The sequence below is a fragment of the Geotrypetes seraphini genome, chromosome 2 (assembly GCF_902459505.1).
Source record: "Geotrypetes seraphini chromosome 2, aGeoSer1.1, whole genome shotgun sequence".
NCBI classification, from domain to species: domain Eukaryota; kingdom Metazoa; phylum Chordata; class Amphibia; order Gymnophiona; family Dermophiidae; genus Geotrypetes; species Geotrypetes seraphini.
The window spans coordinates 494,579,261-494,999,897 of record NC_047085.1 but is presented as its reverse complement, the minus strand read 5'-3'; the positions used below and the strand labels follow the sequence as shown (position 1 = coordinate 494,999,897).

Genomic DNA, 420,637 nt, shown 5'->3' with positions numbered 1-420,637 from the left:
TTCCAGTGACATAGCCGGTTTGATCTCTTCCAGAATTGGTTTCTTAGCTCTTCTTGTGGTCCATAGCACACATAAAATCCTTCTCCAGCACCAAAGCTCGGTGTCAGGTCAAAACCGCGGAAGACAAAGGCGGGCGCGGACAACTGAGCGCAGCGTGGAGGCGCACGCCGAAGAAAATAACTGTTTTTAGGGGCTCCGACGGAGGGTGTGGGGGGGAACCCCCCACTTTACTTTATATAGATTGCGCCGAGTTGTGGAGGGTTGTAACCCCCCCATTTTACTGAAAACTTCACTTTTTCCCTAAAAACAGGGAAAAAGTTAAGTTTACAGTATAATGAGGGGGGTTACAACCCCCAAACCACCCACAACGCCGCCGCGATCTGTATTAAGTAAAGTGGAGGGGCTCCCCAACAAAACTCCCCGTCGGAGCCCCTAAAAACTGTCATTTTCTTTGGCGCACACCTCCGTCTTGCACTGTTGTCGGCACGCGCCTTTGTCCTACTCCTCTGCCCTCCAACCCAGCCTGCTGATTAAGGTTTCCCTTAACTATATCCATGACATCCTGTTTAGATTGTAAGTGCCTTTGAGCAGGGACTGTTTTCTTACTCTTTGTGCGTGCATCTGGTAGGCTATAGAAATCATTAATAGTAGTAATTTTTGTAGTGTCTAGCTTTTGCATCCAGTAGTTGACCACTGAGAAAATGAGTGCATGGACAAGTCTGATCTTTATTTTCTTGCCTTTGAATACTTTGGCCAGAGCCTTAATTGAAGAGTGACCAAGGGCTATTCTGCAGGGTATTTCTTCACTGTTAGTTGCTTCTTTGTTTATAAAAGAGCTCAGGAGATGGAAATCCTTTACAACTTCTATTCTGTTGCCTGAAATACCAGCACCTCATATTCATGCAGAAAGCAGAGGTTAGAGGCCACTGATTCCATTGTGTTAAATGCAGATCTTCTGCAAAAGATTACCTGCATCATGCATTATTCATTGATTATGAAAATTACTACCATACATAGAAAAGAAAAAATATCAACTTTTCAGCACAAAACCCCAAACAACAACCAACCCAGACATCCAAATGGGAGCAAGGTTAATTTAACTCAGCATCCTGTTTATAATAGTGGCCAGTCTGTCACAAACACATAGCAGTTTCCCCACATAAACTTCTAGCCATTAAGACAATGTCTGCCTTTTCTGAATATCAAACGCAAATTATCAGAAGAGATACAAAAATGTAGATAAACGCTTTTAAACTTTGGCTTACATAACCCATAGAAGTGTCCACCAGGGACTTTATGTTATAAAAAGAAGTTAGTCTACTTGGATGTTCCAAATCATGAGATGAATAAAAAAGGACTGATGCACCAGTTGTCATTCTATTTCTGGCAATAGGGTGCCTCTGGATGAGGCAGAATTAGTTTATCTTGACTTATGAGAAAAAGAGGACAGGTTGAGGTCTCAGTCAATGTAACAAAATTCTTCTACATGTACTGTAATGGCTCTTCTTACAGAATCTTGAAAAACATTGTGCCACTTTATCTCAAACGGTGGTGGTGGTGGTGGTGGGGTGTTTCTGAGGCTTGGCTGTATGTTGTATTCCCAATATGGTTTATCTTTTCTCCCAGAATTTGATAGTTTCAGATTTTGGTCATTTGACCCTAACAGGTTACATTACTGCATTTTTCCCAGGCTCTATCTTTCTGACTTGTAGGGTCTTTAGAGATCTCATGATGTACATAGCACATCATTATATCTGGTTCTTCACCTGCATATAAACAATTTCAATTAAAAACATGGGCACATGTCCAGAAATACGGCTTGTTTCCTCTTTGATGCCCTGTGGTTTAAATTCAGTTCTCATTGTTAAAAAAGCAAGGGAGAACCGTGATGAATGCTGCATTTAGATCCATCCCCTCAGATTTCATGCCAGCAGGGTAAAGCTTTCAGCTGTCTTCTGCAGATCTGAACAAGCAATCAGTTTGTTCAAAGAGAGAACTATAGCTTGTGTGTTTTTGAGAGTATTATTTTACAAGCCTTTGAGTTCAACCTTACAGAGAAGAGTGGTAAACTGAGCTCCTTCCTCATGTGCAAACAATAAATAAAGAATTGTGGGACCTTAATGTTTCAGCTATACCAAGGAAGTGAAGTCCAAGGTAAAATGTTGCTGCTTTAAAGGGATGCTAATTTTCTCAATTTATTTTATTTCTCGAATTATTTTTTTAACTCATTTAGAAAATTGTCTAGATTTAAAGGGATTTACAACTGCAATAACATCAAAACTGATTACTGCCTCTTAGATCTCTAGATCCAACAACCAGATCAGTGCGTTGTTCAACATCTGGCGCTCCCTAACTACAAAAAAAGACCCACCTTCGCTTCCACCATCTCTATCTGCCGATGCCCTTGCAAAGTTCTTTAATGAAAAGGTTACCACTCTAAGATGCTCCTTCCCTCCCACAGTCTCCTACAATTCCCTGACCTCTATTGATCTCAACCCTACCTTACCTGTATCCACCCCTATTCCTGCCGACAGATCCTGGACCACCTTCGAGCTTGTCTCTGAACCGCAAGTCTCCAAACTCTGCCTCAAACTAAAAACTTGCAAGTGCATTTTGGATCCTTTCCCCTCCTATCTATTCGAGAATATCCCTACACAGGCCATCGCTTCCCTCACCGACCTTATAAACTCTGCCCTAACATCGGGCCTTTTCTCCCCTGACATGGGACACATTTCATTGTCCCCTCTACTGAAAAAGGCCGACCTTGATCCCACCATTCCATCTAACTACCGTCCCATAGCAAATATCCCTCTCCTAACCAAGCTATTAGAATCCATCATATCCACCCAACTCTCATCCTACCTAGAACGTTTCTCTATCCTCCTACCCCACCAATTCGGCTTCAGACCCAACTTCAGCACCGAATCCCTCCTGGCCTCACTAATCTCTAAGGTACAACAACTCCATTCTCACAACAAATTTGCTGTTCTTCTTCAATTCGACCTCTCCGCAGCCTTCGACGTCGTTCACCACGACATCCTAATCTTCCAACTCTCCGAAATAGGCATTAGCTCCACAGTCCTTGATTGGTTCTCGAAATTCCTACGCTTCCGCTCCTACACCGTTAACACAAACGGTTCCTCATCCCCCGCCTGGAAGCCGAAATGTGGAGTCCCGCAAGGCTCACCCCTCTCCCCTATCCTTTTCAACATCTACATGTCCTCTCTGAAACTCCTTCATCTATCCCCCCTAGAAACTCTCTACTCCTATGCGGACGACATCCTCATCCTCCTCGAAACTGACGCGAACCTCTCGAACCTCGCCGAGAACATCTCCACATGTATTACGAACCTCCAATCCTGGGCCCAATCTGTACAAATGAAACTGAATGAGTCCAAAACCAAACTACTCTGGCTCGGCCCAATTTCAGATCATTTACCCACCTCCATCCCTCTACCTTCCGGCCCCACTCTTCAGCTTGAGTTTTCAAGCAAAGTCCTAGGCATCATCTTAGACTCCTCTCTCTCCTTCAACGATCACCTCAACTCCCTGGTAAAAAAATGCTTCTTCAGCCTCCATATGTTGAGGAAAGTAAGATCTTGCTTTCATCATTCTCATTTCGCCATCCTCGTTCAATCCACCATCCTCTCTAGACTAGACTACTGCAACTCCATCTATATAAGCCTAACTAAGAAAAACCTCCTTAGACTTCAGCTAATTCAGAACGCCGCGGCCAAGCTTATTTTCGCAAAAGGCAAGTTCGATCACGTTTCCCCACTCCTCTCCAAGCTCCACTGGCTCCCAGTATACTCCAGAGTCCTCTATAAATGTGCCTGCTTAGCCTTCAAGATTCTACATGGCGTCCTTCCTCCCGTTATCCCACTCTTCTGGAATTCCTCAAACCCGCTCTCTTCTAGACCCTCCCAAAAACTGAAACTATCTTTCCCATCTATAAAAGGTATATCCCGCGCAGGAAAACTCGGAACATCCCTCCCCTTTAGAACTACGGAACTCTGGAACAACCTCTCATCCCCGCTCAGAAATTCTAGCTCCTTCCAATCCTTCCGTAAACGCTTGAAAACTTGGCTCTTCTCAAAAATCTAATCACCTCCCGTTCTCTAGTTCCCTGCCCCTCTCTATCTTCTCAGTCCCTCTCCTATACCCTTTCTTTGTAGTTCCTTTCCTCTCAACCTCTGTAAACCGTGCCGAGCTCTGCGCACGCGGAGATGGTGCGGTATACAAACCTAAGGTTTAGTTTAGTTTAGTTTAGTTAGTATACTTCCATATCTATATTTACAATATATCTATATTTATATAGGGTTAAATAAAAAGTAATGCCTCCACCTCCCTAATTTTAAATCTCTTCCTTCACCTCAGTTGGCAAAAAGTGTCTGTGTGAGAATGCCATTTTGCTATACATAATGAAATGGAAATATGCAGTGAAGAATTTAAGTGGACCCCCCCCCCCATGGGAGTGGGTTTCTGACAGCTTATAAAGAGGTGTTTGTGAACAGTGGGTTTGAAACCAGCAGTTATCTGTTTGTGCTAAAACTGAAAAGGGGTTTCTGTCTGCCACTTATCTGACTGCAGAAGGATTGTATCCAATTTATTAAAATTATAGAGCTGAGTGTTGCAGAGGAGGTGGGTAATAGAGAATGACACGGTGACAAAATTCAGCACCGTTCCCGTCCCCGCAGATAACCGCGGGAAATAATCCCAAGTCATTTTCTAGTGTCTATTTGAACCTCAGTCCTTCTACATCAGCATTCTTCAAAGCAAAGCTTGCGGGTCAGTGGTTGTGGCCATTCATACTCTGATTCTTTCCTCTCTCCTTAAAGAATGACATGAAGATGGTTTCCCGCGGTTATCTGCGGGGACAGGAACGGTGATGCATTTTGTCACCGTGTCATTCTCTAGTGGGTAACTCCATATGTAAATCGTGCTCTGAGGAATGAACACTAACACTTGGGTGAAATGTTATGCATTTGAAGAGGTTATATAAATAAATAAAAAATGAATGCGAATAAAGCTTGTGGGCTCGAATAAATGTGGGTATGTGAGCTGAGCAGAGCTGAATCAGAACCACAGAAGTGGATATCTACTTCCCACAAGTTCAGAAAGGAGAAGAAATAGTGGGGATAACAGAGCAGAGCCAGCCTGCTGAAAGAGAGTGTAGAATCTATGAATTTGCACTGCATAAACTCGTACCTATTGTGGCCGGGCCCGTCCCTGAGTAGGTGGGAAAGCCTGGCTCGGACCACAAGCAAGAATTTTGAAACGCCTTTTATGTGGTTGTATGAAGGAAAACCCGGATACCGGATTTCTTAGAAAACAGTATCAAGTTTATTAGTGTCCCCCAAATAAGAATAGAAATATTCACCATTGGTTTCTTAGACTCTGTTATAGCTCAGTCCAGGTGAGTCATATGGGCTTTACTGAAGAACTGAATAGCCCATCTGGATCAAAAGGAATATAATTCAAACTCAAAACTTTACATCAATCCAGTGCCCTCCCGGTCTCATATCCCTCTGGGATTTATCAGTCTCTCAAAACTACAGCAGCTTATTGCTTTATAGCTGAGCACGGCTTATGCCAGCCTTTCCACATCTCAGCTCTTTTGTATTCACAGAAGCTTTTCTCATCCTAATTAGGCAGGGCTGCCTCAGCTCTACCTGCAGTCATGCTTTGGCTTCAGTGTGAAAAAAAACATCGGAAAAACTTTCTCTATGAAATCAGCTGAGGACCCTCACACACCGTACCCTCCCAGGTCTATGTCCTCCTCACTTATACTATTACCAGGGTCACTATACATTTCCCATTCACCCTCATGGGAACTCTGGCTTAGCATTTCCACATTCCTCCCCGGCTGTACATCCCATCCCCCTTCCTGCATGTCTGCCAAATCCCCTGCAGCATTTCCATGGGGGTAATCTTCCAGCCTTTCTCTCTGGGGTTAAGCTGCCAGTCACTGTACCTCCCGGGTGTTGTACTGCCTCTCCTTATGAGCTGGCCTCCTGCAATACGTCCCTGCTGGGGCTTAGGCAACCTGGGAGAGCTGGCATCTCCGTGAGTTGTTTGGCTTCTGTAATCAGAGCCAGCTTTGTCTTCCCCTTTCCACTCTAACTGACTTTGCCTTTGAGGCTTCCCAGCCTGCAAACTCCGTGGGCTGACTCCACCCCTTTCCAAATTGGTGTCAAGTTTCTCCCTGCCTTGGGGAAAGGAGTGATACGGGAAATTAGTGGTTTTCAGAGCCCTCCCTATCTGGCTCTTGAGCTGTGCTGGGACCTGCCTTTTCTTGCATTCTCTGGAGCTGTTCTGGCTCCAGGTCGGGTTTTACAGAACCCTGTGCTGCATGTTGGGGAGTTTTAGCAGTAGTTTTCACTGTGACAGGAGCTTCCCTGTCACACTATGCATTGTACCCATTTGGGAGATGGCTCCTTAGATGGGAAACTATCACTGACACAGCTTTTTTTTGGAGCTGATATTCTATGTACCAGCAGAGCTATACCACTAGAAACACTCTTGAAGAAATGGATTGGCAGTCCCAGTGGCGTACCTAGCATATGTGACACCTGGGGCCCATCATTTTTTGACACCCCCCCATCTATATGAAAAATATGATTTTTAGTAACAATCCACATATCGCACAACAAGAGTGTACCTAGGAAAAGGCTGCATCTTAAACACTGCAGTGAGCACTAGAACACCAACACATACATTGTAAAACTAAACAAGCCAGATCCTGCACAGTCGATGCTATCAGAAAGCCCTGTCCCTTTCATACACACAGACAGATACACCCTCGCCCAATATGGAATAATCACAAACTAAAAATAGAAATATGTAGAGAAAAGTTAAACTGAACTGCCAAGAAACCAGACTCTGCATACAATGCAACACCACAACACCACAAAAACAGTAATACATGTCCTCTAATACTGTGCAAAATATAAAGATAGTAGATGTAAATTTGAAAAAACTGATACATAACAATCACCACTTTACAAATTAACAAATAAAAATATGAGAAATAAGAAAATACCATTTTATTGGACTAATTCCCGTAAGCTCGGTCCCCATCCCTGCAAACCACCTGATTCCATTCACACAAGCCTTGAATTGTTTTATATTGAACTTATTATATTTAAAGTGCTAGTCTTTAAGCCCGTTACATTAACGGGTGCTAGAATAGATGTCTGTCTGTCTTTCTTTCTGTCTCCCTACCTCCTGCTGTATTTCTCTTTCCCTGTCCCCCTTTCTCTGTCTTTCTGTCCCTCTTCCTGCCCCTGTCTTTCTTCCTTTCTTTCTGTCTCCCTCCCTCCCGCTGTCTGTCTATCTTTATTTCTGTCTCTCTCCCTGCTCCATATGTAACATCCCCTCCCCCTTGATTTCCCTGTGCAGCATTTCCCTCCCTCGACCTCACTTCCCTGTTCAGCAACAGCAGCAGTATTTCCCTCTCCGTCCACTTCTCTGAGCAGCAGCAGCGGTATTTACCTTCCCCTTCAGGTCCCTGTGCAGCAGCATTTCTCCCAACCCCCCCCCCCCTTTGCTTCCCGAAGTCTGGCCTACCATCGCACTCACTGTGGTCAAGGAGATTGAGAGGGCACAGCAGGAAAAACGGCAGTACCGGTAGAAGTTTATTTTTAAGTTTAAAGTTGCCGCCGTGGCTTCTCTCACAATTGCTGCCTGCATCGGAAGCCATCTCCGACGCAGGTGCGGCTCGGGAGAGGAGCCACCGCAGCACCTTTAATCTTAAAAATAAACTTCTACCGGTAGTGCCGTTTTTCCTGGATTTAGGTTTGTGCGAGGTGGAGAGCAGGGAGACCAGCAGTTTCCAATTTGTCTTGTGTCCACCAGGTATAAGATTGCAAATAAGGCCCATCTCCCATTTTACTTGTCCCCGAGCGCCAATTCTGTGCATGTGTCCATCGCAGCACTCCCAATGACCTCCTCGCAGTCCAATGCGGTCAGCCATAGTGATTTTTCTCTGGTGGTAGGTGAATGAGGGCGGGAGGGGGGAGTCGCGGCGTGTTTGCTGCCTCTGTCAATCGGCCACTACCACAGCTAAGCGCGCATGCGCACTCCTACCTGCGGGGACCTACAGCGCATGGAAAATGGAACATGCTGGTAAGAGTGCACATGTGTGCTTAGGGTTTTATTATATTAGATAAAAAGAAACAATATTCTGTACAATTGTCAATTTATAAATCAGCGTCTTCTCCCCACTCTCTCTTCCCCATTTCCCTTCCACGTTCTCAGCCCACTCTCTCTCCACTTTCCTTCAGCGCACGCACATAAAAACAAGCAAGCAATTTTATATCATTATCATTCTATTCATTCATAGAAATTAAAGTCTACATAATGCCAGTCACATAACAAAACATGATTTTACAAAAATAATTCCCTGCACAGTCAAGCCTGCAAGGATTACTAGGTGTCTTTCAGCAGCTCCCCTCCCTCCCTCCCCCTTACCTTCATGGCCAAGTCAAAATGATCTACCAACAATAAAATTTTAAAAATACAAAACACACTGTACGCAGAGAAAATGTTAATTATCATTTATATTCCGCGGGTTTTCAAAAAGGTCAAGGCAGATGACTTTATGCAATGTCACCTCAGTAACAACTATACAAAAATAGACAAATATACCCCCTCCCTTTTTATTAAACCGCGATAGCGTTTTTTAGTGCAGGGAGCTGCACTGAATGCCCCACGCTGCTCTCGACGCTCATAAGCTCCCTGCGCTAAAAACCGCTATTGCAGTTTAGTAAAAGGGGGGCCATAGTGCAAAATATAGACAGCATATATAAATTCTCAAAATGGACACATTTTGATCACTAAATTGATCACTAAATTACATTACATTACATTAGAGATTTCTATTCCGCCATTACCTTGCAGTTCAAGGTGGATTACAAAAGAGTTATAAAAGGTGGGTTACAATATTGGATCATTGGTAAATTCAAGAGAAGTTGAGAAGACGGGTTACAAAAAGAGATATAAATGGTGGGATACAGTAGATCATTGGTGAATTCAAGAGAAATTGAGAAGAACTGGTAGTATCTGTGGGGCGGGGTGAAGGCAGGAGGATGGAAGGTAACTGATATGTTAAGAGTGATTCAGTGATTTCTTGAAGAGTATTGTTTTTATTTCTATTCTGAAGATCTTGTATTCGGGGGTGGTTATCAGTAGGTTGGAGATTTGGTTATCCAGTTTTGCTGCTTGTGTTAAAAAATAAAATCATTTTTCCTACCTTTGTTTGGTAATTTCATCAGTCTCTGGATGCACTTTATTCTTCTGACTGCGCATCCAATATTTCTTCCCTTCTTTCAGCCTCCTGTATGCTTACTCTCCTCCAGACCTCATTCCCTCCCCCAACTTTTTGTTTCATCCTGCCCCTTTTTTTCTTTCTCTCTCCATGCCCTTTCTTTCTGTATGTCTGTCTTTCTCTCTCCATGCCCCATTTCTTTCTTTCTTTCACCCTGCCCCCTTCTTTCTTTCTCTCTCCATGTCCCCTTTCTTTCTCTATGTCTGTCTCTGTCTCTCCGTGCCCCATTTCTTTCTTTCACCCTGCCCCCTTCTTTCTTTCTTTCTCTCTCTCTCCATGTCCCCTTTCTTTCTGTCTGTCTTTCTTTCTCCATGCCCCATTTCTATTTCTTTCACCCTGCCCCCTTCTTTCTCTCTGTCTTTCTCTCTCTCTCCGTGCCCCATTTCTTTCTTTCACCCTACCCCCTTCTTTCTTTCTCTCTCCCTATGCCCCCTTTCTTTCTCTGTTTGTCTTTCTCTCTGTGTGCCCCATTTCTTTATTTATTTCACCCTACACCTTCTTTCTCTCTCTCTCTATTCCCCCTTTCTTTCTCTATGTTTGTCTTTCTCTCTCTCCGTGCCCCATTTCTTTCTTTATTTTACCCTACCCCCTTTTTTCTCTCCATGCCCCCTTTCTTTCTTTCTCTCTCTTTCCGTGCCCCATTTCTTTCTTTCACCCTGCCTCCTTCTTTCTTTCTCTCTCCCCATGCCCCCTTTCTTTCTCTGTTTGTCTTTCTCTCTCCGTGCCCCATTTCTTTCTTTCACCCTGCTCCCTTCTTTCTTTCTCTCTCCATGCCCCATTTCTTTCTCTCTGTCTGTCTTTCTCTCTCTCCCCATGCCCCATTTTTTTTTCTTTCTTTCTTTCTGGCTCCCTGTCCTCCCCCATTTATTTCTTCCTGCCTTCCCCTATGCCACCGCCATTGGGAAACATGCTACTGCCACTGCCACCGGGGAAAGGCTGCCACTGGTCATCGGGAACAGGGCCAAATTTGCCCTGCTTCTCTTCCCCGCGGGGCTGACTAAGTCTCGCTGCCCGACGTCAATTCTAACGTCGGAGAGGACGTTCCGGGCCAGCCAGGCAGCAATTGGCTGGCCCAGAATGTCCTCTCCGACGTCAGAATTGATGTCGGGCGGTGAGAGTTGGTCGGCCCGCGGGGAAGAGAAGCAGGGTGAACTCGGCGCCGGCCTGTTCCCGATGGCCAGTGGCAGCCTATTCCCCGGGGGGTGGCCAGCTATGCTCCCCCTTGGGGCATGCACCTGGGGCAGACCACCCCCTCTGCTCCCCCCCTTGGTATGCCACTGGGCAATCCTGAAGAGCAGAGAGCTCAGGGCTAGTGCTGCCCGATTCAGGAAAAAAATTTTGATTCGATTCAGCCTATTGAATTGGTTTTTTCATTCGATTTGATTTTCCTGCCCAATTGGGTGTTTTTTTCAAACATCCTGGTGGGTTTATTTTATAGCCTCTTCACTCCCTTTGCCTTCTCCTAACCACACTGGCGCTGTGGTGTAAACAAAATAAACAAACAAAAAAGACTTTTCCTCTCTGTTAAATCCTAGCTCACGTTTGCGGTGTAACACCAGCTCTGGCAGGATACACGTTTCAAATCTAACATATTGTAACCACAAAATGGAAAATAAAATTAGTTTTTCTACCTTTTGTTGTCTGGTCATTATTCAAATCTTGTTGGTCCCAGGCTCTGGTTGTTTTTTGATAACTTGCTTGCCAGGGTCTCCTTCTTTCTCCGTGCTAACCATCCATCTGCCATCTCTGTCCTCCCCTTCCATTTCCCTTCCCTCTCCCGGAGGTCTGGCATCTTTCTTTTTTTTTCGCCTCCATCTACAGATCCAACTTTTCTTAACTATCCTTTCATCCAGCATCCCTCCCTCCTTCCCCACCACCCCAGGGTCCACCATCTCTCCCTTTCTTTTCCCAACTACCCTCCTATCCAGTATCTCTATCCCCCCCCTCCACACCATACCTTGTGTCCAACTTCTCTCCCTTTCTGTTTCTTCCCTCCCTAAATCCCATTGTCTCCTCTATTTTTAGACCCATTATTTCTTCCCCCCCAAAGTCCGGCATATGCACGTCTCTTTGAACCCTCTTCCCTCCCTCTCTCCCTCCGTGTACCTCTACACCAGGGCCCCCCTCCCCTGAAAGTCTGTTCCTCCTTGAAGTCCTGCACCTCCCCCTGAAGACCTGCACCCCACCCCTGAAGGCCTGCCTGTCCTCCCTGAAGGCCTGTGCCACCATCCCTGGCCTGTCCCCCCTTTGAAAGCCTGTCCCCCCCCCTTAAAGGTCTGCACCCCACCTTAAAGCCCTGTTCCCCCCTGAAGGACTGCACATCCCCCCCAGGAAGGCCTCCCTGCACCGTTTACCTTATAGTTTCAGCCTGCAGTGAAGATCGCGGTTACAGAGTCTTTGCAAAGTGCTTTGAGCTGTTTCCTCTGCTGCAGTCCCGCCCCTCCTCTGACATTAGAGGCAGGATCGCTTCTGGAACTTTTAAGCCATATCAGGAAATATATGAATTTTGGCCCCAAAGAACTGGTCATTTAAATGGCGAAAATACAAACACAGAATATATTCATGGTTACTTTCCAAAGCTAATGTAACTAAAAGGGTTCTCCTTTCAATTACCACCTCTAGTGAACTATCTATGAAGGTTGTCAAATCCAAATCTCCCCCTTATCTCTAAGACCTCATTATGGGTAGAAGCCTTTCCAGAATTTTTTAACTGTAGATAATTAATTTTTCTGGGTAGTGACTCCTAACATAGAACCTTGCATCAGGTAGCTATAGTTTGGGTTTTTCTTTTCCAAATGCATCACTTTTGCACTTGCTCGCATTAAACATCATCTTGCCATTTTTATGCCGTTTCACAAGGTCATCTTGCAATTTTCACAATCCTCTTGTGATTTAAAAACTTTGTGTTATCAGCAAATTTATTTATCTCATTAGTTATTCCCATCTCTAAATCATTGATAAATATATTAAAAGTAGCGGTCCCAGTACAAACCCCTGTGGAACCCCTCTGTAAGTAAATTGAGAAGAAAGTTCACCATTGTTCAGAATTTGTGCCGTTGGGCAACTGTAAAGCGTATGGACCCCAGCCAATAATTTCCCCGTATGCCAAATTGGAGCAGCATCTAAAAGATATATGGTCCCACATGTTGAGAATATGCTGCCTGCTTGTCCTAGGATAAAATAGTCTTAGAGATATTTGGAGCATCGAGATAAGACAGAATATTTCTGTGTCTCGTTGGCTACGAATTTGGACTTGGAGGTTGAAATGTACAGCATCAGCATCTATGAGACAAACATGGTTATTTTTATTACATAGGATTTTTTGGACCCCAGTTCGATTACAAAAAATAGATAATTCTAAATCTAACAGATGCTGGCACTGTCATATTAATATAGGGACTTTGGATCATCTGTTATATTTTTGTCCATTGATACTTAGCTTCTGGAAGTCAATTTGGTGACAAATAAATCTCATTCTTGAGTCATCTATTCCCTTAACCTATGAAGCTGTAATTTGTGGTACGTTACTACATGTTAAGCCTACTTTAGATAAGTATAAAAGTTGCCTTTTCCTGATCATGACAGGATTAGTTGTTCAACTGATCACACATAAGTGGAAGAACCATGACAGGATTAATTACACTTTTTGGTGGGTAAATGTGTGCACCACATATAAGTATGAAAGAAAGATGGCGGAACGTTTGGGGATTAGTAAGTCCTTTAAGGATATATGGAGTCCATTGACTACTTTTGTTGCATTACAATAAGGGTCATGTTTCTTCCCTTTTCATTAGATTTCTTTACACATCCAGGGAGGGTGGGTGGAGGGAGGGAAATGTACTTTGAGGAGTTAAATTATTTAATTATAATATTGAAATCACATCATATGTTTTTATTGTATTAATAATTAAGATGAGGATGGGAGTAAATGACTGTTTAATGTAATAATTGTATAGTTATTAGTGCGTTCTATGCAGTATTTTATGATTTACCAATTGTATTGCACTATCAAAGTTTGAAAATCAATAAAGATTTAAACAAAAAAAAGCTTCCTTTGTTGATATCTTGATAGGTAGATGTATGCTCCAAATCTTTTCAAGTACCTAACAATGCAAGGGTGGTAAACCTTGGTCCTCAAAGGCCACAGCTGAGTCAGGTTTTATTTCTCCAATGAATATGCATTAGATCTATTTGTATGCAAATTAAACATGGCACATGTGTGGTTTTTATCCTCAAACATATTTTTAATAAAAAGGATGCTCTCTACAAAAGATGGTAGAGACAAATAAAAATAGGAATAGAATTCTAAAATGTGTGGGATAAAAGCAGTTAAACACAAATCTTTTGAGTAAACCTACTGAAAAGATTTGTTCAGGTAACTTAAAAAGGTACTCAAGGAAATCTTACATTTTTAGTCATTTAGGTTTTCAGGATGCTTACAATGAATATGCATGAATAAATTTGCATACACGGAGAATTCCTCATATTCATTGTGAATACCCTGAAAACCTGACTGGTATGTCCCAAGGACAGGGTTGAGGGAAATCCTGAAACCTGGCTGGGCCCACTCCTCTAATAATGTCTATAGGAGTGAAGTTAAAAAAAAAAAAAAAATTATATTCCACATATCCTACAATTCTATGCTGATTACATATTATTCAGGTACTCAAGCATTTTTCCCTAACTGTCCCGGTGGGCTCCCACTCTATTTAACTTACCTGGGGCAATGGGGGATTAAGTGACTTGCCCGGGGTCACAAGGAGCAGTGCGGGATATGAACCCACCATCTCAGGGTGCCGAGGCTGTAGCTCTAACCATTGCATCACACACTTTAATCATACCTAATGTGACCATTTATTTTTTTCATCAAAACAGGACATCTATTAATATTCAGTCCCGCCCCCCAATCCCGCCCTAGCCCCACCCTAGCCCCGCCCCCAATTTCTTCCATTCATTTTCTTGTATACACAATATCTTATTAATTTATAATGGTAAACATAAAATATTTTTTTAAAAACCACAATGCACACTATACGCAGAGAAAATATTAATTATCATTTATGAGTTTCAGGGTTTTTTCTAAGATGTCAAGGCAGATTACTTTAAAATACGCAATGTCACCTCAGTAACTATAGAAAAATAGACAAATATAGTGCAAAATATAGACAGCAGATATAAATTCTCAAAACAGACACATTTTGATCACTAAATTGATAATAAAATCATTTTTCCTACCTTTGTTGGCTGGTGATTTCATGAGTCTCTGGTTGCACTTCCTTCTGACTGTGCATCCAATCTTTCTTTCTTTTGCATTCAACATTTCTTTCAGAATCCAGCCCCATCCCCTTTGGGTCCAGGTCTCTCTCTCTTTTCCCTCTGTTACCCTCCCCAGATTCAGTGTCAGTTCTCCTTTCTACCTTTGTTCCAGGTCTTCCTCTCTCTCCCCCTCTGTTTGAACCTCCCATAGTCATGCATCTGCCTCCTGTCTTTCCACTTTCGTCAAAGCCTTTTTCTCTGTAGTCCTTCTAATGTGCTTACAACCCCCCCCCTTTCTCTGCCTCTTTCTCGCCTTCTTTCCTCCCAGCAGATTTTAGCATATCTCTCTCCTCCTTTTTTCCCCTCGGATCTAGTATCTATCTCCTTCCTCTTTTCCTCCTCCCAGGTCTGATATCTGTCTCCTCTCCTTTTCCCCTGCTCTGGCATCTCTCTCTCCGCTCCCTTCTTCCTGTTCTTCCCTGGTCTTCCTTCTCAATTTATTTTCTGCCTCTGTCTAAATTCTTTTTTACTATTCAGTCCTCAATTTCCCTCTTTCACTGTGTCTACCTATAGCTTGCCAGCTCTATCCTCTTCCCTCAATCCTGCATGTGCCCTTTTTTCTTTCTCCTCCCCACTTCCTTCCAGTGTTTGCTCCCCCTGTCCCTCACACTTCCATTCAGCGGCTGTCCCTCCTCTCCCCCACACTTCCATTCAGTGTCTGTTTCCCTCTCTCTATCCCTTCCATCTACTGTTTACCCTCTATCTCGCCCCTTCCATTCACTGCCCTCTGTGCTCTTTCCATCCAGTGTCCGCCCTCTCTCTTTCATATGGCATCTTCCCTTTTTCTATGCTCCTTCTATAAACTATCTATCCCGTGCCCCTTCTCTCCTTTGTACATGATTGATTTCAGCTCTGTCACCTCTCTGTTTTTCTCTCTCTGTCTCCACCCCCTCCCTTATGCTCTGGCATCTCTCTCTTCTCCTTTCTTTCCTTCCTTCACCCATGGTCTGGCATCATCTCTTCCCTGATTCCCAGCATCTCTCTCCTTTCCTTTTCTTCCATCTCTCCCTCCCCCTCCATGCTCTGACATCTCCTCCTTCCTTTTCCCTTGGGCTGGCATACCTTCCTCCTTCCCTCCAAGCCCTGGCATTTCCTTTCATTCCCTCCCTCATCTTCCTTCAACACTCTCCCCAATTCTCTCTCTCTCTGCTCCCTTTCCTCCTTGTCACCCAAGAACTTCATCGGGCAGCAGCTGCATTCACAATTCACTGCTGTTGCCGGCTTCAGGCCTTCCTTTCTGTCGAGTCCTGTCTTCATGAAAACAGGAAGTAGGCAGGACCCGGCAGAGAGCAAGGCCTGAAGCCGGCAACAGCAGCGAATTGTAAACGCTGCTGCTACCCGAAGAAGGTAATGGTAATGGAGCACCGAGGCAGACCGCTTCTCCCCCCCTCCCAGCCGAACCCCCGCTGACCCTCCTATCTCTCCCTCCCGACCCTCCCAGCGAGTTGACAACCTCCCTCCAGTAGCGTTGGCAGCCGCAGCAAGCTAAACAGGCAGGGACAGGGGATGTGAAAAAGGGACTGTCCCGTTCAAAACGGGATGTATGGTCACCTTAATCATACCTCTCTTCCTTCCTCATTAAAACTGTTTAACTTCCGTATAGACCAGGGTTCTCACCTAGGTTTTGGGACACACCTAGATTTTCAGGGTACTGTATTCACAATGAACAAGAGAAATTCCCAGTGCATGCAAATTTATATATGCATATTCATCGTGGGTATCCTGAAAACCTGAATGGCTAGGACTAGTAGTTAACCTTTCTACAGGGCAGGAAATTAAAAATATAAAATTTCAGTGGGGATCTCTTGAAGTTACCTGCACAAATCTTTTCAACAGATTTACTCAAAAGATTGTGTTTAACCACATTTATCTCACATATTAGAATTCTATTCCTATTTTGGGGTTTGTCTCCATTATTTTCAGTAGAGTATTTCAGAGATGTATGAAAAACATGTTTGAGGATAAAAACTACAAATGTGAAATGTTCAAATTCTTTCATGCAGCTCAGAACAGTTCCATAACCAACCTTCTTCATTTTCATTATATCGCCCTTTGATCTTTCAAGAGCAACAAAATAATCGTATTCTGCTACTCAACACTTCTCCCTTTATATTCGCGGAGTTAGAGGCAGAGCTGGCCTATGGAAAAATTGTGAATAACTTTTAGGGCTGACTTTGACCCACCCCCCGCCTCCCGCCCCTCTCCATACCTTACGTGGTGGTCTAGCTGTGAAGTGTGGCAGGAGCATTATTCCAACACTACTGCCCAGTGCAAAGCTGTCAACAAAAATGGCTGATGTGAGTTCCAGTGGTTTCATGAGACGCAGGGACTCAATACAGCCATTTTTGTTGATGGCTCTGTAACAGGGCAGGAGCGTAGGAAGATCGCTCCTGCCCCGCTTTACTGCTAGACCACCAGGTAAGGTGTGGAGAGGTCTAGGAGACAGGAGAAGGGGGCGAGGGTGGGTCAGAGTTGGCCACTTAAAAGGATTAAAGGAACTCAGAATTTTTAGGGCTCTGTGCCTTTACAACTTACATTCGCAGGTCGTGGCATGGGTCAGGAACGTAGGAAGATTGCTCCTGCCCCGCTTCACTGCTATGCCACCAGGTAGGCCATGGAGAGATCCGGGAGGCAGAGGTAAGTCAGGGTTTAGAAACTTGCGAATAACCAAATTCGCCAGTCCTAAACCCCTGAATTTGGAGAGAGAAATGTACAGTCTAATCTAGTCAGCTCCAGCATTGACCAACATCAGAACTTGGAAATTACCATTACTATTGCTGTCTCTATACATTGTAATTTTATTTTACTATGACTATTTTGCCTTTTTTAAAATTTTCACCTTCCTGTTAAATTTAATACTTTGGCTACACGTGTTAAAACTGTGATGCCAATAAAGTTAGTCGAATCTGACCACTACTAAAAACTCGCACCTGAAAAATACTATCACTCTGGCAAATTGTATGCTGTATTATGTATGTTGGACCGTTCTGGGCTCTTTGGGAGGACGGGGGGGCCGAAAACGCACTAAATCCATTAAAAAAAAAAATCCTTCTTGCCACGCCGTCCCATTGACTACTTCAAAGAGCATCTCCTCCACCGAGCTGCTCTCCCTTTTCTAGTCTCCACCCAGCCGAGAAGAATCCAATCCCCCCTCCCCAGAATCCTCTTCTAACGCCATATCCGCACGACCTTTTAACCAGCCACCACCGGCCTTCCGTCTCCCACTTCCCCAACTTTTCCCCTCGCCCTCTCCTGAGTCTGGTTCGACCGCGCGTGCGCATCACTTTTGGCCACGGCTGCTTTCCCGCCCCTTAGTTTTTTTTTTGTTTTGTGAGGGATTTTCTTTGAGAAATTAAAGTGGTTTTCTCCCCCCCCCCCCCCCACATCCACCCCCCAGCAGTTGGGAACAGAAAGGAAAATGAAACAAAGACAAGCGGGCATCGGGCCGGCGGACGGTAGCGGCTGCGGCAATGGCCTAGGGCTGGCGTGCTTCAGCGCGCGGCAACGGCTGCTCCAGCAGCAACGGCGGAGGCGACGGCGGAGGGGGCGGCGTCGCGGCGGCGGCGGCAGCAGCAGCAGCGGCGGCGGCGGCGGTGCACGCGCCGCCGAGGAGAGCGCGAGCCCGGCTAGAGAGGAGGAAGAAGAGGAGGAGGTGGACGAGGAGGAAGACGACTACGACGAAGGAGGAGGAGGAGGAGGCGGCGGTGGCGGCGGCGAGGAACTGGGAGGCGGTGGCTGCGAGGGGGAGGAGGAGGCGGCGGCTTCCGCTGAGCTAGAGCGGCGCCGCCGGGAGGAGGAGGACGAGGAGGAGGAGGGGAACGAGGAGGAGGAGGAAGACGGCTGCTCGGCCATGGCAGCGGCGGCTTCTGCCGCCTTGGCGCGGAAGAAGGACGGCGGGCCGGCGCTGAAGTTCTGGGAGAGCCCGGAGACGGTGTCGCAGCTAGACTCTGTGCGGGTGTGGATCGGGAAACATTATAAGAAGGTGAGAAATAGGAGGAGGGGGGGATGTGCCTCACTTTTTTCACCCACACTAAGTCAAACGTGCCCGCCCGGGGCCCTAAGTGTTCCGGAAAGCACGTGGGGACAACAAAGAGAGCCCCCCCCCCCTTTTAGCCTTACTTCCCGTTGCACTGAGGGGGGGGGGGGTTACTGGAGAATCTGATCCGTGTGACTTTAAGTTTTCAATATGGGTTGCCGCTAAGACCGGTTCGGTTGTTTTAGCGTATGGACTTTGTTCTAAAATAGTACGAGTTGGGGGTAAAGGAACCCATCATCGATAATCTTCTCCCCCCCCCCCTTAGTCTGTCAAAGAATTGACTTTTGCCTGAACTTCTGTACACTATTTCTGGTATGGTAAATGTTTTGGGCAATCTATGCTTAGAGAGAGATTTCCCCCCTATTTTTGCTTTTCGGACCTCGGTGTCATGTAGTGCATAGGTGTCGGCTTTGTGGGTGCTTGAGCACCCCCCCAATATTGAACAAAGTCCTTGACTGTGTCCGGGGAGAGGGGATTTCTAGCACTGCCAATAATTTTGAAAAGTTAGTTTCTGCGATAAGAGTGGAGAGAGGATCTGTTAAGTTTATCACAATCTGAGGCAATATTGAATGGCTTATACGGGAGTTGCAGTTGGGCAAAGTGGTTTTATGAGCCTAAAACACCCCTGTTCCTAAAGTATCTAGACAACTGATCCTCTCTTCGCTCTCCCCTCTATAGCGATTAACTTGTTCTATTGATCACTCTCTCCTCAAAAATGGATTTCCTGTCTTATTAACCCTCTTTCTTCCTCCCCTCTTAAAGTCAATCAATTTGTACCTTTGCTTAATCTTTGTAAACCGCATAGAACTTCGCGGTATATAAGCTGTTATTATTATTATTCATTTGTAGTCCAGGAGGGGTTTTTATGTTTAGATCAGTAATCGTGGCCGTCTAGTTAATAGGTACTCCTAGCTGACCAGACAGTTAATAATAAAACCACATGGTCATATTTACTGTAGTAACAACAACTTATTTCTATAGTGCTATGGTGTTTTTTTGTTGTCAGGAAACGTATAACGAGGCTTTTTTTCTCCTTATGTATATTTACGTATTTTATATTTGTTTATTAATTTATAGGAAAGGTTCTGAGTTGCCTAATCTGTGAAAGAGACATTATATTTTAATCAGCTTAGGAGTTTAGAAGTTTTCAGGGCCTGAACTTGAATTATAAAAGCTTTTTTTTTTGGGGGGGGGGGGATAAGGGTGTAAAGCTGTTAGAATAATTTATGCAGCAATTTTGTTACAAACTATGGTAGATTTAATGAAATCACATTTTTAGTTGTATATCTGAGTTCGATTAAACAAATTTGTAAATACTGTATGCAGGGTTATTATTGTTTTATTTGGAATCTGAGTTTTTAGTAAAGTAATTATCCCTTGGCTTTGGACAGACCATTCTGGTCCATCACATTTTTGACCATGGAAGCTAAAGCTGTCTTCCATTCAAGAACCTTAAATATTTTAGACAGTTTGTGACACCATATTGAAGATAAAATTAGTTGCTGCTGTAGAAGGTGTGTGAATGGATAGCTTCTGTTGGGGAAGAGGAGCAAGGTTATAGCTGTATAAACCAAGGTACATGGAGACAAAACATACTACAGTAATTTTTTTTCTCCCTCAGCCAAAAACTGGAAATACTGCACTTGCTTCTTTGCAGAGCCATGGGCAATGGTTTCTGCAATTTGCATGTGGCTGACCTGCAAGCTTTCCCTTTGACGTTGGAGGGAAGGCTTCTGGGTCAGCTGTGGGTGGCATGTTGGTAACTAGGGTATAGACTTAAGGGGGTGGGTCAGTAGAGTGGGCAGACTTGATGGGCTGTAGCTCTTTTCTGCCGTCATCTTTCTATGTTTCTATGACTTTGTGGAGGGGCAAGTGTGGCTGTAGTGGGCAGGAATAAGGAAGCGCTGCCAAGGTAACACACTCATGTGAGCTGCTCTAGGTGCCTCCATCCCCGCAGAATCCCCACAAACCCAGGAACCCCTGTGGGATTTCAGTTGGCCCCGCTCCCATGCAGCTCTGTAAGTTGTATGTGCTTCCCCCTAATTCCTTGACATTGTATGTAACATCTTGGAACACCCTTAACCCATCCATATCCCTTCCATGTCTATACCCTCCTTTGGATTGTGCGTGAAAGGATTTAGGTGTGGTTCTTTGTAGAATCACACCAAGGCAGTTGCTCACACAACTCCAAATGAATATCAATACAGTAATTGTTTGTTAGAATCCAATTATTGGGCATTAATGGCTCATTAACCGAGTTGCATGCAAATTTAGACACCCATCTTTGGTTGCCCTTTAAAGAATCCAGGAGAAAGATGTCTGAATTTTGAAATTTTTACTTTTGAGTCTGTTGGAATACTTCCATGACCCTAAAGTAAAAGTGATGCTGGAAGGATATGCAAGCTCTTCCTCCTCAAAAATTCTTTAGTCCTTTCAATGAACAGCTTTGAAGACCAAGTCCTACCCCAGTCTGTCACCTTTAAGTGGAGATAGAGGATCAGCTAGATATGACCTAGGCCAGGACATATTTTGAATTCTCTCCCTTGTGGTAATTCCTCAAAACAAGATCATACAGAGTCAAGTCAAATGATCTTCTATCCGACTCATGGTCAAATCCCTGCGGAGTTCCACAAGGATCCCCTCTATCGCCCATACTTTTCAACCTCTTCATAGCATCCCTAGGTACGGCCCTAGACGCCCTAAACATTACATCCTTCAGCTACGCGGATGATATAACCATCCTCCTCCCCTTCGACATTCAAGACCTCACCTCCAACGGACGCCTGAAAACAACATTGGAAACTGTAGAAAAATGGATGACGAACCACAAGTTAAAACTGAATGCGGAGAAAACCAAATTCCTACTACTAGAGAAGGAACAAAAACCATCCCTAACAGAACTAGATGTAAACACAATCAAATATCCAATACAGAATACTCTCATACTCAGCTCCTTAGATTACTGCAACAGCCTCTACCTACCTTGCCCAAATACTATGATAAAACAACTACAGACCGTTCTGAACACAGCTATCAGACTCATCTACTCGCTCAGCAAATTCGACCACGTCACACCCGCCTATGTAGACTCTCACTGGCTTCCGATAAAAGCAAGAACTTAATTCAAACTCTACTGCTTACTTTTCAAAGTAACCCATGGTATGGCCCCCAATTACCTGAACAACCGTCTTTGCCGCTACTGACTACCCAGATCAAGAAGAACTCAGAATCTTTTCACCTTCCCCCTCATAATGGTACCCGACGTAAGAAACTTTATGACAGCCTTCTAGCAACTCAGGCAGCGAAAATTGACCCCACCATCACCAAACTGATGATCAAAACAACAGACATCAAAGTGTTTCGGAAAGAAATCAAAACATTTCTTTTAAAAAAACACGTCCTTACTTAATATTCCCCTCCCCAATCACACATGCACTCTCCCCAGCAAATAACACACTAGTCATCCCCTTGAACCTCATTTACCAAAAATATCCAAACTCCTAAATAAGCATCTCCCTTAGGTATCCATTTAACCTTCTCCTAAATAAGCATCTCCCTTAGGTATCCACTCAACTGATTCCTTCAAAGTTAGGTATCTTTCTTCAGTTGCCTATATTGTTTTCCCCACTGAACCTTGTAACTACTTGAACCCTGTCAAGCTATTCTATCGATAAATCCAGATATCTTATACTTGTATTTCTATACCACAACATGTAATTTACTTAAATCGTTGTAATGTAATTCTCTCGGTAATGTCCTGATCTCTTTTAACTGTAATCCGCTTAGAACCGCAAGGCACAGGCGGAATAGAAATCACAAATGTAATGTAATGTAATCAGCCTGGATCTTATTAAGAATGTTAACCTTCATTACTGCAGCTTATTATGAAACATAAGAATTGCCTTACTGGGTCAGCAGACCAATGGTCCATCAAACCCAGTAGCCCATTCTCACGATGGCCAATCCAGGTCCTTAGTACCTGGCCAAAAACCAAGGAGTAGCAACATTTCATACTACTGATCCAGAGCAAGCAGTGGCTTTCCCCACGTCTTTCTCAATAACAGACTTTCCTTGTCATCAGCGAAGGATATTGATGATAGCTATTTCTTTCTGTAGCAGTTGTACCGAGTTGCTAATTTCTGCACCTTCCTGGTGAGATCATTCTTTTTTCCTTTTCTGGATCTTTGGTTGGGGATTCTGGGTGAGTTTCCTTTCTGTTTTTAGCTCCTCATTTACGTTGGGGCCGGGGGTCTGTTGCTTTTGGTCCAGCATTCTTCTGGTTATTCAACTATTGGGGGATAGTCCAGGCTTTCGTGAGGATAGTAACTATAGCTTTTCTTGGTCCATCTGGTTTCTCTCAGATGTTTGCTTATTCTGCGTATGCATATTGTTTCTGGTGTATCTTTGCCTTCTTCACAGCATAGATGTGGTCTTTTATTTCTCTCTTGCTTCGGATATGGGCTTGCCAGTCCGTACAACGCTTCCTGGAGCGGCATTTGGTTATATCCTGTAGTTTCACATCTTCACCTTTCAGTTGATTGGATTCTTCTATGTTCCACCAGCTTTTGTGGAATTTCTGGAGTCTAGCTCGGCAACCTTCAGTAAGACTAGGCTGGTAGGGGTGGAGGCTGGATTCGGCCATGCCTCTCCGGTATTTATGGGTAGGTGAGGATTTCTTCCTCATTTTCTTCAGCAGTTTGCCTTTTTTCAGGGTGCTGTTGGTTTAGTAGTTTAACATTGCTCTTCTTTGGATTGTGGCCCATTGCCTGGTGGGCTTACTTGCTGGGTGCCCTAGGTTCTTGCAAGGGGAAGAGGGGATTTTATGCTGTTGTGTCTTTCCTGAAGGTCATGGCTTTAATATGGAATAGGACAATTTGAAGATATATCAGAGTCAATCATCAAGAGTTCTTTTGGATCCTTGAAGTCACGAAAGTCTGGTGCTCTGCAATCATTCTATTCATGGAGGGGTGCTACTACTGTGCCTTCCAAAGCGTAGTGCTCTCGGACACTAGTTGCTCCTACTCACATGCGTTCTGAGGGTGCGCCTCTGTCTAATTGGATGGTACATAACCTCTGTTATTTAGTACCTCCGTGGACATATGCTGCCTAGCATGAGTTGCAAGTGGAGGATTTCACAAGATCTTGGTTGTTGTTCTCTAGTTATCCGCAGTTGTAGTCTGGGTGTGAGGCTAGTACTGACGTGATAGTTCATACCAGGGGTGCCCAAAAGATCGATCGTGATCGACCGGTAAATCGCGAAGGCAACCCGCGAGTCAATCGCATTGCCTTCGCGTTCTACTTTTCTCCCAACTCAGAAGCGCCGACCAACTTCCCTCACCCAACGTCAATTCTGAGGTTGGAGAGGAAGTTCCGGGCCAGCCAATTGCTGCCTAGCTGGCCCGGAACTTCCTCTCCGACATCAGAAATGATGTCGGGGAGAGGAAATCTGGCACCATCCTGTCCGTGCCATCACCCGGGCCAGCTCCTCCTTCAGGCTGGGCTTGCGGGGGGGGGGGGGGGACTTGCAGCCCCGACTCGAGGACACACACACAGAGTTGAGCATCGGGGCAACAGGTGCGGCCTCCGATTGAAGCACCTCTTGCTTCTTCCCTCTGGCTGTCAGTGATGCTCAAATCCCCGGTGGATTGCAATGAAGACGCAGCCTCCACCCTTCTCATTGTTTTGCAACTTTCAGTGCCGTTTGCCTGGCTGCAGCGAGACCCTGCCGAAAGCCACAGTCAAACTCCCCCCCCCCCTAAAAAGAAGCGAAGAGACTGAGATGGAAATGCAGTTCATCCCGCGTTGCCTCTTCCTCCCAGTCCAGCAGCTTTACTGTTCCTTTGCCATTTCCACTCTCTTGGAGCCAGCTCCTTTTCCCTGACATCCGATCCCCGCTCCCTAAACCCAGCATCACCCCCTCAATGATCCAACAAACGCTTTGTCTTTGCTACCTCCAGCTGGTCTTGGACTTTCTGCCTACAAAGTAACAAAGCATGATCGTCCCAAGCTGGAAACGTGGCCGATATAACATGCGCCCCACCCCATTCCTTTCACTGCACCCCAGCCAAGCAGAGAAGGCAATGGGCAAGACACAGTTTTGAAGCCCCGGCCTTCCTTGTGTCCTGTGTGGCTGCACTGCCGGCCCTGACAGGAAGTTATGACAGTCCTCAAAGGCTGGCCTGGAGGAACCCTGCCTCTATGGCAAAAATAGCAAGTTCATAGGGCCACAGAACAGGGAAGGAGGTAGGTAAGTAGGGAGAGCTGCTGTTGGACTCACAATGGGAGGTGAAATGGACAGAGAGAGGGAGATACAGAGCAAAGAAGGGTGAGAGAAATGCTAGGCCCTGCATCCAACCTTAAAAAAAGAATGGAAAGGTGGCAGGGAGACAGAAAAAAAGAAAGAAAGGGGAGGGGGCAGGGAGAGAGGAAGAAAAAGTTGGTGGAGGGAATGAGGTCTGGAAGCATACAGAAGGCTGAAAGAAGGGAAGAAATACTGGATGCACAGTCAGAAGAATAAAGTGCAACCAGAGACTCATGAAATCACCAGACAACAAAGGTAGAAAAAATGATTTTATTTTCAATTTAGTGATCAAAATGTGTCCGTTTTGAGAATTTATATCTGTTGTCTCTATTTTGCACTATGACCCCCTTTTTACTAAACTGCAATAGCAGTTTTTAGCGCAGGGAGCTTATGAGCATCGAGAGCAGCACAGGGCATTCAGCGCAGCTCCCTGTGCTAAAAACTGCTATCGCGGTTTAGTAAAAAGGGAGGGGTATATTTGTCTATTTTTGTATAGTTGTTACTGAGGTGATATTGCATAAAGTCGTCTGCCTTGATCTCTTTGAAAACCCGTGGAATATAAATGATAATTAACATTTTCTCTGCATACAGTGTGCTTTGTGGGTTTTTTTTAAATTTTATTGTTGGTAGATCATTTTGACTTGGTCATTTTAAAAGTAGCTTGCAAGCCCAAAAAGTGTGGGCACCCCTGGTCCATACGTTCGGAGTGGTGTGGTGTGGAGTGGTGTGTATTTCCCTCCCTACGTTAGGACTGTTTTGCTCCATCCCACTAGTCTCTGGATTCAGCTGCTGTTGATGACAAGGAAGGAAAAATTATGTCCTTACCTGATAATTTTCTTTCCTTTAGCCACAGCAGATGAATCCAGAGCCCCACCCTATTGTACTTTTTGGTCACGTTTGGGTATGTTTGGTCGGCTCGGGTGGTGTTTTTTTTTAATGCATTGGTTTTCGTGTATCAAATGTGTGGGAAAGGTGTTTAAGTCTTAATTTGGAGGCTCTGAGAAGAACTATACTGATTGGCCAGGAGGCTGTGCATCCAACAAGGCTGAAAACAACTCGGTTCTCTTTATCTCCATCTGCTGGTTGATGGACGTAATCCCACTAGTCTCTGGATGCATCTGCTCTGACTAAAGCAGGGGTGTCCAAGCATGACCCGAGGGCCGCATGCGGCCCCGTGAAATATTTTGTGCAGCCACGGTCGAGGGCGATGCAGTGTTTTCCTCTGCTGCTCCCGGGTGTTTACTGTCTTGCCGGCTCCCTCCTCTGTCTTGCTGCAGCGTTTGTGCAGCCCCAGAAACATTTTTTTCGGCCAATGCGGCCCAGGGAAGATAAAAAAAAGCTTGGACACCCCTGGACTAAAGGAAAGAAAATTATCAGGTAAGGACATAATTTTTCCATGGACTTTTCCTCTGGAAATTGTCTAAACCTTTCTTAAAACCAGCTACGCTATTTTCCCTTACCACAACCTCTGGCAATGCGTTCCAGAGCTTAACTACACTCTGAGTGAAAAAATATTTCCTCCTATTTTAAAAGTATTTCCCTCTAACTTCATTGAGCCTCAGTATATGTGGATCCTCAGAATGATCAGACTGCAAACCTTAGAGTCTTGATTTGAGTATGGGAACAACTGAGACTCTTTGTGCTTTTGTCATGCAGGTTTGACCAAGGTATTTCTCTAGGCTACAACACAGGAAATCTGAGCAGCTTTACATTGCATGCTTGAATTTTATGTAGGGCTTCAGATCCTTAATTTTTTTTATATAATTAGGTCTTTCCTTAGCAACAGCAGCAGATGAATCCAGAGACCAATGGGGATAGCACACATTTACCAGCAGGCGGAGATAGAGAAATTGATTAACAGGTGGTACTATTGGCTGGCACTCCTCCTGTATCTCCAGTATGCTTTATCTCCCATCAGGTGATGGTCGCTATTTGAATAGCTCCTGGATTCTGGCTGTGACTGGAACTTTATTTTCTCCTCTTGAGGTTTCTCTTCAGTGAGCTGGCGATGCTATTTCTCCTGTTGAGATTTTCTCTTCAGTGAGACAGGGGTGTCCGGCTGAACGGTGCCGGCTTTAAGGATTACACCTGGGCACCCCCAAGTCTCTGCCTCACCCTCCCTCCATTGCTAGAGGGTCTGACTGGGTCTCCATTTTTTTTCTTCTTTCCCTTCTCTGTTTAAAAAAAAAAAAAAAAGGGATACCACAGTTGCTACATTCTGCCCTGTTAGTGCTGCACAACCAGCTCTTACTGGCTTCAACCGGCCCTAACAACAAGCTTGTGAGTATGTATATGTTTTTTATTGTTGTTTGAACTTCAGGTTCTGTTTGGGAGTCTTAGTACTGTGGGTTCAGTCAACGTATGTTTAAGGAATGGATATTTTATTGAGGCCAAGTTTTATGACTAGAAATCTGTTGAGGGAGCTGGGACTTTCCCGCCCTTTGCATGCATGCGCTTGGTTTCTTTGTTGGTTACAGCGAGGCAGTAGCGGTGCAATTTCATGCTCACACTTGTTCTCCTTGTTGGATTTCAGTGCAGCAGTAGTAGTCCTGTTTATTCTGAGGCTCTCTTTCGTCGGTGTTTGTCACGGCCATGTGCAGCTGATTGTGCAGGTGCCGGTTTATAGCAGCGCGCATGAGATGGGATATGTTTTTTACAGCACTGTGGGAAGCACTGCACCGTTCTTCTGGTTATTCCCTGAGTTTGATTTTCTTTCTATGCAGGCTGCGGCAGGGTAAATTTTGCGGGGCTTGAATCCAACTATGTTTCTAGGAGCGTTGATGCAGCGGCCACGTGTCAGCGAGAATCAGGCGTGCGCTTGGGTCTCCGGCGATGGCGGGAGAGCTGCAGCGTTCCGGTAGTTTATTTACAGCTGACTTTGGTCAGGGTATGCCGCGGCTTCTCTCCTTTCCAGTTCAGACAAGTTATACATATTTCACCAGCTTTGGGACAAGCTTGGGCAGATTTATATGTCTGTCTGTGTGTTCCTGCTGTATTCTCTTGAAGGAAGCTTCTAGTTTAATCGGACTCTGGGGTTAGCACTCAAGGGGATTACCAGAGAGACTCTGACCTGTGCTAGGTCACCCAGTCTCGGTTTGTCTCTGGACTGGTTCGACATATGGCAAATCACGGCACAGTGAGATCAGCAGTAAGATAGTGCCCTGTATTTCACATGGGTATCTCATTGTCTCTCTTGGGGTCCCTGCAGATTGAGCCTTTGTCTGTTGGTAACTGTCCTTCTTATTTGGGTCTCTGTGCTGCGCTGCATGTGTCTAGTAGTGGCATTGGATATATATGCCTAAAGGTAGTACTAACAGTTTCCAAGTTCGGGCTTTCTCTATGGGTATAATGATACTTCACATCTTCCTGCGGCCAGAACTCTCTTTCTCTATTTCTGAGAGGGCCTGGACTTCAGATTTCCATGCTTATCATGCTGGTTTCTCCTGTCGCCATCTTCTCATGGCACATGCTAGATGGACCCCTCCCCCCCCCCCCGACCAGACAGGAAGGGCTGTGCAGCTCCTTCTAACCAGGAGCTCCTTCTAACCTATTCTAGCAAACCCGCGGAGGAGCGCGCTATGTGGCTGATAGCCTCATCCCTGAATCTCTCATTAGCGATGTGAGCTTTGTCTGACACCTGTTAGGATGCTGTTGTTTTCCACGGGGCGGTAGATGCAGCATCTTGATTGCGTCTAGTATGTATTCACTTTAAAGGACATACGTATTTCGCTCATGTTGCATGGAGTTAGTACTGTTTTCATGGTTCCAGTATACTCCTCTTTACATTGTGAAATTTGATTTTTCCTAGGAGAATTTCTTTCTTCTTATAGATCCTACAGTTCTCATCTCATTCTGAGGGGATCTTGACTTCTTCCAATGACTCTTCAGGCATTCTCATGAGGGAGAAGACGCTATAATGTCAGGTCAGGGGGCTGTGAACATTTTTCAGGATGCTTGCAACTTTGCATCCTCTTCAGGTTTCCGGTTCGTTCTTGGAGTCTCTATATTTTGTGTTTCCCTTTTAAGTGTTACTGGTCCTTAGGGCAGTTCTTGTAGTTCTTCAGGAACTAAGGGACGTTGTTCCACTTACTGCATGGTGCCCAAGATGGGGGCATTGGGCAGGCTGGATCCCATTCTGCTGAATTAGTTTCTCAGGGTTACACATTTTCTGCAGAAAAACTGGGAGCATATTTACATTTTCACTATAGACTCCGAATCGGCACTAGATTTGCTTGCCTCTCTTGGAGCAGCGCTTTCGGTTTTGGCACATGCCATTTCGCCTACCCAAGGCTTCACGAACATTTTAGAAAATGTGGGCATTGGTACCTTTTTGGCGCTACCAGGTGATTCACCTAATTTCTTCTTGACTGACTGCTTGATTCGGACGTCTTCCAGTTGGGCCATTTGACTGACACGAAAAGGGTGGTTTCTTTTCCTCAGTTCTTTGGATGTGAATCTTTGAATTTGCACAGCGCTCTTTTCTCCTGTACTATTTATAGGTATATCGGGGAGATGTTTTTATTCATATAGGAGAGAAATGTGTTTCTTCCCAGAGACTAGAGCGATGGGTCATAGTCTCAGGTTTGCATTCTTCTTCGGTCATCATGACCAAGAGTATGGGATTCTGTACAGGTTCTAGGATCCATGTTGCTGACTCCACTGGGAACTTTGGCTTGCTTTCCCATTATAATGCTACAGCAGTCGCTTTTGTTCAGGTGGTTCCCGGTATCTAAGGGCTCCAATTATTTGGTAGGCTCCTCAAGCATCGCTCTGTATGATTTGGTGGTTCAGCTTGATTTCTTTTTTCAAAGGCATGCCTCGGTCTTTGCTGGACTAGCTCATGGCCACCAAACATCCCGGGCTGTCGGGTTGGGGGGCTCGGTGCCTTCCATCCTCAGCTCCAGGAGTCTGGTCTTAAGAGGTGACTCAGTACTTGTTCATTCTTCTACTCTGGAGCATGGTCAGGCTACCGTTTCTGAAGCTTCAGATCATTCTTTCGGAATGACGCTGAAGGTCTTTTCAGTCAGTATTATGATTGGGGTATTTCTCTACAGCCTGGGCAGTAGGTGATGTACTCAGTTGGCGGGTAAAGTTGGGGTTCTACTTCAGTGGGTGGACCCTCATCTTCCTCTTCTGTTGGCAGATCATTTTATGGGTCAGGAAAAGAGTTTGGATAGACTTTCTCTCCGCAAAATCCGAGCATGGCCCATTTATTGTATGTTACAGTGTACAGCGCTGTGTACGCTCTAGAAAGTGTAAATGTTAGTAATAGTGAAATCTTCTACATCCTGGGTATTGAGAATTTTGGCTCAGGCGTTCCAGCTCTTTTTATGGAAGTGAGATCTCCTGGAACTAGACCTCATGGCCTCGTCTCAAAATTCTAAGCTTCCTAGCTTCTTCGGCAGGCACAGGGAGTGGGAGTCAGAGGGAGTAGCAGCGTGGTTTCTTTCTCACCTCTGGTTTCTCCTTTTTCAGTGTTTTCCCCTGGCTGATGATGGCTTGGATTTGCCATCTCAAGCTCACTTTCAGGGCACAGTATTTGTAGAATCTCTGGATTGGCTGCGCCATCCTTGCTATGCGGATCTGATGAGTCTTCCGGACTGTTGAGTTTCCTGGTATCTCTGGATTTGCTCACCTAGGGTCCAGTCAACATGAATATTCGTACTACTTTGATATTGCGACCTAGCTTTTGAAAAGTCATGGCTGACGTGTAAGGGTTATGCGAAGCAGGTTGTTTCTTCTCTTATCCAGGCGATACAGACGTCTTCACCTGTGGCTTCTGCTTCCTTTTGGAGGTTTTTCCTTTCTTGGGTACTTCCCAACATTTGCACCCTTCCAGAGTTCTTTTTTGGCACAAGTGTATTGCCAAGGGCTTAGCGTTCAATTCCTTTCAGCTTCAAGTGCCATTCTTAGTTTGTTACAAGGGCTAGGTATATTGCTCTTCGCTTACTTCTCAGCTTCATGTAGTTCAGTTCCTAAACGGAGTAAGGTATATTCGCACACCTCTTAGAAAGCCCTGTCCGGAGTACAGTCTTAAGGTACTTCTTCGCAGTTTAACGAAGGCTTCATTTCATCCTTGTCTTTTGAGACTCTAAAGGGCTGTGTCGTTGAACATGGGGTTTCTTGTGGCCATGGCTTCAGCTCGGAGGTTTTCTGAGTTGTAGGCCTTGTTCGGCGGGGATTCCTATTTCTCATTTACAAAATCTGGGGTGTCAGTTCGGACGGTACCACAATTTCTTTCTAAGGAGGTGTCATCCTTTCTTTTATGACACTCTCACTTTTCCTTCCTTCTTCCTGGGAGGAGAAATGGGGAGACGTGTTTTTATTCACTGCATTTTTTTGAAAGTGCGTAACGTTCTCTGCGAGCTAGGTTTCTAATGACTTTTAGTTGTTTAGATCACCTTTTTGTATTCTTCACGGGACGCCTCAAACATATGGCAGCATCCAAAGCCTCTTTCGCTCGATGGGTCCAGGAGGACATTCTTTACGCTTGCTTGATGGCAGGGAAGCGGTTGGCGAAAGAACTTCATGACCATTCCGCCAGAGCGATGGCTACTTCTTGGACTCGGTCCAGAGGTTTTTTCATTGGAGGAGTTTTGTCTCGCGGCTACTTGGTGCTTCGGTTGTTGCAGAGGCGGCGTTTGTTTCCCACCCAGATTGAGGATTGCTTTGGTACATCCCATTGGTCTCTGGATTCAACTGCTGCTGTTGCTAAGGAAGGAAGGAAAAATTATGTTCTTACCTGTTAATTTTCTTTCCTTTAGACGCAGCAGATGAATCCAGAGCCCCACCCTTTCTGGATATTGTCTGTTGGGTTTTTCTTTTCCAACTTTCAAAGTTTGTTATTATTGATGGTTGTATTCTGTATTATTGCCTTTTGAGATTTGTTATGGGAAAGAAGTTTTTTACATGCTATGCCTATTGCTGGTTATGGATGCTTGGGCAAGCAGCTATACTGGAGATATAGGAGGAGTGCCAGCCAATAGGACCACTTGTTAATCAGTTTCTCTATCTTCGCCTGCTGGTAGATGTGTGCTATCCCCATTGGTCTTTGGATTCATCTGCTGCGTCTAAAGGAAAGAAAATTAACAGGTAAGAACATAATTTTTCCTTCTCAGGGTCACAAAATAGGGGGTTATTCATATGTTCATATCATGAAAAAAAAAAAAAGATGTTTTCACTTTATAGATAGATTCCATTAAATGACTTGAAGCATAATCCACCCTGGTATTCAGCACTATTTAGCTTGCCAAGAATGGCTCCAGGCTGGCTAAATAGTACTTGGCTATGTGGGAATTATTCTCACTCCTCATACTTCGGATCTTTACAGTAGCAGCGTTCCCCCTTTATTGGAGTACACTAGAGGTTATCTTAAACGGTGGTCCATGTTATTAGTTTCCTTGCAGGGCAGGGTCCACTTATTTGCTATGATTCTTTTTCCTAAATGATTGTATGTGATACAATTGCTACCCCTTTATTTGCTACAACGTGATCTTGATTGGCTGTATTCAATGCTTTCTCAATTTTGTTGGAACAATAGGAAGCTGCAGATTGTGTTTTGCTTTCTGAAGGGGAGTGGGAAAAGGGTTGGCATGGGGGACCCAGATCTACGACTTTACAACCGAGCATACCTTCTATGACATCTAGGGGAATGGTTCTCCGAGCATCGGGATCATACTCCAAAGGAGATTGAGCGTTCCTTGTTTGTGCCTTGGCACATTTCTTCTTTGTTGCATGTCGACTTTCCTTCCTTCTGATCTTCAGCATAGTATCTTATTACACCCATTGCGGAGGGTATGGAAGGACTTGATGTCTACATGGTGGGGTAACCCCTTCTGTTCAGTTGTTGCCACTTAAAGGTATTCTGCAATTTTCACCGGGTATGGATAATGCTAGCTTTGATCATTTCGCTGAGGCTGGGGTGTCTCAGCTTTCTCATGTGTTGCAGGCGGACCGATCCATACAGACTTGGGAGGTTTTGTGCCAACGTTGTAATTTGTGGGAGGGTGGCTTCTTGGCTTATAGACAGGTCTGTCAATATGTAGGCTCTTAAGAGGTTGGGGGCTTGAACTTTCCTTTGTAGTGCCAAATTCAGGATTTGATAGAGAAGTATGAGGAGGAGGGATTTACTGTTTCACATTTGCATTCTGACCTTCAAGTACTGTATCCTGGGGAGCGATGGGAGGGGCTGTGGGAATGGTGGGGCACAGATCTGAGGTCCCCTTGAGCCTTAGGGGATGTTGTACGATTGATATGTCAGATCCCAGAGCTTTCGGTCAGTGCAGATATGCGAGAATGTCAGTATCGGCTCTTGCACAGGGCCTATTTTTCCCGAGATCGTGTGTTTAAATCGGGTTATGTTGCCACTTCCACCTGTCCTAAATGTTCCCTTGAATCCAGCACCTTCTTGCATGCTTTTTGGACCTGTCTGCTGGTTTGCTCTTTTTGGGCAGCCTTGGTTTGTTATCTGACCAGATTGTTGCAATGTCCGATTCCTTTGTCGGTGGAGGGTCTGCTGCTGGATCGATATGAAGTCTTCCAGGTGGCCAATAAAGGACACCGCCTTTTGCTATGTAAATGCGCCTTAGTGGGCAAAATTAGTTATTTTGTCAGTATGGACGAGTGATGCTGCCCCCTCTTTTGGGGGTTGTTGCAACAGATTTCATGCCCTAATGCTATTGGAACTTAAATATACTAAATTCACCCTGAAGCGTAAGACCTTTTTTCTTCAAACTTGGGAGGTTTACATTTTTCCTTTCTTCTTGAAGGGAGGGGATATGTTCTCAAGCATCTCTGGTCCGACACCAAAATAAGAGGGGGGGATCTGGGTTTCAGGAGCGGATAGGTCACAGGAGATGGGCCTCCAGTGTTCCTTTCAGAGTTCAGATTATGTAAGAGCCAGATCCTGAATCCAGGGATGTTTAGATATTGGTTTATTTGGTTAAGAGATGGTAGGGGCTTTTGTGGGTATTTCATTTAGATTGTTTTGGGTTTGCTTTTGTGTTCTATAAGATAGACGGGCTGTACATACCATGAAGCATTGTTTGTACAGATTTGGTTCCTTTTTATGCATGGTTATATATGTTTTGCCTATCAATTAAAACAGATTTGACAGTAATTAGGTACAAGACCTTATAACCCATACAACCAAACTTGATTATAATTCTCACCTCAACAGGTAACCAAAATAATTTAAGAAAATAGGGTGTAAGGTGGTCTGTCTTTTTAAGATTGAAACTCAATTGAATAGCAATATTCTGAATAATGTGTAGTCTGCGGAGATTTTTTTGATTACCTGCTAGATGAATTATATTGCAGTAGTCCAAAATACTAAACACTAAAGATTGCACCAGTAGTCTAAAGGAAGATGTATCAAAATATGATCTAATTGTCCTCAGTTTCCACAACATAAAGAAACTTTTGTGGAGCAAACCATCAATCTGGGTTTTCATTAACAAATTATAGTCCAGATGTACCCCTAATATTTTAATAGTAGTATCAACTGGATAAGTTACTCCATTTATATTTAAATTTGTTGCAATATTCTTCAAGCATGGAGTAGCAAAGAAAATTTTTGTTTTATCTGAATTAAATTTGTTTAAATTCATTCATCCATTACTCAACAGTTAGGATGACAGTTGAAATAAGCTGCGTGGCTTGAGACAGCAAAGTAAGAATAGGAATCACAATAGTTATATAAGAACATAAGAACATAAGCAATGCCTCTGCCGGGTCAGACCCGAGGTCCATCGCGCCCAGCAGTCCGCTCACGCGGCGGCCCAACAGGTCCAGGACCTGTGCAGTAATCCTCTATCTATACCCCTCTATCCCCTTTTCCAACAGGAAATTGTCCAATCCTTTCTTAAACCCCAGTACCGTACTCTGCCCTATTACGTCCTCTGGAAGCGCATTCCAGGTATCCACCACCCGCTGAGTAAAGAAAAACTTCCTAGCATTTGTTTTGAATCTATCCCCTTCCAATTTTTCCGAATGCCCTCTTGTTCTTTTATGTTTTGAAAATTTGAAGAATCTATCTCTCTCTACTTTCTCTATGCCCTTCATGATCTTGTAGGTTTCTATCATGTCTCCTCTGAGTCTCCGCTTTTCCAGGGAGGTAGGGACAAGGGACAGGGCGGGTAGGTAGGCAGGCAGCAGGAAAGATCCGGTCTCTCCCTCCTCCCTCCCTATTTTTAATTTGGCAGGGTGGGCAGGCAGGCAGGCCCCGGCCTCTCCCGCCTCACCTGTATAACTATAAAGTCTGATACCCAGAGTACCAAGAAGAGCTAGATAAACATTAAAAAGTAAAGGGGAAAGAGGAGAGCTCTGAGAGACACCATGTGGGTTATTCCATTTATCAGAAAGTGTATTATCCCAGGACAAGCAGGCATGATATTCTCACATGTGGGTGACGTCAGCTACGGAGCCCCGATGCGGAAGCATTTTCAAGCAAACTTGATTGAAGATTTAAGTTTGCTCTGCTGCTCCACGCATGCGTGCCTTCCTGCTCCACTAGGGGGTGCATCCCCTCGTGGTCTCCAGTTCAAAATTTTCCGCAAGCCTAGAAGCCGTGTTTTTCAGGCTCTGCCCCAACTGCCTTCTAGCACCGCGATTTTTTCTTGTTTTTTCACGATTAAGCCGCTGTGCGCGAATTCTTTACCTTTTTATTTGATTCCTGCTTCGTTTTCGACGACCCGGAGACTTCCGGGTCCCCGTGGCCGCGTGGCTAATCGAGCCGCGGCTACTTTCGATTTAATGTCCCGGCCTTTGACCGGCTTTAAAAAGTGCACCCGGTGCGAGCGGCTTCTTTCTCTCACAGATCCGCATCGCCGGTGCATCCTCTGTCTGGGGGCGGCTCATCCAACCGACTCCTGCCCCCAGTGCGCTAATTTCCAGAACCGGGCCCTCCGCCGAAGAAAAGCCCGCATGGCGGACCTCTTCACCCCGGACCAACCCCCCACCTTGGCCTCGAGGTCGGCCCCGGCCTCGGCCCCGGCCTTGACCTCGGCCCCGGATACCTCAGCATCGCCTAGAGACTCGACCCCGAAGTCCTCGGGACAACAGAAAGCCTCGGCCCCGGGTAAGTCCCCTCTTCCTTCTTCAGGTTCTGTAACAGCGAAGAAGCCAGCCTCGGGGACAACGTCGACGCATGGCGGAAGCCCCATGCTTACAGCCCCGCCTAAGCCCTCCAAGCCTTCGGGCCGTGCCTCCACCACACGGGAATACTCTAATACGAGGTCGCCCCCGGTGGAGTGCACCGAGGCAGTGGACATGCCTTCGATGCTGTCCGTGCCCGTCTTCCAGGACCTACTCCGAGCGATGATCACGTCGGAGCTGTCCGCTGCAATGGCCCAGTTTCAATCGGCCTCGACCTCGAATGTGCCAGACCAGCCTGAGCCTCGCACCGAACAACCTCGAGGAAAGGTGCGCAATCCTCGCCGCATCCCATCCTCCTCGGACTCCTCGCCGAGGCGCCCGAGACGTTCCCCCTCCGCAGACCGCCGAGGGGCAAAACGTCGGGCTAAAACGACAGAAACCTCGAACCGCCGTACCTCCAAGAAGGCCCGAGGTTCACCAACCCTACGAGGCCGTTCCCCCACACCTCGTACGGGACCACTAAGGGTGGCTGAGTTATCACTCTCCAACCCGCGCATCCTCCGAACTCCCCCTCGGACGTATTCTCCGAGGGAGTCCGGATCGAGGTCACCAATCCGACATCGATCGGTACCCCTAACTCCGGCATCGTCTCCGAGGGGCTCCTCGAGACGCCGAAGATCGACAACCCCGGAACACTCCCACAGTGCTTCCCCAGCCTCGGAGCATGGATCAGAGCATGAACCTCGATACTCGAGGGAAGCCTCCCCATCCTTCTCCACCCGACGAAGGTCTCGTTCCTCGACCCCGCACGGGGCGACGGGAACATCTCGCCCATCCTTCACTCGCTTTGTCCAAGACATGGGCCACGCATTGGACTTAGACCTCCTGTCCGACTCCAGATACTCTAAGGAGTACCTGGCGGAGCTGGATATGCCATCACTGCCCAGAGAGTCCCTTCGCTTACCACCTAACCCGGTACTCCAACAGGCCTTCTTCAGGAACCTGGAGACCCCCTACATGGTCACGGCCGTACCCTCCAAAATGGAGGCCAAGTACCGCACAGTACCTTACCCGGGATTTGAGCAACCACAGCTCTCCCACCAATCGCTGCTAGTAGAATCCTCCTTGAAAAAGGCTCACCCGTCCCGGGTCTCAGCAGCGGTCCCCCCAGGCCGAGAAGGCCGAACCCTGGACAAGTTCGGCAGGAGACTATACCAAAACGCAATGATGGCCTCTAGGGTGCAAAGCTACACTTTCACCTTCACATCCTACCTCAAACACCTCATTGGGCTATTGAGAACCTTTGAGACTGACCTACCGGCCTCCCGGCAAGGAACGTTCGGCCAGCTTGTAGAGTCCTTCTCCAACCTGCGCCTTCATCTATTCCACGCGGCCTATGATGGCTTCGAACTCTCCTCCAGAGAAGCAGCCTTCGCTATCGCCATGCGCCGACTAGCTTGGCTGCGCCTGGTCGACATGGATCCCAACTTACAGGACCGTTTGGCAAACCTCCCCTGCGTGGGAAAGGAATTGTTCGATGACACTATCGAGGCGGCTACAAAACGCCTCTCCGAACATGAACGCTCGTTTGCCTCCCTTGTCCGGCAAAAGCCCAAACCGCCAGCGTCCAGGCCGTATAGGGCCCCTCCGCGCCGCTACCCACAAAAGTCCACCCCTGTCTTCTCACGGCCCCCACCCAGGCGTCCGCAAGCCCACCACAGGGCCATGACCAAGTCCCAACCACCTGCGACCAACAAACCATCCCCGTCCTTTTGACGGGACACGCGGAAGGGGCCGGGCCCCCTCCGCCATAGTCCCAAACCTCCTTCCCATCGGGGGTCGACTCAAAGCCTTTTACCCCCGCTGGGAACAAGTCACGTCGGACGCATCGGTCCTTGGCGTGATCTCATCAGGATACTCTCTCAACTTTCGGGCCATTCCCCCGGACAACCCCCCAAGGAATTGCCCTCCCAACCGGACTCAGCTATCCCTACTCCTCTCCGAAGCTCGAGACCTGCTTCACCTGAGAGCAGTGGAGAAGGTTCCCCCCGACCAACGGGGGAAGGGCTTCTACTCCCGTTACTTCCTGGTACCGAAAAAAACGGGAGACCTACGCCCAATACTAGACTTGAGACGCCTCAACAAATTCCTGGTACGGGAAAAATTTCGGATGCTCTCACTACCGACACTTTACCCCCTGATCGACGAGGGCGACTGGCTCTGCTCCCTCGATCTCAAGGAGGCGTACACACATGTCCCAGTGCACCCCGCCCACCGCATGTTCTTGCGTTTCCAGGTAGGGGACTGGCACCTACAATACCGAGTCCTCCCCTTCGGACTAGCATCATCACCTCGGGTCTTCACCAAGTGCCTCGTAGTGGTAGCAGCAACCTTACGTTCCCAGGGCCTCCAGGTATTCCCCTACCTGGACGACTGGCTAATCAAAGCCCCGTCCAGGGAAGGGGTTATCTCAGCGACCCAACAGACTATTACCTACCTACAAAGTCTGGGGTTCAAAATAAACTTCCCAAAATCTCAACTGCGCCCCTCGCTGTCCCTACAGTTCATCGGGGCCACGCTGGACACGGTTCGCCTCCGTTCCTTCCTCCCCCCTCCACGCCTGGAGGCGTTAGTAAGTCTGAGCCGAAGGATCTCCCTACTGACCTCAGTATCAGCTCGACAGATGATGACCCTCCTGGGCCACATGGCCTCCACCGTCCATGTCACACCCTTCGCCCTCCTCCATCTGAGAATCCCTCAATGGACCCTAGCGTCTCAATGGCGTCAAGACCGGGACCCGATCGAACGCCACGTGACAGTGACTCCTTCATTGCAACGATCGCTCCGCTGGTGGGCCGACTCTTCAAATCTTTCCAAAGGTTTGCTCTTCCTCACCCCACCCCACAGCAAGGTACTCACCACGGACTCGTCGGAGTACGCTTGGGGAGCCCATCTGGACGGCTTACGCACCCAAGGAATGTGGTCAGCACAAGACCGTCGCTGCCACATCAACGTGCTAGAACTTCGGGCCATCTATCTCGCAGCTGTAGCCTTCCAACATCTGCTCCACGACCGAGTGGTTCTCATCCGAACCGACAACCAGGTAGCGATGTACTACGTAAACAAACAAGGGGGGACAGGATCTTGGTCCCTTTGTCGGGAAGCCCTGCGCCTCTGGAAATGGGCAATCTCCAACAACACCTTCCTCCGAGCGGTGTACATACAAGGAAAACAAAACTGCCTGGCGGACAGACACAGCCGCCTCCTCCAGCCACACGAGTGGTCACTACACTCTCAGACCCTACGAGGGGTGTTCGAACGGTGGGGGACACCTCAAATAGACCTGTTCGCGTCCCCTCACAACCACAAGCTGCCTCTCTTCTGCTCCCGGATATACTCCCCGGACCGGCTCGAGGCCGACGCCTTCTTCCTCGACTGGGAGGGAAGGTTCCTGTACGCGTTCCCGCCGTTTCCTCTGATACTGCGGACGCTTGTCCACCTGAAAACAGTACAAGCCACCCTGATCCTGATTGCCCCTCACTGGCCACGCCAGCCGTGGTTTTCCCTTCTACTTCAACTCAGTGCCAGAGATCCACTGCCTCTGCCTCTGTTTCCCTCTCTACTGTCACAGGGTCAGGGTTCACTGTTACATCCCAATCTTCAATCTCTTCATCTGAATGCTTGGTTTCTCTCCCCCTGACTGCTCTCCCCGTGTCTCAATCAGTCAAGGAGATATTGGAGGCCTCTAGAAAAACCTCGACGAGAACCTGCTACTCCCAAAAGTGGACCAGATTCTCAACCTGGTGCTCCTCCCACAGCCAGGACCCGGTGTCGGTCCCCGTCCCCCTGGTCCTTGACTATCTACTTCAACTATCTCATTCCGGCCTAAAGACCAACTCCATTCAAGTACACCTCTGTGCGATTGCGGCCTTTCATCAGCCCCTGGAAGGGAAAGCCCTCTCGCTCCATCCCTTAGTCACTCGCTTCATGAAGGGTCTGCTGAACGTCCACCCCCCTCTCAAACCTCCCCCGGTGGTTTGGGACCTTAACGTGGTTCTGGCTCAACTAATGAAACCTCCATTTGAGCCACTAGACAAATGCCATCCAAAATTCCTCACTTGGAAGGTAATTTTCCTACTCGCACTCACGTCCGCCCGGCGGGTTAGTGAGCTACAAGCCCTGGTAGCGGACCCACCCTTCACGGTATTCCACCACGACAAGGTGGTACTCCGCACCCATCCAAAGTTCTTACCTAAAGTAGTGTCTGATTTCCATCTCAATCAGTCCATTGTCTTACCTGTGTTTTTCCCCAAGCCCCACTCTCACCCCGGAGAAGTGGCGCTCCACACTCTTGACTGCAAGAGAGCGTTGGCCTTTTACCTCCAACGCACTCAGTCACACCGGAAAGTCCCACAACTGTTTTTGTCCTTCGACAGTTTCCAAACGCACCTTGTCCAACTGGTTGGCCGATTGCATCTCCTTTTGCTACGCTCAGGCTGGTCTCGCTCTGCATGGTCGAGTAACAGGACACAAAGTCCGAGCGATGGCAGCCTCCGTAGCGTTCCTCAGGTCCACACCTATTGAGGAAATCTGCAAGGCTGCCACGTGGTCTTCGGTTCATACCTTCACCTCCCACTACTGTCTGGACTCCCTGTCCAGAAGCGATGGCCGGTTCGGCCAATCGGTATTGCGAAATCTATTTGCTTAAATTGCCAACTTCCCTCCATCCCTCTTCAGTAAGCTTGGAGGTCACCCACATGTGAGAATATCATGCCTGCTTGTCCTGGGATAAAGCACAGTTACTTACCGTAACAGGTGTTATCCAGGGACAGCAGGCATATATTCTCACAACCCGCCCACCTCCCCGAGGTTGGCTTCTTGGCTAGTTAAGTGAACTGGAGACCATGAGGGGATGCACCCCCTAGTGGAGCAGGAAGGCACGTATGCGTGGAGCAGCAGAGCAAACTTAAATCTTCAATCAAGTTTGCTTGAAAATGCTTCCGCATCGGGGCTCCGTAGATGACGTCACCCACATGTGAGAATATATGCCTGCTGTCCCTGGATAACACCTGTTACGGTAAGTAACTGTGCTTTATCCAAACATACTTGATATGTACACAATTGTAAATAATTTTGAAACCATTGGTACACTTTACCAGAGATACATAATGACTTATAAGCTAATGACTGACTTGTACTTGTAACTCTGTATTTGTAACTATGACCTAACTGTATTACCATATTTTTCGCTCCATTAGACGTACTTTCTCCCCCCCAAAAGTGGGTGGAAATAAGGATGCGTCTAATAGAGTGAATACCCAAAGCGTTCCCCCTTCCCCCGTTAACTTATTTTAATGCTGCCACCCTCCCTTGCTTTCTTGCCGTCTTCCTCCTCCTACCCCCCCCTGTGTACCTCTTTTTAAAAAAACTTTTGGCGCCTCACTCACTGAGGGCGGCGCACAAGGGTTGCTGGCTGCCTGGTCCCTGCTGCTTCCGCCGAGAACGGCAGATGCGGATGCCTCTTCAGTTCTCTCGCGACATAACAGCGCACCAGGAAGTGGCGGCGACCAGGCAGGCAGCAACCTTTGTGCGCTGCTCTTAGCGAGTTAGACGCCAGAAGTTTTAAAAAAAAGGTATGCGGGGGGGTGGGGTAGGTGGGGAAAAAGAAGGCCGGGGCCTGCTTGCTGCCTGTCTGCCGCCTGCCTAGAGGGTGAGGCGGGAGAGGCCGGGGCCTGCCTGCCTGCCCACCCTGCCAAATTAAAAATAGGGAGGGAGGAGGGAGAGACCGGATCTTTCCTGCTGCCTGCCTACCTACCCGCCCTGTCCCTTGTCCCTACCTGCCTGCCAGCCACTAGGCCTGCCTGCCCTGTCCCAGCCTACCACTAGACCACCAAAGGGGGGACAGGGTACAGAGCCTGGCAGAGAGGGGGGACAGGGTGCAGAGCTTGGCAAGAAGTATGGGGTTGGGTGCAGAGGCTGGTAGGGAGAGTTAGGTTCAGAATGTTTTTTTTCTTGTTTTCCTCCTCTAAATCTAGGGTGCATCTTATGGTCAGGTTCATCTATGGAGCGAAAAATACGGTATATACTTGGTTATCCTTGATTAGAGAATGGCATGGTGACGGTTTCCCACAGCTAGCAACCCTATTGAATGTCCCTGTCCATGTCAAACTGTTCATTATAACTTCTTGGGTAACTGACCCAACCTCTTGTAATGTAATCCAACCTTGAGTTGACTAGGTAAAGGCGAAATAAAAAAACATAATTAACATAACATCTTATCCTAGTTTTTTCTTGTCTTTATTATAGCATGTTCAAACAGATGCCCCTACCAACAAAGCCTTGGCTGGCTTGATTGTTCAGCTGCTTCAGTTCCAAGAAGATGCTTTTGGGCAAGATGTGACCAACCCAGCTTTTACCAAACTTCCTGTACGTAAGGGTTTTAATTTACTCTTCTATCCTTTTCATTGCTGTGTTGAAAAGAAAGTCTTATTTGCCCTGCCTCTTATCCTAATTCTTATAAAGAGAAGAGAGTGTGTGAGGACTTAGGATTTGTTTGTACCTGAGGCAAGGAAGGATTTTCCAGGATCACAAGGAGCAGCTGTTCTAGTCTGTTACATACTTCTTGTGGTGCTGAGTGCATTTCTTTCTAAGCCACCTTTGACCTTCTATTGAAGGTATAGAATTTTTATAAGTACCGTATTTTTTGCTACATAAGATGCACTTCCCCTAGCGTCTTTTATCCGGGTGCTCTGCCCACCGGCTGTCTCCAAGGAAACTTAACCTTTTTTCGTCTTTTAAATCCTGGTTCTCCAGCGGTGTATCTGCAGGATTGAGCTTTCTGTACTCCTGCCCTGCACTGAGCCCCTCCCACGCTGGATGGCTGCCTCAGATCTCGCGAGAACTAATGGCAGCCATTCAGGAAGCGGTGTGGGTCCAGGCTGGAGCGCGAAAAGCTCGCTCCTGCCTTGTGTGATACTGGGCACGAAATCTGAGGCATCCAGCATGGCGAGATTCTGCACGGGAAAAGGGAATTCCATCTCTCCCTCCCATCCCCTGTGTAGCACTTGCCGATTGACACCCCCTCCCCCACCCCACCCCACCCCAATGAGACCTCAATGTTTGGGCCTTCTAAAGCAACACCAGCGGTGAACAGCCTACCCGCTAGGGCTTCCCTCTGCCACATCATCAGTGATGTCATCAGTGACACAGCAAAAAGAAGGTCCTGACGGACAGGCCAGGAGCAACCTGTTCATCGCTGCTGCTGTTGCTTTAGGAGACCTGGGGGAGACTCAGGACTCACTGAATCGGTGAGTCTGATTTTTTTTTTAAAGGAAACAAATCGATGAATCAGGCAGCACTAGATCCAGCATGGGAGAGCACTTGGAGTACCTAAAGATTCTTGTAATTAAGTCTCTGGACGCTTGGGGGCCATATCTAGTTTCCTGGTAGAGGTGTTGGAGACAGAGATTGTGTCTGAATTCAAGAAAGCATGGGATATGCACATGGAATCTCTTAGGGTGAGAAGTTGATGGATGCTGCGGATGGGCAGACTGGATGGGCCTTTTGACCTTTATCTGCTGTCATATTTCAATGTTTCTATGAAATGCCAGACCACGAGGTGAAAGTGAAAGCAAAGAAAGCTGTTTTTTAACAGCTGGTGCGTAAATACATGAACACAGCGAAATGGGGAATATTGGTCTCAATTGATGCAACCGCAGATATGTGAAATTATGCATTGGGAATGCATGAATAACGAGAACAGACTGTATTTTATCTGGTTTTCAGTCTTGTTAGAAAATATTAAGTACCTCAAATAAGTATTTATTTTATTTACTATAAAAAATTTAGGCTCACCCTTGAACCTTGGCACACATTAACACCCCCCTCCCTTCTACAAAACAGCACTTGCATTTTTTAGCGCTGGCTGCGGCGGTTATGAGTGTTAAAGCTATTACTGACGTGACCATTAAAAAAATGCTAGCACGGTTTTGTTAAAAAAAAAAAAGGGGGGGAGGGGTAAGGGATGTATAAAGTCATTGGTTTGAATGTTATGTTTAATCTACTGGATTATAAAATTCTAGCGTCTCTGTTAACAATAAAATGGGTGTTTTTTTTCTGATTGATGGTTTTTCCTTGTTCTAGGCAACATGCTTCATGGATTTTAAAGCTGCTGGTACATTATGCCACATTCTTGGTGCTGCCTACAAGTACAAAAATGAACAGGGATGGTAAGTCCTGGAAACTTCTCCTGTTTTCCTTAGAGCAGTTGAATGGCAAATCCAAAGCTTGTCTGATTTTTACCTTATTGCCTTTATGATTTAACGATTCACCATGCAACCATTCCTGTGCTAAAATATAAGGAGGTCTTGCTTTGACTGCTGACCTACAAGTACTTGTGTATCCATCAGGTGCAGCAAGTAGAGTTAAGGTATCTCAGTTTCTCTCTTAGGAGAGTGGGTTTAAGCGGTGTTCCAGTGTAATTGGGTCATCTCCGGGACTGATCCCCATAAAGAGGGCCTCTAGTGCTTGGGGCCAGATCACAACGCTCCTTCTTGTGTCCACTGCTTTCACATGCAGAAGAGGAGCCAGAGAGATCCAATACGAAAAATGTGGCACCAAGTCCAGTCCATTAATGTCTACATTAGAAGCATCAGCCCTGATAGCTGAGATGGTTCATTCAGACACTGGGAGTGCAATGGCATTGAGGAGGTTGCCCTCCTGCCTTGATGTCATGCACTGTGTTTAGTGCCCCAGGGCTGATCTGCATTGAACCCTCATGTCACCTCAACGCCAGGTCCAGTGTTCTCGTCGGTATTGGGCTCCGATGCTCAGTGCTCAACAAAATGACACCATCTCAACACTAGCACTGGCCCTACTCATATCGATTGCTGTCCCTGACTGGTTCCAAGCCATGCTCCAGGAGAAGCTGGCAGCCTTGTTGCGGCAGCTAAGTGCTTTGACATCAGGGGTAGAGAATGACACTGGGAAAAAATTTGTCCCCGTCTCCAACCCTGTCCCCACAAACCTACTGATCACATCCACTCAAGCCTTGAATAGTTATGATTTTATATTGAACTTATTTTTTTAAGTATAAAAAAACAATATGGAAAGAGGGACTCAAGAGTCCACCACCAATTTGCATTAATAACTTTCCAATTCAGTCCATCAATAAGATAAAAATTCTCGGGAGTCATCATGGATAATAAACTAAATTATCATGATCAAATTAATTCTGTTGTTAAAAGTTGTTTCCATAGGCTGCGTATGATTCGATCCTTAGCTAACTTTTTGGATGCTCACTCACTAAACATTTTAATTCACTCATTAATCATTTCAAAACTGGTTTACTCTAATTCACTTTATAAAGGAATCACACAAAAGAAAATAAGAAGACTACAACTAATACAAAATACTGCAATAAAAATCATCACAGGTAAAAGAAAATTTGACCATATCACATCATTACTAAATAACGTACATTAGCTTCCTATCAACCACAGAATAACTTATAAACAGGCGCTCATCACTTGCAAAGTTTTACAATTCAACTTGCCGCTATTCCTAGACCGAGTTGTTATTCTGTATTCTCCTTTCCGTTCCTTATGATCCGAGGATAAAAATCTACTAACTGTTCCATCCTTACGAATTATAAATTATCCCAAGACAAGCAGGCAGCCTATTCTCACAAATGGGTGACATCCTCAACGGAGCCCGGATGCGGACGCCTCACAAGTAGACTTGCTTGAAGAAAACAGAAGTTTCGAGTAGACCGCACCGCGCATGCGTGAGTGCCTTCCTGCCCAGTGTGGGGCGCATCTCCTCAGTTCTCAGTTTTCCGTGGAGCCGAGAAGTCCGTCTTTGACTCTCTGCGTTTAACTTCGTTACTTTGTACCTTCTCTGAACCGCGGTTTGAACTTTTTTCTTCACGAATCGCTGTTCTTATTTTATTTCTTTTATTTCTAGTTAAAAAAAAAAATAAAAATTTCGTTCTTCAATCAGTTTACCGGGGCAGGCCACTCGGCCGCAGCCCAAAGACTTCGATCTTGCGGCAGCTATTTTTCTTCCTATGTTCCGGCCTGCCATGGGCTTTAAGAAGTGTAGCCAGTGCTAACGTGCGATTTCCCTTACAGACCCAAACCGTTGGTGCCTTAAGTGCCTTTGGCCGAAACATCAACCGAAGTCGTGCAAGCGCTGTGCTACTCTTCAACCTCGAGCCATTAAACGTCGTCATCTTTTGGTGGAGAAGCTGTTCGGCATGGATTCTTCCTCCGATCCCTCGACATCGAAGGTGCCTTCGGCCTCACCTTCGACCGAACCTCCTCCTGCTTCTATTGCTTCCATCTCGAGCCTCATCAGACCTTCGTCGTTTGCAGCAGCTCTTTCTTTGATGACACCTGCTGTATCTTCCCCTGTTTCCTCAGGTCAGATAGCTCAGCAGAAAGTTCCAGCGGTGGTGCTTAAAGTGCCTAAGACTTCTAAGTCGAAGCACATTTACACTGCCTCGGTGGAACCTCCATCCATAGCAGGTGGTCCGGTTTCAGATGCGGATCCATCCTTGCTGGCTTCCTTCCAGACCATATTGGAGAAGCAGTTTATTTAGTTCCTTACTAATATGGGACCGAAACTGCTTCCTCTTATCCAGCCTGGGCATTCAGCAGACTCCCACGAGGTCGAGCCGCTTCCTTTGCCTCAGTCTGAGCTTACACACTCTGCAGGGAGCAGAGTCTCTACGAGTGTCTGGTCTGGCATCCACGCACGTGAAGCAAGGAGCAGATTCTTTACAAGTGCCTCGGCAGGAATCCTCACACTCTATACAAGGAGCAGAGTCTTTGGAAGTGCATCGAGGTTCCTCCACCAAGCCTCTGGAGCTTCGCTCTACAGCCTCCAGTCCTATCCATTCTTTGGTACAATCGACTGCTTCTGTCTCCGAGGTGAAGTCTCCTCGATCTTCGAGATCTGCTTCCAGCACAGTTCTCACCGACGATCGAGGCCTTCATCGAGGCATACTTCCAGGCATGGTTCTTCTTTTAAAGAACGACCCTCTTCAACTAAGCCTCGATCTACTCCTACTTCGACCAGACCACCAACTCCTCATTCGAGGTCTCCAATGCCGAACTTCGAGGATGCGGCGGTTTGGATTGCCTCGTCCAAGTCTCCCTATTCTTTTCAGGACTTTTTTCCTGCCGAAGCTTCATCTTTGACCCAGGCTGCCTCGATGTCCTCGAGTCCTTCTCGAGGCAAAGCATTGGCGAATCAGTTATCTTTCTCATCTTTTCTTCGTCAGATGGCTGTGGAATTGAATTTTCAATTAGATACTGGCTCCAAATACTCTAAGGAGTACCTCAAAGTCATCCATCTTCCTCAACCTCCGGCAGAATCTCTTAAGCTTCCTCTTCACAAGCTTTTAAATCAGACGTTTGGTCGATGCCTGGAGACACCTTATACCATACCAGCTGTTCCAGGAAAATTGGACTCTAGGTATAAAACTGTGCATCGCAAAGGGTTCAACAACTCGCAGTTATCTCATCAATCTCTGCTTGTTAAGTCTTCCTTGAAGAGGTCCCATCCTTCCAAGATTTATGCCACCGTTCCTCCTGGAAGGGAATGGAAAACTATGGACAAATTCGGACGTCACATCTATCAAAATGCCATGATGTCCTCTAAAGTCCTCAATTATAATTTTCATTTCATTACTTATTTTGAGTTTCTCATTTCTCTATTACCAAAGTTCTTGACTTATTTGGATACTCAAAAGCATTTTGAATTTCAAGAAGTCCTTGCTTCTTTATCTCAACTCCGATTGCATCTCCTCCAGTCATCTTATGATGCCTTCGAGTTGTCTGCCCGAGCAGCTGCTTGCTCTGTAGCTATCCGTCGCCTTGCCTGGCTTCGTACCATTGACATGGACCCTAATCTTCAGGACCGCTTAGCTAATATTCCTTGTGAAGGCAATGACCTCTCTGATGAATCTATCGAGGCAGCCACCAAGAAATTGTCTGACCATGAAAAATCCTTTGCTTCTATTGTCAAACTTAATCCAAAGCCAGCTCCTGCCAAACCTACACGCCCTGCTCCTATCTATCAATGGCGTTTCGCTCCGAGGACGGCTCCTTACACTCGCCCTCCTCTTAAAAAACAGCAGCCTCCGAAGCAACAAAAACCTCAACCTTCTGCTGCACCTAAGGCTACTCAGCCTTTTTGACTGTTTAAAACAGAGCATAACCTCCACCGTTCTGCCTCTGTCTTCTTTTCCCCCTATAGGAGGTCGTCTCCATCATTTTTATCACCAATGGATGACTATTACATCCGACCTATTGGTACTCACCATCATCAGGGACGGATACTCTCTTCATTTTACTCAGGTTCCAGCAGAGCTTCCTCCAAGAAAGTATCCTTCCAATCTATCCCAGACCGCCCTTCTTCTTCAGGAAGCTCAAGCTCTGCTTCGTCTCCATGCCATCGAATCAGTTTTCTTGGAACAGCAGAACAGAGGATTTTATTCCTGTTACTTCCTTGTTCTGAAGAAGACGGGCGATCTGCGGCCCATTCTGGATCTCAGGGCTCTCAACAAATTTCTAGTCAAAGAAAAGTTTTGAATGTTTTCCCTGGCATCTCTTTATCCCCTTCTCGATCAGAACGATTGGTTATGCTCTCTGGATCTCAAGGAGGCTTACACTCACATTCCCATTCATCCGGCCTCCCATCAATATCTCAGATTTCGGGTGGGGAATCTGCATTATCAATACAGAGTACTACCCTTCGGCCTGGCCTCGTCTCCCAGAGTGTTCACCAAGTGCTTGGTAGTGGTAGCAGCAGCTCTAAGGAACCATGGTCTTCAGATATTTCCCTACCTCGATGACTGGCACATCAAAGATTCAACATCTCAAGGGGTTATCGTAGCGACCTAAACGGACTACCTGGTTCCTACAAAGTTTGGGATTCGAAATCAACTTTCCCAAATCTCAACTTCAGCCCTCACAGAATCTACAATTCATTGGAGCTATCCTGGACACTGTCCAGCTCGGAGGAGTCCTTCCTCAGCAGCTTCTGGATGCTCTTCTTCAGCTGTGTCATAAAGTATCTTCCCTTTCTTCATTCTCAGCGAGACACATGATGGTACTACTCGGTCACATGGCCTCGACCGTTCACGCGACTCCTTTTGCCAGACTTCACCTTAGAATTCCTCAGTGCACCCTGGCATCTCAGTGGACGCAGGCTTGCGAACCACTTTGTCGACACATTACAGTCACTCCTTCGTTGAGACAGTCTCTCGGCTGGTGGATGCTCTCTTCCAATCTGTCCAGAGGTTTACTGTTTCAGACGCCCCTTCATCAGAAGGTCCTTACAACAGATTCCTCGACCTACGCTTAGGGGGCTCACCTCGACGGTCTCCGTACTCAAGACCATTGGTCCAGTACAGATCGTCAGTTTCATATCAATCTGTTGGAACTCAGAGCGATCTTCAGTGCTCTCAAAGCTTTTCAATATGTTCTTCACGACCAGGTACTCATCATTCGGACAGACAACCAAGTCACCATATACTATGTCAACAAACATGATCTCTCCCTTTTTGCCAGGAAGCTTTGAAGGTTTGGGATTGGGCAATCCTTCACAAAACCTTCCTGAAAGCTGTCTACATTCAAGGAGAGAAAAACTGTCTGGTGGACAAGTTGAGTCGTCTTCTGCAACCTCACAAATGGACACTCAATTCCTCGCTTTTTCATCACATTTTTTCTCAGTGGGGAACTCTTCAGATAGATCTTTTTGGATCTCCCCACAACCACAAATTGCCTCGGTTCTGCTCCAGGATATTTTCTCCTCATTGCTTCAAGGCAGATGCTTTTCTTCTGGAATGGACGAATCTCTTCCTGTATGCATTCCCCCCATTCCCTCTGATTCTCAAGACTCTTGTCAAGCTCAAGACCGATCATGCTACCATGATTCTGATAGCTCCTCGGTGGCCCAGGCAACCTTGGTACTCCCTTCTACTTCAACTCAGCAGCAGGGAGCCATACCTTCTACCAGTTTTTCCATCTCTGCTTACACAGAGTCAAGGATTTGTACTTCATCCCAACCTGCAGTCTCTACACTTGACAGCTTGGTACCTCTTAACATAACTCCTCTTCAGTTTTCTCAACCTGTTTGAGACATTTTAGAGGCTTCCAGAAAGCCTGCCACTAGACAATGCTACCACCAAAAATGGACTAGATTTTCTACGTGGTGCATCTCTCAACAAGGAGCCTTGAGATACCTCCTTGTCTTCCGTTTTGGATTATCTTTTGCACTTATCTACCTCTAGCCTCAAGTCTACATCCATTCAACTCCATCTCAGTGCAATTGCTGATTTGCATCAGCTTATCGAAGGGAAACCCCTCTCCACTCATCTGGTGGTTTCCAAATTTATGAAAGGAGTTTTCAATGTCAAACCTCCTCTCAAACTGCCTCCACTGGTTTGGGATCTCAATGTTGTTCTTGCTCAATTGATGAAGCCTCATTTTGAATCAATGGCTTCGGCTGATCTGAAATATCTCACTTGGAAAGTGGTGTTTCTCATTGAACATAAGAAATGCCTTCACCGAATCAGACCTTAGGTCCATCTAGTCCGGTGACCCACACACGCGGAGGCCAAGCCAGGTGCTCTCTGATGAAGACCCTGTTTTATCCGTATCCCTCAACGTGATTTGCAAGAAGGTGTGCATCCAACTTGCCCTTGAATCCCAGAATGGTGGTTTCCGTCACAACCTCCTCCGGGAGAGCATTCCAAGCGTCCACCACTCATTGTGTGAAACAGAACCTCCTGACATTTGTCCTGGGTCTGTTGCCCCTCAATTTCAGTCCATGACCTTTTGTCCGAGTCACATTTGACAACGTGAATAACAGTGTTTATCCCAGGACAAGCAGGCAGGTATTCTCACTAGTGGGTGACGTCATCCAATGGAGCCCCGATGCGGACATCTCACAAGCATACTTGTTTGTAGAAACTTTTAGAAGTTTCGAGTTGCCCACACCGCGCATGCGCTAGTGCCTTCCCGCCCGATGCACTGGGTGTGTCTCCTCAGTTCTTTCTCTTCCGAGGAGCTGAGAAGTTTGCTTTCGAAACTCTCTGCGCGAAGTTCCTTTACTTGTGCCTTCTGTGCCCGCAGTTTTGAGGTTTTTTTGGGCTCATTATCGTTGGCTCACGTTGCGTTTTATTGTTTTTTTAAAAAAAAATTTCTTTCGATCGTTCGACCGCGGCCCCGCAGCTTCGACCTTGCGGCAGAGCTTTTTCGGCCTATGTCCCGGCCTGTTACCATTTTTAAAAAGTGTGTCAAGTGCCAGCACGCGATTTCGTTGACAGACCCTCATCGACGGTGTCTTCAGTGTCTGGGGCCTCAACATCTTCCAAAATCGTGCCGGCCATGCTCCACACTTACAGCACGTGCTTTTAAGCGTCGCTGTATTTTGTGGGAGTCGCTGTTTAGCATGGAGGCGTCCCCGGTGCTGCCCTCTTCGCAGAGCGCCATGCCTTCGACTTCCGATTCAACATCTTCGGCCTCGAATCTGCTCAAGCCTGCATCGTTCGTGCTGGCTTCGACTCCGACGCCTGCTGCAGTGACTTCCGCTGTCTCCTCAGGTCAGGTAGCGCAGCCTCCCATTCCTCCAGTGGTGCTGAAGGTGCCCAAGGCCTCTAAGTCCAAGCCCCCTGGCAGCCGAGTTAGCGATGTCCGTGCGGGAGGTCCCATTGCTGATGCGGATCCCTCTTTGCCGGCTTCGTTCCACGCCATGATGGAGAAGCGATTTGTCGAGCTCTTTATCAAGATTGGGCCGACGCTTCTCTCCCAGATCCAACCTGGGCACGCGGAAGCCTGAGGAGGGAGCAGGAAAAAGGTAAACACCCGCAGCACGAAAGGGAGAAGGGCGTGAAACTTGAGAGGGAGGGAGCTCAAACTTAGGAAAAATAATGGAAGGAGGGAGGGGCATGAACTTAGGACACAGAATGAAGGGAAAGATAGAGGGGAGAATGAGCCATAAGATGGAAGAATGGAGGGAGTGAGGTTAAGAGATGCAGAGGTGAGGGAGATAATAGAAAGGGAGAATTGGGTGTCAGAGAGGAAAAGAGATGGTGCAATTGGGGAGATAAAGAAAGAGGAGAACTGTTGGGTAGAGAGGAGGGACAGAGACAGAGAGAGAATTATTGGGCATGGTGGTGGGAGAGGAGTGAGGTAGAGATGCATGGGTGCAGAGAGAAGGGGGGAGAACATGCTGGGCCGAGGAAGCCTGGATGTTGGGGTTTTTTTTTGGAGGGAGGGTATTAAAAGAAGTGCCAGATTGGGCCTGTGGAGAGAGCTTATGGGGCCAGAAACAGAGAACAGAGAGAGAGATGGTGGGCAATGGTCTGAAGGGAGAAAAGTTGGACCTGGGGTGGTGTGGAGAAAAAGGGAAAGAGATACTTTAAGGGAGAACTGTTGGCAAGAGAAAGGAAGAAATGGTGGACCTGGGGAATGGAGGCAGGCAGACAGGGGGAGAGATGGGATGGGGCAGTTGGGAAGAGAAAGGGAGAGAAGTTGGATCTAGGGATGGAAGGGAGGGAGAAATGTTACGCCTGTGGATGGAAGGCAGAGAGATGCAGAATATTTTTCCCCATTTCATTGTTCAGCATCAAGGGGGAGAGAAGAAGAAAAACAGAAAAGAGAGGGAGCAAATTGTTGGACCATGGAGATAGAGGAGGAGAGATGGAACCATGGGAAGGGCAGGAGGGAAAAGAGCTGGGAAAAGATGATGCTAGGGGATGGAAAGAAAGGGACAGGGAAATATAGCCTGACCAGTGGAGAGAGGGAGGGGGATTCTGAAAGTGGTGAGCCATGTGGATGAGATCAATAGGGAGATGACAAGTTGAGTGAAAGAGCAGTGAGTACAGTGGTAGAAATGTGGTAATAGGGAGTAGATAGAAGGGAATATGAGGCTGGGAAAGGAGTGAGATGGGAAATGGGAGAGCTGGGGACTGAGAGAAGATGGAGAATTGAGAGGTAGCAGAGCATTTAAAAAGAAGAAGGGTGAGAAAGAAGGCAAGATTTGAGTAGACTGAGGCAGAAAAGAAAAAGTTAAAGCTGAAAGGGAAAAATCAATACATTGGAGATAGGCATAAGAAGGAAATGGAACGACAGAAGAGGAGAAAAAAATGGACAGCAGCCACTGGAAAGAGAATTAGTTGAAGTTAGACAAAAAGCAGAAAGAAACTGGGACCAAAATGATGGAAAAACAAAACATCCAGACAACAAGGTAGAAAAAATTGTTTTATTTTCAATTTATTAATTAGAATATGTTAGCTTTGGGATATGTGCATCACAATTATTTTTGTATTCAGTGGTGTAGTCATATATAGCTGATTTGGGGGAAGGACTGGAGCCCAAAATTAGTGGATGAGCACCAAAGTTTTTCCCCGCCTGAGTGCAATATATAAATACTTGAGTTGGTGGGGATTCCAAAGCCCTGCCAACTAAAGACATCTTCCAGTCGGGCAACTCAAACTCTCCAACCTTTGCAGCCAATGGCAATATCCTCAAACTGCCCCTGCTTTCATGCATGCACACGAGGCATTACCAGCAGCTTTGTGGAGGTGGGAGGTGGGTTTACACTCAACGCAGCAGGATTATTCTGCTTTCTGGAGACAGGGAAACATACCCAATCAGAGGACACATTCCTGTTCGAGCCTGGTTAAAGAAACAGCAAAATAGCTCAGTAACTCTCCCGAGCGAAACTGGAGGCAACCTGAGGAGCACCCTTCAGATCGGCTTCTGATGTGCCATTCCGTGCTTATAAATCGGCAGTGATTTGTATATATTTCACAGGCAGTAGTCAAACACTGAAGTTTGGGGAGTCAGGCTGTGCCGAGTCAGCCCGGGAAATCTCCAAGCCGGTGAGAGGGTTTAAAAAAAAAAAAAAAAAGTTCAGCAGCAGCAGCAGGATTCGTGATCAAGATGACAGCCGGGCAGTCATCTAAATTAGTCGGGCAGAGCGCCCGGCTAAAAGGCCCTAGGGAGAGCACTACAATGTGAATCGAGGGATATTTTATAATAAAATAGGAGATATATTGATGCAACACGCAGAAGGGAAAATTATAGTAGGTGGCGATTTTAATCTTACCTTAAATGTGAAGCTGGATAACTCTAATATTGGTGTAAAGCTAAGCGGCACCAATTATATCTATTTATGGAGACATGGAATCTCATTGATTTATGGAGATATCAACACCTGACAGAGATTGATTATATTTTTTACTCTGATGTTCATTCTTATTCCAGAATCGATCTCTGGCTGGTGGGGAAAGATTTGATAGAGGCAGGCAGCTCCTCTAACATAGAAACTAGGATATGGTCTGATCATGCCCCAATTTGCTTTAATCTGGTGATGCAAGGTGCCCAGTTGGGTAGGAAATATTGGCTTTTAGATGATAGTATTTTATTAGACCCTATACATGTGCAACAATTGGGTAAAGACCTGGGGAATATTTGCAATTTAATGATATTGGAGATATTTCCCCAGAGACCCTTTGGAAATGTTTAAAATCGGTTATGCGTGGTAAAATCATTGGTTTGGGGACCCATGTTCGGAGGGTACGTATGTGTAAGACGGAGAATTTACAAGATCAGATTTACGCATTAGAATTGAAACATAAGGGTGGAAGCTTACTGTCAGCATAGCTATCGCTACCATTCAGCATTTTTAGTTGGCATTACTTATGTCAGCGAAGGCCTATGGGAAATGATATCAATTTGACTATGGCATGTGAATGCAGATAGACCCTGAGGACAGGGAGACTGTTTTAAGTAGCCCTGATTGATATGTTTTAAGTAGCCCTGATTGATATGTTTTAAGTAGCCCTGATTGAATCATGATTAGCTAAAAGGTGTTAATGTCTGATTAAGAGGGTGCTTAGGACAATTGAATCATGATTAGCTAAAAGGTGTTAATGTCTGATTAAGAGGGTGCTTAGGACAATGGGTCCAGGTGCACAGAATTCACATACATTAATCATTCAGCCAGACTGGATTGTTTATCAAGAAGATAGGCTGCTTGAATGGGACAAAGAAGCCAGAGACTAATCCCATCTACCATGCCTGCAAGTATCACACCCTCCTTATCAATTAAATTAACCATTGTTTCAAACAGTTTACAAATTCTAAACAGAAAGATACTGGGACTTACAATAGTTTCTATACACAGAATAAGATTCCAAGCTATAAAAGCCTCCTTTCTGCAGCACATCGGCAGCTCTAGCTCTCGCTCTCTTTCTCCGTACTTCCTTCTCTTTATCTATGGAACACGAAGCTTAGACCATCACCCCATCCCCCTTTTCTCTCTCTCTCTGCCTTTCCCTGGAACTTCACGCTTCCTTCTGGACTCTGTAAGGCAGGGAAACTGCTTTGCTCTCTACTTAATTGTAATGCTTCATTGTAATGCTTCAGAATATTGCTTTTCTGAAAGACTATTTCTATAATATATTCTTTATGCAATCACCTCTGGCTGTGCCTCTTTGATTCTACTTCCTGGTGAATCTTCAGTGAAGGAACTGAACCTGGGACCTGGCGTTTGTAAGGGCGCCTCTCAAGTAACCCCACCAACCATATATTGTGGGGGCCACTAACAAACCTTACACTTAACCTCCGGAGAAAGAAGTAAAATTACAACTTAAATTGGATCTCCAGGCGTTAGATTTGGAGATAATTAGTACTAAACTTCAATGGTTACGCCAGGAATATTTTGAAACAAACAATAGAGCGGGTAGAATATTGGACCATAAGTTAAGAAAAATACAACTTTGGAGGAGGCTTCTTGGTCAATCAATGTCTTGGAGACCAGAGCCATCTGTCTGGCGTTGCTAGCCTTTTAGTCCTTTCTGAAGGGGCAAGTCAGTCAAGGTTCTGTTGGACAATGCCATGGTGGTGGCCATTGTCAATCATCATGGGGGCTCCAGGAGCAATTTGGTGGCACAGGAGACGAGACTGCTCGTGATCTGGGCAGAGTCGCACCTTCAAGAAATATCAGCTTCACATATAGCTGGAGTGGAGAATGTTCAAGCAGACTTCCTCCGTCGTCACGTGCTGGATCCAGGAGAATGGTGTCTCAGCCCGGTGGCTTTTCAGTTGATAGTGCAGTCTTGGAGTCGGCCCCTCTTGGACCTGATGGCCACAAGTGTCAACGCCAAAACACCCCGCTTCTTCAGTCGGCGCAGAGACGATCAGGCCAAGGGCCTAGATGTTCTGATTCAGCCATGGCTAACGGAGGGGCTTTTGTATGTGTTCCCTCCGTGGGCATTAGTGGGCAGAGTTCTTCAATGCATAATTTGACTTTCGGGCCTCGTGGTTCTGGTGGTTCTGGATTGGCCTCGACAACTGTGGTGTGTGGATCTGGTGAGACATCTGGTGATGGATCCTCTTTCTCACTTGGATGACCTTCTAACTCAGGGTCCCATTCCAATGTTCGATCCGGGTCCCTTTTGTTTTACGACTTGGCTCTTGATAGGGGTCGCCTGGATAAAAAGGGATATTCAGATAAAGTGATCTCAACTCTCTTGGGGTCCCGGAGGCTTTCCACCTCTCGGGCTTATGTGAGGGCTTGGTGTCTATTTGAGGAGTGGTGTGATGCGTGTGGAGTGGTCTCTTTTCACGCTTCCCTGCCTAACATCTTAGAGTTTTTGCAGGTTGGCCTGGATAGGGGACTGTTTGGTCTTCTCTCCGTGTTCAGCTGGCGGCCTTGTCAGCCTTTTGGGCGTTATTGAAAGGTCAGCATTTGACAGCCGTTCCTGATGTGATTTGCTTCTTGAGGGCGGCCAAGTTGCTCAAGCCTCCCATCCGACCCTCTGTTCCATCTTGGGATCTGAATCTGGTTCTATCTGTTCTAGTGTGCCCACTTTTTGAATCGTTGGGCGAATGTTCTTTGAAAGACCTTACTCTTAAAGCGGTCTTCTTCAGCTGGCTGTGTTTCTGAGCTGCAGGCTTTCTCTTGTAGGGCTCCCTTCTTGGAGTTTTCTAGGGAGCGGGTTGTCTGGAGGCCTGTTCTTCCTTTCTGCCAAAGGTAGTTTCTCCTTTTCATGTCAATCAGCTTGTGGTTCTCCTGGTGTTGGGTAGCTGGAAGGGCTCTTCCGAGCAGAGACAGTTGCGCAAGTTGGATGTCAGTCGGGTCCTTTGCTCTTATGTGCAGAGGACCCAGGAGATCAGGAAATCAGATCATCTCTTTGTCCTTCTCGCGGTTCCTTGTAAGGGGGATGGCGCTTCTAAGGCTACTATTGCGCGCTGGATTAAGAAGACAATTACTACCGCTTATCTTCTAAAGAAGAAGCCTGTTCCAGAATTTCTTAAGGCTCATTCCACTAGGGGTCAGGCAGCTTCTTGGGCTGAATCTTATCTGGTGCCTCTAGTGGATATTTTCAAGGCTGCAGTTTGGTCTTTGTAAGACACTACCATGTGGATGTTCAAGCGCGTCGGGACACGGTATTCGGTGAACGTGTTCTAGTGTTGTCCCTTCTTGGGTCCCACCCTTAATGGGTACTGCTTTGGTATGTCCGATTGGTAAGGACTATACCAGTCTACCAAGCGATACAGAAGGAGAAATTAGGTTCTTGCCTGCTAATTTTCTTTTTGTTAGCTTGTAGACTAGTATAGTCTTCCACCCTGTCTGTCTTTGTGCAGTGATTGTGGGTTTTTGTTTTGCTTGCGTGCAGATTTTTTTTTTTTCTGCAGGTTTTAGAATTTTTCTAGGACTGGGGAGAAATAAGAACAGTGGCTATGGCTTAGCTGGTGAGCTATGGGGATGTTTTCTATACCTGGATTAAGTTCTACACATGTTCCAACAGTAGTTTATAAGTATTTGTTGTTTTTTCCACTCCTGTTCAGAGTGTGTTATGCTGTTTTCCGAAGAACCTCCCTCTTCTGGGCTGGGCGGTGCGTCTGAGAATCTTGGAGAGAGCGAGACCAGAAGGCCTTGAGCATGCGCAAATGCTCAAGGCCCAATGCAGCCCAGCACAGGCAAGAGGGAGGATCTCTGACGCACCACCCAGCCCAGAAGAGGGAGGATCTTTGGGCACCGGCATGTCCTATGCGTTGGTGTTGGTGCCGGTGCCCAATCGGGGTAAGGGATTTCGTTTCAGTGCTCGGGGGGATGTAGAATCGCGGGGGAGGGGGGGCGACGTGAGCGGGGGGGATGCCAGATCGCGGGAAGGGGGGTATGGAGCAGCATCGGTGGCCTCAAGGGGGGGGGGAATGGAGCAGCGCCGGTAGCCTCGGGGGGGGGGGGGGGATGGAACCGATCAAAGTGAGTTTCCCTTACTTCCTATGGGGAAATTCGCTTTGATATACGAGCAATTTGGTTTACGAGCATACTTCTGGAACTAATTATGCTCGTAAACCAAGGTTCCACTGTACAAGTTTGTGCTCAGTCTCCACTTGCTGGTAGCAGTGAGGCATATAACCCATTTGTAAGGACTATACCAATCTACAAGTTAACGGAAAGAAAATTAGCAGGTAAGAACCTAATTTCTCCTTGTTCTCTTAGGCTTATTATTTTCATCTTTAGAAAGGCCTAAAATAACATGTGAAACAATTTCATGGGTTTGTTTTTCTAAGTTAAAGATTATGTACTGAATTTATACCTCTAACTTGAAAGGCAAAGTCCATTTAATCACATACATGTGACAGAGCAATTGAATCTGCCATGAATCCTGAACTCTTGTTTGCTGTATTGGGAAGGCATTTTTAGAATTCACAGTATTCTCTTTTTCATTCAGGAGGAGATTTGACTTGCAGAACCCATCACGAATGGATCGAAATGTGGAAATGTTTATGAACATTGAAAAAGCACTAGTTCAGGTAAGTCTTCTTAGAACAGCAATAATACCCTCTCCCTTATTGTATGGGCCCTTAAAATATGGCCTGGGAGTATACAATAGGCTTAACTCTAATAAAGTGTGAAAAATCCCTTTCTTATTAATCCCTGCAATACCAGTCCAAACAATTGGACTGTGTCCTTTTCCTACCAGCAGAAGAATTCTGTATTGATGGTGATAGACAGACTTGATAAGCAGCTTTCTCTGAGGACAAGCAGGTATTATCTCATATGTGAGTGATGTCATCCATGGAACTCGGTACTTACAGATACCATCTATTAAAGGTCTAATCTTCATGAAATAAATACAATTTATCAATTTATTTCATTACAGTTTTAAGATGGATCCTCAGAAGTTTGGTATGAGCGATGAAATGTGCATGTTCGTATTATCACTTTATCAGCCAAATTCTTCATAGGTCCAGATTTTTCATTTACTATCTATAAATATTTACTTTTATTTTACTTTCATCAATGAAGATTCACTTATCTGTTTATCAAAGGCATTGTAAGGATCGCCTCTCCTGAATGACCATGTTTCAGTAGTCTTTCTTCAGGGTCAGGGTTCCTCACAATTTAAATCTACAAACAAACAGATCCATTAACAAAACAAAACTCTCTTTTCTGTATCTCTTGGTAGAATGGTATAGTCCTTACGAATGGGTTATATGCCTTACTTCTACCAGCAGGTGGAGACTGAGCACAAACTTGTATATCAGGCTAGAATCTGCCCAGTAACTTAGTTTGTCTCAGTCTCCTTAGCAGGTAAGAAGACTAATTTGGCTCCTCTCTTAGTACTGTTGGAATTTTGTTTTGGACTCCTGGATTCCCCTTTTGTGCTGGATAGAGCTTGGACATAGAAACATAGAGTATGACGGCAGAAAAGGGTCGTCAGCCCAATAAGTCTGCCCACTCGAATAACCCACCCCACTAAGCACTTCCTCGAAGCGAACCCACATGTTTATCCCATTTAGTCTTAAAATCGAGCACGTTGTTGGCCTCTACTACCTGAAGTGGAAGATCATTCCAACGATCAACCACCCTTTCGGTGAAGAAATACTTCCTAGTGTCACCATGAAATCTCCCACCCCTGATTTTTAGCGGATGCCCGCTTGTCACCATAGGTCCTGTAAGGAAAAAGATGTCTTCTTCCACCTCCATACGGCCAGTAACATATTTGAACGTCTCTATCATTTCTCCCCTCTTTCTGCGTTCCTCGATAGAGTATAGCTGCAACTTACCGGGCAAACCGGAGATAGCGATAAAGAAATGGATGCCGAGATGAAGCGAGAATGCAAAAGCGGTTACACAGTTGTTATGGGAGACTTCAACTATCCTGGGATAGACTGGAGTCTTGGAAGCTCAAGATGCGCTAGGGAGACAGAATTCCTGGAGGCTATACAAGATTGCTTCATGGAGCAGCTTGTTAGAGAACCGACGAGAGGAAATGCCACTCTGGATTTAATCCTAAATGGACTAAGGGGACCTGCAAAGGAAGTGGAAGTAGTGGGACCGTTGGGAAACAGTGATCATAATATGATCAAGTTCAAGGTTGAAGTAGGCATACCGAACGGAAAGAGAACCATAGCGACATCTTTCTACTTTAGGAAAGGAAACTATGAAGCAATGAGGGAAATGGTAAGGAAGAAACTTAGGAACACTTCCAAAAAATGGCAAACAGTAGAACATGCCTGGTCTTTTTTCAAAGACACAGTGAGCGAGGCACAAAATCTGCACATCCCCAGATTCAGAAAGGGGTGCAAAAAGGGTCGAACAAAAGACCCAGTATGGATGACTAAAATAGTGAAGGAAGCGATAGGCAATAAGAAAAATTCATTCAGGAAATGGAAAAAGGACAAAACTGAAGGGAACCAGAAGGAGCACAGGAAGTATCAAAAAGAATGTCACCGTGTGGTTCGAAAAGCCAAAAGAGAGTATGAAGCGAGGTTAGCCAGGGAGGCACGAAATTTCAAACCGTTCTTCAGATATGTTAAAGGGAAACAGCCAGCTAGGGAGGAGGTGGGACCGCTGGACGAAGGAGACAGGAAGGGAGCGGTGAAGGAGGAGAAAGAAGTCGCAGAAAGACTCAACATGTTCTTCTCGTCTGTATTTACAAACGAAGACACAACCAACATACCGGAACCTGAACAAATCTTCAATGGAAATCAAGCAGAAAAATTAACATCCATGGAAGTGAGCCTTGATGATGTACACAGGCAGATAGAAAAAATTAAAACTGACAAATCCCCGGGTCCGGACGGAATCCATCCCAGGGTTCTGAAGGAATTAAAGGAGGAGATAGCGGAACTACTGCAGCAAATTTGCAACCTATCCTTGAAAACAGGCATGATCCCGGAGGATTGGAAGATAGCCAATGTCACGCCCATCTTTAAAAAGGGATCAAGAGGTGACCCGGGAAACTACAGACCAGTGAGTTTGACCTCTGTTCCGGGGAAACTGGCGGAAGCACTGATTAAAGAACACATCGATGAACATCTGGAAAGAAACGAACTTTTGAAAACAACCCAACATGGTTTCTGCAGGGGGAGATCGTGCCTAACGAACTTATTGCACTTCTTCGAAGGAATTAACAAACGGATGGACAGAGGAGACCCCATAGACATCATATACCTTGATTTCCAAAAAGCCTTTGACAAGGTGCCTCACGAACGTCTACTCCGGAAACTGAAGAACCATGGAGTGGACGGAGACATACATAAATGGATCAGAAACTGGTTGGCGAGTAGGAAACAGAGGGTAGGGGTGAAGGGCCACTACTCGGACTGGATGGGGGTCACGAGTGGTGTTCCGCAGGGCTTAGTGCTCGGGCCGCTGCTATTTAATATATTCATAAATGATCTAGAAACAGGCACGAAGTGTGAGATAATAAAATTTGCGGACGATACAAAACTATTTAGTGGAGCTGGGACTAAAGAGGAATGCGAAGAATTGCAAAGGGACTTGAACAAATTGGGGGAATGGGCAGCGAGATGGCAGATGAAGTTCAACGTTGAGAAATGTAAAGTATTGCATGTTGGAAACAAAAACCCGAGGTACAACTATACGATGGGAGGGATATTATTGAATGAGAGCAACCAAGAAAGGGACTTGGGGGTAATGGTGGACATGACAATGAAGCCGACGGCACAGTGCGCAACAGCCGCTAAGAAAGCAAATAGAATGCTAGGCATAATCAAGAAGGGTATTACAACAAGGACAAAAGAAGTTATCCTGCCATGGACAGATTCTTCAAACTTTCGAAAAATAAAAGAACAAGAGGACACTTGGAAAAGTTGAAAGGGGACAGATTTAAAACGAATGCTAGGAAGTTCTTCTTTACCCAATGAGTGGTGGACACCTGGAATGCGCTTCCAGAGGGCGTAATAGGGCAGAGTACAGTACAGGGGTTTAAGAAAGGATTGGACAATTTCCTGCTGGAAAAGGGGATAGAGGGGTATAAACAGAGGATTACTGCACAGGTCCTGGACCTGTTGGGCCGCCGCGTGAGCGGACTGCTGGGCATGATGGACCACAGGTCTGACCCAGCAGAGGCATTGCTTATGTTCTTATGTTATGTAGATGTTCTTCATATGGGAGATCCTTGAATCCTGAGACCATCCTAGTGGCCAATCTCTGAACCGACTCTATTCTCAGCACGTCCTTTTGATAATGTGGCCTCCAAAATTGAACACAGTATTTGGGTCCTGTTTGGGGATACGTCCGACCTCGGGGGGTGATAAACTTGGCGGGTCTCGTGCTAGGTCCTTCCTCCACCTCCCCACATTTTTGTAGAGGTGCCTCAACCAGCGGCCTGGCCCCCCGGTAGGCCAGCTTTGAGAGCCGTGGAATCTCTTCTGTAAGAGAAAAAAAAAAAAGGACAAAATCCTGAGGTGTGCCGGTCTAAAGGGCTCATTTCCCTTTAAAACTGCCTCTTTACTATATTTTCTCATCTAACTGGCACCTTTTTTTTCAGCTAGGGCACTTTTCAGCACAATGAGCACTTTTAAAGGAAAAAAAAATGCTCATTGTTCTCCAGACGTGAGGTACTCGTGGCCCGCCTGAGCAAGCGTTGTGCAGGCTGGAGCAGCGGGGTAGCCTCGTCAGCAGCGTATGCTGGTGGCCAGGGCATGTACCTCGCACAGCTTACTGCCGGAGTGGCTGGGGATTCCCTTTTCGTGTCGGTCAGTTCCTCGGCCTCAGCGTCAGGAAAGTTCCAGGCTTTTCAGACACGCCAGACCGCAGGAGCTCCAATTTTGGCGGTTTCAGGTCCAATTTCGGCAGGAACCTCCTCCTTCATTTCTTTACCTCAGATGACCTTCCCCCTGTTCTGGAAATACAGGAGCAAGGTATAGCAGGGTCCCCTGCTGAGGCACAGAGTCCCTTGGGGCCACCGGGGTTTTTTCCCCCTGAATTTATGTTAGCACTTTGTAAAGCTTATGTGCTGGTGACTGGAGATTCTGTATCCACTATGGGGGTCTCGGGGTTGCCCTTGACGTCTTCCCCAGTGCTGCCCCACACAGCGGTGGTTTTGCCCCCCTCTACTCCTCTCTCATCCAAACGCCCGAGGGTCTCTTGGGATAAGGATTTTTGCCCAGAGGAGCAAGATGTTATTGATGAGTACCTGGACCCTTGGGGGGATTTCCAGGATCCTCTTGGGGGGGTTAGATACTGCCAGTGAGGAGTTCGAGCACCCCCTCAGCTAGTGAAGATGCGTCTGTGGTGTGCATTTTTTCAGTGGGAAGAGCTTCATGAGTTAATTCTTCAGGTCTCCTCGGTTTTGCACTTTGAGGACATCGTGTCGCAGCCCCCGCGTACGGTGGATCCCTTGCTTAAGGTGATCTGCTCTGCTTCCTGCTCTTTTCCTATGCATCAGGATATTCGGGATATTATGCTCGCACAGTGGCAAGTGCCGGAAGCTCCCTTTCGTTTTGTGTGCTCCATGGCCTTCCTGTATCCCATTCCTGAAGGGGTTATAGACACACTGAAGTCGCCTGTAGTGGACGCAGTGATCTTGGCTATTTCTAACAGGCATACCATGCCTGTTGAGGGCGATGCGGCCATGAAGGACCTGGAGGAGTGTAAGTTGGAGTCCCTCCTTAAACAGAGTTTTGATGTGACAGCTCTGGTAGTCCAAGCGATGATGTGTGGCGGGCTGGTGGCTCGGGCGTGTTTTTGCTGGGTCAAGCATGTCCTTGATTGTAAAACTAAGGATTGGGAATTACTCAAGTGCAAGGTGACAAAGATGGAATTGGGTGCTTCTTATCTTTTAGATGCCATGTATGAGCTCTTGCAAGCTTCTGCCAAGTCGTTGGCATTTGCAGTGGCAGCTTGCCGTAACTTGTGGCTTCGTGCTTGGTCAGCAGATGCAGCGTCCAAAGCTAAGTTGACAAAGTTTCCTTTTAAAGGATCTTTCTTGTTTGGTGAGGACCTGGACAGGTTAGTTCAGACTCTCACTGATTCTAAAGTGCCTCACTTGCCTGAGGATAGGCCTAGGCTGCTGGCTCGAGGTGGCTCTGCTTGTGGGCGTGATTTCCGCCATTTCTGCCTTGGTTGCGGGGCTGCCTCTTTTCAGTCCCCTGGGCTCTCTAGAGGCAGGTTCTTCCAGCGCATGCAGTCCTTTTGTGGGGCCCGCCAGGGTACGGGTAGTGCCCCTGCCGGGTCCCCTGCCGCCTATCCTGCCCAATGACTCTTTGCCGGCACCTTTCTTGGTTCCGGTGGGTGCCCGGCTGAGGGATATTTATCCAAAGTGGGCAGACATCATGTCTGATCAGTGTGTTCTGGAGGTGATTCCGGACGGTTATGCTCTGGAGTTTGCCCCTTCCTTGCCAGATCGTTTTCTCGCTTCTTCCTTGCAGGTGCCGTGGAAGCAGCTGGAATTTCTCCAGACCATTCGAAGATTGTTTGGTCTCCATGCAGTGGTTCCAGTTGCCCCGCAGGAGTGGGACACAGGTTGGTACTTGATTTATATTGTGGTGCCAAAGAAAGAAGGGATTTTCGGCCCATCCTGGATTTGAAGGGGGTCAACAGGGCTCTTCATGTGACTTCCTTCCGCAGTGAAACTCTGCGGTCTGTGATTCTGGCGGTTCAGCTGGGGTAGTTTCTGACCTCTCTAGATCTGACCGAGGCCTACTTGCACATTCCTATTCGTGCCTTCCATCATCACTTCCTGCGGTTTGCGATCTTGGGGCAACATTATCAGTTCTGTGCACTTCCCTCTGGTCTGGTCACAGCTCCGTGGACGTTCACCAAGGTAATGGTGGGCAGCGTTGCGTAAGGAGAGCATTCTAGTTCATCCCTACCTGGACTACTGGTTGATTCGAGCGAAGTCGTTACAGGAGAGCACTCGGGTCACGACTTGGGTGGTGGAGTTTCTGCAGTCGCTGGGATGGGTAGTCAACCTTGCCAAGAGCCGGCTGTCTCGCTCTCAGCACCTGGAGTATCTAGGTGTGGTGTTCGACACCTCCTTGGGAAAGGTCTTCCTTCCTGAGGCCCGGGTAAACAAATTGCAATCTCAGATTCGCCTGCTTATGGCGTCCCAGTGTCCTCGGGTGCAGGATTTTCTCCAAGTCTTGGGGTCGATGGCAGCTTCCCTCGATGTAGTGAGGTGGTCGCAGGCCCACATGCGTCCTCTTCAGTATGCTCTTCTTCGGAGGTGGTCGCCTCGGAGGTGGTCGCCTCAGAGGTAGTTTGGATCACCTTGTTCCTTTTCCGGTCTTAGCTCAGGGCAGTCTTCGTTGGTGGCTCCAGACCCCCCCCCCCATCTTGTACAAGGGGCGAGTCTGGATCAGCCGCAGTGGATGGTGCTGCTCATAGATGCCAGTCTTCTCGATTAGGGAGCTCAGTGTCTAGGTCACTCAACTCAAGGCACCTGGGCAACGGAGGAGGCTTTTTGGTCGATCAATGTCTTGGAGACCAGAGCCATCTGTCTGGTGTTGCTAGCCTTCCAGTCCTTTCTGATGGGCAAGTCATCAGGTTTCTGACAGACAATGTCATGGCAGTGGCCTATATCAATCTTTAGGGGTACCAGGAGCACTTTGGTGGCACAGGAGGCGACTCTGCTCATGGTCTGGGCAGAGTCGCACCTTCAAGAAATATCAGCTTACCACATAGCCGGAGTGGAGAATGTTCAAGCGGAATTTGAGAAGTACTATTTCTCCTTTACTTTATTTGCACTCTTAACAATTGATAAACCTCAAGCACTGGCTCTATTCGCTTTACAAGACATATCAGAGCTCTCAGACAGCGCTCAGGGGGAGTACTGCTGACATATGACTTGCCCGCAGGCCAGTCTTTGTTTCCAACTTCCTCTACATTCTCATAGTCATGGAGTTTCTCTCCTATGTTTTATTTCCTGCTTTTTCCTCAACATTCTATTGACAGGAACTACATTTTCATTGCAGTTTTCCCTTTCGATTCCCATCGACGTAATAGGGCAGAGTATGGTACTGGGGTTCAAGAAAGGATTGGACAATTTCCTGCTGGAAAAGGGGATAGAAGGGTATAGATAGAAGATTACTGTGCAGGTCCTGAACCTGTTGGGCCGCCGCGTGAGCGGGCTGCTGGGCGCGATGGACCTCAGGTCTGACCCAGCAAAGGCATTGCTTATGTTCTTATCCGTATCGACCTGGGACAAGAACAGCTTCAACTAGTTTTTGGGTCTGGTCACTCTTCTTGTACATGCTCCTTTCCAATATCCAATCTATTGTATATTTTTTTTTGGCGTCTCCCTCTCCTAAGATCTAATTTGCCTGCCGCTCTGAGGTCTGCTTCTATTTCACAGCCTCCATACATTTTTGTTTTGTTGAGTTCTTACCTTTCACTCTTGCTGAGGACAGTTGTATAATGCTTATTAGTCCTCTATCTATTTTTCTTCCCTTACTCTCCACCTACTGGTATCAGACAATATATCTGATTTTGTGATGCACTAAACATTTCTGTTTTCCTTGGAGGCCAACACTTTAGCTAAGCTAGGGAGTCCCATCTGTGAGAATATACTACCTGTTTAACCAAGGATAAAGCACAGTTACTTACTGTAACATGTGTTATCTGGGGACAGCAGGCAAATATTCTCACAGCCTGCCCACCTCCTATCTAGTTGGTTTTTTTACTTGGGCATAGAACTAATAACCTCGTGAGCCGGCATCGGGCGGGAAGGCACTCACACATGTGCAGTGCAGACAGTCAAAGCTTAAAGAGACAGTACACTTTAGCACTGTCCGTACCGGACTCCATGGATGAATTCACCCATCTGTGAGAATATCTGCCTGCTGTCCCTGGATAACACCTGTTATGGTAAGTAACTGTGCTTCTCTGACCATTGTTTTGGTTTCTGACCATCTTTGCAGAACAACTGTCTGACCAGACCAACTGTCTACCTCGTTCCAGATATTGACCTCAAGTTGGCCAATAAACTGAAGGACATTATTAAACGTAATCAGGTAAATGAATATTAGTTTTGTTTAGGTTTAAGTTGTATGTTATCTTTAGAGTGTTTATGTAAAAATTGTTAGGGAACTTGGTTTAATTCACTGACTTGTTCTGCTTATATTTCATTTTGGAAGTTTATTTCATCATTTTTTAAATGTTCAAACATTTTTATTGATGATAATCAAAATACAAGCAGAAAAAATGAAACAAACAATACACAAGTGGTTCATATATTGAAGAACATCAATGCAAGACTATGAAAGCAATCGTCATCAGTTCTACAATACCAACTGCAACTCAAGCTGCTATCCCCCCCTAATAACAATTAGATAACTGGAGGCTATACCAATTACACCAGATTCTTATGGGCCCTGGAGAATACTTATCCCCTCCCCCAAAGAACTCCCCCCCCCTAACACTAACCACAAAGTTGGTGATGAACACATCACTTGGAGCACAGGTGTCAGACTTAGGCCCACCTGGCCGTTTTATGCAGCCCGTGGTGCGAGGCGGTGCTTTCATTGCCACCCCTGGTGTTTTCTTGCCAGCTCCCCAGGGCTGTGGAGTCGTAGTCAAGGAATCGGAGGAAATTTCGGGTACCTGGAGTCGGAGTCGGAACATTTATCTACCGACTCCATTTTTGAACTTGGCATACCAATCACGAGTGATTCTTTCAGCTATAGCACCCACTATATACACAGCACAAATGTTGCGAGCAGCTTCTGCGGCCTTAGAACCTTGATTAAAAGCAAAAAGAAGGTGGTGTCGAAAATGCTCATTTCTCTCAACTTGACATTCCATTTTAACGATCTGAAAATTAACCAGTGCTGTGGAGTCGGAGGAAATTTCGGGTACCTGGAGTCGGAGTCTGAAGCACAAAAAACTGAGGAGTCTGAGTCGGAACATTTATCTACCGACTCCACAGCCCTGCAGTTCCCTCCTCCTCACTGCTGCAGTGTACACAAAGCCATGGGCGGCAGCTCCTATCATGTCCTGTGTCTGAACCAGAAGCCTTCTCTTTGAAGTTGCAACGTCAGAGCGAATGCTTCCAGATGAGGTGCAGGATGTGCATAGGAGCCACTGCCTGTGGCTTTGTGCACACTGCAGCAGTGAGGAGGAGGGAGCCGGCCAGAAGATAATACCGGGAGCGGCATTGAAAATGCTGCAGTGCACTGCGAGCCGCATAAAACAGCCAGGTGGGAGCTGGCCAGAAGGTAAGACACCTGCCAGAGGGGGCACCTAGTTGAGGTACAGCATGGAGGGACGGAAACAACAAAGGTAGAGGGAATGATTTTATTTTGAATTTAGGGATTGAATTGTGTCTATTTTGAGAATTTACATCTGCTGTCTTTATTTTGCACTGTTCAGGAAGAACAGGGTGGGGTCTGGAGCAGAGTTTGGGTGGGGTCTGGCCTGCGACTTAGCCTGTGTTTTGGATTTTGGCTCCTCAGTGTAACTGAGTTTGACACCCCTGACTTAAAGCATAAAAAAAGAGAAACAATAGAAGCAAACTCAGTCATAGAACACCAAAAGCAAACATCAAGTAAAACCATCTAAAGGCTACTTGCACATCATATCACTCAAATCATCCTCCTTCCCCCCTCCCCCCCAACAACCCTTTATACCCTCTTCAAGCAGCAAATGTAGTGGAAAGAAAGAAAAAGGTCAGCAATTAGATGAAAAATGGCTAAATATTTTTGGAGTGTAAAGCCAAATCTCCAAGCTTATTGAGAAAATAGCTACGTGAACGAGGTAACAACCAATTAATGTAAGGACCCCAAATAGAATAAAAGCGTTAAGAGCATTTAAAAATGAGATTCAAAGCCCTAAATTCAAAAAGCAGCAGCTCATGCAAGGGATTTCTCCAGTGCCAGAAAGAAGGGGCCACTTTGTGCATCCAAAATTGAAGAATACATTTCTTACCCAATAGTCATGCCTTCAAGAACAAGAGCCTTGAGCCTCTCCCCTTGACCTGCAAGGCTGCAACCTGACCTAGAAGTACCCCACCAAGACGAAAGGTAATGGGCTGGCAAAATATCACCCAAATAACCCAGAACCTCCTTCCAAAAACTATTTATACTGGGATAGTGCCACAAAGCATGTATAAAAGTATTAGAAGCCCCTGTACACCAGCTGCAAATGACCAAAGAAGTCTTGCCCATCAGATAAAGCTGGTGTTGTGAAATATATGCTTGATAAGAGTATATGAAATTGACATTCTTGAAGTTCTGAGGAGGCCACCCAAGTGGGAACCAAATGGATTAAACATTGAAATTCTACTGTGGTCAAGTTGACTCCCAAGTTCATGGACCATCTGTCCAGCACCTCTGTGAAAACCCGCGGGGGCTGATTCTGATCCAATTTTTTTATAAAGCAATGATATAGACAAATGGTCCACTTCCTCAAGAGAAAAGAAATCCTCCCAAGTGCTGTGGGAAAGACCTGACATAATGGTCAAGTTGTCGGTAGGCAAAAGTCATTGTCCAAGAGGCCTCCTCCATGCCAAAAGAGCTCAGCGAACGTAGGGTGCCTACCGCAGTTAGTACATTTTGAAGAAGTATTATACCCTGTGAGCCCCATTTAAGAAAAACACCCAATTCCATTCCTAGACTAAAGGCACCATTGCCCTGTATCAGCAAAAGGCAGCTATATAGATGATTAAATCCACCCCATTTGGCAAGATCTTTCCAACCCTTCCTGGCTCTTTGATAAATTCTAGATGAGCGAATATGGCCAGGAAGTGCTCCAGCCCTGGCCTGAAGAACATAAAACAAATGAAAAGGAGCATAATAGGCTCATTCCAACTCCAAGGAAGAAAGGTGTGTTGTGCTATTATACCAATCACCGATATGACGAAGGAGGCAAGCCATATTATAGAATTGTATATCTAGAATCCCTAAACCACCCTGTATCCAATTCTCTATCAACTTGGGAAAGCACAATCTAGCTTTTTTCCCCGCCCAGCTAAAGTGGGCCACCATCTGATGCAATGATTTAATATCCCTTGATGTCAAGCGTAATGGGAGAGTTTGTAAACAGTAGAGCCATTTAGGGAAAATGACCATAGCATACAAACTTATGTGACCCATAAGAGACAAAGGAAGCATGGACCATTGCTGAAAACAGGTACCAGTAATCTTCACTAAAAGGGGTATATTAATATATTAAGAGCATACAGTTGAGAAGGGGTCAGCACCCAAATAAATGCCCAAATACTTGAAGGAACCTTGCGCTTTGTGAAGCGGACAATTAAACTGGCGACCAGGGACACCAACCGAGCAAGGTCTCCAAGTACTCAGATTTCACCAGATTTAAATGAAAGCCCGAATGGTCCCCAAATTCAGCAAAGGTTTTCAGTAAAGACGATAGAGAGTGCTCCAGGTTGGTGATGTGAAGTAGTATATCGTCAGCAAAGGCTGAGAATTTAAACATTTCCAAACCTATACTTATGCCCTCTATCTCTGGATGCGCCTGGATATCTTTGAGCAAGGAGTCCAAGACCAATACAAAGAGAAGAGGAGACAGAGGGCACCCCTGCCTCGTTCTCCTGCGCACCTCAAAAAGATCAGAAAGACCCCATTCACCAAGAGCTGCGTCATTGGAGTAGTAGAGCCCTAATCCCACCAAAAAACAACCCCCCAAATCCATAAGCCCGTAGCACTGCAAAAAGAAAGTCCCAACAGACTCTTGTCAAAGGCCTTGTTTGCATCAAAATTAACCAATAAAGAGGGCAGAGATGCAGCCCTTACTTTCTCTAAAGAGAGAAGTGTACGTCTCTAATTCTTTGATACTGAGTGACCATGAACAAACCCAAACTGGAGTGCCAACAGGTGGTAACACTTTAGCCATTCTATTTGCCAAGATCTTCCCAAATAATTTAGCCTCAAAGGATATCAAGAAGATGGGTCTGTAGGAGTCCAAAGAGTGAGGGTCCTTTCTTGGCTTCAAAAGTACTATATGATCCTTCCCTGGCTTCAAAAGTACTATAATTAAAGCTTCTCTCAAAGAAGGCGGCAAATCCACCGCCTCTATATGAGAATTAAAGACCGCTGCTAAACAGCTGGAGACCTGCGGCTGGAGAATTTTATAAAATTCAGCTACTAGACCATCTCTACCCGGTGCCTTCCCCAGGGAACCGAGCCCAATATTATAGGAGACCTCTGTTTCCTGTATGGGCGAATTCAGAGCTTACTGTTGTGCAACCTTTAAGGAAGGATGGTTGACGTTGTCAGTATACAAGGAATTATCCAGTTCCGTGCTCTCTGGTTCACTGGTTAAGTCCTGAAAAAATGTCTGAAATGCCTTTGTGATGACAGCATCTGTATGCACCAGCATCCCTTGACTATTACGGACTCGTAACACCCTCTGGAGCTTTGCTCCTGGGCTATCATTTTAGCCAACAAAGTAATTTCAATATCCCACCACCTCCCAGACCTGATCCAAAATAGAATGTAGTTTGGTGCTGGAGCAAATAGCCCGCAGAAGTGCCTCTTTATGGACAAAGTGTATGATGCACAGGATAACTGCCCTGGGTTGAGATCCTGTAGGGCACACCGGACCCACTCTGTGACTTGCGAGCCAGGATTCGAGGGAGCTCACCCTCACGAGACGACTCAGGTATTCCTATAAAGTGCAAGTTTTTCCATCTTGACTCGTTTTTGCAGGATCACCAGCGGTTCTCTCCCCGCAGGGGCTTGGTCCTCCAGGGCACTAAGTCTCTGTTGCAGTTCATAAATTTCAAATCCCACACTATCCAAACGTTCATGGGCTTCTTCCAAGCAGTCATATAATTTTTGTAATTTTTTTATCGAGAGCAGCTTCCACCGCCACTTACCTCAGCTGTGATTTCTGCTGTCCACGAGGCACAGACCAATGAAGGCAGCATGGCTGGCTGCTCCGCCATCTTAACATCAGGCCCCTTGATCTTCTCCTGATTTTTTGTTTGATTTTTTTTTTTTTTTTGTCGCCATCTGTACCCTCAGATAAGGATAAAGTAGATTTTTAAGGTCTCCAGATTTTTTAAAAAAAAAAAGCCAGAGGTGAGAAAACCATCACAAAGCAAGGTCCTATTGACGAATTAAAGCCGATTTGCTGGGAAGGGCACGGAGCTCCGCAATTCATTGACCGCTCTCATGCATGACATCACGTGACTCCCTTATTTCATCATTTATACAGCACTTAAATTAGTGCTTCAGTGGTGTTAAGTGTATTAGCAGCTGCAAGTCCCGCCTATGTTGAAACAGGAAGTTGAAACAAAATAGGCGGAGGGGAAGGACCTGACGTTAGGAGCCTGTCTTGATCTCCACCGCTGATGAATCGCCAAAGAGGGATGCATGGAAGGGGGTGTGGCTGGCTGCAGGTGGAAGGGAGAGGGCCAGATGGGAAGGCTCATGGAAGAGGTAGGAGCTCTGGAGCATGATGCCGACTCCAGCTGGGATGATTTTTTTTTTCAGGCTGCTGCAGTCACCAATGTCCCCTGAAATGACAAAAACCAGACTAAAGTGGCAAATTGAAAAAGCCACCCGGCTATTGTTACGTTCTCATCCCTGTTCCCCCTCCCCCCCACAGCCAGCATCTCTTACCCCTTTCCCCCCCCTAGCCCCCCACATCCAGCATCTGTCCCCCCCCAGCTCCCCACAGCCAGCATCTCTCACCCCCTTCCCCCTCTTAGTCAGCATTTCTCACCCTCTCATCCCTGTCCCCCCTCTCAGCCAGCATTTCTTACCCCTCTCCCCTCCCCAGGCGGCATCTCTCACCCTCTCACCATTGTCACCAATCCAGCATTTCTGTGTATCACTACCTCAGTAACACCTATTCCAGTTAATAGCAACCTGCCTCCGGTCCTGCAGGCTTCTCTCTACTGTGGTCCTGCCAAAGAAAGAGGAAATGACATCATCAAGTGCGGGACCGTGGTAGAGGGAATCCTGCAGAGTCTATGCAAGCTGCCTGAAGATGTTACTGGCAGCAATTCTGGCCAAAATTCTGCACAGACCTCGGGTAATTGAATCCCTGGGGAATTCTACTCATATTCGGCATTGCACATTAGCACAGAATTCCACTAGGAGTATAGTATGCAGGTGCTGAAGAGATACATGTGCAGATAGACAAGAGAGAAAGGTGGAGAAATATGTGGATGGGTTCAGTTTCTGAGAAAGGGGAGTGAAGATGCCATAGGAAGGTATATAGAGTGGTGGAGGTTGAAAGAGCTCTAGGTATGTGTGTTCAGAGGGGAGAGGGGGCTTGAGAGAGAGCTATAGGCTTCAAGAGAGAGAGCTCTAAATATGTGTTTCAGAAGGGAGGGTGGGTGCTTGCATGAGAGAAAGCTATAGGGGTGTGCTGGGACATTATTGGGAGATATAGAGAGAGAAAGTTGAAGAGTGTCCACCCTGGAAATGCAGCCTGCATGGAGCCTTGTTGATCAGGAGAAGATTTGGAGTAGAGAATGACACGGGGAAAAAATCTGTCCCCGTCACTGCACCGTCCCCGGCCCACCATCCTCTGCACCGCCCCGTCACCGCCGTTCCCTTCACCGCCCCGTCACCGCCATCCCTTTCACCGCCCCGTCACCGCCACTGCCATCCCATTCACCGCCCCGTCACCGTCCCCGTCTAGCACCCATCTTCTTCCCTCCGCTCCCCCATAGTCTGGCATCTGTCTTCTTCCCTTCCAGCGTCTTCTCCCCACTCTGCCTTCCACATTTCCTTTCAGGGTCTGTTCCTCTCTACCCTCTTTCAATGTCTGTTCTATTCCTTTCCACCACCACCCTTCCCTCCCTCCTTTACCATCTGTTCCTTTCTACCACCCTTCTTTCATATCTTCTATCAGTCCCCCCACCATCACTAGCAGTCTCTCTTCTCCCTTACCATGAGCAAATAGAACTTCTGAAAATTGTATTGCTGAGGCATTATTTCTGGTACGCCTTTTTTTCCAGATGGATAATGACATCAATTTTATAATTCTTACTGTCTGCTCTGATTTCATTCACAATTTGGTTTGTGTTTTGTACCTGAGGATTCCATGAGGCATTTAACCTTTTCCTGTCTCTTCTGTGATTTCAAGTTGATTCCTTCAATAATGGAGTCTCAAGGCAGTAGCAGTTTTCTATTTTGGGCTCTTTTGACATTGTTTAAGGGATTTCTTGTACATTTGGTGCTGGTCTTCTTTGATGAGGTCACTTCAGAATCTTTTTCCAAGGAAGAGAAACTTTTTCCCTTTCACCCCTCCTTCCTTGTGTGAGCCGGAACACGCGGTCCCCGCAAGCAAGTAATTTTATATCATTTTCATTCTATTCATTCATAGAAATTAAAGTCTAGATAATGCCAGTCACATAACAAAACATGATTTTACAAAAATAATTCCCTGCACAGTCAAGCCTGCAAGGATTACTAGATGTCTTTCAGCAGCTCCCCTCCCTCCCTCCCCCTTACCTTTGTGGCCAAGTCAAAATGATCTACCAACAATAAAAATTTAAAAACACAAAGCATGCTGTACGCAGAGAAAATGTTAATTATCATTTATATTCTGCGGGTTTTCAAAGAGGTCAAGGCAGATGACTTTATGCAATGTCACCTCAGTAACAACTATACAAAAATAGACAAATATTCCCCCTCCCTTTTTACTAAACTGCGATAGCGGTTTTTAGCGCAGGGAGCTGCGCTGAATGCCCCACGCTGCTCTCGACGCTCATAGGCTCCCTGCGCTAAAAAACGCTATTGCGTTTTAGTAAAAGGGGGCCATAGTGCAAAATATAGACAGCAGATATAAATTCTCAAAACGGACACATTTTGATCACTAAGTTGAAAATAACATCATTTTTCCTACCTTTTTGTCTGGTGATTTCATGAGTCTCTGGTCCTTCTTTCTTCTCCTGCCTCCCCCTCTTTCTTTCTCTCTCCCCCTGGCTCCCCTCTTTATTTCTGCCTTTCTTTCTCTCTCCCCCTGGCCCCCCTCTTTATTTCTGCCTTTCTTTCTCTCTCCCCCTGGCCTCCCTCTTTATTTCTCTCTCCCTCTGGCCCTCCTCTTTCTTTCTGCCTTTCTTTCTCTCCCCCTTGACCCCCTCTTTATTTCTGCCTTTCTTTCTCTCTCCCTCTGGCCCCCCTCTTTATTTCTGCCTTTCTTTCTCTCTTCCCCTGGCCCTCCTCTTTCTTTCTCTCCTTCTTGACTCCCTCTTTATTTCTGCCTTTCTTTCTCTCTCCCCCTGACCCCTCTTTATTTCTGCCTTTCTTTCTCTCTCCCCCTGACCCCTCTTTATTTCTGCCTTTCTTTCTCTCTCCCCCTGACCCCTCTTTATTTCTGCCTTTCTTTCTCTCCCCCCCTAGCCCCCACAAAGCCATCGTGCCAATTTCTTCACTTCCACGATTCTTTCCCTACCCTCACCCCCAAGCCAGCAGCCGATTTCTCCCAGCTCCTTCCCCGATGTCCTGAACTTCATCGGGCAGCAGCAGCATTCACAATTCACTGCTGTTGCCCGCTTCAAGCCTTCCTCTCTGTTGGTCCTGTCTTCATGAAAACAGGAAGTAGGCAGGACCCGGCAGAGAACAAGGCCTGAAGCCGGCAACAGCAGCGAATTGTAAACGCTGCTGCTGCCCGAAGAAGGTAATGGAGCACGAGGCAGACCGCTTCTCCCCCCTCCCAGCCGAACCCCCGCTGACCCTCCTATCTCCCCCCCTCCGTGAACCTTTCCGACCCTCCCAGCGAGAGCAGCAAACTTCCTTCGCGGCTTTCTCCTCCCTCTGCCGCGTCACTGATGACGTCATCAGTGATGCGGCAGAGGGAGGAGAAAGCCGATGCTACTGGAGGGAGGTTTGCTGCTTTCGCTGGGAGGGTCGGAAAGGTTCACTTGGGGGGAGAGATAGGACGGTCAGCAGGGGTTCGGCTGAGAGGGGGAAGAAGCGGTCTGCCTCGGTGCTCCAAGGCCTGGCGCCATTACCTTTTTCGCCCCTCCCGCCCCTCCCTTGGTACACTACTGCTCTCCAGCTCTCCTTAGTTTGCCGGTTTTCTTTTTCGGCGACCACGCACGCGCGGCTTCTCAAAGTTCAATCTTCTGCTCTGCTGCAACTTCCTGTTTCCAGTTGGGTCAGAGCAGAAGATTGAATACTGAGCAGCCGCGCGTGCGCAGCTCTTTTGAAAGTGTTCCGGTCGCCGAAAAATAAAGCCGGCAAACTAAGGTGAGGTGGAGAGAGGAAGCTGGTTAAACGATCGAGCCGGCGTGCGGGTGGGCGAGTGGGGGCTGCGGGGACTGCACGATCCTTTATGCCTCACTGCGGTGACAAGACCATTCACCGTTCCACGGGGCGGTGATGGCCTTGTCCCCGTCCCCGCAGAGGCTGCTAATTTTCATTCCCCGTTTTTGGCGGGTTACCCGCGGCTAAACGCAGTAGCCGCGGGTAAACTGCCACCGTGTCATTCTCTAATTTGGAGTTCTAGTAGTGACAAAAGTGGCCTCTAAGAAGAATTGTTACTGTGGAGGAGTTTCTCTATGAGCTCTGTTGGTAGGATCAATCTAAAATTTTAGAGTCTGGTTCGTTTCTTTTGGGAGAGAAGAGAAAAATTGAGAGAGGCTACTGTGGGGGAGGGGGAGAGTTGAGAGTATAACACAGAAACACAGTAAATGATGATAGATAAAGACCTGCATGGCATCCAATTTGTCCAACAAAGTAGCCAGAGCCGTACCCACTCTGTGTTGGCCCTAGTCACTCCTATGCTTAAATGCTGGTTGTCAAGTCTCCACTATGTCAACCATATAGGCAATTAAACATGATGGGGATGATATGTGGTTATAACCAAGAGTACAAGTATAGCTGATAATAATCAACTTGCCAGTCAGAATGTCTTCCCTCCCTCCCAATCTACATGACATCCTCCCTCGCAGCACGTGGGGACAGGGATTTTATATTAAGGCTGTTGGGGTGGCTGGGAAGGTGATAGCTTTAGGCTGTGACTGCTAGAAGAAGGTGGGCATGCAGTAGTGGGGGTTTAAACTTCAGTTGCTGAATAGGTGGGCAATGGAGAAAGGCTAAGGCTGTGACTTTTGAAGGTAGGTGGCTGGGTACTCCCCCCCCCCCCTTACCCACCATTAGCAACTGCAGTTTTAGCCTTTCCCCCTTTGTGTTAGCATCTGTAACCTAAAATCTCTTTCTGTTGCCAGTTACAATGTAGGTGGGTTGGCAGTGGAGTGAGTCTTTTAATCTCGCCATTCCTACTACTGTTATAGCTTGCTGTACATCACCTTGAGCACATTATGAATGTGTGATTTTTAATTATACATAACTAAATAAAAATTCTAGTTGTTCCAAATGTGTCTTCTAGATTTTTGTAGATCCTAAGAAAGTTTTATCAGGACTAGTCTTAAACCTGGTATGTTAGCTGTTTTGTTCCTCTGCAAAAAATTTTAGACCTGCTTCCAGAATAGCAAATTCAATAGTTTAAAGTCCCTCTTACGGTTTTTCATGCATTTTCTCCCCATCTCTCCCCAATCTTTATACTCATTTAGGGAACTGTCACTGATGAGAAGTCAAAAGCCTCACACCATGTTTACCCCATTCCTACTTCAGTGGATGATGGTAAGTTTGAATAGAAACATGATCTTTTGTCTTTTTTACTGCTGGGTGGTATTATGAACGAGCAGAACAAGTATTTATCCCAGGACAAGCAGGCAGCATATTCTTTACGCATGGGTGACGTCACCGACGGAGCCCTCGGTACGGACCTTTTTAACTAGAAAGTTCTAGTTGGCCGCACCGCGCGTGCGCGAGTGCCTTCCCGCCCGACGGAGGAGTGCGTGGTCCCCAGTTTCTTCGTTTCCGCGGAGCGAAGAAGACGCGTGTGTTTTTTCAACGGCCGTTGAACTCACTTTTTGCCTTCCCGCTCGCGTATTTTTTCTTATTTTCTTTATTTTTACCTTCGGGTTTCTCTCTCTTAATTTACAAAAAAAAAAAAAAAAGACTTTGATTTTTTCTACCCTTTTTTTGTTTTTGCCCCGGCGGGGCCTGTTGCCATTATCCAGGCCTCGGGGTTCGATTTTGCGGAGGCTGTTTTCCCCTTCATGCCCCCGCAGGCCGGTTTTAAGAAGTGCCAGCGGTGTGCCCGCCCGATCTCCCTCACTGACCCACACAATTGGTGTTTGCAGTGTTTGGGTCCGGAGCATCGGGCGGACTCCTGCACCCGCTGTGCTACTCTTAAAAAACGGACACTTAAAAACCGGCAAATCCAACAAAATCTTTTTTATCCCAGGACAAGCAGGCATGATATTCTCACATGTGGGTGACGTCATCTACGGAGCCCCAGCGCGGACAGCTTTTCAAGCAAACTTGATTGAAGTTTCAAGTTTGCACACTGCACCACGCATGTGCATGCCTTCTCGCCCACTAGAGGGCGCATCCCACCTCGTGGTCCTCAGTTCAATTTTTTCCGCGGAGCAAGAAAGCCCTGTGGATCTGAGCTCCAGTGTTTTGCCTTCTAGCTGCCGCGTTCAGTTTGTTTTTCGATCGAATTAGTTCGCGGTGCGTTTTTCCTTTCGGTTCTTTTCTTTAAAAAAAAAAAAAAAAAATTTATTTTGTTTTTTGTTGGGCTCCGGGGGCTCCCGGAAGCCGTGGCCGCGGGACGTCGGTCGTTCCCGGCCTTCTTCTTTTTCTTCGTTGATGTCCCGTCCTGTTACGGGATTCAAAAAATGCAGCCGGTGTGAGAGGTTACTTTCCATCACTGACCCTCACCGGTGGTGCATTGTCTGTCTTGGGCCCGAACATCCGACAGTGTCGTGTGATCGCTGTGCAACTTTCCAGAACAGGGCCCTCCGCCGCCGTAAGGCCAGAATGGCTGAATTGTTCGCCGTCGACGCGCCGCCTAAGGCCTCGACGTCGGCCTCGGCTTCGGCCCCGGCCTTGACCTCGGCCTCGGCCTCGGCGTCCTCGGGGGCCTCGGCTTCGCCTCGGCCCTCGTCTTCGAAGACGTCGTCAGCGAAGCCAGCTTCGGGTAAGTCCTCTGTTCCATCCCCTTCAGCAAAGAAGCCATCCTCAACTCAGTCTAAGGCGGGAGGGTCGACCCCGGCCCCGCATCGGACCTCGACTCCGCACACCCCGAGGGAATACTCGAGACCGAGGTCGCCCTCCAGGGAGTGTGCCCCGGACTCGGAACTCCCCACCTTCGTGGGGATTCCGGCCTTCCAGGATCTCCTTCGAGCCCTGATCTCATCGGAGCTGTCGGGAGCCCTGGAAGTGTTGCAGCGTGCTGCGGTTCCGGCGGCCTCGACCTCGGCCGGGGCGCCTTCGGTCTCGGAGGCCCCGGCCTCGGCCCCCTCGACCTCGGGAGCCCCGGCCTCGGCGACCTCGGTCTCGGGTACTGTGGCCCCGTTTACCTCGGTCTCGGCCCCTCCCCTGACCTCGACCTCGGGGGAGCCTCCTGAGCGGAGTGTGAGGCCCAAAGAAAAGTTGCGCAGAGTGCGCCGTCTTTCCTCCTCTTCCTCCGGGTCTTCCCGGGACGCCTCGCCCTCGACGCGACCTCGGACGAGGCGCCGATCGAGGAAGTCCAAGCGGGCCCGAGGCTCGCCTCGGCGCGATCGTTCCTCGTCGCTCGGGGGCGAGGCGCTGCAGGTGTCGGAGTTGCGCCTCGACAACCCGAGGCTCCTCCGCTCACCTCGTGGGAAGTCTTCCCGTGCCGCCTCGCCGAGGAAATGGGAGAGTGTTCCACGAACCCCGGGGTCCTCGCCCAAGGGTTCTGCGAGGAGGATAAATTCCCCTTCCCCCTCGAGGGCCTTGGAGAGGGGATCCTGGGATTCGGGATCGGTTAGGGATCCTCATTATTCTCATGAGGCCTCCCCCCTCTCCTCGGTGGGGCGGTCGAGAACCCCGTCTCCCCAGGCTAGGCCGTCCTCTTTTTCATCCTTTGTCCAGGACATGGCCCGAGCCCTGGGGATTGACCTGATGGTGGGTTCTCAGTACTCCAAAGAATTTTTGGAGGAACAGGACCTTCCCACTCCTCCTAGAGAGGTACCTAGACTCCCTCTCAACAGTGTCCTTCTGCAGACCTGGCTGAAGAACTTGTCAAACCCTCTTACAGTCACGTCGGTGCCTTCAAAAATGGAATCTAAGTATAGGACGATTCCCCCTAAAGGGTTCGATAAGGCGCAGCTCTCCCACCAGTCTCTTCTGGTGGAGTCTGCTCTTAAAAAATCACAGCCCTCACGGGTTTCTGCGGCGGTTCCACCCGGCAGGGAGGGGCGGACCCTGGACAAGTTTGGCCGTCGCCTCTATTCAAATTCCCTGATGGCCACCAGGGTTCTAAATTACGCCTTCACCTTTTCCTCCTATTTGCGTGGTATGGTGAAGGACCTTCCTCAATATCGAAACTCGTTACCGGACTCCCAAAGAGCAGGATTCGATACGTTTATATCCAACCTGTCTCAATTGCGGTTGTACCTATTCCATGCAGTGTACGACGCCTTTGAGCTGGTTTCGAGGGTGTCGGCCTTCGCGGTGGCCATGCGCCGCTTGGCCTGGCTTCGCACCCTCGATATGGACCCAAACCTGCAGGAACGCCTTGCAGACTTGCCTTGTGTGGGGTCCGAGTTATTTGACGAGTCATTAGACGCGGCGACCAAGCGGTTGTCGGAGCAGGAGCGCTCCTTAGCATCCCTGGTCCGCCCCAAACCTAGGCCCCCGCCGCAGAAACCCTTCCGGCCTCCGCCGCGCCGATACCCGCAGAAGTCGACCCCGGCTTTCTCGAGACCGCCTCCGAGACGTCCGTCTCAGCGAGGCAGAGGGGGTCAAACCCAAGCCCCGGCGCAGGGCCCTTCTAAGCCCGCGCCTTCCTTTTGACGGGCTGAGCGGACGGGGCGGGTTCCCCTCCGCGCTTTCACAGGAACCCCTTCCTATCGGGGGGCGTCTTCGGTCCTTCCGGGAGGCATGGACCGTGATTACCTCAGACGCTTGGGTGCTCCGGATCGTCTCCGAGGGCTACTCGCTCAACTTTGTGTCCTCGCCGCCGGACAGTCCCCCAAGTTTAGTCTCTTGCAACCGTTCGCAGCTACCGACCCTTCTGACCGAAGCCAAAGCCCTCTTGAAGCTTCGAGCGGTCGAGCCGGTCCCCAAGGACCAGTGGGGTACGGGGTTTTACTCCCGTTACTTTTTGGTCCCAAAAAAGACCGGGGACCTGCGCCCCATACTGGACCTCAGGAAGCTCAACAAATTCCTGGTCCGGGAGAAGTTTCGAATGCTATCTCTCCCGGTTTTGTACCCTCTCTTGGAGGAAGGGGACTGGATGTGCTCCCTCGACTTGAAGGAAGCATATACCCATGTTCCGGTGCACCCCGCCTGCCGAAGATTTTTACGATTCAAGGTGGGGGACCTCCACCTCCAGTACAGGGTACTGCCCTTCGGCCTGGCCGCGTCCCCACGAGTATTCACAAAGTGCATGGTGGTGGTTGCGGCGACCCTGAGGTCTCGTGGGCTTCATGTGTTCCCTTACCTGGACGATTGGCTCATCAAAGCCCCGACCAGGGAGGGGGTTATCTCAGCGACCCGACAGTCTATTGCCTTCCTGCAAACTCTCGGGTTCGAGATAAACTTTCCAAAGTCTCAGTTGAGGCCGGCTCAGTCTCTTCAATTCATAGGTGCGGTGCTGGACACGGTGCGCCTGCGCTCCTACCTTCCGACCCAGCGGTTGGAAGCCTTGGTACGGATGAGCCGCCAGGTCTCTCAACTATCGAGGGTGTCGGCCAAGCGCATGATGATGCTGCTCGGCCATATGGCCTCGACGGTACACGTCACGCCGTTTGCGAGGCTACATCTGAGGATCCCTCAGTGGACCCTTGCGTCCCAGTGGCGTCAGGAGTGCGATCCGGTGTCTCGCCTCATTTCGGTGACTCCGCTTTTGCGGAAATCGCTGCGTTGGTGGACAGACTCTTCAAATCTGTCCATGGGGCTACTGTTTCACACTCCCCCTTTTCGCAAGGTCCTGACCACGGACTCCTCGGAGTACGCGTGGGGAGCCCACCTCGACGGTCTTCGCACGCAGGGCCTGTGGTCGGCAGAAGACCGTCGGTGTCATATCAACGTGCTGGAGCTTCGGGCCATCTTCCTAGCACTTCGAGCCTTCGTTCACATATTGCAGGACCAGGTGGTCCTCGTCCGCACGGACAATCAGGTGGCAATGTACTATGTGAACAAGCAGGGGGGAACGGGGTCTTGGCCCCTCTGCTCCGAGGCTCTTCGCCTTTGGGAGTGGGCGGTCTCCCGGAACATCTTCCTCCGGGCGGTCTACATCCAAGGAGAACTGAATTGTCTGGCGGACAAACTCAGTCGACTTCTGCAACCGCACGAGTGGACTCTACACTCAGCAGTTCTGCGCGAGGTTTTCGCTCGCTGGGGAACGCCACAGGTGGATCTGTTTGCCTCTCCGGAGACACACAAACTACCACTGTATTGTTCTCGGATGTACTCGCTGGATCGTCTGGAGGCGGATGCCTTCCTTCTCGATTGGGAAGGGAGGTTCCTGTATGCATTCCCTCCTTTCCCTCTGATCATGCGAACGTTAGTACATCTAAAATCGTCCACGGCCACGATGATTCTCATAGCACCTCGGTGGCCGCGTCAGCACTGGTTCTCCCTGCTGCTTCAGCTCAGTGCCAGGGAGCCGCTTCCACTGCCTGTCTTTCCTTCTCTGCTGTCTCAGAGTCAAGGATCCATGTTGCATCCCAATCTGCAGTCATTGCACCTGACAGCTTGGTTTCTTGTTCCCTGACTCCTCCGGATCTGTCTCAATCGGTGAGGGAGGTGCTGGAAGCCTCCCGCAAGATCTCGACGAGGCTTTGCTATTCGCAGAAATGGACCAGGTTTTCCACCTGGTGCTCGTCTTTTCACCTGAATCCGGTATCGGTCCCGGTATCCTCGGTTCTGGACTATTTATTCCATTTGTCGCGCTCTGGCTTGAAAACCACTTCGGTGCGTGTTCATCTTAGTGCGATTTCTGCCTTCCACCAACAGCTGGATGGACGCCCTCTGTCACTCCATCCCTTGGTGACACGCTTCATGAAAGGGTTACTCAGGGTTTGTCCCCCTCTTAAACCTCCTCCTGTCGTGTGGAATTTGAATGTGGTTTTAGCTCAACTGATGAAACCCCCTTTTGAGCCACTCAACAAGTCCCTCTTGAAATTTCTGACTTGGAAGGCGGTGTTTCTGATTGCCCTCACCTCCGCTAGGCGGATTGGGGAGTTGCAAGCCTTGGTTGCGGATCCCCCTTTCACCGTCTTCCATCATGACAAGGTGGTTCTCCGCACCCATCCTAAGTTTGTCCCTAAGGTTGTTTCTGATTTCCACCTCAATCAGTCCATTGTCCTTCCTGTGTTCTTTCCCAAGCCCCACTCCCATCCTGGCGAGGCGGCGCTTCACACGCTTGACTGTAAGAGGGCGTTGGCGTATTACCTTCAACGCACCAGGTCTCATCGGAAGGTCCCTCAATTGTTTTTGTCCTTCGATCCCAATCGATTAGGGCATCCAGTTTCCAAGCGCACTCTGTCTAACTGGTTGGCTGCGTGCATTTCCTTTTGCTATGCTCAGGCTGGCCTCCCTCCCCCAGGTCGAGTCACGGGGCACAAGGTCCGAGCGATGGCAGCTTCGATAGCCTTCCTCCGATCCACTCCGATGGAGGACATATGTAAGGCTGCCACTTGGTCTTCGGTTCATACATTCACCTCTCATTACTGTCTGGACACTTTATCCAGGAGTGACGGCCGGTTTGGCCAGTCAGTTTTGCAAAATCTGTTTTCCTAAATTGCCATCCTCCCACCTGCCCTTTTTCGGTTGGCTTGGAGGTCACCCACATGTGAGAATATCATGCCTGCTTGTCCTGGGATAAAGCACAGTTACTTACCGTAACAGGTGTTATCCAGGGACAGCAGGCATATATTCTCACAACCCGCCCGCCTCCCCGGGGATGGCTTCTTGGCTAGTTATGGAACTGAGGACCACGAGGTGGGATGCGCCCTCTAGTGGGCGAGAAGGCATGCACATGCGTGGTGCAGTGTGCAAACTTGAAACTTCAATCAAGTTTGCTTGAAAAGCTGTCCGCGCTGGGGCTCCGTAGATGACGTCACCCACATGTGAGAATATATGCCTGCTGTCCCTGGATAACACCTGTTACGGTAAGTAACTGTGCTATTCGGCACCGGGTCGACGATGGACTCCTCGGCATCGACAGCGGTACCATCTAAATCGGCACAGTCTACTTCGACGCCGCCCGACCCCGCATCGGCGCCGCTGGCGCAAGGTAAGCCGGCTAAGAAGCCTCCCCCTTCCCTCGAGCGCCCACCAGCCACAGTGGCGACACCGACCCTACCGGCCTCGCGCCGACCCCGAAAGCGCTCCGCCCCGATTTCGGTGAGTGCCTCGTCATCGGCCTCCTCATCGCCGGGGCGTGGAGCGGCACCTAAGGAACCGAAGCAAAAGAAAGCGGTTCCGGTGCCTCCCCTGGATGACCGAATTGCGGCCATCCTCCAGGTTCAACTGCAAGACCAGCTGAAACATCAGCTCGAGCACCTGTTGCCTACTATCTTGGCACCGCTCCTTTCGGTACCAGACCGACCCGAGCCCCGTACCGAGCCACCGGTATCCACCCCATCGGTACCTATTAATACCTCCATGCCGATTCTTTCGGCCCAGCAACTTCAGGCCCATCCTGTGGTTCACTCCCATGCCACTGCGGATCCTCCTCGGGACCGGGCGGGGCACCATTCTTCCCGGGACCGGGACCGACACCGGTCCTCTTCTCCCGGTACCGTTTCGGTACGCTCTGGGAAATCTTTGTCCAAGACTCACCATACCGAACCTTCCACCCCGGTGTCGCGGCACGCACACCCAGAGGTCCGGGACCCAGACTTGTGGGAAGAGTCCCCTCCCGGTACCGAGGAGGACCTCTCCTCCTCCGATGAGGATCCCTCGGCTCCTGACACCACCTCCAAACCCGAGCAATCCTCCTTCTCAAAGTTTCTCAGGGAGATGTCTGCAGCCTTATCTCTCCCTCTGGAGTCAGACTCCAAGAAATCCCAAGCCTTTCTAGAGGCTCTGGATTTTGAGCAACCTCCCAAGGAGTTTCTTAAATTACCCGTGCACGACATCCTACGGGAAACCTTCTATAAAAATTGGGAAAACCCCCTTACAGTGCCTGGGGCCCCCCGCAAGTTAGATAACCTCTATAGGGTTATCCCAATCCCAGGATTCGATAAGTCACAACTCCCCCATGAGTCTCTCCTGGTTGAATCCACCTTAAAGAAGACTCAGGGCTCCAGTGTCTATGCCTCCACCCCTCCTGGCAGAGAGGGTAAAACCATGGACAAGTTTGGCAAGAGGCTCTATCAGAATGCCATGCTGGCCAACAGGGCGAACAACTATTCCTTCCATTTTTCATTCTACATGAAACACTTGGTTCAGCAGCTGTCCGCCCTCCAAAAGTATCTACCAGAGAGGAAGATTCCACTTTTTCAACAACAAATCTCTGGTCTCCTTCAATTGAGAAAGTTTATGGTCCGCTCGATATATGATTCCTTCGAGCTTACCTCCCGTGCCTCTGCCATGGCTGTAGCCATGCACCGCCTGGCCTGGCTGAGAGTCTCAGACTTGGACATTAACCACCAGGATCGTCTGGCCAACGCCCCCTGTCTTGGGGATGAACTGTTTGGTGAGTCCCTGGATTCCACCACCCAGAAACTCTCTGCGCATGAAACCAGGTGGGACACCCTGATTAAACCAAAAAAGAAGGCTCCGCCTGCACGACCTTACAGGCCTCAATCCTCATACCAGCGCAGATTCTCAGCCAGGCCACTCAATCCGCCTTCCCAACATCCTCGGCGGCCACGGCAGCAACATCACCAGACACAGGCTCGTTCTCAATCCACTCAACCCAACAAGCCTCTTCCTCCTGCTAAACCGTCTCAGCCCTTTTGACTCTTCTCTCCAGGGCATAGCCAGTCTTCCACCTTCGCTACCTCTTCCACAACCAATCGGGGGTCGCCTCCTCATATTCTTCAGCCGTTGGGAGGTCATCACATCGGACCAGTGGGTCCTCAACATCATCCACCACGGCTACTCTCTCAACTTCCAGACTCTTCCACCGGACAACCCTCCCGTAGAGTCTGCTTCTCACTCATCTCAAATCCCCCTCCTCCTGAGGGAGGTTCAATCCCTCCTTCTTCTCAATGCCATCGAAGAAGTACCTCCAGACCAAAGGGGTCAGGGATTTTACTCCCGCTACTTCCTGGTACCCAAAAAGAGGGGAGACCTCCGTCCCATTCTCGATCTCAGGGACCTCAACAAGCATCTCGTCAAGGAGAAGTTCAGAATGCTCTCCCTTGCCACGCTCTACCCTCTTCTTTCTCAACACGACTGGCTATGTTCCCTGGACCTCAAGGAGGCCTACACTCACATCTCCATCAATCCGAATTCTCGCCGCTACCTGCGTTTCCAGGTGCACCACCGTCACTATCAGTACAAGGTGCTTCCCTTTGGCCTCGCTTCATCTCCCAGGGTATTCACCAAGTGCCTTATAGTGGTAGCGGCCTTCCTCAGGTCTCACAACCTCCAGGTATTCCCCTACTTGGACGACTGGTTGGTGAAAGCACCTACGTCTCAACTTGTGCTACAGGCTACTCATCACACCATCTCTCTCCTCCACCTCCTGGGGTTCGAGATCAACTACCCCAAGTCGCATCTGCTTCCCACCCAGCGACTTCAATTCATCGGAGCAGTTCTAGACACCACACTAATGAGGGCTTTCCTTCCCTCCGATCGTCAGCAGACCCTGCTCCACCTCTGTCGTCAGGTCCTCATGCATCCCACCATTCCTGCCCGACAAATGATGGTCCTCCTGGGCCACATGGCATCGACAGTACATGTCCTTCCTCTGGCTCGTCTCCATCTCCGAACACCTCAATGGACTCTCGCCAACCAATGGTCACAGACTACGGATCTTCTTTCTCATCCCATCTCTGTGACATCATCTCTTCAGCAATCTCTCCAATGGTGGTTGAATTCCTCAAATCTTTCCAGGGGTCTGCTCTTTCATCTGCCCCCTCACTCCATGATCATCACCACAGCTGCCTCCCCCTATGCGTGGGGAGCCCACCTAGGAGATCTACGCACCCAGGGTCTTTGGACCCCACAGGAGCGTCAACATCACATCAATTTCCTGGAACTCAGAGCCATGTTCTACGCCCTCAAGGCTTTCCAGCATCTTCTCTGCCCTCAGGTTCTTCTCCTGTGCACAGACAATCAAGTCGCCATGTACTACATAAACAAACAAGGCGGCACCGGATCTCGCCTCCTTTGTTTGGAGGCTCTACGCATCTGGACCTGGGCCACGGCCCGCAATCTCTTCCTCAAGGCTGTCTATATCCAGGGCGAACAGAACTACCTGGCCGACAATCTCAGCCACATCCTTCAACCTCACGAGTGGACACTGGATCCTCCAACACTCCTCTCCATCTTTGCTCGCTGGGGCACTCCGCAGGTGGACCTCTTTGCAGCACCTCACAATCATCAGCTGCCCCAATTCTGTTCCAGACTCTTCTCTCCTCATCGTCTGGCCCCGGATGCATTCCTGCTCGATTGGACGGATCGGTTCCTGTATGCCTTCCCTCCACTTCCTCTGATGTTGCGGACCTTGTTCAAACTCCGCAAAGACAGGGCCACCATGATTCTCATCGCCCCTCGGTGGCCTCGACAACACTGGTTCTCCCTCCTGCTTCAACTCAGCTCCAGGGAGCCCATTCCTCTTCCTGTGTTTCCTACTCTACTTACACAGCAGCATCAATCTCTACTACATCCCAATCTGTCTTCGCTCCACCTGACAGCTTGGTTTCTCTCGGGCTGACCTCTCCAGAGAATCTTTCTCAGCCTGTCCGTCTCATTTTGGACGCCTCCAGGAAACCGGCCACCCTCCAATGTTACCATCAGAAGTGGACCAGGTTCTCCTCGTGGTGTCTACGGCATCATCATGATCCCACCTCTTTAGCGGTGGAATCTGTACTGGACTTTTTGCTCTCACTGTCCAATGCTGGCCTCAAATCTACCTCCATCAGAGTCCACCTCAGTGCCATCACTGCGTTTCACGAGCCTATCCTCGGAAAACCTCTCACGGCTCATCCACTGGTTTCCCGGTTCATGAGAGGTCTCTTCAATGTCAAACCACCTCTCCAGCCTCCTCCTGTCGCCGGGGACCTGAATGTGGTTTTATCAGCACTCATGAAACCTCCGTTTGAGCCTCTTGCCACAACTTCGCTCAAATTTCTTACCTGGAAGGTGCTTTTCCTAATTGCCATCACCTCTGCCAGGAGGGTTAGCGAACTGCATGCACTGGTCGCCGATCCACCATTCACTGTTTTTCACCATGACAAGGTGGTCCTGCGTACCCATCCAAAATTCCTTCCGAAGGTGGTCTCAGCTTTTCACCTCAACCAGTCCATTGTGTTGCCCGTCTTTTTCCCTAAACCCCATTCTCATCCTGGGGAACAGGCACTGCACACGCTGGATTGTAAGCGTGCCCTGGCCTACTACCTTGACCGTACCAGGGCTCACCGCTCATCTCCTCAGCTCTTTTTGTCTTTCGACCCTAACCGTCTAGGTCGTCCTGTCTCCAAACGGACGCTTTCCAATTGGCTGGCTGCCTGTATTGCGTTCTGTTATGCTCAGGCCGGTCTCTCACTGGAAGGTGCTGTCACGGCCCACAGAGTCCGAGCTATGGCTGCGTCTGTGGCTTTCCTCCGTTCCACGCCCATCGAGGAAATCTGCAAGGCGGCCACTTGGTCCTCAGTTCACACGTTCACTACTCACTACTGTCTGGATGCCTTCTCCAGACGGGATGGGCACTTCGGCCAATCTGTGTTACAAAATTTATTTTCCTGATGGCCAACCATCCCTCCTCCCTCTTTGTTAGCTTGGAGGTCACCCATGCGTAAAGAATATGCTGCCTGCTTGTCCTGGGATAAAGCACAGTTACTTACCGTAACAGGTGTTATCCAGGGACAGCAGGCAGATATTCTTACGCCCCACCCACCTCCCCGGGTTGGCTTCTTAGCTGGCTTATCCTAACTGGGGACCACGCACTCCTCCGTCGGGCGGGAAGGCACTCGCGCACGCGCGGTGCGGCCAACTAGAACTTTCTAGTTAAAAAGGTCCGTACCGAGGGCTCCGTCGGTGACGTCACCCATGCGTAAAGAATATCTGCCTGCTGTCCCTGGATAACACCTGTTACGGTAAGTAACTGTGCTATCTGGTTTGTTTTTTATTTGATTTGACATGTTACATTCATGCTTGTGCTATTCAATCTAGAATATGAGCAAGGTGATAGTGAATTCTGTACTCTGTAAAATCCTGTTCTAATTTTCACTTTTAGAGTCTGCAGCAGATGAATCCAGTGATTGGTGGGTTATGCCCATCTACCAGCAAGTAGAGATAGCACTGAATTGAGCTCTGCCTCTTAGGATGGAATGCTCCTTGGTTAGTTAGTATTCTTTGCCTCCAGCAAGCAGATGGATTTCTTTTCATAAGTTCCTGGTTTTGAGGTTGTCGGCTCCTGTCCTAGATCTCCTAGTTAATTGGAGCTTTGGGGCTTTATGGTGTTCTGGCTAAGTGATGCTACCTTTAGTGGATATACCTGGTCCTTCCAGGTCCCCTCCTCACCCTCCTCCCTTTTCAGTTGTTCCTCAATGTTCCTTTCCAACATTAACCCCCCCCCCCCCCCCCAAACAAAAGAACCCTGGTATATTTTGAGGAGGAAGAAATGGGCCATTTCAGCTGTTGCTGACCTTGAATATTTTTAAGAGGGTGATTTGTTCCAGCCAATACCTGTTTTCTGCAAGAATATGCTTTTATCAGCACCAGGTGAGGGTATCTTTGTTTAAATTCTTAATTGGCTTTGGGTGGTTTTTGTGTGTGTGTGTGTATTTTCACTTAGGTTCCAATGGTAATGAAGGTACTGAAATGCTGCTGTTGCTGTGGTAAGCAAAGTGTAGTTTGGGAGCAATGTCAGACTAGCTATTCAGACTCTCCTTTGATGGACGTGCCTTTTTTGGCTGTGGATGCATCAGTTTCCTGCATGGGGAAGTCCAGGCTGCATTCTCCATAGTCTCCCGCAACCATGTTTCAACATTGTAATTCTCAAGCTTTAATACAATAACAAGATGAAGGCACCCCTGTAATTGAGAAATAGTAACAATTTAGTCTCTGTGGGTACTTCACGAGGTCCGGACTCCACTCCCCTCTTACAAACAACCTAGGGTGTAATCAGGAGACAGCCCCGCCTGGTAATGGTATTCGGTAGGCTTGTTGCCCGATGCATGTATCGAACACGTAGGTGTAAATTCCTTGCGCTTGGTTTTTAGAGCAATGGAATAGTCCTGAAAACAAAGGATTTTTTGAGTTCTCGTAGGTGAATGGTTCTGAAGATCTTACAGCTCTAGGAATGTCCTGCTTATGCGCCTGCTTATGCTCCGAGTTGAGCAGCTTGAATATTACCATGCGTGGTCTCAAACTGGTGCTTCCAGCAGACCCAGCATGTGGACACGTTCTATGCGTAGCGATCCATGGGCCAACTGGAGAAAAAGGAATGGAGCTCACCATCTTTAATCACCTCAGGAAGACCGACCAGCTGCAAATTTTCCCGGCAAGAATGGTTTTCCAGGTCATCGATCTTTTCTTTGAGCGTTGTAACTTGCATTTGAAGAAGTTGGTGTTCGGTTTCCTACTGTTGCACATGGTCTTCCAGGGTGGCGAGATGTTGGTAGGTGGAAATGCACCATGTAAGTCCTCCAAGGTTGTGTCTAATTTGTCCACTATGGGTTGTAGTTTTGTTGTCAGCTAGACCTCCAAGATTACTTTCACTTCATTAACCACTTCGGCCACCCCGGCCGAGCTGACCGTTAATGGTATGGAAGGCTCTCCATCCGCTATCTTGGAGTCCCCAGTGCAGGCCCTATCTCTTCTGACGTGGTAATTTTGAGGTCATGAGGCGCTCGATTCACCACTTGATTCATCTTCAGAGTTTGGGCAGATCACCCATCAAGTTGGTGAAGGTAAAAAGTTAGATAGTGGGTGAAATAACTGTAATAACAGAGAGGAGTTGCGTGAGATCTCTCCACCAATGTCTGATCATTGGCTTGACATCACGTGACCTCCAGGATGTACTATTTAAAAAGATCCTGACTGATGGAAAGATCCCAGCCAAGATACAGAACAAAGAGGATTTCTCTCTTGGCCATGGTGAGAGGCTTCCATGCAGAAAGATTAAGAAGAGACACCTTTGAGAATAGTTAAGTACTTTCAAATATATTTTTATTGGTCAAAAGTGACAGGATAAACTAACATTATACAGAACCAAAAAAAAAAAAAGGGAGAAAACATCAAACATCTCCCTACCTATCCCATATCATCCTTCCCCAGTTGATACCTCAACAAGTCTAATAAGGTCCAATAAAGTTAACAAATTTTAAAGGTAACTTAGAGCAGCGAATGATAATGAATCCCAAAAAGGTGCCCATAAAGTTACAGCTCTACTTTTGAGAGGAGTCCATGTCTTCTACAACTGAATGTTCCAATCGAAGAGTAGCTATCTTGATGCCCCTACACTGCTGTACTGTTGCTGGTGTTACCTCAATTCAGTGTTGTAAAATTATTTATCCCAGGACAAGCAGGCAGCATGTTCTCATGTATGGGTGACGTCACCGACAAAGCCCCGGTATGGACCACTTTAAAAGTGCATCGCCACGTTAAGATTTTAGAAAGTTTGCGATAGCCCGAACCGCGCATGCATGAGTGCTTTCCCACCCGACGTAGGGTGCGCGATCCCTCAGTTCTCTAGTTTCCGTGAAGCTAGTAAGATGTGCTTCAGCTTTTGTTGAAGTTTATTTTTCTTCACTTGCCTTTCCGCTCTCGCGGATTGTGAATTTTTTGTCATAATTTTTTATTTTTATATCATTCTTTCTTTTAAAAAAACAAACAAAAAAACTGGCCCACTTGGGCCTTATGGACTCTTTTCGCCATAGAGTTCGTTTTGTCAACGGCTGTCTTCCTGTCCATGTCCTGCCCGTCAACGGGTTTCAAAAAGTGCGGTCACTGTGCTCAGGCCATTTCGTTAACCGACCGTCACCGCTGGTGCTTGCAGTGTCTGGGACCCGAGCACTGTGCCGACTTTTGCTCCCTTTGTTCATCCCTTCAGAAAAGCATCCTAAAAAAAATGGTTACTTCAGCACAGACTCCTATTCGGCGCTGCAATGGATACAGAGCCCAGTTCATCTCCGACACTGTCTGCGACACCAAGACCGCACTGACCAAGATGACACCAAGGGTGGATCCACCAATGTTAACTCCGGTGTAGCAACTCACAGTGGGTAAGCCGGCTAGGAAGCCTTCTCCTACCCCCTCGGGGCCTCAGGTCAAAGCAGCAGTGAGCCAAGTCCTGCCGACCTCGAGGAAACCCAAAAAACGTTCTGCTCCGATTTTGGTGAGTGCCTCGACTTCGGCCTCCTCATCGCTGGAGCATAGAACTGCACCGAAGGTACCGGCTAAGAAGCCAGCGGTACCAGTGCATACTTTGAAGCAACAGATTCAGGAGTTGCTTAGAGATGTTTTTCCCATGTTGACATCGACTCCACTGGAGCCAGTCTGGTCTGAGCCTTCGACACTGGTTGAGCCGGCTGTGGAATCTCCATCGGTGCAGCCACTGCTTGACCAGAAACCGACAGCAGTCTTTTTCAACTCAGACATCCTCTGACTCGACACCGGTGAGGTTGGGAAAAGTTTTGCAGAAGTTGAAACATCTTCAACCTTTGGTGCCACTTCCTTGGCGTCGAACGACCCGAGATTCAGACCTCTTGAATGATTCAAATCCAGAGCCTGTTCTATCCGACTATGACAGCTCTTCAGAAAAGGATTCTCTTCACCAACCTTCTCAAGAGCTTCCTATTTAACTGAGAAATCTTCATTTTCAAAATTTTTGCATATGGTTCAAGCTGCATATGAGGCATTTGAAATCTCATCTAGAGTTACTGCATTCTCGGTGTCAATGCGTCATCTGGCCTGGCTTTGCACCGTAGATATGGACCCGAATCTACAAGATCGCCTAGCTAACTGTAAGGTTAGAGGGGTTAGGTTGAAGTGCCCTTACAAATGCCAGATCCTGGGTTCAATTCCTTCACAGAGGTTTCATTAGGAAGTAGAATCAAATGACCAGCACAGCCAAAAGTGATTGCATAAAGAATATAATATAGAAATGCAGAAAAGCAAGATTCATAAAGATTACAATTAAGGAATAAGTTTTACAAATACAGAGACTGATTCTGTGTTCTTGTGAATGAGAGAGAACAGACAAAGAAAGAATCCAAGAGAGACAGGAAAGAGAAGCGTGAATTTCCCAGTAGAGCAAGAAGGGGGGGTTGATGTTGAGAGGGGGCTTTTTATAACAACTAGAATCTATTGAACTTCAATAGAATCTATTGAAGTTAAGTATCCCCATCCTTAGTAAACTGTCTGAAACAATGGTTAGTTTCACTAATCAGGAAGGTGAGTTAGGTGTGCTAGACTGGAGAAGAATAGACTGGAGTCAGATGTACTTTCCAGTATGCCTCTGACAATAGTTTCTGATTAATCTTAGTTATCTGTGCACCTGGACCCATTGTACCTCCTAAGCTGTCCATCCTAAGCATCAGACATTCACACATCTTCTTAACACCTCTTAGCTATCTTTAGCACCTTTTAAGGTTGTTGCAATGACATTCCCTAAGGTCAGACATGAAAGATATGATCTCCCATAAGCCTTTGCTGACATTGGTTAGGCTAACTGAAAATGCTGATTGCTAGCAATGCTAGGTTGACACTAATATCCCATGCCAGGGCAATGAGTTGTTTGATGACTCCATTGAGGCAGCTACCAAGCGTTTATCTGAGCATGAGAAGACATTTGCTTCCATCATCAGGCCAAAGCCAAAACCTTCCACTGCTAAGGGTTATAGGCCTTCTCCATCCTTTCAGAGGCATTTTCCTCAGAAGGCAGCCTTATTCGACAAATATGTCAACTAAACTCTTCAACTACACCTCTCTCTTTTTCTTTTACCTAATATGTCCCCCCCTGAAAAAATTCTAAACAATCAGTATTCTGTAATTCACTACTTTATCAAAAAGGACCTCTCTGAATTTCTAAACAAACTGTATATTATAATTGCTGCATTTCTAAGATTCTGTATACTGTAATTGCTGCATTTTTAAGATTCTGTATACTGTAATTTCTCTATCTGCATACTGTAAATCGTTGATTGTCCAGCTCTCTTCAGTTGTAAACCGCCTAGAAGTCACAAGATTATGGCGGTATAGAAGAATAAAGTTATTATTATTATTATTCAAGGCCGCCTCCTAAGAAGCAGCAGCAGCAGCAACAACGGCAGCAAAAACCTCAGGACTCCTGCTGCACCCAGAGCCTCTCAGCCTTTTTAACCATCTAACACAGAGCATAACCTTAATCGTTCTACCTCTGTCCTCTCCTCTTCCCATTGGGGGTCGTCTCCATCTTTTTTTTCCAACGATGGGAGCTCATTACATCCGACCTCTGGATCCTCACAATCATCAGGGAAGGTTGCTCTTTTCACTTCATCCACGTTCCACCAGATCTTCCCCCAAGAGATCCGTCCCAGACCACCCTTCTTCTTCAGGAAGCTCAAGCTCTGCTTCGTCTCCGTGCCATCAAGGAGGTTCCTCTGGAACAGCAGAGCAGGGGTTTTTACTCCCATTACTTCCTTTTCCCGAAGAAGACGGGGGATCTCAGAGCTCTCAACAAATTTCTTGTCAAAGAAAAATTTCAGATGCTGCCTCTAGCCTCCTTGTATCCCCTTCTGGAGCAGAACGATTGGTTATGCTCTCTGGATCTCAAAGAGACTTACTACACTCATATTCCCATTCATCCAGCCTCTCGCAAGTTCCTCAGATTTCGGGTGGGAAATCATCATTTTCAGTACAGAGTGCTACCCTTCGGCCTGGCATCATCTCCCAGAGTGTTCACCAAGTGCCTTGTAGTAGTAGCAGCAGCTCTGTGCAACCATGGTCTTCAGGTAGTCCCGTACCTGGACGATTGGCTCATCAAAGATTTAACATCTGAGGGGGTTATTGCAGGGACCCAACGGACTACTTGGTTTCTCCAAAGTTTGGGGTTCGAAATCAACTTTCCAAAATCCCAGCTCCAGCCCTTTCATACTCTACAGTTCATTGGCGCTGTACTGGGAAACTGTTACAATGCTTAAATGCAATTGGTGTCAGAGGAGAGGTGTTAGACTGGTTTTGAGGTTTCCTGATGTCCCGTACCTATCAAGTACGTTTTAATTACGATCTCTCTAATACCTGGAGCAATCCATAGTATTCATGGAATTCAGTCACCATTTTAGAATAGGCTCTCACTGTGCGACTTTGGGGTGCTTACTTATATAATAACCTTCTTTTTGGTTGAAATTAATTATTGTAGCTTATTTGAATAAAAATATAATCTGTTTCTTTTGTATTTCTGTTCTTCCAGATGAGTGGTTGAGGCCTGTGATGAAGAGAGACAAACAAGTCTTGGTGCATTGGGGTTTTTACCCAGACAGGTAATAAAGCATAATTAGATCTGAAGCTATATGTTTTTTTCCTTGAAATTTACACTATTTATCTCTATCTCTCTCTTATCATTTTTTTTATTTTTAAGCTCTTTGCTCAATTATTCCAGGATTGAGCACAATTGTCAATTATGTTTTTGTATTTTCTTATGTGCTGGATAAACAGTCTAAGGAGGTTGGAATAGTAGCGGCTTATACAGAGGATTTTTTTAAAAAATGTAATGTTGCATATCTAATCTAAATCTTGGATTTATATACCATGTCATGTCCCCAAAAGAAGCTAGACTGTGTTCACATAAAAATCAATAATCAGAGTGAAAATAGTTAGATTAGAGAGAAAATAACTTATTAATGAAGATCCTCATCCGACATCCTAGAGAGAAGATAACTAATTTTCCTTAAAACAGTTTTCTAAGAACTGTTAAATAAGTGTTTTCATAGATTTACGGAAAATCAGGAAGGAGAAAACAGTTCTTAGACAAGAGGGAATCCCTTTCCAAATCATTGTAAAAGTATATGAAAAAGATTGAGTAATATTACCAATAAATTTTTGAAGATGGAAAGGACAGTTTAAATTTTTGAGAGTTTCTGGTTATTCAAAGATAGAGGAATCAAACACGTAAATAGTCCATGTATAATTTTAAAAACCATAGGAAGCGCATTTAAACTGTACTCTAAGATAGACTGGGAGCCAGTGAAGATTTCTCAAAAGAAGAGACATTGATCAAATTTTCTCTTACCAAATAATTACTTTGCTGCCGTATTTTGGATTAGTAACCGTTTTATATTCCCCTTACTCAGGGCTATATAGATTGAATTACGGTAATGTAATTGTGTTAGGATAATAACTTGCACCAGTACCATGAAATGTTGCTGATGAAACAGATGTCTAACTTTCCTTAACATTCTTAAGCTGAAAATTTTTTTGAAAGGTGATTAACCTGACATTGAAATGATAAAGAAGAGTCCAATATTATTCCCAGAACTCTATATGAAAATTCAATTTTCAAAAGATTCTCCAGAATTCAAAGATACAGGGAGAGGTAACTGTTCAATTTTGGGGCCAAACCCTAATAATTTTGTCTTGGCTGCATTAAGGGCTCCTTTTACTAAGCCGCGTTAGGGCATTAACGCGCAGAATAGCGTGCACTAGACGCTAATGCCAGCATTGAGCTGGCATTAGTTCTAACCGCGTAGTGCAGGTTTAGCATACGCTAAAATGCTGCGTGCGCTAAAAACGCTAACGCAACTTAGTAAAAGGAGCCCTAAGTTTCATTTGAACAGAGGTAGCACACATTTGAAGTCTGGAAATACAAGAGTTTATATTTAATTCAAAGTTGCTCAGTTTTGGATATACTTCTAATAGAATAAGAATATCATCCACATATGTAAAAATTGTTTCAGAAGTGGCTAAATTGAGGTTCTTTTAATGTAGTCATGTAAATGTTAAAAAGTAAAGGAGACAACGGGGAGCCCTGTGAAATTCCACAGGCGATTTCATGGGGCAGATATTTTACCATCAATATATATCTCATAGGTGCGTAGTGTTAGAAAACTTGTAAACCATTTCGGTATTTTCTGATCCAGGCTTATTTCGGAAAGTAAGCAGATCAGTATATCATGATGTACTACATTAAAAGCTGCTGAAAGATCAAACTGCATCAAGATAGTATATCTATTGTGAAACAGTAGGCTATGAATCTTAGAGATCAATGACAATAACAACATTTCTGTGCTGAAATTAGGTCGAAAACCATGTTGTAATGGAAGAAAAATAGAGAATTTATCCAAATACCATATATACTCGAATATAAGTCAATTCAAATATAAGTTGAGACCCCCCATTTCCCCCCAAAAGGAGTACAAATAGTTGACCCGAACATTAGTCAGGCGGCTTAATATTCAAGTGCCCTCCCCTGTCAGGCTCTGCACCCAGCCCCCTTCCCTCCATCACCTGTCAGGTTCTGCACCCAGCCCCCTCCTTGCCTGGCTCTGCACCCAGCCCCCTTCCTTCTTCCCTCCCTCCCTCCCCCCCCATCAGGCTCTGCGCCCAGCCCCCCTCCCTCCTAGGCTCTTCACCTCCCTACCCTGTGCGTCGTAACCTCCTCTGCTGATCCCTGAAGGTGCAGTGAGCAGGAGCGAGCTTTCAGCGCTTCTGCCGGTCGGTTGATGGCTGCTGCGAGTTCTGATTTTCTTCAGCCGCTGATCGGCACCAAGCAGAAGCATGTCTTGGCACAGGATCTGTCTACCAGGATATTCTCAGAATTATCTTCCTCAAAGAATAAATCATATTTTACAGTAACAGATGTAGCCCTTATTGTCAGGATTTTGTCATTAAAAAATTTTGCTAGTTCATCTGCAGTTTGGTCTATTAGTCTTGTTGATTTTTTTCACTCACATCAGTGAGTGATCTCCACAGGTTAAACAGAGCTTTACTTTGATCTTTTGAACCACTATTTTATTCCCAGAATAAATTTTCCGGGGATTTCCTAAGTTCCTGGTTGTATTCAGTAATTTTATTTCTCCATTCAATCTTGTCGGCCTCTAAGTTACTTTTTTCCCATTTACGCTCATGCTTTCTACAGCCTTGTTTGAGATCGCAATGATAAGCAGAATACCATGGTGTTTTACAAACATAGGAAATTGTTTTTACTGTAAGTGGTGTCAGTGAATCAAATCTTTTTTCTAATTCATCCCTCCAAATATTCATGGTATCATCAAGGTTGCAGCCATTAAGTTGAGACCAATAGCTACAAAAAACTTGAATTGTACATGACATAGATAATTCAAATGTAGCCCTGTGGTCATTTGAAGAATGGAAGACTGTGAATACTTCTTTAAGTTATAAATGAATGATGAAGTCTATATATTGAAGCATGCTGTAAGAAGAGTATAAGGGAAGAAAGAATGGAAAAATATGAGTTGTGATGAGTGGTGTTGCACTATTTGGAGTACTCATAGTTGAGACCTTTTTCCTCACAGTTATTTCTTTCCTAAATGTAATGTCCTGAATTTTTTTTTATATAAAAATAGGTAGCTTAAAGATGCCTAAATAATGATTTGATCAAGGTAATATCTGCCATCCTATACTATCAATTGAAGACCTATGATGGTTTAAGTCAGTATAACTAATAAGATCTAGAATATGACCTTTTTCATGTATAATTACATTACATTACATTAGTGATTTTTATTCCATTACCTTGCGGTTCAAGGCAGATTACAGAAGAGGATTTCTGGACATGTCCAGAAGTGTAACAGAGTAGAGTGAGTTGCTTCAGAGGATTGAAATATTTCATACGGTGTTAGTTAGTCTTCATAGATTTCTTGAATAGCAGGGTTTTTATTTCTTTTCAGAGAGTTTTGTAGTCTGGGGTCGCGATTAGTAGATTGGAGAGTTGGTGGTCTAGTTTTGCTGCCTGTGTGGCTAGAAAGCCATTGTACAGTTTTTTCTGTTTGATGTCTCTGATTGGAGGGTATGTGAATGGTGTCTGGGTTCTCCCTGCGCTAATAACTGCTATCGTGGTTTAGTAAAAAGGGAGGGGGTGCATGGCATGGCATGGGAAACCTTCTCTCCAACGTCAGAGCTGACGTTGGAGGGAAGGCTTGTGGGTCAGCCACGTGCAGCGTTTGAATCACTGCTTATGCATCCCCCCAACAAGCTGCTGAAGGCAGATGGAACGAGTGCAGCTCCAACAAGTAAGGGGACACAATCTTTTAGGGACAAAGGGTGGAGGAGTGTGTTGGTGCATTGGAGGGGCACGATTCTGGGACAACAGCTGAAATGTAGGGAGTGGGAGGGGGGCACAAACTCGACTCAGAAAGAAAGGAGATGGCATGAACATGGGACACAGAAGGGAGGGAGGAAGGGAGCACTAATTTGAGACAGGAGGGAAGGAATGGAAAGGAAGAATTGGGCATGAGTGTGTGAAAGAGGGAAAGAGATAGTGGCACATGGGGAAAGGAAGAAAGAGAAAAATTGGCATAGAGAAGAGAGAGGTAGAGATGGATGAGGAAGAGGATGAGCAGGAGAAATATTGGATATGGTGGTGGAGAGGAAACAGGTGAACATATTGAAGGGGATGCAAGGGGGAGGAATGTTGGACATGGTGATTGAAGGAGAGATATGGCATTGTGCTGGAGAGGGGTGAGAGAAGGAGAAATGGGATGGGGCTGGTGGGCAGTGGTGAAAAATGCACATGATCCGGGGGATGAGAGAGGGAGAAATGTTGGATGTGACAGTAGAGGGGTGGGAGAGATGCCTTAATCTCTCAAGACAGATGGGCAGTGAGAGAGAGAGATGAAGACATGTTGCCAATAGGGGTGAAGGAGAGAGGAAGAAAAGTTGGACTAATGGAGAGACAGAGAGAGATGTTGGTTGGGGAAGGGAATGAGATCCAGAGGAGAAGCAGCATGCATGAGGCAAAAAGAAAAAAAATATTGGATGCACAGTCAGAAGGAAGTGCATGCGCATGCGCACTCCCTCCTGCGTGCTCCTGTTTTCTGTGAGCTGTACGGTACCGCAGGTAGGAGTGCGCATGCGCGCGAATCTCTCTCTTCCCCCCGAGGCAAATGTCGGCCGCGGTGGCTCTTTCTCTCTTCCCCAGAGGCAGATGTCGGCCGCGGTGGCTGTTGGCAGCTGCAGGCCGTGTCGGCTGCCAGCGACTGCAGGCCGCGGTGGGCGAGCATGGAGCCGGACCGAAGTTTCTGCTTTAGCTTAAAAGACACTGCAGCGGCTCCTCTCACGAGCTGCTCCTGTGTCGGAGAAGGCGGCGATCGTGAGAGGAGCCGCCGGAAAGTTACACTGGTGGGGTTCGGGCTGTTCGTTCCGTGCAGGCTCCTCTGGCATCCTCTCTCTCCCTTGCCTGATAGTAGAGAATGACACGGTGGCGGTTACCCGCGGCTAGCCGCGTTTAGCCGTGGGTAACCCGCCGGAACGGGGAATGAAAAATAACAGTCGCTGCGGGGACGGGGACAAGGCCATTCACCGCCCGTGGAGCGGTGAATGGTCTTGTCTCCGCAGTGAGGCATTTAGGATCGCGCGGTCCCCGCAGCCACCGCCCACCCATAGCATTTAGCCAGCTCCCTCCCTCTACCTCACCTTAAATTCTGAGTTTGCCGGCTTCCATTTTCCTGAGCCGCACACGTTTAAAAAGACGCGCACGCACGGCTGCGCGAGTCCATCAAGCTTCTCCTCTGACGCAACCAGAAACAGGAAGTTGCAGGAGAGGAGAAGCTTGATGGACTTGCGCAGCCGCGCGTACGCGTCTTTTTAAACGCGTGTGGCTTGGGGAAAAAGGAAGCCGGCAAACTCAGAATGTAAGGTGAGGTGGAGGGAGGGAGCTGGCTAAACGCTGCGATCGGGTAAGTGGGGGCTGCTAGATCGTGAGATCGCGTTTGTTCCCGGCTCATACTAGGAAGGAGGGAGTGAAAGGAAAAAAAATTCTGGGCCAAGGGGATGAAGAGGGAAAGAAAGAAACCCACAGCGGGAAAGAAAGAAACCCACAGCAGGAAAGAAAGGGGAAGACAGGCAGGTGAGCCAGATGCTGGAAGCAGGGGGGGGAGAAAGAGGGAAAGAAGCTAGATGGGATTGAAAAGAAGAGACACACTGGTATGGAAGAGGAAGATAGGGGAAATCTGGACAGAGGAAGGTAACAGAAAGAGGGGAAATTATGTGCATGAGGCATAGGGACAGAGACATAAAGGGGCATGCCATGGGGATGGTATATGGACACGGGGGGGGGCAATGGCAGATACATAGGAGAGATATTAGAAATGGGGAAAATAGGAACACAGAAGCAAGATAGTTTGTGGCAATGGGACAGGGACAGGGCTCGCAGGCTCCAGCGGCTTGCACAAATTACATTGTAACGTGCCACGAAAATAAGAGGGAGGGAGGTAGATAGATAGGCACGCGAAAGGAGCTGAAGGGTGGTAGAAAGGAACAGATTGTAAAGGAGGGAGGGAAGGGTGGTGGTGGATAGGAATAGAACAGACATTGAAAGAGGGTAGAGAAGAACAGACCCTGAAGGGAAATGTGGAAGACAGAGTGGGGAGAAGATGCTGGAAGGGAAGAAGACAGATGCCAGACTATGGGAGAGCGGAGGGAAGAAGATGGGTGCTAGACCAATTGGGGGAGGGTAAAGGGAGAGGCACAGTAACAGCAAATGGAAGACGCAGCGAGAAGACACACAGTGGATTGAAGGAATTGAATGAGAAGATGTGGAAAGCAGAAACCAGACAACAAAGGTAGGAAAAAAATTATATTTATTTATTTATTTTTTGCTTTAGGATAAAGTAGTATATTAGTTGTGTTGATAAAAATTTATAAACAAAGCCCTTCCAGCTGAACATCTCTGATTTAAGTTTTTTATTGATTTTTCCATTTAACAACAAGTGTCATAAATTTTCATACAATTTTCTTAACAATACACTTGATATTTCTATAATGTATTTTATACATAACATTTCTTATTTTTCTTATGATTTTATATATCATATATTTGTAATTATTTTTTTTTAATAGTTATACAACATATATATTGTAATGATTTATCAATTATTTTTAAATTTATTGAACTTTTTTTTTCCCTTCCCTTTATTACATTGTTTTCATGTAAGAATACCATCTATTAATTATATTTTATTTATAATTTATAATAAAGAGAATAAATCCCCTCCCATATCCCCTCCCTCCCTTCCTTCTTTAACTATTTTCTTATTATGGGAAAATGAAATTTAATTATTGCAATATTTTGTTAATGGTCTCCAAATCTTTTTGAATTTATCCATATATCCTTTTTGTGTTGCAAATGTATGTTCCATTTTATATATATGGCAAACTGAGTTCCACCAAAAATTATAGTTCAATCTGTCACAATTTTTCCAATTATGTGTAATTTGCTGTACTGCTATTCCAGTCATTATAAATAAAAGTTTGTTGTTATTTGATGAAATTTGACTTCGAGCTCTCATTGCAGTACCAAATAGAATTGTATCATATGTCAAGGTTACAGGATTTTCTAACATCCTATTTATTTGGGGCCAGATTGATTTCCAAAATGTTAGTATGAATGGACAATAGAATAAAAGATGATCTAATGTCCCTGCTTCAAGATGACAATGCCAGCATCTATTAGACTTAGAGCTATCAATTCTATGTAAACGTGTAGGGGTCCATAAAGCTCTATGTAAAATAAAAAACCAAGTTTGTCTCATAGATGCTGACAGTGTACATCTTATCCTCCAAGACCAAAGTCGTGGCCATTGAGATGCATTAATTTGATGCTTAATCTCAATGCTCCAAATATCTCTAAGACCATTTTTTTTCTTTTTATGTACGAATCCAGATATCAATTTATACCACCTTGCGGCTTGGTGATCCATGGAATCTATCTGAAAACATAAGAATTCTATACTATGATAATTGTTAAGATTTTTCCATTCAGGGAACCCTACCTGAATGGCCTGCTTCAATTGCATCCATCTGAAATATTGTGATTTATTCAAACCGAATTTATTTTGCAATTGTGAAAATTCAAGCAGTTTACCTTTATTTATTACATCTTCTAAAATCCGAATTCCAGCAATCATCCAATGTTTCCAGATAATTTTAAAACCGCCAACTTTGATCTTTGGATTGAGCCATATTGTTTGAGTCGTCGATTTAGTTATTGGAATAGGAGTTAGATTACTTATATATCTTATAGTTTTCCAAGTATCAACCAATATTTTGTGATCTTTATATAACCTTGGCATTTGAATACTGATAACATGACTTAAACGTAAAGGAAACATTAATCTCCATTCTAACCAGAACCAATCTGGTATGTTTTCAATGGGCTCTGGGAGGATCCAATACATACCCTGACGCATAATATAGGCTTGATGGTACCTATAAAAATTTGGAAAATTTACCCCTCCCTCTGCAATTGGTCTTTGTAAAGATACTAGAGCAATTCTGGGGGGTTTTCCAAGCCAAATAAATTTTGTTAACATCTTATTCAGTTTTTTATAAAATGACCCCTGAAAAAAAATTGGTATCATACCCATTTGGTAACAAACTATTGGTAGTATCATCATTTTTACAGTTTGCACTCTCCCCCACCAGGATATGCATAGAGGATTCCATTGCTCACACATTTCTGACACTTTTTGTAATATATTTTTTTCATTAATTTTCATTGTCTCATCCACAGTTTTTGTAATCCAAATTCCTAAGTATTTTAATCCTTTTTCTTTCCAAATAAAAGAAAATGAATCAAATAGACTTTTTGTACAATGTACATTGAGTGGAAGTACTTCTGATTTATTCCAATTTATTTTATATCCTGAAAATTTTCCAAATTTTTCAATCAATTCAAGCAAATTTGGAATGGTTGTTTCCGGATTTCTCAAATAAAGTAAAATATCATCAGCATATGCTGATAATTTATATTCTCTATCTGAATGTGGGATACCCTGTATTTCCTTTGTTCTATAGCTAATAACAAGGGTTCTAAAGCGATGTCAAAAAGCAGTGGAGATAGTGGGCATCCTTGTCTAACTCCCCTTTGTAAAATAAATTTTTCTGAAATATTATTATTGATGTATAATCTAGCAACAGGGGAGTTATACAATGCTTTTATTATTTGTATAAAACCGGATCCTATACCAAACCATTCCATTGCCTGAAACATGAAGGACCATTCCACTCTATCAAAAGCTTTTTCAGCGTCTAATGAAATAGAGAATGTTGGGTCATTAATGGATTTTGACAAATATAACATGTGATGTGCCAATCTAGTATTATGAGATGAATGTCTTTGAGCAACAAAACCTGTCTGATGCATTTCAATAATGAAAGGGAGAGCTTTAGCCAATCTTAATGCTAATGCCTTGGTCAGAATTTTTCCATCTACATTTATTAAAGAAATAGGTCTATAATTTGAAACCAAAGTGGGATCTTTATTTGGCTTAGGTAAAACTATAGTTATTGATTCAGCCATAGTACCTGTAATATAACCTTTATTTAGTTGTGTCTGATATAATTTTAATAAATAGGGCATTGTAATGTTTTGAAATGATTTATAAAACTCTACTGTATAATCATCTCCACCTGGAGCAGATCCAACCCTAAGGGACTTCAATGCTGTATCTAATTCTTTTAAGGATATTGGCTCTTCTAAACTTCGTTTTATATGTTCAGGAATTTTTGGTCCTTCTATTAACTTTAGAAATTCTAAACCATCTTTTTCTTTTTCTGAATAAGGCTCGGAAGAATACAATTTTTTATAGAATTTCAAAAATTGTTTTATTATGTGATCATTGTGAGATAACATTTCTCTATTCTCATTTTGAATTGCAATTATTTTTGTTTTCTTTTTTTTTGCTTTGAGATAATTTGCTAGCATTCTTTCTGCTTTATTTGAATTTCCATAATACAGAGCTTGTTGCACAAATAAATCTTTTCTAATAATTTTTGAAGAAATTTCATTATATTTACCTTTAGCTTTTAACAATTCTTGTTGTGTCAAATAATCCCATTTTTCAATTAATTTTGATTCTAGAGACTTTATTAGTTTTTCTAATTCTGTATATTGTTTTTTTTCTTTTTTTATTTGCATTGCTGAATAAGAAATAATTTGTCCTCTAATGTATGCTTTAAAAGCATCCCATAAAGTCTCTATAGAAATTTCTTCTATATCATTAATTTGAAAATATTCTTCCATTTTTTCCATAAGATTTGTACAAAAGTCAGTATCTGCAAGCAATGTATTATTTAATTTCCATATAGGTTTATTTCTATTTTGATCTATTATTTTAATTTCAATCCACACTCCACCATGATCTGATAATATAATTGGATCAATGACAGCCTGTGTGACTTGATGTACTAATTGATTAGAAACAAAAATATAATCTATTCTAGAAAAAGAGTTATGTACTTGTGAACAAAATGAAAATTCCCGACCATCAAAATGAAGTATAAGCCAAATATCTTTTAAATCACAAGATTGTATCAAATTATCAAGGCCTAACGATTTTATAAATCTTCTCGGACTTTTATCCATCAATGGATCCATAACAGCATTGAAATCCCCTGCTACTACTAAATTTGAAGTAGCCAGTGGAAGAATCAATTGTTGCAGAGTTTTAAAAAATTCATTTTGATTCGAATTAGGGGCATATATATTAAAGAGCGTCATAGTGGTATTTCCCATGTCCATTTCCACATATATCCACCTTCCAAGAGGATCAACTGCCTTAAACTTAAATGAAGCAGAACACTTTTTATTTATTAATATAGCAACACCAGCTTTTTTCCCTATTGCTGGAGAAAAATAACATTGTTTGACCCAATCACCTTTTAGCTTTATAGATTCATTATTTAGACCTTCAAGAAAAGATATTCATATATGAGAGATTAGAATTTTGAAAGTAAAACAAAGATATAAAATATAAACTAATTCAGTAAATGATATGTTATGATATGTTATTAATATGGAGTAATAATTATAAAATTATAATATTTTAGCTTGTAATGGAGTAATGTCAAACCTGATCTATTTTGCGTTTTCAAGTGATTGTATACATACGGGGTGGGAAGGGAGGGAATGGGAGGGTATTAAATTTTAAGGGTACGGGCAAAATAAGAAATTCTTTAAACTATCTTATATATGGGAAAATGAAGTTTATTAAAAACATAAAAAATGGGATTGTTATATTACAAATTACAATAATATACAATGGATCTTAAGATAATCTCTTTAAATGTTAATGGTCTCAATCACCCGATTAAAAGAAAAAAGACATTATTATTTTTGAAAAGACAAAACGCTGATATATGCTGCATACAAGAGACCCAGCTGAACATCTCTTTCTCTAGTTCAGCAGCAGGAACTTTGATTTATAAGAAAGGAATAAGCTAAATATTACAGTACTAAGGCTTATATGGATGCTGCGGGGACGGTGACGGGGCGGTGAATGGGATGGCAGTGGCGGTGACGGGGCGGTGAAAGGGATGGCGGTGACGGTGACGGGGCAGTGAAGGGAATGACGGTGACGGAGCGGTGCAGAGGATGGTGGGCCGGTGACGGGGACAGATTTTTTCCCCGTGTCATTCTCTACCTGATAGCCTCACCTGCCCCGCCTTCCTCTTCCTGCCAGTCTCAGCCGGGCTCACTCCTACCCTCTTCCCTCCCCCCTGGCAGCCCTGAACCTGCTCTCCCTTCCCCGCCATTCTCCTCCTCCAGCGGCTAATCCACCGTCGCCTCCGTCACCGCTCGGCAAGATGGCTGGATCGCTGGTGGAGAGCGACGGGCCGGTGAGTGGCGCGGCATTGTGCCCTCGGCAGAGGACCTGATGGGTTCGTGGCTGCAGCGAGGGTTGCCCGGGTCCCTCTGAACCACATTTTTAAAGTCTTCCCTTGGCATATACCCCAGCTGCGATCAGCCTCCCAGTGCAGAGCCGATCCGGAGCCTAGCCACGTTGCCTGCTCATTCTCCTGAGTGGCGAAATCGTGTAACAGGTTCAAATGAATTAACATCATCACGGCCTGTCTTTTTTTTTTTTTTCTTCTTCTTCTTCTCCTTCTATAGAAAATAGATGGCGATCTTTTGAACAATTTTTTAGGATCTCCGGTCCAAGCAGAAGTTTTTTTCCCACGCCTGGTAAATACTTGCCATTTTCTGGCCTACAGCAATGAAGTTGTGATTTTTTTTTTTTGGTTCCTGGAATGTCAGATTCCATCTAATGACAAATACTTCCTGTTCTTTTTTTTTCTTTGCATTGAGTCAAATGTTTGGAAAACTGGCCCAAACCATTTAAAAACCACATTCCTCTTGGGATCTGGAGGAGAAATTAATGCTTTATATTTAAATGTCTTACAAAAAAAAAAAACAACAACAACCCAACACAGGTAATGCTCTGACCAGGGAGAGATAGACTTCAGGGAGTGTGGAGGGGGCAGGAGAGAGAGATGGTCTTGGGGAAGGACAGAGGGGGACAGGAAAGGGAAAGATGGCAAAAGCGGTAGGACCACTGCTGCTTTGGGGCACTGAGGGAGGAAAGGTTAGTATGTCAGGACTGCTGCTGCCTCCTCAGGTAAGTAAAGACCCTGTCGGGTGATAAATGCAAGGGTACAAAGGAAATGGTGAAAGGTGAGGTGATGGGACTGGGATCAGTGGGAGGCAGGGTCCGGGCATGATAGAGGCGGGGCATGGGTGGGGTCAGAGTCAGGGTATAGGTGGGGCTACTCTAGCACCCATTACTGTAACGAATGTAACGGGCTAAAACACTAGTTTGGGAATAAATCGGGTTCGATGTTGGCCAGATATCTTAGGAAACGGAGATACAGGAAATAAAGGGGTGGGGAGGTGTTGTCTATCGCACTGATTCGGAGATTCTGGCTAGCTTTTTGAAGTATTATGGCGAGCTTTATCAGGATGGCTCTATATACCAGGGAATGTTATTGAGGCTTTTTTGGGACAGATGATATTACCGCAGCTGTCAGCGCAGGAGCAGGTGAGACTGAATGAACCAATCTCTCCCTCCGAAATATTGGTGGTGGTTCGAGCCCTGAAGCATGGAAAAGCACCAGGGTTAGACAGTTATACCGGCCAGTTTTTAAAAAGTTCCAGGACATTTTGAATGACTTATTAGCGCTTGTAGCAAATGGGGTCTGAGAGGGGGGAGTATTCCCGGGAACTTTGGCTGATGCTGGGATTATGATACTCCCCAAGCCGGGTAAAGACTCGACGAGTTGTGGAGCATATAGACCCATATTAAATGTGGAAGTTAAAATCATAGTGAAAGTTCTGGCATTAAGGCTGGCTAGGGTGCTGCCGAAACTTACTCATATTGACCAATCAGGGTTTATCCCTAGGAGACAGGTAAGTGATAATGTGAGACGCTCATTTAATTTGTTGTGGGAGGCCCGGAGACAACAGGGGAGGACTACAGTGTTGGCAATTGATGCTGAGAAGGCATTTTACAGGGTCAATTGGCATTTTCTCTGGGCAGTTATGTGCAAAATGGGTTTGGGGGATACCTAGTACATCAAATTGCATTGTTTGCAGATGATATTTTGCTGTACACTAGGGACCCAGAGATTACACTACCAATCCTCTTGGATATCTTTCATACCTATGGGGATCTAGCGGGGTTTAAGGTCAACATGGATAAGTCGGAATTGATGGGAGTGCACCTGGAGAAAGAGGAAGAGCGAAGGATTAGAGAAAACTTCCCATTTTGTATAGCAGGGACGCATCTTAGGTACCTAAGGATTAATATACCCATTTATATAAGTATAATTATGGGCCACTTCTTGCACTGGTGCAAAAGGATCTCCAATAGTGGAGTGGACTTTGGTTATCTTGGTGGGGTCGGATAGCAGTATTGAAGATGAATATTCTCCTTCGGTTATTGTTCTTATTTCAAACACTCCCCATTCCAGTTCCCAGGGGCCTATTGTAGAGGTCATTTTCTAGGTTCATATGGGAATGTAAATCTCCCCATTTGGCAAAACAGATTATGTGGACCCCTCGAGGACAGGGTGGCAGGGCTGTCCTGAACTTACTCTGGTATTATCAGGCAGCACAACTGAGGTTTATCTTGGATTGGTCTGTAGCAGGTACTAACCAGGGGTGCAACTGGAGCAACGATGTGTAGGGCCACAGCCACTGAGGGAGTGGCTCTGGGCCTCTTATTCTACAAGGGATAGATTTAGAGAGGTACAGAAGCCCTGTTAGACATCTAATCATACTGTGGGACACACTGCAGCGTAAGTGGGGCAGGGACAGTAAGACATCTACATTAGCAGCTATAAGGGGAGAACCCATCTTTGCGGTGGGGCAAACTTCAGGAGTGTTTTGCTAGATGGGAATTAGGGTGTTTAGGTGCCAAGATATTTTCTTTTGCTACACTGCAGGAGAGATGCTCTCTGCCAACTGGGGAATATGTGGAGAATTTATGGTTATTGTTGGGTAGAAGATTTAGGTCTCACTTCACTGAGGGCCAATGGGAAACAATTTGTGCAGAAGTGCAGAAGGCTTCTGTGTGCATCCTGGTTCAAGAAAATGCATATGGTATTACACGCCTTAACATTTGCATGCTATATCTAATCTAATCTAATCCTTAGGTTTGTATACCGCATCATCTCCTCGTTCGTAGAGCTCGACGCGGTTTACAGTAGGAGAAATAGGAAGGAACTACAACAGAGGGTTAGAGGTAGAAGTGTGAAGAAAATTTAGAGGACTTGGGATGCCAAGAAATAAGAGTTTTCTTGATTCCTAAGTTGGAGGGAGACTTACATTTTTTGAGAAAAGCCAGGTTTTCAGATGTTTGCGGAAAACTTGGAGAGAGCTAAAGTTCCAAAGAGGGGAGGTAAGGTTGTTCCAGAGCTCAGTGATTTTGAAGTGGAGGGAGGTCCCTAGCTTTCCTGTGTGGGAAATGCCTTTTAGCGAGGGGAAGGATAGTTTTAATTTGTGTGAGGATCTGGTGGTATTAGGGTTTGAGGAATTCCAAGAAAGAGGGATAAAGGGAGGGAGGATACCATATAGGATTTTGAAAGTTAAACAGGCGCATTTATAGTGGATCCTGGCGATTATCGGAAGCCAGTGGAGCTTGGCCAGGAGCGGGGAGAGCGGGGAGACATGGTCAAATTTACTTTTAGCGAAGATGAGCTTGGCCGCGGCATTCTGAATCCATTGGAGTCTGTATATATCCTACTGTTTTGAATGAATGCTGAAGATGTGGCAAGGAGGGGGAAACCTTTATGCATATTTGGTGGTCATGTCCCCTAGTGTGCTCCTATTGGACTATGATAACTAGGAGTTTGTTGACTTGGCTTGGGATCCAGTGCAACAGAACCCTCAAGCTTGTTTGTTAGTACTAATGAACTTGCAACTTCTGTGGTGGCAAAAAAAGATTACTCCATCTGGGACCATATGCTGCTAAATGTTTGCTTGCCCTTTGAAAAGCCACCTGTTTACGGACTTTCAATACCACTGGCTTCATGGAAACTCAATATACTGTTATAATTAATATATATTTATTTTATTAACAATCAAGAACAAATCTTTACAGCATATGGAGCTGACAGATAGTATGCCTCAAGTGCTTAAGTATACCTGGATGTCTGTCCTGCTTTCACAATCACCAAGGCTGTCTCTTATACAATTTTTGACAGCTTGAGGCCACGTTGGCACATATCATATTGTTAGTTTTTATTGGTCACTTACAAACATCATTACATTTATTAGTTTATTAATTGGTTCATAATATCTGTGTCATACCATACGCATGTCCTGTTTACCAGAAAATCTATCTTTTCCCGCCGTTTTAATTATCATGTCAGCAATTTCAAGCCATCGGCCAGTAAAAGCCTGCCCATCACAGGATATTCTTGCAAAATAATGTATTTTTATATTTTTGGTTAAGACATGTTCTCATCCTTCTTAGACTCACTTCTCTGGCATTACAGCAGATGTGATACCAGTTGCCATGTAAAAGAATAAGTTTCGTTTCACTCGCTTATTTTTAGGATAAATTTCGCTTAACTTGCTGATTTCAGCAAGCATAGATTGTGCAAAGGCTTGACAGTTTTAGTCAGAGCATTCTCAGCCATCTTAGGCTTTTAGTTGTGTTTATTGGCCTAATATGTTAGGGGATTTTCAGGGGAGGCTCTTCACCTGTCACCTGTACAGGACTCTCACTCTCTCTCCCTCTCCTCCCTTCTCACTTTACTGGCGAATGGGAGTGGTACCGTCAGAGGTGGAGTGGAGAGCTCAAGTAAGACGTTTGCTCCATATGGAATGTGTGACAGCTAAACGGCAGGGTCATTATGATGCACATCAGAAAGATTGGCCATTGCTTTTCAGGAAACTTAATGATTGACTGTCAGCTGGGATTTATGGGAGGGCTTGGGGTTTGCGGGTATAGTTTTAGGAATGATTCTTGCTGGGATGGATATATGCTTATTTGGATGGCTTTAGAGGGGGAGGGGGGAATGGGGAGGGGCCTTTGAGATGTATTATATTATTGCATGATGTGGTTTCCAGTGCGCAATTCTGGTAGAAGTGGCCCATGGTCTGTGTTGTCTATGGGATTTTTCTTTTCGCCCTCCTTGTGGTTTTTTGGAGGGATAGATGGTAATGATTTATATGGGGGAGAGACAGGGAAAATGTTTGCTTCTTTTGATGTGGGTCACTCTTTGTAATGATGGTAATTTCATACTGAAAAGTTTATGTTCATATCAATAAACAGTAGCTTAAAACCTCAAACTGCCATCGCAAAGGCGCGCTAACAACTTCGCTTAGCAATGTTAAATAGCTTCAATAATTAGGGTGACAACAACCCATAAAACCTACTTAAATCAATTTAAAGCAATAAAACTTTCCTGTTACTTGGTTGACAGTATAAAGGCTTCTCAAGTCACACCTTAAGACAGCACGCCAAACGGCATATGTCAAGAACTGCTTAGAACCTGGTTCACTGTAGGGATGTGGATTCATTGGAAATAATATGGGAAATGTCAGCAACATTTCCTATGTTTCTTGTCATTTTCTGTTGAAAAAACAGCATGCTCTTATTTTGGCTGATGTCCTTCACTTTCCCTCTATAGCTATGACACATGGGTCCCAACCAGTGATGTGGATGCTGAAGTTGAAGCCACACCAGTCCCAGAAAAACCATGGAGGGTGAGTGGTGATGACATTTTATAATGGTAGTGATTTTTCTATGAAGCATTCTGTAGTAATTTGACTTCAGTTTTCTTGATAGTGGAGGGGATATTTGTAAGGGGGAGGAGAGGGGAGACGGGGGTTTTATTGATTCTTGTTCTATATTAGTTGTGATTTATAAAATGACAATTGTACAGAATATTGTTTCTTTTTATACTTTAATAAAATAAGTTTAGTATAAAATCATAATTATATTGTTCAAGGCTTGTGCGGATGGGATCAGATGGTTTGTGAGGGCGGGAATGGGATTGAGCTCATGGGGGCGGTGATGGGACAGGGACTGAGCTGGTGGGGATGGGGCGGAGACAAATTCTTTCCCCGCGTCATTCTCTAGTGTTGAGGAGGTGGGGGAAATGGATAAAGCTTTGAAGAAGGTCTAGAAGAGCCAACATATAATATAACCTTTAACGGTGGCTACATTCTCATACTATCTATGGAAATCTCGTCATTACAGGTAAGCAAAATTTTAGGAGATGTTTTAACAATTTTTTAAAATATAAACGATGGACAAAAATTATAGATTAGGAAAGAAAAATGAATAGAGAGACTCTACCCCTATACTTATAACATAAGAACAGCCTTACTGGGTCAGACCAATGGTCCATCAAGCCCAGTAGCCCGTTCTCATGGTGGCCAATCCAGGTCACTAGTACCTGGCCAAAACTCAAGGTGTAGCAATATTCCATTCTACCAATACAGGGCAAGCAGTGGCTTTCCCCATGTCTTTCTCAATAACAGACTATGGACTTTTCCTCCAGGAACTTGTCCAAACCTTTCTTAAAACCAGCTACGCTATCCGCTCTTACCACATCCTCTGGCTTAACTATTCTCTGAGTGAAAAAAAATTTCCTCCTATTGGTGTTAAAAGTATTTCCGTGTAACTTCATTGAGTGTCCCCTAGTCTTTGTAATTTTTGACGGAGCGAAAAATCGATCCACTTGTACCTGTTCTACTCCACTCAGGATTTTGTAGACTTCAATCGTATCTCCCCTCAGTCTTCTCTTTTCCAAGCTGAAGATCCCTAACTGTTTGTCTTTCCTCATACGAGAGGCGTTCCATCCCCTTTACCATCTTGGTCGCAATTCTTTTAACCTTTTCTAGCACCACTATATCTTTCTTGAGATAAGGAGACCAGAATTGAACGCAATACTCCAAATGAAGTCGCACCATGGAACGATACAGGGGCATTATGACATTCTTAGTCTTGTTAACCACCCCTTTTTAATAATTCCCAGCATCTTGTTTGCTTTTTCGGCCGCCTCCACACATTGGGCGGAAGGTTTCATTGTATTGTCTACAGCAGGGATCTCAAAGTCCCTCCTTGAGAGCCGCAATCTAGTCGGGTTTTCAGGATTTCCCCAATGAATATGCATGAGATCTATGTGCATTTACTGCTTTCAATGCATGTTCATTGGGGAAATCCTGAAAATCCGACTGGATTGCGGCCCTCAAGGAGGTCTACAATGACACCCAGATACTTTTCTTGGGCACTAACCCCAAGGTGGACCCTAGCATCTGGTAACTATGATTTAGGTTATTCTTCCCAATGCGCCTCATTTTTCATTTGTCCACATTAAATTTCATCTGCCAATTTCCTAATCTGCCTGCAATTTTTCACAATCTGCATGTGTTTTAACAACTTTAAACAGTTTAGTGTCATCTTCAAATTTAATCACCTCACTCGTTCCAATTTCTAGATCATTTATAAATAAGTTAATAGCACTTGTCCAAGTACAGATCCCTGCAGCACTTCAATAGTTACCCTCCTCCATTAAGAAAAATGGTCATTTAACCCTACCCTCTGTTTTCTATCTGATAACCAATTCCTAATTCACAACTGAACTTTGCCTCCTATCCCATGACTCTTTAATTTTCTCAGGAGTCTCTCATGAGGAACTTTGTCATGAGCTTTCTGAAAATCTAGATACACTATATCAACTGGTTCACCTTTAACCACATGTTTGTTCACACCTTCAAAGAAGGTCCCAGGACAGATCCCAACATGATCCAGTACTCCAGTCTCTGATTCTTTCTCCTTATCTCCCCAGCTGTCACTGTATCTTCCCTCCCCTCACCATTCCCCATCGAAAGCCTTCAGCTTGCTGCTTCCAGGCCTATTGCATATTCTCCCCTTTTACTCTGCCTCCAACCCCCCCTTCCATAGCACCTCGCATCACTTACCATACCTTACACCCCAGTGCGTTTTCTTTGACCATTAAATTATCACCCATTAGTTTTGCTTGGCCCTAGGAATGCACAATTCGAATTTACAAGGCACAAAGTTTTTTGTTTTCTTTGCTACACCATCATTGTGGAATCCCTTATCCCCATCAAACAAGAACTTTAATTTAAAAAAGAGGAAAGGCCCTTCCAGGGCTGGCTTGAAGCTGCCTGTTTACCAGTGCTTCCTCTACTTGCTGACTGCTGCTAGGTTGTCAGGTGAGGGAGGGAGGGATATTGCGGTATATAAGCTGTTATTATTATTATTATTATATTGTCAGGACCAGCTCTGCTGCTTCGGGAACAGAGGTAGGGAAGGAGGAGGTTGTCAGGACCAACTCTGCTGCTTCAGGAATGGAGGGAGGGAGATTGGTGATGTACGTGCTGGGAGGTGAGAGGCTAATATACACGGATGGGGAGAGGGACCTTGGGGTGATAGTGTCTGAAGATCTGAAGGTGAAGAAACAGGTAGTGGCTGTTGCCAGAAGGATGCTAGGCTGTATAGAGAGAGGCATGACCAGTAGAAGAAAGAAGGTGTTGATGCCCCTGTATAGGTCAATGGTGAGGCCCCACTTGGAGTATTGTGTTCAATTTTGGAGACCGTATCTGGCGAAGGACATAAAAAGACTTGAAATGGTCCAGAGGAAGGTGACGAAAATGGTGGGAGGTTTGTGCCAGAAGACGTATGAGGAGAGGTGGGGTAGGACAGTAGAGTGGGCAGACTTGATGGGCTATAGCCCTTTTCTGCCGTCATCTTTCTATGTTTCTAGGCTGAAAGCCCTGAATGTATACCCTAGAGGAAAGAAGGGATAGGAGAGATATGATTCAGACGTTCAAATACTTCAAAGGTACTAACGTAGATCAAAATCTATTCCAGAGAAAGGAAAATGTTAAAACCAGAGGGCATTATTTGAGGTTGAGGGGTGGTAGACTCAAGAGTAATGTTAGGAAATTCTTCTTTATCCCAGGACAAGCAGGCAGCATATTCTCAACATGTGAGTGACGTCACCTACGGAGCCCCCTAGCGGACGTTTTCGCAAGCAGACTTGCTTGAAGACCTTCAAGCTTGTGAGTGGACCGCGCATGCGTGAGTGCCCCTCTCGCCCGACCTAGGACATGCGTCTCCTCAGTGTGTCCTCTGTTCTAAAGTTTCCACGGAGCCAGAAGCCCTGCTCCCTTGCTTCACGCGAAATCGTTGTGCCTCTTTGCAGTGCAGGTTGCTTTTTTTGTTTTCAGGTTAGTCACTGTGCTTGTGTCTTTTGTTTTTTTTGGGTTTGATTTTTCTTCGTGTTTTTGCGCCAGGTAACCGGTCTTATTTTGGCCGCGGCTGTGCTTTTTCTTATGTCCCGGCCTCGTTCCGGGTTTAAAAACTGCACCCAGTGCAACTGGGTGATCTCCATCACTGACCCATATCGTTGGTGTGTGGAGTGCCTTGGTGCGGACCACCGTGCTGAGTCCTGCAGAAATGAAAATCTCTATTAATAAGGAGAACGTCAGCACACTGCAGAGGCAGGTGAAACGGATTGAGTGATTGGAGATTGAATTAGAAGACTCTAATAATCGGGCATGCCGGAGTAATTTTAGAATCTTGGGGCTGCTGGAAGCGCATGAGGGCTGCGACATGTTGAAGTTTTTGGAAACCATGCTGCCAAAATTTAGGCCTTGAATTCACGCACGCATTTGAAAGTGAGAGAGCACATAGAGTGCCTACACAAACTATGCATACTGACAAATATCCACTTGCAGTGGTAGTAAAATTGCTAAGGTACAACCAGGTACTCGAAATCATGCAGAAGGCCCGCCTCAACAATCCGGTTAAACTTGAGGGGTGTACGCTGTTATTTGCGCTGGACTTAAGTAAACAAGCAGCAAAAGCCTGCAAACAACTCCTCGAGTACCGGCCGAAGCTGAAATCCCTAGGAGTGAAGTTTGGGATGTTATACCCAGTGAAAATACGAGCCACCTACAATAACTACACCAAGGATTTTACTAAACCCATGGAGCTCGCTGACTACCTGGATCGAAAATACCTGATAATATTAATTTAGCTGCTCTTCTCACATAACATCTTTGACTGAGTATTAATCTGCCTCCATGGCATTTCGTCTCACCTTACATTTGCAGCTCCGGGCCTGTGAGCTTACAACTTGTTATATAGTATATGGTGACAATACTGTTTTATTTTTATTTCATGCTGTGATGTTTTGGTTAAGCACCACCTGTGGGCTATATGACCCGTGTTCCACTTCTCTTAATGTATACCGTATTTTCTCGCATATAACGCGCACGTTATACGTGGTTTTTACGTACCGCGCACACCCTTGCGCGTTATACGCGTGAGCGCGTTGTACAAAAATTTTTTTACATAGTTCCCCCCCCCACGTCTGATTCACACTCCCCCCCCCCGAAGGACCGCTCGCACGCACCCACACCCCCACCCCGAAGGACCGCTCGCACGCACTCCCACCCGCACCCCCACCCTGAAGGACCGCTCACACCCCCACAGCCTCCCGACCCCCCCCCCCCCATCATGTAGAAGCTCCTACCGGTGTCCTGCTGCTTCCTCTTGGCGGTCCCGACACGATCGGGGCAAGAGGGAGCTCAAGCCCTCTTGCCCCAGCCAACCGCGGCACCCCCGACACGATTGGGGCAAGAGGGAGCTCAAGCCCTCTTGCCCCCCTGACTCCCCGACACGATCGGGGCAAAAGGGAGCCCAAGCCCTCTTTCCCCGCCGACTCCCCAACTCCCCGACAATATCGGGCCAGGAGGGAGCCCAAGTCCTCCTGGCCCTGGCGACCCCCCCCCCCCGCTAGTTGTTCGGGCCAGGAGGGATCCCAAACCCTCCTGGCCACGGTGACCCCCCCTACCCCCACCCCGCACTACATTACGGGCAGGAGGGATCCCAGGCCCTCCTGCCCTCGACGCAAACCCCCCTCCCCCCAACGACCGCCCCCCCCAAGAACCTCCGACCGCCCCCCCAGCCGACCCGCGACCCCCCTGTCCGACCCCCACGACACCCCCACCCCCCTTCCCCGTACCTTTGTATAGTTGGCCGGACAGACGGGAGCCAAACCCGCCTGTCCGGCAGGCAGCCAACGACGGAATGAGGGCGGATTGGCCCATCCGTCCCAAAGCTCCACCTACTGGTGGGGCCTAAGGCGCCTGGGCCAATCAGAATAGGCCTGGGAGCCTTAGGTCCCACCTGGGGGCGGGGCCTGAGGCACATGGGCTCAACCAGACCATGTGCCTAAGGCCCCGCCCCCAGGAGTGACCTAAGGCTCCCGGGCCTATTCTGATTGGCCCAGGCGCCTTAGGCCCCACCAGTAGGCGGAGCTTTGGGACGGATAGGCCAATCCGGCCTCATTCCGTCGTTGGCTGCCTGCCGGACAGGCGGGTTTGGCTCCCGTCTGTCCGGCCAACTATACAAAGGTACGGGGAAGGGGGGTGGGGGTGTCGTGGGGGTCGGCCAGGGGGGTCGCGGGTCGGCTGGGGGGGCGGTCGGAGGTTCTTGGGGGGGGCGGTCGTTGGGGGGAGGGGGGTTTGCGTCGAGGGCAGGAGGGCCTGGGATCCCTCCTGCCCGTAATGTAGTGCGGGGTGGGGGTAGGGGGTCGCCGTGGCCAGGAGGGTTTGGGCTCCCTCATGGCCCGAACAACTAGCGGGGGGGGGGGGGGGGGTCGCAAGAGCCAGGAGGACTTGGGCTCCCTCCTGGCCCGATATTGTCGGGGAGTTGGGGAGTCGGCGGGGCAAGAGGGCTTGGGCTCCCTTTTGCCCCGATCGTGTCGGGGAGTCGGGGGGGCAAGAGGGCTTGAGCTCCCTCTTGCCCCGATCGTGTCAGGGGTGCCGTGGTTGGCTGGGGCAAGAGGGCTTGGGCTCCCTTTTGCCCCGATCGTGTCGGGGAGTCGGGGGGGCAAGAGGGCTTGAGCTCCCTCTTGCCCTGATCGTGTCGGGGAGTCGGGACCGCTAAGAGGAAGCAGCAGGACACCGGTAGGAGCTTCTACATGATGGGGGGTCAGGAGGCTGTGGGGGTGCGAGCGGTCCTTCAGGGTGGGAGTGCGTGCGAGCGGTCCTTCGGGGTGGGGGTGCTGGTGCGTGCGAGCGGTCCTTCGGGGTGGGGGTGCGAGCGGTCCTGGGGGGGGGTGAATCGGACGTCGGGGGGGCATCAGGCTTTCAGGGTGGGGACAGGACTTCAAGGGGGAGAGGAGAGTCGGGCGGGCGAAAGGAGAGTCGGGGTGGCCAGAGGAGAGTCGGGGCGGGCGAAAGGAGAGTCAGGCGGCGACGGGAGAGTCGGGCAGCATGCGCGGTATACGGGTGTGCGCGGTATATAAAAATTTCTGTACATAAATTTGTGTTTTTTGCGCGCTATACCCGTGTGCGCGTTTTACACGGTTGCGCGTTATCTATGTGAAAATACGGTAATTAGTTTTTGTATAGGTTTTTTCACTGTTATTGGATGACAGCCTCAGATTTATTTTATACTATTTTATCTCATTTATTGATGTACCAGCTTACATATGTGCTGATTCATTTTGCATAATGCGGTATGTCCTTAATTTGTTTAACCTTAAACGTTAAAGGTATCAATAACATCATCAAAAGAAAAAGAATATTGAACTGTATTGGAGTACAATGCAGATGTCATTCTAATGCAGGAAACACACCTTGATGAATGTGAATCTAAGAAAGTTTCCTTAGCTTGGGAATTTCCAGTAATTTTTTCTTCCTCTGTAGATAGGAAAAATGGTGTGTTGATGTTAATTAGGAATAGACCTGATATTACTATTCTGACACAGCTCACTGACAAACAAGGTCGATGGATACTAGTAGTACTTGACATAGCGGGCTATAAAATCATGATCATGAATATCTATGGTCCAAATGTTGATGATGTCAATTTCTATAATGATGTTGCTGACCAACTGTGCAATTACGCAGATCTGCCATGTATACTTGGGGACGATTTCAACCTTGTTATTGGATCCTCTTAAGGATAGGAAGTCCACTTGTACACATAAAAAAACTAAGGCCTGGCATAAGCTACAGGATATCATCACCCAATTTAAACTGACAGACCCGTGGAGAATTATGTATGAAAATGATTTGGATTACACTTTCTACTCAGCACCACATAATTCCTACTCCCAAATAGACTATTTTTTGGTTAGCTTACCACTGGTGCAACATATCCAGTCTACTGATATTAAAGGAATTAATGTGTCAGACCATGCCCCTGTTCTGTTAACATTTTCTAACATAGGTAACCTTTGCCTTGCAGACTGGTTATTTAACAATAGTCAGTTACATGATGAAGACTTCATACATTTGTTTCCAAAGCCATTAGAGATTATTTGAACTGAACAGTCCTATGGACACTACTTAGATTGTATGGTGGGATGCATTTAAGGCCTACATTAGGAGCATAATTATATCTTATGCTGTCCACAAGAAAAAAACAGGCTAAAGCCGAGCTTCTGAGTCTTGAAGTAGAGATTAAGGCCCTTGAAACCCAGCACAGCAGTTATACTTCTAATATGCACATCTTACAACAACTACAAGCCCTAACAAGACCCCTAATCAACCCCCCCCCCGCTTACATTACTACTCATCCCCCCGCCCTCCCCCCCCCCCCGCTCTTCTCCTTCCCCTAATTGCTTCCCTCTTCCCTATCTTCCCACCGCCCGTCATCCCCTGTCAAGTTTGGTTAACACTTGTTTATATCCGATAAACTACTTATATCTGATAAATTGTCTATATCTGATAAACTGTTGTAAATCTGCGTCAACATTTGTTTTTATCTGATAAATTGTGTATATCTGAAAAATTGTTTATATCTGATAAATTGTTGTAAATCCGCGTGTCAACGCAGATGTAAATCCGCGTGTCAACGCAGATACTACTGTAATTGATGTAAACCGCCTAGAACTCTCCGGGTATGGCGGTATATAAGAATAAAATTATTATTATTATTAATAAAATAAAAATATAATTTTAAGCTCAGCAATACGGCAGCCCAGCAGATCTTTACTCATTCTGCTTACCACTATATGGAGACCAACAAATACGAGCATGGTTTAGCTAGTTATCTAAAAGGCAGGAGAGATAAAACTGACATCTCTGCCATTAAAACTGATGATAGTCTTATGCTAACCGATCATATGGATTTATTGGAGCAATTTCGGATTTACTACAATCACTTATATACCACAGAAGTTGGAGTCACGTCTGACATGAACTTGTTCTTAGAGGATTTGCCACATGCTACTCTGTCGAATGTCGACAATCAACTTTTAATTAAAGATCTGACTGCTGATGAATTGCAGCCATTATTGTACTACCTAAGCCTAATAAAGATCCAATGAAGATATCAAATTATAGACCTCTGTCGCTCATCAACGCTGATGTGAAAATATTTGCAAAAGTCCTAGCAAATAGGTTACAAATGATATTTCTGGGTATCATCATGCTGGAACAAAACGGATTTATGAAAGGATGACTAGCTTGTATCAATACCAGGACGTTCACAAATGTAATTGATTATGCCAACCATTCAGATGTTCCTTTAATGGCCATGGCCTTGGAAGCAGAGAAGGCCATTGATCGCATTGAGTGGCCTTTTCTATTTCAAGTAATGAAATTATTTGGATTCCATCAAGACTTTATCTTTATGGTTCAAGTACTTTATTCATCGCCTAGTAAGCGGATACACATTAATGGCCTTTTCTCCATATCGTTTCAACCCACCAGAGGCACAAGACAGGAGTGCCCGTTAATCACCATTATTGTTTAATATCGCTCTGGAACCCCTGCTTGTTGCACTCCAAACTCACCGACAAATTGTTGGAGTCAAGTGTGGTGGAACTGAGCTGCTTATGCTGACGATGTATTACTGTACATTATTGCAGACTCCATAAAACCAATTTTGACACTGATATCACAATACTCAAACATCTCTGGTTACATACTTAATCTTACCAAGACAGAAGTCATGGCGCTGAACTGTCCTGAAAAATATGGAACTATCACTGATCTTGGCCTTCAATGGACAGGGGCTAAGTTAAAATATCTGGTTTCTACTTTGGAACAACTGTTGGCCAAACTGTCAAATATAATAGAATATGTCTTGGACTCGATTAATAAGCTTACCTCCAGATGGTCTCCAATGAGATTGTCGTGATGGAGTTGGCTAAGCACCATTAAAATGATGGTGGCACCAGTGGTGAATCACATACTTAGTATGCTACCTGTGTACTTACTGCCATCGGCATACAAAAAAATTGACTCGCTACTAAGTTCCTATAGAACAACTCCACTCCACGTATTAGTCTGAAAAAATTAAAAGGGGACTTCTCTAATGGTGGTTCCCCAGCTTTTACGACTATCGTACAGCATTCATCATGAGACATGGATCGTACTGGATCGTTGAGCAAACAGATACAGAGTCATCTCCATGGCTACTTTTTGAGCAGTCCTCTATGGGCAATTGTGATCTACACTCGGCTTCCTTCGTGAGCATCATGGCTTCCACTAAATGTAGAAAGCCAACCCACTCTACTAAACTGGCAATTCAGGAATTAGACAAATTAATGGATGTGCGATGGAATGAGACTACTTACTTTTGTGTATGGAACAACCCAAGATTCTGATCCAAGGTAAACAAATAAATTAGCCCATGTGGCAGGCTGCAGGTATATGGTCATTACGACAACTGTATGACAATAACACATGGATCCTGTTTAAGCAACTACAAGAGACATATAGCCTACCGGACTCGCAACAGTATAGGTGGATGCAATTATGCCCCTCAACTAAGGCTCTCCTAAAGCTTTTCGCATTCCACACTTCATAACCAAATTGAACTTAGATGCAAAAGCAAAGCAGCTTCTTGGTACAACTTCATCATTAAGGAAAAGTTTTTTGAATCCACTGCAATCAACGACATTTGGATAAAAGGTACTGGAAAACACATTGAGACACATGAATGGGGAAAATTTGGATCGAGTCAACACATTCCTTACACTCAGCTACAGTATCTCAATCAGCATATTTTTTTTGTTGAATAGAGCGTTTTGGACGCCTTACAAACTGTCTAAATTACCAGAGGCCAGTTCCAACTGTTGCTAGTCCTGTAAAACCGATGTGAGTACCCTGGACCACATGATCTTTAAGTTTGGTACACAATTAGATCCATTACAGGAATTGAGGAAAACGTTTCATTAGCCATTATTGTATATGGGCAGCATGGTTTGGCACTGGAACTTAAAGACCTGGGTAAACTACTTAGGTGTTTACTACTTATTGCACTTAAAACTATGGGCTCTTTTTATCAAGACGCGCTATGGGGGTTAGCGCCTCGGACATTTCATCATGCGCTAACCCCCGCGGCAGCCTAAAATCCTAATGTCTCGTCAATGGAGGCATTAGGTACTAGCGTGGCAGGCGGTTTAACGTGCAGTATTCCTTGTGTTAAACCACTACCACGCCTTTATAAAAGGACCCCTATACTGACTAATTGGAAAAACAGTTATAACCTTTCCTACAACTTGTGGTGGCATAATGTATTCACGATTGCTAAATTTGAACATATATATGCTGAAAAATATGGTCATGATGTATATGATAGACCAAGTTTTGTAAATCAAAGTTATTTCTGTTTGAGGTTTATTTTACCTTTCATGCTGGTATGTTCAATACTCACCTTTTACATACTGCTGCTAAATTTGAATATTAGAGGCCGTCATCTGTTGTGTTTTGTTTGTATGTTTTGACTGACTTGTATGATCTGTTCACTCATTATTGGTCAGGACTCTGTATGTTATAAAATGTATTTTATTCAAATTTTCATCAATAAAAATATTTAACTTAAAATAAATAAAAGGGAGATCATAGATGAAGTTAATGCAAACTGGGGGAAGCATTTAAAGTGATACAAACATAACTGCAGCCTATTGCTGAGACTTTCCTAAAGTAGCTTAGCCAGCCAATAGGCTACAGGGAAAAACCCAAACAACCCTATCATAATCACACAGGCCACTTTCCCACTTGGTCTTCCAGATACTAAGGGGAACATTTTCTAATGTTTGTGATAAAATCCGACGGGCCGCTATTGTAACAATTTAATAAAGGCGAGTCATTCTTTAAAAACCGAGCATGCAAATGAGGTTTGCAGAGGGTCACTAAATTTGGATGTGCCGATCGCTGGTACTAGTGATCGGCACTTGCGCAGAATACACCCACAAATAATTTTTTAAAAAGACTGAAAATCGAAGATCTGCAGGAGGGATGCCCACCCCTCCTGCCGCCACTATAAAACAACCTCCCGACACACACACCTTTGGTGGGGGAGGGATGCCCACTCTGTCCTGCCGCTGCCGTAAAGCAACTCAACCCCCTGCAGCACTCCCTTCTGCTGCTGCCATTGTGCCCCCAGCGACTCCTCTTTCCTCCGATGAACCCCTTCCCCCTACCTTGTTCACAAAGGCCGGCCAGAGGGATGCCTGCTTCCTCCAGCCGATATCAAAAATTTCTCTGGGCAACATTTCAATATTTCACCCTGAATTCAACATTTGAGAGAGACTCTCAACTTGCAGATCTGAACATCTTAACATAAAGATAAACATTGCCAGATAATGAATAGATACCATTTTCTATTGAAATATACACCATCTAATGTTGAGAGGGGGAAGTTTTATATAGTATTATTCTATTGGGAAAATAATAGAGGGAATGATGGGAGGGGAGAGAGGGAGGTAATTTTATGTATTATGTTAAGATAAATTAGAAAGATTGTCAAGTGATATATTTAATATTATTATATTGATGTTTGTACACTTGATGCAACATTGAAAATAAATAAAGATTTATAAAAAAATAAAACCAAAATATTTTATCATTTTTATTTAAAAGGCATTACATTCCTGGATTGTCTTAAAATTTCTTTTAGCATTCTCATCATAAAATCATTGATGCAATATTCTGGTTTTCTGAAGTGGTGTCTGATAGAGGTGATACCTTTGTTGCATTGCAATGTTTAGTATGACATTTTTGTAGATTGATCCTACAAAATAAGTCCAGCATAACCTCAATTTCTTTAGCAACTCTCCAGACCAGCATAGGTTAATCTTATAAGTGGGTTATATCTCTTCGTGACCAGCAGGTGGAGACAGAGACAAAACTTTGGAATAGTACATATCATGTGACTCCTCCCTAATTACCTCAGTCTTCTCAGTCTCCAGCAGGTGTGGTAAGCTGTACCCATCTCCCTTGGTAGGGCTGTTGGAATTTGTTTAGGAATTTTTGTCCCCTTTTTGGTGCTGGATTAAGCTTGGGTGGACCCTGTTTGGGGGTCCGTCCAACCTTGGGGGTATCAAACCCGGCGGATCTCGAGCATATCAAAGCAGCTCCTGATTGGTGAGGCCCGACTTTAGTACAGGAAGAGCCAGTCGGAGCATACTGTGAGTGATTTCCTTCATTCGCCAGCGCTCCAGCTGCACTCCTGCCTCCCCAGACGAAAAACTGTGTTCACGGTTTTTCGATATTCGCAGGGGTTCGTGGAACGGAACCCCTGCGAATATCGGGGAAATACTGTATAGTTCTTAGTTCTGCTTGGCTATTCGACAGACTGAGGTAATTAGGGAGGAGTCGCATGATATGTACTATTCAAAACTTTTGTCAGTCTCTACCTGCTGGTCATGATGAGATTTAACCTGCTTGTAAGATTAACCTATGCCGGTCTGGAGAGGCTTAAAGAAAGTAAATTACCATATTTTTCGCTCCATAAAACAAATGTGACCATAAGACACACCCAAGAATTAGAGAAGGAAAACAAGAAAAAAAAACATTCTATACCAAATTCTCCCTGCAAGGCTCTGCACCCAATTCCACACTCCTTGCCAGGCTCTGCACCCTGTCCCTCCTCTGGTGGTCTAGTGCTAGGCCAGGACAGGGCAGGCAGGCCTAGTGGCAGGCAGGCAGGCCTAGTGACAGGCAGGCAGGCCTAGTGGCAGAGCAGGCAAGAAGGGCCCCACCCCCCGATAGGGCCCCCCCAAGGCAAGGAGGCAGGCAGGGCCCCCCCACCGGAGACAGGCAGGATCCCATATACCTTAACTCCGGCGTTCCAGCACTGTAGGGCAAGAGCTTTCAGCCTCCTGCCCTTCCATCCGGCTTTCTCCCCAGGCAGCAATAGAGTCGGGGCGGCAAGAAGGCAGGCATGAGTTTTTAGCTTCCTGCCTTGCCGCTCCGTGAATGGCAGTCCAGCGCTGTAGGGCAGGAGCTTTCAGCCTCCTGCCCTTCTCTTCCTGAGCAGCAGTGGCAGAGCGGCAAGCAGGCAGGTGTGAGTTTCTCGCTTCCTGCCTTGTCCTGCGCCGCTCTGTGAATGGCTCTCCCAGTTCTCGCGAGGATGGAAGGGCAGGAGTCTGAAAGCTCCTGCCCTACAGCGCTGGTCTGCCCGTACCGCCAGAGAAATAAAGATATGGGGGGGGGGGGGGGGGCGCGGTTTAGTATTCGCTGCATAAGACACACCCTTATTTCCACCCACTTTTTTTGGGGGAAAAAGTGTGTCTTATAGAGTGAAAAATACGGTAGCTGGTAAGAACTTAATTTCTCCATTCACGGGGGTTAAGGGCAGAGCCGGTCTGCAAATATTGAAAAGTCGCAGTTAATTTTTAGTGCTGGCTCTGACCCACCCTCAACTCCCTCCTGTATCCTGGACCTTCCCCAGACCTTACCTGGTGGTCTAACAGCAACGCAGGGCAGGATCGATCGTCCTACGCTCCTGCTCATGCAGAACTGTCATCAAAATGGCTGCCATGAGTTCCCGTTGTAGTCTCTTTAGCATTTGGCTTATTTCTCCAATGTGATAATTTGTGGTTTGTGATAGTAAACTTGTTTATCCCAGGACAAGCAGGCAGGTATTCTCACTAGTGGGTGATGTCATCCGACAGAGCCCCGATACGGACGTCTCATAAGCATATCTTGCTTGAAGAAACTCAGAAGTTTCGAGATGCCCGCACCGCGCATGCGCCAGTGCCTTCCCGCTCGATGGACCGGGCGTGTCTTCTCAGTTCTTTTCTTTCCGCGGAGCTGAGAAGTTTTACTTCAATTCTGCGCTGACTGAATTCCCGTTTTATTGCCTTCTAATTCCGCGATTTTGGATTTCTTTTCCTCTTTTCGTGTGTTTTCTTTCTTTTATTTTTAAAAAAAAAATTTTTTTTTTCTTCCGGCGAGTCGGCTGGGTCTGCCACGTGGCTCAGGCCCAGCTCCTTCGATCTAGCGGCGGAGCTTTTTCGGCCTATGTCCCGGCCAATCACCGGTTTTAAAAAGTGTAGCAAGTGCCAGCGCGCGATTTCGCTGATGGACCCGCATCGACGCTGCCTGCAGTGTCTTGGTCCAGAACATTTCCCGAAATCATGCCGGCCTTGTTCTACTCTAACAGCGCGAGCGTTTAAGCGGCACTGCCTGTTGTGGGAGTCGATGTTCAAGATGGAAGCTGCTAAGGAACCTTCGGCTTCGACTTCATCAGCCGCTTCGCCTGTCCATGCAAAACCAGCGACTGCTCCTGCGACTCCGGGCCTTTTGAAGCCGGCTTCGTTTACCCCGACTTCGGCCACGAGTTCGACGTCGGTGCCTGTCCCCGTCTCCTCGGCTCAGGTAACGCCTTCCACTATTCCACCTGTGGTCATTAAAGTGCCGAAAGCTGCCAAGCAGAAGCACTCGACCACGAAGGAGCGCGAAGACCGTGCTGGAGGACCCCCTTTCGGTGCGGATCCCTCCATATCGGCTTCGCTGCGGTCCCTGCTGGAAGCTCAGTTTGTTGAGCTCATGCAGACTATGGGGCCCAGATTAATCGCCTCCATCCAGGGTGACCTCCCGGTCCCGGTCCCAGGGGGCGGACCGCCCCTTCCCTCTCCTCCTCATCGATCGATCTCGTTGCTTGACGAGGAGGAACGGCGGAGGGCGGCTGGTCTCTCGAGGCGGGCTTCCTTTAGCGATATGCCTCCTTTAGAGCCCATTACGCCTCCGCGCCATCACGGTGCAGTTCCCCCGACTGATGATCGAAGCCCTGGGCATAGTAAATCACAGGAAGAGTTCTTCCGCACTCCATACCAGGCCTGGACTGCAACACGGGAGGCGGCCTCCATTCCGCCCCTTTGCTCTACCGCTTCCAGTCCCATACATTCACTGGAAGCTTCGGGGGACCATGCGAAGTATAGATGTTCTCGCTCTCCCTCCCGGCACCGGGAGGGGCATCGATCCAGACACTCCTCTCGGCACTCCTCGCGCCACTTGGAGGTTTCGCCACAGAAGAAGCTGCCACATCTGGGGTACTCCTCATCGGATTTATCTCCCCAGGAGGGGCCGGAGTACGAGGAGCCATCTACTTCTTATTCTCCTTGTCGCTCCCAAGTCTCCCTGGATCCTGAGGCTTCTACTTCCTCCAGCCCGTCTCGGAGGCCGGTACTGGCGGACCAGTTGTCTTTTTCTTCCTTCCTCCGGCAAATGGCGGATGACTTGGATGTGACTTTGGACACTGGGTCTCGGTATTCTAAGGAGTATCTCGACACCATGCACTTGCCTAATCCTCCTGCGGAGTCTCTTCGACTTCCTCTGCATAAATTACTGGATCAAACATTCATGCGATGTTTCGAGACGCCGTACTCCATCCCTGCGGTCCCGAGCAAATTGGATGCAAGATACCGCATTGTTCATCATAAGGGGTTTGAGGGCGCTCAACTCTCTCACCAATCCCTGCTGGTCGAGTCCTCTCTCAAGCGTTCTCATCCCTCCCAGGTCTATGCCTCTGTACCACCGGGACGAGAGGGGAGAACGATGGATAAGTTCGGTAGGAGAATCTACCAGAATTCTATGATGGCGTCTCGAGTGCTCAATTATAATTTCTTTTTTTCTTCATATTTGGAGTTCTTCTTGGAGTTCTTCTCCGCAAGTTTACTCCTTACATTGATGCTCAGGCTCGATTCGAGTTCGAGGAAGTGGTAGCCTCCCTTTCCCAGCTACGTCTTCAGCTGATGCAGTCCTCGTACGATGCCTTCGAGCTCTCGGCACGTGCTGCCGCCTGTTCCGTGGCCATGCGTCGCTTAGCATGGCTTCGGACAATTGACATGGATCCGAACCTCCAAGACAGACTTGCCAATGTGCCTTGTGCGGGCGCTGATTTATTCGACGAGTCTATCGAAACTGTTACCAAGAAACTTTCGGATCATGAAAAGTCTTTTAAATCTATCCTTCGGCCTAAGCCCAAGCCTCAGCAGTCTCGACCTTCTAGACCGCCTTTGATTTATTAGCGGCGCTACACCCCTCGTCAGACTCCTGCTGCGAGACAACCGGCGAAGAGACAGCCTCCCCAGAAGGCTCAGCAGAAACCTCAGCCGCCGGCTGCACCGAAGGCTATTCAGCCTTTTTGACTCTCTTCCAGGGAGCATAACCGACCTCGTTCTGCATCCCCCTATTTTTCCCATCGGGGGTCGCCTCCATCATTTTTACCATCGATGGGAGGCTATTACCACCGACCTGTGGGTCCTTTCCATCGTAAGAGAAGGATACTCTCTTCATTTCCATCGGGCCCCCCCCCGGACCACCCTCCAAGAGAGTATCCTTCCAACTTAACGCAGACCGCCCTTCTCCTTCAGGAGGCTCAGGCTTTGCTTCGGCTTCGGGCCGTCGAGCCGGTTCCGGTGGACCAGCACAACCGGGGTTTTTACTCCCGGTACTTCCTCGTCCCGAAGAAGACGGGTGACCTACGACCCATCCTGGACCTTCGAGTCCTCAACAAGTTTTTAGTAAAGGAGAGGTTTCGCATGTTGACCCTTGCTTCTCTCTACCCCCTCCTCGAGCGGAACGACTGGTTATGCTCTCTGGATCTCAAGGAGGCCTACACTCACATTCCCATTCATCCAGCCTCCCGCCAATTCCTCAGATTTCGGGTGGGACATCTACACCTGCAGTATCGAGTGCTTCCTTTCGGCCTGTCCTCGTCTCCCAGAGTCTTCACGAAGTGTCTGGTGGTGGTGGCTGCTGCACTCCGGAACAGGGGTCTTCAGGTATTTCCCTACCTCGACGACTGGCTCATCAAGGTCCCCTCTGTTCCAGAGGTCATTTCGGCGACCTTGACCACGATCTGCTTCCTGCAGAGCTTGGGCTTCGAGATCAACTTCCCCAAATCCCATCTGCAGCCTACCCAGTCCCTTCCCTTCATCGGGGCGGTACTGGACACCATTCAGCTTCGAGCATTCCTTCCTCCTCAGCGCATGGATGCTCTTCTTCATCTCTGCCAGTCTGTATCTTCTCGCCAGTCCATCTCAGCGAGACACATGATGGTCCTCCTGGACCACATGGCCTCTACAGTTCATGTGACACCCTTTGCCAGGCTCCATCTCAGAATTCCTCAATGGACCCTAGCTTCTCAATGGACTCAAGTGTCAGACCCGTTGACTCGACACATCATAGTCACTCCTGCTCTTCGGCAGTCTCTACTTTGGTGGATGACCTCTTCGAATCTATCCAGAGGTTTGCTGTTTCACACTCCTCCTCATCAGAAGGTTCTCACAACCGATTCCTCGGCCTATGCCTGGGGGGCTCATCTGGATGGGCTTCGCACTCAGGGATTCTGGACCAGTGCGGACCGCCTCCATCAGATCAATCTTCTGGAGCTCAGAGCAATCTTCTACGCTCTTCAAGCTTTTCAACATCTGCTTCACGACATGGTGATCCTCATCCGCATGGACAACCAGGTCGCCATGTACTATGTCAACAAGCAGGGGGGCACGGGCTCGGCCTCCCTCTGCCAGGAAGCTCTCAGAGTCTGGGATTGGGCAGTTCGCCACAATGCCTTCCTCAAAGCTGTCTACATTCAGGGGAAGGACAATGTCTTGGCAGACAACTTGAGTCGTCTACTCCAGCCTCACGAATGGACTCTCCATTCCAACCCCCTTCATCAGATCTTTGCACAATGGGGGACGCCACAGATAGACCTCTTTGCGGCTCCCCACAACTTCAAACTGCCTCAGTTTTGCTCCAGGATATACACTCCTCATCGCCTCGAGGCAGATGCCTTTCTGCTGGATTGGAGGAATCGATTTCTGTATGCGTTTCCTCCATTTCCTCTCATTCAAAAGACTCTGGTCAAATTGAAATCGGACCAAGCCACCATGATTCTCATAGCTCCTCGGTGGCCCAGACAACCTTGGTTCTCCCTTCTGCTTCGACTCATCAGCAGGACACCAGTCCTTCTTCCAGTGTTTCCTTCTCTGCTTACTCAACATCAAGGATCACTGCTTCATCCCAACCTGCAGTCTCTCCACCTGACAGCTTGGTTCCTCTCAACGTAACTCCTCACCAGTTTTCTCAAGCGGTGAGGGATGTCTTAGAGGCTTCCAGGAAGCCTGCTACTCGACAATGCTACTCCCAAAAGTGGACTAGATTCTCTTCCTGGTGTATTTCCAATGCCAAGGAGCCTCAGCGAGCTTCCCTATCCTCTGTGTTGGACTATCTTCTACACCTGTCTCAGTCTGGTCTCAAGTCTACATCTATAAGAGTCCACCTGAGTGCTATTGCGGCTTTCCATCAGCCTCTACAGGGGAAACCTCTTTCTGCTCATCCTGTGGTTTCCAGATTTATGAAAGGACTTTTCCATGTCAATCCTCCTATCAAACCTCCTCCCGTGGTTTGGGATCTCAATGTCGTCCTTTCTCAACTCATGAAGCCTCCGTTTGAACCTCTCAACAGGGCTCCACTTAAGTATCTCACCTGGAAAGTGGTTTTTCTGGTGGCCCTCACGTCTGCTCGCAGTCAATGAGCTTCAGGCCTTGGTGACGGATCCACCTTTCACAGTATTCCATCATGACAAGGTGGTCCTCCGCACTCATCCGAAATTCCTGCCTAAAGTGGTCTCTGAATTTCATCTCAACCAGTCCATTGTACTTCCAGTATTTTTTCCAAAGCCTCATTCTCATCATGGAGAAACGGCTCTTCACACTCTGGATTGTAAACATGCTTTGGCTTTCTACCTGGATCGCATCAAGCTACACAGAACTGCTCCTCAACTTTTCGTCTCCTTTGATCCGAACAAGTTGGGACGACCTGTATCGAAGCGTACCATCTCCAACTGGATGCCGGCTTGTATCTCTTCCTGCTATGCCCAGGCTGGATTATCCCTTCCTTGTAGGGTCACAGCCCATAAGGTCAGAGCAATGGCAGCCTCTGTAGCCTTCCTCAGATCGACACCAATTGAGGAGATTTGTAAGGCTGCCACTTGGTCCTCGGTTCATACCTTCACCTCTCATTATTGTCTGGATACTTTCTTCAGACGGGATGGACAGTTTGGCCAAACAGTGTTACAAAATTTATTCTCTTAAGTTGCCAACACTCCCACCATCCCATTGAGGTTAGCTTGGAGGTCACCCACTAGTGAGAATACCTGCCTGCTTGTCCTGGGATAAAGCAATGTTACTTACCGTAACAGTTGTTATCCAGGGACAGCAGGCAGCTATTCTCACATCCCACCCACCTCCCCTGGGTTGGCTTCTCAGGATAGCTACCTGAACTGAGGAGACACGCCTGGTCCATCGGGCGGGAAGGCACTGGCGCATGCGCGGTGCAGGCATCTCGAAACTTCTGAGTTTCTTCAAGCAAGACATGCTTGTGAGACATCCGTATCGGGGCTCTGTCGGATGACATCACCCACTAGTGAGAATAGCTGCCTGCTGTCCCTGGATAACAACTGTTACGGTAAGTAACATTGCTTTTTTTCTTTGGGGGAGAGCATAGATGCAGGTGAATTCTGTTTTTATTCTACATTTGAGTTTCTGTAGGATTACCATGCTGCAGGGTGTTAAACACTGAGCGGACTGCTGGGCATGATGGACCACTGGTCTGATCCAGCAGCGGCAATTCTTATGAGTGCATTTTTACAATTGTAAAGTGCCACTAAAAAACAAAAATCAAACAAATGATAGTAGGCTCCTTTTCATCTGTCTCCAGTGAGGATTCATGATGATTTTTATTCACAGGTTCATGCAAAATGGATTCTAGACACTGATGGTTTCAATGAATGGATGAATGAAGAAGATTATGAGGTGGATGAGAACAAGAAGCCAGTGGCTTTCCGCCAGCGGATCTCCCTCAAGAACGATGAGGTATCACCACTTCAAAGTGTTTGTTCATCCTTTCACACATCCTCTAAGTCTGCCATTCTAGATTCCAGAGACCATACTCATTTTGCAAAGTGCATACATAATGATTACTTTCCAGCAGACAATTAATAATATGTGTCGTACTTGACATAAAAGACTAGATAGCCACCAGCAAACTATTGGACTGAATAAATTGTTTAAAATGTTATTTAAAATGCTAGACTTTGCATTTGTAGAGTGTAGATTAGAAATTTATTTATATGATTTAATACAACTAGTCTCACAAGGGTTTGATACTCTGACATTTTTCAGCAGAGTCAGACCTAGTCATGAAACTTGATCTCACTGTAGCATTTGACGTAGTTGACCATGATATCCTACTACAAACAAAGGAAGCAATAGGAATCACAGGTAGAGTTTACACATCGTTTCAAGGATTCTTTCAATCCAGGAGATATAGAGTTAAAACAAAGAAAAATCGAATTCCTGGACCAACCCCTGTGGAGTTCCCCAAGGCTCTCCATTATCTCCAACACTCTTCAATCTCTACATAGCCACACTCGGTACTTGCTTGGCAAACTAGGCATAACATCACCATCCTCTGTCCTTTTGACCAACATACCTCCATCACAACATACTACGCATAACACTAGAAACAGTGACAAAATGGATGAAGAAACACAAACTAAAGTTGAACCAAGACAAAACTAAATTCCTACTTTTTGAAAAAAACAAAACCCTAACCATAACAAACCTTGAAATACACTCCATCACATACCCCTTGCAACCCAATCCAAAACTGATGGGAACAGTGATAGACAAAGGCTGAACCATGCAACTCCAAATCAACAAAACAGTCCAGCAAGCCTTCACAGTCATGCTCAACTTAAGACAAATCCGAAAATACTTTGACCAAAAAACAATTCAGACTCCTGGTCCAATCCCTTGTTCTAGGACTCCTAGACTACTGTAACATCCTATACCTGTCATGCCCTGCCAACATGATAGAACAATTACAAACAATGCAAAATACAGCCTTCATACTGATACACTCTTTGAAAAAATGCGACCACATTACTACTGCCTTCTAAGACTCACACTGACTCCCTGTATAAGTACACATACTCTACAAGTTATACTGCACGTTATTCAAAACCCGGAATAGCGATTGACCAACCTATCTAAATAATCGCCTAACCACACATTCAGACCAAAGAGAACACAGGCACCTTCACTCACCCCCAATCGAAGGCATACAACATAAGAAAATGTATGACGGCCTACTAGCTACCCAAGCAGCGAAACTAGACCACCACATCTCCAACCTGCTGATCACAACGTCCAACTAAAAACCTTCAGGAAAGAATTTGAAACCAAGTTATTAAGGAAATTTGTCAAGTCAAACTAACCTTCTCAATATATCTCTGGACCCTAATGCTTCTTCTAATTATCTATCTTGTAATTTCACTGGGTATGCCCAGACAAATTCTTTTGTAATCTGCCTAGAACTGAAAGGTGTTGGTGGAATAGAAGACACTAATATTATGTAATGTAATGTAACCTAGGGATGTCTACTGATCTTATGGCGATCAAACAGGTAGAAAAGGCAATGGCAAAAGCCCGGTGAACTGCCGCTGCATATACCTTGGGTGTGGCCTCGTTTGGACTAATGTACAGTTTTGGAGAGAGTAGTAATTTTCTATGGTGATGCTCTACCAGTAATGTAATGTAACCTAGGGATGTCTACTGATCTTATGGCGATCAAACAGGTAGAAAAGGCAATGGCAAAAGCCCGGTGAACTGCCGCTGCATATACCTTGGGTGTGGCCTCATTTGGACTAATGTACAGTTTTGGAGAGAGTAGTAATTTTCTATGGTGTTGCTCTACCAAATCCACCCCACTTTCCACCCCAGTGCTTACTATTGGCACTACAGAGAAAAAAATGTCTGCTTCAACTATTACTGTTACTACTTAATTCTGTAGCGCTACCTGGTAAAGGTTTGTACATAAAATATATTGTCAAGCATGAGAGTCTCTGCTTGACAATATACTTATTATGAAAATGTTTAAACAAGGATTTTAAAAAGTAGTTTTAAAAAGGTGGTCTTTTAGCCTGGATTTGAATAGGGCCAGAAGCAAAGCATGACATACTGACTCTGTCTATTCCAAGCAAATGAAATAACAGGATGGAAGGAACAGAGTTTGAAGTAGAGAATGAGACAGTGACTGATTGCTGTGGGTACGGGAACAAGGCCATTCACCGCCACATAGAGCGGTGAATGGCCTTGTCCCCGCAGTGAAAGATATGTGAGTTGCCTCCCTTCCCAAACCATCCCAGTCAGCAGACACCCCCCGGGGAGTCCAGCAGACACCTTCCTTCCCTTCTTATCGCAGGTCCAAGATCCCTCGCACCCTCCCTCCCTGGCTCCTAAATGCCAACGACAAAAAAATCTCCACAACACAACAAACCTGTGACTCTCCTGGGTCGGTCCTTTTATGTCTCCCAGCCTCTCAGTGCAGTGCTGCTCTGGGAACCTTCTTGCCATCAAGTCTTTTCTTCCAATGTAACTTCCGGCAAAACCTGTTGGACCTGTGATACAGAGATGGGGGGAGGGGGCTGCTACTGCACCCTTGAAGAAGGGAGGGGTTTGCTTGGGCTGCTGGACCAGCTGGAACAGAAGGGAATGGAGACAGTTACTGGATCTAGTCTGGGGATTGGGGGGAGATGGGAAACAGATGCTGGGCCAATGTTGTAGGTGGGGTGGAGCTAAAGGGAAGGGAGAGGTGCCAAACTCTGAAGGGAGGGGATAGAGGTGTTGGACCCATGGGAAGAGGGCTAGAGGGAAGGGAGAGAGGTGCAGGACCTGCAGGGAGGAAGAGAGAAAGAAAGAGAAAACGTGCCTCCTGATCAGCTGGTTAGACTATTGTGGGATGCCGCGTATAGAATTGACCGCTTAATCTCTTCGCTAAATTCTTGTCTTCCCTGAGAGCCCCTTTTATCCCTCAGGCATCTAGCAGTCCAACCAATTCTTTTCCTGGCTTCTTCTTTTAATATACCTAAAAAAAATTTTAGTGTGTATTTTTGTTTCCAGCGCAATCTTCTTTTCAAGGTCTCTATGTGCCTTCCTTATTAGCGCCTTGCATTTGTCTTGACCAAAATGCTAGAGGCTATCATGTCTACTCAGCTCTCATCTTATTTAGAGAGATTCTCCATTCTCTTACCTTGCCAATATGGTTTCAGACCCAATTTACATAAGAACATAAGAATTGCCGCTGCCGGGTCAGACCAGTTGTCCATTGTGCCCAGCAGTCCACTCACGCAGCAGCCCCTAGGTCAAAGACCAGTGCCCTTACTGAGACCAGACCTACCTGCGTACGTTCCGGTTCAGCAGGAACTTGTCTAACTTTGTCTTGAATCCCTGCAGGGTGTTTTTCCCTATAACAGCCTCCGGAAGAGTGTTCCAGTTTTCCACCACTCTCTGGGTGAAGAAGAACTTCCTTACGTTTGTACGGAATCTATCCCCTTTTAACTTTAGAGAGTGCCCTCTCGTTCTCCCTACCTTGGAGAGGGTGAACAACCTGTCTTTATCTACTAAGTCTATTCCCTTCAGTATCTTGAATGTTTTGATCATGTCCCCTCTGTCTTCTCTTTTCAAGGGAGAAGAGGCCTAGTTTCTCTATTCTCTCACTGTACGGCAACTCCTCCAGCCCCTTAACCATTTTAGTCGCTCTTCTCTAGACCCTTCCAGCGTCTTCTCCCCACTCTCTGTTCCCCATTTCCCTTCCAGCCCCTTAACCATTTTAGTCGCTCTTCTCTAGACCCTTCCAGCGTCTTCTCCCCACTCTCTGTTCCCCATTTCCCTTCCAGCCCCTTAACCATTTTAATCACTCTTGTCTAGACCCTTCCAGCGTCTTCTCCCCACTCTCTGTTCTCCATTTTCCTTCCAGCGTCTTCTCCCCACACTGTTCCCCCCATTTCCCTTGCAGCGTCTTCTCCTCACTCTCTGTTCTCCATTTTCCTTCCAGCGTCTTCTCCCCACACTGTTCCCCCCATTTCCCTTCCAGTGGCTTCTCCCCACTCTCTGTTTCCCATTTCCCTTCCAGCGGCTTCTCCTCACTCTTTGTTCCCCATTTCCTTTCAGCATCTTCTCCCTACTTTCTATTCCCCATTTCCTTTCCATCGTCTTCTCCCCACTCTGTGTTCCCCATTTCCCTTCCAGCGTCTTCTCCACACTCTGTTCCCCATTTCCCTTCCAGCGTCTTCTCCACACTCTGTGTTCCCCATTTCCCTTTCAGCGTCTGTTCCTTTCACCCCCCCCTCATCCACCCCCTTCAGCTCCCCTCGAGCAGTCCGTGCATCTCCCTCCCTTCCCCTTACCTTCGTGGCGCGTTTTAATTTAATTTGTTCAAGCAGCCCGAACCTGAAGTTGCGTGCGTCTGCAAAAGCTTCTCCTCTGATGGAACAGGAAGTTGCGTCAGGGGAGAAGCTTCCGCAGATACACGAGACGTCAGGCTTGGGCTTCTTGAACAAATTAAATTAAAATGCGCCACGAAGGTAAGGGTAAAGGAGTTAGGGAGATAGATGTGGCGGTGATCAGAAGGAAGGGAAGGGGGCTGCATGCGAACGGTGACTGCGCGCATTCCCTCTCTTACTGTGGAGACAAGGCCATTCACCACTCCACGGGGTGGTAGATGGCCTTGTTCACGTATCCGCAGTGAGCACTTTCTTTTTCCCAACCGTTTCTGCAGGTTACCTGCGGCTACCAGTGGCTAGCTGCGGGTAACAGCCATTGTGTCATTCTCTAACGCTGAGGAGATAAGGGGGCCTGCATTAACCATGCTAAAAATTTTTTAAAGCGCTTTGACATTTAACGTGTTAATTGTATTATCAATGTACGCTAAAATTATTTTTAAAATTCCATTTATGTATTGTTTGTAGGGTATACGATATGGTGTAACTTATTAACAAGGGGCCTCCAAGCTTTATCCAAGTTTTCCAAGAATTAGTTAAAATTTGATTGATCGCCTATCCTGGATTGTTCGCGATATACAATAATAAAAAGGGGAGTACAAAAGTTAAATCAAAGACATATACAAACAAAATATGTAGACGCAACATGCAATTAAACAAAAGGGTAGAGGGATGAACTACAATAAAATCTAGGAAAGAGAACATTAATGGGAAAACCAAAAGGAACAAAGGGGAACAGCTTCATTACCTTTGTGTGCCTTTAGGCAGAAAAAAGAAAGAAGGGGAAAATTGGTGTTTGAAGGCTTCTTTAAAAAGAAAACATTTCAATGCCCCTTTAAATTTATCTAGATTTTTTTTTCTTCCCTGATGTGCATTGGCAGTGAATTCCAGATCATGGGGGCAGTTACTGAAAATGTTGTCGTACGGCGAGTAATAATAATCTTTAGTGAAGGTACAAAGAATAGGTGTTGAGTTGTAGATTTTAAAGCTCTGGGAGGATCATGTGGAATGAGTAGTTTGTCAATAAATGCAGGTTCCTTAGTTTTATGTATTTTGAAAATTATCTTGGCAATTTTATATGTTGTTTTGTGCGGGATTGGGAGCCAATGGGCTTTCTTTAACAGCAGCGCAGTGACATGATCATATTGCTTAGAATTAGTGATGACTTTAATAGCTGTATTTTTAATTAACTGAATACGTCTAATTTCTTTCTGTAGTATTCCTTTGTATAGAGAGTTGCAGTAATCTATTTTTGATATTACAAGTGAGTGAATCAATATGTTTAGAGATGGTGGTTACAGAATACTTGCTAAAGATCTGATTGTTCTAAGTTTATAGAAACAGTTTCTAACCACAGACCCAATTTGCGCGTGGTAATTTAGTTTACTGTCAATGATCACACCCAAAATTTTAACCTAATTGACTAAATTGATTGGTGTGTTGTCAATGCAAATTGGAGATGCTAGATGAATACTTTCCTTCCACAGGGGCAGTTTGTTTTAGGGATAGCATGATTTCTCTTAGCCAGTTGTTAATATTATCTAACGTCACGTCATTGTTATTAGAAGGATCAATAGGACGGGTGATCTGAATATCATCTGCATACACATAAGCAGTGAAACCTATTGATTGACACAACGTTAATAAAGGGGGTGAGGTAAATATTGAAGAATAATGGGGAAAGTATTGATCCTTGAGGAATGCCAAAGTTATTTAAGTATGTCTTGGAAACGGAGTTATTCAAGATCACAGTGGAGGTTCGGTCCATAAAGTAGGAATGGAACCTTTCAAGGACTTGATTGGTAATTCCTTTTCAGACATAGTTGATGGTTGATTGTGTCAAGGGTCAGCAGCTGGATTTGAATCCTGGCTTCTTGGTTGTCAGCCTACTGCTCTAACCATTAGGTAGCTATTAGATATCTTGGCGTGGGAAGTAGCAGATAATTAGGATGAGTGTCCAATCTAATGGTTACTTTGTTGTTAAAAAAACAAAAAAAAAAACGTGGAGGGTAAAGGAAAGCGAAATTTCGAAGCCAAATCTCTAGAATACTAGTATTACTTTAACTCTGTTTTGGAAATGTGCACATTAAGTGCCACGGAAATTTGTGTCTGTCACAAACAGATGATTTATGTTATGTATTGTATGTTTTGGCAGCCTGCCCACAGTCCTGAAAGAAGGGAAAGAAAGACAACAGCTACTGCCAAGAAAAGAAAACGCTCTCCTTCTCCATCTGCCACGGCATTAGAGTCCAAGAAAAAGACTGGGAAAAAAGGGTAAGAGCTAGGATTGAGGAAACTATTGAGGAAGTAAGGAAAATACAGGAATTTTCCTAAAAGTCCCTCAAGTTTTTAATGACTTGTTCAAGAAGTTTAAGCCATCTCTGGTAAGACTGCAAGGGAAATTTCCACAAATGTCCCATATAAGCTCTCCTTTTGCCTTCAGAACAGTGTTGATAAATTAATTGCTTTCATATTTTGCTCAAGTAGGATTTTTAGTGTAGATGGACAAAGTAATTATCATCACACTTGTCAGTTTTTCAAATACTTATAACCTCCATGTACTTGTAAAAGTTCATTATCCCAGGACAAGCAAGCAGCCTATTCTCACATATGAATGACGTCATCCACGAAGCCTAGAGGCGGACAGCCCGGTAAGCAGACTTTCTTGTAGAAACTCAGAAGTTTCAAGTCTGCCGCACAGCGCATGCGCGGGTGCCTTCCTGCCCAGCACAGGGTGAGTCTCCTTAGTTCTCAGTTTTCTGCAGAGCCAAGAAGTCTGTACTTTGACGCCCTGCGCTGAACTTCGTTTGCTTCGTGCCTTCTCTTCACCGCGGTTTGTGTTATTTTCTTTTGCAAATTGCTGTGTTTTTTCTTTTCTGTTTAAAAAAAAAAAAAGGTTTATTTTTTCGTTGGCTGACTGGCGGGACAGGTCGCGCACCCGCAGCATGTGGGCTTCGACTTCGCAGCGGCCATCTTCCCTCCTATGTCCTGGCCAGTCACGGGCTTCAAGAAGTGTAGCCAGTGCCAGCATGCGAAATCCCTCACGGACCCACACTGCTTGTGTCTTTGTTGTCTCGGGCCTAACCATAGTCCAAATTCGTGCTCGCGCTGTGCTACTCTTCAACCTTGAGCCCTGAAACGTCATCGGGTTCAAGTGGAAAAGCTGTTCAAGATGGACTCTTCAGCAATGACCTTGACTTCCGACTCGATCAAGCAGTCAACGGGGGGTCCTCTTGTTTCCACAACTCTGACCTCGAGTCTCTCAGACCTTCCTCGTTCGCATCATCTTTGGCCTCGATTACACCTGCTTTTATCTTCCCCTGAGCTCCCCTTAGGTCAGATACCTAAACAGAAGGTTCCTGCGATGGTCCTCAAGCTATCCAAGCATCAATCCTCCAAGTTAAAGCATATGTCTACCGCCACCTTGGAACCTCTAGCCTCAGCAAGTGGTCCAGTTTCAGACTTGGATCCATAGTTGCAGGCTTCGCTCCAGACCATATTAGAGCAGCAATTTGTTCAGTTACTGAGCAAATACGGTCCTGCCTCGACTCTGCCTCATGCAGTCCAGCCAGGGTAATCAGCAGTCTCCCGCGAGGTCGAGTCCCTGCCTGTGCTGCGAGCTGAGTCTACACACTCTATGCAAGGAGTCAAGTCTTTGCAAGTATCTGGTCTGGAATCTACACACTCTATGCAAGGAGTCGAGTCTTTGCGAGTGTCTCGATTGGAATCTTCACACTCTATGCAAGGAGCCGAGTCTTTGGGAGTGCTTCGAGATTCCTCGATCCAAACCACTGAGTCTATAGGGTTTCGATCTACAGCTTCTAGCCCTATTCATTCACCAGCAGTACTGCCCGTTTCCAGACATAAGGCAAAGTCTCCTCGATCTTATCCGAGACCTCCTTCCAGGCACTCTCGTCATTGATTGAGGCATCCATCAAGGTGCAGGTCTTCTTCCAGGGAACAGCCTTCTTCGTCCAGGCCTCACTCCAGACCTTCCAGCTCTTTGAGGCCTCCAACTCCTCGATCGAGGACACCAATTATAGACCCCGAGGATTCAGCTGCTTCCAATGCATCCTCCGAGTCTGTCTATTCCTTGGGTTACCAATACTCCAGAGAGGCTTTGCCTTCGTTTTCCACTCGAGGTGCCTCGAGGTCATCGAGTCTTTCTTAAGGCCATGCTCTGGCGGATCAATTGTCCTTTTCCTCCTTCCTTTACCAGATGACTGACAACCTGGATCTTAAATTGGACGCTGGTTCGAAATACTCTATTTGGAAGAAATGCATCTGCCTCAACCTCTTGCAGAGTCACTTTATCTTCCTCTTAACAGGCTTCTGTCTTAAATTTTTAAACGAAATCTGGAGACTCCTTATGCTATACCTGCTGTTCCAGGCAAATTGGAATCGAGATATAGAACTCTACATTGCTAGGGTTTTGAAAATTCACAACTATCTCACCAATCCCTCCTTGTGGAATCCTCATCCTTCCAGGGTCTATGCCACAGTACCTCCTGGAAGAGAGGGTAAGTCCATGGACAAATTTGGCCGTCACCTCTATCACAATACCATGATGGCTTCCAGAGTCCTCAATTATAATTTTATCTTCATCACTTATTTTAAGTTCCTGATTGATCACCTTCCAGATTTTACACAAAACCTGGATCAACATAGCCATTTAGAGTTTGAACAATTTACTGTGACCTTGGCGCAACTCAGGTTACATATTCTCCAGTTAACTTATGATGCCTTCGAACTTTCTTCCTGAGTCACTGCTTTCGCAGTGGCGATGCACCGCCTGGCCTGGCTTCGCACCATTGATATGGAACCCAATCTTCAGGATCGTCTGGCTAATATTCCTTGTGAGGGCAATGACCTCCTTGATGAATCCATAGAGGCTACCACCAAGAAGTTGTCTGAGCATGAAAAATCTTTTGCTTCATTTGTCAGACCAAAGCCCAAGACAGCTCCTGCAACACCTTCTCAACCTCTTCCATCCTTCCAGAGGCGTTATCCTCCAAGGGCGGCTCCTTACACTCGAGCACCCCCCAAGAAACAACAACAGCAGCAGAAGCAATAGAAACCTCAGCCGTCTGCTGTATCTAAGGCTGCACAGCCTTTTTGACTGTCTCAAACAGAGCATAACCTCCATCATTCTGCCTCTGTCCTCCCTTCCCCCCATAGGAGGTCGTCTCCATCATTTTTACCATCGATGGGAGACCATTACATCCAACCTCTGGGCGCTGTCAATAATCAGGGAAGGATACTCTTCATTTCACTCATGTTTCACCAGAGCTTCGTCCAAGAGAGTAGCCTTCCAATTCATCCCAGACCGCCCTTCTTCTTCAGGAAGCTCAAGCTCTGCTTCATCTCTGTGCCATCGAAGAAGTTCCTCTGGAACAGCAGAGCAGGGGGTTTTACTCTCGTTACTTCCCAGTTCCGAAAAAGACGTATGATCTGCGACCCATTCTGGATCTCAGGGCTCTCAACAAATTTTTAGTCAAAGAAAAATTTTGCATGCTATCCCTGGCATTCCTCTATCCCCTTCTAGATCAGAACGATTGGTTATGTTCTCTAAATTTCAAGGAGGCTTACACTCACATTCCCATTTATCCGGCCTCCCGTCAATTCCTCAGATTTTGGGTGGGGAATCTGCATTACAGAGTGCTACCCTTCGGCCTTGCTTCATCTCCCAAAGTGTTCACCAAGTGCCTAGTGGTGGTGGTAGCAGCAGCTCTAAGGAACCATGGTCTTCAGGTGTTTCCTTACCTAGATGACTGGCTCATCAAAGATTCAACATCTCGGGGTTATTTAGCGACCCAACGGACTACGTGGTTCCTACAAAGCTTGGGATTCGAAATCAACTTTCCCAAATCCCAACTTCAACCCTCTCAGAATCTACAGTTCATCGGGGCTGTTTTGGACACTATCCAACTCAGAGTATTCCTTCCTCAACAACGTCTGGATGCTCTTCTTCAACTCTGTCACAAAGTGTCTTCTCGCTCTTCACTCTCAGCGAGAAACATGATGGTACTACTAGATCACATGGCCTCCACAGTTCAAGTGACTCCTTTTGCCAGACTTCACCTGGGAGTTCCTCAGTGGACCCTGGTATCTCAGTGGATGCAGGCTTGCGAACCACTCTCTCGACACATTACAGTCACTCCTTCATTGAGACAGTATCTTGGTGGATGCTCGCTTCCAATCTCCCCAGAGGTTTACTGTTTCAGACGCCACTTCATCAGAAGGTTCTCACGACAGATTCTTCGACATATGCTTCGGGGGCTCACCTCGACAGTCTCCGTACTCGAGGCCAGTGGTCCAGCACAGATCGTCAGTGTCACATCAATCTTTTGGAACTCAGAGCGATCTTAAATGCTGTCAAAGCTTTTCAACATCTTCTTCACGACCACGTAGTCCTCATTCGGACGGACAACCAAGTCGCCATGTACTATGTCAACCCACAGGGAGGGACGGGATCTCCCTCCCTTTGTCAAGAAGCTCTGAAGATTTAGGAGTGGGCAATCCTCCACAACACTTTCCTCAAAGCTGTCTACATTCAAGGGGAGAAAAACTGTTTGGCAGATAAATTGAGTCATCTTCTGCAACCTCACGAATGGACACTCAATTCCTCGCTTCTTCATCACATTTTTTCACAGTGGGGAACTCCTCAGATAGATCTCTTTGCAGCTCCCCACAACCACAAACTTCCCAGTTCTGCTCCAGGATATATTCTCATCACCTCGAGGCAAATGCTTTCCTACTGGAATGGATGAATCTTTTTCTGTATGCATTCCCTCCATTTTCTCTTATTCTCAAGACTCTTGTCAAGTTGCAGAATGATCATGCCACCATGATTCTGATAGCTCCTCGGTGGCTGAGACAACCTTGGTACTCCCTTCTACTTTAACTCAGCAGCAGGGAGCCATAGCTTCTACCAGTTTTTCCGTCTCTGCTTACACAGAGTCAAGGATCTCTACTTCATCCCAACCTGCAGTCTCTACACCTGACAGCTTGGTACCTTTCAATATAACTCCTCTTCAGTTTTCTCAACCTGTACAAGACATTTTAGAGGCTTCTAGAAAGCCTACCACTAGACCAGGGGTAGGCATTTCCGGTCCTCGAGAGCCGGAGCCAGATCAGGTTTTCAGGATATCCACAATAAATATGCATGAGATAAATTTGCATCTCTAGGAGGCAGTGCAGGCAATCCATCTCATACATATACATTGTGGATATCCTGAAAACCTGACCTGGCTCTAGCTCTCGAGGACTGGAATTGCCTACCCCTACACTAGACAATGTTACCACCAAAAATGGACTAGATTTTATACATGGTACATCTCTCATGACAAGGACCCTCAAAATTCCTCCTTATCTTCTGTTCTGGATTATCTTTTCAACTTATCTACCTCTGGCCTCAAGTCTACATCTATCTGAGTCCATCTTGGTGCAATTGTGACTTTCCATCAGCCTATTAAAGGGAAACCCCTCTCTGCTCATTCGGTGGTTTCTAAATTTATGAATGGACTTTTCAATGTCAAACCTCCTCTCAAACTGCCTCCAGTGGTTTGGGATCTCAATGTTGTTCTTGCTCAGCTAATGAAGCCTGCATTTGAACCAATGTCTACGGCTCATCTCAAATATCTTACTTGGATAGTAGTGTTTCTTATTGCCCTCAATTTTGCTCAAAGAGTCAGTGAGCTGAAAGCTTTAGTTGCTGATCCACCTTTCTCAGTCCTCTGTACTCATCCTAATTTCTTACCTAAAGTGGTTTCAGAATTTCATCTCAACCAATCGATTGTAGTTCCAGTGTTTTTTCCAAGGCCTCATTCTCACCCTGGAGAATCAACTCTTCATACTCTGGACTGTAAACGTACTTTGGCCTTCTACTTAGAATGCACCAAATCACACAGATCTGCTCCTCAACTTTTTGTTTCCTTTGATCCAAACAAGTTGGGACATCCAATTTCTAAGCATACCATCTCCAACTGGATGGCTGCTTGTATCTCTTTCTGCTATGCTCAGGCTGGACTGCATCTACAGAGTCGAGTCACAGCCCACAAAGTCAGAGCGGCTTCAGTAGCTTTCCTCAGATCCACTCCTATTGAGGAAATTTGCAAAGCTGCCACCTGGTCCTCGGTTCATACTTTCACCTCTCATTATTGTCTGGATGTTTTCTCCAGACTGGATGGCCATTTTGGCCAGAGAGTATTACAAAATTCTCCTAAGTTGCCAACACTCCCTCCATCCCAATCTGGTTAGCTTGGAGGTCACCCATATGTGAGAATAGGCTGCCTACTTGTCCTGGGATAAAGCACAGTTACCTACCATAACAGTTGTTATCCAGGGACAGCAGGCAGCTATTCTCACAATCCATCCACCTCCCCTGGTTGGCTTCTCTGCTAGCTATCTGAACTGAGGAGACTCGCCCTGTGCTCGGCGGGAATGTACTCGTGCATGTGCGGTGTGGCAGTCTCAAAACTTCTGAGTTTCTTCAAGCAAGTCTGATTGCAAGGCTGTCTGCATCCGGGCTCCATGGATGACGTCACCCATATGTGAGAATAGCTGTCCCTGGATAACAGCTGTTACGGTATGTAACTGTGCTTTTCTTAGTGTCAACTCCACTGTCTTCACAAATGGGTGCTATCCCATTGTAGCAAAATTAATTTCTAGTGCAATAGATGTATCATTCTGGATGGACAGGTAATCTCCCCATGCTTGCAAGCCATGCAGAAGGAATCCATTCCAGCTTTTCAACACTACCTCCTTCAACAGAGAGCTCCTCAGCCTGCCTCACTTCTTTAAGTGCTTGGATCTGCAGAAACTTTGTGGAGCTCAGGATCCGGTCTCATAGTACCTTTGCTTGCCTGCTGGGTCACAGGGGCTTGAGTGCAGGCTATTAGGCATCTGTAGGCTCAGCAGGCTCTTCAGGGTGCCAGCTGTGTTTCGCCTTCCCCCTATCATGTGTGCAGATTCCGCAGGAATATGAGGATCAGTCTGACTTTGGTCCGACTGGCAGCTCAAAGATTTCAGTGTTGAAGGAACAGTCATATTGAGGCAGTGATTTCTTCTCCCAGATCCAAGTACTTAAAGAGGTGAGGCAGGCTGCATGACATCTCCAGCACAGGTCATGGTGAGTAAAACTGTTACAGCCTGAGGAAAATTGGGGGGGGGGGGGGGGGGGGTTAAAGGCTGTTTTTTTTCAGGTTTCTGCCCCTTTAGTTTTTCCGTGGAGATGATGCGGTATATAAACTTAAAGTTTAGTTTAGTTTTTCCCACCTCCAAAGTCCCCTTTTCACTCTTTTTGTTAAGACATTTTGGAGCCTTTTTTTGGCACCAAAATGCTGCCACTATGGCCATCTTGGATTTCCAAATTTTAAAAATAAAGTTCCCAACCTTCAAATCACCTTGTTTTGCCTCAAAACTGGCAGGGATTGAGTCCTCATGCTCCTTTACCCTTTGTTCATACCAGGCTTGTGCTGGATGGGCACCTGAAGAGCACCCTTGCGCCACATGCTGCGCAGCATGTGAAGGGGGGGGTACAGGAGCATCTGGCTTAGCCTCCCCTTTTCTCTCGAGGGCTGAGGAATGCTGGTGGTGGGAAAGGGGGGGAGGTCCGTCGTCTGGGAGTAAATCGCTTCCAGAGTGCAGGAGCGTGAAAGCTGCAGAGCCCAAGAGATGCAAGCTGGAGTCATCTAAAGGGGACTCCACACTGCCTAATATAGCATTTTCTCCGAAATTTGTCAATCTGATATGGAGAGCTTATTTGGAAGAATGTGTTCCCCAGGAGTCTGGCAGCGTACCAGGAGACATGTGAGGGAGCTTGAACTCCCAAGGCACATTTAGCTCATTATTAGAGACTGGCCAGGATCCAGTGGGTCTTTCGGATGGAGACTTTGAGGATGAGGGGTCTATTTGTATAACTTCAATGTCGCAGAGTGAGCCCTCCTTGCTGGGAGATGCAGGATCGCAGGCAGGTATGAGTACTTTAGATACAGTGGTGGCCCTCAATCAGAGGGATGGTTCGCTGACTCTTCAAACCCTCAGCTCTGCTATGGCTTATTGCTAACTTCCTGTGAGAGTCCTGTCTGTTCCCTGCTCTTTACTGAGCAGAGTGAGAGCTCAGTTAACTTCATTTCCCTTGCATCCTAATATGAGTGTCGCCCTGCATCTGGCATTCTAGATTCTACAGAACACTCTGGAAAGAAAAGCAGTGCGAGTGTTTTTAGACAGCGCCACGGCAGGTGGCATATGTGAATCACCAAAGGGGGCATAGGAATTTCAGAGGCTGTTGAAAACCCATTTGTTTTTATTGGCATATCCTTTGACATAATGGGAGCATAGATGTGAGGTGGGGCAGCCCGTCTGTTCATTTTTGTCTTTTACATTGAATTTTATTGTTGTGTGTATACAGTTTTCTTAAGGCTGTTTTGTTGTGATCCGCCTAGTACGTAGGCGGAATATAAATAAACAGTTTACTGATTTGAAATATGGCAGTTTTGAGAATTTACATCTGCAGCCTTTATATTTTGCACAGTAGATATTTTGCTTTTATCCAAGGACAAGCAGGCAGCATATTCTCACATGTGGGTGACATCACTGCCAGAGCCCCGGTATGGACACTTTAAAAGTGCATCATCACTTTAAGACTTTCAGAAAGTTTGCGATGGCCAGCACTGCACATGCGCAAGTGCCTTTCTGGCTGATGTAGGTGCATGGTCCCTCAGTTTCTTAGTTTCCGTGGAGTTAATAAGTCGTGTTTCAACGGCTGTTGTCATGTTCCCTTCCATTCTCGCAGAATTGATGACTAATTGTCATATTTTTTCTTCTTTTGTTCGTTTTTTCTTTTCTTGTTTAAAAAAAAACCAAAACAAAAAAACCTCCAAACAAACAGTTAGTTGGTTTTTTTTCGTCAACGGTTTTTTTTCCTCAGCCATCGATTTCGACTTAGGTGAAGCGGTGTTCCCATTAGTCATGCCCGCTGATGGGTTTTAAGAGGTGCGGTTGCTGCGCTTGAACTATCTCGCTGACCAACCCTCACTAGTGGTACCTGCAGTGTCTAGGTCCCAAGCACCGCATTCAATCGTGCAAGCGTTGTTCCACTCTTCAGAAATGAACAATCAGGAACTGCATCCTGCAGCAGGAGAAATTGTTTGGTGTCACCATGGAGAACGAACTGTCATTGACTCCTGCGACATCAAAGGCACCGGCATCGAAATCCTCAACACTGGTGGAGACACCGGCATCGATCCCGGGGCCGCAGTACACCATCCCCCTTGGTAAGCTGGCTAAGAAGCCTTTCCCTTCCCCTACTGGGATGCAGGTCAAGAAGGCACACATTAAAACAATGGAACTTCATAAAGCTAAGCTACCACCCCTGGTTTATCTTCTCTGGCCTTCAGCAGAGCTTATTAATTAATTCTAGTGTCTTAAGAGAATGCTGCTCTTTCCCTGTTTCCAGTGACCTCAGCACAAAACACATATTTAGATCAATATATTAGCTCATATTTGTCTTATCTGGTTTGTGTTCTGGTTCATCCAATTGTGATTTTATATAGCCACTCATAAAACCTTCTCTGCTCTTAGATTAAGTCCCTATCTTATCAATCAAACCCTAACTAGTAAATCCGAAGCAATGGGAGGAAAATATAATGGCTATTTTATTTCATGTTTGCCCCTTCCACCACATATCTGTCCATTTTTAATAGGCTGCCATCCCCAGGCTCATTTGAGCCGAAGGGCCACATCGGTCCTGGGGACACTCGGACCGCAGTCCTACTAAGTCCATCACGATGTCTCAAAAGAGGGAAGCGGCCTTAGCCTTCGACACCAGAGTGGCACCGATCCAGTAAGGTGTCTAAGAAAATGAAGCATACTTCCACATAGACACTGGATCGACATCATTCGAAGACGAAGTCTCCATCTCTTCTTCTGGAATCGGATCTATCTCTGTCATCTACCAAGCTTGAAGCTTTCTCAGTATCTAACTCTCCTGGACATTCTTCAGCCCCAGAGACATCACAGGCAAAATATTTTTCTTTTTCTAAATTCATCCGAGTGATGAGTAGAGATCTTTACATACCTTTAGAGGCGGATTCCAAACACAGCAGTTAGTATTGCAAAATTTATTTTCTTAAAAGGCCAACACTCCTACCATCCCATTTTGATTAGCTTGGAGGTTACCCACATTTGAGAATATGTTGCCTGCTTGTCCTGGGATAAAGCACAGTTACTGACCATAACAGGTGTTGTCCAGGGACAGCAGGCAGATATTCTTGCAACCCACCCACCTCCCCAGGTTGGCTTCTTAGCTGGCTTACTAAACTGAGGGACCGCACGCCTATGTCGGGTGGGAAGGCACTCGCGCATGCATAGTGCTGGCCATCGCAAACTTTCTGAAAGTCTTAACGTGGCAAAGCACTTTTAAAGTGTCCGTACTGGGGCTCTGTCGGTTACATCACCCACATGTGAGAATATCTGCCTGCTGTCCCTGGATAACACCTGTTACGGTAAGTAACTGTGCTTTCTTTCTCTAGTGTTGCATTGCATGCAGACTGGCATTTTAGAGTTTATTTTTTGACTACATTAGTACTTTATAGTTCACTTATCCTGTATTTGGTAAAGGGCTATCTATGTTCTACATGTGTGACCAAGGCCAGGTGTTGTAGTGGAGATGGTAAGTGTCATGGTCCCATGTACAACTGTCAGTACTCTGTCAAATCAAGTTTTTTGTACTGTGGTTAGCTATTTGAATTGTTTGGGTACAATAATGGACAGTGGATAATGGAAGACAAATCTAACAGCCAGCAGTTCAGCAACAATAGAGTTCACAAAGGGACACCAAGAGATAAGTGCATTTCTGATACGCGATATACTAGTGATTTATTTTGTTTGAAAAACATGAACATTCCATTTAGAGAACTGCTGTGGCGCAGTGGTTAAAGCTACAGCCTCAGCACACTGCTCCTTGTGACCCTGGGCAAGGCACTTAATCCCCCCATTTCCCCAGGTACATTAGATAAATTATGAGCCCAACAGGACAGCCAGGGAAAAATGCTAGAGTACCTGAATAAATTAATGTAAACCGTTCTGTGCTCCCTTGAGTGAACAGTATAGAAAATTGAATAAATAAATACATGATAGTGCAAATCACCTGTCCATTATTATACCATTTTGAAAGATTTTATGAATATAATTGTTAGTAATTTGGTGATTTGGGAAGTTAATTATAATACCTTAAGTGATATGGCATGAAGGATTATTGTGTAATGTGCCTGTCAATAAATTTTTAAAACTGTGCACACTATTTAATGCTTTATTTCTCCCCTTGGAAGTGATCTGAATGTCATTGTCTTTGATAGAAGGCAGTAATGCAGGCAATTCTTTTTATAAAGGCTGTGGTTTAATTTGTTTCCATTCTGTCTATCAAGTCAGACTGCTATGCATGGCAAGAAGAAAGGACAGAAGGATGATGATGAGCAGGAAGATCTTACAAAAGACATGGAAGATCCAACACCTGTTCCCAACATAGAGGAGGTCGTGCTTCCCAAAAATGGTAGGTTTCAATAAACAGTTTAATAATTTCAACATTAATTGCTTACTTTTTTTTAATAATCTCTTTATTGAGCAACAGGCGAACAACAAGCAATAAACAAGAACTGCACTCGTAGCAAATACAATCTGCTCAAAAGACAATATACAAGAAATATACAACAAGAAAAAGGCATCAAAACATGAGCAAGACAACAAAGAGGAACAAGGATCCGCACTCACTATGAGAAACGGAGCAATAGTGCAAAACACAATCCAAAAGAAAATATCCTGCACCTAGAGCTCAACATAAATTTTTCCATTATCACCCACCAAACCCCCCACTCCCTCCCCCCCCCGCACCCCAAGGTGTGTGTGTGTGTCCCGAGAAATATGATGGTGCACAAAAGACGGTGTGAAGCTCTACGTAACTATCAAAGAGAGACAGAAAAGAGGCAGAATAGGGAAAAGAAAAATAGAGAAACACAGGCGAAGACAATAGAGAATGAAAAGAAGAAGAGCAACTCCAGAAACTCCCCCAATGAGGAATTACGAATTTAATAGTAGGCTCCTCGCCCGATGTGGTAAAGAAGCCCAGTACACTTCCCAAATAGCCTTAAACCTGTCCCAACCACCCAGCATCCTACTCGATACAGCTCGATGTTCAAGCAGAGCCAGTTCAAAAAGAAAGTGTTTCCATTGGCCCACAGAAGGAGGAACTGCCACTCGCCAGTACACCAAGATCACCTTCTTAGCCAAGAGCAGGGCCTTAGACACAAGAAGTCGGTGACCATTTGGTAGATCCCCGAACTCACCCTCGACATAGAATAGTGCAATTTGGGGGGAGCAGACAAGCAAAGAGGGCAGTAAAAATACAAGAAAAGCCCACATCCAAGACCAGAAATGTTGGATAATGGGGCAAAACCAAAACTGGTGCCCTAACGTGGCATGGCCCTGCAAACACTTAAGACAATCATCCCGCTCAGCAAACCCAGCCTGAAACGCCTGCCAGGGGCATACAAAAGCTCTGTAGAAAAACTTAAATTGCTGCTTCCGATGATTCATACTACAAGAAACCGCTGTCGCATGGAGAAACCCATGAGAGAGAGCAGCAGGATCTATATCAACAGTTAAGTCCGTGCCAGCCCAGAGGTAAGTGTGTCAGTGCGAAGGTTCAAAAGAAGAGAAGTATAATAACATAACCGAGGTGCAACCGGCTCCCACATCGCCAAGCACTGGCCTAATCGTTCAGACGTACGGAGTTTAAGAGCAGAGCCAGGCAAGCCGGAGATATAATGGTGAAGCTGTAAATATTCAAACGTATCCAAAAAATCCAGATTGTAAAGTGACATAAGCTCTGAGGGAGTGAGATTACAACCATGCTCCTGAAGAGCATCCCCAACTCTTCTAAGACCCTTAGCGTGCCAAACTGAAAAGTACAAGTCTCGCTCCTGAGGCGAAATCTGGGTTCCCCACAAGGGGCAAAAAAGGGGACACATTGAAGTTCACATGTAACGCCTTACACAGCAACTTCCAGCCCCACCACATATAGGACCAAACAACATGATCTTTCAAAGGAGCAGCTAAACAGGAAGAAGGAGCATGTAAAAGATATAATCCTGATAGTGGTGCCAACAAGTCCCGTTCAAGCGAAAAGCTGAGGGAGACAGAGGTTTCAAGGCACCAGTCACGCAAGGCCTGCAATCCACAAGCTAAATTATAGATCCTAAGGTCCAAAAGACCAAATCCTCCCCGAGTTACAGGAAGCATCAGCACTTGGAGAGATAACCGGGGTCATTTACCCCCCATAAAAATACATGAAGCTCCCTATAGAGAGCAGCCATATTGCGCTGTTTGAGCTAGAAAGACAAGGTCTGAAGAAGATATAACCAACGGGGAACCAACATCATATTGTTTAGATAAATCCGCCCTGTCAGTGATAAAGGGAGGGAGCCCCAAAGTCGCAAGCTCTCAATGGATTTTTTAAGCAATGGGCCCACATTAAGGTCATACAGTTTCCCCAACTCCGAAGGGATGTAAGAGCCCAAATATTTAACCTGGATAGGTGCCTCCTTCAGAGGAAAAGTAGGCCAAACCGAGGACACCTTGAGATAGAGAGACAGTGTTTTGGATTTAGAAACATTGAGCTTTAGACCAGACACCTCACCAAAGCTATGGAACAGATTTAATAAAATAGACAACGCACCCTCCGGTCGTGTGAGAAGCACCATGATATCATCCGCAAAGGCCAAGCATCGTATTGAAGATGTACCAACTTCAACCCCCGGCAAGTTGGGATGCCGCCGAATCTGTAATATAAAGGCTCAAGAAATAAAATATATAAGAGAAGGGATAGCGGGCACCCCTGTCGCATCCCCCATCCCAACGGAAAAACCGGAGAAACCTGGCCATTAACCAATACTGCTTCCGCAAGATTGAAATATAAAGATTGAATGGCACGCAAAAAATACTCTGTAATCCCATAGCACTTCAATAAGGGAAAAAGATAGGCCCACTCGACCCGGTCAAATGCCTTCTCTGAGTCAAAGCTGATGACCAGAGAAGGTATTCGATAAAAGTCACAATGAGTCATAGCCAGTAACAGTTTACGAACATTATGTCCTGCCTGGTGGCCTTTCACAAGACCAACTTGATCCTCACCCACCAACTGCGGAATAAGAGGGGCCAAACGATCCGCCAATATTTTAGCCAAAATTTTCAAATTGACATTAAGGAAATAGGTAATTAAGATTCGACTAAACTATGATCTTTACCGGGGTTAGGCAAGACCGTAATTAAAGCCTGGTTGGAAACTGCAGGAAACTGACCCTTCTCAATAGCCTGTTGGTAAAATCGACAAAGCGGGTCAGCAATATAGCTTTGAAGGAGCTGAAAAACTCACCACTGAAGCCATCAGGCCCGAGCAACTTACACAGGGCAGGTGTTTTATAACCCTCTGAACCTCCTCACACGAGATAGGTGAATTCAAGGATGCACTATCAAGAGTCAGATAAGGTAGGCACACCCAGGGAATCAAGAAAACTAGTGATTAAGGACTCTTGATTCACTACTTCAGCTGCATAGAGATGGTGATAGTACTGGACAAAGGTTTTCCAAATGGGCCTGCTGTATAACCACCACTCCCACTGAAGTACGCAGAGAAGAGATAGTGGAAAGATCCGTCCAATTTTTGGTCAGTCTAGCCAACAACCGCCCTGACCTATTGCTGAAATGATGCAATCTATACTTGTGATAAAAGATAGTACAGCGCGCTCGTTCCTGCAAAAGGGCATTATAAGCTTCCTGGGCAGTGCGGAGATCATTTTTGTATTGTGGGTTAGGAGATCGAACAAAGAGCCCATGACATAGTTTCATCCATTTCTCCAAGTCCAAAACCTTGCGTGTCATAATCTTAAGTTTCCGAGAACTGTATGCTATAATGGTACCCCACAATACAGCTTTAGCTGTACTATAAAAGAGCTCACCCTCCATATGTGTATATTATTAAAGGTATCTTAGTCCTGCCACTGCTGTACCAGATAGGCCCCAAAATCAGGGTCACGATATAAAGTTATATGAAAGCGCCATCTGCCCCCCCCCTTCCCAATGCCCCCACCCCTACAACGATGTCCAGCCATATAGGTGTGTGATCTGAAATAGCTAAAGCCCCAATATCCACCCCAGACACAGCATGAAAAGAGGAGCTAGAACAAAAATATATAATCAATTCTCGAAGAGGTTCCATGAACCCTAGAGGTATGTGTGAAGTCCTAGTCCCCTGGATGTAGGGTGCGCCACAGGTCTATGAGATCAAAGGCCTGAAGAAACGCTTGCAGCCCATTATCTGAACAGGTGGTAGAGTGAAGAGAACCACCCAAGCAATCAAGGGCTGAATGCAAGACTGAGTTAAAAATCGCCTAGCAGAATCGTGTGTATCGGAGACATATCATGTAAAGGCAGTAGAATACCCAGGAGGTTTTTGAAAAAGAGGCGTTGAGCAGTGTTGGGTGCATAAATAGAGGCCAGCACAATTTTTCTCTGATGTAATATGCCCTGCACCATCACATACACCAGTCAGTTTCAGCAAGACATTACCTCACTGTTTTGCCAAACTTCATTCAATGCTGTTTCATGTTATTTTAGGTCCTCAGTGGGCCACCACGCACTCAAATCATTTCATTGTGCAGGGCTTTATGCACCCATTCGTCACTGGACCCATAGATTTTGTGCATTTTTCATAAATATTAATTTTAAGTATATAAATATTGGTTTTAGGTATAAAGATATGCTAAAAGTACTTAGCTTATAAATAAGATGCTAGTCGGGAGGGTAGAAACATCAATCATCCAACATGTTTCGCCCGTGTACTTCACAGGGCTTTATCAAGGCTCCCTCTCCCTAGAACAAATATAAAACACTCTTAAGTGCCCAAACTTTCACCATATTAAACACATTTAGTGCTGTAGTTTAAACTTATTCATGCTAATAATTAATTCTTACCGCTCATAACCACAGTCTCCCACCATTGTGTCAAGAACGAAATGGCGGTCACGCTCTTAGCTGATTTTATACGTACCTCAGACAACCATGTCCCACACTATCAGGGACGTCATTGACTGATGTAAGAACTCAACACTAATTCCTAAAACTTCGTTTTTCCCTATTTTTCCATTATGTATATGTAAAACGGAAGATACCAACTGTCAACCCCCGGGACTGGCTTCATATTAGTGAAGCCCATTCCAACTCACTATTAAGTCCCTTCGGGACTACCGTGTTCAGGCGGTAGATCCAGCGTTGTTCAGATACATTTAATCTACTTTCCCAATCACCTTCCAGTTCTTTTTCATTCATATAGTCAATCACTCTCCATTTTAAATGTTGAATGCTATGGCCCTTATCCAGCCAATGTTGAACTATAGGGGCTTGCACCGTCCCAGTGTTGATACGAGATTTATGCTCGTTCAGGCGTATATTGATGGCCCTCTTGGTTCGGCCCACATACACTAGATCACATGGGCAGACTATTATATACACCACCCTAGCTGTCTTACAAGTCGTGTCCGCCCTGCCCTTACCGTATATCCTGATTGGGGATCAATCCACTGGGACCCCTCCAACGTAAGGTCGCACCACTGGCATTGATGACATTTTGTATGACCAGTGAGAGTACCACTATCAGATGGGCTGCCTGACTTCCTAAGGGCCTGTCCAATGGTTTTACCCCTGCGAAACGAAAATAGGGGCAATTCCGAGAAACCCTCATGTAAGCTTAATATATGCCAATGTTGTTTAATCTGTGAGATCAGCATCCCTGACGCTTTGGAAAAAGGGAGGACACAAATCAACCCCCCTTCCTCCTGAACCCTGGGTTTATCCATGAGTAATAATTCCCTCTGAGCATACCGTGCCCGTAAATAAGCCCGCCTAATAGAACTTCTGGGGTACCCTCTCTCTAGAAACCACCCTTCCAGATCCCTGGCCACTTTTTTAAATTCCTCTAATGTGGAACAGACCCTACGCACTCTCAAATATTGGCTTATGGGCAAACTATATTTTAGATGATAGGGGTGGTAACTGTCAAAATGAAGTAAAGTATTACGAGCCACCGGTTTCCTGTACAAAGTCGTTTCAATTCTCAAATGGTCCTTACTTATGAGTATGTCAAGAAATTCAATCTGGCTTCTACTAAAATGAGGAACAAACTGCAAATTCGGATTCATTGTATTAATCCAAGCACAAAATTCTCCCAAACCCTCCTCTGGGCACAGACACTGCAAGATCTTAGTCCGTTTTATCAGGGAGTTAATTTCGGAGGTGTCCAGGACACACAACGCAGACCTCTTTTAGGGGTCATAGATGCCTACAATAGCAAGATACGTACAGAATACTCGAGAACCACTGCCAGGGTGCCCAGCTCTCACTGACAGATTGACTCAATACCAACACTCACACTGATAACAGCTATATCCACTCCAGGCCACACATCACACCCCCACCCACCCCCGATACCCCTCCCCCAAACCCCCCCTCTCCTAACTTCAATTCCACAAACCATCACAGAGGGACCCTCATGCTAATGACCCCCCACACACACACACACGCTGGTGCTGCCCGATTCAGGAAAAAAAAATTTCGATTCGATTCAGCCTAATGAATTGGTTTTTCGATTTGATTCGATTTTCCTGCCCAATTGGGTGTTTTTTTCAAACATCCTGTGGGTTTATTTTATAGCCTCTTCACCCCCTTTGCCTTCTCCTAGCCACACTGGCTCTGTGGTGTAAACAAAATAAACAAAAAACACTTTTCCTCTCTCTCTTAAATCCTAGCTCATTTTTGCAGTCTAACACCAGCTCTGGCAGGATACACATTTCAAATCTGAAACATTGTAATCACAAAATGTAAAATAAAATTAGTTTTTCTACCTTTTGTTGTCTGGTCATTGTTCAAATCTTGTTTGTCCCAGGCTCTGATTGTCTTCTGATAATTCACTTGCCAGGGTCTCCTTCTTTCTCTGTGCTAACCATCCATCTGCCATCTCTGTCCTTCCCTTCCGTTTCCCTGAGGTCTGGCATCTTTCCTTTTTTTCATCTCCATTTACAGATCCACCTTTTCTCAACTACCCTTTCATCCAGCATCTTTCCCTCCTTCCCCACCACCCCAGGGTCCACCATCTCTCCCTTTCTTTTCCAAAATACCTTCCTATCCAATATCTCTTACCTCCCCCCACACCATCCCATATGTCCAACTTCTCTCCCTTTCTGTTCCTTCCCTCCCTAAATCCCATTGTCCATCATCTCTCTCCCTCTCCTCTATTTTAGACCCATTATTTCTTCCCCCCCCAAAGTCCGGCATATGCATGTCTCTTTGAACCCCCCCTTCCCTCCCTCCGTGTACTTCTACACCAGGGCCCCCTCCCCTGAAGGTCTGTCCCTCCTCTGAAGGCCTGCACCTCCCCCCTGAAGGCCTGTACCCCCATCCCTGAAAGCCTGTCCCCCCCCCCCCTTGAAGGCCTATGCCACCATCCCTGGCCTGTCCCCTCTTTGAAGGCCTGTCCCCCCCTTAAAGGTCTGCAGCCCCCCTTAAAGGCATGTTCACCCCTTAAAGGCCTGCACCCCCCCCAAGGCCTGTCTCATCCCCTGAAGGACTGTCCCCCCTGAAGGCCTGCTTGTCCCCCCTGAAGGCCTATGCCACCATCCCTGGCCTGTCCCCCCTTTGAAGGTCTGTCCCCCCCCCTTAAAGGCCTGTTCCCCCCTTGAAGGCCTGCACCTCCCCAAGGCCTGTCCCACCCCCTGAAGGACTGCCCCCCCAAAAGACTGCAACCCCCCCCCCCCCCCGTGTTGTCTCTGGCATCCCCGCACCGTTTACTTTATTGCTTGAGCCTGCAGCCGAAGATCATGGTTACAGCGTCTTTGCAGTGCTCTGAGCTGTTTCCTCTGCTGTGGTCCTGCCCCTCCTCTAACGTCAGAGGCAGGATCGCGGTGGAGGAAACAGCTTAAAGCACAAAGACACTGTAACCGCGATCTTCGGCTGCAAGCTCAAGCAATAAGGTAAACGGTTCGAGGATGCCAGGGGGAACAGGGAGGCCTTCCCGGGGGGTGCAGTTTCGGGGGGAGGGACAGTCCTTCGGGGAGGCCAGGAGGGAAGCCGGACAGCAGCACTTCCTGACTGACCCTCCCTCCTCGCCCTCTAAAACAGGTGCGGCAGTGGCCAGCCAGCAAGAGCAGCGCTGCCGCTCCTGCTTTAGGGGGGAAGGAGAGAGGGTCCGAATCGGGAAGCAGGCAGCACTAACACACACACTGCCCTGAACACTAGACGCAAAACAGAACCCATAAGCAGATACAGGAACATAGAACAAAATGCAAACAAACAAGCCCATGGTCATAGGAACTCAGAAAGAAGTCCAAGCTGCAAAACCGAGCTGGGCCCAAGAGACACCAGCTCTCCAGGAGCACAGGAGCAAAAAACAGTGAAGCACCAAACAAGGGGCAAAAGACTCCAGCATAAGGCAACAAAGGTCCCACAAAACGGCACAAGCTCCGCTCGCAGGGATCTCCCGTCCTTCAGTCACAAGAACCATACCAGCCAGAAACGTCAAATCAGTCAAGCAGGCTGCTCCAACGCAGGGAGCCACTGCCGCAGCTGAGCCAAGGCTCCTTCACTGGTGTCAAACACAAAAGGTTGGCTATTGTAGAGAACACGCAGCTTTGCCGGGTATTGCAGTATAAAGCACAGATTTCGATCAGCAGACTGCTTGCAGACAGGCGAAAAACCCCACCGAAGGGAGGCCACCTGCGCAGAGTAATCTTGTAAGATGAGGATTTTCTGATTAACCCAGGACAAGCAGGCAGCCTATTCTCAACATATGGTTGATGTCATCCATGGAGCCCAGATGCGGACAGCCTCACAAGCAGACTTGCTTGTAGAAACATAGAAGTTTTGAGTCAGCCGCACTGCGCATGCGTGAGTGCCTTCCCGTCCAGCACAGGGCTAGTCTCCTCAGTTTTCCGCGGAGCAGAGAAGTCCGTCTTTGAATCTCTGCATTTAACTTTGTTACTTCGTGCCTTCTCTCACCGCGGTTTGTGTTTATTTTCTTCGCGATTCGCTGTGTTATTTTCTTTATCCCAGGACAAGCAGGCATGATATTCTCACATGTGGGTGACGTCATCTACGGAGCCCCGATGCGGAAGCATTTTCAAGCAAACTTGATTGAAGATTTAAGTTTGCTCTGCTGCTCCACGCATGCATGCCTTCCTGCTCCACTAGGGGGCGCATCCCCTCGTGGTCTCCAGTTCAAAATTTTCCGCTGAGCCTAGAAGTCGTGTTTTTTCAGGCTCTGCCCCAACTGCCTTCTAGCACCTCGATTTTTCTTATTTTTCTCGATTAAGTCGCTGTGTGCGAATTTTTTCTTGGCGGCTTCTTTCCATCACAGACCCGCATCGCTGGTGCATCCTCTGCCTGGGGGCCGCTCATCCAACCGACTCCTGGGCCCTTCGCCGAAGAAAAGCCCGCATGGCGGATCTCTTCGCCGCCGACCAACCCTCTACCTCGGCCTCGAGGTCGGCCCCGGCCTTGACCTCGGCCCCGAATACCTCGGCATCGCCTCGAGACTCGAACCCGAAGCCCTCGGGACAACAGAAAGCCTCGGCTCCGGGTAAGTCCCCTCTTCCCTCTTCAGGTCCCGTAACAGTGAAGAAGCCAGCCTCGGGGACACCGGCGACGCATGGCGGAAGTCCCATGCTTAAAGCCCCGGCCAAGTCCTCCAAGCCTTCGGGCCGTGCCTCCACCACACGCGAATACTCTGATACGAGGTCGCCCCCGGTGGAGCGCACCGAGGCAGTGGACATGCCCTCGATGCTGTCCGTGCCCGTTTTCCAGGACCTACTTCGAGCGATGATCTCATCGGAGCTGTCCGCTGCAATGGCCCATCTACAACCGACCTCGACCCCGCATGTGCAAGACCAGCCTGAGCATCGCGTCGAGCCACCTCGAGGAAAAGCGCGCAAGCTTCTCCGCATCCCATCCTCCTCGGACTCCTCGCCGAGACACCCAAGACGCTCTCCCTCCACAGACCGCCGAGGGGCAAAACGTGCTAAAACGACAGAAACCTCGAACCGCCGTACCTCCAAGAAGGCCCGGGGTTTCCCCACTGTACGAGGCCGTTCACCTACACCTCGTACGGGACCGCTTAGGGTAAACGGAGCTATCACTCTCCAACCCGCGCATCCTCCGAACTCCCCCTCGGACCAGGGCTCCGATCCGAGGCTTCGGGCTTTCACCGAGGGAGTCCGGGTCGAAGTCACCGATTCAACATCGATCGGTACCCCGAACCCCGGCATCGTCTCCGAGGGGCTCCTCGAGACGTCGGAGATCCACGACCCCGGAACACTTTCACAGTGCGTCCCCGGTCTCGGAGCATGGATCGGAGCAAGAGCCTCGATACTCGAGGGAAGCCTCCCCATCCTTCTCCACCCGACGGAGGTCTCGTTCACCGACCCCGCACGGGGCCTCGGGAACATCCCGCCCATCCTTCTCACGCTTTGTCCAGGACATGGGCCACGCTTTGGACTTGGACCTCCAATCCGACTCCAGATACTCTAAGGAGTACCTAGCAGAGCTGGATATGCCATCACTGCCCAGAGAGTCCCTTCGCTTACCGCCTAACCCGGTACTCCAACAGGCTTTCTTCAGGAACCTGGAGACCCCTTATATGGTCACAGCAGTACCCTTCAAAATGGAGGCCAAGTACCGTACAGTACCCTTCCCTGGATTTGAACAACCGCAGCTCTCCCACCAGTCGCTGTTAGTAGAATCCTCCTTGAAAAAGGCTCACCCCTCCAGGGTCTCAGCGGCGGTCCCCCCAGGCCGAGAAGGCCGAACCCTAGACAAGTTCGGCAGGAGACTATATCAAAATGCGATGATGGCTCTAGGGTGCAAAGCTACACCTTCACCTTCACATCCTACCTCTAACACCTCATTGGACTACTGAGAGCCTTTGAGACTGACCTACCGGCCTCCCGCCAAGGAGTGTTTAACCTGCTTTCAGAGTCCCTCTCCAACCTACGCCTCCATCTATTCCATGCGGCCTACGATGGCTTCGAACTCTCCTCCAGAGAGGCAGCCTTTGCTATTGCCATGCACCGCCTAGCCTGGCTGCGCCTGGTCGACATGGACCCCAACTTACAGGACCGGTTGGCTAACCTCCCTTGCGTGGGTAAAGAACTGTTCGATGACACTATCGAGGCGGCTACAAAACGCCTCTCCGAACACGAACGCTCGTTTGCCTCCCTCGTGCGGCAAAAGCCTAAACCGCCCACGTCCAGGCCGTTCAGGGCCCCTCTGCGCCGCTACCCACAAAAATCCACTCCTGCCTTCTCGCGGCCCCCGCCCAGGCGTCCGCAAGCACACCATCGGGCCATGCCCAAGTCCCAACCGCCTGCGACTACCAAACCATCCCCGTCCTTTTGACGGGATACGTGGAAGGGGGCGGGCCCCCTCCGCCATAGTCCCAGGCCTCCTTCCCATCGGGGGTCACCTCAAAGCCTTTTACCCACGCTGGGAACAAGTCATGTCGGACGCATGGGTCCTTGGCGTGATCTCATCAGGATACTCTCAACTTTCGAGCCATTCCTCCAGACAACCCCCCAAGGAATTGCCCTCCCAACCGGACGCAGCTACCCCTACTCCTCTCCGAAGCTCGAGATCTGCTTCGCCTGAGAGCAGTAGAGGAGGTTCCCCCCGGCCAACGAGGGAAGGGCTTCTACTCCCGTTACTTCCTGGTACCGAAAAAAATGGGAGACCTTCGCCCAATACTAGACTTGAGACGCCTCAACAAATTTCTGGTACGGGAAAAATTTTGGGTGCTTTCCCTACCGACCCTCTACCCCCTGATCGACGAGGGCGACTGGCTCTGCTCCCTCGATCTGAAGGAGGCGTTCCAGTGCACCCCGCTCACCACAAGTTCTTGCGATTTCAGGTGGGAGACCTGCACCTGCAATACTGAGTCCTCCCCTTCGGCCTAGCATCGTCACCTCGGGTCTTCACCAAGTGCCTCGTAGTGGTTGCGGCTACCTTACGCTCCCGTGGCCTTCAGGTATTCCCCTACCTGGACGACTGGCTGATCAAAGCCCCGTCCAGGGAAGGGGTTATCTCAGCGACCCAACAGACTATTACCTACCTACAGAGTCTGGGGTTCGAGATAAACTTCCCGAAATCCCAACTACGCCCCTCGCAGTCCCTACAATTCATCGGGGCAACGCTGGACACGGTTCGCCTCTGTTCCTTCCTCCCCCCTCCGCGTCGAGAGGCGTTAGTAAGTCTGAGCCGAAGGATCTCACTGCTGACCTCGGTATCAGCGCGACAGATGATGACTCTCCTGGGCCACATGGCCTCCACCGTCCATGTCACACCCTTCGCCTGCCTCCATCTGAGAATCCCTCAATGGACCCTGGCCTCTCAATGGCGTCAAGACCGGGACCCGATCGATCGCCCCGTGACAGTGACTCCTTCCTTGCAACGATCGCTCCACTGGTGGGCCGACTCTTCAAATCTTTCCAAAGGTTTGCTCTTCCTCACCCCTCCCCACAGCAAGGTACTCACCACGGACTCGTCGGAGTACTCTTGGGGAGCCCACATGGACGGCCTCCGCACTCAGGGGATGTGATCAGCAGAAGACCGCCGCTGTCACATCAACGTGCTAGAGCTCCGGGCCATCTATCTCGCAGCTGTAGCTTTTCAACACCTGCTTCACGACCGGGTGGTCCTCATCCGAACCGACAACCAGGTAGCAATGTACTACGTAAACAAACAAGGGGGGACAGGGTCTTGGCCCCTCTGTCGGGAAGCCATGCGCCTCTGGACATGGGCAATCTCCAACAACACCTTCCTTCGAGCGGTGTACAAACAAGGAGAACAAAACTGTCTGGCCGACAGACACAGCCGTCTCCTCCAGCCGCACGAATGGTCACTGCACACTCAGACCCTACGACAAGTGTTCGAAAAGTGGGGGACGCCTCAAATAGATCTGTTCGCATCCCCCCACAATCACAAACTGCCCCTCTTCTGCTCCCGGATATACTCCCCGGACCAACTCGAGGCCGACGCCTTCCTCCTCGACTGGGACGGAAGGTTTCTGTATGCGTTTCCGCCGTTTCCTCTGATCCTGCGGACGCTGGTCCACCTGAAAACGGTGAAAGCCACCCTGATCCTGATTGCTCCTCGCTGGCCACGCCAGCCTTGGTTTTCCCTTCTACTTCAAATCAGTGTCAGAGATCCACTGCCTCTGCCTCAGTTTCCCTCTCTACTATCACAGAGTCAGGGTTCGCTGTTACATCCCAATCTTCAATCTCTTCATCTGAATGCTTGGTTTCTTTCCCCCTGACTTCTCTCCCCATGTCTCAATCAGTCAAGGAGATATTGGAGGCCTCTAGAAAGACCTCGACGAGAACCTGCTATTCCCAAAAGTGGACCAGATTCTCAGCCTGGTGCTCTTCTCACAGCCAGGACCCGGTGTCGGTCCCCGTCCCTCTGGTCCTTGACTATTTACTTCAATTATCTCACTCCGGCCTAAAGACCAACTCCATTCGAGTACACCTCAGTGCGATTGCGGCCTTTCATCAGCCCCTGGAAGGTAAAGCCCTCTCGCTCCACCCCTTAGTCTCTCGCTTCATGAAGGGTCTGCTGAATGTCCACCCTCCTCTCAAACTCCCTCCGGTGGTTTGGGACCTTAACGTGGTTCTGGCTCAACTAATGAAACCTCCATTTGAGCCCCTAGACAAATGCCATCCTAAATTCCTCACTTGGAAGGTGATTTTCCTGCTTGCACTCACTTCCGCTAGGCGAGTTAGTGAGCTACAGGCCCTGGTAGCGGACCCACCCTTCACTGTATTCCACCATGACAAGGTGGTACTCCGCACACATCCAAAGTTCTTGCCTAAAGTAGTGTCTGATTTCCATCTCAATCAGTCCATCGTCTTGCCCGTGTTTTTTCCCAAGCCCCACTCTCACCCCGGAGAGGTGGCGCTTCACACTCTTGACTGTAAGAGAGCGTTGGCCTTTTACCTCCAACGCACTCAACCACACCGGAAAGTCCCACAATTGTTTTTGTCCTTCGACCCAAGCGCACCTTGTCCAACTGGTTGGCCGATTGCATCACCTTTTGCTACGCTCAGGCTGGTCTCGCGCTGCATGGTCGAGTAACGGGACACAAGGTCCGAGCGATGGCAGCCTCCATAGCGTTCCTCAGGTCCACACCTATTGAGGAAATCTGCAAGGCTGCCACGTGGTCTTCGGTTCATACTTTCACCTCCCACTACTGTCTGGACTCACTATCCAGAAGCGATGGCCAGTTCGGCCAATCGATATTGCGAAATCTATTTGCTTAAATTGCCAACTTCCCTCCATCCCTTTTCAGTTAGCTTGGAGGTCACCCACATGTGAGAATATCATGCCTGCTTGTCCTGGGATAAAGCACAGTTACTTACCGTAACAGGTGTTATCCAGGGACAGCAGGCATATATTCTCACAACCCGCCCACCTCCCCAAGGTTGGCTTCTTTGCTAGTTAAGTGAACTGGAGACCACGAGGGGATGCGCCCCCTAGTGGAGCAGGAAGGTACGCATGCGTGGAGCAGCAGAGCAAACTTAAATCTTCATTCAAGTTTGCTTGAAAATGCTTCCGCATCGGGGCTCCATAGATGACGTCACCCACATGTGAGAATATATGCCTGCTGTCCCTGGATAACACCTGTTACGGTAAGTAACTGTGCTTTCTTTACAGTTTAAAAAAAAAAGATGACTTATTTTAATTTTTTCTTCAGTGACTGACTGGCAAGCCAGGTCGCGCGACCGCAGCCTACGGGCTTCAACTTCACAGTGGCTATCTTCCCTCCTATGTCTCAGCAAGTCACGGGCTTCAAGAAGTGTAGCCACTGCCAGTGTGCGATTTCTCTCACAGATTGGGCCTGCCCATAATCTGAAGTCATGCGAGCGCTGTGCTACTCTTCAACCTCATAGAAACATAGAAGATGACGGCAGAAAAGGGCTACAGCCCATCAAGTCTGCCCACTCTGCTTACCCACCCCCTGTCTATGCCCTAATGACCCAATTTTCTTATCTTGACCCTTGTAGGGATCCCACATGGGTATCCCATTTATTCTTAAAGTCTGGCACGCTGTCTGCCTCGATCACCTGCACTGGAAGCTTGTTCCAATGATCAACCACTCTCTCTGTGAAGAAATACTTTCTGGTGTCGCCATGAAATTTTCCGCCCCTGAGTTTGAGCGGGTGCCCTCTTGTGGCCGAGGGTCCCTTGAGAAAGAAAATATCATCTTCCACTTCGACACGTCCCGTGAGGTACTTAAATGTTTCGATCATGTCTCCCCTCTCCCTACGTTCCTCGAGAGTGTAGAGCTGCAATTTGTTCAGTCTCTCTTCATACGAGAGACCCTTGAGCCCCGAGATCATCCTGGTGGCCGTCCGCTGAACCGATTCAATTCTGCGCATATCTTTACTGTAATGTGGCCTCCAGAATTGCACACAGTACTCCAGATGAGGTCTCACCATGGCCCTGTACAACGGCATTATGACTTCAGGCTTTCGGCTGACGAAACTTCTATTGATACAACCCAATATCTGCCTTGCCTTAGATGAAGCCTTCTCCACTTGATTGGCAGTTTTCATGTCTGCACTGATGATTACTCCTAAATCTCGTTCTGCTGAAGTCCTAGTTAAAGTTTCTCCGTTCAAGAAGTACATCCTGCATGGATTTCTGCTTCCGAGGTGCATGACCTTACATTTCTTAGCATTGAAGCCTAGCTGCCAGGTTGAGAACCAACTTTCCAATGTAAGCAGGTCCTGCGCCATATAATTCTGTAAACTGCATTCACTTACTATATTATATAGTTTGGTGTCATCGGCGAATAGTGTTATTTTACCTTGAATCCCTTGAGTCAGATCCCCTATGAATATGTTGAAAAGGAGTGGACCCAGGACCGAGCCCTGCGGCACTCCACTGGTCACCTCCGATGTTTTAGAGAGGGTACCATTAACCACCACCCTCTGAAGTCTGCCACTCAGCCAATCATTGACCCATGCAGTTAGTGTCTCTCCTAACCCCATCGATTCCATCTTGCTTAGCAGCCTGCGGTGTGGGACACTGTCAAAATCTTTACTGAAGTCCAGGTACAAGACGTCCAAAAACTCTCCCAAGTCCAACTTTCTTGTTACCCAGTCAAAGAAGCTGATGAGATTGGATTGGCAGGACCTACCTTTGGTGAATCCATGCTGACTGGGATCCCGAAGATTCCCTTCATTCAAGATCGTGTCCAATTTGCTTTTAATTAGTGTTTCCATGAGTTTGCACACTATTGATGTGAGACTCACCGGTCTATAATTCGAAGCCTCTGCCCTGCAACCCTTTTTATGCAGAGGAACGACATTAGCTAATTTCCAGTCCAGCCCTTAAACGTCGTCGAGTTTTAATGGAAAAAGAGTTTTAGTGGAAAGATTCTTCAGAATGAACTCCTCAGTGACACCCTCGACCTCGAGTGCTACCTCGGTCCCTCCTTCCAGCGAGGGTCTTCCTGCTTCCACTACTCCGATCTCAAGCCTCATCAGACTGTCCTCGTATGGATCGTCTTTAGCCTCGAGTACACCTGCTTTATCTTCCCCTGAGCTCCCCTCATGTCAGATACCTAAGCAGAAGGTTCCTGCGGTGGTCCCTCCACTGCCACTTTGGAGCCTTTAGCCTCGGCAAGTGGTCCGGTTTCAGACGCAGATCCACCTTTGCAGGATTCTCTCTACACCATGTTGTAGCAGCAGTTTGTTCAGTTATTGAGCAAATATGGTTCTGCCTCGACAGTGCCTCCTGTAATCCAGCCTGGGCAATCAGCAGTCTCCCACGAGGTTGAGTCCCTGCTTGTGCCTCAAGCTGAAGCTTCACACTCTATGCAAGGAGCAGAGTCTTTGTGAGTGTCTGGTCTGGCATCTACACACTTGATGCAAGGAGTAGATTCTTTGCGAATGTCTCGATTGGAACCTTCACACTCTATGCAAGGAGCAGAGTCTTTGCGAGTGTCTGGTTTGGCATCTACGTACTTAATGCAAGGAGTAGATTCTTTGCAAGTGTCTCGATTGAAAACTTCACACTCTATACAAGGAGTAGATTCTCTGTGAGTGTCTTGACAGGAATCCGCACACTCCATACAAGGAGCAGTCTTTGGGAGTGCTTTGAGATTTCTCGATCCAAACCACTGAGTTTCGTTCTACAGCTTTGAGCCCTATCCATTCACCAACAGTGTTGCCTGTTTCCATATATAGGACAAAGTTTCCTCGAGACCTGCTTCCAAGCAGCAGTCTCGTTGTCGATCGAGGCCTTCATCAAGACATCCATCGAGGTGTACATCTTCTAAAGAGCAGCCTTATTCGTATGGGCCTCATTCCAGACCTTCCAGTTTTTCGAGGCCCCCAACTCCTTGCTCCAGGTCACCACTTCCGGACCCTGAGGAATCAGCTCCTTTCATTGCCTCCTCCAAGTCTCCATATTCTTTGGATTGTCACTTATCCAGAGAGGCTTCACCTTTGTTCTCCGCTCGAGGCGCCTCGAGGTCATCGAGCCCTTCTTGAGACAAGGCCTTGACGGATCAGCGGATGATCTGGAAATTCAGCTAGATGCTGGTTCTAAATACTCTAAGGAGTATTTTGTGGTCCTGCATCTACCTCAACCTCCTGCAGAGTCACTTAAGCTTCCTCTTAACAAGCTTTTATCTCAAGCTTTCAAACGTTGTCTGGAGACTCTTTTTGCTATATCTGCTGTTCCAGGCAAATTGGTCTCGAGGTATAGATCTCTGCATTGCAAAGGGTTTGAGAATTTACAATTATCTCACCAATCCCTCCTTCTGGAGTCCTTTTTGAAAAGAACCCATCCTTTCAAGGTCTATGCTACTGTTCCTTCTGAAAAGGAGGGTAAGACAATGGTCAAGTTTGGATGTCTTCTTTATCAAGTTCCTTATTGATTTTCTTCCAGGTTTTCTGAAGAACCTGGATTTACATAGCCATTTCGAGTTCCAAGATGTCACTACTACTCTGTCACAACTCAGATTGCATCTTCTCCAGTCATCTTATGATGCCTTTGAACTGTCGGCTAGGGCCACTGTTTTTTCTGTAGCACTGCGCTGCTTGGCCTTGCTTCGCACCATTGCCATGCATCCCAATCTTCAGGACCGTCTGGCTAACATTCCTTGTCCGGGCAATAGCCTCTTTGATGAATCCATAGAGGCTGCCACTAAGAAGTTGTCAGATTATGAAAAATCTTTTGCTTCCATTGTCAGACCAAAGCCAAAGTCAGCTCCTACAAAACCTTCATGCCCTACTCCGGTTTTCCAGAGGCGTTATGCTCCAAAGCGGCTCCTTACACTCAAGCCTCTTCCAAGAAACAGAAGCAACAGAAACCTCAGCCTTCTGCTGCACCTAAGCCTTTTTGACTGTCTAAACAGAGCATAACCTCCATCGTTCTGCCTCTGTCCTTCCACAATGATCAGGGATGGAAACTCTCTTCATTTCACTCAGGTTCCACCAGAGCTTCCTCCAAGAGAGTGTCCTTCCAATCCATCCCAGACCACCCTTCTTCTTCAGGAAGCTAAAGCTCTGCTTTGTCTCTGTGCCATCGAGGAAGTTCCTCTGAAACAGCAGAGCAGGGGTTTTTACTCCCATTACTTCCTAGTTCCGAAGAAGACAGGCAATCTGAGACCCATTTTAAATATAGATCAGAACGACTGGTTATGTTCTCTGGATCTCAAGGAGGTTTCTACTCGCATCCCCTTTCATCCGACCTCCCTTCAGTATCTCAGATTTCAGGTGGGGAATCTGCATTATCAATACAGAGTGCTACCCTTTGGCCTGGATTCATCTCCCAGAGTATTCACCAAGTGCTCTAAGGAACCATAGTCTCCAGGTGTTTTCCTACCTAGACAACTGGCTCATCAAAGATTCAACATCTCAGGGGGTTATTGTAGCGACCCAACGGACTATGTGGTTCCTACAAAGCTTGGGATTCAAAATCATTTTTCCTAAATCCCAACTTCAGCCCTCTCAGAATCTACAGTTCATCGGAGCTGTTTAGGACACTATCCAACTCAAGAGCATTCCTTCCTCAACAGCGTCTGGAAGCTCTCATAGACATAGAAACATAGAAAATGATGGCAGAAAAGGGCCACGGTCCATCAAGTCTGCCCACTCTAATGACCCACCCCCCTAATTCCCTCCATGAAGAGATCCCACATGCTTATCCCATTTTTTCTTAAAATCTTGCATGCTGCTGGCATCGATTACCTGCAGTGGAAGATCATTCCAATGATCAACCACCCTTTCGGTGAAGAAATACTTCTTGGTGTCGCCATGAAGGTTCCCACCCTTGATTTTCAGCAGATGCTCTCTTGTTGCTGATGGTCCTTTAAGAAAAAAGATATCTTCTTCAACCTCGATATGGCCCGTGACATATTTGAACGTCTCAATCATGTTCCCCCTCTCTCTGCGCTCCTTCAATTTCAGCGAGACACATGATGGTACTACTAGGTTACATGGCCTCCACAGTACACATGGCTCCTTTTGCCAGACTTCCCCTCATAATTCCTCAGTGGACCCTGGCATCTCAGTGGTCGTAGGCTTGGGACCCACTCTCTCGACACATTACAGTCACCCCTTCGTTGAGACAGTCTCTCCACTGGGGGATGCTCTCTTCCAATCTCTCCAGAGGCTTGCTGTTTCAAACGCCCCCTCATCAAAAGGTCCTCACAACAGATTCCTCGCCCTACACTTGGGGTGGGGCTCATCTCGATGGTCTCCGTACTCAAGGCCACTGGACCAGTACGGATCATCAGTGTCACATCAATCTGTTGGAACTCAGAGAGATCGTCAATGCTCTCAAAGCTTTTCAACATCTTCATGACCACGTAGTCTTCATTCGGATGGAGAACCAAGTCGCCATGTACTATGTCAACCCACAGGGAGGGACGGGATCTCCCTCCCTTTGTCAAGAAGCTCTGAAGATTTAGGAGTGGGCAATCCTCCACAACACTTTCCTCAAAGCTGTCTACATTCAAGGGGAGAAAAACTGTTTGGCAGATAAATTGAGTCATCTTCTGCAACCTCATGAATGGACACTCAATTCCTCGCTTCTTCATCACATTTTTTCACAGTGGGGAACTCCTCAGATAGATCTCTTTGCAGCTCCCCACAACCACAAACTGCCCAGTTCTGCTCCAGGATATATATTCTCCTCATCGCCTCGAGGCAGATGCTTTCCTACTGGAATGGATGAATATTTTTCTGTATGTATTCCCTCCATTTCCTCTCATTCTCAAGACTCTTGTCAAGTTGCAGTTCTCATGCCACCATGATTCTGATAGCTCCTTGGTGGCTGAGACAACCTTGGTACTCCCTTCTCCTTCAACTCAGCAGAAGGGACCCATACCTTCTACCAGTTTTTCCGTCTCTGCTTTCACAGAGTCACAAATCTCTACTTCATCCCAACCTGCAGTCTCTGCACCTGACAGCTGGAGTCCTCTCAACATAACTCCTCTTCAGTTTTCTCAACCTGTAAGAGACACTTTAGAGGCTTCTAGAAAGCCTGCCACTAGGCAATGCTACCACCAAAAATGGACTAGATTTTCTACATGGTGCATCTCTCATGATAAGGAGCCTCAAGATTCCTCATTTTCTTCTGTTCTAGATTCTCTTTTGCACTGTTACATAGATCTGAGTCCATCTCAGTGCAATTGCTGCTTTCCATCAGCCTATTGAAGGGAAACCCCTTTCTGCTCATCCGGTGGTTTCCAGATTCATGAAAGGACTTTTTCATATCAACTCTCCTCTCAAACCGCCGCCAGTAGTTTGGGACCTCAATGTTGTTCTTGCTCAATTGATGCAGCCTCCATTTGAACCAATGTCTACAGCTCATCTGAAGTATCTCACTTGGAAAATGGTGTTTCTCATTGCCCTCATATCTGCTCAAAGAGTCAGTGAGCTGCAAGTTTTAGTTGCTGATCCACCTTTCACAGTTTTCCTTCATGACAAGTGGTTCTCCATACTAATCCTAAATTCTTACCTAAAGTGGTTTCAGAATTTCATCTCAATCAATCTATTGTACTTCCAGTGTTTTTTCCAAGACCACATTCTTATCCTGGAGAATCAGCTCTTCATTCTCTGCACTGTAAACGTGCTTTGGCCTTCTATTTAGAACGCACCAAACTACACAGAATGATCCACAACTTTTTGTCTCCTTCGATCCAAACAAGTTGGGACATCTAATCTCTAAGCGTACCATTTCCAACTGGACGGCTGCTTGTATCTCTTTCTGCTATGCCCAGGCTGGATTACAACTACGGAGTCGAATCACAGCCCACAAAGTCAGAGCAATGGCAGCTTCAGTGGTTTTCCTCAGATCTACACCTATTGAGGAAATTTGCAAAGCTGCTACCTGGTCCTCGGTTTATACTTTCACCTCTCACTATTGTCTGGATGTTTTCTCCAGACACGATGGCCATTATGGCCAGAGAGTATTGCAAAATTTATTATCCTTAGTTGCCAACACTCCCACCATCCCATTCTAGTTAGCTTGGAGGTCACCCATATGTTGAGAATAGGCTGCCTGCTTGTCCTGAGATAAAGCACAGTTACTTACCGTAACAGTTGTTATCCAGGGACAGCAGGCAGCTATTCTCACAACCCACCCACCTCCCCTGGTTGGCTTCTCTGCTAGCTATCTGAACTGAGGAGACGCGCCCTGTGCTGGGCGGGAAGGCACTCGCGCATGCGCGGTGCGGCTGACTTGAAACTTCTAGATTTCTATAAGCAAGTCTGCTTGCAAGGCTGTCCGCATCCGGGCTCCGTGGATGACGTCACCCATATGTTGAGAATAGCTGCCTGCTGTCCCTGGTTAACAACTCTTACAGTAAGTAACTGTGCTTTTCTGGAAAGTAAGATCCTTGTAGGTTTTCATGATCAACTGCTTAATAGCAAAGTTCAAGATGCAGAGAATCACAATTCTAGGTCTGGCTGCCCCGGCCTGCTTCCTGCCTAGCCGATGCACTCACTCGATCCTCTGGAGACCCAGGGTGGAAGTAGTAAGGAGTTCCACCGAAAGCCATTTTTCCAGGATGACAGCCAAATCGGCATCTGAAACAACTTCGGGTATACCCACTAAACGAAGGTTGTTGGGCCTGGAGCGGATCTCATAATCCTCCAGCTTGTCCTCACACAAGATGAGTTTGTGCTGTAGTCAGATAAGCTACGCATGCACCACGGTCAAGGAGTCTTCCGCCGTGCTCACACGGGTCTCCACTTCCACAGCCTGATAGGCAAACGAGGTCACTGTAGCCGACAAGATCGTAAGAGTCTCGCGTACCTGGTCCAGCTGCGATCCCAGCGCCAAGACTACAGCCTCGGTAAGCTTCGCTACCAGCGCTTCAGTAACCGCTTCAGTGACAAGGGATAAGAAAGCCAACATGTTTCACCCGTAGAGGGGGTTTCCTCAGGGCTACTATCCCTTTCAGTTGCTGATTATTCACGACGTGACCACCCGATCTAAGTTCTCAAGATCCCTTGTCAACCACCATCCCGGTTAAGCTAAGTATTGATTTAACAACTTTTCATCAATATTTATTATTTTAAGTAAATACATGAGTAAATTAAATAATTCATTCTAAGACTTTATACTAGTTTTGCACTAACACCGACCCAGTGACGATCAGGTGCATAAAGCCAGGGGATATGATCTTGTGAACCCTTGGTGGCATCTCTGAGGGCCGAGAAGAACTATTATAACTGAATTTTCTATACAAGGTATCTAGGGTGGCTTAGAACACCACCAATAGCTACATTCATGAAAATCTGAACATATTTCAGTTTTTAGGTAATTCATCATAAGCTGAAAGATCAAAATTCCATAGAATCCATTAAATGTCTAAGACAGTGTTTCTCAAACTGTGTGCCTCCTTTGATTCCAAGTGTGCCGTGGCACAGTGAGGAGGAAGAGAGGCGCTTGCCAGCTGACTTCCCTACACGGTATGGGGCCAGCGCTGCCCAATTCGCCAAAGGCCTGCATGTTTCCCCCCTTCTCTCTAGCGTCTTCTGGCTTCCTCTTGGCCTCCCAGTCTCACCTTTAAAGCTAATTACAGCAGCCTGCAGAGGATCGTCGTTAGGTAAAATGATTTTATTTTCAGTATAGTGATTGCAATGGGTCAGTTTTGAGAATTTATATCTGTTGTGTATATTGTGTGTATATGAAAAATGAATGGAAAAAATTTGCATTACAGTTAGTAAGGGGGACGGAATCTGAGGGAGAGTTTGTGTGGGTCTAGGGAGGTCTGTGGTTGGGGTACTCAGTTGATATTTATTAGACTTAGGGGGTACTTAGTTTGAAGTAGTTGAGAAACACTTATGTAGGCAATCAGCTGGTGCCAGTGCCTCTCCTCTCCGGCCCTCTTCCCTGCTGGCATCCCCTACTGGCATCTCAGGGCCCATCAGGAGGGTCTCTGCACATGCGCGGACGTCGACGTGATGTCACGCATATGCATGATGTCATCGGGGCAATGTCCGCACACTTCTGGGTGCCTCAAGCCGTGGCCACTACCTTTAGTATGCCCTGGCTCGAGAAAGTTTGAGAGACACTAGTTTAAAGTGATATGACCAAAGTCTGCTGGGACCTGAACTGATATATTTCAGATGGACTACCACCACTTGAAGCCAAATTTGAGCCAGCAACTTAAAATGTGAATAGTTCTGTATGCCTTGAACCACCCAGAACCCCTACTGCGACATGCTATTCATTCATAAGCTGAACATTGGTATACAGTATATTGTATACCTGTATAAAACATTTGAACAAAAGCAAGATCATACTTGTTTAAAATTAGAGATGTTGATAACTCAGCCAGGACTAGCTCTTACACAAGGCTTGTGCAGTGTAGACAAGGTTTGAAGCCTGCAGTGTCATTTAAATTCAACAGCAGCTTTATCAGTTGTCATGTGCCAATGATTTGTCTAACACAGTATAAAAAGTTAGAATTGCAGTTTATAGTGTTTTGGTTTATATTGCTTTAATACCTCAGCTTACACATTTATTAAATAGAGGCAAAGGTTTTTTTCCCCTCAACTGATCATAGAGATCTTGATATAGGTCTTTGAATTTCTCTTGCAGTGATCTCATATACTGTGCTGGTAACAGCTCCAGCTCTACAACACTTCTGCTCAACTCTTAAAACTCCAGTCTTGTCCTTGGAGGGCCCTCAGCTAGTCAGGTTTTTAGGATGTTCATAGTGAATATATGTGAGATTTGTATGCACTGCCTTTTTTCATACAAAGCCATTGACAATAACCCTGGAAATCCAACTATCTGAAGGTCCCCCAGGACAGTTTTGGGAATCATTGTCCTCTAGATTTCTGTTCTTTAGCTCAGAATCCATGTACTGGTGCATGATGGGAAAAACTCTATTAAATAAGAGTTTGAGGCCTCACGTTGGCTACTCCAAATGTTCATTGTGAAGGACTGTATATCATTCTAAAGATTCAGATCATACAGGTATTTTTAAAATGTTATATTTTTCTATTAGTCTTGGTGTTTGGTTTTTATGTTGTCTTTTCTTTTTTAACTTACAGTGAACCCAAAGAAAGACAGCGAGCACACACCTGTAAAAGGAGGATTTATAGCAGATCTAGGTAATAAGTATTCTGTTTTACTGTGATTTTCTTACTGAAAGTATCACAGTAAATATTCTCTGAAGATGAACAGTTCCAGTAATGTACATTATGTGCATATTTTCACTGCTTTTCAGAAAATTGAGACCTTTCTATGCCTATAATGTAGTTCCTGTGACCATACAGTGTGCCTCAATTCTATATTTTCTGTGGTGAATGTTGGATGCATTTTATTCTTTCAGAGTTGCTTTTTCTTCACAGCATATTTTGGTGGTGGTGGGAGGGAGTCGTAAGGGTTAGTACAGTGGTGCCTCACACAACGGACGCCTCGCACAGCGCACGCTGCGCACAACGAACTTTATGTCTTGATTCGTACAACGAACTTCGTTTCACACAACGAAGTCGCCCGAGCTGCATCCTTCCGCGCAGGCACTGCGCTTAACTGCCCTCTCTCCGCCTGGCTCCCTCTTGCCCCCCCGACTCCCCGACACGATCGGGGCAAAAAGGAGCTCAAGCCCTCTTGCCCCGCCGATTCCCCAACTCCCCGACAATATCGGGCCAGGAGGGAGCCCAAGTCCTCCTGGCCACGGCGACCCCCTAACCCCACCCTGCACTACATTACGGGCAGGAGGGATCCCAGGCCCTCCTGCCCTCGACGCAAACCCCCCCTCCCCCCAACGACCGCCCCCCCCAAGAACCTCCGACCGCCCCCCCAGCCGACCCGCGACCCCCCTGGCCGACCCCCACGACACCCCCAACCCCCTTCCCCGTACCTTTCTGTAGTTGGCCGTTCAGACGGGAGCCAAACCCGCCTGTCCGGCAGGCAGCCAACGACGGAAGAGGCCGGATTGGCCCATCCGTCCCAAAGCTCCGCCTACTGGTGGGGCCTAAGGCGCCTGGGCCAATCAGAATAGGCCCGGGAGCCTTAGGTCCCTCCTGGGGGCGGGGCCTGAGGCACATGGGCCCAACCCGACCATGTGCCTCAGGCCCTGCCCCCAGGAGGGACCTAAGGCTCCCGGGCCTATTCTGATTGGCCCAGGCACCTTAGGCCCCACCAGTAGGTGGAGCTTTGGGACGGATGGGCCAATCCGGCCTCATTCCGTCGTTGGCTGCCTGCCGGACAGGCGGGTTTGGCTCCCGTCTGTCCGGCCAACTACAGAAAGGTACGGGGAAGGGGGTTGGGGGTGTCGTGGGGGTCGGCCAGGGGGGTCGCGGGTCGGCTGGGGGGGCGGTCGGAGGTTCTTGGGGGGGGCGGTCGTTGGGGGGAGGGGGGGTTTGCGTCGAGGGCAGGAGGGCCTGGGATCCCTCCTGCCCGTAATGTAGTGCAGGGTGGGGTTAGGGGGTCGCCGTGGCCAGGAGGACTTGGGCTCCCTCCTGGCCCGATATTGTCGGGGAGTTGGGGAATCGGCGGGGCAAGAGGGCTTGGGCTCCCTTTTGCCCCGATCGTGTCGGGGAGTCGGGGGGGCAAGAGGGCTTGAGCTCCCTCTTGCCCCGATCGTGTCGGGGAGTCGGGGGGGCAAGAGGGCTTGAGCTCCCTCTTGCCCCGATCGTGTCGGGGGTGCCAGGGACCACACGGAGTCACCCACCGTACCACCCGATTCGGGTAAGCGCAGGTATCGGTGGGTGGCTTATTTGCGGGGGGGTGCCTTATTTTACATTTTTTTCTAAAAAGGGGGGGCTGTCTTATTTGATGGCCCTGCCTTATCATCGGGGAAACACGGTAGAAAAAAAAAAAAAAATGAACAGTTAAGTCCCAGTTTTTGCCGCTGAGACTCTGCCCTCTCTCACTGTAAAATTAGACTCTACTTAGTCTGTCTTTAAATTTAAAAAATGTGTGTTGTTTTAAAAAACAATTATGTTTTTAGATGTATCTAAATAAAAATAATAACCAAAAATTTATCTTTTTTTATGTCATCTTAGCATATTTTATGCTACAGAATGAATTATTTTTTTTAACATGTATTGTTATGGGAAAACGCGTTTCACATAACGAACTTTTCGCATAACAAACTTGCTCCTGGAACGAATTAAGTTCGTTGTGTGAGGCACCACTGTATACCTTAATATTCTTTTCCATTCTTAAAAATTTATTCCTATATTTTTTTTTAATGAGAATTGTTTGCATTGCAGCTTTTGATAAGCTCTCTATGACCACCTTTTATTCTGTTTGCCTGCTTCAAGGAAAAGTTATTTTGTTTTATTTTAGATGGCAAAGATGATAGTGACTTTAGGAAATATTTGAGCTTTCAGCAGTTTTATTAACTAGGAAAGCAGTATGAGTGCAAAAATTAAAGATCTATAAAACAAACCATCATAAGACCAAGAGGCTTCAAGTTATGTACATGAATGTACTGTCTTATCTTAAGGAGACAGACAAACAGAGACTGGATTCACTGAACCAATGTCTAAAGTAGCTTTGAACTTCAAAGTTATTTTAGACATTGGTTCAGTGAATCCAGTCTCAAAGATTGAAGCACAAGGACAATGAAGCTGGGCTGACTGCTTAAAGAAGTTGTATAAGGAAGCATAGACTTCTGTGCTGAAATCAGGGCCATCTCAAGGGATTATGATGTCTTGATAAATATCTTTGGAGCAGAGAAGTCATAATTATTCAGCTAGCATGGTCACCAACTTGTTAAATACCAGTGTTTTAACTGAATCCATATATTCAATGTCACTATCTATATGGTTAGCAGCACTAAACATATGTGTAGTTCTGTGATTGTGCTGGCACAATCTATTTTAATTTGGCTATTCAGCAGGCCTAGGTTAAACATATAACTTATCCAGATACATAAGAATAGTCTTACTGGGTCAGACCAGTGGTCCATTTAACTCAGTGGCCTCCCTCTCTAATACTGGACTTTGAGCAGTTTAAATGACCTGGTGATGTCCTTGCATATTTTTAAAAAGGCTAATTATGCATTCACTGGTGAATGCATAATTGCCTTTGTATGCTGATTCAATAGAGTATTGCAGTAGAATATCAGTTATCTGGCACCCACGGGGATTGGTGGATACTGGATAACAATTTTTCTGGTTAATTGAGAGTGTATTAGAAACCTTGTCTAACACATTCTCAATTCCTCCCCTCCCCCCCAATCCTGCCCCAAAGCACCAGCATGACAGCGGACCTGAGCAGCAAAGCTCTCCTCCCTCAAGCCCTAAAGTAGATAAGGGGTTTTGTAGTATGCTCAGAGAGGAGAGGTTGGATTTTGGTAATATTATAGAGGAGGAAGCAACAGGTTTTAGCATTTTTTTAAAATCTGAGCAGAGAAGGAGAGAGGAGTCGAAGAATACCCCAAGGTTGCAAATGGACAAGACAAGGAGGAGGAGAGTGATCCACAGAAATAGAGAATGGGGGAGGGGGGAGGTGGGTTTAGGTGGAAAGATAAAAATTTGGTTTTATCTATATTTAGTTTTAGATGGCAGTGAGAAATCCAAACGAAAATGTCAGACAGGCAGACTGAGACTTGGGCCTGAACCTAAGCACAGTACTGGGCAGAGCTTAAGATTCTTGCCCAGAAATAGCAAAGAAGAAGAAAAAAAATTTTTGAATCAGGTTGGGCAAACTGGTGCCGTCATCTATTATGTTACTATGTATTGTAGATATATCTGGTGTGGAGAGGTAGATCTGGGAGTCATCAGCATAGCAGCAATATTGACAGCCATGGGAGGAGATCATTGTACTGAGAGATGGGTATATATGGAGAAGAGGAGAGGGCCCAAGACAGAGCCTTGAGGTACACTGATAGACAATGGATAGCAGCAGAGGATCTATCGTTACATACACTGAAACTACGATGCGAGAGATAGGATCCCAGCGAGAACAGCGTATCAAGGAGTAGGTGGTGATCAACAGCATCAAAGGCAGCAGACAGATCAAGAAGAATGAGGATAGAGTAAAGGCCATTGGATCTAGGCAGGAACAGGCTGTTAAAGACTTTAGCAAGGGCAGTTTCTGTAGAATGGAGAGGACAAAAGCTCGATTGAAGCCGGTCAATAATATCTTCAGAAGAAAGGAAGTCCAGACAATGGTGGTGAACAGCACGTTTGAGTAGCTTGGATAGGAAGGGGATGAGGGAGATGTGACGATAGTTGGAGGGGAATGTGGTGTCTACTGAGGGTTTTTTGATTAGAGATGTAACTATGGCATGTTTGAAGACATCAGGAACTATTGCAGTGGAGAGTGATAGGTTGAGGATGTGACAGATGGGAGGGATGACAGTGGGAGTGATAGCTCTGAACATGCGGGTGAGAATTGGATCAGAGGAACAGGTGGTGGGTTTGGAGGAGGAGAGAAGCTGAGCAGTTTCCTCTTCTGTGACTTCAGCCCGTCAAGTTTATTTAAGAGTCTCCTGTGGGGAACCATGTCAAAGGCTTTGCTGAAATCTAAGTAAATTACATCTAGTGCACATCCTTGATCCAATTCTCTGGTCGCCCAATCAGATTTATTTGGCACGATTTACCTTTAGTAAAACCATGTTGCCTTGTATTCCATTGAATTCTAGGAAACAGTGCAGTATCCATTCCATTGTCTTGTGTAACTTTGTCAATCAATTCTGGTCCTTCTCAGACTTTCTTCCGTAAACACAGAGCAGAAGTATTTGTTTAGCAAGTTTATTTTTCCTCATCACTCTCCACATAACAGTTAATAGCTTCTTGCAGTCTTACAATTCCATTTTTTGGAGCTACTGATTTTACTTTTATTCTGGTACTTAAATATGAGCCAAGGGTACCAGTGCAGATCTTCAGGAAACAACTCAATGAATTTTTCTGAAGAGAGATCAGTGACATGTTCAAGTTGAACTCGATACCAGTGCTTACATCAACTCCCTCAGTACCAGCCCAGCCTAAGCATAGCACTCCGAGGCCACATAGTACCGATTCCAGATTTACATCGAGACACTGGTCAAATTCCTAGCGACGCTCTTCATCTTGACAATGTGCTTCATGAAGGCATCGATCCTCTTCATCGAAGCATCGACACTGTATCAAAGCATCAACATTCTCAATCACATCGACATACATCCCATGCTTCCAGATCCAAAAGATCCTCTTCTTCATTGGATCAGTACCGATGCCACTGAGGAAGCTATTCTCGACACTTTCACCAGTCTCCTCCAAAATCTTCATCCTACAGAGAGTTACCTGGGGTTCATGAACTTGATTATGACCTCTCTCGTTACCATACTTAGTATGAGCCTGCATTATCTACTCCTGAATCATATGGTATTCCTTCAGATCCATCTCCTCCTAGAAAGACTTTCATTTACTAAGTATGTTCATTTACTAAAACAGGTAGGGAAAGCTCTCCCTGTCAAATTGGAGGCTGACACTGAGCCCAGAGTGGAACTCCTGGGTGCTTTAGATTTTGATGAACCCCCTAAAGAGCTTCTTAAGTTGCCTTTAAACAATCTCCTCAAAGAAGCGCTCTTTAAAAACTGGGAGACTCCTTTTTCTGTCACTATAGCTCCAAGAAATATTGACTCCCTCTATAGCAGGGGTGTCAAACTCAGGCCTGCGAGCCAAATTTGGCTTGCAGGATAATTAAATTTGGCCCTCCAGCCCAGCTTCCTGGTCTCATCTTTAAAGCAGCCTGCAAAAGGATCGCCAGTTAGCTGTAGCGAACCTAGCAAGCTTTCGTCGATCAACGCAGCACATACCCTCTGCCACGATCCCGTACATCAGAGGAGGGGAGGGACCATGGCAGAGAGAACATGCTGCAGAGGCCAAGGCAGCCTGCTAGGTTCGCGACAGCCAACCAGCGATCGATCCTCTTGCAGGCTGCATTGAAGATGAGACCAGGAAGTGGGAAGGAATGATGAGCCAAATCTCGAAGGTGAGACTGGAAAGAAAAACGGGGAAAACATGCAGACCTTTGGGGTGAGAGGCAGGCCCTGGTGTAGAAATATACGTAGGAAGGGAAGGATGGAGGGGTCCAAACAGACGTGCATATGCCAGACTGAGGAGGGGGGGGGAGAATACATAATAGGTCTAAAAAGAGAGGAAATGGAGAGAGATGGTAGACAATGGGATGGAGGGAGGGAAGGAACAGAAAGGGAGAGAAGTTGGACACAAGGGATGGTGTGGAGGGGGGATAGAGACACTGCATAGGAGAGTAGTTGGGAAGAGAAAGGGAGAGATGGTGGACCCTGGGGTGGTGGGGAAAGAGGGAGAGATGCTGGATGAAAGGGTAGTTGAGAAAAGGAGAGATGGTGGATCTGGGGATGGGGTCCATCGCTGCAGGGATGGAGATGAAAAAAGTCAAGATGCCAGACCTCCGGGGGAGGGAAGGGAAACAGAAGGGGAGGACAGAGAAAGAAGAAAACGACAAATGGGCAGGAGACCCTGGCATCAAGTTATCAGAAGACAACCAGAGCCTGAGACCAACATGATTTGAATAATGATCAGACAACAAAAGATAGAAAAAATAATTGTATTTTCTGTTTTGTGATTACAATGTGTATCCTGCCAGAGCTGGTGTTAGACAGCAAGCGTGAACTAGGACCTAAAAGAGAGAGGAAAGTCTTATTTAGTTTGTTTATATCACAGAGCTGGCGTGGAGTTGGAGAGGTTGTAACCCTATACTTCTACTAAGACTAAGGGGTCCTTTTATTAAGGTGTGCATTTAGCGTGCGCTGAATCGGTTAGCATACCTTAATAAAAGGACCCCTAAGTATCATAATAAAAAAATTTGCCCCACGACTTAGCCTATGTTTTAGATTTCAGGCCCTTATGTGATTGAGTTTGATACCATTGCTCTACAGAATAATATCTTGTTCTGGCTTTGAGAAACTGCATCAATCGTTGCTTGTGGAATTGACCCTTAAAAGTCTTCCAGCTCCAGGGTTTATGCCATTGCACATCTAAGGTGTGAGGGCTATACCATGGATAAATTTGGTCGCCTTTTTACCAGAACTCTGTTGACAACCAAGTCCTTAATTACAACTTGAATACAGGGAGCAGAGTAATTTGTATAGGAAGAGGTATTTTCATTGGAAGTTGAAGGATTCATTGAATCGCCCAAAAGAATTGTTTCTGATTGTGAAGCATCTAACTAGTGCTGGGGAAAATGTATCACAAGCAATACCATTTACACTGGATGACTTCAATAATGACTTTGGCCTAAAGGTTGACACAATTGTAAGGGGGATACCTGAAGTGCAAACTTCAGTTATCCCAGGACAAGCAGGCAACATATTCTCTATATGTGGGTGACGTCACCAACGGAGCTCCCTAGTGGACGTTTTCACAAGCAGACTTGCTTGAAGACCTTCAAGCTTGCGATTGGCCCGCACATGCACGCGTGCCCCTCCCGCCCGGTCTAGGCTTGCGTCTCCTCAGCGTGTCCTCAGTTCTCTGTTTTCTGCGGAACCAGAAGCACTGCTCCCTTGCTTCGTACGATATCGTTGTCCCTCTTGCACCGTGGCTTGTTTGATTAGTTTCTTTTGAGTCGCTGTGCTTGCGTCTGTTTTTTTTCTTTTTATTTGTTTTTTGGTTCGTTCCTTTTTGACCGGGTTCCCGGTCTTACTCTGGCCGCCTGGCCTCATGGGGCCGCGGCCATATTTTTTCTTATGCCCCGGCCTCGTTCTGGGTTTAAAAACTGTACTAAGTGCAACTGGATTATCTCCATCACCGACCCTCATCGTTGATGTGTGGAGTGCCTGGGTGCAGAGCACCGCGCTGAGTCGTGCCCCCGTTGTGTGACTTTGCAACCGCGGGCTCTTCGTTGGAGGGTGGCCAAGATTCTCCAACTCTTTGGCCCCATGGATCCTGTGGGACAGGCCTCGAGCTCGGCCTCGAAGTCCCCAGCCTCAGCCCCTCCTGTTACTCCGGCCTCGGGAAAATCTCCTCTTTCCTCCTCAGGTGTGCTGGCAAAGAAGCCTACCTCCGAGTCTAATGCCAGTGCCGCCTTGTTGGCATCTTCGAGACCTCACTCTAAGCGTGCCCCCTCACTAGGGAATACTCTTCCTCAAGGTCGCCCCCGAAGTAGTGCACACCTGCACCTAAGACCCAACCACTTTTGGTCTCGGTGCCTATGTTTGAGGACATGCTTAAGGCTATTCTTACCACGCAGCTTTCCTCGGTGGTGAGCCAACTGGTCCCGACTTTGACGCCTCTGACCTCGGTCTCGACCCAGTCTCGATCTGACCAGCCTGAGCGTCCCCTCATTTCTCGAGGCCCTGCCCGCAAGACTCGCCGGGTTCCCTCGTGATTCTTCCTCCCCCGAGTCACCTGTAACTTTTTGGGGTTTCAGAACAGGGGGGTTGTTCCCCCCCCCTACTTTGTCGAGGTTTGCCCCTCATAAGAAGCCCCGGGCTTCTCCGCCCCTTTGGGGCAGGTCTCCACCTGCAAAACCTTCTAGACACACGCTTGTCCTCGAGTTGGACTCGGGGTTGTGTTCCCCATCGAGGCAGCTACCAGCCTCTAAGGAGCCTTCTTCAAAACCGGTGGAAGACTTCTCCTTTACCCAGTTTTCCCCGAGGCGTCGCCAGTTACTTCCTCGGACTCCGGGATCTTCCCCAGCCCACCTAGCATGGGGTCGTTCCTCGATGTCCCCCAGACACTTTAGTAGGGCCTCTTCAGTCTCCCATTCGTGGGACTCCGAGGCCCCAGCTTACTATTCGAGGGAAATTTCTCCCTCTTTCTCGGCTGTCCCCAGATCTCGCTCGGGGTCACCTCAGGAGGATGAGTCTTCTTCTCAACACTCCTCCTTTACTCGTTTCATCTCTGACATGGGTAGGGCCTTGAAACTGGACTTCCAGTCGGAATCCCGTTATACCCAGGAATATCTGGAGGAGATGGGTGTTGATCATCTGCCCCGTGAGGCGTTACGCTTGCCTTGGCACCAGGTTCTTTGGCAAACCTTTCTCCGGAACCTGGAGACCCCCTATTATGTCATGGCCATTCCCTCCTAGTTGGAGTCCCGTTACCGGACGATTCCAGTTAAGGGGTTTGAGAGTTCTCAGCTTTCTCATCAGTCCTTGGTGGTTGAGTCTTCCTTGAAGAAGTCCAACTCCTCTAAGGTTTACACTGCCGTCCCTCCGGGCCGAGAGGGCCGTTCGATGGACAAGTTTGGTCGCTGTCTTTACCAAAACTCAATGATGGTGAATCGTGTCCTCAACTATAACTTTCTCTTCATGTCCTAGATACGGTTCTGTGTGGACACCCTCCGCTCATTCCGTGAGGACGTTCCGGAGTCTTTTTGCATCGCGAGTTTCGCCTCCTTGAGGAGACCCTCTCCCAGCTCCGCCTCTATATGTTCCAGGCAGCCTACAACGCCTTCGAGTTGTCCTCGTGGGTCACCTCGCTTGGCTCCGTCTCGTTGATATGGATCCGAATCTACAAGATCGTCTTGCCAATCTCCCGTGTGTGGGTCATGAGCTCTTCGATGAATTTATCGAAGCGGCCACCAAGCGCCTATCGGACCACAAACGGTCCTTTGCCTGTCTGGTGAAACTTAAACCGAAGGCCCCTCTTGCTCGGCCATACAAAATTCCTCTTCGGAGGTATCCGCAGAAATCTACTCATGCGTTCGCCCAGCCTCCCCCAAAGCGACCTCAACAACAGCAGCAACGTCAAACTAAGGCCCAAGACTCAGCCGTCTTTTTGACAATTCCGGTCCGAGCCTGCGGGCTCCCTTTCTCATGGAGCCTTCTCCCCTCCCCAACGGGGGTCGTCTCCATCATTTCTATGCCCAGTGGGAAGGTCTTACCACTGACCGTTGGGTGCTTTCCATCATCCGGGAGGGGTACTCCCTTCACTTCAGTCACGTACCCCCCAGACCTGCCTCGAAAAAAGTTTCCTTCTGCTTGGTCTCAGCTGCCTGTCCTTTTTCAGGAAGCTCAGGCCCTCCTTCGCCTTCGGGCAGTCGAGGAGGTTCCCCCGGACCAATGGAACACCGGATTTTATTCCCGGTACTTTCTGGTACCCAAGAAGACGGGGGATCTGCGTCCAATCCTGGACCTCCGCACTCTGAACAAGTTTCTGGTCAAGGAACGGTTCAGAATGCTCACTCTTCCTACTTTGTACTCCCTCTTGGACGAAGGGGACTGGCTGTGCTCACTGGACTTGATGGAGGCGTACACACACATTCTGATACACCCGGCCTGTCACCGGTATCTGAGATTCCGGATGGGGGATCTCCATCTCCAGTATCGTGTTCTTCCCTTCAGCCTGGCGGCCTCTCCAAGGGTCTTCACGAAATGTCTAGTAGTGGTGGCTGCGGCCCTGCGTCTCTGCGGCCTGCAGGTGTTTCCCTACCTTGACGACTGGTTGATCAAAGCATCCTCTCGTCACAAAGTTCTGCGAGCGACGAATCAGACCATCTTGCTCCTTCAGAGCCTCGGCTTCGAGGTGAACTTCCCCAAGTCTCAGCTTTGTCCGTCTCAGTCTCTGGAATTCTTCGGAGCAGTCCTGGACATGGCTTGTCTCCGCTCCTTCTTGCTTCGGCCTCGACAGGAGGCTTATGCCGGAGGATAGTCCATCTGATTTCGGCCCCGGCTCAGCTCATGATGGTCCTCCTAGGTCATATGGCCTCCACAGTTCAGGTGACTCCTTTTGCCATTCTTCACCTCCGTATTCCTCAATGGACTCTAGCGTCCCAGTGGAACCAGGATCGGGACACTGTCTCTCGGCTCATTGTCATGACTCCTTTGTTGAGGCAGTCTCTCCGTTGGTGGATGCTCTCTTCCAATCTTTCCAGAGGGTTTCTGTTTCATGCTCCTCCTCCGCAGAAAGTCCTGACTATGGACTCGTCGGCCTACGCTTGGGGGGCTCATCTGGACGGTCTTCGCACTCAGGGTCTTTGGTCAAGTGCCTACCGATTTTGTCACATCAATCTGCTGGAGCTTCGAGCGATCTTCCTCGTCCTGAAGGCTTTTTTTGTCACCTGCTTCGCAACTGAATGGTGCTGGTCCGCACAGACACCAGGTCGCCATGTATTATATCAACAAACAGGGGGGACCGGGGTCCCGGTCCCTGTGCCAAGAGGTGATGCGGCTCTGGGATTGGGCCATTCGCCGCAACATATTCCTTTGAGTGGTCTACATTCAGGGCCAACACAATTGTCTGGCGGACAAGTTGAGTCGTCTTCTGCAGCCTCACGAATGGTCCATCCACTCCTTGACCCTGCGTCAGGTATTTGCTCGTTGGGGGACTCCGGACATTGATCTGTTCACGTCTCCCCACAATCACAAGTTGCCCTGCTTCTGCTCTAGGGTCTACACCCCACTCAGGCTCGAGGCGGATGCTTTCCTGCTGGATTGGACAAATTTGTTTCTGTATGCTTTCCCTCCATTCCCTCTGATTCTGAAAACTCTAGTCAGGCTCAAGTCCACATGCGCCACCATGATTCTCATAGCTCCTCGGTGGCCCCAACAACCGTGGTTCTCCCTTCTGTTGCAACTCAGTTCCAGGGAACCTCTTCTTCTGCCTGTTTTTCCTTTTCTGCTTACAAAGAGTCGGGGTTCTCTACTTCATCCCAACCTTCAGTCTCTGCACTTAACGGCTTGGTTCCTCGAGACTTAATGCCCTCGTTCCAGTTCTCACAGCCTGTGCTGGACGTTCTGGAGGTGTCTCGGAAGGAGTCTACTCGCCAATGTTACCATCAGAAGTGGACCCGTTTCTCTTCCTGGTGTGCTATTCGACAGCAGGAGCCGTTGTCTGCCTCCTTATCTGCTGTCCTTGACTATCTGTTACACTTGTCTGGCGCTGGACTCAAGTCCTCCTCGGTTCGAGTCCACCTTAGTGCCATTGCTGCTTTTCATCAGCCGATTGACGGGAAGCCTGTCTCTGTTTATCCTGTGGTTTCCCGCTTCATGAAAGGCCTTTTCCACGTTCATCCGCCCCTTAAACCTCCTCCTGTGATTTGGGATCTTAACGTGGTCCTTGCTCGCTTAATGAAACCCCCGTTCGAGCCGCTGGCGCATGCTCACTTGAAGTTTCTTACTTGGAACGTAGTGTTTCTTATTGCTCTCACTTCTGCCCGTCGGGTCAGTGAGCTTCAAGCCTTGGTTGCGGACCTACCTTTCACTGTCTTCCATCATGATAAGGTGGTTCTCCATACCCACCCTAAGTTCTTGCCTAAGGTTGTTTCTGAGTTTCACATCAACCAATCCATTGTTCTTCCTGTATTTTTTCCGAAGCCCCATTCTCACCCTGGAGAAGTGGCTCTGGATTCTCTTGATTGTAAGCGTGCACTGGCCTTCTACTTGAAGCGCACTGCTCCTCATCGTACTGCTCCCCAGCTGTTCCTCTCTTTCGATGTTAATCGCTTGGGTCGTTCTGTTTCTAAGCGACCATTTCTAACTGGTTGGCCGCTTGTATTTATTTTTGTTACGCTCAGGCTGGTCTCTCCCTCCCGGGTCGAGTCACTGGCCACAAGGTCAGAGCGATGGTGGCGTCTGTTGCTTTCCTCCACTCGACTTCTCTTGAGGAAATCTGTAAGGCTGCCACTTGGTCCTCAGTTCATACGTTCACCTCTCACTACTGTCTGGATGCTTTCTCCAGGCGTGACGGCCACTTTGGCCAGTCAATTTTGTAACATCTATTCTCCTGAATTGCCAACTCTTCCTCCATCCCTTTCTGGTTAGCTTGGAGGTCACCCACATGTAGAGAATATGCTGCCTGCTTGTCTTGGGATAAAGCACAGTTACTTACCGTAACAAGTGTTATCCAGGGACAGCAGGCAGATATTCTCGCAACCCACCCACCTCCCCGTGGTTGGCTTCTTTGCTAGCTATCTGAACTGAGGACACACTGAGGAGACACATGCCTAGACCAGGCGGGAGGGGCACGCACGTATGCGCGGGCCAATCGCAAGCTTAAAGGTCTTCAAGCAAGTCTGCTTGCGAAAACGTCCGCTAGGGGGCTCCGTTGGTGTTATCACCCACATGTAGAGAATACCTGCCTGCTGTCCCTGGATAACACCTGTTACGGTAAGTAACTGTGCTTTACAAGAAGTCAGATTGCTTTAGCAGTGTGGGATACTTTTGAGTGTGCTGATCCCCTGTTGGTGGTTAAATTACTGGACTCATGTAGGCCAACCATAGCTTTTGTTGACTTGTGCTCTCTGAAATTGTTGCAAGAATTACAGTCAGTTAGGCTTTGTACTTAACAAAGATAATGAATCTTAGCCTGTGTGAATGGGTTGTGCCAAAATTGTAGAAACTTTCTACAGTTATAAGCTACTGATGAAAGATGTACACTTCTTCCTCCGTATTCGCGGTTTCAGGACCCGCGGTTTCACTTATTCACGATTTTCCACATGCCGACTCTGCCCTACCCCCCCAAATTACATCACTCTGAAAATCGCTGCTTCCATGCTCTGCCTTATTTCTTCCTCTTGCTGAGAATTTTGTGTTTTATGTGTTTTGTTATTTTTTTTGGAAGGGAGTGTGTGTGTGTGTGGGGGGGGAGCGAGAAGGGTAGAGTGTAACAATTACCCATTGACCCCCCCCCCCCTTTATACTGTGAGATGATTGGATGGATTTCTGCGGTGTCTGTCAGTTGCAGGTCTTCGGTGCTCTGGGTCACTGTCAGTGCTCCCCATCCTTGCCAGAGGCGTGTGTTAAAGCTACATACAGCCTCAGCACCCTGGGGTTGTGGGTTCAAACCCACGCTCTTCCTTGTGACTCTGAACGAGTCACTTAATCCCCCCATTGCCCCAGGTACATTAGAAAGATTGTGAGCCCACCGGGACAGACAGGGAAAAATGCTTGAGTACCTGAATAAACTCATGTAAACCGTTCTGAGCTCTCCTGGGAGAACAGTATAGAAAATTGAATAAATAAAATAAATAAATAAATTCTTTCTCCTGTGTTTAAAATCAGAGCGGACAGTGAATGGAGCCAGCCGTGGATTAGTGCAGAGCATGGATCGGGAAGCTCCCACCGCTGGCCTGGAGGAGAGAATGGAGAGTAGAGTCGTCCCTTTCCAGTGCATTCATGTGCAGCTGCAAGGGGGAGCCCTCGACCTGTACCTTCTTGCAAACACCTCACTTTTTTTTTACCCTGAGATTATTACTGTATACTACTGCATTCGCAGTTTCAAGAGTAAAAATGCTGACTTTTACAAAAAAAATGCAAATAACTGAATAATTGAAAAGTTATTCACGGTTTTTTCATATTCGCGGCTATGTTCCGCCCGCTTCCACCGCGAATACGGAGGGAGAAGTGTAAATGTTGGGAATGGAGAGCTTAAAAATTCTAGACCTGTTGCATGAGCACCAGTTTTAGTGAAAATACTTGAAAAACTGATATATATCCAACTTGATGAACATATTCAGAGATGTAATGTTAATTATTATTTATTTTCGGGGGGGTTTTCCCATAGAGGTCATGGCAGAGGACTTTAAAATATGCAATGTCACTCAGTAACAACTTTACAAAATAGACAAATATACCCCCTCCCTTTTTACTAAACCGCGATAGCAGTTTTTAGCACAGGGAGCTGCGCTGAATGCCCCGCGCTGCTCTCAACGCTCATAGGCTCCCTGCGCTAAAATCCACTACTGCGGTTCAGTAAAAGGGGGCCGTAGTGCAAAATATTGATAGCAGATATAAATTTTCAAAATGGACACATTTTGATCACTAAATTTAAAATAAAATCATTTATCCCAGGACAAGCAGGCAGCATATTCTTAACTGATGGGTGACGGCATCGACGAAGCTCCGGTACAGACAATTTTAGAGTGATTGCACTCTAAGAACTTAGAAAGTTCTAGTTAGGCCACACCGCGCATGCGCGAGTGCCTTTCCGCCCGACCGAGGCGCGCGGTCCCCAGTTTCTTAGTTTCCGCGGAGCTAAGAAGAAGCGTTTTTTCCAACGGCTGTTGAAACTTTTTTTCTCGCCTTGCCGCTCGCATGTTTTTTGTGAAATTTTTTCACTTTATTTCTCCCTTTTCTTGTTTTCAAAAAAAAAAAAAAATCTAATTTTTCCTTAGATTTTCAGTCGGCCCCTGCGGGGCCTGTTGGCAACATCGAAGCCTCGATCTTCGATGTTGCGGTGGCCGTTTTTCCCTTCATGCCCCCTTCACCGGGCTTTAAGAAGTGTCAGCGGTGTGCGCTCCCTATATCCTTGACCGACCCGCACAATTGGTGTCTTCAGTGCTTGGGTCCGGATCATAGGGCTTCATCTTGCACCCGTTGTACTTCTCTCCAAAATTGAACCTTAAAGAATCGCCAACTTCAGCAACAACTTCTTTTTGGTGCCGCTATGGAGGGTCCACCGACATCGACCCCGATGTTGGCTGCTTCGTCGAAATCGGCGCCGGCTCTTTCGACACCGCAAGATGTGTCTCTAGCGTCGCATCCCCCAGGTAAGCCGGCTAAGAAGCCATCCCCTACAGTGCTGGGCCCGCCGGTCGACCAAGCAGTGAGCCAAGTCCTGCAGACCGTGCGCCGACCACGTAAACGCTTCGCTCCTATTGAGGTTACTGCCTCGTCATCGGCATCATCCTTCCCCGAGCGTAGAGCGGCAGCACAGGTACCAAAGAAAAGAAAAGCAGTACCGGTGCCATAGGCCCCATCTTTAGATGACCGCATTGTGGCTATTCTCCAAGTTCAATTTAAGAAGCAGTTACAGCAACTCCTCCCAGCTCTCTTGACACCGAGCCTTCCAGTGTTGGTACCGTCTGAGCCTTCAGTGCCGGTTGTCGAACAGCCTATTTTGTCAGCATCGACCCTATCGGCACCAGTACATTCTGCCTCTTCAGTGTCTATGCCTATTCTTTCGGCGGAACCGAAAGCCTTGCGTTGGGCGGTTCACTCGGTCTCCGAGCCGGTACCGCTCTCTGACCCGCACCTCCGTACTGCTTTACATACTTCCCCAGGTACAGTATCAATGCGGTCAGGCAAGTCGGTATGCGAAACCCGACATGGGGACGTATCCACTCCTGTCTCCCAGGGCCGACTTCCTTCGGTGCGCGACCCTGACCTGTGGGATGATTCTGATGAACCTCTCGGGACCGATGATGAGGTTTTCTCTGATGAGGCTGATCCCTCTATGCAGGAACCTGATAGTAAGCCAGAGCAGACTTTCTTTACAAAATTCCTCAGGGAAATGTTCGGAAACACTCTCTATCCCCCTTGGAGTCTGATTCCAAAAAGTCCAAAGCATTCCTTGATGCTTTGGACTTTGATCAACCTCCTAAAGAGTTTCTAAAGTTGCCCTTACATGATATCTTGAGGGAAACTTTTTATAAAAACCTTGAGACTCCTATGACCATTCAAGAGCCCCTCGAAAACTGGATACTCTCTACAAGGTTATCCCCATTCCAGGGTTTGACAAGCCTCAGCTCCCACATGAATCTTTGCTTGTGGAATCTACCCTGAAGAAAACTGCGGACTCTAGTGTATATGCTTCTGCCATGGAAAGACCATGGATAAATCTGGCAAGCGGTTATATCAGAACGCTATGCTGGCCAATCGTTCAGATAACTATGCAGTCCATTTTTCTTTCTACCTGAAACATCTCATTCAACAGCTTGCTGCTTTTCAGAAGTACCTCTCAGAACGTAAGCTACCTTCATTCCAACAGTGTACTTCTAGTCTTTTCCAGCTCAGAAAGTTCATGGTCCGTTCCATCTATGATACTTTTGAACTGACCTTCAGGGCTACTGCTATGGCTGTCGCCATGAGACGTTTGGTCATGTGACATGTGACATCTGTGTCTTCGACAGTCTCTGCAATGGTGGTTGAAATCTTCCAATCTCTCCAGAGGTCTTCTATTCCATCTGCCTCCTTCATCTAGTCATCACCACAGACGCATCCCCATATGCCTGGGGAGCTCACTTGAACGATCTCCAAACTCAAGGTCTTTGGACTGCCCAGGAAAAGAGACATCACATCAATTTCCTGGTCAGAGTGATGCTTTATGCCCTCAAGGCTTTTCAGCATCTCCTCTTTCCTCAAGTACTACTACTTTGCACAGACAATCAAGTTGCAATGTACTACATCAACAAACAGGGTGGGACGGGCTCTCGCCTGTTGTGTCAGGAGGCCCAAAAGATTTGGTCTTGGGCGGCAGCTCGTCATTTATTCCTGAAAGCTGTCTACATTCAGGGAAAGCAGAATTCCTTAGCAGACAATCTCAGCAGAATTCTCCAACTTTACGAATGGACTCTCGATCCAATGACTCTCCAGTCCATTTTCACTCAATGGGGCACTCCTCAAGTGGACCATTTTGCGGCTCCTCACAATCATTTTGCTCCAGACTCTACTCCCCTCATTGTCTGGCAGATGCTTCTCAGTGTTTCATCAGAAGTTTTTCAAAACTTTTGAAAAACGTCTGATGAAACACTAAGAAGCAACATTACTGTGCTCTAAAACTGGCCCTGAAGCAGCGGACGAAGCAGTGGTCCGCGAAACGCCGGCCGCATCAGCTCTGGCTCTAGTCCCGAGAGCGTTTAAAGCTCCGGTTCTGGTCCCGAGTACGAAATAGCACAGAATTGAAGAAGCTCAGAAATGGAAACAGAATAATGAAAATACTAAAGATAAGTAATTTTCTGTGAGGTTTTTCAAATTCTGAAGCGGTCTGCACTCAATTAGTTAATGTGCAAAATAAGAGATATGTTATAACAAAAAAGTTTAAAAAATAGTTTTAAAAAGTAGTTTAAATTAGCAGAAACATAATATGGATAATGAAATAAAAGAACAGGTTTTTGGCCAGTGATTGCAGTATGGAGTACGTGTTTGGAATATACCTACGCTGGTAATGATTACCACAGAAATTATAAGCATAGTACTCCTTATTTCTGAGGCCTTTTCCTAAACAAATATCAAGCTCCAAGTATAGATAAACTATAAAAGTGGAGTGCGAGTGTTTGAGTACAGACTTCTTCATAGGAGTGGAGATTTTACTTTTTTGATACATTAAATATTTATACCACCCATTACGTTTGTGCCACGTTTTGAGTATCAAGCTGCCCAGAATATATAAGGACAATAGTATTCTTTTTTCCCCTGGAACAAATTAAAATTCATTATTAAATTAACATCTATTCCAATACAATAATCCACGTGTCAATCCTTATGGTTGAACTCCAAGATTCAAATTGGCGAGTCTAAGATCCTCTGGAAACATTGGCTTCAGGCAGGTATACGTACTTTAGATGATGGAAAAAAAAAGAAAAAAGGTTTTATGATTAGAAGAGAGATATAATTAGATATATTGTGGAGAGGTAGTGAGTTTGTCTCAATAAAGGATAAAGGGGTTATTAATAAATATTGCCTGTGGGGGAGGGGGGAAGTTGGGATTACTGTCTAATGTGTGTCCTTAAGCAGTCATTATATTGGGGAGGGAGGGGTGGGAAGAAGGTGGGTATTAAAGATATTACTAGGATGATTAAGGAAAAGATTAATAAGGGATTGGGTAATTTGAAGGTAAGAATGTGTGCCATGGGGAGAAGTTTTTTAGATCTTAGTTATGGAAGAAAGGAAGAGGAAGATTATGATAAGGAGTATAAAATATATTATGTCTTTTAAGATATTTTCTATTAATGTCAATGGCCTAAATCGTGTAATCAAAAGGAAAAAGGTATTATCATTTTTAAAGAAGCAAAACGCGGATGTTTATTGTCTGCAGGAGACCCATCTTAATATAAAGGAATCACAGAAACTAACGGGTGGGTGGGTGAAAGAATGTTTTTTTGCTCCAGCAGAGGGTAAAAAAGCAGGAGTAGCAGTTCTTATAAATAAAAAGTGTATGGCCAATTTTAAGATAGTAAATTCGGACCCACATGGAAGATGGCTACATGTTGATATAAGTATGGGAAATAATGCCCTGACGTTGTTCAATATATATGCCCCTAATTCGAATCAATCAGAATTCTTTAAAAAATTGCAGAGTATGTTGTTACCACTGGCTGCTTCTAATTTAGTGGTGGCTGGAGATTTTAATGCTGTAATGGATCCATTAATGGATAAAAAACCAGGTAAAAGTATAAAATCTTTAGGTTTAGATAATTTGGTTCAATCATGTGATTTGAAGGATATATGGCGTATTCTTCATTTTAATGATCAGGAATTTTCATTTTGTTCACAGGTTCATAAATCATTTTCAAGAATAGATTATATTTTTATTTCATCACATAAGGTGCAGCAAGTGATTAAGGCTTCCATTGATTCCATTATCATTTCGGATCATGCGGGAGTATGAATAGATTTACAATTAGATCAATTAGAAAATAGAAGACCTCTTTGGAGATTTGATAATGCATTGCTTGTGGATGAAAAATTTTTGGAAAATTTTAAAACACAAATTAGTGATTTCTTTCAAATTAATTTAGTGGAAGATACATCTATTGAAAATGTATGGGACGCTTTTAAAGCGACTATGAGAGGTCATATTATATCATATTCGGCTTTTGTTAGGAAACAGATTAAAAAACAGTATATAGAGTTAGAAAAAGAAATTAAAATACTAGAAACTAAATTGGTAATCAAATGGGAACATGATGTATTACAAGCTCTTTTGAAAGCAAAAGGTAAATATAACGAATTAGCTTCAAAAATGATAAGAAGAGACTTGTTTTCCAAACAGACAATGTATTATGGAAATTCTAATAAGGCGGGAAGATTATTGGCAAATTATCTTAAAGCAAAAAAAAGAAGAACTAACATTAATGGGATAAAAGATGTTAATGGTATAATAACCAATCAAACGGATATAATTTTAAAGCAATTTCTAAAATTTTATAAGGACCTGTATTCTTCCGAGCCTTATTTGGAGAGGCAAAAAGATGGTAAAAATTTTTTAGATTTAATTATTGGACCTAAGGTTCCTGATCATATAAAACGGAGTTTAGATGAACCTATATCATTAAAAGAATTAGAAACAGCGTTGAGATCTCTTAGAGTTGGATCCGCTCCAGGTGGTGATGGTTATACAGTAGAATTTTATAAAACATTTCAAAATGTCCTTTCCCCATATTTACTAAATTTATATCAGACACAACTTATAAAAGGTGATATTAAAGGTACTATGGCTGAATCAATAGTAATTGTTTTGCCTAAGCCAAATAAAGATCCTACTTTGGTTTCAGACTACAGGCCTATATCTTTAATAAATGTGGATAATAAACTTTTGGCGAAAATTTTGGCTTTGAGATTAGCCAAAGCTCTCCCACATATTATAGACACGCATCAGACGGGTTTCGTTGCTAAAAGACATTCCTCTAATAACTCTAGATTATTGTTTCATATGTTAAATTTATCAAAAAAAATGGATGAACCGGCTTTTACAGTTTCCTTGGATGCAGAAAAAGCGTTTGATAGGGTAGAATGGAATTTTATGTATCAGGCTTTAGAATGGTTTGGTATAGGTTCTGGATTTATACAAATGGTAAAAACATTGTATAGCTTCCCGATTGCAAGATTAAATATTAATAATATGATATCTGATGGTTTTCAATTGCAGAGGGGAGTTAGACAAGGTTGTCCTTTATCTCCTTTGTTATTTGATGTTGTATTAGAACCCTTATTGTTAGCAATACAGCAAGCAAGGGGGATACAGGGTATTCCATATTCTGATATGGAATATAAAATTTCAGCTTATGCGGATGATATTTTACTTTATTTGAGGAATCCAGAGTCTACCTTATCTTGTCTATTGGAATTAATTGATATGTTTGGCAAAATTTCAGGTTATAAAATTAATTGGAGTAAGTCTGAACTTATACCTTTAAATGTTCATTGTGTAAAAGGATTATTTGACGTTTTTCCGTTCATATGGAAAGAAGAAGGATTTAAATATCTTGGCATTCAAATTAAAAATACAATTGAAGATACAGTAAAAGAAAATGAAAAATTTCTATTGAAAAGAGTTACAGAGTTATGTGAGCAATGGAATCCGTTACATCTTTCTTGGTGGGGGAGAGTTCAAACTATTAAAATGATGATCTTGCCTGTAGTTTGCTACCAAATGAGTATGATACCTATTTATTTTCAGAGGTCCTTTTATAAAAAGCTTAATAGCATTTTAACAAAATTTCTTTGGCTTGGTAAAACGCATAGAATAGCTTTGGTATCTTTGCAAAAATCAATTAAGGAGGGAGGGGTAAATTTTCCAAATTTTTATAGGTACCATCAAGCCTATATTTTACGTCAGGGTATGTATTGGATCCTCCCAGAACTGATAGATAATGCACCGGATTGGTTATATTTGGAATGGCGCCTTATGTTTCCCCTAAATTTAGTTCATCTTCCAAGTATCAACATGCCTAGAAGATACAGAGAAAATAAGATATTAATGGATACTTGGAAAACGTTGAGGTTTATTAGTAAATTAACACCTGTCCCAATAAACAAGTCAACTAATCAGTCTTTATGGATAAACTCCAAGATTAAAATTGGCGGAGCTCAAATCCTTTGGAAGGAATGGATTATTGCAGGCATTAGATCTCTGAATGATGTTATTTCGGAAGGTAAACTGCTGGAATTTTCACAATTGCAACATAGATTTGGTCTTAGTAAAAAACAAAGTTTTAAATGGTTGCAATTGAAGCAGGCCATTCAGGTTGGGTTCCCTGAATGGAAAACATTGAATAATCAATATAGTTTAGAGTTCTTATGCTTCCAAACAGACTTCCTAGGGCATCAAGCCGCATTGTGGTATAAATTAATATCAGGATATTTGAATAAAAAACCAAAAAATGGTCTAAGAGACATTTGGAGCATTGAGATTAAGCATCAAATTACTGCATCTCAATGGCCACTAATTTGGTCTTGGAGAATGAGATGTACAGTGTCAGCATCTATGGGACAAACTTGGTTCTTTTTATTACATAGAGCTTTTTGGACCCCTACACGTTTGCAAAAATTAGATAGTTCTAAGTCCAATAAATGCTGGCACTGTAATCTGGAACCTGGGACGTTGGATCATTTACTATATCATTGTCCCTACATTAAAAGTTTTTGGAATGCAATTTGGCCACAAATTAATAAATTGATGGAAAATCATGTAGCAATATCATATGATACAGTGTTATTTGGAATGATGATGAGAAAAAAAAGTCAAATTTCACCAGAAAATATCAAGCTTTTACTAGTCATGACAGGGGTTGCCATTCAGCATATAACCAATAACTGGAAGAATCATAGTAACCTTAATTATACATTTTGGTGGAATACAATTTGTCATATATTCAAAATGGAAAGAGTAATAGCAATACAAAGAGGAACATATCCTAAATTTATAAAAATATGGGGGCCATTGACAAAGTATTGTACTGAATGAATAATAGGATTTATCTTCTTCTTTTCTTCTTTTTCTTGTCTTCTTTATGGCACACATGGAGGGGGGGTAGTGAAAATAATTTTACATAACTTGTTATAATATGGTATACAATATGTATAAGGTGATTGGAAAGTACTTGAAGGGTGGGGGGTGGGAGAGGGGATTAAAAAAAATTTGTTCAGAATATTATGTAATAGATATAAAAGTGATATTGTGTATTCATTAGTTGTAACTCAATATTTAGTACACTTCATGTAAAATATGAAAATTAATAAAGAATTATAAAAAAAAAAAAAAAGATGATGTGATCTCAAATGGGGAAATGCTAAATTTATTTCAATTGCAACAATTGTTTGGCATCTCAAAGTCTCAAGCTTTTAAATGGTTACAGTTGAAACAGGCCATTCAGAAATGGTTCCCTGATTGGCGAAATTTTAAAAATCAGTATAGCTTGCCAGGCCTATGTTTCCAGACAAATTTCCAAGGGCATCAGGCTGCCAAGTGGTACAAATTAATATCTGAATATTTAAATAAAAACCCCAAAACAAGCTTAAAAGACATTTGGAGCATTGAGATAAAGCAGCAGATTTCTGCTACTCAATGGCCATGGATTTGGACTTGGAGGATGAGATCTACAGCGTCAGCATCTATGAGACAAACCTGGTTCTTTTTATTACATAGAAATTTTTGTACCCCAGTTCATTTACAAAAGTTAGACAGTTCAAAGTCTAATAGATGCTGGCACTGTCATCTTGAAATAGGGACACTGGATCATCTGTTGTTCTATTGTCCCTTGATACTCAATTTTTGGAAATCAATTAGGGGACAAATTAATTTGATACTGGAATCTTCGATTCTGTTGTCACAAAATCAGAGAGAAGGCTTCCAGTTCAGGCGCAGGACGTGCGTAGGAGCCACTGCCCGCAGCTTTGTGCACTGCAGCAGTGAGGAAGGAGTTGGCCAGAAGATAACATTGGGGGTGGCAATGAAAACGCCGCATCGATCGCACAGGAGGAAGGGAGACACGCAGGTACCCAGCTCATTGGGCCCTCCTGATCTCGGCAGGAAATTTTTGCAGACCAGCACTGGTTGAAGAACACTGCCCTAAAGTTTTGAAATTTAGCTGCTATTCAGACATATACTATGAATTTAATACTAAGTCAATTGCACAAAATGCACCATCAGATAATGATGCTTGAGTGTGCAAACCACTACTTTTGTAACGACTCTTGTGAATTCAAAACAACTTTCCTTTACTTCATCTATTGTTCAGTCTGCTGTAAAAGCAGATAAGCTTGACTAGCCTCTTTCTGTAGCAAATGTAACTCTGTCCAGATGCATAAAACTCACCATGCGTTTAATGATCATCGCAAAACTAATTTTAACAGGTTTAGCAACAAAATATTGCATCTTTTGATACACAAAACAGTACATTGCAGACTTTTCCATGGTTTGTAGCCACCTCCAATAATCATATGTAAATACATTACAATGAGCTCATCAGTATTAAAATGAGCACTCTGATGCACAAAATGAAGTGCCAGTTTTTAATGCTCCAAAACCTCCGACAGGTCTGGAGATGCTGGTAGCATATGTATCTGTATTACACATGCTTAATATTTGTCCCCATTAAAAAAAAAAGTCATGCTGTCCCCCCTGATGATGACCCCCCGAACAAAAAAAAATGGTAGGCCACCAGGACCCCCCAACTCACCCCCCTAATGAATATTGTCAGGAGGAATGCCCACTCCTTCATGCCTTGGCAGCCACCCAGACCCCGCCATACCCGTGACCCCATCAACTCTCCCCTCTCCTCCCCCCCTCCCATGAATATTGGCAGGAGGGATGCCCATTCCCTCCTGCCTTGGCAACCATCCCAGGATGCCTTAGGAAGGAAAAGTCCCATAATTTTGAACAGGCAGACCTGCTGGTAGAAGAGAGTGGGCATCCCTCCTTCTGATCTTCTGAATAAGGTACAGGGGGGTATGTAAGGAGGCATGAGGGTTTGGGTGGCTGAGGCAGGAAGGAATGCACATCCCTCCTGCTGATTTTCATGGGTGGGAGGGGGTTGGATGGGGGGGACACTGGGTGGCTGCTAAGGCAGGAGGGAGTAGGCATTTCTCCTGCAGATAATTGTGGGGGGTGGGGTCCTGTGGGCTGTTGAGGCAGGAAGGAATGGGCGTCTCTCCTGCCAATATTCATGGGGGGTCCAGAGTGTGTGTGTGGATCCGGGTTGCCTGCCCTTTTTTTTTTCCCAGGAACCGTCTGGTGTGGGGGGGGGAGAGATAGTGTGGCGGCATGACTTTTTTTTTTTTTTTAAATGGGGACAGATATTCTGCGTGTGTATCACATGCACAACATCTGTGCCCATTATGAAAAACCCGAACAGCTGAGCGACAGAAGGCTGCTTTGGGACTTCTCCTGCCAGCTCTGCACATGTGTCAAGTCGTTTTTACAGCGACTGATCATATGGGATTATGGTGGATCTCCGTGAAACTCATTTTCATGCAAAATTGTTTCAACGTTGATCACTGTTTTGAAAACGGACAATGTGCTGGCATTACAGCCCAACAGATTTTACCAGTGATGTTAGAGAATCTGGCCCTCAGTCTCCAATTGAGACACTAAACATTGTAGTATTACAAGCCAACAAAGTAAGTGTCAACAAATCAGTTTTTCTACCATTATTAGAAACAACTTAGTTGTGCCCTGGTGATATGCTGATAAAATGTTTTGCAAGTGGGGTACATATTTGTGTCAGTGGACTTAGCTTTGTTTGTCTGCTGACAACTCATGAAAGAATAATTCTGAAACCAGAAATTGTGTGCCCCTACCCCTTCTACGAGAGGATAAAATTATGCAACCAGCCACAGATAAAAATGAACAGAGGTATTTAGAACAATAGTAGCAAGGAAGCAGACTCTTCTGTCTTTTAAACTTATAGCTCAAACTGTTCCTTAGAGCACTAAACTCTCTTACCCTGCCAAAGAGAAGTACTAAAAACAGCTTGAAAAGAAATGAAAAGCTACATGTAATACCAATGCAGTATGAAAGAACTGAAAGAAAAGAAATATCCTTTCCTTTCCCAACCAAGAATGTTCGCTTATGTATTTAGCCTGATCTGATTTCCAATAGTTTATATTTTACTTCATGACATAACCAGAGAAAAAGTAAAACAAAGGAATAAACACAGCTAAATAGTGCTACAAAGTGTATATCACGCATCATCAGGATGCTTCCAGATAACTGCAAAAGGGGTTATTGCAGATAAGCAAATTAAATAACTCTGAATCTAGGGGGAATTCCCTTTTATTATTCATTGATGAGCCATACAGATTTATTTACAAAGATAAAGTGCAAAAATGAAGTGGGAACAGAAGTAAAGTTTTAAGACTGATTTAAAAGTCCCTAATACAATTAGGATAACAGAATGAGCAGAATTTAAATGGAATAACACACACCCCTTACTAGCAAAAGCCACCTTTAAGCCCAGCTGGAATAGTGATTTCAGAATTTAAATTATCTTACGATCTCAGTCTGTTCGTATCGGGTCATTTTCCTAATGTTGGCAGGTGGTTGGTGCCCTTTTGTTGTTTCAGTGGGCATTGTTGTCATTGTGATGTATTGATGTGATCTATGTGCCTTTTGCAAGGGCATCTTATATATGATTTCTTATCAGATGTGGCCTTCATTTCATTATATCATGCCCTATCAGAGTTATGGCAAAGCACAAAATGTCTTCAATGTAATTTTGCATGTTCCTGTAATTCCTGGGGCTCCAGGTAGTCTGGGTCTGCATAAACAAAATCCCTTGTCCAAAGTTATCTGCATACCTCCAAACTGAGCTAGACGTGTTGGTACTGGATAAACAGTTCTAGGGCCATGGCCAAAATCCTTCTCAGATGCAAGGCAGGCACAGAGCATAGTGTAGTCAAGTGACATCATAAGCCAGCACCTCTCCCCCCTCCCATTTTCTATTTCTGTGAATATCACACTTATCCTGCTTGTTTTGTCAGCTCATATCACTGACTTCGCTCTCATTTCTCTGTACATATCCTATAGACTGTTAAAACCAGTCATTTGTTTCTCTAACATCACCAAAATCTCTCTCTTTTTCTGAGCAGAATACCAAAACTTATCCACATTCTCACCTCATGCTTAGATTATTGCAGCTTGCTTCTTGCAGATCTCCTTTTAGACATTCTGTCTTCTTTCAATTAGTTCAAAATTCAATTACACAACATTTTCACCAGTGTCACTACTCTTGCATAGTCACTTTATTGGCTCCCTATCCTTTTCAGTATACTGACTTAAAAGTGCATTAATTCTGTAGCTCCTCAGAATCTTTTCTCTTTTCTCTCCCTACATCCATCCCCAGGAACTCCGTTCGTCTGGTAAGTTCAATCTTATCTGTAACGTCTCCTTCACTGTCAACGCCAGACTCCATGCCTTTTACCTTGCTTCATGCCTGGAATAGACCTCCAGAATCATGTTATTTTCTTTTTCCGGCCCTATTCAAATCAAGGCTAAAAGCCTACCTTTTTGAGTCTGCTTTTAACTCTTAACCCTCTGTTCACTTATTTAGTATCTGTTTGTTTTAATCATTCCCACAATAAATATCTCCTTGATCTCTTATTAGTCTTGTTTGTCGGTTTTGAATAGATTGTAAGCTCTGCCAAGTAATAATAACTTTAACTTTATTTTTTTATTTTTTTATACCGCCATAGTCAAACTGACTTCTAGGCGGTTCACATAGAAAGAAGGCTGGACAATCAGTGAATTACACAATGCAAGAAGAAGGAAGTTACATGATAATTAGGGACGCATAGGGAAGGAATACATGAGAGAAAGAAGTTACATAATACATTGGGGTTATAAGGGGAAAGAATACCTGAGAGAGGTCATCTGATTAGGCAAGGAATTTGTCAAATAGAGCGGTTTTAATTGATTTTCGGAATGTGTTGTAGGGCTGTCTGGCTTTATTTATGTGGTTTCCCAGCCAGGATTGCTGTCTATTTGCTTGGAACCATCTCTTTTATGTATTTTGTGTATAGCCCTGTATACATTTAGTAGCGCTATAGAATTGATAGGTTTAAGTAGTAGTAGTAGTAGTAGTAGTAGTAATTAGCATCTACCTGAGGCAGCCTATGAGACCCTCATTAACCTGAGGCTTGGAGGACTGTTTTCTAAAAATGATTTTTAACATTGCTTGTTTTTAGCATTGCTTGTTTGATAGCTAGGTTTACCATTGCCCATTGCTAGTTTTCCCTTCTGGCCCATCTGAATGTTCTGTGTTGCAGCATTATGGTTTGAGACATGAAGCTGGCTTTTTTGGGTAATGGTTCTGTATTTGGTAATATGTTATGTTTATCACTAACATCCTTCAGCGTCCTTTGATGTTTTAGCAATCTTATAACATATTGGTGACATGAAATCTGCTTGGGAATCCATTACAATCCATCTTTCAATCATTTTGTTCATATATTGCTGTATTCTGAATTGAAGGAGCTGTTCCTTTTCTGTTAGCTTGATTTTTAGGTGCACATATCCACTGTCATTTCACACTGGGAGCTCTTGCTTTGAGATTTTGTTCTCTTCAAAGTACTTTGTGTTTGAAATATAACTTCAGAAATTATGCAGAAGCACTGTGGAATACTTACAGTCAAGCGTACTTTCTTTCTGTGCCAAAATAGGAAAAATTATTATTCTCCCTTTTTACATAATATACAAAAGCAAATGTAAGTGATGGTACATGGGTTTTACTATATGCATTGCTCTTCTTTCAGATGAACAAGATGATGAGATGGTGACTGCAAGTGGAAAGGTAAGGGTAGCAGTTTACAAGTAATACACCCAGCCAGCTAGGGAAAATAGAAAGATCTAATTTTTGAAAACATTGCATATTTATGAATTCAATCATGTTTTTCAAATTTTCTTATAACTTGTAACAAGTTGAGGCTAATACAATTTGCTGAAATTTCATTTGATGCTGTAATGTATGTGTTTATAACTTTTTTATCACCGAATTAAGAAATAGCCATAAAACTTCTGCCATTCTTGTTAGTTTACCATATGTTCTTTAAAACAAAACATGGTTTTAGAAGAGCAGACCAAATTAGTGTGTATGGGTTGTTTGAATCTGGGTATTTCTGAGAACAGTACTGAATGGTCAGAAAAAATCAACACGAGGACTGGTAGGAAGATGCGTGTAAAATGTGCTCCGTGCTCTCTTCCCAGGTAAGAGACGTATTGGTAGTTTTCTTTGCTTCCTGAACCTCTTATACTTTGCAATTACCTGCAAGATGCCAAAGCCATTGAAGGGGCAATTGCCTAATTCTAAATCCATAATTGACTCTATTTATCCAATGTTCTTAAGCCACGTGACATTTGTCTGCTCCAATTCAAGTCACTTAGGACCTCCATCACTCTCTGCAATGTTGGGTGGTTCTTTACAATCTCATGTGAGGGTCTCCCTTTTAGCCCTCCTGCCATCAAAAACTTCTAACACAGATGCTTGGGTTTGGATGGGGTGCTTATCTAGAAGGCCTATATACTCAATGAGTATGGTCTCACCTCAGACAAATCCTCCATATCAATCTTCTCAAACTTCAAGCAATAGGCAATGCTCTAAAAACATTCCAGAATCATCATCTTCATCAAGTATTCCTTATCGTTTAGACAGCTAAGTTGCCATGTTCAGTCTGAACAAACGGGCACAGGTTCTTACCCTTTTTTCATGGAAGTGATCCAGATTTAGAATTAGGCAATTGCCCACAGCATACTTAACCAGGAAAGCAAAACATCATGGCAGATGCATTAATGGTCTCTCAGCACACCCATTTTATGTTAGATATTCTCTACATGGGGGACACCAGACATATAGCTCTTCGCTTTCTCCCACAACAACACACTTTCGCATTTCTGCTCCAGACTCTATACCCCCATCACATTGCATTGGATACCTTCCTCAATCATTGGGGGGGAGGGAGTTTTCTCTGTGTATTTCCCCTGCTACTTCTTATTAGGAAAACTACTCAGACCGCCAAGATCAAGGTACCATGATCCTCATAGCACCTTGTTTGCCATGCCAGGAAGCGTAGGATTAGATGCTGTGGCCAGCAATGCCCAAAAACCGAGCTGCTATACAAACTATGGGCAACAAGATTCTGGATCTAGAAGCTGTGATGGAAGAAGATGAGTTGGATATAGTGGTGATCACCGAGACGTGGTTCATAGAGAACCATGACCATGATGTAGTTGTACTGGGCTATAATCTGTTCAGGAAAGATAGGGTAGGAAGAAAAGGAGGGGGATTAGCGTTATATATTAAAAATCATGTTAAAGTGTTTCTGATGTTACAGTGGGTAATCATCTGGCATCCAGTGATCACCACATGGTACGGTTTAATAATAAAATGGGTATAGAGAGGGCTAATTCAAAAGTAGAGGTTCTAGATTTTAATAAAACTAATTTTGTTCGGATGGGGATTTACGTCAAGGAATTGCTTTCTGGGTGGGAACGTCTGGAAGGAGTGGAAATGCGCTGGGCAAAACTGAAAGGAGCGATTGTAAGGGCAACAAACCTTTTTGTGAGGCAAATAAGTAAAAGTAAGAGGAAAAGAAGATCACTTTAGTTCTCAAAAGTAGTAGCTGAAAAGGTAAGGAATAAGAGGTTAGCTTTCATAAACTACAAAAATTGCAGAAAGAGGAAGACGGGCAAAAATTTCTGGAAAAGTTAAGAAAGGCTGGTCGTGTAGTCAGGAAAACAAAGATGCAAATGGAAGAAAAAATAGCATACATGGTAAAACAGGGAGACGACATTTTTTTTAGATATATTAGTGATAGAAAGAAGTACAAAAGTGGCATTGTGAGACCTCAAAGGTGAAGGGGAGGAATATGTAGAAGCTGATAAAGAAAAGGCCAAATTGTTTAACAAATACAGTGGAACCTTGGTTTACGAGCATAATTCGTTCCAGAAGTATACTCGTAAGCCAAAATACTTGTATATCAAAGCGAGTTTCCCCATAGGAAATAATGGAAACTCGCTTGATACGTTCCCACCCCCACCCCCCAAGTCAGCGGCGCTGCTCCCCCCGTCTGCTCGCACCGGCACCCCTTCCCGAACAACTTGAAACTTACCCCCCGTCTGGCACCGGCACGCAGCCCACAGGACGTGCCAGTGCCGCTTGAAGAAGTTCCTGTCTCTGCTGGGCCTTGAACATGCATCTGCACATGCTCAAGGCCTTCTAGTTCTCCCTATCGCTGAGATTCTCAGAGATCTCCGAGAATCTCGGCGAGAGGGAGAATTAGAAGGCCTTGAGCATGCTCAGATGCTCAAGGCCCAGCAAGAGGCAGGAACTTCTTCAAGCGGCACCGGCACATCCTGTGGGCTGCGTGCCGGTGCCAGACGGGGGGGGGGGGGGGTAAGTTTCAAATTGTTTGGGAAGGGGTGCCGGTGCGAGCAGGGGGGGAGCAGCGCCGCTGACTTGGGGGGGGGGGGTTTCGCGCTGGGGGGCCTTTGCGAGCGGGGGGAACAATGCCAGTTCTCGGGGGGGGGGGGGCTCGCAAATCGAGTCAACACTCGGTTTGCGAGACAAGTTTTGAGAGAATGTTTTGCTCGTCTTGCAAACCGGGTTACTCGCAAACCAAGGTTTGACTGTATTTCTGTTCTGTGTTCATGGCTGAAGCGCCAGGAGCAGGAACACAGAAGACAAACGTGAATAGGGATGGAGGAGTAATAGACCCTGATCGATTTTCAGAGGGTTGTGTTCGTGAGGAGCTAGCTAAAATAAAGGTAGACAAAGCGATGGGGCCAAATGGTGTACATCCAAGGGCGCTGAAGGAACTTAGTGAATTTCTGGTAGCTCCACTTACTGACCTTTTCAATGATTCTCTAGAGTCAGGAGTGGTTCTGGAGGACTTGAGAAGGGCAGATGTGGTCCCTCTCCACAAAAGTGGAAGTAAGGAAGAAGTAGGGAATTAAAGGCCGGTAAGTCTGACTTTTCTGCTAAGTAAATTAATGGAAACGCTTTTAAAACAGAGAATGGTGAAGTTTCTGGAATCCTGTGGATTACAGGACTGGAGGCAACGTGGATTCACTAGAGGTAGGTTTTGTCAGCCAAATCTAATCAATTTCTTTGACTGGGTGACCAGAGAATTGGATAGAGGTTGTGCGCTAGATGTGGTGTATTTAGATTTTAGCTTTTGACAGTGTTCCACACAGACGTCTAATAAATAAACTGAGTGCCCTTGGGATGGGTCCCAACGTGACAGGCTGGGTCAGGTATTGATTGAGTGGAAGGCGGCAGAGGGTAGTGATCAATGGAGATAGCTCTAAGGAAAGGGATGTTACCAGTGGTGTGCCTCAAGGTTCTGTTCTTGGGCCTGTTCTTTTTAATATTTTTATAAATGATATTGCTAAAGGGTTGTCGGGTAAGATTTGCCTCTTTACAGATGATACCAAAATCTGCAATAGAGTAGACACCCTTGATGGTGTGAATAACATGAAGAAAGACCTGGTGAAGCTTGAAGAATGGTCTGAAATTTGGCAATTAAAATTTAATGCTAAGAAATGCAAGGTCATGCATTTGGGCTGCAGAAACCCAAGGGAACAGTACAGTTTAGGGGGTGAAGAACTTAAGTGCATGATAGAAGAGCGGGACTTGAGTGTGATTGTATGTGCTGATCTTAAGGTGGCTAAACAGGTTGAAAAGATGACGGTGAAAGCTAGAAGGATGCTAGGTTGCATAGGGAGAAGTATGGTCATTAGGAAAAAGGAGGTATTGATACCTCTGATGAGACCTCATTTAGAATATTGTGTACAATTCTGGAGGCCACACCTTCAAAAAGATATAAAAAGGATGGAGTCGGTCCAGAGGAAGGCTACTAAAATGGTGTTTGGTATTTTTGATAAGACGTATGGGGATAGACTTAAAGATCTCAATCTGTATACTTTGAAGGAAAGACTGGAGAGGGGAGATATGATAGAGATGTTTAAATACCTATATAATATAAATGTTCACGAGTTGAGTCTTTCATTTGAAAGGAAACTGTGCAATGAGAGGACATAGGTTAAAGTTAAGAGGTGATAGGCTCAGGAGTAATCTGAGGAAAACTTTTTTACAGAAAGGGTGTCCAATATTGGTCGCCGTACCTAAAGAAGGACATGGAGATACTTGAGAGGGTTCAGAGAAGAGCGACAAAAATGATAAAAGGTATGGAAAACCTTTCATACACAGACAGGCTAGAAAGGCTGGGGCTCTTCACCCTGGAGAAGCGGAGACTCAGAGGAGACATACAAGATCATGAAGGGCATAGAGAAGGTGGAAAGGGACAGATTCTTCAGCCTATTGGGAAATACAAGAACAAGGGGGCACTCGGAGAAATTGAAAGGGGACAGGTTTAGAACCAATGCTAGGAAGTTTTTCTTCACTCGGAAGGTGGTGGACACCTGGAATGCGCTTCCGGAGGATGTGATAGGACAGAGTACATTAAGGGGTTTCAAGGAGGGATTGGACAAGTTCCTGAAGGATATGGGGATTGAGGGGTATAAAGAGGTATAGATAGGATTATGAAAAGGTATAGATAGAAGAATAATGGGGATTGAAAGGTTTTAGACAAAGGATTACTTACAGGTCATGGACCTGATGGGCCGCCGCGGGAGCGGATTGCTGGGCGCGATGGACCCCTGGTCTGACTTCTACTTCATGAAGCAGGTGAAAGCCTGGCTCTTCAACCAGGCCTTTAATGGAAGAAGTTATTAACTTGATAATCATACACACGCAAGGACACTGGCTGCACATTCTGTAGCATGACATGTTCATCCATTCCTACCCTAGCTGAGACGATGATCAAGTACTTTTCTAACCTCACGAGCAACTTTTTTAAATTAGTCCCTTTATTTTCTAACTCCTTTTACTCTGTCATCATCTATATGTTACATCTTTGCTTACACCCTATGCTGTCTATTAAAATGTTTTAATGAATATTGTGTTGACATTGTAATGTAGCTTACTATGCCATACATTATATTATTTGCATATTTTTACTGTTGTAATTGTGTTACCTATATTTTGACTTACTCTTGCAGTACACTACCTTGAGTGAATTCCTTGAAAAAGATGGTAAATAAAATAACTTGCACACTTATCCAGACAAATCACTTTTAATATTGACTTGCTAACCTTTTAATGGTCTTTATGATTTGCTAAGCATTATAGCCTATCAGCTATGAGTTGGTAAGGTTTAAGTTATGCTGTAAAGAATCCATGGAGCAAATCTCAACAGTTGATATTTACGACTTTTTTTTTGTTACTTATCTCTTATAGGAAGAAGATGATCCTGGTAAAGGGGATCAGAGCCGATCAGTTGACTCAAGTGAAGACAATGTCACAGAACAGACAAACCACATCATCATTCCAAGTTATGCATCTTGGTTTGATTATAACTGGTATGTGAAAAAAATAAAGCATTCAAAGAATACTGTGTGAGGAGGATTTTATCCCATGTTAATTGAGTTCTCATTGAGATTTTTATTTCCTAAAGATTATCTTCTGTAAAAAAATACAGGCCTGATAGATTTCAATGCAACCTGCTGTCTTTAATTACAAGGTTGCATGGACTATAAGAAATGACTTCCTCATAGCTCCTCAGAAAATTGAAGAGAGATCTTGCATAGTTATTCTAGATAGTAGCTTCTTCTACTTTTGTGAACTTTAAGATTTCTAGCAAGGATTTTGGTCTTAAAATCCAAAGTAAAATATTCACTGTATACATTTATTCACTATTTAACTAGCATGGTGACCATGTTAATTTAAATGCTGGCATTCATTTAAAACCAGGGCTGTGGAGTTGAAGTTGGAAGCAGATTTTGGGAGGCAGTCAGTGAAAATGTGCCATCGCCACTCTGACTCCAGGGTTGTGAGGAAAAGAGACTGAAATGATACTAGTATAATTTATAGAGATGGAGAACGGAGGGAGAGGAACGGAGGGTTTAGGTGGAAAGAGGAGCAGCTCCTTCTTGGACATGTTTAGTTTCAAGGGTATCTAGGCCCATTTCCCAATTTAACTGGTACACATGTGGAAAGTGTGAGCGCTCCAAAAGAAAACCCACAGAATTCCTACTGATCTCACATATAACCTGCAGGCATAAGGGCTATTGTGGTGTACAGTTGGGTCCAGTACATTTTTTTGCTATTCCTGGAGGGTTTACAATTCAGTGTTAGTAGACTATGATGTTTTAGTAGGCTTTGATGTGATGTGTACCTGAGACATTTTATGTGAATTTCACTGCAGTGCTCCCTAGGCTGCCCCACTGTTCTGCTGGGATGTTTGTGTGGGCAAGTCTAGTAAGACTGTTGACCCCCCAGACATCCCAATGGCTTGTTTTTGTGCATTTCTCCCGTGGATGTTTTTTGTTTGAAAATGGCCCTTTAAAGAAAGATGCATTGGGCGCAAAAATGCCTTAAATAGGGCATTTTTCAAGACAAAAAGATATAGGGCTCCTTTTACGAAGTCACATTAGCGGCTTTAGCGCGTGCTAGCCGAAAAACTACCGCCTGCTCAAGAGGAGGCGGTAGCAGCTAGCGCGGCCGGCGGTTTAGCGCACGCTATTACACATGTTAAACCATTAACGCGGCTTTGTAAAAGGAGCCCATAGTGTTTCTGATTTGAAAATGGTCATGTTTGAAGTGGAGTTTTGGACATCATATCGAAAATGCACCTCTTTATGTTCTATTTCAGCATTCATATAATTGAACGCCGTGCTGTTCCAGAGTTTTTCAATGGAAAAAATAGGTCCAAGACACCAGAAATGTAAGTATCATGAATGGATTAAAATAAGAATCGCCAAAATATTATTCATGTAAAATTCAATAATTGAGATAAGTCCTTGAAAGATCAGAGAAAACAGATATGATATATAACGTGCACGAAACCTCATATAAGATGATTCAGAATGAATTTCTGAAGGGAGTTCCACAAATAAGATCTTATAAAAAAAAGGCAGAATGATGAGTTCTTAAGCTTTGTTAAATGTAATGTGGGAATGGTCATACAATGTAAATCAATAGATCTTAGTGAGCAAACAGGACGATATGACACTATAAAATTAGACATAACAACATAAATATTGCCATACTGGGACAGACCAAAAGTCCATCAAGCCCAGTATCCTGTTTCCAACAGTGGCTAACCCAATTCCCAAGTACCTAGCTAGATCTCAAGTAGTAACAGATTTTATGCTGCTTATTCTAGGAATAAGCAGTGGATTTCCCCAAGCCATCTTAATAATGACCTATGGATTTTTCTTTTAGGAAATTATCCAAACCTTTTTTAAACTTTGATAAGCTAACTGATTTCACCACATTCTCTGGCAATGAGTTCTAGAGTTTAATTACAGACCCCCCAAGACAACAGGATGACCTAGATATGGAATTAATCGGAGATATAGAGAATATTACCTTGCGTAGGGACACAGTATTGTTAGGTGACTTCAACATGCCTGATGTGGATTGGGTCACACTTTCCTCTGCTTCCGGCAGCAGCAGGAAGCTATTAAACTCTTTGAAGGGAGCAGGACTCAGGCAACTGGTGTTGGAACCAACAAGGCAATACTGGACCTGATACTTACCAATGGAGAAAGTGTCACAGAGGTCTCGGTGGGTGACACATTGGCCTCCAGTGACCACAACATGGTATGGTTCAATCTCAGGAAAGGTTTCACTAAATCTACCACACTGACCAAGGTCCTCAAATTCAAGGACACAAACTTCAAAGACATGGGAAACTTCGTTCACCAGGCGCTACGAAGCCAAGCAGAAACCGATAACGTGGAAGAAATGTGGTCGACTTTGAAAGCCACCATACAGGAAGCAACAAACCGCTATGTTAAATCAGTAAGTAAACGGAGTAGGAACAGTAAGCCACAGTGGTTCTCTGCGGAGATCTCAGACCTCATCAAGGAGAAGAAAAAAGCATTCATCTCTTATAAACAATCAGGGAAACAGGACTGCAGAGTAGACTATCTGGCCAAGTCAAAAGCCGTCAAAACAGCAGTTAGGGAGGCCAAATTCCGCATGGAGGAGTCTCTAGCGAAGAACATCCATGCGCTGGCCCTCTGTGCCCGGCAGAGCTGGAAACTTATTTTTTACTTTTACTACTTTTTTACTTTACTTTACATCACGAGCCCATGGATTTAACCCGCTTTAAACTCGCGGGTTAAAACCACAGGCTTGCACTGCAGGGAAGGGCAGGAGAGTAGGGGCAGAGAGCAGGGTGACTAGTCATGGCCACCAGATTGATTGAAGACTGTCTCGGGGGCCCGTATGTCAAAGCCATGGCTGGTCACCTGAAATTCACCGGAGGGGTTAAGGCTTTGATTAGCAGAATCGGGGAAGAGAGCAGAAGATCGGAGCAGAAAGCAGGGTTTTTGCTCAAGCGACTGGTCTTCACCAGTCGCTTGTTTTTGGATTGGCCAGCCCAGTTGGTGTGCCTTCTTTAGTTTAGTGAATCGCGTCCTTCCTACCTTGCATGCCATTTCCCTTCATTTGCATGTGCAGATCGGATCAGAGGATGATCGGCCACGAGGTTAGTGAATGGGGTCGGAGGAAAATCGGGTCGCAAAGTGGTCGGGACACGATCTGTGTCCTTAGTGAATCTAGCCCATTGTTTCTTGTTCTTCCAGCTCCTTGGGTTGCTCTGTGCCTATACTAGTTGTGTCAATAGCTTAAGAGCACAAGCATTGTCATACTGAGGTAGACTGAAGGTCAATCAAGCCCAGCTAACTGTGGCCAGTCTAGGTCCAAATACCTGGCAAAATCCCAAAGAATAAAACACATTTTATATTGCTCATCCTAGAAATAAGCAGAGGAGTATAAAAGCTTGCTAAGCCAACTGGAAGAAGTGAGTGTCTATTTCAAAGTTGATGGCCAAAATATAAACAACCTGTGTTATGCAGATGATACAATACTCGATCACTAGCAGCAAAGCAGACATGCTATATCTACTGAGGAAAGTCAAAGCCGAAAGTCATAACATGGGATTAGAACTGAACATAAACAAAGCAAAGATCATGAATACAGAAAATGATGAAGATTTTGAGTTTGAAGGTGATAGAATAGAAGTTGTAAAGGAGTTCAATCTCCTGAGCTCTTTTGTAAACAAAGAAGCAACTAGCAGGGAGGAAATACTCTGCAGAATAGCACTTGGTCGCTCTTGAATGAAGTTTCTCTACAAAGTATTCAAAGGCATGGAAGTAACACTCCAAACATAAATCTGACTTGTTCATGCATTCATTTTCTTAGTGGTCAGTTACAGATGCGAAAGCTGGACACTACAGAAACAAGACAGAAAGAAGATTGACTCATTTGAGCTTTGGTCCTGGAGAAGGATTTTAGGCATGCCATGTTCTGCCAGAAGAAGTAACAAATCAATTTTGGAAGAGATCAAACCGGCTTTGTCACTCAAAGCCCAAATGATGAAGTTATGACTGTCTTATTTTGGTCACACCATCAGGAGAGAGATCACTGGAGGAAGGACATCATGTTTGGAAAGATCGAAGGAATCAGGTGAAGAGGGCGACCTACAATCAGATGACTGGACACGTTGAAAACAACCATGGGGATGACGCTAGAGGACCTTTCCAGACTAGCACAAAACTGATTTCTTTTAAGATCCGCAATTCATCAAGTCACTAGGACTCAAGCATAAGTCAATGACACCTAACAACAACAAGCCAACTGCTATCATCACATCCTCTGGCAAAAAATTCCAGAGTTTAATTACATATTGAGTGTATAGTAGTTTTTGGGTTACTGGAGTCGGAGTTGGTGAAAATGCGCCAACTCCGACTTCTAATAAATTGTATGTCATGCAATATTATAATGCTTAAATTTCTTTTTTCACAGATAATTTGATCAATCCTTTTTCAGGATATAGTTTACTTTTTTTTAGAATATATTTTGATATCAAGTTATTTGATTACAAAATGTAGTTTATTTTATAATATATTAAAAGATGGAAAAGCTATCCTATATAATAAAAGGCTAACTCGCGCATGCGCACTCCTATTTCCGTGTTCCGTGCGCTGTAGGTCTGTGGTCGCAAAAGTGCGCATGCGTGAGTCCCCAGCCTTCTTCCCAGCACCTACCTTGGCTGTCAGCAGCGGCGCCTTATCTCCTGTGGGGACCTCATGTGTGCTGTGTCCGTCCGTGGCCGCGGCTTGAGGCGTATGTGCAAGTTAGGTGCATCGGGCGACAGGAGCAGCGCTACCGGCGGGTGACGGTAGGAGGGCTCATGGTCCTGCCGCCGCTCCTGTTCACAGGGCCTGCACTTCGCCGACTCCCCCCCTTCCCGCAACAACCACTACTGCTCCTGTTCAAAGTGGCCTGCTGAGGTTCGCGGCTGGCTGTAACGAACCTCGCAGGCCGCTCTCCACATGGTAACACGATCCCTCTGACGCGATCGCGTCAGAGGGAACAAGCTACTGAGGTGGATAGTGGCCTGCGAGGTTCGCTACAGCCGGCCGTGAACCTGAGCAGGCCGCTTTGAACAGGAGCGGCAGCGGTGGCAGGAACCATGGATGGAGGGAGGGGGAAGAGGAAAAAGAAGGGCCATGGAGCAGGCAGGAAAGGGGGCTGTTTTGGTGGGAGGGTTTTGCTGAGTGCAGACAGCAATCATGAGGAGGGGGAAACAGAAAGGGGCCATGGAGCAGGTAGGCATTGCAGAACAGGGGGAGAGGGAAAGGGGGCTGCTTTGGGGGGAGAGGTGTGCTGGGGGCAGACAGCAATCAGGTTGGGGAGGAACAGAAGGGGGACATGGAGCAGGTAGGCATTGCAGAACAGGGGGAGAGGGAAAGGGGGCTGCTTTGGCAAGCAGGGGGGACAGGGAGACAGAAAGACGGAGAGACACAGACACAAAGAATGACAGAAGACAGCGTCCAAGGAGAGAGAGACAAATAAAAAAAACCCCAGACATACAGACATCTACTCTGGGCGGCGGGAGGAAGGCAGTGCGGAGCGCTGCTGGCAGTGGCTGCTGGGAGGAGAGCTTCGAGCCGCAGAAGACTGTCCCCAAAGTCTCTGCGGAGAGTCGGCCCAACCTCTCCTTCCTCACCGACGCCGAAGAAGCTGCAGCTGGGACACAAGGACACAGACACGAAGAATGACACACAAGAGGCCAGAGAGACAGACAGAAAGGAAGACAGACAGCCAGCGTCCAAGGAGAGACAACCAGCGTCCAAGGAGAGACAGCCAGCGTCCAAGGAGAGACAGCCAGCATCCAAGGAGAGGCAGCCAGTGTCCAAGGAGAGAGAAACAAATAAACATAGACAGACAGACAGCGGCCAAGGGGAGAGAGAGAAAGAAAGAAAGACAGACACACACATCTATTCTAGCACCCGTTAATGTAACGGGCTTAAAGACTAGTTGAATATAAAGATCTATGACTACTCTGCCTCGATACATGGAATGTCAAAGGAATGATTAAATTACTTAATTGGCCATGTATTATTTTATAAACTAAGTATGCGCATTTGAACTTCACTCTGGATTGTACAGGGGTAACATATCACAAATATATTTTTATTAAAAATCAGTCTAATCATGATATTTTGAATCAGCTGAAGACGTTTCAGATTTTCTTTACTAACGCCATAATAACCTGAATTACAATAGTCTGGTTGGGCTAGAATAATTGAGTGAACAAGAATGGCAAAATGGTTTTGTAAAATAACATATTAACTTCTCTCTATATTTTCTAGAGAGGCAAAGGCTAAGGGCAGGTTGAATGAGGCGAGGCAACTCAATGCTGATTTCCAAAGAGCAGCTAGGAAAGACAAGAACAACTTCCTGAATGCTCAGTGCATGAACCTCAAAAAAGTCTATAAGAAGGGCACACAAGGGAATTATTTGCCATGGTGAAACAAGTGAAAAAGCCTTCCTCAGTATTACATTACATTAGTGATTTCTATTCCGCCATTACCTTGTGGTTCAAGGTGGATTACATAAGGAGTTATTTGGACATTTAGGAATACATAAGGAGTTATGGAGTGGAGCGGTTACTATTGGGGATTGAGATGATTTTTGCTGTGTTAGTTTGTCTTTAAGGATTTCTTGAATAGCAGGGTTTTTATTTATTTTATGAAGGATTTGTAGTCTGGGATCGTGATCAGTAAATTGGAGAATTGGTAGTCTAGTTTTACTGCCTGAGTAGCCAGGAGGCCATCATACATTTTTTTTCGTTTGACGTTTATGATTTTAGGGTGTGTGAATGGAGTGTGGGTTCTCCTATATCTGGTTGTGGTTGTTTGGATTAGTCGGTTGTTCAAGTAGGCTGGGCAGTCTCCGTTTTAAATAGTAGACAGTAGAATTTGAATAGTATTCTTGCTTGTATTGGGAGCCAGTGTGAATCGAGGTAAGCTGCTGTGATGTGGTCGCATTTCCTCAGTGAGTACATAAGTCTCAGAGCTGTGTTTTGAACGGTTTGTAGTTGTTTTATTATGGTTGCAGGGCAGGGGAGATAGAAGATGTTGCAGTAGTCTAGAAGACCCAGGACTAGGGACTGGACCAAGAGCTGGAATTGTTTTTTGTCTAAGAATTTTTGAACTTGCCTTAGGTTTCTCATGACTGAATGATTTCTGTATTTTGTTGATTTGTGGCTGCATGGTACAGCCTCTGTCTATCCGCATTCCCAGAAGTTTTAGAGTGGGTTGAATGGGGTATGTGATTGAGTTTATTACTAGGTTTGTTATGGTTGGGGGTTTTGTTATTTTTGAGGAGGATGCCAATCAACCATCAAAGACTGTGATGGAAATGAAATTAGTGACCATCAGGACAACAAGCAGAGATGGAAAGAATACAGAGAGGAATTATACATCAGCACCAGCACTGACTACCCTGAAGAGCTTGGGGGTCAAGAGGAAGCAGAACCAGCCCTATTCGAAAGTGAAGTGGATTGGGCACTGAGGCAGCTGCAAAAAGCAACAAAGCACCTGGCATTGATGGAATCCCTGCAGAGCTGCTCAAACCAGTCTTAAGAGCCACACTGACAGCACTATGCCAGAAGATCTGGAGGACCTGCACATGGCCAAAGGACTAGAAAAGATCAGTTTTTATTCCACTGCTAAAGAAAGGCAACATCAGGGACTGTACCAACTATAGAACAATCGCTCTGATCCCCCATGCCTGCAAGGTGCTTCTAAAGATCATCCAAAGGCACTTTGGCAACATCCTTGATCAAGAACTTCCTAATGCCCAAGCTGGATTCCGTAAGGGCAGAGGGATCTGTGATCACATCACAAACTTGAAGTGGATCATAGAAAAGGTGAGGGAGTACCAGAAGAAGCTCTACCTGTGCTTTACCTGTGCTCCATTGATTATACCAAGGCTTTTATTTTGGGAAGCACTGAGTGAGGTAGGAGTGCCAGCACACCTGATCAGGTTAATCAGATTGCTCTACTACGATCAAGAAGCTACAGTGCAGACCAGGTATGGAGATACAGAATGGTTCAAAATCAAAAAGGGTACAAGACAAGGATGCATCCCCTCTCCTTTTCTTTTCAACCTCTATGCAGAAGTAATTATGAGGAAGCTGGACGTAGATGATTCGAGTGCTTGGGGTGAAAATAAATGAAAGAACCATCAGCAATCTGCTGGCAGAGAGTGAGAAGAACTTCAAGAAATTGATCCTGAAGCTGAAAGTAGAAAGCAAGAAGATGGGACTTGATCTGAACATCAAGAAGACCAAAATCATGACTACTGCCAACAAGAAAGTCCACATAAAGATCAACAATGAAGAAATAGAAATGGTAGACGGCTTCATTTTCTTTTGGACCCTCATTGACCACAGTGGCAGGTCAATTAGCACTGAGGCATGCAGCCATGATGAGCATGGATCAAATATGTTAGTGCAAGAATGTGTCAGTCATCATCAAATAAAGACTGATCATTGCCATTATGTTCCCATTCGCGACATATGGCTGCGAGATATGGACATTCACAAGAGCAGATAGAAGAAAAATCTACACCTTCGAGCTGTAGCACTGGAGAAGACTTCTACGAATCCTATGGACAACTAGGATCACTAACAAAGATGTTCTTGATCATATAAACCCAGGGTTTTCTCTGGAGGGCAAGATTACCAGACAGAAACTGATCTATTTTGGACATGTGATAAGGGCGAATTCACTAGAAAAGGAGGTACTACTCGGAATGGCTAGTGGTAAAAGGAAGCAGGGGAGAAGACCCTTTGGCTGGATGCCATCAAGAATGGCACGGGAATGAATATCAAGCAATTGAAAGAAGCCATGGAAAACAGAGAAGCATGGTGAGGACTGACCTACAGAGTATCTAAGGGTTGGACACAACTGAATGGATAGTAGTAGTAGTACCTTTTCTAATTCCACTATATCTTCTTGAAATTCATTGACCAGAGTTGCACATAATATTCAAGGTGCAGTGGGGGTGCATGGAGTTATACAAAGGTATTTGCTCATATTAAATGTAATCTGCTATTTGGATTACCAGTCTCATCAATTTTCACAATCCTCTTGTGATTCAGCACCTTTAAATAACTTTGCGTCATCAGCAAATTTAATTTGCTCATTCTTTATTTCCTTCTCTATAAATGTGTTAAAAAGCAGTGGAAACAAAAAACAATGTGGAAAAATGATGTTCCTGAGATGGACTTTATTAATATTAAAACTTGGCAAACCACATAAAAACCTCTAGGATGCAGTCCGCTGAAAAGCTTTGGACCTTGGACCCAACACGGTCCATGTTTCGACAGAATGTCTTCTTCAGGGGTTCTATGAATAATATTATAATGAGTTTCATGCCATAGCATCCTGTGTGCATAAAGGCATCACTAGATAGTATGTTATAATTAAAATGAATGAGAAGCCATGCTTAATGTGGTATTGTGCAGAAATGAAAGATGTGATGACTGGTAGTAAGATACATCAATATGTAATTGGAGCCAGTGAAAATGCGGTGAGGAACTGGGGATAAGATGGTAGCATGTGAGAAAAAGATGGAAAGAAATGTGACAAAGTACATAAGAGTATAGTGTCGCTTGAAAAGAAAGTAATGACACTCAAAAAGAAAGTAATAACTCTTAAAAAGAAAGGACACTCAAAGAGAAAAAGAAAAATGGTGTGCTGTCGAAACACGGCCTGTGTTGGGTCCAGGGTCCAAAGCTTTTCAGCGGACTGCATCCTAGAGGTTTTTATGTGGTTTGCCAAGTTTTAATATTACTTTAATATTAATAAAGTCCATCTCAGGAACTTCATTTCTCAACATTGGTTTTTGATTCTTCTTGAATTTGTTTCTTCTTGGATTTGTCTGTGGAGATCTTTGGGTCAATTCTCTTGTTTTTGTCTTAAAAAGCAGTGGTCCTGGCACTGACCCCTGAAGAACACCACTATCCATCGCCACTGAAAATATTGAGCATTTAACCATGCTCTTTGTTTTCTATCCTTAATGTACTGTGAATGTCTTTTTTTTTTTTTTTTTTACCTGTTCTGACAGAAATCAAAATAACCAGTTCTTAATCCACAATAAGGCATTATCCCCTATCCTATGACTTCTGATTTGTATAGGAGTTTGAGGTACTTGTCAAATGCAATATGAAAATCTAGATACACACTATCAACTGGCTTACCTGTATCCACACATTTATTTACCCTTTCAGATAAATGTGTTAGATTGGTAAATACCATCTGCTGCCTATAGGCTGAACTAACAATAGGCTACAGTGAGTTTGAATCTTGGTTTCTGTTCTTGTCTGAGCCAGCCCCCTTACTGATAGCTTTCCTAGTCCTTCTTCATACTCCTAGTTTTGTTTTTTAAAACACTTTATTCAAATTGTAAAGGTTTATAATTCTAATTGTGTTTTTTATTGCTAGATATTTTACATCTTTCCAAATTTATAGTATCTGTTTATTTCTGGAAGGGTGCAAATATTTTATTTTTTTTACAGATACTTGGCTTACCGAAACTTCATTATTGATACTTATCGGCTAAATCCGCAGGAGTACTTAACCAGCACAGCCTGCAGGAGGAATCTAACTGGAGATGTTTGTGCTGTAATGAGGTAAGGGAAAAGAACAATAAGTCTTATATAAAGTGAAAAAAAATAAGTTGCAAGTTTGTTGCATCCACTCAGAAGTCCGTACGTATGGATCAATTTGTTCCGTTAACTGGACTTGCAGAAGTATGAATACTTACAGTTTTTATCACCTCCCACATGAAGGCAGAGCCCAGTGTCCTCCTTCAGGTTTTTTTTTTTCTGCAAGCAAACCATGCTTTGGTATTCTGTTTTGCTCTCTTTAGTTTTGTTTGCTTTTTGACCTAAGTTCATTTTTTCTGAGGCTTTGGTGCCTTGAGACCCCATATTTGGAGATATTCTGAGTTGGACTGCAGCTCTGCAGGGCAAATCTTCGGGTGGATTGGGAAGCCAGCCTGCTATGTGTCTTCAGGGCTTGGGATCCATTCCCCTGGTAGCCAGTTTGCCTTCTGTGTTTCCCAATGGCTTGAGCGCAGGCTGTGGGTGCCCTATATAAGAACCCTCAGGGTGCCGGCTGTATAGTTTGCCCACCCCTGTCACGCTGTGAGGTTCTGTATGGGTGGAGGTCTCAGTCAGGGTCGGTCCAACTGGCAGCCCAAAGATTTCTTGGTTTGGAGTTAGATTTGGAAGCATCTGAGGCGGAAACAGAAAGTCTCTTCCTTCTTTCCAGCTGCACTGAGAGTTTTATTAAAAATTTGATATTTCGGACAGTGGGGTGGAGTTTACCTAAGATAGCGGCTTGAAGTTTTCACGGGAAGTTTTCTGGGAAAAACTTTATTTTTCAACTTTACCAATGGTAAAGAGAAAATCCAAGATCCAGGTGTTCCCGGAGAAAATTTTTTTTTCTACTGGACCGATGGAACCTTCATGGAGCTTAGCTCCCGAGTACAGCAACCGGAGGGATCTTCGGCAGGAGGGGGCACGCAGGCTGAGGCGTGCGAGTACTCCTTTGAAGGCGCCACCCTATCTCCAGAAGAGGAGTCTACTAAGTTGTCAAGGGGCTAGGAAGGAATTGTTGAAGGCTAGACCGGCTTGGGGCGCTCCCTTGCTGTCTCAACAGAGTGTGGTTCCCAATCCTGTACAGGGGCAGGAGGACATAGCAACACACTCGTGGGAGGAAATGGAGCAAACCCATGTAGAGAAATGTGTTTGGGTTTCTATAGCTGCTGCAGCCCCATCCATGTGCTCCAGGGCTGGTGAACTGATGTGGTTCTGAGTAATGGGTAAAATGTACCGTCTGGACCTCCTTTCTTGTGAGGATGTGAAGAATAGACATGTGGAGTCTGCAGAAACCATGAAAGCCAAGCTGGAGGTTTTACAGACTTCATTTGCTTCCTCTGCACAAAGCTTCTCCCCAGAGTTTGTAAATCTGATATGAAGAGCCTTTCTGAAGAGACCAGGTCAGCTAGCGCAGCTGTAGGCATACAGCCGTCAACCCATGGAGCGTCCTCTCTTCTAGTGTTATCTTCGCAGTTGGGCAGACGGGGCCTTGGCTCCAATGACCTTTTGCAGCCAGATTGGTGGTCAGACTCCATGCTGTTTTTGTTTCAGGACTCATATTCAGTCCTGGATGATTCTGGCTCCCTGTTTGAGTCCGGTAGTCAAGAGGCCTCCCTGGCTCCTCTCCTAGGGGGATGACTCTCAGATCTGCCGCCTCTTCAAGTCACTCTCTATCCACCACTTTATTGCTAATGCTATTAAAGAGCTTAAGTTGGATGTTCCATCCTCCAGTTCCTAAGTATGTGGTCATGAATGGCTCTAAAGCTCAGACCTTGATTTTTCCTGAGCATCCGAATAGTACTGTACTACCTCAGGTTGCCAAGGCCATGTCCAGTCTTTATCCCATGGCGCCGGAGTTCCAGTAGCTATTTGACCAGCCAAAGGTAGATTTGACGGTGGCTCAGATCATCAAACATACGGCTCTCCCAAGTGATGTTATCCTGAAAGAAGCCCAGGACTGCAAGGTAGACCTGATTTTGAAAAAGCAGTTTGAAGTTCTTGCTCTGGGGTCAAGGCTGCTGTTGCTACTTTGTTTGCTGCTCAGGCCTGCAACACCAGAGACTGCAACAGCAGCCCTTTATGGAGGAGGATGCCTTCCCCCATCTTGTGCTGAAAGGGGTTTGATTACATAGCTGATGCCTTATAAAATCTTATCAGGGTCATGAACAAGATGTTGACATATGCTGTCTTGGCTCACAGAATGCTCTGCATCAGGCAGTGGACAGGAGACTCAGCCTCCAATGTGACATTGAGCAGACTAAACTAAACTAAACCTTAGGTTTGTATACCGCTCCATCTCCGCAAGCGCAGAGCTCGGCACGGTTTACAGAGTTAAGAGGAAAGGAACTACAATAAGGGATAAAGGAGAGGGACTAAGAGGAAAGAGAGGGACAGAATACTGGAGAATGGAAGGAGATTAGATTTTTGCAAAGAGCCAAGTTGTCAAGTGTTTGCGGAAGGATTGGAAGGAGCTTGAGTTTCTGAGTGGGGATGAGAGGTTGTTCCAGAGTTCTGTGGTTCTAAAGGGGAGAGATGTTCCAAGTTTTCCTGCGTGGGATATACCTTTTATAGAGGGGAATGATAGTTTCAATTTTTGGGAGGGTCTGGTGGAGTGTGGTTTTGAGGAATTCCAAAAGAGTGGGATAACGGGAGGAAGGACGCCATGTAGGATCTTGAAGGCTAAGCAGGCACATTTAAAGAGGACTCTGGAGTATACTGGGAGCCAGTGAAGCTTGAAGAGGAGTGGGGAGACATGATCGAACTTGCCTTTTGCGAAAATAAGCTTAGCTGCGGCGTTCTGAATTAGCTGAAGTCTATGGAGGTTTTTCTTAGTTAGGCTTATATAGATGGAATTGCAGTAATCCAGTTTAGAGAGGATAGTAGATTGAACGAGGACAGTAAAGTGGGAATGATGAAAGCAGGATCTCACCTTCCTCAATATATGAAGGCAGAAGAAGCATTTTTTTATCAAAGAGTTGAGGTGATCATTGAAGGAGTCAATGACGATGCCTAGGACTTTGCTTGAAAACTCAAGCTGAAGAGTGGGTCCAGAAGGTAATGGGATGGAGGTGGGTAAATGATCTAATGTTGGGCCGAGCCAAAGTAGTTTTGTTTTGGACTCATTCAGTTTCATTTGTACAGATTGGGCCCAGGATTGGAGATTCGTAATACAGGTGGATATGTTCTCAGCGAGGTTCGAGAGGTTCGAGTCAGTCTCGAGGAGGATGAGGATGTCATCGGCGTAGGTGTAGAGAGTTTCTAGGGGGATAGATGAAGGAGTTTCAGAGAGGACATGTAGATGTTGAAAAGGATAGGAGAGAGGGGGGAACCTTGCGGGACTCCACATATCGGTTTCCGGGGGGGGGGGGGGGGGGATGAAGTACCGTTTAGGTTAACGGTGTAGGAGCGGAAGCGTAGGAATTTCGAGAACCAATCTAGAACTGTGGAGCTTATGCCTATTTCGGAGAGTTGGAAGATAAGGATATCATGATGGACGTCGAAAGCTGCGGAGAGGTCGAATTGTAGGAGAACAGCGAATTTCTTGCGAGAATGGAGTTGTTGCACCTTGGAGATTAGTGAGGCCAGAAGGGATTCGGTGCTGAAGTTGGGTCTGAAGCCGAATTGGTGGGGTAGGAGGATAGAGAATCTTTCTAGGTAGGATAAAAGTTGAGTGGATATGATGGATTCTAATAACTTGGTTAGGAGGGGGATATTTGCTATTGGGTGGTAGTTTGATGGTATGGAGGGGTCGAGGTCGGCCTTTTTCAATAGAGGGGCCAATGAAATATGTCCCATGTCGGAGGAGAAGAGGCCCGATGTTAGGGCTGAGTTTATAAGTTCGGTGAGGGAAGCGATGGCCTGTGTAGAGGTGTTCTCGAATAGGTAGGAGGGGAAAGGGTCCAAGGTGCACTTGCAAGTTTTTAGTTTGAGGCAAAGTTTGGAGACTTGCGATTCGGAAACAAGTTCGAAGACGGTCCAGGATCTGTCGGCTGGAATGGGGGTGGAGACAGGTAAGGTAGGGTTGGGGTCAGTAGAGACCAGGGAGTTGTAGGAGACTGTGGGTGGGAAGGAGCGTCTTAGGGTGGTAACCTTTTCATTAAAGAAGATTGCAAGGGCATCGGCAGATATGAACGGTGGGAGCAAGGGTGGGTCTTTTTTTGTAGTTAAGGAGCGCCAGATATTAAACAGTGCACTGATCTGGTTGTTGGATTTAGAGATCTTGTCTCCGAAGAAGTTCTTCCTGGCTTTTTTTAGTGTTGAATTGTAAAGCTTAATATTTTCCCTCCAGGTCTGTCTATCAGAGGGGGATTTAGATTTTTTCCATTTGCGCTCCAGAGCGCGACATTTCTGTTTCAAATCTCTGTGAAGAGGTAAGTACCAGGGGGCCTTTCGGGGGTAGGAGATGGTTTTAGTGGATATTGGAGCAAGGGAGTGGTAGGTGGACTCTGAAGAGGGCGGTCCAGTTGCGCCAATGGGATTAGGAGTCTGTAGGTCTAGGGTTGAGGAATTTGAACCAGAATAGAGTGCTCGAGACTACCCTTTAGGGGACATATGCTTTTTGATAAGGGCCTTGATGACCTTATGGCCATTGTGGCTGATCATCACCCTAAGTCTCTGCCAGACTTTAAACCACGCTGACCTCCAGGTGGGAGTAGGAGCAATTTCCAGCCCTCCCATCGTTCTCAGTATTCCCTGGGGTCCTTATTCCAGAGGTCCTTAAAGTGTTCTAGACAGCAATTCAGCAGCTCCAAATGCCAGCAGTCCTCAGGGGCTCATGGAAATCCTCTCTCCAAGAAGCCCCAATGACGTCAGGTTGGCTGCCACGTGCCCGCATATTGGGGGCAGCTGTTGGCTTTTTAGGGGGAGTTGGAAAAAATTTCCTCACACCAATGGGTGTTTGATATAATCCGAGAGAGTCACAAGATCAAGTTTTATTGCCCTGCTCTAGATTTGTTACTTGACTCTTCAGCCGGATGGCTGGAAAAGGAGGCCAAAGTCAGGGCCACGTTTCAAAGACTTCAGGACATATGGGCCATAGAACCTATCCCCGAACTAGACTCTGGTTCAGGCATATACTCCAGATACTGCATTGTGCCCAAGAAAGGCCCAAAGGACTGGAGGCCCATTTTGGATCTCAAGGTGGTAAATACCTTTCTAAAGGTTCCCTATTCCACATGGAAATGGCCTGGTTGGTCATCGCAGAGATGGCTCCTGGAGAATTTCTGGTCTTCCTGGACCTCCTGGATGCTTAGCTGCATATTCCCATCTTTCAGGGCCAAAGAAAATATTTGAGGTTTCACGTACTTCAGCAACATTTCCAGTTTGCAATCCTTCCGTTTGGATTGACAGCCTCCCCACTTTCACCAAGGTTATGGTGGTGATTGGGCTCATTTTCATAAGAGGGATATCCCAAGTACATCAAAAAACAAAAAGATTTGAGGGAGCAATGTCCATGATGCAGAATTCAGACAATCAAAATGTATCATAACAATAGAATTCACATATGTATAGAAGGCTGAGGCCATAGGGTGGGTCTTAAGCAATCTGGACCAATCAGAGCCTTAGGCCCCTCCCCAAATGCACCAGGGAGGGGAAGCTTGCCATTTGCAAGAGGTGAGCCTGCTGGCTGGAGGGAGTAGGCATCACTTCAGCCGGCCTTCGTTGGAGTAACTGGGGGGGGGGGGGGTTGTCGGGGTCACAGTGGTGGTGGGAAGGAGTGGGCATCCCTCCCGCTGCTTGAGGTGTGTGTGTGGGGGGGGTTAATGGCAGCAGTGGGAAGGAGTGGGCATCCCTCCCTCTGCCAGTGGAGAGGGCTGCTTAATCGCAGTAGTGGGAGGGAGTAGGGCATCCCTCCTGCTGTTGGAGGGAGGGAGGTGTTAGGGGTTGCTTAATGGCAGCGGCAGAAGGGAATGGGCATCCCTCCTACTATTGTGGGGGGGGGGTTGTTTGATGATGGTACAATTTTATGGCAGGTCTGAGCTGTCAAGCCTTACTTTCCTGTCCATGTCTGTTCCAATCAGTTCAGGCACTGACCAGAAAGTAAGGCTATGACAGCTCAGACCTGCCAGAAAATTTTGCTCACAATTTAGGACAGCGAAGTTAGGGAATCACCTGTGATAGAATATCACCTGGAATGCTCGTTTAAATATTAATGACCTCGTTGTAATACATTTGCATGACAGAATCAGAGACTGCTAGGAAGCTTGGAAAAGACCACGGTAAGCTGTTTTGATAATCTCCTGCTAAAATACATGAACGCTAAACTGGCTGAAGCCAGTTTAGCAACCACATTAAAGTTTTGAGAATCTGGGGATCCAAAATGGCGCCATAGTGGAAAGACATGCTGAATGGGTGCACTGTAGAGGCACGCTGAAAGACTGCATGAGCAGGGCTCAGTGCTTTGAAGAGTTTGTCTGCTATATCTTATTTCCCTGTCGTTTTTTGATGGGGAAAGGAGAGAAAAAGTGTGGGAGCCTCCCCCGGTGTCACCATCCACTCTGGGAATGAGACTGTTGACTCTTGATTTCTTCCAAGTTTCAACAGAAGGGGGCCAGGGAGCAGGTAGGCATGGCTCAACAGGGGGCCAGTGGGAGAGGGGGCTGCTTTTGGGGGGGAGGGGTGTGCTGGGGGGCAGACAGCAATCATGCTTTGCTCTGGGAGGGGGGAACAGAAGGGGGCCACGGAGCAGGCAGGCATGGCAGAACAGGGGGAGAGGGAAAGGGGGCTGCTTTGGGGGAGGGGTGTGCTGGGGCAGACAGCAATCATGTATCCCATTCTGGTAAGAAGTGGAGGGGAGAGGGAAAGGGAGCTGCTTTGGGAGGAGGGGTGTGCTGGGGGGCAGACAGCAATCATGCTTTGCTCTGGGAGGAGGGAACAGAAGGGGGCCACGGAGAGACAGGCAGGCATAGCGCAACAGAGAAATGCAGGCAGGCAGGGGGCCAGGGAGACAGACAGAAAGAAAGAAAGACAGGGGACCAGGGAGAGACACAGACAGAAAGAACGACAGACAGACAGCGTCCAAGGAGAGAGAGAGAGAGAGAGTCAAAGGAAAAAAAACAGACAGACATCTACTCTAGCACCCGTTAATGTAACGGGCTTAAACACTAGTGTAATATATATTGACAATAAGCTTCCCAAGCAGAATTATAGAATAAGCTTCCTCTACGTCTTAGGCTCCAAACTTCATTTCAACAATTTAAGATATATCTGAAACCCTTTTTATTTCTTTGAGCCTATTTGCCCTTCCCGGTGGTTCTGTGGTAAAGCTGCACTATAGTGCCCCTTCTCTTGTGTTGTTCCTCATCCCCTCTATCCTATTTGACATTGTACTTCTTCCCTTGCTTCCCTCAGTCTTACTGTCATGACTTCTTAGAAATTTACCTCTTTTTTTTTTTTTTATAAATCTTTATTCATTTTTAATCTTTCAACAAGTGTACAAATTAATATCATACATATTCTTGAAAACATCACTTGTGAATCTATCAAGAAAAACAACAATTGTATATATAAACCCATAACCCACCCCCCTTTCCCATTATTATTAATAGTAAACACAATAAATAAGCACCTTCCCCCTCTCTATTATTCATGGTGTATATTTCAATCAAATTTACCTCTAATTTTAGCCTGTAAACCACTTAAACATAACTCATTGATATGTGTCCTCATCCATAAAAGCCTCAAACACATTAAAATCATAAATGTTCGAGGCTTGTGTGGTTAAGGCAGAGCTTGCAGAAATGGGACAGAGATAGAACTTGTGGCGATGGGACAAAGATATAAGAACATAACATAAGCAATGCCTCTGCTGGGTCAGACCTGAGGTCCATCATGCCCAGCAGTCCGCTCACGCGGCGGCCCAACAGGTCCAGGACCTGTGCAGTAATCCTCTATTTATACCCCTCTATCCCCTTTTCCAGCAGGAAATTGTCCAATCCTTTCTTAAACCCCTGTACTGTACTCTGCCCTATTACTCCCTCTGGAAGCGCATTCCAGGTGTCCACCACTCGTTGGGTAAAGAAGAACTTCCTAGCATTCGTTTTAAATCTGTCCCCTTTCAACTTTTCCAAGTGTCCTCTTGTTCTTTTATTTTTCGAAAGTTTGAAGAATCTGTCCTTCTCTACTCTCTCTATGCCCTTCATGATCTTATAAGTCTCTATCATATCCCCTCTAAGTCTCCTCTTCTCCAGGGAAAAGAGACCCAGTTTCTCCAATCTCTCAGCGTATGAGAGGTTTTCCATCCCTTTTATCAAGCGTGTCGCTCTCCTCTGAACCCTCTCGAGTAACGCCATATCCTTCCTAAGGTACGGAGACCAATATTGGACGCAGTATTCCAGATGCGGGCGCACCATCGCCCGATACAATGGCAGGATAACTTCTTTTGTCCTTGTTGTAATACCCTTCTTGATTATGCCTAGCATTCTATTTGCTTTCTTAGCGGCTGTTGCGCACTGTGCCGTCGGCTTCATTGTCATGTCCACCATTACCCCCAAGTCCCTTTCTTGGTTGCTCTCATTCAATAATATCCCTCCCATCGTATAGTTGTACCTCGGGTTTCTGTTTCCAACATGCAATACTTTACATTTCTCAACGTTGAACTTCATCTGCCATCTCGCCGCCCATTCCCCCAATTTATTCAAGTCCCTTTGCAATTCTTCGCATTCCTCTTTAGTCCCAGCTCCACTAAATAGTTTTGTATCGTCCGCAAATTTTATTATCTCACACTTCGTGCCTGTTTCTAGATCATTTATGAATATATTAAATAGCAGCGGCCCGAGCACTGAGCCCTGCGGAACACCACTCGTGACCCCCATCCAGTCCGAGTAGTGGCCCTTCACCCCTACCCTCTGTTTCCTACCCGCCAACCAGTTTCTGATCCATCTATGTACGTCTCCGTCCACTCCATGGTTCTTCAGTTTCCGGAGTAGACGTTCGTGAGGCACCTTGTCAAAGGCTTTTTGGAAATCAAGGTATATGATGTCTATGGGGTCTCCTCTGTCCATCCGTTTGTTAATTCCTTCGAAGAAGTGCAATAAGTTCGTTAGGCACGATCTCCCCCTGCAGAAACCATGTTGGGTTGTTTTCAAAAGTTCGTTTCTTTCCAGATGTTCATCGATGTGTTCTTTAATCAGTGCTTCCGTCAGTTTCCCCGGAACCGAGGTCAAACTCACTGGTCTGTAGTTTCCCGGGTCACCTCTTGATCCCTTTTTAAAGATGGGCGTGACATTGGCTATCTTCCAATCCTCCGGGATCATGCCCGTTTTCAAGGATAGGTTGCAAATTTGCTGCAGTAGTTCCGCTATCTCCTCCTTTAATTCCTTCAGAACCCTGGGATATCTTGGGATGCCACCCTCCTAACAGCGAATGACCAAGTGTGCAGCCTCAGAGTAATACTGGATGGCCACCTGTCCTTCTCAGCCCACATCTCACAGGTAGTCTCCACTTCTTTCTACTATCTGCGCCAACTAAGAAGGATCAAGCCTTACATCTCTAAACCTGACCTGTCCCAGCTCATCTATACCTATTTACTCTCTAGGATGGACTACTGTAACTCCATATATAATGGAATTACCACTAAAGAACTCAAATGCCTACAACGAGTCCAAAACTTGGTGATCCGCCTCCTATACAGCCTCAACTACCATAACTCCATCTCCCCAGGTCTCTACTCAGATCACTGACTACCTGTCAATAAACACTGCATATTCAAAGCCCTGGTAATAGTATACAAAAGATTCCATACCATCACTCCTGTTTACATCACATTCAAGCTACACCAGTACACCCTTACCCTCCCCCTCCACTCTGAAGCAGAAAAGCAACTATGTATCCCCCCGGAAAGATCTCTCCTAATGGAAATTGCATGTAAGCACTCATACTGTCACTTCATCCCTGGGCTTTGGAACCAATTGCCTGCACAAATAAGATCTCAGGACTCGTTGATGGCCTTCCGAAAAGCTGTGATATTCCTCTTCAACCGAACAGCTACCAACAAACAGACTCCTTTCCCTTCTTCCTATGAACACTTGTTCTACATCCTGCTTTTTCTTAATTTACTGTGGCTTCCTTTTAATGTACTGTGGTTTATCCCAGGACAAGCAGGCAGCATATTGTTGACTGATGGGTGACGGCACAGACGGAGCCCCGGTACGGACAATTTTAGAGTGATTGCACTCTAAGAACTTGGAAAGTTCTAGCAGGCCGCACCGCGCACGCGCGAGTGCCTTCCCGCCCGACAGAGGCGCGCGGTCCCCAGTTTCTTAGTTTCCGCGGAGCTAAGAAGACGCGTTTCTTTCAACGGCTGTTGAAAGACTTTTTTGGTATCGCCTTCCCGCTCGCGTAAACCCTTAAGGAAATATTGTTTCCTTCATTTTCTTTTCTTTAAAAAAAAAAAAACTTTGTTTTTTTTTTTTCAATTCTTCAGTTTCGCACCGGCGGGGCCTGTTGCCACCATCGAGGCCTCGGCCTTCGATTTGGCAGAAGCCGTTTTTACCTTCATGCCCCCTCAACCCGGGTTTAAGAAGTGCCAGCGGTGTGCACGACCAATTTCACTCACTGACCCGGACAACTGGTGTCTACAGTGTCTTGGTCCTGACCATCGAGCGCCTACCTGCACCCGCTGTGCGACTTTGAAAAAGAGAACTCTGAAAAACCGGCAGATCCAACAGAGATTATTATTTGGTGCCGAGATGTCTGATTCTGCGGCACCGGCACCGACATCGGCCCCGTCTCAGTCGGCACCCTCCTCGTCGACACCGCGCGATACCATGTCGGCGTCGCATCCCTCAGGTAAGCCGGCTAAGAAGCCTTCCCCGTTGGAGCGTCCTCCGGTCTCAGTAGCAGCGAGCCCAGTCCTGCCGACCTCGAGGCGCCCACGGAAGCGCTCCGCCCCAATAGAGGTGAGCCCCTCGACCTCGGGTTCCTCATCCTCGGGGCGTAGAGCGGCACCGCAGGTACCGCAGAAGAAAAAGGCGGTACCGGTGCCTTCGCTGGACGAGCGAATTGCTGCTGTCCTGCAGGTGCAGCTTAAGGAGCAGTTGCAACAACTCCTTCCTGCACTTTTGACACCGAACCTTCCGGTCCCGGTCCGGTCTGAGCCACCGGTACCGACAGTGGAGCAGCCCCTTTTATCGGCATCCACTTTGTCGGTACCGGTACATTCTGCTTCCTCGGTCTCCATGCCAGTCCTTGCTCCGGAACCGAGAGCTCAGCACCAGGCTGTTCAAACTTCGGCACCGATGCAGCCTTTAACGTCTCCCGGTACCGTGTCTATGAGGTCAGGTAAGTCGGCACGCAAATCCCGACACCTGGAACCCTCCACACCGGAATCTCGAGACCGCAGTTTTCAAGTTAGGGATCCTGATCTGTGGGGTGACTCGGAGGACCCTCTTCTCTCTGAAGGGGAATGTTCATCTGGTGATGAGGATCCTTCTGCTTTAGACCCTTCCTCTAAACCAGATGTAACCTCTTTCTCATCATTTTTGAAAGAGATGTGTGACTCTCTCTCTATTCCCTTGGAGGCTGAGTCAAAGAAATCCAAAGCTTTTCTTGATGCACTGGATTATGACCAGCCTCCAAGGGAATATCTCAAATTGCCTCTCCATGACATCTTGAGAGAGACTTTTTACAAGAATTTAGAGACACCTTTGACTGTCCCAGGAGCCCCCCGCAAGTTAGACTCTTTATATAAAGTCATCCCGATTCCTGGGTTTGACAAACCACAGCTCCCACATGAGTCTCTATTAGTAGAATCCACTCTAAAGAAATCCACGGGAGCTAGTGTGTACGCCTCAGTCCCTCCTGGCAGAGAAGGTAAAGCCATGGACAAATTTGGCAAGAGGTTGTACCAGAATGCAATGTTGGCCAACAGGTTAGGGAATTACGCTTTCCATTTCTCATTCTATCTCAAGCATCTCATACAAAATCTGACTGCTTTTGAGCAGTACCTCCCTGACCGTAAAACCTTTCGCCAAATCGTAAGTTCATGGTCAGGTCGATCTATGACACCTTTGAGCTGACCTCTCGGGCCACGGCTATGTCGGTGGCCATGCGCCGACTGGCATGGCTCAGAGTTTCAGAACTTGATGTCAATCACCAGGATCGACTGGCTAATGCACTTTGCCTGGGGGATGAGCTGTTTGGAGAATCCATGGACTCCACTACCCAAAAGCTCTCAGCTCATGAAATGAGGTGGGATACTCTCCTCAAGACAAAAAAGAAGACCCCACCTACCAGGCCTTTTCATCAGCAATCGGCCTACCAACGTCGATTTGTGGCTCGTCCTTTGCCACTGGCACCTCAACAACCCAGGCGTCAGAGGCAACAACAGAGGCAAAACACTAGACCAGCACAGCAGCAACAACAGGTGAAGCCTCCTCCTCCACAAAAATCTTCACAACCCTTTTGACCTGTTTCTCCAGGACATAGCCAGTATCCCTCCATCTGCCCATTTTCCGCTGCCTATAGGAGGACGCCTTACTCATTTCATAAGCCGTTGGGAAACCATCACCTCGGATCAGTGGGATCTCAACATCATCCACCACGGCTACTCTCTCAACTTTCAGACTCTCCCTGCCCAAGGTCTACCAAAAGAGTCTGCTTTGCACACTCCTCAGTCTTCCCTCCTTCTTCAGGAGGTTCAATCCCTCCTCCTTCTGAACGCCATAGAGGAAGTTCCTCTAGATCAAAAGGGGCAGGGATTCTACTCCCGTTATTTCCTAGTTCCCAAAAAAACAGGAGATCTCAGACCCATCCTAGATCTTCGCGATCTCAACAAATGCTTGGTCAAAGAGAAATTCAGAATGCTCTCTTTAGCCACACTTTAGCCTCTTCTCAATCAAGGCGACTGGCTATGTTCCCTCGATCTCAAAGAAGCATACACTCACATACCGATCAATCTGGCCTCCAGACAGTACCTACGCTTCATGATCAATCGTTGTCATTACCAGTACAAGGTACTACCCTTCGGTCTTGCCTCCTCTCCAAGAGTGTTTACCAAATGTCTGATTGTGGTGGCTGCTTTTCTGCGTTCCCACCACCTTCAGGTGTTTCCTTACCTGGATGATTGGTTGATAAAGGCAAATTCATCTCAGACAGTACTTCAGGCCACCAACCAGACCATCCTATTTCTACGGTTGCTGGGGTTCGAGATCAATCTACCCAAATCTCATCTCATCCCCACTCAGAGACTTCAATTCACTGGAGCAGTCTTGGACACAGTCCTCATGAGAGCGTTCCTGCCGTCCAACCGTCTTCAAACGCTTCAATCTCTATGTCAGCAGGTGCTTCCACAACGTTCCATCTCTGCCAAGCAAATGATGATACTCTTGGGTCACATGGCCTCCACAGTTCATGTCACACCACTTGCACGTCTTCACCTGCGCACTCCTCAATGGACCCTAGCTACCCAGTGGTCCCAAGCGATGGATCCTTGCTCACGTCACATATCTGTAACATCATCTCTTCGTCAGTCTCTACAATGGTGGTTGATATCCTCAAATCTCTCCAGAGGTCTTCTGTTCCATCTACCTCCTCATCAACTTATCATCACCACCGACGCCTCCCCTTATGCCTGGGGAGCTCATTTGAACGAGTTCCAAACTCAAGGACTTTGGACAGCTCAGGAAATGAAGCATCACATCAATTTCCTGGAACTCAGAGCAATGTTTTATGCCCTCAAGGCCTTCCAACATCTTCTCTTTCCTCAAGTCCTCCTGCTGTGCACAGACAATCAAGTTGCGATGTACTACATCAACAAGCAGGGTGGGACAGGCTCTCGCCTCTTGTGCCAAGAAGCCCAGAAGATTTGGGCTTGGGCCACAGATCACCATCTATTCCTGAAAGCTATCTACATTCAGGGAGAACAGAATTCCTTGGCGGACAAGCTCAGCAGAATTCTCCAGCCTCACGAGTGGACACTCGATCCTTTCACTCTGCAGTCCATCTTCGCTCAGTGGGGCACTCCTCAGATAGACCTCTTTGCATCTCCTCACAATCACCAGCTGCCCCTTTTCTGCTCCAGACTCTACTCTCCTCACCGTCTGGCAGCGAATGCATTTCTCCTCGATTGGTCCAATCTATTCCTGTACGCTTTCCCTCCTCTACCTCTCATGTTAAGAACCTTGTTCAAGCTCAAGAGGGAACGAGCCACCATGATTCTGATTGTTCCACGGTGGCCCAGGCAACATTGGTTCTCCCTTCTACTTCAACTCAGTTCCAGGGAACCCTTTCTTCTTCCACTGTTTCCTTCGCTGCTTACACAACATCAGGAGACCCTTCTGCATCCCAACCTTCAGTCTCTGCACCTGATAGCTTGGTTTCTCTCGAGCTGACTTCTCATGATACTCTTTTGTCTCAGCCCGTTCGTGCCATTCTGGATGCCTCCAGGAAACCGGCCACTCTGCAATGTTACCATCAGAAGTGGACACGGTTTTCTTCCTGGTGTCTTCTTCATCATCATGATCCCACTTCCCTTGCAGTGGAGACCTTGTTGGATTATCTTCTTTCTTTGTCTGACTCTGGCCTCAAGTCTACTTCCATCAGAGTCCACCTCAGTGCTATTGCTGCTTTTCATGAGCCAGTCCATGGAAAACTCCTCTCAGCTCATCCCTTGGTGTCCAGGTTCATGCGGGGTCTTTTCAATGTGAAACCACCTCTTAAAGCCCCTCCTGTTATCTGGGATCTCAATGTAGTTCTTTCCGCCTTAATGAAGCCTCCATTTGAACCTTTGGCTACCGCTTCTTTCAAGTTTCTCACTTGGAAGGTACTTTTCCTTATTGCTCTTATCTCTGCCAGGAGGGTCAGTGAGCTACATGCACTAGTTGCGGATCCACCTTTTACAGTCTTCCATCATGACAAGGTGGTTCTGCGTACACATCCAAAGTTTCTCCCTAAGGTTGTCTCTGAATTCCATCTCAACCAATCTATTGTTCTGCCTGTCTTCTTTCCGAAACCTCACTCGCATTCTGGAGAACAGGCTCTGCATACTTTGGACTGTAAGCGGGCTCTAGCTTATTATTTAGAGCGTACTAAGCCCCACAGATCATCTCCCCAACTCTTTCTGTCCTTTGATCCGAATAAATTAGGACGTCCTGTTACTAAACGTACGTTGTCAAATTGGCTTGCAGCGTGCATTTCATTTTGTTATGCTCAGTCCGGACTGACACTGGAAGGTTCTGTCACGGCCCATAGAGTTCGAGCTATGGCAGCATCTGTGGCTTTCCTCCGTTCCACGCCTATTGAGGAAATCTGCAAGGCTGCTACATGGTCCTCAGTTCATACTTTTACATCTCATTATTGTCTGGATGCATTCTCCAGACGGGATGGACACTTCGGCCAATCTGTTTTGCAAAATTTGTTTTCCTAATGGCCAACCTTCCCTCCATCCCTCTTTTTGTTAGCTTGGAGGTCACCCATCGGTCAATAATATGCTGCCTGCTTGTCCTGGGATAAAGCACAGTTACTTACCATAACAGGTGTTATCCAGGGACAGCAGGCAGATATTCTTGCGTCCCACCTACCTCCCCGGGTTGGCTTCTTAGCTGGCTTATCCTAACTGGGGACCGCGCGCCTCTGTCGGGCGGGAAGGCACTCGCGCGTGCGCGGTGCGGCCTGCTAGAACTTTCCAAGTTCTTAGAGTGCAATCACTCTAAAATTGTCCGTACCGGGGCTCCGTCGGTGCCGTCACCCATCAGTCAAGAATATCTGCCTGCTGTCCCTGGATAACACCTGTTACGGTAAGTAACTGTGCTTTTCCTTCTTTATCCATCCATGTACTTATGATGATCTCGAAAGTATTTTTGTAATATATTGTAATTTATAGTGTGTGTCCTTTTGTACCCCGTTCTTAGCTCCCGGAAGGACGGGATAGAAATCGAAGCAAATAAATAAATAAATTTGTCATTGTGGGTTGCAATGTAAAAGACTGGATAGCAGCCATCTCACTTATGTACTGCTATCTGCATCTTAGTATTGAGTTGTTTGGTTATTTAAAGTTGCTAATCTAATATAAAATTTCTTAAGATAATTTTGAGGTTCTCACCAAACTCCTAAGCTTTTTTTTTGTTTTGTTTTGGGAAAATACCCTGTGGTGACAAATTTCTGTATTTTCGTCTTAGTTGGAGTAATTGAATATATATTTCAGAGATGTTCCTGGGGTGGATGGGAAAGAAGATTAAACTAAGGCAAAATAATTTAAGACCCTCTGATCAATCTAATAACCCTCCTTTTAATGTTCTAGGATTTTAATTACTACATTTAAATTGACAAAGGAATATTCTTTCAATTTTTTTAAATTAAAATAAAATTTTATTGATAAAACACAAATTCTGTTCCCTGCTTTAAGTAACCACATTCTTACTTTGTTGAGAGACTTCAGTGCTCTCAGCACTCCCCCAGAAATAGCTAGAAATCCTGTATAATGGATAGATTTGGTAGGAGATAATGAATGATAGCTGTTCTAAGAAGTGTCTGTATTTTGTTTCTCATGTACCACTCTTGATTGTAGGTTTCTATTCCTTTCTTACAATATTGAGCTATTGTAATATTCCTTAGGGTACATGCCTTCTTGGAGCAGTGGGGCCTTGTTAATTACCAAGTGGATGCAGAGTCTCGTCCCATGGCCATGGGCCCTCCACCTACGCCTCATTTTAATGTACTTGCAGACACCCCATCAGGACTTGCGCCTCTGCACCTCCGAACTCCTCAGGTAAAATCTACATATATACCAGTCACCTTTGTACATACAGTAGATTATAGTTATTTGAAATGGCCAACCTTCTTAAGAGGTGTGCAAATATAATGTAATTAGTTGAACTGGTTAATCTAGTATTCTATCTAGTACTCTCCAGACTGGCCCAGTTCGCTGATGGGTAATAGCTCACCATGACCAGCAGATGGAGACTGAGAACAGACTGAATATATTAGAGGGAAACACAGCTACTTGTTTTACAGCCAAAAGATTTCGTCTCAGTCTCCAAGCAGGTGTGGTAAGCTGTGCCAGTCTTCCCTGGGTTAGTGTAGGCCTGTTGGAAGTTGTTTAGTGGCCTTTATGTCCCAGTCTGGTGCTGGGATGAGCTTGGGGGGACCCTTTTGAGTTGAGTCCCTTCCCCCATTTACACCACTTCCTCAAAATTTTGTAGAGGTGCCTCAGCTGTAAGCCTTGCCACCGAGGCATATGTCTTAGATTGTGTTTCAGGTCCAACGAAGTGATTTCTGTAATTCATCAAATTATTTACCATCAAGCACCATGGTACTTTACTGGAGTGGTGGTACTTTATCGGCCTAATAGAGCTCTGAAATCTGAAAATCAAAAGTTACTAGACCTGATAATTCAAGGAAGATACACTGAAATCAGAGCTATTGCCTTTTGCATGGCAGGTATTAAGCTATGGAATGCATTGGTGTTCTGACCGGTTAAGATTTTAAAAATTATTAAAAACACAATTGTTTGTTACAGAATTTTTGTGAAATGTCCAGGGTTCTCAGTGGCACAATGAGTTTATTTTAAGAGCAATTATTTTAAGATTTTGCTTTGTGATGTTTATTCCTAAACTTTTATGTTTGCATTTTGTAAACCACTTAGTTATAGTTGTTATATACATTTTTTTAAATAAATAAATATTCCATTCTGTTCTTTTGCCACTTATCTTAAAGTTGGTAAATTAACATAGCATCTTAGCCTCCAGTTTTAATCTTCCACTAAAACAGAAAGTTAATACATGATCTCTGTCATTTCATGTAGGACAGTTTCAGCATTGTAGCTTTTCTAGACCCACTGCCGCCTTAAGTTAAATTATAAAATATGTGATATTTTTTTTAAATGAGCATAATGGCCTTCCATGTCTGTTTTGGAGACATATTAAGAATAATGTTTTTGTCTTATTACTAGATTATTTTAGGTATTTTCTGTTGGGGATTCACTTTGGATATTACTGTCAGCTATCAGTAGTTATCAAATGTAATCTTTTGTGTTTAAATGTGTGTTTTTTAGCAAGTCATTTGTGGGTATATGAGAGGTCCTGGGTACAGGCCTTAGAGGAACAGCGGGAAATAAAATTAATGACAATAGCAGCCAAGAGGTGTGTGTGTGTATATAGGGGTGAAAGGCTGCAGGAGAAAGAAAGAGAAGAGGCAAGTAATGGAAAATGTGATTATGTTGAGTAGGAGAGGTGTGTGTGTGTGTGTGCAAAAGTTGAAGGAGGAGGATGGAAAGAGAAGGCAGGAGGTTTTATCTGAATGATGTGTGTGTCTGAATGGGTGGAGGTGTGTAAGATGTGAAATGGGGAAGGAGAAAAAGAGAAAAGCAGGGCTCGAAGCCTGTCTCTGATAGACGAGTTTCTGTTATTTTCCAGCATCTTTGTGTCACAATTGGCTTCTGTCTGAAACAATGGCTCTCAATTGACAATAAGTACCTGTCTTTAAGAATAGGCAGCTGGAGCCATTCTTTACCTTAAGCATTGGACCTTAGCACATCTGTTGAAACTCTGGATCCTTACAACACTATGCCAAGGTTTTTTTGTTAATCTTAAGGACTGGTATTTTTGAAGTCATTTAGTGGCATTCTAATGCCTTTTCTGAGACTGAATGGCCAGGAGCCTTTGGTTTATCTGCGCTGACAAACCCAGAATCAGATTAATATCCTAGAAGCCTTTGCTGCCCCTCTGGTTAAGTCAACAGAAAATGCTGATAGCTAATATTCAGCAATGTAAGGCTGACAATTACTTAATCCTGATTTTAATTTTTGTTCTCAGCTCCCTGCTGCTCAACAGATGTTGAGTTTTCCTGAGAAAAACAAAGAGAAGCCAACAGACCTGCAAAACTTTGGTTTGCGCACAGATATTTACTCAAAGAAAACATTAGCAAAGGTGAGGTCATTTCAGGATTTTTTATTTTCAATCTGTGTGCTGTGGCTGCTCCCCAGGTATGCAGCAGTCCTGTCTCCATACCATACATTTGAAGTTTTCTTCTATAGTGGTTGGCGGCAGTGGGCAGCAGTACAGACAACCTGCTAGTACCAACTCCTAAGTCTTCTCTCTGATGTATAGATGGGAAGCTTCAGAGTGCTCGGGTTGGCACGAGCAGGCTGTCCAAATTGCTGCTGCTACTGCCACTGTTGGGGCAAGGTGGGTGGAAGTTGAGGCACATGCCTGCCCTTTAGAGAAAAAATGTATTATACACTGTGCTTGCAGTTGGAAGGGCTAAAAAGTTCTAGCTAACTAGTATCAGACTGGCAGGCTGCTGGGGCAAAAGGCTGGAGCTCTGCCCTCAGGCCACTAGGGAAGTCTGATCATTCAAAACTGAGCAATCCAGGAGTGGGTTGAATAGGGTCCAAGAGGTAAACTACTACCATACTGCTATTTATTATTTCTATAGCGCTACCAGATGCATGTAGCGCTGAATCCTGCAACCTCGCTCCCCTTCCCCCCCCCCTCTCCAAGTGAGCTGCATTTACTCTCAGGGATTACAATGGATTGGTGTGAATACCACTTTTTTCTATGCAATGTGAGAGCTCTTGAGTTATGTTCAGGATGGTCCAGTGGGAGACCTGTGAACACTCAGAAGGGCTGACTTTGCCACTGATGGGACTACTAGGCATTCACCTAGGGTAGCAGAATTTAGGAAGTGGCAGTGTGGCTCTAGCACATTAGGAAAACAGCATGTCTGTGCCTTTTAAGCATGGCTATCTGGATAGCACTGTTGATCAGCATTCACTTTAAAATTGTTGGTTTTTTTAATACATGTTTTTTTGTGATGAGAACCACATGATGCGTTGAGTGAGAAGGCCCTGCTTCAAAATTTTACTATTTAACTGTACATGGCAGGTAAAAATTGGAGGGGCAGAGGCAGTCGGGCCCCACAATGACAAGCCGCACAAACGAAGAAAAGGAGAAGCAGTGGGCCGGTGAAAACAATCCTTTTGGGATTTACCACTCACCAGCTTGAACAACTTACAGCAGCAATAAGTAAGGTATTGTTATCTCATTTAGAGCAACTGTCCAAACGTTACACGGCAGTAGAAATTTTGCTGATCAATATTGTAAATCAGATGGCATCTCTAGAGCAGCGGACCTCTGATGTGGAGCTCCGCGTGACAGTGGAGGAGGGAAAGGTTGCAGAACTTGAGAAGCGCATGGCAGCCTGTTGGAGAAACTGGACAATTTAGAATCACTTACGTAGAGTGAACTTGAGGCTTCTGGGCTTACCTGAAATTATACCAGATCACCTCCTTCCCACGTTGTTGGAAAAATGGCTCAAAAATGAGTTTGCCTTATTGGACAGTTAGGGGCTCTTGTGCTTGGTGCAAGCCCATTGGGTCGGGCGCCAGTATGATGTTCGGCGCACTCCACATGTGTTGGTGATTAAAATTCTCAACTATCTCCATAAAATGGAGATCCTGCAAGGATATTGCAAAAAAACTTGACAGCTTGAACTATGAAAGCTCACAAAAAAATTTTACAAGATAATTTGACGGCGTTACAAGCATGCAGGAGACTAATCTTCGTGACATTCTAAGCCCTAATTGTCTGCTTACAATAGATCTGACTCTGGCAACACCGCTGGGCCATTTTCTATGTGGAAGCTACTCTATGTGCCAGTTGATGCTAGAGGGTTCTATATTCAAACATCCTGCTACTCGTATTCATACCACATGTAGATCCAATGGGGTAGTTTACTGTATACAATGCCCCTGCACTTTGTTGTACATCGGGCAGACTTCGAGGAGTTTGAAGTTGAGATTGCAAGAGTACAAATCTTGTCTCAATACTAACAGAATGGAGGAACCACTGGTAGCATTCTGTAAGCAGTACCATCATAAATTTAACATGTTGAAGTGTGTTATATTGGAACAATGTAAACCAGCAACACGAAGGGGCCATTGGTGGCGTTTCCTCCGCCGAGAACAGAGATGGATATTCCACCTGAGTACTGTTTACCCGAATGGTTGGAATAATCGGGTGGAATGATCGGCATTCTTCTGATCATCTTGGAAAGTGATGTAAGAGCATGCCCCCTGATGATGTCAATGGAGGGGAGTAACGATTGTCTATTTAAATTTATGTCTGGCCGTCTGGAAGTCCAAGCACCATTTTGAATTTGTGTAGGTTTCCTTACTCAGAAGAGCACTGGTTACAGTTTCTATCTTTACCCCTAACACAACTTCCAAATAACGAAACAGGGATTCTCTGTTGGGTTTTGGAGGGGACTGGCTGCACAGAATTGAAGGAGATACACAGCAAGTAGTAGCATCGCTGGAGCCTGTCTATGAAGCGAAGTATCCTTTTTGTTTTTGAAATATGCAGTGCTGGTACTTGGATATGCTTGTATTGGCAGCACATTTCGGATAATGATTTCAGTCAGCTAAGCTTCAACCTAGAGAATGACACGGTGACGGTTTACCCGCGGCCACCGCATTTAAGCCGCGGGTCACCGCCGAAAACGGGGAAGAAAACTAGCAGTCGCTGCGGTGACGGGGACAAGGCCATTCACCGACCGCGGAAACGGTGAACAGGTTTGTCCCCGCGGGCCAATGTACCCCCTTCTAGGAACCGCTATTTACCTGTGTTTCACCGTGCTCCTCATTTGTCAGATCAACCCTTCCTGCCAATCGCAGCAGAAGGGTACCCAACCCCTCCTGCCGGTCCTCCCAATGGCCTCCCCTAAGATCGCCGGCAGGAGGGTACCCAACCCCTCCTGCTGGACCCCCCCCCCAACGAACCCTCCCACCCCGGAACCCCCTTAGTCTTACTTTCCAAGTTGGACCGGACAGCTCCTCGCTCGTCTGGCCAGCAGGCCTGCCTCCGTCCAAATGAGGCGGGCCCGCCCCTCCCCTCCCCTGCCTAACCCACAGGATCCTAGGGCCTGATTGGCCCAAGCACCTAAGGCCCCTCCTATAGCGGGAGTGGCTTTAGGTGCCTAGACCAATCAGGCCCTAGGATCCTGTGGGTTGGGCAGGGTAGGGGCGGGCCCGCCTCATTTGGACGGAGGCAAGCCTGCTGGCCATACGTGTGAGGAGCCGTCCGGTCCAACTTGGAAAGTAAGACTAAGGGGGTTCCGGGGTGGGAGGGTTCGTTGGGGGGGGTCCAGCAGGAGGGGTTGGGTACCCTCCTGCCGGCGATCTTAGGGGAGGCCATTGGGAGGACCGGCAGGAGGGGTTGGGTACCCTTCTGCTGCGATTGTCGGGAGGGCCGTTGGGGGGGTCTACAGGAGGGGTTGGGTGCCCTCCTGCCGTGATCGCTGGGGGGAGGGGAGACTTGCAGCCGTAGCCGCGGTCACTATGCTAATCACGGCAGGGAGATCTTTGCCGCGATTAGGTACAGCGGCCGCGTCTAATTACCATATAGGCTAACATTGTAAGCATTTAAAGTACATGTCGTGTTTGTTTTTGCATTGCTAGCCCCAGGGGTGGTGGAAGATTAGTGATTGAAAAACTGTATGAAAAATAACTATTTTAAATTTAGTGATCAAAATGTGTCAGTTTTGAGAATTTATATTAATTAATTTTTTCTCTGCGTGTTTTGTTTTTGTATAGTTATTAACTAATATTTAACTAAGTTTTAAAGTTTTAAAGAATGTTTCCTTTATACGTAAATAAAGAAAAGTGAATGGGATTGCAGTGGCGGTGACGGGGCGGTGAATGGGGTGGCAGTGGCGGTGACGGGGCGGTGAAGAGGATGGTGAGACGGGGACGGGGCGGTGACGGGGATGGTGAGACGGGGACGGGGCGGTGACGGGGATGGTGAGACGGGGACGGGGCGGTGACGGGGACCAATTTTTTCACCGTGTCATTCTCTACTTCAACCCCAATTGAAATATTGATTATCCCAGGACAAGCAGGCAGATATTCTTAACGCATGGGTGACGTCACCGACGGAGCCCCGGTACGGACCTTTTTAACTAGAAAGTTCTAGTTGGCCGCACCGTGCATGCGCGAATGCCTTCCCGCCCGACGGAGGAGAGCGTGGTCCCCAGTTTCTTCGTTTCCGCGGAGCGAAGAAGACGCATGTGGTTTCAACGGCCGTTGAAAACTTCCTTTTTGCCTTCCCGCTCGCGTTATTTTCTTGTTTTTTCTCTTTTTCCCTTCGGGTTTCTTTTTCCGTTCTAAATAGTAAAAAAAAAAACAACTTTGTTTTTTCTTTATTTTTCAGGCCGGCCCCGGCGGGGCCTGTTGCCATCATACAAGCCTCCGGCTTTGATTTTGCGGAGGCCGTGTTTCCCTTCATGCCCCCTCAACCGGGCTTTAAGAAGTGCCAGCGGTGTGCACGCCCGATCTCTCTCACTGACCCACACAATTGGTGCCTACAGTGTTTGGGTCCAGAGCATCGGGCTGACACCTGCACCCGCTGTGCCACTCTTAACAAACGCACCTTAAAAAATCGGCAGATCCAGCAGAACATCCTTTTCGGTACCGAATCTGCTATGGAAACTGCCGCGACGTCGACGGTACCGCAAAAGACGGCACCGACCACTTCGACGATGCCCGACCCTTCCTCGGGGTTGCTGGCACCAGGTAAGCCGGCTAAGAAGCCTTCCACCTCCCTTGAGCGCCCACCTGCCACAGTGGCGACGCCGGTCCTCCCGGCCTCACGCCGACCCCGCAAACGCTCCGCCCCGATCTCGGTGAGTGCCTCGTCATCGGCCTCCTCATCGCCAGGGCGTGGAGCAGCACCTATGGAACCGAAAAAGAAAAAAGCGGTACCGGTGCCACCCCTGGATGACCGCATCGCGGCCATACTCCAAGACAAATTGCAGGAACAGCTGCAGCAACAACTCCAGCACCTGCTACCGACCCTATTGGCACCACTTCTTTCGGTACCAGACTGGCCCGAGCCTCGCACCATCCCACCGGTGTCCACCCCCTCGGTGCCACTCAGCACTTCCATGCCAATCCTCTCGGCTGAACCACTCCGTTCTCGTCCTGTGGTACAGACCCGCTCTGAAGCCGATCCTCCTCGGGACCAGGAAGGGCACCGGTCTCCCCGGGACCGAGAACGACACCGCTCTTCCCGGGACCGGGATCAGCACCGGTCTTCCTCTCCCGGTACCGTCTCAATGCGCTCTGGCAAGTCTCTTTCTAAGACCCGCCACACCGAGCCTTCCACCCTGACATCTCGGCGTGCGCACACTGACATCAGGGACCCGGACTTATGGGAAGAATCCCCTCCCGGTACCAAGGAGGACGCATCGTCCACAGACGAGGAACCCTCAGTGACCGATGCCGCTTCCAAGCCTGAGCAATCCTCTTTCACCAAATTCCTCAGGGAAATGTCGGCGGCTCTTTCTATCCCTTTAGAGTCCGACTCCAAAAAGTCCCAGGCCTTTCTGGATGCCTTAGACTTTGAACAACCTCCCAAAGAGTTCCTCAAGTTACCCGTCCATGACATACTGCGGGAAACTTTTTATAAAAATTGGGAAAATCCACTCACTGTCCCCGGAGCTCCTCGTAAACTTGACAGCCTATACAGGGTCATCCCAATTCCGGGTTTTGACAAACCTCAATTGCCCCATGAGTCTCTCCTCGTTGAGTCTACTTTAAAGAAAACTCAGGGCTCCAGTGTTTATGCCTCCACCCCTCCTGGCAGAGAAGGCAAAACGATGGATAAGTTTGGCAAACGCCTTTATCAAAATGCAATGCTAGCCAACAGGGCGAATAATTACACATTTCACTTCTCATTTTATATGAAACATCTTGTGCAACAACTATCCGCCCTACAAAAATATATCCCTGAACGCAAAGTTCCACTCTTTCAACAACAAATTTCCAGCCTCCTTCAACTGCGGAAATTCATGGTGCACTCTATTTATGATTCATTTGAGCTGACCTCCCAAGCGTCTGCCATAGCTGTTGCCATGCGGCGTCTGGCCTGGTTGAGGGTATCTGATCTTGACATCAACCACCAAGACCGCCTAGCTAACACACCCTGTCTTGGAGACCAGATGGGACACTCTAGTAAAACCTAAAAAGAAGGCTCCACCTGCTCGTCCTTATAGACCACAATCCTCTTACCAGCGCAGGTTCTCGGCCAGGCCTCTCAACCCGCCCCAACAGCAGCCTCGCCGACCTCGTCAACAGCATCAATCTCAGGCTCGCTCACAGTCTCACCAACCTGCCAAGCCTCTCCCTCCGTCAAAACCATCTCAGCCCTTTTGACTTTTTCCTCCAGGGCATAGCCAGTCTCCCATCATCATTGCCTCTTCCTCGGCCTATCGGAGGTCGCCTCCAAATCTTCCTCAGCCGTTGGCAGGTCATCACATCAGACCAATGGGTCCTCAACATCATTCGCCACGGCTACTCTCTCAACTTCCAGACTCTTCCACCAGACAATCCTCCCGTAGAGTCTGCTTCTCACTCCTCCCAAACCCCCCTCCTCCTGAGGGAGGTCCAATCCCTCCTTCTTCTCAATGCCATCGAAGAGGTGCCTCCGGACCAAAGGGGTCAGGGATTCTACTCCCGCTACTTCCTGGTTCCCAAGAAGACAGGAGACCTTCGTCCCATCCTCGATCTCAGGGACCTTAACAAGTGTCTGGTCAAGGAGAAGTTCAGAATGCTCTCCCTTGCCACGCTTTACCCTCTTCTCTCTCAACACGACTGGCTATGTTCCCTGGACCTCAAAGAGGCCTACACTCACATCCCAATCAATCCGACTTCACGTCGCTACCTACGGTTTCAGATACAGCACCGTCACTATCAGTACAAAGTGCTACCTTGTGGCCTCGCTACATCGCCCAGGGTGTTCACCAAGTGCCTTATTGTGGTGGCAGCCTTCCTCAGGTCTCACAACCTCCAGGTGTTCCCCTACTTGGACGATTGGTTGGTGAAAGCACCTACGTCTCCACTTGTGCTACAAGCCACTCATCACACCATCTCTTTCCTCCATCTCCTGGGGTTTGAGATCAACTACCCCAAGTCGCATCTGCTTCCCACACAGCGACTTCAGTTCATTGGAGCAGTTCTCGACACCACACTGATGAGGGCGTTTCTCCCCTCCGACCGTCAACGGACCCTGCTCCACCTCTGTCGTCAGGTGCTCCTTCATCACTCCATTCCTGCCCGACAGATGATGGTCCTCCTGGTCCACATGGCCTCGACGGTCCATGTGCTCCCTCTGGCGCGACTTCACCTCAGGATGCCTCAATGGACTCTTGCCAACCAATGGTCACAGACCACGGATCTTCTTTCTCATCCCATCTCTGTGACATCGTCTCTTCAGCAATCTCTTCAATGGTGGTTGAACTCCTCAAATCTTTCCAGGGGTCTTCTCTTTCATCTACCCCCTCACTCCATGATCATAACCACGGATGCCTCCCCCTATGCGTGGGGAGCTCACCTGGGAGATCTACGCACCCAGGGACTCTGGACCCCCTCAGGAGCGTCAACATCACATCAATTTCCTGGAACTCGGAGCCATGTTCTATGCTCTCAAGGTCTTCCAGCACCTTCTCTGCCCTCAGGTTCTTCTCCTGTGCACAGACAATCAAGTCGCCATGTACTACATAAACAAGCAAGGCGGCACCGGATCTCGCCTCCTTTGTCAGGAGGCTCTCAGCATCTGGACTTGGGCCACGGCCCGCAATCTCTTCCTCAAGGCGGTCTATATCCAGGGCAAACAGAACTCCCTGGCCGACAATCTCAGCCGCATCCTTCAACCTCACGAGTGGACTCTGGACCCTGCAACACTCCACTCCATCTTTGCTCGCTGGGGCACTCCGCAGGTGGACCTCTTTGCAGCGCCTCACAACCATCAGCTGCCCCAGTTCTGTTCCAGACTCTTCTCTCCTCATCGTCTGACCCCAGATGCATTCCTGCTCGACTGGACGGATCGGTTCCTCTATGCCTTTCCTCCACTACCTCTGATGTTGCGGACGTTATCCAAACTCCGCAGGGACAGGGCCACCATGATTCTCATCGCTCCTCGGTGGCCTCGCCAACACTGGTTCTCCCTCCTGCTTCAGCTCAGCTCCAGGGAGCCCATTCCTCTTCCTGTGTTTCCTACTCTACTTACGCAGCAACGTCAGTCTCTACTGCATCCCAATCTGTCTTCGCTCCACCTGACAGCTTGGTTTCTCTCGGGCTGACCTCTCCAGATAATCTGTCTCAGCCTGTCCGTCGCATTTTGGATGCCTCCAGGAAACCGGCCACCCTCCAATGTTACCATCAGAAGTGGACCAGGTTCTCCTCTTGGTGTCTACTGCTTCATCACGATCCCACCTCATTAGCGGTGGAAACTGTACTGGACTATTTGCTCTCTCTGTCCGACGCTGGCCTCAAGTCTACCTCAATCAGAGTCCACCTCAGTGCCATCACTGCGTTTCATGAGCCTATCCTCGGAAAACATCTCACGGCTCATCCACTGGTTTCCCGGTTCCTGAGAGGCCTCTTCAATGTCAAACCACCTCTGAAGCCTCCTCCTGTCGTCTGGGACCTGAATGTGGTTTTATCAGCCCTCATGAAACCCCCTTTTGAGCCTCTTGCCACAACTTCGCTCAAACTTCTAACATGGAAGGTGCTTTTCCTCATTGCCATCACCTCTGCCAGGAGGGTTAGTGAGATGCATGCACTGGTCGCCGATCCACCGTTCACTGTTTTTCACCATGACAAGGTGGTTCTGCGTACCCATCCTAAATTCCTTCCCAAGGTGGTCTCGGCTTTTCACCTCAACCAGTCCATTGTGTTGCCTGTCTTTTTCCCTAAACCCCATTCTCATCCTGGGGAACAGGCGTTGCACACGCTGGATTGTAAGCGTGCCCTTGCATACTATCTTGACCGTACCAGGGCTCACCGCTCGTCCTCTCAGCTCTTTCTGACCTTCGATCCTAACCGTCTAGGTCGTCCTGTCTCTAAACGGACGCTTTCCAACTGGCTTGCTGCCTGTATTGCGTTCTATTATGCTCGGGCCGGTCTCTCACTGGAAGGTGCTGTCACGGCCCACAGGGTCAGAGCTATGGCTGCTTCTGTGGCTTTCCTATGTTCCATGCCCATTGAGGAAATCTGCAAGGCTGCCATTTGGTCCTCAGTTCACATGTTCACTACTCACTACTGTCTGGATGCCTTCTCCAGACGGGATGGACACTTCGGCCAATCTGTGTTACAAAATTTATTTTCCTAATGGCCAACCATCCCCCTCCCTCTCTGTTAGCTTGGAGGTCACCCATGCGTTAAGAATATGCTGCCTGCTTGTCCTGGGATAAAGCACAGTTACTTACCGTAACAGGTGTTATCCAGGGACAGCAGGCAGATATTCTTACGTCCCACCCTCCTCCCCGGGTTGGCTTCTTAGCTGGCTTATCTTAACTGGGGACCACGCTCTCCTCCGTCGGGTGGGAAGGCACTCGAGCATGCGCGGTGCGGCCAACTAGAACTTTCTAGTTAAAAAGGTCCGTACCGGGGCTCCGTCGGTGACGTCACCCATGCGTTAAGAATATCTGCCTGCTGTCCCTGGATAACACCTGTTACGGTAAGTAACTGTGCTTTATTGGACTGTAACAGAGTAGAATTTGTGCAGTCTGGAGTTGTAGCACCAATTGGAGTTTTTTGAGGAGCCACGAAACCCTTTAACTGAGATTCCCTTTTTCTCCAATTTACATGGGTGCTCCTCTGTTTATACGATAAGGGTGTCATGAACCGTGTTAGGCTAGATTAAGTGTCTAGCAGATATCAGTTTTTTGCCTTAAGCAGTCAAACCTCGGTTTACGAGTAACGCGGTTTGCAAGTGTTTTGCAAGACAAGCAAAACACTTGAGCAAACTGTAACTCACAAATCGAGCATTGACTCGATTTGCGAGCCCCCACCCGACCCGACCCAACTGCGGGAACCAGCAGTATTGCTCCCCCCCGAGGCCACTGGCGCTGCTCCCTCCCTTCAAGATCATCTCCTCCCTATCTACTGACCGGCCCTGTCCTTACCCGTGTGCCGCCGGAGTTAGAAATGGCCTGCCGCCAGTCTGCTGCTGAGCCTTGAGCATCTGCGCATGCTCAAGGCCTTCTGGATCTCACCCTCACCGAGATTCTCATGAGACTCGATCTCATGAGAATCTCAGAGAGGGTGAGATCCAGAAGGCCTGAGCATGCGCAGATGCTCAAGGATCAGCAGCAGACCGGCGGCAGGCACTTTCTATCACCGGCGGCGCAGGGGTAAGGACAGGGCCAGGTGGGGAAGAGGAGATAGCAGCGCCAGTGGCCTTGGATGGAGCATGGGAGTCGGGGTGCGTCCAGCAGGAGTGAACCAGCACCTGAGAGTCCCGGCAGAAGGGGTAGTGGCATCCGGGGGGGGGGGGGGGGCAGCGTCCGGGAGCGACAGGGCCAACTGTGCCTAGTCGGGCTCTGTGGTGGCGGCGGTTTGCTTACAGCCAGCACCCTGGAGCCGGGGCGCACCATCACCACCCGCACAACCCGCAGTGAGAGGCAGCGAACAACAGCAGAGGAGAACTGGAGGAGCTGCGTGGATAGGTCTGTGGCAGAGGCAGCGGTGGAGGCGTCGCTAATGGTAATTACGTTTTTGGGGTTATGTAACGAATTGTTCTAGTTTACACTAACTCTTATGGGAAAAGTTGCTTTGATATACGAGTGTTTTGGTTTACGAGCATGCTTCTGGAACGAATTATGCTCGTAAACCAAGGTACCACTGTATTTGATTTCAATTACCCAACATTGACTGGTTAAATGTTACATCAGGGAGTGCTAGGGAGGTAAAATTCCTAGACATTATAAATGATTGCAACTGGTCTGGGAACCGACAAGAGCAGGAGCTATTTTAGATTTGGTCCTTAGTGGAATGCAAGGCATAGTACAGGAGTTGTGTTGGGTCTGCTGGGAAACTCTGATCATAATGTGATCAAATTTGAGCTGATACCAGGAATAATGTTGCAAAAGAAATTTACTGTAGAAGCGTTTAATTTTTGAAAGGGTGACTATGATAAAATGAGGAAAATGGTTAAAAAGAAGCTAAAAGGATCAGTTGCAAAGGTTGGGACTGTAAACCAGGCGTGGATTAAAGAGTCATGGAATAAGTGGCAAAGTTCAGTTGTGGATTAGGAATTGGTTATCGGATAGAAAACAGAAGGTAGGGTTAAATGGTCATTTTTCTCAATGGAGGAGAGTAAACAGTGGAGTGCTGCAGGGATCTGTACTGGAACCGGTGCTATTTAACTTATTCATAAATATTCTGGAAATTGGAATGACAAGTGAGGTGATTAAATTTGCACATGACACTAAACTGTAAAATGTTGTTAAAATGCATACAGATTGTGAAAAACTGCAGGCAGACCTTAGGAAATTGGAAGACTGGGTGTCCAAGTGGCAGATGAAATTTAATGTGGACAAATGCAAAGTGATGCACATTGGGAAGAATAACCCAAATCACAGTTACTGGACGCTAGGGTCCACCTGGGGGGTTAGCGCCCAAGAAAAGGATCTGGGTGTCATTGTAGACAATATGATGAAACCTTCCACCCAATGTGCAGCAGCAGCCAAAAAAGCAAATAGGATTCTAGGAATTATTAAAAAGGGGATGGTTAACAAGACTAAGAATGTTATAATGTCCCTGTACCGCTCCATGGTGCGACCTCACCTAGAGTATTAGGTTCAGTTCTGGTTGTCTTATCTCAAGAAAGATATAGCGGCACTAGATAAGGTTCAAAGAAGAGTGACCAAGATGATAAAGGAGATGGAACTCCTCGCTGAGGGGAGAAACAGCTGAGGGGAGATATGATTGAAGTCTACAAAATTCTGAGTGTAGTAGAATGGGTACAAGTGGATTGATTTTTCACTCCGTAATTACAAAAAATATTAAATTTTTGGAAATAGTCTTGCCACACAAAGAAAAAAATAAAATCTACAATTCCAAGCATCATAAAGAATTAAACAATACATAAATTCTTAACAGACTTCATTTTGGAGGGGACAATTGAAAATATCAGGAGTGATATAACTACTTTATAAAGAAAAAGGAAATGTATGTATAATTATAGTGGCTCATCTTCCTAAATTACTAGAACCTAAAAAAAGAAATCAGTTGGCATTACACATTGCAACTCCTTTTCCTTCAAGGAAAAATTGTAACTGAGAGGGCTCTTAGAAAACATAGGAATTCTGATCAAAAAAGACCATACATTTACAGGGATACCTTAACTAAAATTTAGCCCCTAATGAAATAACATATTGTTTCATCTCTAGGAATCTTTTTCTCCTAGTCTGTGTCCATTTTTGATACGTCTGGAAACATAGAAATCCTACTATTCTTGGGAAAGTTCAAAAATCTAATTCTCAAAATTCTCTATTTTCCTATATAATACCATTCTATCTTGAGTCATTTAGTTCTGAGAAGATTGAAGACCATTGTTCCAAGTGTTTAACTTTTTCCTCCTGGGTTTTAAACCCTCCACAAATTTCATTAGCTTTTGTGATTGTATATGGAGCAGGAGAAAAGTTCCTACACATACCTTGTAAAGGGAGTCCAATGCAGACCAAATTGATTCCAAGGTAATCTCAGCAGGCTTAACAAGAAGTAGAACTGATGGAATTTATCTTCTCTCTGCTGAGCTACCTGCAGCCATCTCTAGTAAAGATATCCCAGTCGTGAGTTCCTGAGGACTTGGCAAGCCCGATAGCTCTGCTGGCGGCATTGCTTCCCCATCCTGCATCACAATCAACATTCCCCAGAATCGCGGCTGCGGAGCAGGCACTAGTCTCACAAGGTTAAATGAGATCTCGCTTCCAAGGACCAAAGTCTCCTTCACATTTGGCACAGCCAGAATACCCCAAGGCGAAGATGAAACAAAACTTGTGATCACCTCCTGCCTTATTAAGGTAGGCTCTGACTGCCGGGCTGAAGCAGGCACTCTTCCTCTCCTCTTCAGCATCCAAAAAGTTTGTGCTTGATAATATAATCATGCAGGATATATATAAACAGACAGGCGCAAACTTCATGGCATCCTCACTACACCGCCATATTGTCCCAACACAGGAATACTTCTTTATTACTTTATCTTTATTAAATTTCAAATTTAACATAATCCAAAAATACATCATGTACAGAAATAAACAGTCTAGACAACAAAAACATTTAAAGGAGATTTTTCAAATAAAAATTAGACATCTTTTATTTTGCCTAGACCGTAAATTAGTCCTCTATCAACGGAGGAGGAAAACCAGAAATATACAGAATTATCAAATTAAATTAGTAATTAAAAAGGAAAATGAAGGATCCTGAAGGTTAGCCTGGTTTATCTATTTGAGTTTCATTCTTGGGTATTAACAGGTGTACTAGTCAAAATCTGCCCTTTACTTACAATAAATCTGGATAGCTGTGAAGATTTAAAAAATATATATCTCCTTGAAAGTTAACCAAACACTTACAGGGAAATCTTAAAACAAAAGATGCACCCAGTTTTAAGAGTTGGGGGTCACAGTAATAGGAATTGCTTCCTTTTTTTCTGTGTTGTTCTAGACACATTCTAATTCTAGGCTAACAGTTGTAAATTTATAATGAATTACATGCCCCTGAAGGCTAGTCTTTGGCTGTTTTCTTCACTTTTTCTATGGAAATGTATAGTGTGTTAAGTCTCCAGTTTTATGGAATTACGCTGGGAAGCTGAACCCTTCTAAGGTGCCTTACTGCCAGTTGTTAGCATCCAAGTTTCTTACCTTCCCATATCCCCATACATTCATCACCTCCTAAAAGGCCTGCACACTATCTGCCCATAATAAGCCAGCTTTTGAAGGAAGGAGACCCACAATTGGGTTTTATGGTATGTTTTTCTGCACTATAGGAAAAGTATATTGCATGACAGAGGAGGTATAAAAATTTCCAGATCTGTTTTATAATTGTCTAAAAAAGATTTTAAATACGTTCTTAATGTTTATCTCTTGTAGAGTAAAGGAGCCAGTGCTGGAAGGGAATGGTTAGAGCAGGAAACACTTCTACTTTTGGAGGTAAGCTTGCTTTGTTGTAAAAGACAGATTATCATGAGGGTAACAGAGGACTGAAATTTGTCAGTTTCTGTCCATCTTAGCTTTACCTTCCATTCTGTCCCATATAGTAATTGATTGTATGATTCTCCCCATCAATCTGAACAACTCTTGAGCTTGACAAGACCTGCTTCTTCCTCTAACCTCAGTCACTGCTTGTCCTCCTTTCCAGTATATTGGTTGATCAAAGGTTGAATCCTATTAAATTTCTTCATTTTCATGTGATACTGTATTTAAATCTGTTTATTTATCTTGGAACAGTACAACCACAAAGGTAAAGTTATAAACAAGAAAAACAAGGTTTCAAATAATAGTCCAAGAAAATTTTTTTTCATTTTGTACTAAGAATCCTCCCTTAAACCCTACACCCTCTACATATGGATTATAAGCAGATCAGATAACCATACAGTAACAATGAGTAAATAAGGTTACAAATATCAGCAGTATAATCACCCAGAAGAGCTGTACTCTTATACTCCCCCACCGATTAGAACTTTCATGCATAACCACCAGTTCTATGATCTTCCAACTCCCCCCCAAAAAAAAAAACAAAAAACAACCAACCCCTGAAACATCCTAAAGAGAGTTCAAACTAAACTGTGGACTTGAGAAGAAAGGGGCTGAATATAAGACTTGACAGTACAAATAGAAAAACAGGAAAAGAAAGTCCTACTAATCAAAATAACAAAAACACTTCCTCAATCAAGTAATGCTGTGAAGGACTGTAAACAGAAAATAAAACAAAATTCATTTATATATATATATATATATATATATATATATATATATATATATTGCAATAGATGGGATTCTGTGGCTTTTTCCTCCTTCTTGAGTGTTTTAAAGCCAATGAGTGTTCCCATGAGTGTCTTCTTTATACATTATATAAATTATATAATGTATAAAGAAGGAGGAAAAAGCCACAGAATCCCATCTATTGCAATTAATTCTTGTCTTAACAGACATTACCATTGACCACTCTCTCCTTCTCAACCGACTCAAGGCCAAGCACTTTCATGGTTTGCTTCATACTTTACTGAACGCTGTTTTAAAGTTCATGTAAAGAATGAAACCTCTACCCCCATTTCACAAACCTATGGTGTCCCACAAGGCTCTATTCTATCTCCTCTATTATTCAATATCTTTCTATCTCCTCTTTTAACCCTAGCATAGTCTATTGCAGTGTTCTTCAACCTTTTTACACCTATGGACCGACGGAAATAAAATAATTATTTCGTGGACCGGCAAACTACTGACTGAAATTTTTTTTTAAAAACCATCGCCGCCCCGTCCCCGCGAGCTCGGTCCCACAAACCATCTGATCCCATCCGCACAAGCCTCAAATAGTTATAATTTTATATTGAACATATTTTATTAAAGTATAAAAAGAAACAATATTCTATACAATTGTCATTTTATAAATACAAATAATACAGGGCAAAGATCAACAAAACCCCTGTCTCCCCTCCCCTTCACATATATCCCCTCTACTATCAAGAAAACTGAATAAGCCAAATTATTACAGAATGCTACACAAATATCAAGTAACAGAATACCACAGTCACACATAACAGGAATGGTGTTAGGGAAGTGGAACTAGGGCAACTGCCCCCTGGTCAGAGAGAGCCCTAAGCCAGCTGGAAGCTAAAGAAGCACTGCCTGGGCTTTGCACTCCCCAATTATGTCTAGCAAGATACATATTTCAGATCTGATATATTTGAATCACAAGATAGAAATAAAATTATTTTTTTCTACCTTTTGTCGTCTCTGGTTTCTGCTTTCATTGCCTTTTCACTCTCTTCCAGCTAGTGTCTGCCCTAAGAACATAAGAATTGCCACTGTTGGGTCAGACCAGAGGTCCATCATGACCAGCAGTCCGCTCACACGGCAGCCCTCTGGTCTAAGACCAGCACCCTAACGGAGACTAGCCCTAACAGCGCACGTTCTTGTTCAGCAGGAACTTGTCTAACTTTGTCTTGAATCCTTGGAGGGTGTTTTCCCCTATAACAGCCTCTGGAAGAGCGTTCCAGCTTTCTACCACAGAACTTCCTTACGTTTGTACGGAATCTATCCCCTTTCAATTTTAGAGAATGCCCTCTGCCTTGCAGAGGGTGAACAACCTGTCCTTAGCTACTAAGTCTATTCCCTTCAGTACCTTGAATGTTTCTATCATGTCCCCTCTCAATCTCCTCTGCTCAAGGGAGAAGAGGCCCAGTTTCTCTAATCTTTCGCTGTACGGCAACTCCTCCAGCCCCTTAACCATTTTAGTCGCTCTTCTCTGGACCTTTTGAGTAGTACCGTGTCCTTCTTCATGTACGGTGACCAGTGCTGGACGCAGTACTCCACGTGAGGGCGTACCATGGCCTGGTACAGCAGCATGATAACCTTCTCTGTCTCTTCAGTCCAGCATCTGCCCCTTCCATTCACTGTCTGTCTTTCCCTGCCATCTCTCCTCCTGCCCCCCCCACTCCCAATTTGGTCTGGCATCCATCATCTTCTTTCTGTTCCCCTCATGGTCTGGCATCTCTATCCTTCCCTCCCCCCTGTGGTTTTTAGCATATCTCTCTTCTCATTTCCTCCACTCAGATCTGATATCATTCTCTGCTCTCTCTTCCCTTTTCTTCTCTGGTCTTCCTTCTCTATTTTCTGCCTCCATCTAAATTAAATTCTTTCTTACTATTTAATCCCGTTTCCCTCTTTTCACTGTGTCTACGCACAGCTTGTCACCCCTTTCCCTCACCCCTCCATTATCTTACTATTTTCTTCCCCCTTTATTTATCTCCTCCTTCCATCCAGTATGTGTTCTTTCCCCACTTCCATTCAGCATCTGCTCTCCCCTCTCAACTGACATCCATCTGCCTTCTGCTCTCTCTCCCTTCTTCTCACTTCCATCATCTGTCTCCTTCTCTCTCTCTCATCTCCTCCATTCCATCATCTGCCCCTTCTCTCGCTCTCTCTCTCCCCCCCAACTTCAATCATCTGCCCCCCTTCCCCTCACCTTTGTGGGTCACTTTCTTTCCCCTGAGAGTGGCTCATATCAGAGGGGAAGCTTTGGCCGAGCAGAACCGCTTGCAAGGAACAGTGGAACTTACTTGATTGATGTCGATGCTGGGGCCCGTTGCCGTTTGAAGGAAAAAAAAAAGGTGGAAAAAAAGGGACCTGCAAAGGCGAGAGGAAGGGAAACCTCCAGGACAGCTGCTCTTTGCCCTCCTTCAGCGGCCCAAGAGTCCAGACCAACAGCGGCAGCTCTGTGTACTTCTAACTTCGGCACAGAGCTGCCCCTAATCAATAGTTTAGCGCGGTTTCATGAGGCAGCCTCGGGGCCTTTGATAGCCGGCCCGCTTCGATGATGCGATGTGGGCCGGCCTACTTTCAAAATCAGACTCTCTCACCTGCCCTCATACCTAGACAAGCTTCTCATCCCACACCGCTCAATACGTCTCCTAAGGTCAGCAGATCAGAAACTCTTGTCAATTCCTACTATAAAAGACTTCTTCTATACTAGAAAAATAAACTTTGCAGTAGTAGCTCCCACCTTGTGGAATGCTCTGCCACAGCTACTCCGATCCGAAAATCAACTTGACAAATTTAAAATAAGTTTGAAGACCTTTTTATTTAGCAACGCTTTTTCCTGCATTTAGATTTTCCTTTAAATAGATATAGTTTCTTTTTTTCTTTCTCCTCTCATCTCCATTCTTCACCTTTTTTCTTCTTTTCTATATCCAACCAACCGCTTTCATAAAGCGATCCCACCCTATTTGTTTTATCCTCTTCCCTCTTTCTCCTTTCTTCTTTAACATGTAACTTTCCCCCCATCCTTCCCATTTTCCCTCACTTTCAAGTTTGTCTAGTTAATGTCCTCAGTGTACACCTTAATTATTTCTAAACTATCTATTTATTTTTCCTTCAAATTTTTTATTGTAAACCGGCCAGATACTTGCTGATGGTCGGTATATTAAAAGCCAAGAAACTTGAAACTCATGGGGAACACTCATTGGCTTTAAAACCTCCTTTAGAAAGGCTCTTTGGCTTATAATGGCGGTTCATTTCGGTAAGCAGCGTCTAAAGAAGAAGTATTCTCCAAAGAGTTTGGAATATAGCCTAATCCTTTTCCAGCTGCCATTGACTTCTCATGATATTGGTTCATTGACCGCTGATGCAAGCTCATTGAGCCAAAACACAGACCATGTCAGGTTGTATAGTTTTGCATTAATAAAGACTTATTAGAAGAGATATATCCTTGATTAGTTCTTTTTTTTTTCTCCATTTTTTGTACTTGTGTTTTGCTTTCATGGAGAATTGGTCCCCTTTTTTGTTTACTCACCATTCCCAGACAGTTTTGCAGGATTAATCAGACACACAATTCCACTCAACTCTTGACAGTTAATTTTGAGCTTTCAACTAACTAAAGAAACAGGGCCGCACATGAGTTCAGAACTTTACACTAGTTCTAACTCAAATGTTCAGTCCTGGCACCTAATCTGGTTTTAACAATTTTTCTGCTCTTCCTTATTCATATTCTCTACTTTCATCATAGCAGGACATGTAAACTAATACCACTTTTAAGGAGTGGACTGGAAGAGGTATTTGTGTAGATGAACACAGTGAGTTATAATTCAGTATTCAGATTGTTTGGAGTTACTAACTGATCTAACTGGTAATGATTTTGTGGGGAAGTAAACTAGAGGGCAGTTCCCTGCACATAAATCATTAAAATAATTGCTAAGCTAGACATGGCCTAGTATTAAATTTATGGGCTTAACACTAGTGGCAATCAATAAAATGCTGAGCACCATCAGCTGAATATGGACCCAGTGTCTCTGGAAGTCAGGCCTCAGAAGCCTGAGGGTTTGTTTTTTAAGGCAGGATTTTCCATCTTTCATCAGGTGGCCAGGATCCAAATCCTGCTAGTTCCAATAACACATGTAACTATAAACAGATTAATTTGTTTCCCATTGCCTTTGGTATCCATTTAGACTATAAGCACTTTGCAACATTACATGTTACACCAATATATATATTTTTTTGTATAGTGTAATTTAATGGGATTATTCCAGAAACTGATATAACCAGTAATAATGTTTATTTTTTTCTATTTCAGGCACTGGAAATGTACAAAGATGACTGGAATAAGGTCTCTGAGCACGTAGGCAGCCGCACTCAGGATGAATGCATTCTCCACTTCCTAAGGCTTCCCATTGAGGATCCTTATTTGGAGAATTCTGATGCATCACTTGGTCCCCTGGCTTACCAGCCAGTCCCCTTTAGCCAGTCTGGAAATCCTGTTATGAGTACAGTTGCTTTCTTGGCTTCTGTGGTGGACCCCAGAGTAGCATCAGCTGCAGCCAAAGCTGCTCTAGGTACCTTTTTTTCCCCCTTTCTTCCTATACCAAGATTATGCAAAAATAATATTTTTGAATGCCTACTGTTTTCTTCAGCATTGTTCCTTCAGTAGAATAATTTAAATGCACAGATTTTAATATAAATGTTTCTGGCAAGCATGGAAGGATATTAGTATTTAAATTTATGGTTCCAGTATGGTAGGCATTTTCAAGAATCAAATTAAAACCTGTTTCAGAGTTTTAACTTAGAGATCATTCTACCCAGCCATTTTTATGAATGAGATACGGAGAAATGTTCAACATAGAATCATCATCAAAAAAAAGGGGGAAGGAAAAATACTCCTCACAAAGTCAATGAAATAAAGATCAAGCAGAGATGACCACAGATATCCAAGCTGGCAATACTTTAATGAGTAACACAAGTCTTATAGCAAAGTGGAAACAAACCCAACATGGGCTGTGTTTTAGCAAAAAGCCTGCCTCTGGGGTTCTCAATCTAAAATGTTAAAAAAAACATAAACATTGTAATACATGTACAACTTAAATAAAACATTAATTGATGTTTTTATGTAACAATTTAAAATATGTCATGACAGCAGAGCATAGGGCCAGTGAGGTATTACAACTTTACAAAAAATTAATAACACATGTTTAATAATAATGTCAAAAAGATAAATACAAAAAGCTCTGTGGCTAAAAAAATAAGAATCATTGTAAACATATAAACAATGAAACATAGAAGATGACGGCAGAAAAGGACCATAGCCCATCAAGTCTGCCCACTCTAACGACCCCACCCCCTTGAATTTACCCCCCTAGAGATACCACATGTCTACCCCCTTTCTATTTTTACCCCCTAGAGATCCCACATGTGTATCCCATTTCCTTTTAAAATCATGCACGCTGCTGGCCTGAATCACCTGAATTGGAAGTTCATTCCAACGATCGACCATCCTTTCGGTGAAGAAAAACTTCCTGGTGTCGCCATGAAATTTCCCACCTCTGATTTTCAGCGGATGCCCCCTTGTGGCCGAGGGATCCTTAAGAAAGAAGATATCATCCTCCACCTCAATACGGCCCGTGATATATTTAAACGTCTCTATCATGTCTCCTCTCTCTCTCTACATTCCTCGAGTGAGTATAACTGCAATTTCTTTAGCACTCTCCAGACCAGTAGAGGTTAACTTTACGAATGGGTATATATCTAATCATGACCAGCAGGTGGAGACTGAAAACAAAACTTTGGGACAGTATATCCTAGCCCCTCCTCTCTATTTCCCTCAGTCTTCTTTCAGTCTCCAGCAGGTGTTGAGTGATCTGTACCCATCTCCCTTGGTAGGGCTGTTGGAATTTGTTTAGGGGGTTTATTGTCCCTGTTTTTAGCCGGACGGAGCTTGGGCGGACTCTGTTTGGGGGTTCGTCCGACCTCGGGGGTGTTAAACCCGGCGGGTCACGAGCGGGGTCCCTCCCCCCACTTCCTCCACCTCCCCACATTTTTTTAGAGGAGCCTCAGCAGTAAGCCTTGCCCCCTAAGTCAAGCAAGGCATATTGCTTCGAGAGCCTGTGGAGTCTGTTCTGTAAAAAAAAAAAAAAAAAATCCTGAGGTAGTGCTGGTCTGAAGGGTTGTTTCCCTTTAAGAAAACTGTATTTTACTGTATTTTTTCATGTAACCAGCACTTTTTTATAGCTAGGTCGCGTATGGAGCAATTGTGCCCTTCTCCGGGGGAGTAGGACACAATTTTAGTCCAGCCGCGAGGCACTCGCGGCCGGCCTGAACTCGGCGGTTTGGGTCGGTGAGGTGGTGGAGCTCCGTCGGCAGCGGCTGCAGGCGCCCAGAGCTCCCCGCCGATGGTGCCTCGCGAGTCGGCTTGGAGCAGTAGGGAAGCCCGGCCACAACCGCCCACGGAGGGATTCCCCGAAGGATTCCCTCTCAGCTGATTTTTTGACAGCTGATGCCGGCTTGCCTGCTTTAGCGGCTGAGACTATTCAGGTTTCTCAGCCGCTTCAGGCTATGGAGGGAGCTTTTTTGGCGGGAAAACCGCCATCTTCTCTGTCTGGCCCCTCCATTTTGTCTTCCACCTCAGGTGACCTTCCCCCTGTTTTGACTATGCAGGGGCAAGGTTCTGCTGGGTCCCCTGCTGTGGCAGGGAGTCCCTTGGGACCCTCGGGGGGTTTTTCTCCTGAATTTTTCTTTTCTTTATGCAGAGCCTATTTTCAGACGGCTGGGGGTCCCGGTTGCGCCCAGGGGGTTTCGGGGGGTGGGTTTTCCTCCGCGCTCCCTGCGGCTTTGCCTCTTTCGTCTGGCGTGACGTCCCCTCCGCCGCCTCCCTTGTCCAAGCGTCCGCGGGTGTCGTGGGACGAGAATTTGTGGTCGGAGGAACGGGTCGGTCTGGAGGAGGACCTGGACCCTTCTGAGGAGTTCCAGGACTCTCTGGAGGGGACGGAAGCTGGCGGCGGGTTGTCGGATTTCCCGTTCTCCAGTGACGAGGCGTCCGTGGTGCGCCTTTTTCAGAAAGATGAGCTGCCTGACCTTATTCAGCAGGTTTCTTCGGTTTTGCGTTTTGAGGACGCGCCGCCGGAGACTCCGCGTGTGGGGGACCCCCTGTTACGGGGGATCCGTTCCGTTTCCCGCTCTTTTCCTATGCATCAGGATATTCGGGATATTATTCTGGAGCAGTGGAAAACGCCGGAGACGCCGTTTCGGCTGGCGCGCAGCATGGCTCGCCTGTATCCCATTCCGGAAGGGGATCGGGCTACGTTAGCTTCGCCAGTCGTGGATGCGGTGGTCTCGGCAATTTCCAAGCGGCATACCGTGCCTGTTGAGGGCGGTTCTGCCTTGCGGGACTCTGAGGAGCGCAAATTGGAGAGCATCCTTAAGCAAAATTTTCAGGTCTCTGCCTTTGGGGTCCAGGCGGCTATTTGTGGGGGACTGGTCGCTCGCGCCGTGTTTCGGTGGGCGGAGCGGGTCTTGGATCGAGAGTCTGACGACTGGTCTCTGGTGGATCAGGAGGTAGCGAAGATTGAGATGGCGGCCTCATTCCTCTCAGATGCTCTATATGACTTGGTGCGGATCTCGGCTAAGTCTATGGCTTTTGGCGTGGCCGCAAGGCGTGTGTTGTGGCTGCGCGCTTGGGCGGCGGATGCTGCGTCCAAAGCTAAGCTTACTAAATTTCCCTTTCGGGGGTCGTTTTTGTTTGGAGAGGACTTGGATAAGTTGATTCAGACTTTGTCGGACTCGAAAGTTCCCCGTCTGCCGGAGGACCGTGCCCGTCCGGCGTCTCGGGGGGGTGCGGCCCGGGGGCGTTTGCGGGATTTTCGCAAGTATCGCCCTGGGCGTGGGGCTGCTTCTTTCCAGTCTCCGGGATTTTCCCGGGGTCGGTTCTTCCAGCGCATGCAGCCCTTTCGGGGGGCCCGTCGGGGGGCAGGGAATCCCTCCGCCGGTTCCCCCGCTTACCGTCCTGCACAATGACGCCTTGCCGGCGCCCCCTTTGGTTCCGGTGGGGGCCCGGCTGCGCGAATTTTTCCCCAAATGGGCCGAGATCACGTCCGATCAGTGGGTCCTGGAGGTGGTGCGGGACGGTTATGCCCTGGAGTTCGCCCGCTCTCTGCCGGATTTTTTCCTCGCTTCTCCATGTCAGACTCCGGGGAAGACGCAGGCTTTTCGCCAGACCCTTCAGCGCTTGCTAGATCTCAGGGCAGTTGTTCCGGTGCCCCCTCCGGAGTGGGGCACGGGCAGGTACTCCATTTACTTTGTGGTGCCCAAGAAGGAGGGGACCTTTCGGCCCATCCTCGATTTGAAAGGGGTCAACAGGGCTCTCAAGATTCCCTCTTTCCGTATGGAAACTCTGCGGTCGGTCATTCTGGCGGTTCAGCCGGGGGAGTTTCTCACTTCTCTCGATCTGACGGAGGCCTACTTGCATGTTCCCATTCGGGCCTCTCATCAGCGTTTCCTGCGCTTTGCGATCTTGGGTCGGCACTTTCAGTTCTGTGCGCTTCCCTTTGGGCTGGCCACGGCTCCTCGGACGTTCACCAAGGTGATGGTGGTCGTCGCGGCAGCCTTGCGGTCGGAGGGCATCCTGGTACACCCCTACCTGGACGACTGGTTAATTCGGGCAAAGTCGTTGCAGGAAAGCTCCCGGTTTACTGCTCGGGTGGTGGAGTTTCTCCGGTCGCTGGGCTGGGTGGTCAACCTTTCCAAGAGTCGGTTGGTCCCGGCTCAGCGTCTGGAGTACCTAGGGGTGCTGTTCAACACCTCTTTGGGGAGGGTCTTCCTCCCAGAGGGCCGGGTGAGCAAATTGCAATCTCAGATTCGCCTGCTTTTGGCGTCCCGGTGTCCTCGGGCGCGAGATTTCCTCCAGGTCTTGGGGTCGATGGCGGCGTCCCTGGACGTGGTGAGGTGGGCGCGGGCCCACATGCGTCCTCTCCAGTATGCTCTGCTCCGGAGGTGGTCTCCCCAGAGGCACGGGATGGATGTTCCGGTCCCCCTGCGAGGCTTGGCGCGCTGCAGTCTGCGTTGGTGGCTCCAGACCCCTCACCTAGTTCAGGGGGTGGGTCTGGATCTCCCGCAGTGGACGGTGCTCCTGACGGATGCGAGTCTCCTGGGTTGGGGGGCTCAGTGTTTGGGTCACTCAGCTCAGGGCACCTGGTCCGCGGAGGAGGCCGCCTGGTCGATCAACGTGTTGGAGACCAGAGCGGTCCGTCTGGCGCTTTTGGTTTTCCACTCCCTGTTGCTGGGCAAGTCGGTCAGAGTGCTGTCGGACAATGCCACGGCGGTGGCTTAGGTCAATCGTCAGGGGGGCACCAAGAGCACTCAGGTGGCGCAGGAGGCGGCTCTGCTCATGGTTTGGGCGGAATCCCATCTGCTGGACCTCTCGGCCTCTCATATAGCCGGAGTAGAAAATGTTCAGGCAGACTTCCTCAGTCGTCACTTTCTAGATCCAGGAGAGTGGTGTCTCGGCGCCGAGGCGTTTCAGTTGATAGTGCAGGCTTGGGGGCAGCCCCTGATGGACCTGATGGCCACGGGTGGCAACGCCAAAGTGCCCCGCTTCTTCAGTCGTCGCAGGGACGGTCTGGCCGAGGGTCTGGATGCTCTGGTCCAGCAGTGGCCAACGGAGGGGCTGTTGTATGTGTTCCCTCCTTGGCCGCTGGTGGGCAGAGTGCTTCTTCGCATTGTTCACCATCCGGGTTTGGTGGTGCTGGTGGCGCCGGATTGGCCTCGCCGTCCGTGGTATGCGGATCTGGTGAGGCACCTGGTAGCGGATCCTCTTCCTCTGCCTCTCTCGGACGACCTTCTGATGCAGGGTCCCATTCCCATGTTCGACCCGTCTCCCTTCTGTCTTACGGCGTGACTCTTGAAAGGGGTCGCCTTAGCAAGAAGGGATATTCAGACAAGGTGATCTCTACACTGTTGGGGTCCTGGAGGCTTTCTACCTCTCGGGCTTATGTGCGGGTTTGACGTCTCTTTGAGGAATGGTGTCGGGCGCGGGGAGTGACCTCTTTTCGCGCTTATCTGCCTAACATTCTGGAGTTCTTGCAGGATGGCCTGGATAGAGGCCTGGCTTGGTCTTCTCTCCGGGTTCATATTGCGGCCCTGTCGGCCTTTCGAGGGTTGGTGTCAGGTCAGCGTTTATCGGCTCTTCCTGATGTGATTCGGTTTTTGCGGGCGGCCAAGTTGCTTAGGCCTCCCCTACGGCCCTCGGTTCCCTCTTGGGATCTTAATCTGGTTCTCTCTGTTTTGGTGCGTCCGCCTTTCGAGCCCTTGGACGACTGTTCTTTGAAGGACCTTACTTTGAAGGCGGTCTTTTTGGTGGCCATTACTTCTGCTAGGCGTGTTTCTGAGCTGCAGGCTTTCTCTTGTAGGGCTCCCTTCTTGGAGTTTTCTAGGGAGCGGGTCGTCTTGCGGCCTGTTCCTTCCTTTCTGCCGAAGGTTGTTTCTCCTTTTCATGTCAATCAATCGGTGGTTCTCCCGGTCTTGGGTGGTCGGGAGGGCTCTTCTGAGCAACGGCAGCTGCGCAAGTTGGATGTCGGTCAGGTCCTTCGCTCTTATGTGCAGCGGACCCAGGAATTCCGGAAGTCCGATCATCTCTTTGTCCTCCTGGCGGGTCCTCGTCGGGGAGCGGGCGCTTCTAAGGCTACTATTGCGCGCTGGATCAAGGAGACGATTGCTTCCGCTTATCTTCTGAAACAGCAGCCTGTTCCGGAGTTTCTCAAGGCTCATTCCACTCGGGGTCAGGCGGCTTCTTGGGCTGAGTCGTCGCTCGTGCCTCCAGTGGATATTTGTAAGGCTGCGGTTTGGTCCTCCTTGCATTCCTTTGTTCGTCATTATCGGGTTGATGTGCAGGCGCGTCGGGACGCGGTGTTCGGTGAGCGTGTACTGGTATCGGCCCTTCGGGGGTCCCGCCCGTGAGAGGGACTGCTTTGGTACGTCCCATTCGTAAAGTTAACCTCTACTGGTCTGGAGAGTGCTAAAGAAGGAGAAATTAGGTTCTTACCTGCTAATTTACTTTCTTTTAGCTTCTCCAGACCAGTAGAGGTCCCCACCCTGTCTGTTGTTGTTGTTGTTGTTGGGGCTGTTGCGCGGGCAGTTTTTGGTTTTTGCTGCGGGTTCTAGTATTTTTCTAGGGCCGGGGAGAATTGAAGAACAGCGGCTGTGGCTCGGCTGGCTTAGCTGGCGAGCTGTGGGGACATTCTTCCTTCGGGAATTTCTCCTCTGCATTTTCCAACAGCATTTTGGGTATGTTATTTGTTACTCCTTTTGGAGTATTGTTTTTTCTCTCTGTTGTTTTCCAGTTCTTGGTTCTGCTTGGCTATTCGGCAGACTGAGGGAAATAGAGAGGAGGGGCTAGGATATACTGTCCCAAAGTTTTGTTTTCAGTCTCCACCTGCTGGTCATGATTAGATATATACCCATTCGTAAAGTTAACCTCTACTGGTCTGGAGAAGCTAAAAGAAAGTAAATTAGCAGGTAAGAACCTAATTTCTCCTTATTCAGCCTTTCCAATTTATTCAGCCTTTCCTCATACGGGAGGTCTTTGAGTCCCGAGACCATCCTGGTGGCCATTTGTTGAACTGACTCAACTCTCAGCACATCTTTTTGGTAATGTGGCCTCCAGAATTGTACACAATACTCCAGATGAGGCCTCACCATGGATCTGTACAACGGCATTATAACTTCGGGCTTCCAGCTGATAAAACTTCTACGGATACAACCCATCATTTGTCTTGCCTTTGATGAAGCCTTCTCCACTTGATTGGCAGTCTTCATGTCTTCGCTAATGATCACCCCCAAATCACATTCCGCCTTGGTCCTAACTAAAGTCTCACCATTAAGTGTGTAAGTTTTGCATGGATTCCTGCTGCCAAGGTGCATGACCTTACATTTTCTAGCATTGAAGTTTAGCTGCCAAGTCGAGGACCAGTGTTCCAATAGAAGTAGGTCCTGCGTCATACTGTCTGGCAAAGTGTTCTCACTTACTATGTTGCATAGTTTGGCGTCATCGGCAAATAATGTGATTTTACCCTGAAGCCCCTGAGTCAGATTTCCCACAAATATGTTGAAAAGGATTGGGCCCAAGACCGAGCCCTGAGGCACTCCACTGATCACCTCTGACTTTTTTGAAGGGGCACCATTCACCACCACTCTCTGAAGTCTACCGTTTAGCCAATCACTGACCCATGTAGTTAATGTCTCTCCCAGTCCCATTGATTTCATCTTGCTTAATAGTCTGCGGTGTGGGACGCTATCAAAAGCTTTACTAAAGTCCAAGTACACGACGTCTAGGGACTCACCCACATCCAGTTTCCTTGTTATCCAGTCAAAGAAACTAATCAGATTGAATTGGCAGGACCTGCCCCTGGTTTTTTATCTTTATTTTATCTTCCATATGCTTTTCATTTATAATCTTTTTTATGATGTTCAACATGGTGTCTTTGTTTGCATTACTGTGAGATAAATGAGATGATGAAGAAAGCCTTTTTTAAATTAAAATTGTTTTGCCACCTTAAGCCATTATTAGAACCCTCTGACTTTAGAACAGTATAACAGTCAGTGGTACTAAGTCAGATTGACTATTGGGATTACAAGAGAAATAAAATCCAGAGAATTCAGATCCTTCAGAATGCAACAGCAAAGCTACTATTGTTAGGAAGCTTTGGTGATCATGTTAATCCTCTACTGGTAAAGCTTCACTGGCTACCATTGAAGGCAAAATTTCATTTTAAAATACTAGCATTTGTTTTAAGATCCTTTATACAAAAAATAAAGTTGTTATTATTATTATTTGTGGCCAGACTCCTGACGATGGTCATGAAATGATTTCCTTTTACTCAGCTTCTAGAGAGCTAAGGTCCTTAGAGAAATTAGATTAACTGTTCCTTCTACAACTATCTGTCATTAAAAAAAATAGCCAGTTGCCGGCCATTGACTAGCACAATACTGAAATTTTGGAATAAGCTACCTAGAGAGATCAGGGATTTTGAGTGTTATCAATCTTTTAGAAAGGCTGTGAAAAGCTGCTTTATTGTCTTTACATTTTACTATTAAGTAGCTTTGCTCTATTTGGAAATTGAAGATATGGTTAGTATTTTTTTGTACAGTGAACTTTTGTGATAGATTGTCTTACAGTAATCCACCTTGAGCTATTTTTGTTTAAAGCGGAATAGAAGTATTCTGATTAGATTTTTGATTGATTTATTTTATAATGTTTTAATTAATGTTTTATTTGATTTAAGCTGCACATGTTTTATAATGCTTATGTTTTTGTTTATATGACATTTTAGATTGAGAACCCCCGAGGCAGGCTTTTTGCCAAAATATGGCCCATATCTGGCTCATTTTAATTCAACACAGAATCGTGGCATTCTTCTAGAACAGTGGTCTCAAACTCAAACCCTTAGTGGGGCCACATTTTGGATTTGTAGGTACTTAGAGGGCCGCAGAAAAAATAGTTAATGTCTTATTAAAGAAATGACAACTTTGCATGAGGTAAAGCTCTTTATAGTTTATAAATCTTTCCTTTAACAGTTAAAGGAAAGATTTATAAACTATAAAGAGTTTTACCTTATGCAAAATTGTCATTAACTATTTTTTTCTGCGGCCCTCCAAGTACCCTATTTTTTCTGCAGCCCTCAATTTAAAGTTTAATATCTTTCCTTTCTCAAAACTGGCACATTTCAATCATTATATTGAAAATAAAATCATTTTCCCTACCTTTGTTGTCTGGTGACTTTATTTTTCTGTGCATTTAACTATGTTTCTAGGGTCTTCTTGTCCTTTGACTGATTTTCTCTCCGTCTTCACTTTCTGTCTTGCATCCATCTTTGGCATTAACTTTATATTAAATTTTTCTGCTTTCTTTTCAAAATCAACGTTTCCATGTCTTACCATCCCTTCTATCTCTCTCTTCTTCTGTCCCTATTTCCATGGTCTGACATCTCTTTCTTTCCTTTCTCTCCCTCCCTCCTTCCTTCCTTTCCCCTGGTCTGACATCTGTCTCCTTCCCTCCCCCAACTTTTTATTTCTTTCACCCTGCCCCCTTCTTTCTTTCTCTATCTATCCATGCCCCTATTCTTTCTATATATCTGTCTTTCTCTCTCTCTCCGTGCCCCCTTTCTTTCTTTTTTTCTTTCTCCATGCCCGCCCTTTCTTTCTGTCTTTCTCTCTCCATGCCCCTTTCTGTCTGTGTCCCGTTTCCCTTCTTTCTTTCTGTCTCCCTGTCCCCCCTTTCTTTCTTTACTTCTCCCTGCCCTCCCCCAAGCCACCACCATTGGAGAACAGGCCGCCACCGCTGCAATCGGGGAACAGGCCAGCGCCGAGGTCTTAACTCTCCCTGTTTATCTTCCCCAGCGCAGGGCCGACCAATTCATGCCACCCAACGTCAATTCTAACATCGGGGAGGAACTTCCGGGCCAGCCAGGCAGCGATTGGGGAGGGCAGTGGGAAGGGAAGCAGATTGGGGACCCCTGCTTTAGGCGAGGACAGATCACGGGCCGCAAAATAGTCCCTGTTCTAGAAGAATATAAACTGAGAAATAACATTGATTTGACCCATTCGTACTTAATATAGAAAGTAAATTTAGCAATTTAAGGTGGCTGCTGCATATTTTATGCATGCCATACCTAAATTGCCCCTGCAGCGTTGTGCTGTTGTAATAGTATTTTCTTGATGCACTAGAATAACACAAAATTTATAGGATTTCATTTTTTACTTTCCTCAGAGGAGTTTTCTCGGGTCCGGGAGGAGGTACCTTTAGAATTGGTAGAAGCTCACATTAAGAAGGTACAAGAAGCTGCCAGGATATCTGGTAAAGTCGATCCCACATATGGACTGGAGCACAGCTGCATTGCAGGAACTGGTTCAGATGATCCTGGTAATTCTGGTAGGTCCAAAGAGATTTCTTTCCTTCCCAGGGATCAGATCAATTAAATCAATTGGTCAAAAGTGTCTGTGAATATTATCTACATGAATCACAAGCGAAACATAATTTTTTAATCCTTTGTTTTGACTCTTCATTTGGATGTCTTACATTGTCCTCCAGTCATCTTTCTTTGCCAGTAATGTTTCTTAAAGATTTTCTCAGAAAGTAAGTTATCCCAGGACACGCAGGCAGCATATTATCACATTGATATCACCCTCGGAGCCCTAGCACGGACAGCTTTAAAAGTGCAACGCCACTTTAAGAACTTGAGAGAGTTTGCGAACTGCCTGCACCGCGCATGCGCGAGTGCCTTCCTGCCCGATGCCGCTTGCGGCTTCTCAGTTCTTGGTTTCCTGCGGAGCTAAGAAGTCGTGCTTTTTGAACATTGTTCAAAGTTTTGCCTTTGCCTTCCTGCTCATGTGTCTTTTTTTCTCAGATTTCCATCACTGACCCACATAGTTGATGCTTACAGTACTTTGGCCCTGAACACCATGTTGAATCCTGTGCATGGTGTTCTACCCTGCAAAACCGCACTATTAAGAGTCAAAAGCTCCAACAAGAAAAGTTATTCAGCACAGACATGGACACCAAGAAGACATCACAGCCTTCCACGTTGAAAACATCAACTTCATTGGCGTCAGGTGATATCACTCTATCGGGTAAGCCAGCTAAAAAACCACCAGCTTCCCAACAGGTCTCGCAGGTCAACTTTGCATCGAGTCCCTTGATGCCAACCAAGCGATAACCGCTCTTGCGTCTGGCCTCTCCTCCATCGAGGTGTGCATCCTCTTTAAGGTCACCCTCTCCAAGGCCAGACACAGCACTGATGGTACCGGCAGAACGCCAAAAGGTAACAGTGCTCTCATACTGTGAAAAGCTCGAAGCACTTTTTCAAGTCATTGACATTTTCAAACTCCTTACTCCGACACAGACTCCATAGATACTGGCCCAACCTGAGCATAAGGCCACCAGGTCCTGCGATACCAATACTGGATCTCCGGTGCAACATTAATGTTCCACGTCCAAACACAGCTCATCTCATCACAGATCCCGTTCTCCATCACGGTGTCGATCCAGTTCTTCAAGGAAAAGCATTCGTCCTCATTGTCTCAACAATCCAAGTTCAGTCAGTATCAGTCATCCTCACCTGCTGTGAAGCGGAAACATCGTTCTCCTTCCTGCTCTTCAAAACGTAAAAGGAAGTCACATCATACATTGTCATCTTCATCGGTTCGACACCGGGCTTGATGTCGCCATTGATCCTGACGCACACCTTCACCAAAAGATTCGACTTACAGTCTGACTCGGCGGATGATGTCCCTGAGCCCACTACAGAGGCTTACAATACTTCTTCTGAAAAGTCTCCTCAGAAATCTCCACAAAGAGCTAAATCTCCTACTGAAAAACTTTCACAAAATTTGTTCGGCAATTAATCAAAGAGCTCCCAGTCAAATTAGAAGCTGATTCTGCCTTCAGTGCTGAATATTTAGAGGGCTTGGACTATGATGAGCCTCCTAAAGAGCTTCTTCGCTTACCATTACATGGTATTCTTAGAGACTCTTCATGAGAACTGGGAGACCCCCTTCATAATTACTATGGCTCCCAGAAAATTGGACTCTTTATACAAAATCATTTCTTCTCCTGGTTTTGACAAACCACAACTCCAGCATCTGTCCCTGGTGGTAGAGTTGACTTTTTGAAAAAATCTACTTCATCCAGAGTCTATGCCTCAGTGCCACCAGGGTGTGAAGGGTGCACTATGGGCAAGTTTGGCCGTCGCTTGTACTAAAACTCCATGCTGGCTAACAGTCCTAAACTACAATTTCTATATTTCCTGTTATGTCAATAATCTGGTTAAGAAATTGTCTTGTTTTGATAGATATATTCCTTCACAACAATTGCAGGATTTTCATTGCATCTCTTGCACTCATGCCCTGGCTAGAAGTACATGGTGAGATCTGCTTATGATGCCTTTGAATTATCTTCCAGAGCCTCAGCTATGTCAGTGGTAATGAGACGTCTTGCATGGCTCAGGCTCTGACTTGGATATCAATCTTCAGAATAGATTGGCTAACATTCCATGCTTGGGTGATGAGCTATTTGGTGACTCTATTGAAAATGCTACCCAAAAGCTCACTGACCATGAGAAACATTGGGATGCTTTGGTTAAATTCAAGCCTAAGCCTTCAACTTGTAGGACTTTTAAGTTTTTCTTCCTATCAGGTGTTTTTCTTCCAAACTAGCTGCTCCTGCTAGACCACAGCAGAAGAAGCAGAAACAATAGTGTCCTCAAAAATCTCAATCAGCAGCTCCCCAAAAGCCTGCTCATTCTTTTTGATGTACGTCTCGAGAGCATAGCTGCTGTTCCTCTATCCCAGCCTTTTCCTCAACTCATCGAAGGCTGCCTTCAACTATACTATCCTCGCTGGGGACTGATTACCACAGACCTCTGGGTACTAACAGTCATTTGAGAGGGATACTCTCTTCTCTTCATCAACATTCCTTCAGATCATCCTTCAATAGTCTGTTTACAACCCTTAGCAGATGTCCCTTCTTCTTCGGGAGATAGAATCCCTTCTCAATGCCATCAAAAGGGTTCCTCCTGGACAGAGAAATCAGGATTTTATTCCCGGTATTTTCTCATCCCAAAGAAGACAGGAGGGCTTTGTCCAATCTTAGACCTCAGTGATCTCAACAAGTTTCTAGTGAAGGAAAAGTTTGGGATGTTAACTCTGGCAACTTTATATCCCCTCTTAAATCGCAACAACTGGCTATGCTCTCTGGATCTGAAAAAAGCCTATGCTCACATTCCAGTGCATCCGGCCTCCCGACGATTCCTCAGATTTCAGGTGGCTCACTACCATTATCAATACAAAGTACTACCTTTTGGCCTTGCATTCACTAAGTGCCTGGTTATAGTGGCAGCAGGTGACCCGTCAATTGAGTGCAGGAGAAAAGCGCTCCGATAAAGACATGCCGACAATTGCGCGCATGACGTATGTGTGCCACTGGTCCCGCCATTTTAAACCTGTAACGTTAGCATTGTGAGGGTGTGGGGGGGAAACCCCCCACTACATGTATGATTCCTCACGCTCCCATTGGGGGGAGGGAACCCCCCACTATACTGAAAAACTCCCAAACTCCAAAAACTTAACGGAAAACGGAAGTTTTAAGTGTACTTGGGGGGAGTTAACCCCTCCAATCCCCCCCCCCCCCCACGATAGCGCGAGGTCTTCTACATGTACTGGGGGCCTTCCCCCCTCACAGCGGGTAACATTACTGGTTTAAAGTGGTGGGACCGGTGGCGCTTATGTCCGGCGTGCTTTAGTTACGGAACCGTGGCAGCAGCACTATGGTCCCAGGGCCTCCAAGTCTTTCCCTATTTGGATGACTGGCTAATCAAAGACCGTACCTTGCAAGGAGTGACAGTAGCGACTTGCATAACAATTCTCTTCCTTCAACAGTTGGGTTTTGAAATCAATTTTCCCATATCCCAACTTCAACCATCTCAGACTTTACAATTCATAGGAGCTCTGCTCGACACCATTCGTCTCAGGGCATTTCTACCGCAGCAAAAATTCAGCTTAGCATTCAGACTTATCATCTACCATCAATCTTAGCCAGTCAAATGATGGTACACTAAAGGTAGTGGCCATGGCTCGAGGCACCCGGAAGTGATGACATCACACACATGTGACATCATCATGTTGACATCCGTGCATGTACAGAGGCCCTCCAGATGGGTCCTGAGACACCAGTAGGGGATGCCAGCAGGGAAGAGGGCCATAGAGAAGGAGAGCGCTGGCGCCGGCTGATTGCCTACAGCAGTGTTTCTCAACTACTTCAAGCTAAGTACCCCCTAAGTCAGGGGTGTCAAACTCAATCACATAAGGGGCTGAAATCTGAAAAAAAAGCTAAGTTGCGGGCCGAATTATTTTTTTGTTTTAGATACTTAGGGGTCCTTTTATTAAGGTACGCTAACCGATTTAGCACGCACTAAATGCGCACCTTAATAAAAAGACCCCTTAGTCTTAGCAGACGTATAGGGTTACAACCTCTTCAGCCCCACGCCGGCTCTGTGATATAAACAAAATAAATAAAAAAGACTTTTCCTCTCTCTTTTAGGTCCTAGACAGGCATGGGGGTCAAATTTTGGATTAGGCAGTCTGTTCTGATTTTGTGTGTATGTGTGTGCTCTTGTTGAGGCGGAGGTAAATGAGAAGGTGTTGTGCATTATTATTTAATAATATAACTGCAGAGGCCTGATAGAAAGGGAATAGGGGTGGGGATGAAGGCAGAGAAGGTTGAGAAGCATGCAGGCAGGTGGGTGATGAAATAATAAAAACTGTTCCCTGGAATGCATGAGGCCTCCTGGACATACCATTGTAATAAATGAATAGAAATGGAAGTGGGCCTCCTTGATCTCTCTCCTTCCCTTTAGGAAATCCCCAAAATACCTTTCCTCAGCCACTGGTCTGCTTGGGACCTGACTCTGCAGGTTCACACAGCATCATCTATAGGTTCACGCGGCCTGCAGAGGATCGCTGGTCAGCAGTAGCGATCCTAGCAGGCCGCTGTAGCCTCAGCTGCACGTTCCCTCTAGCATGGTCCCGACCGCGGTCCCGTACATCAGAGGAGGGGCAGGACCGCGCTAGAGGGAATGTGCAACTGAGGCTACAGCAGCCTACAAGGATCGCTACTGCCGACCAGTTAACCTCTGAAGGCTGCATGAACCTACAAATGTTGCGGCGCTTGTACCGGCAGGCTAGCTTTGGGGGGAAATTTGAAATTGGCTGGTGGGCCAAATTTCAGTACCCCGCGGGCCAGAGTTTGACATGTCTGCCCTAAGTCTAACAAATATCAACTGAGTACCCTAACCATAGACCTCCCAAGCTCTGCCCTAGGCCCACCCAAGTTCTGTCCCAGATCCCACCCCCTTTACTAATTGTAATACAATTTTTTTCCATTCATTTTTCATATGCACACAATATACAGAACAGATATAAATTCTCAAAACTGACACATTTCAATCACTATATTGAAAATAAAATCATTTTACTTACCTTTGTTGTCTGGTGACTTTATTTTTCTGTACTTTTAACTATGCTTCCAGGGCTTTCTTGTCCATTGACTGTTTTTCTCTCTGTCTTTACTTTCTGCCTTCCCTCCCTCATCTCTCTCCTTCCCTCCCGCCTCCCAGTGGTCCAAGATCTCTCTCCTTCCCAGTCTGGCATCTCTCTCTACTACTCTCTCTTCTACTACTACTACTACTATTTCTATAGTGCTATCAGACGCTCCTCCTTCCCTTCCATTCCCTGGTCTGGTATTTATCCCTTCCTTTAGTTATATCTCCTCCCCCCAGTGTAACATTTCTCTCTCCCTTCCTCCTTTCTGCCCCCTACAATCCATCTCCCTTCCCTTTCTCCTTTTTGGCCCCCCTCCAGTGCAATATTTCTCCCTCCTTTCCACCAGTCTAACATTTCTTTCTCTCTTCCTCTTGCATGCTGCTTCTCTGGTCCTCCTTCCCTCCCCCAACTAACTTCTCTCCATGAGTCCAACTTTTCAATCTCTGTCCTCTCCTCTTCTCCCAAGTGTGACATTTCTTCTTCCCTCCTTTCTGTCCTCCCCATCCATCTTGCCCTCTCCATGAGTCTAACGCTTTCTGCCTCCTGCACAATTTCTCTCTTCTCTCCTTGCCTCTTCCCTCAAGAGACATTCCTCCTTCCCATCCCCCCAATCTAACATGCTCTCTCCCCATGCACCATTTCTCCCTCTTCTCCACCTCATATCTATTTCTCCCTCTCATCACTCTCATTCCTCTGGTAAGACACACCAGGCACACACAAACTCATCAGTCTGCCGGTGCGTTCACCAAACCTTTGCCATTTTTTTCTAGAAGTCCTTTAAATTCCCGGGACCCTTTCACTGTCAAGACTAACTCAGCTGACCAGTTACAAAGAAAACGCTCTTAGGCTCGGTTAGTCTTTGGGGAAAAGAGTGCTGGAAGATTTGTTAACGTTTTGACTCAGGAGCAATAGACCAGGTTACGGCTTCGCTGTTATTTCCAGGGCAGATCCTTTCGCCATTCTACATTCTGTCACCGATCTCGGCTGGGGGAAGAGATTTTTCTTTTGTGGTGTGTTTTTTTAAAAATTTTCGGCACTACTTGCTTTTATTTAAAGTGTTAGCTTTCCACGTCCCCGCCCCTGACCTTTATAGAGCTGGGCGACGGCAGTGGCAGAGTTTTGAAACAGATGCCAAAGTTTCTGCTGACTCTGGTTGGCCTGCTCCTCGGTCTGCTCTTCCTGCTCGGCCTCGGCCAATCGATGCCGCTCCCATTTGTGAACCAATGCTCTTGGCCGCGTTCCTGGATCTCTGCCTCTCCTTCATCCTTTTTATCTTCCATTCTATCACACGCATAGGCAAAGCTTCTCCACCCCCCCACTCCCCGCAAAAAAAATAAAAGGACAGACGCTACCGATGGCCCCCTGTTCTCAAGCGTCATCTGTTATAGGTGTCAGCCTCTCTGGCCCTACAGGACGTGTCTCTTGCAGCAAGAGGCACGTCCTATAAGCAAGTCAGTTGGTTGGCGCCTCTCCTCTTCCCCAGTGTACCGTGGCACACTTGGAATCTCAGGAGGCACACTAGTGTGCCACAGCACAGTTTGTGATACACTGTATTACATAAACAAGGAGTCATGGGTTCTCTCCGTCTTTGTCTGGAGGCCCAGAAGATTGGACCTGGTCCATTGCTTGCAAATATATTCCTGAAAGCAATATACATTCAAAAGGAGCAGAATTCACTTGCAAACAGACTCAGCAGGTTTCTTCAGCCACACGAGTGGACACTCAGTTCTGCAGTTCTGTCTCTCATTTTTTCTCAGTGGGGGGACTCAAGTTTCAAGTTTTATTGTGTTTAATATACCGACCATCAACATGTACCTGGCCGGTTTACAATGCTAAAAAAAAAGATAAAAAGTAAAATAATAATTGTATATATATATATGGGGAGGAATGAACATTAAAAGACAATAGACAAGGACTTACATGAATTTGAGGATATTAAGGTGATAGAAAGGTCAATAAATACATTATTAAAATGAAAGTTGGAAGAGGGGGGAGGATATAACATCAGGGATAGTCGCTTCATAAAAGCGGTTGAGATGATTTTACTGGTTTTGGGGAAGGAAGTATTTAGAGACTATGATATGCATCTTGAAAAATAAATGTTTTTAGTTTGGTCTTGAATTTATTGAGAAGATTTTCATGACGAAGTTGAGGTGGCATGGCGTTCCATAAGGTTGGAGCAGCTACAGAGAAGTTAATTTTCCTAGTGTAGTAGAATTCTTTGATGCAAGTAAGTTTTGATCTACTGATCTTAGGGTCCGAGGAGAACAGAGAGGGATAATAAGTTTGTCAAGAAAAGATGGAAGACGTGAGAGTTAGATTTTTTTTTATTTTTATTTTTTGATTTTTTATTTATAGATTTTTACATTCTTACACTGTTTAAATTGTACATATTATATTCAATTAATACATGAAATTGTGATTACAAACGATTCATCTTATCATATAAAATATAACCCTCCCCTTTTTTCAGTTCTTATTTCCATATAATATACATATCCCTCCCCACTCTAATATAACTATTACTAATGTGCTATGAAATCTGATCATTGGAATAACGAGTCAATGGTTCCCAAATTTTCTTAAAATTATGAATATTTCCCTGTTGTAATGCTATTGTTTTTTCCATTTTGTATATATGACAGACTGAATTCCACCAAAATGTATAGTTTAATTTGGTGTAATCCTTCCAATTTTGAGTTATTTGTTGCATGGCGACCCCTGTCTATATTAATAATAGTTTATTATTGTTCACTGAAATCGGACTCTGAGTTCTCATTGCATAGAGTTTGATTTTGAAAACCAGCATTAAGATTTTATAGGTGATACGGTGCATGATGGGTAACCAATGGGTTTCTTTCAGGAGAGGAGTTACATGATCATATTTCCCTGCTTTATGTATAAGTTTGATGACTGTATTTTTTATGAGCTGCAAACGATGTAATTATTTTTTTGGGGTCCATTTTATAGAGAGTTACAGTAATCTAGATGGGAAATAACCAATGAGTGCACAAAGGTTATGATTGCATTAGTTTCAAGGATTGAGGTTAGAGAGCGGATGAGCCTTAGTTTGTAAAAACAAGTTTTTACTACAGAGCTTATCTGATTGTGGAAGGTTAAGTCTTTGTCTATGGTTACTCCAAGAAGTTTTATTTTTGGTTCGATTTTTACGGAGCAGGATTTACTGAAGATTTTTCCTGTTATTGTTTCGTTGTTCCTTATTGGAAAGAGTATACCACAGGATTTATTAATGTTGAGGGAGAGTTTGTTTATTTGGAGCCAGTCACTGATTTTGTCAAGTTTATAGTTAATTTCTTGTATTTCGTCCCCCCACAACCACAAGCTGCTCCTGTTTTGCTCCCGGCAGTACTCTCCGCACTGTCTGGAAGCCAGTTGTTTTCTACTGGATTGGACTCGCAAGTTTCTCTACACCTTTCCTCCAACTCCTCTCATCCTCAAGACGCTTGTCAAGCTCGAGTAGAAATCAGCCACCATGATTCTTATAGCCCCTCAGTAGCCTAGACAACCCTGGTTTTCCATTCTACTTCAACCCAGTATCAAGGAACCAATACCTCTTCATATTTTCCCATCTCTTCTCGTACAGAATCATCAATCTCTTTTGCATCCCAATCTTCCAGCATTATACCTGTCAGCTTGGTACCTCTCGGCTTAACATTGGCTGAGCTTTATCTTTCTCAGCCTGACAGACTAATCTTGGAAGAATCCAGAAAACCATCTATTCAACAGTTCTACCAGCAAAAATAGACACAGTTTTCCACCTGGTGTGCTCTTCGTCATCATGAGATCCACTTCTGTATCTTCAGTATTGGACTATTTTCTTCATTTATCCAGTTCAGGTCTCAAAACCACTTCAATTAGAGTTCATCTCAGTGCTATCAATGTTTTTCAGACCAGTTGATGGTAAACCTCTCACTGCTCATCCTCTTGTGTCCAGATTTATGAAAGGACTTTTCAATGACAAAACAACCTCTCAAGCCACCTCCAATGGTTTGGGAATTTAATGTGGTCCTTGTTAAACTGAAAAAGCCTCCTTTCGAACCAATGTCTATGGCTCATCTTAAGTACCTTACGTGGAAAGTGGTTTTTCTCATCTCCCTTACTTCAGCTCGATGAATCAGTGAGCTTCAAGCGCTGGTGGTGGATCCACCTTTCACAGTATTCCACAATGTCAAAGTGGTGCTTCACACCCATTCCAAATTTCTTCCAAAGGTTGTCACAGAATTCCACCTTAATCAACCTATTGTACTTCCAGTATTCTTTCCTAAGCTTCAATCTCACCCTGGAGAAACAGCTCTTCACACTCTGCAAACGATCCTAACAGGTTGGGATGTCCAGTATCCAAGAGAACGATTTCCACATGGTTGGCCTCTTGTATCTCCTTCTGTTATGCTCAAGCTGGGCTACAACTGTAGAGTTGTGTCACAGCCCACAAAGTCAGAGCTATGGCAGCTTCAGTTGCTTTCCTTCTCTTGACTCCTATTGATGAAATCTGTAAAGCTGCTACTTGGTCCTGAGTTCATACATTTACATCACACTACTGTCTGGAATCTTATTCCAGGCAGGATGGTCACTTTGGCCAAGCAGTGTTGGAAAATTTATTTTCCTAATTGGCCAACTCTCCCTCCATCCCATTCTAGAGGGATGATAAAGAAGGAGAAATTAGGTTCTTACCTGCTAATTTTCTTTCTTTAGTCCTTCTAGACTGGCACAGAACTTGCTCTGTCTTGTTTTTCCTCTGGGTTTTTTTTTCACGAAGTCGGTTTTTCTGCAGTGTCTTTTTTTTTTTTTTCTTCTTCTTCTTTTCAAGTATAGAAGGAGCAACGGCGTCTGGTTTAGCTGGTGAACTGTGGGAACACATTGAAGGTTTTTTGTTCTAATCGGTATCCAACAGCGTCTTGATGTCCAAGTCAAACAACTAATTTGTCTTCTCCATATGGGAGTAGAGTTGTGTTTATAGTTCACAGTTCTTAAGTTCCTAGTTCCTGCTTGGCTATTCATCAGACTGATTGTATATGGATGGGACTGCACAGCCCACTTGTACTACTTCCAAAAGCCAATGTGTTCTCAGTTTCCACCTGCTGGCAGAGGAGCATAAACCATCCATCTGTGCTAGTCTGGAGGGACTAAAAGAAAGAAAATTAGCAGGTAAGAGCCTAATTTCTCCACCTTTTGAAAATAAAACATTGCTCAAGAAAGTTGTTTTCTAATCTATGTGAAGTTTACAGATAAGATTATTTCTAAAATTAAGTTCAATTTGTGAATGACTCAAAAAACCTGAGGGAGAAAAATACTGTATTACCTATTGAGGGTAACTAGATACGCTATAGTATCATCTCAGTTATCATTTTAACAGTTTGTTTTTTAGATTACTTACTAGATTTATTTTCCTTTCCAGTAGCTGATGTAACAGATGAAGATAAAATGGAAACAGAGACAATGGATGTACCACCTCATGAGAAGGTAAGAAGCAATTGAAAAGGTATAACTTATGATAAATAAGCTTTAAGGTTTGTAGCCAAAACCACTCAAGCTTGAGGAAATTGAAATAATAATAATAAATTTAAAGTATATATAGAGAAAGTGGTGTGAGATGCAGTCCCACAAAGGAATATACCGGTAGTCTGAGATCATAAAACCTGAACAGTGCAATCTTGTCCAGTGAAATTTGAGTGCAAAAGATTGATCTTTGGGCCAATCTTTGGATTTAAAATGATACTGGATAAGTGTGATTAAGAAATCCTGATTAGATTGGATTACTTCCAAACTTGTTCTTGAAAAACTTTAGTCTTTCATGTTATCTGATAAATATGAATGCAAGATTATTTGCTTACATACAGATTGTCAGTTTACCCTTTACATTATTCATTGTGGCTATCCTAAAATCATTTTGGGTTTCGGAAAACAGGTTTTGGTTTTGGGTATATCTATTACAATATATCTACCTGCAGAGTATTTTTCTGTTATAACAAAACAGACAGTTGTAACCTCATCATTTGGCCTTTGAGTGATATAGCCAGTTTGATCTCTTCCAGAATCGATTTGTCAGTTCTTCTAGCAGTCCACGGCACTCATAAAATCCTTCTCCAACACCAAAGATCAAATGAGTCGCTCAAATGAGACAATCTTTTTTCTGTCTTGTTTCCGTAGTGTCCAGCTTTCACATCCTTAATTGACCACTGAAAAATTAGTGTATGAATACAATAAGTCTGATCTTTGGAGTTTTATTTCCTTGCCTTTGAATACTTTGTCAAGAGCCTTCATTGAAGAGTACCAAGTGCTATTCTGTAGTCTTCCACTTCAGGTTATTGAGGCCAGCAGCGTGCCTGATTTTAAGGCCAAATGTGATAGACACGTGGGATCTATTCACAGAGAAAGGTAGGGGAGGGTCATTGGGGTGGGCAGACTAGATGGGCCGTGGCCCTTATCTGCTGTCTATTTCTATGTTTCTATGTTCCATATTCATGATCTTCGTCTTGTTTATGTTCAATTCTTGATCCCATGTTATGACTTTTGGCTTTGGCTTTTCTCAGTAGATGTCTTCCTTGCTGCTGGTAATGAGCGTTGTATCATTTGCACAGCGCAGGTTATTTATATTTCGGCCACCAACTTTGAAACCAACACTCTCTTCCAAATTTGGTTTTATCCCAGGACAAGCAGGCAGCATATTCTTAACGTATGGGTGACGTCACCGACGGAGCCCCGGTACGGACCTTTTTAACTAGAAAGTTCTAGTTGGCCGCACCGCGCATACGCGAGTGCCTTCCCGCCCGACGGAGGAGTGCGTGGTCTCCAGTTTCTTCGTTTCCGCGGAGCGAAGAAGACGCATGTGCTTTCAACGGCCGTTGAAAACTCGATTTTTGCCTTCCCGCTCGCGATTTTTTGATCCCTTTTTGCTTCATTTTGTCTTTCAACTTTAATTTACCTTAAAACAAAAAACCCTCGTGTCTTTTTCTTTAGTTTTTTGCAGCCGGCCCCGGCGGGGCCTGTTGTAATCATACAAGCCTCCGGGTTTGATTTCGCGGAGGCCGTGTTTCCCTTCATGCCCCCCCAACCGGGCTTCAAGAAGTGCCAGCGGTGTGCACGCCCGATCTCTCTAACTGACCCACACAATTGGTGCCTTCAGTGTTTGGGTCCAGAGCATCGGGCTGACACCTGCACCCGCTGTGCTACTCTAAAGAAACGCACTCTTAAGAACCGGCAAATACAACAAAATATCCTTTTTGGCACCGGTTCTGCCATGGATCAGGCCCCGACGTCGACGGCACCACCTAAATCGGCACCGACAACATCGACACCGCCTGATCCTCCTTCGGGGTCGATAGCGCCAGGTAAGCCGGCTAAGAAGCCTTCTACTTCCCTAGAGCGCCCTCCAGTTACTGCGGCGACTCCGGTCCTTCCGGCGTCCCGCCGACCCCGTAAACGCTCCGCTCCGATCTCGGTGAGTGCCTCGTCATCGGCCTCCTCATCGCCGGAGCGTCGAGCAGCACCTATGGTACCGAAGAAAACTAAAATGGTACCGGTGCCCCCATTGGAGGACCGCATCTCGGCCATCCTCCAGGACAAACTACAGGAGCAGCTACAAAAGCAACTCCAACAGCTCCTTCCGACTCTACTGGCACCGCTCCTTACGGTACCAGACCGGCCCGAGCCTCGCACCATTCCATCGGTGTCCACCCCCTCGGTACCGATGAACACCTCCATGCCGGTCTTATCTGCACAGCCTGAACTTCAGACTTGCTCTGCAGAGGACCCCTCCCGGGACCGGGATCGGCTCCGGTCTTCCCGGGACCGGGATCGGCACCATTCCTCCCGGGACAGGGATCGACGCCGGTCTTCATCTCCCGGCACCGTATCCATGCGCTCTGGCAAGTCCCTTTCTAAAACCCGCCATACTGAGCCTGCCATTCGGGACCCAGACTTATGGGAACAATCCCCACTCGGTACCGAGGAGGATGCCTCTTCTACAGATGAGGAACCTTCCATGGCTGAAACCACCTCCAAGCCTGAGCAATCCTCCTTCACTAAATTCCTTCGGGAGATGTCCGCGGCTCTCTCGATACCACTTGAGTCCGACTCTAAGAAGTCCCAGGCCTTTTTAGATGCCTTGGACTTCGACCAACCTCCCAAGGAATTTCTAAAACTGCCCGTACATGATATCCTACGGGAAACGTTTTACAAAAATTTGGAGAATCCCCTTACTGTTCCAGGTGCCCCCAAAAAACTGGACAATTTGTACCGGGTCATCCCTATTCCGGGATTTGATAAACCCCAATTGCCCCATGAGAGCCTCCTCGTAGAGTCCACTCTCAAAAAATCTCAGGGTTCCAGTGTTTATGCCTCCACCCCTCCTGGCAGAGAGGGGAAAACAATGGACAAATTTGGAAAGCGCCTGTACCAGAATGCCATGCTGGCTAACAGAGCCAACAACTACACCTTTCATTTTTCATTTTATATGAAACACCTGGTCCAACAACTTTCTGCTCTGCAAAAATATGTACCTGAGCGTAAGGTCCCACTATTCCAACAACAGATTTCCAACCTCCTTCAGCTCAGAAAATTCATGGTGCGCTCGATTTATGATTCCTTCGAGCTCACTTCCCGAGCTTCTGCACTAGCTGTAGCCATGCGACGCCTTGCTTGGCTGAGGGTGTCTGACCTCGATGTGAACCACCAAGACCGCCTCGCCAACGCGCCCTGCCTTGGTGATGAACTTTTTGGGGAGTCTCTAGATTCCACAACACAAAAGCTTTCGGCTCATGAGACCAGATGGGACACCCTCATTAAGCCTAAAAAGAAGACTCCACCTGCGCGACCATACAGGCCTCAGTCCTCTTATCAACGTCGCTTCTCTGCTAGACCGCTTAATCCTCCTCAACAGCAATCTCGCCGGCCTCGCCAGCAACAGCACACTCAGGCTCGCTCTCAGTCTCACCAGGCAACCAAGCCTCTCCCTCAGACTAAACCTCCTCAGCCCTTTTGACTCCTTTCTCCAGGGCATAGCCAGTCTCCAACCGTCGATGCCTCTTCCTCAACCTATCGGAGGCCGCCTCACCATCTTTCTCCAACGCTGGGAGGCCATCACATCAGACCTGTGGGTTCTCAACATCATCCGTCACGGATACTCACTAAGGTTCCAGACTCTTCCAGTAGACCACCCTCCCGTAGAGTCTGCTTCTCACTCCTCCCAGACTCCACTCCTCCTCAGGGAGGTCCAATCCCTTCTCCTCCTCAATGCCATCGAAGAAGTTCCGCCAGACCAAAGAGGTCAGGGATTTTACTCCCGCTACTTCCTGGTACCCAAGAAAACAGGAGATCTTCGTCCTATCCTCGACCTTCGGAACCTCAACAAGTGTTTGGTCAAGGAGAAGTTCAGAATGCTCTCCCTTGCCACACTTTATCCTCTTCTATCTCAACACGACTGGCTATGTTCCCTGGACCTCAAGGAGGCCTACACTCACATTCCAATCCATCAGGCTTCACGTCGCTACCTCCGATTCCAGATACAGAATCACCACTATCAGTACAAGGTACTGCCCTTTGGTCTCGCATCATCACCCAGGGTGTTCACCAAATGCCTGATTGTGGTAGCGGCTTTTATCCCAGGACAAGCAGGCAGCATATTCTTTACGCATGGGTGACGTCACCGACGGAGCCCTCGGTACGGACCTTTTTAACTAGAAAGTTCTAGTTGGCCGCACCGCGCGTGCGCAAGTGCCTTCCCGCCCGACGGAGGAGTGCGTGGTCCCCAGTTTCTTCGTTTCCGCGGAGTGAAGAAGACGTGTGTTTTTTCAACTCCGTTGAAATTCTCTTTTTGCCTTCCCGCTCGCGTTCTTTTTTCGTTTATTCACCTTCGGGTGCTTTTTTCTTTCAGTTTACAAAAAAAAAAAACAAACTTTCTTTTTGCTTTATTTTTCGTTCCTGCCCCGGCGGGGCCTGTTGTCACTATCCAGGCCTCGGGGTTTGATTTTGCGGAGGCCGTGTTCCCATTCATGCCCCCGCAGCCGGGTTTTAAGAAGTGCCAGCGGTGTGCACGCCCGATCTCCCTCACTGACCCACACAATTGGTGTTTACAGTGTTTGGGACCGGAGCATCGGGCGGACTCCTGCACCCGCTGTGCCACTCTTAAAAAACGCACTTTTGAGAAGAGAGAGAGAGAGAATCAGATAAGTGGAAAAACGATGTATGTGCCTGGTGTGTGATTTTAGCGGTGTTCTCTCATGGGGGGGGAGATTCTTTACTTGTGAAACTATTGTTCCTATATCATTATGTTCCCATATTAATGATATTACTATAATAAAATATAAGATAAGAGGAAAAAGTTTTTTGAGATAGAATGAAAAATACTATATTTATTTAATTATTAATGAATTGATGGTAATAAATATAGACTTTTAAAATATCCTAAGAAATGTATATGTAACTGATTGAATTCACAGATATATAATATATGAATTATTTATATTTTAATTTTATTTAAATATTTAATGACTTAAACTGTATTTGGAAAGCTAAAGGGTCTTCTTGGAGTGTGTTATGGCTGACCTTGATATGCGTGTTACCAAGTATACACTATTTTTGCTAAATGGGGAGGGAAGGGAGGGGGATGGGAAAAGGGAGATGAAATTAATTAAAGAAAATCTTAAAATTAAGGGTTTAATAATAACTAGAAGAATAAATATTAAACATGTGTGGATATCTGATCAAAAATATATTTATAAAATTTTAATTAAAATATTACTTTTTAATTTAAATGGCTCTTAAAATTTATTCTCTTAACGTCAATGGTCTTAACCATCCAATCAAACGAAAGAAAGTACTAAATTTTCTTCATAAGCAAAAAGCTGATATTTATTTCATACAAGAGACACACTTGTCAGGTATTGAATCTAATAAACTAAAAGAGGGTTGGGTGTCCAAATGTTTTTATGCACCTGCTGTTGGAAAAAAAGCAGGAGTAGCTATTCTCATAAATAAAAAATGTATAGCAGATTTTAAGTTAATAAAATTTGATCCATTAGGAAGATGGGTACATATTAAAATGAATCTGAGGAATACAACCCTGGATTTATTCAATTTATATGCTCCTAATTCAAATCAAATGGAGTTTTTCAAAAATATTCAACAGATATTACTACCACTGGCTGCTTCTAATTTAATAGTAGCTGGAGATTTCAATGCTGTAATGGATCCTATTTTGGATAAAAAACCAAGTAAAATAATGAAATCATTAGGATTAGATAATTTGATACAAACTTGTGATTTAGTAGATATATGGCGTATCCTTCATTTTAATGATCAAGAATATTCTTTTTGTTCTCAGGTCCATAAATCCTTTTCAAGAATTGATTATATATTTGTTTCTAATAACATAGCACAAAAAGTGATGAAAGCAATTATTGATCCTATTATTATATCAGATCATGCTGGTGTGTAGATTGATCTACAAAATGATATATCTGTTTATTCTAAACCAATTTGGAGATTTAACAATGCTTTACTTGCAGACATAAAATTTATAGAAAATATTAAAGAAAAAATGCATGAATTCTTTCAATTTAATGATTTGGATAACATAAACATTGAAATTTTATGGGACGCTTATAAAGCAACAATGAGAGGAAATATCATATCATATTCTGCATATATGGAAAAACAACTTAAAAAACAATTTATACAATTGGAACAAGAAATTAAATTATTAGAACAAAAATTAATTACTAAATGGGAACACGATACATTGCAGAAATTATTAAAAACAAAAGTTAAATATAATGAGATTTCTTCTCAATTTGTAAGGAAAGATATGTTCTGTCGGCAAGTACAGTATTATGGAAATTCAAATAAAAATGGAAGATTATTAGCAAATTTTATTAAAGCAAAAAAAAGAAAATCTAAGATTATTGCAATTAAGGATAAACAGGGCAATACACACACTAGTAATGAAGATATTATAAAACAATTTCTTGATTTTTATAAGGATTTATACACTTCTGATACTTATGAAAATAAAGAACAAGATGGTATAGAATTTTTAAAGGCATTTATTGGACCAAATATTCCGGATCATATAAAAGGAAGTTTAGAAGAACATATATCTTTAAAAGAAGTAGAATCAGCATTGAAAGCTCTTAGAGTTGGATCCGCTCCAGGTGGAGATGGATATACTGTTGAATTTTACAAAACATTTCAAAATATTTTATTACCTTATCTATTAAATTTATATCAATATCAAATAAATAATGGAAATATAACAGGAACTATGGCTGATTCTGTTATAATTGTCTTACCAAAACCAAACAGGGATCCGACATTGATAACAAATTATAGGCCTATATCTTTGATGAATGTAGATGCTAAATTAATTGCTAAAGTGCTAGCTATAAGATTAGCAAAAGCTCTTCCTTTTATTATTGATATACACCAAACTGGATTTTTTGCTAAAAGACACTCTTCACATAACACTAGATTAGCATTTCATTCTCTAAATTTAGCAAAAAATTTGAATGATCCAGCTTTTCTAATATCATTAGATGCAGAAAAAGCATTTGATAGAGTAGAATGGAAGTTTATGTATCAAACTCTAGAATGGTTTGGTATAGGACCTGGTTTTATTAAAATGATTCAAACATTATATAGCTCCCCTGGAGCAAGATTAAATATAAACAATAATTTATCTGATAAATTTAACTTGCTAAGGGGAGTTAGACAGGGTTGTCCTTTATCTCCCTTACTATTTGATATCGTTCTAGAACCCTTATTAATTGCAATAAATCAAACTAAGGGAATAAAGGGAATCACATTTTCTAATTGGGAATTTAAATTATCTGCATATGCAGATGATATATTATTATATTTAAGAGAACCAGAAGACACCATTCCACATCTACTTAATTTAATAGAAAAGTTTGGAAAGTTTTCTGGATATAAAATCAATTGGGAAAAATCTGAAGTTCTTCCAATTAATATCCATTGCACCAAAGGACTATTTGATTCATATTCATTTAAATGGAAAGAGGAAGGACTAAAATATTTAGGTATTCTTATAAAAAATACAATTGATGACACAGTAAAAGAGAATGAAAAACTTTTATTAAAAAAAATAACACAAATGTGCGAGCAATGGAATCCTTTACATCTTTCTTGGTGGGGAAGAGTCCAAACAGTTAAAATGATGATTTTACCTGTGGTTTGTTATCAAATGAGTATGATTCCAATATTTTTTCAGGGGTCATTTTATAAAAAATTAAACAATATTCTAACAAAATTTGTTTGGTTTGGGAAAAGACCAAGAATCGCTTTAGCATCATTACAAAAAACAATTAAGGAAGGAGGGGTAAATTTTCCAAATTTCTATAGGTACCATCAAGCCTATATTTTAAGACAGGGAATGTATTGGATCCTCCCAGATCTCATGGAAAATGTACCCGACTGGTTATATTTAGAATGGCGCCATCATGTTTCCTTTACATCCAGAACATTTTATCAGTATAACAATGCCTAGGAGATATAAGGACAACAGAATTCTAATAGATACATGGAAAACACTAAGATTTATAAGCAATTTAACACCAGATCCTTTGACTAAATCTTTAAATCAATCTATTTGGGTAAACTCCAGGATCAAAATTGGTGGATTTAAAATAGTATGGAAACAATGGATAAAAGCAGGTATACGAACTTTAAAAGATGTAATAGTAAATGGATCACTGCTTAGTTTTTCACAATTGCAACAAAAATTTGGATTAGATAAAACACAATATTTTAAATGGATGCAATTGAAGCAGGCCATTCAGGAAGGGTTCCCTGAATGGAAGAATCTTAACACTCAATATAGTTTACCAATCCTTTGTTTTCAAGCGGATTTTCTAGGACACCAAGCCGCAAAATGGTATAAGAAAATAAAAGAATTTTTAAACAAAAAAAAGAGATCAGGACTTAGGGATATTTGGAGTATTGAGATAGGACAGATAATTTCTCCATCTCAATGGCAAAAATTTTGGTCCTGGAGAATACATACTACAAGATCAGCATCTATGAGTCAAACATGGTTGTTTTTATTACATAGAGTTTTATGGACCCCTACGAGATTACAAAAATTAGATAGTAGTAGATCTAATAGATGCTGGCATTGTAAGATAGAAGTGGGGACATTAGACCATTTACTATTCTTTTGTCCCTGCATTAATTCCTTTTGGAAATTAATTTGGCCCCAAATTAATAATTTATTAGAAAATCATGTTGGACTATCATATGATACAATATTATTTGGAACAGCAATGAGAACACAAAGTCCGATTTCTGCTGATAATAATAAACTTTTATTAATTTTAACAGGGGTAGCCATACAGCAAATTACTCAGAACTGGAAGGATTACACTAAATTGAATTACACTTTTTGGTGGAATTCAATTTGTCATATATATAAAATGGAAAAAGTACTGGCATTACAACAAGGTTATATTAACAAATTTAATAAAATATGGAGACCATTGACAATTTATTCCACTGATCAAATATAATAACACATGTATAGAACATATAGAAGGGGTAGGGAGGGAAAACTATTGTAATATTAATATGATATAAATTCTGAAAAAGGGTTTATTTAATTCACATTGTAAGAAAATTTAATGATAATTTCAAGTGTTTTTTTGTATAATTGAATGTATTACATGTATTTCACTTGATGTAAGAATTTAAAAAAAAAGAATAAAAAAAATATTTATACAAAAAAAAAAAAAAAAAAAACGCACTTTGAAGAATCGTCAAATCCAACAAAATCTACTTTTCGGCACCGGCCCGGCTATGGACTCGACTTCTTCACATGCGGCACCGTCGAAATCGGCACCGACCACTTCGACACCGCCTGAAACGACATCGGCGCCAGGTAAGCCGGCTAAGAAGCCTTCCACCCTTGAGCGCCCTCCCACCTCGGTGGCGACACCAGCCCTTTCGGCTCCACGCCGACCCAAAAAACGCTCCGCCCCGATATCGGTGAGTGCCTCGTCATCGGCCTCCTCATCGGTGGAAACTGTACTGGACTACTTGCTCTCCCTGTCCAATGCGGGCCTCAAGTCTACCTCAATCAGAGTCCACCTCAGTGCCATCACTGCGTTTCATGAGCCTATCCTCGGAAAACCTCTCACGGCTCATCCTCTGGTTTCCCGATTCATGAGGGGCCTCTTCAATGTCAAACCACCTCTAAAGCCTCCTCCGGTCGTCTGGGACCTGAATGTGGTTTTATCAGCACTCATGAAACCTCCTTTTGAGCCTCTTGCCACAACTTCGCTCAAACTTCTAACATGGAAGGTGCTTTTCCTCATTGCCATCACCTCTGCCAGGAGGGTTAGTGAGATGCATGCACTGGTCGCCAATCCACCGTTCACTGTTTTTTACCATGACAAGGTGGTTCTGCGTACCCATCCAAAATTCCTTCCCAAGGTTGTCTCGGCTTTTCACCTCAACCAGTCCATTGTGTTGCCTGTTTTTTTCCCGAAACCTCATTCACATCCTGGGGAGCAGGCATTACACAGTCTTGATTGCAAGCGTGCCCTGGCTTACTATCTTGATCGTACAAGGGCTCACCGCTTGTCCCCTCAGCTCTTCCTGACCTTCGACCCTAATCGTCTCGGTCGACCGGTCTCTAAACGGACGCTATCCAACTGGCTTGCAGCTTGCATCGCGTTCTGTTATGCTCGGGCCGGTCTGTCACTGGACGGTGCTGTCACTGCCCACAGGGTGAGAGCTATGGCTGCTTCTGTTGCTTTCCTCCGTTCTACACCCATTGAGGAAATCTGCAAAGCTGCCACCTGGTCCTCAGTTCACACATTCACTACTCACTACTGTCTGGATGCTTTCTCCAGACGGGATGGGCACTTCGGCCAATCTGTACTTCAGAATTTATTTTCCTAATGGCCAACCATCCCTCCTCCCTCTTTGTTAGCTTGGAGGTCACCCATGCGTAAAGAATATGCTGCCTGCTTGTCCTGGGATAAAGCACAGTTACTTACCGTAACAGGTGTTATCCAGGGACAGCAGGCAGATATTCTTACGTCCCACCCTCCTCCCCGGGTTGGCTTCTTAGCTGGCTTATCTTAACTGGGGACCACGCACTCCTCCGTCGGGCGGGAAGGCACTCGCGCACGCGCGGTGCGGCCAACTAGAACTTTCTAGTTAAAAAGGTCCGTACCGAGGGCTCCGTTGGTGACATCACCCATGCTTAAAGAATATCTGCCTGCTGTCCCTGGATAACACCTGTTACGGTAAGTAACTGTGCTTTCTCAGATCCCACACCCTACAAATGTTCCCCTACTTGGACGATTGGTTGGTGAAAGCAACTACATCTCCACTCGTGCTGCAAGCCACTCATCAAACCATCTCTTTCCTCCATCTCTTGGGATTCGAGATCAATTATCCCAAGTCGCATCTGCTTCCCACACAGCGCCTTCAGTTCATCGGAGCAGTTCTCGATACCAATCAGATGAGGGCGTTCCTCCCTGCCGACCGGCACTGCACCCTGCTTCACCTCTGTCGACAGGTGCTCCTCTATCCATCCATCCCTGCTCGACAGATGATGGTCCTTCTGGGCCACATGGCCTCGACAGTCCATGTGATTCCTCTGGCGCGACTCCACCTCAGGATACCTCAATGGACCCTTGCCAACCAATGGTCACAGACCACGAATCTTCTTTCTCATCCCATCTCTGTGACATCGTCTCTTCAGCAATCTCTTCAATGGTGGTTGAACTCTTCAAATCTTTCCAGGGGCCTCCTCTTTCATCCACCCCCTCATTCCATGATCATAACCACCGATGCCTCCCCCTATGAATGGGGGGCTCACATAGGAGATCTCCGCACCCAGGGACTCTGGACCCCTCAGGAGCGTCAACATCACATCAACTTCCTGGAGCTCAGAGCCATGTTTTATGCTCTCAAGGCCTTCCAGCACCTCCTCTACCCTCAGGTTCTTCTCCTGTGCACAGACAACCAAGTCGCCATGTACTACATCAACAAGCAAGGCGGCACCGGATCTCGTCTCCTTTGTCAGGAGGCCCTCCGAATCTGGACCTGGGCCACGGCCCACAATCTTTACCTCAAGGCTGTCTATATCCAGGGCGAACAGAACTCCCTGGCCGACCATCTCAGCCGCATCCTTCTACCTCACGAGTGGACACTGGACCCTCCCACACTCCACTCCATCTTTGCGCGCTGGGGCACTCCGCAGGTGGACCTCTTTGCAGCTCCTCACAACCATCAGCTGCCCCAGTTCTGTTCCAGACTCTTCTCTCCGCATCGTCTGGCCCCGGATGCTTTCCTGCTCGACTGGACGGATCGGTTCCTCTATGCCTTCCCTCCACTTCCTCTAATGTTGCGGACCTTGTTCAAACTCCGCAAGGACAGGGCCACCATGATTCTCATCGCTCCTCAGTGGCCCCGGCAACACTGGTTCACCCTCCTGCTTCAGCTGAGCTCCAGGGAGCCCATTCCTCTTCCTGTGTTTCCTACTCTGCTTACGCAGCGGCGTCAGTCTCTACTGCATCCCAATCTGTCTTCCCTCCACTTGACAGCTTGGTTTCTCTCGGGCTGACCTCTCCAGAGAACCTGTCTCAGCCTGTCCGTCGCATTTTGAATGCCTCCAGGAAACCCACCACGCTTCAATGTTACCATCAGAAGTGACCCGGTTTTCCTCTTGGTGCCTTCTGCACCACCACAATCCCACCTCGCTGGCGGTGGAGACTGTACTGGACTATTTACTCTCTCTGTCCAATGCTGGCCTCAAGTCTACCTCAATCAGAGTTCACCTCAGCGCCATCACTGCTTTTCATGAGCCTATCCTCGGAAAACCTCTCACGGCTCATCCTCTGGTTTCCCGGTTCATGAGAGGCCTCTTCAACATCAAACCACCTCTACAGCCTCCTCCTGTCGTCTGGGACCTCAATGTGGTTTTGTCAGCCCTCATGAAGCCTCCTTTTGAGCCTCTTGCTACTACTTCGCTCAAACTTCTCAAATGGAAGGTGCTTTTCCTCATTGCCATCACCTCTGCCAGGAGGGTCAGTGAGCTGCATGCACTGGTCGCCGATCCACCGTTCACTGTTTTTCACCATGACAAGGTGGTTCTGCGTACCCATCCTAAATTCCTTCCCAAGGTGGTTTCAGCTTTTCACCTCAACCAATCTATTGTATTGCCTGTCTTCTTCCCGAAACCCCATTCTCATCCTGGAGAACAGGCGTTACACACACTGGATTGTAAACGTGCCCTTGCATACTACCTTGACCGTACCAGGGCTCACCGATCCTCTCCTCAACTTTTTCTGACCTTCGATCCCAACTGTCTGGGTCGTCCTGTCTCTAAACGAACGCTGTCCAATTGGCTTGCTGCCTGTATTGCGTTCTGTTATGCTCGGGCCGGCCTGTCACTGGAAGGAGCTGTCACGGCCCACAGGGTCAGAGCTATGGCTGCTTCTGTGGCTTTCCTCCGTTCCACGCCTATTGAGGAAATCTGCAAGGCGGCCACTTGGTCTTCAGTTCACACGTTCACTACTCACTACTGTCTGGATACCTTCTCCAGACGGGATGGACACTTCGGCCAATCTGTGTTACAAAATTTATTTTCCTAATGGCCAACCATCCCCCCTCCCTCTCTGTTAGCTTGGAGGTCACCCATACGTTAAGAATATGCTGCCTGCTTGTCCTGGGATAAAGCACAGTTACTTACCGTAACAGGTGTTATCCAGGGACAGCAGGCAGATATTCTTACGACCCACCCACCTCCCCGGGTTGGCTTCTTAGCTGGCTTATCTTAACTGGAGACCACGCACTCTTCCGTCGGGCGGGAAGGCACTCGCGCATGCGCGGTGCGGCCAACTAGAACTTTCTAGTTAAAAAGGTCCGTACCGGGGCTCCGTCGGTGACGTCACCCATACGTTAAGAATATCTGCCTGCTGTCCCTGGATAACACCTGTTACGGTAAGTAACTGTGCTTTCTGAACATGGCTTCACTGTAACGTTGAACAGGTAAGGTGACAAGATGCATCCTTTCCTGACACCATATTTTATTGGAAACCAATCGGTGTTGCTATATTCTGTTCTCACTGCAGCTTCTTGATCTTTGTAGAGGCTCTTTATCAGCTGAGTTATATGTTTGGTATTCCCATTTGTACTAGAGTTCTCCATAGTTTATCGTGATCAACACACTCAAAAGCTTTGCTGTAGCCAATGAAGCAAAAGTATAGTTTTTTTTTAGTATTCATTGCTTTTCTCCAATATCCATCTAACATTGGCGATGATGTTTCTTGTTCCTTGACCTTTTCTGAAAGAGGCCTGAACTTCGGGTTATTCTTGCTCAACATATGATTGTACCCTTTGATGTACTATTTTCAGCAATATTTTGATGGCGTGTGGAATTAATGCAATCATTCTGTAGTTGTTACAGTCCTGTACAGGTATGAACAGTGATCTTCTCCAATCGGTTGGCCATGTTTTCTCCTTCCAAATCTGTTAACACAGTGAGGGCCATGATAGCAGCTTCTGAGCCTTTGATTAATTCAATTGGAATACTGTTAATACCAGGAGACTTGGTTTTTTATAAATCCTTAATTGCTGCAGTGACTTATTCTTTTAAAATATCTGGTGGTTCTTCGGCATCAGTTTCCAGTTCAATTTCCACAATGTTATCCTCATTACCCTTTTTGTACAGCATAGATTTTCCATATATTCTTTCCATCTCTTTTTAATGCTTTCTAGATCATTCAATATCAATCTGTTGGTGTCTTTATGCATCCCCAGTCAAGGCTAGAATTTCTGCTGCAATCTCTTAACTACCTGATAACGCTAAACTAGTTTTTCCATTTACATGTTCTGATTCAATTTTCTGACAAATAACCTTTAGATATCATTCTTTGTCTTGCCGAACTTGACATTGAAACACTCTATTCATTTGTGATACTTTTTCTCTATCACAGGAAAGTTTTGCTTGTCTTCTTTGTTCTGCTACTTTTCTGATTTCTTCTGAGATCCAAGGCAATATTTTGGCTTTCTTTCTCTTCTGGAGTGGTGTTTTAGCTTCATCACTAATTACGGTTTTGATGTCTTTCCATAACTCTTCAGGCTCTTTATCTTCTGTATCAAGACAGGAAAATCTGTTGTCTAATTTTATCCAATAGTCGGATGGAATATTTTCAATGTCATATTTTGGGAGGTCTCTAATGATCTTCTTGCGAAGCTTTACTTTGATTTTGCTTGTTAATCCACAATCAGCTCCTGGTTTGGTCCTTGTAGTCAAAACTGCAGATTTCCATCTCTGTCCTATACAGATGTAGTCAATTTGATTTCAATACATGCCATTTGGAGAGGTCCATGATGTACTGGCAACATTTGTGGTGTTGGAAATGCATATTCATGATTGGCAATTGGTTTATTTTGCAAAACTGTGCAAAGTTATCACCAGTTTCGTTCTTTCTCCTATGCCATGCTTTCCAACAACTGCATCTTCAGATGCACGTCCTACTTTTGCATTGAAGTCCCCCATAATGATCAGTAGATCTTGTTTCAGCATTTGATCTATTTCATTTTGAAGTTGTTAATAGAACAACTCTTCATCTTCATCTTCCATGTCTGTCTATGGAGCATATGCTTGGATCAAGGTGACATTGATTGGATTTCCCTGTAGATGGATTGACATGACTCTATCAATGATAACACCATACTTTAGTACTGTCTTTGAAAGCTTATTGTACAAGATGAATGCCACGCTATTTTTCCTGTGTGTTTCATGACCAGATTAGCAGATCCAGTGCTCATTTGATTGAAAATGGCCCTGTCCTGTCCATTTAAGTTCACTGATCCTTATCAAATCAATTTAGGTTTTTTTCCATTTGATCTTTAATAATTTCCAGTTTTCCTTGATTCATGCTTCATATGTTCCATATTCCTATGTTAAGAATATCTTTACAGAAGACACTGGCATAGTGGTTAGAGACATAATTTGAGGTTGAGGAGTGTGGTAAATTCAAGAGCAATGTTAGGAAATTCTACTTTACGGAGAGGGTGGTGGATGTCTGGAATGCGCTCCCGAGAGAGGTGGTGGAGAGGAAAACGGTGACTGAGTTCAAAGAAGCGTGGGATGAACACAGAGGATCTAGAATCACAAAATAATATTAATTATCCCAGGACAAGCAGGCAGGTATTCTCACTAGTGGGTGATGTCATCCGACAGAGCCCCGATACGGACATCTTGCAAGCATGTCTTGCTTGAAGAAACTCAGAAGTTTCGAGATGCCCGCACCGCGCATGCGCCAGTGCCTTCCCGCCCGATGCTCCAGGCGTGTCTCCTCAGTTCTTTTTCTTCCGCAGAGCTGAGAAGTCTATCTTCAATTTGCGCCCATTGAATCTCTTTTTTTGCCTTCTTTTTTGCCGCGGGTTGAGTTCTTTTGGCTCTCCTGTGCATTTATTTCTTTCTTTGATTTATTTAAAAAAAAAAAAAAAATTTTCCTTCCGATACCGGGTCGGCCGCGTGGCTGGGGCCCCGCGCCTTCGACCTTGCGGCGGAGCTTTTCCGGCCTATGTCCCGGCCGATCACCAGTTTTAAAAAGTGTAGCAAGTGCCAGCGCGCGATTTCGCTCACGGACCCTCATCGACGCTGCTTACAGTGTCTGGGACCGGATCACTTCCCGAAATCGTGCTGGCCTTGCTCCACTCTGACGGCGAGAGCGTTTAAGCGTCACTGTCTGCTGTGGGAGTCCATGTTCAAGATGGAAGCTTCATCGGATCCTGCAGCTTCGACATCGACAGGTGCTTCGACTCCTTCTGCGAAGCCCTCTGCCTCCCCAGCTGCTTCGGGCCTCCTGAAACCGGCGTCGTTCATACCGGTTTCGGCGCCGGTGCCTTCATCCGTCTCCTCGGAGCAGGTATCGACCCCGACAGTTCCTCCGGTGGTGCTCAAGGTGCCGAAGACTGGCAAGCAGAAGCACGTAGCACCCAAGGAGCTCGGAGACCGTGCGGAAGGGCCCCCTTTTGGTGCGGATCCCTCCATATCGGCTTCGTTGCGGTCCATCCTGGAGGCTCAGTTCGTGGAGCTCATGCAGACCATGGGGCCTCGGCTGATTGCCACCATCCAGGGTAACCTTCCAGCTTCGGCTTCGAGGGGCGGACCGCCCCCTCCTCCTCCTCCTCGCCGCACTACCTCGTTACTCGGCGAGGAGGAGCGGCGAGCGGTGTCCGGGTCCTCGAGGAGGTCCTCCGTTAGCGCTATACCTCCTTTGGAACCGATTTCCTCGAGGAGGGCCTCCCTTAGTGATATGCCTCCCTTGGAGCCCATCCCCTCGAGGAAAGCCTCGTTTAGTGACCTGCCTCCCTTGGAACCGATTACTCCGCCCCATGACTCAGTGTGGCGTCCACCTTCGGGGCCACCCAGTCCTGGGCATAGCAGGAAGCAGGACGAGTTCTTCCGAACCCCCTATCAAACCTGGGCGGCGTCGGGGGAGCCTCCGACTCTGCCGCCTCTGCGATCGACGGCATCGAGTCCAATCTGCTCCTTGGAGGCGTCTGAGCCAGTTTCTCACAGACGGGCTCGATCCCCTTCCAGGCATCGGGAGGGGCATCGATCCAGATATTCTTCGAAGCATTCCTCTCGACACTTGACCGTCTCGCCTCAGAAGAAATTGCCTCGGTTGGGGTATGCTGCTTCGACTGGGTCTCCTCCTCCGGGCCCGGAGTTCGAGGACCCTGAGGTTTTCTACTCATCCTGTTGCTCGCAGGCCTCTCTGGAGCCTGAAGCCTCTTCTTCTTCTAGTCCGTCTCGCAGACCGGCGACGGCAGACCAACTGTCCTTTTCATCGTTCCTCAGGCAGATGGCGGATGTCATGGACATTACTCTCGATGCTGGGTCTCGATATTCCAAAGAGTACCTCGATACCATGCACTTGCCTCGTCCTCCGGCAGAGTCCTTGCGGCTTCCCCTGCACAAGCTCCTCGACCAGACCTTCATGCGATGCTTCGAGTCTCCTTACTCTATCCCTGCGGTCCCTGGCAAATTGGATGTGCGGTACCGCACGGTGCATCATAAAGGCTTCGAGGGTCCTCAGCTTTCTCACCAGTCCCTCCTGGTCGAATCCTCGCTCAAGCGGTCTCATCCTGGCTAGGTCTATGCTTCAGTGCCTCCGGGCCGCGAGGGCAGAACCATGGATAAGTTTGGTCGACGCATCTATCAGAATTCGATGATGGCGTCTCGAGTCCTGAATTACAATTTCCACTTTGCAGCCTACTTGGAATTTTTTCTACCTGTGCTTCGGAAGTTCACACCATACATCGAATCCCAGGCTAGGTTTGAGTTTGAGGAAGTGGTTGCTTCGCTGTCCCAACTTCGGCTTCAGTTAATGCAATCTGCCTATGATGCGTTCGAGCTCTCCGCCCGAGCGGCGGCCTGCTCGGTGGCGATGCGCCGGTTGGCCTGGTTGCAGACCATTGATATGGACCCGAATCTTCAGGACCGCCTGGCGAACGTCCCGTGTGCTGGGGCGGATCTTTTTGACGAATCCATCGAGACTGTCACGAAGAAGTTGTCTGACCACGAAAAGTCCTTCCAATCTATCCTTCGGCCGAAGCCGAAGCCTCAGCAGTCTCGACCTTCTCGTCCACCGTTGATTTATCAGAGGCGTTATCAGCCGAGGCAAACTCCTCCTGCGAGGCAACCGGCGAAGCGTCAGCCTCCCCAGAAGGGTCAGCCTAAGTCTCAGTCGCCTGCTGTCCCTAAGACCACTCAGCCTTTTTGACTGTCTCGTCGAGGGCATAACCAACTTCGTTCTGCCTCCCCCTGTTTTTCCCATCGGAGGGCGCCTCCATCATTTTTATCATCGCTGGGAGGCCATAACAACCGACCTCTGGGTCCTTACTATCATCAAGGATAGATACTCTCTTCATTTCCATCAGGTCCCTCCGGACCACTCTCCAAGAGAGTATCCTTCCAACTTGACTCAGACCGCCCTTCTTCTCCAGGAAGCTCAGGCTTTGCTCCGGCTTCGTGCCGTGGAGCCGGTCCCGACGGACCAACTGAACCAGGGGTTTTACTCCCGGTACTTCCTTGTTCCGAAGAAGACGGGCGACCTGCGACCCATTTTGGACCTCAGGGCCCTCAACAAATTCCTAGTCAAGGAGAGGTTTCGCATGCTGACACTTGCTTCTCTCTACCCTCTCCTCGAGCAGAACGACTGGTTATGCTCTCTGGATCTCAAGGAGGCCTACACTCACATTCCCATTCATCTGGCCTCCCGCAAGTTCCTCAGATTTCGGGTGGGACATCTACATCTGCAGTATCGAGTGCTTCCATTCGGCCTGTCCTCGTCTCCCAGAGTCTTCACGAAGTGTCTGGTGGTGGTGGCCGCTGCACTCCGGAACAGGGGTCTTCAGGTATTTCCATACCTCGACGACTGGCTCATCAAGGCCCCGTCAGCTCCAAAGGTCATTTTGGCGACCTTGACCACGATCTGCTTCCTGCAGAGCCTAGGCTTCGAGATCAATTTTCCCAAATCTCATCTGCAGCCTACCCAGTCCCTTCCCTTCATCGGGGCGGTACTGGACACCATCCAGCTTCGAGCATTCCTTCCTCCTCAGCGCATGGATGCTCTTCTTCGTCTCTGCCAGTCTGTATCTTCTCGCCAGTCCATCTCAGCGAGACACATGATGGTCCTCCTGGGCCACATGGCCTCTACAGTTCATGTGACGCCCTTTGCCAGGCTCCATCTCAGTGGACCCTAGCTTCTCAATGGACTCAAGTGTCAGACCCGTTGACTCGACACATCATAGTCACTCCTGCTCTTCGGCAGTCTCTACTTTGGTGGATGACCTCTTCGAATCTATCCAGAGGTTTGCTGTTTCACACTCCTCCTCATCAGAAGGTTCTCACTACCGATTCCTCGACCTATGCCTGGGGGGCTCATTTGGATGGGCTTCGCACTCAGGGATTCTGGACCTGTGCGGACCGACTCCATCAAATCAATCTTCTGGAGCTCAGAGCCATTTTCAATGCTCTTCAAGCTTTTCAACATCTGCTTCACGACATGGTGGTCCTCATTCGCACCGACAATCAGGTCGCCATGTATTATGTCAACAAGCAAGGGGGCACGGGCTCGGCCTCCCTCTGCCAGGAAGCTCTCAGAGTCTGGGATTGGGCGGTTCGCCACAACACCTTCCTCAAAGCTGTCTACATTCAGGGGAAGGACAATGTCTTGGCGGACAAACTGAGTCGTCTTCTCCAACCTCACGAATGGACACTCCACTCCAAGCCCCTTCATCAGATCTTTGCTCAGTGGGGAACGCCTCAGATAGACCTCTTTGCGGCTCCCCACAATTTCAAGCTGCCTCAGTTTTGCTCCAGGATCTACGCTCCTCATCGCTTCGAGGCAGATGCTTTTTTGCTGGATTGGGGGAATCGCTTTCTGTATGCGTTTCCGCCATTCCCTCTCATTCAAAAGACTCTGATCAAGCTGAAGTCCGACCATGCCACCATGATTCTGATAGCTCCTCGGTGGCCCAGGCAACCTTGGTTCTCCCTTCTACTTCAACTCAACAGCAGGGAACCGTACCTACTTCCAGTGTTTCCTTCACTGCTTACTCAGCATCAGGGATCTCTGCTTCATCCCAACCTGCAGTCTCTCCACCTGACAGCTTGGTTCCTCTCAACGTAACTCCGCACCAGTTTTCTCAGGCGGTGAGGGATGTCTTGGAGGCTTCCAGGAAGCCTGCTACTCGTCAATGCTACTCCCAAAAATGGACTAGATTTTCTTCATGGTGTATTTCCAATTCTAAGGAGCCTCAGCGAGCCTCCCTATCCTCTGTTTTGGACTATCTTTTACATCTGTCTCAGTCTGGTCTCAAGTCGACATCTATACGAGTCCACCTGAGTGCTATTGCGGCTTTCCATCAGCCTCTACAAGGGAAACCTCTCTCTTCTCATCCTGTGGTTTCCAGATTTATGAAAGGACTTTTTCATGTCAATCCTCCTCTCAAACCGCCTCCAGTGGTTTGGGATCTAAATGTTGTCCTTTCTCAGCTTATGAAACCTCCTTTTGAGCCTCTGAGCAAGGCTCCACTAAAGTTTCTCACTTGGAAAGTGGTTTTTCTGGTGGCCTTCACATCTGCTCGCAGGGTCAGTGAGCTTCAGGCCTTGGTGGCGGACCCACCTTTCACAGTATTCCATCATGACAAGGTGGTCCTCCGCACTCACCCGAAATTCCTGCCTAAAGTGGTCTCTGAATTTCACCTCAACCAATCCATTGTGCTTCCAGTGTTTTTTCCAAAGCCTCATTCTCATCCTGGAGAATCAGCTCTTCACACTCTGGACTGTAAACATGCTTTGGCTTTCTACTTGGATCGCACCAAACCACACAGAACTGCTCCTCAACTTTTCGTCTCCTTTGATCCAAACAAGTTGGAACAACCTGTATCGAAGCGCACCATCTCCAACTGGATGGCGGCTTGTATCTCTTTCTGCTATGCCCAGGCTGGATTACCCCTTCCCTGTAAGGTCACAGCCCATAAGGTCAGAGCAATGGCAGCCTCTGTAGCCTTCCTCAGATCGACACCGATTGAGGAGATTTGTAGGGCTGCCACTTGGTCCTCGGTTCATACGTTCACCTCTCATTATTGTTTGAATACTTTCTCCAGACGGGATGGGCAGTTTGGCCAAACTGTGTTACAAAATTTGTTCTCCTAAGTTGCCAACTCTCCCTCCATCCCATTGAGGTTAGCTTGGAGGTCACCCACTAGTGAGAATACCTGCCTGCTTGTCCTGGGATAAAGCAATGTTACTTACCGTAACAGTTGTTATCCAGGGACAGCAGGCAGCTATTCTCACGTCCCACCCACCTCCCCTGGGTTGGCTTCTCTGCTAGCTACCTGAACTGAGGAGACAAGGCCGGAGCATCGGGCGGGAAGGCACTGGCGCATGCGCGGTGCGGGCATCTCGAAACTTCTGAGTTTCTTCAAGCAAGACATGCTTGCAAGATGTCCGTATCGGGGCTCTGTCGGATGACATCACCCACTAGTGAGAATAGCCGCCTGCTGTCCCTGGATAACAACTGTTACGGTAAGTAACATTGCTTTATCCCAGGACAAGCAGGCAGCATATTCTTGACTGATGGGTGACGGCACCGACGGAGCCCCGGTACGGATCATTTTAGAGTGATTGCACTCTAAGAACTTGGAAAGTTCTAGTAGGCCGCACCGCGCACGCGCGAGTGCCTTCCCGCCCGACAGAGGCGCGCGGTCCCCAGTTTCTTAGTTTCCGCGGAGCTAAGAAGACACATTTTCAACGGCTGTTGAAACCTTTTCTCTTTTCGCCTTCCCGCTCGCGTAAACCGTTTTGGAAATTGATATTTCCCCTTTTTCTTTTTCTTTTCTTCTTTAAAAAAAAAAAAAAAAAAAGAAATTTCTTTTTTTTTTTTCTTCTTTTTTTGGGTTCGCCTCGGCGGGGCCTGCTGCTACCATCGAGGCCTCGGCCTTCGATTTGGCAGAAGCCGTCTTTATGTTCATGCCCCCCCCAACCCGGATTTAAGAAGTGCCAGCGGTGCGCGAGGCCCATTTCTCTCACTGACCCGCACAACTGGTGTTTACAGTGCCTGGGTCCTGACCATCGAGCGTCCACCTGCACCTGCTGTGCCACTCTCAAAAAGAGAACCTTAAAAAACCGACAGATCCAGCAGCGGTTATTATTTGGTTCCGATATGTCGGATTCGGCGGCACCGGCTCCGACTTCGGCACCGACCCAGTCGGCACCTACCTCATCGACACCGCGCCGGCGTCGCATCCCTCAGGTAAGCCGGCTAAGAAGCCTTCCCCGCTGGAGCGTCCTCCGGTTTCAGTAGCAGCGAGCCCAGTCCTGCCGACCTCGAGGCGCCCACGGAAGCGCTCCGCTCAGATTGAGGTGAGCCCCTCGACCTTGGGTTCCTCTTCGGAGTGTAGAGCGGCACCGAAGGTACCGCAGAAGAAAAAAGCGGTACCGGTGCCTTCCCTGGACGAGCGAATTGCCGCCGTCCTGCAGGCTCAGCTCAAGGAGCAGTTACAGCAGCTCCTTCCTGCTCTTTTGCAACCGAGCCTTCCAGTCCCAGTCCGGTCTGAGCCACCGGTACCGGCAGTGGAACAGCCTCTTTTATCGGCATCCTCTCTGTCGGTACCGGTGCATTCGGCTTCATCAGTATCCATGCCGATCTTAGCGCCGGAACCCAGGTCCTTACACCAGGCTGTGCAAACTTCAGCACTGACACAGCCTATCACATCTCCCGGTACCGTTTCCCAGAGTTTTGGTAAGTCGATTCGCAAAACTCGACACCTAGAACCCTCCACACCGGAGTCCCGGGACCGCAGCTTTCAAGTAAGGGACCCTGATCTGTGGGGTGACTCAGAGGAGCCTCTTCTCTCTGAGGGTGAGTGTTCATCGGGGGACGAGGATCCTTCTCTTTTAGATCCATCCTCTAAGCCTGATGCAACCTCTTTCACCGCTTTTCTTAAAGAGATGTGTGAATCCCTCTCTATTCCCTTGGAGGCTGAATCCAAAAAATCCAAAGCATTTCTCGATGCACTGGATTTTGACCAGCCTCCAAGGGAATTTCTAAAATTGCCTCTCCATGATATACTACGAGAGACTTTCTACAAAAATCTAGAGACACCTTTGACCGTCTCAGGAGCTCCCCGCAAACTGGACTCCTTGTATAAGGTCATACCTATTCCGGGCTTTGACAAACCACAACTCCCTCATGAATCTCTTTTGGTGGAATCCACTTTAAAGAAATAAACGGGAGCTAGTGTGTACGCCTCTGTCCCTCCTGGCAGAGAAGGTAAGGCCATGGATAAGTTTGGCAAAAGGTTATATCAGAATGCGATGCTGGCTAATAGATCAGGGAATTATGCTTTCCATTTTTCATTCTACCTTAAGCATCTCATTCAGAATTTGTCCACTTTTGAAAAGTACCTCCCTGACCGAAAAAGATCTGCCTTTCGCCAAACTTCTTCATCGCTCTTACAACTTCGTAAGTTCATGGTCAGGTCGATCTATGACACCTTTGAGCTGACCTCTCGGGCCACGGCTATGTCAGTGGCCATGCGTCGACTGGCTTGGCTCAGAGTTTCAGAACTTGATGTCAATCATCAAGATCGACTGGCTAATGCACCTTGCCTGGGGGATGAGCTGTTTGGAGAATCCATGGACTCCACTACCCAAAAGCTCTCAGCTCATGAGACTAGGTGGGATACTCTCCTCAAAACAAAAAAGAAGACCCCACCCACCAGGCCCTTTCGCCAGCAATCGGCCTACCAACGTCGATTTGTGGCTCGTCCTCTGCCACCGGCCCCTCAACAACCCAGGCGTCAGAGGCAACAACAGAGGCAAAACACCAGACCAGCTCAGCAGCAACAACAAGTGAAGCCTCCTCCTCCACAGAAATCCTCACAACCCTTTTGACTTGATTCTCCAGGACATAGCCAGTATCCCACCATCTACCCATCTTCTTCCGCCCATAGGAGGACGCCTTACTCATTTCATAAGCCGTTGGGAAACCATCACCTCGGATCAGTGGGTCCTCAACATCATCCGCCACGGCTACTCTCTCAACTTTCAGACTCTTCCTGCCCAAGGTCTACCAAAAGAGTCTGCTTTGAACACTCCTCAGTCTTCCCTTCTTCTTCAAGAGGTTCAATCCCTCCTCCTTCTGGACGCCATAGAGGAGGTTCCTCTAGATCAGCAGAGACAGGGATTCTACTCTCGTTATTTTCTAGTCCCCCAAAAAACAGGAGATCTCAGACCCATTCTAGATCTTCGCGATCTCAACAAATGCTTGGTCAAAGAGAAATTCAGAATGCTTTCTCTGGCCACTCTTTACCCTCTTCTAAATCAGGGCGACTGGCTATGCTCCCTCGATCTCAAAGAGGCATATACTCACATACCGGTCAATCTGGCCTCCAGACAGTACCTCCGCTTCATGATCCATCATTGTCATTACCAATACAAGGTGCTGCCCTTCGGTCTTCCCTCCTCTCCAAGAGTATTCACCAAATGTCTGATTGTGGTGGCTGCCTTTCTACGTTCTCACCACCTTCAAGTCTTTCCTTACCTGGACGATTGGTTAATCAAGGCCACTTCATCTCAGACAGTACTTCTGGCCACCATCCAAACCATCCTGTTTCTACGACTTCTGGGGTTCGAGATCAATCTACCCAAATCTCATCTCATCCCTACTCAGAGACTTCAGTTCATTGAAGCGGTGCTGGACACAGTCCTCATGAGAGCGTTCCTGCCGTCCAACCGTCTTCAAACTCTTCAGTCTCTATGTCAGCAGGTACTTCCTCAACGTTCCACCTCTGCCAAGCAAATGATGATACTCTTGGGTCACATGGCCTCCACAGTTCATGTCACACCCTTCGCATGTCTTCACCTGTGCACTCCTCAATGGACCCTAGCTTCTCAGTGGTCCCAAGCGACGGATCCCTGCTCACGACACATATCTGTGACATCGTCTCTTCGTCAGTCTCTGCAATGGTGGTTGATATCCTCAAATCTCTCCAGAGGTCTTCTGTTCCATCTACCTCCTCATCAACTGATCATCACCACCGACGCCTCCCCTTACGCCTGGGGAGCTAATTTGAACGAGTTCCAAACTCAAGGTCTTTGGACGGCCCAGGAAATGAAACATCACATCAATTTCCTGGAACTCAGAGCGATGTTTTATGCCCTCAAGGCCTTCCAACATCTTCTCTTTCCTCAAGTCCTCCTGCTGTGCACAGACAATCAAGTTGCAATGTACTACATCAACAAGCAGGGTGGGACAGACTCTCGCCTCTTGTGCCAGGAAGCCCAGAAGATTTGGGCTTGGGCCACAGATCACCAACTCTTCCTGAAGGCGATCTACATTCAGGGAGAGCAGAATTCCTTGGCGGACAAACTCAGCAGAATTCTCCAGCCTCACGAGTGGACTCTCGATCCTTTAACTCTACAGTCTATCTTCGCTCAGTGGGGCACCCCTCAGATAGACCTCTTTGCAGCTCCTCACAATCACCAGCTGCCCCTCTTCTGCTCCAGACTCTACTCTCCTCACCGTCTGACAGCGGATGCATTTCTCCTGGATTGGTCCAATCTGTTCCTGTATGCTTTCCCTCCGCTACCTCTCATGTTACGAACATTGTTCAAGCTCAAGAGGGAATAGGCCAACATGATTCTCATCGCTCCACGATGGCCCAGACAACATTGGTTCTCCCTTCTACTTCAACTCAGTTCCAGGGAGCCTATTCTTCTTCCATTGTTTCCTTCTTTGCTTACACAGCATCAGGAGACCCTTCTGCATCCCAACCTACAGTCTCTGCACCTGACAGCTTGGTATCTCTCAGGCTGACTTCGAATGATACTTTGTTGTCTCAGCCCGTTCGTTCTATTCTGGATGCCTCCAGGAAACCTGCAACTCTGCAATGTTATCATCAGAAGTGGACAAGATTTTCTTCCTGGTGTCTTCTTCGTCATCATAATCCTACATCCCTTGCAGTGGAGACTTTGTTGGATTACCTTCTTTCTTTGTCTGACTCTGGTCTCAAGTCTACTTCCATCAGAGTCCACCTCAGTGCTATTGCTGCTTTTCATGAGCCAGTTCATGGGAAACTCCTTTCAGCTCATCCCTTGGTTTCCAGGTTCATGCGGGGTCTTTTCAATGTGAAACCACCTCTTAAAGCACCCCCTGTAGTCTGGGATCTCAATGTGGTTCTCTCCGCCTTAATGAAGCCTCCGTTTGAACCTTTGGCTACGACTCCTTTCAAGTTTCTTTTTTTTTTCAAATGAAAGCTTTTATTGAAAAATATACATAAGTATACAGCAGTGATACACAGCTTCAGCAAAGCACAAAGGAAAAATCAACAGTGCAGACAACAAATTAAACAGTAGTTATAGCCCCAACATGTCGAAAACTAACCACAAATCCAGCAAAACCACAGCAAAATCCCCCCTCCCACCCCCCCAGGGATAAAGCACAATGCACACACCGCCCTTTTGGGTAAGGATCTCCCAACCTCAGCTTCAAAAATCAGTTATCATAGGGTCTCGTCCTGTCCCAGACTCCCAATTAAACATCCAATCCAACCCCCCACTCCCCCCTCCCACCAATCCCTATAGAAGCCCGAAATCTACGCCAAATATGAGCATAGCCATGATGTTTGCCATGTCGTAAAGCCGTTAACTGATAAAGGAGCTGCCAGGTAATTAAGCGCTGTTCCACCATATGCCAAGTGGGGGAGTGCCCCTGATTCCACAAAGATGCTAGGGCCAACCGGGCAGCAGTGAAGGCTAACTTACAAAATAAAGAGTCACCCCAATCAAGATCCAATTGGTGCCAAAATAACAGGGCATGTCTCCAGTCCACCGGAACCTGCACAGTGAGAATCCGGGAAACTCGAGAGAACACCTCAATCCAGAAACCGCTCACCCTCCCACAATACCACCACATATGCATATAGGTTCCCACCTCCCCACATCCCCTCCAACAAGAAGCACTCGTCCCCCCACGCCATCGAGCCAGAACCTGAGGAGTATAATACCACCGGAATAGAACTTTATACCCATTTTCAACCACCAATGCTGCAATGCCCGCCGAAGCAACTTCTCTCCAGATGTCGCCCCAAGTATCTAAAGAGATAGCTGATTCCCAATCCCCTTCCCAAGCCAACATATAAGGCAAGGGCCGAGCCCCCCGACTATTAAGACACCGATATATAGCAGACAAAGCACCCTTCCAGAGAGTCGGGCCCAGCAACAACTCAAAGGGGGTCTTACCCGCCCGTAAGTCCCGTAGGGCCCCCGAGGCCCGCAAGTAGTGAACAGCCTGTAAGTAGGGAAACAGATCCCGAGCCAGAAGATCATAACGGCCCTGTAGTTCAGCAAAAGGCCTAATACTGCCCAATAGTGGATCCCACAATTGACCCACACACACCAAGCCATGAGACTCCCACCTAGCAAACACACCCTCTCCCCGACCAGGCTCAAAGGCCACATTATGACGCAGCGGCGTATACCAAGAATGGCGCTTACCCAGCAACAAACTTCTCCGGGTCATATTCCAGACCCGCAGGGCTGTATCTACTAAGGATAGGACTCGCTCAGGCCGAATCCTCTCAGGCACCCAGGGCCGATGCAACAGGGGCACCCCAGCGGACATGCGTTGTTCATGCTCCACCCACGGCTTCGGGTCTTGCGCTTGCCACTCCAACAGGGCTCGCAACTGGGCAGCCTGATAATATTTCACCACATTAGGGACAGCCAAACCCCCATCGCTCCTACCCAAGCACATAACCGACCTACTCACACGAGGCCTCCGACCAGCCCAAATAAAAGCAAAAATGTGCCGCTGCACCCCCTCCAATACGCGCCTATTCACCCAGAGAGGCAACACCTGGAATAAGAACAGAAGACGAGGCAAAATCATCATTTTCACTATTTCCACCCGTCCTAACCAGGAAAAAAATTGATCCTTCCAGCTTGTCAAATCCCGCTGGATACGTCGAAAAAGTGGGGGAAAATTAAGATCATAGATCCCCGTTCCCGGTGGGCCAAAATAAACCCCAAGATAGCGCATAGACTGTTGTACCCAACGAAACGGAAACCGTGCCTGAAGATAATTCACTCTATCCAGGGGTAAATTAACATTGAGTAGCTCGGATTTCCTGACATTAACACGAAACCCCGACACCCATCCGAACTCCTCCAGTTCCCGCAAGATAGCTGCCAGGGAGGTCTCAGGATCTTCCACCGTGAAGAGAAGATCATCCGCAAACAGAGACAACTTATAGCTACTGCCCGGTACCGTTATTCCCCTGACATCCCGATTCATCCGCACCCTCTGTGCCAGAGGTTCCACTGTCAATGCAAAGAGGAGCGGAGAAAGAGGACACCCCTGCCTCGTCCCCTTGCCCAAAGAAAAAGTATCAGAATAACCCCCATTCACCTTAATACATCCCACAGGACTGGTGTAGAGGATGCGAATCCATTCCTGCATACGAGGTCCCAAACCAACAGAATCCAAAATCCGAAACAAAAAAGGCCAGGAAACCCTGTCAAAAGCTTTTTCGGCGTCGACCGACAAGAATACCGCTTCCCGACCACCACCCCTAGCCCTCTCGAACAAATTACAAACCCGCCGCGTATTATCCCCCACCTGTTTCCCCACCACAAAGCCCGATTGATCAGGATGTATCAATCTAGGAATCCAGCTCATCAGTCTGTCCGCTAAAATCCGCGTAAAGATCTTCGTATCCACCCCCAACAAAGATATCGGTCGATAGGATGCACATTGCAGGGGATCCTTCCCCTCCTTAGCTAATACTGTAACTCCAGCCAAGCGCATAAAAAACGGAAGCGCACAGTCACCCTCCATAGAATTAAGAAAGCCAAGCAGGGGAGGTAACAACAAATCCTGAAACCGCTTATAATAGCGAACTGTAAAGCCGTCCATCCCAGGCGACTTGCCTAGTTTCATTGAGCGCAGAGCGCCCCGAGCCTCGATCAACGTAAGGGGACGATCCAACCGGGCCACATCCGCCAGCGCAATCCTAGGAAGCTCCGCCGAAGCTAAATAACTGTCGATATCATGCGCGGATCCGGCCCCTTCCGGAGAATAGAGGTGTGAGTAAAACTCTACAAAACGAGCTCGAATATCATCATCTTTACGCAATAACTCTCCAGAGGCCGCCCGAACAGACAAAATTTGATTGCGCGTCTGTCGTACTTTCAAACGATGGGCTACCAGTCTGCTAGCCTTATTAGAGAACTCGAAGTATCTCTGTTTCAGTAGCTGTAGATTGAAGTGCAAGCGCTCCAGATCCAACGCCTGGAGATCACGACGCGCCTGAAACAAACGGCCACGCAGCATCATATCCCAAGGTCGGCGCTTATGGAGACTCTCCAAACTCCCAATAGTATGCATCAAGGCCGCTGCCTCTGCCCTACGTGCACGCTGCCGAGCAGAGGCCAAAGCAATCAATCTGCCCCTTAGGGTAGCCTTCAAACCCTCCCAAACCGCCTCCTGTGAGGCCCCGCATTCCAAGTTCAACTCCAAATATTCCCGTAACCACCTCTCGATCTGTACTACAATTTCTGGGTCATCAAGGAGACTGTCATTAAAACGCCAAAATTTCCGGCCCGAACTACCCCCCTCCCCACGGAACCTGGTCCAAACAGGGGCATGATCCGACCACGTAATTGACTCTATTCCCGCCGACTCCACCCGACTGAGCAATCCCCTCTCCACAAATACAGCATCTATTCTTGAGTAAGTGGAGTGCAACCCCGAAAAATACGTGTAATCCCTGTCTAGAGGATGTAGCCAGCGCCACCCATCCACCACATTTAGAGCGGTCAGCGCCTCCTTCAGCATCTTACGCTCCCTCCCCCCATAATGATCCGCCCTCCCTGAATTATCCAAACGTGGGGTAACAGTAAGATTAAAATCCCCACCCAAAACCAAGGCACCCCCCTTAAACCTAAGAATTCGAGGCACCAGATCCCGAAAGAAGGCCCCCTGGCCCTCATTGGGGGCATAGACATTAACCATGGAATATAAACACCCCTCAATAAGAATTTCCAGCATAATATACCTTCCCTGAGGATCCCTGACTACCCGTTGTACTTCGCTCCGAAGCCCCTTACGTAGCAGAATCCCCACCCCACCCCTCTTAGACGTACCCACCTTAGAGGCCCAAAAAGGACTGGGGAAAGAGGGAATCTCGGACTAGATATTCATGGGTTGAAAGCAAATGGGTTTCCTGTACAAAACAGACATCCGCTTTCAAGCGGATCAATTCCCTATAGAAAGCCCTTCTCTTATTGGGAGAGTTAAGACCCCGGACATTGTAAGAGACCAACCTAAACCCACCCATATTTTAAAATCCACCAACTAGATGCAGACCCTACCCAAACATTAGCCTCCCTGTATCCCCCTTCCCCCCCCCCCCCCCCCCTCCCCCCTAGTTCCCATGTGAGAGTCCATAGATCTCTCACCAACATTCAAGGAAGATAACAATCCCCGAAGCCCTTGTCACAGAATCCCACAACCAAACATGAACTATTAAAGTAACAAACACTACAATGTCAGACTCAAACACACCAGCCCACCCGCTCCCCACAGCACAACAGCAACTCAACATCTTCTCTCCCCTCCCACTGCTCCATCAGGCCCCACCACATCACCATACCTCCCCACCCTCCATATCTTGCCCAGTCCACACGAGTCCCCCTGAAGCTCCAAACCACAACCAGAACTCAGGAGCACAGTCATCAGGGGTGGAGAGTGCCCCACCAAGAGGTATATCCCCCAGGATAGTAGAGGAAGGAATGTGCATTAAGGCAAAAGGTGTCAGTCCACCAACAAGGAAGACCACTCGAAGATGAAGCAGCAGCTTGAGGTAAAGGTCCCCCTCCACGACCTCCCCTCCCACTCCGGGAGCCACGACCCGCTCGTTGCCATCTGGAGGCAGCAGAAAGTCCCCCTCGCATGGACTCTGCACTCAGAGGGGGAGCAGGTTCTTCAGGAACTTCAATACCTGCTCGCTGCAGCAGGGTCCGAGCTTCACGAACCGTGGCAACTCTAGTATGTACTCCATTAATGGTGATGACCACTCCAAACGGAAAAGTCCAACGATAGCGCAAATTACTACGCTGCAGAGCCTTAGTCACTTCATGGAACGCCCGGCGCTTCTGGAGCGTGCCAGCCGCCAGGTCCTGATAGAACTCCAGCCGATGTCCTTCCCAGGTCACGGTACCCAACTCTGGCTCGACGGAAGATCTGTTCTTTAAGCACGAAGCTCTGAAGGCACAGCACGATGTCTTTAGGCTGGTCAGAGGTGCGTGGCCCCAGCGCTCGATGGGCACGCTCAAGACCCGGCTCCAGGGTGTCATTCTGTAACAACCAGTGGAGTAAGGCAGTAATGGTAACCCGTACATCTTTATATTCCGGTAGGTCAGGGAGACCCCGCACCCGCAGGTTATTATGCCGAGTGCGGTTCTCCAGGTCCTCCACCTTATCCAAAAGAAGCTGATGGTCCGCAGCAGTACTTTCCAAGGAGCGCCGCACTCCGGTCACATTCTCCTCGCAATTATCCATACGCATTTCCATAACTTCCACTCGTGTGCCCACTTCCACCAGGTCTGTGCATAACTCCTGCACCGCCTCTCGGACCTGCACCGCCACAGCCGAAATCTCGGCTTTAACTTCCGAGATCCAGCGTTGCATGTCACTTTTCGTGAGCGGTTCCGCGGGGGAGCATTCCGGGACCGGCTCAGTCAGCATGTCCGCTACCGCCGCTAGAGCCCCACTCATGTGCGCCGCCTCGCCGCTGCTGGTTTCTAGGCCCACTCCTCCACGTGCCGTCCGGCTCAGCGCATGCTCCAACGTGCGCTGGCCGGTTTTCTCTAGCGGCAATTTTTTGCGCGTTGCCATGGGGTCTTTGTGTCTTCTCCCTCCAGACCGCCGCCCGAAAAAGAATTTTTGCTCGTTTTACTCAGCAAATTTGATAGTTTATCGCCGGGCCCGAACGGAGCTCTCAGATCAAGCTCCCGTTCGCATCGGTGACGTCACTTCCTCCTCCTCTTTTCAAGTTTCTCACGTGGAAAGTGGTCTTCCTTATTGCTCTAACCTCTGCCAGGAGGGTCAGTGAGCTACATGCACTAGTTGCGGATCCACCTTTTACAATCTTTCATCATGACAAGGTGGTTCTGCGTACACATCCAAAGTTTCTCCCTAAGGTTGTCTCTGAATTCCATCTCAACCAATCCATTGTTCTGCCTGTCTTCTTTCCAAAACCTCACTCTCATTCTGGAGAACAGGCTCTACATACTTTGGACTATAAGAGGGCTCTAGCTTACTATTTAGAGCGTACTAAGCCCCACAGATCAGCTCCCCAACTCTTTCTGTCCTTTGAACCGAATAAATTGGGACGTCCTGTTTCTAAACGTACGTTGTCTAATTGGCTTGCAGCGTGCATTTCATTCTGTTATGCTCAGACCGGACTGACACTGGAAGGTTCTGTCACGGCCCATAGAGTTCGAGCTATGTCAGCATCTGTAGCTTTCCTCCGTTCCACGCCTATTGAGGAAATCTGCAAGGCTGCTACTTGGTCCTCAGTTCATACTTTTACATCTCACTATTGTCTGGATGCATTCTCCAGACGGGATGGACACTTCGGCCAATCTGTTTTGCAAAATTTGTTTTCCTAATGGCCAACCTTCCCTCCATCCCTCTTTTTGTTAGCTTGGAGGTCACCCATCAGTCAAGAATATGCTGCCTGCTTGTCCTGGGATAAAGCACAGTTACTTACCGTAACAGGTGTTATCCAGGGACAGCAGGCAGATATTCTTGCGTCCCACCCACCTCCTCGGGTTGGCTTCTTAGCTGGCTTATCCTAACTGGGGACCGCACGCCTCTGTCGGGCGGGAAGGCACTCGCGCGTGTGCGGTGCGGCCTACTAGAACTTTCCAAGTTCTTAGAGTGCAATCACTCTAAAATTGTCCGTACCGGGGCTCCGTCGGTGCCGTCACCCATCAGTCAAGAATATCTGCCTGATGTCCCTGGATAACACCTGTTAACGGTAAGTAACTGTGCTATATTGAACTAAGGCCAGCACTGGGCAGACTTGCATAGTCTGTGTCTGTATATGGCCGTTTGGGGGAGGATGGGCTGGAGAGGGCTTCAATGGCTGGGAGGGTTTAGATGGGATGGAGTGGGTTTTAACGGAGATTTTGGCAGTTGGAACCCAAGCACAGTACCAGGTAGAGCTTTGGATTCTTTTGAGCACCTGCTCATTGAAGGACCTTACTCTTAAGATGGTCTTCTTGGTGGCTATTATTTCTGCTAGACGTGTTTCGGAGCTGCAGGCTCTCTCTGTTGTAGTGCTCCCTTCCTGGAGTTTTCTAGGGGATGGGTCATGGTGAGGCCTGTTCCTTTCTTTCTAGCAAAGGCAGTTTTTCATGTCAATCAGTCTGTGGTCCTCCCGGTGCTGGGTAGTTGGGCGGGTTCTTCGGAGCAGAAATAGTTGCGCAAACTAAATGTTGGTCGGGTCCTTCTCGCTTACGTGCGGAGGACGTCAGGAAATCAGATCATCTTTTTGTCCTTCTAGCGAGTCCTTGTAAGGGGGATGGCGCTTCCAAGGCTACCATTGCGTGCTGGATCAAGGAGATTATTGCTTCCGCTTACCTTCTGCAGAAAAAGCCTGTTTCAGAATTTCTCAAGGCTTATTCCACTCGTGGTCAGGCAGCTTCTTGGGCTGAGTCTTCATTGGTGCCTCCAGTGGATATTTGTAAGGCTACAGTCTGGTCTTCTCTGCAGTCCTTTGTCGTACACTACTGTGTGGACATTCAGACGCATCGGGACGCGGTGTTCGGTGAGCCTGTTCTGGTGTCAGCCCTTCGGGAGTCCCATCCATAATGGGGACTGCTTTGGTACGTCCCGCTTGTAAGATTAACCTATGCCAGTCTGGAGAGTTGCTAAAGAAGGAGAAAATAGATTCTTACCTGCTAATTTATTTTCTTTTAGCCTCTCCAGACCAGCTTAGGACCCCCACCCTGTCTATTGTCGTTTTGTTCTTGCATGCAGATTTTGCTTTTTTGGCGGATTCTAGTATTTTTCTAGGGTCTGGAAGATCTAAGAACAGCAGCTGTGGCTCAGCTGGCGAGCTTTGGGGTCCTTTTACCATTTGCATTTGTTCCTTTGCATTTTCCAACAGCGTTCCTATTTTTTATTAGTTGTTACTCCTGTTCGGAGTCCTGTTTTTTTCTGTTTAAAGTTCTTAGTGCTGCTTGGCTATTTGGCAGACTGAGGTAATTAGGGAGGAGTCACCTGATATGTACTATTCCAAAGTTTTGTCTCGGTGATGATGAGATATAATCCGTTTGTAAGATTAACCTATGCCAGTCTGGAGAGGCTAAAAGAAAGTAAATTAGCAGGTAAGAACCTCATTTCTGTTTATTCAAGAAAGAATAAAACAGTTTCTTTCATTAATACTTCCATACAATTCACTCTTTCCAGGTTTTAGCAAAAACACAGTCCTTGCTGATAGGAACAAAAGAAAGGCTTTGAAATCTCCCAAAATTAGCATAAGCATTTTATTAAAGAACTTTTCTATCTTCAGGAAAAATAAACATGGTCTCATTCATTCAATTATGCTTCATTAGCAACTTAGTACAAAGGTACAAGCCCTCAGCATGACTTGCTTAACTTCCAAAGAGAAAAAGGAAAAATAAAACATGAGAAAACCAGCACATTATTCCTTACAGTGCTAAGCTTTACAATTGCACATTGGAGCAGAGTTTCCACTTGGTCATTAGCTAAGAAATCTTAACAGTTTGAACGGGACAAGCACAGCCCCAGATAGGTGGGGGATGGGTTTCCTCCCATTTACTCTGTGCAAAGAAAAAAAAAACCTACCAGTGCACAAAACTTCACGGTTTTCCTTAGACATTCAGGAGTTTCATTATTCAAGGCTTTCCGTCTTTGCATACAGTTCACTATCCTTCATTTCTTTCCTGATAACACATTCCATGGAAAAAAGAAAAATACAACTTTCCTTTGTGCCTCAGCACCTCAGCACAGCTGCTGCATTTAGTTTTAAATTCAAGAATACTCTGACCTGCTGGGCTATGACTACAGCTCCATGCTATTATTCTCTAGGCATTCTGCTTTGCTTTCCGTTCTGTTCCTCCTCTCTCCTGCTCCTTCCTCTGCTCCTCCTTTCTACCTGGCAAGCTATCGGAGATAAAGGGCCTTGCATTACCCTGCCCCCAACCCCTCTGCTAACTCAGGAAAATTCTTAAAGGAACCTTTTACCATGGGTTCTAAATACTGTCTCTTAAAGGGACAGGAATAAACCTAGGGAATTTTGGCAGTTGTAGTTTTCTGCTCTGGGGCATTTCCAGGAATAATCTCTGCTTGAAGGCAGTAACAGAGACCCAAGGGCACTGAATAAAGGATCCCCACTGTGCTGCCCAGGGTCACTGTCACAGTAGAATGAGAAACTTTCATAGCTGACATGGAAGATGCTTGTAGGTTAGAAACTTGCTTCTCTACCTTAATCGTGCATGCATCCAAAATTTTAATGTTAGAATCAACATTCTCAAGATTTTCGACCACCTCTTTTGAAAACTGTTAAGATTGAGTTATGACTAATATTAGGATGGAGAAAATGCTGGAATCAATTTGACACAAATCTTTTAAGGACACTTCCTCTTTATTTTCTTCAGAGCTTTCCAGACCCTCGGCTAATAAAGTAACTTGAGGCATTTTTATATGGGATACTTCCTGAGAGATATGAGGCTTCATTAGAAGCACTAGGATCAACTTCGGGACCCAGTTCCACAGGAAATCCAGGAGGGAGAGGAGGAGTTATTTCTGGAGAGCTAAGTGAAGCACCAGAGATTTGATCCAATTTCTTTGTCTGACTAGTATTAACCTCCAGAAATGTCAAATGTTTCTCCATTGGGCCAGAGGAGAAAGGGATTGAAACTTTAATTTTACCTTTGCGTTTCCCCATAACATAAGCTAATATTTAACACCAAATATAACAAAAGTATATCAAGGAGAAACACAAACCTCACTCCAAGGGGCTCTCAAGGGGTCTGGCCTCTGTGGCCGCGTACCACAGAGGCTGTAGCATTTTATGTCCAATGACAGGGGCCTCGTTGATGGTATAAGTGGCCCTCTTAGTGCCTGCCCAAATCGTGGCAGTAAAAACTGTGAAGACAGGGAGACCAGTAGGTAATAATCAAAATGGCCCACTGTCCTTCAGCAGATGCCTTCCACAACACGCTCTCTCCCGGACTCATTCTTATTTGCTTATTGATAGAGAAAGCAAGTTGCTGACCTATAAGAAGTGTTCTCTGTAGACATACATTCCTATCTCCCTTCAAAACGTTCACTAATTCTGAGCTATGGGGGAGTGGTTCCATTCTGGCACTGTCAGATGATGCCATTGACTTGTGTCTGATTAATCCTGCTATCTAGAAAGAACAAGTAAGCAGCATCGGTACTCATCAGTAATTAAAAATATTAGGGTGAGACTTTCGCTTTGAATAGAATGATAAAGGCAAATAAAAGTTGTATGTACTGTCTGTATACTCTTTTCAGTATTATACTTCCTTCAAAACAGTCCTGAAGAGGCAACATTTACTTGTTAGCTGTTGAAAGAGAACTTATTTGAATGTAGTGTATCGCAAACTGTGTACTGCCTGAGATTCCAGGTGTGCCATGAGACACTAGGGAGGAGGAGATGCGCTGGCTAACTGTCTACAGGACGTGCCTCTTGTGGTGAGAGGCACATCCTGTAGGCAGTCAGTCAGTCTGCACCAGCACCTCTCCTCTCTGTGCGTTCTTCCCTTCCAACACCCCCACTGAAGGGCCTTCGTGCATGCGCGGACGTCGATATAATGATGTCGTGCATGTGATGTCATTGCATTGACGTCCGCACACTTTCTGGATGCCTCAAGCCACAGCCACCACCTTTAATGTGCCTCAGTTTGACAAAGTTTGCGAGACACTGGCCTAGAAAAATGTAAAAGGGATATATTTAATTTTAATAGGCATTTTTTCCTCAATCTTGTTGTCTTTCACTTCTCAGACTGAAATCAAAGGGGAAAGTGAAACTGAAAGTGGTGAAAGAGCCTCATGTAGAACAAATGAGAAACCTACTAATAAGGAAGAAGATGGTGAGATCTCTGAAAATAAGACAGGTGACTGCTAGTCTTAACTTTGAGCAACAGGGATAACATGGTACGATGTGATTATCTCTCCCAAAATTTTCAACTGCTGGTTTCCATTCAATATTTTGCCCAAGATGTAGAAATGAAGGAGGGCACATAATATCATGAAGAGACATGTATGTCACTTTATATATTTTTATTTTTTGTTATGTCTTTTTATTTTGACTTTGTATGTGATTTTTAAATCCACCTGGAATTTAGGCAGAATATATAGTAAATGTTGTGAGCTCTAAACTAAAGAAAATTTGTTTTAATACTAAATATATAAACTCCACTTGTAGCAGATGTATGTTGTAGATCCAAATTTTTAAGTGTGAAGAAAATAGATAGATAGATATATAGAAACAAAGAAACATGACGGCAGATAAAGGCCAAAAGGCCCATCTAGTCTGCCCATCCACAGTAACTATTATCTCTTTCTCTCCGAGAGATCCCACGTGCCTATCCCAGGCCCTCTTGAATTCAAACACAGTCTCTGTCTCCACTACCTCTTCCAAGAGATTGTTCCACACATCTACCACCCTTTCTGTAAAAAAAAGTTTTCCTCAGATTATTCCTGAGCCTATCACCTCTTAACTTCATCCTATGCCCTCTCATTACAGAGTTTCCTTTCAAATGAAAGAGACTCGACTCATGCACATTTATATTATGTAGGTATTTAAACGTGTCTATCATATAATAATAATAGTAACAGCTTATATACCGCAATACCGTGAAGTTCTATGCGGTTTACAAAGATCTTTAAGTCTGTCCCCATACGCCTTATCACAAAGACCACACACCATTTTAGTAGCCTTCCTCTGGACCGATTCCATCCTTTTTATATCTTTTCGATGGTGCGGCCTCAAGAATTGTACACAATATTCTAAATGAGGTCTTATACAGAAGCATCAATGCCTCCTTTTTCCTACTGCCATACCTATTCCTATGCAATCTAGCATCCTTCTAGCTTTCGCCGTCACCTTTTCAACCTGTTTGGCCACCTTAAGATCATCACATACAATGATACCCAAGTCCCGCTCTTCTGTCGTGCACATAAGTTCTTCATCCCCTAAACTGTACCGTTCCCTCTGGTTTTTGCAGCCCAAATTCATGACCTTGCATTTCTTAGCATTAAATTTTAGCTGCCAAATTTCAGACAATTCTTCATTCACAATCCAGCGTGTCTACTCTAATGCAGATTTTGGGTATCATCCACAAAGAGACGAATCTTACCCAACAACCCTTCAGCAATATCATTTATAAAAATATTAAAAAGAATAGGCCCAAGAACAGAACCTTGAGGCACACCACTGGTAACATCCCTTTTATAATAATAATAATAATATAATAATAACTTTATTTTTGTATACCGCCATACCCCGAAGAGTTCTAGGCGGTTCACATTATTTAGACAGAGATTACACAGCGATCTCCATTGACTACCCTCTGTCACCTTCCACTCTACCAGTTCCTGACCCAGCCTGTCACTTTGGGACTCAGTTTATTTATTATACATCTGTGTGGAACACTGTCAAAGGCTTTGCTAAAATCTAAATACACCACATCTAGCACACATCCTCTATCCAATTCTCTGGTCGCCCAGTCAAAGAAATTGATCAGATTTATCTGATAAGACCTACCTCTAGTGAATCCATGTTGCCTCCAGTCCTGTAATCCGTAGATGACGTCACCCACATGTGAGAATATCATGCCTGCTTGTCCTGGGATAAACTCTGTTCCCATTCTAGGGGGGTGCGTTCCCCCCTTGTTGAGTTTCACATTTCTGAGCAACTTAAAACATATTGATTACACTTCATAGACAGGTTTGTGTTGAATGCGAAGTCAGTTCATATATTATTTATTTTGCATCCATCTTTGGCATTAACTTAATATTCAATTTTTCTGCTTTCTTTTCAAAATCTACGTTTCCATGTCTTACCTTCCCTTCTATCTCTCTCTTCTTCCATCCCTATTTCCATGGTCTGACATCTCTTTCTTTCCTTTCTCTCCCTCCCTCCCTCCTTCCTTCCTTTCCCCTGGTCTGGCATTTGTCTCCTTCCCTCCCCCAACTTTTTATTTCTTTCTTTCACCCTGCCTCCTTCTTTCTTTCTCTCTCTCCATGCCCCCTTTCTTTCTATATGTCTGTCTTTCTCTCTCTCTCTGTGCCCCCTGTCTTTCTTTTTTTCTTTCCCCTCAATCCTGCCTACAAGCTAAGTAAAAAATTTTCAAATTTGCCACAGGTGCAGTGACGTTTGCAATTTTAAAGGCAGTACCTTGTTTGGACATTTTTTGAAGTTTTTAGAGATGAATCTTTCATATATACCTTTGAAGGAAGTGATCAAAGATTTTTCATAAAAGGACTATGACTGGAAGGTAAACTCTTTCTCCAAGGGAGGTCTCATAACCTTCCCTTCAGAGTTTCGTATCTCTGAGCTTTTTTATAAATTTGTTTGATCACCCTTCATAGGTTAGTTATCTATACAGGCCAGTTCTCTTCAGTGTTTATCACAGTATTAAACCAGGGCTGTTTTAATAGTATTAATATTTTAAATAAATAAAAATAGGTGAGAGTGAGCCTCCTGTGAGGGGCATAGTGAGATGTGTTTGCAGGATTATTGGATCAAGGAAAATGGAAACTTTGCAACCTCAGGTTGGGGCAAAGCTCTCCCAGGTTCATCATAATTGACTGTTTAGCGTGCATGGGAGAAGGTTTAATGTCCAAAATATATGCTTGCTGAAAGGTCCATTGCCCCTTTGAATGTGTGCTATGCGTATTATTAACTTAGAACCCTGAATGCTAAATTTTATTGTGCTATTTTACTTCACACTCTCCTTTATTATCCAGTCATTTTGGTTTCATTTTTTTCAGCATTTAACATTTCAGAATGTAATAAAATATGCCAGTAAAATAAAAGTATATCTTTCTGAGCATTTGAATCTCCTGTAGAAAAAAATAAAAAAGCAAAACCAATAAAATTGGCATCCTTCCATCCAAGTAAAAAAAAGATAAATCAAAATGGATTTGGAGCTAAAGAACAGCTGTGACTCTTAGTAGGTATGGTAAGGATATCTTACCTGTAGCTGAATGAAGACAATGGGAAAATATTTGTGAAAATCTAAGAATGAGGGGGGGGAGGGAGTAGTGGGAAAATGAGAATTTTAAGGTTACTCTTACATTAATATACCTTAATCCTGATCCCATACAAACTTTGTTTTTTCATAATGAAAATTTTACTGTTTAGAAGATGAGGCAGAGGAGAACAAGGAAAATGTTGATTTAGCCAAGGAAAAGGAAATTAGCCTTATGAAGAAGAAAATGGAGTATGATATTTCAGAAGGGAATGTGGTAACTGCTGCTGCTGCTGCTTTAGCCTCTGCTGCAACCAAGGCAAAGGTATGATATGAGATTGTTGTCACTTACCTTACTACCTTTTAACAGTAAAGTAATGCTTTTTTCTGTTGCCTGATAGACCGGTATGGTTCTTTACAGATGGGTTTATATCTCACTATGGCCAGCAGGTGGAGACAGAGACCAAACTTGGTTGTAGTGTATTAACTGAGGCTCCCCTCTCCTAAACCAGTCTTTCTCAGTCTCCAAAGCAGTGTGGTAAGACTAACTTGGCTCCTCCTGTTAGGCCTAGGCCTGTTGGAATTTGTTCTAGGGCTCCTGGTCCCTTTTTATTGCCGGATAGAACTTGGACGGGTCCTGTTTGGGGATCCATCCGACCTTGGGGATGTCAAACCCGGCGGGTCTCGGGCGGCACCGATACCGATCAGGCCTCCGGTTTTGAGTGCCAGTTGGGTCTGTTCTGAGAGAAAGAAATAAAATAAAACCCAAATCCTGTGCCAGTCTAAAGGGCTATTTTCCTTTTCATGTGCTGTATTTTTCACTAACCTGCACTTCTTTTCTAGCTAGGATGCGTTTCAAGCACAATGAGCACTTTGCAGGGGAAAAAGTGCTCATTGTGCTCCAAACACGAGGCACTTGCAGCCGGCATATGCAAGCATTGTGCAGGGCGGAGCGGTGGGGGATCCTCGTCGACATCGGCAGCCAGACAACCCCGACACAAGTGCCCCACGAATCGGCAGCTGATCGCAGGGATGCACAGGCTTCCCCCAACGCCCACATGGGAGGTTTTTCAGCCATCGACGATCAGGGTAAAGAGGATTCCCTTACCGCCGAAGTGGCTGGGACGGTTCAGACTTCCCAGACACTACGGGTCTCCAATTTTTGTGGTTTCAGCTCCATTTTTGGCGGAAGCACCTTCATTTTTTCTTTAGCTTCAGGTGGCCTTCCCCCTGTATTGTGTTGGCAGGGAGTTCCTTGGGGCCGCCAGGGATTTTTTCCCCTAATTTCATGTTAGCCTTATGCAAGGCTTATTTGCTTGCAACCGGAGGGTCTTGGGGGAGTGCTCTTCCCTCGACGTCCTCTACTGTTCGCCCTCACACAGCACCCATTTTGTCCTTCGCTACTCCTCTCTCATCCAAGCAGCCCCGGGTCTCTTGGGATGATGATTTTTCTCAAGAGGAGCGAGAGTTTGTGGATGAGGACCTGGACCTTTGGGGTGACCACCGGTATCCTCTCAGGGGAACGGATTCCGCTAGCAGGGGGTTTTCGCTTCCATCGGTTGGCGAGGATGCATCCGTGGTACGTATTTTTTTACTGGGACGAGCTCCACAAGCTTATTCTTCAGGTCTCCTCAGTGCTGTGTTTTGAGGACACCATCTTGGAGCCCCAGCTTGTTGTAGACCCCTTGCTTTGGGGGATCCTCTCTGTTTCCCGCTCTTTCCCTATGCATCAGGATATTCGGGATATTGTGCTCACCCAATGGCAGGTGCCTGAGGCCCTCTTTCGCTTCTCGCATTCCATGGCCCGCCTGTACCCCATCCCTGAGGGGGATCAGGATACCTTGAAGTCGCCGGTAGTAGACGCAGTGTTCTTGGCACTCATAAAGCGGCATACTGTGCCTGCAGAGGGCGGCTTTGCTTTAAGGGACTCTCCTTAAGCAAAGCTTTGATGCTTATGCCCTGGCGATCCATGTGGCAATGTGTGGTGGACTGGATTCTCAGGCAGTTTTTCGGTGGGCCGAGCGGGTCCTTGACCGGGAGGAGTTAGTTGAGCAGGAAGTTGCCAAAATTGAGATGAGTACTTCTTGTCTCTCAGATACCATATTATGACCTGCTGAAAACTTCGGCCAAGTCTATGGCTTTTGGGGGTGGCTGCCCGTCGTATCTTGTGGCTGAGGGCATGGTCGGCAGATGCAGCCTCCAAGGCTAAGCTAACTAAATTTCCCTTTAAAGGATCTTTTTTATTTGGTGAGGAGTTGGACAAATTGGTTCAGACTCTCACTGACTCTAAGGTTCCTCGCTTGCCTGAAGACAGAGCTAGGCCTTTTGCGCAGGGTGGCACTGCTCGAGGGCACAGACATGATTTCCGCCGGATCCGCCCTGGTCGAGGGGGCCCTTCCTTTCTGGCCTCAGGGGCTTCCAGGGGCTGTTTCTTTCAGCACTTGCAGTCTTTTCGGGGGTGGCCCGCCAGGGTGCTGGCAATTCTGACTCTTTGCCAGTGCCTCCTCTGGTTCCAGTGGGCGCCTGGCTGCACGACTTCTTTCCAGCATGGGCAGAGATCACGTCCGATCAGTGGGTGCTGGAAGTGATTCTGGACGGTTATGCTCTAGAGTTTGCTCAAGCCTTGCCAGATCATCACTTCTGCTTCTCAGATGGTGTGGAAGAAGTGAGCCTTTCACTAGACCCTCCACAAATTGCTGGATCTCAAAATAGTGGTTCCTGTGTCTTCTCAGGAGTGTTGCACCAGCAGGTTTTCAGTTTACTTTGTAGTACCTAAGAAAGAAGGGACCTTATCCCAGGACAAGCAGGCAGTGATGCACAATTGGACGAATAACCCAAATCACAGTTACCGGATGCTAGGGTTCACCTTGGAGAGCTAGCACCCAAAAAAGGATCTGTGTGTCATCATAGACAATACGATGAAACCTTCCACCCAATGTGCGATGGTGGCCAAAAAAGCAAATAGGATGCTAGGAATTATTAAAAAAAAGGATGGTTAACAAGACTAAGAATGCTATATTGCTCCATGGTGTGACCTCACCTGGAGTATTGTACTCGATTCTAGTCTCATTATCTCAAGAAAGATGTAGCGGCACTAGAAAAGTTTCAAAGAAGAGTGGCCAAGATGATAAAGGAGATGGAACTCCTCCCTTATGAGGAAACTTATATTAATAACAATAATTCTACTCTGACTACTCTTAGGAAATTGTTGTACTCATGCTATTTATATTTTGTATTTCGCCGATTGTCCTGCTCTCTTCAGTGTAAGAAAATCCCAGAAATCGTCTGATTGTGGCAGTATAGAAGAATAAAGTTATGTTATGTTATGAAAGACTAAAAAGGTTAGGGCTCTTCAGCTTGGAAAAGAGACAGCTTGATTGAAGTCTACAAAATCCTGAGTTGAGTAGAACATGTACAATGGATTGATTTTGCACTCTGTCAGAAATTACAAAGACTAAGGGGCACTCAAAGTTACAGGGAAATACTTTTAAAACCAATAGGAGGAAATATTTTTTCATGCAGAGAATAGTTAAACTCTGGAGCGTGTTGCCAGAGGTTGTGGAAAGAGAGGATAGCGTAGCTGGTTTTAAGGTTTGGACTATTTCCTGGAGGAAAAGTCCATAGTCTGTAATTGAGAAAGCCACTGCTTGCCCTGGATTGGTAGCATGGAATGTTGCTACTCTTTGGGTTTTGGACAAGTACTAGGGACCTGGATTGGCCACCATAAGAACAGGCAACTTGGCTTGATGGACTATTGGTCTGATCTAGTAAGGCAGTTCTTTTGGGAGGTATGTGGCACTGCGTGGGTTTCCCACCTCTCTTCCTCCTCAATTGCCACTGCCGCCAGGGTTTCCATGCCCTCCAGCTGCATCGCCAAAGCCAACTCGGAAGGCTTCCCTCCAATGTCAGAGCTGATGATGGAGGGAAGCCGCGTAGATCGGCCGAGGATCCCAGTTACCTCAACAGTCATTCCTGCCTTGCTGGGACTCTGAAAGTTCTGCCACCTGTGACGTGAATGATCTGGTATCACATTTCTAGACTGCACAGAGGTTTCCTAAGGAAAACAATTTAATTGATTACTCTGGTGAGCTGAACACAGGGAGATAGTGACTTTCTTTCTTTTTTTTTTAAATTCTTTATTCATTTTATCTCTTACAAGTGCATAAATAATTGATAAACTGGTTTGTATACATCACTTGAAATTCTTATCATTTTGACATTAATACATAAGATTTAATCCCTTCCCTCCCATCCCTCTCACACTATAACGATAACTATAGTGACTTTCTTCAAGATGCATACAGAACTGGTATTGGACAGGATTAGAATACAATACAATAAATCAATTTCTAGACCACATAACCAAATAGTTCTATGCGGTTCACAAAAGATTAATAAGAATACAGAAGGATCTGAAAGTAAGGAATCTAGTTTCTCTATAAATTTATTAAAGAGATGTCTTCAGTTGCCTTCTAAACTGAAGATAAGAGTGGGTTGTCAAGTACAAATGCCTGAAATCATCATCATGCAGAGCAGCTTGAAAGGAAAGTTGTCGCTCATGAAATTTTTTAAGTTTACAGCCGTTAGCTGTTGGATAAACAAACAGAGCGTGAAGTGTTTCTGAATTGGTATTGTGGGGCCTGGCCGGTGACAACTTTATAATACAAGCAACCCAATTTAAAAATAATGCGCGCTTCAACAGGGAACCAGTGCATCTCGCGGTACAATGGAGTAACGTGATCATATTTTCTATGATTGTATATAAGTTTAATTGTGGTATTCTGAATAATACAGTCTTAAGATATTATTTTTGAATCCGTCAAGGTAAACTATATTACAGTAGTCAAGCTGGCTCAGCACCAGGGACTTCCAGCAGTTCTGCTGACTCTTAGCTCAATAATCTTAATTCCTAACCACTAGACCAGGGGTGCCCAACCTTTTGGCTTCCCTGGGCCGCATTGGCCGAAAAAACTGTTTCTGGGGCCGCATAAATGCGCAAACACTGCAGCAAGACAGAGGAGGGAGCCGGCAAGACGGTAAACACCTGGGGGCAGCAGAGGAAAACACTGCATCGCCCTCGACTGGGGCCACACAAAATACTTCACGGGGCCGCAGGTTGGACACCCCCACACTAGACTATACGTTTTCTCCATTGTGGTTACTGTATATATATAAACTTTCATCAAGACAGCTATTGAATAAAAACATTCAAATTAAAAAAAAAAAGAGAGCTAAGCAAGAAAAACTTAGATATACCCATACCTGTACAGGACAGTTTCAAAGTGATTAATTTTCATATATCTATTAAATTACTACTTATTTTTACTTCTCTTCCTTTGCATATCATAAAGTGGAAAGGAATCAGTCACAAAAATGTAAATAGATATAAACAATATATATATATATTTTTTATTTCATACGCTTGTAGACTAAAAATAGGGCTTAATTTGCCATTCTTACTAAGGCTTTGTTGAATTAATGTAAGGATGAGATTGCTAAACATCAAATATGAAAGTTGAGAATCTTTGTTTTAAAGAGTGTGGTATAATTAACACTTCCAAACTGAAAAACAGTTGGAAGACTTGGGTGTTTATCTTCACATTTAAAATTGCATGTTACTTTAGTTTCACAGAATGAGTTTTTGTTTCTGCTGGGAGTAAACTTTGCTTTTCAGTAAAAGTGTGGCAGTTTGCTTGATAATATAGGGAGGACAATATACAAAAGCCCTTTATCAGGTAAATTATTATTTTAAACTTAGCATATTTTAATCAAACATGAAGATTGAATACTTCTGTACTGTATTTCAGAGAAAGAATAATCCTTCCATGTTTAAGATATTTGTGGTGGGGAATTATCAAGCTGCAATTGGACTTTAAGCCACAGTATTTGTTCTGTAACATGACTTAAAGGACACTAACACAGCGTAACCTACACTATTATGGCAATATTTTAGTCAACATGTGTTACATAATAACAAGATGCAAAACACGCAAATTCATATAAAGCAGCTCATTACTATGTAAATTCCTTTAAGCAACTTTTAGTTGGGGTGATTTTACCACCCAGGAGCACTGGGTTACCTCTTAAAGAGGTCCTAGTACAGGGCCTACCCCACAACCCCCCCCCCCCCCCCCCAAAAAACAACAACAAAAAAACAGGTCCATGAAGATCTCCACACCTCCTCTTCAGTGACTCATACCATTACAAATTGATAGTGTTCTAGGGGATGGACTGGAACGATCGCCATTTGGGATCCAGATTGTCACTGGTGATCCCATTGTAGTAGTCTTGCAGTACTATAAGAGCATATATCTTTCCTTACAAGCCTTTGGGAGGGGGGATTGGGAGTACTATTGAGAGGGATCTTAATGGAGGCTCCTCAATGAGGACTTGTACATACAGTATTGGCTGCACCTATGTACACAAGTCCCTGGCTGCAGCTTAGCAAGGTGGCAGGGGTGGTCAGCAACCTGCATTACAGAAATCCTGCAGGTCAGTGACTCCTATGGTAAATTAAGTTGTGGTTGGGATTCAGCTATTTGACTTTTTTGGAGAAGACTAATGCTCTTTACCCAAAGCAAACTGGCTTTCATTTATACCATTGCATGAGATTGATTTCCATGTACTGTGTTTATTATACGTAAATAAATATCATGCATATTCATTATGGAAGTCTTGAAAACCCAACTGAGTTGTGGTCCTTGCAGGCAGCCAAATTGCTCAAGCCTCCCGTGCAGCCATCTGTTCCCTCTTGGGATTTGAATCTGGTCTTATCTGGGGTGGTGCGCCCCCCTTTTGAGCCTTTGGGCACCTGCTCATAGAAGGACCTTATTCTTAAGGCGGTCTTCTTGGTGACTATTACTTTTGCTAGATGTGTTTCAGAGCTGCAGGCTCTATCTTGTAGATCTCCCTTCTTGGAGTTTTCTAGGGAGCGGGTAGTGTTGAGGCCTGTTCTTTCTTTTCTGCCAAAGGTAGTTTCTCCTTTTCATGTCAGTCAGGCAGTGATCCTCCCGGTGTTGGGTAGTCGGGAGGATTCTTCTGAGCAGGAACAGTTGCGCAAGCTAGATGTTTGTTGGTTTCTTCGCTCTTATATGCAGAGGACATAGGGGTTCGGGAAATCAGATCATCTCTTTGTCCTTTTTGCGGGTCCTCATCAGGGGGATAGCACTTCTAGAGCTACCATTTTCCAAAAGCATTTGGGTATGTTAGTTGTTACTCCTGTTCGGAGTCTTGTTTATTTCTGTTTCCAGTTCTTAGTTCTGCTTGGCTATTCGGCAGACTGATAGGAATAGGGGAACGTACCTATTATGTACTATTCCACAGTTTTGTTTCAGTCTCCATCTGCTGGTCATGATGAGATATATACCCGCTTGTAAGATCCTATATCGGTCTGGAGAAGCTAAAAGAAAGTAAATTAGCAGGTAAGAACCTAATTTCTCATTTGGCTTCTGTCTTATGGGTCACTTGTGACTGTATACACCCTTTGTGGATTGTTTTTAGATTATTGTTTTTAAGTTATTTAGATGCTTATTGAACTACAAACTGGTACATCCAATCTTCTTTTCCACAATCTTTTTGTTGTTTTGCTGCTTCATTTCCTTTGTGGAACCTTTTGGTGCTATTTGGATTTTGTTGTTTTGTCTTCTGGAGGTATCACTTCACCAATTAAAAGGGCTAAGATATTGGCTGCTTTGAATAGACAGAAAGTTGATATAGCATGACTCCAAGAGATAGTGAGCACTATAAATTGTATCTTGCATGGGTGGGCCAGGTCTATTATTCTTCCCCTACTTGTAGGCATGGTGGGGTGGCAGTCCTTGTACACAAAAATTTACATATTTCAATTAAAGTGTTAATAAAATCAAAGAACGGCAGATATTTGATCCTGGACCTAACCCTTCAGAGTCATAAATATTTACTGACAGTGGTTTATGGACCTAACTTCTTTTTTTTTTTTACCAAATTTTCAAACCACCCTCATACATCTTCAAACATCTCAGAAGTGACAAAAGCATAATCTATTTGAGAAAAAGTCCCATGCACCCTAGACAGGTGGGTATAGTCATGTTCATTTGGAGGAAGAAGGCGCCAAGGGTCAACCAAATCCAATGCATATCAAAAAAGGGATAGGTCATTCCCTCTCCCAGGGGAATTGTGGTAGTCGAAGACCTACCAGTGGATAAACCAAAAGGTTAAAATCACCTTCGATCAAAAAAGGACATTGTCCCAAATAAGGAGTGCACTTTGCGTTCAGGTCAGTTAAGAAACAACATAAGAACATCTAGTGGTGGCGGATGCCTGGCGAACCCTTCATCCCTTTGACCAGGAGTACACGTTTTACTCCCACCCTCATACCATGTACTCGCGTCTGGACTACCTTCTAGTGTCAAATACTTTTTTTTCTCGGCCTTTATTCATAAACTCCTTACCCCACATGAACCTACATGAGTCCTAAGATCTTCCTCACAGTACCTTCTCCATATACCATCATTGAAAATTATTGGCACACGTCGGGCTACTTCCTTTGCAGTTATTGCTCCTATGTTGTGGAACTCCTTGCCTCTGTATATCAAGGAGGAGAAAAATTTAGCCAAATTTAAGGGAAATTTAAAGACTTATCTTTTCCAGGATGCATATGACTCCTAAACAGATCTCAAATATGGTCAGATTTCTTTGATAATTCTAACTGCCTTCCCTTCCTATTGTGGTCTCCCTTTTATGTATTCTTTTCTTTAAATTTGTAGTTCTCCCACCTTTCCTGCTTGTTTCTGTTAGTCAAATGTTTGTTCTGTGGAAATCTGTCATTATGTCTCCCTCCTTTTCATATAACTTGTAAAACGCTTAGAAATCTTGATTTGCTTTTAATCAAAATGTTAATAAACTTGAAACTTGGACAGAGTCACTATAGAGGATACGTCCCTATTGGATCATTCGGCGGTGGTTCTTACTAAAATTCAGACTTTCTGCCAGGCTTGGCGGGATCTCCCGTTGTCTTTGTTGGGGAGGGCAGCCTTGGTAAAGATGATCTTATTGCCCAAATTTTTATATCCCCTGCAGACGGTACCCTTTTGGGTGTTACAGCGAGATATCAGCAAACTCCATTCTCTTTTTACTACTTTCCTTTGGCATGGTCGAACAGCAAGCATTGCTTATGCGAAGCTGACCCCCTCTAGGAAGGAGGGGGGCCTGGTTCTCCCTGATGTTAGGGCATGTAATGTTGCAGCCCTCGTGCATTTTATACATGCTTGGTTTTCACCTCCGGGATGGATGGATGGAAGGTTGGTATGCTCCCTTTACTTTTTTAAATCTCTTACATTCTCCCCGCGGCACTGGGTGCGCTCTGCCCTCCAAACTGCAGTTTTTGCGACCCTTCTGTATGGCCTGTGGTGGTAGCGTAGTTGTGGGGCTTCTCCCTTTTTGAGGCTGCAGGGTAACCCCAGCTTTCTACCGGGTCTAGGCAATTCCCTTTTTGCTTCTTGGGCTTCCAGGGGGGCTTTGACTCTCTTTCATATGATTGATGCTGATAAGGGAGTTTTATCCCAGGACAAGCAGGCAGGTATTCTCACATATGGGTGACATCATCCGACGGAGCCCCGGATGCGGACGCCTCACAAGCAGACTTGCTTGAAGAAACTAGAAGTTTCGAGTCGCCCGCACTGCGCATGCGCGAGTGCCTTCCCGCCCAGCACAGGGCGCGTCTCCTCAGTTCTTAGTTTTCCGCGGAGCCGAGAAGTCTGTCTTTGACTCTCTGCGTTCAACTTCGTTCACTTTTTGCCTTCTCTTCAACCGTGGTTGGTGTATTTTCTTCACGAATCGCTGTTTTATTTTGTTTTATTTCTTTTAGTTGTTTTTTTGTTGTTTTTTTTTGTCTTCTTCCGTCCGTTCTCCGGGACAGGCCGCTTGGCCGCAGCCCGCAAGCTTCGACTTTGCGGCAGCTATTTTTCGGCCTATGTCCCGGCCTGCTACAGGCTTTAAGAGGTGTAGCAAGTATCAGCGCGCGATCTCCCTCACGGACCCTCAAAGATGCTGCCTCAAGTGCCTTGGGCCAAAACGTCATCCAAGGTCATGCCTGCCTTGACAAACACTTTAGCCTCATGCTTTCAAGCGTCGTTGCATTTTGGTGGACAAGCTCTTCGACATAGAGTCTCCGACTGATCCCTCGACTTCGACGGCATCTTCGGTCTCGACTTCCATCGAGGCTCCTTCTGCGTCTCCTGCTTCCACCTCGAGCCTCATCAAACCTTCATCGTTTGCAGCGGCTCTTGCTTCGACGTCATCTGCTGTATCTTCCCCTGTTTCCTCAGGTCAGATAGCTCAGCAGTTGGTTCCCCTGAGGTGATTAAAGTGTCCAAGACTACTAAGTCGAAACATACTCACACTGCCTCGAAGAAACCTCCAGCCAAGGCAGGTGGTCCGGTTTCAGACGCGGATCCATCCTTTCCAGCTTCTTTCCAGACCATATTAGAGAAGCAGTTTCTTCAGTACCTTACTATTATGGATCCTAAACTGCTTCCTATTATCCTGACTGGGCATTCAGCAGACTCCTGCGAGGTCGAGCCGCTTCCTAAGTCCCAGTCGGAGCTTTCACACTCTTTGCAGGGAGCGAGTGTCTAGTCTGCCATCCAAGCACGAAAAGCAAGGAGTAGATTCTCTGCAAGTGCATCGACGAGAATTCTCACACTCTCAGCAAGGAGCAGAGTCTTTGCGAGTGCATCGAGGTTCCTCCTCCAAACCTCTGGAGCTTCGATCTACAGCCTCTAGCCCTATTCATACATTGGCATCGGCTGCTTACGTCTCTGAGGCGAAATCTCCTCGAGATCTGGTTCTAGACACAGTTCTCACAATCATTTGATGCCTTCATCGAGGCATTCTTCCAGGCATCGTTCTTCGCAGGATAAACCATCTTCCTCGAAGCCTCGCTCTACTCCAACCTCGTCCAGACCACCAACTCCTCGTTCGAGGTCTCCGATGCCGGACCTCGAGGATATTCCGGTCTCGATTGCCTCGTCCAAGTCACCAGGTTCCTTTGATGCTTTTTTCCATGCCGAAGCTTCTTCTTCGACACAAGTTGCCTCGACATCCTTGAGTCCTTCTCGAGGCAAAGTCTTGCCAGATCAGCTATCTTTCTTGTCTTTCCAGCGACAGATGGCTGTGGACTTGGATGTACAATTGGATGCTGGCTCCAAATATTCTAAGGAATATCTAAAAGTCATGCGTCTTCCTCAGCCTCTGGCTGAGAGTCTCAAGCTTCCACTTCATAAGCTTTTGAATCAGACTTTTGCTCGATACATGGAGACTCCTTTTTCCATACCAGCAGTTCCAGGAAAATTGGACTCGAGGTATAAAACTGTGCATCGCAAAGGGTTTGACAACTCGCAGCTTTCTCATCAATCCCTGCTTGTTGAATCCTCTTTGAAGAGATCCCATCCTTCCAAAGTCTATGCCACAGTTCCTCCTGGAAGAGACAAATTCGGACGTCGCATCTACCAGAATGCTATGATGTCCTCTAAAGTCCTCAACTATAATTTTTATTTTATTACTTATTTTGAATTTCTTCTTTTTCTTCTGCCGAAGTTTTTGGCTTATATGGACAATCACATGCATTTTGAGTTTCAAGAAGTCATTGCTTCTTTCTCTCAGTTAACGTCTCCATCTCCTTCAATCATCTTATGATGCTTTTGAGTTATCTGCCTGAGCGGCTGCTTGCTTGGTGGCTATGCGTCGTCTTGCCTGGCTTCGAACCATTGACATGGACTCTAACCTTCAAGACCGCTTAGCTAACCTTCCTTGTCAAGGCAACGACCTCTTTGATGAATCCATCGAGGCAGCCACCAAGAAATTATCTGACCATGAGAAATCATTTGCTTCAATCGTTAGACCCAAACCAAAGCCAGCTCCTGCCAATCCTTCACGCCCTACTGTTATCTATCAAAGGCGTTTTGCTCTAAAGCCGGATCCTTATACTCGCCCGCCTTTGAAAAAACAGCAACCTCAGAAGCAACAGAAATCCCAACCTTCTGCTGCATCTAAGGCTTCTCAGCCTTTTTGACTGTTTACAACAGAGCATAACCTCCACCGTTCTGTCTCTGTCTCCATTTCCCCCTATAGGAGGTCGTCTCCATCATTTTTACAACCGATGGATAATAATTACATCCGACCTCTGGGTGCTTACCATCATCAGAGAAGGATACTCTCTTCATTTCACTCATGTTCCACCAGAGCTTCCTCCAAGAGAGTATCCTTCCAATCCATCCCAGACCACCCTTCTTCTTCAGGAAGCTCAAGCTCTGCTTCATCTCCATGCCATCGAACCAGTTCCCTTGGAACAGCAGAACAGAGGGTTTTACTCCCGTTACTTCCTTGTTCCGAAGAAGACGGGCGATCTGCAACTTATTCTGGATCTCAAGGCTCTCAACAAATTTCTAGTCAAAGAAAAATTTCTAATGTTGTCCCTGGCATCTCTTTATCCCCTTCTCGTGCAGAACGACTGGTTATGCTCTCTGGATCTCAAGGAGACCTACATTCATATTCCCATCCATCCGGCCTCCCGTCAATACCTCAGATTTCGAGTGGGGAATCTTCATTACCAGTACAGAGTTCTACCCTTCGGCCTGGCCTCATCTCCCAAAGTGTTCTCCAAGTGCCTGGTAGTGGTAGCAGCAGCTCTACGGAATCATGGTCTTCAGGTATTTCCTTACCTCGACGACTGGCTCATCAAAGATTTCACTGCTCAAGGGATTATTGTAGCGACCCAACGGACTACCTGGTTCCTACAAAGTTTGGGATTCGAAATCAACTTTCCCAAATCTCAACTTCAGCCCTCACAGAATCTACAATTCATTGGAGCTGTTCTGGACACTGTCCTACTCAGAACATTTCTTCCACAACAACGTCTGGAAGCTCTTCTTCAACTCTGACACACAGTGTCTTCCCGCTCTTCTATCTCAGCAAGACACATGATGGTACTTCTGGGTCACATGGCCTCCACATTAAACGTGACTCCTTTTGCCAGACTTCACCTCAGTGGACCCTGGCATCTCAATGGACATAGGTTTGCGATCCTCTTTCTCGACACATCACAGTCACTCCTTCTTTGAAGAAGTCTCTCCGTTGGTGGATGCTCTCTTCCAATCTTTCCAGAGGCTTGCTTTTTCAAATGCCCCCTCATCAGAAGGTCCTCACGACAGACTCTTCTACCTACGCTAGGAGCGCTAATCTCGATGGTCTCCGTGCTCAAAGCCTCTGGACCAGTACAGATCATCAGTGTCATATCAATCAATTGGAACTCAGAGCGATCCTCAAAGCTCTCCATGCTTTTCAACATCTCCTTCACGACACAGTAATCCTCATTCGCACAGACAACCAAGTCGCCATGTATTATGTCAACAAACAGGGAGGGACAGGGTCTGCCTCCCTTTGTCAAGAAGCTCTGGAGGTTTGGGACTGGGCAATCCGTCACAACACCTTCCTCAAAGCTGTCTACATTCAAGGGGCAAAAAATTGCTTGGCGGACAACTTGAGTCGTCTCCTACAACCTCACGAATGGACTCTCCATTCCTCGCATCTTCATCACATTTTTTCACAATGGGGAATGCCTCAGATAGACCTCTTTGCAGCTCCCCACAACTACAAACTGCCTCAGTTCTGCTCCAGGATATACTCTCCTCACCGCCTCGAGGCAGATGCTTTTCTTCTGGAATGGACGAATCTTTTCCTCTATGCATTTCCTCCATTCCCTCTCATTCTCAAGACTCTGGTCAAGTTGAAGACCGATCATGCCACCATGATTCTAATCGCTCCTCGGTGGCAGAGATAACCCTGGTACTCCCTTCTACTTCAACTCAGCAGCAGGGAGCCATACCTTCTACCAGTTTTTCCTTCTTGGCTTACACAGAGTAAGGGATCTCTACTTCATCCCAACCTGACAGCCTGGTACCTCTCAACATAACCCCTCTTCAGTTTTCTCAATCTGTAAGAGACATTTTAGAAGCTTCTAGAAAGCTTACAACTAGACAATGCTATCACCAAAAATGGACTAGATTTTCTACATGGTGTTTTTCTCATCATAAGGAGCCTCAGCATTCCTCCTCATCTTCTGTTTTGGATTATCTTTTGCACTTATCCAATTCTGGCCTCAAGTCTACATCTATACGAGTCCATCTCAGTGCAATTGCGGCTTTTCATCAATCTATTGAAAGGAAACCCCTCTCTGCTCATCCAGTGGTTGCCAGATTCATGAAAGGACTTTTCAATGTCAAACCTCCTCTCAAACCGCCTCCTGTTGTTTGGGACCTCAATGTTGTCCTTTCCCAATTCATGAAGACTCCATTTGAACCAATTGATAAGGCTCATCTGAAGTATCTCACTTAGAAAGTGGTATTTCTCATTGCCCTCACTTCTGCTCAACGAGTCAGTGAGCTATAAGCTTTAGTTACTGACCCACTATTCACTGTGTTCCATCATGATAAGGTGGTTCTTCGTACTCATCCGAAATTCCTACCTAAAGTGGTCTCAAAATTTCATCTCAACCAATCCATCGTACTTCCAGTGTTTTTTCCAAAGCCTCATTCTCACCCTGGAGAATGAGCTCTTCATACTCTGGCCTGTAAACGTGCTTTGGCCTTCTACTTGGAACGCACCAAACCACACAGATCTGCTTCTCAACTTTTTGTCTCCTTTGATCCAAATAAATTGGGACATCCTATTTCTAAGCGTATCATCTCCAACTGGATGGCTGCTTGTATCTCATTCTGTTATGCCCAGGCTGGATTACCCTTCACAATAAAGTCACAGCCCATAAAGTCAGAGCAATGGCAGCTTCAGTAGCTTTCCTCTAATCTACATCTATTGAGGAAATTTGCAAGGCTGCTAATTGGTCCTCGGTTCATACCTTCACTTCTCACTATTGTCTGGATACTTTCTCCAGAAGGGATGGACAATTTGGCCAGACAGTATTACAAAATTTATTCTCCTAAGTTGCCAACACTCCCACCATCCCATTCTGGTTAGCTTGGAGGTCACCCATATGTGAGAATACCTGCCTGCTTGTCCTAGGATAAAGCACAGTTACTTACCGTAACAGGTGTTATCCAAAGACAGCAGGCAGCTATTCTCACAACCCACCCACCTCCCCTGATTGGCTTCTCTGCTGGCTATCTGAACTGAGAAGACGTGCCCTGTGCTGGGCAGGAAGGCGACTCAAAACTTCTAGTTTCTTCAAGCAAGTCTGCTTGTGAGGCGTCCGCATCGGGGCTCCGTCGGATGACTTCACCTATATGTGAGAATAGCTGCCTGCTGTCCCTGGATAACACCTGTTACGGTAAGTAACTGTGCTTTCTCCACGTTTGCTCATTTCAAGGATACCTGGGAGATTCCCAATCATCAATTTTTTTTGCTTACTTACAACCCCGGCATTATTTTCAGAGTCTACACCAGCAGTATGGATTGGAGTGGCAATGCGGTCTCTTAGTTGAGTATTTATTCAGTGTTCCGGCCTCCCAGAGCTCCCTCTCGGTGTGGTATCGGGTGGTTCGTTCCTTTGCTTCCCTGGGCCACTTAGATTTTCTACTGGACTTGTGGAACTGAGACCTCTCTGCACATTATACCCCTGATACATTTCTGGAACTTTTTGGCATCTTGCATACTTTTGTGAAATCTGCAGCTTGGCATGAGACTCAATTTAAAGTCCTACATAGGGCCTACATTACTAAAGCGAAAGGTGCCCGTATGGGCCTATGGGGGGACAAACTGTGCACTAAATGCAAGGGGGCTACCGGGATGCTCCTGCATTCGTTCCTGGAGTGTCCCAAACTCTCCTTATGGAATTTTTCCTTTGCGCATCTTCAATTAGTAATGCAGCGGAACCTGGAGTGGTACTATAATACCTTACTTCTTGGTGATCAGACTTTGTTGGAGGACCAGGGCCTTACAGTACCACAGCGCCGATTTATTTATCTGACTTTGTTGGCATTCCGCAGAACGATCTTACAACATTGGATCCAGGATGGGGCTATTCCTTTGGAGAGCTGGTTGAGTCAGATGTTTGAGTTGGGCCATTTTGAGAGTTGTTATTATAAATGCTCGTCCAACCCTGAGGTGCGGGTCTATCTGGCATTGTGGAATGTGTTCCTGCAGCTACCTCTAGTCTCCCGAGGGGGGGGGGGGAGTATGACTGGGGAGTAAGTTTGTGGTATGTTTGTTTGCTTGTCTGGCTTGTGTAGTGTGGTGTGCCTGTTGTTCCTTGTGCTAGGGAACTATGACTTCGAAAATTATGGGGCTGACGGGGGAAGTGGGATGGCCATGTGGTTGGATCATCTTGGGAAGGGGAACTTGAGCCTTAATCAGCTTTGTTGTTTCAGCCCACATTCGGTGCCTCTGCTTTGGTTCATTTTTTTGACACCACACTGGTGGGTGTTGTTGGGCTCCTCTTCCTATCTGTTTGTTATTGCCTCTGCATTTTGGTGCAGTTTGCACTGTAGTTGACAGCTATTGTAAGTCTGTATTACTCTTTCTGTTTGTACACATTGTGTCATGCCTGTTTCCTCTGGTTGCCTCTGTAATAAAAATGATATAAAAAAAAAGTAGCGGCAAAGTTATCATTAGTTAGTGATAGCAGTCCTCAGTAGACTTATCTTTAGACGTATTCAGGCACAAGCTCCCACCCCAACCGGCGATGGCCAAAGCATTTTGCCTCGTGGCTGCCTCAGGGATAGGGAGGGTAAAGCCTGCAAAACAATTAAAGTCCAATTACTGGCTTACTCAGTGTTTTCAAGAAGACCTCATAAAACAAACGCTGGTGATCTACCTTACATTCAAATTGGCACTATGTGCTCCTAGCGCCCACACCAAAGAGGAACACACAAAACAAACGCCGCTGTCTACTATTTACCCTTCTCAATTCAGAATATTGACCACAAAAAACAAGCGCTGCTGATCCACTATTTATCCTTCTCCAATTAGAATATTGACTATTTAAACCTACTCTCTGTTTCCTGTCTTTCAACCAGTTCTTAATTCATAATAGGACATTACCTCCTATCCCATGACTTTCTAATTTCCTCAGAAGTCTTTTATGAGATACTTTGTCAAATGCCTTTTGAAAATCCAAATACACAATATCTGCCAGCTCACCTTTATCCACATGTTCTTTCAGCCCTTCAAAGAAATGCAGTAGGGTGAGGCATGATTTCCCTTGACTAAACAAGGATCATAGACATTAAACGTCATCTCCATTAAGGGCTGTAAACTTAGTCCAGCGAGATTCGCCTTCCAAATAAAAAAGCAGGGCGAACGGATGTCTCCAGAGATATTTTATATTGAGCCCCCTAAGGTGAGCAAGAAGAGGTCTTAACTCCCCTCTCCTACAGAGCATTACAGACGCAAGGTTTTAATAGATCTCGGTTTCATATGTGTCCCAAGTAATAACATCTTTCCCTCTTGCAACTTTCATAATCGCCTCCTTAGTGTGATAGTCTTGAAAACAGGCAATAATGTCCTGGGGTTTATTCCCCCTGGGTGCTACTAGTGCTCTATGAGCACATTCAGTGCCCACTGATTCAGACGGAACCGAGGTAGAATCCGCAGTTAACAACATACTCGCAATCTTCTGCACTACTTGTGTATAGTTAGTATACTAAGCAATCTCGGGAAGACCCCAGATCTGTAGATTAGATTGCCTGCTATGATTTTCAAGGTCCTCAATTTGATGAGAAATATCCATCGCTCTGGCATCAAGGTATAACAATTGGTCTTGATAGTCCTCCAAACACTCCTCTGTTTCATGTACACTGTGCCCTAGTGCTGCAATCTCTCACCTCAAGTCTGCTGCTAAAATAGCCAGCTTTGCCCACACAATTTTACGATCGCCACTGATTATCTGAAGCAATTCCTTCACTTCGTGAATCAGCTCCACCGACTGAGGAGCCGATAGTTCAGCAGGGGTGTCGCCTGCAAGCACTTCCGACTTCGCTGAAGGAGAACTCTGCGTCACCATTTGAACCACTCCCAAGCCACTGGTTTGAAACGCAAAATTTTTTAATTTAGCGCTAGCGGACTGAGCCATGCAAGCCTCCAGGTAAGACTGACTTCTTTCCACAGCTCAGTGAATCCAAATGAGGTGCTTTGTTCGACAGCTTAGAAGGAGATGAGCCTTGCTTTAGTGATGAGGTATGCAGAGCTCAGCACTCAGCCATCCATGCAGGCTGGTGACGTCACTTCCTCTCCTCCAGTTTGATGTTAAGGTAAAAAGATATTTAAGAATGCATTACTCAAGCAAAGCACATGAAAAAATATATTTCATACTAAACCTCGTTCCCAAAGTTTAAGAAAATAAGAAGAGAACCCTATTCACAATAGCTGTGGTTCAGAGCAAGTGGACATGTCTGATCTTGATATCATCAATATGCACCTAGATGGCAGAATGTCACTAAAAAAATAATAGGAACCCCTGCCTAAACGGAAGCTCCAGTGGTTCAATTGTTAAAGGCATTTCTTCCATTTTCTTCAAGTCATGGGTTCAAATCCACACACACACACCCCTGGTACCTTAACAGACATCTAATAAATAAACTGAGTGCCCTTGGGATGGGCCCCAAAATGATCGACTGAGTTAGGAACTGGTTGAGTGGAAGATGACAGAGTGTAGTGGTCAATGGAGATCGCTTTGAGGAACATGAAACACTCAAACTCTCTCCCTACAAGTCAATATAGGAACAAGCTCATTTATTCCACAGTATGTCATGTGTTATATACTACCATAAACAAAAAGGGCATATATAGTTTCCCAAAACAATACACATACAAAAGTCAGAGTGGTACAAAATATAAGTCACAAATCTGTCAAACTTAGCAACATTAAATAGTTATGAGGGATTTGAAAATCTCATGACCCACTATTACAAAATTGTCTTTAATTACCATTGGGAGGGAGGGGAAGAGGGGTTGGTGAGGGAAGGTGGGGAGTATTGAACGGTTCTGGCACTTAGTCACGGATAGGATAAGAGGATTGGGTGGGGGGAAGGGGTGGTGTGGCATCTTTGGAGCTCATAAGAGTCCAGGGCCTCGGAGTGCCTTCCGCCTCCTTAATCTCTCTCGCCCTATGTAGAGTAGGATGGGGGGGAGTTTGGTTGATGTTACTTTTCTTCTGTACCTGCTTGTTATATTATTGTATATGATGCATCATTGTTTGTACTGTGCACCTTTGGGGTGCCCTGGTGTTGTGTTTGCTGTTGTTTGCATCAATAAAAAATCATTTGAACCTAATTATCATTCCTTGTGTATTCTCATGACCACTATTTGGATGCTGATAACCAGAGGAAGATACCACAGTGACTAGAGTTAGTAGTAGATTTTAAAAATTCTGTTTTGTAAAATACACATTGAAGATTTTGTTTACACAGTACTGCTTTAATTTTCTATCTCTATATGGACTTTAGTGATATTTTTATAGTATTTTAGCAGAGTATTACAACATTTATCAGGTAATATCTTGTGTATGCAGCCATTCTGTCAATAAAATGCACTCTTTGTGTACAGCATCTAGCAGCAGTAGAAGAGAGAAAGATCAAATCCCTTGTTGCTCTCCTTGTGGAAACACAAATGAAGAAACTTGAGATCAAACTTCGTCATTTTGAAGAGCTGGAAACCATTATGGACAGAGAAAAAGAGGCTGTAAGTAGAGATACTCTGTATGAAGATAACTGCTCAAAGCTAACTGATATGGACAAATTTCACAGTTTGGTGCTGTTCTGCAGCTTAAGCATTCCCTTAACCACTGAAGAGTATTTATCAGATTACAAGATAAAAACATTACCATTTCCTTTGGATATAGATCTTATAAAATCATAGAAATAAGGGACTGAAATGGATGCCTCAACCTAGGAGATGATGTTTCAAATTGTTATATTCTGAAGACTGAGCTCTGAGGACTTTCTTAGAGATCAGACTCCACAGGTGATCCTTGAGGGGAGGAATGCTGGCCTAGTGCCTAACCCTCAATAAGCCTGGTTCTAAAAGAGTGGTTGTAGAGGCTCAGCATTAAAGATAGTTTTCACATCAACCTGTGAACTGCGGTCTGCCCACCCACCCTCCCCACAGCCCACCCAACTCTATGCTCAAATTACTCTTATACTACTCTTAAATTATTCTCCACAGCCCCCCAGCTGATCTTAACAAGGATAATCTCCACAAACCTGAAACATACAAGTCTAACATCCCTAGTACCTTAATAGGATTTTATTAAGCAGCTCAATAATAGATGCAGACAGTAGTCTAGCAGCAAGAGGGAAGCTATCCAGTCTTTTGTACCAAGTTCCACATAATGATTATCTCCCAGTTGGTGAAAAATTATACATGAGTGCTCATTGCAAAGAGCTCCTTGCTCTCAAAGAACAAGTCCATTCCTTTGAAGCTAGAATTGCAGACTTAGAGGAGCTGAGGAAGACAGAGAGGTACATAGAGGAGACCTACAGGGATGTTGTAGAGAGATCCCACCTCCAGTCTGGCATACCTTCTTCAGAAGAAGCCTGTTCTGGTATTTCTCAAGGCTCATCTTTCTTCTCCAAGGATAGGGTTACCATATTTGTGAAGACAAAAAAAGAGGACACGTGGCCACGCCCCAGCCATGCCCCATGTTCCACCCTCTTCCCTATGATATATCAGACTTTCAGTTCTGAGTTTTGTACTTCATTCAGAATTTAAAATACAATCCTTTTTTCTACTTTTCTTTATTCTTTTTTTTCTTTTTTTAAATCTTTATTCATTTTCAAATCAAAACAAATGCATAAAAATACATCATACAAGTAATTCCAATATAGCACTATATATAACACATAAAATCTAATAGTGTAATAACCCCTACCCACCCACCCTTCATCACATTTACAACTAGAATAGAATATACACGTTATATAACATATTATAACATATCTTATAAAATTATTCCCCAACTCCACCCTTCCCTTTTTTCTACTTTTATAATCATGTTAGTCTCAGTCTCTGCTTTCTACTTTCCTTTGTCTTCTCTTAACTCTCGTATCTGGGATTTTGTGTTCATTGTCATTTTTCTCTCTCCTCCTGTCTTCCTCGGTGACAGGTCAAAAGCGCGCGATGACAAAGGCGCGCCGACAACCCAGCGCAGACAACTGAGCGCAAGGTGGAAGCACACCGAAGAAAAACAGTATTTTAAAGGGCTCCGACGAGGGGTGTGGGGGGAAACCCCACCACTTTACTTAACAGAGATCGCGCTGGCATGGGGGGGGGTTTGGGGGGTTGTAACCCCCACATTATACTGAAAACTTCACTTTTTCCCTAAAAAAGAGGGAAAAAATTAAGTTTCCAGTAAATGAGGGGGTTTACATCCCCCCAAACCCCCCACAACGCCAGCGTGATCTCTGATAAGTAAAGTGGGATTGTCGGCGCACGCTTTTGTCTATGAAACGTCTTCCTCTCCTCTACTACATTCATCTTTACATTGGGTTTTTCCCTCTGTGTTCTTCAGTTTATTTTTCTCCCTCTCTTCTTTCATTCTTACTCTATAGTCTTCAGTTTCCTACAGCTTTCTATCTCTTGTCTCTCACACCACACTTCATTTCCCTTCCTCTTATTCCCCAGTCTTTCACTCTCTACCCTATCTATCCCCTTCCATCCAGCATGTCCTTCTTTCTCTCCCCCATGCCCTCATCACCTCGTACTTAGATTACTGCAACTCGCTACTCTCAGATCTTCTGCTCTGCCATCTTTCTCCCCTTCAATCTATCCAGAATTCAGCTGCATGACTCATATTCCGTGAGAGCTGCTATACTCGTGTTACCCCTCTCCTAAAGTCGCTTCATTGGCTTCCCATCCATTTCTGAATACAATTCAAACTCCTCTTATTGACTTACAAATGTATTCACTCAGCTGCCCCTCACTATCTTTCAACACTTATTTTGCCCTATGTTCCCCCCTGTGAGCTCCACTCCATCAAAAATTGCAAAGACTAGGAGACATTCGAAGTTACAGGGAAATACTTTTAAAACTACAAGGAGGAATTTTTTTTTTCAATCAGACTCTGGAATGGGTTGCCAGATGATGTAGTAAGAGCGAATAGCTTAGCTGGTTTTAAGAAAGGTTTGGACAAGTTCCTGGAGGAAAAGTCCATAGTCTGTCATTGAGAAAGATATGGGGGAAGCCACTGCTTGTCCTGTATTGGTGGCATGGAATATTGCTACACCTTGGGTTTTTGCCAGGTACTAGTGACCTGGATTGACCACCGTGAGAACGGACTACTGGGCTTGATGGACCATTGGTCTGACCCAGTAAGGCTATTCTTATGTTCTTATGTTCTCATTTCACTCGGGGTCAGGCGACCTCTTGGGCTGAGTCTTCGCTAGTGCCTCCAGTAGATATTTGTAAGGCTGCTGTTTGGTCTTCCTTGCATTCCTTTGTCAGATACTACCGTGTGGACGTTGGGACGCAACCGTGTTCTAGTGTCAGCCCTTCGGTGGTCCCACCCATGATGGGGACTACTTTGGTATGTCCCGCTTGTAAGATTAACCTATGCCGGTCTGGAGAGTTGCTAAAGAATAAGAAATTAGGTTTTTACCTGCTAATTTACTTTCTTTTAGCCTCTCCAGACCAGCATAGGACCCCACCCTGTCTGTTGTCGTGTTATTCTTGTGAGTGTTGCGCGTGCAGATTTTGGTTTTTTCTTTGGTTCTAGTATTTTTCCAGGGCCGGGGAGAATTGAAGAACGGCTAGCGAGCTATGGGGACATTTTATTGCCGGGATCTCTCCTTTGCATTTTCCAACAGCATTCTGGTATATTAGTTGTTACTCCTGTTTAGAGTCTTGTTTATTTCTGTTTCAAGTACTTAGTTCTGTTTGGTTATTCGGCAGACTGATAGGAATAGGAAAAGATACCTATTATGTATTATTTCAGAGTTTTGTTTGTCTCCACCTGCTGGTCATGATGAGATATAACCCGCTTGTAAGATTAACCTATGCCAGTCTGGAGAAGCTAAAAGAAAGTAAATTAGCAGGTAAGAGCCTAATTTCTCCTTATGCCACGTGGTACAGGATGGGGGGGCAGGAGCTTCACCCTTAGCCCCTTCACAGGCCAATGGCAGATTGTCCCTTTGGGGGGAATGAAATACCTTCTGTAGCCCTGTGTGCTGTAAGGGTGTAGATGCTTCATAGCCCAAGAAAAAGCATTTGTTCCACCCCAAGAGGCAAAGAGAGTTTCCCTCTCAGGCCTTTACCCCAGAGTTCATTAATCTCCTCTGGCAGGCTTATGCACAAGGCAGAAATCCTCCAGTCAGGTCCACAGAGTGAACCAGCACACCGGCCTTGGAGACTCAAAGCGCTTCTTCTCTGAGAGCGGAAGCTATTCTGGTCTATGATAGTCCATCAGATAGGACTCAGAGGATAAGGGGTTGGATTAGATCCCTTTACTGTGCCAAAGTGAGGCTTCCCTGATGGTAGAAGCAGCCACTCATCCAGAGGGCCAGAAGCTGGTATCTTTTTATGTCCTCTGCTTTACTGGAGATCATTACTGAGTCCCTCAGAGAACTGAAGATAGACCCTCTGCAAACCCTTTCCTCCCAGTGTTCTCTTCTGATTGAGGTCTGGTCTCAACCCATGTCTTTTCCATGGCACCCAGATACGAGGATCCTAGTCACAGGTTGCTAAAACAATGACTAAACTTTATCCCATGGAACAGGATTTCCAACAAATATTTGCTACCAAAAGTGGATTTCCTGATAGCCCAGGTGACCAAATGCATTTCTCTACCAAGCGAGGAAGGCACGGTTTTAAAGAATCTTCAGGACCACAGAGATATAATAATAATAGCTTTATTTATATTCTGTCATACTTTTTCAGTCCTCAGGAGGCAGTTTGAGGCTTTAGCCTTAGGGGTGAAGGCTGGAGCTGCGGCCTCCTTCGTGGCATGCACCTGTCATTATAGGCTATGAAATCAGAGCCTGACAGACTCTGAGCCCCTACCCTCATCTTTTGTTGGCGGGAATAGACTATGTAGTAATCAGAGTCATGGGGAAAGTCTCAGCATTTCCAATCTCTGCCCGTCTTATGTTTTGGATCAGGCAATGGGCAGCTGATTTGACCTCTAAAGTGACGCTCAGCAGGCTCCCTTTCAGGAGACAGATGCTGTTTAACAAGAGCCTAGATGATCTTATGGCCAGTGTACAAGATCGCCAACTAGGATCTTTACCAGAAAGCAGACCCTAAGCTCCTAGAGGCCAGAGCTAGGAGTCCTTTCGTGGCTCCCGGCACTCTCACCAGTATTCTACAGGAGCCTCTACCCAGAGAGTCTTTCAAGGTTCCCACTTCACAGTGCCAGCTAAAAAGCCACATTGATGCCAGTCATCAAACCACTCCTCTGAAGATTGGACATCGGCTCTTGGACTATCTGGAGGCTTGAGAATGGATAATGTCCAACCGCTGGGTCCTAGATATTAGAAAGGGTTACAAAATAGAGTTCGCAAACCCTCTCTGTGACTGGTTCATGGATTCGCTGGCAGGACAGCCAGAGAAAGCAGAGAGGGTCTGAGCAATGCTACTAGATATTCGAGCTATAGAACCAATCCCTTCAGAAGACATCGTATATTTGGACTTCAGTAAGGCTTCTGATAGTGTCCCACACCGTAGGTTATTGAACAAGATGAATATGATGGACCTAGGAGAAACACTGACTGCATGGGTAGAAGCCTGGCTTAGTGGCAGATTTCAGAGGGTGATGGTAAACGGTATTCCCTCAAAAACGTCGTTAGTGACCAGTGGAGTGCCGCAGGGCTAGGTCTTGGGCCCAATACTATTTAATATCTTTGTAAGGGACCTGCCTCAGGGACTTTGAGGCAAAATTATGATATTCGCTGATGACGCAAAACTATGCAATGTTGTGGGCAGCGCAGCAGAACCTGACAACGCTACCGTGCACGACACTATGGAGCAGGACCTACTTTTACTGGAACAATGGTCCAATACTTGGCAACTGAATTTTAATCTACCAAAAATGACAAGAGAGAAAAAAATATGCAAAAAAAGGGGCATAAAAAAATCAAAACAAGCTAAGAACCCCTCACATTCAATCACATACACAGTATGAATATAACAAGCGTTGATAAACAAAAAATATATCTGAATAAGCTTATTATGATAGTTTGTATTTAATGTACACTTAATGTATGTATCAAAATGAATAAAGATTTGGAAAAAAAAAACAAAAAACTTTTATTCATCTCAAAATGTCACAATATCACAATATAATTTAGATTTATATAAAATCAATTATCATCAATATATAAACATGTAGGACAAACCACACAACAAAGACAATGGCTTCATGATCATGAAAAGCAAAAAGGGATCCCAAAAGAAAAGTTCTCCCAGAAAAAATAATAAGGTCAAATATAAACTGAATTTTAATGCCAAAAAATGTAAGGTAATGCACCTTGGAAGCAGTAATCCATGCAGAACATACACACTGAATGGTGAAAACCTAACAAGAACTGTAGCAGAATGGGACTTGGGAGTAATCATCCGGGAAGATATGAAAGCTGCCAATCAGGTGGAGAAAGCTTCAGCAAAGGCTAGACAAATGCTAGGTTGCATCAGAAGGAGCTTTATTAGCCAAAGCCTGAAGTTATACTGCCGTTATACAGATCCATGGTGAGACTTCACCTCGAGTACTGTGTCCTGTCTTGATCGCCCGAGGCTGGGAGGAACAGTAGATTTCCGCCAACACCACTGGGGCAAGAAATTTAACGGCGTCGATCTCGCCAGCCCTGTGCGGACCGGCAGGAATTTTCTGCGGACCGGAGGTTGAAGAACAGTGCTTTAGAACACACATGTCAAACACAAGGCCCGGGGGCCGAATCCGGCCTGCCTGGCCGTTTTATGTGACCTGCGGTGACTGTACCAGCCCCAGTCTCTGTGGTGCTCCAAGCACCTGAACTCACTGCCCCATTCCCAGCAGTGCTCCAAGCTTCTCACCACACTGCCTTAGTATCCATTTGCAGGACGAAGGATCCAGTCCCAGTGTAAAAGCTAGGTTGGATCAGGGCGCTGCACATAAGTGCCTGACCACGCCACAGATGTCTGAGGGTGAGGAAGGATCTATACTTCTACTAAGACTAAGTATCTTAATAAAAAATTTGGCCCGTGACTTAGCCTGTTTTAGATTTTGGCCCCTTATGTGATTGAGTTTGACACCCCTGCTTTAGAGAATGGTGGCCAGGAACCATGAGCCTTCTTGGGATTTCATTTTTATAGTATTTTGGACTCTGTTCCTATTTGGGAAGATGTTTTCCATATTTCCTGTTCCAACTTCTTGACCTGAGCATCTTCCAGAAATATCCTTTAGACATTACCTCAGGGAAAATTCTAGAAACCTTGGCTCCTCCTTGTGGCCTCCAGAATGTTTGGTCTCCAAGTTGTCTAAAAAGACTAGCATGCCCCAGATAGGGCTTCAAATCTGAAACATGTGATGACAACAAGTCTCAGTTGCTTCACTTCAGTGAGTCATTGATAAAACACTTAAAGGAGCAGAAGTAGGCCAGAGGCTTGTCTCTGAACTAGCAGGCACAGTCTCTGAACTAGCAGGTGAAAGGTATTCAGCTTCTGTGTAAAAATCTTGGTGCAGGCCTAACTCCTACATATTGACCCCTTGTATTCCCATAGAAAGCTCTGCTCCTTTTTTCTTGTTTTCTTTTTCAGTTTTTCTAAGCTTGCCTTTCTTTCTGATATTGCAGCTTGAACAACAAAGGCAACAGCTGCTGACAGAGCGTCAGAACTTTCACATGGAGCAGCTGAAATATGCTGAAATGAGGGCTCGTCAACAACTGGAGCAGCAGCATGGCTCAAACACGCAGCAGTCTACAGGGCCTGCTGGGTCTGGCTTAGCACCCCTTGCATCATCCAACCTTTCAGGACTTATGACTCATCAGCAGCCACCTCCATATTCCACGATGCACCATCAGATGCCCCTGCCTCATGTATCACAGCAAGGTAATAGATTAACAAAGGGCAGTTGGAGCAATATACCAGAAGCTGGTTTACAGTTTTGGTAGTGTGAGGCAGAATGAATGATAAAAGCTTATGAGTAATATTAAGCCTTTGCTTTAAGCTATACTGTTTCAAGGCTGGCAGGTCATAATATAGTCATAATTAATGCATACATCTAATTAATTTTATTTCCTGGCCACCACTGAAACAAGCTTTTTAAGGCTGGAATGATGGCTCAGTGGCAATGATTTCCGTTGCCATGCAGAGGACCTGTACGCTATTCTGGGTCATCGGGTACATTATTAGATAGATTGTGATCCCACTGGGACAGATAGGGAAAATGCTTGAGTACCTGTATGTAAACCACTGTGTAACTACAACAGGGCCGTATCTAAGTCCCTAATACTTTTCTGGGGATACTGTGGAAATCGTCTCAGTCTTTTCACAGCAGTAACACTTAATATACAGTTAGTGTTTCAACTCATGATTATAGGGTACTACTGCTACCTGCATGATCTATCTCTGAACAGCTGAAGAATATTGTAAGGGAGAAATTAATTTGTAAAGAATATAAAATAGGAGGGAAATTGTCAGATACTAATCAATGAGGGTTCATAGAACCACATCCTAGTCCCAATTTTCATTGAACCAGGAGCCTAAAGGAACAAGAAGAAACTGTGAATCCCCTCCACCCTCACCAAATAAAAGGAAGAAAAAAAATAGTCTTACCTAATCATTTTCTTTCTTTTAGTCCTACCAGACCAGTTCAGAAACCCTCCCTGTCTAATCTTGCTTATGTGTTCTTTCTCCTTAGATGTAATTACTTCTGCATTTTTATTTCCTTCACACATCCTGACAAGATGAAAGACCTGTACATCAGTCAAGTCAAAGTTCATTGCTTGTTTGATGTATAATCTGTCTCTGGTCTTTTCAGTATGGTCAGCTATAAGCCTTATGAGTACCATTACTTGGATATTTGAAATACTGAACATTCCAGGATGCACAAAACCCTTAAGAGATGAAGTACTTGGAGTGATTGTGTCTGAGGATCTAAAGGCATTTAAACTGTGATAAGGCGGTGGCTATAACCAGAAAGATGCTAGGCTGTATAGAAAGAAGAGTAACCAGCAGAAGATGGGAGGTGTTGATGTCCCTGCATTGGTGAGGCCACACTTGGAGTATTGTGTTCAGTTTTAGAGGCCATATCTGGTGACTTGAAGACTTGAAAAGACTTGAAGCGGTCCAGAGTTAAGGTGACGAAAATGGTAAGGGGTTTGAACAAAAAGAAGATGCTAGGAATTATTTAAAAAAGGGATGGTAATCAAGACTAAATATATTATAATGCCTCTCTATCGCTACATAGTCTGACCTCACCTTCAGTATTTTTTCAGTTCAAAAGATTTTATTGGTTTTATAGTAAACATAAAAATACAAATGTTAGCTAGAACATGATACAATTAAGTCACATGTATATGCAGAGTAAACAGCAAAAATTCAGTAACTCTGAAACAACATAACTGATTGATCAATGTCAAACTGGTAATACAAAAAAGAAACCAGTACAACATGGTCTCCTTATCTCAAGAAAGATATAGCGGCACTAGAAAAGATTCAAAGAAGAGCGTCCAAGATGATAAAGGGGATGGAACTCCTCTCATATGAGGAAAGACTAAAAAGTTTAGGGCTCTTCAGCTTGGAAAAGAGAACGCTGAGGGTAGATATGATTGAAATCTACACAATCCTGAGTGGAGTAGAACGGGTTCAAGTGGATCGATTTTTCACTCCGTCAAAAATTACAAAGACTAGGGGACACTTGATGAAATTACAATGAAATACTTTTAAAACCAATAGGAGGAAATACATATTTTTCCACTCAGAGAATAGTTAAGTTCTGGAATACGTTACCAGAGGTTGTGGTAAAAGCGGATAGTGTAGCTAGTTTTAAGAAAGGTTTGGACAAATTCCTGGAGGAAAGTCCATAGTCTGTTATTAAGACATGGGGGAAGCCTCTGCTTGCCCTGGATCAGTAGCATGGAATGTTGCTACTCTTTGGGTTTTGGCCAGGTATTAGTGACCTGGATTGGCCACAAGGAGAATGAGCTACTGGGCTTGATGGACCCAGTAAGGCTATTCTTATGTTCTTATAAGTATGAGAAGACTGGAAAACCTAAATATGTATACTCTGGAGGAGGGGAGAGACAGGGGAGATATGATACAGACATTTAAATACTTGAAAATTATTAATATAGAACCAAATCTTTTCCAAAGAAGAAAAAATGGTAAAACTAGAGGGCATAATTTGAGGTTACAGGGAGGAAGACTTAGAAGCAATGTTAAGAAATTCTTTTTCACGGAGAAGGTAGTAGATGCCTGAAATGCCCTCCAAGGGAAGTGGTGGAGAGGAAAACGGTGATGTAATTAAAAAAAAGCATGAGATAAAAATAGAGGGTCTCTAATTAGAAAACAAAGGATGTAAATAAAAGAACTAAGGCCAGTATTGGACAGACTTGCATAGTCTGTGTCCCATATATGGTGATTCGGTATAGGATGAGCTGGGGTGGGCATCAATGCGAACTCCACTAACTTGGAACATGAGGATGTTATTGGCCAGACTTTACGGTAGATATCCTGCAAACAATGGGATGGTTGAATAGGTTGGAGTGAGCTTGGACGCCAACTTCAGCATTTGGAACCTAAGACAATTACCAGACTTTACAGTCTATGACCCAGAAATATCAAAGAAGAGACAAGTTAATTTAATCATGTATTTTTTAATGGGTATAACTTATGAGCAGACTGGATGGACCATTCAGGTCTTTATTTGCCATCATTTGCTATGTTTCTTTTTTTTTTCCTGTCTACATTCACTGGTAGATAGAAATAACCCATTCGTTCTGGATTGGTCTGGTTAACACCAAAGGAAAGAAAATGATCAGGTAAGACATAATTTTTCCATTTTGCCTATAGACTACTCATTTCCCACATAACCAGAGTCTAGTTGTAGCTCAGGAATGTGGGGGATCTTGGGAGATTCCCCTCTTTTTGGAGTCCCTTGTTTGATTTGGGGTTACAGTTCTGTCTCACTGTCACAGAATACTTTCAGTAAGTACCCTCTGAGTTCCAGTGACGTGTTCCAACAGTGCCTCCTTAGGGTGGCAGGAAGACTTTGGGATCTTCAATCCGGTGGGGATATAGAGCTAAAAAGGTTTGAATCCCACCAGCTATTCCAAAGATTCCTCAGGTAAGGGTGAGGACAATGAAGGAAGTTTACTCATAGAGAAAGTCTCTTGGTGATCCTGATTCATTGATCATAGAAACATAGATCTAGACGGCAGATAAGGGCCACGGCCCATCTAGTCTGCCCACCCCAATGACCCTCCCCTACCTGTCACTGTGAATAGATCCCACATGCCTATCCCATTTGGCCTTAAAATCAGGCACACTGCTGGCCTCAATGACCTGAAGTGGAAGACTATTCCAGCAATCAACCACCCTTTCAGTGAAAAAGAATTTCCTGGTATCACCGTTTCTAGTTTCTGCCCTTTAAATTTCTTTTGTGGTGCAGAAAGAGACCGTTAGTTGAAAGCCTATCTTACAAGGGCTATAAAGTCTCTCTAAGGCATTTCTTTGAATGGCACAATCTCATGGCTCACAATTTTTCAAAGTAGTCGTTCATGCGGGACCTTGTCAAACACCTTCTGAAAATCCAGATATACAATGTCGACCGGGTCACCTTTGTCTATCTTCCTGTTAACTCCCTCAAAGAAGTACAGCAAGTTTGTCAAGCAAGATCTTCCTTTACTGAAGCCATGCTGGCTGGGCCTCATCAGATTGCGGTCCTTTATCAGCGCCTCTACCATCTTTCCCGGTACCAAGGTCAGACTCACCTGCCTGTAGTTTCCCGGATCTCCCCTCGAACCTTTCTTGAAGATCGGCGTAACATTCGCCACTTTCCACTCTTCCGGAATCCTTCCCGATTTGATCGACAGATTGGTTATTAGTTGAAGCAGTTCAGCTATAACCCCTTTCAGTTCCTTGATTACCCTCAGATGGGTGCAATATGGTCCAGAGGATTTATCGTTTTTAAGCCTGTCAGTCTGCCTGCATACCTCTTCTAGACTGACCGTCAACCCAGTCAGTTTCCCATCTTCATTTCCTAGGTATAGTCTGTCAGCTTCTGGTATGTTGCGTATATCCTGTTCTGTAAACACAGACACAAAAAATGTGTTCAGTTTGTCGGCGATGTTTAAAGTTAGCAGGTGGGAGCAAAAAAATAGCTGAGAATGATTAAAGGTAAAAAAACACTGAACACAAACAGGCCAGGCTGACGATCGTTTCGTGACCAGTAACCACTGCTTCAGGGCCTTAGCACCAAATCCAGGCTATCCTATAACACAAAACACAAACCCAAAAGGGAAATGAAAATGCTCACCTGCTAAAAGTTGAAAAAGAGCAAAAGCTCATTCCACCACTTACAGTACGCAGATCCTTACTGCTGCTTTCAACCACAACTTTCAAAGTAAAATCTCCTGACAGGGCTGAATGTGGTTATAAACCACACAACAGTGCTTTGAAAGTTATGGTAAAGGCCTAGACCTTATGGCTAGTGTGGCAGATCACCACCTTAAGTCTCTGTCAGAAAGCAGACCTCGTTGCCCATCTGAAGGGAATAGAAGTAATTTTTGTTCGTCTTGCCATTCTCACCAGTATAATGCAAGTTCATCCATTCAGAGATCTTTCCAGACAATGATTTGGCAATTCCAGATGCCAACAACCTTCATGATCTTGCATCAACTCAACCTCAAAATGTTTTAATGATGTCAGGTTAGCTCCATGCCTCCGCACATTGTGGGGAGGCTGTTGGTATTTTGTAAGGCGTGGGAACAGATTTCCTTGGACTGATGGGTGTTAGACATCTTGGATAGTCACAGGATCAAGTTTTGTTGTCTTCCAGTAGATTTGTTTCTAGATTCTCCAGCTGGACAGCCTGAGATGGATAACCTGGACATACAGGCCTACCTTGTGGACGACTACCTTGTGTATGCTGGACACTACAGACCTATATTTTCCCATAGCCAGGCCCGGCATGTACCTTGCTGTCTGTGAACACATGTATCCTTTGTAATGCTAACCCAGCTGACCTCTGCTACAAAGTTTTTGTCTCCATTCCCTGCTGGGAGGATATTTCTCCAAGGTTCTGCTGAACTGTTATCAGTGCTGTATGACTTCATATGCCAGGAACCCTGGAAAGCCATAAAACATTTATAATGAGCAAGGATCCCTGCAGGACGATGTGGGTGTTGCAAGATGAGAGAACTTGGTACCAAAACATTCTCTGAACCGAGTTATGGGAAACAAGCAGCTGGATTGTTGAAAGGTCTCCTTTGCCAACTTTCAGCATACAAGGAAGGACACCATCCTGAAGATGCACAGAATTGTAAAACAACTAATTAGCATCTGCAAAGTGATAATGATCTCAGAGCTGGAGAAAGAAAGTTCACCAAGAGTTCTCTGTTTCTGCAAGGCCCCCCCCTACTGGGGAGGGGGGGTGGGAGTGAGAGAGGCGTGGACTGAGAGAAGGAATAGTTAGGTGTACATTTTTCCAATAGGGGGTCACATGACCAGAATTCGGGGATGTACTTTTTGGAACAAAGGAAGAATTTCTCTGTATAGAAAACATGTGCATCACAGATAGGGCCAGAGAGATTCACTCACTTATGCTACGGGGAACTGCTAGCCCCCTGCTAAGCATATGGGTGAAGTTCTTCTCTCCATTGCATATTCTGAACTGACAATATATTTATTTCTTTCTGCTATGTTTGCTGCTATAATTTTGTAAGCCATTATACTAACAATAAACAAATATTGTCTGTTTTGGAAGATACAATGCCGTCTCGTAGTTATTCCAAAGAGGTAAACAAAGCAGCCTTTACTTCAAGCCAAAAAAGAGGCCAAGGGTCCGAGTGACAGTTTAGAGGCTCTTGGATATTCGAGCTGAAAATCAAGTACCCAAAGAAGAATCAGGCTCTGGCAGATACTCCATATACTTTGTAGTGCCCAAGAAAGGCACATAAGACTGGAGGCCAATTTTGGGATCTCAAGGCTGTCAATGCATGTCTAAGGATCCCATTTTTCCACATGGAAATGGCCTATTCAGTCATTGCAGCGGAAACTCCGGGAGATTTTCTCACCTCTCTAGATCTGACATGGAAACATACCTGCCTATTTCTATTTTTCTGGGCCACAGAAAATATCTGAGGTTTCATGTACTTCAGGAATATTTCCAGTTTGCGGCTCTTCAGTTCGGGTTGGCAACAATCCACTTTGGGCTCCTTTTACAAAGCTGCACTAGGGACTTAACACACGGAATAGCGCACACTAAATTGCCCAAGCGCTAGCCGCTACCGTCTCCTTTTCAGCAGGCGGTAGATTTTTGGCTAGCACGTCCTAATCCAATGCGTGTGCTAAAATGCTTCGCGTACCTTCATAAAAGGAGCCCTTATAGTTTGAAAATTAAATAGCAAACTTATCTTTCAACTTGCGGGTTCCGACGTGACACATTTCATTCCTGCTTCAGGGAACCAACAGTGCATTTTTTAAAAGATTTTTTAATTTGGGCGATGTAGTCTCTGAAATATACAACTAAATGAATTAATACTTTATTCAAAATAAAATTTAAAAATTTTTAACTTATAACTACTTAAAACTAATTATGGCTGTTGGAAAAAGACTCACCAAAAAGATTATCAAACATCTTGCATAGTAGCCAGAGAATTGACTTCCTCCTATCTTTTCAACAGCTATAAGAATGCTGTGAAACTATTTTAAAAGCCTTGGACGTAACCACGTAATTGGTCATGTAATTTAATGATGTCACTTCGTTTAGTTTTCTACACTGAAGACGCACTTACGTCCAAGGCTTTTAAAATAGTTTCACAGCGTTCTTGTAGCCGTTGTAACGATAGGAGGAAGCCAGTTCTCTGGCTACTATGCAAGATGTTTGATAATCTTTTTGGTGAGTCTTTTTCCAACATCCATGATTATTTTTAAGTAGTTATAAGTTAAAATTTTATTTTGAATAAAGTATTCATTTAATTGTATATTTCAGAGACTACATCGCCCAAATTTAAAAATCTTTTTTGAAATGCACTGTTAGTTCCCTGAAGCAGAAACAAAATGTGTCATGTCGGAACCCGCGAGCTGAAAGATAAGTTTGCTATTTAATTTTCAAAACTGTGAGTGCATAGAGTATACCTTATAGCCTGTGTGGCATCTCATGTCAAATATTCAAAAACTTGATCATCAACTAAAAATCTTTTTGAACATGTGGTGAGGGGTTTTCCCCTGTTCCATCAGCAGTTGATGTATGTTTGAAACAGCTCATTTTGAATTGCTTAAGAGTGATTATTCTATTGGATTTGATATACTTTCTTTAACCACTCAATTCTTTGATATATTGAGTTGATTGTCCCCATTTGTATTTATTTGACCGATACAGGGCAAGCAGTGGCTTCCCCGTGTCTTTCTCAATAACAGACTATGGACTTTTCCTCCAGGAACTTGTCCATACCCTCCTTAAAACCAGCTACACCATTTGCTCTTACCACATCCTCTGGCAACGTGTTCCATAAGACCAGCGCCCAACTGAGACTAGCCCTACCTGCTTACGTCCGTGTTCAGCAGGAACTTATCTAGCTTTGCCTTGAATCCCTGGAGGGTGTTTTCCCCTATGACAGACTCCAGAAGAACGTTCCAGCTCTCCACCACTCTCTGGGTGAAGAAGAACTTCCTTATGTTTGTACGGAATCTATCCCCTTTCCAGAGCTCAACTATTCTCTGAGTGGAAAAAAATTTCCTCCTATCGGTTTTAAAAGTATTTCCCTGTAACTTCATCGAGTGTTCTCTAATCTTTGTAATTTTTGACGGAGTGAAAAATCGATTCACCTGTACCCGTTGTACTCCACTCAGGATTTTGTAGACTTCAATCATATCTCCCCTCAACCGTCTCTTTTTTCCAAGCTGAAGAGCCCTAATCGTTTTAGTCTTTCCTTATACGAGAGTCTTTCCTTTACCATCTTGGTTGCTCTTCTTTGAACCTTTTCTAGCGCCACTATATCTTTCTTGAGATAAGGAGACCAGAATTGAATGCAATACTCCAGATGAGGTTGCACAATGGAGCGATACAGGGGCATTATAACATTCTTAGTCTTGTTAATCATCCCTTTTTTAAATAATTCCTAGCATCCTTTTTGCTTTTTTGATCGCTGCTGCACATTGGGCGGAAGATGTCATCGTATTGCTAACGATAACACCCAGATCCTTTTCTTGGGCGCTAATCCCTAAGATGGACCCTAGCATTCGGTAACTGTGATTCAGGTTATTCTTCCCAATGTGCATCACTTTGCATTTGTCCACATTAAAATTTCATCTGCCATTTGGATGCCCAGTCTTCCAATTTCCTAAGGTCCGCCTGCAATTTTTCACAATCCGCATGTATTTTAACAACTTTGAACAGTTTAGTGTCATCTGCAAATTTAAAAACCTCACTCGTGGTTCCAATTTCTAGATCATTTATAAATAAGTTAAATAGCACCAGTCCCAGTACAGACCCCTGCGGCACTCCACTGTTTACTCTCCTCCATTGAGAAAAATCACCATTTAATCCTACTTCTGTTTCTATCCGATAACCAATTCCTAATCCACAACTGAACTTTGCCACCTATCCCATGACACTTTAATTTTCTCAGGAGCCTCTCGTGAGGAACTTTTATCAAAAGGTTTCTGAAAATCTATATACACTATAGAGAATGACACACGGAAAAAATTTATCACCATTCCCGCCCCGATCCCTGTGAGCTCATCCCCCGTCCCCATGAGCTCAGTCCCTGCCCCGTCCCCATGAGCTCAGTCCCTGCCCCGTCCCCACGAGCTCAGTCCCCCGTCCCTGCCCCGCAAGCTCCATCCCCATCCCCACCCTGCAAACTGTCAGATCCCACCTGTACAAACCTTGAATAGTTATGGTTTTATATTGAACTTATTTTATTAAAGTATAAAAAGAGACTATTCTGTACAATTGTCATTTTATAAACACAAATAAGTACAGAGCAAGGATCAACAAAACTCCTGTCTCTCCTCCCTTTCACAGATATCCCCTCCACTATTGTGAAAACTGAACAAACCAAATTACTACAGAATGCTACATAGAAAGATCAAGCTAACAGAATACTTCAGGCACACATGGCAGGAATAGGGTTAGGGAAGAGCAACTGCCCCCTTGTCAGAGAGAGAGCCCTAAGCCAGCTGGAAGCTAAAGAAGCACAGCCTGGGCTTTGCGGTTCCCAGTTATGTATCCTGCTAGAGCTGATATTAGACATATTTCAAATCTGAAATATTCTAATCACAAAATATAAAATAAATTTTTTTTCTACCTTCTGGTAATTTTATTCTTCAAATCACATTGGTCTCAGGCTTTGGTTTTGGGTTTCTTCTGTCTTCATTGTGGCATGATTGGCTCCTGAAGGTAAAATAGGCCCAAGAAGAGCTGGGGAGGAGATGCCAAGTCTGACATGGGCGCAATTTTTTTACCACAGGAGCAAGACTTTTCACTGCTTCCACAGGGCGGTGAAAGGTCTTGTCCCCATTCCTGTGGTAAACCAGTTGCAAATGTCCCCATTACTGTGGATTTACTGCGGTAATCGGTCCCCTTGTCATTCTCTAATACACTATATCACCTGGCTCACCCTTATCCACATGTTTATTCACACCTTCAAAGAAGTCAAGCAAATTTAAGAGGCAAGATCTCCCTTTGCTGAACCCATGCTGACTGTCTCATTAAATCATGCTTGTCTAGAATGTATGTATGCTAGAATGTATGTCTCTCTGTCTTTATTTCTGTCTCTCTCTCCATCCTGCTGTCTGTCTTTCTGTGTCTCTCCCTGCCCCTGTGTCTTTCTTCTTTTCTTTCTGTTTCCCTTCTTCCTGCTGTCTGTCTTTCTTTCTATCTATCTGTCTCTCTCCCTGCCTCCTATGCAGTAGCATTTCTCTCCCCCACTTCCCTGTGCAGCAGCCACAACAGCTTTCCCTCCCCCTCCATTTCGCAGCAGCATTCCTTCCCCCTCCATTTCCCTCCCCCCCACACCACTTTCCTGTGCAGCAGCAGTGTTTCCCCTACCCCCCCTTTCCCTTCTGGCCGGCTCCCTTAGTCCCTTACCCCCCCTTCCCTTCCTGCGGTCCCGATAAACCTGCCGATTCCAGCAGCGTCTGCAGCACTCTATACACGCTGCTTCGGGACCTTCTACTGCCCTGATTTACTCTGGCACGTCCCTGATGACATCATCAGAGATGTGGCAGAGCAAATCAGGGCAGTAGAAGGCCCCAGGTTTGTAGTCGGGACACGGGAAGAGAAGGGGTGCAGCAAAGGACTAATTGAGCCAGTCAGACGCTGGGAAGGGATGGGAGGGTCAGAATGCAAAAAAAAACTTACGGAGTGAGTGGGGACCCGGCAAAGGAGTCTTTTTGGTCAGTGCTTCTCTTCCCGGGCCGCTAACGGGTGCTAGAAAATGTTGGTCTTTCTTTCTGTCTGTCTCCCTACCCCTGTCTTTTTCTTTCTGTCTCTTTCACTCCCGCTGTCTTTCTTTCTGTCTGTCTCACTCCCTGGCCCCCTTTATCTGTCTGTCTTTCTGTCTCTCTCCCTACCCCTGTGTCTTTCTTCCTATCTCCTTCCCTCCTTCCCTGTGCAGCAGCTGCAGCATTCCCTCTTCCTCCATTTCCCTGTGCAGCAGCATTTTTTTTCCTTCCCCCCACTTCCCTGTGCAGAAGGCAAAGCAGAATTCCCTCCCCCTCCATTTCCTTGTGCAGCAGCATTTTTTCCTTCCCCCCCCCACTTCCCTGTGCAAAAGCCGAAGCAGCATTCCCTCCCCTCCATTTACCTGTGCAGCAGCATTTTTTTCCCTCCACCCCCACTTCCCTGTGCAGCAGCCGCAGCATTCCCTCCCCCTCCATTTCCCTGTGCAGCAGCATTTTTTTTCCTTCCCCCCACTTCCCTGTGCAGAAGGCAAAGCAGAATTCCCTCCCCCTCCATTTCCTTGTGCAGCAGCATTTTTTCCTTCCCCCCCCCACTTCCCTGTGCAAAAGCCGAAGCAGCATTCCCTCCCCTCCATTTACCTGTGCAGCAGCATTTTTTTCCCTCCACCCCCACTTCCCTGTGCAGCATCCGCAGCATTCCCTTCCCCCCACTTCCCTGTGCAGAAGCCAAAGCAGAATTCCCTCCCCCTCCATTTCCCTGTGCATCAGCATTTTTCCCCCTCTCCCCCACTTCCCTGTGCAGAAGCCGAAGCAGAATTTCCTCCCCTTCCATTTCCCTGAAGCTTCGGTAGTGTATTTTTTAGTTGAAAGGCGCGGCGGCGGCTCCTCTCATTATCCCCACCTGCGTCAGAAGTCCGACACAGGCGGGGATCGTGAAAGGAGCCACCGCTGCGTCTTTGAACTTAAAAATACAATCCGAAAAGACATTACGGGAACAGGGAGCACAAAGAACTTTAGAAAAGATGTTCCTAAGCAATTTATTTATAAAAAACATCACCTGAAAACATCACCTTCTGGTGCGCGAGTGTTCTTACAAGGAAACAGAATCCTAAGTGCGCATGCGCACTGTTGCCTGCTGGGGCCCTACAGCTCACGGAAAACTGGAGCACGCAGGTAAGAGTGCGCATGCGCGGCTTAGGGTTTTATTATATTAAATAATTGTTTCTACCATTTTGCCAGACACCGAAGTGAGGTTTACCAGTCTATAATTTTCCAAATCTCCCCTTGAACCCTTTTAAAAAATCAGCATAACATTGGCCACCCTCCAATCTTTGGGTACTAAAGACAATTTTAGCGACAGGTTACAGATCACTAACAGCAGGTCAGCAAGTTCTTTTAATACCCTGGAATGTAAACCATCAGTCCTGGAGATTTATCACTATTTAACTTGTCGATTTGGCTCAGTACATCTTCCAGATTCACAGAGATTTCTTTCAGTTCCTCCGCATCATCACCCTTGAAAACCATTTCCAGTTCAGGTAGATCTCTTACATCTTCTTCCATAAAGACCGAAGCAAAGAATTCATTCAGTCTTTCTGCTATGGCCTTATCCTCCCTGAGTGCCCCTTTCGCTCCTTGATCATCTAATGGTCCCACAGATTTCCTCACAGGAGAAAGAAGACTCAGATATAACTGCACCCTCCTATTACCAAAGTGCAGGGGCAAAAACTACCATCATGTGTCAGAATAAAACTCCATTAAAAACAGTGTAACCAGTCACAGATATATACCCTCCTCTCAAGCAGGAATTAACCAAAAACCAGGGAAAAAAATATAAAGAACTTGACCGTTATATCAGCCTCTTCTCATTCGAGCGCTGTGACTGGTTACACTGTTTTGTGGAGGGTTTTTTTCTGACGCATGATGGTAGTTTTTGCCCCTGCCTTATATTACTTTGGTAATGGGAGGGTGCAGTTATATCTGAGGCTTTTTTTCTGCACTTTTTGATATAATCAGTGCACCTGTTTCAGATTATCCCATTTGTTTGCTCTAAAAATTTACTGTGTCTGATAAAAGTGATTTGGACTCCTTTTTTGGTGTTTTTTGGAGACCTTGATAAATCAACAGTAGTGTTTCTTACTACATAGAAAATCCTTGGGTATCAGTTTTTAATCCCTGGGACTTTCTACGTGGTAATAAAGACTACTGTTGATTTATCAAGGACTACTTCAGTTTTATTATCCACTAGTGTTTAAGCCCATTATATTAACGGATGCTAGTAAAGCCTCCTTCCCTCACATGTCCCCTATTTTCAGCCCCAGCTCCAAACCCATTTTTACCCCCCCCAGCCCCCTTCTCCCATCTTTTCCCTTTCAGCCCTAGCCCCCTTTTCTCACCAGCAGCATTTCCCTCCCCACTTCACTTCCCTGTGCAGTAGCAGCACAAGCATACCCTCCCCCTCCATTTTCCTGTGCAGCAGCAGCAGCATTTCCCTCCCCCAACCCACTTCTCTATGCAGCAGCACCTCTTCCATGCTCCCCCTGTCCCTCTTCCCTGCTCCCCCGGTCAAGCAGCACCTCTTCCGTACTTCCCCTGCCCCTCTTCCCTGCTCCCCCTGTCCATCAGCACCTCTTCCCTGCTCCCCTGTCCTTCCTTGCTCCCCTGGTCCAGCAGCACCTCTTCCCTGCTCCCCTCACTGCCTTCCAGACTTTGTCCCACCACACCCTCCGAAGCCTGCCTGCCTGCCATCCCCCTGTGCAGTAGAACTCTCTCTTCCCCCCCCCCCACCCCACCAGCAGCACCTCTTCCTTGCTCCCCGGTCCCTCTTCCCTGCTCCCCCTCACTGCCTTCCATACTTTGTCCCCCCGCACCCTCCAAAGCCAATCTTTCTGCCAGCCATCCCCCTATGCAGTAGAACCCTCTCCCCTCCCCCCCCCCGCCACTATCGCCGCCGTGCAGCCGACCCCACTGACCCTCCCACCGCGAGACGCACAAACCTTCCGGCTGCAGCAGCGGCTGCATCACACTAAAGATGCTGCTTCGCGGCCTTCCCATGCTCTGATTTCCTCTGCCACGTCTCTGATGACATCATCAGAAATGCCAGCAGAGGAAATCAGAGCATGGGAAGGCCGCGAAGCAGCGTCTTTAGTGTGATGCAGCTGCTGCTGGAGCTGGAAGGTTTGTGCGTCTCGCGGTGGGAGGGTCAATGGGGGTTCATGTGCGCTGGGAAAGGGTGCACGGTGGGGAGGGGGCGGCAAACTTACAGGGAGGGAGGGAGGAATTAGAAGCGCGCATGCGCACTCTTGCCGGCGGGGCCCTACAATTCTCAAAAAACGGAACACGCAGGTAAGAGTGCGCATGCGCGCTTAGGGTTTTATTATATTAGATACTCATACATATACACATATACCAATCAACCAACCACCACCCCTTTCCCCCTACATATGTGCTCATTTACATGCCAAAGGTTTGGAAAGAATTCCATGAGCCATGCTTTCCTCGCTTGTAATATTTATTACATATGTTGTGCAGCTTGCAATATTCTCAGATATATTGAGCAGATCAGCAGGCTGTCAAATAAATTTTAAATAAAGGAAAGGCTTTTTCATTTATTTAAAATATGTTTTATTTATCTCAGCAGGTCAGATGCCAGGTACAGGTACAATGATATCTGGTCAACCCATGCCAGGCCGCATAATGTCAAACATCTCATCCAATGTGCACTCAACCGGTGGTCCTCACCCTCCACCTGCATCCAGTCTGCCACCATTGTCTGGAAACATAGTTGGACCACGTGCACCTTTGGCACCAAATGGCATGTGTAAGTATCTCTTTAGACTGCCCTCTTGGGAGAAAATAGCATTGAATTGTTCTTCGGTACTTTTATAGATTTGTGGTAAAATTTAACAGTTCTTTTTACCTATCATTTTTTTATGGCTATCAGACCAAAGAGTTATCATGCAAAGAAATGTTTCCCTTTTTATTATTTCCAGCTAGTGGAAGCTGGAAAAAATTATATCAAAAGGGATTGTGTCTATCTGAAGGCAAAATAACTCTGAAAAATTTAACAGAATGTGATGAAATTTGGTATTAGGGAAAACAGGTAAACAATCAGAATGTTTGAAATGGGCCAAATTGAACTAGGGATTCCAGAGATAACCTACCCACCCCCTTCCCAAAATAAAATGACCCTTTGCATTTCTATGAGAAAAGAAATTCCAGCTTCTGTAACATAGAAAATTTAACCGAATTAAATGAAACTTGGCATGTGGAAAAATAAATAGTACTGTTACCTGCCCTGAGCTTTCTGGGAGGGTGGGAAATAAATTTAAATAAATAAATAAAGACTGCAGCCTTTGGAGATTGGATCTATTGTAAGGAGTGAATCTTCGATGAGGATAAAACTGTTGAAAAAATTGTTGATGGTATTCTCTACAATAAGAGAAGGTAGAGGAAGAGTGACGATACTGCTGAGGCTGATCTGAAGGATTTGCTGAAAGTTCCCTACTAGTTGAAGAATCTTCTTTAAGCTGTGAAACTGTCGCTTGAACCTTTTCACCAAAGCGACTGTCAACCAAACAAGGGGTATTTGGTAGTCAATCGTGGAGGTCCTCCTTAAGATCTGATGCCTGAAGCCATATTGTTTGTTTAATGGCTACTGCCACTGCTGCCATTCAAGACATCATATCATAGGCATCATAGTTGGTTTTAATTAAATGGTAAGTGGATTCTTGCAATGCAATGTGAAGATCCACTATTGCTTCCAGAGAAGCAATGTCAAGTTGTTGAAGAACAGAATGCTGAAAATGCAGGATTTGAAGCTGGTGAACTATGATCTTGGAGGACAGCATAAAACCTTGACAGACCTTGCGCCCCATAGAATCAATCAAATGATAATCTTTCCCTAGGGGTGCAGTGCAGGGAGATTTTGTTGTCTTAACCCTTTTAATAGTAGACTCCGATACCATTGAGTGGTATGGGAGTTGCTGAAGGTCATGACCAAGTGCCAACTATGATGCCTATGATATGATGTCTTGAATGGCAGCAGTGGCAGTAGCCACTAAACTAATATGGCTTCAGGCATCGGATCTTAAGGAGGATCTCCACGATTGACTACCAAATACCCCCCTGTTTGGGTGACAGTCGCTTTGGTGAAAAGGTTCAAGCGACAGTTTCACAGCTTAAAGAAGATTCTTCAACTAGTAGGGAACTTTCAGCAAATCCTTCAGATCAGCCTCAGCAGTATCGTCACTCTTCCTCTACCTTCTCTTATTGTAGAGAATACCATCAACAATTTTTTCAACAGTATTATCCTCATCGAAGATTCACTCCTTACAATAGATCCAATCTCCAAAGGCTGCAGTCTTCTCCTTACACCCAAAAACAGCATCCAAAGAACCGTAAGCAATCCTCGACATCTCAACTGCCACCCCTTAAGCCTATCCCTAGTTTTTGACTGTTTGCTAGTGGGAGGACGACTAACCCATTTCTTTTCAGCTTGTTAGGCCTTCTCAACAGACCCAATGGGCTCTTAACATAGTCTCGCAGATATTTCCTCAATTTCCTTCCCCACATTCTACCCTCCACGGCTTGCAGCAGAGTTATCCCTTCTTTTACAAAGCAGTGCCATCGAGGAAGTTCCTGATCAAATAAACAAGAATTTTTATTCCAAATTCTTCCTCATTCCAAAAAAGTCGCAAGGTCTCCGCTTAATTCTCAACCTCAGTCCACTTAATGCCTGCCTCAAGAAGGAAAAGTTCAGAATGATTTCTCTTCCAGCAGTTCTTCCATTACTAAATTAACACGACTGGTTATCCACCCTAGACCTCAAGGATACATATACTCATATCCTGATTCATCCTTCCCACTGGCACTTTCTTCACTTCAAGTTTCTCAACAAGCATCTCCAATACAAGGTTCTACCCATCAGCACCACAAGTTTTCACAAAGTGCCTAGCTGTAGTAGAGGCACACCTGCGCAGAGAGCACCATATGGTGTTTCCTTATCTGGACAATTGACTTTTAGTAGCACACTCCAGAGAGCGCTTACTGTTAACCATTCAAACCACTGTCCTAACTTTACAAACTCTAGGATTCATTATCAACTTCAAGAAGTCCACTTTTACTCCAGTGCGTTCCCTCATGTTCATTGGGGTGCATTTGGACACAGTCTCTGCAAAAGCCTATCTTCCTCAAGACAGACATCAGGCCATCATCAGATTGGCAGACCAGATAAGGTGATCTTCTGCCCTACTGGCTCGCACTATTCTATGACTTAGGTCACACAGCAGTCTCGATTTCCCTCATTCCCCATGCAAGACTCTACATGCAACCCCTGCAGTGGCACCTCAAGTTATACCGGAATAAACAATGTCATTCACTTGCAAAGATGATCCCCCTTCCTGCAAAAGTTCAGGCTTTGCTCCTCTGGTGGATTCACTACACTACCCTACAGGATGGCTGCGCATTCCAGCCTCTACCGCCTCTGCTTACCATAACAACAAATGCTTCAAAACAAGGCTGGGTAGCACACCTCAACTGTCTACAGACTCAAGGTCAATCTTCTTTATTCCTTCCCACCATTCCCTCTAATCTCCAGAGTGCTTCAGAAAGTTCTCAGGGACAAGCACATATCATATTCATAGCACCTCCTTGGCCCAGGCCAATCTGGTATCCACTCCTGCCTTGTAAGATGATTTCCAATACCCTGTGTGGCACAAGTTCTGGCTCTTGCTGATGCACTGCTCAGGAAGAACCAGGATTCCTAAGCAGGCTGGAAAGTTTTCCTGTTCCACACAAGTGTTTGGCCACCCTCCCAAAATGACAGGCTTTGTTCCTCTTCCAAACTCTGCAATAATCTTGATGGAAAAACTGAACAGAATTAAAGAGGCAAACTTCCAAGCACAAAAACAAAAATGCTGCTTTTCAACACAGTTCAGATGGTGGTATGCCACACCCCCACTTAAGCTGCCTGGATAAACTCAAACATAAGGCAGATCTCCTCCCAATTTCTCTGTAGCTGGGCTGGTTTCAGAATCTACTAGTTCCTCCATATCCCAATCAATAGATTCTGCAGGTGCACTGCTCCTCTCAGAGCCATGCTCTGCAGGAAGAACTGGCTTTCTTCCCAGCCTCAGTGCCACTTCCTGTTCCAACTGTGCCTCCCCATTCCTGACAAGGAAGGTTCAAGAAAAGGCATTCTTAGCACATAGCCCTGCCTTCTCCTAACAGGGACAGAGTAATTCTTAAAGAGCCCTGCACTCTTGCAATCAAACTGAGCTTTAAATTTTTTAAAGGTGCAGACACCTGGCTAAGGCTGCTTACAGGATTTTCCCTGGCTTTTGGGAATTTCCCATCTCTAATAACAGGGTTTCTATTGGGGCACACAGGTGTAAGGTATCCTTGGAGGATACTATTTTAACAGGATATTTAGGGAGTCCCGGTAGGGAGGTTCCAATAATGGTAAAAGAAAGCCAGGAGGGTTTAAGAGGAAGGCAGAGTAAAAGACTCAAATTTTCCCTTTCTCAGCAGCCTTGTAGTTGCAAGGAAAAAACACAATTTGAAGTGTCTGTATACAAATGCTAGAAGCCTAAAAAATAAAATAGGAGAGTTAGAGTATATAGCACTGAATGATGAGATAGATATAATAGGCATCTCAGAGACCTGGTGGAAGGAGGACAATCAATGGGACATTGTGTTACCTGGGTACAAATTATATTACAAGGATAGAGTAGATCAAATTGGAGGGGGGGTTGTGTTATATGTTAAAGAGGGAATTGAATAAAATCAAATAAACATTCTGCATGGTATCAATAGCAGTGTGGAATCCTTATGGATAGAATTCCATGTGTGAAGGGAAGGAATATAAAGGTTAGGTTATACTACCATCCCCTGGGACAAAATGAGCAGACAGATGAAGATGATCAAGGAGCAAAAGGGGCGCTCAGGGAGGATAAGGCCATAGTGGAAAGACTGAATGAATTCTTTGCTTCGGTCTTTACAGAAGAAGATGTAAGAGATCTAGCTGAACTGAAAATGGTTTTCAAGGGGGGTCATGCAGAGGAACTGAAAGAAATCTCGGTGAATCTGGAAGATGTACTGAGCCAAATCGACAAGTTAAAAAGTGATAAATAGCCAGGACCGGATGGTATACATCCCAGGGTATTAAAAGAACTAAAAAATGAAATTGCTGACCTGCTGTTAGTAATCTGTAACCTGTCGCTAAAATAGTCTGTAGTACCTGAAGATTGGAAGGTGGGCAATGTTACGCTGATTTTTAAAATGGGCTCCAGGGGAGATCCAGGAAATTACAGACCGGTAAGCCTCACTTAGGTGCCTGGTAAAATAATAAAAACGATTTATAAAAAATAAAATTGTGGAACACGTAGATAAACATGATTTAATGAGATGAAGTCAGCATGGGTTCAGCCGAGGGAGATCTTGCCTCATAAATTTGCTTGACTTCTTTGAAGGTGTGAATAAACATGTGGATAAAAGGTGAGCCGGTTGATTTAGTGTATCTAGATTTTCATAAAGGTTTTGATAAAGTTCTTCACGAGAGGCTCCTGAGAAAATTAAAGAGTCATGGGATAGATGTCAAAGTTCAGTTGTGGATTAGGAATTGGTTATCGGATAGAAACCAGAGAGTAGGGTTAAATGGTCATTTTTCTCAATGGAGAAGAAAAAACAGTGGAGTGCCGCAGGGGTCTGTACTAGGACCGGTGCTATTTAACTTATTTATAAATGATCTGGAAATTGGAACCACGAGTGAGGTGATTAAATTTGCAGATGACACTAAACTGTTAAAATGGATGCGGATTGTGAAAAATTGCAGGCGGACCTTAGGAAATTGGAAGACTGGGGTCCAAATAGTAGATGAAATTTAATGTAGACAAATGCAAAGTGATGCACATTGGAAAGAATAACCTGAATCACAGTTATCGGATGCTAGGGTCCACCTTGGGGATTAGCACCCAAGAAAAGGATCTGGGTGTCATCGTAGGCAATACGATGAAATCTTCCGCCCAATGTGCGGCAGCGGCCAAAAAAGCAAATAGGATGCTAGGAATTATTTAAAAAGGGATGGTTATCAAAACTAAGAATGTTATAATGCCCCTGTATTGCTCCATGGTGCAACCTCATCTGGAGTATTGCATTCAGTTCTGGTCTCTTTATTTCAAGAAACATATAGTGGCGCTAGAAAAGGTTCAAAGCAGAGCAACCAAAATGATAAAGAGGATGGAACTCTTCTCGTATGAGGAAAGACTAAAACGGTTAGGGCTCTTCAACTTTGAAAAGAGACGGTTGAGGGGAGATATGATTGAAGTCTGCAAAATCCTGAGTGGAGTAGAACGGGTACAAGTGGATCGATTTTTCACTTTGTCAAAAATTGCAGAATGGGGGACACTCGATGAAGTTACAGGGAAATACTTTTAAAACCAGTTGGAGGAAAAAAAAATTTCATTCAGAATAGTTAAGCTCTGGAACGCGTTGCCAGAGGATGTGGTAAGAGCGGATAGCTTAGCTGATTTAAAAAAAGGTTTGGACAAGTTCCTGAAGGAAAATTCTATAGTCTGTTATTGAGAAGGACACAGGGGAAGCCACTACTTGGCCAGTATCGGTAGCATGGAATATTGCTACACCTTGGGTTTTGGCCAGGTACTAGTGACCTGAATTGGCCACTGTGAGAACGGGGCTACTGGGCTTGATGGAACATTGGTCTGACCCAGAAAGGCTATTCTTATGTTCTTTCCTTCTGTCTACTGTAGGGCTAGCAGGATCTTTGTCACACTGTGGAATCCTACTTTATTTGTGAGACTGTATCTTTAACCTTTGCACCAAATAAGCTGTCTCCTAGACAGGGAGGATCTGCCAAACAGTCATGTAGATTATCTCTGAGATCTGAGGCCTTGATCCAAACTGTGCAATGGGCCCCAATGGCTACTGCTGCTGTTCTGGAAATCATAAAATAGGTATCATAGTTAGGTTTAATAAGATGGTATATAGATTCATGAAGAGCAGTGAAGAGATTTGTTGCCATTAATGGAACTGCACCTTCAAGCTGCTATAGAACTGAATGTTGATAACGGAGGATTTGATGTTGGTGTGCTATGATTTTGGAAGATAGCACAAAGTCTTAGTAGATTTCTGACCCAAAGATTTTGCAGTCCTTCCCAGGAGGGGCATTGAATTAGGTCTTGGTCATCTTAGTCTTCTTAATAGCTGATTCTGAAACCATTGAATGATGTAGCAATTGCTGCAGATAATGACCTAGGGCTTTCTGCACCTTCTATTTTAGTTCTAAGCACCTAGACATGGTAGAAATAAATAGAGGTTTTTGCCAATTGGCAAGTTGGAGGTCTTGAAGCACTTGATATATAGGAAGAGCAGTGATTTACTTTGATGGAACCTGCTAGGATTGAAGGATGGCCTGGAAATCTTTTTTATCTGCAGGCGAGGCGGCCTGGTTAAAATTGAGAGAGGTGGAAACCTTGAGTAAGAATATTCCTCTGAGTGCTGCGATGAAGTGGTGGGCTGAGGTGGAGGGGAGTAGTTCTTTTGCAACCACCAAGTGTGTGTCCAGGTCAGACCGACCCCTGGTGATTCGGGAGGAGGGGGAGAAACAAGGTGAGACATCATGACTCCACTCGGGATCTTGGTGAGGATGAGGAGGTAGTAACAAGAAAAATTCCATTTGGGCTCAACAGTTGCCACCCTGGAAGTTGTCCCCTAAATAAAGAAAATATCTAATTTTTTCTGATAAGCCTACCCAGCATCACCAACAATGACACTCAGTAACACCCCGCTAAAACTGGATTCAGAACTGAGAATCTTAGGGATTCTATTTGACATCAACATATCCCAAGAAACACAAACATTAATCAAGAAAATATACAAGAATACATAAGAAAGAAGGAATAATTTAAGGATCATCGGAATTCCGGAAGGGGTAGAAAAAAATGACCCTATAACATTCCTGGAACAATTTCTACCTAAAATACTACCTTTAAAATTCAAATCTGCATTAGAAATAGAAAGAGCGCACAGAATACCAACACAGAATAAAAACCTTCAATCAAGACCAAGAACTTTAATATTTAAACTTTTGAGACACCAACAAGCAGTAGAAATCTGCCAGCTAGCAAAGGAAAACAAAAACCTAAAATGTCAGGATGCAAGAATCCACATTGTTCCTGACTTTGCAAAAGAGACTGCACTACGAAGAAAACAATTCCTGGACATGAGACCCCAACTGCGAGCTCTAGGGGCTAGATATGGCCTTCTGTATCCAGCAGTAATGAAAATTACCATTGCTAACAAGACTCAAAATTTTTCAGATCCTACAAAACTTCAAGATTTCCTTGATCAATATGAACAGCCAATGTCCTCTTAAACAAGAACTTATTATCGAATAATATATTTGTGTTTATATTTATAATTATGTTTAAATTAATAAAACATAAAGATTAAATTGGAATACAAATGTAAAGTTCGATACAGAAACAGAAACAGATCTTTCAAATCCAACTGAAAGGAAATAGAAGAACATAGAACTGTGATTTAAACTACAGGAATATTCTAAACAACGAAATTGATTCTATGTCAAAAGGATCCAACATGCAATCTTGCCATGCTGATGAGAGATAAGATATGAACGAACATGAGACAAACGAAGGATTGGATCAAAGACAAAGAAATGAAATGGATATAGATTGAAAATTGACTGAAATAACAATAGACAAGAAAAACTTGAGACGCAAAATAAGACAGGAGGATTGTGAAAACTGAGAATAATTTCCTGATATTACCGGAATGTCATTTGTTTGTTAAACCCTTTTTACAAAACCAAGATACGATTTGTGACGACGACCAAGACAGTAACAGACACTCAGAGATGTTATTGCCACAGCTTGCTCTGAAAAGAAAAGAAAAGGAATGCTCTTCTGGACATAATAGTTTCCTACTCTTTGATTTGATATTCTAAAATGTAACTAATGACTATTTTGAAGGGAAAAAGTTAAAGGTAATCTCCTGAAGGTTGGACTGAGGAGAAATCTGTTCATCCTTTGTGACTGCCTTCAAACATATACCTAAGCCTTAAAAATATAAGTTATAATATTTCAATTACAACTATATATCATTTTGAATTAATTCATATATAACTGAATTAGTGGTATACATTGTTGTCATATGCAATAATTTCCTTAAAGAAAAGGGAAATAATATAAATTATACTTATTATTATTTAAAAATGAAAACATTTCTTGAAACCACTTAGAACTTACTGTTAGAAAACAATTATTTATTATACAATACAAACCAAAACAAAAAAAAAAAAAAAAAAAAAAAAAATTATACATTGGGAATTTATAATGAAATAAAATAAATTAAAACATCTCTAAATGGAGAAATATAATTAAAAAAAAATAAAATAAAATAAAATAAAATAAATAATAATAGTAGTAAATAAATTTATATATTTTAATAGCTTGTAGGAGTTATATACACCTAACCTCAAAATGCGTATCCAAGTGGTCATACTAAAATGGGGAGGGAAGGGAGGGAAGGGAGGGAAGGGAATGGGAAAATATAATGGAAAATGGGAAAAAAAAGAAAAAGTGTACATTCTAAAATATTTTAAATACTGGGGGAAAAAATTAAGAAAAACAATTCATATAATTTTAAGGAAAATATATCAAAAATACATAAATGGATCTTAAAATAATATCCTTAAATGTTAATGGTCTAAATCATATGATAAAAAGGAAAAAAGCTCTACTATTTTTAAAAAGGCAAAATGCGGATTTATGCTTTATACAAGAGACCCACCTCTCAAATATTGAATCTAGTAAACTACAAGGAGGTTGGGTCAAACATTGTTTTTTCTCACCAGCTACAAGGAAAAAAGCAGGTGTTGCTATTCTGGTAAATAAAAAATGTACTGCTACATTCAAATTAAAGGCAACAGATATTAATGGAAGATGGATAATTGTGGAAATGAATCTGGGAAATACTACCATGACGTTGATTAATATATACGCCCCTAATTCGAACCAAAATGAATTTTTTAAAACTCTTCAACAACTGATATTGCCACTGGCTACTTCAAATCTAATAGTAGCTGGGGATTTTAATGCTGTTATGGATCCTCTATTGGACAAAAACCCAAGTAGATATATGAAATCAATGGGATTAGATAATTTAATACAAACTTGTGATTTAATAGATATTTGGCGAATACTTCATTTTAATGGACGGGAATTTTCATTCTGTTCTCATGTTCACAATTCCTTTTCAAGAATAGATTATATTTTTATATCAAAACACCTAGCACATCAAGTAACAAAAGCTGCCATTGATCCAATTATTTTATCTGATCATGGTGGGGTATGGATTGAAATTAAGATCACAGATCAAAATACAAATAGACCAATATGGAAGTTTGATAATACATTGCTTGCTGATCCAATATTTTGTGAAAATTTTCAAATAAAAATGAAAGATTTTTTTCAAGTAAATGATAAAGATGAGATCTCTAGAGAAATATTATGGGATGCATTTAAAGCATCAATAAGAGGACAAATCATTTCTTATTCGGCTTATCTTAACAAACAAAATAAAAAACAATACTCTAATTTAGAAAAAGAAATTAAAAATTTAGAATTAAAACTAATAAAAAAATGGGAATATTCTATACAACAAGAACTGTTAAAACTCAAATGTAAATACAATGAAATATCATCAAAAATGATAAGAAAAGATTTATTTGCACAGCAGGCACTGTATTATGGAAACTCAAATAAGTCGGGAAGAATACTGGCAAATTATCTAAAAGTGAAAAAAAAGAAAACAAAAATAATTGCTATAAAAGATGAAAATGGTGAAACACTTACACAAATTGATCCAATCTTAAAACAATTTCTAAAATTCTATAAATCTCTTTATTCTTCCGAGACTTATTTAAATAAAGAAAAGGAAGGTTTAGAATTCTTAAATTTATTAGAGGGTCCAAAAGTTCCTGAACATATAAAACGAAGTATGGAAGAACCAATATCACTAAAAGAATTAGAAACAGCTTTGAAATCCCTTAGAGTTGGATCCGCTCCAGGTGGTGATGGTTATACAGTTGAATTTTATAAAACATTTCAAAACTTTTTATTACCCTATTTATTAAATCTTATTCAATATCAACTTAATAAAGGTTGTACAAATGGCACTATGGCAGAATCATTAACAATAGTTTTGCCAAAGCCAAATAAAGATCCCACTTTGGTATCAAACTATAGACCAATCTCTTTAATAAATGTAGATGGAAAATTATTAGCAAAAATCCTTGCGTTAAGATTGGCTAAAGCTCTCCCACATATTATAAGTATGTCTCAAACAGGATTTGTTGCTCAAAGACATTCATCTCATAACACTAGACTAGCATTCCATATGTTATACTTAACAAAGAAAATGAACGAGCCCTCTTTTGCTGTATCTTTAGATGCAGAAAAGGCTTTTGATAGAATAGAATGGACATTTATGTATCAAGCAATGGAATGGTTTGGTATAGGTCCTGGATTCTCACAAATGATACAAACATTATATAGCTCCCCTTCTGCTAGATTATACATTAATAATATGTTTTCAGAAAAATTCAATCTACAAAGAGGAGTTAGACAAGGTTGTCCTTTGTCTCCTTTACTGTTTGATATAGTTTTAGAACCCTTAATATTAGCAATCCAACAAGTAAAGGAGATACAAGGTATACCTTATTCAGATAAAGAATATAAAATATCAGCTTATGCTGATGATTTATTATTATATTTGAGGAACCCAGAATCTACCATTCCACATTTACTTGAACTAATTGAAAAATTTGGAAAATTTTCAGGATATAAAATAAATTGGAACAAATCAGAAGTACTTCCATTAAATATACATTGTACAAAAGGTTTATTTAAATCATTCTCTTTTGTTTGGAAGGAGGATGCTATTAAATATCTTGGAATTTGGATTACAAAAAATATAGATGACACAATGAAAATTAATGAAAAAAATTTATTACAAAAAATAACAGAGATGTGTGAGCAATGGAACCCTTTACACTTATCTTGGTGGGGAAGAATACAAACTGTTAAAATGATGATATTACCTGTAGTCTGTTACCAAATGGGAATGATACCAATTTTCTTCCAAAATTCTTTTTATAAAAAATTAAATAAAATATTGACAAAGTTTATTTGGCTTGGGAAAAATCCCAGAGTTGCTTTAGTGTCACTACAAAGACCAATTGCGGAGGGAGGGGTAAACTTTCCCAACTTCTATAGGTATCATCAAGCCTATATTTTACGTCAAGGTATGTATTGGATCCTCCCAGAGCCCAATGTAAATATCCCAGAATGGTTTTGGCTAGAATGGAGACTTATGTTTCCATTACGTCTTAGTCATGTAGTTAGTATCAAAATGCCAAGGCTATACAAAGAACATAAAATATTCATGGATACATGGAAAACTTTAAGATATATAAGTAATCTAACTCCTATTCCAATTAGTAAATCAACAACTCAAACAATTTGGTTAAACCCCAAGATCAAAATAGGCGGTTTCAAAATAATCTGGAAAAACTGGATGACAGCAGGTATTCGTATTCTAGACGATATAATAAAAAATGGTAAAATGCTGGAGTTTTCACAATTGCAACATAAATTTGATCTTAATAAAACACAATATTTTAGATGGTTGCAATTGAAGCAATCCATTCAAGAAGGGTTCCCTGAATGGAAAAATCTTACTAATTATCACAGCTTGGAATTCTTGTGTTTCCAGATAAATTCAATAGGACATGAAGCTGCACAGTGGTATAAATTAATATCTGGATATATAAATAAAAAACCAAAAAATGGTCTTAGAGACATTTGGAGCATTGAGATAAAGCACCAAATTAGTGCATCTCAATGGCCACGACTTTGGTCTTGGAGGTTAAAATGTACGTTGTCAGCATCTATGAGACAAACTTGGTTTTTTCTTTTACATAGAGCTTTATGGACCCCTACACGTTTACATAGAATTGATAGCTCTAAATCTAATAGATGCTGGCACTGTCATATTGAAATTGGGACATTAGACCATCTTCTATTCTTTTGTCCATTCATCTTAACATTCTGGAAATCAATTTGGCCTCAAATTAATAGGATGTTAGAAAACCCAGTAGCCTTGACATATGATACTATATTATTTGGAACAACAATGAGAACAAAAAGTCAAATAACATCAAATAATAACAAATTATTATACATTTTAACTGGAATAGCAGTACAACAAATCACATTGAATTGGAAAAATCATGACAGATTAAATTACACTTTCTGGTGGAATTCTGTTTGTCATATATATAAAATGGAACTTACCATAGCAACACAAAAAGGATATATTAATAAATTTCAAAAGATATGGAGACCATTAACAGAATTTTATAATGAATGATTAACTTTTCCCAAGATAAAAATTGATTAGAGGGAAATGAGATGGGATTTTATTTCTGATTTACACACTATATCAATGTTGAATGAATTTACAATAAAGTTGTTTTGAAATATTATTGATTGAATGGGAGGGAGGGAGGGAGGGGGAATACTACATTCAAAAGAAATTATATAAATCTAGATTTACTGCATAATATTATAAAACTTGTATAAAATTAATTTTCTAAAAAAATGTTAAACTTGAAGATGATAAGTATGTATATCAAGTGTATATATTTAAGTATCTAATAAGTTTATATGAAACACTTGTTGTAACAAAAGAAAATGAATAAAGATTATAAAAAAAAAAAAAAAGAAAATATACACAGCATTGAAAAAAACTGAGATGAATTTGGCATTTGTTTCAACAAAGAAAGCTTTTAAATCTTTGTTCAGACACAGTTACCAACAAAATTAACCAAGAAAATATTCACAGCATTGAAAAAAACTTAGATGAATTTGGCATTTGTTTCAACAAAGAAAGCTTTCAAATCTTGGTTCAGTTACTGGTACTATCCCAACTAGATTATTGCAGTGTACTTTATATAGTGCAAAGAAAATTTAAAAAAAACAACTACAAACCATTCAAAATGTAGCCGCCAGACTTATTTTCTCAGCAACTAAATGATGAACCGACACCCCTATACCTCAAACTACACTGGCTCTCCTTCAAAGCACGGTGTATTTTTAAACTATGTACACTGATATTTTTAATCTTCATGGTGAAACACCAGACTACATCTATTTAGAAAATATCTTATTCTCCACACACACACAAACAAAAGGGTATGACCAACAGAAACTAAACAAGACACAAACCACCTCTCCCATTTCAATAGATGATCGTGCTCTCTACATACCCATCACCCTACAAACCAGGAAAGTGACACTCATACCAAAACCTGTAATGTCAAGATGGTCAATCTTCTCTCCAAACCATGTATCATAATCATATGCCTACCCGAACACTAAAAAAGATTTTCCTCAATTGTTATATGTGCCCTGATCTGATCTTGCCTTATGCTGTGAAATGTAATCTAAAATACTAATCTAGATGAAACACTTAAAAACCCTAACAGAGAGACTAACGGCTACACTATTGCTTAAACTGACTTTGCTGAAAAAAGCAGAGTACTGAACTAAAAAGTAAAAGAGGAGAACAATGAAATAACCTACTAGCCCAAGTTTTACCTTTTCCCAAGTTTGAATGCCAGCAGGTAAGATATCCAAGGGAGTTTTTTGTCCCCTTAGCAGATCCTCACTCAGCACCTCTTCAGGACAAGTTGCAGTTGAGGTCTGAATTAACTTTTTATTAGCTATGCTTCCAAAGTGAAAATGTCAGCTAGAGGAGTCGCCCTCTATTGACACCAATCTTTTTTGACTTATCCCTTTAATCAGGTACTGTTGTTTAACTGAAAGACAACTAAACAAAAGAGCAATTTCTAACTAATTGAAGAACACACAGGCCCGAATTCTATAAACTACATCATTGTCGGAGCCTATGTCAGTCATGCAACGGCATCATTTATAGAATTCTGGCTTCAGAAAAGGTAGGCGCTGGAAATGTAGGCCAGGGTTTTCAAGACGTAAATTTCTGGCACCTACCTTTTACATGAATCGCAGCTACAGAGGCGCTTTATAAACCCTAAAGCCACTTCCGGCATTAACCATGTCTACAGTGGCTTTAGTCATCGTAAAACGCCTCTGTTGGCGCAATTCCATCACCATTTTTTTGATTAAGAACATAAGAACATAAGAACTGCCTTCTCCGGATCAGACCTTCGGTCCATCAAGTCCGGCGATCCGCACACGCGGAGGCCCTGCCAGGTGTACACCTGGCGTAATTTATAGTCCATCAAATCCTTATATGCCTCTCTTAAGGAGATATGCATCTAGTTTGCTCTTGAAGCCTAGGATGGTCGATTCTGTCATAATCTCCTCTGGGAGAGCATTCCAGGTGTCAACCACTCTCTGAGTAAAGCAGAACTTCCTGACATTAGTCCTGAACCTGTCCCCCCTCAGCTTCATTACATGTCCTCTAGTCCGTGTCAAATTGGACAATGTAAATAATCTTCTCTGCTCTATTTTGTCGATTCCTTTCAGTATTTTGAAGGTCTCGATCATATCCCCACGCAGTCTCCTTTTCTCAAGGGAGAACAATCCTAGTGTTATAAGTCTGTCCTCGTATTCCAGTTTCTCCATACCCTTCACCAGTTTTGTTGCTCGTCTCTGCACCCTCTCCAGCAGCTTTATATCCTTCTTTAGGTAGGGGGACCAATGTTGGACACAGTATTCCAAGTGTGGTCTGACCATTGCCCTATAAAGCGGCATTATAACTTTCTCTGATCTACTCGAGATTCCTTTCTTTATCATGCCCAACATTCTATTTGCCTTCTTTGCCGCTGCCGCGCATTGTGCCGACGGCTTCAGGGTCCTATCTATCAGTACACCCAGGTCCTTTTCTTGTTCACTCTTCCCCAGAGTTGCACCTGACATTGTATACTCGTATTCCTTATTTTTATTGCCTAAATGCATTACCTTGCATTTCTCCACATTGAACTTCATCTGCCATTTCTCCGCCCATGTTTCTAACCGACACAAGTCGCTCTGGAGTTTCTCTCGATCCTCCTGCGATCTGATTGCCCGGCATAGTTTTGTATCGTCTGCAAACTTGATGATCTCACTGGATGTTCCTTCCTCCAGGTCATTGATATAAATATTAAAAAGGATCGGCCCAAGTACCGAGCCCTGGGGTACACCACTAGTCACTTTCTCCCAGTCGGAGAACTTCCCATTTATGCCCACTCTCTGCTTTCGGTTTTCCAGCCATTTGCCTATCCATCTTTGTATATCCCCCTCTATGCCATGACTTTGTAGTTTCCTGAGAAGTCTTTCGTGTGGAACTTTGTCGAACGCTTTCTGGAAGTCCAAGTATATTATGTCCACCGGCTTCCCACTATCAATTTGCTCGTTCACGGTCTCGAAAAATTGGAGTAAATTAGTCAAACATGATTTCCCTTTCCTGAATCCATGTTGACTGGGTTTCATCAAGTCGTATGCGTCCAAGTGCCGGACTATGCTATCCTTGATCAGTGCTTCAACCATCTTGCCAGGGACAGACATAAGACTAACAGGTCTATAGTTGCCCGGTTCCCCTCTCGATCCTTTTTTGAAAATTGGGGTGACGTTCGCTATCCTCCAGTCGTCCGGTATCTGTCCAGTTCTGATTGTCAGGTTTGCAAGTTTTTGCAATAACTCTCCGATTTCAAACTTCAATTCCTTTAAGACTCTCGGATGAATCCCATCCGGTCCAGGGGATTTGTCACTTTTAAGTTTGTCGATCTGATAGTATATCTGGTCTAAGTCCACTTCAACTGTGGTGAGGCTGTCTTCTATTTCTCCTGCAAACACTTTCTCCGCTTCAGGTATTGTTGAGGTGTCCTCCTTCGTAAAGACGGACGCAAAGAAGGAATTTAGTTTGTCTGCGATTTGTTTATCTTCCTTGATGTACCCTTTTCTTCCCTGGTCGTCCAGGGGTCCCACTGCCTCTTTTGCAGGTTTTTTCCCTTTCACGTATCTAAAGAAGGGCTTGAAGTAGGCACTTACATTTTTCTTTTAAATGTGTGTTTTTCCTTTTTTTAACAGCATTTTCAACTTAAGTGCTGGTAGGGCGCCTACCAGCGCCTAACTTAAGGCGCCATTTATAGAATCTGGCCGTAGTGATTGGGAATAATTCCATGAGACCTATTCCCTACACCCTTTTGGGTTGGCGTTTAGTGAGTCACATACATAGAAACATGATGGCAGAAAAAGGCCAAATGGCCCATCTAGTCTACCCTTCCACAGTAATCATTATCTCTTTCTCTCTCCGAGAGATCCCACGTGCCTATCCCAGGCCCTTGTGAATTCAGACACAGTCTGTCTCCACCACCTCTTCCATCTAACACCCTTTCTGTAAAAAAAAGTATTTCCTTAGATTACTCCTATCACCTCTTAACTTCATCCTATGCCCTCTCATTACAGAGCTTCCTTTCAAATGAAAGAGACTCGACTCATGTACATTTACATTACGTAGGTATTTAAACATCTCTGTCATATCTCCCCTCTCCCGCCTTTCCTCCAAAAAATACAGATTGAGATCTTTAAGTCTGTCCCCATATGCCTTATCATGAAGACCATACACCATTTTAGTAGCTTTCCTCTGGACCAACTCCATCCTTTTTATATCTTTTTGAAGGTGCAGCTTCCAGAATTGTATAAAATATTCTAAATGAGGTCTCACCAGAGTCTTATACAGAGGCATCAATACCCCCTTTTTCCTACTGGCCATACCTCTTCCTATGCACCCTAGCATCCTTCTAGCTTTCGCCGTTACCTTTTTAACTTGTATATTTGATTTTCTATGTATAAATTCTATACTGAACCTTCTGGCTGAGCTATGTAGCTTATACATATGATGATACCTAGTAGTTGAACCTTATAGTTTGCTACTGCCAACTCTAGAGGTCTGCACAGGAACGGGGATCGCGGGAATCCTGCGGGTCCCGCGGGAATCCCCCCTAACCCACAAGATTCCAATGAGGACCCCCCTCTGGCCCACGGGGACCCCCTCTAGCCAACGGGACTCCCATGAGGATGGAAGCAGGGTTCGTCCATATAATATAATGGACACGTCAGCCTTAGTAAAAGAGGGGGTTTGTTAATTACCTGAACAGAAAACAAGTTAATTACCTGAACAGAAAACAAAAAAAAGGGTTCCACCAAAGAGATTCCACAAGGAAAACAGCAGCGCAAACACAAAAGGAACTGTGGAATTGATGATCCTGTTAGAAGTAATTGCTGCTTTTTATGGGGACGGGCGGGGATGGAGGTAATTCCTTGCGGAGATGGGTGGGGACGGAGAAGATCCTGACGGGGATGGGTGGGGATGGAGAGGATCCTGGCGGGGACGGGTAGGGACGGAGAGGATCCTGGCAGGGATGGGTGGGATTTCTGTCCCCACGCAACTCTCTACTGCCAACTATATGTACCGCCATCTAGTGTTAGAGGAGCAGAGCACTATCGGTTGCAGTAAAACAGAGGCACCCTGTGGTTAAACTGTAAAATCCATTCTTTGAAATCTGTTGGTAGTGATGTCTAATAGTTCAATAAATTGTCACATTTGATTTCATTTTATTACTCTTTACAAACCAACAAAATATTTGGGTATGTGTCCATTGAAACAGCCCCATCCTCTCTCTTTCAAGTCAGAGACTAACACAGAGGCAGCACTTACATGTGCACACGTGCAGAAAGGGTAAAAGAATGCCATAAGCCAAGTTTTATATGTTGTCTCCACTTTTTAAAAATGTATTTCTGATTGAAGAGTTAAAAAATGAGGGTACTTTAACATCTTTGTTAATTTTGCATTTAACTCTTATCTTTGGTTACCACGGTAACAGTTCCATTTGAGTGCAAAAGCATAGCAGTTGTGAAGTTTAAATTTTATCTTGGAAATTCATGCTATAGTGGTGATGGTTTTTTAACAAAGAACTCTTAATTTGCATGTTTGGATTCTGAAAAGTCTTAACAGCTGCTGAAACATCATGTTTTCATTTGCTGGATTTTCAGCTCATATATAGACTTGCATCAGTCTTATTCAGTGCTGTTGATGGGGAGGGCAGAAGCTGTGGTACCATAGGCCTTAGTTTGCAGAATATTTCAGTAGCAACCCTAAATGTGAGGGATAGATCAGTCTGTTACCAATCACAACACAGCTATGCTATTGAGGCAGCATTGTTTTTGAACAGTAATTGAGGACCCAATTTCCATTACACATTTTCTAATCTAGACTGTGAATTCTGTCTCCATAGCATCCTGAACTCCAACTAAATTGAAGAGCAAGAGCGGAGTTCAGGACACAGATCTAGTTTTTGTTTTGTTTTTTTTATAGTGAACCAGCTTGATATTCATTTTTTTACTTGGGGATAAGAACAGTTTTGGTGTCATTTTAAAGTTTAGAATATTTGATTGAATATTTATAAAATTTCTGTTCTTGTGGACAAATCTGGAAATGTAGGAAGTTTCTCTGGCACTAAAAATGGTCCCAAGGAGGGTCTCGGTCATTTTGCAAAGACTATATACATAGACTTAAAATTTTTTTTTATTTTTTTTTTTTTCAAAAATTCTGGATACTTCAACAATTGGTTCAGTCACTGATCTGTAAAACTTTTTTTTTTTTTTTAAAGAAACATGAAGCATCTAAACCTGAAAATTTGTGATTTTAATTAATTTTAGCCAGAAGAGCATGCATCAGTGGTTTGATAGAGGAGCTTGTTCAAGTCTAAACCGAGATTGACAGTAGAGTAAAGCATGTAGGCAGTCATTTTCTAATGGTTAGTATGCAGTTATTCCTAAAGTAGATTCCACTCAATAACAACATTACTGTGAGTTTAGCATTAAGAAAGGACCCCCACAAACGGGTCCTTTTACAAAGGTGCGCTATCAAGCAATACGTACTAAATGCTGAGCCGTCCATTCTATTCCTATGGGCATCTTAGCAGCAAACCTCTGTAAAAGCCCGCCAAAGAGAGAAAAAGAGGGATTATAACTTTCAGACAAGCTTGATGAACATAAGAATTGCCGCTGCTCGGTCAGACCAGTGGTCCATCATGCCCAGCAGTCCGCTCATGTGGCGGCCACCAGGTCAAAGACCAGTGCTCTATATGAGCCCATCCTCACCTGCGTACTTTCCAGTTGAGCAGGAACTTGTCCAACTTTGTTTTGAATCTCTGGAGGGTGTTTTCCCCTATGACAGACTCTGGAAGAGCATTCCAGTTTTCTACCACTCTCTGGGTGAAGAAGAACTTCCTTACATTTGTACGGAGTCTATCCCCTTTCAACTTTAGAGAGTGCCCTCTTGTTCTCCCTACCTTGTTTTTATCTGCTAAGTCTATTCCCTTCAGTATTTTGAATGTTTCGATCATGTCCCATCTGTCTCCTCTTTTCAAGGGAGAAGAGGCCCAGTTTCTCCAATCTCTCACTGTATGGCAACTCCTCCAGCCCATTAACCATTTTAGTCGCTCTTCTCTGGACCCTTTCGAGTAGTACCGTGTCCTTCTTCATGTACAGTGACCACTGCTGGACGCAGTACTCCAGATGAGGGCGCACCATGGCCCCATACAGCGGCATGATAACCTTCTCCGATCTGTTTGTGATCCCCTTCTTTATCATTCCTAGCATTCTGAATAGTCTACAGCAGTGGGTCTGAGCTGGTGGTCCACAAACCCCTGGAGAATATCTCATACTGCTCTATCCATTCAAGCAGAGTGTACATGCACAGGCTGTTGTAGAGGCTGTAGTAGCTTTGAAGGAAAGAAGAAACAGCAGCTGTGTGTGGGTAAGGTAGTTAGTATAAAGGTTGTTGTATAAACCAGAAGCAGAAACAGTCGGGAGTTATGAGGCCGACGTGGAGGGGGCCTATTCAAAGGCAGCTGGGAATGCTGGAGGCAGGAGAAGCCTCGGGGTGAGAAAAAATGGTGGGAACTAGATGAGAGTAGGGATAGAGACTAAGACTGGTAAGGATTAGCTGAAGGATCATAAAAATAGCCTTACTAGGTCAGACCAATGGTCCATATGGCCCAGCAGACCATCTTCAAGGAGGCGAATCCAGGTTACTAGTACCTGGCAAAAAAACAAATAGTAGCAACATTCCATGCTACCAATCCAGGGCAAGTTGTGGCTTTCCCCATGTCTGCCTCAATAACAGACTTTGGCCTTTTCTGCCAGGAAATTGTCCAAACCTTTCTTGAAACCAGCTACGTTAACCACTCTTACCATAACCTCTGGCAACGCGTTCCAGAGCTTAACTATTTGTATAAAATAATATTTCTTTCTATTGGTTTTAAAGGTATATCCCTGTAACTTCATTGAATGTCCCCAAGTCTTTGTAATTTTTGACAGAATGAAAAATTGATCCACTTGTACCCATTCTACACCACTCAGGATTTTGTATACTTCAGTCATATCTCCCCTCAGTTGTCTCTTTTTCCAGGCTGTAGAGCACCAACTTTTTAGTCTTTCCTCAAATGAGAGGAGTTATATCCCTTTTATCATCTTGGTTGCTCTTCTTTGAACCTTTTCTAGTTCCTCTATATCTTTCTTGAGATAAGGTGACCAGAATTGAACACAATACTGAAGGTGAGGTCACACTATGGAGCAATACAGAGGCATTATAACATTCTTAGTCTAGTTAACCATCCCTTTTTAAATAATTCCTAGCATCTTGTTTGCTTTTTTGGCTGCCGCCACACATTGGGCGGAAGGTTTCAGTGTAATGTATACAGTTACACCCATATCTTTTTTTCTTGGGCACTAATCCCCAAGGTGGACCCTAGTATTTGGTAACTATGATTTGGGTTATTCTTCCCAATGTGCATTTGTCCACATTAAATTTCATCTGCTATTTGAACACCCAGTCTTCCGATTTCCTGAGGTCTGCCTAGATCCTTTGGCACCATTATGAAATTGTGAAACAAGAGGTTACGTGACGCTATAAGCGGGTGAGGGCATGTTCCTGATCGGCTCCAAGGCCCTGCTCTTCTAAACGGAGTATTGGCTTACTTACTTCACACAACAACTCGTTTTTGAACCTTAAAAGAGTGATATTACTCGTTCCCAGGAGTCTGCGAGTATGAAATCAGTTTGCAAAGACCAGGAATATACCAAACCTGGGGATTCTAAAATGGCGGACCTACCTGGCACCGCGGTCTCCCAGTTCACGGACACAGCGCTTGAGGAACTAAAAACAGCAGTGGCGCAAGTGCTAGGGCCGCAAATGGAGCTTGACATCGTAGATGAACCGCCTAGAACAACTTTTGACGGAGATGGCAGCCACGGACTACTGACCTTGAGCAGCGGGTGTTCACGGTGGGAAGACTCAATATGGCTTGCCAACTTAGACATGTGATTGATTGGTTCTGTATGACAGCTCATTTTTCAGCAACAAAGGTAAAATGTCAAGCATACTTACCTTATCATTTTAGTTACTTGCTCCATACCTCATCTAGAGTACTGTGTGCAATTCTGGAGGCCACATTACCGTAAAGATGTGCTTCGAGCTGAGTCGGTCCAGCGAATGGCCACTAGGAAGGTCTCTGGACTCAAGGGTCTCTCATACGAGGAAAGACTGGGCAAATTGCAGCTGTACTCTCTAGAGGAGCGCAGGGAAAGGGGTGACATGATTGAGACTTTTAAGTACGTCACAGGTCGTGTCGAGGTAGAAAACGATATATTCCTTCCCAAGGGACCCTCGGTCACAAGGGGGCACCCGCTCAAACTCAGGGGAGGGAAATTTAGAGGTGACATCAGGAAGTATTTCTTCACAGAAAGAGTGGTAGATCACTGGAACAAACTTCCGACGCAGGTAATCAAGGCCACAAGCGTGCTCGACTTTAAGAATAAATGGGACATCCACGTGGGATCCCTACGTGGGTCGAGCAGCACTCAGACTTAATGGGGTGGGTCAGTAGAGTGGGCAGACTTGATGGGCTGTAGCCCTTTTCTGCCGTCACCTTTCTATGTTTCTATGTTTCATAACAAACACTTGCCTGAGCCCGCTTATTCCTATGTGTATATATATCTGTTTCCAGCACACAAAACTTGGAAGCGTTTATGTGCACAGTTAAATATTAGGCCCGATGTGACTCTCTGTTTGCCCATTGGGGGTAATGGGGACTTTATTCCTAGGATGAGTCAAGGGACATTTCACTTGTGGACTGTGAAGGGTTTGTTATATTTATCCCATGTGTTACAGTCTGATGTTACTTTACAACCTTTTCAGCTGATGAGAGTCCTTTCGGTTGGAGACTAAGGACTGGTTTTCCTATAGACAATTGCAGCATTACGTCCACTCTCTTCCTAGAGAGGCTTTGTTGGAAGACATCCAGGAAAAATTATCTGAATCCCTTTGTTTGACTGCACAAGTACCGATATCTTTACGTTTTCATCACCACTTTCTGCAGGAGTTGGCCGGTGATTTGGACTATGAGGCACTGGCAACTAATTGGTCTCATGACCTCAACATAACAGATTTCTGTGGATTTGATCAAGCGGAGTGTCAAGCTTGGTGCACAACTATTGATCTCCGCAGTGGAAAGAGAGTGCTATTATAAATTTGTAGTTTGGGCTTACTTTGCACCCAACAGATCTTATAGAGCGCATATCAGTGCCATAGACTGTTGCCCCAAATGTACGGCTGCCCGAGCCACTTTAGGCCATATGTTTTGGTCCTGTCCTGGCATTCAGGCCTATTGGAGACACCTCTGTTCTTTGATTAAGTCCATGTGGAACTGTACTTGGATACCCACAGACAAGTTTCTTTTTACTTTGAAACTCTCGCTGGTACCAGTCCGACCGGGTGCAGCTGCCTTTGTCCAGAAGGCTATTTTCATGGAACTTAAAACAATCCTTCAATGCTGGATGTCTCCACATACTCCTACACTGGCACATTGGCGTACTCAGATGATTCAATTGGCAGGGTTTGAGCGCCAAGCTATTTCTGATATGGACTCTAAACCTGGTTCAGTGTTTCTTCGCTGCTGGTTAACTTTTTGTTCTACTCTAACTCCAACTGCTAGAAGCAGACTTTTGAATTGATACGCTTATCCTGGTTTGGGACTCATTGAAAGCTGTTCCCAATGGGAGGTGGGAGGGGGTTTGTTTCTGTTGTATTTTCGCATTTCTGCTGTGCTATTGTTTCTTGCAAAAATCAATAAAAAGATTTAAACATGAAATTGTGAAACAGTGTGCTGGATTGGATTGGCGTGTTATACAATCAGTTGCAAAATCCCTGATGCAGCCTATTTGGTGAAACGGGGATTCCCTGTTAGGTTATCAGCTGTAATTCTGCTGGAGGGGAAGAGTGTTTTGTGGGTGTACATTGAGATGGCAACGGACCAGGGGATAGACCCAGCAGTGAGCCATTTATTTAAGCCAGCAGATTTACTGGAGGTCATCACTGAGTCATTGTGGGTCTCAAAGCTGGAGCCCCTGCAGACCTCCACTGCTCTGTGTTCAGTTATGAGAAGTTCCAAGCCCCAGACCACTTTCTGTCCTTCACATCCAGATATTACTATGATGCTTACAGAGCACTGAGAGTCACCAGTAGGTCCCTTGCGGGTTGCCAGAGCTGTGGCTAAATTGTGTCTGCTGGCTCTAAATTTTCAGGAGCTTTGTCCTACCTAAGGTGGATTCCTTGGTTGTGAAGGTTACCAAATGCACCTCTCTTCCTAGTGAAGGCGGGGTGATTCTAAAGGCATTTGACAAGTTGAGGAAGCCATCCGCGCAATGTGCACCGGTGGCGAAAAGGGCAAACAGAATGCTAGGAATGATAAAGAAGGGGATCACGAACAGATCGGAGAAGGTTATAATGCCACTGTATCATTCCATGGTACGCCCTCACCTGCAGTACTGCGTCCAGCACTGGTCAGCTTACATGAAGAAGGACAAGGTACTACTCGAAAGGTTCCAGAGAAGAGTGATTAAAATGGTTAAAGGGCTGGAGGAGTTGCCGTACAGTGAGAGATTGGAGAAACTGGGCCTCTTCTCCTTTGAAAAGAGGAGACTGAGAGGGGACATGATCAAAATATTCAAGATACTGAAGGGAATAGACTTAGTAGATAAAGACAGGTTGTTCACCCTCTCCAAGGTAGGGAGAACGAGAGGGCACTCCCTAAAGCTAAAAGGGGATCGATTCCGTACAAACGTAAGGAAGTTCTTCTTCACCCAGAGAGTGGTAGACAACTGGAATGCTCTTCCGGAGTCTGTTATAGGGGGAAACACCCTCCAGGGATTCAAGATAAAATTGGACAAGTTCCTGCTAAACTGGAACATACGCAGGTGAGGCTAGACTCATTTAGAGCACTGGTCTTTGACCTAAGGGCCACCGCGTGAGCGGACTGCTGGGCAGGATGGACCACTGGTCTGACCCAGCAGCAGCAATTCTTATGTTCTTATGTGCAGGACAGCAGGGTGGATTTAGTCCTAAAATGTCAATTTGAGACTTTGGCATTAGAGCTGAAAGTGGCAACAGTGGCTTCCTTTGAAGCATGCGCCTATCATACTATCCTGCATCAAGCTTATACAACAGAGAAGGACACCTACCCCCAGTTGCTGGTTTTGTGGGTGGATTAAGTAGCAGATGCTCTCTATGATGTGTTCAAAGGTCATAAGCAAAGTCTTGATTTTCTCCATTTCCACTCATCAGATGCTCTTGATTAGACAGTGGGCTTGAGATTCTTCATCCAAGGCTACTTTGAGTAGACTACCTTTCAAGGAAAGATAAGGTAGGAAGAAAATGAAGGGGCGTAGCATTATATGTTAAAGATCATATTAAAGCCACACAATTGTAGGACCTGCAAGGTAAGGAAGAGGCACTGTGGGTCAATATGGAAAGAGGGAATCAAAAATGTATTTACATTGGTGTGGTATACATGCCGCCTTCACAGACAGAAGAAGTGGACAGAGATTCAGTAGTAGACATTCAGAATATAACTGTAAAAGGAAAATATTTCTAATAGGTGATTTTAACATGCCAAATGTTGATTGGGGTATCCCTGTTGCAGGGTCTTCTAGCAGCAGGGAGATCCTGGATTCTCTACAAGGTGAACCCACGTGGGATGGGGCCATACTGGACTTAGTACTTACAAACAGGAAAAGTGTTTCTGAAGTTACAGTGGGTGATCATCTGGCATCCAGTGATCATCTTATGGTGTGCTTTAATATTAAGACAAGTGTAGAGAGGGTCCTTCAAAAGTAAAGGTTCTAGACTTTAAAAAAACTAATGTTGTTCAGACAGGGGATTACGTCAAGAATTGTCTGGATGGGAACTTCTGGAAGAAGTAGGAAATTGCTGGGCAAAACTGAAAGGAAAGAAGGCCACTTTGGTTCTCAAAAGGTTCCCAAAAAGGAGGAAAAATGTTTGACTCGAATATAAGTCGGGGGCTTAATATTCAAATACCATGCCTTGCCAGGATCTGCACCCAGTGTCCCCTCCGTCATACCCTCCCCTGCAAGGTTCTATACCCAGCCCCCCACCCTGCCAAGTTCGGCACACAGCCCCTTTCCCTCTCTGCCTTGCACTCAGTCCCATTCCCTACCAGGCTGTGAACCAAGCCCCCTTCCCTGCCAGGCTTTGAATATTGTTCCCCCCTCCCTGCCAGGCTCTGAACACTGTCCCACCTTTCTTCCCTGTGCCCTCTGCCCCCTAAAAAGAGCCAACCTCGTCACAATGGCTTGATTGTCCCGTACTCCCCTCTAACCCAGCCAGCAGACTAACCATTCCCCTTAACGTAAACCACCTAGTGGTAGGCCGGGACAGGAGGGATCCCTCCTGTCTCCTGCCCCGGCTGACACTAGCAATTACCGCCCTCCCTCCCTCGCGTACCTGTGTGTTCCCTGGTGGTCCAGAGTGTATCCCGCGCTGAAATCCTCAAGAAGATTGTCAAGGTAAGCAGTTAGCGGCGAATCCAGGCTGGCACACAGCAACGAGCTTTTCGTGCTGCCGGCTGGCCCTGCACCGCTCCTTGATAGGCTGCTGCAAGTTCTTGCGGTTCTCACAGCAGCCTATCAAGGAGCGGTGCAGGGCCGGCCGGCAGCACAAATAGCTCGCTGCTGTGTGCCGGCCTGGGTGCGCTGCTAGCTGCTTATCTTGACAATCTTCTTGAGGATTTCAGCACGGGATACATGCTGGACCACCAGGGAACACACACACAGGTAAGCAAGGGAGGGAAGGAGGGAGGGCGGTAATTGCTAGTGTCGGACCAAAAATCCCGGTTTATATTCGAGTATATACAATAGTAGCTGAGAAGGTAAAGAAAAAGAGGTTAGCTTTTGTTAACTACAAAAGATTGCAGAAAGATGAAGACAGGTTAAAATATCTGGAAAAGTTGAGAGGCTGGTCGAGTAATCGGGAAAGCAAAGATGCAAATGAAAGAAAAAATAGCTGACACGATAAAACAGAGAAACAAGACATTTTCAAGTATATTGGTGAGGGGAAGAAGTGCAAAAGTGGTATTATGATACTCAAAGGTGAAGGGAAGAAATATGTAGAAGCTGATAATGTAATGTAATGTAATTTATTTCTTATATAATAATAACAACTTTTATTTTTGTATCCTGCAGTACCTTGTAGTTCCAAGTAGTTCACATCAAGAAAATGCTGCAAAAATACATCAGCATTTTTCATAAGAAGTACATAATCAAGATGATTAAACAAATTTATCAAATAAATAAGTTTTCAATGATCATCTAAATGTTTGATATGAAAGGGAATTCAGAATCAGATCACTTAGTTTTGTTCCATTTACCAGCTTGGAAAGAGTTTTGTCAAACATACATCCTTTCAAAGTTGGAAATGAAAGCAAAAGAATTCCACATGTATGGCGGCCATTCACTGGTAGATCAAAATGATTTAAAAGATAGGTACAAGGCCTAATAATGTTTTATAACACAAAACAGGCCAATTTGAAAATCATTCTAGCCTCCACTGGCAACCAATGCAATTTTTTATAATACGGTGTAACACATTCAGACTTTTTCAGACCAAAAATTAGACATATAGCTATATTTTGAATAATTCTCAGTCTCCTCGTGGTTTTCTTATAAGATCCCAGATAAATGATGTTACAGTAATCCAAGGTGCTCAAGATTAAAGACTGCACTAAATTGCTTAACAAATATTTTTATTCTGTGTTCACAGCAGAAACGCTGGGACCACAGAAAACAAATGCAAGTAGGAATGGAGGTATGGTAGACCCTGTTCGATTTTCAGGGAATTGTGTTTTTGAGGAGTTAGTTAAACTAAAGGTGGAGCCGGATAGTGTACATCAGAAGATCTTGAAGGAACTTAAGGAAGTTCTGGCAGCTCCACTTGTTGACCTTTTCAATTCTTCTCTAGAGCTGGGAGTGGTACTAAAGGACTAGAAAAAAGATGGTTAATTGTCTCTCTTCAAAAAGTAGAAGTAGGGAACTATAAGCCTGTAAGTCTGACTTCTGTGGTAAGTAAATTAATGGAAACGCTTTAAAAAAAAATAGTGATTTTTCTGGAATCCAGTGGATTATAGGACCCAAAGCAACATGAATTCACTAGAGGCAGGTCTTGTCAGACAAATCTGATCAATTTTTTTGACTGGGTGATCAGAAAATGCACAAGATGTGATGTGTTTAGATTTTAGCAACACCTTTAACAGTGTTCCACACAGGCATCTAATAAATAAATTGAGTGCCCTCGGTATAGGCCCCAAAGTGACAAACTGTCAGGAACTGGTTGAGTAGAAGGCGTCAGAGGGTAGTGGTCAGTGGAGATCACTCTAAAGAAAAGGATGTCACCAGTGGTGTACTTCAAGTTTCGGTTCTTGGGCCTGTTCTTTTTAACATTTTGTAATTGATAATTGCTTTAAGGGCTGTCAAGTAAGATATGCCTCTTTGCGGATGATACCCTTGATGGTATGAATAACATGAGGAAAGATCTACTGAAACTTGAAGGATGGTCCGAAATTTGGCAGCTTAGATTTAATGGTAAGAAATGCAAGGTCATACATTTGGGCTGCAAAAACTCAAGGGAACGGTACAAATTAAGAGATGAAAAATTTTTGTGCATGAAAGAGGAGCGGGATTTGAGTGTGATAGTATGTGATGATCTTAAGGTGGCCAGGTGGCCAAACAGGTTGAAACGGTGATGGTGGGCTTCCGGTGACGTCACGAAGCATGGTGGTCGGTTAGAGTGAGAGCTCTGACCTCCGTGGGCTTTTACCTCCCTCCCGAAGGTGATTTGGTGCTTCCTACTGGCCCGGAACTGGGTTATTATAAGTCCGGAGTGGATCGCATATGCACAATGCCGTCAAAAAAACAGTCGGCGGAGGGGCGTCGGCCCGATACGGGCGGTGAGCAGTGCGGCCTGTGTCATGTGCGTGGGGCCTCCAGAGAGCCCGAGCGCGAGTCAGGAGAGAGCGCTTCGGAGGATGAGTCGGAGAGGGGTGCTTCTCCGAGATTGAGAAGACAGGAATGTGCCGCGGCTGTCACCAAAGCAGACCTTCAGCAGTGGGCTTTGGATATCAAACAAGAGGTGGCAGCCGTGAAGGGTAAAATTAAGGATGCAGTGAAAGAAATCCGGAAGGACTTTGCTGACCTCCTTGGGAGAGTGGAGGAGACCGAGCGGCGTATTGGGGACCAAGAGGTGGTGGTGCAAGATCTGAGTGGGGCTTTTACAGAAGCTCGGAAGGATTGGCAGGATTGTTTTACTCGCCTTGAGGATCTGGAGAACTGGTCCCGCAGAAATAATGTGCGCATCAGAGGGGTGCCTGAGCTGGCTGAGTTTCAAGATGCTGTACAGGTAGTCCAGGAGATCTTTGGGACCCTATGCCCGCAGGAGGGGGAAGAGGTGGGTGCCAGGAAGGTGAAGGTGGACAGGGCCCACCGGGCTCTGGGACCCAAGAAGGATGATAATCCTCGAGATATCATTGCCTGCCTTCATGCTTTTGTGGACAAGGATCGGATGGTGCGAAAGGCCAGGGAGTTGGGCACTTTTGATTGGAAGGGGCATAACGTGGAAGTTTTTCAAGATCTTTCAGCCATTACATTGCAGAGGAGGCGGGAATTTCGTCCTGTGGTGCAGATTCTGAGAAAGCATAATTTGAAATATCGCTGGCTCTTTCCATTTGGGCTCCTGATTACCATCAACGGGGCACACAAGAGAGTTACAACCCTGTCCGACGCTGGGGCACTGCTGTGGAGGGAAGGTCTCATGAGTGCGGAGGATCCCCCTCTGGGGAAACCCTTGGGCCAGTCGGCGGAGCGATTCCAGTGGCAAGCTCGATCACAGCGGTCCCGCAAACGACGGCCTGATGGAGAAGGCATAGGGACCTCAGCGGGACGTGGAGCAGGGCCAGCGACTTGAGGTGAAGCTGAGACTGAGGCGGTCTTAACCTATGGAGAACTCCTGGAGACTTGAGACTTTTGGAAAACATGGATTGTATCCTGTGTTTGGCGGTATGCTTGGGGGTGTGGGTGAGGGGCATATGTAGGGGGGAGTGGTTGCAGTGTGTGTGTGTTGGGCGGTACTTTTGGGAGGGGGGTGCATGATGGGGACATGGGCTTTGGTGGGGTCACCCGAAGTAATAGAAGGGAGACGGTGGTGGTGGGAATGGGTTGGGTGGGGTGGGGGGTGGGGTGGAGGGGAGCTGGGGGGTAACAGCATGGGATTTGGGAGATGGTGCGGGGGGAGGAGAACGGGAGGAGACTTGTGGGGTTTTGATATTTGGGGTTATGGCAGTTGCTAAATTGAGAGTGGGCAGCTTTAATGTCAAGAGTCTCAACATGCCCCGTAAACGCCAATTATTGTTAAAAGAATTAAAGCGGTTACGGATTGATATTAGTTTTGTGCAAGAAACCCATTTTTTGAAAACTGGGGAAAAGCTGATACAATATAAAGAATATCCGGATAGGGTTTGGGCCTCTAATAGGAAGGAGAGGAAGAAGGCGGGAGTGGGCATTTTGTTTGCTAGACATCTTAAATTGGTCCCTGAACAGGAATGGAGGGATGAGGGGGGGCGTTGGGTTATTTGGTTGGGTCAAATTAATGGGGAAGTGGTTACGTTAGTGAATCTGTATGCCCCGAATGCTCAACAGGGTTCCTTCTTTGATGAGGTATTGGCCAAAGTACTGTTGGTTAAAAAGGGATCGTTGCTGGTGGGCGGAGACTTCAATCTGGTGGTTGACCCTCGTTGGGACTCTACCGGGGCTGGGGGAGATAGGCATAAGGCCGATAGGAAGCGTCTTAAGCATTTTGTTGATGTTCTAAACGTGGTAGATGTTTGGCGTTCTCAGCACTGGATGGGTAAGGATTATTCTTATTACTCCCCCGTACATGCGGTGTATACTAGAATAGATATGTTGTATATGGATAAGGGGTGGGGGGATAGATTGCTCGACACGCGCATCGAGTTCATTGGGTGGTCGGATCATGCTCCCATTTGGATGGATATCCGCTGGGGGGCATCACGCGTGGGGGACCGATACTGGAAATTGAATGATAGTTTATTGAAGGATCCGTTGCTACTCCGTAAGGTGGAGCAGGTTATTTTGGACTTTTTGGAGCATAATGATGTTGACCAATACTCTCCGATGACGATCTGGGAAAGTTTGAAAGCGGTGCTACGGGGGGAGCTTATATCGATGGCTGCGTATAAAAAGCGGCTTAATTTGCAGAAGGAACGGAGCCTGAGAGAGACTCTAAGGCACCTAGTTGATCAACATAAGCGGGGTCAGGGAGGGGCAGCCTTGGGGCTTCGGATTCGTGAGGTGCGGGCGGACTTGGGGAAGTTGGAGGATGAGGAGATCCAATTCAATCTTGAACGCCTTCGTCTACGGTTTTTTGAATCTGGTAATAGAGCGGGGAAATTGTTGGCTCATCGTCTCCGACTTAGGCAGACGCAATCTAATATTATGGCTATTAAGGATGACTCATTGATGGCTATTAAGGATGGTTCATTGACATTGACGGCTGAAGGAGCTATACATGCTCGCTTCTGTGAATTTTATCAGCCGCTTTATACGCCAGAGAGTCAGGGATCAGAGGAGGAGATTCAGACTTATCTACAGGATTTGGGCTTGGAGTCCCTTCCGGCTTCGGTGAAGCAAGGGCTGGATGCTGATATTTCTTTGGAGGAAGTGCATAATGTGATCCGACAGTTGAAACCGGGGAAATCTCCGGGTTTAGATGGGTTCACGGGGTTGTTTTATAAGAAGTTGTCTTCCTTGGTGGTGCCGTTGTTGGCGCGCTTATATAATGATTTGAGAGACAGAGCTCAATTACCTTTCTTCATGCGGTTGGCGGGGATCACAATTTTGCCGAAGCCGGGGAAGGATGCTACCCAGTGTGGGAGTTATAGGCCGATTTCCCTGCTGGGTATTGACACGAAAATTTTTGCTCGGGTGCTTGCTGATAGATTGGCATCTCATCTGCCGACACTTATTCACCCCGATCAGGTAGGGTTCATAGGGGGTCGGCAGGCGGCGGATGGGATCCGTAAAGTTTTGAACTTGGTTTGGCAGGCCCGCCGTTCAGGTGGTTCCTGGGTGGCGGTGGCGGTGGATGCCGAAAAGGCGTTTGACCGGGTGGATTGGCGGTTTATGGAGGCGGTTCTGCGCCATGTTGGCCTGGGGCCCCGCTATGTGTCCTGGATTCTCTCTTTGTATAATGGACCCATGGCGTGTGTGAAAATTAATGGGGTCTACTCCTCTCCCTTTGAATTACGGCGGGGGACGAGGCAAGGCTGTCCCTTATCGCCCTTGTTATTTGCTTTGGTGATTGAGCCTCTTGCACAAAAGATTCGACTGACCACTAGGGTGCGGGGTGTGACGGTTCAGGGGAGGGAACACAAGTTGTCCTTATTCGCTGATGATATCTTGGCAATTGTAGAGGGGTCCGTGGAGTCCCTTCGTTCCCTTCAGGAACTTATGGCAACCTATGGGGCTTTATCCGGTTTTAAGGCTAACATGGCTAAAACGGAGATCCTTAATTTATCAGTCCCGGAATCTGATATTCCTGGTATTAAGCGGGTGGTGCCCTTTCGGTGGGTTAAGGGCCCTATCAAATATTTGGGTATCCAGCTGGGGGTGGATTGGACGTCCTTATTTCAACTTAATTATATTCCCCTGGTGGCGTCTCTGGCTCGGGATATGGATCGGTGGGATAAATTATATGTGTCTTGGATGGGACGCATGGAGGTATCTCGGATGTTGGTGTTAGTTAGGTTCTTGTATTTTTTTCAAGTTTTTCCTATTGAAATTCCTCGGAAGTATTTTATTCGTTGGCAGCGCAGCCTCTTACGGTTTGTGTGGGGAGGCAGATGGCCCCGGGTGGCTCAGTGGGCCATGTTTAAGTTTAAGGCAGAGGGGGGTCTGGGGATCCCTCATCTGGAGCATTATTATCAAGCGGCCCAGTTAAGAGCGGGTGTGGAGTGGCATGCGCCCTCAGTGAAGTTATGGGTGCAGGTGGAACAGGGATTGCTGGATGAATCGGGGGGGGGGGGCTAGGACCCTGGGCTCGCTACTGTGGGGGGATTTGGGGGCAAGGGAGCTGGGGACCGTTTCTAATCCATTCACTTCCTGGACGTTGCGGGTTTGGAAAGCAGCAGCGCGCAAACTGTTAGGTAAGAGCAAGGGGGTGCACTTTCTTCCATTGCGCTTTGCCTCTGATTTTGTACCGGGGAGAGATGGGGGGATATTTGTGAGGTGGGCAAGGAATGGGTTGCAGTACTTTGGCCAATTCTTGGAGGGTGAGACTCTTCGGGCTTTTCCGGTGCTCCAGGCCCTTTATCAGCTAGAATCTAGGGACCTTTTCCCATATCTCCAGGTGAAAAGTTATTTGCAAAAGGCTAAGCGGGCTGATGCCGCAGTTTATACCTGTTCGGCCTTTGAGCAGATGTTGGGTTCCCCAGTGAGCAGAGGCTGCATTTCCCTATTGTATAAATGGGTGCATAAAGATGGGGCCCGAAAACCTACGTACCTTGAAGCCTGGGAAAGGGATTTAGAGCAGGAGTTCGATGAGGCCTTGTGGGAAACTATATCGCTTCGGATACACCATTTAGCGGTGGCTCCGGTGCTAGTGGAGAATGCTCTTAAGATGCTGATCCGCTGGTACAGGACCCCGGTTCATATGAGCAAGATGTCTGCTCAGGGATCAGCCTTGTGCTGGAGGGGATGTGGGCAGCGGGGAACCTTTTTTCATATGTGGTGGAGCTGCCAGTCACTTCAAGAATTCTGGAGACAGGTGTTTCACTATGTGGGGGCTCTCCTCCAGGTGTCCCTACCTGAAAGAGCGGAAGTGGCCTTATTGGGGTTTCCTGCGGGGGGGGGTTGATGCTTCCCAGGATAGTCTGGTACAGTTGGCATTCACGGCAGCTAGGTTGACTGTGGCTCGCCATTGGCGAAGCACGATTATACCCACGTTACCTCTTATGAGAGCTAAATTGGGCTGGGTTTGTGAACGCTATAGGCTTTCGGCTCTGCTGACTAGACGTTGGCAGCAATATTATGATCTTTGGGGAAGATACTTGGCTGTGGAGGAATTGGATCTAGAGACCTCTGTTGTCAGCTGACCTGCTGGATCTGATATGGATTTGGGTTTTGGGGGTCTGTTTTGATCTGGTTTTGTGTTTTTCTATGTTAATTATGTATTCTTTTTCTCCTTCCTTTCCTCGGGTGCTTAGATGCCCGTGGGGGGGGGGATTTCTGGCTTACAGGAGATGATGGGTGTTGTATGCTGTTACGGGGGGGGGGGCTGAGGGGGTGGTTTTCGGGGGGGTTTGCTATTCTGTTGATTGATTGATTGTTCTGATTTGGCACAGTACTGCTGTGGCGATGTGCGATTCTTTGTTATAAATAAACAATTACAAAAAAAGAAAAGGTGATGGTGAAAGCTAGAAGGATGCTAGGGTGCATAGGGAGAGGTATGGCCAATAGGAAAAAGGAAGGATTGATTTCCCTGTATAAGACTGGTGAGACCTCTTTTAGAATATTGGGTACAATTCTGGAGACCGCATTTTCAAAAAGATATAAACAGGAGAGTCAGTCCAGAGGAAGGCTACTAAAATGGTTGGTGATCTTCATAAGGGGTATGGGGACAGACTTAAAGATCTCAATATGTATACTTTGAAGGAAATGCGGGAGAGAGGAAAAATAATATTTAAATAGAGATGTTTAAATACCTAAGTTGCATAAAAAACCCAGCGATAGTTTCTGCCTGTGCTAAAGCATGGAAGTCGTTTCAGCACTAGTACACAAAGGAGAGTGTGGAGCCACTTCAGGCCCTGCTTTTGGTGGTCCTGGATTTTCTTCAGTTTGGGCTGGCAAAATGTCTAGTAGTTGGTTTTTTCAAGGTACAAGGCCTCTCATGCTTTAGGGCTCAAATGAAGGAAGTCTCTCTACCTTTTCCCTCGTTAAAAGGCGTCATGTATGCAGGTAAATTAGGGAAATCCCATCCTTCGAATTCACTGAGCTTTGGAATAACCTCCCTGCCCTGCTTTGGAACCTAGGCTCATTCCAATTATTCCGAAAGCATCTGAAAACCTGGCTTTTCTCCAAAACGTAAAGCTATCTATTTAAAATGTAAAGCTAGCTATCCTCTTCATAACCTCTAATTTCTTATTATGTCCTTCCCTCATTTATTGAATTGCCTGTAAACCGTGCCAAGCTCTATCTTTATGGAGATGATGCGGTATACAAACTTACGGTTTAGTTTACCTTCCCATCCTGATGATGTCAGATTTTTGAAGAGGGTGAGACGACTGTGTCCACCAGTACACGTAGCCTTTTCCATCTTGGAATCTCAACATTGTCCTGCATTCGTTGATTAAGGCTCCATATGAACCTTTGCAAGAGACATTGTGATGGATCTTACTATCAAGACAGTATTTCTAGTGGTTATCGCCTTGGCAAGGAGGGTTTCAGAACTTCAAGCTGTAGGCTCTGTCGTGCAGAGTACCCTTCCTCAGGAAAAAAGAGGCTGGGGTCTCCCTGTGCACAGTTCCCTCTTTCCTGCTAAAGGTATTCTTGGCTTTCCACTTGAGTCAGGAAGTTCAACTCCCAGCATTCTCTCCCAAAGGTTTGAAGAAAAGGACAACATCTTGACATTGCTGGATGTTTGAAGAGCTCTTCTTTTACCTCGAAGTGATGAATGATTTTTGAATATCGGATCATCTTTTTGTGTTACTGAATCCAAGCTGTCAGGGGAAGCCAACTTCTAAGGCTTCCATTGTACGATGGATTTGTAAGGTCATTTTTTCAGCGTATATCAGGTGCATTAAGCACAACAAAGAAAGAAGACCCAATAATCCACAGTGAAAACAATCCACCAATTAAAAACAAAAAACTGTGGATACAGATGATCTGGAATTGATTTATTGTACGCTGTCATATAAAACCATAAAAATACAATGATAAAAATCCAAACGGACTCTACATGGTCCGTGTTTCGGCAAACATGCCTTCCTTAGGGGTCCAATGGTTTGTAAATACACATATAGAGATTTGGATTGAAAATAGTCTATGACTTTAAACATGTGAGCAAAGAACACCATAGACAAGCTAAAGTAGCATTAAAAACGCAGTAAGCAGCCACTGATTACATTGAAGGCACACTCTGCCAGGGGTGTAGCTTCTTCATAGGCAGAGTTCTGAGTGGAGTAGAATGGGTACAGGTAGATCGATTTTTCACTCCATCAAAAATTGCAAAGACTAGAGGACACACTGTGAAGTTACAGGGAAATACTTTTAAAACCAATAGGAGGAAATATTTTTTCACTTGCAGAGTAGTTAAGCTCTGGAATGAATTGCCAAAGGTTGTGGTAAGCATAGCGTAGCTGGTTTTAAGAAAGATTTTGACAATTTCCTGGAGGAAATGTCCATAGTTTGTTATTGAGAAAGACATGGGGGAAGCCACTGCTTGCCCTTGATCAGTAGCATGGAATGTTGCTACTCCTTGGGTTTTGGCCAGGTACTAGAGACCTGGATTGGCCACTGTGAGAACGGGCTACTGGGCTTGATGGACTATTGGTCTGACCCTGTAAGGCTATTCTTATGTTCTTATGTCCTGAGCGGTGCCACCTGAGGAAATTTGTAGGACGGCTACTTTGTCAACCATGCATACCTTCACAAAGTTCTTCAGGGTGGACTTGGTGATGCATATGGACGCTGCCTGTGGATCTTCTGTGTTGGCAGCTGGCTCATCTGTCCTGCCCTGGACCAGAGGGACTGCTTTCGAGCATCTCACTGGTTCAGGACTCATGCCTTTTGCACTAGAAGGGAAGATTAGGTTCTTACCTTGATAATCTTCTTTCTAATTGAAAGGCATTGAGTCTTGATGGCCTGCCCAGTCAGATGTTATTTTTTGCCTGCTTACTGTCTCACACATGTATTTTGTTACTATGCTTGACCACCTGTAAATCAAAAGGTCTGAAGAGTGATGAATACTTGGAAGTTTCCAGAGTCGAAGGATGAGCCTCCTCAAGGGGAGGCGCCATGTGGCTGACTCTCTTCCAATTTTTAAAAAAAAAAAAGTGTTAACACATTGGAAGTTGTGGAAGTCACATGATTGTTAGTGCTGGTTGCACTCGGATAAGTGGTGTTTTAGATTCCACCTTGGTTTTTTTTCAGTTCTTATTTGACATGGTTTTTAACCATTTAATTTGAAGTCAAAGCTGAACGAGAAATTCCCTGCCCCCTCCTTATTTTTCTTTTTGTAGTGCTTCTCAGCTGCTTTAGTATGAACTGAGGGGCACAGAGCAGTGTCAGAGGAAGTAGAACTGAAAAATATAGAGATTCTGTCTACACAAACTCACAAGTAGAGGTGAATAACCCACTGGTTCAAGATTCATATGCCTTTCTACTAGAAAGATTATCGAGGTAAGAATCTAATCTTCCCTTCTTACTTCTCTGTCAACCCACTCTTTGTAATCTAGTTTTATTTCATTCAACATTTATCACCAAAGTATACACAACTAGTTATAAAACATTATAAGGCAATTACAATAAATTGAAACTTAGATCCAGAATGCTTACCCTGATGTATTTAAGAAAATTGCTTTATATATATCTGACCCTCTTGGACTCTACGTGGAAACAGAGACTAGAGTGAGAGATTTGGAGGAGGGAATTGTGCTATAATAGACAGATGCTGCAATATTAGAACATTTTGGCATCAAAAGCTCCTGGTTGAATGATCAGAAATGGACTCTAAATGGAAAAAAAACTGTGGAATGCTCTTACCAAATTTTGTTCTTATTCTGTTTTCCTGTGATAGTTTTTGCTTGTGGGGTGGTTGTTTTTGGGAGGGATTTAGGGTGGAATGGTAGGGGATAGAAGTTGATGGTTTAACTTGAAAAATACCAAGAAATGGAGATTAAATTGGTTGCTGAGCTGATTTCTATTCTGCCTGTGTTAGACATATTTTGTATTAGATGGTTGCACAGATTTTGTTTGGCAAATGTGCTTTGTGTTCATTTTTTACTTTAAGGATCTTTTGAAATGAAAAAAAGCACCATTCTTGTCTAAATTCTGAAAAGGCAATTTGAAAGGTGATAAAAGTGGCTCATTTTCTCTGGTACTTTGTGTGTCTGAGTGCTTTGAAAATGAGCTCCAAAATCATATTGCATGAAGGGACCTGGGACAAGTGGCCAAAGAAATGACCTTCAAAAAGGATTTGGCTTTTATCATTTTTATCAAGGGGCAAACAAACAAAGCTCTGTTCCTGCCTTTGTATCTTTCTGACTGCTGATGCTATGTGGGGGCAAAAGTTTGTAGAGCCATAACCTTTAGTGCTCACCCCATCTCGTTGCACTGCCTTTGATTGTTGTATTTTTTTTTCAGCGGTGTCCTAACTCAGTTGTTCCTATTCACTTGCTGATTTCTAATCTTTTTTTTAATTTCCAGATCCTCCACCACAACAGCAGCAGCTGCCTCAAGCTTCATCTCAGCCATCGTCTGATGGATCAACACCACCTCCTTCAGTACCAGCAGCCTCTACAACTCCTTAACTATTGAACAGCAAATAGCCTCTACATCAGATGCTTGTAAACCCAGAGAGAGACAGACTCATATTCCCCAGTTTCCTTCTGTTGATTTTCTAAAGGAGCATTTTATTTTGATGATCTAACCTAAGGGTCTTCAAACTCAGTCCCTAAGGGTTGCAACTCATTCAGGTTTTCAGGATTTCTACAGTGAATATTTGAGATATATCTCTTGTACTACCTATGTTGTGTACAAATAAGTCTTTTGCATATTGTGAAAATTCTGAAACCCGAGTTGAATTTCATTCTTTGAGGACTGCATTTGAGGTTCCCCTGTCCTAAGTGATAGACACAGACTGTTCAGCATTCTTTGAAAAGAATCAGTTCTTGTAGAGAAAGTGATGTGCAAGCCAGACCAGAGTGGAGCCTTCTCCAACCATTCATTCTTACTTTTGTCAGGAAGGGATTAAATCTGTAGTACACAGGCTGCAATACTCTTCTCTTAAAACAATTTTAAAAATTGATAGTTGCTAGCTGTAATTCTGTCAAGTTGTTTTTTTTCTCTCCATTTAATGGCGCATTAAACTCCTACCCAAAGGAACTCGCATCCCAAATCAAGAAATAATTTTTTTCTTATAAAAATATTTAAAGTTAATGGAGTCCCTTGCTGATGTGCATTTTTAGACAGATTATCACTTTAAATTATCTTGGTGCTCTTTCTTTAGCAGTAAAAACATATTTTTTTTCATTCTTCAAGTGATGAGCCTGCATATACAGTGGGGATCAAGCACCAAAGAGAAACTGGTACTATGATATGATTCTGACTCAGGAAATGCAACTGTCCCTTTCTTATATCTCTCTTTATACCAATTTAATTTCTCTAAGGCACCATGTGAGAAAGCAATGGAATAAATGCCCTTGTCACTATTATCGGTGAGGCACATGTTGTATATTCCTGTATCTCACCTGCTCTTGGCAGTAGATGGTGGCTTCTAATAAGAAATTGCTCTAGAATGTCATGTTTATGTTAACAAGATAACCTCAAAGCTTCCACTACTGCCAGTGCCACCACCACAGAGTAATCATGGATGGAAGGAATATCAGTGAGAGAACCATTGTTGGTTGTATCTGCATTGGAACCAGGAATTGCTTCTCTGGTCAGTCTTCAAAATGAGGCCAATCTCCTCCCTCAGCACCCTTCATCTCCTTCCAGAATAATAAAGCCATTTCTCTTTATCTTCTATATCTTGTTCAGAGCAGCAGTTGACCTGCTGTTTGTTTTAAAGCACATATAAAAATGAGAATACAGTGAAAGGATTTCTCATTCTAGATGACAGGCTGACTGTTTCTGGTAGTTTAAAATGCTGTAACTGTTCTAACATTCAGAGATTTAGGACTCCTTTTACAAAGGTGCGCTAGCGGTTTTAGCGCATGCACCGGATTAGCGCACACTAGGCAGAAATCTACCGCCTGCTCAAAAGGAGGCGGTAGCGGCTAGCGTGCAAGGCAATTTAGCGCGCGCTATTCCGCACGTTAAGGCCCTAGCACACCTTCGTAAAAGGAGCCCTTAATCTCCTTAACCTGTACAAAAAAAAACACAAAACGGATTCATTTATAGTTTATAAAAATTAACAACTGCAGCCCGGTTATATTGATGAATTTCCCGTTGGCTTATCTTGTGGATTATGCTTGGAATCTCCACTTCTTGTTTGATATATTTTTTTTATTAGAGGCAATATTTCCTTTTTAAAAAGCTCACTAAAACAAGACGAGTGCAATAGAGAGGCCAACTGAGGAATAATGAAAACTTTGTTTTTGTGTGGGGAATAATTTTTGGAGCATATACTTTTATGTTTAGTCTGATAGACATAAGTGAGAGCTTCTCTACTTTGGGATGACCAGGCATATGTGTTTGTGTGTTAACCCGAGAACTACCTCTTTTGAAAACTTGGGTTGGAAACACGGTAATTTTTTTTCTTAGAAGGTTTTTTTGTGTGTGTTGTTTTTTTTTTAAGTTATTGAAGAAATGAAAACTCTCATCCATGCCCTCCCTCTCAAGTTGTTCTTTATTTTCAAATCTTACAACATTCCTTTTGATTTGCATTTTCTAAATTGTCTGTTACACTGATTTTCTTGATGATTGGGATTTTGTTGTAGAAGTGAAATAAATATGAACAGCTTTGTTTGCAAAGCAATAACAGTTTCACTCTCTTTAATAGAAAAGGAGAGAATGGAAATCTTGAATGTTTCTGCTGAGTTTTGTAGTAAAGTGGGGGATATTTTCAGAGGTGATAACTGTATGATAATGTATGCTAAATTGACATTTTGCTGAGTTTATTAAATGGTTATGTTGCTCCTTAGTTGCTTGTTTTTGGATCCCATTCTCATCCTCTATCCTGCCTAAGATCTTTAAGGACCCATAGTGCCTGTCACTGTCTTCGCCATCCCTTTGAAAAAATATTTTTTTACTTTAATTTTCAGGGTTTTTAATTCAATATAGAAATTGTTGTTCAGACTGTGGTCTCGTTATACCACCTCAGGTTATTTTTAATATAATTGACTCCAGTTTTTGAAAAGAGAAAAAAATCCTGACAAGGTGTTTTTACTATAAGAGACTGTCATAAATTAGTTTCTGAATTTGTAGAGTAATTGTGTTTGTATAAATGAATGATTTTTTTGTGTTTTCTTTCTTCTTCTTTCACCCCTTCATTAGATTATATATGTATGATAGTGTTTTCTTATTGCACAGCCACTCATTTTTGTGAAATAAAAGTTTTCTTTTGTAAAAAAAAAAATGGTATTGTGGCCATGTTAGTCCATTTTCCAAGATAATATAAAGAACTAAAAAGAAAAGGGCTTATTTCTTATCTGAAAAAGGGTTACCTTTGAAAGCTCATCATAAAATGCATTGAGTTAGTCCAATAATAAAGGTATTACCTTATTTCCTTTTTTAAATTTCTTTATATTATTGTTAAAAAAAAAATTTCTTTGTCCTGTTGTCTGCTGTTCTGATAGCACAAATGAAGGATTATTTATAAACTATTCTCTATTTTCGCTACTTTTGTGGTTTTTCAACTACATTACATATATTAATTTCTATTCTGCCTTAACCTTGAAGTTCTAGGCAGATAACAACTAAAGAAACTGGTAATTTCCAGGAAGACACACAAAAACATAATATGAAAGCAACATTCCAGTGTAATAGGGATGGTATGCTGATCAATATGGTTATCCATCTGTGCTTACAGCATACTACAGAAGATGTCAATCACAGATTTTCAACTTTACAGCATCTGCTGCTCTCTTCATTTCTTCCTTGTGCAGGTGAGCATGAAAGTGTTTTTCTGAACTGCTCCATTTTATTTCTTTGTTTTGCAGTGTCTTTTTTGCTTTGTACGTGGATTTTAATTTTTTTTTTTTTAGCAGCTTCAAGAGACTGCTTTGCCTTCTTGGAGAGGAGCAGACGTTTAAGCTGGCAGGTGTATCCTTCGGGGACCCGTACAGTCAGCTTGCTGAAGATTTGTGGAGCTCAGGGTTATGGGCCTTCAGCACTTGCTTACTCCCTTGACTAAGTCAGGAGCTTGAGCGCAGGATCTTAGGCATCAATAGTGCTCCTTCGGGGAGCTCAGGGTACTGGATTCAGCTTTGCCTGCCCCCCTTTTTCTGCATTGTACATCACAGCCTATGGGGTAGAGCAGTGTTTCTCAACTCAGTCCTGGAGTTACACCCTTGCCAGTCAGGTTTTCAGGATATCCACAATGAATATGTATGAAAGAAATTTGCATATAATGGAGGCCGTATATGCAAATCAAGTTCATGCATATTCATTGTGGATATCCTGAAAACCTGACTGGCAAGGGGGTACTCCAGGACTGAGTTGAGAAACACTGGGGTAGAGGATCAGTCTGATTAAGGTCCATCTGGCAGCCTGAAGATCTCTGCGGTATGGCAGCTGACTAGCTGCTTGAGGCAGAGAAACCCTCCAGATCCAGACAACTTTAAAGGAGCTGAAGTAGGATGCAGTACCATTTCCCCAGCACATGGTTTGTGAGTACAGGCTGTGACAGCTTATGGGGAAAATCAAGGGAGTCTTTCTGGGCCCCGGAATGGCCATCATGCTAAACAAAGGGGCACGGTATTAAACAGTTTTGACTGTTTCTGCAGTTAGTCTTTTTGTACCCCTCCTCTAAAATCCTGTTTCTAGTGCAACAGATTTTGTCATTATCCCAGGACAAGCAGGCAGATATTCTTGACTGATGGGTGACGGCACCGACGGAGCCCCGGTACGGACAATTTTAGAGTGATTGCACTCTAAGAACTTGGAAAGTTCTGGTAGGCCGCACCGCGCACGCGCGAGTGCCTTCCCGCCCGACAGGGGCGCGCGGTCCCCAGTTTCTTAGTTTCCGCGGAGCTAAGAAGACGCGTTTCCTCAACGGCTGTTGAAGAAAATTTTTTCGATCTTCCCGCTCGCGTAAACCTTTGCTTAAATAAAGGTTTCTTTATTTCTTTATTTCTTTTCTTAAAAAAAAAAAAAAAAGACTACTTAATTGTTTTTCTTTCATTTTTCGTTTCGCCCCGGCGGGGCCTGTTGCCACAATCGAAGCCTCGGCCTTCGATTTGGCAGAGGCTGTCTTCACTTTCATGCCCCCTCAGCCCGGGTTTAAAAAGTGCCAGCGGTGCGCTAGGCCAATCTCACTGACAGACCCGCATAACTGGTGTCTGCAGTGTCTTGGTCCCGACCATCAAGCGTCCACTTGCACCCGCTGTGCAACTTTGAAAAAAAGAACACTTAAAAACCGCCAAATCCAGCAGCGGTTACTCTTCGGTGCCGAGATGTCCGATTCCACCGTACCGGCACCGACATCGATTCCATCTCAATCGGCACCGACTTCATCGACACCGCGCGATACCGCGCCGGCGTCGCATCCAGCAGGTAAGCCGGCTAAGAAGCCTTCCCCGCTGGAGCGTCCTCCGGTCTCCACTGCAGTGAGTCCAATCCTGCCGACCTCGAGGCGCCCACGGAAGCGCTCCGCTCCGATTGAAGTTAGCCCCTCGACATCGGGTTCTTCGTCGGAGTGTCGAACGGCACCCAAGGTACCGCAGAAGAAAAAGGCGGTACCGGTGCCTTCACTGGACGAACGTATTGCCGCCGTTCTGCAGGTTCAGCTGAGAGAGCAACTCCAACAGCTACTGCCTGCTCTTTTGCCCCAGAACCTTCCAGTTCCGGTACGGTCGGAGCCACCGGTACCGATAGTGGAATGCCCTCTTTTATCGGCATCCACTTTGTCGGTACCGGTTCTTACCACCTCATCGACTTCGATGCCGATTTTAGCTCCAGAGCCTAAATCTCTCCACCAGGCGGTACAAACCTCGGTACCAGCACAACAGGTTGCATCGCCTGGTACCGTATCCATGAGGTCGGGCAAGTCCACCCATAAAACCCGACACCTGGAACCCTCCACACCAGAGTCTCGACACCATGACTCTCAGGTTAGGGATCCTGATTTATGGGGTGATTCTGAAGAGCCCTTTCTGTCCGAAGGTGAATGCTCTTCTGATGAGGAGGAACGGCTAGTTACAAATCCCTCTTCTCATCTGGATTCCACATCTTTTCCATCTTTCTTAAAGGAAATGTGTGAATCCTTGTCTATTCCCTTGGAGGCTGAGTCAAAGAAATCTAAGGCATTTCTTGATGCATTGGACTTTGACCAGCCTCCAAGGGAATTTCTTAAACTTCCTCTCCATGATATATTGAGAGAAACGTTTTATAAAAACCTAGAGACTCCCCTGACTGTCCCAGGAGCCCCTCGTAAACTGGACTCTTTATACAGGGTGATACCTATTCCTGGGTTTGATAAACCCCAACTCCCGCATGAATCTCTTTTAGTGGAATCCACTTTAAAGAAATCAGTGGGAGCTAATGTGTATGCCTCAGTCCCTCCTGGCAGAGAGGGCAAATCAATGGACAAATTTGGCAAGCGGTTATATCAAAACGCCATGCTAGCCAACAGATCAGGAAACTATGCTTTTCATTTCTCATTTTATTTGAAGCATTTAATCCAAACAATTTCTACTTTTGAGAAATATCTTCCTGATCGCAAAAAATCTAATTTTAATGCCTGTACTTCCTCTCTTCTCCAGTTGAGGAAGTTTCTAGTAAGATCAATTTATGACACCTTTGAATTGACTTCTAGAGCCACGGCTATGTCAGTGGCTATGCGCAGGTTGGCATGGCTCAGGGTCTCAGAACTAGAGGTAAACCACCAAGACCGTCTAGCGAATGCACCTTACTTAGGGGATGAGCTGTTTGGTGATTCTATGGATTCCACAACACAAAAACTATCGGCGCATGAGACACGTTGGGATATTCTCCTCAAAAATAAAAAGAAGACTCCCCCTACTAGGCCTTTCCGACAACAATCGGCCTACCAACGCCGCTATGCTGCTCGCCCCTTGCCTCAGGCTACTCAACAGCCTAGACGTCAGCGACAACAACAACAATGTCAACCTCAGAGGCAGGCGCAACAGCAACAAAAACCTCCACCACCTCAAAAGTCTACCCAGCCCTTTTGACGTGTTTCTCCTGAGCATAGCCAATATTCCACCATCTGCCCATCTTCCTCAACCAATAGGAGGGCGCCTGACCTATTATCTCAGCCGTTGGGAGATCATTACATCCGACCAATGGGTCCTCAACATCATCCGCCACGGCTACTCTCTCAACTTCCAGACTTATCCCGATCAAAGTCTGCCAAAAGAGTCTGCTTTGAACACTCATCAATCCTCTCTCCTGATTCAAGAGGTTCAATCCCTCCTTCTTCTAAACGCCATAGAAGAAGTTCCTCTAGACCAGAAAGGACAGGGATTTTACTCCCGTTACTTTCTAGTTCCAAAGAAAACAGGAGATCTCAGGCCCATTTTAGATCTTCGAGATCTCAACAAATGCTTGGTCAAGGAAAAATTCAAGATGCTTTCCTTAGCAACTCTTTATCCTCTTCTCAATCAGGGCGAATGGCTATGCTCCCTCGACCTCAAGGAGGCTTACACTCATATTCCCATCCATCTAGCCTCCAGACAGTATCTCCGCTTCATGATCAATCACTGTCATTACCAATACAAAGTTCTCCCCTTCGGACTTGCTTCATCTCCAAGAGTGTTCACCAAATGTCTGATTGTGGTGGCTGCTTTCCTTCGTTCACATCATCTTCAAGTTTTCCCTTACCTGGACGATTGGTTGATAAAGGCCAATTCTCCTCAAACAGTGCTACTGGCCACCAATCCTGTAACTCTACAATCCATCTTCGCTCAATGGGGCACTCCTCAGATAGACCTCTTTGCAGCTCCTCACAATCACCAGCTGCCCCTATTCTGCTCAAGACTATACTCGCCTCACCGTCTGGCAGCGGATGCGTTTCTCCTCGATTGGTCAAATCTGTTCCTGTATGCTTTCCCTCCTCTGCCTCTCATGTTGAGGACCTTGTTCAAACTCAAGAGGGAACGAGCCACCATGATTCTGATTGCTCCAAGGTGGCCCAGGCAGCATTGGTTCTCCCTTCTACTTCAACTCAATTCCAGGGAACCTTTTCTTCTTCCACTATTTCCTTCTCTGCTTACACAGCATCAGGAAACCCTTCTACATCCCAACCTCCAGTCTCTGCACCTGACAGCTTGGTATCTCTCGGGCTGACTTCGAGTGATTCGCTTTTGTCTCAGCCTGTTCGTTCAATTCTGGATGCCTCCAGGAAACTGGTCACTCTGCAATGTTACCGTCAGAAGTGGACACGTTTTTCTTCCTGGTGTCTTCTTCATCATCATGATCCCACTTCCCTTGCTGTGGAAACCTTGTTGGATTATCTTCTTTCGTTGTCCGACTCTGGCCTCAAGTCCACTTCAATCAGAGTCCACCTCAGTGCTATTGCGGCTTTTCATGAGCCAGTCCATGGAAAACTCCTCTCAGCTCATCCCTTGGTATCCAGGTTCATGCGGGGTCTTTTTAATGTGAAACCACCTCTTAAAGCCCCTCCTGTTATCTGGGATCTCAATGTGGTTCTTTCCGCTTTAATGAAGCCTCCATTTGAACCCTTGGCTACCGCTTCTTTCAAGTTCCTCACTTGGAAGGTACTTTTCCTTATAGCTCTTACCTCTGCCAGGAGGGTCAGTGAGTTACATGCACTAGTTGCGGATCCACCTTTTACAATCTTCCATCATGACAAGGTGGTTCTGCGTACACATCCAAAGTTTCTCCCTAAGGTTGTCTCTGAATTCCATCTCAACCAATCCATTGTTCTGCCTGTCTTCTTTCCGAAACCTCACTCGCATTCTGGAGAACAGGCTCTGCATACTTTGGACTGTAAGAGGGCTCTGGCTTACTATTTAAACCGTACTAAGCCCCACAGATCATTCCCTCAACTCTTTCTGTCCTTTGATCCTAACAAGTTGGGTCATCCTGTTTCTAAGCGTACGTTGTCTAATTGGCTGGCAGCGTGCATTTCATTCTGTTATACTCAGACCGGACTGACACTGGAAGGTTCTGTCACGGCCCATAGAGTCCGAGCTATGGCAGCATCTGTAGCTTTCCTCCGTTCCACTCCTATTGAGGAAATCTGCAAGGCTGCTACTTGGTCCTCAGTTCATACTTTTACATCTCATTATTGTCTGGATGCTTTTTCCAGACGGGATGGACACTTCGGCCAATCTGTTTTGCAAAATTTGTTTTCCTAATGGCCAACCTTCCCTCCATCCCTCTTTTTGTTAGCTTGGAGGTCACCCATCAGTCAAGAATATGCTGCCTGCTTGTCCTGTGATAAAGCACAGTTACTTACCGTAACAGGTGTTATCCAGGGACAGCAGGCAGATATTCTTGTGTCCCTCCCACCTCCCCGGGTTGGCTTCTTAGCTGGCTTATCATAACTGGGGACCGCGCGCCTCTGTCGGGCGGGAAGGCACTCGCGCGTGCGCGGTGCGGCCTACCAGAACTTTCCAAGTTCTTAGAGTGCAATCACTCTAAAATTGTCCGTACCGGGGCTCCGTCGGTGCCGTCACCCATCAGTCAAGAATATCTGCCTGCTGTCCCTGGATAACACCTGTTACGGTAAGTAACTGTGCTTTCTGGGTGAGCTCTACAGAAAGAATCCACTCTGGATTTTTTCTGAATCCTTCCTACTTTACAGAGGGCTTTACTTCCCCCTACAGTTTTTTCCTTCTGCACACGAGCCTGAAAGAGTGCTTCTGACCTGCTCTGTTTATTTCTTTATTTTTGCTCCTTTTTTTTTCACAGAACTCCCCTAGTTGATGGTCCAGCTCTGCATGGAGGAGAAGCAGATTAAGGTTTATAGCTGACAGGCCAATCCCTGTACCTGTTAGCCAGCCTGCAGAAAGCCTTTTTGGAGCTCAGGGCCATCCCCTGGTAGCATTGCTCACCTACAGCTTGCAGGGGTTTAAGCACAGGCTGTGAGGTATCTGTAGGAGCTCAGCGGGGTCTCGCAGGATGCCGGCTGTGTTTTGCCTCCCCACTAGCACAGGTCACAGCGAGTAAGGCTGTTATAGCCCAAGAGGAAAGATTTTTTTGAGTGGGGATTCTTCATATGGTATTTTTAAAGGTTGCTGCTTGTTCCCTGTTCTCCTCCTCTAAAATTGCTAGTTTTTCTTGTTTTATTTTACTGTTTTTAAACCTTTTTGGTGCCAAAATGCTGCCACCACATCCATCTTGGATTTCCCAATTTTGTTTTTTCAAAGTTCTTCAGAAGCTTCAAGCCATCTCATTTTGCCTCAGAACTGACAGGGATGGAGTCCACAGGCTCTTTTGATCCTAATTCATGCTAGGTTTGTGCTGGATGGGTGCCTGAAGAGTGTCCTTGTGCTATATGCCATGCGGAACATGGAGGGGAGGGGCAGCTGGCTTAGTCTTCCCTTTGCTCTTAAGGCCAAAGAATGGGCAGAAAGCCCATTGGTTGCGGCAGTAATCATTTCTACTCTACTCAGGTCTAAAAAGCTGACAACAGTCTGCCTGTGCTAAGGCTTGAGAAACTTTCCAGCACTGGTATGTCCAGGAAAATGAGGAGCCATTCTCTGCTCCAGTCTCTGTGGTGGTAGCTTTCCTCCAGGCTGGCCTTGATAAGGGACTTGATGGTGTCCTTTAGAGTCCAAGTAGTGGGACTCTCTTGTTTTAGGATTCAAGACTACAGAGCTCATTTGGCGTCTCATCTGGACCTATCCAGATTCCTAAAGGGAGCACTGCATATCAAGCCCCCAGTAAAACCGCCATTCCTTTTTGGGAATTTTAACGTGGTTTTGCAGGGTCGAAGCCAGGCTCCATACAAGATGCTGAAGGAAGCGTTCTTGATGGATCTTACACTCAAAGTGTTTTTTCTGATGGCCATTAACCTTAGTAAGAAATGTTTTTGAGTTACAGGTTCTTTCTTGCAGAGAGCCATTCCTTAAATTTAGTGAAGCTGGAGTCTCTCTGCACCCTGTTCTTCCTTTCTGCCAAAGGTGGTTTTGGCGTTCATGTCAATCAGGAAGTCAGATTGCCAGCATTCCAGTCCACAGGTTCCAAGAGAAATGACTGGATTCTGAAGAAGTTGGATGTTAAAAGGGTGCCTCTCTGATATCTTGAGGTCACCAACGAGTTCAGGCTTTCTGACCATCTTTTTGGTCTGACAAATCCAGCTAGGTACGCTGCACCGGCTTCCAAGGCCATGATTTCCAGATGAATCTGTAGGGCCATTTCATCAGCATATATTGTTCGTGGGAAACAGTTCCCTTTCCAAAAAGGCGCATTTGACTAGAAACATGACTTCGTCATGGGCAGAAGCTCAGGCGGTCTCCCTAGAGGAGATTTGTAGGACAGCGACTTGGTCCACTCTACATACATTTTTCCAAGTTTTACAGAGTTGATGTGGCAGCAAAGAAGGACTCTACCTTTGGGTCATCAGTGTTATGACCTGATGCAGTAGCCTCCCCTTAGATTTCTGGGGCTGCTTTTGTACGTCCCACTCGTCCAGAATGGCACATATTGCACAAGAAAAAGAAATTAGTTCTTAGCTTGCTAATAGTTTTTCTACAGTTAATTTGATATACCATATTTCTTAATAATTGTAGTCAAATCAAGGTGATTAACAAAGTTAAAAACAATGGGTACAAGATTTTTTTTTTTTTTTTTAAACCCCAGGGGAAAGACTGATACTCTAAACAAATTGGAACAAAAGGATATTCAGGGAAGGGATGAGTTACTATATTTATAAGGGCAAGGGAAAATGCAAGAGATTAAGGGGATAAAGTTATTTTTATTTTGTTTATTCCGGGATAGGAAGTGTCTGTAGGGATTCACAGTCAAAAGCCTTTCTGAAATAATAAGCCTTCAGCTGTGATTTGAAGACTTTAAGAGATTTTTCCAATCTCAGATAAAGTGGTTACGCGTTCCAAAAGCTCGGGCCATCACTGAGAGACTTGACTCACAGTTAGCATCCAGGAACATTTGTCAAAATGATGATACAATTAACAAATGCTGAGAAGAGAAACGAAGATTCCTTGTTGGCATGTAAGGAACAAAGCAAGCACTAACACTAGTATAGGAACAATAAAGCTACTTTAAATGCCTTTTAACCTTAAGTAGTGCTCAGACTCCAAGATGGATCATAAGAACTCGATATGGGGACAAGCCCCTGTAGAGATTCCTATGGTATCTATCATTGCACCATTGTACAGTTAAAGGTGATTCAAAGCGCTATTTGAAGAGTACTCATATATTTCACTAATCCATATAGAGAGAAATAATGTCCAACTATAAAGTAACTTCAAAATTGTGACTTCAAAAATAGACTTAGCTTGAAAAATGCCAACAGCGTGAGTTCAGCTGGGTTCTGACGCGTTTCGCCGCCCTGGCTTCCTCAGAGAACCCGCTAAGTTGCTGGAAAAGTTCAATGCAATACGTGTCCTAAACACACAAAAACAAAACATAGTGCATGTGATTGTAGTGCTGAAAATACAAGTAAATTGTCTAATACAATACAACGCTCACGGCGCTGACGGCAGGATACCTGATTCAAAGAGTAATTTTTCTGTTTCCTGTGACGTAAGCGCTCAGCTGAGCGCCCGGTATTTATGCAATGGAAGATGTATCAATCACCTAGTGGAGAAACGCCCACCACTCCACTTCTTTGTTTAAACCAGCAGGAGACACCGTCTGCCAGTGGAATATCCAACTTTGTTCATGTTTCCACAGCAGGCTTGGGCATTTCCCCCTCTGTTACAATGGGCCACCTCTAGAACAACGAACTGTAAATCCTGTAGCTGGTGTGGTATGGCATGCCAATGTTGAACAAGAGGGGCACTCATGTCTCCTCTTCTGATTTTGCTCAAATGTTCAATGATACGTGTCTTAATACTTCTGGTGGTGTGTCCAATGTAAAGCAAATTACATGGACAAAGGATCATATAAACGACCCCCTGCGTGTCGCAATCAGTGTGCTGACGTAAAAAATACTTCTTTAGTAAACTGGGATGTTGAATGCAGGTAGTTTCCAATGCATGCACACAAGTGGTACAGTGCCCACATGTTTCAACTTATCCAGCAGGAGCCTATCTGTTAGTGAGATGTCAGTTCTCTCCAAAGGGTTGTCATTTGTTCCGTTTACAAATTACAACCCTTTGGACACTAGGATAAGCTTGTATAAACTAACCAGAAAATGCAATTTAAAACTTTTTTTTCAGGACAAACCTAGTGACCTTGGCCCAACGGGGCTGCATAGACCTTCAACCTGGAATCCCCCTGGGATTTTGGACCCGCATATACAAGTGTTTTATAACTTGGTTGAGCAAGATATTGCCAGTTTAGAAAGTCAACCTTCCCACATTAGGCGTAATAAGTCTTTCGAGATGACTCAATCATTACAAGCTTTGGCTCAAGATTCTGACATTGTCATTCGTTCAGCTGACAAGGGTGGCGGGATTGTAGTTCAGGACACAGTCGCTTATGTTGATGAAGCCCGTAGACAACTTAATGATACCCAGTATTACAGGGCTTTACCTTGTGATCCTACAGTAGATATCTCTGATTGCATTCAACATATTCTTTTACAGGCGCTGGAAAAAGGCACGATCTCAGATAAAGAGTATTGTTTTCTTCATCAAAACCATCCAGTCATCCCTGTAATATACTTCGTCCCTAAAATACATAAAAATTTAACTACTCCTCCGGGGCGTCCCATTGTTTCAGGCATTGGCTCTGTTCTAGAGCCTTTGTCTGACTTTGTGGATTTTTACCTTAAACCCTTAGTTTCTGGAGCAAAATATTATATAAAAGACACCACATCTATGCTTGCTTGGCTTCAGGAGTCCCATTCCATTCCTCAGGGGGCCCTATTGGTCACTCTTGATATCCAGGCTTTATACACCAATATTCCTCAGTCCAGTGCAATTGAAACAATACGGAAACACTTATGCACACTTCAGTTATCTACAGACAGAGTGGATTTTTTAGTAGCCATTGCCAGCATAGCGTTGCAGCAAAACTACTTTTTGTTTGACACTGAATTTTTTCTGCAAATTCAGGGTACAGCCATGGGGGCAACCATGGCTCCGTCTTTAGCATGTCTATATGTATCTGACTTTGAAGAAACACATGTCTATACGTCCACATATGCATCTGAGATCTATGTGTGGAAACGCTATATAGATGACGTCTTCCTAATATGGACAAATACCTTAGAAGCTTTTCATCAGTTTTTACAGTGACTTAATACCTGCAACAATTCACCTCATGCATTTCACACACAAACATAGCTTTTTTGGACATTTGCATTACCCTCGACAAGGGAGTTTTTGAAACTTCTATACATCGCAAACAAACTGACAGGAATACTTTACTTCACTATGACAGCTATCATCCTCGTCACCTGAGGGACAATTTACCCGTGGGCCAATTTTTAAGACTCAGGCGTTTGTGCAGTAGTAAGGAAGAATACAAAACCCGGTCCGGAGATATGTGGCAACGATTCAAGGAACGCGGATATCCTCATGGTATCATCAAAAAAGCCTATAAACGGGCTTTATATGCTCACCGCTCTTATCTGTTACAGCACACTCCTAATCAATCTGATGATCGGATGGTTTGCACGCTTCCTTACTCATATAAAGCGTTTGCCATAAAGAAGATCATCAATACCCACTGGCACATTCTTCAGGTACACCAAAGTCTCGCACAACCTCCTCTTTTTGCATACTCTAGAGGTAGAAACCTACGGGATTGCATATCTACTTCTCATTTTGTCAGCAAACCAGAGAGTACATTGACGCAATCTAAAGGTCACTTTAAATGTGGGCACTGTACCACTTGTGTGCATGCATTGGAAACTACCTGCATTCAACATCCCAGTTTACCAAAGAAGTATTTTTTACGTCAGCACACTGATTGCGACACACAGGGGGTCGTTTATATGATCATTTGTCCATGTAATTTGCTTTACATTGGACACACCACCAGAAGTATTAAGACACGTATCATTGAACATTTGAGCAAAATCAGAAGGGGAGACATGAGTGCCCCTCTTGTTCAACATTGGCATGCCATACCACACCAGCTACAGGATTTACAGTTCGTTGTTCTAGAGGTGGCCCATTGTAACAGAGGGGGAAATGCCCAAGCCTGGCTGTGGAAACATGAACAAAGTTGGATATTCCACTGGCAGACGGTGTCTCCTGCTGGTTTAAACAAAGAAGTGGAGTGGTAGGCGTTTCTCCACTAGGTGATTGACACATCTTCCATTGCATAAATACCGGGCGCTCAGCTGAGCGCTTACGTCACAGGAAACAGAAAAATTACTCTTTGAATCAGGTATCCTGCCGTCAGCGCCGTGAGCGTTGTATTATATTAGACAATTTACTTGTATTTTCAGCACTACAATCACATGCACTATGTTTTGTTTTTGTGTGTTTAGGACACGTATTGCATTGAACTTTTCCAGCAACTTAGCGGGTTCGCTGAGGAAGCCAGGGCGGCGAAACGCGTCAGAACCCAGCTGAACTCACGCTGTTGGCATTTTTCAAGCTAAGTCTATTTTTGAAGTCACAATTTTGAAGTTACTTTATAGTTGGACATTATTTCTCTCTATATGGATTAGTGAAATATATGAGTACTCTTCAAATAGCGCTTTGAATCACCTTTAACTGTACAATGGTGCAATGATAGATACCATAGGAATCTCTACAGGGGCTTGTCCCCATATCGAGTTCTTACGATCCATCTTGGAGTCTGAGCACTACTTAAGGTTAAAAGGCATTTAAAGTAGCTTTATTGTTCCTATACTAGTGTTAGTGCATTATTGACCTTTAGGAACTTTTTTCTTTTGAATTTTTCCCAGTCGTTCACATTGAGATTCAGGAACAAAGCAAGGCCAGATTCATAAGAACATAAGAACATAAGCAATGCCTCTGCTGGGTCAGACCTGAGGTCCATCATGCCCAGCAGTCCGCTCACGCGGCGGCCCAACAGGTCCAGGACCTGTGCAGTAATCCTCTATTTATACCCCTCTATCCCCTTTTCCAGCAGGAAATTGTCCAATCCTTTCTTAAACCCCTGTACTGTACTCTGCCCTATTACTCCCTCTGGAAGCGCATTCCAGGTGTCCACCACTCATTGGGTAAAGAAGAACTTCCTAGCATTCGTTTTAAATCTGTCCCCTTTCAATTTTTCCAAGTGTCCTCTTGTTCTTTTATTTTTCGAAAGTTTGAAGAATCTGTCCTTCTCTACTCTCTCTATGCCCTTCATGATCTTATAAGTCTCTATCATATCCCCTCTAAGTCTCCTCTTCTCCAGGGAAAAGAGACCCAGTTTCTCCAATCTCTCAGCGTATGAGAGGTTTTCCATCCCTTTTATCAAGCGTGTCGCTCTCCTCTGAACCCTCTCGAGTAACGCCATATCCTTCCTAAGGTACGGAGACCAATATTGGACGCAGTATTCCAGATGCGGGCGCACCATCGCCCGATACAATGGCAGGATAACTTCTTTTGTCCTTGTTGTAATACCCTTCTTGATTATGCCTAGCATTCTATTTGCTTTCTTAGCGGCTGTTGCGCACTGTGCCGTCGGCTTCATTGTCATGTCCACCATTACCCCCAAGTCCCTTTCTTGGTTGCTCTCATTCAATAATATCCCTCCCATCGTATAGTTGTACCTCGGGTTTCTGTTTCCAACATGCAATACTTTACATTTCTCAACGTTGAACTTCATCTGCCATCTCGCCGCCCATTCCCCCAATTTGTTCAAGTCCCTTTGCAATTCTTCGCATTCCTCTTTAGTCCCAGCTCCACTAAATAGTTTTGTATCGTCCGCAAATTTTATTATCTCACACTTCGTGCCTGTTTCTAGATCATTTATGAATATATTAAATAGCAGCGGCCCGAGCACTGAGCCCTGCGGAACACCACTCGTGACCCCCATCCAGTCCGAGTAGTGGCCCTTCACCCCTACCCTCTGTTTCCTACCCGCCAACCAGTTTCTGATCCATCTATGTACGTCTCCGTCCACTCTATGGTTCTTCAGTTTCCGGAGTAGACGTTCGTGAGGCACCTTGTCAAAGGCTTTTTGGAAATCAAGGTATATGATGTCTATGGGTTCTCCTCTGTCCATCCGTTTGTTAATTCCTTCGAAGAAGTGCAATAAGTTCGTTAGGCACGATGTCCCCCTGCAGAAACCATGTTGGGTTGTTTTCAAAAGTTCGTTTCTTTCCAGATGTTCATCGATGTGTTCTTTAATCAGTGCTTCCGTCAGTTTCCCCGGAACCGAAGTCAAACTCACTGGTCTGTAGTTTCCCGGGTCACCTCTTGATCCCTTTTTAAAGATGGGCGTGACATTGGCTATCTTCCAATCCTCCGGGATCATGCCTGTTTTCAAGGATAGGTTGCAAATTTGCTGCAGTAGTTCCGCTATCTCCTCCTTTAATTCCTTCAGAACCCTGGGATGGATTCCGTCCGGACCCGGGGATTTGTCAGTTTTAAGTTTTTCTATCTGCCTGTGTACATCATCAAGGCTCACTTCCATGGATGTTAATTTTTCTGCTTGATTTCCATTGAATATTTGTTCAGGTTCCGGTATGTTGGTTGTGTCTTCGTTTGTAAATACAGACGAGAAGAACATGTTGAGTCTTTCTGCGACTTCTTTCTCCTCCTTCACCGCTCCCTTCCTGTCTCCTTCGTCCAGCGGTCCTACCTCCTCCCTAGCTGGCTGTTTCCCTTTAACATATCTGAAGAACGGTTTGAAATTTCGTGCCTCCCTGGCTAGCCTCTCTTCATACTCTCTTTTGGCTTTTCGAACCACACGGTGACATTCTTTTTGATACTTCCTGTGCTCCTTCTGGTTCCCTTCAGTTTTGTCCTTTTTCCATTCCCTGAATGAATTTTTCTTATTGCCTATCGCTTCCTTCACTATTTTAGTCATCCATACTGGGTCTTTTGTTAGACCCTTTTTGCACCCCTTTCTGAATCTGGGGATGTGCAGATTTTGTGCCTCGCTCACTGTGTCTTTGAAAAAAGACCAGGCATGTTCTACTGTTTGCCATTTTTTGGAAGTGTTCCTAAGTTTCTTCCTTACCATTTCCCTCATTGCTTCATAGTTTCCTTTCCTGAAGTTGAAAGATGTCGCTATGGTTCTCTTTCCGTTCGGTATGCCTACTTCAACCTTTGAACATTATATTTGAAAGGAATCCTATATGCTATTGGAAGCATATATTCAATTTTAAATAGTGGAGTTATATGATCAAATACAGAGCATCGATAAAGCAAGCGAAGAGCCATATTCTGGACAAGCTGAAGCCGTCAGAGTTCATACTGAGAAAGTCCTATTAACAGAGAATTACAGTAATCCAATCGCAATATAATCATAGAATGTAAGAGAATTATAATGGAATCCTGATTTAGTCAATTGCTAGGATACTCCGTGTAAGGTTATTCTTCTTTTTTCAATCAAACCACTTGTTGAAACATCATATTATAGCCATTAGTTTGTCTGCACTATATGCTTATCAAAAAGTATAAAACTTATCTATGCTGGAGCTGGACTGTCGTGCAGGTTTTGACACTTTTGGTGACAAGGCTGCTTCAGAAAACCCGCCGTGATCTTGATGTGCGCTGGTTTGTAAAAAAACCAATTATTTTGTGTTCTAACAAACCATTTTCTTACTAATAATCTTCACATAAAATGTCAAAACAGACTGGATACCTCACTGTGATTTCAAATTCTTCGGTGTTCATTCAACAAATGCTGAACACTCTTAAACAACCCCCAGATATAACATCATTCACCCAAGGAATTTAAATTCTGAATCTTACAAAAAAAGTAAAAAAGATGGTTTTGGAAGGGGTACCCAGAAAGAGCCAAGCCCCCTATCTATGCAGGAAAGCCCACCAGTCTATCTCTTTATTTAAACCTTGAGGTTGTACCAATTGGCTCCTGAAGATCCATTCCTGCTTCTTCTTCCATAGCATGGCTTGTAGATTACCATGCTGAAGAAATTCAGGCGCCTCCAAGAGAAGGAATTTCAAATTCAGGACATCATGGGACTAAGAACTCCGATGATGGGTTAAGGGGGCCATTGGATCCCCTCAACAGATTTTACTAATGCATGCTGCAACCTTAGCTGAATATTGCCATATGAAGCGGATACCACGGGGTCTGAGGATGAAAAAGGAACCAAGACTATTTTGGGTTTTTTGGAAAAAGAATGCAATATTGAACAAGTGCTCTTTGGACGTTGTTAATTATTGAAACTATTAAATGTGAGTTGGACCATTACAAGGAAGATTATGAAGTAAAAATAGCAAATTTACAAAGTGGTACCAATAAGAAACATAGAATCATAGAAGATGACGGCAGAAAAGGGCTACAGCCCATCAAGTCTGCCCACTCTGCTTACCCACCCCCTGTCTATGCCCTAATGACCCAATTTCCTTATCTTGACCCTTGTAGGGATCCCACATGGGTATCCCATTTATTCTTAAAGTCTGGCACGCTGTCTGCCTCGATCACCTGCACTGGAAGCTTGTTCCAATGATCAACCACTCTCTCTGTGAAGAAATACTTTCTGGTGTCGCCATGAAATTTTCCGCCCCTGAGTTTGAGCGGAAGCCTTCACTACCCAACTGGAGGCATTTAAAAAGCAAATGGAAGATTTTAAAGGGGATGTTAAAAAGGTGAAGATCAGCAAGCTAAGGTGTGATGCGGGCGACTATGCCAAAGGAAATGTATATCCCTGGATGAACCAGAATAGGAGAGTTAATCTAGGAAAGTGACATATGCACAATCCTCTGCAGGCTCCAATAAGGATGATTCCAGCTCAGGTGACTCAAGTAGTTCTACCACCTTAACCGCCGGAGCCCTTCAACAGGGCTCAAGCCAAGGAAACTGGCACAGCACAGGGGAGAGGCGGGGGAGGAACCCGCCAAGGGAGAGACAGAAAAACAGCCACAATAGCATCCCAGCATAGTGATTTTGCAGTGGCATAGAATATTTTAAATCTTTCCCGGAGGCCACTGCAGGATTGTGAAGCACAGATCCTTTGCAAAGGCTTTTCATTTGTGCCTTATTTATAAACCATTGGAGACACGAATCAGCCTTTATAAATTCATCTGTAAGTGCAATTTAGCATTGTATTTCAAGGATAACCCTGGTACCTCTGAATGTGAACAAACAGGTTTTTGGAGACTCTCAGCATGGAACTCTCCGGGACCTATGGATCCCCATCTCCTCACCTTCCAACATCTGGTTGAGGCGGAAGTAGAAAAATTGGAATGTAGTCCTTGCAAAATGAAAACAAACATCTCTCCAGCGCATCGAGCTGCTTAGCAAGCTTTAGCTCAAGAAAAGTCTATTATTATCCGCGCAGCTGTTTGGAGCGGAAGTATGTCGGTCTCACAGTGGGAGGGTCGGCAGGTTCTGCTGTATGGGGGGCTGGATGGATGGCTGGAAAGATGCTGCGCAGGGGGATGGGTGGGAGGGTCAGTGGGGTTCTGTGCAAGGGGATGAGTTAAGGGTTGGCAGGGTTCTGCTGCACATGGGGGGAGGGGAGCGCTGCCACCGGCGATTCGGCCAGCACTATTGTCAGGGATGGAGTCGGTGAGTGGGACATTCAAGAGGAACTTCGGAGGTCGATCTAACGGCTTATTTTTGGGGTAGGGCTTATATTAGGAGCACCTTTAAAAATCATGCTAGGGCTTATTTTTAGGATAAGTCTTATTTTCGGTAAAACACGATAGCTAAATAAGATGGTTGTGAAAGATGAAGAGTTTTGAATATTAGACACAAAATTTTAAACTGACATCTAAACTGTGCAGGAATCCAGTGTAATTGTATCATAAGTGGAGTAACATGATCACATAACTTTGCTTTACAAAGTAGCCTCTCTGTAGTATTCTGAAGAGTTTGAAGCAGTAATGCCTTTACAAAGGATTAAAGACAATTGTATGGTTTCTAAGAATTATACGGGCCAAGGGGAAGAGTGTGGCACAGTGGTTAAAGCTACAGCCTCAGCACCCTGAGGTTGTGGGTTCAAACCCACGCTGCTCCTTGTGACCCTGGGCAAGTCACTTAGTCCCTCCATTGCCCCAGGTACATTAGATAGATTGTGAGCCCACCAGGACAGACTGGGAAAAATGCTTGAGTGCCTGAATAAATTCATGTAAACTGTTCTGAGCTCCCTTGAGGAGAACGGTATAGAAAATTGAATAAATAAATAAATATTGAGCTGGTAGTAATCAGCTGTTTTATAAGCACTGACTATGGCTGGCCAATTTAGACCCAGATGTTCAGTGCTGGCCCATATCTGGACACCAGCAGTTGAGTATCTGGGTCAATGGTAGTACCCAGAAGTTTTGTGGGTATGATCAATATTCAGTGTGTCCATTTAAGCAGTCCTACTTGCCCAGTTAACTATGCAGGGACAGGCATTTAATATTGCTACAACTCCAGACTCCACCTCTGGACTGCCCTAGCACTGCCAGGACAGTGCTGCGGTGGTCAGAAGGAGTACTCCACTGCTTGGCTAAGTGTTGCTGAATGTCCCCTTCTAACCTCATTTGACCTGGCAGGATCCTCTCCTGTCCAGTTCAATTGTTTTGAATATTAGGCTAACAGTCAGGCACCTAAATGAATGCTGCTATTTGAAAGCATTGGAACGGAACAGTTACTTCCAGCGTCCAAAGCTACTGTTTATTGTGAGCTTCTATACCGCTAGTAATGACTGGGGAGTCAATTGAGAGCAGTTTGCATGAGCTTCTGTAGCGGTGTTACAATACAGGGTTATTAATTATGGCATAATCATCCTACTTATGTTACCAGCACATCGATCGTCCTACTTACATTCACATCTAATATTAGGCTTACTAGTGCAACTAAGTACATATTTACACACCTGTAAAGTTTTGAGCATGCAGTGCTCTTCCTGCAGGTGGCATTCTTCTCAGCCTCCTCTGCTGAGTTTCTTCTGCTTTTCCGAATGGACATAAAAACAAATCTGTATTCTATTGTTTTTTGAGGGGGTCTTACTAAAAAAAATTTTTTTAAGTTGCTATAGATATTGGGGGGTTTTTTGTTGGTTTTTTTTAGCTGAAATGTCCCAGACAAAGTTAAGGATCCATCCCTATCAATGATGTGTAAAATATATATACATACAACTATTTCAACAAATGCCTAATGTAACTGTGCTCAGACCATGCCTTGGCTAATTGCAGGTTATGTGGGTGAATATCTCTATGAAGACTAGAAAGACCACCTAAACTGACTTCACAACAACTATGAAGCAGAAAAGAGGCTGCTGCCTTCACAGACCTGGATCCTCATTCTTA

The 420,637-nt window shown here is 45.4% G+C and overlaps 1 protein-coding gene across 4 annotated transcripts; it reads left to right on the top strand.

Moving 5' to 3' along the window:
- The first annotated feature begins 18,371 nt into the window (after positions 1–18,371).
- Positions 18,372–401,732, top strand: SMARCC1 (SWI/SNF related, matrix associated, actin dependent regulator of chromatin subfamily c member 1). Of its 4 annotated transcripts, none has more exons than XM_033931941.1 (28): positions 18,372–18,626; positions 42,382–42,501; positions 44,218–44,303; positions 58,838–58,919; positions 67,281–67,373; positions 77,855–77,924; positions 95,899–95,968; positions 112,581–112,656; positions 132,936–133,061; positions 139,686–139,804; positions 150,958–151,082; positions 175,210–175,269; positions 203,274–203,311; positions 208,814–208,935; positions 210,228–210,299; positions 219,462–219,575; positions 236,100–236,253; positions 238,298–238,411; positions 252,414–252,473; positions 257,611–257,869; positions 268,066–268,227; positions 278,812–278,873; positions 316,035–316,146; positions 319,401–319,552; positions 338,761–338,895; positions 345,975–346,230; positions 360,389–360,571; positions 398,727–401,732. In XM_033931941.1, exons 1-28 carry the CDS (start codon positions 18,495–18,497, stop codon positions 398,828–398,830), a joined length of 3,258 nt encoding a protein of 1,085 aa, XP_033787832.1. In that variant the 5' UTR covers positions 18,372–18,494; the 3' UTR covers positions 398,831–401,732. The 4 variants fall into 4 exon arrangements, with proteins under 4 accessions (XP_033787832.1, XP_033787831.1, XP_033787830.1 ...); XM_033931940.1 differs by having other exon boundaries at positions 278,809–278,873; positions 319,404–319,552; XM_033931939.1 differs by having other exon boundaries at positions 278,809–278,873; positions 360,392–360,571.
- The last annotated feature ends 18,905 nt before the right edge of the window (positions 401,733–420,637 follow it).

What these genes read in the sequence shown, in the direction of transcription:
- SMARCC1 (XM_033931938.1), top strand. Translation starts at nt 18,495, where the DNA reads ATGGCAGCGGCGGCTTCTGCCGCCTTGGCGCGGAAGAAGGACGGCGGG. An exon ending in TCTCCCTCAAGAACGATGAG is followed by an intron (nt 133,062 to 139,685) that starts GTATCACCACTT and finishes ATGTTTTGGCAG; the next exon opens with CCTGCCCACAGTCCTGAAAG. An exon ending in TGGACAGAGAAAAAGAGGCT is followed by an intron (nt 338,896 to 345,974) that starts GTAAGTAGAGAT and finishes CTGATATTGCAG; the next exon opens with CTTGAACAACAAAGGCAACA.